Genomic DNA, 576,716 nt, shown 5'->3' on the forward strand with positions numbered 1-576,716 from the left:
AGAAATCTTGACACATAGTAAATTCTGGGTTGTTCTTTCTTGCTTATCCAGTTTTGTATCCCCGGGGCACTTCCCTTCAGACATCCAGGCTTTTCACTGCAGCCACAAAGGCTGAACACTTAAAACAACAAACAGCCAAACAAAAAAACCCAACCAAAGACAATAAAACGAAACAAAAAATCCTAAAACACCGAGGAGTGTTAGTTCTCGTTGCTCTTGCAGGTGAGGCTTAGAAAAAGCAGCAGGTAAAACAAGAATCAGGATCAAACAAGGTGGCAATACTGAATTACAGAACTTGATGCTCTGCAGCTCAGGGACAACTGCATTAATCAAAAGGAACTCCTGGGAAGCAGACAGTAGGTAAAGAAGCCCTGTAATCTGACAAAACTCCCTAGATTTATTAATATATCAATACCTTTTATTTAAGAGGCTTGCTTTGCTTTAAATTTAGATTTATCCTCCTCTGATTCTCTCAGCTGGATTTTTAGCTTACTCTTTTCATGTTCTACATGAGTGTTCTCCAAGATAACTCTCCATTATTCTGTGCAGTCCCAGCTTGCTTTCAAAAGAATCCTTTTCTACTTGACACTAATCATGGCTGTAATTTCCTTTAACTGAAGTGACAAGAACCTTCCCTTCTACATTTCTCAACTTCACAGGTCAATCCTGAAATTATAGAGCAGCATTTTAGTTGAGAGATTAATGTTACCAACCGCTTTTGTTAAAAAACGAAAATTAAAAAAAATCACCAAATAACAAATTCCTAAACATTATTCCCAAGACTGAGCGTGGATTTAGCACATTTGTTACCAGGGGCTAGAGCAGCACCTGCTGCCTCTCAAGGGAAGTGAAGAAGCACAGCCAGGACATGGCTTCCACTGCCCTTCCCTGCCCACACTGTTGATTTTTAAGTTGACTTTGTTTTCTGGTCCCATGAACCACTTAGAGCACCCACAAGGAAGTATATTCCATGTGTGGATCCAAATGGCCATCTCCATCAGAGAGATGCAAATCGGAAGGATTTCTGCTTCAGGAAAAGAAATTATTGGCTATGGAATAACCAGCTCTGCTGTAGCTTTTCTCCTGTACCCCAAAGTTTTACCACTGGCTCACTTTAGTCATGTCAGATTTACTAATTCTTAAAAAGAGACCAGAGAAATGCATCCTCTTAGCTATTAACAGAAGCAATGTCTGTATTTGTAGCAGTTAATAGTTGAGAAAGCTGACCAGGGAGTTCACAGCAAAGACCATCACACCTGGGCATTAAACTAAACCCAAGTGGAAGGCAGGAGGAAGGATTAGGACAGGACCAGAAGTCTAGGGAGATACAATCACTGGACTGTACCTAAAGCAGCTCTGATTCTCTGACTGGGACACCTGTGAGCCTGCAGGCTTGTCTAGGGAAGTTTTTCCAGATAATCCACATAATATGTGGACTATGAGAGGGTTTTTCATGGCTTTTTGGTCGTGCATCCCACACTCACCCCCCACTGCCACCCCCAATGATTGCTCTGTCGTAGTTTTGGGTTTGTTTTTTTTAAACAAATCATCACATGAAGTTTTCCCAAACAAAACAAATGCATGTGATTATTTGGCAACCTCAGTGATTGAGCAACTACAACCACAGCCTCTGCTGAAGCTCTCCAGGAGATATTGATTAATTGCCTACAAAAAGTACTCTGTGAAGCAAAGCAGCTTCATAGCAGTCTAATTTGGACAGGAATTGAATCAAGTCATGCCTGGCCAAAACCCAGCTCTTCAAATGTGGGGATCAACAAGGATGGTCAGCTTTTAGGCAATAAAGGTTTAATTCTGTAAGACACTTCTGGCCATAATTTGTTTTCAGGTCACATTCTTGGCCAGCACTTCAACCTTTCTAATAGCAAAATTATGTGTTTATAGTTTTCTTTATTTAAATTAAATCATTCAAAACCAAACACAGATCTTTTTCACTGGACTTCATCTTATGAAAAAGGAGAAAGAGGCTGTGGTTCTATTACTAATCAAGCAACAATGTAATTTTTTTAATCAAGATACAATTTATGCTCCAAAAACCTTGCAGATCAGAAAAAAATTCAGTACAGCTCTGTAAGGAATCATCCTGCCCCAAAGCAGCTTCATGTCAGTGTTAAGTGAAATGCTGTCCTGATGTACAATCTGGATCCCACCCCCTGCCCACCACGTTTTCTCACACATGTCTCAAAAGCAACATCAAAGACAAAAATGTATGAAAACCCTAAAAAATACAACATCACTTCAGCTGGAATACAGCAACAGGACATTCTGCAAAAGTACAGCTGAAGGGAACTGCTGCTGTTTAGGGGCAATTCAGGCCAGGATGGAGAACAATTTAAAAATTCCAATTTTTTTTTCACTGAGAATTATTTCTATGCAAATATCATAGATGCCACTAACCTCTCCTTATGTAGAGCTTGCACTGCTGCCAGCTGAGGTGTATCTTGGGCTCTTCTAGGATCACAGCAGAGTCTGGTCTGGACAAATCCCTTTAGATTTTGTGTCTTTTATGTTACACTTTTCCTACTTTTAAGGTATACTTCTCTTGATTTTACTGTTACAACTTCCACTCTCTGGTTTTACAGTTGGATAGATCAATAGTTCTTGCACATGCACTGAATAAAATATCCTTTCCCTGCACTGTTTAAAGGCAACAGAAATTGAAACACTCATGGCAAGGCAAGTGTCTCTTGGGGCATTAATTACAGACAAGTGAATGCAGAGTAAAAAAACCAACACAGAAGATCCAAAATAGAAATACAGAGACCCAAGTAATTAAGGATCAAGATTATAAATAATATCTATGTAAGCACTGATCTGACACACCATTCATTTTCTTTCCTTCCTTGCCCCTTCCAGTAATACCATTCTATTTATATGGCAACTCCTAATTACCTCATACCCATACCTCATCTACTGCCTGGACAAACCTTGAGCAGCCCAGACTGCAGAAGGAAATGAGGAACACTCCAAGAGTTACAGGTTCAATCTCCTGCAGTCCATGCCAGTTCCCCTGATGCAGTGACCATAAAACAAAACAGCTGCATGAATATGGAATTGTCTGTATGAACACTTTGACTAAAATCACCATCTCAAATTTGTGATGAATGTGCTTCATTCTGCAAACCCAAATGACACCTAATTCCTCTTTCTTTTAGTGTTAGTAAATAGCTGCTGACAATAATTCTTCTTTTCCAGGTGGTTTGGGACAGCTTCCCAAAAGAAAAAAGAATGTTACCTTTTGGTTAGACAGATTCCCATGAGAATGGAACATGCACTGGAATAATTTAGCACAGCATAACAGATACAGACAGTTTAGAACAGTTCAAACTCTGTTGAAAGCTGGAACAAAACAGTTTTCTGTCTTTAAAGAATAGAGATGGATGAAGAGATGTTTCATCTTCTCTGAGGCATCTTCAGAATTGGTAGTTTACTGTCACCAGCTCAGAGCCAGGCTGGCACTTATTAGTATTTATCAGTATTAGCTCTGCTTAAAGGAGTCTGCGGTTCAGCAGTGTCTGTACAGCCAGAACCTTCAGGTGCAAAGGTGAGAAGACTCCAAAACCAGTTTTCTCTAAGAGTTGTGGAACGAGACAGAGGGAATATAGCATTGCATGAGATTCTTCTTAAATTACAACCTCCTCTGTCCTATAGGATGAGCAGCCAGCAAAGATGAGCTCTCTACTGCTACCTGTGTGCCCTAAATCAGAAAGTCACTTCTGAATTAGCAGATAGAATAGGCAACATTCTGGCTGAGACCTAGCTGTCACTGAAAACAGATTGTGCAACCAACTCAACTGCACCATTGACAGGAGGCCCTAAGAACCAGTGGGCCCACAATACTCCTCAAAATGTCCAAGAACGTTTTAGGTATTCCTCAGTGTGTCCAAGAATGCTTTAGCTGTTGCAATTAGCATATGGGATTTGCATATGAGAGAGGCAAGAGAGGAGATTCATGTGCTAAGAACTCTGAAGGGATCAAAAACATTTAAAGAGTCAGAGCATTGCTTGGAGCCTTCCAAGGCAAAAGAAAACACCCAGGAAGTCATTACCACAAATTCACTCTCAGGTGCTAAAACCCCCTATTTTCTTCAGCGAAGCCTGGGCATTTCTATTTTAATCAGCAAAGGTTGGGTGGGAAGGTATGAAATTCTTGTATGCTGTTGATCCAAACAGCACTGCTGGAGTTCAGGCAATAGCACAACAATGTTGGGGGCATCTCCAAACGGGGAGATAAAGGGACATGCATAAAATAAGGATGACACTTATTTAGAAGAAGCAATAGGGATTCTTTAGCATTTATCATTTCAAATGGAGGTAAACTCAATCAAGTTTGCCAGCCCCAAATACTTCACCAGCCCCAAGCTCTGGAAGCTGCAGTGCAAGAAGTTTTTGCCTCAGGGCAAAGGAAGAATTAAAAAGAGGAACAAAACAACCCAGAGGCACTTAAAGAACAACTTAGCTATGATGAGCATTCTTAATCTCTCCAATAGTTACAAACCACAGGTAAAAAGACATTACAAGCTGCATGACTACACATGAACTGTACCTTCTATAGTGCAGCCAAGACCAAAAAATCCTGAAGTTCAAAGTAATTCTAGTATAAAAGTATGAAGGCTTGAGCAGATGTGGACCAAAAGTCAGACAGGATAGAAATAATACTCATTTTCAGTATACTGACTTGGAATTTCTCTCCTAGCTATTCCCATATCTGGTATTCCCTTAGATTCTCTCTCCAATTCAAATCCTCTTCTGCAGAGCAATTAATGTTCAGCCAAATAACAAAATACTAATATTAGGAGTAAGTACTCGTAGCTATGAGAATAAAGAGCATTCAGTTACACACCTTTTTTCACATCCATTTTGCCAACTTGTTTTGTTACTCACATTAATACTGAATTTATCCCTGCTGACTGCTGCTCCAGCTGTAGGAATTCTTCCAGGTAATTTCTGAGCTCCAGATTTATTGACTGTAAGGTAACTACCAATATTTAATAAGGGAGTCTAAAAAAACTGTAAAACAAAGTAAGGAGGAAAAAAAGTAAGGAGCAAACTTGTTCCAGACAGCCTGCAAGTCTTAATAGAAGATGTCAACAGTAATGTAAGTTTATGTAAAATTTTGCTGCAACAAACACTGCTCTAAGCAGTGAAATATTTAATGTGGAAAGGAACTTATTCCCAGGAAGTGGCACTTCCTTATAGAAACAACTGGTACAATTTTAGTTGCTGTTCTCCTACCATAGGTCTTGCCTTGTCCAAACCCTTCCTTGGCAGCACATTCCCAGATATATTGCTTGTTTCTGTGTGGATAGAATACTGTGGTTTTCTGAGTTCAATTAGCAGAAGTGGACATTTACAAAGAGAATGATCGATTCACACACAGATGCTTTGTCATTTGGCAGTGACAGCTACTCCTTCCCACCAAGTACTGACCTGGAAAACCTTCTGAAAGAGAAAATTGAGTAAGTGGATTAAAAAAACCAAAAACTTACAAACACACACCCCAACCAACTTCCCTCTTCCACCCCTCCTCAAAAAACCCCTCAAAAATAAAATACCCAACCTAGCAACATTTTTTTTTTGTCAAGTTACATTTGAAATGTTCTGTGAAAGGCCAAATCTACAAATTTCAGGAATGAGAGAAAATTCTACATGCCTCTTTCCTCTTGTATTCTGGAGATTATGTGCTGCTCACATGTGAGGAGAGCAAAATGCTGAGCTGCAACAGAGCTCACCAGGAAACACTTCCTACAGTCATGGAACTGTGGACTGAATGGATGCAATCCACATCATGCAACTGTGGATGCAAAACAGAAACTAGGAATAAAGCACTTCTCCAGCAAGGCAGTGTTACACTTCTAACTTGCTGTATTTCATCCAGGAATAGATTACTGCTAAAAATAAAGGAATTTAATAGCTGCAAGCCAACCACATACTTCAGAAGGCAAGGAATGCTGCCAAGAGAGAATTATGGCAATGTTATTCCACCACGGCACTTTCAAAAAACAAGCATTAGAAAATATGAATTAAGCTAAAACACAGCTTTCTCTCCAATTACAGCAACACATGACTTTTCACATAACCTTAATCATCCCATTAACTTTCCTCCTCAAAGGGAAGAAAAAAAGAAAATGACTTCTGGTTTTTGGTGGCTTTTTGATTCCTCTTTTGCTATATAAAAGCAGAGGAATAGCAAAGCAAAAGCACCCCTTGTCCCCTTTCTGTCCCTGTTGATTGGCCTCTTGTACATCACCCAGTTCAAGCTGTATTAAGTCATAACCTCTCCTTACACAACTCCTTTCTGTGGAGAGCACAAAAAATACCTCTCACAAGAGATGTCTGAAAACCCCTGTTATTTTACACTTCCAGAAAGCATTTCTCTCCAGCTGGATGTTAGGTCTGAAGACCCACTCAGCACTTCATCTAGAGCTATCTTTAGCCAACACTAAATGTATTTTCTGTACATACAGCATCAAAAAAAATCTGCAGACTTTTCACAAGGAAGACAGAATTAGTAACATGATAAAGCAGAGGTGTATTGAGGCAGAGATCCCATAGTAAATGCTGTACATCTTTTTCCTTCCAGTTGTTAAAAGCTGGCTCCTCTCACACTTGCCACTGCTGTCCGTGCTCTTTTTGTTTCACCTTGCATGCATCAGCTTTCCTTAGTTGCATCAATTTCCTCACACGTCTCCACAGCCTCGTAAATGAAGCCATGTGACATCAAGCATTCCCACCTCAGCTATCCACTGCTTCCCTGTGGTTCAGGGTCATGATTCAGCTTTGCTCTGACCCAACAAACATGAGGGCTGTTCTTCTACTCTGATGCTAAGTTTTAGGTAAGACCACAGATAGAAACTTGGTATCAAACTGAGCCACAAAGAGACATCTCGAGTGTTCTGCATTCTGCTGTCTGCTATGGTTACCAACTGCCCATAAACACATGAACAAACCCATCCACAATGAGAACAGCTCATGCTCACAACAAACCAGAAATAGCAGCATGGGAAACTTCACTTTCACTTAGTGCTTCAAGTGAACTATCAGTAGTGACAATCCAGGCCTCCTAAAAACAAGGCAACATATTTAGGCCATACAGTCTATTAGAACTGGTAGCAATACACTATCCAGACCTACAGAATCTTCTCTTAGCAAATGCTTGACACAGGAATTAATGACCAGTGAAAAAAGAAAAACATTTCCTTGGACTGGCACAACTGATTTTTTTTTCAGAACCACAGAGAGAAAACAGATTTGGTCTACAGCACAGAAATTTTTCATTGTTATTCCTGAACATGTTATGTGAAAGGACTTAGCTCCAAAGCCATGTACTTACAATACAGTGAGGACCACCTCCTCCAAACAGATTCCATTGTCAAATTCAACGTTTTCAGGTATTCTGCTTATAACTTCTAAGGAGTAAAATAAATCACTCCAAACAAATAAGCAAGAACATTTTATTGTGACACTTGCAGCTTTACCTTTCTCAAGCAACACAGAGTTCTCCCAAATGTCTTTACCAGCCAATTTAAATATTTCATCTAAATCTGCATCACTAGTTTATAAAATTTCTCTAAGATCTGCATATTTTCAACTGATTTAACACAAAAAGAGAAGCAAAAGAACAAACCCTTGAAAACATAAAAGAGCTGCATCGTGGCACATTTATTCTTTAATAGAAAGTAAGAAAAGCTTCCCTACTAACCTTTACTCCGAGTAAGGAAAAAGATAAATATCCACAGCTCTTTCTTGCATCTGGTAGGATTTTAAGATCCATCTATGCATGTATAATCACAGAACAAAGTTTCAGCCACACTGAACCACCTAAGGAGATTTTATGATCCATAGTTTTTATATGCATTCCATCCTCGGTGTGCTGACTACAGGACAGAGATTCTGTGCACCTACAGTGGTTTAAATTTAAAAATACACCATAAGCCAACTTGGAGAAACATCCATTAGTAACTAACAGAAAGAATCACAAGAAGGTCTCACAACAGTTTGCTAAAACATTAAGGTTCTTTAAATCACAGTTTTGAAATATAAAAATTCTATCTCCCCTGTAACTGAGATGTATTTACATGAACTTTTTTAAAATACGGTCTGTAATTCAGCTCTAATCGCTGTCATCTGAGCCCCCTTCAGAGCCCTCATCATTAGACGCCTCTGGCTCAGACTCGTTCCCGGAAGCTCTGGCAGACCCCTCGTGGTCAGAGCCCCTCTCGGAGTCTCTGTCGGACTCGGCGCTGCGCGAAGCCGGGCGCGATTCGTTCTCGGAGCCGCCGGAGCCGCGGCTCCTCCCCGACTGCACGGACTCATTGTCCGACTGCTCCGACTCCGAGCGCCGCCTCTTCCTCGGGGACCTGTCGCTGTCAGACTCCTCCTCGGACGCGCGGGCGCTGGACCTGCGGGGACTGCCTGCCTCGCTGCCAGACTTGTTCCTGTTATCGGAATCGCTGTCGGAAACAATGCGCTTGCTGTGCTGCTGCTCCCCCTCCTCAGAATCACTGTTGCTATTTCTAGCGTGCCTGTGCGGAAAAGCAGAGGGGAAAAATGGTATTAAAAAGGTGCTTCCTTTAGCTGATAAATAAAGCAAGACACCAGGATTTGGGTAATGCTAGTGTTAGAAGAATGAGTGGAATTAATTTGCACTGGGAAGGGATGTTGTGAGTACAATGAAAAACTTCTCATTATCTTCATGTTATCTCATTAACCCTGCATTTTCTCTTGAAAGCATGCATTGAAACTCTAAGTACATACAAAGTTAATTAAGGTTCTTACCCATCATCAGCAATTTTGAGTTTGTCCTCATCAGAAGAATCATCACTTGATGAAATGATGGCTTTTGATTTGATCTTTCCCTTCATTGAAGGAGGCAGACGTTCTGGTTTGGGCTGTATAGGGGGAAAACAAAGGGCTGCTTGTTCATGTGGCACAGGGCCCAAATGTAGAAATACATTCAGAAAACCGGACATGCTTTTAAAAAATTTTCCATTTATTATCACTTAATTCTAGATGGCTTTGGAAATATCCTTTTCATCCTTGAAGCAGCAATAGCAACAGGGGAGGAGGATAAAATAAGCTCTAAGACTAGCTGGCTACAGGAGGTTTTGCTGTAATTTTCAACAGTAATAAATCTCTCTTGACCAGGGTAATGCTGAACTCGAAACACATATCTAGAGAGTGATGCAGTTATTCAGGATTTAACTTACAGCCTTCTTCTTCTCTGCTTTGGGTGGACGTCGCTTTTTAGGCCGCGGGCCGTTTTCGTGTTCTTCATCATCACTCCCCTCTTCTGCCTTCTGGGGTCTTGAACAGAAACACATTTTATATGGCATGAAGCATAATATTGCAAAAAACCCTTAAAACATACAAAAATACCGGTCTCAAGAAATGTCCAGTTCATCAAGTGTTACTCCAACTTCTTTTGCAGAGTGGTTGCTTAAGTTTTATAAAGTGTAATGTGTTAGTAAAAAATAACCATGTGACCTCTTGATCGGAGTTTGTTTTCAAACTGTTACAAAAGACTGCAGAGAATTTACTTAAAAGCCCTACTAATGCTCAGGGAAGTCTAATATTAAATTGACATTAGTAAATAATTAATTAATTAAAGTATCAGCTACCTCCTCCTCTTCTTCTTCTTTCTCTCACCCTCCTCTTCTTCCCCATCCTGTTCACTGCCACTGCCCTTCCTCTTCTTTTTCTTTCTAGAGATGGGCAGATCTTCATCACTGTCATCATTGACAAACTCATCAAACTCCCCTGCTCCTTTTTTGGAACGCTGTAAGAAACATAAACAACACAACCTATTATTCACATCCCAGTTACAAAGCTACCAGGAAACACTTCAAAATGGAAATTTAGCTGAACATGTTCTAGAAGAAATGAAAATATAGACCTTCTAGAGACTATGGGAAAGTTGGTACAAGATAGGTACAACTTAGAAACTGATTCCCAATTGGCACATAGTACGATAATCTTCTGTTATTTTAACAATTGAACAGATTTTAGTGATGCTACTGCACTCAGAACTTTTAAGTATTAGCTTCCAGTTCTGACATTTTAGTATTAAACCTGTGCAATTTTACTCAGTAGAGCTTAGGAGCTTGAAATTAAAAACCCGTGCTCCTATAAGAGACTATATATCAGAAGGGGAAAATTAAGGAGGTTTAAAAGAAATAAAAAAACAAAAAAAAAGACATTAAAACATTCTGTTCTACCCTGCCTCCACCGCCACCACGTTTTTTCTCCTTTGATCCTTCTACTTCACCAGTGAACATCAGAATATTCTTGGTCTTCTCCACATATTGAGCTCTTTGTTCCAGAAGTTTCTTCTGCTCTTCTTTTTCTCTCAGGCGCTTCTCTTCCTGAAACACCAAGGAAGCCAACCATTACCATTGTATTTGCACCCCCACCGTGATTATAGCAGCAGGCACAGAAATTATTTGCTGTCAGGAGACTGGAAAATTGCTTTTTGATGCTCTGTGTCACAGCAGAAGGTGCACATGGGAAAAAAAAAAAGTTTTTTACAAGAAGTTTTCGACAAAAAAGCCCATGGTAGAATAGGTAAAAGCCTGATGGCAGAACTTATGGCACATCTATTTTATTTCACTATACAACTAAATATTGCTGAGGCTATGGGGAAGAAAGAGTTAGCTGCAATATTTTCAGCTGGCACTTACTATGACTAAGAAAAACAGCTACTAGGTACCACCCTAGAGCAGCAGGAGCACACATATTGTCACTGTCTGCGCTTATAAAATGCAATCCACAGAATTTAGTGCAATGAAACCTGTTCTTTAAGCAGTTTCTGGCGAAGCAGCTCCTTCTCCTGCTCCTGCTTGGCACGCAGCTCCCTCTCCTCCTCATCCTGCTTGCGTGCCCGAGCCACATGATACTGGGCCTGGCTCAGTAAGTCAGAGCATTGCCTGCAAAACCCAAGGTTCTCAGGTAAGGCAAGGTGGCAAACACAAAAAGAAATGCTTTTATGAAGTGCCTGCACCACAACACTACATTCATATCCCCAATGAACTAAAAAAAACAGCTACTTGAAATAGCACAAAGAAGAGCAGTGCAGATTTTTGAGAAAATTAAAGCCATTTTTAGGAAGCTAATTTATCTTCCAATGTATCATTTCAGAACATATTGCTTCACACTTCAAACGTAGCCAATTCATATACAGAAAACCCACACATGAACATAAAAGGAATCATGCCAACCAATTTGGAGAGCTTCAGAAGTATGTTTAATATGAACTTGTATTTAATCACAACAACCTAACAAACCTTCTTGGAAAGGTAGGGCAAAATTCAAGCTTCAAACACCCAGTACTGTGAGAGTTAAGGTTGCATAAAGTGTCCAAGTCACACAAAACATTAAAGTAAGGTGCTTTCAACCCCCTCTTAGCTGATGCCAAAGTGACATTTCTTTTAATATTGAAATTTTCTTCTCTGCACAAAGTGCTTCAATGATACCCATTCAGATGTACAGTGCAGGATGGCCAACACGTGGTATTTGTATGGGGCTATGGAAATCTTACAAGAATGGGCAGAAGTGAAACACAGGAAAAGAATGAAACAGTGGTAGGGAGTGACCCTGCACTTGTATTTCTACTGTTCTAAAAAACTGACAGCTGAAATTTTGGAATCTAGTTTTAATACTAAAAAAAACCCCAAAAAACAGGACAAAAAATATTTCACTTAGAATCTGAATGAAGGATTTGTTTGTGGGTTGCTTTTTTTTTATTTTTACCTGGCTTCTGTAGCAGCAAGTGCCAAGTCAAATCTCATCTTATCACCTACTTTACTCAAGTAACTGAAGTACCTGGAGGAAATCACAAGAAACTAAAGTAAGCAAATATGGTATTACTTACATATTTATTGCAATTCTGCCTTAAAACAAAGCATTTACTCCTGAATTGCAAACCTGTAGAAATCAAAAGATAATGAAATCCCACCAATTTCCTCTGTGCCAGCACCTTTTAATACAGCACCTTTTAACAGTTAAGAAGTGCATTCAGACTACTCCAAATCTAAAGCATTCTAAAACCACTCTGGAGAGGAAAAATTCTAAAGAGAGTTCTGAGATTTCATTTGCTGGCTCCTACCAATAAGTACACTGCTGACCCCAACAGATTGATTTATTTGCCACAGATCACATGCCTGAATTCAGCATAAGAGAAGGAAGGGAAACTTGTTTTTCAAAAATCCTTTCAGAACAGCCGCCTTGACTAGTGGACAGGCCCTTAAGAATATAACAAACTCACAATGAGATAGTGAGCTATGATGATCAGTGCTTTGAAAAGTTTTTCCAGTTTCAAAGAAAATTACTTCTAACTTTGAAGATTGCCACAGCTTCTTCCCATATACCCTCAGACACATTTCAAAAGAAGTGTCTTTGTGCTAGACTAAAATTCTTGGGTATGTGAATATACTAACTCCTTGCTTGAGGTCAACACTATGGAGAGTATGTTCCAAAAATTTTAGTTAATAGATTCATTAAAAAAAAAAAATCATACTACTTCTTCAAGACAATAAATAACAAGCTTCTCATTAAATTTAAGTCAGAACTTCCATCCTCAATGTAACAGCAGAGCTAGGAATGCACAAATCATGCACCAGCTACACCTAGGAGGAGGATAAATGGTTGAAAGCTCTGTTCAAGGATGGTGACAACTGGATCAGATTAATCACACTGCTGTCTGCACAAAATTTTCTATTACTGTTTTTTAAACAGAACTAAAATATCTCAAATGCACTTAAGAAATTGCTTCTGTTCTTAAAGTGTGACAGTACTTGGGTTTACTTACCAAAAGGAGGGTGAAATTAGTCTTAAGGGACTGCCAGTCATTAATTATGCTTATGTAAGATAAACAGATTTGCTTTTAAGCCTTATAGTTTGCTTTGAAAGAAGTCATAAAATAGTATTCAAGTTCTAGAATAATTATCAACATCTTTTCAACTGTGCATTTCTGGGAAGAAGAGCATCTTGGTCACAGCAATAACAAAACTCTTTGAGAAACACATATTGGCACCTGGTCATACAAAACTGGTTCTGGAACAAAATCTGAACACACAGTTTTGTCAGGCCCAGTATTTTGTTTTCCTACTAGAAATTCTAGAATTACACAGTGCTTTGTAGAAGATGATTGCTCTTCTAACCAGATTTGTGCTCAATACTGCAAGTATCCTGTAAGGGGACAACAACATGGATTATAATGATTAGAAAGAAATTATCTTTACCTGTGGGCGAGCTCCAGTTCTTTCACAGCATTAAGCACTTCCTTCAGATTGCTTTTTTCATCTTTCAGGACAGAGGTAGCAAGTCTTTGCAGCACTAAAGCTACATTAAACATGAGGACTGTATCACTTGGAGCCACATGCCTGGCCTGCAAAAAACCCATATTTTTAAGATAAGCTACAATGTGAAGCAGAAATGACATACAGAGAATAAACATCATCATTTCAACCCCAGACCACCAAATTTAAAGAAACACAAACACACATCAACTAACAGTAATTTTATTCTGTGATCCATGACGTTCTAGATCCATACCTTTAACAAAGTTTGTTTGCATTCCTGTAATTTGCCACATTTAAACAGTGCCCGGGCCAAATATAACAACACTTCAGTGTTTTGATGCTTATAGAACTTTCTGAGGCAGTTTTCATACTGAAATAAAAGGAAAAAAAAAAATCAAAGTAGGAGGCAACAGTGGTTTGTTATTTTGGTTACCTAACTCTAGTAAATGTTTCTATTCCTAAAAAGCATTACTGCTAATATTCCTTTTATTTTTTTTAAAGAAGTGTGTTATGCAACCTGGGTGCCTCCTTTTCACTGATCAGAACAATCTCTCTCCTATTCCATAGCTGATTTTTTCTAGAAAGTAAAGTGGGTTCTGCAGCCCAGAAGGCTCTGTAAGTCTTAAGTACAAAAGAATACTTTTTAAAGCAGCATTTACTGCAACAAAGTCCAACCAACATGATTCATTTTAAGATCACTCAAATATTCTCCACAGTATGTGGGGGGAATAAACAATCTATTTTCTTTATTCATATCAGATGTTTTACCAAATGAAATATATCTAATATACATATATATAATATATGTATAATAACTCCATATAATTATAATAATTCCATATATCTGATGTAATTAGTTAAAAAAAATCCAGACTTTCCAGATAACTCAACATCAAATTTGTTCTGTCCACCCAGCTGAGGAACTTGCCCATGCAAAGGGATATCAGATTCTCTAAAGCATAAAAGATGACTTGTTACTATAACTTTTGTGGGTCTGGAATTAAAGGCTTACAAGATATCAAATGTTATCATCTTCAGTAAAAAGCACCTTCTGTTTGACATACTCTTTTCTCAAGGGACCCTTCACCCTCTCTAAGCTTCCAAAATAGCAAGGAATACAAAGTATGTTTTATTTGCAGCTCAAGTACAGAAAAATTGCCCTGAACTGTAACACCTGAGGTTGTTACTCTTGGATCTCACTGTGTTGTGAGCACCTTCAGCATCCATGATTTTGTGTTTAGCTCAAGCCTGCCTCAGAATTGTATGCTTTAGGGTAGAGAACTCAGAAGGATAATTATTGTGGCTGCACTAAGCTGGGCTAGTAATTTCAATTTGTCTACCTTTGAATCTAATATAATGTATTTCACACTGTGACTGCATAGCAAAACTCAGGGAAAAATAAAACACCTCACTAATTGAACACAATTCTAATAATACCTTTTCTTAAATAAATTAGCAAATGAGTAAAATATATTTCTCCTAAATCAATAGGTGAAAGTGATACCCACTTCCCCACTGTAATTCGCTGCTTAAACAATTGCTAAAATGAGATTTTCATTAGGCTTTTTGTCAATAAAAATAGTCAAAGTGCTAAAATAACAACAGACCCCATTCAAGCACAACAGACTGTATGTGACTGTGTTGCCAAAGCTTGCTAACAATAGTTCACTGGAGGACAGTGACTACTGAGCTCCTGATCATGTAAGAAAGGCCCAGTAACACTTCTTTTTTAAGTGTCACAAAAAGCTTCAGAATAGCTCTGAATGAAGTGTCTTTGAGCCTCAATAAGGACTCATCTTAAATGACACAAGTTTGTTAGTTTCTGTCCAGTTCAACATAGGCTGTGTCTTTAAGCTTATTTGTATGCTTTTCATCAACTAATTGAGTCAATTTACTCAGAACAGGCTGACACTTGAACATTTACTTGCTTGGGCAGGTCAAGTCAAACTAGCTGACCTCAACAGATTTCTTCCACTGTGAATTATTTTGTGATTTTAACTGTGATGAGTGAAATTACAGCCCAGTCAGCTTTTAAGACAGCTTTTAAAGTATTCATGTAGTCATTTACAAGAACAAAAATAGGAATTGTTGCTGTTTAAAAGAAAATCCCAGCAGCATATTGTATTTACTTACTTTGGAAACATCTGCATGTAAATCACATGCAGTAACTACACTGACTGATACTGCTCTGGCTAATAATTTATTCCACTACCAAAATTCTAACCCTGCTCTCAAAAAAAGTATAAAAGTTGATAGGTGCTTTGTTACCCCCCACCCACATTTGGCAGTCTGTTACTAAATCTAGACTTGACAGCCAACAGCTTGCTAGAAATTGGCCTAAAACTTGTTAAAACACTGCTCAGAAACTTTCCCAGCTGCCCTGACAACAGAGAGACATCTAGAAGTGATCTAAGCCAAGACAGGAGGTAGCTCAATGTGGAGATGTTACCATCTGCACAGCACTGATGTACTGCTTCTGCTCCACGTAGATATGTGCCAAATTCAGCCACACATCGCTGATATCTGCTGTGGCCTCTCTCACTTGGGCAAAAACATCACGAGCTTCTCGGAAATAGCCTTTGTGTGCCAAGACAGCTCCTGAGGGGAGAGGAATATGGACAGTGTGAGCTTCCAGGTTCATGCACGGTGCACTCCTACCACAGGAAGTTCAATACTGCCTCAATAAAGTGTCCCTTTAAAAACTGACATAGCTGCCATTTCCTGGGCTCCACTCTACAGTGCTCGGGCCCTGAAAAAACACTTCTCTATTAAAGCACAAAACTTAAGAATATGATCACCTCTGAAGCAAAACTAGAGTTTGATATTCACCTATGCCATTAGCAGCATACAAATTCTTTGGGTCATTTCTGAGGACTTGCTTGTAGATGGCTAATGCACGGTCTTGGTGACGTTTCTCCTGCAGAAAGAAATGCCCCAATTCATCACGCACTTCTAAAGTGGGGTATTAAAAGATCTACCCAGAGGTTTTATGAACTAGAAGATGCCAAACAAACATTAAGACGTTCTGAATAGCTAACAACATACAAAAAATAAATAAAGAAACCCATACACAGGGCAGAGAGATGCCCATTACCTTTTCTCTGTCTCTTGTGGGTTGATGGAGAGTCTGCAACCAGACGTTGCCAAGAGCCAGCATGGAATAAGTATCATTTTGTGTGGAGGGCTGCTTCAATATTCTTTCAAATTTCTTCTGTCCTGGACCCCACTCTTGTTTAGCCAAATGAAGATTGCCAATCAGAGACCAGGCATCTGGATGATCCTAAATAAAAATTCACTCTAAGTTACAAATAAAAGGAAAGTGTTTCCCTTTGCAAGGGTTCTTTTCCAAGTATAAAGTGTTGCTCTTCTTAAACGTAATTCCATATTTAAAAGAACCCCAAACAAAACAAAGAGAGCAGATATGGCAGCTCTCTCTTCTTCCCCTAGTTTAAACAAATTAAAAACACAAAAAGAGGAAAATTAAATTTTAAGTTAATTTATTGTTTGGAGTGTTTTAATGCTAAACACTATAGGGTTACAAACCTGATTGATTTGAAGTGCTTCTTTAAACCAATCAGAAGCCTCATAAAAATTCCCTTTGTCCCTGGCCATAGCTCCCAAGCGCAAGTAGCCTGAAAATAAAGATAGAAAATGAAATAAAAAGCAGGGAACAGGTTAAAGTCATCTTGAACAAAGAAAATATTGTCCATGCATGAATTTCAAAAGCAATCTTTCTCTTGATCAGCTAAGGACAGCAAACACTAAGAGACCTTTCATAATCTATTCATGAGAAATATGATGTGAAGAGGAACTTGCACCCATGATGGCCATGTAAAAACTGCAGGTTTTGAATAGTTAGAGTATTGTAAATGTGTTAAATTTGCTTCATAAGTTAAAGACAACTGAAAAACAGCAAAGAAATAAAGCTCCATCAGTTACATAATTCTCCTCCCTCCACTTTAAATAGCTCTCCCATCTCCACAAGCTTTGGGAAGGGTATCTGCGGGTGACAATGGAAAACAAACAGGGAAAAGGCTACAGATGAGGCTGGGACATTATGTGTGCTGCAGCCTGTGGCAAATAGCACAGGTCAGCCCCAACACTACTGTGAAAACAAGGGAAGACAGACATAAGGAGAGCAGAAGACACTGTCAACCAGAAGATTCTTGGTATTATAAGGATGACTGTAGAACTGAAATACCAAATGTTTCTTACAATCAACATAATTTGGATGTTCTCTCAAAATGTTTTTATAGAGCTTTTCAGCTTCGTGAAATTCACACATGGCCTCGTAGAGCCTGGCAAGGTTGTAGGATGTTGTCACAGAGATGGCATTGTAGTAATGCTCATCGTGCTCAGCCTCTGCTTTCGCACGATCCAGCGACGCCAGGAAGTATTTCTGAAGTACAGAAAGAAAAGAGCAATGAAGCACTCCAGAATATCCTCAAAGAAAAACTTCTGTGTGATCAAGAAACACCATTCAAACTGTGAGCAACTGCATACCTTTGCTTCTCCCAGGTTTCCCAGCCTGAAGTGCAGGGCACCCACATTATTCAGAATCTCTGGAGGGACATCAGCCTGTACTTTCTCCTGCAGAATGCGTGTGGCTGTTCCATAGGCTGACAGAGCACCCTGTGCAAAGAAACAGAAAGTGGATGAAAGAAAGAAGAGAATGAGCTCTACATGCTCTTATGAAAAGCACACACACAATTCACCAAGTGTGTATTAATAATACCTGTATATCAGTCTGTTCTAGAATTTGGGCTAGCTCAATCCATGCCTCTACATCATCAGGATATTGTTCTGTGACTTTCTTTAAATGCCCCTGAAAAAAGAGAAGATAATTATGCCACTTCAAAGACACACAGCCTGTTTTAAAAAATGGAAATAAAAGAAAAGAGTGAAGGCATTCACTTTAACACTAGAAAGATGTACCATATTGCAGAAGCAAACATCCTAAACATCTGCACAGTAATAAATCTGCATTAGTTTTCTTCCTTCATTATTCTATTCTTCTGTAGAACAGAACACTTGCTTCAAGTCTTAGAGAAACAAAGGCCATTACACCAACATGAAAAGCTAGAGAAATGTCTAACATTTCTTGCATTTATCTACCCAACATCAGATTTAAAATACCTTTCATTTAAAAAAAAGCATCACTGTTCTTCCAGATAAGCCCAGACAAGACAAGTGCTTTCTGGAAATCACCAGCTGATTTGCTCTCTTCAGGAAATCATGAGCTAACTTCCCATCTTCAGACAATTTTATATATATATGGAAAGAATTTTGCCCTTTTCACATACCAAATAGAGACATGAGGCTGGAGCTTCTCTAAATTCCTGGTCATGCTTAACCCAGAGCCCAGTGTAGTCTCAGTTCTTTCCAGAAGTTGTGACTCTTCACAGAGAGGAAGATCCCTCATGACAGCCCATATGAAATATTCTATATCTACAGCCACCTAACCCTGAGTTTTATTCAACTTAAGGAACAATCTGATTTCAAGTCTGATTTCCAAGTTCTACTCTTGCAAATAAACACGATGCTGGCGGAAGGAAAACTCACCTTTGCAATATCCCGTTTCTCTTGATCTTCTGAAGCTGCATAAAGAGATCCAAGGATTTTCATAGTCTCATAATTGTTAGGATAGGCTTTCAAGACTTTTTCAAAGCATTGTGAAGCATTCTCTTTGTCCCCTCGATAAATGTACATTTGACCCAATCCAAAAAAAGGAAGTACGAAAGAAGATGAGGCAAACTGAGTGGCCTGGTAATAGTACTGGAAAGCTTGATCATAATCTTCCTGATTAAAAGGAATTAAATGAAGAACTGTCAGTGTTTTTAGAGGCAACCTTTGCATGAACTTTTATAACAGAGACTTTTTTAAAATGTGAGCTCAAAGGGGACTTTTAAAAACTGCCCTACCTGCACATGAAAAGACCTCGCCAGCTGGTAACAGCTCTCTGCCTGCATTGCTTCCACTTCTGTGTTATGGAAAGCATGAAGAGCCAAGTGTTGTACTTTACCATAGTCCTGACAAAAAAAAAAAAAAAAAAAAAGGAAGTTAAATAAAATGTGGAAGGCTTCACTTTATTTATGGTCAAGTGATTTTATGATTTAAACATGGATAGCTGGAAAATACAACAAAGCTTTAGTCACAGCACTGTCTAAATAAAAACAGATTTAGTTTTAGCCGTTACTATTCTTTTCTCTATTTCATGTTTTAAATCATGGAAGAGTGAGAAGGGGGAAAAACAAACCAACATAAACCTCAACCAACCAAAAAAACCAATTCCAAACATCAAAACCCCAAAACCCCTTCAGGACACAAAGTTGATTTTGATTTAAGTAAGTGTACCTTTCTTGGTTTTCTTGAGAAAGGTTCATACAAAATTCAGGCCAAAAACCTCACAGTTCTTCATCTAGATTAACAGATATTAGGCACCTGATGAAATGTGTTTGAACCTAACACCAGAATTCTTGCTGTTCAGAGGTTTTCAAGCATTTAACTGTAAAATTTCAGCGATCTCTTACCTTCTTGAAAAAGAAGTGATTAGCCAAGTGATTCAACACCATTGGATTACTGGGATCAATTGTGTAAGCCCTAGAGAGGAGCTGAACACCATTCTTGATGGAATCCGCCTAAATGAAACATTGACAGGTATCAGCAGCACCTCAGTATCTGTATCTTATTACCATCTTCAAAACCATTTTTCAGTCTAGGTTGCTCAGGATTTCTGACAACACCATACTGAGCTCACAAAAAAAAAGTAAATTCAGCTACCGGCTTTTCTTCCTGCAGCAGGCAGGTGGAAAACGGGAATTGAAGCTACCATACAGGGATGGAAAAGAGCAGAGCAGGAATTTCTAGGGGGGGAAAAAAAAAAAAAAAGCAAAAAAACCCAAAAGACTTAGTGCTGATGTCCTTTGACATGTCACACAGCCTGACAGCTTTCCTTCCTTCTGCTCCTTCTACTGTTCAGTGTCCTCAGTGCCTGTTTGGTTTAGGTTTCATGTTTCACCCAACTCATTCAACTGTGGAATTAAGATATTTGCATGTTCAAATTCTAAACAACAACTTTAGATCTCGTTTTAAAACCAGTACAAGTTTCAAGTGTTTATACAGAAATATAATTGCATCAACTTACTCTTTTCTAAAGAAGATTTACACTTTAAAGCAAGCTTCCCATGGTAAAAATGTGATTTACTTACAAGTTCAAATCCACAACTGATAAAATAATTTCTCTTTATTTAGGACAATCATGAAATCTGTATCACAAGCATGTCAGCTTAATCTGTACTTATTTCTGAACAGAAACATCAAAAATGCTATCAAGAAATCATCTAATGGCTGTGCTTTACTCTGTAATTATGTTGAGAAGAAAGCTGTCTTATTGAACATATTAGGTTTTAAAAGGTTAAAATGTAACACCTAAATGTAAGCACCTAAAAAATCAATTTCAGTTTGAACAGGTGCAATCCTTCCAAACCTAGCATAACAGTAGACCTGGATAATGAGATATTGAAGCTTTCCTGCCTTAATTTTCAAAGGTTAATGTGGTTTATAATCACACTGTGCTTTTGTCCAATTCTCCAATACCTTGAGTCTCATGTCCAACTTCAACCCAATCCAGTAGATTGGTAGAGGTCCCAAAGCTCTAAGTGCTTTCATTTAAGAAAAACAGATCAGACAGACCTCAATGAGAGCACAAGTGTGATCTGAACCCTGATCTGACATCATAACATCTTCTAGGAGGAAGAAACTTCAGAAATATCTAAGCACAAAAACTATATAAATTAGTTTGATACTCAGAGAGGCTCTTTTCCCCAGAGTGTTCCCCCTTCCCTGTGTCAACTCTTCAATGTTACACTAACTTTTACTACAAAGTTGTGAGAACAGTTTGAAGTAAAGCACAGATGATATATTTCTTAGGAAGAACACAAAATGTCTTTGTGTGGCTCAGCTTTTTATCACAGCTTTTTGAATCTTCAGGTGAGTGGGCTCATCCCTTGACTTCAGCCAAAAGATCATCAGGAAAAGAAAGAGAAAGATACCAAATATTATCAATTATCTGTGGAATTTATTTAAATTTGACTTTATTTTTGGTTCTTTCTGTAGTTTTATGAAAAAACCTCTTATGCCCACTTTTTCTTTTTTTTTTTAGTTTCTTCATGGAATTATTAACAGGTGTTTTTCCCCCCCCATGAAATAGTAAACCAAGACATTTTCAGACATTCTGTGCTAACAAAAGATCTTTCTAGGGAACTATAGAAATCAGCAGACTAAATTTTAGCCACATACAATTATGTAACAATATATATATTTTTAAAAACACTTAAGGGTCTCCTTATCCACTGATAACATCTGAGATGGTTAATCCCTGCTAAGGAAGTTATGATTCCAACTAAGCTATATCTGCATGCATTTTTCTAGTGATACAATACCTAGAAAGGTGGATCACCACTTAATTGTACTTTTATCAGCCCAGTTAAAATTTCTTCTTGTCTACTCTTTGGTTTACCATGCAGCATGCATGCTTGAATACAACTGTGAAACTTGTTTGAAAATTTGTTCTTAACTCCTAAACTTCTAAAAATCTTGTTCTAACCTCCTGGGAATGTGTCTTTCACCTTGACCGTCCTCCACATATGTCACCATGGAGTTTTATTATTTTAAATTAAACAGTTAACCTAGCATTGTTTTTCTGTACCTAACTCTTCTATAAATAACAGAATTTAAGATTTTTAACAACAGAAGAAAGGTATTCAGAATGTGCTGCTCACATCACAAGCACATACCTATAATATCATTCAATAGAACACAGACTTAAAATTATTCAACCATAAAAGTTATTACCCATTTTTAAACTGGACTATCTTTGAAAGGATAAAAAATTTGCTTTTTTTTTAGCTAAAAGAAAGTAAACTGAGCATGGATTCCTGTTAAGTCAGACCCACCTCCTTATTATTGAGTTCCAGAACAGCCAGTCCAACCAAGGCCCCGACACACTTGGAATTCAGCTCCAGAGCCCTGCTGAAGGCCAAGCGAGCTTTCTCCAGCTTGTTCAGTTTCACAAAGCAGTGGCCCATTCCCAACCGAACCTCGGCTAGACAACAACATGACACCATTCAGAATCCCAAAGTTTCAACTTTATGCCTTTTTTTTTTTTTTTTCACAGCCTGGAGTCAAAGCAGAGTTTTTCATAGTTCCTTAAAGTCTGTAAAGCCATCTCACAATTTGCTGTTTTTCAAGGCAGCAGCCCATACTTGGCTGGCCACAAAATGAACTTGAATGTATTAGTAAGACTTTATTTCTTCATAAACCCCAGAACATTGATCTATCTCCCACTGACTCCAATGCCAAACAAATAAAAAATTACTTTAATGGGAATGTATTAAAAAATAATAGAGAAAAGCATTAAAAATTCACCAGATGGAAGGGCTGGACATTTCTTAGGCAAGTTAAGTTCACCCCAGACTAGCAGGTCTTCAGAAAACACAGATTAATAAACAAGTTAGCTGGCATTTCTCCTCAAATGATCAACTGATTCACATGCTGTTTATCATCCTCCAGCTTCCATAACCAAGTACAGATGTACTAAACCAGAAAATTCATATCATACTGCCCTTTCAGACTGCTTGTGATCTAAGAGTACAGAGAATTTATAAACAGCAGTTTCAAACCTGTGTCCATTAGAAAAAGGGGAGCAAAGGAAAGATGTTTGTTGAAAAGTAAGGCTTTTGTAGCAATCAATCTGGTAAAGCAGACCACAGAGCACACATCAAGTTTGCAATAAACCTTTTCTCAGACAGATTATGGCAAAATCTATCAATCTCTCAAGAGACTTTCAAGTATTTATGATCCTAATGTAAATACCTTGAATTAATGTATCTATATCCCATGTATCGCCTTTACAGTCATTAAAATTCACTTTCCCAGATTTTTGCATAAAGAAAATAATACAAGACCAGGAAAACTCACATCATGCAGTATAAGTAGAATTTTGCTTTTTATGTCTTGTTTCATTATTGTTATGTCATTTCTGAAGCCTTATTCCATGAGCTTACAGAAAAATTCTGCAGAAGTCTTGAACAGTTCCCTCCCTCTCCATACAACTTTAATTTCTCTTACATGCAAAATCCCATTTTCTAATACCTCTTTAAAAGGTAATACTCCAAAAAAGAACAGTATTTTCCTAAACACAACTTTCTTCTCTAAATATTAAGAAATACTTCAAGTTAATGAGTGCCTAAATCCCTCTATAATGAGGGCTGGGGTTCTTATGACAGATATAGACCACAAAAATGCCCATTGAATTTGAAGTAGGAAGACCTGAGTTAGTTTGCAAGCAGAGCAAATACCTCCAGTAGCAAATACTTTCTGTCTTACCTGGGCAGCCTGGATTGGTACGCAGTGCTTTCTTGTAGTAGGCAAGGGCTCCTCTATAATCTTTTTTGTTGAAAGAAATGCATGCCTTACCTGTTAGAATATACCAGGAATAAAACCAAGATTATATACCAGAAACTCAAGTATTATTTGGTTAACTTGTGCTGTGCCCATTTTCAAAAGTTATAGTTAAAAACTAACAGAAAATTTGGACGACAACTTCTTACATTTGATGATGTCAAGTATATGAAAAAAGCAAACATGAAAACACATTCAATTTATATTTTCATATTTTTCTGCAGAAACTTAATTCCTTATTGGTCCAGAGGAAAGACACTTACTAAGAACAACTTAACAACAAGTTAACAACAAGTGAACAACTTAAATTACAAGCGTTACAATCTGCTGACTTCTCACAAGTGGTAACTTCACCCTTAACAGTGTCCAGCATCATTGCCACCACTAGGGAAGCATAAATAGCTGGACTGGATATTTGCCTTTGGGTATCAGAAGATGCCAGTTAGCATTGCATTTTTCCTAGCTCTTCCACCTATGTGTACTTCCCAAATTTGAATTAGTCTCTGCCATGTGTATCTTGATCACAATTCTCTCTGCACACCCCCTCTTAAGCACATAATTAATTCCAGAAGTCAACCAAAGATACCAGGTTTTTACAAACATCCAGAAACTCGTACCGAGTAGGGCAGGAATATTATTTGGAGATTGGTTGAGCACGAAGTGGAACTGTGCATCAGCTTGGTCCATCTTATCACCTTCAAGCAGGCAAAAGCAGGCTCTTCCCAACAAGTGATTCTAGACAAGGGAAAGAATATTGCAAAACCTGCTTTCTTTACAATCACTAATATACAAACATGTTTTTTTTTGATCAGATATCAGTTTTACCTGATCGTACATGATGATTTTGTCAGCCATAGTGTACAGCAGGGTGGCCTGGGTGATGAGCTCCTTCTTGTTGTCTTTGTTCTTCTCCTTCCGAGCCTGCTGTACATAGTAGGCTGCCAGAGTGTCCAGACATGTCATCTGATCTTTCTCGTGGTCTCTGTAGTCCAGGTTGCCATCGATGCGGGCAGCTTCCAGCAGCTTCACAAAGTCTTCTGTTTTGCCTTGCTTGTAGTACTCCAGCTACAAAACACAGTTTTAACAGACAACACCACCCCAGTGAGTACAGAACACACCAAGCTGATGCTTTGATATCACACAGACTCTAGGATGTAGGGAAAAAGCAGAAATAAATGTAGGTATCATCAGAGAAAGGTTTTCTGGTAATGCCAAATATTTTTCTGTCCTAGAATCACTGAATGGCCTGGGATGGAAGGGACCCTGAAGTTTTTGGATCTCGTTCCAGCTGCCCTGCCATGGGTAGGGACACTTTCCTGTTGCTCACAGGCCCATCCAACCTGCCCTTGAACACTGCCACGGATGGGGTATCCACAACTTTTAAGGGCAACTTGTGCCAGTGCCTCACCACCTTAAAACACAACTTTTTGAGCTATTTACAAGAAGAATCCACTGGTCTTCCTCTGAAGTTCTTTGATGTTTTGACATTTAATCATACTTTCCACAGTATAGATACTGCCCCCCCCCTTTTTTTATGAAGCACGTAATCAAAGGCACAAACCAGGAAAACTGGTATTGAGGGGGAAAAAAAACATAGAAAGCAACCCTCATGAGGCATTGTTTCAGGAAAAAGAGATTAAATGAAAATCCTAATATGCATATGTCAATCAGAAACATCTGGCCTAGAATCAAAGACTGAATGACCCCATATAGTATCTGTTTGGAAGTCAGTTATCACTGGTCATAAGAGTAGGGAACTGGAAATCATGATTTGATTATGTGAATACAGTATTTAAATGCACAATTTGTATCTATACTGACCGCTAGGGCAATCCATATGTGCAGCTGGGTGTGTTCCTGTTTCAGTATACTTATAACTTCATCACCCTCGGGCAACTGATCGAAGTCAAGCTCAATAACCTAGAACCAAACAACACAGATCATCTTTTCACAAAGCTTTAAAAACATTGTCAGTCATTGAGCTCAAAGGAAACTGGACCTGTCAGAGCACAAAACATAAATAATTATTTGTGTTTAAACAAGGTTATGGACAAAGAAACGAGAGATAATATATTGCATTCTGTACAAGACGAAAGCGATGGCCTCTCTTTAGAGAAAAGATAAACCAATGTTTGGGACACAAGCGAGGGAGAAAAAGCAGAGATCCTAATTCAACTTCTTTCACTATGGACTTCATGCTCAGAATCAGCTAATAATCAACTTGACTGCACACTGCTGACTTTCTAAAACTTTTCCTACAGGTAATATAGAGATCTAGCTCAGAGACAAAATCTTCCAAGTCATCTGGTGTCAGAAAATCAATACCTAAGACTTAGATTCCTGAAATATTGTAAAATCATCTTTATGCCCAAGGAAATTAAGAGACTTTTGAAGCAGCTAAATTTATGAATATTTACAACTGTAGATATGACTAGCAAATGACATCAAGAACTTTTCATCATTCAGGCATTGTTTTGTATTAGTCTCCCATGTTGATCTAATCTTCTGATATCATAAAATGAGGAAAAAGGAACAGGTACTCCCCGGATGGGATATTTGGGAACACAATTTAACTGCTTGTTAGTTCACCTTACTCAGCCATGCTGTCTTTAATAATTAGTCATCTGCGTTACAAGTTAATTTTACAGCAAGAAAGAAGTGCAGTTGTTGTACCCTGATCACCAATGCTGGGACTCCTCTGTAGGCTGAATTAGAGCAATCCAGTTTATAAAGGCTTCTAGTTTTGACTATACAAGAATTCAGCAAAAATATTTCCGCTTAACTTTGGCTCATTTTAGTTTATCTTGCATAGCACCTCCTGTCTGACAGATAATGGCCCTCATCCATCAACTAAAATAGTTATGAATGAGAAATAGATATTATCCATACAGGAAATAAACATGGAAATAAAAAAGAGCAGGGTGAGTGGAGGGGTATTTTATTACATTCCCTAGTAATTAACTCAGAACTTTGGGATCCAAGTAGTTCTAGTCTGAACAACAGCACCAAGATCACAATTCATGTTGACACCTCAGACAAAAATTCCTGTCACAGAAGAAAATGCCCTTGAACATGCAAACTCCATAAAATAAAGCAATTTTGTGAGACTTAAAACCTCAATGGCAGCCACATAGAAATTTGTTTCTGTATATATATTTGTGTGTATATTAATGTCTCTGTGTACATATATCTATGTATGATATGTGTATGTATACAGGAGAGCAGGCAGACATATTCACAGAGAATTTTCTTCAACCTGTAAGCATTATGTTTCAACACCTTACTTAGCTACACTATTAATTCCGTATCTGCCATGGCATGACTGAATGGCAAACTTTGTTATGTGCTGCAAATCTCCACATACTTCTCCTGAACCTTTCTAACCTTTCTAACTTCCTACACTTGTGACAGTGTACCTTAAATAAAGAAAAGCTAAATTAAGTTTTCAGCTTCACGATGAAATAATTTTACAGAGAGGGTCCTCTTGCCCTGCCTGTGTCTGTGCGCTGCTTGAGGAACACCAAGAGACCCCGACACACCAAAGTGCGCCGCGAGCGTGGCCGAGCACACACCTGCGACCCCGGCACCGGGACTGCGAGCGACACCCGCGCCCCGAGCCCGGGGCACAACCACGGGCGGCAGCGGCGACCGCCCGCGCCCCGGCACGGATCGCCCTCCTCGCCCTGCCCCGCCGCCTCCCCGCGCCCGACTCGCCTCGTCGGTGTCCCGCAGAGGGATCTCGATGGAGCCCCGCGACATCTTGGCGACAGCGCTGCCGGAGCCGCCACTCGCCGGGCCGGGGCCGCTGCGCGCACTTCCCCTCACGGCAGCGCCCGACCCGGACGTGCTCGGGAATGGGGCGGAGCGGGCCGGGCCCGCCCCGGGGCGGTGTGAGGGCGGCACCTGCTCGTTCTGACGCCCGTCGCGCACCTAGCCCTGGGAATGGGGATAAACACCCCTGTGGAGCAGGGAAAGGCAGCTCTGGGTGTTTGTGCGTACGTGCAGCCGCTGCTAAACCGAGCAGGTTTAGCTGGGTAAAACTCCCTGGGCTTTGGGGCACGGCTCCCTCAGGCGGCGCCTCTCCTCACGGCGTCTCAGAAGCGTCAAACGATTCCCAAATAAACGCGTTAAAACGGGCGGATTTTCCCCATCTTCGTGGGAAACCAAAGTGTAAATCTAAGTTTATATTATCCGACTAGCTCAGCTGGTGTAATACTTTTGATGCGTATTTACAATTTTTCAGCCTCAGCCGGGCTTACATTGCAGTAAGGTGAGTGTGTTTAATGACAAATACGGACTGTGATAACATTGGGATCCGGTCTGTGTGAGGGACTCGGCCACACGGAGGTGCAAAGTAAAGAAGGAATTCCACAACTGGGCTCCTAAATTGTGTTTTTCTAATTGTGATGGCAGATACATTGCATATTTGGATCAAACACAGCAAGCACAGTAACCTATGACCCATCTTAGTCATTTTTACAGTTGTACCAAGGGGAAAAAAGGGTAGCAAGATTAAAAGATCCTCATACATATTTCTACAGAAATTACTTTAAAAACCCCCAACCCCTGATGTTATTTACACAGCCTGTTAAACCCTAGAGCTAACTTGATTTTTCCTATAGCTAATCGTCCACAGAATACAAAACTTTGAATTAATTGATAGTCACAACTATAAGGTATTAAATTAGTTAATTTTATTTTAAAAATAAATATGAATTACTATAATCCTGTATATTATAGTGGTAATGGCTACATGACTTCCAGTGTCACCTGTTTTGTGAAGCCACAGTAAGTAGCATTTTTTGATTACTTAACATTTTGAATGTGAACTGATTTTTCCTTATGTACTAATTATTCTCAACTTAGTTACCTGCTCCAATGCATTCTACCAAATATTTCTTCTACTCTTTGAGTAGATTTCTTCCATAAATACCTATTTTAGAGAAATGTGGCAGGAAAGCAGAGTGATGCTGAAATTTATGGGGGGGAGTGTGTATTTTTTGCACTAAAAACATGCCAGAAACAATGTTATGCAGAGCCAGATGCTAATTAATAAAGTTCCTAAGCCTTCTTTAGCGATTTTTTCAGAAATAAATTACTTTTTAGATATTTTAGTCAATGCTGAAGCTATTTCGATTGAAAAGGCAGCCTGTTCCTGAGGTATTTGTTCACCAGTGTCTGTAGAAAAAGTAGATTTCCTCATGGACAAAAAATTAGTTTTAATGAAAGATTTTATAGGGTCAGACCTTAAGAATATTAAGCCAAAGCTAAAGAGGAAAAACAATTCTTGCTCCCTGGTACAAACCTACTGCACACATTTTAAATAGTCTAACATTTTATTACTATACTATTGCCTTCTATATTGTTTAAAGCAGGAAAACTCATTTTCTTTCCATATACACTCATAAAAATAAGTCACTGTTGGCTATGTAGCATCTCTTTAATGTGTAAACTATTGCTCTAGTGAAAACAGCTGCTTTTTTTTCCACTTTATAAGTGCTTAGGGACATTTCAAGAAAAAAGGCTTGTTTTATCCTGCTGTCTTTTGTTTTTATTTCATTAGATTTTATTACTGGGGAAATTGAATTTACTACTTTAAAATTTGGATTGTTAAGAAGATCTTGTTAAACAAGAAAAACTTGTATAACAAAAGTAAGATACAGTGAATTGAACTTTCACTTGTGATATATGTTATATACAGTAAAAAAAAAAAACCTCTGGAAACTTCATTATCATATGGAATTATAAGCCTTTTTCAGGTATGAAAATGGAGTTTAACAAAGCTACTTTAATAACAGTATTAAAAAAAGACCTCTACCTACCTAACTACCTCTCTTTGCAAGCAAATACCATTTGTGCTTCAGGTACATGTCCTTAAATAAAGGAGGCCCAGTTAGCAACAGCTGGGTGTGGGCACACAGTTTGTGGGAATTGGGAGTGGGGCTGGGGCCGAGCCTCATCCCCAGTGGGTCCAGCTGTGAGCAGCAGGTGAGCAGCACTGACAGCAATGAGCCATGGAGTGCCCAGGGGCACTGAGCAACCACCAAAGGGAACAGGGGGCACACAGGTGCAGTGCATGAACATGAGGGGTAAAAAAGTTTGGGCTGAAGGACACAATGAGCAGATGCTTGCAGCCTTCTGAGGTGATGTTGCTCTGTGTGGGCAGACACCTGAAGCCTTCTGATGAGGTGTGGTGACACTCTGGATGGTCTGAAGCTTTCTGATAATGTATGGTGATACTCTGTGTATTGTGGCTGTCTCAACTGCAATGTATCCTGCAGCAGCTGGGTGGTTAGAGCAGGCTATTTTAGTAGCAAAATATCTTTACAGTTAACTTTTAGGATAAAAGCTTTAGGTAGGGTAGTGGTAGAATGTGCCTGGGGGAGCTCTCCAGGGCCATCAGAATTTATTAATCTTCTTTAGGCCCTGAAACAATGCATACATCTTGAAAAGGTAGTAAGCAAGTTTAGTAAAGTGCTGGGCACTTTACTAAAAGTTAAAAAGGTGCTGAAAATGGGTTTGCTGGGTAGAATTTTCTTTTTTTATTAGTTTAATATTGTGCTAGTCCCAGAGGTTGCTGTATTAACTGTGTATCTCAAATTTGTTACTTTAAGGAGCTAGGATTTTCTACCCTGACACAGTATGTACATCTTGAAAAGGTAGTAAGCAGGTTTAGTAAAGTGCTGGGCAGACTGGTTTAAAAAGTGCTGAAAATATGTTTAATGTGTATTTTTTTTTAATTAGTCTAATCTTTTGCTTGTTCCAGAGGCTGCTGTTTTAGCTGTGTAGTTCAAACTTGTTATTTTAAGGAGTTAGGTTTTTCTATCCTGCTGGTAAGGAATGCTGAAGTAGACCATATTAAATGGATTTTGAGCAATATTATGGGTGTTTTTTTCCTTCCAAACTATATGAGGTGTAACAAACCAGAGCTGTAAGAATGGATGGTCCATACTGGTTTATGTTAATGTTTCACTGGAAGGTGTCATGTTTTTGCAGACCAATAAATATTTTTTTGTAGCTGCTAAAGCTGCAGTATTTTATGCTGGGTAAAAGGATTAGTATCTTTAATTGCTGCTTTTTGTTCATGCTTCATCAAATGATTGTGTTTGCCTTATTTATCTGATAAACATAATTTTGTTCTACTGAGTTAGCTGGTCACCTAAATCTACGGAATTGTTAGTTCAGTTTTTGTTAGGCTTTGCACAAATAGCCATCCACCACCTCTGTGGTGCATTTAGGTATAAAAGTGTGGTTTAAAAAAATGAATCAGCAGTCCAGTCTTGGCTTTGCTGTACTTCATAGAGTTTCTCTTACAAAACTCGAGAGAGGCAGCTGTAGGATGCAGGACACTTTTGCTCTGTCCCCTGTGGGGCTAGTAGGAAATGAAGAGTGCCACACGAAGTTAGCAGTACAAGTGCAATTCTCCAAAGTTAATTTTTTTAATGCTTAAATCCTCCCCAGCTTTCTGAATCTAAAGCTGTCCATGTAAGTACAGTGTCATTATTGCCACCTTCTGGCAAGCACAGGGATGATTCCTATTCTCTCTGTTGTGGTTACAGAGAATTTGGATTCACCCTCTGGAGTTCGAGATTTTCCCTGCTTATCGCTTTGCATTTTCCTATTGGGTTCACCTTTTTGGCTTTGGCTTAGTGTTTTCCAATACGTTACTTTTTCCTAGGAAGATGTGGTTGATAAACACTGAGTTGTTCAATGATGAATTTTATTTGAATGATAAACAAAGAGTTACTGGGCAAAGGCCTATTATTCCCCTGCTCCTTTCTCTTCCCGGTGAAGGCTGTTTTTAGGGATTATGCATCAGCATTACAGGTTTAAAATGCATGTCAGCAATTAACAGGACAAGTGAGGATTACACAAAAGGCTGTAGAGTATCAAATGACATTGCAGTGCTGAAATGTAAAGAATGAAGGTATCACTGATTTTTGGTATAGAATGTTTGCTAGGAAAAATTGGTGTCTTTCAGACTTTCAATAGAGTTACACCTAGAGAGAGATTAATTTTTTATTAATCTACTTATGACGAACTTCAGGAATTTTGTGATTCTGTATCCTCTCTCTTTTAGAAATATTTAGTTTACAAAAGCTTGCAATTGTTCAGAGGAAAACTGAAAAGGAAAGAAGTTTGAGGTGGAGCCTGCATTGATTATATCTTGCCAAGACTTCCAAGAGGACTTCTGAGTTCTGATACCACATCCTTTTGAAATGAACAGTACATTTCTAACACATTAAATCATATTAATGTTTCAATGGAAATATTAGTAACAAACCCAAGAACAAGTGAGATCTAGCATCTCCATCATCCTCTAACCTTTTTGTTTAAATTAGTATACATGAAATGTTTGGAGTTTTTTTGACAGGTACTTGGCCCTAAAATGTTGGCATTTGATAATGACACTTGTTTATCATAAAATGCTTAGAATAAAATTCTTTCCCTATTTGATAGACTGTTACTTGTGTACTGAAAATTGAAGACTACAGAATAAAAATAGAAATCTATGTCTTCTGGTAGTATAATAGTACTTTGGAAAATGTTACAAAGTAGTGGAGGAACTTAATTGTGTTTAAAATGTATCCTCTTTGTGTTATATTGCTTTAAAAACAATTCTTTGCATTCTGAATTCTGTGCATGCTGTCTAAAACCCAAGTTTTTAACAGAAAGCTTAGGGAAGGGAAAACACATTACAGAAGCAAGGACTTGAGTGCAGAAGTCAGTTCCAAAAATAACAGGGAACACTTGTGCTGAAATTCTCAGGAAGGATGAAGCCTGAGAATCAGCCTGAAGATGAAGAAAGCTTCTGGGAATATGTCAACAAATCTTCCTCTGTTTCCTGGAGGTGAGTGCTTGTTCTAACATCCTTTTCATTAATGTGATTTATAATATAAACTCTATACTGACTTCTATATGTAGGAATTAAATAGAGAAAAACAACTGATTTTCATGTGTCTAACATCCAAAATCCTTTCTCTGATAATTTACTTTGCTTCTATGTCTCCTTTATTTTTTTCTCTTGCAGAACAATTTCTACTTTTGTTTAAACAAAGTAACAAGGTTCAAACGGATCAACATCCTTACTTTTTGTGGGCAGAGTCCTGTCCTGCCAGATGATCTTTGAATGATCTGTTCAGTTTTGCTTCTCCCCAATGTTTCATTAACATCTCTTGCTTTTCAGATAGAAGTAATTAGTTTTTCTTGGGCACACTAATAACTTTTGCTCCAAGGGAAAGGACAATAAATTTATGAGAGGGGAAAGTAATAATTCTATTTTTTTTCCCACTCAAGATGGAAACTATTATTCTACCGAATCCAATTACTACTTGTAAAGTAGGAACATTATCTGTAATTTATTTCATCCCAGGAAGATAACGTGCCCTTTTCAAACTTGGTTTTTATACCAATGATTCTATGTTATGTCTTAACACACATTTTGCTAATAATGCAAAACTATTCTTTATCATCTTACATTGGGAATGAAAACAATCAGATTACTTTAAAGCTCCAGTGTAATAGCATGTTGTGTATCTAGTTATTAATTAATTTGAGATATGTCTGTTCTGTGCTTCTCCCTAGCACTTGATGTGTTTGTATGCACATTCTTCTTGGAAGGCCGGGGACATTTTGTTTGGTGATTGAGAAGTGATGTGGATGGACGCCATGCTTGAAGCCTGTTTTCATAGCTCCTATCAACACGTAAGTTTACAATGAACTTGATCCATGCAAGTAGAGCCATTTATTCTGGACCAAGCAGAAGGCTGGCTGTCTTCTTGAATTAAGGCCTCGGGTTGGAAGAGAACCAGTAAATGTTATCAGCTAGAAGCAAAAGTTATTTTAAGATGCAAGGAGGTACTCTGAGGAATGGTTCACTAAATCATTTGGGACCTATTTTCCATGTATTGCGCTGCGTCGATGTTCTTGCTCAACTTCTAAAGTCACATGGCAAGGGGATAATGGTGGTGTGGGAGCAGCAAGAAGTATTAATTTAATAGTAATTTAACTGAGTACCTGTGAAAGGCAACTTCCCAGAAGCAGATAACTGCACTTAGAGAGAAAAAGATGTACAGTTGTAAGTTTTCAGGGATTCCTTCTCACAGCATCTTTTAGAATTGGTGTTCCCTGGTAAGCCAGGGTGGTTATACTGGGAGATATTGGATTTAGTATTTCCAGCCTTTGTTGTTGATGGAATCTAGGCACATCAGTAGCAAGCTACTACACTAGAAATGCTGTATGGTGAACTGCCTGGAAATTTTGGGGTTTGCACTTAATAGAACAGTATCTACCGTCCTCAAAATTAGTAAGATGAAATAGCATAAGGAATTAAAGTGTTATCTCAGTAAGTTGCATGTGGATGTTCTGGAGTTCTGAGCTACTTTCATTTGCCAGACCAGTCAGGTACTGTTGGTGCCTTGCAGTCCTTGCTGCTGGAGTTGCCACACATGCTGCAATATGTTTATAAATAAAACCATTTCTAGCTGCAAGCTCAGCCTGCAATGGAAAGTTGAGTTGTGTTTCTTCTGGCTTGCACGTTACCACTAGGAGAGCTACTGCTGGCACTCAGTCAAGAATTCTGTTGATTCAGAAGCCAGTAAAGAAACTGTCAGGACTGTGTTGCCTCTGCAAGTATGACTAAATGTTTATTTATATCAGTCAAGTGACTACATGAATACAGATCAGACCATTCAAATGAAGGAAGGTGTAGCTGTCACAAGTGACTCCTTGTTATCTCACTGGGCTCTCATTTGAACCTCAGCAGATAATTTTAGAATTTCAGGATGCATGTATGGTAATTTATAATGTGCTGGAAACACAAAACTTATTAGAGAAACACCTTTAACTAGTTAATAACTAATTATGGTTTAGGCTTAATTCCGTGTGTTAATCAAATATAACACAAGCAACAAACCACATTCTCATGGTTTTACTCAGATGTGCTTCTAATATTGAGTCATTGTTTTAACAGTACCAAGGGTCATTATGTTTTCTAATATAATGTTAAAAAAACAGGTTTCTTTCTTAATTTAGCTGTACCTAAGGAACACAATGCTGATAATAATCTGTCTGAAACCGTAGTGATGGAAATCTTTCAGCCCTTGTGATGATCAGTTTCATTGCTTAACTTTGTTGTTGGATTTTTTCAGAAAGTTTAGCCTGAATTTCCCTTGCTGTTCTATCCCATTCAGCAGTACACAGAAAAAGATGGGGGTTTACCTTTCTTTAGTGTAATTTTTATTTTCCATGGGCATGTAAACAGATCACTTCTATGTAAACAGATGTTTATGAAAGACATTTAAACTCTATGAAGTATACCTAAAATCCTTTGAATTCATGTATGTGTGAATGGCCATCTCACTTCTGCAAATATTTCTTTTACTATCTTACCTCTATTATGAAAATACTTGTGTAACTTGCCCTCAGAATGGTTCAGTCATGGTTATTACTGATAGGCTATTATTCCTGATTAACTAGGGAATACAGCTGGTTTAGTAGGAACTCTTACTGGCCATTGAGACTGTAGGAATGCAAAAAAAAAAAAAAGTTTAGAAATTATATATTTAAAATAAGAGCAAGCACTTAAAAACTTGGAAATTAGTGTAAAATTGAAAAAAAAAGAATAATTTTGCCTAGAAATTAAATTTAAGTAGACTGAACATTTTGAAGGGAGAACTTTGACTTTCTTTTGCAAACCTTTATAGCAGTTTTAATAAAATTTAATTCTCACACAACTGAGAAACTTCTAAAACAGCCAGTCATAATCCTGACAAGTGTTTGGAGAAGCTGTTGTGTGTTGTAATGTTTGTTTTGAACATACATCCATTTAAATTGTCTTAAAACCAGTTTTGATGTTGCCTTCCTAAGTAGACTTAGCCAAGGGTAAAGACAATAATTTACACTAAAATCCTTTCTTTACTAGAGGTTATAATAAGTTTTTTTTGTCTAACATTTGCACAGTTTTGTATATGTAAAACTACAGCTCAGGCAGGTGAAGATGAATGGTTGCTAATTCCGATATTCATGTAATTTTTTATCTTCTCTTTCAAGTTACCTTCATGCATGTGCTGTTGTCGTATCAAGGAAGGCTGATAGTTATTTTTGGAGGTTTTTGTGTGTTCTGGGTAGGATTGTTCTGTAGCTCTGAAGGCTGCTGTTAACTATCCTAAATTTTAATGGCAGAGGGTGAAGAGACTGCTTTGACTTTAAATACCCAAACAGTTTTTCCAAACTGACCTGGTAAGGGTGTTGATCACTTACATTCTCTGCCCTGTGCTGACTGAATATGAAGCAAGAACATTCTGCAATTTTCCTTCCTTCATTTGCAGGACAAGTGTTAACACATTCCCATAACATACCCTCGCAATTTTTCCATGCAAATAACCAAGCAGAAAAACATCAGCAGAGGGCACTATTGAGTTATAAATAGAATAATAAAACATTAAAAAAAAAAAGTGTTGCCATTTGTTTTCAGTTTCCATTCATAGACTCACAGCACAGTTTACAATGAAAGGGGCTCTGGGGGTCATTGGGTCAGTCCCTGCCTCAGAGAGCCAAATTTGAAGTTAGATACAATTAATGTGGCCATGGTACTGTTTCTACATTGTTGGATCATCTGTAACAAGCTCCAATCAGATTCAGTTTGTCTCCAAACCACATTTATAGCCATTTGTGAGGCTGGATGCAGAGCATGCCCAGAGCTGCAACATAGTTATTTTGTATGAGTAAGACCAGAAAAAAAACTATTTCTGTCTCCAAAGTCAGTAAATAGGTTTTTGAATGGTTGATCCTAAACTTTAATAAAAATAGGCAATAATTTAAAAAAATCAGTTCTACAAATATTTTGTCTGTTACTTCTGTAAGGCAAGATTGATCAGCATGGCAATTTCAATATAGGTGCTGTTGAAGCAGAGTATTGTTGATTTATGGGGTTTTTTTTTAAGTATGGTTTTATAGTATTTCTTAATCAATAGTATGATTTTATTTCTTTCCAACCACTTTACAGGAGAGCTGAGGTACATAGCAATAGGAAGAATTTACAAGTGAGTATCACTCTCATGTTTTAAAGCCTTTTTTTCCAAAGTTGTTGTATTGAATGTGTGGACAGATTTATAGAAAGCAGAGGCTTCTCCAAATCAGTGGGTTTTACTGAGGAAATTTTTTCTTGTTTTAATATATCCTAGCCTGTCATCATTACTTGAATTAATTCCAGTTCCTTTTTTCAATCTAGTTGCTTATATTAACTGAAATTTTATTGGCTAAAATGGTAAACTGTTGAATTGGGTAGGATACAGCATTTTCCTTTAGCTTATCCAATTCTGCAATGATGTTCAAGAGCATATTTGTAACAAAATTGCAGAATTCCAACCTGTGGAACAAATGTCTACTGTAAAATACCAATCACAGTGCTACTTTAGGGAGTTTACTGACTCTTATGTCACATTAAAGAACTTCAGATATTTACTGAAACCCCTGGGATGCACTAATAATTTGTTAATTGCCTTAAAGCAAGTGTTTCACTACTGTCTTCAGTCTGGGAAGCAGTGTTCTTACATCTTTGTCTAGTTTCCACCTTTTTTTTTGACAAACTGTTAGCTACAATATCTATTCAGACAAAATATTTGTGATTTTACATATTAAATAAGGCTGTTGGAAAGGGTAACATCTGTTTTTTAAAATTCTCTTTTCACTCCTAGAAAAGTGACTATTTTAGGTATTGTTAGAGTAACACAAATGTTTGCCTACCCCTATGGATTTCAAACTAGAACAACTCCTAAAGAGATTTTTGGCCTCTTAAAAGCACTTTCCCCGCCATTTAATCAACTATATTTGAATTAGCTGTTCAGCTAAAATTTTAGCTCCTCTCAGATGCTGAGCTATCCCTTAAACACAAGCAGTGGGGTTAGTGAAATGTCAGTTTAGATTGCTGGCAGCTCTGCAAACAAATTAATTGTAACAGGCAAATGGCCTCCTGAGCCACAGGCAGCTGGGAGTGTTGCTGTGTGCTTGTCCTTGCAGGATGCAATTCCAGCTGGTGTGGAATTCTGTGGAGGTTGGAAAGGGCTGCAGGGAGCTGAGGGGGGACTGCTCTGTTATCAGCACCAGCAGAAGCAGGGTATGGTGAGTGTTTGTGTTGTGGTCAGAACTTGGGCAGGATTTACGTGCTCTGCGGTGTTCCTGGAGCAGCAGCAGCCGGATCTTTCAGCCACTGGTAAAGTGTCTCCTGGGTGTCACAGTTGGAGGAAGGTCCAGTTAAGCAAGCAGGGTATGTTGATCACTGATAAGTAGTTTTTGTCTTTGATGAATGGGGATGTTTGCCATGTAGGAATAATATAATTTCAGAAAATATACTCCCCAACTAAAATGGTATTTAAAAAAAATGAAACATTTTAAAAAACTCTGCAATAGTCCTAGTTTCAAAATGCTGAAAATCTTTGTTTTTCAGTTAGGTGACATCAGCAAAGCTTTTATTGTTTTTCTATTTTATTTCAAAAATAAAAATTGCTATTAAACATGCAGCTAAGTAATATGAGTTGTCAAAGAAATGTAGGCATGAACATCTGTGGAGGTAATGTGGCATTTTAGTGTGTTGGAAGATGGTGGCATGGAGATGAGAAAGTTCTTGTGTAGTGAGTTTTGAATGATGTGGAAGACTTGGGGCACAGAATTAGCACAGGACAACTGCTAATGACAACACTATCTTTTCTGAATGCTGACCCAAACTGAAGAATGGCTGGGCTTTAAACAACAAAAAAACTCACAGTTGGCAGTCCCAGAAGTGACAATGTGGGAAGTGCCCCTGCCTTAAACTTTTGTATCTCCTGCAGAAAATGTAGCTCAAAAGCTATACAGGGAAGAATGATGAGGAATGACCAAACCTTAACAATGGGAGACGTTTACTCTTGACTCCCAAGGTACAGTGGTGACCACCACTGTAAACAACAGCACATTTAGCATTCCTGCTGGCAGTGCTTCTTGCAGTGAGTGTTTGGAGTGTTCTTGGTAAAAAGGAGTTCAAAGTCACACATTGGATCATCTAGTTACTGAAAGGAGTTGAGATACATGAAATTATATGGGAATAAGCTGAGTTACACCTGGCAGACTGCAAAAGGCACAGGTTCCTAGTGCTTTCAGGCAGGTACTACATCTACAGAGCAGTAAGTAATGGTTTTAGCTGTGACTTTGTGACATCAATGTTACCCTGACTGATTAAAATCAAGCACACAGCACTAGAGATCCTTCATGTAACTTCCTGTGTTGTGTTTTGGTGCTCCTCTTCCTCCCCCCCTCACCACAAATGCGAGCACATTGCCCTCAAATGGCTGCCAAGCAGTTTTGGACTCGCATAATGAGATTCTATTGTGCATACTCCTAAAAAAAAGGCAGAAATTGCACATCCTTGTGTAATTTTACATGACAAGTTTTACTTTGCCTTTGTAGCAAATTAGAATGAGAGTTTTGTGATTTTCTTTTGTTACCTTAATACTGTGAAGTTGGAATTCTTTGCTGACTTTTGCTATCAGGATGACCAATTACTCTCTTGCTGAGTTTATATTCTGTTGCTATTCTAATGGGATGAGTGAAGAGACGAGGATATTGTTTATTTTTACTTTCCTCTGTAGGCCTTTGGTTTGTGACACTTCTGTGTGAAATTATCCGTATGTTTCCTTAGGAGTTTTCAAGGAAGACTTAAGTTCACTATTGCACAAGAAAGGATAATATCCAAGGTGCTGCTCTTGTTTTGGCAACTTGAATTTAGTTCCAAAAATTCTGTTTGAAATAAAATCAGTGGGATTTATGTCGAGGTTGTTTAAATACTTCCTACGCTGTGGAACAAGTTAGAATGAATTTAAAATCTTTCATTTCCCCAAATTTATTCTGAACCTCTAAAGAAAATAGTGATGGAAGGGAATTTCTTATAAACACTTGTAAGGGCACTTACAATGTTTCTTGAATTCCTGGAAGTAAAAGCAACTGTGTGTAGTGCATCTTCCCAAATCTATGCAGCTAATTATCTACAATAAACTTTCTAAAAGCAAACAGATAAGATCAGTATATCTCATAAGAGGAGCTTTACAAGGATGCTTCACCTCTGATCTGGAAACAAAATTGATAGGAATTTCCCATTTCTTTTGGAAAGACTGGCAGTGGTTATAGTGAATTATCTATCAGTTCTTTTATTAGGGATATGTGGACAGAGCAACTCTATAAAGGAAGGAAACAAGACTTTTACTTTTATTTCAATTATTTCAATAATTCAACTATTTTAAAGACATAATAAATTACTTTTGGCTATATTTTCAAAAGAAAAGCCAGTGGCATCCTGGCCTGGACCAGCAATGGTGTGGCCAGCAGGACCAGGGCAGGGATTGTCCCCTGTGCTGGGTACTGGTAAGGCCACACCTCAAGTGCTGTGTCCAGTTCTGGGCCCTCCACTGAAAGAAAGATATTGAGGGGCAACAGAGTTGGGGAAGGGTCTGGAGAGTCCTGTGAGGAGTGGCTGAGGGAGCTGGGGGTGTTTAGCCTGGAGAAAAGGAGGCTCAGGGGAGACTCTCTACAGTGATCTGAAAGGAGGGTGTAATCAGGTAGATGTCAGTCTCTTCTCCCAGACAACCAGCGACAGGACAAGAGAGAAAATGCCCACAAACTGTACCAGGAAAGGTTGATGTTAGACATCTGGAAAAAATGTCTTCACAGAAGGGGTTGTTAAACAATGGAATGGGCTTCTTGGAGAGGTGGTGGAGTCACCATCCCTGGAAGTGTTCAAGAAAAGACTGGATGTGTCACTTAGTGCTCTGGTCTAGTTGACTCGGTGATGATCAGTAAAAGGTTGGACCTGATAATCTTGGGGGTCTTTTCCTGCCTTATTAGTTCTATGATTCTGTGCTCCATACAGTATGTGCTCTGTAAAACACTATTTGTAATGAAAAGGGACAATGTTCTGGAGGCAGGATTAGGAATACAAGATGCTTTACAGTCTGAGTGAGAAAAGGGCTTACATGGGAGTTAAATGCTATGGACTGTAGGGCAGCCCCAAAAAATAGCAACTTATTGCAGCCCCTAAAAATTTAAATGCAGTCATGAGCTCAGCTGGATGGACAATAAGCAGCAGTGTCAATATTGTCCTGCTATGGCTGCAAAAATAGTGAGATTATTACCATAGACACAAGCTTTCGTCAATGTTGTAGAATTCTTGCATACAATGTTATATGCAGTGTTGCAAGAAAACTTTCATTTGAAAAATGCAAACCCACTACTGAGCAGATGGGGGTAAACCACCTGGAAACCGATGAAACTCTATGCTGATTGTTTAGATGTCGCACCTTCTTGTTACGCTTATGAACTGCTTGGTGGTTTGTTAAATCCATTTCCAAATGCAAGACTTCTTACATGAGGGTGGCTTTGAGCCAAGGCCTGTGCTGGAGGCTAGGAAGTGATAGGCAGCTGTTTCTCCAAGAAGCTGGAGCCAGCAGTGTGGAATAGGCAGTGTGGTGGCATCTCTTGGAGTGTGTGTGGACCATGGTTAGCCCCTCAGCAGGGGGTCTGGGGAATGAGGCTGACTGTGGCTGAAGAAATGCAGCTTCTTAAAATGAGTTTGTGTCCAAGATGCAGAAGGGTTGGACAAAAGGGACAGCAAATCCATAACAGGCTGGGAGGGGGAGTCTGGTTTGCTGTGTGCAGGCAAAACACAGGAAATCCTACCTCACATATGTGAGTGATGGAGGTGGTGAGGAAAACTCCAGGGAGGTGGTGGAGCCAGTTTTGTTGTTGATCTGAAATTGGCTCCCTTTAATGTTTTATAGTGGTCAGATCTGTTTGGGAAGCTGAAAGCTTGAGTTTTAGAATCTCAGGGCTAGAAATTGAACTCCTTTCTAAAATGGGATCTGCCATACGTTCTTGTAAACTTCATGTTTGCATGAAATTAATTGAAAGCATATGTTATATATATATGCTTGTCTCAGGCTGTCTTGCCCCATGTTACATCTTAAAAATCAGTGGAAATATGTTTGGGAGCTGTCTGGCTTTGATTTTTGGGTTTTGCAGGGTTTTGTTTTCCTTGGCCTCCTATTGAATGTGCAGAAAGAGCTGATATGTTGAAGGTTTGCTTTAGAGCTGTTATGATCTGGGAAGTTATGTACTGTTGTAGATGACAGCGAAAAGGATTTTCAAGGTGTTTACAGATAAATGAAATTGTTTTCAAACATATTGAGGTGTGACTTGCAAGATCACAAAGTTCTGACAGCACACACAGACAAAAAAAGGGCAATGTTTCCATGAAAGTTAAGGGCAGGCCATCTTCACAAAAAGAAGCTTACTGCAATTATAGACTTAGTAGACTGAAATGTATGAAAAAAAGAAGGCATTCTGAGACCAAGAGAAATGCTGGCATGCTTGAGGGCTCATCTGTGTCCCTGTAACTTATCATTTGGTGTAATAAAATATCTCCTGTATAGGGAATTCAGTGCAAGTCCAAAATACCAGCAGGTCTAGTAAAGCTGACTGTGTTCTCTGTAAGGAAAAACATCTAGAACTCTCATTAATCATAGAATGGTTTGAGTTGAAAGGGACCTTAAAGATCATGTAGTTCCAATCCTCAAGAATATTTGTCAGACAAGGATTTTTAGATGATGAGAACGCTCCAATACCTGGCAGCACAGATAGAACAATGTGTGCAGGCAGTTGCTGTGGGTGAAGCAACAGATGCTCAGAGAAGAAGCTAATTATGATAATAGCACTTAAATATAATGAAGTGAAACACGCAGAGAAGTAGAACAGCTGAGAAGTTCTGAGGATTTCTGAGTACCACAAGGCACATGAAAGACATCAGTTTATCTATTTAGAAATACAATAAAACTAAAGTCCAATTTTTTGCCTTTTTTTTTTAAAGACAATTTTTAAAGCTTCCATGTGGAATCTACTGGTTTAGCATTAAAACTAAGTTTTAGTGAACTAAGCATTTGTAAATGCAGCCTATTATAATGGGACAAGTACCTCTTAATGATTTCTTGCTTAGCTCTTTCCGTGCCACTGCTGCCTCTTGTCCTCCCACCCCATGCAGACTTCCTGGCACTGCCACTTAGCAGGGCACTAAAAGAATGAGCCAAAAGAGCTTTGCCTTGGCACGCTTCCGTTGGCTGCATTTGGGTTTCCGTGATGAAACCCAGAGAGGAAACGGAACCCAAGAGCTCAACAGTCTGGCAAGAGTGCTGCAAAGCATCAGATGTGTAAGGCATCCTACCACCCTACTACCCTCAAGTTTTCCTGAGACAGTTTTTTTCCAGACAAGTTGGGAGGGGTGGAGTGGAGCATGTTGTGTGGTTGGATTTCTCGGTTTGATTTTTTTAAAAAAGAAAACTCTGTGTTTGAGCTGCAAAATCTTTAGCAAGTTCAGACTTGAGCTCTTGTAACTGATAATAAAGCAGCAGTGTGAGGATTTGTCCATGTATCAAACCAGTAAAGAAAGGCAGCAATTAGAATTAATTAGGTTTTTTAAAATTAGAATTAATAGGATTTTTGAAAACCGGTACTGTTAGTTTATAACAGAGAAGGTTCGTTGCTTTGTTTTGTCCTTTTTGGTTTGAGGTTTTGTTATTGCATAAGTATTTTTGTTCATTTTGTTTCCCCAGGAGGTAATTATAGCTGTGTTTCCTTGCTGTTTAACAGGCTAATATTTCTCCTGGTCATAATTAACATGGGTGATTTTTTATGGCAATACACTCATGTTACAGCAAGTGTAACAAAAGTCCATAGTGATGACAATGGTATTTGGGACAGCTTATCTGTAGCTGATAAACCACACTTTTACAGGTATGTTTTAGTTATCCTCTCACAGACTCATTGACATGACATATATGTGCTTCTGTTTCTCTAAAGGAAGCTGTTTGATAGATAAAAACCATCCTAAACAGCAAAGGGAGAAACTTAATCCACTGTTTAACTACACTTTTTTTGTTTTTTAATGAAGAGAAAATGAGTCATAAATAAGGCAGAGGGAGAAAGAGATAAATAAAAGCTGCTCACAATAGCTGATAATTACAAAAAATACAGTGCTGATCTGGGGATCTAGCTGTTGAGAATAATACATTTAATGGCAACATTCCTTGCTAAATTCATCAGAATGAGTGTCAAAATATTTAATTGAGAATGCAGGCATTCCTTCTTGAAAAATGTATCTTGAAAGACCACCTTCTCACTGTGGCCTGTGCATAAAGCTGTGAACAGGACAGCAATGTTCATGTCCTCAGTCCCTTGAGACTGTCCAGCTCTCTCTAAACTGAATGGCAAAGTTCTTGCTGGCATCACTGAAGTGGAGGGGGGCCTCAGATATGTGCATTTTCCCTGTGAATGTGGGTGACACTTTCTTTTTTCCTGTAAAGTCTGAGCAGTCTTACCTGCATCCAAAAATGTCAGTTGTGACATTTGAGTACCATTATATTTTTCTTCCTGTCCCCCCTTTTCTGCCTCACCTGCAAGGGGCCTACATCCAGTCAGGATGCATGTGTCTTTCTCTGTTCCTGGCATAAATTTATACTGGTTTCAATTAAATGTAGGATTGCCACCATAAAGTGTAAGCACATATAAGATTTGAACTTTCCTACACATAAATTTATTACTTTTACCTTAATTTTATAGAATTTGTATGTTAGTGTTTAGTAGTGAAAACTGGTTATTTACTTTCAAAGGGCAGTGTCAAAAGGGAAAAAATTAAGATACACTTGCTCTTTCTTGTTTTGGCACATAAAGTAATCATTACAATGGTTTTGGTGGAAAATTGTTAGGGCAGCTGTACATAAATGATGAATTACATGGACTGGATTTTAATGGAAATGGCTTTTTGTTCTCAGCTTTGCTTCTATTTAATGTGAAGGGAAGCAATGCAAGCTTGTTATTCAGTCATTTGCAGGAAAAAATAGAAGTTTGTTGTTACTGGGATTTTTATAAACAAATCCAAACAACTTCAATAAATAATGGAAGGAGAAGGAGGAACAGGCAGAGTGCTAACTTCTGATCATATTTACCCATCTGTGCTCTGTGACAGTGTTCCTTATTTAATTAACAGTAGTGCACAAAGATCATAACATTGTTGTTTCTGACACTGTAAAATCAATAGTTTTCCTGTTCTGAAGAGCTGGCAGTCTAAAAATGCTCCCTCTTGATATATTTAGTCAGTAAGAATAATTTGAGAGAAATTGACCTAAATAATATTACCAAAGAGATAGGGTTGCCACGTAAAGCTGGTTTAAATCTTTAAAAGAATGGAGATGCATTGTCAAAGGGTGACAGATATTTGCTTCACTCTCCAGAAAGCTCTTTATGCATGACTTGGTGTACAAATACTTATAGACTAAGGACTTCAACAGTGCTTGAGTAAGTCTAATCAAGTACAGTATAATAAACAGGTTACTGGAAAAAACCCTGTAAGGTAGCAAAGGTCTCATTTGAGATGTACAATAAACAGTTTTATATTTTAGGGAGAAGGAAGATATTTTAATAAAACACTTTTAATGAAAATAAATATTGTTAAATGATACTATTCTATTTATACAACAAAAAAGATCTCAAAATACAGCCCATGCTCTTGAAAAAAAAATAAAATTTAACAAAGGATTTGTCAGAACAATGTAAAAGAAAAGCAGAAAATCCAGCTATTACTGAGACTGTGATGAATTAGAATAATTTTCTGCCATCTTCCCAGGCAGTGTGAACTTTAGTTTTCAAAATAAATCAAAATCCAAACTGAAGTGTCATATGTATTTCATACCAGGTAAAAACATTTAGGAGAGCTATTCAAAGCAGTAAAAGGAAAACTGTAGACTTGGCTGCAAAGGCTTCAAGCAGCCCAGTTGTAACTTTCTGATAGCAAGAACTTTGCCTTCCACAATGCCTGCTAAAGGTTAAATTCCTTTCCATGATGGAGAGCAGATATGTAGAAGGTAGAAACAAGATAGAAATAAGTCTTCCACATCAACATTACCAGATAAATATATAAATATATAGGACTTTAGGTATAGTAGATTAGAATGATGCATCCAGTAAAAAAAGAGGTCTTGTTTACCTCATTGAAGCATATGTTAGGAAGCAAAAAAAAAAAAAAAAAAAGAATAAATTTAGAAATTACTGAAATGTGCTGAAATGTTTTGAGTAGAGCACTTGTGAAATTTAAATAATTTGAAACTTGTGTAAAGACTTCTATGTAAAACAAGTAGAGGAGAAGATTCTTTGAACTGGAATACTTCTGTTCTGTCTTAGCAAGAATAAAATATTGCTACTTCTTAACTACACAGTGGCATGTGAGTCATTATGAAACCTGGTTTTTTCAGGTGTCAAATGCAATAATTTAACCTTGACAATGGCTCCTTCAAACATAAGCAGGCAAAAGAGTTGTCACAGATATTGCATGCTACTGGTAATAATTGTATCCCTCCCAAACTTCAAACAAAACCTATTTTTAAAGTAGTCAAGGGGTCTGAGATTAGGTCCTCAGAAACTGGTATTTAGAAGGCCTTTTTTGCTTAAAGCCTCTTAAGCAAATGTTAACTGGTGCAGTGCAAACTCGTGTTTATATGTTGTATTGTTTATATTGGTGCCCTGGATTTTATAAACAACTCTGATTAAAAGACATTCTTCTGGCATTGTGCTGTCCCCCATTGCCAAATATACACTTGTTTCCAATGCTTTTGGATTTGTAGTATCCCCATTTAAAAGGAAAGAGTAAATAACTTCTATAAGCCTGCAGAAATCTCTGTTAATGTCTCATGGCACTTGCTGGGCCTGTGTCCATGTTTCTTTCAATCTTTTCCAGCCCTGTCTGTCCTTGGGAACCTTCTTAAGCAATTCAATTTTGAAATTTTGTTGGAAATGAATGGAATAATCACATGTTGCTTCATGGTTTTGGTTTTGCTTCATTCTTTCTGCATCATGGCAAAAGAGAAGGTCTGTTAATTACATTGGTGTCTTCTAAAACATCTCAGTCCAATGTTTTTCTTCCCTGAGCTTTCAGCTGAATAGGATTTTCATAGCTGACCTTGTCACCTTTTAGAAGAAAAATCTTTACTTGGGACTCTGGCACAAACCCTAAGTATTTAAATGAGTGCTGGTATTACTTTTGGATCGTTGTCCTCTGGAGCATGGCTACACCTGGGAAGTAAAATCAATAGAATGCAGAAGCACATAATAACAGTTTACAAAAACCAAAACAAATACCACAATCCAGCTGATAGACAGGTCTCTTTCTTTTCTCAGTAGGAGTGTTTTCAGACACTGCTTGCAGTTGTTAAAAACACTTTCTTCCTCGAGTCTTTTGGTTTCATTTGAATTAAAGGCAGTCTGCAGTTAAATGGGACCAGCTCTTGTTTTCATGTTATGAACAAAGGAGATGTTTATCAGTACTTGTGTATTTCACTGTTACACTTTTCACAGTGTAGAATTTTCAAAACATTTCCTGCCATAAAGCTGGGCCCATTTTTAAAGAAGAATTCTAACATTAACTGATTTTACTGGTAGAGGTATAGATGGGGTGCAAAGTAAATTTCATGTGATTTTCTCATTATTTTTCTGAGTATCTTTTTGGTGAAATTAGCTTACAACAAGTTTAAATTATAAATGAGTGATCTAATTTCTCTCTTCCTTGTAAGAAAAAATTTAACAATATACAATATTGTTATTATAACTATATCCAATATAACAATAGTGCACTTTTAATGTGTGAAGCAAAGTAATACAGTGCATTTTAGCAAACACTTTAGATTTCTAGAATAATTTTTTATTTAATGTTCATGTATTCAGTTTCCCCTTATCTTAAACTGAAGCTTCCACGTGCATGGTGTTGTTCACAGTAAAAATACCCAATCTGTTCACTGACTTTGGATCTGAGGGAAAAAAAATATATTAGCATATAAGATGCTTTGACCGTTGGAAGAGTGCTGTGTAAGAAGCAGGCATCTTTCAGATATGCTTCAGTCAGTGCTCCCTTTGTGTACAGCAGAATTTTAGTCCCCTGGGGAAAGATTTACTAAGTATCAAACCAATTTATTGCATTTTCTGATAGAAGTCACATTTCTGAGTTTAACACAGAGCTGAGTTAGAATTGGAAAAATAGTTGCCTAATTAAAAGCTGAAAATCATGGTGTCAGGAAGGTTAGTTATTCTGAGTAAGATAGTCAGAAAGCTAAGAAAAAGGAAATAAAGTAGATGAAACAGTGAAGAATTATGTAAATCAAGAAATGAATTGCTGTTTGGGATGGCAGACAATATTAGAGAAACAATTCATGACAGGAACTCTTAATCATGTTTTTTCAAGGTAAATATATGAGTGATAGTTGAGGAGAAAGGTAAGACTTTGAAGACATTTGGAGTTGAGTTACTCAGTGCAGTGACATTGCAGCTGTCCCATCCCTTAGAAGATTTTTTTTATCTGTTTAACTGTTTTTTAAAAATGTGCTTAATTGCTTTTTTTGAGGTATGCACTTATTGAAGGACTATATAGTGTGGTATGATGGTGTAAGCCAAAAAGCCAGGCATTGTAGAACTTAGGCTCCTTGTTTCTGGTTCTGAACCCACACAGACTACACATAAAGTCTCTAAAATCATCTTTTGTGGTCAGAAATATTTGGAGATTGGGTAGGAAGGCTGAAGAGCATATGGCAGCAACTCTCAAGGGCTTACTCAGCAGGTGTCACAGGTCAATTGCTGAAAATAATGAAGTGTGTGCTCACCCACAGCTAAACAGAAATTGAGACTGATTGAACAGATTCTACCATGTGAGGTAAAATTGCTTTGCTTAAATGTCAGTGAGGAACAACTGGCATTTCATCATTCCTAAAACTATAATAAGCTTCCTGTATAACATCTTTTTTTCTGTGAACCAAGGCTTTAGGAGAAGTTTAAATTGTCCTAAGGATCAAATTAACTTATGGCTAAACATGTATATGAGTAATGTTCTCATATAAAATCATGGCAGATTAAATTTTGAACTGGTTCTCAGATGCCTTTGTCATTCAGCTGATGTAATGGCTGCTTGATTTCCTTTTTTAGTTGCTTGCTACTTCAAAGCACTTTATTGCTATGTTCTAAAAATTCCATTAATTTATCTGTTGCTGCCTTTTATAGTCTCAAAAGAATGTCAGCCTTGCTATGAGAAATGCAAGTACTGCAGGGAGGTGATGAAGAAGTAACTACTCTCTTAAAGACTCAGCTGCATGTTCAGTCCCTTCTCAGGATTGCTTTTGGAGGTGCTCAAGGCAGAGCAGCCTGTGGAAACAACAAATGTGCCTCAGTTTCAAGTGTACACAGAGGCCAGAGCTGATTGCTGCTGGTTGTAGCTCTCATCCAAGTGAGGTTTAGTAGAGAAATGTGCTGGTGGAAAACTGGGAACTGCAGCTTGTGGTTTATAAATGTGTTATCTCCTCCTTTTTTCATGAAGTAGAAAGAAAATACCCTTTGCATCTCGAATTTACTATTCAAGCCTAATTTATTGAATACACGCTTGACTCTAATACCAGAAATCAATTATCTTAGCAGTGGAGATACTACCTGAAACCTCTGGACACCATTCATGTAGTGCCTTCTTTTTAACCATTGCTTTCTTCTGGATAACAATGCCACCAAAATACTTACTCTGTATTACATCAACTGTTTAAGAGAGCCTTGATAAAAGTTAGCTTTCAGCAAGTTTAACATGTGATCATTGATCATTGTGACTTTCATCACTGAGTCTGACAGCTGAAATACTTTTCACTGGCCTTTGCCTGGTCTTTGAAAGGCTGAAAAAAGTAATCTTTTCCACACTGGAAGTTTATGCTCCCTTATTTTTGGTATTTCAACAGCAGTTGGAAAGTTCATTCAGCAATGCTCATTATTTTTGTACTGCAGGGGCTGCTGTGTAGTTAATTCTGTAGTAAAAGAATTTAAATGTTTTGTATGTACTCAGCATAACCTTGTGTTACACACTCATATTTAGTATGACTTTATTAACTAATTTTTTTAACATTTCAATGCAGGCTCTATTATATGTGTTAGTAGCCTCTATGAAGAGAGCTCCCAGAATCACAGAATGCTTTGGGTTCATTAAAGGTCATCTAGTCCCAACTCCCTTCTGTGGACGGGGCCTCTCCCACACATCCCAATCCAGTATCAGGGACAGGGAGTCTGCAATGTCTCTGGGCAACCTGCTCCAGTGCCTCACTGCCCTTATAGTAAAACATTCCTTCCTAATATCTAATCTAAACCTACACTCATTCAGCTTAGTTGAAAACAAACAAACAAAAAATCTTAAAGTAATTTAAAAGCTGAATTAAAGATTGCCTTGTAAAAGTGTAAAAGGAATTATTCAGCTTCCATCTATTCCTTTTTGCTAAACCATTGTAGTCTCTTTAGATGAGACATCCCAGCCATTTAAGTAATATTTGTATTTACAGAGATGAAATGGTGTAAGCTGCTCTGAATCTGTAGCAAAAGCTGTTCTACTTCATAATTAATAATGAAAATATTCTTTCCCCTTTCCAAATGCTAAAAGAGCATACAGAAGCAAATAGAAATGTATTTTGTTTCTGTTCACATGTTGTGTTTTGTCCACCTGGACATCAGGAGGGGTGTGTGTGTTGGGGGGGCTTTTCTCTTCTGCTGTAAGTGTACTATCATGTTTTCTTGGTCTTGTATCTAAAGTTTCAGCACAGTAGTTGGGCAGTAGAATGTGAGCCTGTAGTGATTGAGCAGGTAATCAAACAAGGGAAAATATTTTTACTTTCTTGGCAAGGTAAAATACAAGGTGAGTTTTGAAAAGGAAAAGAGAGTAGAAAGTTTTGAATAGGAAAAGAGACAGTCTGTCTGTGGACAGACTGTTCCAAAGCTATACTTTGTCTGTGATTCCATAAGAAAAATCAGCATTGTGCTTATTTGTGTATTTGCAGGGCTCTGGTTTGTACATATTTGAAAGCCAAATTTATTCCTATGCAAAACCTGTAGTGTTAGGCCAGTGTCTTAACCAGGAAAAATATACTTAAGGGAATACAATCTGCTTCACCTTGTGCATTTAAACCTTTATTAATTAGATAGCTATGGCTGTGAAGGTAAGATTGGGAAAGGGAATGAGGAGCCAACCTTCTTAAAAGAGGGATTTAGTTTCTTTCTTTCCCCCTTACTTTTTGAAGAATTTCCCTGGGGTATTTGACTTTGCTTAAATGGATCATTGTGGAAGGACCAGCAATCTTAGATATAAACAATGAGAACAGAAATTTCCTCTCCATTACTCAAATTGCTACACTTTAGGAAGAAGAGAATGAGGTAGTTGTAACAGGTTAGGCTGTGGGAAGTGTGGGGTGATACAGTGCAAGGAAACAAAAAGTATTTATGTAGGTTACCAGCTCTGTTGTGCCTGTCACCTTAAAGCCTGTTTCTTAACATCTCTTCCAGACACTGAGGTCATTGCGTGGTATTTAAGGCTGAGAATTAAATCTTAGAGATAATGAGTCTGAATGTAGATACATTAAATTTTGCACCCAAAAGCCAAAATGCAAGATCCCTTTTTTATTTTGCTTTGTACAACAGTCAGTTTGAGGTCTGTTTTGACCAAGATATGATCTAGATCGACAGTCATTCATTTGTACTTTGCTGCAGAGTAGCATCCTGCCTCATTTTCCCTTTCAGAGGAATGGTGTGACTGCAGAAATCTTCAGACACCAACTTACAGTGCTCACATGACCACTGGAAAAAAGGGAATCCAAAAGCTCCTCATTGCTGAACTCATGCCTCATAGTCTGATTTAGTAGAAGTCTGGCTTCTGCAGGGGGATTAGGCTGTGCAGTTGCAGAAGAGTAGAAGCCGAAGTTTTGACTTATGGTATTAGGAATCTATTAAAATGAGTGAGTGGACATGATCAGGATGGTAATGCATTGAGTGGTTTTATTGGTGCAGTGAATTTAATCCTTTTAGCCTTTATAGAGAAATTACAAAGCTTGACAGGGTTATTAGTGAAGTATTAATGAAATCCACCAAGCTATGCAGATGTCTGCAAAGTATAGCATACAAAACAGTAGAGTTAATTTTTGAAGTTCTCAGGAGGATAGTGCTGTGAAAGAGAAGATAAATGGACAATGGCAAACGAAATTAAAGACTCTGTAGCTTAGAGACAGACAACATCTCACTTCACTACATCTAGCAGATTTTTGACCATCACTTCCCATATGAGTAAGTCTGGCCTATCAAGTGGGATGATAAAAAGAGATGGATGCTTAATCTAGTAATTTTAATTACCTGGATTTATTCCATTGAAATGTGGTTGCCAGGATATTGTTGCCTGAGTTATATAGAAGACATGCAGATGCTATATTCTTGCTTGGACAGAGGATGAAAACATTTTTGCAAAGTTTTCCCATTTGAACATTTCTCATGCAATTCAAAAATCCTGTTTAATAGTCATATCTGAAGTGTTGCTTTATCTCCACTCTTTAACGTGAACAGAGAAGTTACCCTGGATGTGAAGAATCCATCTTAGATGAAAGAAACAAGAGATGCCTCAGCAAGGTAAGAGATTGAATCTGAGACAGATATTTTCATTTAATTTCTGGTTTTCTACTTGGATAAATCAACATGTTCAGATCAACTGAGCATTCTGCTCTACCAATCTCACTTTTATAGGTTAATATAGGACTATGAAAGGACTAACTTGAAGTAGGATAATTCAGGCTGCTTATTCAGATGCCTTGCCTTGCATAACAACAAGGCCCCTGCTCACCATGGGCTGGAGTGTGACATATCTGCACTAAGGCAGCAAAGGCAGCATAGACCTAATTAAGTTATTGTAATGCCAGGACTGTCTTCACTATCTCACTTAAAGATGGCTTAGCTCTATTTGTTGTAGAGCATCACGACTGCACAAGTTCAGAGGAGGAATTTTTAAAAAGTTAGTTAATGATTTAGAGTTTATAGGGAAAGGAATAAAGTGGCTCCTGCAGCATAAACATGCAGTTATCCCAGAAAAAACAGCACATGGCTTCAAAAGGTAATAGGCTTTTAAAAGAACCATTTTAATTCTTCACTTTAATTCTTTCTTCCCTTTCTTAAAATTGCATATCTAGATTATTTGAATGTAGAACAAGTGTGGGTTTCTTTAATCATCTCTGAATGATTGGAAAGGGCATAAAAAGAATCTTCAGGGCAGAAAATATTTGGTTTAGGGGCTACACAATTGGGTCTGATTTCAGTGATTTTAGATTTCTTCTTGCCTTATAATTGATTCTCATGTTGCTGAAGGCTTTTTGGCTTTATTTGGTTATTTCCCTTTCCCTAAATGTTTTATCAGCAAAACATTCCAAAATCCTGTTTGTTAAATATTTTAACTTGTATGAACATATCACACTTCCTAATAACTTCAGGTGCTTTCCTGGGAACAATGTTTGCTTAACCTTCCTCCTTTGCAGTCTTCATTCTACCATGGATTTGCAAACAACCCTTCTTCCCCACTCCTTGTTCCTGTGGCTAGCAAGAGTTAAATTCTCCTAACAGTCAGAAGAATTGCTCTAAAGTTCCTGTGATTTGGCTAAGAAGTAGCATCTATTAGCCTTGGTGACAGCACAGATGACAGCTCCCAGTTTCCTGTCTGATTACAATTAAGTTTTGCTGAGGATTTTATCCACCCACTTTTAAGAAGTTGTTTAGCAAAAAATAGTTTTTAAAAAAGTACTTGTTTTGCCACATTCTAATTAACTTGTAAGAACAGTGTTCCTGGCAAATCTCAGAAGAACACAGCATATGGAATGCTGTGGATTATAGGTTGGTCTAGATAAGTAGAGGGGCAGAACATGAAAACTGTAAGTAAAATCTTGTTTCTCTGCAGCTGGATAGTGTCCTAGTCACCCATTATATAACTAAATTTACCCACAATAACATATGTTACTAATGTGTCCAAGCAAATTAAGGTGTACACAAAAGGCAAGGCAATTTTACCATACTGAGAAGAGGCACAAGGTGTCTGTGGTAACCACAGCTGATATAGAATTGTATTTTGTCCAGAGGCATCATTAGATTTCTGACTAGAGTGTCAAAAATTGGATAGTAAAATGTCAGGTAACTGTTAAGTCACTCTTAGCAGGAAAATAAGCTTTAGTTGAGGAAATCCTGGAACTTTTCAAATACTGCTTCTATTTTATTAAATTCTCTTGTTTACATGGCACTGATCTGGTAAGGGAATAATTTTGTTTTTCTATAATGCAAGCATAGTGTGGTTTTAATGATGCTGAAATTTACATATTTTTTTCCTTCTTGGCCTGAGAAATCAACTGGAATTCCCTGTATGTTTTAGCAAACAATAAGTACTTGGATGAGGTGCCTCACGACTTACTGCTTATAAGGCTTTAAACATAGCTCTGCTCTCAAATTGTTCCATAAATGTGATCACACTCTTCTTGCTTAGGCTTTTGTTGGGCTCTTGAGCCCACAAGGCTTGCATGCAGTCAGCTTCCAAGGATTTTGGCATGCACTGACATGCTTTCCTCCTTTGGCTCTGGCATTTTTCTTCTGCTGCTTCACAGTAGTAGAAATCTAAATCCCAGCTGTTTAGGAAACATCCTAAATGTTTGGGGGTTTGTCTTGTTTGAAGACAAGTAACTAAGAGATTCCTCACATTACTCCATAGATTCTTTGTCTTAAGGCTGTGGTACAAATCTTGCAAAAATGATAGACTAGAAAAAACTATAGTTTTCAGGGAGTCTTAAAACAATATGAAACTTTATTTAATGGCATACAAAATACCCAGTTTCAATAAAAACAAAACAAAATAAAATCTTCCTTTCTCTGTCTTATCTGCCTGAAATAGTCTGGGGGCTGAAAGATGTTCATGAATCTGTCATTTTTGTCTTCTAAACCATGATGTTCATCCAGCTTAGTACAATTTATCCTGACTAGGTTTTTGCTCCTCACCTTGCCTATTTTTTACTTTTTTCCTTTTCCAGCTTTGTGAAGATTATGCCAGTCTCATCTTTGTTTCTGTGGACTCAGTCATGACTCATGACTTCTTTCCAAGAGATTCCATCTCCTTTTTCTCCCCCCTTTGTTTAAGGATGACTCCCAAACACCATCCCTAAGAAGGCTAATATTAGCAGCTCTTGCTAACTCTGGCCAATATTCTTAATACTCGATTTTTATAGTCAGAGCAGTTTCAAATTTCAGTCTTTTCCATTGTTCCTAGCTTGGTAAATATATCTACTCTATCAGCAGAAAAAGCGCTCTTGTTCTATGGATCCAGCAATTTTCAGAGTGATACTATTGTACAAATTCTTAATATGCATATATACATATAACAATTCCCAAAATTATTACCTATTCCATTGACTTCCATTTAATTTGCATGTGTACATGTGGTTTGTGGTGAAAAATATGGCATCACTCCAGTTGGATTCCTGTTGGCTTAGTGCCACAAGTCAAAGAAATGCTGATAGAATTTGGCATGTAAAATTCGAATTGGTACAGTGACTTTTGCACAGTTTTTCTTGCCCCCTCCTGATGTCAGGTCATTTAGCACTTTAATCACCAAACCACTTGTGTAAACAACTGTTTGTTACCTCTTTTTATTTGATGGTGAGCTTCTTTCCTGTAAACAGCATCAAGCTTTGGATGGAGAGCTTAAATTTATATAGCTTTATCTGCATCCTTATTAAAGGCAAAGGATGAAGTTATTCTGAGCATTGACTTAGCCACATCTATTTACTGATCTCTATAGCTTATAAAATTGTATGACATTTGCACGTCCTCATTTAAGATTTGACTGTCTCAATTTTTAAGATGACAAGCTGATAATATGAGATTTTGCATCTTAACTTTTTGTAATTGCCAGATGTCAAAGTTGTGCATATTCTCTACTCCAGCTGAAATAGCTTCTCTGTATTTAGTTGTCCTGTTGGCTGAATCACTCCCAATTCATGCTGATATTTCCCAAGTATTTGCTTTTAACTGAGGGTTTTCGGAGCTTTGTTTCTGTTGCATATAAACTCAGTCACTGCAAGAAATCATGCATGAGAAGAGAAACCTAGATTAAAGAGGTTTTTAAAATGTGTTTTGGGCTACAAAATGTCCAAATAGAAATACATTTGAATCTATTCGGAAAAACATATTTGCCAGACACAGCATTCCATATATCTTTTGCAAAGAAAGTAAAGCAAGGATAGCTTTAATTACAAATATCAAGAAACATTTTTATATGATCAGGCTTTGAGGCATTGATAAGAAGATAAAATGATCCAGAATAAATTCAAGGGTACAAGGTTGAGTAGCCCTGCTAGTTTTTAGGGACTAAAACTGGAAAAGGAACAAGTAAGTGTAAGAAATGTAAATGTAAAGAACATCTTTGAATAAAACAGTATGAGCATAGTAGTTTGGGATTTTTTTTAAGAGGCATCAAAGTAGGATAGAAAGCAAGTTTTAAAAAGTGTATCAGAAAGTATTACCCAACTGTGCATTTCCTCAAAGAGGAATCAAATGCCAGAGTGAACAAGCAGCACTTTGATTTCAATGTGCTGGCTGAGCAGCTTTTTCTTGGGGGTCTCTGGACCACAATTTAAAAAAGGATAATTGCTTTTACTTAAAATTGCCAACTGCATGGTTTTCCAAGAGAACTAGGAATTCCCAGGAAGAGATTGATACCTTGGTGGTTATTTTTAACAAAAAAAAAAAAATCAGCAGGTTTCCCTCAAAGAATAATGTAATTGCATTGTATCCTAGCCAGGCTTTAGAGGGAAGGGAAACCAGAAACCAGAGGTCACAAGATTTGATTGACAAGTTGATTTTGAACAGGATGCAGGCAGCTAGAAAACATACATGGCTTTTGTGAAAAGTAGAGACAGCACCTAAACCACTGTGAAGTCATGTGATTAACTCAGAAACAGTGTAAGCATTTCCAGGGACAAGGAATGCTGACAGTCATTTTTCCTAACTGAAGCAATCCCTTGCAAGTGCAACCAATGCTGTCAGTCAAGAGAGCATGATGAAGCAATACTGAATAGTTTTCGTCCTTCCTCTGGTAAAAGCTATGCAGCTTGTTCTAGGGAAAACATCAATCTGGGGAAATCTCCTTCACTGTCATGTCCATCACTGTGTGGAGGAATGGAGCATGTTTTTTTGTCTATGCTCTGTTTTCATTCCTTATAGCTCACTGCTCAGGGGTTCTGAGCACATGCTTGTGTGTGAATCCCATTCAGGGTGGAAGGAAGCAGCTTTAGAAGCTGAGCTGCTGCCAGCAGTTCTCATCCTCCTGACAAAAGCCCAGATGTTCAGATGAACATCTGGCAGATAGAAATTAAAAAGTGGAGAGACTTTCAACTTGCAGGTTTGATCTCTTATACAAAAGTAGAATGGGTGCTTCCACTCTGTTCTAACCCGACTGGAGGAAGAAAGAGGGAATGTGAACACCCTGCCATCCAGGGACCTGCAGGAGTACTGGGGCACCTGTTAACTTTGCTATCTTACTGCACAGGAGCCAGGCAGAGCAGGACACTATGGCACTCTGAGATGCAGCAGTTATAAATCATACTGGCAGTTTCCTCTCTTGCTGAACTTCACTACAGTGGCAGCACCAGAATATGGAGTGGCTTATGGTCAATTAATATCCTTAACCTTTAGTTAAACTCTCTCAGTTCCAGGAACCTCATATCTCATCAGAGTTCCTAGATTCTCACATATTCTTTATGTCTAAATAATATTTGAGTTGTTTTGGTTTTGTCCTGGATGGTCTTGGGGTTTGTTTTCTGTTTTGGTGTAGTAGATGAATGAAAGGTCTGAAGCTGTTGTGGGTGAGGATTCTCTGTTTTAAATGAAGCAAACACTATCTCAAAAAGCAGAATCACTTGCTCTGGTGATTACAACACAGAACCAATGAGTGTTTCATTGCCTTGTTGCAGTATGACTTGATTCATCTTGGAATATACAATTCCTAGTAATGGTATGTCAGTCTCATTTTGTGACAATTCCATATATCACAAGGTAGTATTGATTTTTATATAAATATATATGTAGGTTACAAATTTCTTTGTATAAGACTGCTGTTAAGCTTAACATTTCCTTTGAAAGAACAGATAAATATTTGCTTTTTAAATTCTGCGAATAAGTCTATGAAAAATAGAAAATATTGCTTATAATTAAAGCAAACAAAACATCCTAATTTTGCTGGCATTTTTGAACAAAACACTTATGTCTTTTAGAACTAGGACATTCACCTTGGGGAGGATCTTAGGAAGAGAACATACAGAAAAATAGGTCACAGATTTTTCATTTATAAACACCCACCAGGAAAATATGATCAGACTGAACTACAGGAACAAATGTAGAGAGGAGATTTTAGGCTTTAGATCAGAGGTGAAAAAGACACAATCTAATTCAGAGGGGAGGATGAAAAGGGGATGTGGAGGGAGCGGGAAAAGAAACTGTAACTTTAGAGTCTCATATTGATAATGGCATATAATTCCAACAAATCATAACACTGTATTTTAGGCAGTTCTGAAGGCATGGCAGAAATGCAGTGTGCTTAAAGGGCTGTCTGGCAAAAATTTCCATTGCAATGCATCCTCTTATACATAGGCAAAGAACGAAGCACCAGCAGCTACTTCTATGTGAAGCTGCAAAAATGCAAAATAAATTACTATTAATCCCAGCTTTCCAAAAGTTCAAGGCAGACAAACATTTAGCTATGTGCATATGGTGATACTGACTATGCATAATCAATTCCTGTTGTTTTCTGAAACTGTAGACACATGCTCAGTAGAAATGTGTTATTTGAGACTCTTAAAAAAATTTAAAATTGAGTACTTCCAAAGAGTCAAGAAAAAATTATGGTTGCAGGCCTAAATTCAATCCCTTTTTCTGTAGAATATCAAATAGCTTCTTTAAAATTTTCTAAAGATGTTCTTACATGTATAGTGTATATATAACAAATTTTGCCCCCCTTTTATTTTGGAAACAGTTGAAACATGCTGGCTGAAAAACAAAATTTTGAAGCCAGTCACTTTGACCCAAATGATCATATTTGTGTGTCATGTCTCAAATATCTGAAACTGCAAAGGTGCAGTGTTACAATGGAAAATGACAGACAAATTCATCTACAAACATTCTTACTGATGCTATTTTTTTTTTCCATTCTTAAATGCACTACCTTAGTTTTGTCTAAGGAAAATACAAAACCACAAACCATCCAATGAACCCTGCAACAGTCTGGCAGCAGCAGTAATACAGTCAACTAAAATGTATGTTAAAGCTTTTCTCCAAAATTCTGTTGGTAAAGGTGGAATAACTTTTCTGTCCATATTTTGGGAAACTTTAGAACAAATGGCAGCATAAAAATGCAGCATTGAAAGCAAGTGTTAACTAAAATTAGTCTCTGACCAGGATTTATAATTATCTTTACTTTTTGCTGTAGGAATGGAAGTCACTTACAGTGTACCTAATAAAGTCTTCCCATATTGCTTCCTCAGAAGTTTAATTTTACCATGTGGTAAATATAAACTTCAACCTGCAAATAATTCTTAAAATCTAGAGCTTTTCACAAAATTAATTGAGTGCAAACATTCTGGATCAGTATGGGTAGGGGATATGCTGGTATCAAGTTTCATGTGAGATTAGCAATTTTTTATGATTAATTCAGCAAGGGAATGTCATTTTAAATCCTTAAAAAATGTCTGTCTTGCATCCTTTTCCTGCAAATCTTAAGTAGCTTCTTGCAATATTTTAATTTCTCTTGTACTAGACTAGAATATGGCAGGAAGTCCAAATTCAGTATGAATTCTGAATTCAGGAAGAAGTATAACATTTACCAGTTTGGCCTAGGTTGGTGTGCAGTACCAGTTTCCTTCACTTGTACTTCAGGTTTCCAGAGCATGCTATTATATGTCTGTACAGCCATGTGGAAAGAGAAGCCTGTAATCCTTTGGAATTCTACCAGTTCTTCATTTCTGTCTTATTTCCCACAACCAAGGTAAGATGCAGCTTAGTGATAATAATTACTAACCTCTTCAGCTTTCCTAAAAGATCCTCAGAAAATAATTTTAAAACTTCATCCCTCCTCTTTTTCTGGAATCCTGCTATTGTAGATCACATTTTAACCCCTCACTGCCACCATCCCCAAAATCAAACCAGAAAATGATCTCTGTTGGGAGAAGCTCTCTGTACATGATTAATGACCCAATGGCTATGACTGTGTCAAATCTTCTGGAAGATTTTCTTTGATTGATAAACTTTCCTTTTTTATTTCTTTCCTTCCCCCCCCCAAAAAAAAAAACAAAATAAAAACAAAACAAAAAACCATCAGCACTTTTCTTTTCTTTTCTTTTCTTTTTTTTTTTTTTTTTTAATTGTATCATCTTCCCAAAAGGATTCTCCCTAGAACACAGAGCAATTGCATAACAATGTATTTAATGTATTGCTTGTAGGCATGCTAAGGTTTCAGTTGCTATTAACAGAAATTAAAGCTCAACCTCAGAAAACAGTTAATTAGACTAAATGAAATGCATCCATGACCTTGGAAGATTCTATGTGTGCTAAAAATATTTGATATATTTAGCTTCTTGGCAGGCTAGATTTTAAGGGCATGGAAACAGAGTAACTTCCTTGCCCACAAAGGTTTAAATTTCTGATACTGTTTTGCTTTCCCGTAAGTTATTATAAACATCCTAATTTGGTGCTTTATTGGAACTCCATTTTTAAAACCACTGTCTTAAAGGGAGAAGGAAAAAAAATTGAAGACATTAACATGGGAAAAGAAAATATAATGATTGCTGTAAATGCTTTGACTAACATTTGTCCAGAAGGACTTGGGCATCGAAACTGTGTTTGTCAGTTTGGATCATTTTATTGATCATCTGGCAATGAAAACTGGAAAACAGATTGACATTTTGTTTCTTGGCCCCTGCCTGTTTCTCATATAGAGATTGTTAGTGGCTATTTTGGGACTGAGAAAAACATTAGCTTTTTATAAATAAAAAGACTTGTTTTAGCTCGATGAAGAGGGGCTTTGCAGGTGCTTTGAGTCCTTCTCCCTAAAGTCTCAAATCTTTCCATCTAGCATGGGCTGGTCTACAGGATCATCTCTACCTCATTCATGGCATCAAAGCAAACTTGATTTTCCATTGCTGTCCATAGAGATGTTTTCTTTAGAGATGACTGGGTTCTAACAAACCTGTCCTTACCTCCTTCTGCAGGCTCTGCAATTGCATATTCTTTTAATTTAGCATTTCTGATTCATGTGAAGAGCTTCTCTTTTGCTGGAGAAAATTGGAAGCAAATTTTCTGCCTTGAAGAAGACTCGTCTAGATAAGTTGCTGCATAAACATTATTAAAAGTTAATAAAATTTGTTATATTTTGCAGAAATGGTCTAGCATAGCTGACTGGCAAAGTGATATTGAGTAATACTACCCTTTTGAACCAGCACACATTTTAGTTCAGTTTTCCTGGGTTGCATTTGGGATTTAATGTTCAGCACAATGAGTCGCAGATGGGAAAATTTTATTGCACGTTTTTTCCTTGGATTTTGTTTTTTTGTTTAATTTATTAAGTTAGCAGAATTGTTACTATTTTTGGTTTTTTCCTCCTGTGTGGATGAAGCTGGCAGATAAGAATTGCATACTGTGGTGGGTAGAAGAGAGAAGGTGAGTTCAGTTTTGTGTGCACTATGATGGTAGCAACATACAAGCCAGAAAAGCAATTGAAAACACAAATCTGATGCAGGACTAAATATTTAAATTTGGAAAAAATGTTCTGTGCAAGAAAACAAAAGGACACAGCAAAAATTTGGCATGAACTTTAACTCAGCTCTAACTAGTTTTTCCATACAGTTGAGAAATAAGATGATGAGAATGATTCAATAAACAAAATTGTTAATGCATGTTGTTATTTGGGAGGTGGACAGAGATGCATTCTAAGTGTGATGCAAGTGAAGTTTTAACTGATAAAAACACCTTTGAGAGCCCTTTAAAATGGAGCATGAAAACTTGTGTCCTAGAACTCCAGTTTTAAGTGCAAATGTTATCACTTCTGCTGCAAATTTTTAGCCTGTCTGATGAATAATCTTTATACTTTAGTCATTGGGTAAAAAAAATAGAGCATGTAATCATGACTTGCCATTTTAGATGGCCATTACATATGCTCAGGAATGATAATAAACAGCATTTTAATGCAAAGTATCTTTAAGTCCAGAAGCATAAAATCTTCAAATATAGCAGTAATGATAATAATAAAGTAAATCTTAAAAAATATGAGAATTCTCAAAACCTCAAATGAAGATACTTACAACTATTTCTACACAAATACGCTATTTGAGTTAAAGTTCTTATCTCCCAGACTGCCCTATTAAAACCAAAACTAGGAAAAACGAAAGATTGTGGCAAGATCACTTTTCTGCTGTTGCTAGACAAAGCTTGTGCTTGAAAATGTTTGTGTTCCAAAAATGAAGTCCCTGTGTGGATCTTACCTCTACTTCAGCCTGAGAGGCAGAACTCTCCATTGATTCAGTATGACAAGGATTTTAGTGCTTGTGTTTAGTGCTGGTTTTCACCACCTCAAAGGCACAAGTAAAAATCTTAGAACTTGAGGATTCCAGCCCAGGAAACTTAATGTTCCTGTGTTAAATTTGCTACCTGCACTGCTGCTTTCATAGGTCACAGAGCTGTGAAAATCAAGGAAATGGAAACTTAACTGGTGGGATTGGGGCACACACATCCCATAACCACCAAGCCATATGTAACTGCAGAGATCTGCATCTAGCTACTCTGAAATACTTCATATACTTATAAAAAAAATAATTTCATGCTCTCCCAGGGGTATACAATAGTGGAATACTGGTAACATAAATATGTTGTATTATGGGGGAGTTGCCAAGCCATCTGTATTAGAATGTTTTTAAAAAAAACAGATCTTAAAAAAACCAAGTAAACAAATTACTTTTTTAATATAGTACATGTTACTATGCCTTCTTTATAGAATCTTAACAATGTACTTGAAATAATTAAATTTTAGCTGCTAATATTTTGTCATCCAATAATTTAGATTTTAGCAAGCAGCTTTCACCTCTGTTTGGCCTGAAATCATTCACATTAAACAAATCTCTGGGCAAAGGATCTGCCAAAGCTATAGAATAGAATATACAAAGCAGTTTCAGGAACACAAGATTGATGGAAGCTTTGTTTTCCTCCTCTTGTAAGTACCTCCAGGATCCTTCTGTGTTCCCTAAATCCTACCTAGACAGCAGGGGTCATGTTTGTGTGGTGCAAGTGGAGGGGCCAAACAGAACAAACTCTGCTGTTTTAGGATTTCCCCATAGTGGGGGCAGTAGCTTAAATCTGCTTTACAAGCACTGGTTTTTCACTAATTCTCTGGGAACTTGAAAATATTGTGAGGCCCCAATTACTTTAAGAAATTTGGGCTAAATTTGGCCAACAGTGGTTGTAGGATGCTAGACCAATGAACAGGCAACTTCAGCGAAAAGTTTTATTTCCCAGAGGACAATAATGCTGAAAGACCGTAAACAACTTGTTCTTGCCCAAACTGGGTTCAAAGCAGTCGTTGCTCTGAAAGGGATGAAAGCAGATTTAACAGGAACACAACTTCTATTGTAGACAAATGAAGCATTTGACACTTGTGGCCTAGAAATTCTGAGATAATAAAACTGAAAAATTATGAGTTACAGATGCTAGTAAAGATTCTGTAACTGCAGATAGCTAGATGGAAGGCTGAAACCATGCTGAGTCACAAAAGGCTATTTCAGAACTGAATTTCGTGGGTAATGAAGTAGTAAGTCAAAAAGATGAAAGGAGGTGTGTTAAAATGCCTTGTCAGAGTCAGTAATGGTGTCAAGGACTGTAAGTGGACAAAGGACATAAATACCTGAAAAGGTATTGGAAAAACCTAGCTACTCCCTTTATGTGGGAAACAAGCTTAAGCACTGATGTTACTGAAGTTTTTCAGAGCCTTTTTTCACTATGTTGATTTTTGGAACTAAGAATGTCTTAAGTGTAGAATGATACATGTTCTAGTGCCAGCTGAAACATGATGTGGCACAGAGCAGGTGCTCAGCTTCTAATTTTTTGTGCTTTGTTGCCATCAATTCATCTTTGCCCACTTCTACAAGCCATGCACCAGTTCCCTGTGGTGCTTTCCTAGTCAAATAATCAAATCTTTACTTTCCTTTGTCTGATTTGTTTCTGCCTCACTCATCTTATCAGCCACTGTCAAAAGGCAGTTAATTTAGTATTGTTCACTGCTTTCTCTTAAAACAGCCTGAATATATCCCTTCAAAACTGAGTATCCAGTAATTTTGCATGCAATCTGCTGCCCTACCTTTTTTTTTTTTTTTTTTTTCTTACATTACCCACCTTCTCTTCTCTTGTATTTACTTCAGTTGTGAAAGGATTTTTGGACAGGGTTTGGCTTTCTTACATTTAATAACTTCCCAGCACCTAGCACTAGAGAACTCCTAGTTAGGATCTGTGGATGTAATTGTAATACTCATAAGTAAATAATCTAAAGTAGCTAAAGGGCTGAAGTAAAATCTCTATCAGTTTTAGAGCTGAGAGCTCTGAATCACATGCACATGATTGCTCTATAGGTACCTGAATGTACTGTGGTAAAGATTTTGGGTTTCTTTTCCCTCTTCAAGCCTCATACGTAGCTACATTCTCTCATGGGATAAAAGCAAATTCTGTGGACTTCATTGGGAATTATTCCTACTCTGCAAGTGGAGAGCAGAGCCCATGACTGGACTAAAGCCAGCGTTTTTTAAAAGTTCACATGCCTTCTATTTGCTCTCTAATTTAGACTCCTTCTGACCAAACAAAGGGAGGGGGAGAGGAATGAAAATAGTAGCATCTGTGTCAGTAGAAAATTCTAAGGGTTAACATAACATGATGTAAACTGTTTCATCTGTTCTTCCTACTTGCCTGTTTTAATCAGAAACGAGTAAGTAGAGCTTATATGCACTGAACTTGAAGAATGCTAATGGGATGTCTGCATCATGTTATACCCAGAGTACTTATGCCAGAATAGGAGAGCCTTTAATTCTGTAATTCTCTGAGGCAAGAAAAGCTTTCTGAAGAATTACTTTAAATTTAAACTCTCATTCTAATGTTAGGCAGCCTGTTGGATCTCCGACTTAAAAATTGCTTCAGCTTTAGTTACTAGAGCCAGATGTAACATTGACCTTAAATGGTAAAAGCTCCCAAGAGTGAAAGAGAGGCTGGCCCGAGGGGAAAGAGAGGAATAACTGAAGTTTTAGGTAAGTAATCTCTATAACCAGGAATAAGCTCTTTTTCAGCCGTGAAACAGAACAGAACCATTTTTCCTCCTTAAAGGTACAGTACCTTGTTCTTGTGATACTGAGGAGCTGGTTCCTTACCTCTTCTCCCCCACCCCTTCAAATTCTACCTCTTTGTCAGATTTTAGCTGCTTAAAAACTGGGTGTAGTCAATGCAACCTCGTTCTGCTTGCAAACTGTTTGGGACTATACAAGAATGAAAAAGGAAAATCTCTGTTAATTTTTCTGAGACTTGAATAATAAAGGTATGTAGCCAGTAATTCGAGGTAACCTGATGCACAGATACTGTCATCTGTATTGTACTAACCAAGAGGGAGTCTTAGGAGTAATCCATGTTATAGAGAAACAGATAAGTCACAGATTGCTCTTTTTCTTTCTTTTTTTTTTTTTTTTTAATTGTATGACTTTCCTTCCCTCATGCTTTTAACAGTGCTGGAGTGGTTCATGTTGGTGGATTACCTACTTGTCTGGAATTTACCTTTTAAAAAGGCATTTCCAGAGCCATTTCTTTATACAGTCTCTGTTTGATTTTAGTCCTGTTAGATGTAAATTAATACCACAAAGTTGTATTTAATTGGAATGCTGTACAGAGAAAAGCAAATATCTTCAAGTGGTCAAACATGTTTCCTTTACTACAGAAAAATCTCTTTATTTGCTTTTCCTGATATTTTGGTTTTCGGTTTTATCTGTGCTACTTGGTAGGTAACCTGCATTAAAGTGTATTTAATTTCCTTGATAAATCAAAACACATTTTTGTCTTACTAATGTGTATATTAAGGTCTTCTTTTGCTTCAGGCAGCAGAATGTAAACAACGTGAAAGAATGAGGTCAGTGCAAGGAAGTGATAGCTGAAATTGAAGACTTAGGTTTCTGTTACTAACTCACATTACTAGCAACTTGTGTTAGTGAGTTGATTTTTCAAATCTGCATAGCATGGCTTCATCTGATGAAAAATTCTCTGCAGAGTGATTAGAGCATAGTTTTTAGTTTCTGCCATATAGAGATGGGGTGAATTTAGAGTTCTGAGTGTAGACAGTGTTCTTGTAAGTGCTGATAGTTACTACATTTATGTTTCATATGGTAGGTGTTGTGTACACTTTTGTGAACGTTTTCTTCATCCAGCTTCAAGAGGCTGTGATAAATGAATCTTACTTGTTAAAGCATTTCAGATCTTGTTGCAAAACTTGTAATAGTTTTATTTTTCTCTGGATGATCATTAGTGAACAGCTTAGTACATTTAGGTTGAACTTCTAGTGGACCTTCATGTTTTAAATCAACAGTAATATCCCAATTCAACAATTATACCACACTTGGAGCCTAATATACAACTCACAGAAATCCAAGTTTATTAGAATAGTGGAAATTAAGAATCAGCCCAGTATATGAAATGCTGAATACTGAGGGTACTCACTTATACAATGTTCTTGTATTTCTGGCCTTCAAAGACCTTCATTCTGATTTGTTGATCTTGCATGTGTTACTTGTGATGTTTTATGCAACCTTTCAACTTCTGCAAGGATGTATAAGTTTAGATGGTATTCTAGAAGGTGTTTAAGTTTCCATGACTTATTTTTAACAATGTCTAAAGGTTGGGATAACTAATCAGTGTCTGACTCCTCCAAGTCTGAACCAAGTATATATATATCTAATACATGATATAGCACTTCAACAACTATTGTTCTTATTTCACACAATTCTTTTTTATTTGTAACTTAGAATATATAATAAAGTACCTATGTGTAAATTAATCTTCAGTAAAGGTATTATGATGACAAAAGTAATTTAATACAAAAAGTACAAGTTGTTTATTTGTGCATGGTGAATATTGTGTTTACATCAGCACTGATAAGTACCTAGGATTTTCATTGTATTTAACTTTTAGAAATCCATCTGCTTCACATTCTTCTGGATTAAATTCTAAATTGTCTGTGAGCATGAAACCTGTACGCCTCCCTACCTCCTATCTTTTTATGTGTCAGTTTTAATAACTATAGTCCTATTTATCAGGGACCAAGACATTGGAAATTAAGAATTATCTAGCAACCAGATTCATAACTCCAGTGTTTAGCCCCAGCTGCTTCCATTCTCCTTTCAATCAATCTGCTTCCTGACAGCTTTTAAGGATAGTTTGGTGTCAAATAACTTTTAAAAAAGTTATTTTGGACAGAGTACAGCAAGGTATAGGGAGCTGGACCTGGGAGAGACAGATGTGAAAGCTTCTCCTTTCATGGGCAGTATGTGTATGTTCCTCACATGGAGTTCTCCTTCCTCATCTATTTGCTGTTCTTAGACAAGTGTGTAGGTCCAGGAAAAAGAAGGATAAAGTGGCTTGTGGGTGGAAGGGGAAAGAAAATCCTTGCTGTTTGAAGGTTTGTGGGTTATTTAAAGATCTGGGGGATTTGTGGGCAGAGATACATCTTTTTGCTGTCCTAACTTGCAGCCTTCTTGTAAACTAAGCAGAAGAATTTCCTTGTGATGTGCTCTCTGCCTGTGCTTCCTTTGAAAAGTGGGTCAAAGAGATGTTTTGGATCTCAGTATCACTGACAGAAAGGAAATCTGAGTGGGTGATGGATCTCTGTAAGTTTCTAAACTAGTGACTCAATACATGAATTACTGCTTTTGTACATGTGTAGAGCTGTTGTGGGGAGCTAAGACTGTGACTGTTATGGTAGTGCTTTGAAATAATAACTCACTTTCCCTCCCTGGAGTAAGTCTTAAGGATTCTGAAAAGGAGAGAGGGATTTGTTACTTAGAGCAAGTGGACTTGTAACTTCAGGTTTTGATGGAGAGCTTCAGCTCTAGTAACATCCCTGGATTTAATCCTCTAATCTAAGTAGGTAGATGTAATGGCTTTTTGCTTTATATTTCTGTTCATTTAGGTTAGTTTCAGTGTGTCTATTGTTAATTTTACAATCTCAAAAAACAATTTGAGAATTAAATTTTACTTAGGAATTGCCAGATTTATTAAACATCTAAAAGATTGAAGCAACAAAACCAACAATAAAGACCACACGCTCACCTCCATTTCATAGCTAAAATCAAGAATGCCTTACCACGTGCTAGAATTTTCACCTATTCTTAAAATGTGCAAAACACAAAATCTTTAGGTATCACAAGTAATCCGGGACCTATAGTATTTTAGATATCTGTAGAGATCTGTGGGTTTGGGCAAGTAAGGCCTGTAGAATATGATCTTTCCTATGCTAACAGGGATTGCTGGGAGAGGGGAGGATGAGAGGAGCAGGGAGGGAAGCATGCAAACCTGCCAGCTAATGAACGTCAAGTGAGTATGTAAACCTGGAAGTCTTTTCCCCAACTGAAGCATATTCTGTTGTGTTTTGTTGTGATGCACATACATAGTTTAGAGTCACTGCTGTCCCCTAATTTATGTGTAAATACACCTGGTGATTGTCCAAAGAGAGCTGCAATCTCATGGCTATAAAATACAGCCCACTAGATTAGTTACTGGGATTTCTGCAAAGAGCAAAGGGGTTGAAAAGTTCATGTAACAAAGAGCAGTGGTGGAGAAAGCTTTTTGTGTTGGAGCTGCACACTGTTTTCTTACCCCCTGTTATAGTTTGCATCCTGAAAATGAATGTGTGATAGAAATTCTGGGCTGCTGGGGCAAGTACAATGATTGCTTTGGGGTAGAGACTTGCCTTCTGAGTAAAATTATTGCTGTTTATATAATTCTGCAGAATGTTTTGTAAGGCTGAAGTTATACATGGGGAATTTGGCTCTGAATCTTTGCTTTTGAAATCATCAGCAAAGTTTCCATTGACTTCAGTGTTGCCAGAGGAGGCGCTTAGTGAACACCACAAAGGTAGAGACTCTCTCAGGGCAATCTGAGTAGGAGAAGGTCTATTCTCATCCATCTTATTTTGGACTTAATTTGTACTAACAAATTACAAAATCAGTAAAATGATAGATTTTTCTGAAGTTTTGGACTAGAAAGATCCTCTGTTTTACTTTTAAATGTTCTTGCAGTGTCTCCAGTCTCTTTTAGAAGGTAGTAGAATATAGTAAGGTCTCATATATCAATGAGTGTTTCCTGTTAAAACTTCCAAACTTGTGCTGAACTGTGCTGTAACTGCTGAAAAGAAAAATTAAAAATAAAGTGTCTAACCATAAGTTGAAGGAGATCTTATGGAGAGGAAGAGAAATAATTTGACAATGCATGAAAATTACTTCCCAATTTCAGCTGCTGAATTTCCCATATTTTTCTTTATAAGTAGTGAAGGAAAGGTGCTGACCTCTGGGCTTGTGAAAATAGAATTACATTATTGGGGCCTAGTTGCAGTGGAAGGTGGAGTTTGACGCAGGAGGAGGTGCGAAGTCTATCAGATGTTCTGCACATCACCTCAGACTGAAAAGGTCTTGGAAGCAACCCTACATATTGTGCCTTGTTCCCTTATGCCAGTGTAGTGGTGCCCATCCAGACTTCCCTGAGGGTTGTTGCAGTTAAGAACTTATTCCTGTTCTTCGTTAGATAAAATGATCAGCATTGCTCTAAAAGCTGGCTTTAGTAAGTGCAATAGTCAGTGGAGCAGACTGTTGAAACCAAAGCAGATTTATCAGAATTCCTAAGTATCTTAGGAACCTGAAGCAACGTTAGGAAGGCTTGAAAATTACTCAATGCATTAAGTAAAAATATCTTTAAGGGACCAGAAGAAAGAATTTGTGGGATATATTCTAAAACCTCAACGTATAAAATTCAGTTTTTATCTTCATGTTAAGCTTTTGGGATCTGTTTGAAATCTCTTCTGCATTAAACACAGCATTAAAATGTCCCTTCCAAACCTCATATATTATGTGCTAATGGAATAGAGTCACTGGAGTATTAACAAACTTGTACCCTTAGAAGAAGCTCTTGATATTTCCTGTTGGATTCATTTTTTGCAAGGCTTTGACATTTTCTGTTTAACAGATTTTAAGTATTTTTTAGTAAAATGGCAGATATCAATCATTTTACTGTCTACAAAGCTGACATATAATTGTAACAGGAGGGTGAATAATGCCTAAAGATCTCCAAGGAAATCTGTCCTGTTGCTTTTTGGTATTTCTCTGTCTAGTAATGTGTTCAGAAATTACATTAAATACCAAGTGGTGATTTTTGCTGATCACTTTAGAAATGATGCTAAAATTAAAGACCCAGAGGAAAAATACTGCACACAAGAAAAGTAGCTTGGCCTACATTGGGAAGAGTGTGGCCAGCAGGTCGAGAGAGAGGTGATCCTGCCCCTCTACTCAGCCACACCTGGAGTGCTGGATCCAGTTCTGGGCTCCTGTGGACAAGAGAGACAAGGAGCTACTGGAGAGGGTCCAGCAGAGGCCACAAAGGGGATGAGGGATCTGGAGCATCTCTCCACTGAGGAGAGGCTGCAGGAGCTGGGCCTGATTAGTTGAGAGAAGGCTGAGAGGGGATCTCATTAATGTTTATAAATATCTCAAAGGTGGGCTAAGAGGATGGTGCCAGACCCTTTTCAGTGGTGCCCAGTGACAGGATGAGGAGCAATGGCCATAAACTGAAACACAGGAAGTTCCATCTCAACATGAGAAACAACTTCTTTACATTGAGGGTGTCAGAGCACTGGGACAGGCTGTCCAAGGAGATGGTGCAGTCTCTCTGGATACATTCAAAACCCACCTGAATGTATTCCTGTGTCACTGCTCCAGGTGACTCGGCTTTGGCAGGAAGGTTGGACTGGTTGATCTCCAGAGGTCCTTCCCAACCCTAATTATTCTGTGATTCTTATTATGAAAATGATGAGTTGTACTTCCTTAAACCATCTAGCAAGTCAAACTGTCTTCTTGTAAATTGCTGTTCCTGTTTGGATTGTGTGGAGCTTTGCCCATGTACATGACCTATGGGTCTGTCTCAGTGGACTTTGATCACTCCAGAGAATCTGACTCCACTTAATATGAAGACAATTTCCCTTTTTCTGTTGCTTGACAGGCAGAGTTGATGGACATTTTTTCCTTATAGAGTAGAACTTTTAAATTCTTGTACAGCTTTTTACAAAATGAGCATAGATCCAGCAGGTTTTTCACCTAATGTTATTCTTAGGTAGTAGTTGGTGATATGTTTTCTCAGGACAAAGTCTCTTAAACTCACAACAAAAACCTCACAACTCACAATGTATCTTAACACTCATCTGTCAGCTTATATGATTCAGAACTTGTGAAGCTGGGAGGTTTTTTCTTCCTTTTGAAGGTGGGTACTGTACGATCATCCTGTGTACTTATCTTCTGAGCATCTGCTTGGAAAATAAAACAACATGCCTTTTTGACATCCAAGAAAGTGCTATAAAAAGTCTGTTGCTATGTTTAAATGCCTACACTCAGTTGCTATAGCAATAAAAATATCAAAAATTATGTACGAATTGCCACAGTGCATTACCAGCCCTTTCCTGGGCAGGGAGATTGTGGGACTGTGACAGAGGTGCTCAGTGTATTGGAGAGCAGACTTGCCCCATAGTTCCAGGTGCTCTGTGGTGTCACCTGAGAGCAGAATGTGTCCCAGCTATGTGAATCCCAAACTGGCTGGGTCAAATGGGACAGTTGGGTCCCTACTGAATCCAGTTGCTTCTTCATGACTTGTATGTTGAATATTTGGACCAAGTTCCCATTTCTCTGCAAGATAAGCTGCTGAAAATGTTGACCTTTCTCTAAATTCCTTCAGTCCCATGACAGCAAGTGTGAAAATCAGCTTACAGACTGCATCAGCCCAGTAGATTTTTCTCCCTGTAACATCCCAGTGGTCAGTGTAAAATGACCTTATTCCTGAGGCAGTTATGGGCACCCTGCTATCCAAAAGAAAAGAAATTAAATATGAGCTAATGGAATCTTTAGCATCTCTGTGGGGCTCAAAGCCTTGATGAATGTTGCTTCTTGAAGAGAGCAGGAAATTCAACTTCCTTCATAAAACACAGCAAGCAGAGGAAGGCATGTTATTTTAGCAACTATAAGTTGGTTATGGAAGTGAATTGTTTCCTCAGACATTTCTATGCCTTGTTCTCTTGTCTTCTGAGGAGTATTAGAGAAAGACTTGGAGAAATTGAAGCCTTGTTTGAAAGCAAAATAACTGGTTCTCTTTATTCCAATTAGCTTGAAGAATCCTCAAGGTTCAAATGAGATTGGCTCAAACTGCAGAACAGTGTGCAGGTCAATTTGCATATGGTAATCCACAACAGTCACATAATTATTTCGAGTATTTTTTTAACATACTCTTAGAAGTCCTGTTGAGAGGTTTAATATCAAGAATGTATCAGTGGTAGAAATATATATTTTAAATTTTTGTTTCAGTTGTTAGTGATTATTTAATACTCTTTTTCAAGGGTGTTATAAACATGCTGATGAAGTGATTCTCAGAGGCAACTGTGATGCTCTGTAATTTGAAGGCCCACTTAAATTCTGCACTACCTCTAAGTACATTTGAGCTTTTTAATTTTTCTGAAAACACTGGATAAACTACTGCCATGTACATGGATCACAGTTTTTCTCAAAATAAGCATTGCAGTATTACTTATATAGTTGTAAGCCTCTCATTTCTACTAGCTTGTATTTGCAATCTCAGTACAGTAATTTTCTATAATGAATCTTGAGCATCTTTGGGGTTTAATTGTACTGTTTTTGGTTTTAAGTGTTGAAAAATGTGACAATTTGTAGCTTCACAGCTGTACAGACTCCAGTGAGTGTGGAAACATGTGTCTTTCTCAACCTCTATGGGGATTCTTTGTTTACTTTCCAGTTGTTCCACATGGAGTACTGGACATTTACCTGGGTTTATCCTTAAATGAGAATGTCAACAACACTGATTGTGGGTTTGGTTTGTTGGTTGTTGCTGGCTTTTGGGTTTTTTTTACCAATCTAATAGGGGAATCCAAATGTTAGATCCATAAATATTTATTGATACTTGTTTATTAAAGTTCTGTGTAATTAAAATTCCAAAGGTTATCCTTTTATGTCAAGCTTGGGAGGTGCTTCTGTGGCTGCACATTGTGTGCCTGTAAAACCAGCACATCTGTGCTGCATTTACAATATTGTAACTTTTACTGTTGAGAATAAGTGGTCACATGAATAACCTAACTGGGGAAGGGGAGAGGACAACAGAGGAGATGTGTGGAACTTAAATCTATAGCTTTTATTTTTCATAACACTGTCAAATACTTGAAACAAAGAAACCCAATTTCCCTTAGAACTCTGTCTATAGCACCTTCACCACTGTTGTTATGACATCAGTTTATTCTGTATTTCTAAGCTATTCTGTATAGTCTCTGTTTCAGATGCTGTACATCTGAACTTGCATCTGCCATGGAAATACAAACTTCCTGATATCTGCCAGTTCCTGCATCAGCTTAGCTTGAAACTCATCACCAGCTTATGGCAGTGCATGAGGAAGAGGGAGACCTGAACACACAACATTAGCTACACAAGCTTTTTTCTAGAGAAAAAGTACTACATGGCTAGAGACACTTTTCTCTTTATATGTTGTAGCCTTCTTTAAGTGTTAGAGATGCATTTATTCTTTCCAAAATCTATTTTTGGTATTGTTTTCCTTGGACTAAAAATGATGCTGTTATTCTGGTTGTCAGCCAGAATAACTATCTTTCCCCCTTCTTCCCTGCCCTCCCTTCATTCCCTCCCAGTACCCTTTGAACTTCTCTGACTTGTTGAATTTGGCAGGAGAGGATTGCAAAAGTATTAATCTCCTACAAGTCAAAATCAGTGTTGTGGTAAGAGAGGAGAGACCCAGCTTAGTGCTGCTAAGGGGAAAGGCTCCACTGTGAGCTGAAATTATCACTGATTCTGTTTGATCTGCCAGTTGGCAACCTGGCATGTGTGAAGCTTAAAACCAGGCACAGCAAATGCTGTCTTTTTGCTCTCCAGACTGGTAGGAGACATGTAAGCTTGCTATGAGGGAGATAAGACACAAAATCATCAAAATAAAATACCCGAAGAACAGGTTTTGATAGCTCAGCTGCTTAGAAACAACCCATTTTTTAACGTAGGGAGACATAGGTTACTAAATGGTCTGTGCACTGCTGTCTTTATTTTGGAAAAAAATCATAAATGTCTGTGAAACAGATCGTGAAAGCTGCAGGCTGATAACTCCTGTGATTTCACACCAAGTTCTAATAGTTGGTGGCAGTCCATATGTTTGTCTGCTTTCCAAAGTGGTGCAGAGCACTGTTAGTTTGTAACAGACACCCTCATCTCTTTTGCAGATTTTTCCATTGAGGCTGCAATGCCTAAAAGGAAAAAGTCTGAGGTTTCTGCAGTCTTTGGGAACAGGCTATAGACTCTGCTCAGCCTGCTCTTTAGGCATGTCAGTCAGGCTCATGGGAATGTTGTTAGTGGACAGGTTCTTCCCATGGCAAGTAAATGTCAGCCATCCAAGTAGAGGCAGCCATTCTAATTAGACTTTCCTTATGCAACAGATGTTTTGAAGCTCAGCCAGGGAGAATAAAGCAATACCAAGAGAAAGCAGCCCTTATCTGCTTTCTGGTCATTTAAAGAAGGCAGCTGGGGCTCAGGAATCTGTTCCCTGAAAATTTTCTTGCAACTGAAGTGGTTTCTCCACCAATTATGTCCTTTTGTGCATGTTCAAGGTGACTAGGCAAGCTCTAAGGCTGATGAAACTCCAGGAGCTCCACTTGGACTCACTACTTTAGGTGCCCTTTAAATCACCTGTCATAGGTTTAGGGTTTGTTTGGCATTTTAATATATAGGAAAATACTTAATTTCTTTCTCTGAAGTCTATTCAGGTTGTGCAGATATTTGGTTTATGGATGAGGAGTGTTTTGTGTTTTTGTTCTTCTCCTTTTTTAAAATTAACATTGGGGAAACCAGCAACACTAAACAGATGCTCTCAAAATGATCTGTAGTGATCCTGTTAAAGAACTCCCCTTCTGTCTTCCTTCAGGTCGCTTCAGAAGTTTCTAGACATACTTTTTGTTGAAGTAAACTTCAGTAAAAAATGGCAGAATAAGATCTCATTTGCTCTTAAGCAAACTGACTGCACACTTTGTTTCTGTTACTCACTGGTTTGTTATTCTGTGATTATTTGAAAGAAATTAACCTGTGGTAACATCCTGTTTTCTTTCTTTGCCTGATCATCTGCTTGGAAGGAGTTGTTCATTTTGCTTGAACAAACAAAAAAATCCCACCCTTCTCTATCTAGTATTGATTTTGTTTCTCTGTGTTTAAAATAGGAAGCTCCTGCCTGCAGCATTCCAGCCATCAGCCTGCTGAATATTCATTATCCTTTCTTCACCTGTGCTGCAGGGCACTCATGCTGACCATGAGAATTCCAGACTTTAAATTCCTCTGATAGGTAATAAGCTTTTTGCTTGTACTTTGTTTTACTTCTGTTATTTGAAACAGTTGATTTCTCATTTGTGGGTCTCATTCAGTGCAGTGAGTAAGGAGCCCTTTACACAGGAGAGTTGCACAGGTCAGTTGTTATTTTGACAATTTTTAACATATTTCAATTTTTTTCCCTTGATCAACATATATGTTGTCCATTTGCTAGTTTTTAAATTAAATGCTGCTTTATAAACAATTTAAATTAAACTCTTCAGTAAAAATTGTGGATGGGGTCATAGATGAGAAGATATGAAACCCTAAAGAAATGTTTCTAGAAGATAAAAATCATTGTTTGATTACCTAACTAATATTCAAAGAGCTATATTTTTTCCCATAACTATCAAACATTATTCCACTGAACTGAATGCTCCACCTAGATGGATGTTGATAAAACTCAGAATGTAAGTGTGCATTCTTGGTAACTGAGAGTGCAATGTGCTTTAGGTATATGACAAAAGTGAGATTTAGTTCAGTAGTGCAAGAAACAAGACAGCTACTTTTAGGTAACATCATGAGTTTTACTACAGTGAATTTAATCATTTGGACCTAGCCTGAAGCAGTATTTATTGCACAGTGCCAACATCTGATAAACAGTTCAGGTGAAGAAGCAAGACCAGTGGCCAGTTTCACTTAAGTGTATTGGGGAGTGATCATTTCTTCTTCACAGTAAATCTTTGCTGTATTGACAAGTGTTGTTGGAAAGTGCTGAAGAGTTACATTCACAGTATTTTGAATGCTCTGAGGGTCTTAAAGTGAAAAAAAAAACAACCAACCCAAAAACACCTTTCCCAAGATATTTGTAGGACATAGTGAAAACTGTGTCATTATACAGTAAAGAACCAAATCCCTTGAAGAGGTCAGAACTGAACTGTTGTATCCCTCACTTTCTTCAGCACATGGTTCAGTTATTTTCTGCTGCATTTGTGCTATGAAGTAATGATTTAAGTGGGTGAAATTTAATGTTCTCGTCAGTTAATAAGATTAAATAATGTACCAGTGCAAAGACTATTCAGCATGTTTTTAATATTCAGACCTTCCTCAGGAATACTAACCCATGACAGGAAGGGCTGCAGCTGGGCAGCTTTGAGAGAGTAAACTGAACAAGTAACTGCTGCTTGTCTGCAGAGTAACCTGACTAGAAAAGTTGTGTGATTTATTAATGCCTGACTTTTGGGTTGGTGTAGTTGAGGAAATACAAATTAAGACAGAGTATGAACCTAATGAGTAAACTAAATAAAATTCCATTACTGCACCCTGCTTAAAAAAAAAAAATGAAGAAAATGAAATTTTTCATGCCAAAAGCACTGATTTAGGGAAAATGGTAACTCTAGAGTTGAATATTCATGAAGCTTTGCAGTTTGTTCACTTAAGGTACTGATTGTAATTCAAACAAGCTCTGGGATTCAAATTTGCTTTTTGCTTCACCTCAGTTCAAAAGTACACTTAACACATATTTAGAATTGAAGTGGATTTGTTCTGTGTATGATAGAAATTGTGGTACCATTCACACAGGCTGGCAAATAAATTGTTATGGTATGTACTGTAGTTGCCCTGTTTTTTAATCTTCTGGATCCCATTATTTCTTCAGAAAATAATTTCTGATTTAACTGGATAATGAGAATTTTAGAAAAAAAATCATAGCTGGCTCTGACTTTAAATTTAAATATTTCCTTTAACAAAATTACATAAATGGCATGTTCAGTTAGTAACTTTATCCTCTTTGGTCTGTAAAAATATACTTTTTTTGTTTTCAACAAGGTTAAAAACATAACACTTGGAAGGAACACTTAAAAGATCAATTTGTAGGTTGTCTTTAAGTGCCATGGAAATTCAAATAAACATTGTTCTAACTAAGAAACATTAACAACAACAAAAAAAGTTTGGAAAAACTTTTGTGTTGGAAAAAATATTTACATGCCTTAGAAACATGTTCAGCACAATTCAACATCATATTATTTGCAGAGATCAAACAGTATAATTGGTATTAGTTTAGATTTAATTTTTTTTCTATAGGTATAGACATACATTTTGTGTAAGCTAGCTTGGCAATTGTTACTTTTTTGTTGGGTTACTCAGTTGTTGGGTTTAGAGAAGAAATGAAGGGAAGATGTGAAAAAAGATGATTGGAACATACATTAAATGTTTATAGAAAACCTGGAAACTCTAGTTCTAAGTTCTGCCTTTCTAATTCTCTCTTATTTCTTTTGATCTGTGAGAAAAAATATTGGGAAGATGATTTCCTAATTACTGCAGCCTAGGATTTGGATAGAAGAGAACATTATTAAAGAGAATTAAGATTTCAATTCTTAAGAACTTAATTTCTTAGCCAATATAATTAAGAGAAAGATAAAAAAATATCTCTCTTTAGCTTGCTATTCCTTCCACTGCCCCAAGAAAATTTTTTGGTAATCTGAAGTCAGTCCCTTCAGGAAAGGCCATTATATAAAAAAGATTGATTTTAACCTAACAAAGTTTGTCTCCCTGGGCTTCCCTGTAGTCATCTGATAAGTGAAAGGTTCCTGCAGAATGCGATTCTGAGAGCCTAAATTAAATTCCTTATTTTAGGACAGGAGATTAAGTTGATTCAAAAACAAGGAAAAAAAAAACCCAAAAAACCAAAAACAAACCAACCAAACCAAACTGACAGAAAATTTCAGGAGACAAATGGCCTTAGGCTAAAGTGAGTCCTCATGAGAGGTTCCCTTTCTGCATATTCTCATGCCTCTCAATATGTTGAAAGTGAGTGGTATCATTAATAATACGGTAGTGAAGATGATGAACAGAATGAAATGGGTCTAGGCTCTTCTTCTCTTGATCCTTCCCCACAGAGAGCATCAACTTTGGTCTTACTGGTTTTGGTAGGAACACTTGAAAGAGATCTTAGATCAGCATTTAGCAACTGTATCCAGACACATCACAGCTGATGAATCTTTGAATGAAAACAGCAATTTCAGTTGACAAGTAAAAACAGATATCTGCATTGTCTGCAAGACAACAATTGCTTCCTCAGCTTATCAAGTTTTGATTTCTTTATATCAACTCTAATAACTCTAAGAGGACTAATGCAAAGGTGGTGTTCAGTTCAACTGAATTGATAAAGACACACAAGCAAACTAGATAAAGTTTCATAATGGTTATCAAATCACAATGCCTGAGGCAAAACTGAGCTTGAGAGCTTCAAGGGAAAGAGGGGATGCCAAGGTAACAATTTGGCTTTTGGGTGTTGGAAGAACTGTTTGTCATGTTCCTTTACTTACCTGTACTCCCAGGATTTGTTATTAGGAAGCTTTCACTGCTTAGTCCTCTCCTGCAAGCCATACAACGGGAGGGCAAGGTGTGACCTGCCAAGGCTGAAGGCATAATCATGTTGCAGCACAACAGCACAGGGAAAACCTGCAGGTTTAGAGGCAAACAAAATGTACAGTTTGTCTCTTCAAAGTAGAGAGTGGAAGCTTTGACTGGAAGTTTGTTTCTTTCTGTAGTGAGTGGAAGCTTTGATTGTGCTTTGTGGAAAAAAGTAGGTTTCTCACAAAATTTTCTAGACAAGAATTAAATGTAGTTTGTTTTGATCTAGTGCATCTATGATGGAATATCTAGCTATAATGAATGAAAACTTAGTATGATGTACATTAACTCTGTTGTTAAAGCAACCTTATTGTGGAATTTGTTATGGATTGAGTTTACTAGTACACAAGGGAAATAATACTTAGAGTGTGAAATAACTTCTAGAGTTGTGAAGTCATGTGGCCTTTTTCAAGTTTTTGATATCTCAAGGGGGAAGACCATCTACTGTATCGTAGACCAATCTTATATTTTTGTTTTTTACATTTCTTTGCCTACTAAAACCTGATGTTTATACTAGCTGAACTAGTAAGAAATATTAGAGGAAGAGAAAAAGTATTTCAAGCCTCTATCCCAGAAAATGGATTTATTCCTACTGCTGTGTATTCTGTAAGTGAAAACCAGTGGGAGTGCAAGAGCATCTTAAGACATATCCCCAGTTTACACCATTGATTTGAACTGAGATTATTCTCACGTTTTTTCTGGCTCAGCCACATGTGAGGCTTTTGGACCAGGAGTGTAGGTAGCATTGTACAGCTGAATATATGTGACAGGGAGAGGTGTTATCTCAAAATAAAAAAGACACATTTTTGCAGTGAGAGCAATCATTCACTGGAACAACCTCCCCAGAGATGTGGTGGTGTCCCCGTTGCTGGAGGTTTTCAAGACACAGTTAGAGAGAATGCTCAATCATCTTGTTCAGGCTCTCTTTCCCACAAAGGGTTGGGCAGGTCAATTTTTCAAGGTCCCTTCTGACCTGGGCTGTTCTGGGATTCAGTGATAATAAATAAGAAAAAGATGGAGAACAGCAATAATACTTTGTAATCAAGAGCTACGTAAACCTTCATGCCAGTCTCAGCTTCTTGATTTTCTGGTAGTTTCTATGTTGATTTGCACCTGTGTCTTCTATTAAAAGGAATTGAAGACAAACGGGATTTTCTTCAGAGCCATAAAATTAGGAATATCCTTTAGTGTGTGTGCAAGCAAATGTGCCTCTGTGTGTAAGACTGCAAAGTTTGGAAAGTGCTGGTTTACTCTCATTTCTCCTGTGAAATTCAATTATTTCTCTATGATGCATCTTAAAGAACTGAAAACACTTTCAGTGACCTGCCACCCAAATAGCCTCTTAAAAACATCCAAAGATTGCTCATCTGCAAGACTCTAAAACGTGACAAAGCAGGGAGATGCCAGACATTCTTCAGGCTGAGATATGTTTACTTCTTCATGGAAGCTGCTTAGGAATCCAGCACAGTATCATCCTGGGTCTTAGTCCTGGCTGTGGTCTTAGCATGTACTGTTTGTATTAACTAGAAAAATGTAAGAAAAAATCCTTTTCTCCCATTGCTTTCTTCTGCCTGTTGTTCTGTCCATCCATTTCTTCAGCACTGCCAATTGCACATGGTGAACAAAAAGGCACTTTTCCTTTGTTTACTTTCTCACAGTTTCTTCCAGAAATTGAAGCTGCTTCCACCAGTGAACATAAGGGCTGCACATCCAGGTCTTGCAAACCATTAATCTCATCCCACATAGGGATCATGCTCATGCTACTCCAAAAGCTGAACCCTTCTTTAACACTCAGTGTTTTCAACATCTGCAGCTCAGGCCTTTCCAGGTCCAGGGGCTGTATAGAATTACTATTGTACTCCATAAGTCAGTTCAAACAGAGATCAGATGGATGTAGCTCCTCTACATGCATCTGATCTCTGTTTGAACTGACTTATGTGCTCCAATTATTTTTCAACTTCCTGTGGTAACAAATACAATTCCTTATTTGTATACTGTTGTGAAGGAACTTCTTTTTTACTCAAACAATTGCCTGGTAACTGCTTTTGGCATTCTTATGCATATGTACTGTGAGGAATTGAGGGAAAACAATTATTAGGCCACCTCTTCAGTGTACTCATCACTTTCTAACCTGTCTCTATACAGAAGTGTCCTTCTTTGCATGGAAACCATTTGCAATGACCAGTCTTTCTTCCATGAACCATTTCTTTTTATGTTGTTGGGGGTTAGTTGTTGTTCTTTCTGGGGGTGTGTGTGCTTGTTTTGTTTGGGTTTTTTTGTTTGTTTTTTGAGATGTGACTAGAACAATTTTAAAGATTTGGTCTCATATTCTATGCTGTTTCTAGCTCTTTCCTATTAATTCTTAACATTTTTGCCTTTTTGGTTGCTGCTGAATGCTGTTTTCAGAAAGCTATTCAAAATTACTCTGAGCTCTTTTCTGACTTGCAAAATGTAATGATAGGCTTTTATTTAACTAAGTGTTTTGGTGGTGTTTTTTTTTTTTTTTTTTTTTTTGGTCGTGTGTATCAATTTGCCTTTTTCATCTGACATTTTATTATTCAGGTGCTCAATATTGCATAAACTACCTTGGCTGTCTTTAGCTCTGATTTTCCCATCTCATCTTTAATAATCTGTACAGACCCACTTTTCTGGATTCTTCAGGACTATGTTGAACACCTCAGTACTCATATGCAGCACACAGAACAACTTCTGTCCTTTATTTTCTTCCTTCAGTTACAGGAGGTATTTGTCTTTTGTCCTGTGGGAGCAGGACAGGGAGCAGGGAGTTTCCTTAAGATGCTTGATAAAAAATTTTGTCAAAACCTCACCTTGAAAAATACATGTTGCCTGTATTAAAATGCTTGTTGATTTCTGTAGAGGAATTTAATGAAATAGCAAAATTTAGACTGCTGGACAGTCCTGTATTTACTATTCTTTTATCTGGATCTATTTAGTAATAAAATATTACATTAATTTCTTATCTAGGACAGTTATTATCTAAAAGTTAGGAACTAGGATGAAAGTCTTAAATGATAATAAAATTATAAAGCAATCAGTCCTCAAATCAGAAGTTTGTTTTGTTTGAGCAGAATAACAAAGCAGCTCAGGGTCAACATCAAAACATTGAAGGAAATGTTTGGAACGAATGAGCATCCTTCACTGTGTGCCTTTATCTCAGTCTCTTTAAGGCTTTTTATATGCCTTCCATTACATCAGGTGATAATGCACAGCTTTTTTTTTCTTGGCATTTGCCAGAATGTTGTCCAGAGACACTCTAAACCCCCAAAACTTTGCTTGACAATAAAACTTTTGATGCATTGGTATTTCAACATTTCTTCTATTAAGATTAGTCTTATCTTATTAGTCTTACGGTATTGTTAAAATTACAATGAGTTCCTATATCTTCTTTTAAGAGATATTTTCTAAATAATTTACCTGGTTTTGTATTTTTTAATTTCCTAATATATTAGAATCACTGAATCTTTTTCATTCCATAATTCTCTACAAGTGTTTTAAACTTTAAATAATGGGTTCCATTACTTTAATGCAAATTTGTTTACTTTATTTGACATAAAGAAAGAAAAGAAAGGTAAAGTAATAAATCTTAATGTTTGTGTCTACATACTTACTGTATACAAATTGTTTATAAGTAGGCAAATACAGAATGCCATTTTGACTCATCATATATAAAGCTGTAAAATTAGCAACATGCCAGTTTCTTAGTGGAGTGATGACAAAAGCAATACTGAGTTCTAGCATCGCTGATATAGTGCAATGAAACAGGACTAAGAAATATGTATTTGAGTCAATTTAGGTCAGTATCAAGCTATGATTGCTGCTCCTTTCCCACTTTGTCTCCATGCTCCTTTCCCAGGAGATACCAAACTGTCAGCAGCTGCAATGGAACAGGAGGTGTTGTACAAACTCAGTCATTTGCACCAGAGCTGAACTGCTGGTTGTGAACTGAGGAACTGAAATGCAATTACTCACTGCTCTTACTGCAGATATGGAGTGCCCCCAAAAAAACCCAGACAATTGCACTAGGTCTGATATTTCTGTGGGAAATCTTGACCCATGGCATGTCCTGGAGTTTTTTTAAAGCTTCATAGAATGTGAGTAACTCTGTTGCTTTTATGTCCTTCTCACATCCCCTATTTTCATTTTAGGTTTTGAGGTTAAAATGTCAAAACTAGCATATGAAATATAGCCCCCAAAGTGAAGAATTCTCTTTCCCTGCAGAAGTAGTTCTCTGGTTTAAGCTCATCTTTTTTCTAGGACCTTCCTGTGCACAACACTGATAAAACCATATCAAATGAGTGTGGGGTTTTTTTAGATGTTGATGAGATGAGATTGTGCATAAAGCTGGTACATTATTTTTTGGATCAGCTCCTGGATATAATCAGGAATGGAATGGTGTTGGCTAAATAATTTTATCAGGGAAAGATTTTGACAAAGGACATGAGGAACATTTTGCTACATTTGGCTTGTGCTATTCCAGAAGAGCAGAGCCGTTGTTTTCCTCAAAGCTTTTTCTGAGCTCTCTTATTACCCAGAAAAATGTGGGGTTTTGGTACAGTATGTGCCAGTCAATGCAAAAAAATTCCTTTCTTGTTCTGATCGTTTTGATTTTTATTATTAACTTTCTTAGTCGTAGGTTTTGAAAAACAATAATTGAAAATGGCAGAAATAAGGTTAGCAAACTATGTGTTCTCAGAGTGTGGTATCTGGTAGCCTTCTAAAAGAAAATGAGAAGCTATATTTCTTACCATGCTTTCTAGGTGATGCAAGCCAATAAGGATAATTTTCCAATTAGAGTGCAAATTGTAAAGATCCTGAATCGAGAATTTTAACAAGTAGCCAAAATAGGCCTCATTTTCTTTCTGCTGAGAAGAGTTTAAAAGTAAGAGGAATTCTGTACTTCATTCACTTGAATCATCAAAGGTTAGCTTTGATGTTGCATATTTGGAAATGCTGACTGTCCATATGCAGAATACATCAGTGTTTCCTTAAAGTGAGGACACTACAAGTAGATGGTTAAATTCTCATTTAGGTCCTCAGTGTTAATACCTGGAAGACAAATAGAATGACTGAGGTGCTTTTGAAGTGGATGGTATAAGAGAACATTCACTTTACCTTTAAGGATACTTGAAAAGTAAAAGGTTGAATTGCTTTTAGCAATTTTTTGCTTTTTAGCATTACCATGTGTTCCCAATCTTGAGATTCTGTGGGTAGAGACTTTGTATGATGTAGTGGAAAGGCAGCTCTGGAGCTGGTTTGGGTTGTTTTGTTTGGGTTTTTTAGGTACTAGCAATAATCCCTTGTCCCTCATTTTGGATTCCGATGGCGTGCAGAACTTCGAGAGCACAGGAAATGGGGACTTGCTTCTCTTCTCACAAACAACTGCTTGCTTTCATTTTCAGACCATCCTTTCTGAAGTCAGCAAATCTGTTCTTTCTGAAGTGATGAAGCAGTGTGCTTTCTCCCTTTCCCCTACATTAAAATAAAGAGCTCAGGTTGAATTTTCCTGAAGTTTCTGCATCTGGATTTCACATAAGGACAAAAAAGGGCAAATTATTTACACTATAATTTTGGCCATGAGTTCTTGATTGTAGCCACTGGCAAGTCTCCTTCTGGCCACATATAGTTCAGGCCAAGTAGCTGATTTGGGGATCTGAGCAGGAGAGAACTGTGACACTTCTCGAGTCAGAGATGCAGCCAGAGATTACCTGAGAGAGGCTTACGAGTGATACCTGAGATTGAGTATCCTCTTGGGATAGTGGTATTTTCAAACCAGGGACAGTAGGCAGAAAATCACTTTCCAGAAATCAGATAAAACATCTGTGTAGTCAGTCAGTTGTAATGGTAATATGATGCACTGCTCTACTAAAAATTTCAGTCAGAACTCAACTGTCCTCTGTCTTTTCATTTCAAGGCTTTGTTTGCCCTGGGAGTTTGGACACAGTGTTATTTTCACATTATGAAGTTCTTAGAGCAAGCATTCCCAAACTGATATACTTTTTCATTTAAATTTATTTTTTAGAAGGTGTGATAGAAATAGGCAGCCTATTTACAGCGGAATTCAATTTATGTACTATGTAAAGGCTGCTTGCAAAAGGGTTCATCTCACAAAGTTCACCAGATGTTATTTATGACTGAAGTTTAACTCAGTGCTGTGCCTGTATTATAAAATAACCTTTTAAAGAATGAAAATGAATATTTTACTGTGTGAGATATAAGAACAGCCATGTCATGAGCATGCCTGATGGAACAGTCTCTGTGCTAACAGCTTGTTTCTGTATGATGTGTGAATTTTAGAGTATTTATTTCACCTCGGTCTTAATTACCACATCATCCTGTCTAATGCAACACCTTCACAGACCTCAAATTATTAAATCAAATATGCATTGTTGGTTTCACCTTGAAATTAGTAACTGCCTCAATTAGCCCAATTAGCAAAAGAGGGACTTTGAGGAATTTGTTGCTGATTCAGCATGTGCCTCATTGGAGGGTCATCCAATCCAATTCATTGCTAATTTGGCCAGTAAAATGCACATAGAATATCTTTGCTAAATGCATCAGTAACAAGGTGATCTTTCTGTCTCTGAATATTGTGGGTCTTGACTTTTAAATACCAGTTAAAAAAAAACACACAAACAAACAAAACCTGGCCAAGATCAGGCTTCATCCAAGCTACTGAAAGTCTGCTTTTACATAGTACATAAGTTGAATTGTGCTGTAAATATGCTGCCTATTCCTATCATACCTTCTAAAAATTAAATTTAAATGAAGAACTGCATCAGTTTGGGAATGCTTACTGTAAGAATTTCATAGTGTGAAAATAATACTGTGTGACTACATCTGAAGGGTTCTTGTCAGGGTATTTATAATGTTCCAGAAGCATACAGTCAGTAGGCAAGGAATAACACAGCACACAGAAATCTGTAAATGATTCAGCAATACAGGCAAAAGACCTTCTACAAAGTGTGTTTGCAGAATCTTGTATTGTATTAATAGATCTTTTGAGAAAGAGAGAGGTTTTGGCTCCAATTTTGCATTTACATCACACCTGAATGAGACACTGAGGACTTCCTCACCCCACCTCTTTGGAGAATACTAAAATTGAACAATCATCCTTTGTATTATTAATCTATTGTTGTTGTTTTTGTTGTTGCTGCTGCTGTTATACCTGTTTTTAGAGCTAGATATTGATGAGAGAAATTAGTGTTGCTGCTGGCTTTAAAATTATGTCTGTTTCTAGGAAAAAAAAAGCTTAAAAGGTGGCATTACAAAATGTTACTGCTTTTTCACACTTCTGTATCGTACGCTGGCAGGAAGGAAGAGGTGACATGATGAGCTTTGCTTTTTCACAGACAGCTAGACCTGCAGATTTCATGTGTACTCTAGGAATAAAATTGGACTGTTTCTAGCAAAAGCAACAATTCTTGTGACCTCATATACAGCATCCCTAGATTCAAGCTCGGACGTTGCAGCCTGGATGAGTGAACTACCAGGTCTGTAGAAAAAAAGTAAGTAGTCAAAATCCACACAATTGCTGTTTATTCAAATAAGTTGATAGTGAAGAAATTCCTGTCCTGGTGCAATATTTGAAAAAACATTCAGTGGACTAAGAGCCATCATTCTTTTCTCATAAAAAGGAAGTGAAACACGTTCATGCTCTTTTGGCATGTGTTCATTTTTGCAATGCAAAAATAGGTGTCCATGCATCACTAAAGTAAGCAAATGTCAATCTCATTGTGTCCAGGAAGGATAAAATGGGAATAAAATGCTTATTTTGCTGCTTTGCCATTTATCTATGCAAGATGGAAAGCCAAGTATAATCTCCCTGCTTGAAAGCCCACAGTTGCATTCTAGATCCCAAAGGCGACAATTTATTGTTGGTTTGTTCAACAAAATTTGCCCTCTGCGATTACCCTTTGTGATTGGGAAAGAAAGAATTCAATTTCTTCATTTGGAAAAATTTTTTGCTTGACTAGCAACAAGACTCCTGGGTCACTAAGCAATAATGTTCTGCCCTAATTGCCTTCAACTTATTTATGTTTCTAAGTCAGGCCTTTGGTAGTCGGTTTTTCCAAATTATGCAAAGTTGATATCCTGCTGCCCTGTAAAGTAGAATAATTTATAGAATGTTTCTATGTAGAAATTGCTTTCAATCATTTTACTTCATATAGAAACCTTAAGGTTTTTCTTTAAAAAGGATGAATTGACACCAAGGAACGCTGATTTTTTCCCTCCTAATCTTAACTGTCTCTCCTCCATGCAAACGTATTTGTTCTCTTTTTACATTGACTAAGAACACAGTCAAATGGCAATTTGAGAAAATATAATCTCAAACTTCCAGCTCTGCCTACACCCTAGACAAAAATAAATGTGTAACTAGAATGTGATGTATAATACATGCAGTCCAGACAGCAGAAACATATCCAGGTTTCTCCAAATCTGTGAGAAGGAGTAGAAGAAAGAAACCCAAGTGACTCTGTGTGACTGAGAACATGATGCTCATTTAGCAAAAGCATGTTGGGTGGTATTATTCTCTCCTGGTATTTTGAATGGTGCAATTTCTGTTGGGAGATTCCTCAGTGCACAGGTCCTGCTTCAGAGGGGTCCTTCAGCACCACACAACGAGCCTGGCACTGCCTCTTAAACAATTTTACTTTTAAATAGTAAGTTGTCTAAGAGGAGGACATTTTTTACTCACATATCATTTCAACTTTTTTTTTTATCCTGTTTTAAGTTCACTGCCTTTTTGTTATAATAGACTTTTTTCCAGGTACTTCCTAACTCTAGATTTTTTTTGAACTGCCCTCCTGAATGACACCAAGTGTACTGTTCTCCCACTCTTATCTTCACACTTTCTTATATGCTGTTCCTTATTCTTATATGCTTAGAAATCCTTATTCTCCATGCCAAATATCCTCCCACTCTATATTCACATTCTTCCTTTTAACTGCATTTCTTAAAGTCTACACAAAATAATCTGCAAGTTAAGGAATATAGCAACTATGTCTTGAGATCCGACAGTCTTCTGATCATCAGATTTGCTGCTGTTGGCTGAATCCTTTAATTTCTGCATAATACTGAATAAATCAGGGATTCATTTTTTCCTTAATATCACATGTACTGTCTTTTTCACTATATATATATATTTCTAAAATTTTGTTTTAAAGTACTCCAAAGTTAATCTAAACTGGTTTCCTAGAGGCCACTTTACTGAGCAGTGCTTTTTGTTGTCTTCTTTCTTTTCCAACTGAAAGCCCAGTGATAAAAAAAAAAAAAAAAAAGAGCTCAGTAAAACATCCCTCTCATAAGAGAGCTGAGTCCAGTATCTTAGGTACAGACTTAACCAGATAAGATCACCATTTTGGAGGTCTGTCTCAAGGGTATTTGTTCAAAGAAAAGCCCCAGAATGAATAAAAAGTACAGGTGAGCCAGAACATGGGGTTTTTTTTCTGAACTTGTATACAGTTCTTAAAACCATTTGTTTTAGAGAGGTTGTGCTGCTTATAACCTCATTTTCTTAAGTTTTATTTAGTGCTAGATAAAAAAAAAATCCCTGAAAAAAAAAATTGTATCCAAACTAGAGTAATTTATAAAAATTTGATTATTGCAACATTAACTGCTACTTGTCCCTAAAAAAAACCCCAAAAACATTGGAATTGGGAAATTTTTAGGCTGTCTAAAATAGGCTTACCTTAAAAGAAATACCTTTTTTTTTAAAAAAAATCTGTGTCTACTAGTTAAAAAGCTAGTGAAATACTGCTCCTCAGTGTTTCTAAAATATGTACATTCTTCATCTGTTTGCTGATTGTCTGCAGCATAAAATTCAGCCTAGAATTCTTGCAAGACAAAAAAAGTCATTGTAAGCCACTCCTTCAGATGCTTTGCTGCAAGAGAAGTAAATCTAAACACTGACTGCTAACAAAACAAACTGTAAAAACATTGCTAAAACAAATGAAGATGACATTTTACAGAAAGAAAAGTGCTATTTTTGAACACAGTTATGATCTTTTAGTAACTATTGGATTTTCATTTAGCCATGTTAAAATGATTGTCTGTGAGTGAAATAGGTCCAATAGCTGTTTCTCTTCATGTATCAAGGAAAAGCTAAAGCTGGGACCAGAATGGGTCCTCTGGGAGTTAAGTACAGAACTCACAGATTAAATTTTCCACTAAACTCTTTTGGAATTAGTTTTCAGATTTCCTTAAACTCTGGTGTCAATTTTTGATACATAATCAAACCAAGTGCCTTGTTGTAGGGGTTGGTCTTGTTGATAGTAGAGCAGCATCACCTGTCACCCCCAAACCTTTTGTTTTTCAGTCTCAACAGTGTCATAACTCCCCTTTACTGGAGAAATTCTCCCAGGATGCATGTCAGGTTGGACATGCATCAAAACATTTTACTTTCTTCCTGACCTAACTTTTCCTTTCTCTCATTCAAGCAGATTATTGAAAACCATCCAGTTTTATGTGTTCTGAGCTATGAGGAAAACAGGAAGCAGAAAAGGAGATTCTTTCCTGTCCTGCTGCTCTGTAAATCAAGTCCTACGTGTGTAGCTTGTAGTTCCAAAGAAGTCTGTAACCACTGAGGTTGAGGGAAGTTTTTTAGAAATTGTATTTTCCTTCAGCTATCTCTAGTTTCTTCCTTTAAAATATTTTTTTGAGAGAATTATTCACATTTATCCCTTGTCTCTGAGGTTGCAACCTAGAAGTATTCTGATTGTTAAGAAGTATAATTTAAGTCGCTCATTAATGAATCTCAGAATGAAAATAGATTTTTTGAATTCACACAGTGGTTGCATGTACATTGCATGCCCCAGTGGAATTGTTCTGTATCCTAAAAACAGAAATACCACTTTCTCTTCCAGGTTTTACCTTGAGCAGTTGCATGGATGTTAGTGTAGGAGGAACTCAGATCATTAAGGTTATCACAGAGGTGCCTTATTTTTGTCCTGGGGCTATGACTCTGTGGTTTGGTAAATTGGCTGAAGCAGGATCTTAATATCTTGCAAACTTGAGTATTTAACATGAAAAACCACTCTTTTGTCATAAGAATGAGATGCAATAGGAAACTACTAGTCAATATTTTTCCTGTGTTGCAGACAATAAAGAAAATGTCTTCCAGTTTCCATGTAGGACCTTTTGTCACAAAGGGCAAGAATGTACATGAGTCAGCTTCAGTTATGGGATTCTTTTTCCTTTTCCCAGTGAATTTTCCTATTATACAAAGGTCTTGGAGTCCTAATGCAAAATTTGAAAGTGTTTCTATTAAGATATTCTGGATCTGTTTTGGGGGGGTTTATTTGTTTTGTTGTGTTGTAGTTTTGGGTCTTTAAAATTTTAGGGGATGGTTAAGTATGCCAACAAACTGTGTATCTTATGCTATAATCATGCTTTGTCTTTGAAAACACTTTTGTGGTACAAACATAAGAAAAACACTGTTTTCCTCAGACTTTGAAGGACGTTTATTGCGTCTTAAGTACTTCAAAGCTGCAAAACCTAATTCAAAATGTGACGTGAATTCCATATATTTTTTACAGCTATACAAAAAGGAGTGCGAAAAGGTACCTTTTTAATTTGGTAACATTTTACAACCACTTTACAGGGCAACAAAGTAAAAAGTTACAAAAGGCCACTCAGAATTGTGCAGTTCAGCTGCTGCATCCATGAGCAAGCAACTCCTGTTTTGACAAATGAGACTTGACTGCAGGCAGCGTGAGGTCAAGAAATATTAATAAAATGCTTTATCTGGTTATTTCTGCTCTTTTTTGTGTCCTCTTGCTGAGATATGACAGAGCATTTGGGTGCCCTGCACTGATAGCAGGTGCCCAGCTATCAGTGGAGGTGGAGTGAAGCACCTTTCTCTGAGCCTTTGCTGCCACAGACTCAGTCGTGACTCAGCCAGGGGAAGTTAAGTGATTATACTTAACTTTCTCTACTATGGTAAAATAAGTTGCAGAGAGAACACACTGAAAGCCAAGGGCCTCTAAATACTTTTCCCTTTTATGGAATAGAGCTCCCAGATCTCCATTTCCTGGAGATTGTACTCTAAGCCTACACAGTGGTAAAAGAAAGTTCTCTGCATTCACTGATCTGTATCTGACTACAAATTTGAGCTCAGGGTATATTTTTTTTCCTAACTATTTTAAGCAGTAAGATTATAATAACAGACCAAAATGTTAAAAAGCACTCCATCCTCTCTCTCTCTCTCTCTCTTTTTTTTTGTTTGTTTGTTTGTTTTTGTTTTGTTTAGATTGTCTCCTCTTAGTGTGGGAATGAGCAGAATTTGGTGAACTGGATAGGTAATTTGTTTGTGGTTTTTTAACTCATTTTGTAGGTGCACAAGGCTTGTGCATACAGAGATTGTAGATCTTCACCCACATCCACTCTGCCTGTGACATGTGAGTTAATATCTACCAGTATTTAGTTTTAAAAGATAATTTTGAAGCTTTTGTCATTTATGAAAGAATGGAGTTTTGGGGGAGATCATTTACTTTGATAAAACACTACAATAATGTAAATGACATTATTTGATAAGATAGAGACAGGTCAGACAGGGCTTGATCAATGAAGAGAAAAAAAGAAATAAAAATAGAAATAACAGGATCTTGAAATGATCTCAGTGCCTAGGATACTAATATGTGCTCATACACCTTGACTGTTTTTAAAGTGCAGGTGTATTTTTAAGCTCACTTTTCAGGGTCTTCAGGGCCAGCAATTACAGGTGTTTCACTTGGTACCTCACTGTATTGCACACATTGTTAACATATCATTTCCTTCTTTGACTGAAATGTCTTTGTTCTTGTGGAAAGGAGACAAAGCTGACAAAGCTAATGGGAGCATCAGTCCAAAGGCTGTTCATCTGGCAGGTGAGCCAGGCTTAGAAGCAGGCTAGTCAAGCTCTACATACTCTAGCTGAGGGTTCAGTACAGCTGTCAGCGGGTTTTGTAAATAGAGATGTGAATTTCTGTAAGCTCCACAGCTGCACTCTGCCCTAATGCTTTGCTGAAAAAGAAAAAATGTACCTTCCAGTGACATAAATTTTCCAAGGACATTTCTTTATCTTCTATCTACATTTTTGAGATGCAGATAAACTCCTCTAATTCTTGTACAGTGTTCTTACAAAGCCTCCCATTTCTATCCATTTTGACTCCATGTGACATTTACTGTGGCTGTTTTCATTGCCCAGCTAAAGGGGCATAAGGTCACTTCAGAAGTGATGGAAGAACATTTATTCACTAATATTTAAGTTTCCATCTTTTCTAAACCTTTGCCTTCCCTACCGGTATCAGAAGCAGCAATTGATCACTAAGTGGCAGAACTCCTTGCAGAGCATGGTATATCCACTTGAATTTACAATGTATGATATCTGTGCTGGGTAAGCATCACTGTTTAAAAAATCTGGGCTACTGACTTTGGACATTGCAAAGGTGAAAACGAAACTTTTAAACAGAAAGTTAATAATTTTGGAGTTCTAAATAATATAGTTTATTAATTGAACTACATCCTTATACTGAAATACCAAAATGCAGTGCCCCTCACTTTGGCAGTGTAGTGAACTGCAGCAATGCAGTTAAGGTGTGCAAAGATGGTGCTTGATTCAAGAAGCCAAGGAATATGAATAATTATATGTAAGCTTTCACTGCTCCAATATAGTCCTCAGCACTGGGGTTTTCTGGAGTGGTATTAGGAAAAAATGGAAAGTCAAAAGAAGAATTTTTCCTACTGATCACCACAGAGATTTGAAACTTATTCCTATTTGTAAGATAGCTCTGTAAGGAAATCAGAGTAGGGTTCTAATTGTGTCGGAGACAGCCTGAACTCAGTCCACTCCAAATGTGGGGGTTGTTAAGGTGGCATAAATTCATCTTTCTACTCTCTGTTTTCCCTTGGCTGTACTTTCTGTGCTGCATCTCTAGGACAACACAGCTTGGGATTTGTCCCTTTCTATTCTTAGACAAGCTTGCTGATTTATTTCTTTTTCTTTTAAAGATTTTTGCTTTTTAAATCTGAAAAATGAACTGAAACTTGATGTGCTTAATTGCTCTTTCTTCTTTCAAGATAACTTGCATTACTTTTTAAAGTTTAGTTTGTACTAAGGACTCAGCTAAGACTGGGGATAAACCACTTTGGTGCAATAGCTTCTACAATTCCATGTAGTACTGCACACATGCTTTGGCCGTGACTTGAAACATTCCTGATTTTTCAGGCCCAGCATTGGGTTGAATGTATCAGAACCATAATAAATTCATAAGGCAAACACTAAGAAGGATTAGATAAATAGCCAGATTTATATTTTTTTCTCCTTTTTTTTTTTTTTTTTTTTTTTTTTTTTTTTTTTTTTTTGAGTTCTTGCAAACTCAGAAACTGTAGGATGCCAGGATTTTCTTATAGAGATGAAAAGCAACTCTGTGTCATATTTTTTAGTTACCTTGTTTCCATCTGAGCTTCATGTGTTGCTAATAGTTGGTGACTGGGTTTGATACAAAAAAACTTAATTGTTGAAACACACAGATGTTCAGTATCTGCCTAATCGGCGGGTTTATTCAAATATACATAATCATAAATATTTCTTTTCCATCCTATTAGGGACTTTAATTGTTTTGCCTTAATAGCCATTTTAAAAGATTTTATTCATAGAAAGTTTCCTCTACTCTTATTTGAAGTCAGAGGTGGGTAAAATCATGATACAAACATAAACCACCACTTACTATTGTAGAATTAGAAAACCACTTGTAACAGGTACAAAAATGTCTAGAAAAGCTTGAAACATACTGTCCCTACAGCATGCACTCCTCTGAAAAATCTTTATGCCCACTGTTCAAATAGAGTCTGTATCTTGGTCTTCATAATGATGTCACATGTGCTGCATCTATTTCAGTGTTATTATTGAGGAACTGCAATTATAGAATTACTTTTTCCTGAACACAGCAATACTTATGTAGGATAATTTTTACAATCTATTTGTCCTGCATTAAAGTTCATGTGAGATGGCCTTGTATTCCTCTTCTAGTGAAAGAGAAAATTAAGTTTCCAACATAATGTGAAATAAACTAATAAAAGCATGGGTCTTAGCTGCTTCTGTAGTCCAAAGTTTTCACACATTCTGTAGGTTTTGCAACACAGATTTTCTTCTGTGAGAGTTGAGGTGAGGCACTTGTCACTACTGAGACTGCTTCAGTGTTTCTTGTGAATGGTTTTCCCTCTTTTTGCTTTTATTTTAAAGCAACACATGTATTTTGATAAATGCAATTGCCAACCTCAATAAACCAACATGTTCCTGAATACATTTCTTTGGCCACCTCTGAAATGGAAGGGAAAACTGTAGCAGGTTAATTTACAATGCAGTAGTCAGCAGTTCCTGGTGGAGACACCAGAGTGTGCACCAGGTGGCCTCAGCTGTGTGTGTGTGACCTGCAGGCACCGCCGGGGAGTGCAGCGATGCATCCATGAGGACACTCATGTACTGATGAGGACAGCTCCCTGATTCCTGGGCAGGTGTCGCAGTAAGTATTGCAACCCATCCACTGCCACTCTAAGGACTGATTTGTGCTTTGCACTGCTGATCCTCAGACTTTGGTGCAGGCTTTCATGCTGATGTTACCCTTGTGAATGCATTGCTTCCCCTTGATACTAATGAGAATATTCTCAGCTAATAGGTAGTGATTTTTTTTTCCTTCTTTGGGCATTTCTGCTGTTTTGCTTTGGAAGTGTCTTGCACTTTGTTGTCTTGTGCAGAGGTACACCAAGTCTTTTCACAGTTCACCTTGCTCAAAGGAGAAGTGCCACCCTCTGGGGTTCCAGTTTTGGTCCTCTGAGATCATGCTCTGTAGCATTAAGGCTATTAGTTACTAAAAGGCATATTATGGAAGAGATGACTGAGAAGGGACCCTAGCAATGTCTGTCAGTACATCTCCAGGGAGGTGTCAGAGAATGGATCCAGACTCTGCTTGGTGGTGCTGAGCAATAGGACAAGAGGCAAGGGCAGAAACTGATGCACAGGAAGTTCCACGTGAACATGAGGAAAAACTTCTTCTGTGCAGATGATTATGCACTGGAACATGATTGTTCACTGGAACAGATCGTCCAGAGAGGCTGTGGAGTCTCCCTCACTGCAGATATTGAAGAACTTTCTGGATGCAATTCTGTTCCATGTGCTCTGGGATGACCCAGCTTGAGCAGGGAGGTTGGACCAGGAAAGGGACCCTGTGGTCCCTTCCAACCTGCACCATTCTGCTGTTCTGTGATATCCAGGATATGATAATAGGATGCTGCTTATTTCTTAGAGGATATTTAGAAAAGGCAGTTTGGTCACATCATAGTGACAAAATGAAAATGGTAAAATGGAGGAAAGAGATGGAAATAGCAACAAGAGCAGAAGGTTGTCTGTTTTGAATGCATTTGCTAATTTTTACTTGACCTTGAAAGCTTTAGTTAATAAAACACAAGATAGCATTTTTAATTTAAACCTTAATACTGTTTGTTATTGTAAAGTGATCTCAGTTTTTGAGCATAGAGTTTTAAATGGATTTGATTTGTATTTTTGGCATCTAACCCAGCCTGCAGATCACGAGGCCTCCCAGAGCTTATGCCTTCAGGCTGACTTGAAACAGATACTGCCAGCAGTGCATGGTCCTCTTAGTCAACATTGCAGCTCCACGTGCTTCACGCTGCCCACCATGCCAACCTTACCTGAAGACAAGGGACAAGCAAAAGAGGCCCAGCACAACAGCTCTCCTCCAGCCAAAGTAAGCTCTCTTACTTACAAAGGTGTTTTCTGACACTTGCTGGAAACCTGAGGCTGAAACCTGTTTGTATATATTTAGGGGTTTATAAAATCAAATCTGTTTGCTGCTCTGTATTAGGGTGTTTTGCTTAATTGATGAAGCTATGAATGATCCTTCAGTTGAAATCCTTAAGAGTTCCTCAAATATTTTATAGCCTAAGGGATGAGAACTTAAATTGCTCAAGCAGTTGTTTATCATTTTGAACTGGAGGCTTATAAATGGTTCAGAACAGATAGACATATATCAAAGCTGTCCAAAATTGTCCTTTCTGATGTTATTAAAGAAAACTTTAAACTTTGAGAACAGAATTTAGGCTTACACTTCAACAACTAGGGTTGTTTTTACAAATATAGAGGATGTTATGCAACTTGTGTGTGTGTGAAAGATGGAAATGGGTCTTTTTGGTTTGCAGTCTTTCTCAGTGCTTTATTTGCCAAAGCAGTAGATGAACATACACTGGAACTATACAGAGGCAGGTGGGTGCCCTCCAGGCATATTGATCAGTTTGCTTCAAATTTGTGTAGCATCTGTATGTTTTTACATTTTTTCTTTCCAGATAAATATAAAAAATCAGTAACAGATGGGTCTTCCCCATTTTCAGTAATCTATACCACAGATAAAAAGTTTATGCTTTAATGAACAGGTGTTGGATTTTTTTTCAGTTGTTAGCTTAGCTGAAGTAAAGAACTTCACTGTGATTAAGAAATCACAGGTTATCCAAATCATTAATTTTTATGCAAACTGGTATAAAGAAAGAGGATTTATAGTCTGGCACATCCTCCGTTAAAGATGTGACACTGTCACTGGGTTTGGGGACACTACATTCCAGACTTTAGGTGAAAACATCCGCTACTATAACATTGTTGGAAAATATTTTCAGCAGTGAGCTCTGCACTGATTTGTCCTGTCTTCCATCTAAACTGCACATGGTGCTGAGTGTTAATTTCCTGCCTTAAGATAAACACCCCAGTTGGATACAAGTTCATCAAGACTACCATCTGATAACATATATTAGCTCAGGAAGATTGTATTGGGGTTTTTTAGCTCACCTATGTGAAAAGTGTTTTAGTACAAAAGACTTGCTGTATAAAACATACCCAAATATGAAAAATGCAAAAATCTAGCAGACATCAGTGATTCTAATCCTGAATGTGCTTGTCAAGTGGGAGAAATGAAAATTTCCAACCTCCTAATACAAGAGCATTAAATTTTTAATACATTTTCCAGGCCTTTTAGACGTAGGTTTTAAATGAACTGTTGTAATGTGATAGTTCATGAATCAGTTCACTGTGCAAAATGCTTCATTTTAGAGAAATTATTTTTAGGCACAAAATCGCAGTGGAGTGATTTTAACCAACACACTGCTCATAAGCCTACTTAAGGTTTGCCACTAGCCAATGTTGTGAAAACTTGATCTTGTTCGTAGCTGTTGTCACTCTTGGCTCTTGCTGCAGGTCAAGTTCTACAGCATGATTGTAAGTCACTCTAAGTAAAACTGCTTATCCTTGTGAGATAAGGACTTGCAAGCAAGGAGAGGGCATCAGAAGGAGCTAAAAGCTGGTGAATTTGTTTTCTGCCACTCAACAAAATTTTCCAAGTTTGGAATTTTGTCTCATCTAGGGCGCTGTCTGGTGTCTAACAGCTTCCTTGTTCTGTTTCAGGAGATCCTTCCCCACCCTTTCCCTGCACGCCCAGATGCACACAGATTGCAAAAAAGTTCTGACAAAAAGAAAATGAAGTTTACATTACATGTAGCTTTCTGCATGCTTCAAGTATGATCATGCTTTTACATGATGGGAAGACCTGGGTTCTATGTCTCAAATTAATTTTGAGAAAACAAACGTGGGTTTTCATTTCAGTATTTCTTAAAGCAGCCTGTGTTTTTCTGAAGTTCAGTCCAGACTTTTAGTTAATATCTAAGAATATGGCCAGGTGGCAGTGGGTTTTCTGTTTCCTGATTTATTTTTTTTTCCCCAGTGCTTTAAAGAATTCAGGTGTTATATGGGGTAAAGCTCTGTCACCTGACTGTCTGGCATGGTAGGTCTTTCAGAAGAGTATCTTTGTATTCCTTTTCCCCTCACCATCCCATTAATGTAAAAATCATCCAAATTTGTCTGGATTATAAAAAATTCAAAAGCACATTCTCTGTATGCTTAGTGAAGGCCTGGTAGAACTTAACAGCCAGAATGTTTGGAGGTTCTACTTCCATCCCTGATCCTCTTGGCTGCTCTGTTATGGACCAAACTGCCTGTGCCACCCTCTCAGCCCTCCACATGCCTCCCTGCAAGTCTGGATGGCTCCTCATCACCCTTGTGGAGCAGTTCTCACCTCAGCCACGGAGGTGGAGTCAGTTTTACCCTACATTTTTGTTGGGGGGAGGGCTTCAGACAAAAAGGAAGCAAAGACTTGGGTAGCAGGGAAGCACTGGTAGAAGGAGATGAGGCAACTGTTGGGAATAGCTGAGGAGCAGACGGGGCTGGAAGCTACCAAGGAAACAGAGTTAAAGGCACACAAATAAGGTGATGGAAATCTGTGACATCTCTGTGCAGTTTTACAACACTGCGCTTTTGTGAGGCAGCTTAAGCTTCCTGTTAAAGCTTCTCTTCCAAGGCCTGTGTGGAGCAGCCTGAGCAGTGCTCAGTCTATAATAATTCCTTTTGATTGGAGCCAGCTGGCCCTGCAAAGAGCTTCCTACTCTGGCTCTTCCTGCCCCTCTCCTGGACAATGCAGGTTTGGACAAGAGGGGCCATGAGGTCTCATTTGTGTAGATGCTGAACTCCTATAGCTGCTGACCAGGATTAATGTTTTCTACCTGACCTGAACTAGCCTTGACTCCAAACTCTTTTTTTTTACTTCTCTTTTTTTTTTTTTTTTTCCCCTTTTTATTTTTAAGGAGTTGTTTTTAGAGTCCTAAAATGGGCTTGAGTGACTTCAAGGCTGATGTTACATCATTCAAAAGTTTTTGCTTTCTGGCAGTCATGAGATTAGCATAAACACTGTGCATGTGTATTCAGCTGCTTTGCCCTACAAGCAGGGGAGTCACCTGAGTTTTGTCATTGACAAAATATATTGTCACTTTTTAACATTTTCAAGAATATTACTAAAAATTGCTTTTAAGCTATTGTCATAAAATGTCACTTGTGTATTTGAATCACATATGCTTTGGGATTATGACATTTTCAGAATTACAAGGATATTTTTCCTAAATTTAAATCTGCTCAGTGTTTTCTTGGCAAGTTCCCCATCCTGCTCTCCTATGACTGACAAAGTGAATTTGCCAAGGCAGTTCATATGAGAATTAAGAGTATGGAAGTGTGGAGCTGCTTTAAAAAAATAGTTTTTGTAAATAAAGATGCTATTTACAGTAGAATCAAGAATCCTAACTCAGGTGTCCAAATCAAGGCCTATTTCATTGTCTTTGAGAGGTAGAAGGGTTATGCTATGTATTTTAATATTATACCATTTTCCAAGTAATTCTAGAGTCCTTTGACTTGATCAGAAAATAGATGATTTCAACAAGAATAAAATGCAGCACTGGGAGAGATGTTGCAAGGAGTTCTATGGTAAATGACAGACATTAGCAGTCAAGTAAGAGTCAGCTTCCTTATGGAATAGAGTTGAATGCTTTAGGATGGAAGGGACCTGGAAGGGACCTTAAAGGTTGTGCAGTTCCAACTGCCCTGTTATGGACAGGTATAGTAAAACATGGCAAACCCTGGATGCGGGAAGAAATGATGATGTCTGGCTCCACATTAGAAGGCTGAAGGATAGCTTTATTAAAACTAAGCTATATTACATTTATTTAAACACATACTATGCTATTCTACATACTTACCTATCTAACTAACAAACTCGTGACTCTCTGCTGAGAGTCTGACACACAGCTGGATCCAATTGGTCACTGAACCCAAACAACCTTCACCAGAATCCAATCAAGAAATCACTTCAGGTAAACAATCTCCATACCACATTTCACATGGAGTAAACAAAGGAGCAGAGATAAAGATAGTTTTCTTTTCTTCTCTCTGTGCTTCTCCAAGAAATACTGAGAGACAGAATTATGTCTCTCTGTCCAGAGAATGTGAATGTCACAGATAGGGACACTTTCCACTAGACCAGGTAGCTCAGAGCTCCACCCAACCTGGCCTGGAACACTTCCAGAGTCTAAAACTGACTTGCTGAACTGTGACTTACTACATTCTTCACTCTGTTAATGCCTAAAATAGTGCTATTGCAACAGCTTTTTCTTACCTGCCTTACAAATTTCTTGTGAACCTTCAGGATATAGTTTCAAGAAAATTGTAGACTCCGAATAACAAACTAGAACAAAACTCTTGAATGTATCAGTGCCTAGAAGAATCAATTAGGATTTGAGAATTGACAAATTATTCTTTAAATTTTACAAGTCACTTGACAGCAGTCCACTGCCACTGCTGGGAAGCTTTCCCTGCAGCTGTTTCTTGGTTTTAATCTGAATACAGTGCTTGGGGTAGAAGTAATAATTTTCTTACCACATATGAGACGTCCACGTTAATTTATGCCAACTTGATGCATCTCCACTTGTGATATCTCACAGGAAATGGATTCCTTTTCTTCAGCTGAATGGTATCATCATGCAGAAGGTGTGAGATTAAGTTCTTGAGGCAAGGTCTCATATTTTAAAGCAGGCAAGCACATATTTATATTCAGTACCAGCTTGCCAGGTTTTTTTATAAATTATATTTTATTTTATTAAATATTTAAATTGTATTTTTTAAAAATATGTTTTCAAGTAATTTGAGGGAAAACCATGAGGAGCTCTTAACAAGATAACTTTAAATTATTTTTTGGGGTTTTGGGTATCATGTGTACACTTAATACTGTATTTATTCAAGATTTCATTATACATTACTATCATTTGGAGGGTTTGTGTGCTTAATTTAGCCCTGTTATACAGAGCTGCTTTTCACTCTTGCATTCAGCTCATAAACTCACCGAACTCTTGGATATGTACTTCACTAGAGGAATGGTTTGCTGTGTGTAAAACTGGACTGTCTGCCTTTTTAAAGCTTTCTCATTAGCTCCATGCTTATTGAATTTAGCTTGCATGCATTATAACTTTTAAAAGAAAACAGATATTCCAGGTCTCCATCATGTCTTTTGAGTAATTTAAGTATAGGCCTCTAAAACATGTTTGTTTTGTCAAATTAGAGCTAATTATCTCTTATTTCAATTTTCAATTCTTTTTTAGGTAAATTGAGAAATACACATTGTTTTCCACACAGAGAGTCAATGTTCAGTGGTTTGAATTTCTGTTTAACTACATTTTTATACTTGTCACACACCATTCAGGACACAACTGTTGAAGGGACAACATGCAGCACACCTTCTATTGTTCTTCCAGAGAATGCTGTCACGCCAGATGTAGAAATTGATAAAAATCTGCTTAACAGGTACTATATAATACATTACCAATCCATCCATAAATTCCAGGGGCTGTGTTTCTAAAACATTGCTCTGAAATGTATGTTGTATGAAAATATTAATGCTGCATCTCTGTGCTTTGATCATATTGACTTTGCATTTTGAGAATGGTGTTTGGGAGGTGGGGTGGAGGAACAGGAATATAATTGAGACTAAAATAATAGAGTTACACAGAGTAACTTGCCTGGCAGCCCCACTTATTGAGCTGGACAACTTAAATATCTAGTTTGAACACTGTAATACAATGGGGTTTGAAGCAGTTTTGGGACTGTTCACATAGATGGGACAAGAATACCACCTTGAGGTTAAACATATGTGAAAGTAAGTCATTGAATAGAAATAGTAATCCTCTTTGAAGTTGAAAACTTCAATTCGGTTTTCAGTTATTATATTTACTCTGATAAATCTCTGGGCTTTTTAACTTTATTGACCCGCCACTAAACTTCAAATACAGGGAAAAAACCATATCAGAAAATATATTTCATAAATCTATAATTTGTTTGTATTTTTAAAAGTGTGCTTCTCCAAACTTCAGGATTAGTTTAGAGTCAGAATTTATATGCAGCCCTTCTGAAGCAGAATTATTTGCAGGATCAGTATTTACATTCTGCAGTTGTTTGAGATTTTGACCTGGTTTGCAGTTTAGAAAGATCCTATAGGAGTGTCAATGTGGGAGCCTAAGGAATTATTTTATCCATAAAATTTAGTTTAAGAAGCAGTAACAATTCAGAAAGACTACATTTTATGGGAGGGTTTTGAAGAGTTTTTGGGGTTTTTTTTGTTTGTTTTGTTTTTTTTTTTATTTTTTGTGTTTTGCGTTTTTTTTTCTATATGCCATTCTTACATGATTTTTAAGTCATGGTAATAATCCAAAGAAATGTAGGGGCTTTTTTCTGAGAAATGAGGTTCACAGTGAATGAGATGAATAGCAAATTTTAGAACTGCTTTGTCAGATCAATTTCTGCAATTTTCCTTCTTTCCACAATCTCCTCCGTTTTCCAGTTGTTTGGAGGTGCGAGGAACTGCAATAAATACTTTTTGTCTTCATTTTTAAATCAAAGGGCTTTCTTTTTAATATTAATTTTAAATAGGTAATTAGAACCTCTTTTTGATGCCATACTCCATAATTTTTTTTTTGTTCACTTTTCTCTCTAGGCCTCGGAGTCCTCATAGGAGACATTCTAACCGTGCCACCAGGAATTCAACAAGTTCACTGACTTCTGTTGGTAAGAAGTGATTATTCATTTCAACTAGGATGTATTCTCAGAAAATGTGACATGCAATAAAAACCTATATAGAGAGTCTGTATTGACCACAGTTTTTCACAGTTTTTTTTCTCTGTGCACACTGTGTAATGCATGCACAGGGAATGCTGCTGGGATGTTGAATTGTGATCATGAGTTTGTAAGTGGACTGCATGCAGACCAATTTAGGGAAATACACACATTGTTACTTTCAGAAAGTTGTTAATTGGTGCATTAGCTTAACATCTTTAGAAGGCTTTATTTTTTATTTCTTGAAGAATATGCTTTATTTCTTGAAGAATACAAAATACTGGTTTTGCTGCACTGGAGCTTCTCTTTTGTTGGCACAAGGAAAGTGTCAACAGAAATGTCATTACTGTTAGTTGAGATGGATCTAATGGCACTTTTATTTAGAAATGAGAAAAACTGTATTGGAGGCACAGCTGGAAAAGCCAGTTTCACATATTCAGAGAATTTCTGATCACAGTGAATTAATCTGAGTGGGTTACCTGTGGTTTTGAGGACTTGCTCTAAACTTGAGATTGTAACAACATAAGGAATGAGCAGACCGTAATTTTTGTTACATGCAAGCTCAAAGCTAAATGTATAGGTATAAATTTACAGGTTTGTTTTGAACTTGTTGCTCTCACATGCCACAATATAGCTGGAAATGGAAGGTCCAGCTCTAATTCTAACATTTTCTACACAGACAATAGCGGTCATGTGATTGATCTGGTGAATGATCCACTACCAGATGTCAAAATATCAGAGGAAGACAAAAAGAAGAACCTTGAATTGTTAGAAGAAGCAAAGAAAGTGAGTGAGAGGTTCCTAACACGCAGAGGCAGAAAGTCAAGAAGCAGTCTCTCAGAGTCACCCACAGGTAGGGGCAGATCCTGAAAACTAGATTTTACATTCTCCTTCAAACATCTGTAAAGGCAAATGTCTCCTGTAATCTATACATTGCTGCTGTTGACATACACTTGGTTAATTTGAAAGTCAGAATCCCTCATGTCCTCCACAAAGTTCCACATAAAACAGAAATGACCCATCTGTGCTACCCAGATATGTCAGGGTGAAATGGTGTAAAGTTACACTGCAAACAGTGTAACAAGAAAGCATAAAGTATTTCTATTGAAAAGTGAAAAATGCTCACAAATTGTTCTTTAAATTAAATTCTAGTGCCTAGATTCATCCTACTGAAAAAACATTCCCTCCAGACACAATTACACTGCCTCTTATTCTAAACATAGCCATAAACTAAGCTAAATGGACCAGATCCTCCTTTAAAAACAGCAGAATAAAATGCTTTATTCTAGAATGTCAGTTGAAATTATTTTTCCTTTTATATGAAGTGTTTGAAAACTGGAACAAAATGCCTTTTTACCATGAAATAAGACTCTAATTTTGGTTTGAAATGCCAGTTCAAGCAACATTTTGTCTTAAAACTGGCTTGACATTCTCTGGAGGGAAAAAACGTCCCACAACTATACATCATCTCTTTTTTTTTCCTAAATTCCTCATTAATCTTCTCTTGTGCTGTGTCTCCTCAGTGCTTACAGTACCAGAAAACTGAGGAGCTCAAGGATTACCTGTATCAATAGAAATTTATCCATTTTTGATAAGACATGAAACATGTTCTAAACTCCTAATTGCCAAGTAAAACCTGGCAATTAAAATGACTTGTCAGGTTCTGGACGAACACATGACTCTGATATTGATGTTTTAATCTCACCTGAATTCTAAAAATACAGAAGGTACAAGCCTAGAAAGTAAAATCACCTTTTTATTTTGTTTTTGTCCTTGTTTTAATGAAGCAGCTTCCCCTACTCTTAGTCCTAAAGTTTCACCCATAGCATCTCGGAGCAACTCTCTCACTCTTCCACTTCCATCAGGTAAAATGATCATGAATCATCAAGGCAGAAAAGACCTCTGAGATCATCAAATCCAATCATTTGCAGGCTCAAACTTTAACTTATAAAAGCTCACCTAAAAAGTATTTGTTTAGTATTTCTTGAGAAGAGTAAATTTAAGCATCTAGTCCTGAATATGATAAAGTTCCTTAATGCATACAAAATATATTTTTACATATAGATTTTTAGTTATATTTTTATTCCTGTGATGTTGCAAGTTAACATGTTCTATTTTCTAAATTTTATCAATAACAGAGTTTTTAGAAGATATAATGATCTTTCACTTGCTATGTGTTTAATTTTTTTTTTCTTTTTTTATAGTATTTTTGACATTTGAATTTTTGTCCTTCATGTATTATGGGAAACTGTGCACATATGTGTTTGTTAATGCTATAGTAGTAAAAGTTTTGAGCAAAATATCAGGATATGCCCTAATTATATGTGTATCTTTCAGGGTTGGATGCATGCACAACCACTAGTATTGAGTCAGTATCTCCAGGGCAGGTGAGAGCTGAATATTCTGTGCAATAACCTGGTTATTCAGTACTATATTATAATATGTTGCCCTTTTAGTCCCTGATAAAAATTGTATGTTTGGAATATAATTTTATAGACCAAAACTAGATTACTGGTATTTTCTATGTACAGCAAGGGACAAATAAATATTTAGTCTGAAGACAGAAATCCATGAAGGAACTGAAGTAACTGAAGAATCCATGAAGAACTGAAAGATCATGAAGATCTGTTAAGTGTAGAAAGTAGAAAAAGATGCAATATAATCCTAATCTATGAAAAAACTAATCCCTAAAGTTATTTCATAAATAAATACAAGAAGCAATGTAAAAATTATGAGATTCAAAGTTCAGTCATAATATCTATATCTAATGTTTGTAGGATAGGTGTGAAACAGAACCTTATAAGCAGTTTTTTCTTTTTGTTTTTTGCTAGAATAACAGAATTGTGAAGGAGGATGACAGACAAACTGCAGAGGTAAGTGTTTCACACTGAGAGCTGAACACAGTCTGCTGGTTTGTCTTAGCACACATATGACTTACTGATGGGACTAAAAATGCTGAAAGATTGTTCACCGGGTGAAAAGAAAATTACACTGCTCTAAGAAATTATGAAACACCTTCAAAAGAAGTAGAGGATAGTAAGCTTACCACTTATCTTTCCAACCTATCATGCACCCTGCTCTAGCTCAGTAAAAATCAATATACTAAATAACTTTATAAGTAAAATAAAAATATCTACTCTAGCCATTTTGGTGTATGTCAGTGGTTTAGACTTTCCATGACTTTAACATGCTGAGGAGCTTGGCTTTAGGAGGATTGATGTAATGGACTCTGGAATGGGAGAGGTTAACTCAAAAGTTCAGAGAGGAGATTCCAAATTCACTATTCTTTAAGTGCCTTTTAAAAATTATTCCTTTTGTCAACAGCACATATTCAAAAGCAAATGTCACTGAAAAGGAAATGGCTTTTTACAATGAAAATCTGTCCTTGGGCAGGGGAAAAGAGGAATCTGGACTTGATTCTCTGTTTCATGTGTGTCCCTGTACTTTCAGAATGCTGCAAAGGGATTAATTGATCGAAGGCAGAATGATCAAAGAAAGATTTCTCAGGGAAGGTTGGTTCCTCGTTCTGCTGGCTTTGAAAACTCCAAAGAGAAGCTCTCAGACCAAAAGGAAAACTTTGATCCACGTAAACATATGGATAGTTTACCTAAATTCTCCCCTTCAGCTGGTGATGGTGGCAGAATGTCTCTTAATACTTGCATGAATGTTTGTGAAAATGAACTTGGAAAATCATTCCTCAAGAAAGGGAAAGAAAATGATGTTCCTTTAAGAACCCATCTACCAGGACCAGGTATAGGAAATATGGACTCAAAGCTAAAAATTCCTGTTCCAGAAATGAGGGACCATAAAATTCCATGTAAACCAGAATTTAAACTGTGTGGGCTGCGTCCTCCTCTATTACGGGCTGTGTCCTGGGATAGCTTGGAGCCTGGACAGAAAGAGAAAACCTCTTTAAAATTACCATCTGAGGAAGATAAGAGCTTTCTTGGAAATAAATCCAACAATCAGTTAAAAGCATTCAAAGACCTTCAAATCCAAGTTCAGCCAGTTCGAATGCAGAAGCTGACAAAGCTCAGAGAGGTAAGTCCTGTTAGAAAAAGTCATTTTCATACCCTACTAAACTTTCAACATGTTTAGTATTATTTTTATCACTGCAAGAAACATACAGTAATAAAATGGGAAACGGTTTCAGCATAATCAATACAGAATTGTATCATGTTTTTCCTTTGCAAATTTACTAAATTGTAACCTGTAAGAAAATTCCATGGAATTACTCTATTTCTTAGATCTCTTCAGATATGCATCAAGTGCACTGTGGTACTGCAAGGTGTATATATCCATGTACTCTTGCATGTTTACATTTGCAAGATCACAGAGGACAGGAAATGGGTTTGTAATGATTAGCTGATTATTGAAGCTTCTCAGAAAATGTCTCAAAGTGTTCAGAGCTGTAGAACTGGGCATCTCTGACAGCAAGGGCATGTAGAGCATGCCCAGACTTACAGTTCCTAATTATTACCTGCTGCAAATGTTTCGGCTTCTAAATGAATAATCTGTTGTTAAATAATTTCCTAAATGGTTAGCAATTAAACCCTAGGGGAAAAAGCAGAAATCTCATTAAATTATAAACCACCAAAAGAAAGCAGTGAACACGTCTCTATTGCTAATAATGACTTTTGAAAGACAAAAAAAGAAGCAGCAGGTACTTTCCTGAACAGTCTAATAAGGATATTTTCTTTAAACCCCAGTAGTTAATATTTTAAGATAAATATAAGGCTGACAGGTGAGGACCTCAAATTCTGCACTTTGATTAATTCATTCCCATTGTGTTGTTTGGGAATGGCAGCTTCATTATCCAGCTTTTCCTGTTGATATAACACACAGATTCTTAGTGTGTATGTACTGGAAGTTTTGATTACAGGGACCCTTGGGCCATATAATTACAGGAGAAATTCTTCCCTGTGAGGTTTGTGAGGCACTGGCACAGGTTGCCCAGAGCAGCTGTGGCTGCCTCATCCCTGGCAGTGTCCAAGGCCAGGCTGGATGGGGCTTGGAGCAGCCTGGGATAGAGAAAGGTGTCTCTGCCCATGGCAGGGCGTTTGTAACCAGGTGATCTTTAAGGTCCCTTTCAACCCAAGCTATTCTATAATTCTTTAATTTTATAATTTTGAATGACCTAGAAGTTGTTAAGCACAAATAAGAGAATCAATTATTGCAACATGATCTATAATTCCAGTTGGGAAAGATTTGACCTCTGTCTCCAGTAGGAATTGTCTACTCATAAACAATAACAAGAGTTTGTGAATTTAAACATATATTGAGAATATGAAAGAAAATGAGATGACAAAAGGAGAAATAAGACAACAAGGTTTAATCCCTGAGAGTGCATTTTTTTCCTACCTGTAAGGAATAGTGGTAGAACACAGTAACAGTGGAGCATCCCAAGCTCTAGTCTTAATAAAGTCAAAATGGCAAAGTCTCAGATGTAGGATTTTCTGGATTTCTTCTGTTATCTGGGATACTTAGCTATACTGTAGCTATATCCAAAACTGCTTTTTTCATTGTCAGTTACTAAAGCTCTTACTTACCAAAACTCTACATATCTACTTGAATAAGGGGAACATTTCACATATCTTTGTTTGCATGACTGGGATTTTTTCTCAAGAATGCCTGTATGAAATTTGAAATATGTAATATTATAAAGTGCATGTGAATTTATTTGTGTCCATGTTATGGAGCATCTGACTGTAATGTAATGCAAATATCTCTGTTTATTAACTAAAGTAAGTGTTTTATTTACTGTTCATTTGGCAGGGATATTTAAATTGAGATTTGTAGTTCAGTTACTTAGAAATATTATTGTTTCTCTTCACAGGAGCATATTTTGATGAGAAATCAAAATTTAGTTGGACTTAAACTTCCTGAACTTAGTGAAGCAGTGGAACAGGAAAAAGGTGCAGTATCATAAAAACTGGAAGGAATGTTTGGTATATACTGATTTTTATAACTGAGTATTATGGAGGGGTGAGGAAAAAAAGTCTTAAAATCTTCAACTTCAATTGCAATAATAGTTGAAGCAGTCATGGAGAACAGTAATAAATGATTGTTAAAAACAAGAGAGACCAATAATGGAAAGCACCTCAATTTCTCAGTGATTTGAACCAAGAAGATACTGTAGGTATTATTATAACCAAGGGAAGAGATGCACACGTGGAACGGAGTCTGGCTTGTACCTAATAGTTGTGAGACTGAAGTTTCAGTAACTTTCTGTAAAATCATTTCAGCAGTGATGGATTAAATGGATGCAACTTCTGCAAGATATTATGGTCATAAGGGTGAATTTGATCCCTGGGAATATAAATAAGAAATGGGATACTTTATTCCTTTTTTATTTTAGTATATATGTGGCAAGTAATGAAATGACATTTTACTTCTGGTCCATGCTTCCATGTCAGTGGGAATGAGAAAATGTAAGGCCAGAAAAGAGTCATAAAGGTGTTTGAAGGATTGGAAAAGTATGCCTTACAATAAGTGGGATTGTTTTTAAACCTCGATTTCTGTGATTTTTAAGGAAAAATAAAGGAAAATACTTTTTTTAAGGAAAAAGCTTAAAACTCCACATAAATGAGGAAAAAGAAATATGGCACCAAATATTTTCTCCAATCTAACATAAGCAAAAAAGATTTGATGCCTGTAGCTGCATCTAAAAAGATTCAGAATGAAGAGCAAAGATATGAACCTGAGGATAATTCAGCATGTGGAAGAATTAAATAGCAGTAGTGCTTAGAAAAAATATTTAAACCAAATATATCCACCTAAAATATTTAAGCCAAAACTATGTATTTGTTTGGAAATAGATAATTCAGAACTTGTTCAGTGTGACATTAACTGAAATGAAGATGGTTACTATGAAATGAGCTGAAATTGATTGTCCAAGATTTAATCCAAAGCAAATTTCAATTTTTTTTTTAAATATTGTACATTTTGCTAATTCATACATTTGTACTCATCAGCCTTAAAGTTGACTAGCTCATCAGCCTTAAAGTTCCTGTTACACTTAGAGGTGGTTGAGATACTACATTTCATGTTATGTCTGGAAATGGACTTGTCTTCAGTCTGAATGAATCAAGATTAAAAGAGACTTCTTTTCCTCTATATTTAGTGATTATATCTTTGGATTCTTAGATATGATAATATTATTCCTGCCACTCTGTTAATGTATAATTTCCCAGAAATTATTTAGCAGGCTCTTTTTGAAAGTATAAAATAGTTGCCATTTTACCAGCCTGCTGTGTAATTTCGGCAGGTTTGGAAGTCTTGAGGAAGACATTATGAGTAAGATAAGCATTATTTTATCCAGCTTCTCAACATGGATGTCATGAGTATAACAGGCTTTTTATAGTCCAGTAAGTTTTCTAAATGGTAGCCAGAACATTAAGGGTCAACTCCTTATCCTCAGTGGGGAAAACAAGCAAGGGGTCAAATTCTTAGTAATTTGTTAGGGATACCTACTTCCTTACATTGTCATAGAAGCCTCCTTTTCAAGTGGAGTGGTAATTTTGCTTAAACAATAGGAAATAGCCAAATACTTCATTATTACTGTTATGAATCCAATGTACTGTCTCCATCATGGTTTTTATCAATGACAAGTTACTGTCACCATCTGAGTAAACACAACTCTGCATCTACACTAGATAAGTGGAATGCATTAAATCTGGAGACACTGTGGTGTCAGGCTGGATTTTATGGGGATACGTGTGACTGTTCTTAAGTAAATACTAGAAATTTTTAATATAAAGCAAATGCACAGAACTAAAATGTAGCTGGAAAGAATCTCCCTTTCTGTTCCATCTTTCATGTTAATGCTCTCCAGATTTACACACTAATTACATGGCAAGTCTAAGAATCGTACTGTTAAACTTGTGAGCAGGAGAACTGTTCAAAGATTCTTTCCCAAGTCTGAGAGTCAGACTGGGGAATCTGCCTTTCCTACAGGAGAGTCCTTCGTGAAATTCTGGTAAGACAGAAGGAGATAAGGGAACTAATATATGTGAAATTAAATAAAATGAAAATACAGAAGCTAAGTAGCAAGAATTTTAAAAAAGTGTTAGCCATGTCTTGGACCTTATGAAAATGTAAATATAACCTTTATATCCTGCTTCAATTGACATACAGTGCAAACAGGTACATGATGTAATTTATAACAATAAATGGTGTACAAAATCTGTAGTATGGTACATTACACTACACTTCATCTTGGCAGGTGGGATTTAAAGCCTTAGAAAATGACAGTATTCTATTACAAAATCTCAGGTAAAATATTCCAGAAAAGAATGTTTGACTTTTCAAGTAACATTTTTTTTTTAATCTGAAAATGTCTTTAGGCCCTTCACCTCTCCCTTCCCCCACTGAAGAGGAAGAGACAAAGAACAGCTCTGATGTCATGCCCAGCATTCCTGATGTATTGCTGCGAAAACTGCGAGTGCACAAATCACTTCCAGGAAGGTAAAAGCTCATTAGAAGTGGAAACTCTCATCCAGGAGAAGGCACACTAATGGTCTCCAGCCAACTTCCCTTCCCTCCATTCATAGGGAGATAAATTGTTGCGTTTTAAAATGTGCAACACAGATTTACTGAGAAATAACTGGCCAACTTTTAAAATTAGTTTGAGAGTTCTGCATAAAAAGTCTTAAACCTTAATTGCATGCTACAAGTAGATTTTTTACAGGTTTTTCCACTCCTGGTTTCCAGGACTGCTGCTGCAGATATGTACTCATATTGAAAATATTATTTCTCACCCCCATGAAAATAATCAGGCCAGATGATGCTTTCCAATGGTAGAATTTGGGCACGTAAGAGTTCTGCAGTCTTTCTGCAGGTTACAATTTTTTTGGGGAAATGGAGTTTATTTTGCAAATGTAGTTCAAGGACTCACTTATGAATTCACTAATTTGGACTTTCCAAGACATTAAAACAATTCCAAACTTATTCAGCCAAAAATAATTCCTCTGTTCAGCCACACAGTTAGGTACCAAAACCACCAGAGCCTTCAGTTATCTGAGCTGTCAATAAGGATTCTCTGTAAAGGTGAAATAAATATTTAACATTTATGGTGAAGGAATTGTTATTTACATTATTTTATATAAGTGAATGCACGAAGTGAAGAACTTCTGAGAGACCACTGCTTGATTGTAATCAATACTGAAAAGTAGTTGGAAACTCTTGAAACTCAAACATATATTTTGTTGTTCTGTTCAATTAAGTATTAGAATACATTTGTTTTTAGAGAAAAAACTCATTAAAATGTGAATTTTTTACTTTTATTTCTAGCTCCCCACCGCTCACTGAAAAAGAAGTTGAGGTAAGTATGTTATTATTTTAGACATGTTCCAATTTTAAGTGATTACTTTAAGTCTAAGTGTGGTTATTAGAATGAGGTAATAGGGTGATTTTTTCCCCCCAAAATATATTTCTCATTAAAAAAAAAAAAACCCACACTGAACTCCATCAACATAACAATTTTGTGAAATATGAGCAATAGGTAAAATGACAGAGTAGGAACAAGCAAAACATTTGTGTTTTTCATAATAAAATATGAATTCACTTTGGAAATAGTTTTCATATTCTAAAGTAGTAAAAAAATGAGATTAAATAAGATCAGAAACTCAGCAATTTAAATTGCATTTATATTAGCTAATATGAGCTTTGGGGCATTTTTAATAATATCCTGCTGTTAGTTTACATAATTTTTGCTTTCTCAGTTCAAGACAATAATTTTGTTTGCAGGTCTCTCTCTAGCTTGTAGCATTTGTTGTATTTTTTAAATCACATAGCAGTCAAGAAAAGGATATTTTTTTACAATACTGCAATGTACTGGAACTGTTGGTGTCTTTTGCTTTGCAAAGTATTAATCATAAGAAATAAAAGTCTGGTAAAGAAAGAAACAATCTTTAAAAGCAGGGTGCAAGAGAAAAAAAATGTTAGCACTTAATCCTTTGCTGGCTTCAGGGGTAGGTGTTTATCCCTTAGGTAAAACAATGCTCATGGTGAGCTCATCCCTGGACTTCCTCTGCACAGACTATCTGTTTAAAAACCTTGGGGACCCTTGGAGGAAGTCCAGCTAGAAAACAGATCCATTGTGATTCTGGTGCTTCTGGTAGGCTGCTTCCTTCATTTTGTCTCTGCCCTACAGAGCTCCCAGAAAAACGTCCAGGAAAAGAGGCAGCAACGCATTTACTGTTCCTCTTTCAGTGGAAATAAATAGATGTGATTTTTCAAAGAAATCAAATTAGAAATAATTTCCATTTTCTGTTTCAATACTTATTTAAGCAGCAAAGTCTGTTAAACACATATCTTATTCATAAGTTGTTATTGAAAATTGTATTACTGTGAGACTTATTGGAAAATGCCTCTTTTGATCCGAACAGAATGTATTTGTACAACTCTCCTTGGCCTTTAGAAATGATAGTTATACATTGGAATCTAGAATTCAGCAGGCAGAGAGAGAGAGAAATCTTACTGAAGAGAATGCTGAGAAGGAACTGGAAAACTTTAAAGCAGCCATTACGGTAAGAAACCAATGGGAATTCTTTTCCTGAACTATAGTGTACATGAAAGTGCACACATATTGCAAATGTGTTTGGCTTGTAAATTCAGCCCCATAACGTCGTTTTCTGCTGCTCAAACTCCTTGCCATGAGCTGCCTACTACTCTGAGAGGGCATATTCTGTCAGAGTGGGCCAGCATTTGTGGAAATGCCTAGGGGGTGCTTCCCTGGGTCTAGCAGATTTCAGGAATAAAGACTTGGAGTTTGCTGTTCAGTTCTTGATATAAGCCTGTGACATAGCTAAGAGCACTCTGAACTGCAGCTGGAGCACTGATGCATGTTCTCCTGAGCAAGACCTTCTTCAGCAGTAAAATTTGAGGTGTCCAGATATGAGAGATACCAAAATGTGAATTTTGTTATTAAAAAAAAAAAAACCTGAAATCCTAAGACGTGTAACTTGAAAGGCCTCTTAACTGCAGATACTAGAAGGCATGCAATGTGAAACAGCAAGGAATACTTAAGGAATAGGTCCAATCTCAGGCTCAGGTTTTGGGCCTGAGTACACTTTCATTCCAGCTGTCCCTTTACAGCAGTAGTTTTGAGTCCTTCCTTCCACTATTCTCTAGGTTTTCTAACTGGAAGGACAAAAAATTGCACCCGTCTGGGTGTGCCAGTCTAATCTCTCCATGAGTTCTGCCTGGACATTTCTACCCCATTTTGGGGCTTTGGCCACTCCATTTGAACTAAAAACATGCTGATAAAGCTGCTGTATTTTTGCTACAGTCTTCAGCTCACCTGTGGCACCACTATGAGCACAGGGAAGCCTACCAGAAGCTCCTGGAGGACATTGCGGTGCTGCGGCGTCTGGCTGCCAGGCTCTCGAGCCGCGCTGAGATGGTCGGCGCCGTTCGCCAGGTGAGGGCATCCTGGTGTTTACCTGGATCCACAGGTGCACTCTTTTCCAGCCTGGGCTAGAGGTTATGTTCACCCTCTGAGTTTTATTTGCCATTTTGACAGATTAAAGACGTCTGTTGTAGTGTCAGGTAACACACCACTGCAGCCTGGAAACAGAATTCCACCAGTAGAATATTGCCCATTAAGCTATGTAACATCTGTACAACAGGAGCATGTATTTTATTCTGAACTACAGCTGCAACACAAGAAACTAATTTCAAATCAGTGCAGTACATAATAAAAATAATAATAAAAAAAAATTTTCTGGGTCAAAAAACTCATCTAATTCAGTCACCTGCCTTTAGCAATAGCTCAGTCAATTACAAAGAGTATGAGAAGAGAGTGAGTATAAATAAGAATACATCAATACCCTCCCAGATTCAAGAATGTTCCCTCTGCCCTCTAAAGTAACCAGATTGATGTCAGTGACTAAGACCTTTGAGGGTTTGAAAACAAATGAGGTATACCACATAAGTAATCAGATAGGCACACAGGCAGGGTGTCTGAATATATGACAAAATAAATTATTATATTCTGTGAAATGCATATGAATTGGCATTTTCTTCTAACTATCTTAGGAATTTTCAGTCATTGAGGCAGCAATATTTCCTTAAGAACAACAACTCCAGATTTAGCCCTGACATGGAGCATACATATAAAGGCAAATGATTTGTTGGAGATGTGTAGAGGTCACCTGGATATTGCCTTCTTTTCTTCCTTAGGAGAAGCGTATGTCAAAGGCAACAGAAGTAATGATGCAGTATGTGGAAAATCTGAAAAGGACATATGAAAAGGATCATGCTGAACTAATGGAGTTCAAGAAACTTGCCAATCAGAATTCTAGCAGAACCTATGGTGCATCTGGTAAAGCAAAATCAAAATTTAAGGGTTTGTCTTGCCTCGAATTCAGGGAGATGTTGGTGCTATTAACAATTTAAAGTATTGGGAAACAATTTCATGAAGTTCTGATCTACAGGAGTAGATTTTTAAAAGTTACAGAAATAAGTTGTTTCATATGAGCCATATTTAATGCTAAAGTAAATTGTAAATCACTATCACTTACCAAATTATTATGAGATCAAATAATATTTTCTCATGGCCTCTTACAAATCCATGTACTCTGCACAATTTAATGCAACTACCTTTTAGGTCCAGATGAAGGCAAAATTTCATTATTAAAACCACTTTTTTCTTTTTGCAACCTCTTCTTTCCTTTACTGGAAACTGAAATATGAGGATTTTCCTTTGCAAGAACTTGTATATTGGGACCAATAGTGGGCTTTTTTTGCCTGATTCAGTGAAAATAGTACTGATTTGGTTATTTCAAATTATTTCAATTTTTTTCAAATTTCTTGTGCAGATGTAATTGAGAAGACAGCTGTTGACAATAAATACATGGTCACTTACAGATCCTGTGTAAATATACTGTATCTGAGTTTGAAATATAAGCAAGGGTTCTATTAATATTATTTAGAGATATCACATAGTCTAATACTGTTCTTTATCTTTGTTTCTGTGCAGAAGATGGGGTTCCTCGTTCATCTAGATCCATGTCTCTCACTGTTGGAAAGGTATTTCTGCAATATAAAGAAAATGAACATTTTATGTAGTGAAATTTATTTGTGTATATACATTCACTTCTTTAGTGAATGTATAAACAGTGCTGGTAAATTCTCAATATTGTTCATGCAATTTAGTGCATGTGCTTTGCAATTTTGTACACATGACTTAGTATGGCTTTGTGCAATAATGGTAGTGCCTGACGTGAAACTCTAGTGTTTTATTTCTGCAAAACTTCCAAGTGTTGGAGATCAAGTCTACCACAAAACTTGCTGAAACAACCAGTGATTTGGGAGGCATGAGTCCCAGTATGACCATTATGAAATTTGGTGATCAGGTGCATTATACTCAGTCTACTGTTTATTTTCATATTTTTATTTGATTAGGTTGCAGTTCTTTAGGTTTAGTTTATTCCTGCCACCTCTGAGTGTTGGGTATAAAGAATTACAGCACAGAGCATGCAGAGGGCAAGAGGGGATTTCAGAATGAGAACCCCATAAGTTGAAGCAGAGGTCTCAAAGACTAAATTTAACAGGGACAAGTCCAAATAATAAAGAGGAGGAGAAAAAGAACCCAAACACTAGAATGGACTGCCTACCATGGCGGCAGTCTTTCCAGTGTAGTTTTTCAGGAGCACATTAAATAAAACTGTTGTTAATGAATAGGTAGGGTTGGTTTTGTCTAGAACCAGAATCATGGAGTGACTCCTAAGTATTCACTAAAGCTGTTTTACTCCTTTCCTTTAAAGTTGTCTAGAGCAGAATCTTAGAAGTGTTTGGATATGCACTAAAGCAAAGCTGTTAGGTGCTGTAAGTGTTTTGATGTTTTAGTTAGTTGGAAGCATAGATTTTACATAGATTTTATAGGATGAAGCATTTGGCTACTTACCAAATGACAGCAAAAATTTGCATAATCTGTACTTGAGCTAGAACATATTGTTACAGTTAGCATGTGTTTGTCATAAGAAAGAATTTTATGGTCTTTGGGAAATATAAGCAGTGTTGCATGATGCCATCTAACAATGCAGAGGTGGGGGAGAAGGGACTGATCTTTTGTGGAAGGAATTAATGTTTTTGATTCAGTAAATTATAATATAATATATAAATTATTATATAACATGTAATTAATATATCATAGTGGGCACAGTATATCATAATAGAGACATAGCAAAATAAGAGTTTTAATGTGTGACTTCATTATTTCCAGTCATTGTGACACTGGCACTTCCCCCAATATCATTATGCATCTGCTTTCATCAAAGATAAAGGCCTATGATAAGAGCTGACAATATAAACTCAGAACATTTCTGTTGTGTGATTTACACTGCTGGGCTTTCAGTATGGAAGAAAAAGAGCAGCATCTCTGTGCCACACCTCATTTCACATTGAGCACTTGCCATACCAGGCAGGACAAGATGAATTTCTGGGAAAAACCATGACCTTTAATTTTACTTTTGCTCCCAACTGTCCTTTTCCCAAAGGGGACACTGACCTACATCTTTGCCACACAAATTAACCCATACAATTGTTCTTCATTCTGTCTTGTTGTATGTTGGAAAAAACAATTGTTGTTTCTCCCAGAATATGCCTCGAAGGAGAGTCAGTGTTGCAGTTGTTCCTAAATTTAACTCCTTGACTATTCCTGGTCAGTCACCAACAGCTTCACCTATACCTTCAATGCCATCCCTGGTAAGTAAAACCCACATTTTGAAGTTACCAGTTTTTGTCTAAACCACTCTTGCATAGGGGCAAGCCATAGTTACTGTAAAATGAAAGCTTTTTCATTGATTTAACTTGTTTTGACTCCACCCTGGTGAAGGGGATGGACAGAGGTAATTCCTGTTGTGTAAGGGGATATTGCAATCTACCTCCATGAATGATCCTTTGGGAGCAGCTGAATAGGGCAGGCTGCTGATTCACAGGCACTGGACATTGGTGAGGCAATTTGCCTTTTAATCTGAAGTAACACACAGGAAAGAAATAATGAAAATAGCTGTACATTGTAGAAGAGAAATTGCAACCAGAAACCACAGAACACAGCTGTTCTTCATTGCCTGAAGTCCACTGAACAGAAATAAATCTAATTAATGTACAGAAATGTACATGGCAGCAATTTAGAGGTTCTGTGATGATATGGGATCAGTGGAGCCATCAGCCTCTATATTGAATTTTTTTTTTTGTTAAACTTTAATAAATTAAATGGAGCTCTAATCTGAACATAATAAATCCATAAAAATGCTTTGGAGAAAAACTGCAAGACATATTCACTGTTCAGAGATGAGCTAAGATGGGACACAACCTTAAAGTTATGGAGTTTTCTGTTAAAAATACAGGATTATTTAAATGAGGGTTTTGCTGAGAAGCTAAATCTATTTATCTATTTTACATGTAAGAAAAACATCTGTTTGTGCAATTTATTTATTATGTACTCAGAGTTAATTGCTTCAGGAGCCAGGTGTGTTTGTTTGCCATGGTTTCTTAATAAATTATTTTGGTTTAAAATTTCCCATTGAAAATTGAGGTAATAAATGAATGTTCCTAGGATTATAGAAGAGAAGTAAGAGAATAATTTTACTGGTCAGTGATCAATATATGAAGAAGAATGTTTTCTGGGAAAAATAAACAGTGTAGAAGGAAATGTCAGAAAATTCTTAGTGTGCAAGTCCATTGTGTACTCTGGTTATGGGAGCAATGTGGAAGCACCACATTAAAGATACTTTGCTTGTGAGTGTGGGAAGGAAACCTAAGCAGCACACTGTCTTTGTCATTTTATTGAACACTCATTTGAAATTAACTAATGAATTTTAATTGGTATTTAATTATTTAGTCCTGAATGTTAACTAATTAATGAATGTAACATTTATTGTTGTGTTTTACTTACAGTCTGAATCACCCAGTAATGGAAGGAGCAACCTAACATCTAGTCCTGCTCTGCCAGCACTTCTAGAAAAGTGAGTTTTGCCTAGGTCATCTCAGTACCTATTAAATGATAATACTAAGTGATAATTTTTAAAAAAATCATATTTTGAAATGCTGTGATATTACTATTAGTGGTTAGAATGCTTTAAATGTGCAAATTAAAAGCTTTCAATGTATACATCCCTACAGAATATTGAATTTCATGTATTTTAGATTAGTGCTGAAGCAGGACAAAATTTATCTTATGTCTTTGTTTTACCTTGTGCTTTACTAAGAATGTAAGTATGCAACAACTGAGAAAACAAAAATGGGGAACTACAGCACTGGCTGCTGCTATTTAAAAGAACTCTGCAAGATCTAAACCATCTTTTGAAACTGCACAGAAATTCTGTGAGAAAATACAACAGCCAAAAAAAAACCTTATCAATATTTCACACCTAGAAGAAAACAAATCATGTTATCAAGTAACAGAGGCAGAACTTGAAATTCAAGTTTGAGCCTAAGTGTGTGTGCATGGGCCAGCTGGTCTAGTAGTGTAGAATTACCCAGACCAGCACAGTTTTGTATGTTTAAGCACTTCAAGCTTATAGTCATGGTTTGTTTAAAGTCCAAGTGAAAATAATGTTTATTGTTAACAGGACTTGAGAGAAAATCCATTGCCCACACATGGTGTCAATCAGGTTGAACTATTTTAGTGCTAGGAAAATAAGACCTGCAAAAAGGGTGAGATTCCAGAAGCTGAAATGGGATCCATTGCTGAGCTTATTAAACCTTGACTTTGATAGATCTGCTATGTCTCAATCACTTAAACTCTCTGTCCCAGATAAAATAAATGACAGGAGAGTACTGCAGGAAGACAGCAATATAAAAGAGCTTATCTTCAGGCTAAATGCTCCAAACTTTTACTTGAGAAAAGTGCGGTATGTGTATTTTTTTTAACCTGTGCATCAGTTCAGCATATAAAGTCAGCTCAGGAGAATACTTACAAGGCAAATAAAAACAATGTTTTGTTGAATTAGTATTTGATATTACTTCTGTTTTGTTCCACCTATGTAGCAGGTTACAATTTATAAGATGAGTTTTAGAAAGTTGAGGGAAATGTTTTCATGAATAGCAAATAAATGTCACGCATGAGCCAGGAAACAAAGACTCTTTTCTTCTTTTTTAAAGAATAAAAATTATCATTTTCTTACCTTAGAAACATAATAATTACTGTTCTTAAATCACTACACCCTGAAACGAATATTTTTCTTTGTGTTCAGTTTTTTCTTTTGAAAGATATTTCATTTCTCTGATGTACATTAAAAAAGACAAATCATGACTCACAAAATTGGAGCATGCTCCAAATACAACACATTTCCTTGATGTTATTTTCTATCTGTCTGCTTCTTTTGTCTTGGCAGTGGGAAGTCAAATGGAGAACCTGACTGTGAAACCTCAACTTCTGTGCTGACACAGAGTGGGTTGGAAGAGATCAGTCCTGAAACTAAAGCCAAGATAGAAGAGGAAGCATATAACAAGGGGTGGGAATATTTTTTGTCAACTAAATCTGTAAATATGTGCTACCAGATGAGGACATGTGTTTTTAAAATTAAATTTTAAATACAAGTAGTTATGTTGTTGGTGTCACAAAGTGCTTTACACAGCATGTTTTGGGGCAATTAAAAACTTTGGGATCTGTTTCTGAATGTCAAGCAAAGAATTTTGCATTATATGAAGAGTGAGACAAATTTTGATCCTCTCCTGCAGAATCCAGCATGCCATCTGACTTTAGCATTGAATTGCATTTATTCTCCAGGAAAAAAAAGTAGTATCTAGAGGGTATTCAAAGTGAAGGAAAGCTATAGGGAAATGTTTGTTGGCTCCTTTACAATAGACAGAAATTGTTCTCTGTGGAGAAAAACTTTTTTTTTTGTACAAAATGATAAATTTGTTATCAGCTCTAATATAATCCTCTGTTCAGGAAGGGTGGCTGTCTGTGTGCCTTACTCATGATCTTCAGCTAATTTTTACTCTTGTTCAGGTGCTGCAACATTCTACTTGTGTTTTATTACATAAAACATAAAGCTAATTTTTCATTAAATAAGATCGTGCTTATACAACATCCTAGACTAAGAAAGAAATGTTTTATCTGATAAAGATATCAGGAAGCCTTGAAGAAGACCAAAGAACTTCAAGAACTGAAGGAAGAAGATGAAGAGACACCCAAAGAAAGTCATGATGAACATGAAGAAAGTGAAAACGAAGATGAGATAAAAAATCTGAAAAGCAGGTGAGACAGTGGTATAATATGTCCATACAAGAGGGGACACATTTTTCTACTCATGGTACCCAAGCAAGTATTTTATACTATCATTTTGGCATGTTTTCCTCCTGGGGAAGCATATTGAAATAACAGTATTTTCACAGAAAGTAATATTCCAAGACAATGTAGTTGCAAAACACAAAACTTGTGATATTTTGGTTAAAGCTGTATGTTGACATCAAGGTGCTTCATCTTGATGGGGCTTGGTTCTGATTTGAGGTAAAATAATGCTCCATAAAATTTCCTCAGATGCCAAAATGTATCTCTCTGTGAATATATACTGCCTTATAAAGGTTGTAATTCAGGAGCCTGAATTGGTGCCGTGTGTCATTCCTGTCCCTGGAGTGACACTGCATCCATCTTCACCCAGTGCTCTCTGTCTGTACATTACAGAGGAATTGGATGCTGGCCAAAGCAAGTAATATGTCCAATCCCAGGTTAAGGCAGGGATCCTTACCTAATCCAGGAGAATTCATTTCCATTCCATAACCATTATAGCTATAAACATCTGTTGATTTCAGATTTCAGCCGCCTTCAGAGAGCAACCATCTCATTAGATGTGGCACTCTTGGAAAGAAATGTTTACCACATATTCCAATGTCTAATTTAGTTGATCAAGGTAGGAACAGTGCAGAATTTTGCATGATATCAAGCTCTGAGATTTGCCAGCTGACAGGTGGGAGAAATAGGAGTCAACTTTACAGTCTTCAGCTGTCTCACAAATATTACACATATGGAATAGTTGGAGTTGGAATATCTGAGTGTACAGCTCTCCATAAAAGAACTTTACAGTTTGATTCTTCTTTGACAGGGTGTTTGTATAGGGAAAAAAGGTGGTGCACCACCTATGACACCTTCCAAGTTGAAAAGCTTAAGATTAAAAATTTGCATTTGATTAATATATAATAGTTTTCTTTTCATTTTACAGCAGACTTGAAGTCATCGTTAATTATTTATATATCCTGTACCCCAAACTGTGCAAACACTGGAATGTGGTGTGGCTTGTGGTGGCTGCAATAGTCATTTTTGCTGTGGTGTTGGGAATCTACCATTCCTACAACTCCTGTGATGAAAAGTCAGAGGCACCTGAAGGGAAGGCCAGCTGCTCTGCAGCCCAGCAGTATTCCTGGTGGAACTCAGCATTCCGACAGGAGCAACGCTCGGAATAACAGAGGAACAGCCACGCCCTTATGGTCCCTGAGCAAGTTTGTGTATTAGAGCACTGTTGTTAAAGGTAGTGTTTAGTCATCCCTGTGGCTGTTCCACTGATCCCTTAGGCAAGTGAGTTACTCTACACCACCAGGTTTGGGACACACAGTGAGCATTCCTTGCTAAGATAAATAATCCTGTCCGTCCTCTTATTGTAAAGGACTTGTACAAATAAAGCAGTATTGAATCATGGTAAGGTTGTGGCAGTAATCAACAACTTGCAAGACATTTAAAAGAATGATTTGCACAGGACATTGACATTTTGAATACCATCATAAAACCCACATTTGCAGTTAATGCTTTACTTTGCGTTTCCTGAATTTATTGTTAATTATTGAAGTACTAATTGCATTTAAGTCCTTTGGGTATTAAGAGGCTAATTAATTTCCTTATTCATGACTATTGGGTAGAAATAGAAACAGTTCCATGGAAGAATATAATTATAGTCCAAATGCCTAGCTGCTAAAGTAATTTTATAAGAGGAATTATCTATATGATTATTTAAATGGAATGCTAACTACGTGCATAAATGTGTTTTATGATATGCTTTAAGAATGGAACCACCACTTTTTTTTTTAAATGGGATACTCAACAGAACCTGAAATGGGGTCTAGGTGGCACAGCTGATATCACCCAATAAGTCTGGAAACTTCTGATATATCAAAGTTTCCAAAAATGTATGTGTGCCACTCAGAGTCAGTACTGGTTACAGCCAAAAGTGGTAACTGCCTGGAAGGGTCCATGTGCTACCCAAGCCCAAAACACAGCAGTCTTGGACATGGGAAGCAATCTTCAATTCTTGATTGAAAAAGAAAACAAAAGCTCTTCAAGCCTCTGCATGGAGGTGACCATGCCAAGTGGACTCTGCCCTCCTGCTAACACTGGAATAGGCATTCTTTAAGATCTGCAGCAGAACAGAGTTCTGAGAGCAGCCAGAACCCAGCCAGTGCCTACGTGAATCAGGCCATGGTAGCAGTGAGGCCTTAGGAGAGCTCACTGCGTGTTTTCAGTAGTTCATTTTCAGACTCTCATGCCAAGATCAAAAGTGATCTGATACATTTCCAAAGCTGAACTACCACATCAAGCTAGAATAATCTTTTGCCCAGGTTTTTTGCCAGTTCTGCCTATCTGGGACTTGTGAGTTCTTACACAAGAATGTGAAAGCCTGAAATTTTTGGACAAGCAATTTGAAAATGGTGAAGCCATTACCTGTACAAAACCCAGCACCTAGGGCTGAGACCAAAATGTGTGTCACTGGAGGTGTGGCATTTGTACCTGCTGAGCATCACTTCTGAGTGAAGGTGAACCATTTTGTCTTTCCATAGCTACGGCCACAACAGCAAAGCCAGGGTGACCCTCGATGGCATTCCTGTCCTGCATCCTCCTGGCATTTTCTGGTTGAGGAATGGGTCTGTTTTCCAACAGAAGGATAAGAGTGTTATGAAGTACTGTAATTTCAGTTCTGATACAGTCAATATTGTCCTGTCTTCTTTTGGTGGAAACACTGAATCTTAAGCTGTCAAAGAAAACAGGTTTGTAACTCAGTCAGAAATTTAGTTCACATACCTGGCACTAATAACAAATATCCTGCAGGTGAATTTTTGTTGGCCATGTGTTTCTTAGGAGACATTAATAAGAGGAAAGAAAAAAAAATTAAACAAAAAAAGCAGACCACTACTAAATTTTTTTGGGGGGTGGGGAAGGGAGTCTATAAGGAATTAGAAGGGGTTTTTTTTATACTTTAAAGTATATATATTGAGGAATAGTGTGCTTAAGGAAGTTCAAAAAGGATAACGGGGAAGTGTGATTTGGTCTAAAATTGCAATTGGTAAAGAATAAGGAGAAGGTTTCTTGCAAATTACTTGGAATCTGGTTCAGTTAGAATTTCTGACTGTGAAGAACTACTGTGACCTTTCAGGTAGTTTCAGTATTTGGAGAAACTCGTCAGTTGTTTCTTTAATACTTCTTTTCTAAAATCAGCTTATTTAACTTAATATTCTTTACAAATAACATTGGTAATTTAATAAGGCAATAAAATTGAAAGTAAATACTGTTAATATTCAGATTTTTCTATGCCAAAAATTATGGCACATATTTATGCGACTGTGGAAATGTTGGGTTGCACTGAAGAAAATTAATTAACAGTGCCTGTAATTGAATTAATTTGGTTTTATTTACATCTGCACTCTTGTAAGTCCAACAACTTATTTTAAATACACATAAAAAGTTATTGATATCAACAAAACTCTCTAATTGCTTAGTGTTAAGCATGTCAAAAGGTCTTTTTGGTAAGTGGGTGAATGAGGTCTTCATCCTCTCTTAAAACTCAGCACACTGGCTTCTTGTGGAATTAGTGCAAAGGGACAATTGCCATAAGTAGTTGTACTGATTTGAGCTGAACTACTTGCATGTCTGAGGTAAGTATAATTTAGCCACAAATGAACTGAAAGAGGCAAGAGATTTTTGTGGGGGTGCAAAAATGAAGATAAAGTTTACTTTAAAAAAAATTGTTCTTTTTGTAACTACTTTGAGCAAACTGTCCACTAAAAATAACAAACCACAATGATTAACAACACGCTAAATAGCTATGCTTATATTTTTCAGTTATTCAATTAAAACACCTTTTGTTTAATAGGAAACTAGATTAAGCTCAAAAACTATTCTAAATACAATTTTATCTGTTGGATATTAGTTTGCTTTATCTGGAAAAAAAAAAGCCGAACAACCTCTTCTGTGTTCAAAGATCACATCAGATAACAAGAAACAGACCTATTATTTATGCTATTAACACTGAAATAGTTTTCTTGAGGTGCAATATTTATTTTTCTGCTTTAACAAGACACATTTATGGTTTCTCCTGCACAGCACAAATGTTTCTAGCAAAAGGAATTTCAAAAGGGCACTATTTTTGTGTATCATATTTAAATTTGTAATATTGTAAGATTTTGCACAAGTGTGCTGGTATTGTACTGTATAGTATCACATACTTGAGTTTTGAAATAAAATTATGGTTTCAAAGTCCTCAGTGTTTTTACCTTAAAGATTTGGGGTGCTCTGTCTGCATATTGATGGCCGTGTCCTCATGAAACAAGTCCTGCCTCGTCTACACTGTTACATGTTCCGAGGATCTTGCTCTCAGTCTTCCAGTTCTTCAGGAAAGTGATACAGAAGAGGAGAGCAAACTCCTGTGTCAATGGAGAAATGTTTGGAAGCAGGATCATCTCTGCCTTGCCCTAGAAACCAGCTGAGAGAGGAAGCTGAAATATCCTGGGAAGAGTTTAACTCCTGCTTTGGAGGGAGGCCACGTGTCACGGAGGAGGCCGAACACGGGAGCCACGAGGGAAATCTGTAACCCAAGGATTCTGGGCGAAAGCTCAGGAGTCTTTATTTGCTTTGTGGACTTGGGAGGTCTGGGAAGCCTGGGTCTAGTGGGGAGCAGACTTGCCTGACCAGCGAGCAGGAGTCAATCCTCGTGTTCTGAATCTCTGATGGTCTCTGCCAGGGGACAAACTCTGGGACATCAACAACCTGGAAAGGAATTACTGTTTCCATGGAAAGACCCTGATATTTGTATTTTCTACGTGAACTTTTTTTTTGTTTCCTTTACCATTTTTCAGGTTTCAAGGTTCCTTTTGAAATTATTGTAGAGAACAATTACATGTGTTCTGCCTTATCAAAGTTTTCTGTTTAGCAATCCTCATCAGCATTTTTAAAACATGCTGACATAAAAAGCAGGGAATTTTTCATATAGGTTGCAATAAGTATTTAGGTCAAAGACTAATTAATCATTCAGTATAGGTCTGCTTTTTTTAACCACACTGATTATAAAGAAGACACACCAAAAGGTTAAAGACCTTTTGTACTGTTGCAGTCCAGATAAGTGATCTTCCACACAGTTTTGGAACAGCTGAACTACAAAAAGGAAGAAATAAGACAAAAAACAAAGTTATTTCAGTCTTGCTTCATCATTCTAAAATTATTTTCTCCCTCTCCTAATCTGTAAGACCTTGTGAAGGAGCTCATAGATTTGTTTGGTGTTGCAAAGGTGTATATCTCATTTTTACAGCTAAAAATCCTAGTAAACATCAAGAGTTTGACTAAAGGAACTTTGCCACAGCACAAAATGTTAAGATCTGGCAGGACAAGTAGCATGCAATTTTAAAATGTCAGAAACCCAGCTATTTATTAGTTTTCATGGTAGGAAATACTTAGCAGATCAAGGTAAGCATTTTCAATTGAAAGATTTCATTTAATGTTCTCAGTATTTTACAGCCACAGTCTATAGTCCACAAGAGCTACAGAATAACTAATAATCAGTTCCTGCTTCTACCTTGTAAATGCCAGTGAATCCTCTTACAGCCTTCTTCAAGTGAGAGCTAAGTCTGATTATAGTATCTGACTGCCATGGCTTTGTAGAGGCAGGTAAGTACAGCACAATAAGGGAGGGAACAGAAATTGGAGCTAGAACTTTGTCTAAAGATCTCCTTGAGTTTTACCAAATTCAGTTCCAAATCACAGCCCAAATGTGACCCAATTTTCATTTCATCATTGCTGATGGAGACATGATCTCACTGACCCCAAGCATTCTCTTCTGGCCCTGTCTGTGTTACAGAGCACCATCTAATAACCCTGTTACATGCTGCTGCAGGAGCTGTGCCTGTGCCCCATTAAAAGTTAATGCTATCTCATATATTGGCTGGGGACTTTCTAAATGCAGACCACAGTATAAAGAGGTAGCTTTACACTGTTACACTTGTGTTTCTAGGACTCTGAAAACAGCCTGGAGACACTGGACATCCAAAGGTTTGCTGAATCACAAGTTGTACGTGATGTTAGAAAATCATACCATTGCAATAATAAAAAGACTGACACCATTCTGAACTGTAAAGCAGGAAAAGCAATTTATTAATTAGTCTTGGCATTGGCAAGGCATCACATGGAGCAAGAGAGTGAGGCAGCAGGGGTTTCTTAGCTGAAAGAAAACTGGGAGCAGAGGCAGAACTCTTTAAAAACATAAAATAGTTTACTCCCTTATGTTTTGTAACTAACTTCCATGTCCATTGCCAGCAGGAAAAGCAGTGATAGGTTTATACCAGGGAATAGCTAAGTCAAGTTAGTGTAGGGAACACCTTTGAACTGTAAAGAACAGTGAGGCATTGAACAAGAGGAAATATTAGAGGAAACGTTAGGAATCTCACTGGAAATCTTTGAGAACAGGTTAGGCAAACATCTGTCAGCAATACGTAGGTACAACAGACATGACTGACACTAAAGGAATTAGCCCATCCCTTGAACTCCATTCCTGCTCTGTGTTTATTGGAACCTCTGGGAAAAAAAATCTGCTAAGACTTCTTGAAGATTTTCTAAATTATAGCTGAGAGGATCATCTGTGTTTTGAATCAATCCAAGGGAATTGCTGTTTGTTGGAATGTCACAAAAGGCAGCAGTGATGGCACTGGCTGCCACCTCTGTACCTATAGTCTCAAAAGGAATCTTATTTACAGTAGTGTAGTAGTGTATCTGCAAATCTCTTAAAAAATAAGTTTTATATTACCTCTGTGTTGTGGGAACTACTTTTGCACTGGAACTCTAAGGGAAAAAAAAAAAGTAAAATTACTCCATCAAGACAAATAGGACAGTGGGGAATGGATGCCTTTCCAATTCCAATAAAAAAGAAAAATCTTGTGTGGCATATTGTGATACAATAGAAGATTTGTTTTATTTACCAGATGAATAGACAACATGAATAATGATCTGTTCATCAGTAAAACAGGAAAAAATAGCAAAAGAAAAACTTCTTTCGAAGTGTTTACTGACTTAGCAGTCTGACAGCCTTATCTCCCTTCCTCAGCCGTGCTTTGTGAATCAGCAGCAGTGACATTTTCCAGCCATCCCCACATGAAAGCCAGTGGAAAGGGTGATGAGGGATTTCCGCTCCGTGACCTCGCCCTGCAGTGGGACAGTCACCACACTGCCTCTGGCATTCTTTCTATGAAGCACTGCAGTGACAGCCGAAGTTGCTTTCCAGAAGTCATCTCATCATCTGACAGCATCCAATACCTTAACTTTCCTTAGCACAGGAGACAAACTACCTTGAATTTCCTACTTTTCTGAGTTTTCCAAGCTGGTGACAATGGCAAATGATCTTGGAGTTACCTCAGCAGTGTCTTTCATCTGGGTTATGATGTTCCTGGCTCAAAATTACTTTGTAACAGGTATGTAAAGTTCCACTTTTTAAAGTCTTGGAAAAAGTAGCTGGATTTACAAACAAAAATGTGGAGAAGGAATGTGTGTAAAAAAATGTGTTTCTAGCAGAGGAAGCCACAGGGCTTTGAGAATACAGTGCAACAAAAACTGGCATGTAGGGAAACTTTCATTGTTGGTCTAATTCAATTGCTGAAAATGCTGAAGCCTTTCAATCTAAATGCCACAGAACTGCTTATTTTAAAGTTCTGGTATTGCATTTAGGATTAAGTTCAGAACAATTGAAATGTAACTTTATTTTGTATAGTTTTAAATACCAGAGCAAAATATGACACCAGTTCTCTTTCAAATTCCATTATTAACTTGACAGAATCCATCCTTACTGCAGTAGCTGCTGGGATATTTGCAGAAGCACAATGCACACCAGAAGCCTCCAGATCCTTCACCGTTTTCCAAGGATTTAATGCTTGTTCTATTTCTGTTAAAGAACATATACAGTTACTGCAGACAATTGATTTTCTCACCTACTGAAAGACTTCTGGATTGAGTGAATTAGATGCTCAAGTCCTGTTGAAATTCCACAGGACTGGAGTACCTAACAACAGCAGTATCCTCTAGCAAAACCAACACTACAATTTCCACTGGGGAAAAGGAGAGCTTGAGAAAGTACCCTTCCTTGGGACACCTTCTCATGCATTCTCATGGCTCCAGGAGCTCCAGTTAAGCTCAGGGCTGATCTCCAGCTGTGTCTTGGAGCTGTTTTGTGGTAGTGATTTGCTGTCTGGGCTTTTTCCCTCCTGTAGCAATTTGCTGTCTGGGCTTCGCATATGGACTCTGGATTTAGGCTGTAGGTAACCTTGTCTCCAGGATAGACTTCAGGCATGTGTAGAACCATCTCCTGCTGTTCTCAAATGGACTTTCTGGATGTCTGACTCGTGGTCTTCCTCTCTGGGTGGCAGTGAAACCTGCCACCGTCCCCACCGTGGTGCTGTTGAGGTGCTGTGGGACTGTGCCCGTCACCCTCTGCTCCTGGCCCCCTTCCTTGTGGAGCAACCTCATGCTTGCTGCTCCCTGACACCAGCAGCCAAAGGGAATTCTAATAAATCAGAGTGAAGGTTAGACACAAGGCAAAGAGAAAAACAACAGCTGCCCCCCCAAAAAAAAACCAAAAAGGGAACTAATACATAACAAGACCAACATCCACAGCTTACAAAAACTGAACTATTTTCTTCCTGTTCTATGGCAACATTGTCTTGCTGTGAGATTCTTCTGTCTAGGTCTTCTCACTTATTTCAGTAAACCGAATTTTTAACCCAAGACCAAAATACTGAGCAGAATGTGCCAGTATTAGGTTACCTAAATAGAGCAGAGCTTAAAGTACAGCTATGTGCAGCTCGTGGACCAAAAAGGATAATGTACTTCTAAAGGATTAGTCTGCCTCCTGCACAAACTCAGTCATCTTTAGAACAGAGTTCAGAGGTGATTTAATGAGCTATGATGAGACTAGAAAAAGCTACTTCCTCACAGTGTGAAATTTGGATTCCTTCCTCACAGTGTGAAATTCATAACTTTTACAAAATGTATCATTAAGTCACTGTTTTGTTTTAAAAGGCCTAGCAAATTTTAAGACACAATTTTGGTCCATATCCTAAAGTCACTTTTCTTATAATTTGCAACCTAAGTTTCTGGCACTGAATTTCTATATTATGCTGTGTATCTAATCTGCAATACACGTGAAAATATTTGTCCTGTAATTGAATGATTAATGAGTGTAGCAGTTCACAAGTACCTCGGTAATTTTCTAAGATTTCATTAAATTCCTTTCAGTCAGCTGCTCAGCTTTATTTGAAATTTGTAAAGTTGGTCATTGAGAAGCTTCCTTTCTCAACATTACATTTTTTAAAAGTTGTGTTGGCTCAAATCTGAAGATAGGAAAATAATAGACTAAATAAGTAGACTTGAAGTCCTTGCTAACAGCACACACAGCTTCACTGGGCACCAGGGCTTCTCTGCATCCCCCTGCAATGTGTTTGGGCTTGACTTATGTTCAGGTCAGGGCTGGATGCAGCCACAATTTGTCTGAGGGCACTGCTCAAGGGTTCAGTGGCTTTCCCTCTCTGCTGAGATAAAGCCACCTGATTCAAAGACAGGTTTTCCAAATATTTAAACTAAATGTAAGGACAGCAGAGATGCATCATTTTCCAAAAGCCATTTCCAGCCCCACCACACCCAGTGGGAGCAGGAGCTAAAAGCCTGTCTGGTTTCTAAGCACTCCACACAAGCTTAGTCACCTTTTATCCCCTTCTCATCACAAGAGTGGCTTGGCTGCCAGTTCTATCTTTTCATTCATAAAATTCAGTTTAACTTGTCTTGTTAAGAAGTCGTGGGGTGGATTTGGAGGCATCACTTCATCCTGCCTTGAGAGTTTATGGACTGCCTGCATTCTGAAGCACAGATTTTGTGAAATACACGTTAGCGCACGCACCTAGTGAATACAGTCTGACAAACATATTGAGCAAGGAAGTAACACCTGTGGCTGGTGGTTATCTGACATGTCTGTAATGAAATGCTGAAATGTTTCATTTGACAGGGCAATTACTGTATGTAACTCCAAAGAATATTTTTTTTCCAGTAAATGCACCCAGTGAAATGGAGGGAAAATAGTAATACCCTTTATCCTTATTTGTGCCAAATCCTGAATTTTTGTCCTATGCCCTTAACACAGATGAGAAAGAAGAGCAGGTGTAACCTGAGCTATGCACTTGCTGGTGCAAGTGTCACAAAGAGTGTGCCAGCTGTGGCTATTTAAAAAGCTGGATGAACTGCCTGGAAAAGTGTTACATTCACCTGGCCTATCTCCTCTTTTCCTGCTGCCTGCCAAACACAGTAAATGGAACACTTGACAGTGGCTGAGGGGTGGAAGCATCATGCAAAGCTAGGAAAAAAAAAAGAAAAAAGAGTATAGGAGGAATAAAGAACATCAAAGCTAGGAAAAAAAAAAAGAAAAAAGAGTTTAGGAGGAATAAGGAACATCAGAAATTATAAAATTTTTTATTGTCTTATTGGTATATTAATTTCATGAAAAATTATGTGTAACTTCTTTGCTGTTATGTACCTTACCATCTCAATAAGAAGGGTGTCATAACAGAATCAATGCCTTGGTGCAACAGCTAGCTTGAATTCATTTCAAAAAAGAAAAGAGAAAAAAAGGCTGTATATGCATTTAGTCTAATGAGTCAAGCCTCTTGAAATCCCAGACTATTGTGTTTTAAAAATACATTATATTTTTAAAATATGTCTTTTATGCTAGAAATTAGTTTTCTGCTATCCTCAAGCTAGAAATTTTAAAAAAATGTTCAATTCAGTTGATCTTAAATTCTTCATGAGGAATAAATGTTAATATTCAAATACTAACCTTGACTATTTTATGGCTTAATTACAGGTTCCATTAATTCACCTTGCAGGATCAAGGGTATAGGAATTTATCTTGATCAGAAAGCGAATTTTTCAGAAGCAAGTAAAGGATGTAATTCATTCAACCTAGAGTTGGCAAGTAAAATACAAGTTGAAGAGGCTTTGAAACATGGCTTTGAAACATGCAAGTATGTGCCATCAGTTAGTGGCCCACTGCTTTAGTGAACACCTTCACACATAGCTGAGGCTGGTGATAAATCTCATACTAAAAGCACTGATCCTTTTTATTGTAGCTATGGATGGGTGAAAGATGGATTTGCTGTTATTCCTCGGATAACATCCAACCAGAAATGTGGTCAGGGAAAAACTGGAATAGCACAATGGAATGCTGGCAAGGATAAAAAATTTCATCTCTACTGTTTCAATTCCTCAGGTATGTAAGCATGACAACTGCATTTTCTGTGTGTTTTGGATTATATTAGATTATTTTTAATCTGCATGAAAAAATCATAAAAGTGAGTAATTTCCTATAATTTGTTGACCCTTTCCCCCCAGTCTTAAACATTGTCCAGCTCTTCTTAGCTCAGAAGCTTCCAAGGAATGCAGAAGGTGAATTCAGTTAATCCCAATTAACAGTGCTGTGCTGCCATTAAAGCTCTAGAGGAAAAGTTGCTTTTCCCATTACTTAATGTTGACTCAATGTTTTTAATATTTTTTGATTATTTGGGTATGATAATTTTAAAAAGAGTGACTTAATCTTTAATCAGGGTGTCTGTGTGTGAGGTGTCTGTCTGCTCTTGCAAAAAGGCTAAGAGTGGGGTACTTCAGGAAAATTGGAATTTTTTTTTTTTATAAAGGGAGGTCTATCCATTAAGTCAAATTAAATTATAAGCCAGAACTGCCAAGAGACCATAAAATTAATTAGATTCCTAATCAGTAAAATCCAACCGTTCTTTTTAATTTGCATCACCCTAAGTGTGAAAAGACCTGCCCTTCCCCTCACTGGCTATTTACAGACTGAATCCAACAGTAGAACTTGGGCCTTGATATATCAAGTTACACCTCAGCACAATAGGTCAATATTGTTTCTTAAAGGCTTCTACTAAAAATAAGTAACTAGAAATGTTATGTTCCTATTTGCATCCCATCTCTATGGTTATTACATGACAAATATCTCAATAATTAGACCCACAAAAAGGATAATTTCATTATTTACAATCAGTTCCTAGACTTTGCCAATGAGTTTTAGATAACAAGAGCAAGAGGATATGTAAAAAATCCTGAAAGTTTTCAGGAACACTGTGTGAACAAGGGTTGGAAAGCAGGAGAAAGATGGAGATGCAGAGATGTAAAGACCTGAGACCCTGCCTGATAACTGTGAACATTGGAGGCTCCAAAGAGACTGAGGATAAAGCTGCAGAGAGAAGGCCTATGCCACATTCACTGCATGAAATGTCTGTTATTCTGCATCAAAAGTGTTGGGTAGATTGGGTAATGCTAAAGAGGCAGCAAATAACTCCAAATTATTTGTTTTGTTTTGCTTAAATTAAAAGAAAATAAATACATATATACTGTTAGAGTATGTGAAGAAAGTAAAGCTTGCTCAATGGTTAGAAAACCATTAAATGTCTCTTTCACATTGGGATGATTCTGCAGTCCTTTTTCTTAATTTCCAAACTGTTGCCTGTTCTAGGCATTTCTTTCAATTTCATTCCATTTCATTTCAAAGTATTTGTCAGAAGCTCATTTTGTCAATTTTCTTGTGCCATAAAACTTGCCAAAAGCTCTTGAAAAACCATAGTGGGAAAAGTGTCAAGCCCTTGCCCTTTGGCATTTCATTCTGTAAAGGTGACTGCGTCATCAGACTTCCCAAAGGGATTCACTTGGAAAACATCGTTTCCCTGGTATTTATGTTAACCTGATTGTTACTTTAGTGAAATTGTTATAGCTTTACATAATGCAGAATTTCACTAGCAAAGTAGAATTTTCACATTTTCACAGGAGCCTGATTTAGAACTCAGCTTTTCCAATTCCATATAAAACTTCACTTGCACCTACATTTTTATACAGACAACATCCACTTCTATTAAATTACTTAATTTCTGAAAATTACTTATTTTTCTTCAAACCTGAAGTTTTTTACTTCCCATTCTCTCCTCCCCACTTACAATCAAATCTCTTTATTATCTCATACTGGTGCCTGATTTATTTGAAATTTTATGGGCAACATTATTTTACAGGAAATCAAATTAATTTTTCAAGTATCAACAGTACATGCATATATTTGAACATATATATATATAATATAATTGAAATACTTTTTAACATTGAACCTGCAGTTAAGCTGGTTCAATGTTAAACCTCCTGCTCTGTAGGAGGTTATGCTGTTGGGTTTTATGTGCAGTATTACTCTAAGTAGTTTTCATGAGGGATATAGTCTTTGGTATGGAATCATAAAATGAGTACCACAGTTACTCAAAGGAGTGTGTGTGAGTAATGATAAAAGCTGTATAATCTAAGTTGTAACCACATGTTTGAAATAGGATATATTTGCCTGGTTTGGGTAAAGCTTTTGTGAACAAAAAAAAAATATTCCAGAAGGAAAAGACTGAGGAACAATTTCAATAAATGTGTGTGCAGTATGTACAAAACTGCATCCAACACAAATTTTATATATTTCTTTTCCCTGCTGCAGATGTCCAGATTAATTCATGTCAACCAGACCCAACTACAACCTCATTTCCTTTATCAACTGCATCAAGGGACTTAGCTGCATATTCAGCCTCTGATTTGACTGAGAATATCACAACAGTGCCCATTGAGACTGTGACTGAGTCAGAACAATTCCTGAAAAAGAGATTTCGTGTCGTATGTGTGACTGAAACACTCTTACCAACAGAGGGGCCCACCACACCAATGCCAGAGGAGCACTCGCCCACTGACTCTCCCAAGCACACTCCCCACCTGGCCTTTAAGAATGATGCTGTTGTTTTTGGAGGTAAAGGCCTTATGTGGTAGTTATTTAATGAAAAGAGCTAATTATGTAGAAGTCAGTAGTCAAACAGTTCACTGCTGTTTTTGTTTGCTGTTCCAGTGTCCATTTTGATAAAGCTGAACCTGGAGGCAGAATAGGAGTGTTTTGGTTTTGCAGAACAAGGCTTAAAGGGCAGAGGATTTAAAAATAGTTTTTAAGAAGAACTAAGATCTGATTTTATACTTTATGATAAATTTTAATATGAAATGGTGTAAGTTCATTCTGGTTAATGTGATTTGGGGTAAAAAAAAATTCTAAAAAAATCTTGGCAAACACTCTCAGTGTAATGGAAAACTCACCAGGCTTTTAAAACTAAAAGAAGCCAAGAAAGTTTGAAGAAGAATTGTTCTTGATATACAAGGTGTGAGTAAGCAATCCTAATGCACAGCAGTGCAGAAACAGACCAAATATGAGGAAAGGCATGCTAACTGTAAGAATAGTTAAGAACAAGAATCTGTTCTTCAAGCAGGTTGTAAAAACCCTCCAATGAGCAGATTAGACAAGTATCTGTCAGGGATTGCCCAAATACCAGTTTTAGGCTATCCTGAAAGAAATGAGCAGGAGTAACTCACCTTTTGATCTTCCTAATATTCTATTCTTCAGTTCACATGTATGTACTCTTATAATAGGCTGGTTTTAGAAGAATCCAGACTTTTGCTCTTAAGCCTTCAGAACATCAGCTTTAAGTACATAAATAAAAACACTGTGCTTATATCACTTTTATCTCCAGGTATCCCCACGGCACTTCTTGTACTGGCAATCATCTTCTTCATTATTTCTGTTGTTCTAGCAGTCTGTTATATCAAAAAGTAAGTTGCTTTTATTTTTTTTCCCTCTCTTGGAGTGAACTAACTTCTAGAGTGCAATCACTGAATATTTAAAATACACACTAAAGAGCAGAGAAGTAATGATGATGACATAATAGTGTTGCACAAATTTTACAAATCTTAAACCCTGTTTTTATGCAGATAAGTTTGTTGTTGCTGTTGCCATTCCCTGCTTTAGAAAAGCAACACAAAAAATATTGCCTTCTTTTAACTGGTCAATCATGCCTAGTGTGAAACATTTCCAATTGTGTCAAAATAGCAACACTGAAATGTGATCTCTTGATACATAAACCTGTTCATGCAGTTCTATCCTTTTTTTTTTCCCTGTGTCACACTCAAGGTGAAAGTTTTTATTATTGCACTATGGTTTTTCTCAGAAAAAATAATTGTTGAACTCATTTGTCAAACTTAGACCTTCAGTACAGTACATCATTAAATGCTACTAAAAAGTGTGCAGTTCTCACACCCCAGCCCAGACAACTTTATCATTGTGTACCACAAATCCTGAATACACATTGTCTGTTTTTTTAAAAAATACCAAAATATTTCTTCAGAAAGCACACTGCTGGAAAAAGCACAATGATCTAGCATGCCACTATCCTCTGAGAGACTTCTGCTTGAGTATGGTAATTTAATTCTAGCTGTTTGAGTACTACCAAACTATGCCAGTATTTCTGCTTTACTATCTTTTTTTCTTTTTAAAGGTACAAGAAAACCTTACCATTTTTAAACAAGAATCAGCAAAAAGAAACCGTTGTAACTACTGCTCTGAAAGAGACAAAATCAAATGACCAAACACCTGAGAAGGAAACACAGAATAATGGAAATAAGATAGAAGAGTGTAAAACTAAGCCTGAGGCCACAGTAAAATGTCTAGAAGCAGAAGTTTAAAGGGAAGAATGTACAGTTCTTGATGGAAGTATAAAATAAAGCATACAGAACTTAGTGCTTTTAAACATAAGTGATTGTAAATACTCATATTTTCTCTATCTTTAACATGTGAAACCTTGGTTTTTTAATAATTACATCTTTGGCAACAAATATTCTTGCAGAGGAACATCTTATTTACTTGAAATAAATTCTACAAATCCATATTACAGCTCATTTTTCATCTTTAATAAAGAAGCAATTAGAAATATGCTATTAACAACATGCACTACATTAACTATTTGCATGGACTTCAGATCAATATATAACAAAAAGGTTTTTATATCTGGCTGGAGGATGTCTGCTAGCCTAGTGCCTAAAATAAAATGCTGACACTGTAGTTCTTTCTCATGTAGATTAGCTTATTTCCATTCAGTAGTTGCATGCTGCTTTAAAAATGTCTGTTTACAAACAGAAGAAACAGTTCTGTTTACAAGGGAGTAAAAACTCAAAGGATTAACCCACTGTCATTCAAATGCCCAAAGAAGGGTACAAAGATGCTGATATATATATATATATACACACAGCAATGAATAACTTACTTAGATACCTTCATTGTACCATAATTTACTGTTTTATTTATTGAAACCATTATTATTCTTCCACATGAGATATTTGACAGAGGGGGACAAAAAATCCTTGAACAAGACTTATAATGGAGATCTTTTGTGTGTATTTAAGTGTGGCTTTCATAATAAAGGTCTCAGGTGATATGGGATGTCTGTGGTGCTCCCTAAAAAATAAACTGTGGTGGATATGTTTGTCTGGACAATTTATTCTCATGAAAACTGTCTCGTGGTAAAAGGAATTCATAGAACCATAATGTTACAGAAGTAGTTAGTTGTTATAACAGCATTAGCAGTTTATCAAATATTTTCCTGAATAAAGAATTTCGATAACTTATCTTTATGTTTGAAGGAGGTTGTTATGCCAAAGAAAGACTTCTTTCCTCCATCAGGCAGCTTTAAAAACATAGTCTTAGATGATAATAAATAATAATAATTTTTTAAATAGCAATAGAACTGGTCACCTATATTGTGTTTTCAACAGTGTAGGATACTGGACTACAAACTTGGATATTTTTCGTTCACATAATTTTTAAAATGCCCAGTGTTTATACATTCCACTAGTAATGATTTATAGTGTAGTTCTAGCATTGTACTTAAGAGATTCCCTGGGTTGTTTTTTGTTTTCTTGCCTTTTTTTTTTTTTTTTTTTTTGATAGTTCAGAAATATTTTATGGCTCCAAGTGATTCAGTACAGCTCTAAAAACTGCTCATTTCAGATGTCCATCAGCAGAATTTTAGCAGAAAAATGTGCAACAGAGAACAGCACTAGACACAGCTTTCCCAGCCAGTTAAGTAACTCCTCTCCTTGCAAAATATCACAATAACACCTTGTGTCCTGAATGGAATTGCTCTGTGAGGAGCAGACAGCACAAGAAAGGCCATCAGGAAGAGCCACAGCCACCAGCCATGAAGGTGCCAGAGTAGCAAACAGGCCTAAGGACACAGGCAAACATAGTGGATTCCAGGTAGTTTAGGAATTTTTTTAATCTCCCTTCTGCCTCTCTTTTCCATGTTTTAGATATTAGAAATTACCTGTTTCTCTATTCTTTTCCCTACAGCCAAGAGATAATGTTGCTTCTGTTTCAGAGCTAAATAAGGCTGCTTTTTTCCCCTGAGTTGTTTAATTGCTAAAAAAAAAAAAATTATCCTGTTTTAATAAGATATTGCCTTAACCTCTAAGTGTCTTATTTTATCATGTACCTTAAAAACTCAGCATTCATCCCACTGCTACCTGACCAATGCACATGGTTTGATCTGCCCTCCATTTCACTACCCAATTTATGCCAACACCACAATGGCTAAAGGAGCTGTTACACTGCTGTGTATGGAATAAAGGCAGCTCTAAGTACTAATCAAAAAGGACTCTATTTGATATTGCTCTATGCAGTTAGCACAACTCAGTCACATTGGAATTGGAAAGTACAAAACATTCCTGCTCATTGTTTAATGGAATTGCAAGGGATGCACTACTACAATGCAAACAGGAAGCATTTATTTAAGTACCTAGACCAAGAGTGTCAAACACCAAACCCTTAACTAGAGGTAGCAGAAACTTAAGAGAAATTCTTCATTATGTTTCTGATTTTTCTCAAGTGTTGTGCTTTTTTTTTTTTTTTTTTTTTTTTTTACGAGACCTTCTCAACAGTTCTGAAGCTCCTTGATGTGCCAGAGCTGCTCAAGCACCTTGGACAAATAACTCATCCCAGTGAGCAGGGGAGCACAGTCTGTACTTGTCACTTGATGGTAACACCACTCAGATTCCCACACTGTGGCTACAGATGTTTGCTGACCTTAGGCAAAAGGGGTGCGTGGCCTGCAGGAAATACAGCAAGGTTTCCAGTCCAGCCCAATCCCTGTCTGGCATATAGGGATGCCTTTGGTGTGGGAAGTACGTGTGTCCATGTGTGAACAGAAGCAGGCAGGAAGGGGAAGTACTACTCCTTTTCTCCTCTTAAAATTAAGGAAAAAAAAAAAGTATAATTAAATATTGCAGCATCAGGATATGGATGACCCAGAGGATGTTCTAGGATGTCTGTTTCTCAATGGCTTGTTGTCATTTATGGGTATTGGGGCTTTTTGTTGTGAAGAGGTCAGTGAGCATTGACCTTTGCCACTCACATCCACCACCCACATCCTCCCTGCAGACCGGGATTTGCACCAGCAGCTGTGGCCTGGAATGATCCCACTGAGCCAGGCACTCAGCATCATTTAAATCACTATTTAATAGAGCTCACAGTTAAGAGTGAAGGCACTGTGAATCCTAGGCAGTGCAGCACTGAGTGTGCATCTGCTGAGGGTACAGCAAGGTGAAAAGTGATCCCATTTTTGTCAGTCCAGCTATTAGAGAGTGTTTCTTAAACAAACCAGCTCTATACAGCACTTCTGCTGTGTGTCAGAATGGATGATGAGTGTGACCAGAAGGAGCAGGGCAGGGATTGTCCCCCTTCACTGGACACTGCTGAGGCCACACCTCGAGTGCTGTGACCTGTTCTGGGCCCCTTAGGAAGGACATTGAGGGGCTGGAGCGAGCCCAGAGAAGGGCAATGGAGCTGGGGAAGGGCCGGGAGCAAAACCATGATGAGGGAGCTAGGGGTGTTTAGCCTGGGGAAAAGGAGGCTCAGGGATGACCTTATCACGCTCTACAACTGCCTGAGAGGAAGCTGTGACCAGGAGGGGGTCGGGCTCTTCTCCCAGGAAAGCAGCGACAGGATGAGAGGACATAGGCTGTGCCAGGGGAGTTTCAGGTTCGACAGTAGCAGGAATTTCTTCATAGAAAGGTTGATCAGACATCGAAATGGGCTGCCCAGGGAGGTGGTGGAGTCACCGTCCCTGCAGGTGTTTAAGGAACGACTGGACTTGGCACTCATTGCCACGGTCTGGTTGACACGGTGGTGTTCGGTCACAGGCCGGACTCGATGCTATCAGAGGCCCTTTCCAACCTAACCGATCCTGTGATTCTAAGGACGTCCCGGCGGGGCCCGCTCCGCTCAGCGGCAACGCCACCGCGGGCTGCCCTGGGTGCAGCGGCCATACGGGCGGGACCAGGAGGGAGGGGAGGACGCGGCGGGCAGTGAGCGGCGCAGGGGCCGCTGTGAGGGCGGCGCTGAGGGCAGAGCCGCCCGGGCCCCGCTCCCGCCGCGCGTCCGCCGTGTCCCGGCAACGGCGCGAGCCGCGCGCGTGCGTCACCCCCGCGCGCCGCCGCCGAGCGCGCGCCTGCGCGGCGCGGGGGAGCGGCCGCGGCGCTGCGGTGCCCGTGGGGCGGCGGCGGCTCCTCCGCGGGACGGGCCCGGGATGCGGTGAGCTGGGCGGGACCCCCCCCCCCCTCCCCGCCGCCCCTCGGGCGCCGAGCGCAAGGCCCGGCCCGGGGGAAGCCGGCGGGTGCGGGCAGGGCCGGGCGGGGGGAGCGGGCGGGGCGGCCGTGACGCAGCCGGGCTGAGCGCGGCCCGTCCCGCGCCCGGCGCGGGGGGCCGGCGCCGGGGGAGGGCGGGCGGGGCGCGCCTGGGCCGTGAGGGGCTGTGTCCGGGCCGTCCGCGCCGCTCGGGGCGCCTCGTGGGTCAGCGGGTGACGCGGGGTGTGCGGGGTCTTGAGGGGTGAACAATAAGGAATATTTCCTTGGAAGGGACTCACAGGGATCAAAGCCCAACTCCTGTCCCTGCACAGGACACCCCAAGAGTCACTCCATGTGCCTGAGAGCGATGTCCAAACGCTTCTTGAACTCTCTCAGGCTTGGTGCGGTGACCGCTGCCCTGGGGACTGTTCCGGTGCTCGACCACCCTTGGGGTGGAACTTCTCCCGATATCCAGTTCTGCAGACATCCTTGCGTGTGTTTCTCCCCAAACTTTTCAGTGCTGGGATTTAGGTGCTGAGCTCGGCTGGCCCGCAGGAGGCACGGGGAGCTCGGGAGAGCACAAGCCCGGGAGATCCGGGAGGAGGTGTCTGGACGGTGACAGGTTGTGCTGCTGACGTGCGGGCCTGGGCGTGTGCTCACCGGAGACTCCCCGGAGAGCGGGGCAGGAGGCGACTGGAGCCGTATCGGGAAGGAGAAAAGTGGCTGGAGGGGGAGCATATCTGTGTGGGAACAGAAATTGGTCGCGATTCCAGCCGTAAATTGGAACCTTACTGTGGTGAAATTGCGTAGTACTTCAGTATGCTCTGACAGGAGCTCGCTTGGTGTGCTGTGTTTTTCTCGCACCGTGCTGAGATCTCAACAGCTGTGAATTTTGTTCTGGGCGGGGTTAAGCCCAAGTGCTGCTCCAGCTACCTGCAGGGCAAAGTGCTGCTTTCTCTGTGATGCCTCCCATCAGGAGTTTGTAACGCAGCTCCTGTCAGACTGCTCCGTGTGGGAGTTTAGGTGGATGTTCTGCAGTTCCCTTGCCCTCGCACACCTCTGTCTGTAGAAGTCTTAAAAGGGCCTGACACAACTGGTTTGCTTGACAAACAATGAACTCTGCAAAGAGGCATTTTGGGGGAAGTCAATTGCAGGGGGACCAAGGGAAGTAAGTAGATAAATACTCAGAGGGCATGGCATTAATCCTTTGGCAGACTTTTGGGGACAAAGATTTGGGTGTGAAGGAAAGATGAAGTAAGTTGGAGTTGGAGACATTTGAGCAAGTCAGTTCTGTAATACAGCCTGAAGATGAGTGTTTTGTGTGGATTGGGAGGTCTCCCAATTGGTTTATACTCACATGGATTCCTTGGCTTACCAGTTTCAGAATGCTGTGGGAGCTCTTTTAATCTGCCAATGTAAGTTTGATGTAAGAAAGCTGATTCCTGATGTGATGTCTATGTATAAACAGACATTGATGTGCTTATTTGCAGACATTCTGATAGTCACACGCACGAGTATTTAGAATAAACAAAGATTGTCATAAATTACCATTGTCATCTTAAGATTTTTTTTTTCCATTCCATTGGATGTATTTATATATGTGTGTGTTGGAGCTGAATCTGTGGGGAAAGTTATCTCAATTTAATATAATTAAATATTAATAAGCAAAATAGTACATTTCTGGTAAGGTTATAATGCCACATTCCAGACTCTCTGACTGTTCAGGTTGTGTTACTTGTGGAATAATTACTGTAGGCTAAAAGAAAGTGAGGGAGTAGCCATTCACAAACACACAAATGTAATGCTCATATATTTTCGGCAGGGACTCTACAAGTGAATGAGAACTTCTCTCTACAGAACTGAGGTGAAGAGCTTCACCATGGGTCAACAGATTTCAAACCACACACAAACTGTAATTAACAAGTTGCCAGAAAAAGTAGCAAAGCATGCCTCTTTGGTTCAAGAAAGTGGTTTCCTAACCTATGAAGAGTTTCTGGGAAGAGTAGCTGAACTCAATGATATGTAAGCCTAACTTTGCTTCTTGGTTTTTTTTTTTTTTTTTTGGTGTTTTACAGAGACCTTTTATGCAATATATTATTGTGTGCTGGCTAAGCCAGAACTGGCCTGATGGTTTTGAAATGTATCCTTCATTTCTTTATGTCTTTATAATGGGTCTAATTAAACTTCAAAATCAAGCCTTTCTCCTCCTTAAATTCAATTCTCTGCAGTACTCTTCTTCCACCAAGCGCTGCTCTCTCTTAAAAGTTCCCAAGAAGTAATTTAGAATCATCATTTTGTTAGTGTCACCTGTGCCCCTTATTGTTCTCCCTTCCACCTGAAGCATTGGCTGCTTCTTCTCTGCTTGTCAGTTTGGGTAGGAAGGAGCAATAGGAGCCTGTAGGGACAGCAGATCTACATGAGGAGGGTGGCACCTGAGACAGAACTGTTTGTGACCATCTCTGCCACCTCTGCAGACATGCCAGGCTGCTCCTCATTAAGGGTGAGATGTATCCCAAACCAGTGACCCAGATAATCCCAAACAAAAGGCTGCTTTTTTGTCAGATTTTTCATAGCCTGCCTTTTGCTAGACCAGTACAATGACAGTAAAAGGAAATGAGCAAAAAAGCAGTGTTGTCATTTTTAGCCTGTATTTATGGCATACAATGAGAGTGATAAAATGAAGTGGAAGCACACACACACTCTGAATAAGGGCTGTTTAACTAAATATATAAAATATAGAATATAAAATAAATAAAAATATTAAAAATAAATGTTTGCTATTTAACTAAAATGTGAATTTGTATTCAGTTTAGAAATTATCTTGGAGAGGGTCATACTTTTGTGAATGACTTTGAAAAACACATAGCTGTCTTCTGGGTAGACACATAAATAGATTTTGAAGAGCATAACCTGATGTTTTGCCTGAGACTCCAGGCATATATTAGTATAATTCACTCCAAAATACTGTTATTCAAGTGGTTTCTTTCTTTCCAGTGTTTACTTAAGCCTGAATGTGTTCTGATTCTTATGGAATAGATTGTTGTGTCTGTGTTCCACTAAAGAAACAAATCTTAGGTCACCTGACATGTTCATGTGACTACCTCATTATTAATATGTACTAATAAAAATACACCTCATCAGCATACACTGGTAGTCACAGGCTTTTTTTTACATACCTGTTGAGGAAATAACCTTTTCAGATTGGAGACAACATGGTGTGATCAGTATAATAAACAGTGAGAATATATATGAATTTAAATGTCTGTAAAGTACACCTGCTTGTTGATGCTGTATCAAAAGAGTTGCACAACATTTTCTGAAGTTTGCTGTGCAGTATAAAGTGAAATGGATTGTGTATTCAATGACATGCTAAGAAAATCATACTCTATACTTGGATGCCCCTGGGCAGTATTGCTAAAATCTCTTTTAAGGATGGAGAGCAGACAGGTGATCCATAAATAATCTCACTTGGCTGAGGCTGCTGATTTTTGCAGGTCCAGCACATGGCACTGAACTGATGTTGCTTTGTTTCAGTACTGCAAAATTGGCTTCTGGACAAGACAAACATCTGTTATTTGAAGTGCAGCCTGGGTCTGATTCTTCTGCTTTCTGGAAGGTGATCGTTAGGATAATATGTACCAAAGTAAGTGTGAACATTTTAATTTGATGGGCAGTTTGTATGCACAGATTCAAGGACTGTCAGTTTACTTGTAAAATCCAACACCTGCTACATGTGTTTTGATACAGATGATGTATTCAAAGATGCTGTTGGACATAAATTAAGTCTAAATTCTAAGTTTCTGCAAAAAACATGGCAACAAAAACATTTTTATAACTAAGCTTAAAGGAGTGATGCCTTCCAGTGGAGCACTTACAGCCCTTTAGTTACAAATGCAGGTGATTTGTGAGGTCAAGTAATGGAATGGTACAACAAACTGCCAGCTGTAGATTTTGAGGTCAGTAGTAGAAATTAATCAGGTCTTCCAGGCATTTTTAATTGAACTAGTGTGCCTGTACATAGTCTAATCCCTTAGAAAACCAATCTAAAAGTTAAATGTTTTCATTTGTGACAAAAACTTATGAAATTTGCTCTGTCTAATGAGGAGATTTCCCCCTCTCTATCCTATCATTAAAGTCCTTTAATGATCCTGAATCCTCTGAGCAATCTTAAGATGTGGTTAAACAAGCCAACCCTCAAACTCTGTTTGAAACCAACAGTTTGTAGTTTTCTGTTTGCTCCCAATTTTCATTAAGGCAGCCATCACTGTAGGCAATTTTTAGTTCAGGTATCAAATGACTGATTATCCTGTGCTTGGTTCTAAGTTCAGCCATTTCTTTGGTCATTAGGTCCCTACTCACACCTGAATCCATTTGAGTAGTGATGGCAATTGCCTTGCTCTGAAATTGTGGTGCTGCCTGTGGTGTTCCTCAGCTGCAGCAGCTGTGGGCAGTCCTGACTCCTGCTGAGGCAGACTGCAGCTTGTTAATGTGGTGAAGGACACTTGGGAAGGAGACTACTGCCTTACATGAGAACTGCAGTGCTTTACAAACATTCTGAGCAATGCCAAGTTAAAACCTGATAAGTAATTGTAAACAATTCTCATATCTTAAGATAAATAAAACAAGTGGCATCGTGGAAGCTTCCAGAATCTTGAACTTATATCAGTTCACTCAACTTTATAAAGACATCACCAGTCAAGCAGCAGGAGTTCTTGCACAGAGTGATACTTCTGAAGAAGCTGCTGAGAGTTGGAGGTCTCTGTCTTCGTGTCAGGCCAGCTTGTGGATGGGAAGGTATTTTGATACACTTTAGCTTCTGACCCAGTTACAACATAAGCATTTTGGGAGTTGTGCTTCAAAACTGAACTACAAGTACCTGCTGATGAGAACTGCTCGTTCTTGATAGCTGCAGGCTTTGTACCATCACAAACATGGACAGACACCTTCCCATGCAACAAGGGAGCTGCAGTGCACTTGGGTGAAATCCTGAAATATGGTGCTACCATACCTTAGCTTCAGAACAGCCCTTTTAGAGATCAGTTCCAATAGAAACATAGTATATGTTGAATGTCCTGAATAAGGAAACAGGAGGAAACGGAATCAGCTGCAGCTACAAATCCAGGGGGTTTGACAGTGTTTGTTTAAACAGATTTTGTTATTGTTCCACTTAAACTTTCTCTTCCTCTTACATTTTGGCATGTGAAAGTTCCCATCTGTTGCCACTAGAAACCCATCCTTTATGGTAATAATTTAACTTGCAAGACTGGAAAAATGTGAATTGTCTCACTCATGTTGACCTTCTACTTTGTTAACCAGAGGAAAAACAAAAGACTGAGGTCAACACCTGCAATAACTTAATTTCAAACTGAATGTAAAAGCAAGAAGCTTGTCACCCTTTCCCTTTTGTGGAAGTGTTGCTACTACCAGTAATTTCTTACTTTTCTTGAATAAGTTCATGGTTCTAACTCAGTTTAAAGTGAGGTAGAGCTAGGTTTTACAAGAAAAGGTAGTAAATGGTAGAGTTCTCTATGTTCACCAGTGAAGAGCTGGCAGCCAGGTATTTTAATGGAACAGCCTGAGTGTCACACTTCAGCTGTTGAAATGAAAAAGGGGTCACCTGTGTTGTCACCTCACAGAGCCCTCTGGTTTTTCTAAGTCAGTGGATTGCAGAAGGTATTATTTTCATTTCATTCAATTTCCTGTAAATTGTGAACATGTTTGAGAAAGAACAAGAAAATTGCTTTCTCAAGGTTATACCAGAACACACATTTTTATGGAAATGGTCTTTTGCTTCAAACAAACAAATCAAACAACATAGACCCCAGATTCTTAGGCAAAGAACTTAAGCAACTATATATATTGCTAAAGTCAATAGGAAAATAAGAGATTTCCTATGTGAGTTTCTTTTTCAGTTTTCAGACTTGGAGACAGGGGAGATGAGCATCCTTCTTGTTCGTAAACTTCATCACTTGAGGCAGTATCAGTCACAAATAAAAACAGTATTCTTTGCTAATATGATGCAGTTTGGTGAGCTTGTGTCTTAGCCAAGTTTTTCAAGTTACTAAGGAAAATATAAGCTGAAGCACCTTTAAGTATTCTACACCAGTGAAATCTTCTGTATATTCTTCTGTGATGACCACCCACTTGCTTCAGTTCTTCTCACCTTCAGACATTTTTCAGCTCTGCAAAGTTAGCCCTCACTATCTAAAAATAGTAAGTGTTATCTGTTCAATTCTTCTTAACTTTTTCCCCTAGAATAATACCCCATATCTCTACAACATCCACTTCCTATTCAGAGCATTCAAAATATGCCTAAGTGGTTTATGCTTTCTGATAACGAAGAGATAAGCATTTCCTTTGTCTGTCACTCCTTTATTTTACTGTTTCTTCAGGAACTTAGTACTGTGACTAAAGCTGACTTTGCAGAAGCTTTATAAATAGGCCTTGTGTAATTGCTTGTATAGACACCAGCAAATCTCAAAAATTCAAGTGCTCTTAAAGGTTAGTACTCAGAATTGCATGGGGGAGGAAAACGAGAAGGGAACAGGTCTAAAGAACACAGCAGGCTTCTTGGAAATTGTTGTCCTCATTGTATGCAAACTACCATCTGTAAACAAAATCTGTCATTTTAAAGTAATTTATCCAAAAGCAAATTAAAAAGGAAACCCCAAGGACCTACTGAAAGATAAAACAAAGGCATGTTGACTGCTGTTCAGTAGCTGGCTATTCTGTGCAGATCAAAAATGAATCTGTATTTGACAAGCTCCCTTAGATACCTAAGCAAAAATGGTCTGGTCAGTAGTCATTAAGGCAGACTAACTCCTGAAATGCTATTTTTTTCTAGAACACTATCTCGGTCCCTCAGGTCAGAACAGGGATTCCTTAATCAGGGTTTTTGGAAAACCCAAGCATTTTAGAGCACTTCCTTGGTTGTTTTGGAAGTGAGCTGTGACTATAAAATTACAAACTTTACATATCTGTTTAGGCCAGTGAAAGCTGAGGAGTCTGCACCTTTTTGCACTTGAGAAGTCTTGATGGTGCCAGTATTTGAGATACTCCTGATAAGAACATTAGATAAAGATATCTAATATTTGGGGAAAAGATATAAAATGTCAATATCTGTCTTGCGTAGTGAGATAATTTTTAAACTTCCCCACCAACAGAAACACCTGAGAGTTTAACTGGAAAAGCTGTGGTAACAATCATTTTGAGAGTCCTAATTTGAGGAGCGATCATACGGAGCATATTGCAAGCTAAAGTCACCCTTTTCAATCTAATGAGCAGTTCAGCTCCTGGCATTTTGATACCATGTGAGATGAGTGAACCTGCATTCTGGTAGTGATCCTCTTGACATGCATGTTTTTGTCTAGGATATAAACCAGCACACAGAAATGTGGCAACATTCATTATGAATTAGTTCAGCCTAAGGTGCAGTGACAGGAAGGCAGGTTCTTCTCCTGCCTTTAATGTAAACAGTGTTTCTGTTCTTCTGCCCAGTCATGTGATACGAAGCAGTTACAACTCCTCACACTTCCTTGTTGATATGAAAAGGGATTTCCAGAACCCTTGGCAACACCAAAAGCACCTGACACAAATACGAACACAAAAACCTGACACAAGAAATGAATGCACATTCTGGCTTAGTTTAGTTCACTGCTGACATAGGCTGGGATGACATAAGCAGTCCATTCACAGATTAAAAGCACAGGTGTTTCTTTCTGGCCATCACTAATTATTATGCAAAATGTAATAACTGGGACATAAATATCAAACATCTGGAAGAAAACAGTGTCTTCTCTTCTGCAGGGTTAAACAGCTGACAGATGAAGAGGAATGTTGCATCTGCATGGATGGGCGTGCTGATTTAATCCTGCCGTGTGCTCACAGTTTCTGCCAGAAGTGCATTGATAAATGGTAATATAGATGATAATTAATATATATTAATTATTAATATATATTAATTATTTTATTGTATGCATGTTTCAGTTTGATTTGACAGATTCCATGGTTGCCATATAATTTAAAATTGAGTAAAAGTAGACTGAAGCAGAAGGAAGGCAGGAAATTTTGTAAAAAAGAGATGTGAAAATGCTGTTCAGCATTAGTTTTGTAATTTCTTACATCTTTTTATTCTTCTAAGATTGAATCGTTACAACCTTGCTCAGAAACTTGAGAAGATGATATATGCAGATGCTGGCATGTTATGCTTCACAAAATCTCATTTAAAATTTGTTAAGACTGTGCAGATATGAAGGCAAGTTGGACTGTCTGTCACTTGGGAAATAACTGTCAGAGAGGTTTTTTCCTTATGTTATGCTTTCACTTCAAATAAATAGCATACAATTTACTGATTTATCAGACTCTTCCAGAAAGATGTTTCTTCTCCATGCCAGCACCTTCAAGTTTATATATATATATATATAATGTGTAGCTTACAATGTTCAGCTTCACAATAAACTGAACACCTTTTCAGCTTCTGCATCTCTGATACAGAGATGTTTTCCAGTTCTTGGAAAAGTGGGAGAGAAGAATTCCTTTGTGGAGGAACACAGCTCTTATCTGACCATGCAGGCCTTCAAGGATTAGTGAAGTGTCCTGGCAGTCTGGCATTAGGGGACACAGACCTGCTCTGTTAAAAAAGTGATTTTTTTTGGCTAGTTAATGCAAATGGGTTTACACATAATTTGTGCATAAGAATTTTTTTGTGGCTTTTTGAAAGACTTAGCAAGGAAGTTATTCTTATAACAAACACCAGGCTTCCACAAGGAAAAAATATAGTAAAAAATCACTGGATCTCAGAATACAGCAAGTCATTTCTCTCTTCTGGGAAAATATCCTAACATCTATTGGCAGGACAGGGCTTAGTTTAGTGACTCTGCTGGAGAGTGGATTATATGCTGCTTTGGCTGATGAATCAGCTGAACTCCTCACTAAGTTCCAGTTGCACCATGTTTTTTTTTTTTTTTTTTTTTTTTTTTTTTTTTTTGTCTGTAATTTTTAAGGTGGATCTCCTCTTTATTTAGGCATAATGGAGGCTCCCAGCATAACCCAACATAAGTGTTGGGGACCCCTGAGATGGTGGAGGGGGTTGGGACTCCAAGGGACCAGTTCTAAACTTCTGTGGGCTGTGTGACCCAGGAAAAGGCTCCTTCTTCTCTTTATCTAGGAAGCCTATGGAGATTGGTTTCTAAGGACCTCAGCTGAATTCCTGAAGATAGGAGAATTAATTTAGACAGTGAACTTCCATTTAAACTTTCTGGCCAGGTAGCCAGATTCATCCTGTCTGACCTGAGGAAAGGATTAGGAGGAACATGATTTCAAATTATCACTCAAAGAATGGAGCTTCATTCAGAAGTCTTTCTAACAAAGAAAGAAGTTTTTAATCAAACAAAATAGATAGGTGGCCTAATTCAGTTAATGTGATCATTCTTCAAGTTCTCACTGGGTTGGGTTTTGGTTGGGTTTTGTTTGTCCTTTTGGGGGCTCTTTTGGCTTTTTCTGGCCAGCAAAAGACCATCAGTGAAAACCACTCATTTCTGTGCCTTCCTAACAGGAGTGACCGCCACAGAAACTGTCCTGTGTGCCGCCGGCAGGTGACTGGGGCAGGAGATTCCTGGGTGGTGTCAGAGGCCCCTACAGAAGATGACATTGCCACTTACATCCTTAACATGGTGGATGAGGCGGGGCAGCCCCACAGACCCTGACCCTACCCACCAGGCTGATCATGGCAGAAGCACTTGAAGCTTTTGTTTTCCCCAGCGTCTGGTTTTACCCCTCCTTGCCGTTCTTCCACAGTCTGTCCTTTCCTTCTCCTCTTGGCCGCTGTGAGTCTGCGCTGCTCTCCTAAAGCACAGGGTATCTGAGCAAGTCTCTGTGTGTGCAGTCTTCGTTATTAAACTGTTCTTCCAGCAACCTCTTTGATCATTAACACAGTTTACTTTAACAACAGCGTTTGATATTAATTAACGGTTCGACTACTCAACGAAGCAACTTGTAACAGCACAACTACAACTGCAAACTGCCCTTTGAGCATCACAGTGTACTGCTACAGATGAACCATGGTAGATGGCTTGACCTCACAGTTCCTATCCTTAAAAGCAGTCCCTTATTCACAACTAATGTGAATAAAGATGATGAGTTAGCACTAGTGGTTATTAATTTGAAATTTTACTGTTGAAACTTGAAGATGTCCCACTGCCTGTTCTTCAGTAGGAAGTTATTGCTGCTCTTAGTGTTTACAGATACTTAATCTGATCTGTTATGACTTTTAGTATTAATTATTTTAAATCTGTTTTTGAGGGTGTAGGCAGGTCTGTAAATGTACTTGTGCTCTTCCCTTTTTTCTTCTAACAAAACTTATCTCTTAAAATATTTTTAATGATATTTAGCATAATCTTATTAGCTTGGAAACATTAAACAGTTTCGTACACAATCCTAAAAGCAGTAAATCAGCTTCTCAGTAGTTTTTGATAAAGAACAGCTAGAATTATTTTTGAACATTGGGTATATCTGAATGCCTTTATTTGAATTAGCACTTAAGGTGTAGTTTAGTCTGATGCTGTGGTTTTATCTGCTCCTCTTGAGTTATTGAAGTGATGAGATCAGAGTTAAAAGGTATATGAAGAGTTACAAGTGATAATCTAAGTAAGGGTGCTCTACTTTATATCTACAAGTGCAATATGCTTTTATGTAGCAGAGGGAAACTTCTTTAAGAGTAATGTGGCTTGGACTGAGATGCACATGTGACAGCTTGGAAAAGGGATATCTCAACTGGAGTGCAACAGTATTTTGTGTCTAGCAGAATAAAGTCTTTAAGATCTGAGTTTAGACAGTCTAAAATTGTTAGTATTCAGGAAACCCATCTTAAGCCTCTTGTGCATAAATAGTGTTATGAAAATTAATGGCTACTGTAGAGAATTCATCTTATATATATATATATATTAACAAATACTACTTCTTCTCACTCAGTAACCTCAAGTTAAAACATTCAAGTGTAGCATTTGAGGGAATAACAGCATAAATCTTGCTTACTGTGAAGACTGCATTTTTCCTTACCATACCTGTTAAAATTCCATGATGCCATAAGGCTTAAGTCCTTTTGTCACAGACAGGTGCTGAACTAAAAGGCATGTGCACATGTAGATATGCATATTTAGGTTATTTTTCTTAATTGGCTACAAAATAACTTAATTACATCAGTTTGTTAAAGAATGTGCACAGAGTATGGCATGTGTTTGAGCTTGGCTTGTGACACCATTGTCAATTTTATCAGAGGTTTTAAGACAGAGAAGCAATGTACCCTTCATGTGTCTGTCATCTGAGAGCCTGTATGGCTTAGTGTGTAAATCTGTATTTAGCTATGGAAAAATCCTTTTAGGAGTGTATATAGCTGAGAACTATTTTTTTCCCCCTTTCTTAAGCCAGTGATAGCAATGAGATATTCTTCAGTAAATGTATGGAGTGTTTGGTTGCATAAGGGTGGTTGTTGTTTGGGCTGGAAATCATTACTGGCCCAGGATTTCCCACTAAAACATGTGCAAATATTCCTAATCACGCACTAGTTTGGTTTCTTTTTGCATTTTGAGCTTGCATTAGTCCATGTTCAGAACTTTCAGATAATCTTTGAATTTTTTAAAGTTTTTATATCACTGGAACAGAAAGAGCATCTAAATGAAAGCCTCAAGCTAACTTTATTTTTCAAGTACTTCAAGAATTATACTTCTGAACTGAGATTTTATAAGTTGACTTTCTGCTGAGAACTTACATGAACTTCTTAAAATGTAATTTTATAATGATGCAAACAGGTTGTTAATTGCAGCATAATGACAGTTACAATATAAACTAATGCAAAAATTATTTAAATAGTGAAAAAGTAAACTTTGTATTCTGTACAGCTTTTTTAAATTAAGTTGCTGTAATTCACAATGCTGTGATGTAGATACTGTAATGTGTGCCTTGTAAAATATATGTACTGTATGTTATATGGAGAAATAGATACTTTAACACTGAAAAACTAGTAATTTGGTACTGGTTGGTATTACTTAGCCTGAAGTACAACATTTAGCAAACAATTTTGGAAAAGGAATCCATTGGCATGGACATGGCAATGAGTTCTAGAAGCTAGACCTTGAAAATGTGAATTACTGAAAATAGCTGTTGGTGGTGGAGGGCATTAGAATAAATTAACTTTCTTGTGTTAAGTGAACATTTCTTACAGGTTTAATGTGAAATTGTAACTTAAACATTAGAGATGGTATTAATAGCTAAGAACATTCCACTATGTTAAACTTTCTGTATGAATTGTGCAATAAAGTTACTTTGGAAGAAACGTTAGAGTTTTTTTAAGCTTAAGGAATCTCTTGGCTTTAGTACTGCAGAAGTCTGAAAACTGAGTTTTGATCCAAATACAATTGCATTGTACAGGTGGTGTGGTTAAAAGTGTGGCACTTTGTGTCAGAGCTCTCTTAAACTTTGAAGGGTTGTATCAACAAGGTACCTCAATGCAGCTCTGCAAAAAAAAAAAAAAAAAAAAACCACTGGCTCTGATTTGACCTCTTCTAGGCACACAAATAAATTGGAATGTTCTGAAGTGATGGGAACAATTAAACAACTCTAATTCTTAGAGGACAATATTGAGGAGCATGTTTGTTTGGGGAAAGGATTTTTATTTTCAGAGATGTGTGATACACTTTCCCCCCCAGGTTATTTCATCATGTTTCTAATGGTATTTTAAGGTTTAAGAATGCTAAGTTTTGGAATATTCTTTTCTTTTCTTATTCTTTACTCCTTTTAAGTAAAAATTGAAATATGTAATGAATGTAACTCTTTCCTCTCTCTAGTTACTTGGCTTATCTCTTTGGATCTTTGGAAGCCAAGGCAGAAATGGGAGTGGAATTCATTAACAGATCAGGAAATTAGAATGAATGAAATGACCAGTTGACAGGCACAGCAGGAGGTAGGTGTACCAGAGCAATTAGCAAACCTTTATATGTACTAGGTTTCAAGTTTAGGCACCATATCAGTGTGATGGGCATGATTCTTTCTTTTGTTTTGTTTTTGTGGGAAATGGTATATTTACCTTCCATATCTTTCCTTTAAAGAAAATTCTATACATAATTAGAAAGGTTTTCTTCTTCATTCTCCTTCCAGTTCTGGAAACCAGGGCAACCACTGAGATCTCTGTGTTACAGGTTTGAACTGGAGCTGTTCAGTCCCACCCTTGTAGAGCTGTATGTGTCAAATGCATTATTTTTGGAAGGAACATACTGGCCATGGTTCTTTGTGCTTTGCATCCAGCTAGATCCTGGAAAAACAGCCCCCTCAAGGAGCTCTAAGGATGTTTGATATAACTAGGAGCTGTATGTTAACCTGGCTGGCCTTAATCTTTACGCTACATATACATAATGCTTTAATTTTGTATTCACACACATTCTGTAATGGAAGTAATATGACAGTAATTAAGTATTTTCTTTGGGCTTCTGTTGTGGAATCACTCCTGAAGATAACTTGCCAGAGGTTTTATCCTCACCTGCTTTAAGTGGGTGAACAGAATTTTGCTTTATGTGTGTGTCTTAAACATCAGCCATTTCAAAACTGAATTTTTGTTAACTGTCGTTCTTCCAATGCTTGACTCCAAGACATGGAATTTATCATACAGCAATATTCTTTAAGGACTGAGAACTTTTCCTGCTGGGATGTGTCACTGGAATTAGGCTGGATGGGGCTGTGTGCCTTCCAGTGACCACAGTGTGTGATCACCAGGTAACATTTTGCTCTGAGCCAGCCAATGTTACATCCATGAGGGATGGGACAGCACATTCTGCTTTTGTGTCTGAGCTGCCAAGATGTTCATTAGCAGATCTTTACTTACCTCACTAAGCCATCAAAATCCAAATAGTAAACACTGGGCATAGGATTTTTAGGTTTAATATTAGAAGGAATTATCAGTTTTGTGAACTTGGATAGAACTTTGCACTGTAGGTCTGCTGGAATGAAGAATACAATCCAATAGGTGATTAAATGAGCATTCTTCTTTAGTTCAAAGTGCTATTTAAAAATGCTATGTGTTTTCACAAAGTAAACCTAAAGTATTTGGAAACTTGCACCTCTGAAATTTGTAAGTGTAAGAAGGTAGGAGTTTGATACAACAATCTGTGCTTCCATGCTGATGTGTTTCTGACCCATTTTAACAGACCTTCAAAAACTACTTTTTATGTGAGACCTGTCAGTCATGGTGAATGACTAATGAAGTAGTGGTGTTGGTGTCTCATTGTTATACAGACTGTGCTGTTTAACAGTGGTGTTCAGTGCTTTGAGAGGTGTGGGGGAGAAATGCACATTTCTCACTTACAGATGAACTGTGCTTCACCAGTGCTGCTCGTGTACAGAAATAAAGTTTGTGTACTGAAAGGGATGATGTTCTAGTCTTCATCTAAAAATATTAACACTTCTTACTGAAGTGTTTTGTGTTATGCTTTTCCTTAAAAGCCACAGTGACTGTAGCAGGATATCTGTGTTGATACTATTTCTTTAAATCTGTCACTTGTTGGCTTCATAGTTGGATTTTGTCAGATGAATCTGTTGTGTGTGCTCATGAAATCACACCTTGAACTGCTCTGCCCTCAGGGTCAGGGCTGCTTTCCTGCTCCCAGGCTGGGTGTTTTGACTCTCAACTCCAAATCCACATGAGGCTCCAGGATCAGCAGGAGCTGCTGTGTGCCCTGCCCTGGTGCCCAGCTTGGATGAGCAGGGAAGCAGGGTGGGCACCAAGAGATGGTGGGGGCAGCCTTTAGCCCCTTCTTCTAAATAGTGCTCACTGTCTTCTCTATCTCCACTGGGTTTTTTCAGTTTTCATGCTTCATTAAGGTTTAGTCAGTTTAGTTGCACATGGGTTTAGTTCTCCTTAAATGTGGAGATTGGGAGGAGCTACTTTTTTTTTTTGTTTGAGATATACACGCACACAAAATCCATAACCACGTTCTTTTACAATTCATTCAATTCATTCATTAGTGTAATGTTTAATGCTTCCACAAGAGGCAAAAGATAAACATCATGTAACCCAGGCACAGAAAGAAAAAGCAGTTTTTACAGACACCTTTTCAGACTTGGATTTTAACTAGGCAAAGAGAACAGAAATGTTTAGCCACACGTAAAGAACAATGATACGAGACAATAAGATGGCTCTGGGCTGTGAAAAAATATGTATTCTCCAGTAGCAGAGCAAATGCCTTAAGTATGCTAAAGTAACAGAACAGAAAAGAATTGTTCAGGTAGATAGGTTGTAAACATCAAATAACCATAATTAACCATTTCAGGTTGAAAGTATAAAATGCTTTTGAACCAACAGATTTAAGGAAGCCTTGAATAACCTTTGAGCCTCTCCTAATGAAGTAAAGAGAAAGGAGGATGTTCTTCCATCCTGCAGCAGTACTTACCCAGTGGCACCTGCAGTGATGTTCTTCCAGCCCCTGAGTCAAACCAGCTGTGTTCTAACCAGGTTTGACCTCAGCACAGCTGGGGGGATCAACCACTGCCCTGTCCTGCACTGGTGTCTGTGTGTACAGCAGTGACTTGTGCTGGATCTGTCTTTTCATTCCAGCCACAGCCTGAGCCCTCAAGGTTACTCTGAACAGCCTCACATTAGCACAAAAGTGCAACTTTAAAAACATAAAACAACGCAAAGCTTAAGAACTGAACTTGGGAATCAGTAACATTTGCCCAATTAAAGGATGACCAGGAGAAATGTAGTAGTGGAAGCTTGGAAGGATGTCTGTTTATTTCTCCAAATATAATACTATAAGCCCAATTTCCCCTTAAAAGCAGCACACAGGAAAGCACAGAAAGCAGAACTTGTGGTCATGACCGTTTATGTGTTACTGTGGTTATTGTCAGAATCCCAATTACTGAATATGCAAATCCAGTTGTTTTTTTTTTCAATAACAGCTACAGACCTATTAGAACCTGAGGTAAGGAAAGCTGAAAAGGTATTAAATATATACACAAATTTGGTATAATTTTAAGGAAACTAAAAAAGACATGTGACAACAAAAGCAGCACTAATAGGTGAAACTACCCAAGTAAGCAATGTTTATCAGATGGAAATACCTAAAATTGAAATTCTTCATACCAAGCATGTTGCTTATTTAGTCTGGATGCAGATGTTTTTCCCAAATAATGTTATGTTGATAACAGTTTATTAGGAAGTTGTACTTATGAAAACAAGACATTTGCATTTGATGCAGCTGAACAGCTTAAACCACTTTCTCAGACTTCATCCTAAACAAATGACACCAATCCTGAGACTGCATTCTATGAGCTGCTAAAGTTCCTAACAGTGAGGCCGACAGGGGCTGCTGACTGAGAACTTGGGACAATTTTACTCTCGTACAGCTGGGCAGCGTAATGTGGTTTCACAAGATTTTAGGGGTACAAGGAATACAAACTCTGGCACACTGCAGACATTAGGCTGGGGCACTGAAGAGCTGAAGTCAAATTCCCACCACCTGTCTGCAGCCCTGGTTTTGGAAGAAAAGCCTCTGCAATCACTGCAGTTCCCTCTGCATGACACTGGCTAACTGTGATGGTAAGTGGATGACCAGAGCTCTCCCTCTTGTGCCTTGGACTCCCTCAGAGCAGCCTTAATTCCAGGCTGCTTCCTGACATCTTTAGGTTTATCTGTCTTGGGGGGGGGTTCTTGCAAGGCTGTACAGCTATAGGAGGTGATAAGGAATTCTCCTTCCTCACTTTAGTGCCATTTCCTTGCACAGGAGAAGGGCCTGGCCTAGGAAATACAAGTGGCATGAGACATCTGACTGAGCACAACATGCAGGGTTCAAAGTCAGGTGAACCTTGATGGGCCAGTATCAGTTACTGGCTTTTTATGCATTAATGCTGAATGCCTGTTTGAAGAAGCCCAGTGTCCCTGTGCAGGGTATTAGAGAGCCAGGTGTCTAACCCTGGGCTCAGGTCCTGCCTCAGGGACTGCAGGCCTTTGAATTGAGTTGCTCTGCTGGACTCACAGGCATCCACACCCTCTGCTTCCCCAGCCTCGAGTCTTTTTTGGTGTGAAACTGTGTGCAGCTTCTACAGTACATAGCTGCCATCATGTTACTACCTTTAATCCTTTCTGAAGTACTGTGTCATAAAGATGATGAAACAGAAAGAAGATTGAAAGTGATGAATATTCCAGTAGCTGTATTTTACTAACCACTTCCTCATAAATAAATAGTTTAACATAACATACCATGATTTGAAATGACACATTTCAAGTGGGCTGGCTTCTGTATAAATAGACAGCTTGACTTCCCATTTAGCTGTAGTTGACTAAAATACAGACTAAAACAAATGTGTAAAAATATGTCAGAAGTAGGACCAGAACCAGGTCTGGCATTTCTACCACTGATTCATAAGAACACTTCCCTTTTTCAAGTAAAAAATTTCTCTTTACATGCAGCCAGAATTATCTGCATAAATTTCTAAATAATTTGAACGGGCATATCCACATATTCCCATTACAAAGCAATAAAAAAAGTGTACTCAACTTTAAAGGCAAAATTTTCTTGATGTAATTAGACTCATTACAATGTATAATAGTGATTTTGACACCGTTTTCCATTTGCTAGATTAAAAAGCATTAATCTGCTGTTCTTCACTGACATCCTACATAACAACAGGAATTAATTAGTCATTGAACAAGATTACTTGGTGTTTCTTGTTTTCCAATATAACTGCTGAAACATTGAGTTAAAAACTGTGTCAGAAGACCTTCCAGAATGAAAGGGTAGCCTCAAAATTATGCACCCCATAAAAATTGCTAATGAATAAAGGGTTAAACTTAAAAGTCTTAAAAGCCATGACTGGTACTGAGATGTGCAGGACCAACCCAGGTGGGTGTGTGCTGTCAGCATCTGCAGGATCCTCAGGTGCACAGCACAGCTGCACTACAGATATTCTCTCTGGTTTCCCAGGCTACACAGCAGGGCACAGTTAAGACAGTATGAAACAAATAGTACATGATTCTAGAGTTTGCATTTAATATTTACAGCAATCTTAAAAGCCTAATGTTTGTAGAAACCGAAATCTTTGCAACGAGAAGAACGCAGTAACAGGTGATGGCAAACGCTGTTTACCTTCCACAGATACTCCCTTTGTCTCTCTACTGTTCAGTTATGTCTCCACAGCATCAAAGACAGGTGATTTGAGGTTAATTAGCATCTTATCCTGCTTAAGAGGGACATATTCTGGTTGCTCTGAGTTTGTAACTACTTGGACAGAGTAGAAATATCTTCTGTTCTCATGGCATCAGCCAGGAAGCTGAGTTCATTGCACAGAGTCTCGTACCTGAAGGCCATCCGGATCTGGGCAACATTTGTCTTTCGAATGTCATTTCCCTCAGGCCCTTCCTTGCAATAATTCACCCCTAAGAATTTCTGCTTTTCCTGTGAACGGGATTAAAAGTCAAAAGGAAGAAGTCAGTTCAACTGCTTTGACTTATTGCAGAAATAAGTGTTAGCTGAATGAGTCCGGTACAAGTGAAAAGAGCAGTTTCAACCAGCTGGCCGTTGAACTCTTCCTCAGAGTCTTAACCAGTTTAGGAGATTTTAAGGCCAAAGTTTATATAATCACTCAAAAGTACACTCAGTCTGGCTTGCTAAAACCCTCTCTGTTAGTGTTCAGCCTTCACTGCCACATCTTGCATGTGAGAAGATGAAAAGAGGCTTAGGTCTCTTCTGTTGGTTAAATGTCACACAAGAGGAAAATGAGTAGTTGTCACCAGGGAATATTGGAAGAAGCAACAGCATATACTCATGAAGCCCCTTCAAATACCAGTTCCTTCAGAGAAATGTTCAAAAGTGACACAGAAGAGAGAATGCTCTAAAGTAAGTCCTAGAGAAAGCCTTGGCTGTGTAGAGTTTTAAAGCCAGAAGGGAATTTAATCTAATCTGACCACCTATCTAAACTAAATATTTTCTGTAGTACTCCCTTTTAAGTAAAAAAACGTCTTACTTATGACAGGCAGTTTGTTTTTACTTGATGCTAAGACATGATGCAGAAAATCACTGGCAGGAGGATATCACCCAAATTAGAAATTTGTAACTGGAAGAAGAACTGAGTATAAACAGACATCTGGTCTCTCTACATATTTTGAGAATTCCAAAACAAAGCTAATGAGGAAAAGTAATATTAATACTTTACTTTTAATGTAAGACTGCATAGCAGATAGTTTGTGACTATTTCTGGAAAAGAAGACAGGGATATGCACAAACACATCACTAAGCACCTGCTATTCTGTGTTCAGACTACTGACTTCTAGGTTCCTACTTGCCTTCATATTCACAGGAGAGGTTTTCCAGCCATACTTACCTTATCTGACAATCCACTCTGTAGAACGCTGTTTCTTGCTATTTCACACAAGTCACATGTGCTTAGTTTCCACACCTGAGCTGCAATAGCATATTCTTCCATGAGAGCTTCCTGCAGCACCAAAATACATTTGATATTAAATTATATGTAAATAAGATATAAATTGGGATATGTACTCATTACTAATTAAGGATTTTATACATGCTCTTTAGAAAGCTGTGAAAAATTAGAAGTTTGAAACTTTAAAATCACAACTACAATGAAAAGACTTGTTCATTTCAAATTTCCCAAGGACTACTGGTTAATAATTAATAGGCACTGGGTATCCAGTTAGCTTAGTCTAAGAAACTGCAGCCTGCAGTCCAGATCCTTGGAGGCATTTCTTAGGCAATTCCAAAGGAGCCCCCAGGGTACGGAAACACCCTGGAGCACCCAGCTGTAAGGCCCGAGTGATTGTGCACATGGACAGGTAGCAGGGCAATTTCTCCCTCCCAGGCGGGGCTGGCGGGTGGCCCCAGCGGGCCGGCCCAGCCCAGGACCTTGCACGCTCCGAGTGAGTGCACCCGTGCCCAGCCGGCAGCAGCTCCGTGTCCCGGGCCAGCAGCCAGCGCGGGCCGAGGCGAGCGGGGCTCGGCTTGTCCTGGGACACGGAGCCGAGCGACGGACGGGCCCCTCTGCGCACAGCATGGCTCAAATCGGTGCCAGCCACAAACGAGGGCATCACAGCCGGTGGTGACCAGGCACTCCTGTCCTGCCAGGCCACCCAAGGGCAGGAATCTGTTTCAGCTCACTGAGCAAGCAGCTCGTATGTCATCTTGAGATTCCACATCGTGTTTTTGTAATGTACTTCCCCAGACTTATTAGAGTAAGGAAACTGGACTTTCCTGGCACTCTAGAGGATTGTTTATGAAGGCTCAAACCTCCCTTCAGCCTCATCCTTCATTTTATACTTCAACAGCCAACACTGGAGAGGCAAGAGTACAAAAGAAACATAATTAGGAAATCAGACATTTCCTTCTGAAGCCTAACAGTGAGTAGTAGACAGAGAATGAGGAGGGAGAATGAATGAAGTGACTGAAAGACATGACACTATGTCCTAAGCAATGAAATAAAACAGCTTCCAGGTCATTCTGGACCCTTGTGGTGCTGTTGCCAAATTCAAACCTGGTGCTTTTTGCAATTCCTACCTTTGTGTAATGAAACTGCATAGGATCATCTGTGGAGAGGGAGACGTGCAGGCCCTTATGGAGAAATTCCCGTAGCGGATTTTTGGAGTACTCCAGGAATAGGCTGTTGTTACTAAGTGGGGACATAGCAATGGGTATTTGTGCAAGATAATACAGATACTGGAGGACAGGACTCTGAAAAACAAAACACAGTCAGCATTTAATGGTACTATGGGATAATGAAAAAGAGAAGGATTTCCCTTGGATAAAATGGAAACAGCACTGCAGGGAGAAGACTAAGATCCAAAAAATTAGGTTGACATTGAACCATGACTTCTCCAGGAAATATCTGAAAGTCTGAATTTTAAATCTTACTGATCTTTATAAAAACAATTTATGTTCTTAAATGTAGGTGTCATCCTTTTAAAAATCTGGTGACTAATATTACTGTAGATTAGTAAGTACATATATATATGAACATTATGGGCACTGCATTTGGTATCAGCTGCATACCTTCCCCCAAAACCTGAAAGTCACAGGAAACAGATGGGCAAGAACTGCTAAGCAATTTTTTATTTCCAAAGCTGCAGTCCAATAGATAAATTTTAGGAGCAAAAGAAGTTTTAATTTATGAGAAGTCATGTGTTGCTGTTGTAAATAGTGTAAATAATCTGTGATCACGTCATCTTGATGACTGTTTTGCCTTAGCCAACCTATGAACCTAGCAAGTGCCTTTATTACTGTTACTATTATTAGTACCTGCTATGCCATCTTATCACACCAGGCCACGCAGGAGAGAGGGAAGAGGAGAATGCTTTGGTCACACACTGCTTTAGTGCTACTCTGTCTGGGTCTAATTTTATGAAGTATTATTCGTGAGCATAGTATTGGACATGATTTTAGGTACATTTTTTTCTTTGTTCTTGGTTATGTTGAAAAATACAGAGAATTTTCCAGCATTAACCAGAAAAAACTCACTTATAAGGGAACTCCTGAAATATTACAGTGAACTCAGTACAAGTCTGCCACCCACTGACCATTTATTTTAATTATGAAAAAATGCCCTGAGGATGGGTTGAGTGATGATTTTCATTAACTAATATGCCAGGAATGATAACATCTGTTCTGTCATAAAATATTTGTTCTATCTAAAATATTGTTGTGTCAAACAGCTATGTTGAATTTCTTGATCAAAATAATCAAATCCTTGAAGAATTTCAGAAAGAACCTTGAAGAACAGAAATGCCAATCAGAGAAAATGACCTTTGTCCCCATAGAGAAAAAATGAGAGCTTTCCTTAAGTTCTTCTGGGACTAAACCAGGGAGCATTAGCAAGTGTAAGTTTTAAATTTTGTTCATGTAATTTTAACTCTGCTTGGAGTAACCAAAAATGGGTGCTGCCAAATCCTTGACATACCTGAAAAGTTGATCTTCCTTCCCTGTTTAGACAAAGCTGTCTTTTTGTAGCTTAAGAACAGGAAGTTCATTTGAGCTTATTTATTTCATTGAATCATTAATAGTTTGGTTTGTAAAGGACCTTAGAGATCATCTGGTTCCAACCCCCAGCAATGGGCAGGGACACCTCCCACTGGACCAAGTGGCTCAAAGCCCCATCCAAGCTGGCTTTGAACACTTCCAGGGATGGGGCAGCCACAGCTTCTGGGCAACCTGTGCCAGGCTTCACCACACTCACAGTAAAGAATTTCTTCCGAATATCTAATCTGAACCTACCCTCTTTCAACTCCCCCTTGTCCTGTCACTACCTGCCCTTGTGGAAAGTCCTTCTCCGGCCCTCCTGTAACCCCCATTTAGCTACTGGAAGGTGCTAGAAGATCTCCCTGGAAGGTGCTAGGTCTCTCTCTCACTTTTCCAGGCTGCACAACCCCAGTGCTGTCAGCCTTTCCTCACAGAAGAGGTGCTCCAGCCCTCTGAGCATCTTCATGGCCTCCCCTGGATTCCCTCCAGTAGATCCACGTGGTCCAGTGTTGGGGGGGGTCTGGGTGGAGTTTCTGACCAAACTGAAGAGTTATTTGTGCCTTGCTAAGGAAGTGAATTAATGAAAAATGTCCATTTGGTGCCTTCTGTTTGAACCAGTGATGGATGTCTGAGCACAGAGTCATTAGTTTAGGAGCAATACCTTCTTCAGGAGCAATCCATGAGAGATGTTGTCTGCTGTCAGAAAGGCAGAAACAAGGTGTGTGATAGACCCAGCTTCTCCACAGTGAGGTCGAAACAGGAAGGTGCACATGCCTCTTTCCCTGAAGAGATTAAAAGCAAGTTTCACTTAAAAGAAAGCACTGTTCTTTATCTATTTGGTATATAACTGCCAGTAATATGTGAATTTAAAAAGAAAATTAAATTACACATTCTCATACAGTTTGATGTGACATCTACCCAGGCCTGCCTGTAGTGGGCTGCTCAAAAGGACAGGTCCCTCTATCCAAGCCCCTTCTACCACCAGACATATTTGTGTCTTCTTGCCTTCCTCAGTTACATCTCATTTAGCAATTGTCTACCCCCTGGGTGAAGAGCTACTGAATGCATTTCAGTAGAGTGAACTGTCAGATGGAAAATTCAGTAAACCCATGCAACCTGTGGCTGCAAAATTCCTGGTTCAAAATGAGGGAAGAAGGGGAAACTCGTTGCCAAGAGTTAGCTAGTACCTAGTGTGATCAGAGGCTGCCATCTCACCAGGTTAAGTGCAGCATAAAACCACACCTTCAGAAGCAGAGATGATCTAGGAATGTTAGTTATTATACCAGACTTCCACTGTAATTTCTAGAATTATGTTATCACCTGTATTAAAAGTGATGCTGGGTTTGAGGTTATAATGGACCCTGTTATTCAGTGCAGACAAGTGTCCCACAAGTATTTGGAGACGTTTAAAACACAATTTCAACAAGGAGTGCTAGAATATAAGGCAATTCTAGGGTGGAAGTTAGTAACATTTCTCCTGATGTAAGGATGTAACCCATCCTCACTAATATTACCAAAAATATAAAACAGTCTTGTCAGGGCTCTGTTGACACAAGCACTTAGATTAACAGGGTGAACAGTTAGTGACTCATTGGTGAATTCTATCAGAATCTCAGCTAGAAAGAATATTTAATGATTATCTGGGGGCATTTTAATACATGTAGTCAAAATTATCTTGAGGTTAAAAAGAAATGCATTAGTTCTGGCAGAATCTCTCTTTGTAACAGAAAAAGCATGTAGACTACAGAGAATGTACAGGAAGTCAGGAGAAAAGGATGACAGCTATCTGCTGTACTGCATCCATTATAGAATTAAAACTAACAACTACACCTGATTGTTGCACATACAAGGTAATTCAAGGTATGTGTTTGCATTATGAGTTTTGATTAAATTGGATGATAAAGAAATGCTTGAAGTAGCAGTGGGGGAGAAGAAATAACATTTTGAATGCTAACTTGGATAAAACTGTAAAATGACAAATCTGTGCACCTTCTGTAAGAAATCCCCAACACGTTTTCTAAATAACTAAAATAACCTAAATATCTAAATGAAGTGAACCAAATCCTTTCAGGGTAAGTGATGACACTCACATTAGTGGATAACCTCACTGTGCCTCAGCTGGAGTCAGTTGTGCAGGCACTCAATGAGTCAGCTGCAAATTTAGCAATATAACCTCACATTGAATTTCAGGCTTTCCTGAGCCTGATGCCAAAATCTGCTCTGACAGTCTGATGTCACATAACTCCTTGCATTACTTGCCCAGACGCTGGTCCTGAAGTTGTAAAACTGAGTTGAGTCAAGAAGCCTGCTAAAGGAAGTTAGTTAGTTAGATGTGCAGTTTGTAATTGTGTCCTACTTGGTCTGTCTCTAAATGCAGCAGCCCCTAAGCCAGTGTGCCACAATATTACTTTGTGTCTCTTAAACTACCAGGAGATAGCCAGGCACCAAGAGGCAGGTGCATTGTGTTTGGGAATCTGCTGCAAAGCCAAGCAAAGGGCAGTGAGTGGGTTTTGTGGGGTTCCTTCTTTTGTTTGGTATATGCAGCTTTAAGGAGTTAAAAAAAACCCAAACACACAAAAACATCAAACCAAGACATTAATCTGACGCCTCTACAATTTCTGAATTTTTTGTTTTAATTAATTCTGTTGTTAGTCAAGTACTCAACTCTGTAATTCAAAATAACCCTTGCTTCAGAAAATCTGTAATCTAAACACTGACAGTCTGAGAGAAAGATACTGATATTCTGGGAGCTTGTAAAATACAAAAGTGTCTACTTACCTCCTAAGGTTGTTTAGCAACATGATATTGACATACATATAATACAAATAATAGCTATATGGGGGATTCTTCTCACTGGTCCAGAGGTCAGGGTTAAGGCTCTTGTCAGAGAACATATGGCCACTGTGTTTGGATTCATCATCAACACTGTCAAAGCCAGTCACCTGGTGGGAGAAGAAATTCACAGAAATAAGGGGCTTCAAGAAGCAAACTTCAGTGCCACTTATTCTTGCTTCAGGATTTGTTTGAACAAGCCTCCAGCCCCTCCTCCTACATTTCCATCCCTATCCTAGCAGTCCTGCTGCTCTGCATCCTACCATACCATGCACACAGCAGGAATACATATTTTGTCAAAGTTTTACCCATTTTTTTTTTGTTTCTGAGACAAACAGGAAGCCCAGGTGCACAAAAGCCTTCAGGCTCCTGTGGGGGTTTAGAGAGCTGCAAAACTCCCTACGATCCAGACTAGAATCCTTTGAACTCATCTGCTGTCTTTGACAAGCAGCTAAAGCAAGAGGCTCCCAGCAAACCTCAGAGCTGTGATCTGAGGAACACTCAGAAATGCCTGTGTTAAACTTGTCCCAGCAGCTACATCCCCACTTCTCTCCTGAGATCCATCATGATCTACACAATGCTTCCTTCCAGCTGCCTCCTTCTTGGAGGCCAGTTCAGAAGCAGCTCTAAGTGCCCTGGATGATGATGCACAAGAGCATCTGTGCATCACAAAAGCTGCTGAGGAAATAAACAGGTTATGTGAGAACAGGACCTCATACAGACTTGTACTAAATTATGTGTCGGGGCTTTGAAACAATAATAATAGGAGCAATCTGTGGAAAAGAAAGCTTTTTTAGTGTCTGGGAACAGCTGTTGAGCAAAAAAAATATGAGCAGTAGAGGATCCATTTCATGTGAGAAAGAAAACCCAAACATACTTACATATTTGAGGAATAGGTGCAATTCTTTGTGGTCTTTGGGATTGATTGTTGCTTCAAACAAAGGTACAAAGATGTTCTCCAACATCTTCCCAAAACTAGGCAGAATATTTTTAGACCTAAATATGTCACTGAAGGGGAAAAAATAGACACATTCTTTATAAGCTTGTATTGTCCTTCACTTTTGTATTTTCTGTTATTTGTGTATATGCTAGAGCTTCAGTTCCACCAGGATTCAGAAATTCAACGTTTATGTCAGGGCATATTGTCTCTGTGCTCTGTTTCCTGCACTGCCTGGCACTCTGCTTCATCCAGGCTCTGCTGAAGCTCTCAAGTGCTCCAAAAATAGAGAAAGCAGGCAGGGGCAGATGCTGCCTCAGAGCAGTGACCCTGTCCTTTACAGACATCCATGTACTACCAGGGGAGATAACGAGCTACCTCTTGTGAAGGATTCTGTTTCCTAAAGCTGTAACTACTCCAAATGAAAGTAGAATGCTGTGCTTTAGTGAGCCTTTCAGAAAAAAGGGATAGTACTTCCATGTGCCACTAAGTGCATGGCTTATTCCAAGTGCTGACTGCGCCATGCATGTCAGAAATTGCTATGTAAGAAATTAAAGGAGAGAAACTTTCTCCCCAGTGAAAGCACACTCTGGGGGATATATGTGACTGTGACAGCTCCTTCTCTACTCATACCCCAACTGTGACATTTCAAAACATGAAGCTCAGCTCTTAAGTCTGACAAAATTATCAGGGGAGACTGTATTACAACACACAGGATTGGAAACAAAGAAATAAAGTCCCAAAGGATGCTTAAAAACTAAGAAGATCCCGACAAGGATTTAAGTTTGGAAATCATCAATCTGGGTTGTTTCCAAGTTCACTGTCATTTAGTCACTAATCTTGATGATAACGATTTGACAGAGTATTTTCTACTCCTTCATGGAATTCAAGAGTTGCTTTATTCTTATTAGTAAATTGTATTTTAATTGGCCTTTGAATGCAACTTGATTTCACCCAGTCGTAATTTTTGGTTTCAATGTCTTCAGACTTACAAATAATTCACAGTAGTTTTGAATAGCTTCATGAAGAGTAGATTCAATCCCCAACTCCTGTCTTCCACCCCCAGACTGTCAGGAAAACTGCACCAATGGTCAAAAATAAATCTCCCAAGCTATTGCTTATAAATAGAACTACAGGACAGCTAATAAGCCATCTAAATATTATCAGAAATTAAGTCAGTGGTATGATTTCAAACTATTAGGATTACCAAGAGCTCCTGATTACTTACTAGATTCTGGGAACCTGAATTATCCAGCGCATATTAGGGGAATAAACTTTATGCTTAATGAACCATTTTGCCAAGTTCAGCCATTCATCTGGAGACCGTCCATAAATGGATAAGCGGGGTTCTGTGTACTGGTACTTACTTTCTTCTAGTTCACGGGCTACTTCCTAGTAAGTAATAAATATATTTGCTTTAATATGGACACTGAGATCATTTACAGCTAGAAATATATTTGTCATTGCATTTTCCTCAGAGCAGACATAACTCTATTGGCACCTTTCAAAGATAAAGGGAATCTCTTGTCTTTCAATCCATTATTTTATTTTAGGCATCTAAATACCCTACTGGCAAGCTAGCTCAAATATCATGTGAGTATAACTTAACTGTACATATAACTGGGAATAACTCTAACACCTCCTTTTGGAGGACAATGTTCTTGTGCAGTCATTACTAATACCTTTTTCAGACCTACATTTAAGATAGATAAATCAAAATTAGACTATGTAAAATACAGCAGATGTCTACATAAAATATGCAGAACAATGGAGAATCTGAGTTTTATGGCAATTAATTTTAGACAATACTTCTCTATATTCAAGAAGAGCTGATATCTACTACATTGCAAAAAACTACTTATTTTTTTGCTCTAAGGAATTAATTTGAAGCCTGTTGCATGCATGTGCAGATGCAGATTTATGCAGAGGCACTGCCCTAGCAACTACCAGTAGCCAACTAAAGCCTAACAAAATATTAAACCAGTGAATTGACCCTCAGCTGCTCTCCATTAGTTTGAAACTACCCACAAATCAGCTTTGAACTCATACACAGCTTATGTACGTTTCTACCTCATAAAACTATTCAGAAAGCAGCAGGGGCTGGCTTAGCAGAGATTCTCCTCTGAGGAATTGTTGGAGCAAGCCCAATACTTGGAATCACTTAACCATAGTGTTAGTACTGTATACAATGATGACATCACAAATCTATTACAAACCTTCATTTCTCTACAGCTGGAAAAGCTTGAAACTTATTTACCTTGACCATACGAGCAAAGTATTCACCACCAATATAGTTCTCAGTCTTCAAATACAAGTCCCTCAGCTCACTGGCACCAACTGGATTGTACTTGGAATTGAATTTGTCAAATCGATGGAATGTTTGACGTCCCTGGAGGAGGAAAAAACCCAAATAACCGTGGTTTTAGAACACACAATAGTTCATAAATTAAATTGCCCAGCATTAAAAGGCATAAAAAAGAAAAATCCTGTGATAATTTCTTTCAAAAATACACCGTAATGCATGAAGTCAAATTCTGATTTAGTAAGTTTTCATGCAAACGTTGTAGGAACTAGAATTTTACACTTGGAAAACCTAGCTTTTTCCCATTTGTTTTGTCATTTCACTAGACTTACTGCATGGACATCTAAAGAGTCTACAGTGAGGTCATAGGGGTCCATGTGAAGGCTTTCGAAGACTTGCTTTAAAGTCATCTTCTTGCCTCTTTTCTCTGCAACAATCCTGTCGGGCTCCGTTTGATAGGTGTGCTTAATAAACCTCAGTAAGTGCTTCTGGTTCATGCAGGCAGCAGCATGGATATGAGTGTCAACCTGAAATCAAAAGGTTACTTATGTTTATCATCCATCTACCCAGACTTAATCAGCAGAGTATCTATGTCACTGAGTAACAAATGGATTAGTGCCTAAACAAATCAAAATGTTTCAGTACCCTGAGGTTTTGATTTTGGTAGAATCATTCAGTAAGCAGAACTGTAAGTAAAGTAGCTCTCAGTTAGTAGTTTCCTCTTTAAATAGGAACATTTTCAACAAGATATATTCTAAGTGCCAATCACTGACCCTGGGTTCAGATTAAACTTGGTACTTCCTTAAAGGACACTCTGACCCCTTAGTACCTTTTTACTTCATTAATGAATCAACAATGCCTCTCTAGTTATAGACTGTGGTTATAACTATTCTCACTGACTGAAGGGACTTGGAATTCTCAGCCATTTCCAAAAGCAGAATTAATTTTTCTATTTCAACCATTTGAAACATCTTAGGTCACTAGAACTGAAGATTATACATGTGAGATTTTTGTCACCATTTTTTCCAAGTTTAATTATAATACAGCAACTGATAACGCTGAGAGACTTTTCAGATCTCTTTTCTTAAATCTCTTCACACAGTAAGGGAAGTGCAAATTCACAGAAGGGCTGAGAGTACTCCTTCAGGTTTTGTTGAAAAAAAGTATTGACAAGAAACAAATTATTTCCACAGATCTGCTTTGCTTTTGCTGAGAAGTTTGCACTGCTACCTGAGCAGCCTCTATTGGAACACAATCCAAAGAAACAACTCACAAGATCTGGGGGTTGGTTGTCATGTGAGTTTTCCCTGTGTAAGTCCTCAGTAACACTAAAAGAACTTCTCAAATAAACCAAATACTCTGATAAGCCAGCTATAAGAAGCCACTGAACCTAAATGTCTGACAGGATTCTCATGCAGGACTCCTCTGTCCAGGAAACTTCAAACATGGACATGAACAAAGTGAGCCCAAGGCATTCCCCTTTGTGCAGTGACTCTGCAGTTTCACATTCTACCAACAGAACTAATCAACATCCTTATCTGCTTTTAAGGATCAGCAGGAAACACATCACAGAGCACATGAATAAGCCACCCTCCTGCAGTGGAAACCTGGGTTTATGCCATGACATCCAGGCCACAGGAATGCCACTGCTTCACTTGGCACCTGCAGTCATTTTATTTGCATGTTATATATACACAAATTGTTGCAGCTTCTCCCTGTGAATGTCAGTAGCATAAATAAAGACCAGGATATAAAACTGAATCCTAAAGACTTAAAATTGTTAATCACTGCCTAATTCAAATATACCAGACACATTAAAGCTAAATGAAAAAGCAAGAAACATTTTGCTGTCTCAAAGTACATTACATAAAGTTATGCACAGGAAACAGTGCTGTCTATAAACAGTAAACACACCTCCACACAAATGTATTCTCACCCTCCTCAGAGTATTTCTATAGATATTTGAGCCCAAGTGCATTTTATACATGTGCTTACTCAGGTTAATAAACATTCTCTGGGTTAGGCACTAATGCTGTTTACTGTAAACTCTTCCTGGAACACTGAAATACTACTAGGCTTGGTCAGCTTGTACAGGACAGTGAACAGCAGTTACCAGGCTCTAAATGCTAACGAAAAGCAAGTCATAAACAGAGAATACAGGTGTAGGGACCCTGAAGAAGTGTAGTTTATTGGATTTCAGAATGCAGTGGTTCCAGTAGTGGCTCAGCTACTGGAATTAATGAGTTTTGAAAAAAGTCAGAACAAAACAAGACACAGCACTTCCTCCTTATGTAAATCAGCATGAATTCACTGCTGTTAGGAGGACAAGGATGGAAAGCAAGGAGGCTTTTTGTTTCTTTTGTTTGCTTGTGTGCAAACATCACATTTTAAAATCTTTTTAAAAAGCTTTTAAAATCCTGCTTCCTGTTGAGAAATAATTCTCTGGAATGTGCCTTTGCTGTTCAGTGAGCTCCTGTGACATCTTCTGCAGTCCCCACAAACACATCACACACAGCCCTAGAGCTGAGTTAACCACAGCAGGTTTATTCTGAGAACAAAGATCTGCCTATATATATATATATATATATATATATATATATATATACACCTTTTTTTTTTTTTTTACCTCCTCCTCCAACCTAAACATACATATCTGCCAAAAGTTAAGAGACCTTTCTGGAATCTCCTTCATGCTTTTTCCAGAGAATATTCACTATTTTAGCTACCTTTTTTTACTACCCAGTATAATTTGACCTTTAAGCAAGCAGCAACTTCAATAACAAAAAGTCGTAAAAGAGTCAAGTCTAAAGTCATAAGAGTATCACACAGCTTTTTTTCTTAATTTTATTTTAGCATAAATGCAACATTTTGGAAGGTTTTAAGGACCTGAGCTTTGAGCCACCCTAGCACACAGTTAGTTAGTGTGTATGCTCTTGTCCATTTTTACCATGCAGGGTGCAATCCTAACTAAATGAAGTATCTGAACACAGAACCCTTAGATAGAGCTTAGGTGGGCTGATTGGTTTGGCAGATTATTGTCATCATTATTATGTGAAATGTTATAATGCTAAAATATTGTTATTAATTTTATTGTTATTTATTATGAAAGGCTTCTACTAAAACAATTTGAACAGACTGAATTCATACAAGGGTGACAAATACCCCCTTTGCCTCCTTCCTCCCCCCCCCCAAAAAAAAAAAAGAGACAAAGCCACCCCCAGTTTAAGATGTTACTATTTTGTTCTTCATACAATACATAAAATAAGCTGATGCTTTTCTGGACCATGAGTAACACACCCCCACCACAAGGTTTATTTGTTTGTATTTGCAAACATTCTCCTTGCATTTTCAAATTCACTACAGTGCCATTCCAGCCCAGTTTCTCCTTAGTGGAAAAAACCCCAGCTGCATTCCCTTAACCAGATTTCCTGTTGCACTGCTTATTGTCCCCTCCCCCAGCAGAAAACCTTTCACCCAAGGTCACATTAATCTTCAATGGAAAGAAAAACAGAATGACTGACAGAAGCCTGTCTTGGAACACAATTTTATACCTTCAGTGAACTCACCCTTGTAACAAATGGAAACAGTTGTTTACATAAAGGTTAAATTCTTGTAATTCCATCATTCAAGCCATGGTGGACATCAGCTTTCTTGCACTTAAAGGTAGTAGAATTCCCTTCACTCAGCAATCCTCCAGCCTTTCTTTCTCTGCAGATTCCTACTGTGTACAACTTACAGCTTGAAGGAGTTCTCATTGCCCTCCACATCTAACCAGCACCAGCCTCCCTCAACCACTCTGCCTCCTCCCTTTTCTTCCCGCATTCCTTCTCTTTCCTTCCACTGTAGCTCAGATCTCCACAAAACCTCCATCTCAGATCTGTTTTATAGATGCTTATCTGTGCATATCACAGACAGTGCTGCACTGAATTGGGCATATGAGCTAGATTCAGAGTGACAAGTAATAAATACAGCAAAAAGAAAGGCCAAGGCCAGCCCTTTTAATCACACTGAACTTTTCCCAGGCGTGGATTAGTTGTATCCACAGCTGTAAACTGCCACATTTTCTAAACACGTACACTTTCATTTGTAAATACTTCTAACCCAATAGCTATGGGCTGCATGAACTTAACACTGACTCCTCTGCAGGCTTTACTTCAGTGCTGAATTGAAGGGAAATCATTCCTCGTCCCACTGTTAGATCCCTGCTCGTCAATACATTCATACTGCATCAGCTTTTCTGATAGGATGCAAAGCTCTATACAGTGGGATTGATCTTCTCCTGGCAGTTCTTTAACAGGCATGAGAGGCAGAGGCACAAAATACTCTGTCCTCGGGTAGTGCAGGAATGCTCCTGGCAGCAGAAATAGTCCCTAGAGCTGTGCAGAGCTCCTCAGCAGCTTGACTAATTCATATTTATGCCATGCAGAGCAACCCAGAAACCAGGAGAGATGAGAATTCCTGCATATCCAGCTTCTTGTTTGGCTGCAGAATCCAACCCAAGTGTTTGTATTCACACAAATACAGAAATACACTGCTGTGAAGAGAAAATCTCTTGTTCTGTTCTTTTAATTATTAAAAGAAAGCAGGAAAGCTTTCTTGATGGTCTTGACAGAAGTTTTGTATTATAATCATTGATGCCTTTCCACCTGATCGTATTTTGTGCTCACTTGCAAGACTGAGGGCAAGAATTTGCTTCAGCATCTTTGCAAGGCAGGAGGGGAGAAGCAGCACTCAGAGCTTTGAAAGCACAACAGCCAGCTTTGCTGCCAGCTAACAGTGGCAAGGCACCATTCCATGTCATGCTGAAGAGGCATTCCCTTTAGATCTGATGCTAACCTCTAAGTCTTCACATTCATTGTCATTTTGGTTTATATGATGAAACTATTTCATCACCAAAGTCAGTTAAGTAGCTACTGAGGGAAACAAAAGAAACATTTTAAAAAGAGCAAACTTAGAATGAATCAAAGTTCAGAGAAGTTATGGTATAGGTTCACCATTCATTCACAAGGCTTGTAATCAAATGTTTAAAAAGCAGACATCTGCTAATTTCATTCGGTATTTTTTGAGATCTATAGAATTTAGTAGCATTTAACCCCACTCTAACTTTCCTTCTTACAAGTTCAACCAGTGGTGTATTAACTCTGGTCTTAAAAACCATCTAGAATTTACTTCCTCTTTGTCTAACCAGTAAGTAAAAAAATAAAAATTCATTGCAACGCCCTCATCCAACACGGCAGCAGCCAGCTATTGCAGTAGAGCATTCAGCAGGGCTGTGAATGCACAAACTGCATTTCCCATGTACAGCTCCCCACACAAGGCTGGGCACCTGCACTAGTACGCCTGCAGGCAGGAGAATGTGATGTGTAAAAGTCACTGCTAGGACATATCCTCAGGTCTGGTTTGCTGACACACTGAAATAGTGGCTACAGAAAGAAAGAATATCCAAAGAGGCTTAGGCTGTGATTTTTTTCATCTTTAGAAACTGTATCAAAGCTATTTGCAGTGAAGGACACCTACCAGTTCAGTACATCAATATCCATTACAAAGGTAGCAAATAATGTTAGGTAAAAAAATCTCTTGGCTTCACCTAAAAAAAAAAAAAAAAAGTGCCTGTTCTGAATTATCTGAGGCTATTGGGCACAGAGGTCTACAGGAAGCCCTTCTCAAACAAACCTCACATATAGGTCAAGACACCCTGGTATACCAAGGTTAAAACTCAGTTCTGAGTTTGTGTATCATAGAGCTAAACTCTGGTTCCTTAATTTCATTCTTCATGCAGGCAGTGTTATGTGGGAAATGTGTGTTGCCTGCATTTTGCTGTGCATCAGCTGGAGGACGTGAGGAATCCTGCTGATGGCAGACTCAAGAGTCTCCTCTAAAGTTAGTGTTCTCCTCACAGACAGCTGTTCACCTCCTGTGGAGAGCCAGGGGGAGCCAGCCACGCAGTCTCACCACCTGTGGGTTCTTGTCTGTCTACAGAAATACCTGTAATTACCTGAATACCTGAAATTTTCCAGGTCCAGCTTGCAAAACTGTGCAAAACATATCTTGGGCTGCATTCCAGTTAAGTTCAATATACAAGATATAAACATGCATGTCCCTTATTTAAGATGAGCCTTATCCTGGGTTTTAAGAATAGATTATCTCAGTAGAGAACTCCTATTAAATCAGGAAAAAGTGAGGAAGGGGGCAGGAGGCAGGGGAAAACCAGTAAGGTTTGGTTGTCATGCTAGCAATTAATCCTGGCCAGCTTTCTACTGCACCTTTCTAAATGCAGCAGTACACGTTCACTGACTGACCTTGCCACTCCATTCATATCTGTTCTAATTTGGGCATTTTCCATCCGTTCCTTTGGCTCTTTCATACAAGCAGATTGTACCAGGACCTCCACACTTGTGTCTGAGGGATGTGATACACAACTTCACCAACAGCCTTGGGAAGAAGGCTTGTTCCTTGCTTTCCTTGTGAGCACTAAGCACTTCTTAGGATTGACTTAACAGAGAGACATCCTGAAAACACAGGCTGAGAAGTGTGGCTTTCAAATGTTTCACTGCTGATACTGTTATTCGAAGGAAGCACTTCAGGGAAGTTACAGTTCCAAACATTACATGGGTTAGCAAGACACAGGGAAAACAAGATTATCTAGGGGCTTACAGGAATTGTGCCTACAGTGCAGTTTACTTTCCAGAGTGCTTTGGAAAAATACTACTTGTGAGCTTGCTTCATAAAAATACTTTAAGCAAGATGAACTCTGTGCAGCAGGAATTTTTCAAGCGTACCTGGCACTAGGAATTGTCTTTGGCAGAACAGAGCAGGCTGGTTCCAACTCTCTGGAATGTGCTTATTGCCAGAGGGGAAGCAACACACATTTTAAGCTTTTGAACAATATGAATCCTTTTGTACAGTGGCTTATTCAACAGCAGGTAATTAAAAAATAATTAAGATATGCCCAGAGACATTTGCTTTTAGATCAAAAGCTGAACTTAGCAAGTACAATCCTGTTAATTACAACTTCTCACTAATCAAACTGATTGTGGTAGTCACCTGATCCACACCTCTGCATTTCTCAGTCACCATATGTTTTATTATTAAAGTCTCTGTCAGCTACTGAAGTGTTTTCTCTGAACATGGCACGTAGCAAATGTCTTTCCAGGGTTATGCAAGAAAACTGTCAGACTCAGCTCCCAACCTGCCACTTGAGTGAATTAGCTGACACATCCTCCCATCCATACATTTAACAGTCAGAAGGGTGAAATCCATTAGAACTTACTTGACAACTCATCTGCTTCCACCCTTGTGATGGACACTGGGACAGTTTATTACCACAACAGTAGCCAGCAAACACATTGGGCATTATAGGGAAAAGCCAAGAGGACTTTTTGATGAACTAGTGCTAACCAAAATGTAACAAGAAGGATTAGTAAACCCTGAAGTTATAAAATAAGGATCACCTCTTCCAGTTGCATAGAGAAACAATGCAAAAAGGACCCAAGGTGGTTAAAACCACCAGCAACAATTGTGAAGAAATCTCACTTTTCAAAATGAAGCAGTAACTCCAGTAACTTCCTCTCCACTTCAGGAAAGGGAAGCAAATGAAGCAGCCTAACACTGTTGCTTCCATGCTTTGAAGAGAACGCAGCTCCCTTGGGTGTGAATATATCAGGAAATTAAATCAGCTCCTTGATTCCCCTACCTGTCTCCTAATTATAGCCCAGTGTATCTCAGAGGCAGCCAAGACTACAACTCAGATTGTCTTTTTACTTAATATATCACAGACTTTTTTTACCAGATACTGATGGCAGCATGAACCCTCAGTTTAGTTTCTGTGGGAGGTCTTTTGACATGTATTTAAACATCTGTTTTCAATATGAAATGAAATTATCATCTAAAATCTATACAGCTGTTCCTACTACAGTCTAGTAGGACGTACCTACATGAAAGCAGAAAAATGCACTTGAATGTCTTTGAGTTCATTAAAATTAATTAAACCTCCATAAGGATACTTTTATTCATAATTCAAGTGAGCTTCATTTGATTAACTCTGTTTCACTCCTTTAAAGCAATCTACACACAATTAAGCCCCTTTGATTCTGAATAAGTAAACAAATTAGTTTAGCAAAATCCAATTAACCCACGCACATTCAAGTTAATTTTCCTGGAGAGCTCCCATGTAGCAAAACATTACCATTCTTAAAATAATTTAATTCAGTAGAGTGGTAGGCACACACTACTTCATGCGTATTATCTACACCTCCCATAAGAAAAACAAAACTGCTGGTATTCCTGCTAAAAAGAGTGTCATGCCTTTAATCCTCCTCACACTTACCTTTCTCACATTGTAAAAGTCTCGATGGGGATTACTCTTCAGTTCTTTAAATTCCGACATCTCGTTTAACATCTCGTGTAAGCTAAATTTAGATTCTAAAAAGTTAAGCCTCCGATGACAATATGTTTTTCTGTAAAAGAAAACACAAAAATGAACTGTAACTTAAAACTAGTTGTATTTCAAATTCAAAAAGAACATCAAAGTTTTTCAGTAAAAACAAAGCTGGGGCATTTTATGAGGTCCAAGACAAATCCATTCCTTTTATCCTACTGGTTAACAAATATGTAAGCAAATTTCAGACCAAAGTTATTAGTGAAATCTCAAACAGAACTCTACATAACCATGTTATGTCCTTCGACTTGTGTGTTGCACTGCAGTCCTTTTAGTAATAATGACCAAAGCACGAAACCTATAATCAAATGTGGTATCAATTGCAACTTCTCCAATAGAGCCATCTTCTCATATATAATAGAAACAACTTGTCATCCAGCCTTATTCATTATGAATTTTTTTATTCTCTAAATTTATTTGCTTTTTCAGTCAAATGTGAGAAGCCAAGATAAGATCCAATATGCTTTTATCTTTCATACCACATATATTGTGTAGAAATACTTTTTTTCCTAAATAGTTTCTTGTGCCCTTTTTAGAAAATATGCTTTTTTGTTCCTACTTGCCTACTCAGAGCTCTATCTTCACTTTCATCTTCTGTCATGTTTCTCCTTCTATTTTTAACCAATGACATGGTTTTTCTCTTCACCATCTGTCAATTCTTATTGACTCCACAATATTTTGGTAGCACTGTTAAGGTAATAGCCTTCTTTTTCCTACTTTATTGTTGCCAATCTCTCCTCAATAGGACACATATCCCATTATGGTTTTGGAAGTCTGTTTCAAACCCAGTCTCACAGAACCAAATACTAATCAAAACCTGTTTGCTCATTGCAGGAAGTCTGTTAAGTCATACTGTTATCCAAAAGACCACAAGCCAGAGGAGCAGGGGTGAGATTTCATCAGTTTACCAGCAGCAAAGATTAAAGAACAGTGGCTCCTGATCTCTGAGCAGCCCCACGTGTGATGGGCATAAATGACAGGAAAGCACTTACTGCAAACAGGGAAACAATACCAAAAGAAGAGCTTGTGCAAAAGGATTATGGGAAAGACCTTTTTCTTTAGGGTTTTGCACATTTATTAGAGTGTGGGTGAGCCTGCAAAAGCTTACTCTGAATTAATGAAAGGAGCAGGTGACTGACCTACATTCACCACACAGTGCTGAGTGTTCTAACTTGTCCTAGCACAGCCCTTCTTAGGGCTCCCTGTTACAGCTGTGAGGTCTAAGGTTTAAGTGCAAACTGCAGAAGGGGCTTCAGCATGACTCTTGTTTCTGGTTTTCCTCCTCATCCTATTATCTTCTCATTGTCTTTCTGGGAATATAAGGCACTGTAACTGGACTGCATTTGCCCATTGCTCTGTAACCAAAGCCTGCTCAAGCTGGCACTGATTTGGAGCTGATAAGGCTGGCAGAAGCACAGGAGCTGGCTTCTGAGAAAGGGCTTAGGGAATGGGCCAGGCTTGTTCTGCCATGAGGCAGACAGACTGGCACAGCTGTGAGACAGACAGACAGGGGAAAGAATGCACCAGGTGGGGCTAACTGGGCAGTGTCAGTGATGATCTCTCCCAGGCAGAGGACCAGCAATGCAGTGCTGGCACACTGGGCAAATAACTCAGAAGAACAGTTCAGGTTCCTGCTTGGTTCCTTCCTAGAGTGGATTCTTTTCCTTTCCTGGTGTTGAGGCCATGAGAGATGGTGCTGTTTCCAATCCTCAGCTAGGAATTAAATTTAAGACTGGATGCACATGCTTTCATCATGCACTAGGCAAGGACATTGCTTTGTCATGAGTGTCACTGACTACAGTTGTACTATAGCACTACAGTTGTTACATTGCTAGTTTTTAGAGACTTCACAGGAATTTGGTGGTTTTGGGACATTTCAGACTTATTTTGATTGTGCATATATGGGTCAGTTTTGCAGCATATGAGCAGTTAATTAACATCTGGAACAAATCAGACTGAATATTTATGTTGCTGAGCTGATCTGTATGCTCAGCATATGCAGGGTTTCTCTTCATGCAACCAGAGCAGAACAGACATGAAGGAATTTAGAACAACTGTTCAAAAACCTCAGGTTCAGCATAGGCCAAAAGAAAATTAAAGAAAAAAAAAGGTTCAAGTTTCAGTTCCCATGCTTCAAGAAGTTTGGGTCAGATTTTACTTGAATAGAAACATTTGGCAAATTCCTTGATTTTTTTTCTTTTTCTGTTAATCCCTTTTTTTTTGCCATGGTTGATGCTAAGAAACCAAAGAAATGTAAGGTAGCCATAGGTGGCATTGTATTTTTTACTTCTGAAGATTTTTCATGATGCATTAATGCTTGAGAAAGACAAAACAAAACACTACTATAGAATGGATATGCTGAGGAACTAAATATCACAGAAGGGAGAAGTACTAAGCCACAGGTAAGCAGCAGCCTGAAGGGGCAGAGAGTGACAAAAGAGGAACATACGTTGGGCCATCTGCAATTAGAGCAAGAACGTGGCTCAGGTCAAGGGTGTAGGTCTGCAGGTCAGGATATGGCAAACTCCGAGGCTCATTGAGCTCCATCATCTCTTTGCTATCATAAACAAAGGGAATGCCCCCTTTCAGCTTGATAACATAATCCAAATTGTCTGGAGCATCATTGAGATTGTAAGGATCTTCATTTTCTTCTGGGGGTGAATGGAAATCTGAAAACAAATTTACATTACAGTTAGAAGAAGTAACTTACACAAAAGGCAAAATAATTACAAAAAGAACTTCCTGCTTCTGTAAAGCTTAATTTCTAACAGATCTCAGTATTTTCATTAAAATCACATTCAGTTACTATAAAAGATCTGCTGTTACAACAAAGTTTTTTTCTGCCAGGCTTTAGTTGCATCCCCTCTCTAAAGGGGCCTTCCTTCATTCAAATGTTGTATGTTATTAGAGTTCTCTGAACCAAGGCATACAGATTTAATATTATTTTTCATTAAATGTGTGTTGGAATAAGTTTGAAAATGAGTTTGCAGAAGTATTTAAATTAGGATGGTTGAAGTACAGTTGAGATCTTTGAACAATAAAATAATTGTTGTATGTTGACTTCATACCCACCTTCATTATTTTCTTTTCACCTTCTGACTCACTGTAGCAATTTTGGAAGTTTGTATTTAAGCATAGAATCAGTTGGTTTTGTTGTGTTTTGACTGGAGTTTTTTAGTTTGTGGGGGTTGGTTTGTTTATGTGTGGTTTTCTGTGGTGAGGATTTTGTTTAAGCTTTTTTAATAAGTTTCTTTTTTTGATAGAAGCAAGAAGGATAGAAGCCAAAAACTGTACAACACAAACCCAGTTTATCCCTTGGCCTTTGACATCATAAATGAAATCACAAAGTGCCAGAAACACAATTGGGATTTGTTAGTACAGTTTTGTAAAGCCTTTAAAAAGTTATAAAGTTTTTTCCTACTAATCAAGTAATCACACACACACTTCTAGGAGATCTAGCTTATGTGAACACTCAAACATTGTCACTCCTGTTATGAACAATCACCACTTCTTTTACAATATCTTACTAATGCAACCAGCACAAAGTGTCCTGACTGCATTTATGTCAACTGAACTACATTCTTTGGCTCAGTCTTACCAGAAATTTCTTCTTTTACCTGTTCAATTAAACCAGACAGAAAAGTAATTACCAGTCCTTTTATTCACTTAGAGCACCTGAATGAATGTTATAAACTCATACCATCCTTATCTCTAATATTCATAACTATTTAGCTCAAACTTGTGCTAATTAAGACATTGTGTAACAAGATTTCATTTTTTGTGTCATAAGTTTAAAATCCTAACTGTGAGAAAGTTATTAACCTAATAATAGCTTGGAAATATCACCCTGGCAGCTGTTCCAAAATATCTTCCCTGTCTTGAATATTCAGTATACTGTCTTTTTTACACTCTTCCTGGAAAACAAACACTTGAAAACATATTTAGTCACCCTCTTTCAACCACTAAGCCAGTAATTGATTTAAAATGTCTCTTCAAGGCTGAAAATAATTTGTCAGCAACATGGACACATCTACAGTGGCCCATCTGTACAGACCGAAGGTTGCTCCTCACAGCCTAATCCAGAAATGAGCAGTGCAAACAGTTTAATGCACAAGCAAAGCTTTCAAGACACAACCCACCTAAGAGACAAAAATAATTTGTGACACACATAGTGGGGGAATATTTTCAGCCTAATAAGCCTTGTTGAGAGATCAGTTTATTTACCCAGGCAGAATGCCCAACAAATATGACTCTACAGCTTCCAGTCTTGACCTGGCAAGTGTAGCCTGCCTGTGAAATTCCTGACTCAGGGCTTGCTAACTGGCATGTCTGTATCATGCTTCAATTTATGATGTAGATGAGCTCATCACCCCTTTTAGTTCCATATGCCAAGATGAGGAGGAATGACTTCACTTTAAACCACAGCCATACAGCTTTTTCCTGGGGGAGCACAAGTATGCTACTTAACATTTGCTTAGGAAATAAAATAATCAATGAGAGTCTAGTCTTGCTTTTTAGGTTTTCAGCTTCAAATTTCTAAATTAGATACAGGATTTATAATTTAGGCCTGTTAGTGATTCTCCAGTCAATAACAGAATAAATTACAAAGACAGTCAGAAGAGATCATCACAAAAATACAACTTTCCTTTACTACAGTAGTGCGTGGGTTTAATTCTGTATTTTGAAATAATGTTTAAATTTTTCAGAATGTAATTGAGTATTTTAAAAAGGGTGTTCACCTGGGTACACCTCATCTTCAACCCTCCATTTCTGATCCCTCATGCTGCACAGGTACTGAGAGGTTGTTCTCGGGAAGCGATGGTAGGCGAGACGTGAGTACTTCTCTCGGATGAGGAGAGCTTTCACCAGGCTCTTGGCAGCTTGTTCATAGTCATCAACTGTAACCTGGAAGGAAAACCTGGATAAATACTGGGAAAAATAGCAGTTCTAGCACAGAAGTGTGTGGGGCTTAACCATAAGGATCTTGCCCAAGGAGTCAGTAAGCCAGTGACATAAGCAGAAACCAAATGCAATATACAAAACATAGACAAATGTTTTTATCCTACCATATATTACCTATTTTTGAACATCTGATTATGTTTTTATCCAACTTATTTTTAAAAGAGTATAAAACAACCTGACCTTGACTTCTAGCTGTCTAACAAATCACTGTATTCACAAAGCAATTTGGAGTTTGTTGCAGAGAACCATCATATTGGCATTTTACACTTCATGTACCTATATGGGACCTTTTTTACACCCTCTAGATCTAGAAAGTGGGAAAACAATAGTTTCTTACCCCTGCACAGTAGTCCCCACTAATTGAAACTCTCTGGAATTCTGGTACATCATATGGCACTTGGACTGGCACAAAAGCACTTGGAAGAACTGGCGTTGCAGGAGATAGGACAGGATTGGCCGGTGGAGCTTTCCATTCCTGAGATGGAATTTGTAATGACAAAGACTGGGATCTAATCATCTTGAAACTTTTCTTCCTATGAATTCATGGTATAAAACATAAAATAAGCCATGGTATAAAACACACTTAATACACTGGAAAACTGATTACAGTAAATAAATCACCCCCTAGAAAATTTTACTAATGAAAAATACCACAGAAAAATGCTGTTTCTTTCAGAAAAACCCTGCTCAGGAAGTACGTGTGCTTTTAGCTTCTCTGTACTGACATTTCACATGATCTACAGCACACACAATTGCACTTACCCTCTACATGAGTCCAATATGCCACAATTTATTTACAATCACTCTAAGATGCCCTAAATTTTTTGTTTCACTTCTCACAACTTCAGTTTCAGCAAGTCACTGTGCAGAAGGAAAAGGTAATCACTGTGCTCACTTTAGTAAGGGTCAATTCTTACAGACTGACAGCATCAAAATTGGTGAAGGATCAGACAGAAACAAGATTGTACATATGGAATATTGCATATGGAAATTGTTCTAAGTTATCATGCTGTTACACACACTTCCCATTCTTCCCAAAACTTGCAAGACCTAAAACTCCTCTATAGTTGCCAGACAAGACTAGGCAACAAAATTTCACATACAGTCATTCAGTTCAACTTGTAAGGAAAGAAGGAGCACCTAGTTATTCCTTAGGCAGTCTTTGATGAGACTTGAGCAGAAGGCTGAGGTTGGTTATCAGAATGATATCACAGCATGGCTTTGATACACAAGTCCATTCCTCCCTTCAGGTGGAACTCACATAAATTTAAGAATGCTGCATTTTCTCATCAAAGCTGTAACAGATGTGCACTTCAGATAAACCAGCTAAAAAAGAATGCTGTGTTTTCCAGTGAAGTAACTGTAATACCTCAAGTGGAGCTTTGGAATATCTCTGAAGATGGAATTAATTTTCCTTACTCAGTTTAAGTGTACTTAAATGTATTTTAAATATTCATATAATATATAAATACTATGTTATAAACTACCTGTGATAACAATTTCTTTTGAACTGTGGAAGTAGTCCCTACTTTTCTAAGTTAGATACCAAAACCTTAAAATGTTAGTAAGAATCATTAACAAAGAAAAAGGAACACTGGAACATTCTCTGAAAGCTGCATATTACTTCTGTGGTACTCTTAAGAATAAGAACATGCAGTGCTAGTACAATTAACACCCAAATTTCATCCTCTAAAGTACTTGTAGCCACCTTGGAAATCAGCATCAGTTTTGAAAGGCAGTGTTTGATCAACTGAGACTGGAAAGAGCACAAGCTGTACTTGTGTCACTGTCCCTCCAGTCCTGCAGGACAGGGATGAACACTTGTTCTGTTCCTACATGTAAACAAAATTCCTATAATACCCCTTCCTACAGTTAAACCTGTACAAAACCTGAGTTTGTTTCTGTGAGACAAATTTTCCAAATTAAAAATGAAACACACTAATTCAGGAGGAAATATATACCAAATATTTGTTTGACTGGAAACATCTGGTTTTCCCTTCTGTGCCTGTTTATGTCTATGAAGATGCCAACTGGGAAATCCACTTGCACAACTCCAAACCCAAAGTCTCAGCTTGTATCATCAGTGAGTCATACCTTAATTTAACTAAATTGACTCTTCTCCCTTCTGTTCCAGAAACATGATTCCAAGTGTTGCCCAACTGCCTTTCTGCAGCTAACCAGGTACATGGGTTTAGCTATCACTTTCACATGCTTTCTTGCCTGCCTGCTTTTTGAAGAGTCTGTACACGTCCAACCCATTTGGTGTCAGGCTGCTGCTGAGCTCATGTGACTCCAGAAACAGCCCAGCAGTCCTGTGAAGGCAAGACACTGGAACACACTGACATCAGGGGAAGGCTGCCTCTCTTACAGAATTAAAAAAAAAAAACAAACAAAACCAAACTGACAAACCAAAGCAAGTTTGCCTTCATTACAGCCATGGGTAAAACAAAGGTAGAATGCAATTTTTTTTTTTGTTTAATCTGCACTTTTATGGCTGACAGTGGTTAGATTTTATCTCTGTGAGTAAAAGAAACCTACAAATAACCTCATTATGACAATACCACTTTTCACCTTACCCCTTGATCTTAAATATAAATTCTTTGCTTTCATCTATTTTTGCAGAGACTAAAGGAAGTATCATGCCACTGTCATTTTCTCTGTGTTAAAATTTCCTGTTTCTCTTAATGAAACTAGAAAAAGAGGGGGCAGTGTTTCTTTTTCTGACTCTTCTTACATTAAAGAGTCTCAGGGTTTTGTTCATTTCTACCCAGCTATGCTGTTTATTAAATTTGCATGAGCAATATCTGTGCTATTGCTGGGAACACAGCTGAGACAACCTGACCAATCCAAGCCCCCTGGGGCCCATCCTCATACCTCCTGCACAGGACAGAAGGACACCACAGGGCTGGCCCTGGTGCCTGCTGCTGACCTTTCTCCTGGAGTAGTAAGAGGCAGAATGCTGTTTGCCAGGTATTTCAATACTAATTCAAACCCATCTCAAAAACTATTTTCCACTGAGAAAGCAACTACAGAACAAACCTTTTAGCTGTTTCCACAGACTGCTGTTCTGCCAGCTCCTTCTGCAGCTCCCTCTCCTTGGCCTCCTTCTGCCCAATAGGGCAGTCTTCAGGCACGGTGAAGAGTGACAACGCATCCTTGCTGTCTTCTTCTCGCAGAACTTTGGCAAACACCTTCTCTGCCAGGAGCCGCACGTGCTCGTCCACCTCGGAAATGTTCAGCTTGGGAAACTGTCGGGGCATCTCGCCTGATGAGGAGCACAGTTGATAAAGTTAGAGCTACAGGATGAGTGAAGATGTGCGAGAGACTGGGGTTTTTTTCCCATGGTGTGCCTATCAAAATTCAGAGCTTGGAGCAAAATCAGAAGAAAGTAGAACAGTTCTGCAGAATTCAAACTAGCGTGCCATACACAAGAACCACAGAGCAGCTCTACTTTTGGAGCCATGCTAATTTGTGCATCAGGAACCTCGTGATATAGCCACAAAAATTCCTAAGCAATTTCTGTAGAGATTTGCCAGGAGATTCCACTTACTTGCACAGTCAGACAGACAATTATTTGTGATACAATGGATATTCAGCTGTGTGTCCTTGCACTGAACCTGGAAATCACATTCACTCAGTTGCTCGCCTTCTTCCTTGCTCAGGCAACAAGGCAAGTTAGAAAAGAAGGTTGTAATTTCCACTTCACCCCATCCCTTGCATGAATCAGAAAGTCACAGAACTGCTGGGAAGAGAAACAGTTGCACAACAGAAACAAAGGTAGTATACTTAACTCACTTTTTTCCATTTGTAGTAGCTCATATCACATTTTTGAATGCATGTGGGAAGCAGATAGGTCGTGGACTTCCATTTCTACTTGGTATTTAAATATTACTTTTCAAAAAGAATATGTCCTATGTTTTAAATTTTTAAGTAGCTAGCCTTTAATCACAAAATATTTTTGTTTTATGCTAGCATCATTACTAAAATGCCATCTTTATTGCTTCTTCTGTAGTTTCCTGGCTTTACTTTTATTCCATTTTCATACAATCCAGAATGTGCATTTTAGTGCAAATGGAAGCACTCCAGAGAGGAAAAAACACAATGCTGATAAGCTACTGACCAGCATTATTTGTTGTGTACTATAAAGCTTTCTGAATGCCTTCAGTATGATGGAGTTTGTAACAAATAAGATTAAATTCTTATTACGTAAGTTAAAAATAGCTGCGAACATGTCACAGCAAATGGATCCAAGCACTGCCAGAATGTGAAGTCTGGGTCCAAAACTGGCATTTCAGAATCCTTTTTGGTTAGAAAAATGCAAACGTATTTTGTGAGATAGCATTCATTTAAATAACAACATACCCTGGAAGTCAGCCTGGAGAGTGGCAGTTGTTTATCTCTCCAGGCACAACTTATCAGGGCCCCCATTACAATTTTTCTGTAGGCATGCTGCAGGTTTCACATGTTGATATGTGATCCTTTCGGTATGTGATCCTGTTGGTTTCAGCCTAAAAGACTCTAATTAACGTCCGCCTGTTTCCACAGTTGCTTTGAGAACATTTTTGCTTTTATTCTAAAAGCAAATGTAGTATGAAAAGGTGACAAGAGTTAAATTGGACCATAACACAGCAATTTAGTGTTCCACTACATTACTTTGCATTCTTATTTTATAAGAACCCATTCACATCCCAGTAGAAAAGCATCTCTGTTTTTAAAGAACTGTGGATCTGACTGTGCTGTTTTCTGCACAGGAGAGTATTTGTTTTGCAATTAGTTAGTAAGTCTTCATAGAATCGAGTATAACTACATAAGAAATTTAAAAATACATACATGTTTAGCTGAATAATTCAGTGACAATGCACTACCATGTCTTAGTAGCATCCAAACTTAGGTTTGGTTTTGCAATGTCAACCCCCAAGGAAGTCATGGGAGTCTGTCCCCTGACCTCAGTGAACACAATTGTCAGCAGCAGAGCCTGCCACACATGCAGCTGTCAGCAGCAAGAGCCTTTTGGGCCACTTCAGCCAGGGAAAAACTCCCTTTATACCTACTCAGCTACAGTAAGAGTGCTAACAATACTTGTACAATGTGAAATAATAATGTTTTTTCTGCTGAGCAGAAAATGCTGAGCATTTTCCTAGTTTAAATGAACTTTTTCCTAGAGAATGGTGATCGGAAACATAAATACAGTAAGAAACACACTGCATGAGAAACTATGCTGTGTTTTAAATCCTTACAATAAGATAGTGAAGTACAGATGAAGAAAGTACAGATGTAGGTACAATCCTTTACTGACATCAAAGTTTTTTTTCTTTCTTACAGAACCCAAGCTCACGTTCTCCACTCAAGCATGAGATGCTAAGGCACAGAATAGTTTGAAATGTACATTCACCCACATCACTGCTAGCTCATGGCACCGAAATGAGCCTAATAAACCTAAAATAGTCATAAGGCACCTCACACAGTACTCTTGTGAGCTGTGCCATCCTGAATTGGAAGAGGTTTTGTATCCAGCATCCTTCTATTGAATGCTGTCCTTTGCCCAAGGTGAGCAACAACTGGGCATTTTAATGGGATGGGGAAGGGTATGAATGCCACCCAGTAAATGCTCTTTTCCTAAATAGCTTGATGTAATAGAAAGGTTTGTTGCTCTTTAGGTCTGCACCTTTGCAGAAGAAAAGAAAGCTATTTCTCTTGAAACATGCTGCACTAAAATTAAAAAAAAAAAAAAAAAGAAAGAAAGAAAAAGAAGATGGAATGATTACTTAAAAAGCAATTATCGATCAGGCATTTAACGGCCTTGAATCTATACCAAGCACATGCCGTGAAAGCCAGAGCCGCCTCCAAGCCCCGCGGATGCCCAGCGGGCAGCGCCGCATCCCGGCGCGAGCAGGTGGGGCCGGGCCGCGGCCGCCGCAGGAGCCCCGCACGGCTCCGGCCCAAGGTCACGGCCAGCGCCGCGGGCCAGCCCGGCGCGGCACTTACCGAGCGCCCCGGGGAGAGCCATGCTGGGGCAGGGCCGGGCCGCCGCCGGCCGGAGAGACGCTGCCCGGAGCCGCCGGCGGAGGAGGAGGCGGCGGGGGGGAGGAGCCGCTCCCGCCAGCTGCCGCCGCTCCCCGCTGCCGCATCCACCCGCCGGCCGCCCGGTACCGCAGTGCCGCGCCGCCCGAGCCGGCCCTTTATGGCCCGCGGGCGGAGGAGCCCGCTCGCCGCGCCCCCGGCCCCGCCGGGCCGCCCGGCTGGCCCCGGGGCGGCCGCATCGCGGCCGGGGCGGCTCCGCGGGCGCGGGGGGGGGGCTGCGCTGGCCGGTCCTGCCCGGCCGGGCCCCGCCCCGGCGCGGGGGGCGAGCGGCGGGCGGGGCGCCCTGTCCGTACCTCTGTGAGGGCCGGCGCTGCCGCTCCGGGCGCCGGCTGCACCTGTGGCGGGGCACGGGCGGTGCCTCCCCCGCGGGGCCGCGGCCTCAGCGCAGCCGGAGCAGCGGGGAAAGTCTGGTCCCTTCCCCTTCCCCTTCGGCGGCTTGAAGGCAGAAGTCGCGCTGTCACATGGGCCCCGGCCGGCGCGGCAGGCAGGGAAGGAGGGGCGGGAGCCCAGCCCCACCTGGATTCGCCTCAGCTCTGCCGCCTTCCCGAGCGCCTGGTTCAAAACTCCTTGAAAAGTGCTCTAATGTAGAAAACTTGGGTTGGAGACCAGAAAGTTGTGGGGTCAGTGCAGAATGACAGCCGGTAAGTGTGCTGGCGATGTGTCCCAATAAGAAGTGTTTTCAACAGCGTCTGCCCTTCAATGTAGCAACGCGGTCCAGGTGCTCGTCTATATTAAAACATAAACAAACAAAACCCCAAGAAATTTTCCGGGTAGATAGGCCAAGGCAAATAACTGAAGCTGAAACCCAGTGTGACTCAGCAGGAATGAGGATATTAACGAGGATCAAATAATTTGACCTTATTTTGAGAGATTCTGGGCCCTGAAGCTGAAAGTTCTAGGGACATTTTTTGTGAGTTGGGGTTACATTACTTGGAGACTAACCTGAAGATATTTAGATATAAAAGTATCTTTATGATGCAGGGAAGCACTGGGAATGCAGTGACTGAAGGTAGTTGGTGTAAAATAATGAGCAGAGTTAAAGGCAGATGTCCCAAAACATGAGGCATCAGGTAGTTTTGTGTCCCCAGGCTTAGAAATGCACCATGTGTAAACCTCAGGGGATTTTGGCTTTGGAAACTCCTTTACTTCACACAGCTAGTAAAGAAATGAAGTGAAAAGAAAGGGGTTTTACATCCCAAGTCCAAGTTGCAAAGAAGAGTGGATATTTTGACCTTTAGACAAGTGGTAATGCATTCACCCTCATGTGGTCATAAAAAAGGCTAAGAATTATGGCCACAGCTGTTGTATGAGAGACGTAGCAATCCAAAGCATTCAAAAATGAGTCAGCCATAATTAAAAAAAAATATCTAGAAACAATATTAATACTACAAAAATAGGTTTTTTTTCTCAGCCTGGAAAAAGGACTTAGGCTGTGTGTACGTGCTTTTCCCACAGTAATTCTGAATGTCTTCATCAGCTGCTGCTGGCAACACCCTGACAAAATATGTGTCACCCAGAAAACCACGTACTGTAAGTGTCTGTACCTGTGACTCACAGCTGGCCTGCACACTTGAGATGTGAGTAAAGCACACCTGTTGCTGCTGGCCATTCAATTCCTGATCTGTTAGTTCTGCTTCCTTCCTTTCTCCCAGCCACCTGCCTGAACTTGCTCAAACTTGCCCGCTATCAGGGCAGTTTGTCTGGAAGTTTAAGCTTGGTGTCCATCAAATTATTATTGTGCCCTGCCTGCTGGATTCAGGTGTCCCCACAGCCTTTTGGTTTTCTGTCCTCAGCTTGGCACATCAGTCTTGCCTCTGCACTTGATTTAATCTCTTCTGTGGGATGCAAGAGCTTGGCAGAGTTCCCTCTCGTGCTGACTTGGTGCCAACCGCAGCGAAAGAATAACGGTTTGGAAGATAACTGTTTCTCAGCTTTCTTACACACAAACGGGCAGCTCCACATGCCCCCAGTGAAGGGAGAGAACGTTGCAGTGTGAGCTCACATGTTAGCAAAGCCAGAGGATTCACACAGAAAGGAGACTTTAAAATGCTTTAGCAAAGAAAAGGCTTCTCTGAGCACTGAAGTACAAATTCCTAAGTGTATAGGACAGAGGGCACTTGTTGAGGTGACCGTGAGTATTTAAATGAGTTTTCCTTTTGTAACAAATTGGAAAACTTCAAAAACAAACTGTGATTATAGCTGAGTAAATGCATCTACAGTGATTGAGGCATTAAGAAAATACTATTGCGAGAGCTGTAATAAGAGCAGGGTGGATTGTAAGGGTAGGGTAATGGTAACAAATTAACAAGAAAATACTTTAAGTCCTGCTGAAGCAATTGCAGAAGCAATTACTATTACTAAGAGCATACATTTGACTGGTAGGTCTAGTTTCCTGTCCTGTCTCTGCTCTCCTAATGAACAGTTCACATGCATCCTTGGGGAACAGCAGTAACACTGAGCTGACAGTGAAATAACGTATTTTCTGCACATATCTTCTTGTTCTCTTCCACTGGCACCTAGAAAACATAAAGCACTAAACCTTAGAACACCTCAGTGATGCCAGTCAGCACCCTGTGTGCCCCATGAGGAGCCTGTCTGCCAGCCCTGTTTGTAGGTAGGTTGTACTTTTACACACCACATGCTGAAAGTAGTGCAAGTGTCTCCAGAGTTATTTTAAATGTTGGGATTCCCACTGTAAAATGTCAGTGCTTTCTGAAGCCACCTGGGTGTTGGTTCACTTCTGTTGTGCAGCAAGCACTGGTTCTCTCTGGTAAATGTTACACTTTGTAAAAATGTATTTATTTTAATCTTTTTAATCTTGCTATACAAGAAAATATTATCCACTTCTTTTTACCAAGTTACAGCTGATCACATTTATTTATATATATGTATTTTAATGTGTATTTCTATTATGTCTTCAACTTGCTTTTAGTCCTACTTTAGGGACTACTCTTTTGGTGACAGTAACATACTCATGATTATTTCAGTGCACATGGTATTTTTTCTCTTTTGCAGTCTGTCTATTTTAACAAGAGGAAAAGCAGTAAAAGTTTTAAATGTCAACATTTACAGAGGAATGGAACAAAATAATAAACCTCCCCTAAATTTACATCTGTATTATTAACAATTATTTTTAGAAGCAGACAAATCTTGTCTGGGAGATGATTACTGCTGGAATGCATATTCATCAAAATGGTCTCTCATTTTCACTTGTAATTGTTTCAGCTGTTGTAAGAGACTGCTTTCATTTGAGCAGTGCCTTGAAAGCTAAAGGAGTTTGAATTCATTTTGTAAATAGATTCATACAACTGTCTGTGGTATTGATAACAACAAAACAACTAATGGATGAAATGAAATATTTCAATCTATAATGGACCCATTAGTGGCACCCAAGTAATATCAGATCTAATACTTGCTTTTCTGATCTTCAGTCAGTTCAGTTAATTATATGCTTGGCACACATGCATTTACTTACTGAAGACTCACTGATATTCCAACAGAAAAAAAAAAACCTCCTCACAGTTAAATGAAGTTGTCTCCAAAAGCTAGAGGGGAGGTTTTTGCCAAATGTGAAATGCAGTTGAATCGTGTTATCAAATACTCTTCACTGTAAAGGAAGAATGATTCCTTTTTTAAACCAAATAATATAGAAAATTGTAATCATTCATAAACAGAGAAAATTTCTCCACTGAATAATTGAATGATACCAATCACATCTGTCAGTTTTATAAAGTCAATAAATCAAAAAGCATCATGTTTCTTATCCACTGCTTTTCAAAAAGCCTGCAGAAATTGATTTGGCATATGAGTATTCAGTCCTGTAATGGAATTAGAGCAGCTAAGAACTCTTGGTACAGATGATTTGGTCTTTCTCAGTATTAAGTTAAGGAGGAATTTGTAAATCTAGAAGTTTGGGTTCTACTTTAAATAAAAACAACAAATTTCCTATGTTTTGGAGATTGTTCAAGAAATGTGAACCCACATTCCAGAAAGTGGGTTGTGAGATAAGAACTAAGAGGAGAAACTTTGATTAGACCAAGCTTTTCCATAAACTCCATCTTGAGTAGTTGGAATATGTACATACAAGATATTACTAGGCTTATATAAAATGCAAAATGTTTTTATAATGATTTGTACTGACATTAGAACTGAGATTTCTAGGCATGGAATCCAGTTCCTGGGGGCTTTTCAACCAAGTGACATTCTCTCTTCTGAAAGGATACCTGTGAGTATAGTTGTCCTGTAGTATATTATTATAAGATAAAACACACAGAGTATGCAAATATAAACCAGTTTGTTTCAAACCAGAAATGGAAGTGAGAAATGCAGAAATTGCAAAAGGATGTGACTCTTCAGCCACTGCTTTAAAAATAAGCTGGGAAAGTACATGTACAGTCCTAATAATTAGAGTCTGAAGCAACATAAAAGAAGTTTTCCGTGAGTTTATAAATAGAGTGCACTGTAATACTTTGTTGCACAAGAAAGGTTTACAAGCAGGATGGGATTCTGCTGTGTTTGGAATTGTAAGCCATCATGTGGATGTTTGGAAAGATTTCTTTCCAGCCACTTGGCAAATTCTTTGCTGGCATCTGCTAACTGCCTTTGGCACAACAGCCATGTAAAATGGTGCTTTAAAACCAGTTTGTCTCAAACCTGCTTAGCTTGGACTTTGCAAGTAGTTACCCAAGATGAAGACTGCCTTTCTCTGACTTTATACATAATTTATCTGAAATTCTGGAGTTATTCAAATAAGGAGAGATCTGAATGCATCAGACAAACCTGTATGTGTAGCTGAGTGACCTTAAATCTGATTTATAAACAGAATTTTCTGAAAGTTACATTTCAAATCTGTTACGTGCAATGTGGTAGAAATCATTTTTAAGCACAACTCTAATGTACAATACCTTTTTACTCAACTTTGTTTTAAGAGGAATTTTATTTGCTCAGAATGAACATAAAATAAAATATTCAGCAAACAACAGTCTAATAAATTAGACACTACCAGTGCATGATAAATAATAACTCAGTGTAATTATAGCTCACAGAGAACTCTGTGGTCCATTTTGGAGACCCCTAAAATACAAATATTCTAAATTAGGTGTTTTCTGCAAAAACTAGTATTGAAATCTAACCTGTATGCTTAGAATTAGTTTATATTATTATGTTTGCAGGGAAATGCAAATAGTTAAGTGCCACTCAGTTCTGCATTTGTATTATTATTGGCCATTAAGTTTTCTGTAATCATTAGTGATAAGGGTTTGCATCTGGGTTCTTTGGCCCTCATATTGGACATTTCCTTCCCAAGGAACAGGTATCTGTGGGATGCAGATGGAGCACATAACTGCCCAGTTGGGATAATGCAAGGTAGGGTTTAAACATGACTTTACACAAAGGTCACATGTCCTTAAATAAATCCTGATCTAGGTGTTGTTGAAGTTTTATCCTTAAATAAACTCCAGGCTAGGTGTTGCTGAACTGCAGCTTTCCCTGTCCCCAAATTATCTCCCATCTTCTCTTTGTTTTGCAAGTGTATTTTCCAAGTCTCTCCTTTCACAAGTGTCAGTGAAACTCTGCAACCTCCAACCCGAGTTCCTTTATACATGGGGATTCCTAGTGACTATTTATGGCCCAAAGAAACTTTCTCTGTGTTCCTTGCCTAGTGCTAAGCAAGCAGAGCTGGCAAGAAATCCAACAGAGAATTTTCTTATCCTCATGTAGAAACTTAAACTTTCGCTGGGAGTGGGAATTGTTTTATTATTTTATCCAATCTGCCTGTGTAAAATCGCTGTGGCCAGGCCTGTGTTGTCTTTATGTTTCCAGCGTTTGGATGGTCAGATGTTGGAATGGGCTGCCCTGGGAGGTGGTGGGATCACCATCCCTGGAGGTGTTCCAGGTGTGTCTGGGTCTGAGGGATGTGGCTGTGTGGCTTAGGGGTTCCAGGGGCACTGCTGGCATCACGGGGGACTGGATGATCCTGAAGGTCTCTTCCAAACTTGATGCTTCCATGATTCTACATTAAAAACTACTTCAAAACCTCCTGTCCTCTTTCCATAAAGCCCACCTAAACTATCAGCTATGGGAATCTGCAGTCTGTGAGATTTCCCATCTTTTTTATTTCTTTTCCTCTGGGCAGAAACAGCGCATTTCCTTTGTGGTGGGGCGGGCAGTGCCGGGCGCTGCGCTCCGCTCCGCTTCTCTCCGCCGGTGCGGCTTTCCCCGCTCCGAGGCCGGGGTTATGTAAAGAGCCGAGTTACGCAAGGAATGCAGATTTTCCCTTACGTAACCGCCCGCCCCTGCCGGAGCCTTCCCTGTTCGTGCCGGCGCTGTCCATACATGAACGGAGGGAAAAGCGGTGCTCGCGGTGTTGGAGCATCTCTGGCTCCATCCACGCTGACCTCTTTGCTGCGGTGGCTCTTTCCACTCGCGTTTCGTGAAAGTCCCGCCTCTTCCTTAACCTGCGGGACATTTCCTTCCATTAAAATAAACAGCACACATGCCTAAGTCGTATTTGTGCCCTTTTCTGGCTGTAGGAAAGACTTTATTAATTCCCAGTTATTGCACGGAGTGAAGTTAATCCAATGTGGACAAGGGAAGTTACAAGGTTCTGTGCACCTCGAGCTCTATGTTTCAGCTGCTGCCACAGTTGAAGGACCTGATTCCAATACCTGTGTCCAAAGACAGATTTCCAAGTCACTTCAGAGCCAATAGGGCTAGAAAAAAAGAGCCCAGTAGCTCAAAACTCTGTCTTTAGCAGATGTTAGGGAAGATTGCAGAGATGGTGGGGCCTGTTGCCGTTTGCTTGTCCCCTCATGTGCAGGCAGAGCATCATCAGGCGGTGCACACTTGGGATGCTTTCATGGAGCAGTAGTTGCTGTCAGGGCTTCTGTGCTTGATGCCTTACTCAACTCCTTCTATACTGATTTCTGATCCTGCAACTTTGCATGCCTTTCCTTTCAGATTTAGTGACCCTGATAAGTTGGGGTGGGTGGTTTGCTCAGGGCTTTTTTTGTTGGTTGGTTTTGTTTGTTTCAGGTTTTTTTCCCCTTTTCTTTGGCCTTGTTCCTCCATGGAAAGGCCTTGAATTCCATGGACACCTCGAAGGATTGATGTAAAGGAGTGCTCTGCTCAGGGCTTTGTTCAGGTTCTCTACTTGGACATTTTTGACCATACACCTTCATACCCCTTTCCTTTTTCATGTGTTCCTAAAGCCCAGGATCTGTGGGGAGAGGCTCTGTATGTAATAAAATCTTTGCTGGGTCATGTAGTGGAAAAGAAGGGATTTCCACAGGGAGCAGCTCCAGCATGGACACATCTCTTGGAGTGTCAGGTAGCAATAGAGGCTGGAGGATTTGGCAGAAGGTGTGGAATGGAAGGTGACCTGCTGGATTAGTCAGTGTTTGAGTGGCTCATTCCTGTCATCTCCTGTACAATTAGCTGATGGTAGGGAAACAGCCAGTCTTCTCAAATCTAGACTAAAGTGGAAGAAAAGAAGAGGTGTTGAACTCAATGCTTGCCTTCCCTAATATTTAATTTCTGAGTTTCAACAACCTTTTGTTTAAAAAACCAGAAATATCAGAGGGGTTTAGAACTTAACTGAGTAGATAATTAAAAAATAAACCATTATCTTGGCATTTCTTCAACTTTGTTTTTTCAGATTAATTTAGTTTTTCTTCAAAGCTCATATGAATGAAGTATAAATTGTAAACTTACATGTGCTACCCCAAAACAATGGGGAAAGGTAAGTTTGCTGTATGCAAACATTCATTTAGTAATCTGGTACTGAAACTGGATGTTTGCTAAAAGAGCAAGAGTAAACTTCACCATCCCTCAAGACAACTTTTCAGCATTTTGCAGTGCAGCAGGAAGGAATGGGCGCTTCCATGACTTTTCCTTTTGCCAGTGTGAGACAGATGGGTGCAAAAGGTTGGAAGAGCACATCAACAGCTTAAAACCACTTTTGCCAACTTTCTCTGTGCAAGGGGCCAGAACACTTTGTTTTCCATCCTTAGGCACCTGCAGGCATCCTGTGGATAAAATTAACTGTGAAAATTCAGTATAATACAGGGGAGAAACTGAAAGCCTTTTTGCCCCTTGCACTGGCTATCAGTTCCACATTGCTCAAAGGATGAAGACAATTATTTTTTTCTTTTTTCTTTTCTTTTTTTTTTTCAGTAATATCTATGACTGTCAATGGAACACACTCTGAATGGTATTTACTTTTCAAAACTGTGTAAGCTTGGGAAATGCTGCATTTAAAAAGCCAATGGAGCCATCTAGCGTTTAAAAATTACAGTTCCATGGTGTTTGGACTTGTGTGTGCAAGACAACAGGTACAATCTTCATGGTCAGAGAGAGAAAACAACTCACAATGTTTCATATTAATCCCTGACAGCCCTTGATTCTTACCAAATGTACAGTTATGGGTGCCAAAATTGACACTGTTAAATTGCATGTGGTGATTTCCATTACTTCATTAGAGACACCCAAGTCTAGACAAAAAGGTTTCCTTATATTTATGCTCAGCCACTTTCATATATCATCATTTTCAGTTATATGTTTTCATTTCTGCTTGGCATTTAGACCCTTCCAGTACCTGTGCTGCTCCCTTGCCTGCTCTTTCAGGGCATACACGCAAGGCACATTCACACAGCTCACAATTTACATTGATTTTTGTTCCTCATAATTTCTTGTGCTGAGCTCAGATATAATTGCTCAACATTTGTCATTCACAGTCCTTTCCCCCATTACATATTCACACGGTCATTTTCTGCATTTATGGATAACTTCTAGAGACAAAGACAATTTTTTTAAATCATTGGGCTGACTTTAGTCTTCTAATGTAACCTAGGAAGGTGATTGCAGATCAACTACTCAACAAAAAGGCAAAAGAGAATTTTGCTGCCCTGTGGAGAAAAAATTGGGGTCAAAGCAGAGACTGAGCCAACTTACCAGCTTCTGCTGGTGTGGCAGATGTAGGACAGAGGATAGGAGGTGTCACACCAGGAGGAGCCACTGATGTTTCTGAGACAAGCCACCTCTTCCTGGGTCCATGACAGAAGTCAGTGTCCCGTAATAATTTTCTTTTTTTTCTTTCTTTTTCTTGTTTTTTCTTCTTCTTTTCCTGTCCAAGCCTAGTCTAATCATACAGATTTGGTAGACATAATGCAATGATTAATTTATATCCTAATGTCCATTTAGCAATCTAAAATATGTATAATTCAAAGGTAGGGCAGACTTTGGACATGGGAGCTGACCTGAACTAGCTTTGGATGTTTGAAAGATAGTGGCTAAATTTAAGCTGGTGTTCTAAGATTCTTTGTAGTCCATAAGAGGAAGCAAGAAAAGGGTTTATTTTGATCTCCACATAGGTGGCTAAGAATGCTGGAGCCAATCCCCACATGGCCAGCCATAACTACTGAAAATCAGCTGCTTACCAGGAATCTCAGAGTGAGTCAGAGTTATCGTAGTTCTTTTGGAAGCCACTTCTGGATGGCCATCTTAGACAGGAGAGGCAAGATTCTAAGAATCACTTAACACATGGATTCCTTCTAGTAGTTGCCCAGTGTGGTCAGGAAAGGAAACTGAGTCTTGTGCTTTATAAACCTGTTTTGGTTATTATTGGTGGTTCTTCTGCCCACTATACATTTTAAGTTTTTAAAAACAGTTTCTTCACTGATAATTTTGCCAAAAGTCAAAATAAAGGCCCTGGTAATACCACAGAGCATTACTGCTGTATTGTATTTACTGAATCCCTTCAAAGGGACTATCATATTATCACTGTGACCTCAAAAAAATGTTAGTCTTGTTTAATCATTAGAACAAAGAGCTGGAGGCCAAAACGTTTGTAATATCACAATTAGGGACAGAGGAGAGCCAACAGTGTGGTTTATAGAAAGGAGACCAGAAAAGACCTGTCTGAGTCAGTGGAGTTGTTTCCATTTTCCCCAGCTGATGTAGTGCACAAACCCATGATATATCCAGTTTCTCCAGACTTTCAGTTCACATCAAAGCAGGTCCTGTGCCAAGCTGTCCTGTTTACAAAGCTTCTGTCTACACAAGGAAATCAACTGATAGAGCTCTCGTGGCATAAAGTGAGCTTTTCTAAAAGCTGTAACTAGTTATTTAAGAGCAACTATTGTGGAATAGCTTATGCTACACTGGTTACACCCATCACCTTCCCTGGAGAGAAGAAAATCCATTACAATATTCTAAACATGAACTCATTGTACACTTTTGCAGCATTTTCTTCAGAACTCTACAAATAGGCAACTTGAAATAACATTCTGAATGACATTAGTTATCTTTGAACAGTTAACTCTAAAATCCAATTACATGACTTGGAATGCTTAGCAAAACTTTGATTGGAGGCAATTAGAATTAAGAATGAGAAGAAAGAGGAGTTATCAGAGGGAAGAAAACTCCAAGTGAAAGGGAATGAATAGCAACAAAAGGAAAACTCTAAAGGAGAAAATCAAAGCACAGAATTAACAGTCAAGATGGGAATGTTTCCTCAACTGAGAAATGATGGTGGTTGTAAGCCTGAGTGAGCGACAGCAGAACAAAAGTAAATAGGATATCCTGTAGATCTCAATGCCTGTACCCCACTGATATCAGTGTGCACCTTGCTGGTTTAAGTGCATCACAGAGTCCTAAATTCAGACAAGCAGTCATTACACATGGAACCTGGCCTTCTCTGCAGGATGAATTTTCATATCCCCAGTGCCAAGGCAATATTTCCCCACATCATGCCCATGTTTGTTCTGCCAGCCTTTTCACTGCTTGCTTCACTTATTCCCAATATGTCAGAGCCCAACTCTGACATTTCACTCTGAGGATCTTTTAAAAGAACTGGGTTTTTGGATCTGTTCTGAACAGGGCAGAGCAACTTGCTGATTGTTTCCCTCCCTGTGGCAGACACTTCTGTCCTCTAAGCAGACTTAAATACTGTGACAGATTAAAGGAAAAGTGTGTTATTTCCAGATGTGTGGCAGGAGCTGTGGAGCAGGGGAAATGACAAGGACCTGAGCTGTGCAACAGGAACCAACAAGGACAGAACAGGGCAGCAGAGCCTCCTCTCTCAGACCTGCCCTGAGATAGTGTCTGAGCTGATGTGCATGAGTCTGTCAGTTTCCCACGCAGTCCATGGACAGAATTTTCAATCCTTGAAGGACCAGGAGCTAAAGTGATTTTACAGAAGTGTTGCTTCTTTTATTTTCATAATTCAGGAGCAGATAAAAGGTTACCTTGATCAAAAAATATAATTGTATTTGTTATATTTGAGTATGCAATGAAAAATTTTCCCCCTGTTTTTAATGTTCAGGTGTGTTTCTAATACCTGTGCATGAATGTGTATCCACATCAGCTAGGAAAGCCTTTCTGTCTGAGATTAAGAATGATTGTTTTAAATCTTAGTTTGACCAAGTTAGACAAGGAAGTTAGATGAATGTTTTACTCCAAATGTTTCTTCAGGGAACAAAACTTCAAAGACCTGGAAACATGGGGCAGGAAGTGTGAATTAGCTGCAGGAAGTGAGACCAGAGCAAGTGGACTGGGCAGGAGAGACTCTGCCTGGCACTTTTGGAGCCAGGTTCTAGATAACTCCAGACAATGAGGTATCTACTTGTAACAAGTGACTTAGGAGGTGTCAAGAAAATACACACTGTATTTCTTGGTTTATCTACATGAAGAGCAGTAAAGTGCTGCAGGTGACAGAAAATCCAGCACAGCAGTTTGGGGGGCGCACCATGGTGCAGTTTGGACAGATCTGTGCACCAAGGGTGAGTAGATTGCTCCACAAAGAATTCCTTTGTGTGAAGTTATCACAACATAAGGACTCTTTAATAATGTGGAAAGAGGTAAAAATGAGAGCCAAGGGCAGCAGGGGGAAAACAGCAGATTCAAATGAGAAGCTTGTGTGCTATTTAACAGTGTGTGTGATTAATAGGTGTCAAGGAAGGTGCTGATTTTCCACCTCTTGATGTTCTCACTCCAAAGCAGTGTACCTTTCTGGAAGCAATGCTTCAGTTGAACAGAGCTGTGGATCTCAGCATAGTAATGGAATGGAAACGGGTAAAATGGAGTTGCCTTCACAAACAGGAGTCAAACTCAGAGAGCTGTCGTTTCATCCTGCCCTTAAATTCTCTCAGTCTGTGAAATTTCTTAGACAGTTTTGACTTCCTCACCCAAGATTTCATATTGCTTCTTTCTGCATGTAGTTTAATGTTCTAAATTTGTGCCTGAAGGCCAGAGGTGCCTTTTTTGTTCTTGTTCCTTAAACACTAACTTGAATGCTGAAAACATTCCTATTTTTCCAAATCTGGAAAAATGCAAAATGGTCATATTACCAAAGGGAAAGAGAGGAGGAAAAAAAAAAAAAAATAAAAGGAATACTGTGTACCCAACAAAATAGAGGCAAGAATGCAAGAATGCAGGAATGTAAATGTGTTACAGGCTGTTATTAGGATTTTGGATGCAAAAATAAAACTTAGAAAAGACCAAAGATTTGAAAAGGCATAATACAATCCAATTGATTTAGACTAGAAATTGCCTTCCCTCCATTGCTAAGGTGACAGGAAAAATGATGAAAAGATAATCATATTTGTTTTAAGTCTGGCAGTTTCCACTGAAATGCCTGTCTCTCTATAATAGTTTTTTTGAAGGAAGTGCCTTGGGGAATTACTAGAAAAATGATCTTTATTAAGTGTTCATGGCCATCTGAACTATCCACCCATCCAGTATAAATGTGTTCTGGCAAAACAAGTGTTTGTGTTGCCATGGCCTTTCCCATTATGTTATTTTCTTAAGCAAAAGCATTTTTCTAGCTGGGATCTTAACAAGGACACAGGCAGGGCGCCATGATTCAGTCCTTGAAGAGAAAAATAATGATTTGGAGGGAATGGTGAAGGAAAAAGATGGTCTCAGAGGGGCTAGAACACAAGACTTAGATATCTGGTGTCTCTTTTGCCCAACAGAAGCAGTGATTCCCTTCACTAATCACCCCAGTTGTGCAGGACAGCAGTGCAGCCTCCACCAGCCCTGCAAAAACACTGATGAGCCCAGTGCTGAGATTCTCCTGAGGCATCCTCAGGATAGGGAAAATCTTCCTTAAAAATAGCAACTCAATTATTATTTGCTGAGCAAATCACACGCCTCAGATACAGGCTTCCAAAAATCAGGTCATAGGGCCCTGTGCTGTACAAAGGTACAGGGATCCTGTGCAAAAAATATTTTCCCAAGGTCTGTGTGGATCCATGTGTTGTGTTTACAAGGTTTTAACTGTTCTGTGTGCTTGGGTTTGGGGGTTTTTCTACCTTTGTTCTGCAAAATCTCTTTGGGAAGCTGCTGCCTAAGGGTTTCACATTGGTTTCTGTTCTCTGGTGAATACCTCTGCAAATGAAAGTGATTCTGAATTTTACTTTGTTTATGGATCTATACTCTGGGTTTAGACTAATATCAAAGTGTTTGAGCATAAAAAGAAGTGAACAGATCTCATAAGCATTGAACAACATTGTAAAGTCACAGTGACTGAAGCAAAACTAATGGGTGCTTACATAAAGTGAACAAGAGCAAGGCAGGTGTTGAGTCCTCCTTTCTCTGCACATCTTCCCAAATTCCAGTAATCATCACTTTCTGAGGCAGAGGTCATCTCTGAATCTGTCTGCTTCCCATTTGCCAAGGGGCCACAAATTCCTTTTGGAAGGAATAAAACCAAAAAATGAAGAGCAGCAGGACCAAAGGCTGGGCCTTAGCTCTCAGAGGGTTTTGATGAGATTTGGGCTTTTTCCTCCCTTCAGCTCCTGTGAGAAACCTCTCTCAAACTGCTTTCATAGCCCTGTAGCTCCACAAGTCACATCAGAATATTGATCTCAACAGAAAATATAAAGGGAATAAGGTCCATGAATGCTGAATGTAGGTCCAAATCCATTTATGCATCCATTTGTAGAAGAGAACACATTACCAAAAAAAAAAAAAAAACAAAAAACAACAACAACAAAACAAAACAAACAGGAAAAAACCCAACAAGTAACAAAAAATAAAAAGAGTAGGCTTGTAAAAATAGAAAGGGCAGGGTCATCATGAGAGAGTGAGTTCACATCTCATTGATACCTGAACACAGCACCATTTTAGCAAACAGATCAATTACAGAACTATGGCAAAACAGAGCAAGCAGCACAGATAATTTTATTTGCCATTAAATGAAATTAATTAGTGTGACACTAAGAGAATAAATAGTATTTGATGTAAAGAATAGAATATGTTAGAACTTTGCTCCAATATGTAATGTGTTCCCCTAGCTACTGAGACCCATTCACTCTCATGCTCCTGCACTGAAATTACTTTTAGAAATCCCAGGAACAGAGCTCTGCTCCATCCTCTGGGAAGCAATTCCTCAGTCTACCACCTCACAGTAAGTTCTTCCTGTTCAACTCAACACTTACCTGCCATCTCACTGATACTGCTGAAGTATCTTCAATAACATGTACTTGACATCTTTCATATTCATACTCACTGAAAAAAAAACACAACATATCTAATCTAAAGCTAAAAATCCACAGAAAGAACATGAGGAGCATGAACTAAATCCAGTTTGCTTTATGCAACTAATTCCAATGAAATTAAAAGGCTGTTTAGGGGGGGAAACAAACTTACAGCACTACATAACACCAGTGATATATTTTTTTAATACAGCCTTTTGAAATTAGATTAGAGAGAAAATTCCAAGTTAAAATTGACTCAATTAATTCTCCCGCTCTTGCAGTTCAAGAGGGACATGTCTGATGCATGAAGCAATAATGGAGCTGCGTGCTCGGGATGTATCTGGCTCATGACTAAATCCTAAGTGGATTTAGTTGTCACAGTGTGGTGCAGGGAGCTTGCAAGCTCCATTCAGCAAGAAAAGGGATGACCTGGATAGTGATTCTGGAACAGAAGGAGAGGGAATAAGCTGCAGAGGATGACAAGACTGTCAGGAGAGCAGCAAAGATCACCCAGAATGTATCACTTAAAGGGAGGCATTCCTAAGCTGATGCTGACAGGAATTCAGATATGTGGGTGAACCAAAAAAAAAAAGATCCAGAGGCTGGAGAAAGGGCTCTAAATTGAGTTTACTGGTGCTTATTTGCTGCTACAAACAGTGACAGTAATTTATAGGCATGCCTATAATTTATAGTTGTCAGGAAAAATGAGTTAAAATAACCTATGAAAAATGAAAGCTTGTAAAATAGTCCACCTTTAACAAAATGCTGGAGAACACAATGTAATTACAATTTACTTCCAAGTATGTACTTTTTAAAATGAAAATTAATAATGCATTTAATTAATACAGAATAATTAGGAATGACATGTTTTACTGAGGAAATAATGATTAATTTCTGAATATTACATATATGCTATGTGGTTCCTATGAGGTCTACCAGCTCTCAGCACTTGTGGATGCATCCCATCAGGGTCCATGGATTTGTGGATGTCAGGTTTGCCTAGATGTTCTCTAACCCTATCCTCCTCGAGAAAGGGAAGGTCTTCCTTCCAATGATCCTTTATCCTGGTCTCAATATAGTATCAGCTTTGCAATTTAAATTAAAATTTAAAAAATTATTCAAAATTTTCTAACTTTGCAATGTGTTAGCTTCTTCCCAATATGCATGTGGCACTAATCAGACCCCCAGTTCTGTTCATATTTCCAAATAAGCTATGTGATTCAAAATTTAGAGTAAGATTTGACCCAGAACCTTGTTTATTATGTAAATGAACAGTAAAATAACTCTTTTTCTTAGGGCTTGAGGATGGGCAGTTGGAGATGTGGATTCTAATTTAGAACCTGACTATTAATCATGAAAAAGCTGTTGAGAACCAACATTTATTTGGTTTGTCTGTCAATTAATTAGCTGTCCTTTATGGTCTACTATCATGGCCTTTCTGATCCAATCTGAATTGCAATAATCCAGTTGTATATCTCTTATGTTTTAGAGAAGAAAGATTTGGTAATATGTTTCACTTTTAAAGAGCAATTAAACAGCATAAGTTCATTTTTCCAGTGTTTTTTAAATGCCAATGCATGGTGTAAATAGCTTAAGAATGACTGTCATCATTGGTCTGTCACAGGGAGGTATTATTCATGTCCCGAGTCCTTGGAGGAATTAAGTTCTCTGTTCAGATTCATGAACAATAAGTTGTTAATTTCTTGCATGGTAATGAAGACATTTGTGAACACCCAATTGACACACTGGGATTCAGCAGCAAGGAAAGGCCTTCCCAATGCCTATGGCTTGCTGCTTCCAAAGATTTTCACCTCTGCTGTAGGAACAGTTGAACTGCATGAAAAAAACTGCACCCCAGTCACCACATTCTATAGCACAGAATCAGTGTTTTTGTAGTGTAACAGCTTAGAAACCACAGAATCATAGAATTACTTAAGCTGAGAAGGTGAAGATCATCTGGTTCCAACCCCTCACCATGGGCAGGGACACTTTTCAGTAGACCAGGTTGCTCAGAGCTCCACCCAGCCTGGCCTTGAACACTTGCAGGGATGAATGGATTATTCCATTTCCCTCTTGTGGGATGGATTATTCCATTTCCCTGTTGTGGGAAAGAGCAAAGGACAATCATAGAGACAGGCAGCTGAAGGCCACCATCAGTTAAATCTGCCAACTGCTATATGTACTGAATCCCTGCTTTCCAGAAAGTGGCTGGATATGGCCTGCTGTTGGGAAGTAGAGAATTAATCTTTTGATTTTCATTTGCACACAGCCTTTGGTTTTGCTTTATTAAGTTGCCTTTACCTTGATCCACAAGTTCTGTCCTGTCTTTACTTTCTCTTTCTCTGTCCTGATGAGGAGAGGAGTAGTAGAGCAACTTGGTGGGCGCCTGGCTGCCAGACAAGGTCAAACTCCTGCATCATCTAATAGATTTTTTGGTGATGGAATTTATTTTGGTTGGATGCAGTTTTATACCTGTAAAGATTGTGATAAGGCCAAGAAATGGAAGTGCATTCTTGTCCAAATTCTGTGTTTATCCTCTGTGTTTGAAGGACTGAATGACATTTGCCAAACTATTCAGTTGTTGGTCAAAAGTTGGAGGAGCTACCGGAACATGCTCCTCTAATATTTATGAACTATATGATTTCAAGCATCTTGTTGCCAGGGTTTGAAATAGTGATAAGGTCTCTAAATCTCTGGTATAATCCAGAAATTAACTAATTGTGAATCTAATCAGTTCCAGAAGGAGATCAACTACCTTAGAACACTGAAGCCCCTTACTGATGTTACTCAGAAGGTGTTTGTGGCAAGTGGTCACAAGATTGAGACTCCTAGAAGAATCTGAGAACAGGGGTCACAGATCTCTAGCACAGTGGTGAAATGGGTGAAAGGGGTGTTTCTTTGGGGGTTTCTTAAGTTATTTTTGCCCTAAACCAAATTAGCTATCAAGGTGTTACCAGTTTTGTAAAATAATGAAACTTCTTCTTCTGCTCTCTGGGATTTCCTGTAATTGCATGAATGGAAGACAAAGAACAGGGGCTGTGTACATTGGAACCTTCAGAAAGGGGACTGAGGCCGGTGGTGGTGTCTCCTCCTTTCGGGAGGTTGTGATGTGGTTATGAGACCTGGAGATTGCTTTGAGTTCCCTGCCATCTAAGAGGCAGCCATTATAAAATTAAGGTTGTGTCAGCATTGGTAGGCACTAGACAGCCACGCTGCTTGGTGCTGGGCTGCTCTGCAGAGCCTGCCCTGGGAGATATCCCAAGGATACCCATGGAGACTGAAAGGAGCAATCAGCCAAGAAAAGCAGGAAAAAGTGTTCTTCTGAAGTGGGGGAAGGGATGCTGTTTGTTTTCTGATTTTAATCTGCAGAAGTCCAAGAAAGGGAACCAAAAAATTACGGAGTGGGAGGACTGAACTGGAGGGGAGGAGAGTAAAAGTATCTTTTTACATCAAGAATAGCCAGACCACTGTTTAAGCCTTGGAACTTCATTGTTCTTCATCCAGCTGGCAGTCTGTTAGAAGAATCCTCCTGACTCCTGAGTATACAGATTTTGGAGAATTGCAGGTTTTCCCATTTCCACTCTTGCAACAGTAACAATTTCCTTGCCAGAAACACCAACATGGGGAAGGCTGTGTATCTGGACCTCTGTCCTAGAGTAAGGTCAGAGAGAGCTCAGCTGCTGCTCCAGGAGCCCAGAGGGGACATCCAGAACAAGGCCAAGAACAGTCAGTGTTGGTGTTAAAGACAGGTAGCCAACTCCACTGTGTCTCTGTGCACAGGGATTCCCTCAGAGTGCCATATTATCCAAAGCCTCTGCTGTACTGTACAAGTCAGAATTCCAGAGGTTAACTGCTCTCTGCCAGGAGAAACTGCTTTCTGTCTCCTGCAGAGCTTTCAGAAGCAGAACATAAGCATGTCACCGGAGCCACAGGAAGCGTGTGGTTTGTCCTGCCTGGCAGCCCCTGAAAACCCACTTCTTCCCTGATGCTTTTTGGCCTAAGTGTTTGAAAACATGTCACTGAAAGGTGCTTGCAGACAGTGGACATTTATTTTTTCCTGCTTCAGTAAAAATGTTCATTCTGGCATACTGCAATGAGACAAACTCTCTGCCTGAAGAAGGAGTACCAGCCTTTTTTTGTGGTCAGTGACAAGGGGAGCAGAAATTACAGCTCTCAAGGTAAAGTGTCTGCATCTTCCTTGACACAGCTGATCCAGGCTGAAGTGTGCCTGGATATTGCTGTGAGACCAGGAAGTCTTTCTCTTAATTGTCTGTGTTCTTTTCAGTGCCTTGTAGTAACCAAAAACACCCATCCAGTGGCATACAATAGAGAGAAAGAGAAATGTGGGGCAGAAGAAGACACTTTTCTGGAGAAAACCTGGGGACTGGGGGAGATAAACTGAGCTTGATTTTATTTGTGTTGAGTTCAGCAACATAAACCACAAGCCTGTAACTTTTAAATATAATACTCTCTATTGTAATATAAAATAGTCTTTATGAACTCTCTTACCACTATGTGTTTTGAGGCATTTTGAATTTTAAAGTCTTCAGCCCAAGCAAGAGCATGTTCACATGCACTACCTAACCTATTTAACCATGCATAGATGCAACTTTTTAAAAAATTGTATATAGAAGAGAACTAACCAAAATAATTAAAACAGATAGTCCTGAAAAGTTAACACAATAGATTCAAAATTTATGCATTTCCCATTTTCTTAAATTTCCAACCAGCGTTTTCCAAAGTAAAAGATAAACATCTTGATACTGCCATCATTTGAATTTTCAAAGGTCAGTGCAAAGCAGCTATGTACTTTGGAAATCCATTCAGGGGCACAGATACTATCTTAGATAGTAAACAAATAAAGATGGACTTCTATGCCTCTAGCTGAACATTCTACAAACTTACAAAGAAGTCCACACCTAAATATATCTGATACTAAATATTGTGGTATTCTGGGATTCTATATATTTTATCACTTCTTAGATGCATTTATTTAGTTCTTGTTATCAATAAAAGGTGTTAGTCAGATATGTCATTTCCCAACTACTTAGCTGGGTTAGGCATTGTTGTCCATAGTATGTGCTGTTACTTGCACTTATTTTTTTGGACAACTTTTATTGCACAAGGAACCTGTATTGTTGTTCTGTGAAGTGTACACAACATAGGAGTACAAGAAACAGGAAACAATGTCACCAAGCCCAGTAAGAGTAAGGTTTTGGTAAAAGAAGTAAGTTCATTCAGGGACAGAGACGTAACCACAAGCTCACAGACAGGGCCTCCATACCAGCTCATCTGTCTGATTCTGTAGTTTCTGAAATTTTCATCAAATGTAGCTGTGTTAAAGATTGGTACCTCAATCCCTAGGTTATCTGTGTAGTCACATTCTTCACAGGTAGCAGTGAGGCAGGGAAGTAATTGTAATTTAGCATTTGGGAAGTTGACACACACTTTTATGTCAGCTTCCCTTTTTAGCTAAATGCTGTTTCAAAACTCTTCCAAGTTAGACATGGATAAAAAAAACTCAAAGATTGGAGGAGCTTTTCAGACAGGAGTCAACAAAACAAAAAAATCCTGCTCTATCTCTGCCCAGGACAAGCAGTATTTGAATATTCCAGGCATTTTCACAACAGTTGGAGTTGCAGATAATCTGTACTGAACACAGACCATAATCCTTCTAATGGCATGTTAAATTTGTTGAGCACTCTGGCAGTGAGCCAGTTGTCTGGTAATGTTAGGAAGGGGTTAGGTCAGAATGACCTAGACACATGCAGAGAAACCATTGCCTTCCCAAGGCGTTCTGCTTGGGATAATCATTCTGAAACCTCCAACAAGGAATGCCATAGCAGTGAACTTAGGAAGGAACATCTGGGCTAATGAGTGCTACAAAAGAGACAAAAGCCCTCTGCTCTGAGGGTTTCTGATATATTTACTTTTTTCTCTTGTTTCTGTGGTACTAAATATTTGAGAGAAATCCCAGGAAATCCAGAACAAAACATTAAATGTGTCATGGCAAGCAAAAATATTTTTCTCCTCCTCTTGATTCCAAGGCTGTGAGCTAAATCAGGATATTTGCTTTCCTTTGCCATCCACTTCTAACACATAAATAAAGCAACCACTCCTCTGTTGCAATGTGTCTGAGGTAGCTGTAATCATGCTATTGACTGACAGTAATTGGTATTTGCTTCGGTCATCTTTAAAGTCATGCTAATTAAAACTGATCTTCCTCCTCACATATTGAAAGAAACCAGTATCTGGAGGCAAGATCATCTGGGGAAAATGTTAATAAATCCTCAGGCACCAATGTCTGCCTCCCTCAGAGCTGGCAGCAGTGGCCTTGCCGTTCCAAAAGAAGGCTTTGTCATGGTGTCGTGGTTTCACTCCAGCCAGGCACCAAGCTCCAGGCAGCCGCTCGCTCTCTGTCCCATGGAATCAGTGAATCAGAAGGAGAAAGGCTGCAAAGCTCATGGGGTTGAACTAAAGACAGTTTAATAGGAAAAGCACAAGCCATGCAAAACACAAGCAAAGTGAAACAAGGAATGAATCCCCTTCTTCCTGTGGGCAGGCAGCTGTTCAGCCATCGCCAGGAGAGCAGGGTCCCCTCACGCTACCAGTGATTTGGGGAGGCAAAGGCCATCACTCCAAATGTCCCCCCGCTTCCTTCTTCCCCCACTTTATATACTGAGCAGGATGCCATACAACATGGAATATCCTGTGGTCACTTGGGCTCACACAGTCCCGGGCTGTGTCCCCTGCCAGCTTCTTGTGCACCTGCAGCTGTCTCACCAGCGAGGCCTACGGAAAGCAGAGAAGGCCTCATCTCTGTGCCAGCCCTGCTCAGCAACAACAAAAACATCTCTATATTATCAATTTTGTGTTCAGCACAAATCCAAAGCACAGCTCCATTCCAGCCAGTGTGCTGACAATTACCTCAGCCCCAAAGCAGCACACATCTTCTCTAGGCTCTTGCCTTCTCCATGTGCATCAATGATCCTACCACTAGGACCAGGAAAGCTTACTATGCTGTGTAGCAAACCAGCACATATTGATGGCCAACACTGTGTGAAAGCCAAAGATGTTTGCTATTTTTTTCTGAAGTTTCCTTTCTCCAGTTCTTCACCGGAGCATTTCTTGACCATCCCCAGAGACCTGCAGAACAGGGAATAGAAAACACAGAGAGAGGAGAAAGAACTAGGGAATACAGTGCGCAATTCCTCAGGTGTGGGCTTTGGTCAGGACACTGGGATCAGTACCAAATGCCCAATAAACTCTTTAAATATGGCGTGGTTTAACGCTGCCTTGAGGTACCTTCAGCAGTCTGTGGCAATCCTAGTTAAGCTGGTTTGTTATGGAGCCAGCAGGAAGTGCTCACCTTGGAGCCCAGCACACAGCTGGCTGTGCTGGTTCAGCTGGGTGCTGGCCAGCCCGTCACTCACTGGCCACAGATGTTGGGTAAGAGGAGACTGGAGTCAGAGACTGCACAGCAATAGGATGTCCTTGTTTTATAACCTCTGTAAAGGCTTCAAGGTGGTTTGAAATCAAGCAAAATAGTTTTCAGAGGATGCCTTGCAGTTTCATAAGATGTTACATGCTTTGCCTTACAAATATGTGAAATAGCTGCCAGGAAAACTGAAATAAAGAACTTGAAAACCAGATTAAATAGATACCAGTGACTTTTCCAGGACTCTTCCATCCTTTGTTTTCTAACTTGTTAATACAAATGCATTACAAGTAGGTCAGCACTAACAAGAAAGTTATAGTGTTTGCATTTTGTCCAGTTTTAATTAATGCTATGTTATTTCATCAGTGTTTTTTGTAAACCACTGATAAAACTAAAGATGTACTTGCTTCAACATCCTCTGTAAGATGTTGCCAAACTCAAATTAAGTATATACAAAGATTTTGTAACTAAAGATACATGTGCATCATTTTATGTATGTTATCATTTGACAGCATTGTCATAAAATGCTATTTTTAGTGCCACTGTTGTCTCCTTTAGTAATTTTATTTTTTGTTATTCTGGCAAATGCAAAACTTGTCAGAAAATATACAAAGAACCACAAAAATTGTAGGTTTCAAATGACAATAAAAGCTACAAGTTGTCATGATTCATCCAGATTTACAGCATGAATGTTAGCTTTTCATTACTCTGTAGTAGAGGACCATACAAAGAAAATAAACTTATTATGTTGGTGTCAGACATTTTGACAGCTTAGTAGATATTGCATTCCTATTTTCTTTCCTGTCTCATGTGGCACTGCTGTCTTCCATACCATTTAGCAGTTGCATAATTGTTCCCTTTCAAGCATACAAACAATGAGGTCAACTTGAGTCATGTCAAATAACTGAAGCAAATACCACATATGAAACCATTTAAGATAACAAGTCATGTAATCACATCTATTACCCCTTGCCTGGATTTTCTGGATCATGCTAGAAGTGTGTTAGAATGCACAAAAGCAACAGAGCTCACCAACTGGCTGCTTTGCCTATGATAGGCAAATAATGAGCGGTTTATTGCAAAGTATCTAATACAGACAAGCTAGAATCGAAAGTTATCTTCCTCTACATCATCATGCTTCTTCTCTACTCTGACCTTTTCAAGGCAAAACCTGTGTTTTCCTGCAGAAAAAAAAAAATATGACAGGGATAAAGGTTTAATTTTATTTTAGTGGTTTTAATAATATTCAGCTATGTTACATTTTAAAGCTTCCTAATTATCAGATGTAACATCTGGGATACAGTATCTATCAGACTGTGTTTTATCCAAACTGGGCACAGATACAAGAAAGTGTTATTTGTATTTATTAACTGGAACATAGAGAGAAAGGTCAACACTTTCCCTATTCATCCTTCATCAGCAGAGAGGCTGGTAAGAAAGCAGGGTAAAAGTAAAACCCTTAGTCAACAAAAACCTGTGCCTTCAATAATATGCAAGACACATGAAAGCAAAGAAGAAGCTTCTTACCTGTGCATTTTTTTCTTTTATTGAATCATTCAGTTAAGCTATAGGGCACATCATAGGCCTCTTCTGTTCTCAACTGAAGCCAAAAGAAGTGATTTCTCTCTTGCTGTGGTGGTTGACAAGAAGCACTGACACACTGTTCATGAACAGGCAGCAATTAATAGCAGAACATGGCTAGAATAGTTCCTATTAATATATTTTATTCCACTCTGCAGCACTTTTGAAGTAGTTAAACAGTGTTGTTTCTATAATCCTCCCAAGTACTTGTGACAGTAGTGGCAATTACTGACTCTTCAATGCGAGTTGTTCTGCCCCCAGAGATTTTGAGTCTCTTTTTCTATTTGCACTGCAGGGCCTCATTGAGAAGAGGTAACTTTCTTCTAACCTTTCGGTCCTAGAGAGATTCAGGCTGCTGCTGGAGGGTGTGTGGGCACACAGATTGAGCAGCCCTGTTGGTGTATGTTATGGTGTGTGTGTTTCTAACCCCACACACCCTCATTAGCCAGTTTCCCATCTGCTACAGCCCAGCCAGCATTCACATTTGCAGTACAGCACAGCAGAGTGGCTTTCCCTGCATGGAGGGGATGCTCAACACAGGGGCTTTATTCACAACAGCACAGAAATGCCTGACTGGGTCAGAAGCCCAGCCTGGCTGGGCCAATGTGCTGGGCCAGTCTCCCACAGTGAAAGGAGTTCAGGGACATTGTGTGAACCTGGCCACTTCCTGTGGTCTGTTCTCATACTCACTGGATTAGGAGGCACACCTCTGCCTGTTGCCTTAATGATTCTCAGTACCCTTCCTGGTGATGTCCAACACACTGACTTCTTGCTGCTGCTGGACACTGAGCTGGAAGGTCACTTTTCTCCCTCAGCATCTCTGATGTGGCCTATCACACAACTCTGGTTCCTTTTTCCATCATAGATTTTTTTTTTCTCTCCACTCCCATTTACCTTGAATACATGAGAGCTGTCAGAGTTAAAATCCAGTCTAATTTAGCAACTGGTGGCTTCAAAGTGCTGTGGTTTTAGTCAGAAAATAAAATGGAATTCTAACTGGAAAACAAAACAAGATCTAGAACAGAATTTGAAATAGCATTTTGAAAACATTTCCAGATATATTTGTATATAAAAGCTACTATTTCAAAATACTAATTTGACTGAAATCTGGAGTCTCCTAGCAACTATTTTTGCAGTAGAAGGACTGTTTAGACTGGGTTTTGCACAGGCCTTTGTTTCAGGACTGAAGGAAGGTGCCCAGGCTGCTGAGTGCTGCTCTTTAGGTTCTCAGTGGGCTTGTTCACTTGGGGGCCTCCTCCAGTGATCTCCAGGCTTTAATGGAAGAGGGCTGACATATGTGTGGGTTGCATGGTTGTTTTTGATGCTGTGCCCTGGAGGTGACAGCAGGCCTGTTTCCCAAGCCTGGGCACGTGTGTTTACTTGTCTGTCTTTCTGTGATTCCATGATTTATATGAAGTCCATGAAGTCATGTCCTGGCTGAAGGTCCATGGTGTGCCCTAACTAGTGAATCACTGTGCATCCAGGAGAGAGCAAAGGTAACCAGCACTGATTCCAAACCATTTCAGCTACTTACTTTAAACCCATTATGAATAAAGGGTTGAATCTTCTCTATCAGCATCATACAGAATATAATTTTTGAAGAAACTCTACTGTCACAGACATGAAAAGAAATGTATTGACGGAAGGTCCATTATTCAATGTCTGATTGAGTTACTTGGCAAGATTAAAAATAAAATTTAAAAATCCCTCATATCAGGCAAGATATTTTTACAATCTTTTAAAAGCCATTTCTACTGTCTCTAGCTTCCTCAGGTAGAATTTGAAGCAGCCTTTCATACCAGATATGATACTTCCTTCCTGTGTGTTTTTGGATTATATGTTATAATGAAAACATTTTGCAGCATGCTATTCATTAAAATAAGAGTGTGTATAAGTATATTGTGTGTATAAGTTACATAATTATGTAGAGTAAATACAGCTGTGATTTCAATCCAGCATATATTTTTTTCCTTCTGAAAAGAATCCCTTCTGTTTGTAACAGTTAGATGTACAGCTTCAGTTCTGTGATTGTGGAAGCTGACAGCTCATACCTGACTACTGCTGAGATGGTGTTGTTTATGCCTGAGGCAGAGAAGCAGGTCATTCTGACTCAGCACACTGTTCTGACTCCCGCCTTTGAAAGAGCTCTCTGTGTAGAAATGAAGAGCATGTGCACATCTCTCCAGTTGTGAGTTCTCCTGAAAAGGCACTACTGGTCTTTTCTAACTTCAGCCTTCTTTACTCTTCAGTAAATAGGTCCTTCCTGCAGCACAGGAGCCAGTGTTCTCCTTTTATCTCTTCATGTCACACCTTGAAAACAACTATTTTCTCAAAAAATGCTGCTACCGTTCTCTTGGTAGCCCAGAGTGGCAAAAGTGGTATCAGGATAGTTCCTTTCTCCATCTCCTCGGAATTTGTAAAGGTATTGTGCTGTTCCTGCGGTTTCTGAGTAAAGCTCAGGGGGAATGAAAAATCTGAGTCTCTGCCTTACTCAGCATATTGAGTAACCAGCCCAGGGCAGCTATAAAACACTTTTAAAGCCAGGCCTCCCTCCCCACTGGCAGCAGCCCCATGCCACTGGCATCCAGCTCTCATTTTAGAGTGATTTGTTTGTCTTCAGGAGGCAGCAGATGGCAGCAAAGTTGTACAGATGCACCAGGAGAAGGAAAATATCTTTGTGCACACACTCTAACAACATTCCATGGAAAAAACGTATCATTTGTTTCTGTCTGTCTTGCAGTGTGGTTAAGACAATAAATCGGGTTTATTGGCCCTCATGCACTTGTAACGTAAGGGTTGTTTTTCCCCCATTACCAGGAGTTAATTAAATCAGGTTGGGGTGAGAGGACGTGAACTATTTCTCAGTAAATCATTTTCATCTCTGTAGGACTCACTTATTTGTGCAAATCTCTTTATATCCTTCATTAAACAGATACTGATGGCCTTGTGCAAATATTATAACAAAGTGCTGTGTGTGCACTTTGATTGACTGCTGGTCTCTGCTGTGAGCTATGGAATTCCTCTCTCACTTGAGCTGTCCAGATACATCCTTCTCCAACACTTCAAAATAGATAGCAATATTTTTTTTAAAACATAAAGAGAAAAAAGAGGAGGAAGGAAATGCTACTGTATAAAGTCTTACTTTTTAAAACACTCCGAAGTCCTACTGCATTAAATAAAAAATGAAGCCTGGGTTTTGGACAAGAGCACTGGAAGTTTCTGGGATTCCATCCCTGCTCATGAACATATTTAGTGATGCACTTGACACACGTATGTTTGCTGAAGTTATCACTGCCAGCAGCACCACATCCACTTAGAGCAGCAGCAATAAGCATACATTGCTGAACTCATTTCAGATTAAATGGAGAGTCTGGATTTGTGTTCCTTCTTTTTAACAGGGATCCCATTCTTTACTTGTATCTTTTAGTAGCTTCTGCAGAGTTCAAAACCAGAACTTGGGAATAAATTAAGTATAAAGCAAAATTTACTATACAGTCTTTTGGTATAAAAATAGACACATTTTTGAAAGAAAGCTGGGGCTTAGATTTTCTTCCTGCTGAAGTCAGTAGAAGTTTTGTTTCAATTAAGTGGGATCAGTCTTGGACCTGGGATTTGTTGCTAAGATTCCTATCTGGCTCACCAGTTCATCACACCAGCATGTCTGATGTCTGTAGGCAGTAAGGAGATTAATGATATATGCCAGTTCCATATTTTTCATGTTGTTTATCAATAAAGGCCAGACTGTGAATGTGTTCCTTATGCAGAATGAGATGCAGGGCTGCACAGCCTCGGGGAAAAAAATTACTTAGGAAAAGGGACTTAAAATCCCTCAGTTTTTCCTTGACTGAGGAGAAAATCCCTCAGTTTTTCCTTGACTCTGAGGAGAACAGACATATTTTACAAGGTGCAGCTGTCCTCTTCCAGTGTGCAGCTCAGACCTGCTCCTGAGCCCTCCTGGGCAGGCAGGGAAGTGTGGTGGTCTCTGAGAGTTTGGTGCTTTCCAGCAGAGAGGCACCAGAGCTGGGTCACATCAGGGGAAACAGGAGCACACACACCCTCCTGTGCAGTGCCGTAACAGCAGGGGGATGAATTACACGGTGCCTTTCAGTCTTGGAGTGATTCAGCGTCATGGAACTCCTGTCACAGAAACCACCTCTTAAAAGGACAATAAGCATGTTTGTTTGATGAGCTGTTCAGTCTGCTCCTGAACTAACAGATAAGATCCGGTTTGTTTGTTCTCCCATTTCTGCCCATACTGCTGGACATCAGAGATTAAGACCCAGACATCTGTTTGTTTGTTTTTTACACCATGTTAGAAAAGTATGAAGAAAATTAAAACCTTTTTATAACTGATGGAAAAGCTGCATGTAATTTTCAAAGAAGTGACAACTTAAAGAAAGTATTGGAAGAACACCTATTTTGCAAACCTATTCTCAGAGTCCGAATTTATTACAGAATATGTGCCTTCAATGGCTAGAACAGATCTTTCTTGACTTTGGAAAACCCCAGGATTTTGTAAGTGGATGAGAGACTCAGGGAGGTCTAGTTAAATGTTTTGTAAAAGTTATCACAAAATCAAAAAAGTAAAAAAATTCATTTGGCATCCTCACTGCTGTTTTGTTTGCTGGGAATGTTGCATGCAAAACACTCCAGTCTTATCAAATCATTAACATGGATTCTAGTCTTAATGGGACCATTTGTTTTTCATTTGGAGACATTACCAAGCATTTTGACTAGTGTACATAGCTTGTAGTAAAAAGGCTTTTACATAGCAAAGTTTTTTACCTCATGAACAAATTATGCTCCTTCTTCTCATGAAGGATACATGGCCTCACTCCAAAGAATTAAGTATTTAAAGATTAAAACAATTTCAAAGCTGACGCAAATTATTTGGTGAAAAAAAGCCCTGTTCCTTAAAAAATATTTGGATAATAAAAGCAAACCCTTGTGAATGCAATAAATAGATTTTAATTAGGCATAATTGGATTTACTTATTGGTTGTAGTCAGTCATGCTGGAATTCTTTCTCCTGATGCCTGTGTGCTCCACACTCTTAAGTATGATGTGAGATAATATGAAACGGTGAATTGACGGCACAAGGAAACTATTTGGATGGCTGTCTGGAGTTGCCATTATTGGCTTTAATTATGACTTGCTGTCCTTTGGGTACTCAATGAGCCAGAAAAGGCTTCATATGTGCCAAAATATTCATTAGTATTCCCCTTTCTGTCATTGTGCTTGCAGAAAGAGTTTATATCTGGCACCTGACTGCAGTTCTCCTTAGCACAGACCGAGATGCTTTGCAGATTTTGATAATCATCTGAAAGTACACCAGTGTCTCTACTTTTTGGGTGCAGTAGAAGTTGTTCCTAGGTAACAGTGGAAGAACTCTGACCACCTTCTGATATAACTGGAGAACATTTTTTGCGTTTGTTCACGTGACATGGCTGCTTAAAGAAAGTGTTGTGGCACCAGCTGGAGAAAGAAAAATAATTACTTGTTTTCCTCTTCCAGGTTAGGGGACCTGCTCTAGGGCTTCATGGGGAAGTCCTTGTATATATCAGCATTTTAGGCACTTTGCCATCATTCCATGTAGAGCTAATAATGAAGCCCAAATTTTTTTCTGAAATAAAAATAGCCTTTGGAATCCATTTTGGTAATGAAAAATTGTCTATAGTGAATTTTGGATAGAATAGACTAGATTAATTAAATAGAATAGAATTAAATAGAATAGATTTTTTTTTCTCTGCCATAGGGTGTCCCTAGGGTAGGTACAAAACACAGTAATCACTCCTAAAGAATACTCCATGAACTCTTCTGGCACTTTGCTGTGGAGGCTGTGCTGAGAATGGTGACCACTCCTTTGGCATCTGCTCTTGAACAGGCTGGTGGACAAGGATGAATTCCTGCTCCAATACATATTTACCATTGCAAAACTTAATTTTCATTTAGAACCACGAGTTTGAATTTCGAGTCATGTTTTTAGCAGCCTTTGAAATACTGTCCTGTGGGACACCAGATTGTTCTTAGAAACGAATATTTTAACTAAGGTGGTGTGTAAACAGATGCTCCTGATTTTGGAGGCATTTGATGACATCTTCCACTTCTCATCTGATACATTACAGCATAAGCTGGCTTTGACCTAAGTACAAAGTTCTTCTTGAACTTCTGCTACTTCTACAGGAGGATGCTCTCTTTCATGTGCTGTTTCACAGTCTTGTTCTCCCTGAAACCCCAAGTCCTTACACTTGTCAGAGATTTTAATCTAGATCATGGATGAACTTCAGCCACTATTTAAGCATTCATGCCCAACATTTTGCTTTATGGGATGAAGTGAAAAGATGCTTCACCAGGGTTTTTCAGTATCATCCCCTGTTTGAGCAGGAGGAAGAGCTTTCACCTGGGCAGATTGCACGTGGGGCTGGTGCAGAAATGGATGAGAAAAAAGGATGCTGTCTTGATATATTCTACCCCTTATAAACCCATTCCCTGAAACATTGAACTGAGGCTGGAGTATGGGAAAGAGTCTCTGCCTGCCATTCTCCTGCTCTGCCATTCTTCTCCATCTTACCTAGCCTAGGTTAGCCAAAATCCACTGACGTCGTGTTTCCAGGGTTTCCTTGTCTGCTCTTTACACTCAAAGAGTGTGCCATCTTTGGGCTGCTCACTACTTCCTGACATCTCTCCTTCAGCAGCGTTTGTGCTTTAAAACACATGTTTTCAAAGGTTGGTGGGGGAATGGAGGGAACTGAAAAAAACCCCAATCTTTCTTTTCTTTGGTTGCTGTTTATTGCAGAGAGTTTTGCTTCTCCTTACGGGCGCAGCAGGTGGTGCTCTTGGTCCTTCCAAACACAAGTTGCACTTCCTAAACTCCAGTCAGGTCAGAATTATGCCACCCTGCACCAGCTGGCTGGTTTGAGCCCTGTCTGGTTCAGGGCAGGGTCTTTCAGCTTTGAGTGAAGTGTTTTCCACCAGTGAAGAGGAAAGGAGGGAAGAAAAGGTACTCTATGTGGGGTTTTGGCAGGAAATGAAGAAAAAAGACCAATACAAACAAAAGGAACTGGTTGGCAAGTACATACTTAACCACACTGTAGCCCAATCCAGCCTTCTGTCCCAAATTTAGATGTAAAAATACTAACTGTGAAACTTAATAAGGAAAACGTTGTAGCTATTAAATGGGATGGTTCTGTTGCCATTGTTTTCTTGTGCTGTGTACATTAAGTAGGATCACGCTTTCACCTACACATTGTAATTTCTCAGTGCAAGCACCACTGAACTTGTAACAGCAACAATTCTAATTTCCAGGTTCCGCCTGCTTGTTTCTCAGCTGGCAGCTATACCTTGTGCTGAAGACCATGCATTTGTGTCATCCCTTACATCTTGCAAAATCTGGATCAGAAAGGCCAAGGGCAGGAGACAGGTAAATTCTCTTCCAGCTGTTAACAAACAGGTAATTAAAACTGGCAAAGTATCATTATCTTTGATTTTCTTTCTTTTTAAAATAATGTTTCAAGTAGAAAATCCACCTCTCCAGATTTCAAAAATCTTAGTTGAAAGTGCTTAGAAAGTAACTAAAAATAGGCAATTCTGAGCAGAACTTCAAAGTTTGAAAAGAAAAATCATGAATACATGCCAAGTATCTCATCAATAGATCCCTACCCAAGGTTTTTGCAGCAGTTTCCTGGAAAGGTGTCATTGCCAGTTCTTTTCAATTTTTCTTGTAAATATATGTTCTTGAGGAATTTAATATTAGGTAAAAAAAAAATTAAATGCCCACTTCATTTTTTTCTAAAGGTATTGAGTTCTGCTGTTCCCCAGTCCTCTCCTGTATATGTTACTATATTCAGAGACATGGCAAAATAGAGGAAATGCTTCATTTCACCCAAGAAGTTATTCAAATTCACTTGTTTAGGTTTTAGGTTTGTTTTCTTCGAGTGCAAGGAGTAGACACCAATAGATGGTGCTGGTGGTGCATTAATAAGGTTCAGTTTCACATTTGTTTTCTGGTCTGTGCTTGGAATTTGTTAAAAAAAAAAAGAGAGAGAAAGAGAGAACAAAACAAAACAACAAAAAAGAACAAAACAACAAAATCCCTCATGATAAGCTTTTATCCAAAATGTTCTCCCCACACTGAACCGGTCACTGTTTAACTTTAACCTGAACTGTGGCCCAGGAAATCCTTCAACATAAATAACCTTGGAAGCTGCCATGACCATTTTTGGAACGTGCTGCCTCAATAAATCTGTTACTTTGTTGTGCAATGTTGAAGTGTGCAGTTGTTTCTCTGATTAATTAGGGCAAAAAATAAACTTGCACGATCAATCCAAGCTGTGACACGTTTCAGCCCTGGCTTGAACATGTGGGCAGAAAAGAGCCTTAGAGCCTTCTCCACAGACCTGCCCTGGAATTTTCAGATGCATTGCTGGCTCAGAGTTTACTCCATTTGATGAGATAAGGTGGCTGCTAACAAAGTCTGCAAGGGAAGAGTTTTGCTCTGTCCCAGGACTGCCACTCTAGCTTAGCATGAGTAGGACTGAACATGGTGAGAAATGATTCATCTTGACCACTGCCCCCACTAAAGACAACATAACCGAAGTGTTTTATGTAATTGTGTTTATTTTATTTCACATATTACCCATGGAGAACAGCTGATACATTCTCTATATCTTTCACCAGTCTGGAATGCAAGATAAAAAAAGGTATGGAAAAAGAGTTTAACGTTTGACATTCATGATATGAAAAATAGAGGGGATACAATGTTTTAAAATGCCCTTATGCAATATATATATATATATATATATAAACCGTATAAAAATAAAATATATTTTTCAAAAAAAAAAAAAAAGACATGGCACAGAACAATCTTAAATACCAATGCATATCTCGTGATCCACACACACCGCACTTAAAATTAACAAAAACCACGTACAATTGCACTTTTCCTCTCTGTGACGTTCAAGTATATCGCAGTCCCCGCAGGGACTAATGAGTGTCCGATTCCCTGCCGGGTGCACATAACGCAGAGGGTAGAGCAGATGAGGGCGGCCTGTCCTTGCCCACGGCTGACGCGCACCCTCCAGCCCTCGGGGGCAGAGGGCGAGGCCGGGGCCCGTCGCCCACCGGCGGGTCCCCCCCTGAGCATCCCTTCCTCGGGGCGGCGGGGCGCGGGAGGGCGGCCAGGGCCGCCCGGCCCCCCGGGAGCAGCGGCGGCGCCTTCGCGTCGCGGGCGGCGGCGGCTGCGGGAGCCGGCGGTGCCCGGCCCGGGGAGGGCCAGAGTCCGTGGCGGGCGGGGGGCGCAGCGTCCGCTGCCCTTCTCAGCTCCCCCGGAGGGCGCGCCGGGGTCCCGCCCGGGCAGGCGCTCTCCGCGAATCCTGGCGGATCTCAGCCCGTGCCTCAGTCCATCCGTCGAGGCGGCCTCGGCCGGGTCTTGCGGCGCTTCAGACTCCGAGGACGGCGGCGAGGGGCTGCGCCCGGCGCGTCCGTGGGCGCCGCCCGGAGCTGGGGGAGCGCGCTGGGCTGCGGCGCTCGGGCAGGGAGCGTCGCCGGCGGCCGTAGCCCTGGGGGCTGATCTTGTTGGGGGGGGCGGCATCGTTCCTATCGTTGACGGCCGCCCTGTGGAGCTCGTCGACCAGCCAATGCACCGTGCACGTCCCGAAGCGGCACGCCTTTGTTTGGAAGTGGGGGAATCTGTTAATGCTCTGGCGGTAGCGCTTGACGCGGATGTGAGCATCCTCCCGGTTGCTGCAGGAAGAGAGAGAGCGGGCGTGAGAAGAGCGCAGTGGGGGCCCGGAGGAGGGACCCGGTGGGCGAGAGAAGGGGAAGGCAGGGAGCCCCCAGGCTGGAGACGGGCTCGTCCCCGCGGTGCCCAGCTGCCCCCCAGCAGTCCCGGCTGTGCCCTCCGCGGGAGCGCGGAGCAGAGCCTGCTGCCCAGGCGAGGAGAGGCCCCGCCGGTTTACGGCTGTTACTTTTTCCTACGCGTCCAAGGCTCGAGTTACTATTTATATCTGGCTTTCGCAGCAAAGGCGCTACTATCTCCCGCCAGCTAAAGAACGCGGGGAAAGGAAGGCGGGAGGCTGCTTTCAGCTCGATGGGCAGCCCGGGCAGGACCTGCCTCTGGGGCGGGGAGGATCGACAGCGAGAATAACCCTAAACACCCGGAAACGAGGGGACCCCGAAACTTTCCAGTGTCTCGAGCAAGTGCCCGAGCCCAGGAAGGGCTGGAATTTACCTGGGAGGCGAGACTCGGGAATCCTCCTTCACGTCCTGGGTGCGTATGAGAGGCAGCACGTCGGCGGCTGCCCCCAGCCCTCGGAGCAAGCCCGCAGGCTTCACGTCCCGCTTGGCTCGGCTTAGTGCCCATTTCGTCCATCTGAAAGAGCACAAGGGAAGAGGAGAGCCTGTTATCGCAAGTCTGCAGGGCGGGAGCCAAACCAAATAGATTCGAGAGGCGAAAAATCTTTGCCAGCGCCGAGATTTTTTCCTTTTTTTTTTTTTCCTCCCCCCAATGTTTCCTGAAAGGGCACGAGGCCTTTAAGGAGCTGAACAATTCCTGCAGGGAATCCAGTGCCTCTGATCGCTGCCGGACCCAGGCGCGGGGGCTCGGCAGCTCGACGCGCGGCGCGGGGCGCTGGCAGGAGGGCGCGCTCCGATACTCACTTTCTTTTGAACTCTGTCGCTACGTCCACTCTTGCAGCATCCACCCCGAAGAAAGTCACAGAGCCGAGATAGAGCAGGGCTACGTGAACTAGTTTCATTCTGGCTGGGCTCCTGCTGGAAGGAAAAGAGAAGAACTATAAGCATGCTTGCTAATAAAAGTCAAGTAAGGACTGTCCTTTATTCCTGGTGATTCCAGAGACCTCCTTCCCTCGCAGAGCCCCCAGGCTACCGGGGACTTTGTGTCTGATATGAAACAGAAGCTAATATTTGCTCAACAACTTATCACAGAGTAAATAACAGAGCCTCCAAAGTTTACGTTTGTCGAGAGTTTAGTTGCAGAGGCGGCTGAAAACCAGCAGGATTTCCAGAATACCCCCAGCGGCTTGCACTAGGATTTAGCAAACCCATAAGATCAGAGAGAGCTGGCTATCGGACGCATCGTTTCCAAACTCCAGCAAGTGTTTACTGCCGAGAAGTTTATTCCCTGATAGCTCCTCTTCACAATTCACACGCAGAATCAGCTAGTTCTGGATCTTATGTTGTGAACTGCAGCTGATGCCAAGAGCCAGTGCAAGACTCCACAGCATAACTCCAAACTCTTCCAAACAGTCCAAATTTAGTAGAATTTTACTTGCGTTCCACCTCCCCTGAATCTTTTGTTGCTGCCAAGGAAAAAAAAATAGTTCTTACCTGACAATGAGGATAATCCACTGAGACAAATGTTTTTGTAGTAGCGATCCGAGCTTGCAGGGTTTCCTGAGGAGCGAGAACTCCTCCTTTGTGTGTGTGTGTGTGTGTGAAGTAATCACTGCCGAGCTCTGCGCTCCACTGCTCGCTTTTATAGAGCAGCGCTGAGAAGTGGGTGGACCTTGGCGTGGCTGGGCGATCTCTCTTTTGGCACCCCCCCCACCCCCACATTTCAAGCACTCCTTAAGCATTCTGACCTGGACTGGGGGCAACATTGGGGGCGGGGGAATAAGAGGATTGTTGAAAATTATCTTAAACAACCCCCTTGGTATTTTGTTAATTATAACGGCAGCTTTTAGGATTCTGAGTAATGGCACAACTTGCAAAATCCGATGAGCCCCTCAGCCTGTTTTACAGGGGACAGACGTTTTAACCGCCGAAATACAATTATATTTATGCTGTCTGTAGCATAATTTCTCATTCTAGACATCTTAGCTTCAGGTAGGTGAAAGCAGGGGAGTGGAAACCAGATTCAATCCATTCCAAAATCCATGAAAATCCATCAAATATCAAAGTTCCAAAAATAAACCCATATTTGGACAACGTGAATTTATAATGAGTAACTGGAATGACAGCCTTCTTTACATAAGTAATGAGGTGGCAAATCGGGCATAATTAATATTTATGACTCAACTTGGGTGCATTTTTTATCTAACAAAATGAATTTTGATTTACTTGATCGATTCAAGTAGATCACGATTCAAATGGATTTGGCAGATGAAGGTTAGAGGCCAGTTCTGTGCCTTGGAACAGAGCAAGTGGCATTGCTTTGGGGCAAACACAGGGTCACTGAAACGCCTGGGGTTACGGGCGCTGGGAAGATACGCCGTGCCTTGTGCTATTCCCTATCCGCAAACCTCACGGACGTGAGTGCGGTTACTTCCCGGTCAGAAAGCTGAACCATTGCAGGATCGGGGTCTCTTACAGCATTCTCCCATCTGGCCAGCAGCAAAACCTTAGTCTGACCACCTTGTTGTTGGGTTTTTTACAGTCTTTACCGTCTTTGCTCCGTGACGCTTCAGAAATGCGGAGGTCCGGCTTCGCAGGGGGTGCTGGAAGCCAGAAGCGGATGGACCGTGTCTCCGCTTACTTGTCGCAGTGCAAATTCGGCGGGACGGAGGGAAATGCCCCAGGAGATCTGCGCCCTGGGGCGCCAGGGTCCCCTGGCCAGCGAGAGACGCTCGGCAGGAAGGAATGAGCTGGTGAGGTGTTTCTCTCGCATCTTGCCCCAAGCAAAGCGTTTCAAAAGTCAGGTGAGTGAGTGTGTGCTCGTGACTCTGTGCCTTTCTAGATAACCGCGGTATATAACAACACCCTGGAGAGGTATGTGCAGGGGGATGACGGAAACTTTCCTGTGCACGGCTCACTCGGTCTAAGGCGCTCTCTCCCTCCCTCCCTTTCCCCGCTCTCCAGCTCCAGACATTTGGAGCTTTCTGTCTCCGGCATCTACCTGCGCGGGACAGGCTGGCCGGGGAGCTGCCATCACCCGGCCGGCGGGGAGGGCCAGCACTGCCTGTCGCTGATCCCCATCGCATCAGCCCCTCTGCCCCGAGCCCCCTGCGCGGCTCTCGCGGGGCGAGGCCGGTGCCCCGCCGCACCTGCCCGGCCGAGCGCGGGGCGGGACGCGGCGGCGGCCCCGGAGCGCCGGCAGCCGGCGGGGCTCGCCCCCGTCCCTTCCGCCCGCAGCTCCGCGGAGCCGCAGCCCCGCTGCCCGCGCCTCGGACCGGGCTCCGGAGCACAAACGGGCAGAGCGAGAGGCTTGGGGCGGGGGGGGAAACACAGGGAGGAAGAAATAGGAAAATAAGTGGTCTAGAACGGGATCGTATCGTGACCAGGGCTGCACGACTGCATCAGCCCGCGATGGCTGGATTTTAGAGACCTCATGAGGCAGCTCAAACTCGTGCGGGTTCAAGCACTTCCTTGATTAGCAGAAGTTTAAACTGAATCTAACTTTTTTTTTTTTTCCGAATAAGAAGGCAGGATATTTTATGTGATAAGCATTGCTTTGACTCAAATTAAGTCTCCCATTCCAGTAAAAAAAAAAAAAAAACAAAAAAACAACCCCACACGTTTCCTCAGATGCTGGAAAACCCCTCATTAACATCCTTGGCTTAAACGGAAAGTGTATTTTGTATACTCTAAGCCAAACAATGCAGAAAAAAAAATCCTGCGTTGATTTAGGAATAGTAATAACAGTAGTAACACAACTCTCATGTGACTTCCATACTGACTGTAACTATAATCTCAGTGATACAAAATTACTTCAAGTAAATTCATGAGGTGGCAAACTCTGACACATAAATGATCAGTTTGTTGCTGATGTGATTTGTGAAAGGGCGTCAGCAGGTAAAGCTGGTTCAAATCTACCACAAAACATCATGTTCTTTGTTCAGATGCTCATTTTGTTCTTTCTATGAACTTGCATTCTCATACAGTTTGGAAATGAGCAATAGTCACTAAATTTGTACTATGATGTAACAGTGACCACTTAAAAAAAATATTCCACAACTAGTTATTTCCTTAAAAAAAAAACAAACAAACAATTCCACTGAATGTTCCATAGCAATATCATTCACAAGCTTTGAGTCTGAGGCAATGCCAAGCAGTTCAGCAAGACCAGTGTGTGATGTGAAGTGCAGGGTCTCCTGGATGTTGCCTCATCCGTGGCGGGAAGCTGGCCTGGAGGAGCAGCCAGCTCCTGTTTACTGCTTATCTTGAGTGTACCATTCAACCTCTTGGTGTTCCCATACAGAAGACCTTACAACAAGTATCTGCTCTGGCAGGGACATGGTGAAGATGAGTTGCTGTTAATAGAGCATTTTATTCAGGCTGAGATTCATTCGAAAAGAAAAGGTCTAAAATCTGTGGGTAGCAATGGGGAATCATTGTGAGGCAAATATTCGGTGCTGATTATGGAAGAAAACTGTTGTTTGAAGCCAGTGGAAGTGCCTTTGCATGTTTCACTTTGTTTAAACAAATTGTTCTGAATTCATACGCCATGAGTATGAATAGACTGGATTGTATTTCAGGCTGCATGAAATCAGCAGAAAGATAATTCTAATAGAAGAATGGCACCCCCTGAAGGATCTAAAACCTCAATCAAGCTCCACACATAAAAACCTTACTGTTAGTGCCTGCACTCAGCCAGTTCTCGACGTGCCAAGAGCACAGCAACAAAGGGGTGATTCCATTTTGGTAGCCCCGTTGGAGGTGCTTTGGTGAGCCTTATGTCTGACAGGTTTGAGTATACCAAATAAAGCCTACAAAGTCAGTGGGGAATGTCTATTGGTAAGGGAAAACCTGGTCAGGGTCATGGCTGCTCCCCTGTTCTGGCATGGGTAGGGGTGGCACTGGATAGAGACTGCAGGCAGTGTGAATTCCCTGGAGGAGGAGTGAACTGTAGAAGGTATTGTGGAGGTTCACACCTTGTTGTTGGCAAATGCACAATGGGAGCGTGGCAACATTGTCCCTTGAGTGCTTTCAGGCTCTTGGAGAGGCTGCAGCCTTGCAATTCTTCCCCTGGGGTGAATGCATGACTAGGGGCTTGTGCAGACCTGCGCCTTGGTGTCCTCTGTGAGCCCCTGCTTCTCCTGTGAGGAGCTAGGCTACCCTGCTGCAAGTGAGGGAATTAAGGTTTGGTGGTCTGGATGAGCATTCAGTTTCACTTTCCATTAGAATTTAGGTGAACAAACACTGTGTCTGCTCCACTTCTTCATTTGTCCTATAAGAACGTAAGATTGCTCTATACTTAAGGGAAGTTGCCCAGAGAAGTTGTGGATGCCACATCCCTGGAAGAGTTCACGGTGTGGTTGGATGGGTCTGAGCAACCTGGTCTAGTGGAATGGGTCCCTGCCTGTAGCAAGGGGGTTGGAACAGCATGATCTTTAAGATCTCTCTTGACCCAAACAATTCAGTGATTCTGTGAAATAAATAAGCTCAAGTGAACTTCCTGTTTCTCTTGAACCAGCATTTATTGATGTCCTAGGAAAGGTGTGAGTGATTCTCTCCTGCTAGAGGTGCTGTGTTAAAAGAGCAGTGAGATTTTACTATTGAGATTCGTTATTGCATATTGAATCTTTTTATGAATGCAGATACCATAACTCTAAGGTCCTATTTCAGCTCCAAATTAGGTAATTCCTTAGTGTCTTTAAACTTTCCCTCCAGGTTTAGCTGTACAAAACATTATCCCTTGCTTTTGTGAGCTGTTGTTGTGTCCTGCAACCAAAATGCCTATGCACAACTTAACAAAGATATTCGTACCTAACTTCTACCTAGAAGTGACTGACCCCACAGACTGCATCCCTTTCTCAAAAAGTATGGTCAATCTTTTTTATGTATATATTACACATTTCTCTTTACTCCTAAACAAGGAAATGTATTAGGATTGGATCTTTACACATGTCATTTGCTTCAAAACAGCTAAATCACGAGGCTGATGACTCCGAGGAGATGTCAACCTCTGCCCTCCGCTGAGGAGGCACAAGCTCCCGCTTGAAGCTTCCTGACCAATTTGCATCTGGCTTATCAGCAAGACACTGCATCACTATGTCCCAGCTAAGAGGTGTAAGAACGGCGTGTTTGAAGCAGAAATGTCTCTGAGACCACTGACGACTGTCTGCTGGGTCCCTCGTCAGGGTGGATCGTCAGGAGCGAATCCAGTTTGCTGCACTTCCACACTCAGCCCGGCACCCACGACTGCTCCTCGCTGGAGTGCAACCCATGTCCTCCGCGCTGGCTCTTCTCTCTGTGCTGTCAAACGGGGCGTACACAGAAGCTTATCAAAGCGGTTTCTGCAGGCTCAAGCGCCGTACTGTCCGCTCGTTTAACCTCAGCATCTCCGCGACTGCTGGCAAAGTCCACCGTGCTTTCGACGGCCACGGTCCAAAAGGTGCCTGCCTCATCTGCACGTTATAAATAGCACCACGGCAGCTCCCGGCGCGGCCTCGCTGAGCGCCCCGGCGGCCACCGCCCGTGCCCGGGCCAGCACGTCCGAGGCCACGCGGGTCACGCCGAGGCACCGCTGGCCAGTGCCCGGCCAGGCTCGGCCCCGGCGCCGCCACCCGCGGGGAGCAGCAGGGCCGGGCCGTGCCGGGCCGGGCAGCACAGCCCGCTCCGGCCCGTGGGTGCTGCTGTGAGGGGACCCGTGCCGACCCTCGGCACCGCCACAGAGCTCAGCGGGGCCGCGGCACGGCTCCCCCCGCGGCGGCACGTCCCGCACACCCCGGACAAAACGTGACCGGGACACATTCTGGAAGCGCAATCCCCGATTCCCCAGGCCGGGCCGGCGGGGCCGCCGTTATCTCGCCGCCGGCTTCCATTTCCGCGGAGCCTCGGTGAGGGCGATGCCCGGCGCCGGCAGCTCCTCGCGGGACGGGCGAGGTGCAGCCCCGCTCAAACCCTTGAGTCTCCCCGGGCACGCAGAGCGCTCCGACCCGCCGCGAGTGTCTTTTGTAAGGGGAACGAGCCCCGGACCCGCTGCCCCCCGGGCGGCCACCGCACAGGGGGAGGCAGCCGGGAGACAAAGCCCCCGCGCGGGCGGGGCGCGGACCTCCCCCGCCGGGCCCTCCCCGCCCGCGGGGGGCTGCGAAGGGAGGCCGCGGCGCCGGCAGCGGCGTCCCGGCACGGCGGTCGGCCCGGGGCAGCGGCACTGCGGGACAGCCGGGCCGGGCCGCCCCAGCCCCCGCCCAGCCCCGGGGTCACGGCGAGCGGTCCGGGCGGCGCGCAGGCGCACGGCGTGCCCGCGCCTCCAACATGGCTGAGGTGGTGCCGTTCCTCCTGCGGCGGGCGCGGAGCGGAGGATGCTGAGCCTGCCCCGAGCCGCCGCCGCAGCCGCTGGGGTGGTGAGGCCGAGGCGCGCCCCGCGCAGCCATGGCCAGGCTGGCCGACTACTTCATCGTGGTGGGCTATGACCACGAGAAGACAGGTAGGTGTGGCTGCGCGCAGCGCTGCCCCGCCGTGCCTGGCCGCTCCCCGCGCTCCTGCCCGGCCCCGGCCCCCGCCCGCCTCCGGCCGGGCCGCGGGAGGAGGAGACTGCGGCGCACACGGGGCGCGCGTCCGGCCGGGGGAGGAGGGGGTGAGGGCAGCGGGGCGAGCCAAGGGTTAATCCCCCTTTCCCGAGGGGGAAGCGGAGGGGCTCCGGCACCGACCGGCCGGGGCAGCCCCGGCCCGTCCCGCCCGCCGGGAGCGGCTGCGGTTCCTTCCCGAAAGCGCGGGCAGGTTCAAACGGGGCCCGCGGCCGTGCCGGGCCCGGCGGCCGGAGCCGCGGGGCAGCGCCGGGGCTGCCGGGTCCCCACCTGTGTCCCGCCGGCTGGGGCGCGACAGCCGCGCCTCCCGGGAGAACAAAGGCTGCGATCGGCGAGCAGCGGGGTTTGCCCCGTCCCGCTGCTCATCCATCGCCTGTTGAGCGGTGCCGCGTGTCCCCCGGGGGAGCGCCCTACACCGAATGGGGAAGGAACGGGTGCTTTTCCTGAAGCCTCGGGATACGTTCTGTCTGCTGGGGGGAAAGGGAAGTGGTGTTATCTGCTGTCGTTTTGTGGGCAAAGAGAGAGTGGTTTGTGTTACGTAACTCTCCGTTATGGTACCGGCTTTGTTGCTGCAGAGACCTCAAATCAGTGTTTAAACTGACTGGAAAACGAAGTGATTGTCAACTGGAATGTGTTTGTGCTGCGTATTTCAGAGCGATCTTTGAATGTATATTGTTAATAAACAACATTTTAAACAGTCGAATGTTCCCTAATTTATTTGACTAGGCATAAACCAAACAACACTCAAGTTTGTTACTCAGACTAAATCTTTGAAGTAGCAATTGTGTGTCATCTGTATCTATTCATTCAAAAAGTGCACCTAATAAACTCAGACTATAGGATTTTTTTTTTAAAGAAATATAATTTTTAGAGAAATCATTATATTCGTGTGTTTCAAGATGCAGTGTCGTACAAAGTTCTGCTAAGGGTGTCTTGGATTTTACTGTTCTGCAATTATTATTCTATTAATTACATCCTGGTTTCCCCTCCCACCCCATTTGATAATAGGTTTGTCCTAATTGTACTGTCAAAATCAAGCCATGTGAAATAGGAAGTATTTTATTTAAAAAATAAAGACCTTTTGTCTCTCTCCTCTTTGGAACATTTTCCCTTACAAAGGAGAGAGAACCCAAATCAAAACAAGCAACCAAAAAAAACCCCAGATGTGCTTTTAAGAAGACAAAGCAAGTAGGCTGCTTACTTCATGGGTATGATCAATCTGACAGAGTATGTGAAGTGAAATTACAGATTCCATTGGAAAGCTTTATGTCTGTAAAATGTCTTCATCTGTAGCATTTTAGTATGTGTTTAACTTCTCATACATAAATTGTCTCATGAAGTTTGGTAGAATTGCTTGCATGGGTGAAATTGAGCAGATTCAGAAATTGAGCAGATTCAGAAATTCAGCAGATTCAGAAATAACTTCTGAACCTTAATTTAAAAAGGTCATGCCCAGAAAGTAATTGTTTAGACTTTATTATTTAAATTACTTGTTGCTACTTTAATGCTTCATAATAAAAATGCTTGAAGGAACAACATTCTATTGAAGACTAGGCATGCATTGTTTTCCAAATTCCTTTACCCCCACATGCAATCCCATAATACATGGAGTACTGACCTTTATTTTTCTTATAAAACTCAAGTTTTTTGATGCACTTATTATGCTTCCTTCTACATGAAAAGCAGGGACAAACATTTCTAGGATTATAGACTAGCTACCCTTGAAGCTTTTATATTTTTAAGTATGTTCCTTTTCTTTTCTATTTTTTTTTCATCTGCAGCTACCTTCTGGCTTGGTTTTAATGTGCTTGACTTTAATGCTGAGTGTAATTACATTTTGTAGTGTTTTTTTTTTTTTTCCTTTTTTTCCCAGGCATAATCTGTGGAATAGCTTTGTGTAAACAAGCAAACAGAAATGCTGTACCCTTCCCCCCAACCTGTGTGTCAGCAGCATTTGGATGATAAACACTTGTGGTTTATAGGGAAGGGTGTTTATAGTAGTGACTGCTCTCCCAGGAAAGCCCCACTGTGTCTGCTGGCTCTCCTCTCACTGCTTATATGGATTTATTTACATGTGCCAATATCTTACCCCTGAAAATGTGGTAAAGGTGATTTTCTGGCTTTACTCAAAAAACATCTGCTAAAATGCAATGTTTATGCAGTTTAGGAGCAGATTTGTATATTTTTTTTCTTGTTTTGGAACAACTTTGTTACTGATGCTACAGGTTTTTATCCAGCATAGTCTTCAGGGGAAGTGAAGAGTTTTATTGTCCTTGAATAAATCAGAGTGAGTCCTTTGGGAATCAAGCATGTGAAAGTCCACTCCTGTTCTGGTCTGGACCTGTGTAAACTGATGTTACAGCAGCCCTAGTGCTGCCATTCCTATTGTGTTAAATCTTCCTTTGGATCCTGCTCACTTTAGGATACTGACCCACCCAAAAGACCTTTCTTGCTGGGTGTGTTACCTGTGTTGCTGTATTGTCCTTGGATTACTTTCCTGCCCATTTTTCAAACAACGTTGGCTCATCAGGATGTCAGATGAATTGCCAGTATTGGAATGAAGGAGGGTCAGGAGCATGCTGAAAGACAGATCAGTGCACCCTGAATTTAGATCAGCCTAAATGGTCCTAGAGCCTTGGGCACAAAGGTGTTAGTGAGGTGCCTACATGCTCCAAGGAGACTAAGGGGAGCCCTTGGATAATTTGCCTGACAGGCAGTTCATTCACGCTTGGCAAGTTGCACAGAGGCTCTGCCTGAGCGGAGAAGGAGCTTTGCTGTTGACAAGTGTCAGTAGAATTGCAGGCACTTAGGAGTTGAGAAGTCTTTGTGTTGTTGAGGATGACCTGATTCACCCAGCTTTTTCTGTGTTTCAGGTGCACTGCTCTGTGTTCCTACTTAAGTTGCTCAGTCTGTGTCTCTCACCATAAAACTGAGCTGCAGTGGATCATAGTTTTAATGGCTGTTGTGTATTTTAAGAACTCGTTCTGAGCCACTGCTCGGAACGGCAGCAGCAGCAGCTGCTGTCAGAAGTGCATGTTAAGTGTCCTGACAGAGTTGGAGAAACCAGATTTATAAATCCCCCAGCTTTACTAAACCCCTTTTTTTTTTGTTCTAACAGTGCAAGCATGAGGGATTTCAGGGATACTTTTTCAGAGTAAAGCAATCAACCTTGGTGTATTTTGCCTTCAGCTGAACCTTGGCTGAGGTAGATAACCACACTTTCCCCCAGCATATCAGTGCAGTATAAAGCTGTTACATAACTGGCTACAAAAGACACTTACAGAAGTCTCTGAAAGGAGCAAAGGTGCTACCAAATGTAGGCATTCTGGGTTAGCAGCTAGGAGAAATCCCAGGAGGCCTTATTGTTCATGCATTTTATTTTTTCATGGGTTTTGAAGTGTGTTTGATGTGCTTCGCCAAAAAATTCTCATGTAATATGTCTGAATAATGGAATGTGGATGGGATTTAGGAAGAGCACAGATGTTTGCAAAGATCACAGAAGGGCATAAGAAAATGCCTTTTTTGTTTTGTTTGTTTTTGGTTTTGCTCTCCCTAATCATAAACTTATCTCTAGAATGTACATACAGTGATACTTGGAAAAGGTAAAAGAGAGAACATTCTGTGTCTTCCTTAGCTCAGCAGCTGAAAGGCAAGGATAAAAAAGAGAGGATCCAAAGACTGGATTTGATTAATTATCCCATACACCTGTAGCAGCTTTCCTGTAGGATGCTGTTTTGTACCCAGAAGTTAAAGGAGAAAACCTGTGAGGTGGAGCAAGATGTTTTCTGTGAGGTTTGGTCGCTCTAAGAGGACAGAGGAATGCTTTGCTCTTGATTCTGTGTGCAGTTGCAATGTGTAGGACAGAAGGCTTGCAACAGTATAGCAGTTTAATTTGGCTGTTGTCACAACTGATAAATGCTGGTGTAACATGTGTAGGCTCTGTTGTGGTTGTTTCTGTTCTGATTTTTATCAACTCCTCTTCAGGGAAGCCTTTATTGTGTAACATAGCTTTGTATCTCAGAGGATTTTGAAACAAGACAAGTGATTGTTGATGGAGTGGGAGAAATTTCTAAATGGAGTTGCCCGATTATTTTTTTTTTTTTTTTTCCTGTGAGCAGATTTTGCCTGAGAAGAATATAATATCATGAGGATTTTCTGGTGTATTTGCTGTATATTCATGGTTGGGCATTTCACTGAGCTAGTGTGTGTATAAGGAGTGGATAATTGCTTGATGCCATGGTATGCAATCTCTGTAAAACAAAATGTAGAAAAATAAGGGAATAAAGCTGTTGCTTCAGTGGCTTTCTTATCTGTGCTGTGGCTTAATTTGATTCAAATGCAATCCAGGGAAATCTCAAAGGGATTAAAAAAGCAACAAAAACTAAATCCTTCTTATTATGGCAGGAGAATTTTTGTAGCTGGAATGAAGCATCAGGTGCAGTGCTGGAAGTGGAGCAGCATGCAGGAGTGTGCCTGTGTGCTGCTAGGAGATGGCTGCAGGTGGCTATGGCTGGGTAGGGCATGGCAGCCCAAAAGCATTGCAAACAAATTAGTTGATCAGTCAATGAAATTATCTTTTCCTTCTTGTGCTTTCCTTTTCAAATACAACAGATCCCACAATACTGTGCTGAAACAGAATGAGGGAAAAACATTTCCATTGCATATGGTTTTGTTTGTTTTGATTGTGGCGGTGTTTGTTTCTTTGTTTGGGTGTGGTTGTTTTTTTTTTTTTTTTTGTTTTTTTTTTTTTTGTGAGATAAAGCTCTCTTGAAAGTCTGCTTGGAGGACCCCCAGTATTTTTTGGTAGCATGTATTCCTAAAGATATTCAGGCAGTTTCTTCTAGTACATAATGCTGACTAAATTATTTTGATTTTGGTTTATGAATTTATAATTTTGGAGAAATCTTAAAATCAACAGAGATTATGGAGATCATCTTTCCCTCACACGTCTCTAATGAATATTTCTAAAGAACTTGGATTTCAGACTCTTTACTCAGTCTTGCCATTATAATAACAACAACAGTAAAAATACTTCTTTTTCAGACTTTGATTTTAAACTAAAGTATTCCTGGAGGCTGATTTCTTTTTTTCTGTGTAAGCTGTCTTCATTTGTTCTGAAATACGAGGACACAGATTATGTTGAGGGAAGTAGCATTTCCTATCTTTGTGACTAAATTGCAGTCAAGGAACTCTCTCTTCCCTGTTCTGTCCTGGATTAACTTCGTGGATTATCTGACAAAAAGACACTTTTCCTGCAGCCTGCTCATGGAAAACAGTTTGTTATGCAAGCCTGAATAATGTGTAAGCCCTGGCCTTCTATAACCACAATCATATTTTTCAGTGGAGGGACAATGAGACTGACATTTAACTTCTCCAACGTCCCAAACATAACAGTCTTGTCTTGTAACAGCAAGGAGGAGAATTATACTGCTGTGGTAGTTCTCTGACATCAGTTTGAAGTACAAGCTACCTCCCCAGTTACTGCTGCTCACAAAGGAGAACCTCAGTCACTGTACAATTTATAAAATGTGTAACAGCAGATTCACAGTTCGGCCTCGGTAACTCTCAGTGAAAGTTGTATCCTGCAAATATGTACTGCTGAGTAGGAGGTTTTCCTTTGGTTCATCTCTCCTCTTACTCCTCTTTGCAGTAGCATGAGAATTCCAGGCTCCTTGCTTCTATAGTGAAAAAAATGATTTCTAACAATAGCATTATCAGTATTGATGAGATTAATTTTCTTCTGCTTGGCGTTTTGGGAATTGTGTTCCATTTATATGTGTTTGTTGAAATAAATTATTCCTGTGGTGTCAGTGGTATGTTCTGAAGTCAAGGACAATCCAATTAGTGTTGATTGGGATTTGGCAGCTAAATCCCTGCTCATTGAGCCAAGAACATGCTGGTTATTGCTTATCTGCTAGTGACTAGATAGATCCTGATTTCATGTCTCTAATGTTTACAGTTCTCAGTTTTCAATCTTCTGCAAATGAATACTATGAAAAAATGCCATCATTGAACAGAGCTTGAATTCTTTGTTTCCTTTCTGGTAGTGTTGTGCTCAAGGTGTCAAAGTAACCACAAAATTTCCACTGAGCTGGATGTGGCTGATGGGCTGTCACTCCTGCAGCCAGAAGCAGCACTTGGTGACAGTGTGGTCTGTGGTTGTGTGTAGCTGTCGTGGAGGAAAGCTGAGAGAAAGAAAAAACAAACTCATCATAATTCTGGCTACAAATTCAGGATAGTTGTGTGGAAAACCCCATTGGACCATGGGAGACCTCAGTGGATAAAAAGAGACAAAGGAATGTTACTGGGCTTACAAAATCAATCATTCAGAAAGAAATTCAAGGGGGAAAAAATAGAAGGTAGGAATAATGTCCTTATCATGTCCTTTTACCGTGGTTCATATGTTGTTTCCTAGGATTTAAAACCCCAGAAAATCCATTATCTGACACTTGGTTTGATCTTCAGCAAGATAGAAAATGTTAGTGTCAGGTTGGGTCTGCTGGAATAGCAGCTGGAAGGAAGATGAGACATTCTGGCAGAGGATTTCTCAGATACTTGTGGGTGAAAAGGGATGACAGCTCTTCTTTCTGGAGCCTTGACTTCAGCTGTGGAAGGTTCTGAGTTTTGTTGAGCTCCTTTTGCCAGCTGCTGTAGACAGTGATGCCAGGATATGGAGTGTTGTCAGACTCTGTAGTGGGCTGTATGTCACTTCCTCGTGGTTTAGGAACCCTTTATAAGACATTGGCCACTCCTCCTGCTTACTGTGTTTGACACATTCTGGTATTTTAGAATGCTTTCTGTCTTCTGGGTTTACTCCAGAAGAATCTCTGCCTTATCATCTCTCTCACTTTCTCCTTCCTTCTCTTGCTCTCAATATCCATTTAACTCTCTTTATCTACTCTGTGATTTTCTGAGATGAAGTCCTCTTGGCCACTCAGTCTGATTTCTTATGGTTTTCATCTTTAAATAAACAAATTCCAATTCATCACACAAGCACCAGGGCCAGGTTTTGTCCCTTCTGTAAATTTTGAGCCTAGAAGCGTGTTTGGTAGAATTTTAGTTTAGGCCAAAACAAATCCTTTTCTCCCCAGTGTTATTTCTTGGAAGCAGAAAAAGTATTTGGTGTGAAATTTTACTGAAATAATTGAGCTAGAAACAGATGTCAACCATTGAGACTTTATATGGTGCATTTAGTTTAATGCAGAACAAGAACAAGACAGACCACCATTAGTGATGCCTGTAGCTGTCATTTGTGTATCTAGAAAACATCACACTCATGTTTCTTAGTTTGTTATAACTGCACCAGTTAAAGCCCAGTAAACCTTTTAGCTTGACCACTGTATTGTTGAAGTCTTCCACAGTTTAAATTTGTGCATTTAACATGTGTATTTTTGTTTTGGACAAAGAAATGCAGACGCTCGTCCTTTTTTGTGACTATTGTTCTCTGGACTGTAAATCTAAAACTTAAATGGCAGTAAGAATAAGCGGTATGTGAGACTAACAAAATACTCAAGACTCAAAAGACAAAGTTGTGATCTTGTCATAAATTCAACTGTAATGGAATTTTAATTCTTGAAATATTGTTGAATGGGCATACTGTACTTTTTAAAAAAAATTAGGAAAGCTGTGTTTTTTAATTCTATTACACAGACTGCTTTTCATAAACATGCAAATTGCAATTGCATAAAAATAGAAGAAAGCCACATGCTTTGTTCCTGCAGAGCTGTTTCTTCATAATTAATCTATTTTCCCAGAAAAACACATAGTAGTTTTATGAAGCTCGTGTGATGACTGGGCTGTTACTGGTCCATATTGTTGGTGTATGCTATTTTTAAACTAGGTTTAGTACAAAACATTCTAGTAGAACTTACAAGAGGATTTCCATTTTCTTTCTTCTTGTTTTATAGTTTGTGAAGAGAGAATTTTTAAAAGAAAGTTTTGAAGAAAAATTGGTGATAAAACCAATTTTAAAAGCCTTCCTAAAACATGGATTTAAACCCACATTTTCTGCCATATTTTTTTGGGTAATTTAACCTATTTAGAGTCTTCCTCTTTTAGGCTGCAAGTTCTTAGAATCTTCAGTCTCTGAGTTTTTTCCTTCAGTGTATTTTGTTCAGTGGGCTGCCAGGCAGAATTTGCTTTTTGTCAAGGATCTTAGCCTGGAGCCTCTGCTTGAGCCATAGGTTGTGTCCAGCTGCAGCTGAGGAACAAGTTGGAATTTCCTGTAAAGGGAGGAAAGCGCTGCTGCCTGAGCATTGCCTTTGAGGTTCACCCTACATTTCTTAGAAGTGCAATTATTGAATTACTCTTATTTTATGCCTTTCAGGAGCCGCTTGCTTTTGCAAAATAGGAAGCTGATTAGCATGTGCTTCTCATGATCAGTAAGTTTCAGCAGTGGTAGAAAGCCCAAGGTTTGGACTGGATGCTTTTAGTGGTGTTTCCAAGACAAATAAGATAACGAGGCATACCCACAGAATAAAAAGATGCTTTCTTTGGTAATAAGTACTTAGTTTGTGTTCAGAAATCCATGCAAGTGTTCAAAGTGTTGCAGAGGAAAGCTTCTTCCCTGGGTATTTTATAGTGACTAAAGCTGAAATGCTTCTTTTCAGTGATAAATTCTGGTCCACTTTGCTGAAGTGAGTTAAGGGAACACCTGTGAAGGTCTCAGATTTGCCCTTTGGTGCCAGTTCTGTGCTCCTCCCACTCACGAGCTGAGGTTTTGACTCAAGCTACCTGTAAGCATGCTTTAAGGTGAGGCACCTGGGTTTGGAGTGACACTGTGTGTTCCCTTTTCCATCTCTGGGGGGTTGGTTCTTTCCAGCAGGGAAGCAGCAGAGAGAGCTGGAGCATCCCAAAGCCCCTCAGCCTGCAGCTGTGATGGCACTGCACTTCAGCAGGACAGCTAAAGCAAGTGACTGTGTTGTTTCAGCTACAGGCAACTGAAAAGAAAACAAAGCCATAGAGAGCCACATGTTTGTGATTTGGAATTCAAAACTCTTCTTTCAAAAGATTCTCTTTCCTGTTTGGTTAACGTGCGTAAATAATGATACCAGGTTTGCCACTGAGTAAACGGCGTCCGGTCAAGTTGTGACACTTCTGTAAGGTTGTTGTTTCAGCACAGTGTTTTCCAAATGTTTTGTTTATAGTGTTTATTGTTAAAAGAGATGAGATCGTACATGTTCAACAAAATAATTTTGTGGAGGCTGTTTTTTATCATTTTGTTCTCTTTTGCCACATGGCGTCTTTTTGGAAGAGGCAAGACTGTCACTCATTTTTTGTGAGAGAGTGGTCTTGAAAAGAACTCAGAAAACATGCTTTGTGCCTTCTGACCTTGTAAGATGTTTTTGCATTCCTACAAAATTGTTTACGTGCTTGTTCATGGGTTTCTTTATTATTTTTGTTTTTAATTTACAAAAATGTGGCCAGTGTTTTAGTAAATAGCCTGTTTTGGAAAACTGCAGTTCAAGAACATGGGGGTTCCCTGGTCTAGTCTCTAGACATAGTTACTGATAATCAGAGCTGCTCTTCTTGCTGATAGCCTAGTAGAAGACAGAAGGTAGCAGTTTACATCCATACTTAATTCTAATAAAAATGGGGATTGTTGCTCTTTACAGTGAGGTAGGATTTGAGAGGCCTAACTCAGAGGATTGTTTTCATAATCTGTTGTTTTCTTGAGAATATGCTTACCATTATTTGAAGTTAGAAAACCCAGAGGTAAGATTCAGATAAAAGTAATAATAACAATAATAATTTTTTTAAAAAAGGCCTTAACTGGTCTGCAACTCATTGTTTCTGTCTTTTGGAAAAGACCTTGGAGATGTTTCATTTCCCGAAGTTGTGATAGGATGCTGGAAAGTAAAACTTAGGGCTCTCCTATTTTGCTTTGTAACTGAGTTTTGTGTGTTCTGCTTAGTCTAAGCCAGTGTTCTCAAAGTTATAATAAAGTCTGTGGGTTGAGTTGTTTCCTATCCCTAACTTCTTTTCTCCTTCTCCTCCCTGACTCTCCAAAAATCAGTAATTCTTCTTGTTTTAGGTTTCATATGAAAACATGAAGAAGAGTCATAGCTACTAATAAAATACTGAAGCAGAAGACTCAGAATATAGTTCTGTTTAAAAATCCCCATATAAAGTCTAGAAATGAGCAGTAGAAAACCCTCCTTACTTACTGTCTAAGTCTGGTATGTACTCCCTACCTAGTCTTAACTGTTCTCTTAAAGCTTTGAAAATAGATTTGCAGAGACCAAAATATAAATTTTATGTTTTATTAGATTTGATTTATGGTTTTATGAAAACTCTGGATCTTTTTTTCTTCTTTTGCATTTGATGGTTACTAAGAGGAGCTTTGGACTTCAGTGATCCTCGTGTAATTGTATAAAGCACCATATGCTTTCTACAGTTTTCACAGCAGATGGACCAAGGTTTTTGTCAACATGGTCTTGCCAAACTTAATTAGCAGCAAATTTTCATGTCTGAATCTAAGCTGTTCCTGATTTAATGGTAAGAGTCTCAAGAGTTATGTATAGATTAAAGGATCATAGAATGGTTTTGGTTGGAAGGGAACTTAAAGATCCTCTGGCTTCATGGGCAGGGACACCTTCCACTAGATTGGGTTGTCCTTCCTCTGTTGGGGACCCCAGAGGTGGTGGAGCACTCCAGGTGAAGTCTCAGGAGAGCAGAGTAGAAGGAGAGAATCACCTCTCTTGACCTGCTGGTAAAGGATGGGTGCAAGTGGCCACTGTACTTGATCAAAATTGGTAGCATGGGCTCCCAAAATTAATTTTGCAGACCTTTTTTTTTTGTTCAACTTGTAAATAGCAAGTAAAAGAGGAAGTGGAATATTTAATGCTTGAGACTTGCAGATGATTAAAAGAAAGTAATTAAAGTAATTCCGAATGGCTGAATCTAAAGCTTGTGGTGAAGGGCTCCAGACAGAGCTCATGATACTGAGTGACTAGAATGTTCAAATTTTGGATGAAATGCACTTCTGATAAACACAAGCCAAAATATATTTAGTGGTGAGAAAGAATTCATAGCAATGGTCTCTAATTTAACTATTGTCACTTAGTGAAAAGTTCTTGGAATTTGTTAGGACAGTTCTCTGTAAAACTTCTTATGGCATCAGTAAACTCAGAAATAAACAGTGTGGAATTGTGAAAAAAACCCACCCAAAACCACTGTGGTATTGGGACTTGCAGCTTAGGGGCCAGGAATGGGTTAGGTGAATCCTGGAGGTGCTGCTCAGCCCTGCTTTCTGTGACCCAGACCCTAAAGACTGGACAGGATCAGCGGGAATTGCCGGATCCGCTCTCCTCTCCCAGGCATCACTGGCTGCAGCCTTTGCTGCCTGGGGCAGATCCTACCTCATCCTCAGAGCCCCTCCACAGCAGCCCTTCACAACCTCCTCTGGCAGCCGACTCCAGTGCTCCTCAGGAGGCTTTCCAGAGAGTTTGAGTCATGGGGGTTTGGGTACAGTTGTCAGCCTGTTACTGCTCTTCTCCTTGAAGTGTGGTGACCAGACTGGACATAGTAATTTACATGAAATCTTACCAAAATACAGAGTGAGACTGGTACTTGCTGGTTTTGTGGGCAGTTCTGTGACATCACTCTGAGTTTTTTATTTTTTATTTTCTTTTTTTTTTAGCTCTCAACATCACAACACTGAGGGTCACTTTGTGGTCTGCTTTAACCTCTACATCCCTTTTACCTGAACCTCATTTGGGTCATCCCCTATATGTGCAATCAGGTGTTCTGGCCTAACTGTGCAGCTTTGCAGTTCTCCTTAGCCACACTCTTAACATTTTTTCATAACTTTTTCCCCAGTCTTTCAGGGTCACTTTGAATTCTTATCTTGTCCTCTACTCTGTTTATTTTCATTTTCAGAAAATAAATCATTTATGTGTGTATATATAAAAATATTTTTGTATATGTATGCTTGTATATTAAAAGAACAGGTGCAGTTGTATTCTGTGTTTCAGCCTGCAGCAACTTCAATCAAAACCAAACCAAAACCCACTTCAAACCAAAAACTGAGCATTGAACCCCATAATGACTCACATATCATGTCTGGGAAATAAAATGAATGCTGCTGTAAATCTGATTGAGTGTGTATAGTGAATAAATTTGCAGAAAGCACATTCAGTTGATGTCCCTAGGCATACTAAATTTTGGGTTGTTTGGGGTGCATTTAAGTAGGGTGATATTTGAAGAGTCAGGGACTTTGAGAAACAAGCTAGCCAATTATCTCCTAAACAACAGAACTAGTGACGTATTTCTGCACATTTTGGTCTTTTGTCTGGAATGGCCCTGGTACTGCTGCTACAGACATGGAACAGGGTGTCTTGAATACTAACTTTTCTTCAGATCAGGGTCACTGTGTATTTATTTATTTGGGTTAAAGGCCATTGATCACACAGACGTTGTTTCTGTAGGAAACCTCTCTGCAAGGAGCAGTTTTACTTGTGAGAACACTCTTTACTGTCACTTAGGAGAATATTTGCCTGCCTTTGTGGCAGACACATTATAATATGCTCCAGTTAAGATTCTGGGCCTGCCACAGCCTAGAAGGGAGAGGTTATGTTCTATTAATTAATTACGGGCCCATAGTCAAGTGGCATTTAATTGTTTGCTAGGATGTGGATTTGACTCTGCTTGCTTTGTTTGTGCTCTCATTTCAGACCACCAGTTCCTTTGGTTTCTTGCAATTGCAAAATATGCACTGAGGAGTTAAAAACCCCCTATTTTTACTGCTAATGGTGCATGCACTGGAAGTGCATTTGGATGTGCAAAATCTTGGCAGTGTAGCTTATTTATGGGGCAGGAGATGGCAGTAAGGAAATAGGTGATTTAGCACAAGCACAGAACCATACTTTATTCTTACATTATGGTTTTAAGAGAACTCTCGAAACCCCTGAAATACCATAATAATTATTCATGTTTACACATTTATATTTATTTTGTGCCTTCCTGTTTGATTTTTTTTGGGTGTTTTTCCAATGAGGTAAGTATTTATCGGCATTTGCAGTACTTGTTTAGCTGTGTGTGGAGATCAGGTGAAATATCATGTGCTACGTGAGCAAAATGCAATTCACATTATGCACAGTTCAGCTTTAGGGAAGAGTGCTAGAGTATACACAGTAACACTTGTGATGTTTCAAAGTTTGCGTCTGTGAGTTTAAAAGAAATTTGCATACAGCATTATTTTTAAGATTTCACATTCTTTGTGTTGGTCCTCACTTAATTTAAGTCATGCTGGCAGCTGTGTTCTGTGGGCAAGGAGGGAATGAAATGCTGTTAACCTTTGCGAGCCAGAACACAAACAAATAGTGTTTAACTCAGGACAGCTGAGGGTGATCTGAACAATGGTGTTAATTTTGATTGCCTGTTTGAAGTAGCCCCTTGCTTTTTGTTCTTGGTTTGGAAGCAAAACATGTTGTTTGGAACTTGTCTGCAGCTGTGAAGAACAAAGTTTGTCATGCAGGAGTTGAGCAAGATGACATCAAGAGATGGTGCTGACTGCTGTGGCAGTGTGCTGCTGTTTGCCCCTGTGTAAACGTGATCACTGGCATGGATTCCTTTCATTTGGGGTCAGTCAAGCAGGCAGGGATGGAATTGCATTCTGTGGGTGTGTATGGGACCCCTTGTTAATAGGGGCTGTTGTTATTTTGTCCTGGAAGCCAGTCAGTCTCTGTTGCAGTGTGTTCCCCAGGTGAGTGCTCCTGCAGGGCTGTCAGTGGGCACCCCAGGGTGTTTGGATGGTGACACTCAGCTCTTTGCAATTCAGGCATGACAGGAGGCCAAAACTGTGGAGCCTTGCTCACCTCCCCTGCACATCCCCAGCTTCTGGGGTGCTGGAGAATGTGGAGCAAAATGTGCCTAAACCCTCAGGGCCAAATTCTCTTGAGAGAGAATACTGCTTCAGAATCCTGGCTTGCACAGGCCAGTGTGGGGTTAGCTGGTACCTGGGGTGACCAGCCTGAATGTTGGCATTGATGCCATTCAGGCAGGTGGATAAAGAACTGGTTTTTTACTAAATACATATGGGCCATAAGATATGCTCAGCTTACTGGAAGCTCTTTGTTTTTTTGCTCTGTTTTTAGTCTATAGTCAGTCCAGACAAAATATTTGGCCTACCAGGATATGTGAATCATTCTTCTTTGTAAAGCATCATTTATCATCTGTGTTCTGAAAGTGTTTTGTATGAGGAAAACATTGAATACGCTCAGAAATTTTTATTGTCAACGTGCGTTTTTACAGCTGTTGTATAAAAATCTTGCTTTGTTGAGATCAAAATATTATTTAATTGTTTTAGTCTATTGGAATCACAGGAAATATTCAGGGTGGGAAACTCCCAAATGACTTGTCACTCTCCATCATCTGTAGGTGAGCAGTGGCATGCAGACTTAAATAAACAAATCTTAGCAGCTGGTTAGTTCTGTGAAAAAAGAGAAAACTTGCTTCCTCATCCTTTAGAATTGCTTATACTAATGTGTTGAGTAGAAAAAGCTTTGAAGCTTCCCTTATCAATGCAAAAAAATATGTACAGTACAAATCTGTTGTTAAGGATTGAGTGAACAGGTTGAAATCAACTTGTGTTGATTTTTTAATTCTTTTAATCTTGTTTTAAATGAAACTAAGCCTGGTTTTGAAAGAAACTAGTGCATGTGAGGAGGGTACTGTCTAAAATTCTGTGTGGACTTTCAGTGAGTATCTCAGTACCCAAAGATCTGTGGCAGCTGCTGTGAAGTTGTGGGAAAAATAATGTTGTAGTAGACAGTTGAGATGGCCTTCCAGTCACAAAATTCTGCTTGAACAAATTTTGTATCAAGTGTGATGCAAGGAAGTTTGCTGACATGTGATACATATGAATGATCCCTGCTGGGGGGTGAGCACGTATGGATCCATGTTCCAGCTCCTCTCATTAAAGGACTGTGGCTCTGCAAATGCTTAGAGGCAGGAAGCATTATAGAAAAACAGTATTTTAAATAACAATAAGGAATGGAAACGGACAGTGGAAGAGGAACTGCGAGATGACAAACACTGTCTATTAGAGATCACGTGTGCAGTGTAGAGGAAGAATCCTGTGAAGGTGGTGGAGAGGGAACAGGGACTTGGAAGTTAAGGCAGCTTCTTATTGCAGAGGGTTGGAAAGTAGATCAGGAGGAAGTGAGTTGCAGAGCTAACATCTTGCATGTTGGGATTTGCTAAGTAATATTTACAGGTTGGGTTGGGATGTGGGTAGCTTGTGCAAGGTCTGGAAGAGGAATTTACAGTGATGTGTGATATGAGACCACAAATAAAGACTGGATTTAAGGCTAAAGTGAGGGAGTTGGAGAAATGAGTTGCGTGTTATCTCTGCAGCGCTGTCACTGCGTGGGCTGTCAGAAGGGCTCTTATGAGGAGGGTTCCTTCTTTACACATTTCAGATTTGAGGAGGATGTTTTGATCTGAGGCAGATGAAAGAGAGGTGTGTGTGAATATACAGCTTTCGAAAGGAAGAAGTGAAGACAGAGGGGATTTATCTGTCTCTGCTGCCTGAATTATGTTGTTCACAGGCCCTCGGTTGAAAATTTCAGATGAACTGGCTTAGTAATATATTGTGAGAATATATTGAACGTACCGAGATGTTAACTTTTAACACAATTGGCAAATAGTATCCAAAAGTAATTTTAAATTTTTGGAGGTCATGATATTCCCTAGCTCTAGAGTGACAGTATGTCCAGTATAAAACAGCATTAAGTTACAATTATGTTGCAATTTAGCAGGAAACGTGGTTCTCTCACATAAGATCTGGGTCAAGTATGTATTTCCTTTGATTCCAAGCAAGTGCTTTTTACTAGAAATCAATGCTTTAAAAAAATATATATTGTGGAAATATTATTTTCATTGATCAACTACCCGCCCTTGGAATGCTTTTAGAAGTGATGATTGTTTTGCTTTGAAGTGTGTCACACCAACTTCAACGAGTTACACTCTGCTGGTTGTGTGGAGTGTCTTTCTGGTATTGAAAACATCAACCCACACCATGTCCAATCTTACAGTAGACTGAGAGCTTTGGAAACCTTCACCTTGAAAATTTCAGAAAGTTCATTGCCTTCTGTATAAAAAATGTTATTTACAAAGGATTTTTCCAGATCTTTGAAAGCAAGATGCATGCTGTAATGCATGCTTACTTTGCTTTCTGGTTTCTTGGCTTCAAGGAGGAACTGCTTTTTTCTGCTCTGTCTTTTACACAGACGTGTGTTTTGCTTAATTTTACTCTAATCCTTCATGTACCCTTTTGATGACAAAGAAGTAACAGATCCTCCTTTACAAAGCGTTTGGATGCTTTACTGTGTACCAAAGCATCACTTTGAACTCTGAAAAAATTACTGTAATGAAACAGCTGAGTTCCAAACGTGTCAGAGTTGAGCTTGAAAATAAACATTCTGCATTTTCAGCTGCTCTGTGCAAAGACAGTCTTTTGAACATGAAATACATGATTACTGTGTTTGAGAAGATGCAAAGCACTTTTTTTTTAATGTAAACACTGTCATAATGCTCTATGTTCTACTTTACTCTGGTGTTTATGATTACACTTTGTATTATTTGGTAAGGAGGTATAAAGAGCTTCTAAAGAAACATCACTAAATAGTCCGAATTATCTCAAGGATAAAATTGATTAAAAACCAGAAAAAAGCCTTTGCCTTTTCAGTCATTAAGCAGACATGAAGCCCAAATCCTCAAGCTGAGGGAAAGGATACTGCTCTGTTGGAGGCACACAGTTTGTGGGAATTAGGAATGGGGCTGGGGCCCAGCCTCATCCCCAGTGGGTCCAGCTGTGAGCAGCAGGTGAGCAGCACTGACAGCAATGAGCCATGGAGTGCCCAGGGGCACTGAGCAACCACCAAAGGGAACAGGGGGCACACAGGTGCAGTGCATGAACATGAGGGGTAAAAAAGGTTGGGCTGAAGGACACGATGAGCAGATGCTTGCAGCCTTCTGAGGTGATGTTGCTCTGTGTGGGCAGACACCTGAAGCCTTCTGATGAGGTGTGGTGACACTCTGGATGGTCTGAAGCTTTCTGATATTGTGTGGTGATGCTCTGTGTATTGTGGCTGTCTCAACTGCAACCACTGCTGTGGTGGATGTTGTGACCCTCTGTCACAACAGAACTTGTCATTCTGGTGGGGAGGGGTCTGTAGAGCTTGTGAGCACAGCCCAGGGCAAATCCTGCCCTGTCAGTGGGATGGTGCAGAGGGACAGCTGGAGGAATATGTCCTGGATATGCCTGCAGAAGGTCTCCAAGTGTTGCCATGGGGGGATACAGTTTGCATATGGAAGGCTCTGCAGAAATACCTGGAAAATGTGGTGTAAAACTCTGAGCAGTTCCTCTGTGCCTATAAAGACACAGCTCTGAGGTAGCAGATGTACATGGAGCTCCTGGGCAGTGCCAAAGAGAGCGTGGAGGAAGCCCAGGTGTGCATTGTGTGTTGCTGTAGGTGAGGCTATTCCGCTGCAGGGGGAGGTTGCTGGGGCTGTTGAGGATTGCTCTGGTAGATTTGCTCTACATCTCATCTCATCCTGCAAGTAACATGGGTTGAACTTGGGCATTCAGGCTGCTGAGCTACAGAACACATTCCAGGTGAAATATTTTATTTTTGTAGGCCTGCCTTGTTAGGTCTTGCAGCACTGAACTGATGTTTTGTCCTAGTGAGGAACATTAGATGAGTGGCTTTGGCCTCTTCAGGCCAAACTGAAGGTCATAATTAAACTTTTTCAATAGTTGTTCTCTTTGGTTATGTTCTGGTTTGAGTCATGAAGGAGTTGCTGAGTTGCCTTTTTTATTTATTCTGATGGACACAATAGAGCTGGGGTCTGGTAGGATTAGTAAGGCAAGAAAAAAATCTTGTCATTATCTAGAAATGGGATTTTTTTTTCTGTTTTTTCCCCTGGAGGAGAAAGATGCTCTTAAAAATAAGTCAGGATCCAAACATTTAGCACAAGTTTTATTTTTTTTTTCTTCTCTTAAATTGAGAGTAGTTATCCTACTTCATGTACCTGCATTGGAAAAATTGGGAGTTTGCCATTTTTAGTTCCAAAGCAATGGCTAAACATTCTAAAGTTTCTTTTAGTGCAAACATTATGGTTTTGTTGTTTTTTTTGTTTTTCAGATTTTGAAAGGCAGTTTTTAACTTTGAAAGTACTGTAGTTTGAGTGCTCAATCTCCAGCAAGTTCTTTTCTCCTCTGTTTTTCCATTGACAATCAACTTACCAAGAAAGTCCATGAGGCTGAGGCTGAATAAATAACAACAGGTACAAATCCAGGAGAAGGGTAACAGGATGAGGTGTGCAAACCTTGTAGCTCCTTTTTGCACGTTTCTATTAAAATCAGTATTTATTAAGTAATACAAGTCCTCAGAGGCCTCCTCTGTGTGAAATGTGTATTTAGCACTTGAAAGTCATGGTGATGCCAAAGAATATGGGAAGTTGTATTAAAAATTAACACCATTTCCTGTGTAGTAGGGCACAAAATGTACTTTAAAGCCAGGGATACAGTTTCATGACTGCTAAGTTTTCAATGTGTTATCATTTGAGACTTCTGAAAAGCAGCTTTTTACCAGCTGCTAATAAATTATTTCTGTATGACTGTGTTGCTAAAACAAGAAAATGGCAACAAGTTATGAATGTTCAGTAGCAGGTCTGTATCTTCAGGTGTTCTCAATAATTGTCAAAATACTTTTATTCTTGTTAGAAAGCTTTAGGTAACTTTGCTGTGTTGCCACTTGAATAAAAGTCAACCCCAAGAGCCAGCCCTGCTAAACTGCATGAAACCAAGGGAGACCTTGATGACAAACAAGTACACAAATACCACCTCAGAAAATCAACCAAACAACAACCCACAAACCACCACCACCACAAAAAAACTGCTCAAAACAAAACCAAGAAAACTCCCTAAACAAAAATAAAAACCCCAGGAAATAACTTCTTTCATTTCCTGCATGTTTTCTATAGAAGTTTGGGGCTGTCAGACCCACAGGTGGATTCTGTAATTTCATTTGCTGAAGTAATGGGTAGAAATAGGTTTGATAGTGTTTGTGTTCAGCCACTTGAGGGGGTAATGCATAGAAAGCATGAGGATGAAAAGGTAACACCTGCTTCTGCCACACAAGAGGGTTTTTACTTCTGTGCCAGGAAGAATTTTTTGCTGAATATTGTTCAGTGTTCAGGCACTGATGTGCATTGTCTCATGTTGAACTTCTCTTCTGCAAGCTGCATAATAAAAGTTTGTGCCTCACTTGGTGATCTGTACTCTGCATGTAAATTGAAATAGTTCTGTGTTTCCAGGATGGGGGAAGAAGGAAAGCAGTAGAGACTACATACATACATACATACATATATATATTTTTTTTTTTTTTAATTTTTTTTTTTGTATGTGTGCATATGAGCTGCCTTTTAGGGAGTGTTTTGGATGTTTTCCTGTTTTATTTCATTGTACCTCTGAATTTAAATCTTTCTCACTACTGTTAATTTCAAATTAATGTGTTTTATGTTTGTATTGTGCGTGAGTAGGGCACAGCCCAAAACCTGGCTGGAGTATGTGGAAAATTACCTCAGTTTAAAGACAAATGACTGCTTTGTAAGTTGTACCTTTGAATATTTGTGCTGCCATATTACTTGTGCTTTTGTCATAGTAATAGATTTGGTGTGACCCAGTAAGTATGTCAAGGGCCACCTTACTTGCTATCCAGAGTGCTTTTAGGATTTAAAGAAAAAATTCAAAGTCATTGGTTGATTTTCTTTCCTCTGTTACATTCTTTCACAGTGTATGAGAAAGTAACAAATGATGAAACTAATCTAGCAAGTTTTTTGCCTGATTAATTTGAAGCTACTTTTACTCAGTGCCATACCAGTTAAGAGATACAGGACTGAAAAACAGGTCTGAAATTGTAACTGGGACTCTGCTGAGGCAGGGCAATAATACTTGCTCTGTCATGGGGACTGCACAAAGGTAAGAAGATGAGTAATGAGATGGGCTGGGGAAGATTTCCTTGGGTAAAGTTGAGACTGGCGTTTAGTGGGAAGCCAAGAGAAGTGGAAAATAGAGAAGTGCAGGTAGTGTGTGCCTGGGGGAGCAGGGTGGGTAGGAGCTGTGCTGTTACCTTAAAGGCAATTGAAATTAAGTTGATTTTGTACTTTCAGGTAGCTCCTTCTGTTTTATTAGTATTGATGCTCCTCAGACTCTTCTTTCATTCTGACAGAGAGGTTCTGTTTTCCCCTCAAGTCTCCATGGAGACTTCTGGAGTTGAAGTTAGGAGAGGTTATGTACACACAACGTTGTCTTGTCATCCATAACTTCTCAGTTCTCTAAACTAATCCCAAGCATTTAAGTGTGTGATGGCTCGATTGCAGTCCTGTACGTAAGAAGAGACATGCTAGAGAGGAGAAGGCTGTTTGTCTTGGACAGTGCTTTTCTGCCATGCTCATTTTCTGGTGTCAGCCTTCTGACTGATGCCAAATGCTGGTTGGATTAGTAAAAAAGCTTGCAGTTTATAAATTCAGAGAGCAGATCTCATACATATCTCAATTATTTAGCATACTAAACCAGAAAATCAGATAGGGAAATTTCAAAGTGCTGGTACTTTGGCTAGTAACAGAGGGATAAAACTTTTTACTTTTTACTTTGGCAAACGGATTGTTTGCAAGATAGAGTTTTTGGTTTTGCTGATGATATTTATCACGTACATTACCTGTTAATTCTTTTTGTTGTAGCCCAGGCTTACGTGCTAAAATGTCTTTTATACAAGGGGCAGCAGAAACAATTTTCAGTGTATTATATGTTGTATTTCCTGAATTCTGAGTCAGAAGTTTACAATAGTTTCTTATTTCAAAAATAAGACACTAAAATACATATTTCTGTGTATAATGTCTATTTCTGTATGCTGTGTATGGATGTATTTTTGGGTAACACCTGAAAATGCTGTCATCCTGAACAAACTGATAGACTGTAGTATTTTTTTTTTCCTTTCATGGTGCCTGTATCAAGTGTACCAGTAAAAGAGATTGAGTTTGTGCAATTTGTCTGTGTTGTGAAGGGATTTTTTTCTCCTCCCCCAATCCTCCCAGTAGCCACTGGTTATGTAAAGAAGGTTGGAAAAGCAAGGAAAGAATAAACCTGGAAGTGTAGGGCATTTTCCTGACATTGTAAAAATAATTTCCTTAATTAATAAAGCAGTTAAACAAGATCTTGCAGGTCCAGTGAAGAGAAATTCAGGGTTGATGATGATGACAATTATTATTATTACTATGGAATTATAAAGCTGGAAACTTTCACATTACATCAGAAGTAAATGTGACATAAATAGAGTACCCTGGTTGTCAGTGGATTCATTAACTAAAAAAGGAGAGATTTTACACTGGCTGCTCCTGCTGATGCTTTTGGTTGTAGTTCAGTGGTAGAAGAGTTTTGTACTTAATTTGTCGGGTTAAGGAAGGCAAAGGGCTGGAATTGTGTTGCTGCACAGTAATTTTATAGCTGATGGATCACTGCTGAAAGAAGCTCTTGTGCTGCAGTGCTGTCCTGGCAGTTCTCAGCTCTGTAAGAGCCACTTGAAGGGCAAGTCTAGGAACTGCCCTTGGGCTTTTTGAGCACAGCACCGAGGATTGGTCTTATTCCTAGCAGGCAAAGGGTAAAGGAAGTGGAAAGGTGGCTCATAACCAACTTCCACTTGCCCTCTGGTCCTGTGCTGCTGCTCTGGGGCTCTGGGCCAAGCATACATAATGTGGAAGACGTGCTAGTAAACCACATCATTTGGAGATGGAGAATACATGCAATCTGCAATTTGCAACAATTTGTACAGATTGTGGAGGAGGTTGCATTTAATATGTAGCTTAGAAACAAAGTTATGTTACAGACGTGTTGAACTGTGTGAGTATTTTGTAATAATGGGCAGTTTGCACCTCAGTAGTCTTTAAAAAAAATAGTCCAAGTACTTCCAGACATGTTAGTCTCGTGTGACAGACTCTTCATTCATCAGCAGTTGCAATCTTGCCTGTCTTTTCCCCTTACTAGAAAGTAGTAGCTCCCTTGTACAATCCCAAAGGCATTGTGCATTCTAAAGAATGTGGAAGGTATTTCTTAAAGTAAATTCTTTTGTGCTCAGAGAATGTGTTTACCTCCACTCTTTAAATGTTTAAGCTTGACTGAGGAATAAAATAAGATTTTAGGATTGTTTGTAGTTATCTTGGCTTGTGTCATTTTGTTGTTCTGTACATCTCACTTGCAGGACTGAGGTGGTTACCAGTGGAGTATTATTTTCAGTGTATCAGTATAATTTTGCCTTTATTCATTATATTAATTTGTGTCCTTTGAAGCCAGTTTTTAAGTGTGCCCTGTCTTTGCTAATGCTGAGCTACAGCATTAGCTGTTCTCCAGAACATAATTAAATGATTGGAAGTTATTGCTACTAAGGGAAAGAAAACATCTACCATTCACCCAGAAATAAAACATTATAACAATTCAAGCCAAATAGGATAAATAAATAGCCCCAGGCTTTTCTTTTAAAAATGTCTAGGTCAAATGCCTAAGCTTTAATCATGAAACTTGTTGGTATGTATGGAGATATTTACAGATATTTCTGCATTTTTCTCTTCAGACCTGACTTAGGCTTGAAGGGGTTTTTTACTGTTACTGAAAACAATAAAACTCTGTGTTGGTATGCATTGGTTTAAATATATAGCATATTTATGTAATAACCCAGCTTTTATGGGTTTGTTTTCTTGCTTTTGTGAAATGCTGTGTGATGAAAAATATTCTTTACTCATGCAGAACTCCAGAAGGGCTGCTGAAGTTGAATCTGTTGCAGTCACTTTGCAAATTGGAATTGAGCTAGTAGAGAAATCCTTGAGGTCCATCAGAATCCATAAAGTTGCTAAAAAAATTGCTGTATTTAAGGTAATAAGGAGTAATTGCATCACCTCTAAAACAAAGGGTAACATGATATAGGTGAGAATTAAAAAAAAAAATCAAAGCTTAAAATTTTTAGGAGTTAAGTCCATTTCTTTTTTTGGTAACTGGAAAGAAATGGAAGGTTTCATTTCTTAAGGTAATGTTTACTTTTAAACCTATGGCAACCTTCCTCTAGAGTGTGCATTGTCTACTTCAAAGCAGCATTAGATCATTCATTCTTTCATTAATGAATCACTAGAATTATTTGTCCAGCAGTGAATCACAAAGCAGGTTTGAATGAAGCGTATTGAGGAGTGTATTATTGTCAAATTTGCATCACAAATGCTGCAGCATATATTTCATTTGTGTTCATTGACTTCCTTATCCTGTTTTCCCTGCTGCTCCTTTCCCCCCACCCTGCCTCATTTTATGTCATTCTCTGAAAGGACAGCTGAAATTCAAGTTTACTGCCTTTGATAGCTGTTTAATTTTCTTTTCTATTGCTTTTATGTGCTAATTTGCCAGCCCATGGCTTCTGTAGATAAGAATGTGTCTTGGCTATAAAGTGCATCATTTACTAACAGTATTTCTTACAAGTAAGGTTAGAGGTAGAAATGATTACACTGAAATTACCTGGGTAGATGTTCAGAAATCTATAAAATGCAGAATTTTACAGCATGAAATTAGCCAAGAATGTAGATACTCTTTTCTGAGTCACATTAAATAGAATATGAGGTGCTAGTGCCTGGAAGCAGTCTACACTTCTGTGTAGTTTGTGGAAGTGTATTATTCAAGTTCAGTTATTATTCAGGGTAGTTTCTAATACTGCCTTTTTTTTTTTTTTTTGGTACCATAAGTCAGTTTTCATGTGTGTCAAATGTGAGTTACAGGTGTGTTTTGACTTTCAGTAAATTCTGTGTTATCTTCAAGAACTTTCTTCTGTTCTTCAGACTTGCAGTAGTGTCCCTGTTGTAACAGCATCGTGGGTAGCACTAACAACACTTCACATCTCTGAGAAAATAACATCCTGAACATGTTGGGCCAGTCAGTTCAGCATCTCTGGCTGTTTCTGAATGTACTTGATTCTTGAATGAAGAAAATTGGCTGAGTGGAGTAGTGATTGTGGGGGGATGACCTGGAAGTTCATAACGTGTTGAGTTCCTCATTTATCCTACTTCATTTTGTATGGTTCATAATGCTCTGGGTGGTTGGCTGGAGGATGTTCTTGTTGAGTAGTGGGGATTTAGTGCTGAGGACACATTCAGAAGAACTGCACAGTCTTTATTTGCTTTGGTGTTTGGTTGAGTTTGTTCTAGATTTTGTGTAATTGTTTGGTGGTTTTTCCTTTTCAGAAGAGGAAAAACTTTAAAAGTCAAAATAACAGAAAAGATTCAGCACAAAATAGAATTTATGGGTGAACAAAAAGCCAAGTGTATATGCATTATATTAATAGGCATTCTGTTTTGGTTTACTGTGTGGCAATATTTGAGTTTGTGTCTGAACAGGCATTTTTTTCCCCTGAAAACCTGTGAGCTAAACAATGTGCAGTCAGACTGTGTACCTTTCCCCCGTGTCCATACCCTTCCTTTTGTTTCTCCAAGCACTTGTCAGGATGGACAGGATGCAGCCCTGGAGATGTAGAGCTGTTTCTTAGTAGGTGTGAGCTTTGAGTTTGCTCTTGCTAGGCGGTGTCAAGGAGCACAGCAGCAGCCTCTGCTGCCCTCTCCTGCTGTGCTTTCTGGCTTGTGTGCTTGGAGCACTCAGTGACTCTCAGGATGGAGCCAGGGCAAAATGGGCTTGCAGCTTTGGAAACTGATAGGGTAGAGAGTTCTGTGCACCCTGATGCTCTTCTATGAAGCAGAAATATTTACAGCTTTAACACAGGTTGCCCAGTCTCCTCCTCAGTGTTAATTCTGGCCTGGGGAGAAAGTCCTCAAACACATTACTTAAATTATCATGAAGGTAAAAAACATGGGAAATTCTCAGGTGATGTAGTTGTCATGGTGATGTAGTTTCTGACACTTAAAATAGACTAATCTTGCATGTTTAAGGACTTGTAATATATTTTTTTTGTATCCATGGATCACAGGTAGTAAAAAACCACCTTAAATATATTAGTGGTACAAGAGAAAAAGATACTGTGTATATAAGTTTGTAATTTGGGTGATGTAGGCAATGTTTGTCCAGCTGCAGGCTATATTAACACTTTCCTTTTAAAAAAGCCATAATCTGTTGTTGCATAAAATGTTTGCATATCTGGAGATGCAATAATAAGGAAAATTTTGTTTATTGAAAGGTATGAAAATGAAAATTCTATGTAAAAATATATTATAAGATATGAAAATCTCTATGGTAATTTCTTCTCTAGGAATTAATTTCTCTGAGGATAGTTGGTGGGAGCACTAAGGAAGGGATTAAAAGTGTCATGGAACAAGAGCCATGTGGGATTTTGTATGTATGCCATTAAATGGTTTGACAGTATTTTAAGGGCTCCTGTTTTGGATAACATAGAAACACAGTTTGGAGAGAGTGCTTGAAAACTCATTTAATTGAGCATTGTATAAATATGGGCTGAAGACAACTGGGGCTTGGATGACATTGCACAGGACAAAGAGTACTTAAAGTGCAGAGCTCTGTGATAAAAGTAGTGTTTACTCCAGAAAGCATGGGCTGCCAGTTTGATAAATAAAGTTTAACTGGTGTAAATTGCTGTTAGGGAAGTCTCCTCATGTGAAGGTATTACTAGAATCCAACTGCCTGGTGAAACCTTTCTGAATATCCAAATCTGAGATGGCCAGTATCTGTTTGGTCCTTTTTATGCATTTGTCCTAGCCAGCTATATTACAAAACATTTTATTTATCCAGCATACTTTTGGCTTTCAAGTTCTGGTACAAGAGGCTGCAGCACACTTTGCTAATTCAGAAAGCATGTGTCCTATGTGGAAATTAGTCTGACAATCCTGAAAATAAAAATACCTTGTAAGTTGTTATCTCTCCTCTGGGGAACATTGTAGGTGCATTTATGATGTTATCAGTGGCTCTTGGCAGGTGCTTGACTGAGATCACAGGATCGTGTTCTTCCCACAGCGGAGACAAGTTTGTTTTCCTCTGTGCCTCAGGTGATGAGGACTTCTCCAAAGGATTTAGGAAATCTGTACGTTCTACAGTAGGTGTTGAGTCATTAGTTGGGTGTCTAGTGCACACTGACTCTAATTTCCTGAGTCTAATTTGGGTCAAAACTCATTCTAGAAGAAAAGAGTTTCGATGTTTTAAAAGTAAAGCTGGGTAAAGTCACATTTAACTCCAGGTGCTTTGCTGAACAGTTTGACAGTGCCTGTTGCTTGGTGTGCTGTGTCCAGTTCTGGGCTCCTCAGGACAAGAGGCACAGAGCTTCTGGAGCAGGTCAAGGGAAGGGTGACAAAGCTTATTAAGGGGCTGGAACATCTCTCCAGTGAGGAAAGGCTGAGGGAGCTGGGCCTGTTCAGCCTGGAGAAGAGACACTGAGAGGGCACCCATCAATGTCTGTCAGTGTCTGCAGGGAGGGTCAGAGCATGTACCAGGCTCTGCTTGGTGGTGCTGAGCAACAGGACAAGAAGTAAGGGCAGAAGCTGATGCACAGGAAGGTCCATGTGAACATGAGGAAGAACTTCACTGTGCAGTGACCAGGCACTGGGACAGATTGCCCAGAGAGGTTTTGCAGTTTTTATCACTGGAGATGTTCCAGAACCATCTGGACTCAATCCTGTGCCGTGTGCTCTGGGTTGCCCCTGTCCAAGCAGGGAGGTTGGACCAGGTGATCAGCTGTGGTCCCTTCCAGCCTGCCCCATCCTGTGATTCTGTGGCAGCATTTGGTAGGTTTAGGACAACCCTGAAACTGAAAAAAATCACTGAATTAAGGCTGTAATGTGTGAGGAAGGATATCTTGGAACAGTTCAATGTGGCACTTGCAGCGTGCACAGGAATTCTTGACTCTTTATAGTTGTGTTGATCTGGAAGGATACATTTAAGAGCAGTTGGAAGTAATTTGGCAACTTGATGCTCAGACTGTACTACACATGCAAATCCCACAGGATTTCAGAGTTTTTAGGGCTTTTGCACTTCAATATCCTTTTGCATGTGGTGGCAGGGCTGGATAATAGGACAGTACTTGAATTTGGAGGTTACATATTAAAAACAGTGGTGCCTGTAGACCCCAGGAGGTCTTCAGTGATAACCTTCTAGGGCAGGAATCTGTGAAACAATCCCACACTAGTTTGCTTGAATCTGTGAAACAATCCCACACTAGTTTGCTTTGATTTTGATTTTCGTGTTCTAAAAACAGAAGAGCTACTTCTGATTGAGGATTTCTGGTGGAGTTTCAATATTGTGATAGAGCTCTGAATAAAAGAAGAATAAAACCCTCTAATGTATGTGGTTCTGGGTAATGAGTCTGAACACTTTCTTAACATTTCTGTGGAGTGTTATGATTGTCCTATGTGCTGAATCCAGTTAATTGCAATTATTGTTGACTTGTACATATAGACACTCAGCAATGGCCAAGAGATGCAATAGAAGGTGTGCTAGAACCACAGCCAGCAGTGGGATTGGATAGGGTAGTTTGTCTGCAGACATGAGTGCTATTTTTTATGGGTTTTTTTGTTTGTAGATAGCATAATTTTAATAGTAACAAATCTGGTGTGCCACAGTTCTTCACCATTTTGCAATATGTGCATATGGGTTAGATAGAAAAGTGAAGCAATCCTTGCTTTTCCTAGTCATTAATCATTTATAGCACTCTTGTGGTTTTTTTCAGCTTGTTTGGATTAACAGCTTAGAGTTTAAGATGATTCTAGCCTAAGTCAATGTTCTTTTTATACAGGTGATTCCTGTTTCTGGAAGAGTTTTATGATAAGTTTTTCCACAGTTGAACTCCTGTCCAGTGATTTTCCTTTGAAACAGTTGCAATATTCATTTAGGGACATAAGAGTGGAGTCTTGGCTTTGGTTTCTTTCCTAGACTAGCTTTTTTCCCCCTCCGTTTTTGTTTGTTTGGTTTTTTTAAAATTTTTAAAGTGTTCTCTCTAGCGACTGTGGCTTGTCACTGATAGATAGGCAGCTCTCCCAAATTAAATATTTAAACTTTAGTCATGTAAAGCAGATATTGCAGGAGTGTGCCAGAAGAAGGGATTTACTCTGATACATCTGGTTCTTTTTCAGTATTGAAATTCTTGTAGGGTTCAAAAATAAGAACAAAAGGTAACAGAGAACACCAGTACAGAACAGTTGTCCCTGGTTGTAACTTTTTGTCCTTTGTTCCAGAGGGGTGAAAATCCTTTTGGGCCGAGTTGATAAAATCTTTCTATAGAGTTAGTGTAGAAGGAGGGCTTCCTCAGACTTTCAGTAATAATATTTTTTTTAATAATACATTTTTCATTTTAAGTTCCACAGCATTTGTAGTTCTGTATTTGAGTGTGGCTCACATGAGTTCGAACACACCGCTTTCACTTGCAGACTTGAGACGGGAATATTTTCTCTGTGCAGGCTTTGTAGATGGAACATTCATGCTCCATGTGTGGAGAATGAGAAAACACATGGACACATTAGCTGGAATGCATCTGGCACGGCTCTTCCTTGGGGAGATGGAGTGTTCCATAGCTGTGAGTTGTTTTCTTTTCAGAGTGGCAGAAAGTTGTTCCATATTTGTTCCTTTTCCAAGATGTTCTGGCTTCCCGAATTCTTCTTTTGCGACTTGAGAACTGACTCCATCTTGTAGTCCACATGTGTTGTATCCCTATTACCACAGAGATGGAAAGGTCATGATGCTCCACCATTCATCTTTCATCAAAACAAAAGTGAGTAAGGTCTTGACCTTGGAAGATTTTCTCCTTGGAAGAGCATTGAAGGGCCTATGGATGTCTTGAGTTGACATTACCTGAAGTCAGAGCCTTTAGCAGTGTCTTTAGAGCAGGCAAGTTTTTGTCAGCCAGCTCCTTGGGTGCTGCCATCCTAACAACTCCATCTTTGAGGTCAGTTCCTATCTGTCTTCATGATAAATTTAAGAACTGTTCAGTATTGGGTTATTCAGTAAAATCCAGAAAGACAAAGTTAATGTATGCTCAGAGTGCTCTGTTCTTGTGTCTTGGAGGGCATAGTTGCTTGTGGCAGGGAAATGGAACTAAGAAGCCAGAATTGTGACAGTAGCAGTTGTCCTCATTCCCTATGAGTTCTAGATATGCCTCCACAAGACTTGTGTTCATTTTCTGTGGCTACAGACCAGGCATTCAGCCAGTGCATGTTTGTATAATACACTTTCACAAAGAAAAATAGTAAAAATCTACTTTAAGCAGGTTTATCTTCACTTTTGCAATGAGAATTCCCCACCTTCATGGAATTACTATATCAGAACCTTTCCAGTGGTCAGTGTCTGTCAGAACCATTATTTTATTCTTGGGAAAGGTGTATTGCAGTGATGAAACTTGATTAAATAAGTAGAGGATCCTAGTGAGGAGGAGTCCCTTGGTGTGGAAGTGGAACCATGCTTGGTGGTCAAGTTTTGTTATCTGCTTGCAGCCTCAATGTCATCACCTGCAAAGGAAATCTGATAAACCTCAATCTTCTGTGGTGGGTTGACCCTGGCCAGTGGCTAAGCCCCCAGCCAGGTGTTGGCTCACTCCTCTACAGCAATACTGGGGAGAGAATCAAAAGGGCAGAAGTGAGGAAAAGCTCTGTGAGAAACAAAGAAGGCCTTGATGCTGTGCAGCAGCTCAAAGTTTGGTTTCTTATCGGCACTGCTGCAGTCATGTACCTGAAAGACAGTGCTGTTCAGGCTGCTTTGAAGGAAATTCACTTCACTGCAACTATACCCTGTACATTCTGTCCCTGAAAGTCTCCAAATTTTGTTACTTCACTGCTCACAGAGTAAGTGGGGAATACCTGTTTTTAAAGGAAGTGACCACTTGCTTTAATCCTTCTTAGCTAAACCCTCCAGGTTCAGAAGGGTTTGCAGCATGAGGCTGATTTCAGCAAAGGCATTTGTTCTTTGCCTCAGTGCAGTTGACTGTCAGATTATTTCACACTGCTTTCCTGAAGTGACCACGCTGTTCCTCTTTGACTTCCTGCCCACTGAAACCAGATAGAATTAATTCTTCTTCTTCCAAGTTGTCTCGAGGGCATTTCTTCAGGAGTTAAGAGACCTAGGTGGTAGTGGTCTGTGGAGTTAGCTGCTTTGCAAAAACTTGAACACTGCACCAGTGCAAGTTGTGGAGTAACTGGATATATTCTTGATTCCTGAGTGAGGAGAGGTCTGTTTCCTATAAGACTGATACCAGTTTGTAAGTTTGGTTCTGTGACTGCATGCTCAGCTAACCACTATGGTGAATCAGTATGTCCTCCTTCTGAAATAGATGACCCATTTATCCTATGTGACTCATTGCACCAAATGTTACCTCAGATGACTTGAGTATCTGGAATCGTTCTGAGTCCTTCTGGCAAGCTTTCCTTTGAGTGGGTCAACATGGTTCAGATTTCTTGTAGTGATACTGTTCAGCACTTGAACTTCCCTGAATCCTCCAAAAAAGTGACATCAGATGAGTTTCGTGACAGTTGGGAAGCTCATTTTCAGTGATGTTGTGCAAGGTCTGTGGTCTTGGTTGGAAGAGACATTTTGCATCAGTGCTGTGGGGCTGTGCACTCTTGAAAATGGGTGGGCAACCTTACTGCCTAATACCAGATTGACAGGTAACATAATGTAGTCATTTCTCTTTTAATAATAAAATCGGGTTTTGGGATAGGTACACGGAAATTCGCTTGCCAGCAATTCGCCCAAGTAAAGCTTCAAACTTTCATATTTAAATTTGAGATGTCTGGGTCCTAAACCATGAGCAGCAGATTCTAATTAAAATGGAGAAAGTGGGGTATCAATCTGTTTTTCTTCCTACAGCAACTGGAGGCTCTTCTGCTCCTTAATGAGTTCGCAGCCAAACGTTCTTGGATATGCTCCCAATTACATCAGGGTGTCTGGCCACATTTATGTTCTGGTTCCACTGTTGCAAGTCTTTCTAGCCCAAGGAAAAACTGTCTGTGTCACTGATTATCCATTTCTTTTTATATAGGTGAGAAAATTTTGATATTTAGACCCTCTACTATTTTTGTTTTGTGTGAAACAGTAGAGACAATTCAAGGCCTTGCTTACCCTTGTGGTCATTCATGTGTATTTATGTACCTTATTTTTCAATACTGGTTGAATGCATTTCTTACTATATGAAGAAAGACTTGGGTGACAAAGTAGTCAGCTCTGGATAAACACTGCTTAGGTTCTGGTTCTTGATCAGTGAACTTCCTGTAGAGTTATTCCATTGCTGTTGTTTCCTGATGTTATGTGTGGAGTGTAGAAGATTGTTTCAATCCCAGTAGTTTGCCTTATTCTGTGTCAAATAACTGAATTGTGAGGCTTTCTATGAGTTAGGATCCATATTAGGTAATTTATATCCTGGTAGGAATTCAGAGGCATGTAAGAGTGTTCCTGGCTGATGTTTTCTTCAAAACTACTACACAACCAGAAATGCTATTGGAGAATCACCATGCAGTGCCTGTCACAACACTGAATTCTTCTGCATCTTCTACATGTGGCCTACATTAGAAAACCACAAAACTAAAGAGAATTCTATGTTAAAGAAGCTCTGTTATTAGACCACAGTTATGGCAAGAATGGTTTTCTGTGGCAATAGGACTAATTAATAAAAATTATTTTTGTAAGAGTTTGTCTGCGTGGGGACACAGAGACTTAAACCCTTAGTGGAGATATTGCAGTTGGATGTAAGTAGCTGTAGTGCTGTCATTTTTGGTGTTCAGTAATTAATCTTTCGCTGAGTATAAAATGGGGATGTCCCTGTTTTGACAGGTCATCTGTCTTTGGCTAGAAGTGTTGTGATACTATGATGGAAAGTATTTTATAAGTTGAAACATTAATTTTGTATTCTGACATCTGGCACAAGGAAAATGTCATTTGAAGGCAGCTGTTAGGCTGAAGAAAAATTGTAGTCAAAAACTTGAAAATTAAAGTTTCTCTTTAATTACGATGGTCCAAGATAGTGATGTATTTAGTAGGCAAAAAAATAATAAAAACAAGGGAGTGATGAGCTTTTAGCTTCTGTCTCTGTGAGTCACCTATGACAGAAGAGCCTCATGGACACTTTTTCTTACACCTCATGATGTGGCCACTGCTGGATCATACCCAGTTTTCTGCCCTGAGGTTCTGGGCTGCATCTGCAGTTGGTGTGGGATAGGTATTTTATATCACACGAATGAAGCACCCCAATCAACATGGCAGCTGTCATTGTGAGATTTGGAAATATAGCTTTGTTTTATAGGAACTGTAGTAGTAGATGATACAGATGCTACTCTTTTATATAAAGTTACCAGAAGTAAAATGTTTCAGACCTGAAGCTGGTATGATTCTGTTCCTGTAACAAAAACCAAATTCAGTAACCACTGTTGGATCTGTTGTGTGCATGTGCTGGTGCAATTTAACTAAAAGGATCCCACCTATTAAAGTTTGTAAGGTCAAGCTAATTTGGGGAAAATGAAAGCTGAGGGATGTTGTCTTATAGTTCCTTCCTACTTATAAATATTTAAGCACTACATATTAAATCTGAACCTTACATTTTTGCTTCTGTTGCTTTGTAGATTTAAAACAGTGCTTTCTTGCATTCCTTCCCCTTGACTCTCCTTAAGAATCATAGAATCCTAGAATGGTTTGAATTGGAAGAGACCTTAAAGGTTGTCTATTTCCCATACCACCACCATAGATAGGGACACCTTCCACTAGACCAGGTTTCTCAAAGTCCCATCCAACCTGGCCTTGAACACTTCCAGGGATGGAGCCTCCACAGCTTCTCTGGGTAACCTAGTTTCACCATTCTCACAGTAAAGAATTTCTTCCTAATATCTAATCTGAACCTGCTGTCTTTCAGTTTAAGGCCATTCCCTAATGTCCTGTCACTACCTGCCCTTGTTAGAGGTCCCTGTCCAGTTCTCTTATAGCCCCTTTGGGTACTGGAAGGTTCTGTAAGGTCTCCCTGGAGCCTTCACTTCTCCAGGCTGAACAACCCCAACTCTGTCTCCAGAGGAGAGGTGCTGCAGTCCTCTGAGCACCTTTGTGGCCTCTGAATTCACCATATCCTTATGTTGTAAGCCCCAGAGCTGGATTCCAGCTGGGATCTCAGGAGAGCAGAAGAGAAGAGCAGATTCCCCCCAGTCACCTGCTGTCCACTCTGCTTTTAATGTAGCTCTGGACATATTTGGCTCTCTGGGCTGCAAGTGCACATTGCTGGGTCATGTTGAGCTTCCCATCAATCAACGTTCCCAAGTCCTTTCTCCTCAGGGCTGCTCTCCATCCATTCTCTGCCCTGTGTTTGTGCTTGGAATTGTATGTGTTCAGTTTAAAACAGGTAAAAAGATGTCTGCTTTGTAGCAAAGTTTAGTCTTCAAAAATAGAGTCCAGATCTTCTGTTGCAAATATGTGAACTTGGTATAGCTAGAGCTGTCTTCTGGTGCTGTGCTTGCTTTTCCTCATGGGATGGAAAAATCTTTCCAGAATTGTTCTTTTGTCTCTCCAAACTGTCCTCTCTGCTCACTTCTCATGGGTCTGTGTGTTGGTGAGCCCTAAGTTGAAATGCAGTTATCAGCCAGCTCTGGGAAGTGCTTTGCTTACTCTTTTGCAACATTGCATTCCCTGTTAATTAGATGTATCCGACTCTCTGGTGCCTTTGAAACAAGTCAACGCTTGAGAAGACACATTTGGTCTTGTACAGTGACAGTTTTTCTCATCAGCAGAATTTTCAGGTGATAATTCACGCTGGTAATCTAATTTTATCTTTTTTCAGAGGTAGAATGTGGTAGGGATACAATTGTTCTTGCAGAGTATTTACTTGAAGTCCTTCTGTCAGGGTCTAAATGATATTATACGAACCATTGTAATTTTTCAAGCAAAAAATATTTGTGTTCTACTTAGTGCTTGTTAACAGGGAAAGTGTATTTTCACATAGCTTTTGAGAACCCATTTGCTTGACACTTTTTATTTTGAGATACAATAGGCATGAAGACCTTGTCTTTCCTTTTGGAATGATCTTTCCCATTACTTTTTATGAGACATTTCATTTCAGAGCTCTTTACTTTTTGACTAAATTTGAACTCTGTGACTCTTTCCCTCAAAGACAGCCACTTGTTCAGCCCATTGGATATAAATGTGAGCTTCAGGGGAAGTCTCATTGTTTACCTTAGAAAAATATCTTTGTCCAAGAGTTTACACATCTTCTACAACACAAGATCCAATCCCAAACTTGGTGTATGCTTATTCTACCCTGTATACCCAGCTACTACTAATTTACTCTCCCAAACAGACCAGATCTAATATTTTTCTGTTAGCATATGCATCAGTTTTGGAAGAAATTGTTGAGCTCAAGACACTATCTCTGTAAAATAATTTTTCCCTACTTGAATCTTAGAGTAAGCAATAGAAAATAAGTGTGGGGATGGGTTGAACTGCATAGCTGTCATGAGTGCTGTATTTCCTGGTTTGTGTTCCTGCTTTATTGTGAGTGTGTTAATGGCTGAGAGCTGCAGGCAGTGGGGAGAAGCTGGTGGACTGACACAGTGCACTACAGAATCCTCATTTCCTTAGGGAAGCAGCTGGGGGAGGTGAAGAGATCCTGTTAGAGCAGAAGAGCTCAGGGTCAGGAGGTGCTGAGAGCACTGAGCTCTGATGGGTTTTTGGGAAGCAGGCAGACCCAGTAGCAGAAGTGTGCAGGAATTCAAAGCCTACAGTGCAATAACACTGGTGTTGCACACCAGACTGCTGTGGAGCAGGTGCTACAGAGACAGGAAAAATTGCTCAGAGCAATGGACTGAGATTCTGGGAGGGATCAAACCTTCAGGAATTCAGGTGTCAGTAGCTTGGTGCTCACACTGTGACTTTTTCTTCCTCCCCTCATCCAGACTTTTTTTTGGTAGTCTTTATTACTTTATTTTTTGATTTTCTTATCCCCTCCTTACTTTAAATTCTTATTGAGCACTTTTTAAAATGCAAATGGAACCACTGTATTAGGAAGCTTCTTCAGGCTTTTTGTAGAGGATTTAGTCTGCAACTTTCCTATATTCTTCAGGCCCTGAAAGGGCTTATTGAAATTTTCATTTCCTGATGAGATATATGGGTTTTCCAAATGAATAATTTATTATGGTACTGTAGATGGCACTTCAAATGAAATTACTTGGAGCATCATTTCATTTTTTACTTTGTCATGTCACTCTCATTTTCCCCCAGGATGTCATAAGAAGGAATCTCTTGTTTATCAGTGTTCACACAAGTGTGAATGAGGAGGATTTAAAAAAAACCCATAACCATATTATTAACGTTTTCAATAGAGCACAGTAGCATATTTCCATATTCAGTTGAATGTGCCAGAATTTTGTTTAGTGTTTTTATCTGTATTGTGCCTTGCATAGATCTAATTATTACTTTTTCTGGCCATCACCAAACATGATCAGACACTTCTAGAAGTTATTTTGGGTATCTGAACAAATAGTGTACAGTCAGTAAAATGATAAATGTGGGATTCCCATCCCATGGCCCCAGATTATCTCTGTATGCTCTGCTCCTTGGAAAAAAAATTAAATAATAGGAAAAAAACCCAACCATAGTAGAAGATAAAACATGACTGTATTTAAATTGTAAACCAAACATTACAAACTTACATTGCAAACTTATGTTTTAAGTATTGCATTTAGATCTGAATCTTCATATTCAGGAATCCTGTAAATAAACAGAAGAACTGTTGCATGTAGTCTTCTTTACCTATTATAGTCCTATAACGTGGTTTAGAAAAATAAGTTTTAGCACATGAACAGACTTCTGTAAGAGAAAATGTAGAAAGCCCTTTCATGAAGTTGTTTCTTTGCTGAATTTTAGAGTATGAATAACTTTCCTGTATACTCCACAAAATCAGATTACAGTAACAGCTACTTACATCTCTGGAGTGTAAATATCTGAAATCTGATTCTGACCTTGCCATTTGTGTTTGGTTAAAAAAAAAACAACCATACAAAAATTAAAAAAAGGTACAAGAGAAATATTTGCACAGACTGTTTTTTTAATGTATTCAAATTTAGTATGCTGAAACGGGTGCTGATTAAAATGTTGAAATAACAATAGTGAAAATGTAAAATTGTTTTGCTAAAATTAGAGTCGTACAGTTAGGTTCAGGAAGTTTCAAAGTGGAACTTTTTTTTATTCATTTGGTATATCAGTTAAAGATAATTCCAGTGGATGGTTGTAGAAGGAAGATAACTTATTGAAAACAGTAATCATATTTAGCAAACAGGACAGGATTATATTTAGAGCTGGGCAAGTAAACATAATTAGTTAGAACTGAGAAGCTGCCTAAGTTTTTTTTTTTTTAAGCATTTAAGACATTGATTCAGAGTACAAAGCTGAGTATGATTTGGCATCCTGATTTTTATACCTTCTTGAAAATAAATAGCAAATATTTTCTCCAAGACAGTTGGGAAGTCTTTTTCAGTTCGGTGTGTTCAAAAGACTGTTTGTTTAATACAGAGTGTTTATTTTGAAGTCTGATCTTCCCTTCCTATGCAGAAGCTGGCAAAAGTGATTTGTTTGCAAACAAGAAGGGGAATTGTCAGTGAGCAGGAAACTTTCTCCCTGCCAGCTGCCCAAGCTTTTTTCAAATTTCTTGAATATTATGCCAACTGTTGGGTAGGGAGTTACTTGAAATTTTTTTTAACATTCATTGTTGTTTTCTTGTCTGTTATTTTTTTAAAGGTTTGCAAAAGCACCTTACTATCCACCCAGCAAAAATACAGTGTTTGTCCAGGAGTGTGTTACATCCCAAACTTCTGTCTGGAAGGAAGAGTCCTGAGGTGCAGCTGTTCCAGCCAAGCTGCATTCATTGTGTCAGTAACTTACCTAGATAAAATACTGTGGGAGTTGGAGTCCTGCTGAAAGGTGGGGGATGATGGTGTGAAAATGGTTCTTCAGGAGCATCTGGCACTTCCATAGGTGAAGGCCAGAAAAGCTTTTTAAAGGACAGCTCGTGCTGTTGCAGAAGTTCCCACTCGAGCTCTTAAAGATGGGAGAGGCAACGGCAGCAAAGTCAAGTAACTTTTTACAGAACTTTGCAAAGTGCCAGTGAGTTCATTGCCACTGGTCACTGAGGTTTTGTTCTCAAAAGTGGCTTTCAGCATGAGGCAGCACTTTGCAGGACAGTTTTCCAAGGATAATACTGAGTTTGTGGCATTTGGCACATTTCTTCAGAAGGGTTGGATGCTGGGGGAGGCTTGGCTGCCCCAGGCAGTGCTGCTGTGCTGTATCAGCTGAGCAGCATTAGAGGGACACTGCTGCTGCACCTGAATAGGCCTCTGACCTGTGGTGATGATGGTAACATCCCTATTTATTCCCTCTTTTTCCTTCTCATTCTGCTTTTTATGGTATTGATCTATTTTTGTTTCACTTGGCACTGATACAGCTTCAGTGGATGAAGTTCATCCCTAAATGTGAATTTCCCCTAGAAGATCTGTATTAGAGTACCAGTGGCTAACCTCCCTTCAGCAGAAACACCAACTGATTCAGTGGAATGAAATGTGGCATGTTTTGCCATATTCCTACTTTTTACCTCAATTAAAATACAAGCTAGAATATTTTCCTTCCTTTATTTACAAAGCATAGAAATGGTTTCTGATAGCCAGGAGCAAGGGAGGATGATCCTTCAAGTAACATGCCAATCTATGATTTGGGTGGTAATGATTGAGCCTGTTTCTGGTACAACCCTTTCTTTGTGCTCTGCAAATCACAAGAGTACAAAAATCAAATAAATACCAAGACAATTCAGGATTTTGGACCATCCCAAGTATTTCAGGTAGTTCTGACTGCAGTGCCAGTACATTTGGGGGAAGACTGAAATGCTACTTGGTTTTTTTTTTCCCCTGCTAAGTTCAACAAATTTTTCCTGTTTACAAAGAAAAGAGCCTGAGGGTTGCCTTATCCCATTATTTGCTGCATCCTTGATGATACTGCCAGCCTCCAGAGTGGCTGCTGTTCAGATTCCCAGGATTGTTGGATTGTTGTGTGCATCTCTTTGACCTGGTTAAGATGAACTGAGCTGTGCCAGTTGTACAAAGAGTGTCCATGGTCACTGTGAGAAGCCTGTCTTCATTCCTAAGCGTGCCAGCATTTTGTCTAACCTTTTGTGGCCACAGGCTGCAATAAAGTCTTTATTCTCTTGAATAAATCAGAAGTAAATGCTCTTTATGTAAACTTCGACGTCCAGGCTACTTCAGACTTTAAGATGCACATGGCCTGTGATGTGCTGGTGGGGGTTAGACAGATATTTTGAGAATTTCATGTATTTTAGGCCTATCAAAGAAACATTTTTTCTTTCTAGGTGTTTAATATTTGTTCTCCTTTGGCTTCTGTTCCCTTTTGTTTCAGCACTGACTTCTGTATAGAGACTGAATTAAAATGAGGATATCTTCTGTAGTATTTTCTGTCTTCTGGCATCCAGATTTCTGTAGTGATGTTTATAAAGGTACAGGGAGGCCCCAGGTACATTTCTGTTCCCAAGATGGAGCATGAATTTTCTTCATGCTTCCATGAAAAGCATTTCCAAAACACCTAAAAGTGACAAGAATCCTGAATAGTTTAAAACTTCTGCAAGGTTCAAGTGAAGAACCTTGCTATGAAAAGAATTTTACTTCAGATTAGATTTTAGTGATGTCCTTAGCACTGGGTCCTGTTTTGAGAAGGATCAGAGGTCCTGTGCTCTGCCACCTGCCTGTGCATCTTTCACACTGACAGTGTGTTCCTAACTCTGAACATGGAAAGTTGTACTTCTGAATACTTGAAATTATTTCTTACCTTTACATCACCTTTACACCGACAGTGGTAATTTTAAACAATTTTCCATGGCATAACTACTGATGTTCTTTGTGATCTGTTGCGTGTTTCTTCTTCAGGCCTGAAAATTATACCTTTTGTAACAGATCACCAAAGTGCTTCCATTCAAAGCTTTGCATGTTAACAATACTTAGCGCTTAAATGCATTTTTATCAGGGGTTTGTGAGTGAAAAGACAAGAGTGTATCACAGTCCTCATTAATTTGGAATGTAAGTTACATGAACAGCTTGCTTCTGGAATTTCAAGGGCGAGCTAGAGATGGCATGTGACCTTTCATGGGGAAAGATTTATACAAGAAGGGAGTTTAGGGGACTAGGGTTCAGGAACCAGGAAATTATGCCAGAATTTTAATGTGTTGCATGTTTGTACTGTTTAAAGAAAAAGATGGGAAAAGGAGAAGGAGAAAGAGGGCAGATCAGAAGAAGTTAGCTGGGAAGAAAAGTTGCTTTTCCCTTAGTAGCTTAAGGTATAAATTGCTTGTTCAGAATTCTTACAGGCTGAAATTTGGGGTTTGGTCTTGGCAATTCACTTTGTATATGTACTATACATGGGCAAGAATGTAATGTCTAAAAATTTGAAGCCTCATTTATTTTGTGGTCAACTGTGATTCTTAATGGATTAAAGAGTTAAGCCCTCTTAAAGGTAGCATAATTACTGGATGAGGATGATAATGATTATTTTAACCTGGCACCTTTAGTGAAAATGAAAATGCAATTCATTGCCGTAGGTGCCAAATTCCAGTTTTGAAAAATGGTTGCAATGTTTTTACAACTTTTGTACCTCGCTTTATGCGACAAAACTTCACAACAAAATGAAACAAAAAAAAATTGCAATTCAGTTGAAATACAGGAATAGTTTTGCTTTTGTAGGAATGACTATTAAGATAACAACATGAGTGATTGATAACAATAATAATAATAATGGCAGTAGTTTTGTTAGAAATGCCTCTTGTTACTGCCAGGCATGTTTTGTATATATAATTAATAATGAGAGCAATTCCTGTTTTCTGTGGAGCACACTGTTAATGTGCAGTGATTACCCATGCTCTGCTCGCACACACAAACACTGCATTTAGTGGATTGTTGTCTGAGTGATGTCTGGAGTGCATCTGAGTTTCAGTGGTTTAAAAAACCCCCAGAATCTTCTGTCTGACTGGTCAGAATTCAGTGAGCAGTGCTAGCCATGGGCTTTCCACCATGGTTTTGGGCAGCTTGCACGTTATTTGAAAGGACACCAAAAGACAAACATTCTTTCCTTGCTGATACAGAGGCTCTTCCTGGTGGCTGTGGCCATCTGAAGCCATTGACACTGCAATGAACTATTTTTCCAGTTCAAAAACGAGGTGTCAGTGTTAATGAGTGGCAGTTCACAGAATCATTTGGGTTGGAAAAGACCTTCAAGATCATCAAGTCCAACCTCTGACCCAACACCACGGTTCCAACCAGACCATGGCACTGAGGGCCACATCCAGTCATTCCCTGAATTCCTCCAGGGATGGTGACACCACCACATCCCTGGGCAACCCATTCCAGTGTCTAACCACCTCTTCCATGAAGAAATTCTTCCTGATGTCCTTAAAACCTCTGAAATCTTGGTAGGTCTGTAAAGCAGATACTATCAAGCACAAACTGAGGAGGTTGCTACTGGTGTTCACTGTGTGCATGTTTTTAATGTGGTGTCGCATTTGTTTAATTAGCTTTAGTTAATAGGAATTTCACCAGGGCACTGAGGCAATGTCCTTTGAGTGTTAAGAATTAATAAAAGGGGCTTGAAAGAAGACTAAATACAGAGTAAAGGGAATGTGGTCAAAATCTGAAGGTATTAACAGGAAAATCTGAATCACCTTTATGGTTTTTTTCCTCATGTGGCTTCAATATTTTTGCAAAGTTGTCAGTAGTTATCAGTAGCATATATTGAAACAAAAGATAGTTGTTGAAATCCCATGACCCGATATTTTTCTGTTTCTTCCTGTTGTGCTAAAGCAGTCAAGAATGCAAATTCACTTGGGTGTTGAGTTGCAGCCACCTCTTGGATAATCTGTTACTTTCAGACAACTGCTCTGCTGAAAGTTGGATGATTTAATAAAAGTCAGCTGAAGGCAGATAGTGTCCACACCCCCTCACCCCAAACCATGGGATTTAGGGACTTACTGTAATTCTGCTGTTATTTTGCTGGTTAGATTGAAAAATGTCAACAGAGAATCAACAGTAATTGCAATATAAAGTATTGGGAAAATGTGGTGAGCATATGGTACTGGATTGGGTTTGTTATTGAAGGAAGTGCAGCTGCTGGGTCTACTCTTGCACAGGAGATTCTTTCAAGTGCTCTGGGTCTAAACTTTTCCCAAAGAAGGCAACTTGCAGTTCAGTAACTTCTGTAATTGAAAAGAATAATTTTATTTATTTTTCAAATTTATCAAATTGCAATGAATTTTACCTTGTGATTGCAAACGTAGAAAACTCTGAGAAGATTCTGAAGAATTGCCCTAATTTTGAAGGAGTGCAGATTCATTTAAAAAAAGCAAACCCAACAATCCCCCTCAAGCCCAACCAAATTTTAGTGGGATGGAAAGCGTGTTCCCTACCTATCTCTATTGTATTCAACTTAAGAAATTATGTGAAATAGTTAGATTTTATGCATTATCAGTAGATTTGTAAATCTGTATCACAGGACTTTTCTGCTGAAGGATTAACAGCGCTCCTTCTGTCGGTGTTTTATTTTTATTTTTTTACTCATATCTGATGGATGTGAATACTTTTCTAATGCTCATATGTTGAACACAGAGCTATTCACTTCCCTTCCCCCCCCCCCTTTAAAATGTTGCATTTCTGTGATACATCCTTCATGTACTGTTGCATGAACTTTTTGAAAATTTTAGTCTTTCTCTGTATTTGTGTCGATGGTTTCCTGAAGATTCAGCTTTACTTCTGTGGGCCTTCACTTTGACTGTTTAATACCTGGAATGTTTGTGAGGCTTCTGTGAGCTGTTCTGAACAGGATCCTTTTCTAAAGTTTTTGAGAACTCAGATATCAAATGAGTTGGGGCTGAACTAGAGGTGGATAGAAAGCATTTTCGGTTTTCAGGTGGTTTTTTTTTTTTTTTTTTTCTTTTTTTTCTTTGATCCCAGAGGTGACCTCAAGTGCAAGTTCAGGCAGCATAAGAATTTTGTGTGGCTTTCAGAAAATGCTCAACAGCACATCATTTTCTTCCGGGAAATTCCTATGGAGGTTTAGTATCCTTCTTGAAAGCAAAATGGAATTACATGCAGTTAACTCTAACACTGGAGGCTAGCATTAGTGACCTTCAAAGGAAAGCAACCTAAAAAACCTGATAAGCTTTTGGCATAAAGGAGAGAATATTAAAAACTTTTAAAAGAAAGTGTACATCTCTCAATTCTGAATTAAGAGCTTCCTATACTGTAATGTAGGGAGTCTTGGAGCAGTCAAGTAAAAAGAGAACTAGAAGGATTGATAGCTTCAGAACATGATGAAGCAGAAGAAATTTTGAGCTACTTTCCTTAATGTCATTATTGATAGGTGTAGTTAAGTGTAAGTATTGTCAGAGGTCTCAGTCTCTTGTAAACTGAATTCAGAGTTTTAAAAAGTCACCTGTGTTCCCACAGAGAAACTTAGAGAGCATATACATAGCAGGGACTGTTTGCTGCTCTAACTCTCTGATACTTCCTTTTCCACAAGTGTCTGTTCAGCTCCGTCCTTCTGCCCTTTCTTGCAGGCTGAGCTCTGCCTGGAGGGTGTTTTTGCTCACCCCTGCCTTGGGTGCATTTGTTTGCTGTCTCTTCTTTGTGCCACCTGCCAGCCCGAGAACAACTGGAGGAAGAAGAGATTTGACAGAGATATGACTTAGGAGAAGCAGATAATGTGGTCATTTGAGACTTGAACTCAACAAGGGGAGAAGTTCTGACACTGAGTCAATGAAGGAGCAGCCCCTTTATGCAGTCACCAACTCCACAGTCACTGCTGCTCTCTGCATGAAGGAATGGAAAAGCTTTGATAGAGTACATGAGGGGAACACTGAACAGTGACTGCTGGCCCTGTTCAGTTGTTGCAGTCTTACAGAGAGCTCCTTTTCCTTACAAAAACTACAGCTGGAGCCATGTCTGAATTTGTTCCTTGGTTTCTGGCACATCCTGGCTCTGCCTTCTGAGCATCTCTGCAGCTCCTCTGTAACTGAGGTACCTCCTCTGGCTTTTAGCTTGCTGAGCTCCTGCACAGAGCCCCAGCTAAGCCCGTGTGATTGCAGTCCATCAGCAGGCGGCCCTTGGCAGTCACACTGTGCTACCTTGGGGCTGAGATTGCTTTTGGGAGTTTCACTCTTTGCAGTTTGTATGGCCATTGTACCAAGAACATCTGTTCTGAGATTATTCCCAAGAGACAGTTCCAGAAGGTTAAGTGTAAATATGCACAAACTGGAGAAAACTTACTAACTTCTTACTAACCCATCAGATTGGTTCTGCCCAAATGCCTTGTAAGATGTTTTGTGAGTTTTAAGATAACAGCAAACTCAAACTGTGAATTAGCAGGAAGCTTAGAGGAAACCTATTTTTTTTTCACTGTAACACTGATTTATGCTAGCAGACTTGAGTTGTGTCAGACTGAAAATGTTTTTTATGGTAAAGCCAGGAGAGTAATGTATTCATTGCTGCTGCCTGGGTGTCTGCAGAGGAGGCAACACATATGGACTGCTACTACTAATACATAAGTTGGACTGCTTCATAATATCAGAGTACAGCTTTAAGAAGAACATCTTTGAGAAGATTTTCTTTGACAAGAAAATGTTTAACAATTTGAATGCTTAATCCCGAAATTTTGTGATACAACTTTAGAGAAAAGGTGATTCAGTTAGATAGGACAGGTCAGCTATTAAAAGGTATTTTAAATGGTTGCAAATTTCAGCTTTGCCATTGATCTGTGGACAGACTGAAGAATGAGACACCCTGGAGAGCTGCCCTGTGGAAAGGGACCTGGGGTCATTGAAGTCACAGCTTCTTCAATGAGGGGAAGAGGAGGGGCAGGCACTGATCTCTTCTCTCTGCTGACCAGCACCAGGACCTGATGAAATGGCCTGAAGCTGGTTTAGGGGAGGTTAGGTTGGATATCAGGGAAAGGTTTCTGCAGGATTTACTGGAGGATTTCAGAAGGTAAAGCCAAAATTCCTGTTTGTACACATATTCCTGTACCATTTAGGATGACTCAGCGCTACAATTCTGGTGTTTCCAAAATTTATCTATAGCACTGTTGCTTCCAAAAAAAGGAACATGTCAAAAAAGAGGACAGTTGCATCAGAAAAGTTACCAGAAATTATCAGGTTTTCTTCACGTTTTTCTATGTGGAAAACAACTGCTGACTTGTCCAAGGAAACCAGTGAGAAATACTGGCAGAGAGCTAGTGTGTCCTGGATCAGTCATGTTCTAATCAGCATATTTATTTCAGTCTATAGGCTTCTTTTAGAAGATTGCTTCTTGAGAAACAATTGCTTTCTTTTTTAGATATCACCTTATCCATTGTATTATTCTTAAACTCACTGCTGTTTGTAGAGAGAGACTGAAATGATCAATAATCATTTGTTACTTTGAAAAGGTGCATGAGAGGCAGAGGCTTGGATGCAGCTTGTAGCTTCACTTCCTGTAGTGATTCCTCGTGTTACTGCTGGAAAATGTTAAGATTGTATTTATTACATGACTTGCAAGACACATTTCAGGGGTGTGTTCTGCCTCTTGTGGCAAAAAAACTTACTAATATTGGGTATATTTTGAAAATATTCTCAAATATATGGTGACTTCAATTCCACCAGTTTGCCTTTAAGTAATTGAGTTTTATCTTTCAGCAGGACCAACAGAAGGTTTGGGGAAAATAATACAAAGATTTCCCCAGAAGGACTGGGAAGACACTCCTTTTCCACAGGGAATAGAGTTGGTAAGTTTGCATTACGTTTTACAATTTTTAGAATTTCCTTCACGTGCAGTTGGAAGATACATCTGCCTTCATGTAATGATCTGTATTGTTTAACCCAGCAGGGCATGGGTAGAAATTAGTGAGCACAGGGGATAGATAATAGGTTTAATAACAATAATTTTGGCTAACAGAAGATAATTTGTTCTGGTCTGCACAGCTAAGTAAATATTTCTAGAATATAGAAAATGGCTGCTGCAAATTTATAAACTATGTGTTTAAAAGAAATGCTTAATTTTGCCCCTACGTTTTTGTGAGCAGCCTTCAGATGAGAGATGACTTCTCATTGTCATGTTCAAATAATTACAAATGTGTATTTGTATAATGTAGATTTAAAAAGGAATTAATATAATATCCCAATAAACTAGATTTATTAAAATGGTCAGCAGGGCTGGTGTGCAGGGATTGATCTTAAACAGAGAATTCCCAAGGTGCTGCTTCTTTCCCTTCCTTGGTCTCTTCTTGTGGGATGCAATGAAAAGGTGTCTCTCACTCATCTGGATCAGGGATTCACTCAACATCTTGTCTCTAAATATCCTGAAGAGAAACGAAGGACTGTGGTCATATTCTGAAATGAGGTTTCTGAGAAGTCAGAGTGAAACTTTCACTGGTGTGAACTGAGCAACTTCTGGGACAGGATGAGCTACAGGAGGAGATGGGCTCTAGGAAATGTTGCAATAGGAGTCTCTGTGCTGTGGGGCACAATCAAGGACAAAGACAGCGACTCTTCACTGAGTTTATTGCACTGGTACATCCAACAGAGCAGGCTTTTCCCAGTCTGGCACCTTTCAGGCAGTGTTCAGCTCCTTGCTGCCACGTGCTGTGCTCTCCTGAAGGACAGGGAAGGGGACTGCTGTTGGCTGCTCTCTCCCTGAGAGGCGCGTTCGCTCCCTGCGCTGGCGTACGCGGCCGCGCGCTCGTTTTCTCCGGCTCTGTGGTTTCATTTCTTCACAGCCTGGGGTTTCAGCACCAGCCTGGCATTTCAGCACCTGCCTGAGGTTTCAGGGCTTGCCATGCCCTGGTCTTTGGGGTGAGCACGATTTCTCACCCACGTGATGGAATTGCAGCCTCTTGGTGCACTTGCACAACAGCAGGTTTGGCAATGCCGAGCTCTGCTGAAATGGGGAAGCTCCAAGGTTCAAGCAGGAGGGCTCATCTTGCCTCAAACAAGCCCAGAGGCTGAGTCATGGTAAGATTTCCTCTGTCCCACAGATCTGCCTGACCTCCTTCAGAGAAAGCAACGGGTCTGACTACCAGTGAAGATGTGAAATAGGCACAGCTTCTCTTGAAGCAGCGAATCTTAATCTGTGCCTAGGTGTTATCTCCCATTTAAGTTTAATTGTAGGGTTTTAGCACCTTTCTGAAGGAAGATTTTCTTTTAAAGGGAAAAAATGTTATTTCTGTATCGATTCTCAAATGACTCATTAGGCAAAGCCATTAAGACATTAAACTTTCCAAATAAAACAAAATCTGACAATTTAAGAACATTGATTCAGCCAGTTGGCAAAATCAGTCAAGTTTTGATCTGTTTTCCAAGTGTGGTAAATAAAATTTTAGTTAATAAAGATTGAGGAGTTAGAGATAGTGCAAAGATCAAGTACTAAAGTAAATCACTTATGAAAGTCAGATTTTGGCAGGAAGTTTTTTTTCATGGTTCTGGATGAGTCTAACAAGAACCAACATTAATTTCATGGAAAGGAAAGAAGAAAAGCTGTGTAACCATGTTCTGTCACTTTAAGGGCAGATTTAATATCAATAAGGAGTAATAGGCAAACCTTAAGGAAAAAGAGATGGGGGGAAAGGTAAGAATAGAGTAGTTGCCAAATGTATATGAAACTGAAGAGACATAATTATTAATAGCACTTAGTTCTATGAGAAGTTTGAGTTAATATCCTCTTAAATGTACTTTCTCTTCTTTGAAAGATCTGTATGAACGTGTATGGGTTCTGTTAAGTGGAAAAAAAGCCATGGTTTGTATCTGAAAAACATGTCAAGCTCTCTTCACTTTGTTCTCATGAAGGAAAAAGGCCAAAGCTTTTCATGTTTAATGATAGAATTGAAGGGAGATTTGCTGTTTGAATCTTGTCCTGTGTCAAAGGTGGTTCTCCTGCTGTGAAAACCTTCAGCTGGTTATTGGTGATGATCTCAGTGTGCCACTGACCTCCCCCCAGCCCTCTCAGCTCTTTTATGGATTCTTTGCCTGAGAATGTAGACATTTGTGTCATTTTTCTAAGTTTTTTTTCCCAATAAGATAGATTGAATGGGGTAATTTGTATTGACATGTAATGGGTGATACATCCACAGACCCGCCCAGGCTGGAAAGGACCTGGAAATGTGCTTTGGTCCAGCCTTTCACGGGAAAGGAGGCATAGCTGAGATTGTCCTACCACCTTCCACCCTTTCCAGTCTCATCTCAAAAACCTCCAGCAGTGAGAACTCCACTGTCCCTAAATTATCTATCAGTTATGTCCTATTCATGTTGTTAATGGCATTTTATGAAACAAGACAATGGCATTTTATGGGACAAGACAAGTGGAAAAGACCTGTGCATACCCCCATCCCCCAAGCTTTAGTGCTTTAAGATGGAAAATGCCTTCTGGGAACTCTTGTGGTCTCTGTAGCTTGTAGAGATGCCATTAGTCCAAGCTCCAGCCAAAATGATAGATTAAAATCCTCTGAGAGTTTTTTGGAGGGCTCTTCTATTTGCCAGCTCTTTATGCCCCCCATCCTTGTGGCTTGAATTCATGGGATCAGATTTCTGAGACATAATTAAGGCAATGTAAACAGTGCAGTTGTGTGGGTAATTTTAAAGTTAAATAAGAAAACCACATCAAATAATATTTAACAAATTTTTTGAGCCCAGTTTTGATAAACAGGCACCCATGGGACAAACTGGGCCTACTGGACCTGCCTTTGAGTGAAAAGGGATGATTTTGAGAACCTCTTCTCTAGGAATGATGACTCAGTTTCACCTTTCACTTTGACTGTATTTTGTATTTTTGGTAGTGTGACACAAATATACAGAGAATTGGGTCATTATAAAATGTAATTTCAGTCTGAGCTTCACTGAAGGGTGTTGTTTTGGTGTACGTGTGTTCTGGATTAAAGGATTAAGAGTTACTCAAACTTGTGTCTGTTTTTACAGAGTAGTATGATAGCTATGTTCTGGTCACAAACACATGAGATTGGGAGTAAATATATTGTCCAGACTTCAACAGAAATATACTCTATTCAATTTTACTCGAGTCAAGTACTTTAATCTGTTTTATTCAGTAAATTGTGTGTCTTCTGGTTGTCAGTGGTGAGGAAAGCCATGAGTCTCTGCTGAGGGAATGATGCTGTCAGGAGGTCTTGGTCAGTGTTTTCTTACACCTCTTACTTGTCTGCATCCCCTGAAATTACCTAAAAAGCATTTTCTTAATCTTTTTGCCATTTCACTGAAGACTTCACAGCTTTGAACTTTGTTCTGTTTATAACTGAATGCAGAAACTTTGATAAACCACCTGCAAATTGCTGAGAAACGTACCTGAAGTCTTTTGCAATGGGTTATTGATAATTACAGTAGCTGCTAAGGGACTGAAGACTTTTTTACCACTTGTTAAATTGTATGATGTAACTGTGAATAAGATATGATATTTCTTAATGTTATATATCATATATATTGAGTGTTACTTCAAAAGCAATAAAATACTCTTCTTCCATTTGTAAGAACCTTTGTGGGCTATTCAGGAGAAATTTAAGGAACAATTTCAGTTTAGAATCTGAGCATCTTCATTTTACTGACAAATAGTAGTCCATCTGCAATTTATTGACAAATGCAAGTCAGAGTGAGTTTCTTCCAGTTCCATGGAAGTGAGCTGACTTTGTGAGGTAAAGAGAGATTTATGCTCATTCTTAAAATTAATAAAATATTTATCTCAGAAGAGCATTTCAGTCATTGGTTTTTGAAAGAACGCAGTTAGAACACACCAATCTGATAGCTGCCCCCCATGATATTTTAAATGAACATTTTTAGGTATCTTTCTCTACAGTCTGCCTGTTTCTGAGAAGTTTTTTCAGATGCAGCTTAAGTGTAAAAATAACCCTGTAAAGTCAGCTGGGACATACAGAGCAGTGTAAGATGAGGACAATCAAACTTCTTGATCTTGCTTGTGGAAAGAATGCTTGAGAGTGTGTGTTGGCTGAATGAGCTAGCTTTATGTTTCTGCATATTTTTCTTATTTCTAATGCAGTTTTAATTCCACTGTGTAACTTTCTAGACATCATAATTAGTTACACATCAGAGGAAGCTTTGGTATGTAATGTTACGCTGTAAAGTCATTTTTGTCCCAGGGCTAAATTAGCTAAACTAATTCATCATTACTCAGTGTTGGGAGGCTGCTCTTAATGAGGCCAAGGAAAGTCATACCTAGAAACAGTTACATTGTCTGGAGTTTGAACTGGGTATGATGTGTTTCTGCAGTTTGTGAGTAGCAGGGAAGGAAATTTCCCACTGTAACTGGTGCTGGTGTTAGCAGCAGTGTCATGATTCAGTAACTTGAATTTCAAGTGTGGTCAAGTATAGAAATTAACATGTATTTCTAGACAAGCTAATCACCAATCCAAATAATTACTTAAATTATACAATTTACTTTTAATTGGTAAAAATTGCTATTTAATGCAACCACAAGTTATGAGACTAAGAGAGAAAGAAAGGCTGCAGGTATCCCTTTGGGATCTGGAAGGTTCTAAAGGAGGAGTTGGAGTTGTTGGAATCAGTTTATTCCTCCTTAGTGTACAGCCCTTGCTCTGGACCTCAGCATTTCTGCACCTTTGTTTTGCCTCAGACATGACCTCTTAAATGGATGTGGAATATGTCTTTTATGAAAAACTGGATTCAACTTTCAAATTGCAACTAACCTGAGATACAGAAAAACCCCATGAGTTTTGTAAAATGAGAGTAAGGAATGGTATTTTCAAAGTGTATTTGTATTCTGATCTAGTTTGTCTTGTACTGATTTCCACTTCATTTTTACATACATAATTTATGAGTTACAGCTCTACCTCTGAGATCTTAACTGATCTTTACTTCTGTTGGAGCTTTACAGTTGGAATGGGGAGAAAAAAGCTATAAAAAAACCCTACCAAAACCCAGCTCATTTATCTTCAAAGTTGCACTCAACTGAAGACATTTAAAAGAAGGCCAGATTTTAAAGTGGAAAAGTTTTTCAAAACTCCTAAACTTGTGAAAACTTCCACTGCGGAGTCTCTGGAAATCATTACACAGTCAGTCAAAAGCAATACTTCTAAATTTTAAGTGCTGATCTCTTTGTATTATTTTTGTTTTGCCATCTTGGTATAAGGCATCTTTTCTGAGAAAAAAAATCTGATGCTTGAACATTTCACTGCTTATTTTAAGTAAGACATAAGAGACAACTAGGGCTACAGATTAGACAGTTAAGACCTGAAGTGATTAAAGTTTTAAAGAAGTTAATCTTTAAATGCTTCAGTCTTAGCTAGCTGATCTGTAAGCCAATTTTTCTCAAACATTAATTCTTTTAAGGACCTGAATAAAGAGTTGTCTACAACATCCATTCAACCTTCAGTGCACCTGGTCAGCTGCAGAGATTTTTGTTTGATGGGGGATTTTTTGCTCTTCTTTCCCCTCAAACATTTTTTACCTCTCAAGAATCATTACATATGTACTTGTTCAATGAACAACTGCACAGCAGAGCTCAGTGTAGCACTTAGAAATGCATTGTGTTGTTTTTATTTTCATATTATTACAGAGCAGGTGCTTTGAGCACTTAGTAGGAAACAGATGATAGCAAAAGTACAGAGGTTTTTTTTTGGGTCAGAGTGTTTCTGGACTCAGTTTATATTCTTTGAACATATTAGCCTCCACTAAACAACTTAGAGTAGCCTTAATGTGGTGTATTTTACAGTTCCATTTCTGTAAAACAGCTACATTGTGGTTTTAGAATCTGGTCTTACTGAAGGGATGTTAGCTTCTGCATTTCGTAGACCAGTGTGATAAAATAATTTGATATTTGTATCTAAGGGCTTGCAAGTAGTCCTTATGTAGTATAACTTTGTCTCACTTGACTAGGTGCTGTCAAAGTGTTCAATTAATATGCTTTATCCACTCTTAGTTGTGTTTTGAGTTGGAAAAATATTAGGGCACATCAGAGCACTACAGTCAACAGGTTTGGTAGAAATAGTAAAATATTGAAGTGACACCTGTTTGGAATTTCAGCTTTTCCAGCTCTCTAACCTTTCAATGGAGTTTATTGAAGTGTAACCTTTTTTGCATCTATCATGGCGTTTTAAGATCCACACACTTCAATTTTAAGTTAAAATTTTTCAGTTCTTCTGGAGGAGAGGGCCATTTTTACAAGGTTTCTTAGGAAGTGCAGATATTTTTAGACTCAAAGAATGCTTTGGGTTGGTTTTCTTCCTTGTTCATTTCTGTCATTTCCACAGATAATGCTTGACTGCAGGAGATGGTCTTGTCCACCCAAGCTTTGTTTATGATTCAGCATCTTTCTTACCTCTCCCTAAGTTTTTCTCATCTTGTTTAAAAATTAGAGGAAAGACTGCAACGTGGACTTCTCTCTAAGTCTCTGCTTTGGGGTTTTTGTGTAACAGTCTGCAAAAATGATTCTGAGACCCCCAGTTAAGCCATGAGGTGTTGTAACATTCACAAAATTCTGTGAGTGCCTCGGTATTTCCTTATAACTTACAGACTTGTCTGTGGTAAGTCTCCTGGGAGACCCTGCTTTTCCTAAAGGTTCTGAATTTTAAATATTAAATGGTTTTTTTTTGTTCCTTGTTGGTTTTTTTTTAAGCTCTTGAAAAACTCTTGACTAAAAAGGGAGAGCAGCATACATCTCAAACACACGGTATAAAAATGAGCTGTATCTCCAGAAGCCAAAACTGAAGAGCAGAAATCCTATGGTTTTGTATGTGAGAGCAAAAATTATGGGGGGGGGGGGGAACCGATTTTAATTATTTTCAACTTTATTATTAGTCTGGTTACAGATGTGCTTTGTGTTTTTAAAAAATGTGAGTTTATACTTGAAAGTTAAGTTGGATGAATGCAGTACATGACTGTGGAGTGACACGTGTTCTTGAAAAGCTGAGCATGTCCTTAACACCAGAAGAGGTTCTTTAGCCTAAGTGACCTATTCCACTTTGGACTAATCATCACTGATTATTTCAGAATAATTCTATATGAACAAATTACAAATCCATGTAATTTTGGGATGCAAGCAGCAAAAGAGCAGCAAAAGAGCAATTTATCTGGAGAGACACAAACCAATGTACATTTCTAAGTGAGTTAAAAGTCCTGTGCATGCTGCACCCTCTGGGTTTACAGCACTGTTTTTATGTTGACCCAAGCACATAGAAGTGAATTGAAAGGAATTTGTGTGCACTATAACATCCACTTTTGTTGCTATACAAAACCCCTGTTTCCAGTTTTTCCTCATGCCATGTGCAGATGACTGTACCTCTCTAAGTCATTTGTGTACAGTGCCTACATTTCCCCATCTGTTGTCTCCACAAATAACAAAGTTGTGCTCAGCATGAATCAAAGAAGTTTAACTTTCAAATAAAGGTAAGCACTATTCTGAGATGGCCAGAGGTTAGACTTGAGAAGACTTCAGATAAATAAAATGAAGAGGATAAACTGTTCTCCTTGTCCTTGTTTGAGAATATGGTGAGTGAATGGATCCTCTAGCAAAGGAGATTTGGTGTAAACAGTAATAAATGTTTAAATAGATGGGGCTCGTGCTATTTAGAATGAAAATTTTGAGCAGTCTTATTTGTTTCTGATGGAGAATGACATGTGTGAGGCTAACAGTATGACATGGAAAGGGGAATTGTTTGGATAACCTCCTGAGGTGGTTCTTGGATCTGTTAATCTGAAAAGCAAAGGCCCTGCCTCTCTTGTGTGCCTTCTCATTTGCTTCTCTGCAGAAAGAGCCATGCCAAGGGACCAGACTGGGACATCAAAGCCAGACTGGGACATCAGAATGGAGATGAATGAAGAAATATTGTGGGTTACCATGGGAGATGAGATCTGGTCTCTGGGGGGATTGTCAGGTGTTTGCCCTTGCTGTTAAGTACAGCAAACTTTGACACCATTGGATCATCTTCCTGTAACTAGCAGAGAGAAAGAGAGAATTGGACAAATGAATTACCTCAGAACCACTTTGCAGTTTGTTGGTTAAAATCCTGTGTTTTGTTTCAGCTCCTTATTACAGATTGGCTGTCAGCTTTCTGTAAGAAGTGGGAACTTCTTTTACTCTTGAAGTGCTATAACTGAAACAATTTTTGGACTGACGTTTCTGGGGTTTTTTGTTTGGTAGGTTTGGTTTTTCTGTGTGTTTGTGCAGGGAGCTGAGAATTGGTGTGGTTTTGGAGAAAGCCAGCCAGCAAGAGTGTTGTGTGTTGAATTTATAACCATATATCCAGTTGTCACAAAGAGATCCTCTCTGGGGTTGTGCAGAAAGGCAGATGATGTGCAGCTAATCAAACACAGCCTATTGGGCTGGAGACAAGATTGTGAAACTTGAACTGGGTCGTTGAATATGTTCTGGGAATCCAGAAATAATTCATCTGTGAAGTTGATTCCTATGACTGTAAATCACTTTGGAATGTTTTCTAATAGTTCAAGAAAACAGATTAATGGAAAATAAAGGGTATTTTACTTTTTATTTTAACACATTTGTCAGTGGTTCGTTAAAGCTGATACTTTTCATGCTAAGAATTTCTAATCAGTAGTACTTGTAACTCCCCAATTTGACTGACCTTTTAGTTTGTACTCTACAAAAATTTTGTTGTGTTTTGATGCAGGTTTCTTATGCTGGCTTAAATCATCTCAGTGGTTTTAAAGCTTGGCTTCTTAAACTTGAAAACTTTTTTGAAACCTTTATACAGTGTAAGTGCTTATTAATAATAAATTATAAAAGGTGTGTTCTAGATGTGTTCACCAAAGAACAGAGAAGAACATAAATAAATCTTGTGGTGATACTTCACAATTTTGAGCATTCTGTGGGCCATAGCTCATTTTGTCATTGCATTATCCAGTTTGAAGCCAAGCAGAAAGAGCAGTGCAGAGGCTTCCTGCAGTTCCCAGTTGGTGTAATTTCTGATTTCCAGATTCCATAAAGGTCAGAGTGGCTCCAGGCGTGCACCTGACCCAGCACCCATGCAGAAAGCAGCTGATTCCAGTGCTTCAGTGCCTGACTGAGGCTGTGCCCTGCAAAATTCCTGCGAAAGGACTTGGAGGCTTATAGCCAATTTTTTTTTCCCCTCCCCAAAAGTAGCCTGTTGGCCTCCAGTACCACCACAACTGTAGCCTCAAACAGAGCTCAGCTTATGAATCCTGAGGGGGGATGATGTTTTGTTTGTTTATAAAGCAAACACTAAATATTGTTTCAGTACAGGATGGTGGTGCTGGCTTTTGGGTGATTGCATGGAACTGGCCAAACCACTTTGAAATTTGCAGGTCTTATTGTACAACCTTTTTGGACTCTTGTCTATATCCCAGTAACAAATCATTTTCTTTTATACAAAACTTGGCATTTGTAGGTGGAAAAAGAAGAAGTTTATGAATGAACTTCAAGGTTAGAAGATACAAAAGGTGGCTAGGCTGTTTAGATGGCCTTCTTCCTCCTGTATTATTCTTTAGAAATGTGCTATTTTATAATTTCTGGTATGGTTCTAATCCTAATTTCAGTATGGATTTGATAAATGACTATGAGAATTTTACTGAAGAAATCTTAAGTAGAATTCTTAAATAATAATAATAATAATTTTCTATATATTTGTTATAACAGGAGTTTGAGTTTGGTCATAATAAGGTAAAAGAGTAAAGAAATAATTACTTTTATATGCAAAACACAGTTTGGATTAAGAGGAAGAAGAAAGATATAACTATATTCAGATGTGATTTGTAAGTGCTGATTTTAGGGCTAGTCACCAAGGAGAATTTTTGTCTTTGAACTTCTCCTGAGAGGGGATCTGCCACAATCATGGCTTCTTGTAATGAATTCCAAGTGTGGAACCAGTAGTTTTGCCAGCAGTTTACCTGGACTGCTCCTAGCAAAACTTCTCCTTTTTTCTCATCCTCACTGCTCTGTGGATGTCAGAATTAAACCAGTGCAGAAGTGGCAGATTTTTCAGAGGAGTGCTCATGGTGCAGCTGATCCATGGAGGGTTAGAACTTTATTAAATGTTGCTAAGAGAGACCTCTCTGGGCTCTGTTGGGTTGCAGTGTTTTTCAAGGACACACTGTCAAAGCATCACTTGACCAGGTGCTTTTATTTAGCTGTCATGGATACCAGCATAAACTAAAAAGGAAAAAAAATCCAAAACAGAGTAATAAATGAGGATTTCAACTGGCTGCTATTGTGAATCAATGAAGCTCCAGCTTGCAGATTTGGACAGGAGGCAGTTCAGGCTTTACTTGTGGCTAATGCTGCTTGGATGGCGACCCTTGCAGAGTTTGTAGCTATTGCTTAGCCAGCAATTAATTAAATCTGAGCTGTGGAGTGAACCTGTGCCAAGAGGGAGAACTCTGACACCCAAGTCTTCTCTTGGATGGTATTTGGAACTTGAGCTTCCCTGACTGGATATCACAAGTCTTGCAGGTTTGTATCTTTTAAAACATCACCTGCTCTTGTCATGTTTCCTTAGAAAAAAGCAAATTTCCCCTGCTCCCCCTCCTGTCCTTCTTGGCTTTATATCTTTAACATAAAGGTTACTGATGCTCTAAGGTACTACTGATGCTTTTGAAGAAACTTTTCTGTCCAGATTTTGTCATAAAGGTGTCCCCAAACTGCTTGCACATCTTTCCTTTACACTGGCTGGTTCCTTAACTTGGATGTGAAATGATCTTTTATTTACATGAACAACAGGGAGATCAGAAAAGCAGATTGTGCCCTGTTACTGACCAGTATTGGTTATCCTCAAGTCAAAAATGTCTTTTTTCTGTTTTTTTTTTAAAGTATATTTCTGATTTGAATCTCTGCCAAGTTACTTGGACAAAAGCAACTAGTACATATATAAAATTAGGTCTAAAGAAATTTTAATATAATACATAATACATAGTCACACCTCCTACCTCCAAATAAAATGATCTGCTGTTTTCCTGAGCTGTTAATATTTCTGTTGTCAGTCTGCCATAAATTGTGGGGAATTTAATATAAGAAATGGCTTTAACTTTCTGCTCCTGTCCCTCCCCCTCTTCTCCCCTGATCTCCATGTCTTCTGAGCTTGTTTTTAGTTGTTTATCTGAGTAAAGGCAGTTGAACACAAATCCATTCTAGTGCGTGCGAAACAGATTGGTAGGACAAGGCTGGATTATGTAACTACTTTGTATGGATTCATGCAGTATATTACTCTGAATTATAATCAACCCAAATATTCTTTTAGTAATAAAATGCCCAGTGCAGTTATGATTTTGGTGCTTTTTCTTAGGCTTACCTATGAGCTAGGAGTGCAGGGAGCATTATTCTAAACAAATGTAAATAAATTCAAAATTTTGATCTGAGAGAGAAGATTTGTTTTTTAGTTTACTGACAGATCTATGGTATAATGGAGTATTTTAAAAACAAGCAATACTCCTGTTATGTACATGGCATATGCAGAATCAACCTCACTTCATTTTTTAACTATATTGTTTCCTTTTTGACATGTGTTATAGCAGTGGACAACAGAGATGTTCATTAAAATCACTGCTTATAAGCTTAGAATGAAGAATGAATTAGATTTAATGTCAAAATAGTGGGATAAGAAGTGAGTACTAAAGTTCCAGTGTGCATTCGTGACCTCAGTGTTTTTAACATTCCTTGAATACCAGATTTGTCTAGTTCTCGGCATCACCTCATGATTATTTGCTATAACTGCATACCAGAAAACCTTATTTCACAAGGATTTTCCTGCATTCTGGCCTGGTAATATACTTGCAGAGACTTGTTGGCATTTGCAATTTTGAAGATTTGTTGTTGGACCATTTTCATATCTGGTTCATGTCTTGTATATTGGATTTGATCTGCTTCTCCCAAAAAGCAGAGGAACTGGCAGGACCTCTCAAAAAGTGGGTGGAGAGTACATTCTCCCCTCCCCGCAATTTAAATATTTTTCTCCTATGACCAGTGTGTGTTTGCAGCAGCCACTTCTGCGTGAGCAGCTTTTCAGCATCCACAGCGAGTTATTGAATTGGCACTGAGGAGCAAAAATTACTCTGAAAAGTCACTTGCTGGTTTGGGTTATGGCTTTATTATTTATAGAAGCATGGCTGAAGTTTTCTAGTTTGAAATTCAAGATTTGATTCTTGTCACATTTTGATCAATACTGTTACTTAAAAGGATGTGTTTTGGTCATTTCATGTCTGAATGTCTTTCATCCAAAAGATTAGCAGCATTTCCAGCTGTGTAGTTGGGAAACTGTGACTATTGTAATAAATACATATCTGCAGATTTCTCTGGGTTTGGGTAATACAGTTGTGAAAACTTCATATGATTTGGGATACTCTTTCAATTTTGTATTACCAAAGAGTGATTAAGTGAACAGAAATAAATAACAATAACTTTGTGAAGTTTGATCAGGCTTGAAAGATTGTTGGTATCAGTTTTTTGTACTAGTGTGCCTTAGCTGAAGAAAGGAACTATTTGTGTTGCTATGCCTGAGAAAAATGTTTTGGAGTAATAACTTCTATGGAATTATATGCAATTAATAAATATTTAAATATATTTTAGCTTGGTTTAAAATAAAGGCACAGCAGTGTTAAATTTAGGGTTTTTTGGCTGCCACAAACATAATTATATTTGTATTTTGTGTGGCAAAGGCTAAGTAGATAGTATTCAGTGAAATGTTCAATAATACATTTTCCAAAAGGTTTCAGTTTGATCCAAGGTGAACAATGATGTAATTAAGGAAAATGTAGTGAAATGTCAGATTTTGTGCTGACTTTGGCTTTAGACTGCAAGTAGTATTGTGTGTACGAGTTCAGCTAAAACCACCAAACTTCAGCTCTTGAGTTCAGACTGAGAATTAACCTAAGTGGGCTGTTTTACTGAACTGTTTCTTGGTTGTTGAAATGGTAAGACAGAAGTAGTTTAACTAAAAAAAAAGAACACTTCAAAATTACAGAAAATAAGATTTTCATTGGCTCGCCTTCCTTTTTTAACTACTTCTTGCAGGATCTGAAGATATTTAATGATGCAAGTGTTATTTAACAGTCTGTATTTGTAGTTTGATCATGAAAAGAAATGGTAGGAAAGCATTACCTGAAAAGGAGTATTTTGTGGCATGTTTTATGTATTGGCTGGGTTTTTTTAATGAAACATTTTGAGCTTATCAGCCACTAAATAGACATCTTTTCTAAGTATCCTAATTTCATTTCTTAAATACATAGATGGAATCTATGCTGAAGCATTTTAGGGTGTGTAGTATGGGATAATAGTTGACATACTTCTTATATTATTAAGGTGTGTCATTATTACAGCATATGCACACCCTTTTATGTCTTATTGCTTAAATATGATAGTGCTTATAAGCTTTCCTTTTAAAGTATGAGTTTACTACGGTGAGTTAGGTAACAGCATTTTTATGTGCACTGTTTCACCTATTATGGGTAATGCCTTACGTGTCTGTTGCAAGAGCCTCACTACAGTGTGGAAACAGTATTTAAATGAGGGATTGAATTTAGTAGTGGTTTCTGAAGTTCAAAGAAACTTAATGACTCCTGTCTCTTCAGATGACTGGCTTTAAGTGTGGCAGAAAAGAATGTGCTGTTTCAGTTTCACAGTATGTGATGTCTTGCACTGAGTGAGGTAAGAACGGGGCGCTCAGGAGTGGTCCATCATTTCCTTTTAGTTGGAGTTATCCCTTCTTGGGTTTTCCTGTTTGAGAGGCTGCAGTTCTCTGTGCCAGCACTGGTCCAGAGGGAGAGGAGAGAGCCAGTTAGCTACTTTGAGATGCAATCTAGAAATGTGTAAATGAGATTTGCAAAGTGCACCTGCACGTTTCAGAGCCCAGTAAGAGGCAGTGCACACAGGAGGTGCTTTCTGCTGAGACTGCAAAAAGCCCTGTGGGCAGCAGGGGAGGGAGGGGATTCTGCCCCTCTGCCCTGGTGAGATCCCACCTGGAACACTGCATCCAGCTCTGGTTCCCTAGCACAGGAAGGACATTGGAGCTGTTGGGGCGAGTCCAGAGGAGACCACCAAGATGATCACAGGGTTGGACCACCTCTCCTGTGAGGAAAGGCTGAGAGAACTGGGGTTGTGCAGCCTGGAGAAGAGAAGGCCAAGGGAAACCTTCTTCTGGCAGCCTTCCAGTGCCTGAAGTGGTGCTACAAGAGAGCTGGAGAGGGACTCTTTACAGTGGCAGGTAGAGATAGGACAAGGGGAATGGCTTCAAACTGAAGGACAGTGAGTTTAGATGAGGTGAGAGGAAGATTCACTGTGGGAGTGGTGAGGCACTGGAACAGGTTGCCCAGAGCAGCTGTGGATGCTCCATCCCTGGGAGTGTTTAAGGCAAGGTTAGATGGGGCTCTGAGTTGTGGCATTCACATTCTCTGGACAGAGAGACATAATTCTGTCTCTCAGGAGAAGCACAGAGAGAAGAGAAAACAATCTTTATCTCTGCTCCTTTGTTTTCCCCATGTGGAATGTGGTATGGGGATTGTTTACCTGGAGTGATTGCTGGGTTGGATTCTGGAGAAGGTTGTTTGGGTTCAGTGACCAATGGGATCCAGCTGTGTCTCGGACTCTCAGCAGAGAGTCACGAGTTTGTTAGGTAAGTAAGAAATAAGTATGTAGAATAGGATAGTATCTCATTTAAATAGTATATTAATGTAATATAGCAAAGTTTTAATAAAGCTATCCTTCAGCCTTCTGATCTGGAGCCAGACATCATCATTTCTTCCCTGAGTTCGGGTCCACCACATTTTTACTGTACTGAGTGACCTGGTATAGTGGAAAGTGTCCCTGTTCCTGGGCAGAGAGTTGGGTTTAGAAAATCTTTAAGGGATATTACACTGTTGATAGTTGAGCTAATGTGGTTCAAGTGAACCATGTTTCCTGAGTGGTAACAAGAAGTCTGGTATTGCATATGCATCTTCAGGATTCTTTTTTCATGTGCTTTAGTTTCCTCTTCTCAGTTAGGGAACGTGAAATGCTTACCCATTTGCTTGGTATTGTAAGATCCTCTCATGTACAGTCACACAGGACTTAAGTATTGACTGTTCCAGATTCTTTTACTGTCCCCAAACTCAATGAAATTTACTGATGAATGCCTGTGATATGTTCAGAAATTATCTGTAGAAAGCAAACAAAAAAAAAACCCTAAGTCAATCAGCCCCTATGAAACATGCACAGAGCCCAGCAGAAATCTAATTTGCATCTCTTGGAGAAAACCAGCCATTTATTCTTACTTTTAAAAATAACTTATTACTTCAAAAGAGAACTGTTCTCCTATACCATGACAATTTAATTTGATTAAAAATTTTTTTGAATGTTCCTTCTAAAAGACTTTTTACTAAATGACTCTATTGTGTTGAGTGCATCCATTTACTTTTATTGAAGAGCTGTTAATAGATGGATGATTTATGATCTAGCTGTAGAGAAGCCTTTCTGTTTATTTTCCAGTGTAATTTATTTTTCTGCAGGGTTACTGGTTCTGTAATTTGATGTCTTCTACACATTTGCTACTTGCAAGCAAAGATTCTGGATAATGCTTTTATAAACAGATGAAACATTTGCCTACTTCCAGTAACTCTATCTTGGCTAGTCTTCAGAAACTCACAATTTAGAGTTACCTAATTTTATATTTTGATTACACAGAACACTTGGAATCATGCTCTCTGATACTTTCCTTTTCATTTTCCAAAATCTTCTATGGCTTCCCCTCCAAAATACAGTTTTATTCTGGGAACTTCCCCAGGAACCCCTCTGAGAAACTATAACATTGAAAGACTTCTTAGAGGGGTTTTTTCAGTCCTCTTTGAGGGACTTTACCTTTGCTCTTACTTTAATTATTGTCATCATCAGTTTTTAGAAGCTTTCTCCTTCTGATGCATGATGAAACATATCTTAGTAGTAATTGAGGGGATTGTCCCGTTCCTCTCTGCACTGGGGTGGCCTCACCTTGAGTGCCATGAGCAGTTTTGGGATTCACAATATAGAAAAAATATGGCATTATTAGAGAGTGACCAAAGGAGGACATGGAGATGAGGGGCTGGGAGGTGGGAGAGGAGACTGTTTGAGGAGTGGCTGAGATCACTTGGTCTCGTCACCTGGAGAAAAAGGACTGAGGAGAGACCTCACTGCAGTTACAGATTCCTCACAAGGGTATGAGGAGGAGCAGGCACTGCTCTCTTCTCTGTGGTGACCAGTGACAGAACTCAAGACTCTGGCCCGAAGTTGTGTCAGGGAGGTTTGGGTTGGATATCAGGGAAAGGTTCTTCCCCCAGAGCGTGGTTGGGCACTGGAAGAGCTCCCCAGGGCAGTGGTCACAGAACCAGCCTGACAGAGCTCAGGAAGTGTTTGGACAATGCCCTCAGGCACACGATGGGACTCCTGGGGATGGTCCTGTGCAGGGCCAGGAGTTTGAATTGATGATCCTGTCTGGTCCCTTCCAACTCAGAATATTCTATGATTTGACAATTCTAATCTTCATTCCTTAGCAGATTTCTCTGCCATGTTTCTCAATCATTTTCAAATGTAGTTTTATATGTAACTTGCTGGAGTTTATGCGTACTTCTGTTTTCCTTATCTTGGACAGGACTTTCCCCCCCTGACAGTTATTGATTGTTTTCAAAAGATAATTATGACTGCTGAGTGATGCACTCTGACAGCAACAGGCTTCAGATTCATCACCATTTCCTAGACCAGAAACAGTTAACTCTGCATGAGGTTTATCACATGGACTTCCAACAAACAAATTGCTACAGGTTCTCGCTGGTATGAGTTACAGTCCTACTCCCCTGCCTTTAGAACTTGCTTTTCCTTCCAAGCTGGGTTCATTCCTGTGAGAGTGTCCTCTGTGGAAAGAGGGTCAAGGCTACTGGTAGGGTTCTATCTTGGAATAATTCTCTCTTAATGAGAGACTTCTCTGTACTGAGAAGGAGCCAGGGCTTGGAGTGGGACTGTGCTGTGTGGCCTGGCTGGCCCAGCACGGTCTGACCTGCTGCTTTCCTGGCAGAGGAGCAGCAGCATCACATTCCAAGGAGCAGTGCCTGGGCACAGCTCCCCAAGGGAGCTATGCGGGCCACCACTGGGATGTGGCAGGAGGAGGAGGGAGTGGTTATTGTGGATGCTGATCTTTCAGGTTTTATGTACTTGGTGTCAATTTTTTTCTTGACTTTTCAATTTCTGTCTGATACAGGAACATGTAATTAAAAAGTGTGGAAATGTTGAAAAAAACAAAAGCGCTTTAATGACGTTTTCCAAGCAGGGATTTTGTCTCTAAACTTTTCAATCAAGCTGGCAAGAGTGTGCTTTAAAAGCCTGTGGCCAGCTCACTTGTGTTCATTTGGAACAGAACTCTGGAGCTTGGACTGCTTGTCGCTGCCTGAATGTTCCTAAGTAGGAACAGTGTTGAAATTCCCATACTAAACCTCCCGTGGTTATCCTTCCTCTTTGAAATTTGTGGATGTTTTCAGTGCATATTTGTATATTTGTACTGTGTTTACATTTTCTTCAGGTTTTACTTGAAGATAATGTACCTTTCCTGAAAATACCTGAGGAGATGAAAAGGATGTTAATTTTTTCTTGCTCTGATAGGTATGTCAGGTATTTTAGTAAAGGAATATCACAGATATTTTCATAGCAGAGTGGGAAGACTGTACATGGTGCTGTTAAACTTGAGTGCTTGTCTGAACTTGTTTATACATCCTCTTTGGGATGTAACTGTGCCACACTTGTGGTGGCAAAACAAAGAGGTATTACTTAAAAGCTGTGGCAGTATTGGGGCACAAAAGTACTGTTTTTGGGGGCTTTGGGGCTTTAGGGGGTTTGTTTCTTCTTTTAAGATTTCAGGCTCTAGTTTCACTGCCACATGCCATAAATTTTGCACAAGACTGCAATTTATGTGCAATGTTTTCAACTACAGTAAACATTATTAATAACCTCATCTAGGAAAGAATTAAAATGCTCTGAGGTCATGAACCTAATCCTTGGAACGCCATGGGTCGCAGTTAGAGTTGACTTTAGTCAGTGTGACTGAATGAATATGTGTATGAATATATATAAAATAAAAATCTGACAGGTTTTCTCCCTTACTTTTTAGAATTTCTGGGTTGTGAAAGAGGCAGTGACTTTGAAAGTTTTACTGTGTTTTTATCGTGGCTTTTAAAATGCATATAAATAAGTAATTGCATGCTTTAAATGGAAGCAACATCAATGCATGGAGTGCTCTATTATTTTTGTCTTACATATACTTTCTCAATATGTTCTATTCAATTAATACAGTAATTTATTCACTATTCAGAACAGTAGCCGATATTTTATATTTAATTTGATTAAATTAATCTTGGTCTTAAACTCTGTTTAAGACAAAAGTTTATGTAATACTATGGAGCAGGGGGGAGAAGCTTGTTAAAGGTTTTTATATATTGATGTACATTTCCACAGGGCTTTGTGAACACTTTCATGTGGATTCATTGGAAATGACCAGACATAGTATTTTTTAGATTTTTTTTTTCCTTTCCGTTGGTATTTCCTTCTAACATTTTTAAAAAGATTTTCCTTTACTGAGGATACTATTTCTATTACAAACCCACAAACCTGCTGGCTCTGGAAGCAATTACTTCAGATGAGGCTTTAGAATTATAGATAAATATAAGCACTTCAATTTTTTTCTCAACTATGAACACTTGATAATTTACTCCTTATGTATTTTGAAAAGTAAGTTTACTCACTACTCTTGATATTATAATTTGCTCTTTAAAGCATCATTATTAGCATCAGTTTTGCAAATAGGTTAACAGGTATTATGGGAGTCAGTCATGAGTCCTGGGGGCATATTTTTTTATAGCATGTAGTGCATTTGTGACTGTAAAATTTTCTCTTGTGCTTTTGCTGTTTCTGGTGTTGGCATTAAAGGCATGCATTTAGTCAGGTATTTACCATCTGAGTTTCACTGCTTTCACTGTCTCATTTCAAATATCTGACCAGTTGGTGCTCCAAACTGTGTCTTGGTTGAAGTGAATTGACATTTAAGAACGTCTCTGCTGCAGGAGCCAGTAGAAGTTGGTTAGCACTGGTTACAGGAAGAAACCACAAGGCTCTGGCTTCCAGCAGATAGTGGAATCTGGTGCTAGAGGATGTTTGAGTCGATACACTCAGGGGCAGGGATCCCATACAGAGAGCTTGTACAGGCTGCTGGAGTGAGCCAGGGAAAGCATTATGAAATGAATCAGGGAAAAATGCAAAGCTCGTGTTTGGGAGGGAAGAACCACGTGTCGTGTTTCATGTTGGAGACTGGCTGGCTGGGAAGCCTCTCTGCTGAAAATGACCTCGAGGTCCTGCTAGACAGCAAGCTAAACGTGAGCCAGAGTGTGCCCTGGCAGCAAAGATCTCCAGCAGCATCCCAAATGGCATTCAGAGGATCACAGCCAGGAGCCTGAGGGAGCTGATTAATGACGTCTTTTATTCAGCACTTCATAGATCCCATCTGAAGAGCTGCATCTGGTTTTGGGCCCCCCAATACAAGAAGGATGTCCATGAAATAGAGCTGTTCTGCAGGAGGGCAGCCAAGAGGGTCTGGTCAGGGCCCAGAAGACTTGTCCCATGAGGAGAGGCTGCAGGAGCTGGGAGAGTCTGCAAACTGGAGAAGGGACATCTTTGGGATGACTGAACAGCAGCTTTCCAATACCTACATGGAGGCTGTTAAGGTGGAGCCAGGTTCTGCTCAGTGCCATCTGATGGCAGAACAAGAGGCAAGAAGTTGAAGTAAGAGGGGTTGTAAACCAAGCAAGGGAAAAGCTTTCATCATAAGGAGAGATAAGAGCACTGGGATAAGTTATCCAAGAGACTTTTTGGTCTCCATCCTTGGAGGTTTTCAAGGCTGACTTTATAAATCCCTGAGCAATCTGGTCTGAATTTGATGTTTATTATACTTAGAGCAGGAGGTTGGACTGTACAGCCCCTGAAGTGCCTTCCCTAGGACCTCCAGTTGTCAGCAGCCTTACGTACCACAGTGTGCAGAGGTTGATGAGGAGAAGGAAGATCTGCAGTGGGATTACACCTCAGTTCAAGCAGCTTCTGCTGCTGAGCAAGAGGGGCAGAGCTGCATCCCAGCACGCAGCTCACATTCAGTGGCCAGGTCACACACCTGCTGTGGTTAACTTTGTAGTTGATTTCTTACAGGTAACTCTGAAGAGTTGTTTTCCACCTCTCTGCCCAACATCCTAAGGCTGCTTAATTTGGGAACTGGTTCTGGATGTTGTTCAGCAGTCTGGCCCTTGGTAACAGGAGATGTTCTTCAGTTGCTGCATTCGCTGCTAATAAAACCAAAGTGCACATTCCACCTTTTAAAAGACCTTGTTGGAAATAATTACTTTTTTGAAAATGTAGGAGATAGACCTGTTTATTGCAAGATCTCCAACGTTTTGATCTAACTGGTGGCTTAACTGACTCTGCATTTGGAAAAAAATGGAGAAGAAAGTGACTAATTGTAAAATACAATTTTTTCACCTTAATATTTAAATTATGAATGGGTTGTGGTATGGTTTTCATTACTCCATCCAGTCACTTGGTTGCTGTCACTTTCTCGTGTGTAGAGCCAGATATGCAAGATATTTTCACTGTAATTTAGTGCCTTGATTCTGTGGTATTCGTCAAGAGCATCTGTTTTATAGCAACATGCGTGTTCCTAGAAACCTGTAGAAGCAGAAAAGCCACTTCTGACTTGCCAAATCTCTTGATCAAAAGTTATTAAAGGCCTGGAAGTTCTTCCCAGTAGACAGGCTATCAGCTCTATCTAGAAACAGTATACATGCTTCATTAACTCAGTGTAGCTGTTCTTATGATAAATCATTCTGATTAGTTGGTAGATGGTGTTTGTTGGGTGAGCATGGTCATCTACTGAAAAATGGCAAAGTTAATGAACAGTTGGTCTGAAGATGTTTTCACATTTTGCTCTAGAAGGAGTGCATGTTTTCCATGGAAGAGGTGAGGGAGGTGGTCATGTACAGCATGGCCTTTCTGTGCATCACACGTGTATTGCTTTTAGTTATGGCACTTGGAATGTGAGAAACAGCAGCTGCAAAGAATGGAGAAATAAATTTGTCTGCTTTATCACAATCATTTTATTTTTCAGGAAAAGAAATCCTGAGGAGAAATTTCTTTCGTTGTCAGCACGTCAATTTGCTCATTTTCTTTACCCCCTCTTTCTCAGTTTTTTTCTCTATCAAAATATTAAATGATTGCTCTGTTCATCCTTCATAACAGTATGTTTGGCCTTCAAGAAATGCCTGTGTAAAAGTTTGTGGGAATTGCTTTGAAAGATATCTAGATACCTTAAAGATGTAAGTTGTGAAAATGTGTTTTTACATCCTAGAGTGGAAATCTAATTAAACTGATATTCTCTTCTAGTTGAAAATAAGTAGTTTTTTAATATGCTATCCTGAAAAAGTTTTACTAAAAGAGGAAAATGAAATAATCTCAAAGAAAATATCTCAATATTCCATTTGTTAGTACTTAAAGATTTCTTTTACTCCAGAAAGGAAGTGCTCAGCTTCAGGCAAGATTCTATTCCAGGCTTAATTTGTGTTTCAAGAATTTCAGTGAATTAGAAGTTCCATGAGGGAAATGAAAATGAAACTCAGACTTTCACCCCATTGCCTCAAACAAGAATGAGATTTAGATAAAGGCAACTTTACAGGTAATCTGCAGTTCATACAAATATTTTTTTTAAAATCTGCCGTGTTTCTGTGTTTTATTCCACGTGAGGTTTGCAGGGCAAAACCTGGCTGGGGGTTCAGCAGATGGTTCAGCGTGGAGGTATTTATCTGACAGAGGCTGCTTGACTTTTTAAACTCTCCTCATTGTTCCAGCACAGTCCCAGCTGCAATGTGGAATGCAGCAGGAGCTTCCGGGAAGCGCTGGAACACTGCTCCAACACAGCCTCAATGCGAGGGAGGATCAGCGCTGGTGACTAAGGGCAGCTGAGCTCAGCTTAGCAATTCCTCAGTTCTTCTGGTTTCCTGTGGTCTTGGCAATGGCTGTGGTGATAAAGGAAAGGAAAGGTGAAGCAGCTCCTGGAGCAGGAACTGCGGGAGGCTGTGTTTGTTTCTCTTTCTTGTTTGGTAATGAAATCTGTTGTTTCAGTGAATAAGCAAGCGGCAATGACATGCAGAATTGCACGTTCTAGTGAGACACTGACCTGCCAAGATTCCTTTCATTTATAACATATTCCAGAAAAAACTTTAGACCAGAAGCATCGTGTTACTACTTTGAAAGCTCATCTTAGAACACGACAGCCCAGCATTTCTGAACCTGTGGTTTTACATCTTAGTGTAAAGAGGTTGGTGTGATGGTTATAATCAGAAAAGCTGGCTTGTTTATGTACTGTTGTAAAATTCAGTACTTTACATGTTGTTTTAGTTACTGCACTCTATACTACTTATAGTTGTAATATTTGGTCACATTGTAGTAAACTTGTGAAAGTTCATTTTGATTTTTTCACTACTTTAGAATTTTTCCTGTGAAAAATGGTACCTTTTTTTTTTTTTTTGCACCTTGAAAGGAGTTATTTCAGTGCTGTTTTTACTGATGATTCATTAGAGTTGGAATTCATTTTAGTTGATAGAAGTATCTTGCAGATGGTGAATTAAGTCTTTCATTTATGTGAGTAGTAATGCTTTCATGACACGAAAGAATTTATGGCTATGTGTACTAGCTGCTTGCTTTCTCCTAGTAATACACTTACTGCTTACATATTTCTAGTAATTAAGAACACAAAATCATGCAGGAAGGACATCATTACTGCATAAAATACACTGAGTGATTTAATAAGTACTGTACATGTCAGGCCTTAATTGCACAGGTGATTAGAGCTCTGGATGGAGAGTGAAATGGGCACTTTTCCTCAGAGACCTTTTAGTGCATTCCTTTTGTATTAATAAAAAGCTTCAAATCTTTGAAGTGTGTGCACTAAAAAGATGGTAGAACTTAACCAGAACAACTAATGAAACCGATCAAACAGCAGATTTTGTTTTTTAAATAAAGATAAAGAAGATATCAAAGAAGAAGTTAATTGTTTCAGAAAGGAAAACTCCCTGTGAATCTGTTCATGTTTGAGTGCACATTCAGAACTGGATCCAGCTGTGCTGTGGATGGAGAGGCTGCTCAGTGTGTGCAGCTGATCCCTTTATCTTGTGACCTGGAGTGTGACACAGTGGATAAGGGATTCATTCCTCTGTCCTGCATTCCATGTCAGTAAATCCTTCCATACCCAGCACCTCATCCAAAGCACTTTTTTTTCCTTTTTTTTTTTTTTTTTTCTTTTTGTCGGTTTGAAGTTATTTAGGGAATGCCCAGAAACAACGTAGGCATAAAGGAGGATGCATCCTGCTGACATGTTCTTCCTTTTCCAGGAACTGACGTTCTCCTCATGTTGAGTGACACATACAAGGGATATTGAGTTTTTAATGATCGTGTGAAATAAAATCAAAAGGGGGATGGGGACTGCAGTGCTTGAGAATTTGGAAAGGAACTTCAGTTCCAGTCTCAGGAGTTGTTCCGTTTTGCAATCAGACTGCTAATTAAAATAGGCAGTTTTAGAAAACTGCAGCTGAACAAAATTCTCTTGGTTTCACAAAGCAAAACTATGCCTTGCTAATCTATTAATATTCTCTGAGTGCATAAACCAAACAGTGGATACAGCTGAATCACTGACATCGTTTATTTGAAGATTCCAAGTCCTTTGCCAAACCCCTTCAAAATAGGTCAAGGAAATTACAAGGCAAGGGACAGTCAGGAATCAGGTGGTGACCAGGAGAGCTGAAAAAAAGGTGCAAACCAAAAGTATTCATCACAGCAGAGGTGTTCCTTGCTAGAGATGAGAATGTTTATATGCAATAAATATCAGTTACAGGATTAACAAAATTGCAGATATTAGAACTATTTATCTAGCTGGGATCAGAGGAAACGCTTGGGACCATTTTGTGAGTGCAAATTAATTGGATGAGTAGCAAGATGGCAGATGAAATTCAGTGCTGATGAATGCAAACCCATGCGTAGTGAAGGAAGTAATATGAACTGTGCATAAGCTTTGCTGTGTTAGGAATTAATTTGACAAATTTAGGATACATCTGAGCAATGTTTTGGACAGCAGAGTTGGAGATCTCTGGCTCAGTAAGCAACAGTTTGTGAAAAAAAGCAAATGCTAAGATTTGTTAAGGATAGAATTGTGGAAATAAAATGCGTAAACAAATAGTTCCTCTTGTCTGGAACCACACAAACAAGAAATTTGGGAAGGATTACTTGAATGACAAGGGAGATGAAAAGCTTGTGGAGATGTATAATAAATATGTTGCATATGTCTTTTTTTCATCTTCTGGAAACCTGGTATATTTTTCTCTCTTACAGTACACGAAAATCAGAAAACAAAAATTGGAAGCAATGTTAAATGCTCAGAAAAACTTTTTTTTGGACAAGATGTTTGTAGGAGAATAAGTTCCTTCTTTTTACCAGTAGATTCTTGCATTTCCATTTTCATATACAAAGCATTCACAGTAGCTTAGGGATTTGCAGGTTAATGAACCAAACCTTTTTAATTCAGCAGTAGTAAGTTTTTCCAAATCCTTTAACTCCGGTAAATTTGTTTTTGGAGAGAAATTCCATATGTAGGGGGATGACTTTTTTTTTTTTTTGTATTTACTGTACTTTTGTAACAGCCTGTGAGATTATGTATTTGCAGTGAGGTACCCGTTTGTCTCTCAGGCTGGAGCTGAACTTGGTGTTCATACACGATTAATACACGATTAAGGATTGCCTCCTCAATCTCTTACTTAGTGCTCATCCTTGTGCTTTAGGTGCTGGCCTCTTAATGTATAAGTTGCAGTTTATTCGAGGAATTGTATCTGAGCATCTCATACAAACATTAATAAATATTTTTTCCTGCTTGAAACAAATAAAATAGAAGTCCTTTAAAAAAATTACACTGCTAATCAATGAATGGGGTGCTTTTGAGTTAAATCATGCCTTGTAAGTAAATCCTTTTTAATACTTTAATACTTAATTTAATCAATCTTGGTAGATGCATGCAATTAAATTCGGGGTTCACAGTATTTTAGGAAACAGCAAGGTGCAGCAAATACATTCAATTCCTTTCTGAGCAGCAGAAGAACCAGTTTTAAAAGGCTTTCTGGCTTAAGTGAATTTTTGCCAACAGGTATTTTCTGGTTGCCTTCTCAATGCTGAGAATGGTTGTTATTTAAAAATGCACTGAGTGCCATGGCTATTGCTTATCCTTCTGATTCAAGGTTCTCACTTGGCATCAATGCCAAAAAGGCAAAGCATTGTGAGGATGCACATGATACTGTCTTGTAGATATCTGTTACTGATGACTCTGTTGTATGCATTTTTATGGCACAGATGAATTAAGCATTGGTTTGTTTCTTGGAAATTTTCTGTTTTGGAGCAGAAACTGGATTTACAGCTGTGCCTGTAGGAAATTACTTTGGGATTAGTGTGACTCTGTGATACATTAGATAAATACTAGTGACTGAGTTTTTGAAAATAATTTCTCATTATTAAAAATAAATATTGCTCGTATGTTTCTAGTGGATACAGGATTTCACCATTTGGATTTGCAAAAATTTGTATCCTAAATGGAAATTCACTTTTGGTGTCTATCTTGGTGACTTTCTTACACAAAGGTATAACTAGTAAATCAAGAGTTTGGAAAAAACATTGCTGCTTGATTTTGGCCCAAAGCCAACATAATGTCTGCTGACCTTTGTTTCTTAATATTTTTTTTTTTCATCTAGTGTGTCTACCTTTGCTAATTAATTTCAATTAATTATGCTAATATTTCTTTGTGTGTATCTCTTCTAAAGAAGCTGTAGGAACTCAAAACCTTTGGTTCTGGGAATTGCTGGGAGTGTAGCTCTTGCACACCTAGATTTAAGGATGGCTTTCACTGCTCAAATTTTTTGTCATATAACGAGTAGATGTGTAAGGAGAGAGAGACCACTTCAGTTTTACCAGTAATTAACCTAGCAGTGTGTGATAGACAAAAAAACCATTTCACATAAAACTGGATGGAATGAAAATATCATCCTAAAATACAGACCAAGGTGTTGCAGACGTTTCTGTTCTGAGGCTGGGGAAAGGAGCAAGGAGGAACACATCAGGGAATATTCAGTCGATCATCAGATGATTCTGATAATTACAGAACACTACTGCTCTGTGTTTGGCAAGTGGTGATTTCAAGATACTGTTGTACAAGGCATTCTGGCTGTGAAAGAAGAGAGGTTGGTAACTGGTGGTATCTGTGTGGTTCTGGTCATTGAGTTGTTCCTTCAGTTCCATTATCCTCACATTACCCTAAGAAACCCAGGATGCAGTTACCCTCCAGGGGGGCAGTCAGTAAGACTGTCCAGGTTCTCAAGCTCAGTGAGTCCCTCTCTTTGGTGCTTAAAACTGCTTTTGATATCCCCAAAGTCAGGTAACTTTTCAGAGTGTCTTCTCTGCATTTCACAGCATGGGTTTAGCCTATGGAATACTGACATGTCTGGAACATGTTTTTGAGAAAAGCAAAGCCTGCTTATCCTGGATAAAAACCACAAAAGCAGTAGCAAGTGCAGAGATTAGCAGTTAATGCTCCCAGTGGTTTACCCAGCACTCAGCAGGTGCAGGGTATCACCTTCCCTCTCCAAGGGCTGGGGACTGAGAGCTCTGTGAATGTCCCAGCACTCAGCTCAGCTGTTCAGTCTGCAGCTGAGCTCTTGCACTTCTGTCTCAAGGAAGCAACTCCTCAGAGCAGCCTCGTGTGCTCCTCATTAGAGAGCTCCCCCTGCTTAGCTTGTCAGTACTTCCCTGCAGAAGGTACTGGCTCTGCCTCTGTGCCTAAAGCTGGATGTCCCTAAAACACCCAATCCCTTTTAACAGTGGTAGTAATTGTAGTAAGGGAGGTATTCCTGCAGGGAGGGAGGAAGTTATGTCAGCAAGTTACTGTCTCAGAGGCTACAAGTTAAAAATGCCACGCATCAGGAAAAGCCTACCACCAGAAAACCCTTAAAAATCCTCAAGGCTTTTCCAAGCCTCATTAGGCATGGCATCAGTAGGAGAATTAAGGATGTGTATGCAGTGCCTGTGCCAAAACAGAAACTCATATGCACACATATGTATGGAATATTTAAAATCTCATTTGGGCAGCACAAAAGCATTGGTAAGCAATGGGTGGCAGGTCAGCTCAGGATTTTGGTGCATTTGGCTAAGAGTGTGCAGGGAGCTGTGTTTGTTTGTGTAATAATGTGTAATGTGTTTGTTGTGTAATAAAGAAATTCTTTGGCTTTTAAAGCTGAATTCAATCCATATATGCTTGTGTGTGTTTAAGTCATGCAGAAATGATCAGCCTTTGTGACTTGCCACCTGTTTTGAGTTAGAGGAAATCTAAGGTTGTCTGAAGGCACATATTTCAGGCCTCATTTTCTTTGGCAAAAATGCAGGCAGGAGATGCATGTTCTTCTGTTGTAAGAATGCTGGCTGGTTACATGTAGGCATTTTCTTAAATTCTTGTATACACTGTATTTAACTACATAGCAAAACCTTTCAGTCTTTTCTAGAAGACTAAATACTTTTCTCTGCAGAGCTGGATAATGTCTCTATGCTTTTGTGAATGTCTGAATTTCAGTTCTGTCATCTAGAACATTTACTTGTGAGCCATGTTCAAATGAGAGTATCTGCCTTTGACTCAGCTGACAAATTTAGGATATGAGAATACATCTGTGTGTGTAATTTCATATATGTCTGTCTCTCTAATGCACACTGTTATCAACCTTTATTAATGCCAATATTTTTAAACATTATAATTACATTTTAGAAAACCTAATTCTCCTTTCTGTCTTGTATCAGTTTCAGGCAAGAGTGACTGCTACTAAAAGCACTCTGCTAATGAAACATAACTTCTCTGTTTAAATGCTTACAGTGATTTATCTTGTACAGACTGCTGATTTGCACTGAGGTGGTCATACCAACATTTTCATGCCATACTTTTAAACACCTACATTGCTTGGAGGATTAAGTGTTCCTTATATCATGAAGCTCTTCCTAAAACAAACAAATAAACTTCAAGGTTTGGAATGTAGTCTCTAGTATCACGTTGCCTATTTGTCTCTGTACTGCTTATGCAACTGCTTATGCATTGTGCTTTTTTAGTCAGAGGAATGTATGGTGGTTAATTTCAACTTTTGTTTTCAATTTATTTGTTTTATAAGTCTAACCCAATTATTTGTCCTTTTGAAAGAGGAGAAACTAAAGATACATACACAAAAATTAGAACTATGCTTTTAATGTACTGTACATTAATGTACATGGCAGAACCTACTAAAAACTGTAATTTACTGAATTATCCCATATGTCTTTGTTTTTCATGCCGAAACTTGTCCCTGTTGCCTAGAGAAAGATATATGTTATGTCCATCACCAAAAACTGTGAAAAGCAGTGTCTGGGGAAGGCAGACTGCAGCACAATCAGATTTTTAGATGATGCAAAACTGAGGGGTGCAGTTGAATACGGAGATGTCATTCAGATCAACCTGGACAGGCTGAAGGAATGTACTGACAGCAACCCCAGGAAATTCAGGAAACATTTTTGTATGAGTCATCTCTGTAAGTTTATAGGGCTAAATGAAGCCACCATTCAAGTCCAAAACCTCTCAATGTTATACTCTGACACCTGATTCAGTTACCAATTCCATGATAAAGTTTTTGGGGCAGCTCATCTTGGTTTCTTTATTTTGGGGTATAGAAACCTATGAAAGCGTCCTGCTGAGTTGGTGTCCTTTTTCAGAACAGCCCCACTGCACTGATCAGCAGCTCCCAGAGTGTGGGCAAACAGCTGAAGGTGCCAGACCCTTTGGCTTTTCTGGGAGTGTTCAAGGCCAGGTTGGATGGGGCTCTGAGCTACCTGATCCTAGAGGAAGGTGTCCCTACCATGGCAGGGGTTTCGACCTAGGTGATCTTTAGGGTCCCTTCCAACCAAAACAATTCTATTTCCCTATAAAATTTTATAAACTGTTGTGCTGTATCCTGTGTAATTCTTCATGGAAACCCAGTTTCCCCTTTTCCTCTCTTGGGTCTGAGTTTATTCTTTCACTTCAGAACCAGTGACCAGCATGCCTGGTGTTGCATGCTTCATCACCGACAGAAGCCACTGTTAATGCTAATAAGAAGAGATTTCTGTAGTTGTGAATGGTTCCCATTAAACAGAAGGACTTTTCTATCTGTTGGATTTGACTGACTAAAAATAACTGTCTGATATGCAGAATTTATAGTCATGGTGTAATTTTTGAATTTATAATGCATTTCTGTTGGTACTAAAAAAAGGAAGTTAATTTTTCATCTAGATATACTGGCCTTGAAAGTTGTGGAATGTAGTAAAGATTACAGCAAGATTATGACATTCTTAGTCAGGATAAATATGCACAATGATGGTTTTATGCTTTAGTAAAGTCTGCTAAACCTTCAGCAGCACATTGACAACCATCCAGAGTGAATTTTCATTACACTTATCCAAACAATTTTTATAATCTTAGCAAGCATACTCCATCTCGAGGTTTATTTAGATGAATAATGTTTCAGATTTAGCTGATCAAGATAACTGCTTGGGAAAAAAATAGCTCTTTATGTGGAAAAATTGCTGCCCTTTTCACTGCTTGTCTCTGTGTTTGCTGGTACTGGGCTCAATAAAAACAACCTTCTTCACCACTCCTCACAGGGTAGGTGTGTGCTTCAGAGACCTGCAAGCCCAGCTCCCACTGAGTGCAGAGCCAGTTGTGAGGATGCACGTTCTTCCAGCTCAGGGGAAATTCCAGAGCAAACTGGAAATCTCTCTGTTGTCTCTTCAGCTCTCCTGGCTGTTTGATGTTTTCTAAATTTTCACAGGAAACTTCCCCATTGCTGCCAGTTTTCCAGGATTCATCTGTGGGCTACCCCTTGTAGAGCACCGAAGGATTTTTACTGGGGAACATGGCTTTGGCCTCTCTGGCAGACTCTAAACTGTGTTTAGAGTCAGGAGATTATTTTTCTATAGGCATTTTCTCAGTTTTAAAAGAGAAGCATATTCTTAGGAAAGGCTGCTGTTTTCAGGACTTGTATCTAGAGGACTTGGTTGTCTAGGATCGCTTAAGAGGATGGGAGGTGGCAGAGCTGGATGATTTTGGGAAATTGGACCATGTTGGAATGGTTCTTCTTTTAGACTGGCTTGCTGTCCTCTGTTGTTTAACAGAGATTGGGGTTGTGACAGGGAGAGTGTTTGTTTCTGAGGTCCCTGCTGTACAGGACTCCAGATATTAGGGTATTCCTGCTCTTCCTGCTGGTGTGGGAGCTTGGAGAGTTACCTGAGTGCCTGCTGGGCCACCAGGAACCCTGGTGTCAGCTTTGGTCTGCACTGCCAAAGACAGATGGCTTTCCAAAATTGAAATTTGAATAATGAACAGGAGGCAGGTAGTGAAAAAGTAGATTTTAATTGTGCTGGGGACCTGAAAAATAAGGCATGACAGTTTTATTCTGCATTCCATAAAAATTGAAAAAATTCTGGTAAAGTGGCCTGATTTGCATCTCCAGAGATGTTGTCCTGTTTACACTTTATTCACAACAGAAGATATTCTAATTCCTGTACTGTGAATGAATTGAAATCACCCTGCTGAGAAGCTGAGATTCTTTTTCTTTGTGTTCTTATAGCCACATTTTATTTCTTAGAGTTTTATGCCACAGCTTTACTGCTTTGCAGAGCTTTGGTGATTGGTGGTACATTTTCTGTAGGAACAGAATTGTTGCATCTGCGAGAGAAAAGCAATTTAGGATAAGTGCAAAAGGATTCAATGCAAATAATGTGGAAGGTTCCATACGATAAGCTTTTTGCAAAAGGGAAATCAGTAATTAAAAATACAGCTGTTAAAAGCAGATTTATATTCAGTGAAACTTGATAATGCTACCTAAGATTTATCAAAAAGATATGTATCTCTCTATTTGCATACCAATTTCTTATTGTGGCAGCACCTTGGATGTGCTTCTGAGGAAAGCAGGTTAAAAATGCTTTCCTGGGCTGCACAGGTGCTCTGACACTGGACAGTTCTATCCCTACACAGAGCTGTGCAGGCTTTGAGCATTGCTCATTACCTGTGCCCTTGATGCTGTTCCTGTGGTCACTGTCCAGCTTCCATGTTAGCCTGCTTTAGGAAGCAGTCCCAGCCCTTTCTGCCTGTGTAAAGGGGAAGTGATGCTGGCCTGGGGCTGATTTTGCCTCCAGTCAGTTGGGAAGTCTGCGTGTTGTGTTTCTAAATCGGGAGCAGCGGCACATGCAGCATAGAAATTATTGCAGCGGTTTCTGCATTGTCAGCTGCAGCCTCTCTGGGGTTGTTAGGTTCAGATATAAACTCAATCCCTGGGAGAGTGTTCCCACAAAAGTCACTTTCCAATGCTCAGACTCAGGCAAGCTGTCTAGAATTGGGGTTGCTCTTGAGTGAAATTAGTAGGTTCCACCCTGGGGACAATGTGAAAGTCCTTAGGCTTATGGATCTATAAGAAATTTTGTCATCAGTTTCTAACCTAACGGGGGTAAAAACCAGAAAACTTGAGTTTCTGAGTGAAGCTGAAGGAGGGTTATTGTTTTGTTGGTTTGTTTTTTTCTCTTTTGTTTCTGGGCTTAGAAAGGAACGTAGTCGATTGAATTCACATCTGGTTGGCTGATTTTCTTTGTGGAAAAACTCCAAATTCATTGTGAAGATTAGAGTAAGCGTTTATGGGTTTTTAGGATTTTGAATGGAATTTGAAGTATTGTGTTTTCAAGCAGTGGACAAATCAGTTTTCTCATAGGTATTTGTTCATGTTCTAATTTTGGCATTTCTTTGTCTATTTTCTAATTCTAAAAATTGTTTTATGCTTAATGTTGTGTCTTGGGATTTCATAAAGTGCTTGCTCTTTTTGCAAAAATGCATGCAAATTCATTGAAGTTCCTCATGACAAAAAGTTCTCATCTAAAAATTGTTGCCAAGTTAGTTGGAATCAACATATTTATCAAAAATAAGTTGCTTGTTAATGAGAGTGGAATTTGCAAATCATAAAAATTGATGAATGTGTTAATATGTAAGATTTGCTTTAAAAAAGTACAAACACGCTCTTGTACTGTTGCCTTATTTTCTTCATAATAATGGTTAACAAATGTATCTCAAAGAGGTCTCGTGAGCAAGATAATGAAAAATTGGTTAGCCTGTGAAAAGTGCTTGGCAGCTAAAAATGTCTTTTCTCTCAAGCTTTATCAATCCCCTCTTTTGCATTTAAATTCATAAATTGTAAATTATATAGGTTTGGGAGGGTATTTTTGTGCAAGTTCCTCTGGAATTTTAAATGTCCAGCATTGCAAAACTTCAGAGTTTTTTTGCAGTTTTGGGTGGATGTTATTGACTAGTTTCTGGCATATCTCTACAACTTTATTCATATTTATTTCCTATAAATGTACTGTTTTCCAAGAAGCTCAGATACTGGAATCTCCTAGTAAACTCTCTTTGATCTTCTTGGTTAGAAAACTGAATTTTTTCCTTGATTACAATTATTTCAAAATATCACGTCACTTAGATTCTTGTGCTTTGTGTTTTAGATATTTGTTGTTTTAAAGTGCAAGACTGTATCAAAGTTGTTGTCTGGTCCATGCATCTCTCTGCTTATACAGTAGCCAAAAAATTTTGTTTGAATCTTGCTGCTGTTTTATGCAGGGAGACCAGTTAGGCTATTTTATTTCATTTTCAAAACCAACCATTTGAGCCATCAGACTGATAAAAAATCATAAGTATCTTTATAAAACAGTTGTGTGTAAAGGAGACACAAGAGTGGAATGCAGGTATTACTAATGTACTTAATTACTCATTTTGATAATTGTGGTACAAATGGCAGCCATGTAAGATGATTGTGTGGTCTTATTTGAGATTTTAATTGGTTGGTTGAAGACATGTTGTTTATTCTGGCTAAAGAATCACAGAATCACAGGATGGGGCGGGTTGGAAAGGACCACAGGGGTCATGTGGTGCAACCCCTCTGCTCAAGCAGGGTCATTCTGGAGCACATGGCACAGGATTGCACCCAGATGGTTCTGGAATATCTCCATGAGGGAGACTCCACAACCTCTCTGGGCAACCTCGTTAAATACTTGGTCACTGCACAGCAAAGAAGTTCTTCCTCATGTCCAGGTGGAACTTCCTTGTGGATCAGTTCCTGCCCATTGCCTCTTGTCCTATTAAAGAGGGTACACCTTTGATTGGAAGTTCATTTCCTAAAGAGCCCTGACAACTTTCTGGCTTTTTTCAAACTACATTGTCTTTGGTTTCAGTAGGAACTTGAATATTGTCAACAGCTTGTTGCAAAACATCTGTAGACCTGAGATCTGAAGACTTAACTGCAAGAAAAACATTTTTTTGCCAGTGCCAACTGTTTTTGTGAGGAGGACTTGAGGATGTTTAATTACTCTAATATTTCTGGGGCTTTTCTCCCAAGTCCTGCATGCACATCATACAGTCATTGTATTAATTACTCTAAAACTCTTTGGTTAGCCTTGTCGAAAGAAAAGAACCATCACGCGACTTTTGTTACAATATATTAATCTAGAGACAGAGCTACCCCAAACAGTCACTCAGTGTGCTTTCTAATTTCATTTTCATTTCCACCCTGTGTTGGGAAAGAACATTTCCAGACTTGTTTAGACCTTGAAGTGGTTCAGATAGGAGGATACCAACAGAATGATGTGCTGGATTGATGACTGAGTCCACATTGTACAAATTCTGTGATGTCCCTAAAATGTTGTCACTGTCAAGCTATCATAGTTGATGAAATGAACTCAAAATATCATCTTTTAAAATTTTTATTTTCATTCTACTTAAAAACTCAACCAGACATCAACACAATCAATTCATTTTGGTCATGCTTCCATGTATTTTCCTCACAATTCTGTGGGGATGTAAAGTTTTTGTTCCAATAGAGGTAGAGAATCCATTTGGTTTATATTACCATACAAAGAGGATATTGTGACTAGGGCTGTAACCTTGTTCTAGAAATGGATTTCACCACTTCGTCCTACAGTTCTCTCTTTTTTTGTGTGTTTGGATTTTTTCCCCTTAAGATAAGTACTAGAAAGTCTTAACTTTCAATTGATTAGAATAAATTTTACTTCAATACTTACGCTGAAGTAGTGAATTGCTTAGAGATGATCAGGAATGGGTAAGATCACTTAAGGTCCTGGGTAAATCTAGATCATAATTTCCTACTGCAGCCTCTGATGTATTGAAGGCCATTGTGGAAGGGTCTAAAGTTTCTTTCTTTCCTATAAATTGTTGTTCCTGATGCCAGAGCAATTCCCTAGGGTTGCTGTACTCAAGGCTCATATCACAACATCTTTTTATTGAGATTTGGAAATTTTATGTCTGCAACAGCTTTGTCAAATCTCAAATATCTATGACCCAATTTTTCAATACCACTAATATTGCAAATGAAAGCATTCTAAAAAGAATGTCTGCTCAGCATTTCTGAGAATCTGGCCCTGGATCACACAGAAAATTGGTGGCAGGGGCACAGGGTTATGTGCTGGTTCCCAAAGCAGCAGCTGGTCACCTGTGTGGCTGATCAAACACATGCACTGTTTTACCATACAGACACTTCCCTTCATTTCTTTTCTGCTTATGATTGCCCACCCATACCTGTTTTCCTCCTTTCTTAGAACAATGAATCTTCATTTGAGTGCTTGCATGGCTTAGCACTGGAATTAAGAAACCACCTTTAAGTTTCAGCAGTGTCAACTCTCAGCAGGAACTTCAGTGATGTAGAGGAAGCTTAGTGTGTATTAAATGTCAGTATTTTCTGTCCAAATCACTTCTTTTATCAGATGATATGCACAGCTTTTCCTTTCTCCTTCACTTCTCTGAAGCATCTTTTGCTCACTTGCAAGTAGCACATTTACAGGGGCTGAATGTGCAAGTAAAATTGGTTTGCTGGGCAACAAGGAATTGTGAAGTCATCTTTATATTCCATCTGAATTCCCTATTTTCTATAAAATGTTTCTAGTAAAATCATTTTAGCAAGTGGATGTAGTCATTTGTTCAGGGAGTTGAATAATTTTCCACTCCTAGCTTTCTATTACTGGGAAGTAGTAGTAGTCTCAGTTCATACCCTACATTCTGGAGTTTGGGAAAGTTTCCAATTCAGTGTGGAAATATTGGATTTGAAATAGTTCCCTCATTTTGTATGGCTTTCTGATATGCTGAAAGATGCAAAGTATATAGCTGAACATCATCTTGTCAACTTAAACTTGTTTTGAACTGTAGTTGTGAAATATTAAAAAAAAAAAAAGAAAGTGTGGGGGGGACATTTTATAATTTTATAATGGTTTTAGAGTAGTGCAAGCCATAAGAGCAATTGAAAACAGTTATTGTTGCGTTTAAGTAAAGCAGTAGGTCGATGACACTTTGCATGCAAAGTTGATTATTGAAAATGTTAAGTAAAGGGGAAGTATTATGGTGCAACTTTTAAATGTATACTGAAGATACATTTAACGTTACTTGAAGATTCATAGCTTTTTAGTCCTAAGAATATTGGCATCAAATCACAAAGTGCATCCTTAAATCTGCATTTCACTCATGAAATGTGTCTGGTAATTACACAGCTGTTAGCAAATCATGGGGTTTACAGAAACAAAGATATGATCCAGGCTTTTTGGTGAGCATTTTTTTTTTCCTTCTGGTAGCTTGTTTTGCAAAATGTTGAGTTGCAAGCTGTCATTAATATTGGACACTTTTTTAAGGCATGTAGGTAACTCATGGTATCAAAAGATCTATAATTTTATACATCATTTTCTCCCTGAGTTGTAAAGTTTCTACTTTACTGTGGACAGAAGGTAAACTGTTAGAAACTCGGAAAAGTACCAGTCAGTGTAAAGATTCCCATTTTTTTTTGTTTCATTTCTAATTTAAATCCTTTGAAAACCAAGTAGCTACTTTTGCAATTTTCTCCTTTTCTACTCTGTTATAAACAAGACATTGTTCTTGATCTTTGTTTTCTGCTGTACTTTTTACTTTACCCTTCAAGCACAGCTTGATTTGCTGTGTAAGCTGTTTTGATGGCTGGTGCTGAGCAGTTGGAAGCAAAAAGAGAAAATGGGCAGTAGAATGGTAGTTTTGAGGAAAAAGTGGACTTGAAGAATACTGAGATTGGAAAATCAACTCTAGTTTCAATTGTAACCACATTTATTGTCTGTCATGCTTTAAACATCACTGTGTCTGGGGATTTAAATTAAATCATGTAGAAATAGATTCATTTTAGTTTAGAGAAAGAAGATCTGGGTTTTTTTTTTTTGTGCTGACATTGCACTGGTAGCTGTGAATACACCATAGAATATGCCACATTCTCAGTGCTGGAATGTTTTGCTACATTTTTACCACCAAGAAAATCAAATAATTAAGGAAAAACCTTAAACAATTAAAATTGAAGATGTTAAAGATGTTAGTGAAGATCTGACTTATTTCGCCCAAGAATATTAAGCAAGTGTTCTTAAAACCAGAAAAGCCTTCAAGCATTTAGCTGAGCACAAATGCACCTTACTGAAAGCAGAGTCACCAGGGCAGTGGAAGAACGCCCGGATTGTTCAAATCCCGTCCTGTCATTCCAGAAGTTGGAATCACTGTTGTTCCGGTTACAGGGTGCGGTCAGTGCTTCAGGCACGAGGTCACGAGTCACACTGTGCTGTGCCAGCGTGATGGAGAGGGCTTTGCAGACGTGTCCAGCATCAGGCAGTTTAAATTGTACATAATTTTGTTATTAATGGGTGTTGGAAGATCTGTGTCTTGTAATCTACAACTAAAGAAGTAGAAAATGTGATGGCGTTTGTTGCTTATTGTTAAGATTTTGTGTTTAGGAGATTTTCTGGTTTTCTTTCTGCAGCATACCAATTTCACTTTTACAAGGTGAGAATTCTGTTAAGGAATTGTTCATCTCAGAGACTCTTTGGGGTAGGGAACTTAAGAAACATAAAATTTACAGTAGTAGAGGGAAAAGATGACATTTCCTTCGGGACTGAGTTATGGCTATAGCATTGCTGTCTCTTTGTGCTTTTGGGGGAATGTTTTTTGGAATGGCAGCTTTCAGTGAGACAAAAAATTGAGATACACTCATTTTAGGCACTCAAGACCTCTCCATTCAAAAGTAGGAGTGTTATCCAATTCTTTTTCCTTGTATTTCTTTCTTGAGTAATGCCTACGTTTTTCCAGCAGCTTTCCTGTGAGGTGTGTTGTGTCCAGCTTTGAAACAGTTTTGAAATCCCTGAATTGTGGAAAAGGTTTCAACAAGGGCATATTAGTTGCTCTTCATAAATGGATGCCTCCAGAGTCCCTGATCAAAGTGAGCACTGTTGAAACTCAATCTGAATTGAATTGGAAAAGGTTGTGAAGAGAGTTCTTGAGTTTTCCAGATGGCTACAAAAGAAGAAAATTAAGAAAATGAATACCTGCATCAAAAAAAAATAGGTTCTTCTTAAGTGTGAACAAGTGTAAGGGGTAAATAAATTCTTGGTCTAGGTTTTAAAATCTTAGCATGGCTGTCCAAAAGATAACACAAGAAAGGGTTCTGCAAAGGAGCTGATGTAATTGAAGCAAAGAAAGTTGCTGAGCAGGATTTTTAAGAGAATCAGTTCAAATTATAGTGCTTTAGTTCCTCTGTATAGTGAAAAACTTATGTAATTATAAATATAATATTAAAGAAAGATATTTATTAGAGGTTATAAAGGAATTGGTACAAGATAAAGAAATTTTAGTGTCAGAGGTAAGTGAAGAATGGGTCAAAAAGATGTGAGTCACCGGTGACAGGAAGAGTAGGTGGTCAGCTATGGCAGAAAATTACTTTTTCTTGGATTCGGGTGGGAATACCAACTGAAAGACTGTGGATGGTGACTCAAGGGTTGGTCTGCCACTCAGTCTGTACACATGTTTATATATCCAGCTATTACTCTGAAGTGTTGATAGATTTTTGTACATTGCTTTTGTGGGTTTTTTTGGATTAAAGGTGATGAAATAGATGACATGTCTTTGACCTTTCCCTTTTTCCCCTAGTGTTGCTTTTTATCTCACTGGTTTTGAATGGTAAGTTATCTGAATCAGCTGGTGCACGGAGGGCAGGGGATGTCAGTTCTGTGCCTGGCAGCATGGAGGGGGCTGTTTCACAGCCTTGCTATTCCACGTGACACTTGATGGCAACTTCTGTGACTTGGAGGTGCTGCTTAGGTGTGGTTTACAAATGAAGAACACCAGGCTGTGAGCTCTCCCATAACCTACAGTTCCAGAAAATGTTGTCTAGATCCTGGTAGAACTGTTCTCTCTGTTCCCTGTGCCTCATTTTGTTCTGGTATTGTGGTATGTTTTTCTTTCCTGTATCCGGTGCTCATCCGCTTAAGTCACTTTTCTCGTGCTTCACTGTTTAATTTTAATTTTTTTTAGAAAAACGGATATATGGAGGAATGTTTTTAAAATGCGTCAGTTGTTCCATGGTAATACCAATGAAATATTTTCTGGTTTCACTCTGAGAAGTGATGAGAGTTCAGAATTTTGATAATGTAGTAGATTGTAGTAATTTCTTGGGGAAGGCTACAAACATTTTGAGTAGGCTCGTATGTCAGCCAGTCTTTGTTTGCTGTAATGGATTCCTTTCCATATCTGCAGGGAACAAAAAGTCAAACTACGTCTTTAAAAATCACTGCACAGTAACAAGTAAGTCAATGTACTTGTGTGGCTTTCCATTGAAAAATCCCTCCCCAGGTGAAGGACTTTGCATTTCCTTTGTTGAAGTTGATGAGAACTTCTTTGTATGTGAATTGATTCTGGTACCTTTTGAAACATCACCTCCTAAAGGGCCATGGAGCAGCAATTCCCAAATGTCACAAGTCAAGCAGATGAGGCAGAAAACTGGCTTGGCTGAGCAGGGATCTTCTCTTGGAAATAAGGCAGAAAAAGGGAGACATGTGCAGAGTGGAAACAAGGTCAGGGGACTTGGGAAGAACACAGTGGTGCTGCTTGCCACTGTAGGGAGAAAATTCTTGTGGCCAAAGCTCAGCTGGAGTTGAAGCTGCCCAGAACTGTGGGGGACAATAAGAAGAGGTTTTTTAAATCCATTAACGGTGATAGGCAGTGTGAAAATAAGTGACCCATTACAGGATGAGGATGATCACTGCAAACAGGGCCATGGACAAGGCAGAAGCGTTCAATGCATTCTTTGCCTTTGTCTCCAACAAGGATGATGGGCCAGGGGAGGATGGTGAAGGGTCTGAAGCTGCATGAGGAGTGGCTGAGATCATTTGGTCTCTTCAGCCTGGAGGAGACTGAAGGGAAACCTCACTGTAGTTACAAATTAGGGGGAGGGGAAGGCACTTGGGGGAAGAGGAGGGGCAGGCACTGATCTCTTCTCCTTGGTGACCAGTGACAGGACCTGAGGGATTTGCCTGAAGTTGATTCAGGAGAGGTTTAGGTTGGATATCAGGGAAAGGTTCTTCCCCCAGAGCGTGGCTGGGCACTGGAAGAGCTCCCCAGGGCAGTGGTCACAGAACCAGCCTGACAGAGCTCAAGAAGTGTTTGAAGGATGCACTCAGGCACACGGTGGGACTCCTGGGGATGTCCTGTGCAGGGCCAGGAGCTGGACTCGATGATCCTTGTGGGTCCCTTCCAGCTCAGCATATTCCATGATTCTATGACGTATTCAAGAATTGAGCTCAATTAAAAAGAAGCTAACACATAGTTCTGGCTTTACATGAAGAATTCTTTTCGTTCTGGGTGAAATATAGTTTGCAAAATGAAGTGCAGTGACTTTCTGACCATTGCAGGAACATGTAGGCCTATGTTTATGACTTGAGCTCTACACCAGTGTTTTCAAGCTGTAGCAGCTGAGATTTTTAAGGACATAGTATCCTAAATACCTGGGGGTTAGGAAATACTCTTTTGTGAAGAACAGTCTGTTGGTTTCTATTTTGGTGCAAATCTGTGCATAATCAAAAAATCATTCTGGCAATCTACTCTGAGTTGATCTGTGTGGGCCAAAGCCATTTGATAAAGTATCTGCTGCCTGCTGCACCTTCTTGTAAGAAAAAGAAGGAGTTTCTTAAGTCGCATGGTGTTGACTAGGAAAAATAGAAATAGCAGGAAAATTTTGTAATGTTTTACAGGATCTTTGAGTCCCTAATTACTCTGAAAATTTCCTTCTTTTCTGTGCTGCTGGAGGTTGTGTGTAGGACATTGTTGTTTGCTGTTCAAGTGTCGTAGGTCAACACATGTTTCCTGGTATGCAACTGTTGAGAAGTGGGGGGGGTGTTTGCTTGTTTTTGTTTTTTTTTTTTTTTTTTTTTTCTAATGTAACCCATACACACTTTGTCAAAGCTCATCTATTATTCTTTTAATGTTTTTCCAGTACTACATAGTTATTTTCAAATTTTCACTTAATTTGTTTGGAGTTTACAGCGAATACTTTTCGTATTATTTTTCTTTCGTATGATCTGTTTCATATTTGGGAGACTCGGGAATGTAGGAAAGACTGATGCACCAGGAAGTGCTGCCTGCAGTAGGGTATTTCTGCTCATCTTGTATCATTTCTCCTGAGACAAATGAATGACTGTGCTAATATTTGTAGGCAGCTCTGCAGTCCTTGCTGCTCAGACAAGACCATCATGTCTGAGATGTTGTCATCGTCGGCGCTTATGCCGTGCTCGCCATCCTACCGTCTGTGTCTCAGACTTCCAGCCTTCCTGATAAACCTGATAAATTTTAGTTTTACTAGCTTGAATTTTAGTGTTGCTGGGAGTGTATTGCTAAGCTCTATGTTATTATTCTTCTACTGGAATGTTACCAGGCATTTTCTGTTGTTTAAAGCAAAGGCTTCAAACTTCTTATGGTCTTGTAGGTGTCAATGTTGAACTCCTAATGCATTTTGTTCCTTGGGTTTCAGTCTCTTTTCAAGCAGCAGTGGTTTGCTTGGCTCTGGGTTACTTCAGAAGTTTCAGAGTCTTCTAAAGATGGTTTTTGCCAATATATTAATATTTTATTTTAGATTAGGAGAACAATAAAAGAGCCAAAAGTAGTTCAGTGTTTCCCTGAACCAGTGTAGAATTTATTTTTAGTAGCTAAGAAAAATCCCAAACGTTTTCAGGTGATTTTTATGTTGCCTGTATCATGAAGGAATAAGTAGTCATTCTTTTAAAAGAACATGCTGTCCTTTTGGATAGCTGTATTGCACAAGTAATGTCCAAGGCAAAAGACTGGGTTTTTTTTTCTTGTTTTACTTTTTATTTTTCCTGCAGATGGCTTCCTCTTGGGTATAATTTGGAATAAAATTCAGTACTGTTAAGTGTTTTGGCTCTTTATTTTATTCAAAGTATGTAAGACATTACAGATGGCTTGAAATATTTCTATTTCCTCTGTATGCTTGTGGGACAATAGAAGGGAACCCCCCATGGTTGACTGGTGTTTCTATTTTTATATATAAGAGTACCACTAACATTTGATTAATTTGAGGAGGGAAACATGTTATTTAATTTTTTTTCAATGAGGTCGTGATATTTACAATGTAATTTTCCATGTATTAATTCCTACTATTCAATAGCATCTTCTATTGTGTAGCAATTATTTCGTAATAATTTGACATGCATAATCATAACAAGAATGTATTTTCCCCACCTCTTGTGCTATTTAGATGATAAAGATGTGGTTTCTATTTCTGCTCCTTGTATTTTATGAGGGCATCTGTAATTGTTGATGTCCAGTAATGTTTAGTTTCAAAGAACAATAAGGGCAGCCCAGTGCCCTTTAGATATGAGGGACTGGAATTCTTCCACCAGTAAAGAAGTAAAGAGAAGGCCCTTTCTGGGCAACCTGTCCCTGCAGAGGGCACTTTCATGCAGCTGAAGTGCAGTGCTTATATTTTGTCTGCACTTGTTAACCCACTTGGGACAGAGGGGGAAATGCATGGTTTGTCTGAGCAGTGAAGTTACCAGCTTACATTTTTCAATTCCCTTAACATGGTATTGCTTTAATTAATTACCAATAAGTGGTGTTTATAAGCAGTAAACCCTTTTGCAAGTATAATTTGACCAATTATTTTGCATTAAATTATGAAGGCAAGATAGAATTATCTAATCCCTACCAATCCACTTGAAAAATATTTATTCCTTCATATACAATCCTATACTCAAATCTTTCCAAGAACTAAATTTTATAGTATGAAATGATATAATGTTTTGGATATGTTGCACACAAGCAATGAAGTTTGCTTTCTTTTTAAAACATTTCAGTTTATTAAAAAAAAAAAAATCCCCCTCTTTTTGGCTTCACGGAGGAGACCATATGTGATACATCAGCTTATTTAGTCTGACCAGAGTCTATTAATTAGCACCACTGATTTGTGATACAATGTCCAGCAATTCTAGTTATTCCAGCTAGTTTCAGTCCTGTCCAATTTGATAGTGTTTTTGAGATTAGGATGAAACCAGAGCATCTCCTGAGCTTAAGGGAATTGATTACACTGATGATGCTAATGTGCCATATGCTACAAAGGAAAACAAACAAGTAAAATAAATCCCTGAATCCCTCTCAGCTTGATTTGGTAGAAAATTCCATCTCAGCCCTTGATTTGGCATGCAGTTTATAGTCACATAAGCAAGACAGGCCGGGCAGACTCCTCTGTAAGTACCTGCCAGCCCCATGAAGTGCTGGATGGTTGCCACTGGCTCTCTTGTAGAAACTCAGATGTCCAATTAGGTATCCAGGTGGAAGTGCTGTCTAAATCTCTATGCTTGAGTGGTTGAAGCTCTGAAGTATGAGATCTGATTATAGCTGTATAATAATGGAAAGCTTCAAATGATAGGAGCACGTTCAGCCCCTGATTTCAGAACAAGAGGTTTCATGTACAGATCTTCAGGTCCCACATGGGTCTGAACTGACTTGTGCTGACAGACACGGACAAAATAATTTCTTCCAAAAGCTGTTCAATTTTACTTGAAGGACTCCAGCTCCAGCTGAAGAGAGCATAACACTTACCCTGACAATCTGGCTCTATTTTCCATCCCCATACTGACTAGAGTATGAGATCTTATTTAGAGATTTGAATTTTTATTATAATGAATTCTGAACACTTACCTGAAATCCTGTTACTAGCAAACACCTTATCTACAAATAACCACTCTATAATGTGTTTCTCAACTCTCTGCAGTAAACTCCCAAAGCTGAGCTCTTTTAAACTCATGATATGACACTTGTTTTCCAGCACAAGTGTTGGGACTTTTTTTGTCTTACTTGGAAAACTCTCTTTGTATTCTCTACACCATGTTCCAAAGTGATTTTTTTGGCAGGTCTGTGCCTGCCCAGTTAGGAAACATGGGACAGGATGAAGCTTTTTAGCTGGGACCAGGGTTGGGTATTAAATAATGCTTCTTCACTAGAGGTGCCTTCACTGATGTGTGTCACTGGTAACAAAGATGGGTTATCTTTTCCAGTTCCTCAGCAGCCTTGTCTTTACTCTATGAAATGTGTTTTTAAAACATAATTGCCACAAAGCATCGAATCACTTTTAAGAAAGAAGAAAATCCAGGTATACTTATGTGATTATGATTGTATTTATTAGCTGCATTGTATTGCTATTACCCTACCCTGGAAAAAAAAAAAACCAAACATTTTAATGCCTTGCTTTTTTGCAGAAACGTATCAGTCATCATTCTGTTTGTATCTTGATTTTGGCTCTGATGCAGCTTTAAATTACCTTCTGCTCTTACCTGTTGTACTGAACTAGTCAGTAATTTCCTAAGGACATTCTTTTTTACCCTCTTAAAGCACAAAAAGTATGTCTTTGGTGTCTGGGCCTCTGGGAATTCCTCCTTTTGGAATACTGATTTTAGTGGTGAAGAACTCCTCAGTTCTTTTCTGCTGCATGCAAGTTACTTGAGCCAGTTTGCTTGAAAATACTGACTTTTATCAGAGGTGCTCACATTCTCTCTTCTAATTTTTTTCTTTTTTGTTCCAGTAACATCTTGCAACAGAATTCTGCTCCCCCATAAAAGCTTGTGGTGCTCTGTTTGAATTGCCATGTGGTGGAGAAGAGAGAACATGCAAGCTGCAGCCCTGTGGTGATTGTGCAAAGCTCCAGTTTAGCATGTTGTCCAAACGTGGAGTGCACTGGAGAGCTGCCAGAAGGGAGGAAAAGGGGCTGCCATGAATAGATAGGAGCTTAGAAGCACAAACTTCCTCAGTGCCAAACCTCTCTCAAGCTTCATTCTGATGAGTTTTGGAATCTCATAGTGCAGAAACTGCTAAATTCAGCAAGCCTACCTGGAGGAAATAGTCTCTTGCTCCAAGTAGCTGTTTCCTGGCATGCCAGCTGTGCACATGGAAGCATCTGCAGTGGCACAAAGCCTTTTTGTTTACTTGGGGCTTTTGGCAGACACGCTCTTTTACCACAGCCCTGAGAGATATCCTGTAGTGCAGGCCAGCACTAATGCCCACTGCTTATATGACAACAATACAGGCTCCAGTGCTGTGGGAAGAGAGGACAAGTATGTCTCATGTTGTTGATCCCAGTTCTCTTCACAGGAAACTGAAACTCAGTGGAAAGCACCAAACTTTTCAGCTGTCTTTTCATGCTACTTATTTTACTGTGTTCCTGGTGAGAATGCTGACAGGAAATACATTCCTTATTTTTCTTAATTAGCACTGTGGAAATGCCGAATTCAGTAGTAGCAACCAGTGTACAGAACTTCATTGGTGGAACATGTTCATATTGCAATCCAGTTGTTTGGTATTTTCATTTTAGCTCCCAGCCTAGTCTTTCACTTATATAAGATGTTGCTTTGTGAGATTTTTAGTCACATTTAATTTTTCTATGTTTATGTACTTACTCTTCTGTTTCCTTGTAGAAACTCACACCTGCAAAAGGGGAAATCAATTGTGACCTTAAGTGGGAAACAATAATATGACTCATATAAGAAGTATTGTTAAATTCCCAAAATTAACAGACCAGCAACGTACTGCCCTTTCTATAGTTTCCTTTGTTTATTTTTAATTTAACTTCTCCTGGCTGAGTCAAGCTTTTGGTGCAGGGATCTGCTGTAGTTCTGTCTGTCCTTTGCATCTCTGAGGATCTGAGGCTGATGGAGCAGGCAGTGTCAGGGCTGGTGCTGCTGGGAATGGCTGCGTGTGACAAGGTGGAGGTTTTAGGAGTGCCCTCCCTTCAGACCTTCCACCACTGACATGGCTACAGGGCTCCTGCTGGCTTAGGCCAGTGCCAAACCTTTTAAACTCCCCCAGCTGCATCATGAAGGGATATATTTCAAAAAGAAATTGCTCATCACTTTGCACTGAGCACTTTTTTTAAGGGAGTTTAAGACATGCATTACCCTTTTGTGGTTTGCTCCACAAGTGTATGTTCCAGTTGAATTTCTGCTATTTTAAGAGCAAATTCTGACATCAAATTAATTTGCCTGTTTCAAGACTTCCTGTTCTGTATTCTGTCATCTTGAGGCTGTTGATATCTCTTTTGAGTCTCTTAAGTCTATTTTGCTGCAGCAGTCCCAGGCCTTTTGGTGGCTGGCTCTCTGTCAGGTCACATCAGTGTTCTTTCCAGTGTACCCTGCATTGCCATGTGCTTACACACACTGCCCCCAACTCCCACGTGCTTTTTTCCTGAGTGTTGAGACTTGAACCCATCTCTGGCACATTATTCTAAGGAGTTAGAAGATGATGGATACAAAAATCCTAACATATATTAGCACAAAGCTGCTTGTGCTTTCTTACAATTGCTAGAGAGCAGCAGCCTATCTCCAGACTGTAGCATGGTATTATCAGTGTGGTTTAATGTCTGATTGTGCAGGTGTGAGTGATAAAAATGAGATAATGAGGACACTGTGTATTATGGTAGTATTTTATAGAACATTGACCTGAGTTATCTGGAGTAGTATTAATCATTAACATAAATCAAAATTCGTGTAAATTCCTTACTGTGTGCCAGTTGTAATTGTTGAGTGATGTATGTTAATTACCCTGCTATTTTTTTTTTTTTGGACACTCAACCAATGCAATAATTGCACATGCTGTATGTATTTTAAAGCTAATTTATAGTTTATCTAGCAAATGAATTGGGAAGTCACTGAAGGCTGGGAAATGTTTATGGCCACTGCCAGAAGAGAAAAAGAAAGAAGGAGGGAGAGAGAGAAGAGGAGCAGAAAGAGTGCAATAGGCAAGGTTAATATTTCATACTTCACTGATAACTGTGCATAAAATGCTCAATTATGTTTCTAAATAGAAACTGTATTTCTAGGCTTGTCTACCTCAGATGGCTACTGATCTTTTAAAAGGTCAGGGATCATTAAAAATAGGAATAAAACCAAGCCCCAAAACAAAAAAGCAAGCAAAAAACCCTTCTGAAACAACTTAACCATTAGCATAGCGTCACAATGCATTTTCAAAACCATTCCTGAGAAATGGTTGTTGAAAAGGTTAAGAGGGACAGAGATGCTTCTTTATCTACTTGGTGATGAAAATTAAAACACAAGCATTTAGTACAAGGAATCAGTTTAGTGTTTATCCTTTCATAGTCCTTCTTTAAGTAGTCTAAATATCAGAAATTTTCCTTCCATACCGTCTTTTTGTCTATAACAAACACAGTGCACACTAGAACTGTATTATTCTGTATTCACTAACCTGAAGTATAAATTTCTAAAGTCATGTCTTGGATTTATTGCTCCAATGTAATTGTCTTTTCTGCTTTCATGTTGAACAATTAATTTCCAGACTTCTCTTATTCCTTTGACCTGTGCTGACCAACAGAGATTGCTTTGTAAAAGGAATTCTGAAGGCAGGCCCTGTGTTCCTGAATTTCAGGTGTAAGACCCAAGTTTAAATTTATGACTTCTTAACTCTTTGATGACCTTTAAAATGTATGCTTAAAAAAAAGTACCTAGAAATCTCTGGTGTAAAGCATGTGCTTCAGACACCAAATGTATGGATATTTGGGTTGCCATACTGATGTACATCTGAGAATTCCTGCTTGTTGTCCACAGCTGTCTTGCTCACTTTACCTGAGGTAGCCCAGAGCAGTGTTGGGTTTTACTGTGGGTGGGTGTGGTAAGAAAAGATTCTGCATCCAAGAGTCTGAGAATTTTAAAATTTCCATAAGATTATCTTGATAACACTTGGCTGGAAACAACAGGATGGACCACTGTTTAAATGGGTTAAAAAAAAAATATTTGCACAAGCCTGCCATTTCCACATTCTTACTAAACTTCATTAGAATAGAGACATTGGAAGTTTGTTTTGTGAAGAAAACCCCATTCAATGCCATTATTAATCCTGTACTATTTCTGAAATAAAGGCATTAGCTTGCAGTACTTAGTCATAAATCACCATTTCTGTAGTCTAGCCTGGTTTTGTTCAGAAATGGTCAGAAGAGTATTTGACAGCTTTTTGTTGTTGTTGTTTTAAATAAGCCACTGGAATGGCGATACTAAGTGTTCTGAAAACACAAGAAGGAACTGTTTTCCCAGTGGGTGTAGTTTTCTTTCTAAAAGCCAGTTCAGTTTTGGTTTGGTTTTTTTTTTTTTTTTCCAGAAGATAAACTAGGAGTACAATTGCTGCACAAATGCTTTTTACAAATTTGACTTTTTATTATAGCAGCTCCTTGAGGAAAGGTGTTTAAAATTACACAAGGTTATGAGGTTTTAAAAAGGCAAATGAACTTGAAACTGATTTTTTTTTTTCCAAGTGCATGTGTAGATGTGCACCCAGGATTATATATTTACTGGTGTGCAAGGGAGTCGAATTTCAGAAAAAGACTTTTCTGTCTTTGACTTTGGAGGATGAACGGACTGGTTTCAATTGAGATGTTCCTGCATATTTTGAGTTTTCTGGCTTTGTGGAACTTTGCTGCAGGGTCTCTGTGACAAGCTTGAGCAGCTGGTTATTGGGGATCACTTTAATGTGCAGCTCCAATGAGAGAATTCCTGCTCTGTCCCTTGTGCAGGATTAGTGCCACTGAGAAATCCTTCAGCAGCTTTCAGCCTTGGGAAGCTCAAGAATGTGGTTGTGGATCTTCCCTCTGCAGGGAAATGTTTCTTAGTGTCTGTTTTTGTGTGGCTTTAAGGGTTTGAGTGAGGAGCTGAGGTGGAAATGTCCTCAGCACCTGGGCAGTCTGTGCCAGGCAGAGAGGGAAGGATTATTCACCTGTAATATATATAATTCACAGGCAGCACGGTCCACAGGTGCCTCAAGGTGATTATGTAAAGGTTTCTCTTGGAGAATGCTGCATTTCAGTTCATTCCAAGGTAGAAATTTTAAAAATGCCTTTATTTTTTATTTCTTTAGAGCTTTAGGATTAAAAGCTATTGTTTTGTTTGTGAGTGAGTTTAATTGTTTAGAGCTGATCACCAGAATATTCTGCAACATTGCAAATTGACTTTTTCCTGGAAATAATTTGGAGTGTATTTTAAGTACTCTGGTTTTATTTTAGACCAGGATAAGGATAAATACATGGTTTCTTAGATACAAGGCAAGAAGCTGTTACAAAATTCAGTCTATATTTTGTGTTCTGTTTACATCCAGATATATCCAAAAGCTCCAAGTGTTTCTTCATATTTACAGCTTCATAACATTGTTGTTTTTTTTTTTTTTTATCATGCCAGTGAGCATTGTAATTGTTTTGTTTCAAGTAGAGGTATGCATCTGAGAAAGAAATTCCCTTTGCCAAAATTCCATACATAAGTGAACGGAGGAATGGTGAAATACTCAGCAGCTGGTGCTAGGTCATGCAAGTCCAGATGGAACAAACTTCCTTTACATAATGTCCAGAACATGGTTCTTTATTTTTAGAGAGGTTTGCAGGAAAGATGATGATGATACAGGTTAAAAACAAAGCGCAGTTACTTGAATAGTGAGAGCCTACAGAAGCAGCCTTAATAAAATGAATCTTTGTGCCCAGAGTGATGCAAGGGAGAATTCAATGTTTGGTGAAAGAGTTGAATTAGAAAGGAAAGTGTATATCTCTGTCAGATGTTTTAAATTTTAAAATAATTTGGGGATCTTGTAATTCAAGTTTTGTCAATGGGGTTCAAGTGTTTTCTATTTTATGTGCATCCTAGACAGCTTTGGATTTTATTTGATGAGGAACAAGTGCACAAATATATTTTGAAGAAAAAATACAGTGTGAGAAAATATCTTAAATATAATTATTCAAGTGCAGGATTCTGTCACAGAGCTTGTCTATTGCTCTGTGTAAACCCTTCACAAAATGCTTTCTTTCAAAGGATGACTTGCAAAGAATGTTTCATGTTGCAAACTTTCTGAACAAGCTTTTTTCCCTTTCTCCCTCAGTCATGTCATTGGAGGTGGTGGATTTCTGATGGAAAGCTGACCAGATCATTGATACAGAAAACAATGTAAAGTGCAGAGAGAGCAGTCTGTGGCTGCACAGACCCAACTAGAATATTGGTTTGAGTTTTTGTTGTGGACGTGGTTGTGCTCAGGCTGCAAGGCCAGAAGAAAATTATTAATTTCTAATGTACAATTCAGCAGCTGGGTCATTTCTGATCAAATTTCTGAGATACGGACATTATAGTTTTGCCATGGTAAATATACAAAGGACTAACATTTTTCTTTAATAAAACTTGAACACTTCAGAATTACTGTTCATTATCATGATATTTAATCTTCATATTCACAGTAACCAGTAAACCTTCTTCCTAGGAATTCCAAATCCTCCAGTGCTTTAATAGAAATTGTGACAATTTCAGCATTTTCTTCAATTTTTCAACAGACTTTTAAGTGCTCCTTGGGGAAGTTTTCATGGCCTCAAACCACTGGGTGTTTAAGCCCATCTTTGGATAAACTCCAGCATCTCAAAGTCCTTTTTCAAGTGAGGGCACTCGGGAGGACCTACTCCACGACCTGTCCCTTCCCATTCAGGATGTGCTAGGATTCTGGACACCAAAGCTGTGTACAGTGTATCTAGGGGATATGCTGATTTATGCAAATGATTCATTTCAATAGAGAGGGACAAGGCAGGCAGTAGCAGTACAGCTGTGACTCTAGCTTAGAGAGAGGGAGCAAATCTATGAATCAAGCAAAGATGATGTGTTTAGCTTATAAAAATAAGAAGAAAGAAATGTCACTTTTAAACTGATTAATCATGTCTAGACTTCAGCAAGAAGGCTTGTGGTGATGACATACAAATTTTTTTGAAGGTAACAAACCCAGTTACACTGGTTTAAAACACCATGCGTCATTTTTAAATCTGTCTGATTTCTGGTTTAGTCTGAAAGCATTTGTGGGAATAATTAAGAGAAAGTTCTTTGCTTCAGTGGGCACCTGCAGTTTCAGATAAAGCATAAAGTGTAATTTCAGCACCTGCAGTATGAGATGTGTTGTATATTCTTCAGTGCAATCTCTGCATAGCTGCAGCACATTTTAGAAGGCAATCAGGTGTAACACGGAGTCTGTTTGAAGCACTCATCCAGCATTAGGGGCTTGTTCTTATAAATTTTAAGTTGGACATTCTGCTTCATTCTTCTTTTCACTGTTTTCTATAGGATTTGTAGTCTGCTTCCAAGAATTCTGGCAAATAAGTGAAACAATGTGGAAGCATGTTGGTTCTTAAACTATTGGGGTTTTTCTTGTTTACTGGAGAAGCCACATGTCCTTTGGATTATATTCACAGTGGTGCTTTTGTCTGTTTTGGTAAAGCATCTGGTTTGGTAAGGAAACATTTTCCTGTTCTTAGTAGCCAGAGAGTGCTGGTAATCATCCTGGAGGGTAACTTGTATTTATACTAGTTTGGAAAGTTCTTCTCAATGTTGCTTGCATTTCAAATATTGCGCTAATATTTATTACCTTATTTTAAGGAAACTGAGAAACAGTCATTGTTTAATCTCTTGGGGGAGCCTGTTGTCTTTATCCTCAATCTCTTTATTTATAAATTCCTTCTAGTTTATTTGAAAACACAGACTCTCTGTGTAGCCAGTGGATGTACTCTACTTCAGCTGTTTTCCTCAGCAGTCACTAATTGTTGTTTTCTCGTAAAATAGTTAAATCTAGAAAACATGCTTTGATGCCTGATGAAGGCTGACCTAGGACAGAGGCTAGATGGAGCTAAAGAATAAAGCAGGTATTTATTAGAAGGCCTCAATGGATCCACCTTGGGCAGCACAAGAGCCCAGCCAGGGCTACACCCAAGATGAACCCAAAATGGTCACAAAAATGGACGACTGCTCACGGGGGCTCTCATTTTATAAGTTCTGCTCCATTTGCACATTGGAGTTCATTGTCCAATTATAGCTTCAGCTCATGAAGTCCCATCCTTCTTGTTTTTCTCTCTCCAGTCCACGCTGTTTGTGCTCTTGGGCCTGAAATTTGGATCGTTTGTCCTTGGTCCCCAGCTAGAGAAGCAATTGTTTTGTCTCCCTACTCTGTGAAGAGAGCTTGCCATCCCCTAATATGAACTACACACCAAAGTAGTACAGAACCCGAAAAACATAAAAGCTAAAGCCTGAGGCATATTTTGTGCACAAGATCACTTTAAAATTGGGGAGAATTCTCACCGGTGACATGAGTAGGTTTTAGACATGCCTAGATTGAGATTTGCTATTGACAGCAGCCTGCCCAGATCCAAAGTCTCCTCTGGCAGTTAAAAGTTTAGCTGTAGGGCTTCCCTTTGCTTTTCCCAGTTAAAAGGGCAGATGTTGGTATAAATTTTATGCAGCAGACATGCTAATAATGCATTTTTCCAATAAAAAGAATTGTTTTCAAACAATACCAAAGCGCTTCTGTGCCTTTAGTAGGGTAGGGTTTGGAATGGGCTGAGTGGGGCTTTGTCCAGGAACTCCAGACTCTCAAAAAGCTGAGAGATTGTTGTTTCCAGGTGTGAGATGGGCATCACCTGCAGAGCTGAAAGGCAGTGGCACCAGCAAGGAGCTCCTGTCAGAACTGGGAGACTGGGCAGATCTGAAGGAGTGTTGAGATTGTAAACTCGAGTGTTTGGACCTTAAGAAGCCTGAGCTGCATGAACAGCTTTTATTTGATCTACCTTGTATGAATAATTTGGTTTTAATGGCATAGCATGGAAAGGTTCTATTTATTATTAGGCCCTTGCTGCATTCTTTGCATTTTAACTCATATTTGTTGAGCAAAGAGCAGTTTGCAGTTTTGGGGGTTATCTTGTTGAACCGTGGATTCCAGGCTTCATTTATTACACAGACACCCCTCAAACTCTGCAATTCATAGAGAACTCTTAATGATTTTTTTATTGTCAAAGTTTTTAATGATGTTTTTGTTATAATGTCTGTATATATTGGCCATATTACATTATCTTTATAGCAGTCCTGCAAGATTAATAGCAGTATCTTCTTATTTTTAACTGACGTGGGATGAAAAACAAAAGGAGATTAGGCCAGTATTATCCAAATCATGGACTAATACTGGATGCTTAAGTTGGAATGACTAGGATGTCTTTTCACAGAGTACTTTTTGATGTTCAGAGCAGTTATTCTCAGATGTAGAAGGGAGTGCTTAGCACTTCTAAGGATACAGACTCACAAGTGTTAAGCTGACTATCTAGAATTTGAAGAATGTAACATGAGAAAACTTTGGTTTTGAAGATTTTCCCAGGATCATAAAAGAAACTGTATATCAGAGGCTGAGTTTTAACTGGTGTTCACCTAAGACTACCCAGGTTTTATAGTAGAGGTTCTAAAGATGAATCTGTAGAAAATGTTTGTTTACAACTTATTCTTCATGCTCTTTCAGTCTTTAACATCTGTCTAGAGGAATGAAGCAATTCTGGAAACTTGAGATTTTGACCTATCTGTTTGGTTCCTTTGGTATCTGCATCGTTTAACAATTCTAGGAATTTATTGTGGGATTTTGTTATTGTTATTACTCCTAATGCATACAGGGGTTATTGCTTTTGTGGTCTAAATTCTAGGTTTATAATTTTGTTAGGAACGTACTTGTGTTTTTTTGTGAATGTGACTTTAGCCTTCAGTAAAAGAAAGGAGGGGTACAGTATTCCATAAAGGTCATCTCAGGTATCTTCAGCAAACTGATCCCTGAATTTCAGCACCCTCTTGCATTAAAGAGTATTTATTTAAAAAGGAAAAAAAGACCTCACAATTTCCACTTTGCTGTTGAGCTATAGTTCTCAGTTCATGCTGCTTGTGCATGTAAAATTTCAAATGTTTACAAAAGTAATGAATAAATAGGTGAGAAATAATGTTCTATAATATTATTTCAGGAGTGAGTATTGAACTCACTTCCCATTTTGCAAGTAGGTGCAAGTGATACATATCTATGTTTGATTAGATAAATTATTGGTGAAATAAGTGAAGAAATTAAAAATGTAGAGGTGTTTTAAGACACAAGAATTTTAGCTTCAGATTTTAACCTTTTATCCAAATGAAATCTGCTTCATGTGTGAATTTATTCACACGTGTTATTTCCTGTGAACAACACACGTGTTATTTCCTGTTCAATACCACAAAGATGCTCTTGAATGCTGACTGTATTTAAAGGAATACATTTTCTTTTTATAGTGTTTATTCTCTCCCTTGATGTTTATAGAGCTAAATTTATCGCAGTCTTACCAACTTCAAGACACATTGGGTTTTCCTCATTTTCTTCAAATTTTGCAGCCTTGCATATGTTCACTTTAAACAAATCGATCCTTGATAATGCTGAAATATTTTTCACATTTCTGAAAACAGCTGCTTACCTGTGTCTGTTTGCTCCCTTAGTTTTGCCAGCCTGGAGGATGGCAGCTTTCCAAGGAGAGGAAACAGCCAACGTTCTTCGTGGTGGTTTTGACTGACATCGACTCAGAGAGGCACTACTGCTCCTGCCTGACTTTCTATGAAGCAGAGATTAACCTGCAGGTAAGAGATTTACAGCAAGAAACAGAAGTGCCTACAAACAATGGATCAGTGTCATAGAGAGCAACTTGAGAAAATGTTTTGCTGTTCCTGCCAAAGGTTCATTTTTCTGTCCTATACAAATCCATGTGTTTTTGCAAAAGGTGAGCTTGAGGCACTTTTTTGTGTGTTTGGAGTTTTCATCTGCTTTGAAATGAAAAAAAAAAAAAAAACCAGCCAAAAACACGTCATAGAATTTCTTTTTCTCCACCACATTTTTCTTTTCAAATGGGATAAGCAATATGGTGTTCCTTTCATTTCCTTTCATGTTTGATACAGCATGGGTGAGTCTCAGCCTTGTTCTAGGAAAAGGTTTATTAACTTCTGCTCCCTCTGCTGGCCTGCTCCATCAGAACAGATGTGCACAAGGATGCTGGAATGTACATCCATAATTCTGTAAGCCCATTTATTGGCAAGATTTTAAAAACTGATGGAATAATTATTCAGTTTTTAGTTGGGTCAGATTTGAGGTGTCAGCTACTTGGCACTGTTTGTTTTTAAACATGTATTTAATTATTTTTTGGCAACCTCAGTCTTTCAAAAATACATTTTGTTTCCCAATTGATGTAAAGTGCTTTACAGAATATCTGCTGTGACCTAATACTTGAAATTTTTAGAGTCTAGAACCTAGGGAAAACCTAATCCAATATGTAATTGCAGACTGCCATTGTTATGTTTTGAAATATCTTCTTTCCTATGTGAAAATTAAAAAAATAAGTGAAACCTTGGCACTAAGTATAATGGAATTAGCTGAGATTAAATGAATAGCTGAGTAAAGTAATTTCTTTTTCTTTTAGTGAAGAACTGTATCATTATTGATTATTTTAGGAAAATGTTTTTAATAGTCCAAGAGCACTATGTTCATTCAATACCGGAGTTGAAAGATTACCCTGTTTGTAGAAGAATTGAAAATGTGTCGTAGTAATAATAATAATGGTGTGTTTTTTCTGGGCACAGTTGGAAGCCAGAGAATAATAGTTATTCTCATTTCATTAGTGCTACAGTTTAGTTGGATGTTTTTGTGGACTTCTAGAAGGATTTGAAAGCAGAAATGTACCCCAATATTACACATATTTTAGTCTTAAAGTTTAGTGTAGATTAGCTGACACATTCCTTTAAAAATTTCAATGTCTGTCATATTTCCTTTATTTTATAAGTAGAGAGTGAAATATTCTATAGTAATTCTTTCCCAGCTGATAAAAATTTACAATGGCTGACTCTTCCTCCACTCTATGTATTTCATAACATAAACTAAATTTAGCAAACTTGTTATTTATCCTGTGGTTTCTAGCAGCTGCTTTTGATTCCCTATCCACATCTTTGAAGTAATGCTCATCACAAAACATCCAGTATTAACTAAAACAGTTTCTTTCTTATATTGCCTAAGTATTAATACAAAATAACCCAAAGTAAAAAACAGTAAAAAACTGAGTGCAGCAGGATGTTGGTTCCCATAATGCCATTCCTGGCTGTGTTGTAAAGAATGCATATTTTTCAGATGAACTTGCTGTGGTGAAATTTATTCTATGACTGCATTGTTTATAGCAAAACTTCCTGTTTCTTTCTGAAACCCAAAGAGAATAATTGAACGTGCCCTGTTTCATGGTCATTAGACAAGAATCCAGCACATGTACAATCTGTAATGAAACCTAAGCTCACGGAGCATTGGCCTATGGCAGTAATATTGATTTAACCATTCAGATGCATTCCTAATTAAATAATCTGTGAACCAGGACTTGAAATGAAATCTAGACAGTGCTTTGCACAGATAAATGCATTTCAGTTTTTCCTTAAGTGAATGATATAACTTACTGAGGCAAAAGGAAGATTAAATTTCAAAAAAACCCACAAAACCACTTCTTTCCCAGTAGCCTTCACCAGGTAAACCTTGCTGATACATGAGACTGGTCGGAATTCAGCCAGAGCAGCAGATGAGATGTTTGGCTTGGCAGAATCATCTTCACAAAAAAAAAAAAAAAAATTGAATCAACCACTTGGAAATTTCTGTGGTTAATTAAACTGGGAATTGAAAACAAGCTCATTACTCAGCCTGTGAATGCTACAGGAGAACCATCAAACCTTTTTGGAACCTTCTGCATGATAATACAAACCCTTTAGACACAGTTGGGTCTGAGAAGACTCAAGGGAAGACTCAAGTCAAGAAGACTTCTTTTGTTTTGGTTCCCTTCATCCCTGCTTTAGTTGTTTGTTACAAGATAAATTGTAAATAAATGCTACCAGAAGTGTAAGGAGTTTGTACTCACATGGAATACATAAGTGATACCATGATAACCTAGGGTGCAAGATTAATATAGCAGCTGTAAAAACTACACAGTCTGCAGGAAAAAAAAGTATTCTCCTTGCTATCTCTCAGAGTCCTGGATTCAGTGTAGCCTCTTGGCAGTTGCATGTCACAACAAGTTTTCCAGAGAAAAGCACAGGCTCTAGTAATCAATCAGCTGCTGGCTTATTTTCAGCTTCTTAGCCCTGGACAGAAAACAGAATGCTGGTTTCTTTGGTGGCATCTATGAATCATCCTTTGCATTGTTGCAGTTCTGACTGACCCTGAATTTATTACCTGCATGGGTGCTGGTCAGTTTGATTAGCAATCAGCTCTGAAAAAGGTGTGATAATAGAAAAAAATATTGTTGTTAACTTTAGTCTGGTTAATACTCCATATCTGTAGGCACAAGTAAGCTGAACACACTCCATTAAACAGGGGAATGGAACTTGCTTGGTGCTGTGTGATTTCAGGTGATACAGCTTTGCCATGGAGTCCTTCATGAGTTGTTCTGGTTTAGGAGGCTAGTCTCACTTATTTGTCCCAGTAATGTTTGCTAAAGCTAAATAAGGATATGCTCTTCATCTGGGTTTAAAATGAACCATTAGACAAACATTAGTTTGACTTTAAGAGCAGAATAAATTGGATTGTGGGTAGGCAGTTCAATTAACAATGATAAAGCTGCTGCAGAGCAGTTCTGTGTGCAAGGTTTCTCTCTTACCTCAAGTTCCTACATGACTGTAAACAAATCTGAGATACTGCTCTGGTTCTTGGTCCTTCCAGCTTCTTATGTTTCCAGCACATGCTTGGCTGTATCCACGTTTCTGTCTGGCTTAAGGTGTTATTTAGATACTCTAGCAGACAGAGCTGGGTGCTTCATTCACTTCCATGTGCCTGCAGGAATTAGGAGGAGGAGAGTAAGTCAAAATCTCTATTTCCCTTCCTCTCACAGTGCCTTCAAAGTTGGTTGGTTTTTTCAGAGGGACTGGGAGGATGTGGAGGTTTGTGATGTCCCATTGCTTTATTTAGATTGCTTCTGTGGACTTGAAACCTCATAGGTTTGAATCCACTTGAATTGTCATTGATTTGGAAAAACCTTGTTTTATCAACCAAAAAAAAAAAAAAAAGAAAAGACTACTTAGTTTATTTTTCTGGCAGCTGAAGCCAAAAGCTGTTGAGCAGCCAGAGGGTATTTAGAAGAATCATAACTTACATCTACAGAATTCACCCATAAAACTCAGCTTCTCTATGTTTGTAGCTTTATTAATCATAAAAAAGTGTATACATATACATGCCTACTTTAACATGTTTAGTTCTGTGTGGTGTACACAGTTTGCTAAAATGAGGTTCTTATTTCTAACAGCAATTTCTGCAAGTTACCACTTAGCAGACAAGGACTTGATTTAATACTTTTGACTCAGCAGATACTTCTAGTGACCTCAGTTGTGCTTCTTACCAGTTATGCAGTTAGAATTTATATTAACAATGTTTGGAAGAGCACCACAGATAGAATCTTTCTTAAAAAATGTTGACTCAGATAATTTAGGAACATAATTGTCAATTTGTACATTGCTTTGCACTTGGAAAGAAATTTGCCCTCTCTTCCCAACCCCACCATCAACAAATTAGAGGATGATTTATGCCAGCAACTGAGCCTGTGCAACTGCATTTCTTGCAATGTAGAAAATCTGCTCAGTGAGATCAGCACAACACCCCAAACATTTTTTTATAACAATCTTATTACAGGATTGTCTCATGCTTGTGTGTTGTCTCAAGTGTGTGTGTGTGTGTTAAAACATTGCAATCACAAATACAGGATCATTCTGGGAAATGGACATAAGTAATAATTCACAGCTCTCTTGTTTCCTGCCATTCACATTCTCTTCCTCACTCTGCTTTCCCCTGCAAAAAGAGGAAAAAGAACTTGTAAAAATCCCAAACCATAAAATGGCAGATTCACAACATTCACAGATATTTCCTGAGTCAAGGGAAAAACTGCCAACAAAATGATTGTGCTTCAAAAAGTTAGGATTTTTCAGCTTGGACTGGAGAGTTGGTGATCCTGCTGTGCTAAGGCACGTGCTGCTCGATGAGTCACTGGTATTTGGGTTTTACCAGAGAGTGAGAACACTCAGTTCAGTTGTACCTGTTTTGTGTGGGAAATCTGACCCCCCCTTTGGATATTAAATGAGCATGTTCTTCCTAAAGTGAAGTTTAATAATTTTTTCTTAGTATCCCAAATGCTAAATTTATTCTGAAAGTTTCTTCATATAGTCAATGCCCCAAAGCACATTTTGTGTAAAAAACCCACCAATTTTAAAAGCAATGTTCAGTATGTTGCATCATCATCTTCCTGAATCTACTGAAAAATGGCTGTTGTGACATTGTATAGAGATTTAAGTAATGCCTTATTTCCTTTCTAGTCTGGTGTAAAGGCCAGATTGCAGATAATTTTCTATATAAGAAACAGACTTGTATTTTAACGTCTTTTTATACATTTAAGGTCCTCTTTAGACCAAAATTTAAAGTTCAGATGAGAACAGTTGTACAGAGGAAATCATATTTCCATCTTAACTCTGGCAATAATTTCTCCTGCCCTGTTCATCCCCTGCCTCGTGCATTTGCACAGAGATCCCCAAGCTGAACTCATGCTTTTGCAGGGTACAAAAACTTGTGTTGGGTAAAGGTCACCTTGTCCTCTTAACTCCTGTGTTGTTGAACAGAGGCCCCAAGTTCAGCTCACAGGACAAGGAGATGCTATCTTTTAAGCAGAGGCATTTCTTTGTCAGTAGAGATCAGATTCAGCTGACTTTCAAACAGTAGTATAATACTAGTTCAGCAGTTCACTGGAAGTCTCTTCAATTCATTTCCCCATATGAAATTCAAAGGGATTAACTGTTTTAATTAACCAAAACAATCTCTGTGTGTAAAATTTTGCCTTGGTGTATGCCTACATATGCTGTTCTGGATTATTAAAAAAAAAAAAAACACATTACAGGGAGTTAAAATAGGGCATGAATTACAGCATTCTTAGGTTTGAGTTTTGCCATTTGTTCTGCATGTGTATCGTAGGTGTCTGCAGTTTTCTCACCTCAGTTTAGGTGTGTGAAGTTAGGGTGGAATTCATGGATCAAGCCAGCTGCCTTTGGGAAAAATCAGAAATGTTTAGTAAACTTGAAGCTCTGAAATGATGTTTGCTTCTGCATAGTTCTTGCTAAGGACCTGGTACTGCAGGAAGAGTGCTAAAGTTCTGGAATGGTCTGCCTGGGGAGGTGGTGGAGTCACCATCCCTGGATGTGTTTAAAAATTAAAGACTGGATGTGGCACTCGATGCCATGGTTCAGTTGAGGTGTCAGGGCATGGGTTGGACTCAATGATCTTGAGTACAGGTCTCTTCCAACCTAGTGATTCTGTGAATTCTGTTTCCCACTCCTCAGTGCTGAGGTTAACACAGTAAAAGCCGTTTTTAATGCTACTGATTATTGATATTCCATCAGGGCGACTCAGTGGCATCACCTTGCACTTCCCAGATCCTCTGGAGCTTGCACATCCTATTCCAGAGAGACACTTTGGCTGGAAAGCTGCACTGAAATGTGCCAAGTGTGGGTGTGAGGCTACTGTGGTTCCAAAGTGCTTTCAATGCTGTTTTTCTGTGATAACCCATATTAACACCTTCTGGAGGTTTTCAAAGTGAGGTGTATTAAATGGTGAATATCCAATAGATTGTGGTGGTGTCAATTTTGTGCAATGCTGGAAGGTGCATTGCAAACTCTTTCCTATCACATTTGTACTCTGAAGTGTCAGTAGTACACAGGGAGTGAACAAGCTGACCTGTCATAAAAACTTGAGATTACTCTATTTGCTAAGTGTATGATCTTCATATAATTTTCTGTCTTTGATCCTTATCTTCTTTAGTTGATAGGCTCCTTACTGTGCATTGCTACAGTGTATTGTCCCCATTTTGAAATAATTAAATCAAGATAATGGCTTTTATGCTGGTTGAATTTTTCCCAGTGTAGGTTTAGCTGCAGTGATATGGTTCTGTGCACTCAGGCAAACCACAAAGCAGATCTGTTCACCTGTGGTTTTAGCTCAGCGCAGCAGATTGCAGGCAGGCTGCAGATTTGACTTCTGGCAGCAGGCAGCTTCGTTTATTTTAGCTTTCCTACATGTGTTAGAATTTATTGGATACATGCATTTATATACTCTGACAAGTAAATAAAATTAATTGATGCTGAATGTTTTTTGGCCTTTGATTGTTAATAAAGCAGCTAAGCGTGTATTTGGCTGCAAATAAGACAAACAGAGACCAAGTCACATGAGGAGAAAGGGATCTGTCCCAAATGAGTAATTGATATAAGATTACTAAAGTAAACTCCAAATAATTTCTCCTAAAATAAGAAATTGAACATGGTCTCTAAATCTTTGCTGGGCAGTTAGTAGAAAACCAACAGGCTTGGTGAACTTGGCATAATTTCAATGCAAAATTTTGCATTGGGCAAACTGTTTCTGACATAATGAAGTCCTAGAGTGCAAGTTTTGGAATGAGAGAAGTTTATTCTCTTTCGAAGGGTGAATGAATTGTTAAGGCACAACTCTAACTTCAGTTTCTGCTCACATTTGATTTCCTTTGAGTTTCAAATACTTTTGAATTGAGTTTCAAACCTTCAGAACAGCACAGCTACATCTAAGGCCTCGTGTTTCTTCTAACTTTTCTGTTAGTACCTCTGTTTAAATTGGTTTTCCTCCCTCTAACATGAGGATAAGCCTAATTCTTCTCTGCTCAACAGAAATCAGAACTGGCATTCCAGATTCTGAAAACTTGGGTGAAAAAATAGAAGAAGGTTGGCTGTGGTTCATGTGTGCTGTAATTCAGTTGCATGTTGATGGAGCAAATGATAATGCTGCAGTCAGTAGTAGGGAGAATTTTTTTGGGATCATATTGGTAGGTCCTTTTGATCTTTCATAATTGACTTTGGTTCCTAATGTTGATTTTGGCTAGATGTTTATCTTTAAGTTAAATGTCAATATTTAGAAGCAGAGCTGACATCTTAAAATAATGTGATTGTTGTGGCAAAATTAGATTTATAAAAGTTCAAGAGGAAACCTTAAAGTTTGAAGGCTAGATCATGGCAATTAATATCTGTGTTTAATAAAAGAAGATAAGGTTAGTATGAGTAAAGTTGTTTTTTAAAGCTTCATTTGTTTTTTGGCTGCCACATCTGTTGCCTTTAAATGAGTTGCAGTTCTTCACTGAAGTAGCACAAAATCAGTCACCTTTTTCTTCTAGAAGCTTTAACATAATTTTTTAAGCAGAAATTGAGACTTTCATGAGACTGTCTGGTTTTGTCCTGATTTACCCCATGCAACATTGAAACACATCCAAGTGTCAGCCAGATGTGGCTTACAGGAGGTGTAATTGCATGGAAGTGAGTGGGAAGCAGAGAGATGTTTCATACTCCATTGCCACTCGATGGAAAACTTGGAGGGTAAGGTCAGCCTTGATCAGATTTACACATAAATGCACATGAAATGAAAACAATTCATGGCTGTGAGTACCCATTTTCTAGTTACATGCACGATGCAGTTATTTATTTAATATTTATTATATTATAATTTATTTAATACACATTTCACTATTGAGCAAGTCTTTTGCTCTTGATCAACTTCCATTTATTTGCGGAAAATATGCAATATTTTATTATCATAATTATTCTTTGTTTAATACTTTTTCTTCTAATACCAAGCTTTCAAACTCTTCTATCGTTACTTGGTAAAATGCTGCAAACTGTGCTCAGCTTTACACTTTTTTATAGATGTAGAGGGATTTTAAGAGCAAAAGGACACTGATTAAACAAAGCAATGCCTTACTTAATGTGCATAAACCCCACAAGTATTCAATTTTAACTGCAATGATTGAGAAGGTATTAAACCTTTTTCGGGATCTGGGACATCCTGCCTGATCTGCTGGTGGCTGCAGTTGTCAGTTACCTTCCTCATTAAAGAATGTTTCAATAATAAGGCTGAATTTGTCTAGTTTGGGCTTGATGCCATGTACAGCCCTTGGCTAACCTGAGGAACAAATTGTTTTTAGAAAACAAGGAAACAAATAAATAACAGAGTGATGATCAACAGTGGTGATCACAGTTAATTTTTCTAAACTGTTTGTTATCAGTCAGGGATCAAAGCTGGTTTAATGCATTTATTAATTCAGCTGCTTTTATTGAACAAGTTCATAAACTATGGAGTGATGCTGTTAGTTCAACTGGTTGGTTATTGCATATTTTAATTTACCCCATCACTTGAGGTCACAAATATGTTCAGTGGCTGTTTCTCCTATAAAAGAAGAAAGGCCAACAGTTGCAATAGGTGCACTCTTTACTTCTGTGCTCTCATTTTTGTAAGAACCTGTGAAACTGATTATTGTGTCATCCTGGGAGTTATATATATATATATATATATATATATATGGATGTATTTTAGTGTAGATGTGGGTGTGAACATTTGTTAACATACATGAAAACATTTGAGTTTAAATATATATATTGGTGTGCTTTGAGCACACTGAACACACACACACACATATATTTTTTGGCCAATCTCTTAAGAGGCCACTTTATAGCAATAGCAGCCAAGGTAAGCAAAATGAAATTGCATCCTATGACCTTCAAAAGAGGTTTCACATTTTCTGAGTTTGTTTATCAAATATTATTAATGCAGAAAAAGAGAGAGGAAAAAAAGAGAGCAAGTAAATAAATAAAACACCCTGTTGTAAAACCAGGTAAGATTTTTCTGTTCAGACTTAGGATATATCTTCAACCAATCAATCAAGAAATAATTGCTTGTTTAATTGTATTTTAATTTTTCAATGATTTAATATTGTTTGTAGTTTTAAAATTGGTTATCTGTATTTTTCCTATGCATTTTTTTGATCTCATGTGACATAAATGTTAACATTCAATATTGTCATGTTGCATGTAAATTTTTGTGATGGTTTGCAACATCCAGGAAATTTTTTGGGAAAACTGCTCTAAGGACATAAGTCAGCCATACTTCACAGATCTCTCTGCATTATATTCTTCTTATAACTTTAGAAACCAAGTCAGGATGCAGAAGAAAAGAGTATTCTGGGTGTGACAGGCAGGGAGCAGGACCCTGATGGGCTTTGGTCATGTCTAAGTACAAGGGACTGAATATTTTAAGCATCTATAACCATTTTAATTGTGTATAACCACAGGTCGTGCTGTTCTTTGATACACTTAGATCAGTCTCTGCTACCTGCTCTGTAGCCTATGGAAAAGTCTTTTCCAGGACTTTATTAATTGGATGGTAAAAAAGAAAAATTATTACTTTGCCTTCTCAAGGCACAGGTATTTCTGGATGAGATTTTAGATGTTTATCACCTGTTAAACTAAATGGATTGTTAAGGATCTGGAACACTGGTTTGCTCTCCACTGGTACATTTTTCTAAATTCAGGTGTTCTCAAAGTTTGCTTATTTCAAATAAATAAAAAGAGAAAAATGGAAGGGGAAAAAACAATCTTTTTCAATATTAATTAACCAAGGCAAATTCAGGGAAAGGCAACAGAGCTGGGGAAGGATCTGGAGCACAAGTCTGATGAGGAGCTGCTGAGGGAGCTGGGGGTGTTTAGCCTGGGGAGAAGGAGGCTCAGATGGGACCTTGCCACTCTACAACTCCATGGAAGGTGGTTGTAGCCAGGTGGGGATCAGTCCCTTCTCTCAGGCAATGAGTGACAGGATGAGAGGACACAGCCTCAAGGGGAGGTTCAGGTTGGACATCAGGAGGAATTTCTTCACAGAAAGGGTGATCAGACTCTGGAATGGGCTGCCCAGGGAGGTGCTGGTGTCACCATCCCTGGAGGTGCTCCAGAAGAAGCTGGACATGGCACTCAGTGCTGTGGTCTAATTGGCAGGGTGTTGTTCACTCATAGGCTGAACTCAGTGATCTCAGAGGTCTTTTCCAACCCAAATGATTCTGTGGCTCTGGGGTTCTGTAATTTAAATTCATCTTTCAATCTGTGTATACTTAGCAAGCTTACCATACCATCCATTTATTCTTAGGTAAGCTGTAAACTGAATGCTGCATATATAAAACAAAAAGTTATTGTAAAAAGCCCCCAACATAACAAACTCTTTCATTTTGTTGTTTTCCATTAGACAATATTTTTTCCTTAGATGGAAAAAGGGATAAAGAAAGATGGAATGTGTGTGTGTCTGACCAGAAGTGTAAATACAATCACATTGGTGGCTTTACTGCTTTGTAATTACTTTTGGTACAGAATGCTTATGCTGTTAGTACTTTGCTTGAAAAGTAGGTTAAAAGTCATGTGTTTGAAATGATTATCTACTTAGTCTAGTGACTCCTAATAATGTGCCTGTGTGCCTGTCAGAATGTTGAGCTGGGGAAGAAACACAGCAGTCACATTGCATTTTTCTGTAAGTCTTTTATGAAGTAGGAGAGAGTGGTTTAAGAGTGTAAATGCTTTATCAGCCAGTAGTGTGCTGCTGTTGTGCCCCGAAAGCTTTAAATCTAATTATGAATTAATTCAAGACTTGGTCTGAAGTTGTGTGGGTTTTCTTCAAAAGGTCTTGTATGGAAAGCTCCTCCCTGTCTGAGCACCCTGAGGTTTCATTATCTTAGTACCATGTGAATATGGAGGAGCTTCCATGTTCCCTTGCCTTTAGGAATGTGGAATGTGTTTTAATTTCATTTTTCCCAGTGTCAGAGCCCACAATTTGTCAGATATCCAGAAACTGTTGTCTTTATGCCTAGAACTCATACTTGCTCTTTAGAATGGCTGATACAGTAAACTTCTGCTGATAATTAAAAAATTTGGGGATTGGGGGGGGGGGGCAGAGGGAGGGAACTGTAATTCCTGTAAAAGCTCTCACTGTCAGCATTAAAATGGATGAAAATGAATGAACATGTGTGGGATGTGTGACTGTTGAGTTATTGGGTTTCTTTATTTGTGAATCACAATTTTATCTTAGAAATGAGGTGCAGACTCAACCAAACACATACAATGTGAATTAATTGCTTGACATTTGGGGAAAATTTAATGTACAAAGCCAAGTGTTTGCCCATATGTGTATATGTACTGTTGAACAAACTGGTTTTATTATGGTATGAAAGTGTTATGCTGTGTTAACCAAGGTATTCTGATTAGAACCCAAGTACTCTCTTTTTATATCATTTTAACTTGAATTCTGGATTGTTGGTTGGCATTTGCCTAAAGAAACTGTACATTCTGAACTGAGATTATGAAATAAAGCTCATGAACTTGTAGCATTCCTGGCATTTAAGAGCATTTTTATCAGATTTCGTCCATTTAGGAGAAATGTTGGAATTTTTTTTAAGGAACTGAAATGATGAGTAGTAATGTTACAGGAATAGAAGGCAGATACTTCATGTTGTCATATGAAAATGGACATAATTTTTCTCGTGTTCCTAATTAAGATAATGGAGTGATTTTTGCTTGGAAGAATGCTTGGTCAGAGGAACAAATAAAAGAAATTTGGTGGGTGGTGCGGGGTTGGAGAGAATTACATCTGGAAATTGGAAAGCAAGGACATTCTGTCATCTGAAAACTTAATTTGTCAAAGAATGAATGGAATTTTAGAAATGAAAATATTTAGTGACATCTTCAGTTTTGGCTATGAATAATAATAAACTATTTGTGATTGAATAAATTCTGGCAAGAAGGTTAAAGCCACTTGCACAATATCATGAGCAACTGCAAGTTTATCTGCACTGTGCTGTTCTCTCTTTTTTTTTTGTAACCTTAGTGGTTCCTAAGTGTGAGGAATTTTTTTTGAGAAATCTGAACCAATTTTCTGGTGAAGAAATTTCTTTAAATTCCAAATTCACTAGGTCAGACTGGAGATGACATTACAGATAATTTCAGCTGTAATGATAGTGGGAATTCTATAAGAAATTGAATTATATTAATATGAGGAAGACATCCAAACATTCTTTGTGAAATGCATGATCTCTGTATTTGGAGAGATTGTAAATCAGCTAGCACTTTGATGTGGAAGGATCCTGTTCTATCATCCACTTGACTATCTGAAATGTGCCACAAGGGGTATTTAATGTGAAACAAGGTCCTGTGAAACTGCTGCCTTAAGAGGACTTTATTTTAGGTACATTGGTGCATGACTTCCCAAGGTGAATTTTAATAAACTGAATTACATCTAGAACCTTTTGGGAATTAGGGCAGCCATTGGAGTGTGCTCCTGTTGCTTGATTTTGTTACCAGTTTCAAATAGTGCAGTACTTTTCTGAAGCTCTGAGAAACGTTAACTTTTGGTAAAAATGCTAACATTCTGGTTTGACTTTTCTTCCTGCTTATTAATTGGAGTGTTTCTGTTTTCAAGGGAACGAAAGAAATTGAAGGTGAAGAGGAGTCTGGTTTAATTCAGCCTGCAGAAGTATTTGCTCCTAAAAGTCTGGTGCTGGTGTCCAGACTAGATTATCCAGAAATTTTCAGGGTAAAGAACTTGCAATTGCTGTTTACAGTATCTCAGCAGAAGAATCTGGATTTAAATGAGTAGCAATGACAGTACTTTTGATTTAAAATATCTCACTGAGGATTGATCTGGGAATTTAAAAGTAAAAGTAGCTTTAGATTGAACTAGATAAAATTCAACATCTGTGACAGTAAACAGCCCCTGTAGGTTAAAGTAGTGCCTTTTTACCCTCCAAGCAGTTTTAAAACTACACAGAAGGGGTGGATAAGATTTTTCTGGGCTCAGAGTACTCTCTAATGAAAGAAGTTATTAGGAAAAAAAACCAGACAATATTTGACTAACTATATAATGGTGAATTAACAGAGAAAATCTAGTTCTCCTCCATATATAAAGTAAAATGTCCAAGCCTCTTCCAGACCAAATTAAGATGCATGATCAAGATTTAGGACCTTGGATTACTTTCAGCTGGTGAAATGTGACTTATCTGAGATAAATGAAAAGCTTAAATTTCTCCGAAGCTAATACATATTAACAGAAACAAATAAAGTTCAGTTTACAGATCAAGGGAGGAAATCATTCAGCAGTTGTCTTGAGACATTAAGGATGACTGCCCCATGTGAGATTAACAAGTCCTTGTAGCCCAGTGTTTTGTCTCTCATAATGGCCCATGGCAAATGCAAAGCAAAGTGTTTAAGAATGGGGCAGGCTGTAGAAATAATTCTACAAAATGTTTTCTCATTCAATGTGAATAATAGTTAAATGACATCCTGAACCAGAGGTGTTGTTTCTGTGGGTTTTTCTAAAATTAGTTCACTTTCTTAACATTCATGTTTTACAGCAACCCACGGCACAGAGTTTCACTGTTTAACTATGTGTGATATGAAAAGTTACTGTTGGAATTATTTCTAAGAAGAGAACTATTAAAATATGTGCTGATTTACCAAAGTTACAGCAGTTAAAAGGCAAAAGATGCTGTGGAGCAGTTATTTCCTTTTGTCCAAAGGCTTCTTAGAATGTCACGTTGATCTGGATTAAATTATTAGCAAAAATGCTAAAACTGTATCTGTGATTTCTCAATCAAAATTTGATCCATTAATAAAATATGTGGAAATATTAATATACGATTAATATAAAGTATATTTGCATTGATATAACAAAATAAAGAATATAAGTTAAAAAACATATGGAATTGTTAGTGATTGATGCTGGTCTTAAAATGAGCCTCAGAAGCTCATTGATTAATCAGTGTTCTATCCTGGAAACCAGTCAGGTTTAAGTCCTTTAGAGTTCAAGCACATATATGAAGCTGTGTTGATTTTTATCATTTTTAACAGTAACTTATAATAAAGCTCTTCTTATATAACAAACAAAGCAAAACCATTATACCTAGAATTTCTTTTAAAAAAAACCCATATGTCCCTTGTGAGTAGCCAGTAGCCAATTTTTTTAAATGAATTATTGCCTCTGTGGCAAATTACTTTGGTTGGAGAGTACTTCACTGCACTACTAAGAACTTGTTTTTTAAAAGATTATATGCATAGATCTTTGAATAATTTGACATCTTCCTTCCCTGTACTGCAGTCTGATATATTTTGTATATATTATATACTTTTCTAGGCTTGCCTTGGCTTGATCTACACCGTGTATGTGGACAGCCTGAATGTGTCACTGGAGACTCTCATTGCAAATCTGTGCTCATGCCTTGTCCCTGCTTCTGGAGGGTCTCAGGTAAATGGGGAGGGGGGCTAGGGGAGGAAAGGGTATTTTTCCAGTTAATTTAATTTATGAAGAAAACAAAAAATAAATTCTTGAGATATTTTTGAAGAAAAAAAGATCATAGTTCAGCTGAGTGCTTTCCCTGTGGCCTGTGAGTGCTTTCCCTGTGGCCTGTCTTCTAAAGACAGCAAAAATTCCATTCCAGGATAAGGTCAAAGGGTTAATTTTGTCACTGAGTTGGCTTTTACAGGGCACATTAACAAATTAAGCAGTTTGTATAAGTTTAGTTTTTAAATAATAAAGTGTTCAGTAATATTTTTGCTTGCTACAGAAAAATTTTTAAAGGCTTTTTTTCTTTACCATTTTCTAACATAAGCTTCATATCAGTTCACTTATGCATGTTTTTTCCTTGATGGAGTTCAGGATTCCACTGGTCGTTTCTTTGATAACTAATTTAAATTTTTATTTTCATAATTTGTTTTTTAAATGCTAAAAAAGTAACTCAAATGTGGTTTCCTCAGGGGAATCAAGTACTGCAAATAGCCCATGCATTCAAAAATTAATATAAAGTTTTCTAGCAAACAGACTTCTTTATGCTTTTCAGTTGTGCTTTCTGTGAGCAGAAAATAAGGTTTGTTTCTTGACTTACTTTTTATAAATTATTCCTATACATTTGTGGGGTTTTGGTAAGCTAGTTGAGTCTTCTGTGGTTTTTGATTTATGCTGTGCCCCTGATGGGAAATTATGGTCCTTACTATGAAACATAGCAGAAAACTCCATGTGCAAATGGCAACATTTTAAAGTCAACTACATATGCAGCTTCCCACTCAACCTATGGATTTTCAGCCCTCTTGAAATCCTACAGCTTCTGAATTCTGTTCTGGTTTTGCCATAGCCTGGCTGCTGTGGGACTTCCCTTGGTGCAGAAGGTGTCAGGGTGTCCTGTCACTTAGTCCAGCTCTGCCTTGCTGCTCTCCAGGCTGCCACACCTCTGCTTTTTCTATCCTAGGCTTTTGGTTTTGAAGGGGAGTAATCAGATTTTATCTCCTCATCAGAAACCCTCTTTTCCGGTGGTATTTGAGCCTCGTAGTTTTGGTTTTGGTGATTCACTTGAGCTTCTGGCTCTGCTTCTATCCTCTCTTTTTTCTCCCTGTCCATAAATGCAGCTTTTCTCAGTGGCTGTTTCCTCTGCTAGAAGAGGAAGGAAAAGTCATGCTCCTCTGGTTGTTCTTCCTTCTGCTTTTCTCTTCAATTAAAATGCTCACTCATTTCCAACTTAAGTTTGCTACTGTCAAACTGTCATTTAAATCAGAAATTAAGTGTTTCTCTTCTCTTTCTTATGCCTTATGCTTGCAGGGCTGAAGGTGAATTATAGTGAACTGTATGTACAAGAGTGGGAACACTCTTGTAGCATTGATTTCCAGAAATCCTGGGCTGTGAAATGGGTTCCTGACCTGCACCCAGGCCTGCAGCTGCAGTGCTGGGACAGAGCATCTCTGCTACAGCTCAGGGACTTCCTTGGGTTTACTGGGAAGATTTTTAAATACCTGCTGTGCAGTAGGCAGAGCTTGCTGCCTTCCTACATTCCCCACCTTTGCTGCCATACAGAGAGAAGATTTAGCACACAGAAATGCCCCCCAGCCCACGGGAGTCTGGTTGGAGGGAGCTGCTTGGCATCACTCAGAGCTTGAGTGCCGTGTGGATTTGCTCACGGGACAGCGAAGGTGTTTGCCAATTGCAGAGCTCTTTGGGATGTGATGCTCAAGTGCACTCCTTTCCTCCCATTTCCTGCCTCCCTCCAGGGAGCTATGTTCTTGTGCTGGAAAGGTACCTGAAGCTGTAATTGTGCTTTAATGTGCAGAGCAGGAGCACAGGAATAGCAGAATAATACCCACAAGTCACAAATATGTTCATACTTAATACATGCTTGAGGATGGTAGAGAGCAAAGAAATTCAGTTAGTAATACTGTACATTTTTCTGATTTAAATGGAATTGAAACCTTTTTCTTCCCTGGGAGGTTTTTTATTGTATTAATAGAAATATTCTATTAACTGCCTTCAAAGCCATAACTCTTTAACTTAGTGTAAAATGCAAGGGAGACACTATCAGGCAGACATATCACTGTCCCCAAATTATATTTCAGATCTCTGTTTGACTTTAAGTTTCTGTATACAAAATAAATAATTTTTTGCAGTATGAATCACTTATCTGTATGACGACAGCTTGTTCATTCTGTATAAATTAAAGTTTTAAAAATTCTTTCTACAGAAATTGTTTTCTTTGGGAGCTGGAGACCGACAGCTGATACAGACTCCTCTGCACGATAGCCTTCCTGTTACAGGCACCAGTGTGGCTCTTCTCTTTCAGCAACTGGGTATGTCTAGGCCTGCTTTGAAAAAAAAATATTTTTCTAAATTATAAAATGAGGTATTTTCTGTTCTAATTCAATTCTACTCATGTGCCAACAAAGCTGCATGGTAAATATTCATTTCTTTTGAATGAAAGAATGACTGACTGTGCTTTTACCCCCTAATCAGACATTCAGAGAACCTTTCTGTGCAGCCTGCCTGTGGTAAGTTATTTCCAGTATTGGAGAATCATGGTATTGTTTGGGTTGGAAGGAACCTTTAAAGGTCATCTAGTCCAATCCCACCATGTAGTATCTGTAAGTTACTGGGGGCAGAAGTGAGCATGGCCCCTGTGTAATTACACAAACTTTCCTGTAAAAAGATTCCCTGCTCCACTCCCCTTGGATGCTGCACAAACTCCAAAGAAAACCAGAGAGGTTTGTAATAAAGCTGGTGTGACCAAAAAGTTCCTATAATTCTGTTGTTATCTGTTACTCCCAATCTTTCAAGAAGATTCTCTAACACAATCCTCACCAAATATTTTCTTGCTCATTACAATTGCAACGTTGCATCTCTGTTACCTGGGTACCTCAGTCCTCGTCTTGTCTGCCATTAAATCCTGACACTTTTAATCTTTGTTTGTGAATTGAGAATTGGTTTGTGAAGTGACTTTGAATTGTAAACTTGGAGCAGCACTGAATAAGGCCACAATTAATAATCTTTTCTGATCCTGTGAACCTCAGGTTTCCTCTTGAGCAACCAAATGGCCTCAGAATATGTATTGTCATCCATTCTTCTCTCAAACAGGCAATAAGAATTAATGAAACCAGAAAAACAGTAGTGAACACTAAGCTTATGTCACAGAAAGCAGTATCAGATCTGATGAGCTCAATGCCATCTCCTACTAGGATGATTTAATTGTATCCTTCCAAAAAGACTATTATTCCAAAAGTAAGATTTTCATTTTTTTAAGAATAGTAGTTTAAACAAAACAAAAATTGTGGCTAACATGGTGTATAGGTGCTACTTAACTTCATCACAGTCCTGAGGTTTTACTTGGCTTATTATGTCAAGATTCATTAGGATTGATTGCTCTGATCAGATTGCAGGCACTTTTGAATGTGGACATAACAATTTTTCCCCTTTTCTGAAGACATAAAATGTGGTGTGAGGTATCATAAGTGCAGCAGGTTACACCATGTGGTGTGGTGTGTTGTTCTGTAAGTACAGTGTATGTGGTAACTGATTTGAGGCAGTTTTTTAATCAGTTGCTATAGGTTGCAATAGGTTGCTATAAATGCACAGTTCAGAAAATGTCAAAGAAAGTGAAGCTTTCCATTAGTTCTTAGGTAATTGCCCTGTCTTCTGACACCTGGCTTTTCTATGGCAAATTGGGATTGGAGTGTTTTGTCACAGGATCAGGCTGAGGCAAATAGTGAGGACAAATCTGAAAAGTCATTGTATGCATCAGATTTATAGAGGGAAGCCATGGAGATGGAGTGGGAGTGTAAATAATATGGAAGAGAAAACTGAGGCCAATCCTTTCCTCTTGTCTTACTTGAGAGAATATTTTGCAGGGCAAGTTTTTAAAATTCCTCTTGTTGTGTATAGAAAGGAATAACAAAACTTTCATATGAGAATTTAGCATTTCTTTCCAACACATATGGTTTAATTTAATATTGTTAACCACATGTTATAAGAGGGTTAATATATACAGATGGATGTAATGTAAATTCCTAAATCTACTGTAGCAGAGTACTGAAGAGCTTGGAGTTTAACCAGGACTAGATTGTTGTGCTAGCAGTCAAAAATCCTTTACCTTTATATTTTGAATTTGTGTCATTTCTTATTAGCTCCTGTACACTTTTCAATATCTATACCCCCAATTTACTCTTTGTCTACCATCTCATCCTTCTTTTCCCATAGTCCATTAGCCTTTTTGCTCTCTGCTTTCTGTGCTTTTGTTGCTCTTCTGCCTTATTTTCTCCTCCTGACTTCCAGTAAATGTTTGGAGGTTCCGTCTTTCTTGCTTCTTGGTGTCTTGTAAGAAGTATGAGTCAGTGTTCACCACATGTCCTTTCCAGGGCACATAAGGATATGAAGATCAGCAGAAGGAGGGGGAGAGAAAGGGAGATAAGGAAGGAAAACTCAGTGCTCAGTTTTCTAGTTAGTGATGCTTCAACTGGCCTGAAGAAGGGAGCGTCTGAAGAAAGTGCATGCTTATAAAACTTGGCAAATCTTGTCACGAGAAGTTCATAGGCTTACATCCTGTTTCCCTGAAGGGGATCATGCAAGCTCATGGACAAAAAGAAGAGTTGTCTCCCTTCTTTTCTGTTGCAGCAGGACTTTGTCTTTTACAAGACTATAAGAACAATCAGGAATAGTTTGTCTAATGGCCTTGTGTGAGCCCTCTCGTTGTGTCTCCCTATTTTTTGGTGTGGCAAGAGTGGTATAGCTGCCTGGGAATGGGCCTGGTATTAGTTAAGGAAAGTGCAAATAACTTGGCAGGTAGATTTTTTTTTAAGCAAATACTTGAACACTTTGTAAAAGGCTGCTTTTCCCACCTCCTAGTTTTGACTACTGATTTTTTTTGTTTGTGTTTTGGGGGGGTTGTTTGGGGTTTTTTCCCATATGTGCCTCAGTTGCCAGTTCATGTATCTAAGTATCTGGGGATACAGCACAATGGTAGAATTGTCTTGTGTCTCAAAGGACACAGATTAGAAAATGTTTGTGTTTTCACAGTGTACCTCACTTTCCAAAACAGCACAAAATTCCATTCCCATGTAGGTGATGGGCTGTCATCATGTTCTTTGTGCCAAGGCTTGTTAATTCCAAGTTGCTGTCTGGATTTACTAAAAGAAGAGTCGTTAATACAGCTACACGTGCCTGTTTGCAGTGGTTGTTAACTGTGAAAGGAGGACCAGGAAATAAAACCAGTCCCTTTTTAATAAATTCTCATTTATTCTCACCTTTCATGTAGTCTTATGAAGAGTTAAAGGCAGTGAATGCAGAAGACTGTGGTAGAACCCACTGGCTCATCCCTTTGAGAAAGTTTATTTTCCTAAGATAAGGCCTAATTCTTTCTGCTGGAGATCACAGCTGAACTTGTCAGAAATTTTTGTGCTTCTTGGAACAATATTCACACTTGCTTTGTTTCTCTTGCCTGGTTGGAACAGGAGCTTAATGTGTATTTGTCTCTCTCCAACCTGGGCTAAAGCTTTCTGCTGCTGTTCAGTCCCTCAGTGGCAGCTGCTGTCCCATCCAGTCTCGTGTTCAGGACACAAATATTGACCAGAGCATTTGTCCAATAACGACACGTTCAGTTTTTTCTCTGCTGGCACAAGGCACTTCATCCTATCTCAATTATTAATAGAAAATTGAAGAGTAGCTAGAAAAATATTTGTCAACTGCATAAATCACCTTTTTAAAAATAGCTCTTTCTTGGAGGAAGGTGGGCAGCAAGACAACGTGTATCACTATGAATAGATACAAAAGTAATTTCAACTTTTATTTTGAGAACGATTGTGCAATAGTAGCCTCATCATGCTTTTTCTGCTTGGCAGGATAACACCATGTCAGCAGATGACCCTCCCTGTATTACCAAGTGCACAGCATATCTGGAAACAGACCTTATTTGTGCTTAGGCGTTAAACTACAGTTGGGAAAAATATCCCCAAAGGTTTTAAGCTTAGTAATAAGGAACAGCAGTCTTTGACATTTTAAATCATACCTTCTTTTTTATTTAAAAAAGCCTAATATATAGGAATAGTGTGACAAAAACCAGGCCTGTAGCTGGATCACTAGAAATTATTTAATCAACAAAGGATTAGGTGGAAAACCAGGAATCATAAAGTTACTTTTAAAAATAATGCATGGTAGCAAGAAGACTTTCAGTGCTCTTCTATTTCCTGTTGTGTTAGTGAGATGGTAGGTATCTATAGAAGCTTCAAAATGCACTAGCTTTCTTCAGGCTCAAAGGAGATCTAGGTTAGATTTAGGTTATATTTCTCTCCTGTCTCACTGCATTAACTATACATTCCTAAGTTTCTGCCTTAAGGTCTTTTCTCCAGACTCCAACCCTAGTTGCCTTCTCCATGTGGGTATTCAGCAGTGATGTATTCAGTCCTTTGAGTCTGAGACACACACCTCCATCTCCCCAAGAAGCAGCTTTTTTTTCCAAAAGAAGCCAGGACAAAAAAATTAGTGACCTAAGGAGCAAAAAAAAAAACCCTAAGGTTTAGCCAGTGTTTTTCATTTTTGCACATTTCAAGGCCTGGTAGCGTGAATGACACTCTAAGCTGAGCAGAACAATTATGAAAATTTGTTTTCCTGAAGAATTTCTCTCTCCTTTCCAAATACTTAATCAAAGACAAAAGGGTTTTCCTTCCTTTCCTTCTTCTTTAGTCTCATATCAGGTCTGTTTTCCTATGTCCTTATTTCCCCTGTTGTGCTTTGTTTGCCTGTGCTTATTTTCCTCCTAGCTTAAATTCACCACTCAAGTATTTTCAGTAAAATCACACTGACTTTGTGTTAGAAAGTAATTTTTAAGTGGTGAAAATGACACTTTGAAGTAAATTCTGCTTTGAACCTTCTGGACAAAGACACAAGGTAAGGGTGCTTTGGAATCCAGGGCTGTGTAGAATAGAGATTAAAAGGGTGGAATGACACAAGCATTAATTGTCATGGTAGGTGGAGCCAGGTTGGTTGCTTGGCAAGCTTGTCTTTGATTTGTCCAAACTATGATGTAAGTGTTAAACATCATTATCCTTCAGCCTTTTTGTGTGCCTTAAAATATTTTTAAGTAGAAATTGTGTGTGTACCATTAGACAGTATATGGAGCCTCTAAAAAAGAGTACTCAAAAATAATATAGTATAGTTGAAGACTGCAGTGTCATTAAATATCTGTAATTGCAGATCTCAGAAGTGATTGACTGATTAAACTTCTAAAGATTATTACAGTTGCACAAAATATAAATACTAGGGAAGATGTTTGTGGTGATGGGGGAGTTGCTAAGCAGGGAAGTACTTCAGTACAAGCACTTTTAAATGCTCCACTCCAGCATTGATGTATTTTCTTAATGTGACTATTCAATTCCAGATTTCAACACTGTGACTCGGGACTCAGAAGTTCAGAGTGTTCTCTGTCCTTTTGCCCTGCTTGCATGTTCTTGCCTTTCTTTTGCATCAGAGCAGATACTTCTCTGATACCACAGAGAGCTGCTTAAAATTAAATAATTAAACAACAACAAGCAAGCAAAAAGAAGTGAATCATTTTCCATGTGTCCATGGAGTGACACTGACAGAGGTGATTTTTGTTGGTTTAAGCAGTCATGGAGCCAAAGCCTGTTACTGTTACATGGTGATAAATCCAGTCAAAACATAATGATGAGATCATAATATTAGTTGTCATACCTGTTTAGAATTTTTTGGAGTTGTGTATTCAAGTGCACAGAAATAAAAGAAATGCTGTATTTTTTAATTTTTCAGATTTGCTAGAAATTAATGAAGAATGGTGGAGATTTAGGGGTTTTTTTAATATAATGAATATACTGTAATTATTTTATGTTCAAAAATTTGTTTGGACAAGATCTTAATTATTTTTAATTGAGATGTGCTACTCCAGCTCTGTTTGGAAGTAGATATTTGTATGTGCCAAGGGATTTTAAACTGAGAAGCTTGCACTTTACAGCTTTGGCTAACTTATGAAAACCACATTTTTAGGATGGTTCTGTAGTTGTGCCAGTATCATGCAGCAGATGTTCTGCTCTCAGAAGAAATCTGTGCATAGGCTGGGAGTTGAGCAGGCTCTGTCCTTGGTTCTGTTTCCTTTGGAGCTGATGTCAGGGCTCTGGGCAGCCCCAAGGCCCTCCTGGCAGGGCTGGGCTGCGCTGGGGGCAGCACAGCTGGGCACAGCTGCACAGCTTGGGCTCAGGCTCTGGGGGAAGAGCTGTGTGAAGCATGGCAAAAGGAGGAGCTCCTTGGCCTCTTGGCTTGGCTGCTGTCCTTAAGCTCAGCCCATGTCCCCAGGGCCAGCCCAAGCCATGATTCTTGTGCCCTCTGTGAGCCGGATCCTCCCCCCTGGGCTGCTCCTTCTGCCTTGCTCCCGGCTCTTCCTCACGGCCTGCGCTGGCCCTGTGGTCCCTGGCCACTGTCACTGGCCCTCATCCTGACCTGGCCATGCCAGCCTGGCTCTCTGACTGTGCCTCCTCATCTCTGTGCCCTTGTCTGCCTCAGCTTTTGGCTGGCTGCCACCAGACCCACCCCACTCCTCTCCTCTGGGTGCTCCACCGCGTGTTGGTCAGGGCACTGCCCCCTCCCCCTTGCTCCCCTTTGCCTTCTGTTCTGGAGATGCTGATCCCTGGCTGCTGGTGCTTCTTCAATTTTCACTGCTTACCTTCAAAAAGTCTTGAGTGGATACTTTAGTATTAGTTCTTCACCGTAAGTTTTGTTCCCTTTGATGCTAAAAATCAAGCTTTATAAATCCTACAAGAGATGAAATCATGCACCACAGCTTCCTGGTATACTTTGATTCTGGGGAAGAGAACAAGATTTTAAAACTGTATTTTTTTTCTGATCTTAAAATATGAACACTGATCAATTTCTGCCTTCTGCACTAAAACTGGCTTCATCTGTTATCTGTCTTTCCAATGTTTTATTGCTTCCCAAGACCGTGCCTCAGAAATTATGATGGGAGCTACTGGGGCTATAAACAGTGAAAGTGTCCAGCCTAAAGAGTAACATAAACAGTATAACCTTACTGTGATAATTAGAAAATAACCTATTGAATCAAAAGGAGAAAAACTGAATTATAGTGTGCCTCAAATGAGTTTATTTTTGTGGTAGCTAATTTTTAAACTCAAAATACTTGTAGGATATGCTTTACATTTTTATTTTGAATGAAAGTAAAAGTAGCCCTACTGCTTAAAAACTGTAGTTTCCTTTAGAAAACATAAATCTCAAAATAATGTAGAGTCTGAAATGAGTATTTAAATTGTTGGTCATGTTACAGCTCCTACTGGCCTCTAGAAGCTGCTTTTTGAGCAGTGTTAGGGTTTTCTGCTGTACTCTTACCTTTTTAGTTTACTCTATATCATAGACCATATGTATTTACCATTTGCTGATTTTTACATCAGTGTTGTTCAGGGAGAAGTCACAAGTTAGAGAAACAGGTGAGCACCAAGAACAGGCTCATACAAAAAGATCATGAGTTATTTAAGGTTGGAAGTTAAAAGGTAATTTCCAGCTGTAGGATGAGAAACATCCAGAAACACCTCCTGATGGAAATAGTAATGCAAAGCATTATCAGTGCATTTAAGATGAAGCTTGATCAGTTTGGGGTTGTCTGATATAGCCATGATGGGAAAAGGCTGGACTCTTTCACTGTTTATAGACCCTTCAGTCCCATATATTCTAAATCCAGGATCTATTAAAATACCCAGAATTTTTGCTTTTGGCTTCATTTGTTGACACTTTGAGTAATGTTTTCTGTAATAAAATAACTTCTCATTATTTTAATTCTGGTTTCGGGGAGATAAAATGTTCAGGCCTCTCATGTAACGTATTTTATGCCAACAGATGACAATACCAAATTACTGTATAAATGGGAAAAGACATTCCTGATTAATATATATGTGTATTTGTATGGCTGGGAGACATTATGAAAGGGTCACTGCACAGTCAGCACGTGAGCTGGCTTATACTTGTTGTCTAAGAAAATCCTGGTGTCTTTGACACACAGCAAGAATATTTTAATATTTCATTATGTAGGGCAGCAAAGCAATGAGAGATGTAATCTGCAGAGCATATGAAGAGTCCAAATGCAGGCATTTTCAGTCCATTAATACCTGTAACAGGGAAATGCACTAAGGGTCGATGTGGTGCCCTTTCCACATCTTATCTTTATGAGATTTCAGTGATATAAACCAGAACTTTTTTTTACTGTCAGGTTGTTTACAAACTTCTCACCCAACTCACTCAGTTTTTTTCCTTTCCATGGAACATCATGTATCCTGTGATGGGAACATATATAACTTCTGTTGGTTTTTAGCAGCATGTGTAATTAAATGAGGACTGTTTTATTGAAGTGTATACACTTCTAATCAGTGTTTGATCTTAATAAATTGTATCCTCTCCAGCCTATGGGACCTGGCATCACATGAGTGGGTGCTGTTGGCTTATGTTCTAGTTTCAGTTTAAATCCCACTGGCTGGTGAGCTGCAATTAGCTCCATAACCCAGCCAGAGAGAATTTACCATTCAAGCTTTCCAAGTAGATTTGTGTAGTCCATCAAAGAACAAATAGATTATGAAGGGATTTGATGTGGCATTTACTGCTAATGGGGCCTTACTGCTGCAAGAGCAGAACAAAAGGAAAGTGTTCTTTTAGATGCTGTTGGAAATAAAGGGACATTGTCGTAGTGAATTTTATACAGGGACTCTTCTGCACTTCAAGTAAAGGCACTTTGTGGACAGTCTCTGAGGCTTCATTTTCCCAGCAGCCAAGCAGATGATCCTGTCTGGAATGTCCACTTCCACTTGCACAGTGCTGCCCCATCTCCTTTGCTGCAGTGGTGCTTGACTCAGCCATGCTGAGCAGTTTTATCTCACCGAGTTAACGGGAAATATTTGGAGAGTGGAAGGAGGGAGGGTCCCATCTGTTTTCTGTCAGCAGTCTCAGGTTGTGGTTTGATGCTGTGGTTAATCAGCCCAATGGCCAAGGGCTGCAGTGGGAACAGACCCATCCCTCTGCTGGCTTGAGCTCACTCACTCCTGTGAGCGTTGCTGCAGCTGCAAGGAAAGCAGCAGCAGCAGCGGCAGCATCCCTGCCAGGGAGAGCCAGAGACTGCAGTCAGGCCATGCCAAACCATTCCTTCAGTGCATCCTGCTCTGGTTCTGTTTGTTTGACACGTGGGGATACCCTGGGGGCTTGCTCAGCACCTCCTGAGATGCTGCTGCTGTGGTGGCAGGAGTCTGAAATGAGTTGGAGGCACTACAGTTCTTCTATCCAGTATTTCTTGCAGCATTCCATGTTTTTCAGCACAGCAAAGCACATGACACAAGATGCTCACTTATATCCACTCTGAACTTGTGTTACTCTTTCACCAAGACAAAGTGTGCAGTAGTTTATTTTAAGCAAATGATAGATCTGAGAAAGAAAATTTATTATAAGTTATTATAAGTAAATCAGCTTGAAGCTGTGTATTTGATAAAGTGATGTAGTTAATGAGCTTTTTTTAAAAGAAAACATTTCAAACAAGAGAAAAAAAATTCAGATTGCAGTTTGCTCTATAACAATCCACTGAAATTTATTTAAACTATTAGGTGAAAATTTGTTTTGAGACATTTGAGAAGAGAGTTATTTTCTATTTACAGCAGGACTTCAGAAAACACGTCCCAGAAGAGTGTAAACAAATTATTGTTTTTCAGACATAAGCAAAATATAAGCTCCAAAAAGCAAATGTCTAATAAATAGCCAAACAAATTTCCAAAAGATGCAAAAGAAGCTTGTTTCTGCTTATAGAAAATACTGAAAGGGATCCTACTGGGAACAGATGGCTTTGCCTTCTATTTTTGCTGGTATGAGTGCAGGCAGAACTTTTCTCACTATTCTGAAGCAGGCTTGGTAGCTGTCACATCATAAGAATTTTCAAAACTGCAATTTCCAAACTTTGGTGTTAGTACTTGTGGTGAGAAGGAAAAGAAAAACATTTCTATAGACCTTTACTTCCAATATTCAGTCTTGTAAATTCATTTAAAGTTTTGCTCTGTAGTTGCATTTTGGGCTGAAGTATCCCTATCTTAGGAGGTCAGGAAAATCTCAGAGAATTTTAAAAATAATTTTTAAAATTTCATAAATGTTTTGAAGAGAATCCAGGCATGATCTTTAGAGAAAATAAAGTGATTTTAAATTTTTTTCATGGTTACACTGTTTCACAGTTTCTTCAATTGAATATTTGTCCTTTTGTGCTCCGTGACTATCAGCCAACAGTGGCTGAAGATTGCTCTTACAGAATATCCTGATCAGCCACATCTGTTCCTGTTGGCTTGGCATTTATTTGGTTGTGTTCATATAATGCTTCTGTAGTAATGTTCCTTGAGAAAGACTTTGTAGTCCCTAGACAGGAAACAGGTATGTTTGCAGTTCCTTGTGTATCCTTGACCATTTTTCCTGTGTACAGTTCAAGAAAGACAATACTCTTCTCATTCTTAGATATTTGCTTTCTAAGGATCCTATTGGTATTACCCTCACTCTGAATTGCTTTGTTAAAGAACACTTTTTCTGCTTTAAGTGAATAAAGACAAATTATAAAATCTTACAAACAAATCAGGTTGCTCAAAAAGTTTTAGTCCTCCTTCTGAATTTTAAAATGTCTGTTGGTGGCTGAACAGAATCCTCCTTTACTTTCTACCATCTATGAATCAGTTTGGAGGGATGGTAAACTGCTCTGGTTTTGATTACTTGAATACATCAGCAGTTGCAAATAATTTCTCAAATTTCAATTTTACATTTGCCATCAGGATACAAAGAGACAATTTTGGCTAATCAAACTGCTAGAGATAATTTTTATAGCATGTGCTTATTTTTATGAAATATCTTTTGATGTACGTGGGAAAAAAAGTTTTCGGGATACGTTTGGTTCAAACAATAAAATCCTCATTCTTGAAAGGACGATTCTAAAGAATGAATGAAAGAAATTCACCTGTAAAAATGTGAATCTTTCAGTAGCACTCTCCCACCTCTACTCATGGAAATTGGGCGGCATGTAAATTCCTTAGTGTGTATCCTTTATCCCAGTCCACTCAAAATTCTTTTACAGAATTTCATTGAGTTTCTGTTAGTGTGGACCTGTGAGGGTTACACAGAAATTCTGTGTCCTGATATTAGTAATTATCCAGGTAATTTACAGTTAGTACACAGATTACTAGTGTACTAATTATCCTAGTAATTATACAGGATTACTGTTTACTTATGATTTTGGAATTATAGATATTTATGGGATTAATATCCAAAACAAATAGCTTCCTATTTTAATTACCTCTCTAGATAACTAAATAACTAAGCAGAAGATGAGATGTGAAATCAGTCAAGAAATGAAACCATATTTCAGCAGAATAGACTAATACTCAAATCTTAAAACCTGTATGCATATGGAGGCACACAGTAGGGGAACAAAACCTTCTGGTTTAATTTGATATTTAACAGTTCAATATTTAGAAATAGTGCTTCCTACCCTCCCTCTAGGAAAAATAATGTTAGCCTCATATCTGATTTCTGTGAAGATTCTTCTCCTTAAATAAATCTATTTTTTGTAGCATCTCTCAAACATAAGTTGTTTATATGCACCAGACATACAAGCAGTGGCAAACTTTTAACTGGTAATGCAGGTTGTGTTTGTATATTTGTGTAATTCAGCTTACTGCCTTCACATGAAGTTGCCATTTACCTCCCTGCCACGTGAATACTTTCTGTATGTGAAAGGGTTATTTGTCTGCTTTACCTTCCTATGTCTTTTCTGCTTTGTCAAGAAAATTCACTTAACACAGTCATATTAATCTTGAGTTTATCAATCTCCCTTTGGGTATGTAAAGCTTTAAAATACGTATAAGAAATGGTATTGCACTTTTTCAGGGATGAAAACGTTATTATCTAAATCTTCTATTTAAAATTGTATTTAGCTTTATCATTGTCTCTGGAAAAAAAAAAATAGCAATCATGTTCACTCAAGGTATTGGCAGAGTTGTATTTAGAGGCTCAAGAAAGCCAAAGGGCTTTTGCTGCTTCTTTAAGTAGGTCTGGAGAGGGACTTAAGGAAATTGGCAATAATGGAGTGATATCAAAATACAAATGACAGACAGACTGACTGTTTTCTGAGCAGATCATATGCTGTGCTTAATCCCTGTTTCTTTGTGCCTGTGTGATTTAGGGTTTGGAGCACAACCATCTGCTTGGCTCAATGTAGACAGCACAGAGTGGATACTGTTGAACTTTGAGGGAATGATAGCTGGAGGAATATTTATCCATCAGCTGAAGACATCTTTTTTATATATATCTCCTCATTTTCACAGTCTTTTTTGGTGGCTTTTAATGGTCACTTGGCTTCTGTGGTGTTTATACCAGAATCTCTCTATATGGTCCCCCTGTTTTCCTCTTCCCACCCTCCCCAAATGCTGGTTTGTAGGGAAGCCTTCATTCCACCCTTCTTACAAAGAACATGCAGAATTCATGGTTCAGATTCTGAATTGCCTTCAATTCAGTTCCCAAATCAGAAATGCATCTCTAAAACTGGAGGTTGGCTTCAGTAGTGCATGTCACACCCATGTTTCCCTCTGTGGGCTCAGAACTGGGGATGAGTTAATGAAATGCTGGATTCTTTGAGTAAGTCTCAGCTGAAGGCTTCATGCTGTAGGGATTGCTTCTCTTCCTCCTGAGTCTGACAAAGCCCAAGTAAGTTAATCTCTTGGGGTTCTCATCTGACTCATGTCCTCTGTTTGCCAGCCAAAAGCAGGATAAATTAACCCTCCCAAAGCTCTCTGCTGGCACAGCCAGATTGCTCCCCATTTGTGAACAAGCTTGGCTGTGATTCAGCCACGGAGTGTGCATTCCTGCTCTAATAACAGACCTGCATGCTTTCCTAAATGCACATTGATCCTGAGCTGAGTGACACAGCAATCATTTGGGTTTCACTCTGTGTAGTTGATTGCAGATACTGTGTGATTTTTGGGTGGACAAATCAATGCAGTTTAGCAGATTACCTATGTGAGTGTTGAGTACAGTTGTTGCCTCTTATTTACTAGTTAAGCTTGTATTTTGGTCATTAGCAGAGTTATGCAGCCACATCTAAAAATAAATATGAAAAGAGTTTTGTTTTTCTCTACTCTTTTCCTAGTTATCTTTAGAGCTTGACACTGCCTGGCACAGAACTTGTACTATGCAGTCTCCAGTGGCCTTTCAAAAAGGCTTTTCAGGCTTTGTTGACCCATTTCCTGGATTAGTCTGGCTAAGTTATGGATTATTTTGTCTATTAAGCTTTTTCTTGTGTCCAGTAATTCAAGAATGGCATATTGGCATAATAGTGTATTCAGTTAGGTGAGTTTTTGAATCCACGTTTATAACTCTTAACAAAAGTCTGAAGAAGTAAGTGGTAATATTTTGATTTCATGCTATATAGAAGACAGTAACTTGTCAAGTAGACTTTGGTGGGGTTTTTTTAATCATGCTTAAATAAGTACTTAAATTCTAGAACAACAGGAAGCAGGCAGAATGATACATTTGTTGATGTAGGATGTCAGATAATTTAGTACAAATTACAGATTCTTTAAATACTTGAAAACAGTGAAGGTCAGGAAGCCTCCATTCAGAATTTTCCAGCGTATGTATAATATTTTACAGGATGTCTGTCTGTAGACTGCAAAGGGGCAATCTGTAAAAATCAACTTGTTTGTTGTTTTTCATGTTGTCTATTTATGCCCTGACAAATGAGCATCGGATGTAGTGTGGAGTCTGCAGAGCAGCAGAGGGTTCAAGGTTACAGGCAGCCACGACTGTGTCCTGCAGCACGAGGAAATTGGGCTCAGGCTGTCACTTGGAATGGTTTGTTTTCAGTAAACAACTTGGAAGGCTTGGAGCAACACCTTGGTGGCTTCCTCAAATAATTTAATCGATGGCTTCAATGGTTTAGAGAACGAAAGTAATCAGAAGTCCTACTGTTTATAATTTGTTTGATTCTATCAAAGGTTTCCCTCACAGTCATTTCACTGCTGATATTGCTGAGAAGATGCATTTCAAAGTACATGTGGAGAAATATTTTCGTATTGAGTTAGTGGCTGTCTTCTTGAAAATAAGAAAATTCCAGATTAGCTATCTGTATTGCACACTTAATTTCATTTATATTATGTATTTTATATTTTTCTGTATTGCATACAAAGCATTTAGAGAAAGAAAGAGAGAGGGAAAGAGAAGGGAAAACACTGGGACAAAGAATGTGTGTGGGCTTTACAAGCTTTTCAGTCAGTGGAAGTGGTTAGCCTGGGTTTTATTGCCCAAGGGTTTTAGATGCTCTCAAGTTTGGTCTCTTCCATAGGTTCTGCAAGTAAAGCAGTGTTTTTCTCTAGCTCAGCACAGCTGGGGCTACATCAGGTGCATTCATATCACAGTAAACATTTCAAATTCACCTTCCATGGCCAGTTAGCGTGTAGTGAACATCTGGAGACCGAGTCCCAGAATGCAGTGAAAACATGTTTGCAGTTTGTGTTCTGCTACGGGCATCAAGTTAAGTTGTGGGAAGTAGTTGCTGAAAGCAGTCATTTAAATATCAGCTTATATTGGTGCTGATTAAGATGCACTGACAAATGCCTTTGTGGAGTACAAACTGAAGCTTTATCTGTGGCCACTAAAATGCAGCAAAACCAGACTTAATTTCCCTAGTGAAACTTTGAAAGCCTCAGAAACCATACCATCACTGCTGAGTAATTTCAATAAACTTCGTGTTCCATTGACTGACATCCAGAACTTTCTGTAAAAGATGCTGACAAAATCCATTTCTTACAGTGGTAAAAGCAGATAATAATCAGACAGATATACAGTTTAACACTATGCAGGAACATGAAGATTGCCTTTATTATTTATTCAAAAGTGTATCACTTTACTAGTCCCTAAGGGAGACTGTGATCTACAGCCACTGTGTTCAAATACTGCCAAGTACTTGCAGGTGTCCTCTTTATACATAAGCAAAATTCTGATTTCCTCTTCATTTATATTTTTTGTTAGTAAAATTTTTGCAGAAGTTATTATGTACTCTGGAGAATTGAGTATTTTTTTTGGTGTCTGATGAGGAAGCCTGTATTCAGAAGAGATTTGAAATTAAAAATGCTGATACTGGATGACTTTTATGACTTTGAAAGGTGTTAGAATTAAAATACTCCTTCTAGACTCTTGAATCATCAGAATTCACAGCAAAATAATATCACACATCTAAAAAGGCTGGGGTTTTTTTCACAGCATGGTTTCAATTGAGTCTTCTACATCAGTAAATGAATGTTCTAATTCTTTCCAAAACAAAGTTTTTCATCAATGACATCCAGAAAGTATTTTAGAACTCTGACCTTTCAGAACTCAGGTTTGGGTTTTAAGATGTGCAGACTGGAAAACCATCTCTTTCAAGAATTTTCAATTATAGGTATTTTGATGACAGGAAGGGTTTTTTAAAAGTATTTCATTGTACCGAATGTTTCAAATATTTGTGAGGGTATTTGGGATTATTTTCCTCAGTAATACCTGCCAAAACATTATAGGGTTTTTAGGGCACTGTTTGAGAATCTTTCTGATTGTAGGAAAAAATTGTCAGATGTTTAAAAGAAAAATGTATTCCTAGATGTCTTAAGATACTTGGTGTGGAATGAAATGGAGTGAGAAGCCCAGGTGGAAACAAAAACCTAGTTTAAGACATAAAGTATGCTCCAAAAAAATTTAAAAATTTCTGGGAAAGGAAAAAGGGCGATTTTGCATAAAAGGGGCAGTTTGACTTTTTGACTTTTTACTGAGATTTTTTTCAAGCAGGCAGCAGTTTCTAACCTTGTGTTCAGAGGACACGATTTCCAGTTCCCTTCTAACCATTCACTGCTGGGTCCTGTTTCATTCACATGGGGAAACAAATTGGACTTTTTATCATCATCCTCACCTTGTGTGTTACAAAGCAGTTTGTTTTCTACTAGCACTATATTAATTATGCCACTGACAATAATATCAAACATTTGCAGCAGTAATTCACTCAGCCTATCCTCAGTCCTCTCAAGCCTCTGCCTTTGGTTGTGTGAGTTCTGTGGGACTCTTGGAGAATGGAGTTTGGAAGCACAAGTTGTTATTTTGTGGTTTGACTTTTACATCCTAAGAATTAATTCTTTTCCTAAACAACCCTCTCCAAATTTTTGTCCCACTGTGTTTATGAACTGAGCTTTACTCCAGCCAAGAAAATCTGCATACATTATGGAAGAAAAAAAGATTTATCAAAACATGTAATTAAAAAAATAATTTAAAAACCAAAGTGTTAGTTATCATGTGAATATAGTGGCTCTCCACAGTCACACTTCTTTTTGGGGACATTATTGCTAGATAAGCAGTAGCTCTGGGAAGGTAATACAGCCTGTCTCACTGATAACACAAGCCATGTCCTCAGGGAACCATCATACATTCCAGCATATTTCAGGAAATTTCATAAATTTCAGCATATCTCACATGTGTCAGGCATGTCTGCTTCTCAGGATGGGACTTTTTTTCTAAAGGAAATATATTTTTGGTTTTCCCTGAAAGCACATGGCTTTGTCTCTTAGGTAAATTGCACTGTCTTAAAAAAGCCCCCAAAGCATCCCATCATCTGATTCATGAGTCTTACCCTAAATCTACTGGGACTTTTTAAAACATTCAGATCTTCCTTTAAGTATCTTTCTAATGATGAATACACTCCTACTGCCCTCTTTTAACCTCTTGACTCCTAGAATGCTCTCCATGGATAAGCTATGAATGTATTCACTAGGAATCTTAATTTTCTTTGGAACTTGGCAGTATGATTTTATTTTTTCTTAATTTTCTTTGGAACTTGGCAGTATGATTTTATTTTTTTTCCCCCTGCTTGGAGTTACAAAGAGGTTTAGAAGTTAAGCCTGGATCAGTGACCAGAATTGAGTGCTGGATACACAGAAGGCCGTGCAGAAGATGCACATAATACAGTTTGAAGTCATTATTTAGCACTGCTGGGATTTGTGCTGAGATGTGGAAATCCTTGCAAGTGGTATTGAAAGGGAGATGTAATACAGTATATCTGAAATGTAGACATACATTCAGATAGAATTATAGCAAGCTGAAAAACAGAAGCTGCACTAATCAAATAAAAGGTAGAAAAACTTGGAACTTGGCAATTAATGTGTTTATCATAAGCTTTTTGAAAATCCCTGCAGAAAATGGTACATTTTCATGTAATTTTGAATATTTTTGGCATATTGTTACAATTCTTTCTTTCTTTTTTTTTTTAAGGAATCCAAAATGTACTCAGCTTATTCTGTGCCGTGCTTACAGAAAATAAGGTTCTCTTTCACTCAGCAAGTTTTCAAAGGCTCAGTGATGCCTGTAGGGCTCTGGAGTCTTTGATGTTTCCCCTTAAATACAGGTGAGTTAAGTTTGGATTCTTTGAACTCATTAAATAATTTTATAACTCATTTTGTAACTTTCATTACAAATACAATTTATTAGAAAAACAAATTACTTGTATTTTTTTGTTTGTCCCAAACAAAAGGAGTTGTGCTATAGTTGGTAAAATAAGCAAAGCTATTAATGATGCAAATCCTGGTGTGTACACATCATTAAAAATCTGGTTGCATGGTGACAGTGGAAACAATTAAGGGAGAAATTCCACCTGCAAATGTAGGGTAGAAACTACTCAAAACCCAGAAGATTCTGTGGCTCAAAGATAGCAGCTACATTAGTGTGTTTCAGTTTTATGTCACTGACAAATGTCACCAGTGATTGAATTTAGGTCAACAAACTGATCCTCTCTAAATAGCCACAGGTGGATCCAGAGTTTTGAAACACAAAACTTAATGTCAGCCACTTTGGTTTTTTTTAGGAAGAAAACATCTAATTCTGACTCACCTGCTTCGAACTGTGCTTGTATTTTAATAGCTTTAAAATATTTCAGAGATTGGTCTATTATCATAGACAATAAGAAGGAAGAACTGGAAATTGAGTTTTGGAATATGTTTCTTAATGTTTAACTAATAATGAATGTAAACTTTTAATAACAATTCATTGATCAATTTAGATCCAGCTCTTGATGTTGTTTTGATGAACAGAGTTTTTTAAATTGTCAAACCAAGTAAACAATGCCTGAAATAGTGCTCTATGCATTATGTTTAGTTGTCATTTCAAGATGAAAACAAAATATTTTCTTTAGAGACTTCTTATTAATGATATTTTGCAAAAGGCTGAAGTGTAGGTATATGGCCAAAAACAAATCATGTTTTTAAAATGAATGTATTGTTTATAACTTCAGTGTCCCTGATTACTCACAGAAAGATTTTTTTAAGAAAAAAAAAGTTGCCTTACATGAAAGGATACTCAGAAGCTTTTATTCTATTTCACTTATTCTGTTGACAGCTATCCCTATATCCCAATTCTTCCTGCCCAGCTGCTGGAGGTTCTCAGCTCCCCAACCCCTTTCATCATTGGGGTCCATTCTGTCTTTCGCAATGACATCCACGAGCTTGTGAGTATTGCTGGGACCCCTGAGAGCTTTGGAGGTGTTTGTGTGAATAACCCACACATCTTCAAAATATTGCTGTAACAAAGCAAAGACAGTCAGGAGAAAAAAAAGAAAAAAAGAGAAAAAATTTTTGGTTTTTTTTTTTTCCCCTCTACTGTAAAGTAGAGGGAAATTATTTGATTCTAATACAGGAGGGGAAGGAATGGATCCATTTCTGGCTTTGTCATCTAGTTCTCTTGAGTTTGAGCAATTCACTTAGGATTTTCAAGTGTATTCTCAATTGTTTTATTTTACCCTTTTAAAGTATGTGCTTGGGAAGCTGAACCAGGGTTACAAAAGGTCCTTTGAAACATTAAATTTTACTTCTAGTTGCCCTCATTGTGTTTCTTTGCAAATATCTTATTAGATATCTCATGACTCTGAACACAGACCTGGAACATCCACAAACAAAAGTCACTTTTGAAAGTTTTGCCTAATTTCATTTTCTTTGGTTTAATTTCATTTTTCAGGGCTAGAATCAGTACTAGAAAGTATTTGGAGTATTTCCTGTATCAAAAACATTCTGTACATTAAAGTTGGTACTGTTTAAATTTGTTTTTTTAATCTTATGTGCAGATCATTGTGCAGAAATTTGAACTGTTGTGTTTTTTTAAGCTATGCTCACTGTATGCACTTCTACTATTTGTCCCTTACAGTTAGATGTAATCATAGCAGACCTAGATGGAGGAACAATTAAAATTCCTGAATGTATTCATCTGTCCCAGCTGCCAGAGCCACTGCTACACCAGACTCAAATGGCACTTTCTCTGGTATGTTTAGATAAAAATCCCACTTTTCACCCTCTCACCTATTTGTAAAGAATGAAAAATTTCAATATTAAGCTTTCAAGCGCACTGGAAATGAGATTTAATAGAATGATTCATGCAACATTAGTGTTTTTAGAAGAGTTTATTCTCTGTAGTTCAAGTTAATGTCATCAGTGATGGAAATCTAAAATGTCTTTTCTGTTCAAGAGGTAGAGATTTTTCCTTTATAATGATTTTTAATAAGAGTATTTGAGCAGTATTATTACCACTCAAGTTCTTCTGCCTTTCTGTGTTTATAAATTCATTTCAACTGTACATTTTCTTGAAATTTAACAGATTAATAACCCTTTAAATTTTATTTGTGTGATGCCCCTGTTTCAGAATTTAGGAATGATGGATTTTACATTAGGGAATTGCCACTAAAAGCACTTCAATTTGTCTTTTTGCTATCATTGTAATAAAATAGAAATCACCTTATTTGGAGGCTTCTGAGCAAATCTTGTGTTAAGCAGAAGAATTTTTAGTCTGTTAATCTGTTTCAGCTGAATTGACTCTAAAATCCCTAATAGTATTGATCAGTTTCATGGACTGTGATAGGAGTTTTTGCTGACTAACTGATATATAGAAACCTGAAGCTGAGACGTTAATTCCATCTTTATTTCCATACAGCCTTCACAATTTAACTCATTTTTTTACTGGAGGTACTCAGTATCAGTGAATATTAATTTGAGAAAGAAAAAAATCTTTTTCACAGCAAAATGAAGGAAAAAAGATTTATGTTTTCAAAATTCTCTAGGTTTTGCATCCTGATTTGGAAACAGCAGATTATGCATTCCCTCCCCCACGAACAGCTTTATCACACTCAAAAATGCTGGTGAGATTTCTGTGTTATTTTCTGTGTCTGACTTTCATAAGTGGAAAACTGTTGACATTTTAGATTAGCTTCCTTTTAAGAATTTGTTTGCTTTTCCATATATTTATAGTATTATTGGTGGAGCAAAGAAATGCATTTTTCCCTCTAATAGCATTCTGATGGGTTAGAAGTTTTAGAAAATCCAAAAGCCAGTTCAAATTAAGAACACACATTGGGGCTTTTTATGTAGATACACTTGAAAATGTGAAACTCTTAGGTGGTGCAGTTTATTTGTTGTACTTATTTCTGGCTTTAAGATTGAGATTTTTCATTATTAAAGACAGGGAATGTCATCCAGACTTCATCTAAACTAATGGAAGAATTCAGTTAAGATCTCCCTTTGAATAGGGAAGTTTCAAATTAATATAATTTTGTATCAAAATAAGGATTTTGTTAAATTTAAAAAAATTACCATGTTTTCAAGTAGTCAAAAAAGTCAGGGTACAAATGGACCTGTTAAAATCCTAGAGAGCAGCAGAAAATGAGCATATGTGTCAGTAAAGTGAGCCATACAAAATTTAAGTTAAAAATAGAACAACATGGATCATGTTCCAGTGCAGAATAAACAGCCATCTAGTAAAATACCCCAATAATATATTCCAGCTTTATTTAATCTCATGTATTACTTTTCTCCTTAAAAAAAGATTGCAGGCTATAATTTACTTAATTTGGTTGTTACTTAACTGATAACTGGTTATCTGATAATAAATATTCTTTGCTGTGTGTAATATTTAAAATTAGAGTTTGTAACGTAACACCATAAAACCTGAGGTAATAAAGGAATTTTTGGGACCTCAGGTTTTTTGACATGGCTGCTGAGATAAAATAGTAGGGTGGCCCAGGATTTGATGTCAGTCTTTAGTGGCATCTGGGCCAGGTGGAGATGTCACTGCCCCAGCTGTTCACATCATTTCCATTAATCTGGTGCTGTGTATGTAAGCACTCTTACTCAAATAAATAAACCAGGACTTTAAAGCCCTACTATTGTAAACTTTTTAAAGTAGCTCTGGCTTCTTTTGGTGGCAGAAGGTTGGCAAGTGAAGATGTGAGTTGGAAGAATCCCAGCCAGGTGCCTGGGCAAACCTGGAGCAGCTGGTGCCTGGAGTGGGATGCTCCAAGCCTGGCTTCTCCAGCAGCAGCAGCAGCAGTGCCACCTTGGGCTCCTGTTGTTCCCTGCTGCCCCTGCCCACTCTGAAGACACTGCCTGTGTAGTGCTTCAAAGCCACACTTCTTTTAGGGAATAAATCCTGGCTAAAATAGCCCTTTTCCTTTTATTTCACATCAGATTTCTCTCATGGCAGCTCAGGACATGACCACCCCTGAGCCGCCCTGGCTTTGCCCAGAGCCTGTGCTGCAGGCAGAGCAAAGACCAGCAGGGCTGAAGGGTGGCTGTGTACAGAATCTGCCAGGGCCATCTGGGGACAGGGCAGGGGAACCTGGGCTGGCCTTTAAGGTCCCTTCCAGCCCCAACCATGCTATGAGACAACCTCATCCCTGTACAAATATCGCTGCTTCATGTGCTGCACTGCTACACTCATGAAGCTGTAGCATATATATGTGTGTATTTCTCATACAGATTCATACCAAGTGTGGAGAAATTTAGGATGCTAGGACATTTTGACAGCATATTCAATTACTGCTTGCAGGACAAAGAAGTGAGAGCAATCTTCCTCAGGCTCTTTGCACAGCTCTTCCAAGGATACAGGTCGTGTCTTCAGCTGATCAGAATTCATGCAGAACCTGTCATTCACTTCCACAAGGTAAAGGAGGAGCAGTTATGTGTATTTATGGTGTTCCTTTGTGCCATGTTATTCCCACAAGCCTGCCTTTTGAACAAGTGGTGAAGTTTAAAAATGTAAATAAAGTTATCTACACGTGATAAGCACATCATTTTGGCATAGCACAGTATCAGTGTGTTTTAGTGGGACTAATTGCAGGGACAGGAGAGAAATGTACAACAAAGTTAACATTGAAATTTAATACAAATAAACATTTGAGGAATCACAGTGGAATTTTGAAAACCTCTGTATGTAATAACACATTGCTTGAAGGTACTAGTTTTCTCTTTTATTACCTGTGAGATTTAAAAAATGTGTGCATCGAATTTCAATTTTTTAGGTATAAAAAGATACTATGTATAGTAAAAAATTTAATTAGAAAATACCACTTACTAGTATAAGCTGATAGGCTGGTGAAAATGTTTAACTAATATAGAACAGTTGCTTGTAATTGTAAGTTTGATGCTGATTAAAAAAGGTGCATTTTCTCTCTCTTTGTTGCAGGCAGCCTTCTTGGGCCAGCGAGGCTTAATTGAGAATGACTTTCTAACCAAAGTCCTCAATGGAATGGCATTTGCTGGCTTTGTGTCAGAGAGGGGTCCTCCCTTCAGAACCTGTGATCTTTTTGATGAGGTGAAAACTGTTTCTGTATTCCCAAGTGAATTACAATTTACTGTGATATTTCAGCATGGGAAAAACTACTGGAATGCTTCTGAATCCCCAATGTTTATTATATCAAGTTTATACTAATCATCTCAACTCTTATTTTCTGCTAAGGAGATATTTCTAGCTTACTTCCATAAAATGATGCCCCCTCATATGTATGGAGTTAAATAGTTGTATAACCTTTGGTAATGCTGTTCCTATTGTCATATCTGTAGCTGCACAATACATTGCATGTGCTAGTACAAAATTATTTTCAATAATTTAATTAGATTCTCTGAAATGTTAACAACCTCATAAAGAAATATTACATTAAATACATACTCAACAATGGAAACTGAGACAAGAAAAAGCTCATTTAAAAAGCAATGCTGTAGTTTTTACTGTGTTGGCTTTGTGCTGAATGTAGAGTAAAAAGAGAGTGTGATGTTAATTCTGTGTTGTAGTAGTAGTACCTATGAGAAATTTGGATTGAGCTGTGGAAATGTGAAAGGACTGGTATAGGTATGTAGGACTTTCTGTCTGGTAACAAATGTTGCTTATGGAACTGAAAATGTCTCATGTTCCAGAGCAATGTGACATCACACATTTTTCAGTGTTCAAATTTCTTTCCTTGTTTTCAATTTAAGATTTACATTTCATAACTTAATTAGGAATTTTTTTTAGTTGAATTATCAACATCGTTATTCATTCTTCTTTTTGAAAAAGTTGGTGGCCTTTGAAGTCGAAAGAATTAAAGCTGAAGAGGGCAATCCACCAAAAATGATAAAGCATGTTAGAGAACTTGCAGAACAGCTCCTCAAAAATGTAAGTTGACTGTACCTGCTGCATCTGTAGAGTTGAGATGGTAACATTGAAAAATCTGATTTCTCAGATTGATCCAGTGTCCAGAAAATGGAAGTGACTGCTTGTGGTAGTCATCATCTACATTATGACAAAATGTAAAGATCATTAAATTTGTACATGCAAAGGAAATTCAATATAACACCCTTTATTTATTGATGCTAATACTGATTTAGATATAGGTACAACTACCTATCTGTTTTTATTGTGTATTCACATAAGGTCTATAAACTGCTGTTTTCTCTGCTGGAACCTATCCATGCCAAATACATCTCTTTTCTTGCCTCTTAACAATTTTCCATATGAAAATTACGCATTTATAATGTGTATTATATAATATATATAATACACATATATTATACAATGTGGCATGATGTGTATTTTCAGTAGTTCTTTCCTACTGTGTGATCCAGTCACAAACATGCATGGTTTGCATGCTCAGCAGGCATTATTTCATTTTTTACAGCCTGTTTCTTGTGCAATTCCATTTCCAGTTTAATTTTTGCCTCTCTATCATGTTTATTTTACATAATGCTTTTATAAAGTTTCTTACCACTCCATTAACTGGTTCTGGGATGTTTGTTTTTTTGGTTTTTTTTTTTGTAGGTTTTAGATTTTTTGTTTGCTTTGGGGTTTGTGGGCTTTTTTGACATAGACTGATCTCTCTCCCTGTCACACTTCTGTGGTTATTCAGACTCCACAGAGCATTATCTAATACACCATCAACTGACACCTTTGTCACCCTTTCTTTTCTACATCCCACTTCCCCAGGACTGTGGTTTACATCTACAGGTCTGAGAAAAACCCCACAAGAACTACCAAATGCTGCTAAGTTCTGGGGTTTCTTTTGTGTTCTGTGTGTCTTTTCTGATGATGAGATTAATTTATGCCCCTTCAGTACCACTAAGTCAGTGACTTCACAGGAGCCCTCTCTGGTATTCACTAAGTCAATGGCTTTGTGCATTGAGAAGTCAGATTTCTGGTAGTTTGTGCATGCACCTGTCTTTGACTAAACACAGGTGATGAGTAACACTGCTTAAGCTGTGCCTGATTTTAAACAGAGTGCTTGATGTATTTGGACATTTCGTTTCACAGTTTTAATAATGACAATATTGTGTCTGTGACAGATAGATACAAGGGAGAGACATGGTCTGCTGGGGAGAGATAATGTTTGCATGAGTCTTGCTGGTACAGGTGGACAATCCAAGGCATTAGACCTTTAATTAGCCTAATAGCATGTACATCTCACATGACATTTGTGATGTCCAAGATAAAAGTAACTTTTCCTGTGTATTTCCTCTGAATCTCTCCTCTCACTGAAATGGATTTTGGAGCAGTTACTCTCCTTTTTTGGTGTTTTCTGCCTTCTGTTACCCCTTCCTGAGAGTGTGTTCCCTTTTTCTCTCTTCTTTCCCCTGGCATCTGCTGCTCTCATACCCCTGGATTTTTGGCTCATTCCATTAAAGTTTCCTTTGCAGAGAATGCATGTGGCTGAGTAGCTGTTCTGTTTTGTCTGCTGTTTCTCAAGTTGATGCACTTGATCTCCTTGCTGCCTTTTGCTCCTGTAAACAACAGTATTAAGCTCCTGTTTACAAGTTTTCTTCCAAACTTGTTGTGCATTTACAAGAGAGCCCTCATTGATGGATGGCACTCTTTGGCAGTGGTATGTAGCCAGTAATGAGTAACAGCATAGAGTCAAATTGGACAGCAGTAAATTCAGATGTGATTAATGGTAACCCCAGAATAAATGAATGAAGAGATGAAAATACCCCATTTTGTTTGATTACTGCAGCCCTGGAAATGTGAGCTGTGATCCTATGCATGATCCTTGGTAGATAGTCTCTCTAATGAAGAGCTTGACTGTCATGCCAGTTTATACTCAAGTTCTTAATATTCATTGATTTGCATAAAATCAGCCTAAGTTAAGCAGGGATTTTCTTTTGCACTTGTTTTGAATTTTGCACATTGACAAAAATAATTTTATAAAAGCCTTTAAGGAAGTTGAAAATAGTAAAGTTAACGAGTCAAGGGTGATATGAATATGAAACATTTTATTAATCATCTGCATTAGCTATTTGACTTCTTAATCTTTCGGGAATGGGAGATTCTCCAAACAACAGCACAATTAGATGAGACGGAGGGTAACGCTGCATGATTGACTTTGTGTGCGACCTTTTGCTCTTGGCCTGCAGGAGAACCCCAATCCCCACATGGCATTCCAGAAGGTGCCGCGGCCCACGGAGGGCTCTCACCTGCGGGTTCACATCCTGCCCTTCCCGCGCATCAACGAGGGCCGCGTGCAGGAGCTCCTCCAGGAGGGGCTGGCCAGGAGCCAGGGCGCCCCCCCCGCCACCCGCGGGGACAAGAAGTGCGTGGTTCCAGCGGGTCCCCCTGTGGGTATGTTCATTTGTGCCCCGTCCTACCTGGATCTCACGGGTGATCAGCATGACTGCGATGTGTTGCTCCCAACAATCGTGTTAATGTTGTGTTTTTAGTGATCATGGCAAACTCTGGTGCGTAGACTCCAATGTTCGCAATTTTAAAAGCCCTTTTTTATCTGCCTTTACCAAGAAGTCAACCATCCAGAGAGTGAGGGGTGTTAACTGCTAACAACAAAAGTGGATTTGATCTGACTTAGATATTGAGTTGAACAATTAAACTAGATATTGTATTCAGCTAGGCCTGTTGAATATCACCATAGGTCACTTGTAGCACTGGCTGAACCAAGCTTTGAACCATTTGAATTCCTCTTTTGATACCAGTGAAAGACATGTAAATTACTGGAGTAAAGACAGCATCTGTCTCAAAATAAATGTACCTATATTTAAGCATAAAGAGCAGATGTGAACATTGCAGGCCTGTCATTTTAATGCCAAAAAGTTCTGCTACTCATAGTCATACTCATCAGTTTGAATGGTGGCATAAACCAGTATGGTTAATAAACTTGCACATGAAGTTGGCAGAGCTTGCAAAACATTTGAAGGATGGGATAAGAATTCAAATCCATCTTTAAAAATTAGGTATCTAACCATAAGACTCCTTTGAATTCTCTTCTTCTCTACTGCTTTTCTTCAAATAAGGTATGGCACTTGCATAGGCAGGCTTGCCTGACTAGGCAGCAGTTCTTCAGAAATTAATTTGGGAACTTTAATGACTGTAGGGCAAACATGACCCAACTATATCAAGCTACTGCAAAAAAGCCAAACATCTTAGTACGATGTATAAACAGGAGTGCAGTCAGTGAACCCCATGGAGAAATCTTTTCATTGTGCTCAGTAAGATCTCAGCTGGATGTTTGTGTCCATTTTTGGACACTGGAAGATCTTTGGACACTGTCTCCATTTTTGGTTCTGTTGGAGGGAGTCCATAAGAAAGCAACAGGAATGACCAGTGGTCCAGAGAATGTGACCTACAAGGAAAGATGGGCAGTTGTTTAGACTGAAAAATAGGAGGCTGAGGGGACACATAATAGCAGGCTTCAATTATACAAGAGACAGTGAGAAAAAGAAGGGGAATAATCTGTAATGATAAGAAATAATGGGTTTAATTGCAGCACAAAAATAGAGTTGTTTGTCAGCAAGACATGGTAAAATGAGGATGGTGAGGCAGTTGAGTGCAGCATTTCTTGTGCAGCCATGGAGTCTCTCTTATCACAGAACATTGGGAACATATTAGACAAACATGAGAAATAACATAAATAGAGTTGATCCTGTCTAGGGACAGCAGGGTGAACTAGATGGCCTCTTGAGGCCATGCCCAGGCCTGTTTCTCTTTGGGTTTATGCAAGAAGAGGATGAACTCTCTTCACCTGCCTTTGCTGTTGACTGTATCATTGAATCTGGTACTTAGAGAAAATTTAAAGGATATGTGGTTGTGTTCTTTTGTCTTTCTTCAAATGGCTAGTTGCAAGAGAAGGGTTTTTTAATAAGTTGATTTCTTTGTCAAAGCAGGGGGTTTGCTGGTTTTTTTCTGAGGAACAGCTTTCACACTTACACTCCCTGCTGAACTCTGTCTCAGAATCCTTGGATAGAAGTAGCTCATTATTATCTACTAGAAAGGCATATCCTGAATTCAGATACTATTTATTTGATATTATAGAGAAAAAGAGAATGTTAGTTCTTGCATTCTGCAATTTCTTGAAAAATTGGGGCAAAACAGTGCATTAAGAAAATAAGATCTCAGCAATTTGGAATCTAGATAAGAGAACAGGTTTATCAGGTTTTATTCCATGTTGCAGAATTCTTGTCATGGCCATCTAAAAATAGTTATCTACTGCTACAAAATGTGCTAGGCTATGTAACTCACTGCAGAACACACACATTTATTATTAATTTGTGTTTTTTTTATGTATTTCATCAGTAGGTTAGAGGTTGTAATCTCTTTGTGCCTGTATGAGACAATGAGAGCAAACAGTTAAGAGAATCAATTAATCCAGTTAAAATCCAGTTAAAATTCCTCTTCAGAAGGTATAGGAAAACCAGAGATTTGGGGTCTTGTGTTCCCATCTGCCTACGAATGGTATTTGCTTAACAGAATAAAAGCGAGGACATAGTAATTACTTTTTAAAATAAATGTTTGGTATTCTTTGTGGTTCTTGCAGACATTTCACAGATGTATATTCTTCTTTTTCTTTGTTAGTTTCCATAATGGAAAAAGGAAGCACAGTTTTCAACAGTGCTCAAAGGCTGGAAGTTGTTAGAAACTGCATCTCGTTCATTTTTGAAAACAAATTTCTGGAGACTGAAAAGGTAATAAAATGAAATTTTAATTCTCCCAAATTAATCTCTGTTCTGTTAATGAGCAAATGGAGACTGGCCTAATCACAAAGTACATTTTGTTTCAAATGCTAAGGATTATTTTGGCCATTTAAATGAATGAACTAAGCAATAAAAATCATCATCTAAATACAATATTGTGTATAATATGAGGCTAATGGATTTGAAAATCTGTTTCTAATCCTACATAGGTGAGTTGAAAACCCTTTTTGCAAAATTTATTACTGTTATAAGTAGCATTGTCCACATATATTTTTTTTAAAGAGGTGGGTGTATATTGGTCTAGCAGCATTAATTAGAAGGAATGCAAACAAAAGGCATACACATGTGCTTTGGTGTTTAACAGCCAATGCTCTTTGGAAATTTTCAGTACAGTCAATTTTGCTGGTTTTAAAAAACAGTAATTTGATAGAACTCAGAGATTATTGTAAATATTTGGCATGTCTGCCTTCACTGAAATGTGCTAGTGAGTTGTTATCCTTGATACTCTTATTTTCTCTTCATTAGGAAGTTGCCAGGTTTTGTAGATTCTGTCCATAGAGTGTTCTGTTATTGATTGTAGAACAATCACTCAAGCTTACAATCAAATCTAATTCTACATATAAAAATGGCTGTAAAATTATATTAAGAAATATTTTGATTTCTCAGGGAAGTATCACCTGTATCTCTGTATCTCTGACGCTGTGCTGATCAAGATAGAAAATGAGCTTTGTTTGATTTACAAGTTATGGTGTCAAAATGTACATGGGAAAAGTCCTAATCAAGTGTGTAACTCTTCAAAAAAAGAGTTTTCATCCAAGCAGAGCACAGTAGTTTTTAACCTCGTTCAACTTCCAGGCACTTGGGCAAATTGAGTGGGTTTTTTGTTCCCTCTCTATGGTAGATTTTTCCTTAGCAAATAGGCTGCCTTTTCTTACTAACCTGTTACGTCCAGGCTAAAGGGCCACAGCTCATAATCACTGTTGTAGCATTTGCTGCATCTCTAAGACTTTGGTATAAATATTCTGGTGGCCCTGGTTTAGGATAAACTGCATGACAATCTAGTGGCCTCACTGCTATGAGAGCTATGCTGCTTCTAAACCCATTTGTCATTCACAGCTTATCCCAAAATGTGCTGCTCAGCCTGGATAGGCAAACTCCAGTCCTGGCCTGGCTGTACAGAGCAGAGCACTTGCTTTCATCCACAATAATCCATTCCTGATTTCATATCCATTCAATGCCTGTCCACATTAAAAGATTTCTATTTACAGATGTAGGTGAGAAATGCTGTTTAATGCATTTGGGAAAAAAAAAAAGTGGGAAAAATTTAGTACTTGGTAACTCAGGCCAAATCACCCATTATATGAAAGTTTGATAGTCAAGCTAATGGATAATTTCCAGAGTTGTTCTTTACTGTCACTTGCAGTTTCTTAATGAGAAATGAATGCTATTCAGTATGAGGAGTGCCATTTGATTTCATGTCCATAAAGTGAGATGTTGTTCTCTGCAGACCCTGCCTGCAGCTCTGAGAGCCCTGAAGGGCAAGGCAGCTCGGCACTGCCTGACTCAGGAGCTGGGCCAGCACGTCAAGGAAAACCGAGCAATCCTGGACCATCAGCAGTTTGACTACATTGTGAGAATGATGAACTGTGCTTTGCAGGTACAGTATGGCAAGGCTTGGCCTTGATTGTCTTTCTCTTGTTTAGGGTTAAGAGAAGCAAAATTGCTTAGAGGGTTGTGGAGAAGCAAAATAATTAAATTGCTCGACCGTGTCCTACAGTGATGTAGGACATGCTTCTTGATGGTGGTTTTAAGATATTTTGTTGTTGAAAGAACAAAACACTCAGGTCTGTACAGATCTGCCTGATATGACAAGCAGAAATAAACCTGTTCCCATTATTAATAATTTAGATACAATTCAGTTTTGGTAGGTACTGAAATGATTTAACTTAATGGCTTGAAGTGCTTTTTTTTTTAAATTAGTGGGTCTTGGCTTTTCCAGGTCATTTTCAGTCCAGAGTTCCTAAAATGTGCAACAACCACTGCTTACTTAAAAATCCCAGAATTTTGTCTTCTTTGTTTAAACATAATTTAAGAATGGATACTTTCTGCTTCTGTGGCTCATGGTGGCAGTTCTGCTTGTCACAGTTTGTGAGAAACTCACTGCAAGTGTTTGCAGTTCATCTCCAAAGTTAATTCTACTGACAAAGTCTTATGTGCTGAATAAGCATCAGCGTATGGTGGCAGCTACCTATGAAAGCAAAATATGTGGGTGACTTCTTTTGACTTTCATTTCAATATTTGGTCTGTTTTACCTTCACTTGTTCTCAATTCATCATCTGAAATATTTTATAGACTTACATGTTTTCTTACATGTCTCTTGTCTGGGAATGTAGTAGTACTTCTATTAATTTGTAATGTGATCACATTTGGTTATAATTTTTCTTTTGTTGACCCTGTCTAAGTTATTGTATCAAATTAGGGATTTGGTGGAGTCCTTAGTATTTTAATCTCACTCTCCTCTAACCTAAAACCCACTGAAATTATTCTGCAGCAATTTAAAAAAGGTTGACCCATATTTTTTAAAAGGTGAGTGCTAAATGCTGCTTTCACTGAAGCATAGAAATAAATTAGCATTGACTGAACAAATGCTACCTCAGGTCACCATCAAATGCAAGTTTTGCTCTCTGTTGCATTTCTTGTTTGTTCATGGTAAGATATTTTTCTGCTGTTGTGAAAGAAGTCCATCTTTGTCTGAGCATTGGTCTTAAAAGCAAAACTACCTGCAGTCAGCAGATGAAAACTGAAGTTGACTGGCTAAAATTACACAGTACCAAGAATCTGCTTTTGACACAGTTCTTCACCTTTTCCAAGCCCTAAGTTTAGCCTTAGAGTTGGAAGAAAAATTGAATTTATCTGTGAAACTCTGTTTCTCTGTCCAAAATCATGACTAATAGAATATTGCACCTGCTGTGTATTTACAGTGTGTATGCACTTAGAAATTTTCTTTCAAACCAGAAAGCAGGATTGTCTAGATGTGTCACAGGTTTTGCTTCTACTTTTTTGATCATTCCTGGGTTAAAAAAAATCCAGATGTTTTTAGACAATAGGAACAAAATACAAACCCCCTTTATTTCAGTATCTCAGAAAAATGATAGAAGAAGAAAAGGAAATTTGCTTTTCTGAGGAAAGAAATACTGACATCACCTTTTAATAAAATAATAAAAGCCAATTTTGCTCTGGAAGAAAAGCTTTTTTTCCCCATCTTGGTGATTTGAAGGCCCAAGAAGGAGCTCAAGTTCAAGGAAATGTATCTGAAGACTCACTGAAATTAAAATAGGCTTGTTTTTCCTCAATAAAACTAGCAAATATAACTCAAATCATGCAGGGGAAAGAGATCAAATAAGGAGGCACAGTCTTTATGCCTTCCCCCCTGCCTCCCCCAACAGTATTTTCATGTCTTTGAAAATACGAAATGAAAGTTTTCATTTTTCAGAAGTAAGCATGGCCAACATGAAAACATCTGAACTCCTGACACTGGGCAGTGAGTTGGAAGCAAGTATTTTTAACATCTACTTTTATGACATATGAAGTTATTTATTAAGATAAAAACATGATTTATAATTTGTCTGTGCACTTTGCTCAAGTGTGTTATTTGAAACAATGTGTAAATTGTGATAATCTGGAGCTTCCCTGTATCGATTCAAGAAAAAAGCACATTATCAAGAACTTAAATAAGTTTGCCCTTGCTGCAGTGGGACACAGTCAGCATTTTGCTGTAGACACATGAATTCTGTTAGCTGCAGGTCATAAGACGAGGTAATCTAAGCAGTGTCTGTTAAAAGACACAAAAATCTAATTTAAGAAACGTGGTTTTAACTGGAGATGTAGTGAAGCTTTAGGGAAATACCACATTAATTATTGATGGGGTTTTTGGGCAGAGCTAGGTTGCAGTGGGGCTTTCAGACCTCACTGACCTACTGGAATTGTAGAAACTGCCTCAGTCTTACCACCAGAACTTTCTGTTAATGGCGTTGCACATTTCTGCAGGATGCAAACTGAAATCCTGCTGTGCCTGGAGCATGGAGAGGGTGATCCAACAGCTGAGAGGAGGGGAAGGGAATGTCCTGGCAGAGGTGGCAGGGTGGGCAGAGCCCTGGCTCCCTGCTGGACACACTGGGTGAGTGGGGACATGTGTGCAGCAAGCTCCAGTCCCATGGCTTGCCCTGGGACACTCCAGTCTCACCTGCTCATCCAGGTGGGACATCTGATGCTCTCCAGCCACCAAAACTCTGCTGATGATAAGGTGAATTGTTGCAAACTCAGCAAGTCAACATTTTGCTGTAGACTCATGAATTCTGTTAGCTGCAGGTCACAGGACCAAGTAATTTAAGGAGTGTCTTGTTAAAAGACACAAAAAACCAACAATTTCAAGAGATGCAGGTTGGCCATTTCTGGGAAGTCTTTTGGACTGAATTCTTTGTCTTACTGTGAAGTGCCAGGTGTTACAAAGGAAGATTGCACTCTGCAAGTCTAATGCAGAGCCCTCCATTGCTAGTCAAGATTTTTCTGATTATCTAGTGTCAGGTTTTTTCATTTCATAGAATCTATTTTCTGTTTTTTAGTGGAGTCCACAAAAATAAAGGTCAGATGCTTTTTCAGAGCTGTATACTCGTTTTGTGCATGAAGAACAGTATGTTAACAAAATGCTTGTGATAATCCCACCATGTATGTTATTGCTGGTCTCATGTCTGTCTGCTGCCACAGGGCTTGAGAAGAGATTAGGGAACTGGAATAAATTACTCCTACTATTGCTTCAAGTGAATAGCTATTTGATTTTAATGAACAGTTCCATAGGCTGTGTTTCCCCAAGGATCTGATCTGGCCATTTTGCAACTGGGAAGAAGTGAGGGTGGAATTTTACCAATTCCTCTAGACATGGCAAAACTTGGACTTGCCACATCTCTAGGTTGTCAACTTGAGTTCTCTCAGCCCTAGAGGGGCATTGTTTTAAACTGTTGTTCTTTCAACTGGTAACAGGTAGAACCTGCAGATTTTAATAGGCTTATCATTTGAGGAATAGTGCTTTAGAGTTTCATATTAATCTGCTTACTTTAGCACCTGTGGTAGACTGTAGGAGGCCTTTAAAATACAGTTAAAGTGAGGCATGATGCACCAAGTCAGTACTCAAGTGTTAAACATGCTCTTCTGTGTCTGAGAAGTATTGGCAATTACTGCTGCTGAAATAGAAATGAGAGAAGTATCTTAGTAGATTTTAGATTTTAGTAGTAGGATGATCAAAATTACATGGAGATTGTAATGGTCATGGATTAAAGCAGATACCTTCTGATGAGGGCAATTAAATCCCAGTTACTTTATTTTATCTCTGCTAGGAGTTGTCACTGACCACTTGCTGAAAACTTTGTTGTCATGCCCTGAATAAGACCTTTTCCCCTGACAAATCATGTACTGTGGCAAACATTTAAATCAGCCTGTCTTAGCAGAGTGATTAATGCCTTTGATAGAGGAGCAGGAGCATTATGTTCTGTTCCATATGTTATATGACCAAACTACAGTTAAAAAACACCTGCAGTGTTGTGAAAGCTTAATATATGGATTGACAATTCAATTTATTCAAACAGATACTACTGCAGATAAAAATGTGAAGTTATAGCTCTGAACACTATTTCAGACATACTTGCTTTCCTCTGCTGTGATTACCTCAGAAAAATTTGCAGATCCATATAAATTGCTATTTCAAACATTTTTCTTTCTGTTTTAATTTTCTAATATTTGCTGACATCTCAGAAAAAATACTTAACCTTTTTTTGCCACTAAAAAGACTTTTTTTTTTTTAGCAGGGAAACCCTTCTGTGTAATTATGTTTCCAACAACACATTGTACTTTTAATACTTGTTCAGAAATCGTGGCAGAAAGCATCTCAAGGCTCAGTTTGCATACTTCTCCATTCATTTATTGAAGTCATAGCTTGTTCAGAATTTCATTTGTCTCTCTAACTTTCCTCTGGCAGCAGCAAGTGAACAATGTATTTTGAAATGTAGTTGCACTTGATTTGATAAATTAAATGGTAGTAAAAGCAAGAAGAGGCCTGGATATACTGTGGGGTTGGTATTTGATAACCTGATATGATTTTGATATTAAAAAGACATTCAAAATTATTTGCATAAAATATTTAACAGTAACAATAAGTCTTCCTAAGAAAATTTATTTCTGGGGGGAAATTCTCTTCAGCTAATGCAGGACTGTGAGACACCTTTGTTGGGTAGTTGGAACAGATAAAACTTTGTTTCAAAGGAAGAGCTCCAGGATGTTGTGGTACAACACTGCCTCTCTAAGATGTTGGTCAGTAATATTGCCTAACTGCATATTAATGCTTTTCTTTGGCAAATATGAGTCAAATTGGAAAACACATCTGCTTCAGACATCTGGATTCTTAATCTAAATGTGGTTCAAGTGGAAAAATTGTGCATAAAACTGATAAATACATAAATACTCAAAATTCTGGTCTTAAGGTGCAGGGAAGGAGTGAGGTTGTCTTGTGATGTGATTTAATCTGACAGTTCAGTCATCAGTGCTGGTTTAGGACCTGCTCCAGTGTCACATCTGTGTCAGTAGACATGTGCTGTACCACTGTAACCGAGAGAATATCGTTAATAGTAAACTAATTAGTCATTGTTTTAGTGCTTTAGGTAGTTTCTGGTGGATCACTGTGGCTTTCCAGAGTGGCAACAACCAGGTGTTTATCTTTTAAATAGATTATACCGAATATTCTAGAAGTATGCTTGTAGTATACAGCATGAAGCACAACTTAGTGGCAACCAGGAAAAGATTTAAAATGTAACTTGTGTTAGGTTACAACAAAGGCACATCTGGGCCATCATCTCTTCTCCAACATTGGCCAGAAGCAGATGGAAGATAATACTGATTTATTTTGCCTCTAGAACTTTGTGATTCTTCTGTATCACTTCAGTGTAATTAAGGGCCTCTCTGTCACACTTACTGTGCAGTCTGAAGTGAAAGAAACTTTGATAGCAAAGTTAAAAACAATGGCATTCTATAAGTAACAGCAAATTTATTTTTCTTAGGCAAGTAACTTTTGGATTATATTTTGCCACCAGATAAAGTTTAAAAACCTATCAGTCAGTTCTCAGAATCCAGAGGTTTGCAAATACTGTCCAATAACAAGAAAGATTTTATTATTCCTGAGAGAAAATCAGCTCGGTGTGTGTGTCATATGATTCAAATTCTTGGCAATATGAAGGTTACATGAGATAGCATTTCTCATATTTTATGTTGAAAACTATGTTGCTAAACATCTTTATTTTGGAGTGTTACAGTAGATTTCTCTCCTTTTGGACTTTTATTTCGTGACCTGTCTTTTGTTATTTTGTTTGACTTGCAGTCCTGGAAGCAGAGTCTCAGAATTCTTGTTTGAAAAATAGCACTATTTAAAAATATTTAAAGCTATTTTAAAGCATAGAAAACTGGACATGAAGTGAAATTGTGGGAGTTTAACAGGTCCACACTTAATTCTACTAATTCATCAGTTATTACCAGTTTGAACTTTCTCATCATGCTAGACGTAGTAATGGTTTTATTTAAGTGGGGTGAAAAAAGGAGGTTCCAGTGTTTAATGCTTGGGCTTCAAGCTTCCAGATTTAATTCTGTATTGTGCTGAACATGATTTTGGTAAGGGTCTTTATTATATGGCTTCTCTGATACAAGATTTCCAAAAAGTAGAAATAACAGCATTATCATCCTGCTGGCTTTTTAAGGGTCCACCTATAAAATTCTGGACTTAGTTAAAGAAGTTGCTATTCCTGAATCTTTCTGATAATGTCTTTTTCCCAAGAGATTGCACAGTACCAGAATGTCATTGTACTGACATTAAACTGATAGTGCTTACATAATTTCTCTAGGAAAACAAATGGAAACACACTGTAAAATATTGTATTGTTGATCAGTTTTCATTTTTCCTTTCTTTGCTCTGAGGAACAATCTGTTTGTTATACTCATCATAGGATGGCTGCAGAGTCCTGGGGGATTGCAGTCAAGGGTGTCTCTTTGTCAAACCCAGAAAGCAGAGTTGATTTCTTTGCAGGGCAGCCTGTGTCTGTATCATGGAGTAGGGGTGGGTGTGTGTGTGTGTGCTGCTCTCATGGCACTGCCAGCTTCCCTCCCCCTGCTGGGGGGCCAGTCAGCGTTCCCTACACTGCAGGTGTCAGGGGAGGTGACCCCTTTGGCATGGCAGTAACCATTCCTGGGGCCAAGACTCTCCCTGTGTAAGTGACAGTGTCCAGGTAATTCCTTGTGGCATCCTTGGGGACGTCAGTGTGTGCAATGGTGTCCCCAGCGAGGTGTCTGCTGATTCTGCATGTGTGCCCATGCCCCAGGGGCTTGTCTCCAGCTCTGTTAGACTGCCTCTGTGGTTTTAGCAAGGATGGGTTTTTGATGACCAGGCAGCAGAAAAACATGGCTGCTTTTCACACTGGGGCTGTGCCAGCAGTGCTGTTCAGGAATGAGCTCGTGTGTGGCAGGGAAATTCCTAAATTGCTGTTTTCCTGCAGACTTCCGAGACCCTGCCTCTGTTAATCTTGACTTCTGCATGGACCTGCCCTGCATAACTATTGCACAAGACTGCTACTTAAGGAAAGAAAAAGAGAGGGATTAGCAGAAATGAGAGTCTCATGGCATGCTGTCCATTCCTGCATCTGCCTTCAACTTCCCTTCCTTCCCTCCTGGCTTCTGACCACAACATGTGGTGTTCACACACTTCCTCCTGCCCTCGATGTGTGCACGTCTCTGCTTACCAGAGCAGGGACAGCCTTGTTCTAAGGGTCTTTGCTTCATATTATATAAAAATATCAAAGGATAGCGGGGTGTTTTAGTACAAGAACAAGCAGAACTGCCACGAGCAGTGGCCCCAGCAGCTGCTCTGGTGGTTGCAGCTTCGGGGCTCACGGGGGAATTTCCCTGAGCAGCTCCCTGGCACGAGCGAGGAGGGTGGTACAAACCCATCCATCCCAAATGGCTTTCTGTGCTGTTGGGCTGCTGGAGCAGGCTTTACTCAGGCTTTATCCTTCATGGATGTCTCCTTGTTGCTGGCCTTCTGTTCAACCCTCTCACATTTGCTGCTGGTGCAGGATGTGCTCCCCTGTGTTTGCTCACATGCAGGTGTCTCACTGAAACCATGGAGCTCCTTGGAGTGTTGGCATGGTAAGCTCTGACTGCTCTGAAGTGATCATTACTGTTGATTGTGGCCTTGTGGTTGCCAAGTGTTCCTAATAACTCCATGTTCTGAATATTTTTGGTCGTCGTGATGAAAAGCAGACATGTGTTTGTACGCTGCTCCTCACTGCTGTAAATAAAACAAGTCTGGGTCAGGAATTGTGTTCTACTCCTGTGCAGTTGCTCTCCAGCCTGGCTGGGAAAGAGGTGAACTGATGAAAGGTGGTAAAAAACAAACCAAAACAAAGAGTCTTTCATGTTGGAAAGAATAGGCACTTTGCTAATATAACAAGCTATGTGAAATCAGCGACTTCTGTTTTTACAGGTTTTAGATCTATAAAAATAAGGAAGCAACACACGGAATTTTGATTTTATCTAAGATGTTAGGTATGTTTATAAAGTGTATTGCAGTACGGGTCCATCATTCCCTATGGATGTGGGTATAACACTGTCAATTATGTGTACATGCACTTCACCTGCTCTGTGTGCCATTTAATGGGTACAATAAGGGGCAGGACATTGCGTGGTATTGATTTGCTGTCCCGTGCAGTGACTGTGCCACTGTGGCCACACGTGTGCCCAGTCTATTTTTAGGAAAAGGAATTCCTGTGTAACGTGGTGCCTGCTCTTCCTTCCCCTGCACTTCACCCATCAAGTACCTGGTAAGCCCAGGCAGAGAAGTTGCAGTGAGACATTTCTGCATTTGGCCACCAGGAGAAACACGGAGATAGACAGCTGGTTTGTTGTGTCTGTAAGGAATTTTGTGACGTTTCTGATTCTAAGTGCTTGATTTTACTGGAATTTGCATAAAAATTACTAATGGGTGGCTGTAAGAGCCTCATTATTTTTCAAATATGGTCATTTCTGAAGCAGAAAGAAGATGGAATATCCAAAGTCATCTAATTATTTGGCTGCTGTCATGTTTGCATAACCTTTGGGTTAAACAATTGAGATCTTGACAGCTTGCATTCAAAAACTGAAGTGTGGTGCTGAGATAAATACCATAAAACACAGACCAGTTCTGGGTTTTGTCAGTATTTTGTGTAAACTTTGACAAATGCATTAATATGACAAACAAACAGTAGTGAACTGTGTGACGTTTTAGAATGATTCCTAAGGAAAAAAAGCATAAGGATTAATTTGTTTACAGTAAAAGACCTACCTCCTCTGCTGTTACATTGCAAGTGTGTGCCATTCTAGAACAAGAACACAAAGTAAAGGTGTAAACAAAAGAATATTTGACAACCTGCATATGTTGTAAAAAATTCTTGCAGCTGTTGACATTCTTTTTCAATACTACAGCCCAGAATTATGACTTAAATAATTGGCTTTTAGGAATCATGGAAAATGCCATGTAAACATGCTTTAATGAGGACTATTTTTAGTAATTCCCTCCCTGTACTCAGTCACGGGGGCAGGCTTTGGTATCTAGTGATCCAACAAAGTATTTAAAAATTACTTTACCTAATGTCTATAGATAAACAAACTAATCTCACAACCCCCTTTCCCCGCCTCTCCCCTAATTCTTGAACTCCAAAGTCCAAAACTCCACTTGGGAGTTAAGAATTGGAATTGGAAGTGCATGTTTAACAGTCTGAAGTCCTGCAATGTTTGTAAATTAACAAATTTATTGGATTTTCTGTACAGATTATTTGACTTTTGAGGACAAAAGGAGCTTCTTTTGATTAAATTAAGTCCTTTAGTCAGTTGAACACCCTGTAAAACCTTTGCTTGGAATGTTAATTGATTAAACATCACTTTAGAGAATACAAATCCTTGTTATACATAAGTAAATTCCATACAATTGACACATAATATTCTCTATCCCTTCCAGGTATATGGAATGAAATATCTTTCTAGATTTTACTCTAACTGTAATAACAATAACAATGCACTTAAAATCAACTCAGATTATGAGTGTGCCATGATTTTCAGCACTTCTTCTTTAGAAACTTCATATTTTTCCTTGTCTGCATTATAATACTCTGTTTGTAATATTCTGATTTCCAAATTCAAGATACAGCCTGCTCATGAAAACAGTAGGCATCAGAACTGATTAATTTAAAATCAGTCCAGCAAATCATAATTAATTTAATCAATTAATTATTCCAACCAATTTAAAGATAAGGTATTTTGTAGAGATATTCATCAAAATCAGGTATGTAGCACCTCTGTTATTGTTAAAGTAGTGGTGAATTTTGGCTGCATCATCAGTCACGTCTCGTTGCACAAATGGGCTCCAACAGATGACACAACAGCATCATGCTGATGCACCCAGCTCTCACCCTGTGTATTCATTTAGAAAATGCATGATTTTAGTTTCTCTGCATAGGAGAAGATTTGAAGAAGGGTGGTAAGGAAGAGTATTTGAAATCTTCAGTAAGTTGTTGACTAGCAGCACCTGGCGGGATGTCTCACAGGACTGAACCAAAAGCCACAATCCTAAATGTCCTTGAAAAACAGGAAAGAACAAGATCTAAAATTTTAGCAGCATAAGGAACTTGGACAAAAAGTGGCCATCAACATGAGTGTGGTACTGAAAGAGAGGGTAAGGGGTACTGTGGGACTCGTGTCAGCTGTGATAGTGAAGGTCTTCCTGAAAGCTTGAGGATTTCTTTGCTACTTAGAACTGCAGGTAAGATAAAGGAATGAGAAGATGGTCAAATGCATCAGGATATCTACTCATATTTCTTGTTGGGAAAAGGCACAGATAAGAAATATTTATCATTTGAGTCATCACATTTATTGTACATGGCTGATAGTTCTTGCTGATACAGTGTGTTTCATTCAGTATATGCACCATGCTGTCCAGAAATTATCTGTTGATCTTCAGAACTGTGCTCTGCACTCATTTGGTGATTTGCTTGTGTGCTCTCTGGCATTGGAGTCAGGCTGGTTTTAGGATGCCAAAGCCATTGCTAATGCTTGAACTTCTCAGTTTTTGTTTTCACTACCCATTCTTTTTTATCCAGCCATTGCAATCTGGCTCATCCTTCTGAAAGTTCTAAATATGAATTGTGAGGAAAGAATTTCAAACAGTATGGCTGTAGCTGGGACTTAGAACTTCACCAGTATTTCACTGTACCCCAAGGTACAGAAGTTTTATTAAACTTCTCCTTGCCATGTACTGTGATTACATAGCAGAGCTACCCCTTCTGCATTTTTTTCTTGAAATGTCAATGAAACAAGAACAAAACCGGTGTTTGAAACAAAACCTTCTGGAAGGAAGATCAGATAGCCTAGGAGGAGATTTGTCAGGGTTTTAAAATGGATTAGCTGGCAATCCAAAATCTGGCAAAGAAGGTTTTCTCTGTGGCTAGTTAGCTGGATGTTGCTACTAGCAGTGATTTCGAAGGCTGTGGAACAGAAAGGGATCATACCAGGATTTCCTAGAATTTGTACCAAAGAAAGAATTTTGCTGGAAGGCAATGCTGATACACTTCTGCTTCTTTGGTCCACACAGCAAGCCCAAGGATGTCTTCTTTCCTCTGGTTGTGTTTGCCCTGCCAAGCAGTTTTTACAGAGAACAGGAATTTTTTTGAGGACATCCAAACAGGCCTCTTCAGCTAGATGACCAACTAGTATGTTTCAGGAGTTTACTTTTTCACTTCTGTAACCAGAGTTGGAGGAATTACCTCCTGGAATTCTAACCTTCTTATTTCCTGAAGCCATTTAAAAATCCCAGAGAAAAGTACCAATTCAGCAAGCTTTAAGACTGAAGGGTTCTGAGGGAAGTTCTGCAATTGCCAGTTCAAAATTGGTTTACTGTTTCTTCCATTGTCTTTATCTCTTATAAAAAGTGCTTCATGCTTGTTTTCACTTGGATTCTTAGAAAAACAAACCTTTTGTTAATAATCAAGAAATTAATTTTTAATAAACATTTTACAATAAACAGTTCCCACATCTCCTGTGCATTGAACCACCAAAAAGTGTAAGATTTCTAATAAAATTTGTACCTGTATGAAAGAGGTGTCTGCTGTCAACGCACTGAAAAGTACAATCAGAAAATTTAAAATATGTAACATTAAGTTAAATAAAAATATTGTATTTTCTATGTTTTCCTTTTTCATAGTTTAAATATTTGTATTAGAATATATATTCCATTGATGGATTCCATCTTGGAGGAAGCACTTTACTAAATCAAGCAGGCTTGAAATCTCAGAATCTCTTGGGCTTTTCAGGCTTCGTAGCAACATTCTTCCTTGATCACACAGATTTGATGTGTTAATCAAGGTGGACACTGCTTCACAACATGCTGCTTAATCATGCACAACATATGTCTTTCAGTTTTCCAAATTTGCTTCAAGTATTCTTTTCTATGAACTGTTTATCCTTGAAATTACTTTATTGCTGGATTTTTTTTTTCCTCCAGAAAAATGGGATATTTCTGATGACTTCTCTAGTAACGTGATTTTTTTTCATGATGTGCAGCGTGCCTAATTCTGGTTGTTGTTTCAAGGTTGGTTTTTGGATTAAGCAATTTCTACAACAGCTTCCATTAATGTTGTTAAAACTGCACTAGTCTTTGAAACATAACTGAAGATTTACATTCCAGCCTATTAAGGAACAGAGAGGTCTGGCAGTGGAATTGGCAACAAGGGATTTTAGGTTCTGTCAAGTTCACCAGCACAGCTAATACAGTGTGTCATCTGTGCCTGAGAGTGGAAAAGCCCTCGCTGGCTGAATTCGAGATTCAGAACCTTTTAATCAGAATTTCCTCAGAAAAACCCACAAAACGCCACTTGTCATCCTTGAAATTCTGCAGCCATTGCAGGTCATCCCAGAAATATCCTCTTCCAGCAGCTGACACTTGTTTCATGGATCCAGAAATGGGGCTGCACCAACGAAGCTGATCCAAGAAAACTTCTTCCAGGAGCAGCTGGTCGGTGTCGTCCGTGTTGTCCTTTGGTGCAGCTGTGCACAGACCATCTGGTGCCCGTGCCAAAAGTGAAGGAAAGCTTTTCAGTAATATCCAGGTTGGCTTAAAAAGCCCGAAGCTGTCCTGCAGCAAGATGTCAAATACGTATTGAAGAGACCCCGTTTTGGGCAGTTGGTGGAAAATGCCTCTGCCAGGGGCAGTGTAGGGGCAAACATGGGCCTGGGTTCCCAGGGGCACCTGCCAGAGCCCTGTGGATGCATTGGACATAGATATAGATACATAAAATTGGCAGCAGCTTTCTTGCCAATAATTTCTGTCTGCGCTGGTTGAGCACGCTCTTTCCTCGTTATCTATTTATTTAGGTTTTTTGGGATTCTTTCAGTTGTGCTCTCTCCTGACGGTCTCTTGGTTCAGATCCATAAGCTTTCTAATTGCTTTCTTCCTTTGCCCCTGCTGTAACTCTTTGTGAGACTAATGCTTTAGGATTTTTGACTTGGTTTGAGGTGTGCAGCACAGCACATGGCTCCTGGTGCTGTCTGTATGTAGTTCATGTTTCCATGTGGAGTTACCCTGTCCCTTGTACAGATCTTTCTCTGTAAACACAGGCTCTTTCAGTCTGTGTCTGCCAGGCTGTGATGCCAGTCAGCAGCAGTCCTGCCCTCCAGCGTATTTACCACTCTCCCAAATCTGATGTCAGTCAGAAATGTGAAGATGCGTTTCGTGCCATTTTCCATGTTGTTAATGAAAACATTCACCACAGTGTCAGGCCCTGAAAACAGGATTCAGAGCCACCTGCCTGCTAAACCTTGAGCCTGACTGTGCAGTCAGTTTTCCACTCTTTCCTTCAGACTTTCTCTCCCAGCTTGTCCCCAAGGGTACCAAAGGAGCCTGCAAAACACAGGCTGCTCTTTCCTCAGATACACAGCTCGGTATTTCACTGAAGAAATGAAATGTTTTCCTTGATCAGCTGTTTCTTTTTGTGTTCTAAATCACTTTTGTGTTCTGCCTGTGTCTGGAAATGCTGTCTATGGGGACTTGCTCCCTACTGGCCAGCCTGTAGCTCCCCCAAACCTGTTCCTTGCCTTCTTTGAATTATTGTAGAAGGTTTTATTTCTGGTTCCCCAGCAAATCAGTTGGCAAGAGACTGAGTCTCCCAAGGGGAGAACCTTGGGGATTAGAAGTTCTCTTTCCTAAGATGATGTCATTGAGGGTTCTTAGCATAAATAAAAAATTATTTTGCTATCACATGCTATTCAGTGGAAAATTTTCAGTGAGCCCTACTTCCAAGTTACATTTCATCAGACACTATTCAGTTTCTCCATGGTGAACTAGACCCAGAATTTTTGGTAACTGCTCTGAACTGAGCGTCAGCTCATTACATGACAGAAGATGGATGTAAAATTCCATTTCTATCCAAACATTTTTCTTCTAAAGTGAAAAACTGATTTTTCAGTGAATCACTTTACATACCCATATAAATGTGATTAATTTTTTTTAGGAGTTCGTTCCTGTTAAGGTGTAAAAGTTGTATACAATGTGCTCTGATGATGTGGTGCATTTTTATTAAAAGTATGTGAAACTGGAAAATCACATGAAACTTAGAAAAGAACAGTAAAATTAAATTAAGCAAGGAGAATGTATTTGTACATATTTGAAAGTTTATATATATATTTGAAAGTTTTTGCTTTAAAATTTAGGAGATGAGATGCTGCTGGGAGTAAGGATGTGTCCTGTGTGCTTGTGAACTGATTTGTTAATATGAAACTGGACTATCCTGTAATATGGCATCTATTTTAATAGTTCTTTTAATGTCTTAAGCATTTCTCTGTTGTTCCTTAACTCAATTAAACAGGCTGCCTGTACAGCAGTTTACAGAGTATCCTGTGTTAATGTTTTGCAGTGGGTGCAGAAGTGTTCTGGTCTACCAGGGCTCTAGGAGTACACTGCAGTTCCTAGATATATTATCAATTAATCACCCCCTCCAACTGAGCAGTTAATGGATATTGATCACTTTTTTATCCCGAATTGCAATGTATTCTATCATTTGAGTGTTGTTTGTCAAAACTTTTTACAAATTGCTGTGCAGGACCTTGTATCACAGCTGGTGTAGTTTAAGGTTTGGACAGAGTCACTGTGAATGAAGCCCTGCTGTGAAATAAAAGTCAAAAGGCATCTTGGCATCCCAACCATTTCCTTGGGAGAAGATTACAGCCTGAGTATGTTGAACTTTATTGCCATGGGCCTCATGACAGTATTCAGAAACATGCATGGCATTTCTGTTAAAGAAACTCAGATGTGCTGAGACGCGAGGGATGGCATTCTTGTTTTTATCAGTATCTTGCAAAAAAAGTTGCATGTTTTTAGGCTTCTGGGGTACAGAAAAGTACAGTGACAAATGTGTAATTTATGCACATAAAAATTGAGGTTCCTCATCTCCTAAATGTAATTTGTAATGATGAGGAGGAAATGACTAACCTCAAGCCTAGACGGAAATGTGTTTATTGAGAAAGCGTGGGGGTTGGGGGGGCTTGACAGCTCTTCTTTGAGTGAAATGTTGTTTCTTGTTTTCACTTGCTGTGAGATCAGGAGTAGGATGGGGCTGCATAGAGAAAATCTGTTGCATTTGCTAGCTTGTGAATGTGTGGAGTAAAGCAAAAGGAAACTTGAAAATCATTGAACACTATGTGCTTGTGTAATTGCATCTGAACTGCCTTGATTGAATCCTGTTCCTTATACCACTATGCTTCAAGGGCAGGCAAACTTAAGATGAATCAGGGCCAGGTGAAGACAAACATGAAGTTCCTCAGGAAATAAAATACCTCTAAAATAAAACTGGATCTCCTGCCTGGAATAGCAGCTCTACAATATCTTGCATCCTGTTGCTGACAGGATAAGTTCCTTAATTAAATGGTCATTGCAAAGGCTCCTGATAAGGCAGAAAGACCACAAAGTCAAAACAAATCAGTGAGGATTCTCCTGGGCTGGGTTCTGTTCTTTTGTCTTCTGCACTGGCATCACTCTGTGATGGCCATAGAAGGTGAAGAAATTGTTACTTGTGGCAGACTTCAGAGCATGGGTCAAGTCTGTGCTCTGGACTTTATGTTGAATTACTGCTGTGGAATTACTGCTGTCAGCCCAGGTAGCAGTCTGAGAAGCTGCTCATCAAAAGCCCAGAGATCTGATCAATATTAAACCTGGAAACCACAGACAATAAGAGTGTCCATGTCTTGGTTTTATTAACTGTGGATCCCTGCACCAGCGTTTAGCCAGAACAAAAATAAAATTAAAAGCTTGTGTTAATGAGCGACACATAAAACGTATTTGGGTCATTTATGAAGGAAAAGTTGGTTTTTGCAAATCAATACTTTTGAAAAGCTCTTTATATTCTTATCAAGACAAGAAGTTTTAAAAAATAATGAGAATTTTGTTAGGGCAGTATCTCCCAAGTATTGAGTTTGTTCTTACAGTTCTGTCAAAAGTTAAGGCAACAGGTAGTCACCTCTATGGACTTTCTCAGTATGTCTGCTTTTCATTTGTTTTTCAGGTCCCAGAAGTGTTGCACTTATTAAATTGTAGCTGCTTCAATAAGGTTTGATTTCGTGTTTGTCAACAAAAACAAAGGAAAAGTTTGATCCCACTATAAAGCAGAGCAGTAGCTAGCATTGATGGTAGATTGACTAGGCAAAGCTCCATATGAATATTAGCAAGAAAGTAAATGCACATTAATTTTCACTAAGAAGGCAATTTTGCTTATGATTCCAATAATAAGATTTAAACTTCCTTGTGAAGTTAATTATGTGATGCTAGTAAAGGTATTATAAGTGATTATTGTCATATTGGCATTTACTTCAACAAACTCAGTAATTTTTACTATGGCTTTATCTGTGAAGTTAAAGCTTGTAAGTTAAATACTTTTAAAAGTTATTTTGGAAATTCCAAGTAGGACTGTGGTTTTTCAAGACAGCATATAATTATATGAGCTATAATAAAATATTGTTAAATTAATTGTCAGTTTATTTACTTGCATTTTTGATTCTGCAAAGATTGAATATAAAGGACATTGATGGTAATGTCAGTTTACATAGAAGAGGTTTTCTTTGATCAAAACCCATTTGTAATAGTTCAATTGCATTAATTTTGCATTTGTAGATGAATGAGTAAAATCTATGCAGTTTATCTAATAAAAATGAAAAATAACCTCATTAATATTAAGGTATGGTTATGAATAATACAGCAGTTCTATCTGATGGATCTCTATTCCTTTTAGCAAACAAAACAATTTTTCTAAGCTGGACTGTTGAATTCTTTTACTGCTTTAGATAAAAGTAGTATCTTGTGCATCAGGATTGACAGTTCATATTTCCAGAATATAAACTGCATCAATAATAAAAATTCTGTGAGTCAATAAAACCCTGCCCACATAATTCCTCTGTAAGAATTGGGATTAAAACCTGACACCAGTGAAGTAATCTGTTGAATTTGTAACTAATGTTTCACCTGTAATTTGTAGCTGATGTTCTGCACATAGTTACACATGCTGACTTAACTTCTTGGGTTAGTGCTTTGAAAACACATCTGACCCTAAAGTTTCTGGCTTTTTTTTTTTTTTTTTTGGATTCATTTTGAGCTTAGTCCTGCAGGGTGATGAATGCTCTTCGTATGCCTGAAAATTGACTTGAGTTATTCTCAGGAGGGACAGTGCAGTGTTGAGCAGCATTTTTAACAGAGCATGCACGCGTCCTCCTGTGCTGCCAAAAAGGTATGGATCAAGTGCTGCCATATTCAGCTTTTTAGTTTGGATTCACTGCATGCTACAGTGATTTCATGTGATAGTCAGGCCTGTGGGGAGTTCAGGCTATTTGTGGTGTTCCTGAATGTAAGGCAAAATCGCATCCCAAATTTTTGGCATACTCTGATTTCTGCAGATTATTAAAGATGTGGTGTCTGTTTGAAAAGCTTAGTGCCTAAAGCAGAATGGGTTTTAATGCAGGAAGATACTGTATCAGGTAGCAGTTAATGAGAGAGACTATCAAGATGAATTTAAGAAGAAAATTCCACCTCAAATGTTATCTAGATGTTCCATACATGTCTTCTAGATTTTTATCATGTGACTAAGAGAAAGCAGAAATCCCTAAGTACAAGTTGTTGTTTAATGCAGGAAGAGAGGTAATTTTTGTGCACTGTCACAGTGCTTCACTGGCTTGGGCTTGCTCTTGTGGGATATTAGAGGGGACTTCACAGCATTTTTGGACCTGCATGTCCAGGAGCAGATCAGGGGAGATCTTTTCCTGGGGTGGCTTTTCCCAGCTGTTCATCACTAGGACCACACTGCAGAGAGCATCTCAGCTTCGTGATGCTGTACAGTTCCTGATGGTGTACAGTTCCTGATGGTGTACAATTCCTGATGGTGTACAATTCCTGATGGTGTACAGTTCCTCATGGTGTACAATTCCTGATGGTGTACAGTTCCTGATGGTGTACAATTCCTGATGGTGTACAGTTCCTGATGGTGTACAATTCCTGATGGTGTACAATTCCTGATGGTGCACAGTTCCTCATGGTGCACAGTTCCTCATGGTGTACAATTCCTGATGGTGCACAGTTCCTGATGGTGCACAGTTCCTCATGGTGTACAATTCCTGATGATGCACAATTCCTGATGGTGCACAATTCCTGATGGTGCACAGTTCCTGATGGTGCACAGTTCCTGATGGTGCACAGTTCCTCATGGTGTACAATTCCTGATGATGCACAATTCCTGATGGTGCACAATTCCTGATGGTGCACAATTCCTGATGGTGCACAGTTCCTGATGGTGTACAATTCCTGATGGTGCACAGTTCCTGATGGTGCACAGTTCCTCATGGTGCACAGTTCCTGATGGTGTACAGTTCCTGATGGTGCACAATACCTTGTTTTCCAAGCAAGCATTCCAGGCAGTACCTGTCCTGAAGTCAAGAGTGAGGAGCAGAGTTGACTCTCTCCTCCAGCACCAGAAGCCTGAGCCACCTACCAGATTCCAAAAGCCATCAGTGCTCCCCCGTATCAGCCCCATGTGTCCAGCCAAGCAGCCAAAATCTGTAGCTTCCATGCTCTCAGCTCTGCAATCTAATGACAATATGGAACCACCAAAGCTTTGCTGCATATTTAAACTGACTGGAGTATAAAAGTAATTCACATGCGTTGTCAAAGTAAGTGATGTAAGGAAAAACATTCTTATTTATTATTCACTTGTCAATTCAGTGTAGCAAAGCTATTTTAAGTGTACATGAATTCCTGTAACCTTTCCAATCTGCTACAGAGTTCAGCAACTGTCTGGATATAGGATCAGTATGGCCAGAACAATGTGCCAGGTTTTCACTCAATTAGGCATGGATTCAAAGCAGTACTCTGCATATGTCATGGTGGAACTCTGTATTTCACTGTCAAAGGATGCTGGGTTTTTTTGGTGATTAATTTGCTGAAAATAAGTTTTGTTCCCTAGATGTGTTTCAGCTTCATTTTGTGCAAATTAGGTGGAAAAGCTTTGATTATTTTATGGCATTTTATTTTTACCTACTTCTGTAACAGCAGTAAGAGCATTTTTCACAATTGGTAAAGACAATATATGTAAGGCAGCTGGATTGCATTGTTTCAGGGGTCTAAATTAATTGCCTACAGCACATATATGACATTTCCAGTACTTTGGTTTGTCTGTAAAATTGAGAAGCTGAGATTTCAGTGCAACATCTCTTTTAACTATGGCATTCTGTCTTGCAGCTACAATGCAGATAAACAATTAATTAGTTCCACTCATCTTAAAACAACAGTGTTGTAATTTATTCCTAACTGACATAATTTTGTATCCCTTGTCATATACAGGAGAAGAAAAAAAAAATATCTAGAGATAATACTTCCATACTACAAGTCTGTGTACTGCTGACATGGAATATGTGGAGAATTTCGTACTTGAAGGAAGGAATGGAAAAATAATCTAATGTGTTGTTTATATGGTGATGATGTATATCTTTGAGACATATGTTAGCTCTTGGAGTATTGAATGCTCTCTAGGTGAAGATACATTGCTCAGTTTTTATAAAGATATTTTTATGTATATTTTGGATAAAAGCCCAAACTCTTTCAAATAATTTGAGCTAAGGGATTAAGTAGGTAACCTGAAATTGAGGATGGATTATTTTATACCTGGTTATAAATAATCATGTACAAAAATAAGATATGTATTTCTTTGAAAGCTGTTGCACATTTCTAAAGATTGAAAAGTCAAATTTTAAGTGGGAACTGTTCTTGTTAAGTGAAAAAGTAGTAAGAATATTTATCATATATTGAACTAAAAATATGTATGCTAACTTCCAAATGGGGATCAAGGATGTGGATAACAATAGGGAATAATGCAGAAATGTAAAATTGAAAGCAGCTGAGGCTGTGTCCTTTAGCCTTATGCTCTGAGATCTTGCAAACTAATTTGGGTTTGCTATATCCATATTGCAATACCAAGAGGCATCATTGGAACATTTATTGAATTTTTCAGTGTCCATTTTTGTTAGTTTTCCTCTACCAGATTGGAAGTGTGTTATGAAGTGTGAGCACTTGCCAAACTCATGTTGTCCATGCACAGTTAGCATTCATGCATTTGTGCAGAGTTAGACCCATTGGAACCCTCAGTAACTCTGTGCAGAAATAAACCTTCACAACTGTGAACTTGTTGTGTCCCTTTTCAGAACTTATGTGTAAGCAGTTTTATAACTGCTGCTGTATTTATCTATAATGGACATTGGTATTCCATTTAGGTGAGCTTGATTAAAGCAATAGAAGATGAAGGATTTGTTGTTGAGAAATCAAAGGTTAAAATAGACTTTAAAATTATGAGAAGCAAAATAGTCTTGTGATGAGTTTTTTTTTGATCTGTTGTTTTGAACCTGCAATCCACATGACTCTGCAGCCATTTAAGAACAAGAAATGAGATGGATACAAATAACATCCTAATAATCCATAACATTGTTGGTTTTATAATGCAGATTTCATATTTCTGGTATCACAATTGGCTGGTGCCAGGTTTTTGCTGGTTGCTGTGTTTTCATTAACTCTGATATGCTGAAGGCATAAATGTAAAGTCTGGCAGAGGAACACTCAAGATATTTCAATGTTGGCATTTGGTCAGTTATTACAGTTAGTAGGAGTGGTTTGAGTTGCAGGGTGCCCACTGTAACAATAAAGTTAAAAATTTTATAATGAATTGTTCAGCTGGAAATGTTGGTTATCCATTGATGATCCAGGGGCACAATGGTGATACATTTGTCAACTGTACAAGTATGTGCATTATTGTATTCTTCAGTGGTGGCAAAAAGACCTGCTGAAAAAACACCTGATCACTTTTTTTAAAAGTATCATTTTTAACTCTTGATGGTATTTTTTGTTCTTTTTTTTTATGGTCATAAAAATTCAAGTAGTTTGTTTTTTAAATATCAAGTTACATTCCAATTCTGCTTTCTTTTAAAAGACTTCTGTAATAAAACCATGACTTTCATCAGCACAATTACTAGTTGATTTACTTTGGCATACCCTTCTCTGCCTAGAGAGACATGAATGACACACTTGACTGTTGAATGAAGCAATCAGAGATTTGAAGAGAATGGGTTTTCATCTTTTTTTAAAGTCAACCTTGTGCCAAACTTTTGTAGAGGCTGTGGAGGCGATTATTTCACATTGCATAAATGTCACTTCCTTCATGTAGATGTTTTGAGAGGGCATTCTTTGGTTATCACATCACTTCCATTTTAATCAGGTTTGCTCTTGACCCAAATGGAAGCAATCTACCTTTTTATTGTTTCCTAAATGAGGAAAACTTTCCTTATTATGTATAAATGATGACTGTGAATTGGTATTTCAGATATATGAATGAGAAATTGGCTAAAAATTTCTAAAGTGCAAAGAATCACAGCAATACCTGTCTAAGAGAAGCCATGAGAAAATAGATTGATAGATAGAAAGATAGATATATGTGTGTGTATATATATATATACACACACACTCATAAATATGTGTTATCTTTACATGATATCAAATGATTAAAGATTATATTGTGTGTCAGAAGGATGCCAGAGGGACTCCATAAGGCAGAAATGAAATTACAGTGCATAAAATGGTTTTGCTTATTTTCTTCCTTGTTTTTTCTTGCAGGATTGTTCATCTTCAGAAGAATACAGCATTGCTGCAGCATTGCTGCCCCTGACAACTGCCTTCTATAGGGTAAGTTTCTATTGCAACCACTGCTATTTTGTATTTTTTTTACATCACATACGTTGTTAAAATGGAGAAAGAGATGACAGGAGATAAATGACAGGCAGGAAGATTAATTCTAAAACTTATTAATGTCAATGGAAATCATCAAATAGACTGACATGGACGTTACTCTAGGACCCTTATTGATGTTGGGTCATTATGAATATGAGACGTACACCCAGAACGAAATGCGGGCTACATGATGGGTTAGAGAATTATCATTGAATTATATTTAGTCACTAAAATAATAAAATAATTTCTGATGTTACTATGTAAGAACTATTTATTGCAGTACTACTGTGTTTAATTTGGCATGTTAAACATGCACTGGCCATTATAATACAATGGTCACTGTAGTACAGTTGGCCAATAAAGTACTTGGCCAAAAGTACAAGTGAAGTTTCCAGTCTGTGTAGGTCATTTTGGAGGCTACTCTAACTGGGTTGTTTTAACTGTGTATTTGTTTTCATTTTCTAGTTTTTGGTTCTTTTTTAGGGGGGGAAAGTACATAATGTTTGATAGTGGCAAAATGCAATATGATAGTAAATACAAAAATGTAAAGTATATAAATTTTTAAAGTAATTATTTCAGAAGCAGAACTCTTGTAGTATGACTGAATTTATTTCAGTGTCCAAATACAGTAGTGTTTTCACCCATTCTGGGTAGCTCCAGTTCTGATTTTTAGGATGTACATACCTGAGGAGATAAGTTCAGAATGTGGACTTGCTTGCAATATTAAATAAACTTTGCTTAATGTGATTGTTGCGATACAACCCAGTTTGGGAAATAGGTGCTTAGTCATTGGTAATTGGTACACTGTGATAGTGCAAAACAGTAATTGCTTTGACAGCTTATCTACACATTAATAATATAGCAATTGAAAAATGCAACCTTCCACCTTTCAGATGGCCATGGGGCATTTATGAGTAGCCAGAAATGCAGAAAGTTCCCTATTTTAGCTGAATGGAAAGCAAGGTTTCTGCAACAAAAAGCTGCAAGATCAGTAGTTTTTAGTTTAAAATATATGTTCTAATCAATTTCTGGGTTTTTTTAAAACTAGAAAAAGATCCTGTCATGTTGTTTTTAGAATAAAAATGTCAAATTTTATCAGTTATACAAACCAGAATCATCTGTTGAAGGCAAGAGCAATTTTGACAAACTTAAATGTGTAGAAGATTTCCTGACATTTCTTATTTAAACTAGTACTTAACAACATGTATGGGGCATGAAGTGGCAGGGTTTTTTCCTCTTCTTGAACCGTAAAAAAGTTTGAACTGTAAAAAAGCTTTAGTTAAATGTGTTTTAGTTTATAGCTGTACATAATACCCCACAACTGCTCTTGGGGAAGAGTGTACAGAGTATTTTCATTCTCTTATGTAAAGTAGCATGGTGAGATGTTAAATTTTTCAATCCCAGCAAATTGATTTTCTCCCATCTTTAGATCCAAGTTTATCTTTGTTCCCTCTGTTTTCAGTCCTTCAGTAGTGGAATTGTTGTTTCACATTTGCTGCTGCCACAAATATTTAATTTGAGGGAAGAGATAACGAGCTATAGAAATTTCCCTCTTCCCTATTTTATTCTTACTACTGCATAAATTCTACATTTTCAAGAAACTTCTACTTTCTTTTATTATCTGGTTTTTAGTTTTGCTTATAAGAATAGCCAAGAGAGTCCACATAGCTCATTACTTTGAGAGGTACAGGGAGTGTTTTGGGGTGTTGGAGCAGTTTGGTTAGATTCCTACCTTGGTAAAGTTTGATCAAGTAGGCAAAAAAAAAAGAAAGACAACAAAAAGAGATTTTATTGTAGTATCAAGAGTTTTGAAAAAAGCTTTAAAAAGTTTTGATTTCACCATCAAGCAGAGCAAAAATCCGGATTGAATATAAAATATATTTAAGTAATTTCATCTACACACTTGTATTTTTTGGTAGAGGTACCAAGATCTCACACCATTTCTCTCACAGAAAGTTCTCTGAAATCTTTTTTTAATAGCCTGGACTATTTAACTCTAAAAATACACTCAGGAAACTGTGAGTCCCTCGGTGGAAGAAGCATGATGAGTTTTTTAATGTTCCTGACCTGAATTAAAAATTAAAATAACCTGACTATTAACTTGCAAAAGCCAGCTGTTAATGCATAATAGAAAAAGAATTTTGTTTTTCCCAGATCTAATCCTCAGGTTCAGTGATGGTCCCCTTTGGTATGTCCCATTAGATACAATTCTTTGGCAAAAGTACTTATTTTGGCATACAACTATTCATACTAAACACAAACTGACATGCTGTTCGGAACATAAGATTATTACACTAACTTTGCAGTGGTTAGTTAAAATTCAGATTAACAGTTTATGGTTCAGTTTGAGTAGAACTTATACTTTTGAGTAAACTGATTATTTTTTGAGTAAAAAATTATACTTTTTGGAAGCTCTTTCAGCTTCTCTAAAGGTTTTCAAAATTGTCTCATAGATTAGAGTGAATATATTCTACCTGGCATGAGCCTGTGCTTCAACATGAAGAATTATCTTACCTCTGCCATAGGATTGTGTTGATGCTTCCCAAGGATGAAGCAGTGCTTGGCAGAGTGCAGTTGTTTTATTGGTGTTTCTGTTCTCAGAATACCATGTTTACTGCCAGCAGCCTGTTAAATCTCATCTCACCCACCCCTTTTGAGACTGGACAATGTTCTTAGTAGCCAGGAGTAGACAGGAATTGTGCTTGTGACAGTGGCACAGGGTTCCATTTGTGTGTACACTGGGGTCATTGCACAGGCAGTGCTCCAAGTCAAGCTATCAGTGACAAAATCTGAGTAAATCTAAAAGTATAGTGGAGTTCTAAGAGTCTGTACAATTCAGTCCAGTCTGATATTTTACCATCTATGTTTGCTGTAGCATTTTGATGGGAAATCATGATGGGATTTCATGTTGCAGCATTTCATTGTTAGCGTAATTCCTCTTGCTTCCAATGAAGAAATATAAAGAAGTTACAGGACTTCACAGTTCCTTTATGGAAGGACTGTTGTGTTCATGAAATGTTAGGTTTCATTTTATTTATCCAAGACAAAGCAGAGCAAAAATGAAACAATTACCTGTTCTTCCCAAATAACTTCACTGTGTTTTACTGAACACAGTGCAGTCACCAAGTGTTTGAGGTGTATAAATAATGAGAAGGATGTGGTTTTGTTTGAGTTCAGCAGATAAGCCAAGAAACTGAGCAGTAACACAACTTAAAACTTGGTGGTGATGTTGGTAAGATTCTGGAATGGTTGTGTCATGCATTAGCCTTGAGGGATTTTAAAATATTTTTTGGTAAAACGGCAGAAAACTTAAAGAAGGTAGCAAGCTGGCATGATGTAACCCATCTTGTCTTAATGCCTTTGCTTATTTAAAAACTAGTCTAGGGTATTTCTACACAAATCCAATTAAAATTACAAGAAACATCACGCTGTGTACAGCGTGCTAGGAGCTCTTGGGATGTCTGGTGAAATTTCAGAATTCTCCCTGAAGTCTGGTGAGTGATCTATTGTGAAACTTGATCAGGCAGGATTTGATCACACTCTAAGTCAGAGCTGATGGGATTAAAGTCATAGACAGGAAGTCAGCACTGGTTGCATATTTGTGGCCTGGAGTAATAATTGAATTTTTCTAGAAAAAATAGTCCCAATGCTTTTTAAAATTTTTAAATATTGGACACAAGCTATTAGCAGAATGTGACTCATCAGTGACAGTGGACTTTGGTGTGTACTGCTAATGTCACAAAAACAAACAAATTTTGCTTCTGGGTTAGAAAAAGGTTTTAGTTTACCGTTAGTAATACCGTTGGAATTTTGTTTAAAATTGAAACAATATAAATAAAATGTATTTATACGTGAAGATAAAAGAATTTTTCCATGTTTTCATGGTACCAATGACCCACGCTTATTTGCTCATTTCTTCTGTGTATAAAGTGGAAATGTAGTATTCCATGGTGCTGTGGAAAACAGGTCTTGTTCTACACGTGGGAAGAGAGGAGGAGAGGGAAGGGACCTATTTCAGTGATGCTTTCCTTGCGTGAACTCCGCGAGGAGCAGCTTGGCGCTTGCGCAAGCGGCATCGTCCCATCCGCGGCGGTTGGGTTCCCTGTTTCACTCTGGCTCCCTGCCAGGCTGGCAGGATGTGGTGAGCCCCACGCTGCCTTCTGGAGCGCAGCCAGGCAGGAGCTCCAGTTCCAGCCTGTCCTGGACAATGACACAGCAGCAGAGCTGCCACCCCAAGGTCCCCAGCGCTGCCCCAGGCAGGGGCCACCGCTGCATCTGCCCTCCCCGGCAGCTCAGCTGATCTTCGGCACTCTGGTCAGCCTCCCTCGCATCCCTCACCCACTGAGTGTTAGGCACAGCTGTGTTCCCCTCTCAACCTGATTGTTCAGATTATAGTAAAGTTTTCTACTCCTCGGGGATCTTTGCCAAAATTTTATGACTAAAATGTTGTGGTTAAACTGTATATGATATCTGTGTTCCCATACCTTTCTACCACATTGCATAGTCCACAGTAACACTTGCAAATTTTCTGTTGTTTGGCATTCAGAAGTGTTTGAATAAAGGAAGTGGCCTAATAAGAATACACTATTCTAAGAGTAAAGCTTTTTCTGTGTAGATGTCATGAATGGGCTTCCACATTTATAAACAAGCATTTCTTTAAATGGCAGTATTCAGAGCATTATTATTTATTAGAAAATTAGAGATTAATTAATTAGAAAATAATTCATTAATTTGAGTCAGTTGTTTTTAATGGTTTGATGTATGCTTGGAGAGTGCTGATCTAGTTTAGGCAAAAAAAAAAAACAAATGCAACAAAATGTCTCATAGTTTGGATGTATTACATTCAAATTGACATTTGTCCTTTCGCAAGATGCACTGGAGACTGGTTTTGAATTTTTATGTGACTAAATTATGTAATTCTTGGGAGGGAGAGAGGGAAAAACTGATTTTTAATTGATTTTTTTTTTAATGCTTCTAAGCCACAAAATTTCTAATAAAATTTCAGTTGGATACTGATGTGAATTTTTTTGTAGAGCTTGAAATGGAATGAGAGAAATGAGTCTGCAGCTTTGCAGACTGGGGCTGGCTGAAATCCTTAGGATATGGCATCATTGGGCTGTTCATCTGCATGGCTGCCCATTTTTCATTTGTACTCCATGTTCCTGTACTTTTGTTGAGAATGAAGGAGAATTACATAAAATCAGAGACTTTTTTTCAGAGTTTTTAAAAGAACAACATTTGGTGTAAATAATTTAACTTAAAGTCTTTGCATATAGTACAGAACATTTATTCAGGTCATCTTAAGAAGTACCCTGACAGCATTTTTGTGAAGAAAAGGATTTTAGTCCAAGGGCTTTTTTTATAATCTTCAAGGAGAATACAAAATTGTGAGTTAAGTAAGAAGTTGAATTAATAAAAAAATGTGAAACGGGAAGTATTTTATGTTAATGCACAAATAGAAATCATTTTAATGTTTTCCATAGTGAATTATATGTGGTGTTTTGCATAGCACAATAATAAAATGAAAGTAACTTGAGTGTGGACTTTCCTAGCTGAAATGGGTTACCAAGTTTCAATAAGTTATGGTAGATACTCAGTGGAAGAAAGTCTTTAATCCTTGAAATGCCTGGAGAAATGACTGCTCAGCTCCAGGGCCTGTTGGGTGTAGGAGGGATTCCCAATTTCATGGATGAAATTGGAGGCAGTACTAGTGAAATTCAGCAGAGTTTATAGTATTTTAATCATTATCATGAACCCTCCCCTTCCAAGAGAGACCCGATTCAAGGTTAATTATCTAACAGAAGCTTCATCATTTGAAATGTGCTCTTTGTTGTGTAGCAGCAGCTGCGAAGTCACAGGAAGGATACCCCATGAAAGGCTGATGTGGAAAATCTGTGATTATGGGTGAAGAGTTGATTGCAATTTTATGTCTTTATCAGGCAAATTTTACAGTTAGTGTCAGCTGGAATCAGTGGAATATTGGTCCACCTACTGTGGGAAACAGTGGAATAATTTGGTACTAAGATTATCTCTGTTACTTAATGACAATATTATAATAGTGTTTATTTTAGAATTTGTGTAAATACCAGGGAATTGCACAAAGCTATTGGATGATGCAGTTAATTTAGAAAAGCAAAATTAATGGGTTTTTTTACATTCAACATGAATTTTGATTTTTAACTTTAATTTCTGCACAAGTGTGATTGTCCCAAGTAATTCTCATACTCATCAGCATGTTTTTAGCCTCCTGGAAAGCTAGGGAGACATTCTGTAATGTGTTAGCTTTCTACACTGAAATATTTTCATCCTTGCACCTAGATATTGTGCTTCCTTCTAAAACTTTCTGTCCTACTCTGGTGTGCTTGGATTAAAATCACTTCTACTTTAAAATTCTTCACTCTTGAATTGCTGGCTTTAATTTAGGAAACTCCCATCGTGAAAGACTTCCTTTATTGTCTTGGCAAGGAGTTTTGTCTGCTTCCATTAATTTTCTTTTTGTATCTCTATCCTGCCAGTTCTGATACTATCTTAGTCTATGGAAATGTTTTTGTGACTGAAATAGTATTAAGTAACATTATTTTTAGTACTAAAATTATTTTTTTTATCCATTGTCAGAAAGCTAATCCCTTTAATACAGAAACATATTTAAGTTGCCTGCTTAAAAAGAATATGGCTGCATCATGTAATGGATAATAGGGGAGAAGCTGAACCACAAAGGAACATTTACAACATTATCAAGTCTGTATATGAGCATTAGTTGCATTCCTGGAAAATCCAGGAGCCTTAATTGTGGACCAGAACTGCTGGTGTTACTTTTGTACAAAAAAAAAAACCAAGAATTTTACTTTTGTACAAGAAAAATGAAGATACTTACCCTCAAGAGCTTACGACAAGTATTTGAAATAAGTAGTAATACTTGAAGCCAGGCAGTTTGAAGCATTGGAAGGAAGCTGTGGAGTCATCATTATAGCTCATGATTCATGACAGTCATCATTATTCATAATAGCAGTCATTACTGTTGGTGATTCTGTGCACCAGTAGGTTAATTAGGGCTGAAGTTTTAACAGACATGACCTAAAATTAGGGTTTTATTGACTTCTGAGAGAGAATAATGTGGTTACTTGGCAGGTGCTTATGAATATGAGTGGGATCAGGGAAGAGCATTTTTAAGGCAATGGTCAAAGTTCTGTCAATATTTCCAAACACTCCTCCAGTCAAAAGTTTTATTACATCCATTAAAATTTATTTTCATATAAATATTATAGTTCAGTTAATTATTTTTGTAAAAGCAAATATACTTTTCATGTTAAAACAGGAATCTGGGGATTCTTGTTAGTTATGATCGGGTGCTTTTGCAGTATCCCTTGCAAACACAGGCACCCAAAAGTCATCTCTGATCCTTAAGATTTTAACTTGTGTACTTTGCTTGTGATAGATATATAATACATGCCAGTAGAATACATTTATGTCTTTGCAGTAGAGAATATCTCACTTAGAAAACTATTTCTAGGTGGGGGAAAAGGAAATTAAACAAGAAAGTATAATACAACAGGTTAGCATATTAATAGGAGAGACTAACTGGAGAATGTTTTTAACATGTGTCTTTACAAGGAATTTAGGAAATCCATTACTGAGGTAACTTTGCTCTGTTGAAGTAGCTGACTTTCCCAGAATGGTAATGCAGTGGAAAACATAATTTAGCAATCTGTAGTTCCTTAGTGGTTTGTGGGAGGAAGTACTTGGTCAGGAAGAAAAAAAAAGGAAATTTCCCCCAATTAAAATGAGACGTAATGATAAATTTTGTAGTAAATTTGTGTTACTGAGGAGCTGACCCACTATTGCCTAGAATAAGGAGAAAGCTTTCTGTTGCATTTCCTCTATATTGGATCACATCATTTGTAACTGATTTCACTTGAGCTTGTTTTCTAGAAATGATACATAACTCTGGTTTAAGAAGTTTCATTTCGTTATTGCCCATCTCTTTACGTTGTTACTTCTAGGGGGGATTACAGTGTTACAGAAATTCTGATTCACTTCGAATTTTCACCATGAAAGAATTTCTGGTGGCTTAATTAAAATCTAGTAAAGCTTCTGAGCTTCATGCGTAGGAATGTAAATGAAGTAACAGAGTCCCCCATGCATTTTCCATATGTGTAAGGTCAACTTTGCCTCCTCATCACCACATCCTTATCCCGGTAGAATGGAACTTTCTGGAACAATTTCCTTCACTAAGTTCCATTTAATTTTAGCATTATTGTCTGATTTGAGCAGCGTTATTTTATGTTTCCATGAGAGAGCAAATGCTTACAGATGGTAAGGGAGAGAAATTGCTGCTCTATTTGTGTGTATTGCCTGCTTCTCTGTGAATGTCTCAGTTGCCATCCTAGATAGCTCATCAACAATTTAAACTGAGTGTGACCAAAAAATTGAGGTGTCACAAACACTTTTCTTACGTACATGTCCAAGTGATTTAAGCCCAAGATTGGAGTTTTTTATCTCCTACTCTTGTTTTCATCCATATCCCTGCATTTTTTTCCATTTGCTGTTTCTGTACCCTTCATGACAGTACCTGCCATTGGAATTCTTGGTAGGATGCTCTTCTTGGCTTCCTCTGATTAATCACAGCTCTCTGAACTTGTGTATACCACGTCAGCTCGTTGTCATGAGTTCATAGTGCTGTGCCAGGAAGAATTCACAGGGGAGGTGTGTGGCTCTCCTCTTCCTCATGCCCTGCATGTGCCAAAACTGCACCTTACCATTTGGCAGAACTGTTCCTGACAAGATTCTGCTCTGTAAGGCACTTCCATTCAGCACCTCCACAATCATTTTCTGTGTCTGTTGGTCAAACTGGATGTCGTTTGATCTCTCAAATGGCTTAGCTCAGAGTTCAAGTTCAGTTTTCTTTCCTTACTTTCAGAATTCTTCATAATATTGCAGTTCCTGATTTTGCCCATCCTCTTTCTTTCACATGAGCCATGTAGTATATATATAATTTGTATTGCCAAGATGAGATCTACTGCTATTAAAATTTTACGAATTTGAAATTTATATTCTCTATTGTACCCTTACATCTTACAAATTTGCTCATCCTGTTCTTGAGGGCTACTTGAGGACTATTGTTTTAATAGTTTCTTCAGATAAGGAAATGCTGCTTATTGAGATAAATTAATAAATAATTTGACCAGTGAGGAGAGAGAAAGCTCCCACAGAAGAAGGAAAATAGTAATTAAAGAACTACTAGAATGAAGTGACAGAAGAACTTAAAGTAGTTACTTTACTACCCCCTTGGGGGATTGCTTAGATGCTCTATTTAGCTGGGCTTTAAGTTGCATATCAGGTCCTCAATAATTCTAAGAACCATTATTTGAATGTAGATAAAGCCCATCAACTTCTGAGATTTACAGTTTATTTATTTCTGGGCACAGACCAGGATAACAACTTTGTTGCTGTGGGTTATTTTCGTGGATAGAGCCAGTGGCACCATTCCAATGCACTCGCAGGTGCACTCCCTGCTGAACCACCTGATCCAAAGGGATTCAGTGACTTTTTAGGAGATTTTCAAAATAACTGTGTCAAAGCTTGAAAAGCTCTTCAGATGGATTCAACAGTTCAACTGAGAATTTGTGAAATCTGTATCTTATCTAATGGATTTAACCCACCAAAACTTTAAGATGCTATGTAGAGGGAGAAAAATCAAACCATTTCTCATCCACTTTGTGGAGTTTAACCTTATTTAGAACTGTGAAGTTCTGGTATGAAAAAGTCTTCTCTTTTTTATGGGATCTGAACAGATGTCGTTCTAGACAATTTTAGTTTCCTTTCTTTCTTTGTATAACAAAACTATTTAAATCTCTTCTTTATCTCTTTGGAGAAGGAAGTATGTTATTACGTGTATTATTTAATGTTACAGGGAACTTTGTAGCATGTATCCATCTTGATAAATCTGTGTAGAAATCTGAGGTAATCTGCATGGCTTTAAGTAATGTCTAGTAAATTACACATGACCTTCAGGAATCTAGGATTAGAGATCATGAGTAATTAGATGTTTAATGACTTTTGCCAGAAAATGTATACAGTAAATAAAGCTCCATCCAGAATTACATCCCATTTTTGCAAAATTCTAGAATTCTATTGCCCTCTGCTGGTTTAGTGTACCTGGCTGTGATTTGGTAGCGCTGAATTATGAGTGAATTGACCTTCCTTTTATTTTTCATGGTGAAATAATAGTAGATAAACAGTGTAATGGATCACTTTACTACTCATTTTATTTTAAACTAGAAGTCAATCTTGAGTCTGGTTTGGTGGCAGGAAAGGGGACAAATTGTTTTCTTTTTTGTTGCCGAGATTTTCAGGTTGGAGACGAAGTTCAATTTAATATTTCACCATTTTTTTCTAAAGCATTTAAATAGAAATTAACAGAAGCTTTGCAGTTCTTCCTTCATGCTTTTATGACATTTCCCCACATTTGTGTGCACAATATGTGTGGGTATAATTTTATACTTCAGACCAAATAGGAAAGCCATCCATCGAATTGAATTTTTTGACTGATGTTATCCATGCAGCGCACGGTCAGACTTGAAAACATTCTCGTATACAATTATACTTGCTGGAGTATGTGTGTGTAATGGCTTTAAAGTGAAAGAGGGTAGATTTTAAATAGAAAATAAGAATAAATTGTTTATTGCAAGGGTGATGAGATGTGAGGGAAGGCTGCCCCATCCCTGGAAGTGTTCCAGGCCAGGTTGGATGGGGCTCTGAGCCACCTGGCACAGTGGAGGCGTCCCTGCTCAGGCAGGGTGCTGGAGCTGGGTGATCTTCAAGGTGCCTCCCAAGACAGGGCATCCTGTGGTTCTGTGCTACGTGCACACACCGCAGTGTTATCTGCAGCTGGGATGTAGATAAAGCTCTGTCCTGCTGGTCAGTCAGTGAGGGTTGATCCTGGGGGACGACTTTGAAGTCTTTTGGGGTTTAGCAGGATCTGTGTGGGCACAGCATGGATGTGACTGCAGGACTGGCTGGTAGAACGTGTTTATGTGCAGAATTTGGTTGGCATCACTTGGCCAGGGGTGGCTGCAGTAACTGCTACCTGCTTAGGTGTCAATAGGTGCTGACTGACTGGATGTTTATCTAAGCAGGGACAGGGACAGGGAGCAGCTCTTTAAATTGGCAGTGCCACTGTGTCCTGATGAGCTCTACGCCTGCACTTGCACATTCCAGGGATAACTGTAACCAGTAGAGGAGAGGAGGAGCTTTGGCATGCAAAGGTGCTGCAGTAGCTTCCTCGCAGAGGTCAGATGATGACCCACAGCCAGTGATTCCTGGAGGAGCTGAGCAGGAAGCTACTCTTTATGTTCAGCAGCACCCTGCTTCTCACTTGTTCTGCCTCATTTTCTGAGCATATATATCCAAACCAATCACTCAGGCTGTCAGTTGGAGACAGAAATACACTTTATTTCTGAAGTAAACTGGCTTTCTCTAAAAGACAATGCACTGTTGAGTTTGCCCCTTCATTTCTATAACTGAGAGACATGCAGCAAAATCTTGTGAGGAAACAGCAGTTAGGTGTATTCATACTTTGGGTTTTATTCTTTTTGGTTTGAAAATCACTTTTCAACTTCACAATCAACAGCTGGATCCTCTGCTTTGCTATAACAAACTTCCTTCTTTAAGCTTTTGTGGTGTAAAGGGTAGTAACTGCTGAGTGACCAGCACAGCACATGCTTTTCTTTATCAGTAACAAGCAATCTAGATAATTCAATGTTACAGAGACATTCTTTGAGGACCTGGACCCCACAGCAAGTTTGGGAGTCTTGGAACTGGTGCATATTTCTTACTGAGCTGCAGATACAATTTTCACAATCAGGAGTATCCAGTGCAGGGAAACAGGGAAAAAAATCTAGGCAGGTGTTATTCAGTACCTCTCAGTAAAGTGGAAATAATGGCAAGATAATTCCTGAATTCAGGAAGTTGCCTGTATAGTCTTACATAGCAAGTCCCAAACCTACCTTGTGTTCTCACAAACTGTAGTATGTAATTAATTATTTTGATAGCATTAAGGTCTGTTTCATAGGGAATTTGGGAAAGGAGTGTTCAGGGGTTCTTAAGTTTCATTAATCTGTTTAAAGGACTCGGTGTCCTTTGCAGAAGTTAACTGATTTTCTGTTGGTTGTTACAATTTGCACCTCAATGCTCTTTCTGTCATATTGACAGCTTTAGAATAAGGACTTCATCAGTTCAGAACTACTTTTATTATTTTCTTCTGGGCTCTCGTTTAAGCTGTCAGTCCCTAAATCCTCCCTTGTAAGTAGGAAATTCTTCTGCTGCCTCCTGCATTCATTCTGTCTGGCAGGAGTGAGTTACTGGGATAGAGAGAAAGCACAAATATCAGTGTAGTTTAGCTGTCCTGTGGAGAGCTAGGTGAAGATACGTTTTATATATGTAGTATTTCTTGATGGAAAACACCAAACTGCTGTTCTACTTAAACTGGATAAATTCTGAGCAAATTCTTTTGAGTGCAGCAGTAAACATTGGGGCCCTTTTGATGTGTTAGGTGAGTTTCCATTCTAGGGAAATGGGCTGACTAAGCGCTCTCAGCATAGAGAATATAGACACTGCAAACTTCATGGAATGCTTATGTTTGTACCAAGAGTATTTTTAGTCCATGGGTTTAGGCTGCACAGGAACAACAGTGGTGCTTCTTGAGGTTGGTATTGCTACTGTTTTTTTTACAAACAAACTAACCCAAACAAGCAGAGAATCCAAAGTGATTTTGCCCAAAATAACTGGCAGAGCCAGGAACTGCAAGTCCTGATTTTGATTCTGTGCTCTGGCCACTGTCAGGTTTTGCCATTTGTTTCATCACATGCAGGTGATGAGAAGGATAATATTTATGATCACTGAGCTTTTTTTGATGTGTTTTCTTTCATGCTTTTGTAAACAAAGTTTTTCTATTTGGTCTAGGAGTTATTGTCAGTGTTGATTTACGTCGTTATATGTGAACATAAATCTCCATTGTTTAAAAATTATGTTTTGTACATGGCTGTTCGTGGTTTTAAATTATGAGCACAGGAAGAGCATCTAAAAGCCCCTCAGCTTTCCTGTCATGTTTGTCCCCATGTGAAAATCATTTATCTCATTTTTATTTCTTTAGACCCACGGTTAGGAGCTTAAACTTTGTTTTGAGCTTGTGTCAAAGATCACCCCTTTTCTACCCAGTTTACCCAATTACCTGATGTGGGTTGAATTATCAAAGGCAACTGAAGAGGTTGGTAGTCAATTCATTCCTTTGTGTGCATTTACTGCACAAATTGATGTGAATTAACCCTACCAACTAGCTAGGCTTGAGCAGACTTTTTATTTCTTTTCTCCTTTTGTTTTTCCTTCCCCTTTTACTTTCCTTTCCCCTTTTACCTTCCCCCTCTTCTTGATATTCATACTCCCTTTTTTTGCAGATATGTTGTGACTGGGAATTGAGTCCCAGTGAAAAAACAAATAATAAATCAAAGTAAAAGTCATGATATGGCTTTAGCACTAACCTTTGCTTTCAAGCTATGTTGTCCATATTTTTATTCCATGATTTACCCAGCATCCGTATTCCTCTGTAACACAGGTTTTGTGCATCTGGATTTTGAGGTAGGTCAATGATTGGGCCAGATCAGTTTGTGGGCCCTGTGGTGTGTCTTGTGTATGATTAGGTTTTTTCAAGGGAATATCCAGCAGTCCCTACAAAGATGAGTATGACACTGTTTGTGCTGACCTGTTCTGTGATTTAACAGCTGGATCAGGCGTGGGAGATCAGTTATCATTTCCTGTCATCTGCCATAAGCTGTGCCACAACTGAAACTTGGGCATCTGTTAAACAAACCAGATATCTTCTCTCTGCCTGTACTGAATAAACAAAGTCACATTGAACATTATTTGAGTAGATGTAGATTTCTTTAGTAGGTTACCAAGAAATTCCGATGAAATTCCGATGAAATTCTGCATGATCAAATCAAAATTATACTGCTCACTTTTGGAAGGCTAAGCACAAGAAGGCACTTCAATTGGGTAAATTCTATTAGCATGTCACATAGAGTTTCCTCAGATACAGAATTTTCAAGAACCTTTGATAGTGAATAAGTACATGGCACATGATCAGGACTTTCAGTTCATGCTGTACTTGGAGGAACTTAGTGAGGAAAACACGGTTTGAAGAATTGCAAAACTGGAAATCTTTAAACCAGACTGCAAAAGTTTTGGTTGTAATTTCTTACCCTTCCATTTGAATGCCCAGGTGCCAGCTAGGGAAATATTATAAGTACTGGCTGTTCTCTACAATTCTACAGTTACAAATATTAAATGGAGCAATATTCATGCTCTCCAGGAAAGTGGTTCAGAACATAATCACTACAGTAAAATCTAAGTTCTGGACACTGTGTGTTTCAGGTATGGGTAGTATTGTGAGTGACAGGCATTAGATGAGGCACCCAGTAATGTACTTTATTCTTCAGTTCTGCTGCAGAAATAATCATAAGCACAAATTTAGATGACCTGCTTCTTTGCTATATGCAGTATACAACACATTGTTTTGTGGCCTTATTTTTTCAAACAGTAAGAACAGATGATAAAAGATTTCATTATTTGGGCCATTGAAATAAATTTCGTTTCTTTGTATGTGGTTATCAAGAATATTAAACAACTCCCTGGGAGATTAGTGCAATCTAAATAAATAGATGTACTTGAAAAAAAATGGTTCATTCATAATGACTAATGCTGTAACAATTCTGGGTTTGTTTGAGACTTTACAGTGATCCAGACCCTTGTGACTTCAAAGAACATACTCAAATTAGCACTCTTTCAGGAACTGGATTTGGGTCATTCAGTTCAGTAAATAACACTGAAGATAACAATTTATCTAATCTTCTGCTGTTGCAACAAATGCAGATTATCAGAAGGACTCAGCTGATACTATTATTTAAATTTCATTACTACAGTTCTAAATAAAATGAGAAATAATTTTCATCTGTTTGAATACTGATTTCTATGTTGTACAACTAGGTTATTAGAAAAACTGTGGGTTTTTGGCAAGGAAGATGTTTTATATTACAAATGTGTTCTGTACTGTTATCACAAAATTCTTACCTCAGTCCTCATTTTTCTACTCTGAATCAAGAAAACCATGCCTTGCACTGGCATTAGACTTGTATACAACCTCCCTGTGTGTTAATTTCTTGAATGACACAAAACTGGAGATAATTTCTCTAGCCTATATTGCAGTACAAAAGTTGCTATATTTCATATTTCAGCCTGTACTCCTGATTATATATACACATATATGTGTGTCAGTTCTGAAGTCATAGCCTTTAAAAAAATTGAATAATAGGACTGATTGGTCAACTTTGCACATTTTTTGCTTTCAGAAATTAGCACCTGGGGTTAGTCAGTTTGCTTACACCTGTGTACAAGATCATCCTATCTGGACTAACCAACAGTTTTGGGAAACAACCTTCTATAGCAACGTGCAAAATCAAGTTCGCTCCCTCTACCTTACAGCCAAAGATGACAACCATGCAGTGCAGTTGAAACAAAAGGTAGGAGACTCTATTAAAATATTAAAGTAACATTTTTATTCACATCTTAATTGTTTCCTAGGTTACAGAGAGTTAAGTTATGGTTTTTCCAATTTTATATGTTTTTCTTTTCATTTTCTCCTGTATTACACAGTATACAATAACATGAGAAATAATAGAAATTTACATTTATCTGCAAAGCATTATCATTTGATGTTAGCTCAATTTAGTGTGGAAAAAGCACTGGCAAGATACCTAGTCATTCATTAATTTAACATCAGGCTTTAGGTCACTAATATTAGCTCCCAGATTCCTTTGTTCTACTTTGACTGTGTGCCATCTACCTAGTTTGACTAAGGTAATGCTAGAATTGGACTCCAGCATATAAAAACATGAATGTTTCAGCTGATCTGGAAGCTATTTATACAAAAGCTTCCCTCACCTGAGCATCCTAGGAATTTGGAGAATATTGCCAGCATCAAGCCATGAGCTGCATGTTATTTCTCAATCTGATTTATGCTTGTTCTTCTTTGAGCTAAGTGGGTAAGCTAAGGAAAGCAGCTGTGTTAAAATCAGATAAAATCAATAAACCACTCTGAAGAAATGTGGAAGATTGGATGGCATAAAAAAAGGCCTTAAAAGCAATGATGTTATATATGCCCATGTTGTGCTACTGATGCATTTCAGTAAACTGCTCTCAAACCTCAGTTCCCATAATCATAACTCTCCTTAAACCTTGTTGAGGGTAGTTATTTGCTCTTTCTTTTTAAATGAATATATAATTTAAATACCTGAAGAAGTTTAATTAGCAATTTAATAAATAAAGCTTTGGCTAAGCATTGGTTTTTTTAAATTGTAGCTTTATCTTTTCTTCTTTGTCTTTATATTTCTTTCTCTGTGTCTTCTAGGAGAAGACTCCTGCAGACCAGGAGAAGACAGCAATGGACCTGGCTGCTGAGCAGCTGAGGTTATGGCCAACCCTTAATAAACAGACACAGCAGGAGCTGGTCCAGAATGAGGAAAGCACAGTTTTCAGCCAGGCCATTCATTTTGCCAACCTCATGGTCTACCTGCTGGTACCACTGGATACAAGTAAGAACAAGCTGCTGAGAACATCAGCCACTGGGGACTGGGAGAGTGGAAGCAACAGCATTGTCACAAACAGGTGGGTACCCAAGGCCAGGGCTCACCCAGCAGGATGGGACATGGCTTGCACAATGGCTGTACTCTAAATACCAGGTTGTTTCAGCATCTTCACTTCCTTTCAAGTTCAGTAGTTGAGTAGAAGTCTAACATGATTCCTCTCAAATAACAGAATTTTGTCTGGAGTGCTTCCATTTAAAGGAACATTGTATTGTCCCAGTAAGAATTTTTAATCTGTTAATGCAGATGTTGGAGACAAACATGGGGTTTGGTGAGAAAGAAACAGCAGCCTCAAACCCACTCTGTTTTTATATAACTTGAAAAAACCACTGTATGAACCTAAAATCAAGAAAGCATTTGTATAGCATCTATAAAATCATCATTTCTGTGCAACAGCTGCAAAGGAGGAAAGGCACTGAGGTCACAAAAAGCAAGAGGGCTAAACCACAATGGCAAAGGTTAAATTACTAAGGAAGCAGTAGGAGTATAACACCAGTTCCATTCATTCCCTAGCATGCAAATCCAGGACATTTCATAACAAGCCTTCCTCCCTGTTTGTTTATTGTCTTCATTATCACCTCTCCGTGCAAATTCTCACTTGATAAAATTATAGAACATTCTGTGAGTACATTGGCATCAAGTAAAAGACTTATCAGGATGAAACTCCCCATGGAGTTACTAATTTCTGCTGACTACACACCTCTAATCTCAGGCATTAGGATGTGCTCAGTAGACTGCTTGTGGTGTATGTTGCAATCTATGAATTTGGCCCCTAATCTTATTATGGGAGTCATTTTTAGACATTCAGAGTACATCTCCCACTGACTTGCTTGCTTACTTAATGCACAAAAAATTTTCCTTATGATCTTTTTAGCTTTTGATTGCTTTGCTCTGCAACCTAAATATACAATTAATAATTTTCTCTATATAACCGGATATTTGCTTACCATGGGTTGCAAATACTTTATGAAAAGAAGAGAGAGCTCACTTCCAAAAAGCTGTTTTTTTTCTCTTCTGGGCCTATCTATGCTGGACTCATGGAGAGAAAATTGTCCTATGTCATCATTCATGAAGTTTTGGCAATGAAAGTACAATGTAATTGTGGTACCACCATATGCTTTTAGCAAGGTTTGCAAATTGTAACTAGAAAAAAAAGCACACTACAGCTTGTCAGTGTCTGTTCAAGTGTCACATGTGCATCACCAGCTGAATTGTTCACACTTGTTACTGCTTTTATTTCTGCCTTTAGCATTGCAGGCAGTGTTGCAGAGAGTTATGACACTGAGAGTGGGTTTGAGGACTCAGAGAACAACGATGTTGCAAATGCAGTCGTGCGCTTCATCACCAGATTTATTGACAAGGTTTGCACAGAAAGTGGGGTCACACAGGATCACATCAAGGGTCTGCACTGCATGATACCAGGTAGGAATTGTCACCAAGAGGTGCTTTATAGTCTTTATTTTTTATTTTCCTAATTAAACAAATGCACTTTCTAATTTGAGTTACCTTTAGATAAGTTAGAGTGTTAGATTTCCTTTCCAGACTGTAATTGCTGTTGAATGTCAGATAATGTGTCAAAATTTGAGAATTTCAGAATTATCAGAGTTTTAATTACAGGGCAGCTTTCTCTTTTCCTATTGTGTGAGACTTCATTTTTGGTGTTCCTGCTTTCCAGGCATTGTAGCAATGCACATAGAGACTCTGGAGGCTGTCCATCGTGAGAGTAGGAGGCTTCCACCGATACAGAAGGCAAGTGTTATGAAACATATTTGTATTCTTTACAAGTATTAGAATCATTAAATCTAGTCATCTTTCTTTTTCCTCTCATAATGTTATGAGGAAATATCAAAATGTTAAAAGAAAATTTCCATTAGTAATAAATAAAGTGCTTGGCTTTGGTCTCATGAAATATGAAACTAGTAGAGCCAGACTTCTGATCATAAACAAGCTGTTGCATGCCCACTGCTTTTTGTGACCCATTTCTCTTCCTTGAGTCCAAACTCCATCTCCCTTATTTGGACTAAGTGTCATAGCAGTTTTGTTTTTAAACTTTTAAAACCAAATATTATTCGTAGCCTGAGGTATAACACTGATTTACACTTTCTTTTCCATTTATTTGCATCAGCCCAAAATTCTACGGCCAACTTTACTGCCAGGAGAAGAATTTGTTTGTGAAGGTCTCCGTGTGCTGCTGGATCCTGATGGCAGAGAGGAAGCCACAGGAGGACTGCTTGGAGGTCCTCATATCCTCCCTGCTGAAGGAGCTTTGTTCCTTACTACTTACAGGATTATATTTAAAGGCACTCCTCATGATCAGCTGGGTAAGAAAATCCAGTGGTAATTATGGTCCTTCAGATAGGCAGGATTTTGAGCTGACCTGTCCACCTATTTAAGCATCAACATCATCAAACAGGTTTTTTTCAGACACTGGAAGCAAGTGAAAGGAAAAATATTAATGACTTGGTATTATACCTAAAATTATTGCTTGGAAATATTTTCTTAATATGTCAGTTCCTCTGAATGATATTTTTTCATGATTTAACACGTACTATTTCTAAGCAGATTGTCATTCAGAAGTATAAAGTTATAGTGGAAAGTTCATGGTCATATGTAAAGATATCAAAGTGTATGATTTCTGTTTACATGTTGCATTATGAAATCTGAATAAACTTGAAATTGTTTCTTTACCCCCTACCAACCTAGGTTTTGGAGGTGCATTTCCATTATGTAGAAAGACTCAGAAGGAAGGACAATGTTTTTCTAATCATCACAGCTGAAATAGAGTAGAAATTCCCATTACAAATTACGCTTTAATAATTTGCCAACTTTTCAGGTATTTTGCCTGAAATTAACCCTGTGCCATCATGTTCATGTTGCTTTGTACTTATCCACTCTTGTTTATTCCAGTGACAGTGTGAGCAGAGGCCTGGATGTGTGATCTAACAAGTGTCTGTGTGTTGTATCCTCAGTCGGGGAGCAGACCGTGATCCGGAGCTTTCCTATCGCCTCCATGACCAAGGAGAAGAAGATCAGTATCCAGAACCAGCTGCAGCAGAGCATGCAGGAAGGGCTGCAGATCAGTTCAGCCACTTTTCAGGTAAAAGGAAGGCTTGTGAAAATTTATGTGGCTACAGGCAGCTCAAAATATTTACGAGCAGCACTTTGCCCTGGTATTTGTGAGGAGTCCGGTTCTCTGCCCTGTAAGGTCAACAGAGAAGGCAGAACTCCTAGAAACCCTGGCATTTCTTGGCCCTCTTGATATTTACAGAGGGTTGCTATTTTCACATTGGATTTCTTTCACTGCTTTCCTCACCTGTTTTGGAACCAGAAAAGGGCTGGTTTTGGTCCAGAATCCCTGCATGTAAGTAGAGGCTAGTGAGAACCTGCTTCCTCACTCCTCCAGCTACATGGAATCAATATGGAAAAGCTCTGAGTGTTGCTTTCTTCTCAAGGTTTGTCACTTCACCAGCTTTCTGTTAAAATCCATGGCAGAAAGTCATGGCATGTTGCACATGGAAGCTCCACTTGCAGGAATCTTTAGGGTAGAATCAATGAGCCTCTATCTGACAGGCACAGATCCTGAAATTTTCTGTAGGATCCCCATCAGTGTGTTCAACAGAAGTGTGTATTACAGGGCAATTGATAAGGATGGACTTGTAGAAATTAGGAATCCTGAAGTCTTTCCTGAGTTTTTCTTCTTGGTTTTGATCTTAACTGTGGTCAAACTCTGAGAGATAAAAAGCTACAAGCAAAGAATTCTGTATCATGGACTGAAAGTAGACTGCAGTGCTTAAGATACAAAATACTTTGCTGGGTTGACTGACTGCAGAAGGGTATTTTCACTGAGAACAGTAACTCCAACATTTGAAATCATAACAAAACAGCATTTTACTAATTCCTTACAATAATGAACATCATTTAGCTAATCATCCTTCAGTATCCTCTTCAAAAGCACAAAATTAGGAATGCAAATGAGTAAAACAAGCAAAAAAAAAGTTGTCCTTGTGGACTTTTGAGAGGACTTTTATTTTCCAGCAATCTTTTTACCAGAATACTTAGCATGCTTCAATGATGTGATAAATACAGACACAGCTCAGTGTTTTCAGAGCTGGATTCGGGTCAAACATCATCTTTGCTTTTGTTTAGCATAGTTTTGTATTAGGTTATGAGAACAAAAACAATCCACAAACAGTTTATTCCCTGGCCCCTATGTAACAGCCAGGGTTCAACACAGGATGCAATAGCCCCTCCCCTTTGTTTATTAATTATGGTTTTCAGATGGGTTTGTGTGCAGCTCTGCTGTTTGGTATCTTTAAAACTTCAGATCTGTGTAACCCCAAAAGACTGAAGAGCTCCTTTCAAGGAGGTCCTAGAACAACAGAGCCATTAGTCATTTGGAAAGTATTTACAAAACAAGTGAAATTGGAAAAGCAAGGATGAAATCCACCTCCTAGATGGCAAGCAAAGGAATTTAAAAGGTGTCTAGGTATGCGCTCAGAAATAGAGCTCTAGGATATTTCTTTGTTTGCTTTCTCCACATTCTTAGAGTTCTTTGGGGCCTTTTTATGGATTCCGTATTTTCTGTCTCTTATTTGTTTTCCCCAAATTGTTGACTTGCTTTCAGCAGAGGATGATTGGATGGGAGGATGTTTTCCCCCAGAACCTTTCAAAAAGCATTTTTAGTCAAGTGGATGGATCAGTGTTGAATAGCACAAGGTTATTTCCTTTTTAAGGAGCAGATTTCACTATCACATTTTTGTTACTAGCTGTTTTCTACACTTTGCAAGGTGAGGCCAAAATTGGAACATCTAAGTCATAGAAATATAATGGTTGTGACATATGAATGCTGAAATTGCTGACTTGCTGAGTCTTTGAAGTGCATTACCAACCTCAGTTCCCAGTGTAGGGGCAGAGCTGGCAGACTATTTCCCAGCTAAGCTGTCCCATGTGACCAGAATTTGAACTGTTGTAGATGTCTTAGTGCCAGCACTACGACTTGGATATACCAAAATATTTTGTATTTGATCTTATGAGAATTCCAGATGCTGCCTAGTGAAGATACCTTAGTATTAGCACATAAATTTAAAAAAGGAAAGAAAAAATTCTTAAAATGTGTAACAGCCATCAAAAGAAATGAGACATATGTACCTGTATTTGTATTTTCTGAAGGGCATAATACTGTGAAAGTATGGGAATTCTGCTACAATACTTTAGAATCTTTCAATTTCTGAAATTCTCAGATTGTTTTCCAGTTTCTAACATGTCATGTCTTTAATACACAGTTAATTAAAGTAGCATTTGATGAAGAAGTCAGTCCCGAAGTGGTGGAAATATTTAAGAAACAATTGATGAAGTTCCGTTACCCTCAGTCCATCTTCAGCACTTTTGCCTTTGCAGCTGGACAAACAGCACCACAGATAATTCTCCCAAAACAGAAAGAGAAGAACACTTCATTCCGGTACAGCTCTCTTCTCCTTCTCTTCTCTTCTCTTCTCTTCTCTTCTCTTCTCTTCTCTTCTCTCTTCTCTTCTCTTCTCTCTCTTCTCTTCTCTTCTCTTCTCTTCTCTTCTCTTCTCTTCTCTTCTCTCTTCTCTTCTCTTCTCTTCTCTTCTCTTCTCTTCTCTTCTCTTCTCTTCTCTTCTCTTCTTCTTCTCTTCTCTTCTCTTCTCTCCTCTTCTCTCCTCCTCTCTCCCTTCTCTCCCCTTCTCTCCCCTTCTCTCCCCTTCTCTCCCCTTCTCTCCCCTTCTCTCCCCTTCTCTCCCCTTCTCTCCCCTTCTCTCCCCTTCTCTCCCCTTCTCTCCCCTTCTCTCCCCTTCTCTCCCCTTCTCTCCCCTTCTCTCCCCTTCTCTCCCCTTCTCTCCCCTTCTCTCCTCTTCTCTCCTCTTCTCTCCCCTTCTCTCCCCTTCTCTTCTCTTCTCTTCTCTTCTCTTCTCTTCTCTTCTCTTCTCTTCTCTTCTCTCTCTTCTCTTCTCTTCTCTCTCTTCTCTTCTCTTCTCTTCTCTTCTCTTCTCTTCTCTTCTCTTCTCTTCTCTTCTCTTCTCTTCTCTTCTCTTCTCTTCTCTTCTCTTCTCTTCTCTTCTCTCTCTTCTCTCTCTTCTCTTCTCTTCTCTTCTCTCTTCTCTTCTCTTCTCTTCTCTTCTCTCTCTTCTCTTCTCTTCTCTTCTCTTCTCTTCTCTTCTCTTCTCTTCTCTTCTCTTCTCTTCTCTTCTCTTCTCTTCTCTTCTCTTCTCTTCTCTTCTCTTCTCTTCTCTTCTCTTCTCTTCTCTTCTCTTCTCTTCTCTTCTCTTCTCTTCTCTTCTCTTCTCTTCTCTTCTCTTCTCTCTCTTCTCTTCTCTTCTCTTCTCTTCTCTTCTCTTCTCTTCTCTTCTCTTCTCTTCTCTTCTCTTCTCTTCTCTTCTCTTCTCTTCTCTTCTCTTCTCTTCTCTTCTCTTCTTCTTCTCTTCTCTTCTCTTCTCTTCTCTTCTCTTCTCTTCTCTTCTCTTCTCTTCTCTTCTCTTCTCTCTCTTCTCTTCTCTTCTCTTCTCTTCTCTTCTCTTCTCTTCTCTTCTCTTCCCTTCCCTTCCCTTCCCTTCCTTCCCTTCTCTTCCCTTCTCTTCCCTTCTCTTCTCTTCTCTTCTCTTCTCTCTCTTCTCTTCTCTTCTCTTCTCTTCTCTTCTCTTCTCTTCTCTTCTCTTCTCTTCTCTCTCTTCTCTTCTCTTCTCTCTCTTCTCTTCTCTTCTCTTCTCTTCTCTTCTCTCTCTTCTCTTCTCTTCTCTTCTCTTTCTCTTCTCTTCTCTTCTCTTCTCTCCTCTCTTCTCTTCTCTTCTCTTCTCTTCTCTTCTCTTCTCTTCTCTTCTCTCCTCTCTTCTCTTCTCTTCTCTTCTCTTCTCTTCTCTTCTCTCCTCTTCTCTTCTCTCCCCTTCTCTTCTCTCCCCTTCTCTTCTCTTCTCTCCCCTTCTCTTCTCTTCTCTCCCCTTCTCTTCTCTTCTCTCCCCTTCTCTTCTCTTCTCTCCCCTTCCCCTTCCCCTCATTCTTGTCTTGTTTTATCCAAATGCACTGGACAACCTGAAAGCTCTGCACAAGTGGAGGTCATGTCAAAATAAGTGATTGCTCTTTTGCATCTCTTTGTATTTCCTGAGTAAGAGATAGATTAGTAGGATACAGATGTTTCTTTGGGATAGGAATTACATTATTTATCTAAACTTCTGGCTGCAGAGGATTTGTACGAGAACCTTATTGCATTTTGAAACACACTAAATAGAAGTAGCATCTTGAGCTATTCAATCTGAACATGGAAAAAAGATTAATTGTGTGTTACTTTTTAATTAGTAGCCTAGCCATTTATAGTCTAGTGTGGATCAGGATTAATTTTACCCTGTGCATTTGCACTACTGGTTTTTAGTTTAGAGTTTGAGTTTTGGGTCCTCTTTCAAATTTTGGTACACGTTGATTTTTACTGGACCAGCTGCATTATTAGTCTATTCCAGAGTGGTAGCTCCTGTGATTCTCTGTTGACACAGGAAATAAAATCCCAAGCTAGACATGAAATCCTAAAATTTAAAGGTAATTTCTATCTTTTCTGATTTTACTTTGGTAACTTTCTAGATTTATCACATTACTAGCAAAATAAAAAAAACCTAAAGAAAGATGATATCTGCTTATTCATTACCAATAGAAAAAAAAAAGACACAAATTTATCTCAAAGTAATACAATTTTTGTTTAAAAATTAATATAGGAAGCATTTTTTTTAAGTTTATAGTCATTGTATTGAGTGAAAAATTATTAAATCCATTTTATTCGTGTTCATCATAGAACTCTGTAAATGCTATCAGGCAGAATCAGATGAATCTTTCCAAATGCTTTTGTTGCTTTGGATTTACAGTACCTTCTCCAAAAGCATTGTGAAGGGAGCAAAACGTGCTGGGAAGATGACAATTGGGCGCCAGTACTTACTGAAGAAGAAAACAGGCACCATAGTGGAGGAAAGGGGGAATCGGCCTGGCTGGAATGAAGAGGATGATATCTCTGGTAAGAGTGTGACTTCTTTATCCAGGCTGGTTAATGAATGTGTCCTGTTGTGCTTCCATTCTGGTATATTGAATGAGAAATGCCTTCAAAAAGAAGTTGGAGGGTTTTCCTGGGCAGGAAAGAGAAGGGTTTCAAATCCGTGAGTTTATTCAGTGTTTTCTTTTGCAATGAGAAGAGGAAGTTGACTTAATTCAATGGTACAAGAAAGTACTAGATTGTTTTTTAATGTTCAAACTATTTAGATATATCTCTTAGATCATTTTTACATCATGCTAGTGGAGATGAAACAGCACAGAAGCATGCTGCAGCTTCCATTTATCTCTAGACATCTGACATCTGCAGGTAGCCTCTGATGAGGAAGCAGTAACTGGTGAGGTGCAAGAATGAGCAAACTGCTGGAGACTTTTGTGGATGTGGAACTGACAAATGATTTCTGAAATCAGCAGAGCTCGTTACTACTGAAAATACCACTTCCCATATTTTTGGTTGAAATTATTTTGGGGTAGAAGGTAGAAAGAGGTTTGGGCAGTTTGTGTGATGGTGTGGAGTTTGGCTTTCCCCAAAAAGCCTCTTTTCCTCCCATATGCTGCTGTCTGTATATCCTTATCTGGACCACTGCTAATTTATAATAAACCACTAGAGGGAACCAGATTCTCCTGTACATAAACAGGTGTTGTTTTGTCAAAGCATTCTTTCTTTCAAAAAAACCATAGGCATCTCAGATAATGAAGTGTTCTTCAAACACTGATAATTTCTTCCAAACATCAAAGAGGCCGAATTTTGCTGTTGAATATTTGGTCACTGAGCAAGGCAACTCATGTGACTTAGGAACAGATGTATGAAAGTTGTCTAAAGCAGGACTGAAGCCTCTGCTGTCTCTGAAATGGAAGAAAGCCATTCCAGGCAAGCTTCAAAATACTGTTTCTCTTCTTTCATTCCAGATAAAGTGATGAGAAATAGGCAAAAAGAAAGCTTTGGAAATCACAGTGTCTTTAGAGTGCTGAAAAATTACATTCTTAATTGAATTTCAAGCGTCTTCCTGTAGTGCTGGGTTAGCATGTGCTCTGATGTTAGTTGTTCTTTGGGTCAGAAACAATTCTGCAGGCTGTACCTGGGTGATTTTGGGGTGGTTTTGTGTCCTTCACCCAGAGACACCAAGCACAGGCATGCCTGTGTATTCATAGTCTCTTGATGATGAAGAAGTTTGCAGAGTTTTTGAATTGCTGATACACAAAACAACAGTATTCTTCCATGAACACAGGTGCTGTAAAAGATTAGTGACAGTCACTTTTTTCATTCCCTAAAAAAAAATCTAAAATTATAACTTGTGAGTCTCCAGGCCTGCTGCTTTCCAGGTCTCTTGGCTGGGAACCTGTTAAGGTGACCAAAGGCTGAGTTTGCTTTTCTCTCCATGCAGCCCTGGCACATCAGGGGCAGGGAGCTGTCAGCAGCAATGACTCTGCTCCAGACAGAGTGCAGAGAGCCACAGGCAGTAATCACTGCAATTCCTTTTATATTGACTGCTGTGGCTTTGACTTTGTTTTTCACTTGTTTGCAAGGCTCAAAAACTGAAGTATAAGAAACTATGCAGCTCTGCCAACAATGAACTATCTACAGCAAGTGATGCACTTAAAAAAGAAATGTTAAAGATAGGGCTGGAAGGAACTTCAGATCAAGTAGTCCAACTCTTTGTCCCAAGGCAAGATCAACATACTTCAATCTGTTCCTCATAGGTGTTTGCCTGACTACTTCTTAAAAGCTTTCACAGGTGAAGGTTCCACAACTCTAGGCAGCTCATACTAATACTGAAACTGGAGAAAACAATTTTCTGAGATTCAGGACTAAACATCATCTTGCTGCAATTTAAACCCTTCATTTCTCACTCTGCCACTATATACAGATAGAAGACATGATTGCCCTCATTCTGATTGCAGTGCATAATGTATTTATGATCTATTGTAATATTTTTCTATTGTCTTTTCAGTGTTAAATCTATGCAGTTCTTTCAGTTCTTTGTTTATTAGTCTTGATGGACTTCTGATCCTCTTCATTGCTCTTTTCTCAGGCTTCTTTAGATAGCCCACATATAACTTGCAGTGTGATTTTGAAAACTGGGCACAGTACTGTAGTTATTAGTTGTTGCCAATGAACATCTGATTTCCCTCAAATTCCTCCTCATCTCTTTGTTTTCAGAGTTTAGAATATCTCAATCATTAGTAAATTCTTTTTCTTACAGTGGTCATATGGGTGTGTTCAATAAAACAAGAGACTGTGAAACCTTCTTTTGAAAACAGTTATATCTCAAGAACAGTTAAACAGAGGGATTAGTTCTTAGTTTTTCAAAATCAAATAAATAATGTTAGACTTGAGACAGCAAAATGTCTTCAGCTCAAGGACATGCATAGAAGCTCTTATGTTTAGCTTTTTATGCACAGGAGACTGTTTTGCAAAGTCTGATCACCAATGTACCTGCTTTCATGGGAGAAAAATCCATTTAGGAAAATATGTTTCACAAAATGCACCCTCATCTAGAGTCAGTTACAGCTTTTCATTCAAAACTGTTAAATACCAAGATTTTGTATGACCCAAAAGAATTATTTCTAAAGCTCATTTGAATTAGTTTCTCATTAGTGCACTTCATACTTCAGATGTTGACTTCTTTTTACCATGACAAATATGAAAAAAGAGGGAAAAGAGGAGAGATCCAGAGTGTTCAACTTTATTATTTAGATCAAATAGATATTTTTTTTCTTTAGCTGAAAGGGCAAAGAAAATTTTTCATTTAGCTTTTATGCTAAAGATGCACAGGAAAAAAAATTATAGAGGTACTACTCCTGTAAATTCTGGATGTTGTCTACTGTCAGTAAAATGTTAATTATAGCATGATTTTTATTTTCTAAATACGTTTAAATTCCAGGTTTATGAAGTCCTGTTTTATGTTTAAATCCTCATATACTTTTCAGTGCCTCATCCATGAAGAAATACGTCATATTTATAATAGGCACATATTTCAATGCTTGAGGTGGTAGCAAGTAACTGATACATGCTGTGAGCAGTAAATCTGCTCTCAGAAGTATTTGGAAATGGTTGAAAGTGTCACTAATAGGCAGGTGGCAGGTTTTGTACAAAGACCTTGCTTGACTTGAATTTCAGAGTAGTTTGAACTCGTGACATAGTTTTTTATCTCTCGTGGTTGAAGTTTTTTCTGCTTTGGAGAGGGCAGCTGATATGCACGGCTGAAGAAAGCTGCTTGCCTGACACTGAAACTGAGACATTCAGAACCCAACAGCCATCTCTTGTGAAATTACAACACTAAAACATTTAAAGCCTTCTGGAGATAGTTTTAGAAGAAAATTGTGTACTTCATTTTTGTCTTGAACGTGTAATGAATCTATTAAGAATTTGTAAATGGGTAAAGAAAGGTTATCTGTCTTCAAATGAATATGTGAGATAACTTTCTCCAGGATTTTAGCTAGAGAGATGTCAGCCATGCCAGTCACAAGCACAGTAGGTAACTTGGTGCTATAGTCAGGTTTGCTGACTAAAATACTATTTTAGTGTTTGTAAATTCAGCAAGCTGTGGTGTGCATGTCCTGGACCTTGCCATTCATCACTGAGAGCAGCACAAACTCGTTTGGAGGAACGTAGCATTGCTTGCTGTGTAACTTCTGGCCTCCCCAGTAAGATGATTCCCTTTAGTTTCAGATGACAGTGAGCTGCACACCAGTGGTACCCTGAAAGCCTCAGAAAAATCAACCATGGAGCAGTTAGTGGAAAGAGCCTGCTTCAGGGACTATCAGCGTTTGGGGCTGGGGACCATCAACACGAATTCTTCTCGCTCCAAAACAGAATACTTGAGAATAACTGCACTGAACAGGATGTATTCCCTTTGCAGGAGGTGAGTTTGTCAATCCACTGAAGTAGCTGAAACTAGAGACACATGTATGTGTATCTGCATTACTGGATTTGCATTTAGAATCTCTTCTGTTCCTAAACAAAAAAGCAAGCTTCAGAAGCAATTATAAATAACTATTTTCTTCAAATTAAAAAGTGTGTGTTACAGTTGACTTCATGAAAGTATTTACTGTAAAAGTTTCTCATGTGCTGAAAGTCACATGCTGTGTTTTAGCGCATCAGTGTTACTAAGTCCTTTTTTTTTTTGTTGTGAAAGCTGATGTAGTTTGCTGACACTGCCCACAAAAATGCCTTTTAATACAAAAGCCTATCTGCATGAGTCATATCAGAAGACATTTGCATTCTCTAGAGCCAGTTTAGGCTGGTCATTGCTTTCATTATGGACAATGGAATTGCCAGGAAGAAGGGCACAGAAGGAAAATAATAGTTCTTCTCTTGTTTTCTGACTTGTCTAGAGTACTGGTTTTGTTTAGTGACCATGGAGTGCAAATGCAGATGAAGGCCTGAAATCTGTCCATTTTCATTATGCTTTGAACATTATGCAGACAACCCTTTCCTCCCCTAAAACCATGAGTTTTTAATATTCTCTAGGCTTTTTTTTTTCCAAAATATATTTACTATCTGAAATAATTACAAATCTTAGGATATAAATATTTACCTACTGCTGTATTACTGTGGTTGCTGTGTAAACCGTAAATACCATGTACATTTATTTTCTCTGAGGGCAGTTGAATAAATGTCCAAGAATTGAATTTGCAGAAATAGTGTATGTTGTAGAGGGAATAAAAGTTATTTAGTAAGCAGCAGCTGTTCCTTGTTCCTCATCTTAGTTTCTTCTTAACATATGAAATTGGCACGTCAGTTGATTTTTGGTTTTTTTAGAGGCGATAGAAAATCATATTTCATATTGCTTGAATCCTTCGTTTGCTAACATGAATAAAACTACCATCTTGCTGTGTTTTCTATCTTTAAAGGTATTATATCAGTGAATTTCCTAATCTCTCAGTGTGTTGCAGTGTTTTAACAGAACACAAAAATGCAGTGTCAAGCACTCTATTGCAAGGACTCCAACTACAAAATTTAAATATATTTTTCCATAAACGAAAGACTATTGTTTTCATTGTGATACTTTAGGCAATCTAACATTCTTTCCTTTCAGTTCTCATATTTCATGTACAAGTGCCGAAATGGAACTACTGCATCATTTGTGTACCTCAAAATTCTGTTTTCTGTCATGCTTAAAAATACGACTTCATTATAGGGATAGATAAGAGATGTGCTAAGAAGAAAAATACTACCAAATAAAATGTAACCGTAAATGGAAAGTGATTAGTAATGATAGTCTTACAATTTTTTCATAATTCAATTTCTATTTAAAATGCAGTTTGCTTAAATTAATATATCTACTAGTCCTGGACTAAAAATTACTTTAGAAATAAAAGTCATTCTAACAATTAAGGTGTATTTCAGTAAGATGTGTTTTCAGCTTGTAATTTCAGGAATTTGTTGTTTCATTGCTGAGCATTTTGAAAGCATTTTCAATTGTTTGATATTTTTTTTTTTTTCCCCTTTGCTGTCGATGCAGCTATCCTGGGCTGCTGGTGGTCCCTCAGGCTGTCCAGGACAGCAGCCTGCAGAGAGTGGCTCGCTGCTACCGCCACAACCGCCTGCCCGTCGTCTGCTGGAAGAACACTAAAAACAGCACCCTGCTCCTCAGGTCTGGGGGCTTCCATGGCAAAAGTGTGGTGGGCCTCTTCAAATCCCAGAACACACACCCCACGGGTGAGTTGGTGCAGCCAGGCTCTCTGCAGGAGGAATCTCACGTGGAAATGTTGATTTTGCCAGAGGAAAATCAGGGATTCGGTTGAGTCAGAAGTCTCAGGGTACAAGTGGTTATCTGGCATTATTAGTTACTGTGTGTCAAAATCCTCAATGGTATGAAAGCAGTTCAAAAAATGTGAGTGAATAATTTGGACAGAGATTGGACCAGCACAATCAGAACAGTTTTTCTGAAGGGTATAATATTAGGGTAACATTAATTTTGGAAATAACATTTGTTGACTTCCATCATTCACATGCAGTGTTTAGGATACTTCTGACTGCCTGGATTTCCATCTCATGCTAATAGCTTTTTCAGAGTTAACTTTATGCCAAGAATGAGTCAGTATTTTCTTTAATCAAACTGATAGTTGTTTAGAAATTATGCCAGAATTAGGCCATAATTTTTCTTTTTGGAGGAAAAGGAAATGTGAGGTCAAATTGAAGTACCAGAAACTCATTAAGGTATCAAAGAGATTCTTATGTCCTGTTTATGTTTGCATTTCTCCCCAGTAATGGCTAAAATGCAACTAAAAGTTTGACTCTATTGAAGTGTGTGCTATAGAATTTTTCAAAACCTATAAGAAGCATACTGTGCACTTGTGTACAAGTGCCATAAAAGTAACTGGAAAATTATGATTTACATATTTTTTGCATAGTCCTCCATAATTTTTCCTTCACAGAATGCCTTTATGAAAACCATGTTTTTCTTACTTTTAAGAGCAATTTTATCAGACATGTTGAGGTTTTGTGTGTATCAAATGCACCTTTAAAATCTCATTATTTCAAAGATATTTGAAAAATGTGTTTAATGTTAGTGTCTGGACTATTAAGGCTAATTTGTGAATCACTAATTATCTGCTGAATATTCATTGCTATAACATTGATTGAATATATCTCTTCAGTGTTTTGTGGGAGCATTTTTTAGTTGGAGTGATGAGCAATGAAGGCAATGAACTGAAATTGATATAACATGCTTTTGTTGAAAGGGTTAATAAAGTGAATCAGTGAAGTACCACCAATAGTTGACACAGCAGCTGCCAAAGCTAATGGCTACACCAGTTTTTCCACATCCTTATGGTGTGAATCCCAGGCATGGCAATTCAAGTGTTTGTCTTCAACTGATTTAATACTGATTGTCCTGGCTGAAATACAGATGAGGCATCTTTAACCTGGTACAAATAGAGAATAAACTGAAAAAAAAATCTGCAGGACTAATCTCAAAATTATGTAAAGACAAATACTTTGATGTCTTCTGTACTACTTTTCTGATTATTTCTTTTCTTAATTTTATATAAAGGCTATATATTGCCTTTTATATTGCCACATGTCCACCAGAATATTATGGAGTAGATAAACAGAATGACAATAACTGTGTCTGACAGGTACTTGCTTCTGGAGTTACTGCTCCTTTAAAAGTGTGAATAAAATGGAAACTTGCCTCAGGAAGGAAAATGGAGAATATTTGTAGGGTGTTTATCTTACTCTTAATGAAGTTGAAGCTTGTTGAAAAAAAAACTGATCAGCAAAGGTAGTTGTACACATCTGCCTCAACAGGAGTTGTGTGCAGTGAAGGAAAGTCTCTAATGAAAAAGGCATTGTGAAGCAAACTAAGAGGACAAAGATAATCTGAAGTTAAATTCAAGTTGACAAATTCATTCTTTCCTAAATAGGAGTAGATTTTTATTGGTCAGTTCTGGATTGATACAGAGAAACAAGGAGGGCCTGCTGGAACTTAGTGAACATTTTTGTGATTTCCTGTTACGTGCTGTATTACGCAAGTTTTCAGAGCATAGTTGGAGGTCAATGTGTTATATAAGAAGTACAGAACATATTTTTAGGGAAATTATGCACAGTACTTAATTTCTGTGTGGAACCAAACTGCATGTGCAACAGAATTTTATTTTCTAACGTCTGTCCAAAAAAAAAAAAATTATTAACAGATGTTCAGATATGAAATGGAGAGTATATAGGTCTTTTGAAATGGTCCTTTGAAACTTGCAAGTTGATTTCTGAATTACTTTAACCTCTCTGGGAATTTTGTTGCAGATCACTGTTGTTCTAAATAAGACATTCTACACCTAAATTAGCATTTATTGGTCAGCTACCCTATGGAAAGAACATTTGTGTTTCTTGGATGTAGTAACACTATCCAAGAGAACAGTTATCTTGGTTCAGGCTGAATTATTGATTGTATTAGGACTTATAAGATAAAGATGGAGCAACCTGTGACCGGGCATATAAAGCACATATTAGCACTGCAGGACTAAGCAATGCATTTCTTTCCTGAGATGGAACCAAAAATAAGTGGGATAAAAGTGCTACCAGGATCTCCATTCCCCATCTTTTGGTTAAATCCATGTTGCTGTGGTGACCTTCACATGTGATACAGCACTTGAAAGGTGGTGATTTCATGGGAATCCCAGTTCACCTGTGCTGGCAGGGGGCAATGCTTTGAGTCACCTCTGTTTGCTGCTGTGATGGGATGAGTTGTGGGAAGGATGAAGGGGCAAATTTTCCATCTCTAAATCATCACAAGGACATTTTTGCCCTCAGTCTTTAATTCTGGTTTGTGCTTGAATCAATGACAGACTTTGATGTAAGTCAAGCTGTTTTCTGAAACACACACAATATTCTTCACAAGATAAACCTTTGTAAGTGCAAGTGGTGTAGACATTATCCTTTCATTTAGACAGCTCATTTCTTTTAAGTTAACTAAATTGTTAAGACCTAAATTGACTTTTTATAGTATTATTTCAAGGGCTAGGGGACCCAGAGGTCATTCCAGTAGATTTCAGGATGTGTAAATCCTGCTTAGGAGTAGAAGAGAAAATAATGTTCCTGCTCAGGCTTTTTCCACTTGGTCAGAAAGAAACAGCGTGATGTGTCCTGCAGTAAACATCACCACTTCCTAATTGTACTTTCAGTTCAGATACTAACTTCTATTTTGAAATTTCTTTTGCCACCTCCAGCTAATTAGCTCACTGTCTGTTAGTCTCCAGCATAGAATCTGATTGGATCATCATTGGAGAAAACTGTTTACAAATTACCATTGTGTTTTGTCAAAATGTGCTCAAATTCTTTGTCTCTTATTCCAAATGTTGGCTCTTGTGAGCAAGATAGCAAGTCCTGGTTTAAGCAGCTATGAAACTTTTGCCCTGTAATAAGTCCAAAGATGGCTGCAATAAACTGGAATGCCAAAAATTTTGTTTGGTATTTGAAAAAATAGAAACTGACTCATTGATACTGAACACTATTTTGTCATCATGCTATGGCCCAGGACCTGAGCTGCATCTCCTTTCCTTAGGTCCTTGCACCTGGACACAATGGGTGGAGGTTATGGTTGGGATCCCACAATTATTGGGATTATTTGTTTTTCTTATTTTTGAGGGTTCTGTGTTTTGTTAATGGTTTCTTAACTTTTTTAATGGGCACTGTATTCCAAAGAACCTCCAAGTACAGGTAAGTAACCTTTCTTTCCTGGAATGAGGAAGAGCTGATTGAGTATGGTTTTAACTTACTTTTGTAAAAGAAACAGTTCTGTCTGTTCTCTGCACATTTTGCTGACAGTAGCACAAACTTAGAAATGTTACTTTTTGTTTGGAGAGTGAAGGGAAAGCTGCATGGTCATAACTCAGTTTTGCTGATGACATAATGGCTAGTGATGAATGAGGTAAAAGTTTCAGAAGTTCAGCTTTGTGTGGAATGCAAGGGAACCTTGCTGGATCCTGCTGTGCAGCCAGGTGATGAACAGCTTGTCATCAAAGGAGATGAACCTTTGACAGACAAACTAGGACATTTTCAATGCTCTGCTTTACACAGTAAGCCTTTTATTCTGTGTATTTACAAATTGTGTTTTTCTTTTTTAATGCATTCCATTCTCCTTGTGACTCTAGCTCCCACTTCTCTAGAATCTTCAAGCAGTATAGAGCAGGAGAAATACCTTCAAGCCTTGCTGAATGTGATATCCGTCCACTGCAAAAGGAATGGCAGTAATACCCTCACTGTCAGCCCAACCATTGCTCTGTCTCCAGGTAAAATTGCTTTGTACAGAGCTTTTCTCTGGCTCAGCTGAGTGACATTGCTCTGATTTGCTGCTAGTTCAGTGTTCCATATGAATTCTGTTGTTTCATTATTGTTAGGCTTTCCAGGTAGCCTGTTCACTCTTAGTTTCAGTGAATATGTTTCTCTGTATAAAGGAGGCTTATAATATTTCCTGAAATATTTTCAATATTAATCTGGCAGTAAAGTCTTTTATAACTAATGAAGTATAAACTGCATATTGAGTAAAAGACTACCAGATTTTAAAGGATGCAAAATCTGCTCTATTATATATAATGAGGCAGAATCTGCTCTGTTTTATATAATGAGGAAGTATGAGGTTGCAAGATCAGAAGAGATGACACAGTTTAGCTGCAGCAGCAGTGGAAGGCATAGAGACCTCTTTATGCTTTACATACTGATAATTGGTTTCTACTAATGTAATTTCCAAATAGAGCTCTTTTTGCAGTGAAAACTCCTTCAAAATACACTATTTGAGTTATGGCTAGGTGGAGCCGTGAAGAAATTAATCCATGTTTTATTTCAGTTATTTTATGAAACCTGGTGAGGTTTAGGTGAAGGTAACCCCAACATGTCAGGAAGGACTGTGTGACTTGAAATTGTGTCTGTCTTGTCTTACTCAGTTGTAATTGGCCTAATACTGCCAAACAGTGGCTTTTTTTGTAAAGTAACACCATCCCAAAGTGTGTGTGCTTTGCTTCATTTATTGTAAAATATGTTGATTGCTTAGCTGTATCTAACACCTCCATACTGTTGCCAATGTACACATTTGTGTTAAAAACTAAATCTAAAGTACAAAATTGGCAAGAATTAGCTGTATTGGGTGAAAAAGGGCATTTTATCAGTCATTTTAAGTATTAGTCTGGTTAACACTGTAGCTTTTTTAATCTTCTATTCTTTTTTTGGCTGACTTTAGGCACTGAAACGAGGGCTTCAAGAATGTCCACTGTGTTTAAGCAGGTAGTGCCAGGACATTTGGATGTAAATCTATCCAATAGCTTTGCTCGAGGAGGTTAGTAAGACTAGCTCAAAGTCTATTATTTGAAGTAATAAATGATGAAAACTGTTAGTGAAATAAAAATAGTTGTACTCATTATTGATTGGTTGCTCTGTGAAACAACAAAACAGAAATTAGTTTGGCCTCAGTCCACAATATTATCTAATTTCTGTTCAAGTCCTTTACTTACCATTGAAATTTGGTTGGTTTCAGGTTGGAATTAGTGAAAAATTAAGCACTCAGGGATTATGTTTCTAAATAATTTGGGATTTATCCATATTTTTAATTTTTCTGTGTATGGCCTGAAAATGCATATTTTTATATAAGAACTTTATAGGCTTTAGAATCTGCAGTTATAAATCATTCCAATATGTGTCTGAAGCTTTGCTGATGCTTCATAATATTACAAGTAATCTGTGAATAATTTTACTCTAAGTAGTGGGGAGTTACATGGCCAGGTGTAGTAGGTAGGGATATAAAGTCCATTTTTTGGAACCAGTTATTCCTAGACACAGGAGCTCATCAATGTCATTTCTACAATAACATTTCTTTCTGTTAGGGGGATTCCATCTACTTCTACACTTCTAGTCTGATGGAGTTATGATTTCTTTTTTTTTATGTGCAACATAAATTAGTGCACCAAATTTCTTAAATATAGGTTTGCTACAATAGGGATGACTCCATTCCATGAAAGAGAGCATTTTATATTTGACTTATTACCTTTCAGCCACAAAGGCTCCTTTGACAGATATTTCTAAGCATATAAATGCTGTTTTTCTTCTCTTTAGATACTTTTAGCATCTGAAATTAGGTTTACATTGACCTGCTGAGGTCCATTGCAACCTAAATCTTCTTGTGGGATACAAGACCTACAGCTCATATGAGGAAGGATAAAAATATTTTGTAGAGAAAAACTTCCAGAAGAGGTGGGATGGGATTATGGAAATGAAGGAAGGAATAACAGAGAGGGAGGGAGAAAAGAAAATGCTCAGGGATGTAGAGGGAAGTGATGTGAGAATTGTAGCAGAAGAGAAGAGAGGAAGGGCAGGAGAGGACATGGGAGCACCAAAGACTGGGGAATTTTCATTAATCATAGGAATTCTGTGCATTTGTGTTAATCATAGGAAATGCATCTTCCTTATCTAAGGGTTTAGTTTATGTTCTGTGCTCACTGTGTTGTTGCTGTGCTGTAGCTGGAGATGGATAAAGCTGGTGAGGTGGCTGAAGAGAGCAGGAGGGAGTGGTGGCTGCAGCTGCTGGGTAAATGGTGCTGTGCCCAGCCTGGCTGAGCCCTGCAGCACTGGCAGTGCTGGTGGCTGCCAGCACAGCTTTGGTTCTGCTCCAGCCCCTTGTGCAGCACAAAAGCAGCAACAGCCCCGTGGTGCTGAGGGGCTGCAGATGAGTCAGGGAGAGCTCTCTGGTTGCTGGGTGGAAGTTGTCTTTTGAAGATGAAGGGGTTACTGAAATAACTGCTGCTGGTTTCTAGGATTAGAGTTCATGGTAGATGTGATGGGATGAGTTTGTTGCTACTCAAAGAAGAAAAGAAGGAGCCTAAAGGCAGCATGAGGTCACAGACATGTTGTTTTATTGGACATTGGAATCCCTTGGCTGAATTTCAGCAGTAAGCAGGAGGGCAGGGAAGTTATCTTGTGTCTTGCTGGATCTCTGCCACACCTGCCCTGTGTATCTGAAAGGTGTCTGCTCACAGTTCAGCAGGACACAGGAGGACCTTGCTGAAACATGAGAATGTTTGACAAGTACAGTGGGAGCCCTGGGGAAGGTGAGAAGTTGACAGGAGAAGAGGGAACAGAGAAAGGGAATATCTCCCTGGAGAGAAGTAAACACTAGGAGTTTTTTAGATTAACTGTCACAATTCTTTTAAAAGAAATTAAAAAATACACAGAGTATATAAAATATCTAAAATCTCTAAAATTGTTCTCAAATCCATTATCACTAAGTTCCTCACTACTTTTTCTCAGCTAGACGTATTTCACATGTGAAGCAGCAAGCAGCTATGGATTATACACTGTGCAAAATACAATAGCAGTGGTTTTGTGGTTTGGATTCTGGACCACTCTTTTCTTTCCTTGTGTTTATTATCACACATACCAAGGCTCAAAAGCCAGGTTCAGCTAAGACACACCAGTAGAAAATTACATTTTTTATTTTTTTTGTGCCAGACAATGTAATACACATAATTTAAAAATATAAGTTAGAATGTATGTTCCAGTATGTTAACAGTAGTTCTAGTTTTTTAAAACCATCATTGTTCTGAACACTCATCAGTTGTTCTGAATATTTGTGTCTGTGTCAATTATGATTTTTTTACTTTATCTGGAACATTGTCACGAAGCATCTGCCCAAAGCTCAGTCAAGTTGGTTTTGATCTGAAATATTTGGTCAAATACTTATGTTTCATAATATATTTTCATTCTTTGACCTTTTTTTGGTTGATACTTTTCATGAGATTTGTAAGTTCACTCAAAAGCCATAGCTTTTCCTCTTCCTTCCTTTGTAAGTATAATGTGGTTCTGCAGAGTAGCACTTCTTACTTGGAATTGCTGTGTAATTTAGCAGAGTAAGAAATTTCCTCAGTATGTTTTGCCACTATTGGAGAAATACTAGGAAATTTATAATTTAAAAATTACACAGACCCAGCTCAGAGAATTATTTCCAAAGCAGGAAACATTAACATTTTGAGTATGATTTAATAGAATATTTTTATTAAAAGGACTCAGTTATGTTGATGTGGGTTTTGAGCCAAAGATAAATGCACTGATAAACACATAAGGCTCCCACAGAAAATGATGATTTTTGCAAGGGGAGAGAAGATCTCTTTCTGTGGTAGATATTGCATGTTTTCTAAATTATATACTTGTACACAGGCTTTTAAAAATGATTGTAGGTGTATAGAATTAATATCTTGCATTCTGCTTTAATTTTGAGGTCCATCAAATTCTACACCTAATGTCCCTAGACTAAACCAGCTTTTTATAACAGGCATTAATGTTGGGATTTTTAATTAAACTAACTTTCAGCTGGATAGAAACTTCCAATAAATTATTCAACAGAATTATTTAATCATTGTTTCCTTTGGTATTATAATTATGGAAAAACATATGGTGGCTTTGCTATTGCAATGACAATGGAAATTATTCCTGTTTGATAAATGGGTACCTCCTTCCCATTTTATATTGGTTTTGTGGCTTGATTGATGTTTTGTCTTGTGATGCCTGAGATTCGTGCTGTCTGATAAATCACGTGCTATAAAGAAATGCAATATATACCAGATCTTTGGAAATTAATAAGTAACCCTTTTCTTCTCTCCTGCAATGTGTTTCGCTGCAATGTGCATTCCATTCCTCCTCCTTCTGTCTTAACTGTTATCTGCCAGTGCTTGGGTACAGAGATAAATGTTTCACTCATTCAAATTCCAAATCAGCAACTAAGGAACGAGTCCACCAAGGTACTGTATTCTGTGTCCTGAAAGCCCATTCTTTTCTACCATCTTCTGCTACAATGTCTTAATTCATCCTAAAGTGATACTGACAGAAAGCCTTGTTTCTGCATTAACAAAATTTTGGGGGTTTTAGCTCAGTGTTGTGGATTTAGGTTTTGGAGGTTTTTCGCCCGTTGTATGCGCAGTGTCAGTGATGTAACACAGAGTGATATGTACAAAATTTTCTGTGTGAAAAATTTAAATAGCCAAAAATCAGTTCTGGAAAAGAGTTTAGTATCCCTACTGCTTTAGTAAAATAGCTATTATCTAGTCAATTAATTTCTTTCCATAGTTATTATTAATGTTAATGAACAGGGGAAAATTGATTACTGTCAAATCAGAAAGTCATAATAATACAGTAATACATAAGATACTACTAAGAAAAATAAAGTACTCAGCAAAAGTACAATAGAAACATAATTGTGCCTTTTAATCAGTGCTGTCCATGCTGGTAAACATGTTCATCTGCATGTATTTGTAGCCAGTTTTGTTGCTTTTGATGTGCCACGAGTGCAGATGATGGGTGCATTTGTGAAATGCTCCAAAGTGTCGCTGTGTATTTTGGTACTCTTCATCTCTGGGGACAGCAGTTTGTGTTGGAGCTTGCATTTTTCATACCAAATGAATGAGAACTTCTTTCTCTTATTAAGTGTTTGCTGTGATTTCTGCTTGCTAAAGGCTCTATTATTTCACATGTAGTAGCTGAGGCGTGGAATAAAAGTTTGTACTAAACACACTCCTTTACTGCTTGAGGTGTTTTATACAAGTGGCTGGCTGTGAAGTGGGAGCTTTTGAGAGGTGTTGCTGCCCAGAACTCCTTGCCAGCCACTCTCAGTTGCTGCAGTTCATCTCCTCACATCTCAGACTAGCAGCCAGACAGGCAGACAAGCTAAGCTGTACAGACAAGTCCCTGTTGAGAGTTACTGTACAGAATTATTTTTTAATAGAAACACAATCCTGCTTCTAAAAAAAAAGAATAAAATTATTTTGCTGGTTGAGCTATCTCAGTGGAATTTACTGTTATCTGCATCTTTTTTCTTCTGTGCAAGAAATGTTAACTATGCACATTGTTGGATTTTCCTGAAGAGGGGTGGGTGTTGGTCCTATGGTATCTAAATTTCTAATACTGTGAGGTATTTCTGGTGCCTCTTTTGGATATCTTGCTTCACAGATTTATGGACGAGAGTCTCTTCTGATAATCTGATTTACTGCATATTGGGATAAAGAATTTCACACTGCCATTTGGACGCCAAATTTAGTGTACTTTAAGGGATTTGATTTTCAAGTAGTGCTATTCATACTCTGAGAATCCAATACCTTTCACATGCCTCACATTGCACACACAAAAACAATCTCACAAAATCCTGGTTATTAATTGAGGTACAAGAAACAGGAAGATATTTACTGCTTGCCTTTTCTTTTAGCACTAAACAGGCCTTGGCAGTCTGATTTTAAAAATCAGATGAAAAATCGCTGCTCTCTTATGTTAAAATCACCAAAACTTACTCGAGCAGGATGAGATGAGAGCATGGCTGTGTGCTGTAGGAGTTTCCCCCCTGGCAGTGCCAATGGAGCAGCAGCAGCAAGGTGTGCAGGGTGCAGTGCTGCTGGGATGCCATTCAAGGATTGCTGCTTGCCCATCCCACTGCACTTCGTGTTGTTGCCAGCTTTGGGATTTCTGCACTTCCCTGATTTCTGTCCCTGTAGAATTTTCATTTGCATGCACTTACATGGACATTGCTACTTGCAAATTGTGATTTATTTATCACTGTGTTACTGATATCACAGCAACTCTTTTCTCTGCAGTAGGAAGCAGAGTTAGATGAGAGTCTGAGGTTAAACAACAATGGTTTTGACAATTTTTGTTACAAATCTACTTCTTTCCAGTACATGCTGTTAATTATGTCCTGTGAGGGATGCATGTGACACATTTAAGCATATGTCTCAGTAATTATGGTCTCCAGTGCCTCACACAAAGTGTTTTTTTTAAATATTCTTCATCCTTATGAAGGTGTATGGGCGAGTCTTCGTTCAAGCAACCGATTTATCAACACTCAGACGCCATTCATTGATGTTGGTGCCAGGCTTGCAGGGAAGGATAACCCCCCTCCCTACAGCAGCAGCTCCTTCCTGCAAAGTCAGCTGCTGAGAAGACAAGCAGCCCTCTATATATTTGGAGAAAAATCTCAGTTACGGGTAATGCCGGTTTCATTTTTTTCATGTGCAATGTAGTTTTTGTGTGGTTGAGTTTAATTATTCTCACGGTGTTACAAACAGTAAATGATACTTAAGATAACATGGAAATATGTTATGAAGGCAACAGAAATGTTGTTAGCTGGGGGAGCAATTAAAAGAGAAGGAAACCTTCGTTACTGTGGGCAGCACTGAACTCACATAAAGCCAAATTGATGAGAATAAGGCCATCCCAGAACTCCTGATTTGATTACATGGAGAGGACCATGATGTCTACAGTTCTGTACATATTAGTTGATAGATTTTAATGTTTTAGATGCAATTGTTTGAAAAACTACTAATTCTTAGTAGTTTTACTTGTTTTCTGAAAATGTTTTCGGATTTTTTTTTTTAATCTCTGCATTCTAAGATTAAGAAAACAGGGTTTTTTTTCCTACTTTCTTATTTAAAATGTGAACATACATAAAATAGTAATGTATTTTTCGAAATACAAAAGGTCCATAACCCATTATTGGTAGGAGGAAAACACATCACTATCCATTTTTTTCTGAAATTATGTTATATCAGGAGGTGGAGGAGACATGCTCTACCAGAATAATGCATCAATTACATAGATTTAAATTACTATATTCCACTAATAATGACTGTTTCTATTTATTTGATTTCTTAATGAATGATAAGTGAAGAGTTCAGTCATGCATCTACAGCTGTGTAGCAGAAACTACTGCTTTATTCTGCTGAATATCACATCACTTAAACTGATGAGGCAAACAGAACATACAGCATTTTGAAAAAATGGTGCTGCTTTCCTCAGTTGCTTTTGCCATGCATTATTACAACTTGCCATTGTTGAGTTATTGAATTTATTTTTGAACCATGCCAAATATAAACAGAATTAAAACCAGGCTTTCACTTTCCTACATTTTCGATTGGCATTCTTTGAAGGAGCTTAATGAAGATTATTTGCAGGCCAAGTTTAATTCAATGAAAGCAATTTCTGAAGAAAACTCAAAAAGTTTGGCATGAACATCTTCAGTGATGCTTCATACATGAGAATTGTTTTTCCTAATAATCTTCTCCATATTATCCTTTTCATCATAATCCATTGGGTTTTGGTGGGTTTTTTTTTTTCAACAAACTTATTCTCTTAATTCAGTCCTCCTCTCTAATTGCTAAATTGCAGTAAGTTAAATAAAACATGAGGAATTCTGCTAGGAAAACCATCCAGCTGCTGCTCTGTGCTGAGCGAGGTACTTCAGCCAAACAATTCCCTCAATGCCCAGTGCTGGTTTAGATGACTCAGCTGGTTTGCAGTTATGGGGCTTCTTTTTGGGTGTGGGGGTTACTTTTTTCTGCTTTAGTGAATTCCCAAAATGTGTCCTGCACTCTTCCTATGTCATCCATACAGATATTTTAATTTTTGTTTATTGTTGATTAGCTTTAAAAATGTTAAAGGAAGTGCACTATGTTGTGTATAAGGAACTGAAGAGATTGTCACTCAACTTTGTTTTTTTACCACTATTACTGCTGGAATAATTCTAATTATAATTGAAAATATGACTGCTGTGCAGTACTTTCTGCTGTTACGGTTATAGGTGGGTGCTTTATTGTGGTACATTTTGCAAGGATTTTTATTATATCTTTTATTAGCCTGGGCAGGTGTTTAACTACACCGATTTTTCATGAGGAATGAATTACTTAGCACTAAAGCAGGCAAGACTTTGGGATTTAAAGACTGTCAATGAAAAATATGCTTCCCTTTTAAATGACATCTGCTATTGTCCTTTTCATACAGGGGTTCAAACTTGATTTTGCTTTGAATTGTGAATTTGTTCCTGTTGAATTCAGTGACATCCGGCAGACAAAGGCGAGCTTTAAAAAGCTGATGAGAGCTTGTGTTCCCAGCACTATTCCTACTGACTCTGAGGCAACATTCCTCAAAGCACTTGGGGAGTCAGAGTGGTTCCCACAGGTAATTTATCTGACAGGTACTTCTGATAATCTATATGCAGTACTGCTCACACAAAATAAATTCCAAGCTCTTGTGACAGAGGACTATTGTGTTCTAACCAGCTGTTCTTTGCTCACTGGAAGCACTTTGCATGCTATCTAGTCTGGCATTACACAGGCATTACTATTATTTTAATGCCATCATAATATTTACAAATATGAGAGGCATTTTTGTAACAAATTTTATGTTTTATAACATGGAACACACACACACATACAAGGAGAGGTGACTGGGTTTTCTCTCTATATAAATTCATGGTCTTGGTTTTAAATTATTTCTCTCATTTAATATGTTTTAAAAATCAGAACAAGAAAGTGTGGGACAATAAATGAGCTTTTTTATTTTAAAACCAATATTTGACTCTTCTTATGTGTTCCCACCCTGGATTTTGATATGCACAAGCTAAAAAGCAAGCAAACATCTGTTGTGGAATATGGGGGAGTGTTTGTGGGGAAGAGAGAATTCTATGTGTGTTACTCTCTCCTCTCTGAATCTGTACCTTAATTTCCCTATCTCATGTTCCTTTACATAAATATTAACCAAACAACGGCAAGACTGGAGCAAACTTTGCAAGATTCAAATTAAGAAGGATGTGGGAAAGCCAGCTCTTTGTAAATCTAAAACCACTTTAATTACAGTGAATGGTTTTTAACAGCTGCTTGTTATGTTTGGAAACCCCTGCAGAAGATACTTTTCTCAAATGCAATTAATCACAGAAAGCAGAATAGAATTATGCTGATTTCTTAAGGAGGAAATACTTGAGAGTAACATGTCAGTTCCCACACATCAGGAAATGCACTCCTGATGGAAATGTGCTGCAAGGAGGGGCTCAGCTCCTTCCTGGGGTGAGAGCAGGAGCTGCTCGTGGCTGGGGCTGGCCACCACGGTTTCCAGGAAGGGGAGAAGCTGGGAGAGCATGAAAAAGACTTGATTTCCTCATCATGTGAACATTTTCCATCACAGAGTGGTTGAGCAAGTTCATAAGTGTAGATAAATTAATTGAATGTCATTTCATCATTGGATTAATGAAATAAACTTGTCCCCTGCAGCAGCCCAGGGATGGAGGGCAGATAACACTGCAGTTCTCTCTTTTGGCATATTTCAGAGGATCATTCCTTGCTTTGAGAGCATCACTCTGCTGAGGACTAGGACATCATGTCACACAATAGCTTTGTTATATTTAAACCACATTTCTGTGGTTTAAATCATGTCATATCTGACTTACGTGATAAAGCTAATTTATGACTGATAAAGTTAATTTATGACTGATTTGGCACATTCTCTGCTATTCCCATGAAAGAACATAGATCTGTCATCTCAGAAATGTTTTCATTGTATTATGCTTTCCTCTTCTGGGCAATAGAAGTTTAGCATTACTGATTTTTACACTGTATGGACTATCTCTTCATAAGAATGTGAATGCATGGAAGAAAATTGAACACTGCCCTGTCTTCTGAACACAAATTTTAAAAATATTGGTTTGCATTTTTAACAATGAATCTGTAAAACCAGATTGCATATCAGTTTCCTCATTAAAGATGGGAAGAAACAGCCTTTCTTCTATTCTACTGCCTAAGAAAGGATAGAATTTTCTTATAAAAATTGCAGGAAAATTAGTCTGTTTGGGTTGGGGTTTTTTTCTAAATAATGGCTATGTGAATGATCAGAGGAGTCAAGGTTTTTCTATCACAATTTTCATAGCAATATTCATCAGATTTTTAAGAGGAAGAAAGCAGACTGCCATGAATAAGGATGAATTTTCTAGGTTTTAAGTGTTGTTTGGTTGATCTTTATTCCTCTTGTTTTCTTCAATTTAATTTTCTTCTCACTTTCCTGTGCCTTGTGTACTTTCTGAACTTCTTTTCCTTGCATAAATGATCTTCTTACCATCTTTTGTTTGTTTTCCTGTACTGTTTTCTTCCTTCTTTCAGGCTTTCATCTTTCCCATTGCTTCTGTTGGTTGGATTATATTCAGTGCTGCACAAAGAACAGTTTCACTCTGCTGTAAAAAACTGAATTGTTTATGTATTACCTATTATGTTGTTTACCAAGAGTGCTGTCATAGTATACAAAAATGGTAAAATCATCATATGGATTTTTCTTTTTAGTAATAATGATGTGAATTCTCATAGTAAGATAAAATTGCCCAGATTCACCCGAACTTCTTTAACCTGCTTATTTTAGCATCACTGTGCAATGAATATTAAAGTGCAAATCATTAAAGTGTCCTCTTTTCATATATTTTAGACTGTCTACCCAACTATCTAAACTGTTTCTCTGTTGTTGTTATTACTGTTCAATTAATTAATTTCCAACTTCCATGGGACTTAGTATTAGTAATATTATCTTATAAATATCTTGCATGGGTTCTCCCATCAAAGTACTTAGTGACTTTATGGAAACTTTAACATTTCAGAGGAAATTATTTTAGTGTTAAGCCCAGGATGGAATTTCTCTCCAGTAAATCTGTCAACTGTGTTGTTCCCATTCTCCTTTTTATGACAGCTAGTTTATTACAGTACTCATTGACTTTAATACTTCAAGTTCCTATCTGCAAAACTTCCCTGAGTTTTATTGTAGATGGAAATCCTTAGACTTTTACATTTAATTGATGCCTAATCAGTTGCATCAATGTGTTTCTCTGTGCTATATGTGGATTCAGGAATGCATTTTTAAATATGAAAATATTCTGTTTACTGATATTATCTAAAGATTTATCTAGAGTGTGTTACTCATTCATAATATTTTATAGCTTCACAGGATTATGCAATTGGGTGTGATCATCTCTGAACTCCTGGAAAATGGTTCTTCTGTTATGGTTTGTTTGGAAGATGGCTGGGATATTACTGCTCAAGTAAGCTGCTATAAAAACCTTGAAATAGTTAAATATTGAGAAAAAGCACCAGGCAATACGTTTTTACACAAGTGACAGATAATTTGCTATGACATTAATAAATTTGTGTTGTTGCAGCAGAGAAGAAACCACAATGCATGAATCCTTGCATTCATTTGCAATTTATTTCATGACATGGTTCTTTAAAATGAATTCATTCCAAAGGTCCTGATGGTCTTAACAGTTCTAAGGCTTATATCTAAGATCTGCATTCCTGCACCTGACCATGTGTAAGAATGAAAGCTAAAAGTTGCCACAACTGTTCATTTATCATTTTAAACATTGTACATTTTAAACACAGGAGAAATTTGTTCTCTTCCATTCAATTTCCGTAAGTAATGTTAGAAGACCACACAGGGAGAAAAGTGAATTTGTGCCAAAGTGCCTGTAACACCTGCTGCAAGGACAGATCACCTCAAACTATAAATTAGGTGAATCAAGATCTGCTGCCTGATTTAATAGATGCATTGTGTCCATGCTGCTACTTCATAATTCAGAAGAGAAACACAGATATCCATAATTCTAGTAAATAAACCTTCATGTGCAGCCAGCATCATAATGCCAGGTAAACAAGCACACAAAAGAATGCCACCATAATTATTGGAATCATTGCCAAACAATGAAGAGTAGAGAGGGGAGATACATAGCTGGAAGTGCAAGAAGCCTGTGCTGCATTTTAAAGTCTCCTGAGATACTGGGTATAAAAACAGACTGCAGTTGGCTGGGACAAAAACTCTGAAGTCACCCTCAGGACCAATGCTTTAATGCTTTTTTTGCTGAGGTAGTAGATGCTATCTTTTAAATGTTTATTATAGAAGGGGTTTTATTTCAAACATAATTTAAATGTAATAAACGTTGTAATCACCTCCCAGATCTGTAGCTGCTTAGGTTTTACTTCTGCAGATACCATAAAGTCTCAATGTAACTGAAGCTTTTTCGTGTGGAATATTATTTGATTTGTTTCATCAAAGTGCTTAATGTATGTGATAAAATACTTTTCATTGAGTTTACACGAAAGCTTTTGTTTTCTTGAGCAGTGAACAGATTGCTGCATGCTTACATTCATTTGCTAAAGGTTTCTCCTAACTTCTGTCACTGGTAACACAGAATATCCTGTCCTGTGCTCTAGGTGGTGTCTCTGGTGCAGTTACTCAGTGACCCCTTCTACAGGACACTGGAAGGCTTCAGAATGCTGGTGGAGAAGGAGTGGCTCTCTTTTGGCCATAAATTCAGCCAGCGCAGCAATCTGACCCTCAACTGCCAGGGCAGTGGATTTGCTCCTGTTTTCTTACAGTTCCTAGACTGTGTGCATCAGGTAAGCCAATCTCTGACTTCCATTTGCAAGAAGGTTTCATGAAGAAATGTGGATGTTGCAGTATTTCAGGTGTTATAGATACAGGTTTGGGAGAAGATTAATAACATCATTGCCTAGGTTTTATTAAAGTGGATGGATTTCACCCCAAGAAGAGCTGGAATGGTTGTCTAGAGGAGACTGACCCAAAGCAGACTCAGAGGGATGGTTGGTGGTGCTGCTATATTAAGGTTGTTTATGTAGAGGTTTCAATTAGAAGGTTTTTAAGCTATGAGTGGCTTTTAGAGTCCTTTATTCAGAAAGAAAAAGGGACTGATTTCTAGTACCTTGACTAGACAGTTTTAAATTCCTTGTGCCTGATGATGAGCCTTGAAGAGAGGCCTTGTACTGCACCAGTTGTGGAAAAAATGACAGCTATAAACCAGGGGTTCTGAGACATTCTGATTTTTATGCCTAGTACATGTTGAGAAGAAGATGGACACCAACAGTTCTGTTGTGTAGGAGAAAATTAGGTTAAGAAGATTATACTCATTTTGGGTTAATTCTGAAGTCTGTCCTTTTCTTCATCTCAAACCACTAAATGTAAATTCTTTGCAGAGATTCTGTGTATGCAAACATAAGAGGGGCTCTTGCACAGTTCCTCTTGTACATGTGTCCTTCTTTTCCCACTTCTCTGATTTTTCTCACTGAAAAAGCTGAAAGTTTCCTTGACATTATTAACCTGTGTTAAAATGTATGGATGACTGTGTATCACAGAAAATTAACTGTTAAGGCACCAGGCTTTTTGCTGGGAACACACATTCATAGTAAATATTTGCATGAAACAGGAGTCTGTGAATAGTCTTACTCTGCTACCTGAAGAAAACTCCACAGATTAAATAATTTGCTAAACCAATGGAAAGCAATCTATGTGAGATGGATAATGAATGAGCTTAGAAGGAGAGGAGTGATAAACATGTTATGGAAAATATCCCCAACTTTGTGTGTGTCCCAGTGGTAAGCACAAACAGCTATCATTATTGCTGTCTCAGGAATTAATAAATCATATTATTGGAATTTGCATTAATTGCTACAGCACTGCCCTTATGAAAACCTTAGAAATATTTGTCATATCTTCTGTTTCATCCATTCCCCAGTGGTTGTAGTCATCAGGTTGTTTTTTATTTGAAATTGGGAGATTTCTCTAAAGAGAATCAGTACTGCATTTTTTGTTGAAATAAGTGGATCTACCCAAATGTCACACTTTTTCTTACAATAGCCTTAGGGTTATTGCTCCTTTACTGCAGTAGAAAAAGACCCATATTCTTGGTTGCAGTGGCTACAGCAGGACAAAATTGCCATGTGAGCTAATACTGAAACCCATCTGCCTGGTGGTTCATCCAGTTCTGTAAATTAATTATTTGTCACAGTCATGGTGCTGTGTTCTCTCTGCTGTCAGGTGTCTTCTCCAAGCTTAAATTGGCTGACTGCAAACTCCATCCATTAGTAGAATGGAGTAAACCTACCTCTGATTTTAAGCAGTAGTGTAAATTTGGAGTGAATCCCTCCAGCATCTCCCCTTACCATTTTTTGATGCTGGTCTGGTGCATGTGTACTAGATTTTTGGGGGAAGAATTTAAACTTGCACCAGTGGTTTGTCACTTAGCTTAAAACCATTGGGTTCATCAATATAAAATGGAGTCATCCACTCAACTGGACTAAATCTAGTCCAGGTAAAACCAGAGATGTGTAGTATGGCAGCAGCAGCTGCTTCAGTCTGTCTGCCTGCTCTGAGTTCCTTCTGATTACTTGCTAATGTAGACATAGCCTACATCCTGTTTCTGCCCCTGGAAGCACTTTGCTTTAGTTTTACTGTACTAAATCTTAGAAAGTTGTCACTACAAGGAAATTATCCTCACATGCCCGTGCAGTATTTCCTTCTCAAGTGATTCAGAGATGACACAGGTTTTGGAAACAAATAGGTTATCCAGAAGAAAGTTAAAAATTCAATCCAAGGATTTGGGTTTATTGTCATGAAATAGAATGGATCATGTTTTCTTCATGGTTTTTCTTTAAGTTATGTTTAACAAAATCTGCAGTTCTAAGGACATAGAATAGTAGATTACAGTCAGGTACAGTTTTGCCTCAGGCTGCACACTTGTGAATGTGTCAAGGAAATATAGGAACATCACCTTTAAAATTCACCTCAGGGAGCAGCTTTAGTGCCTGTCACTTGTTGGAATCCAAAATGTAAGGAGCTTTAAGAACTGTGGGCCTGGAAGCCAAAGCTTAGAATTAAACACAGAATTTGATCTGAGACCTTGGAAAAGGCTTCCAAACTCAGGTGCTAGAAGCAAGAATGTGGATTTATAGTTTAAAACAGAGACATGAGAGTTTAAGATCTAGAAAATATAAAAGTAGTTACAGAGGTAAACAAGGAGTCTAGAATGCAGTAGGTTTTATAAGATGAACACACTATAGGTTTGTGTGTTATAACATGATTGGCTAAGAAAGCTTACGCTGTAGCATGGGTCTGAAAGACAAAATATTTAAGGATTGGGTCAAAAACATAAATGTCCTTCTGGCAGTGTTTTATTGGTCAATAACTCCTTAAAAGTCTTGTAACTAATGGTCTTGGGACCTTCTGAACCATGCTGTAATGATGTGAGCCAAATTCACCCTTCCTGCCAGTGTAGAAGATAAAAATAATAAACCACATCATCAAAAACAACTCAGAGTTCCCATCTCAAATTCCTTCTAAAATTCCCCTCAGGTGAACGATCACAGTCACTCAGCAGGTATCTGAGTCTGCTGCATGAAATACACAGGTTATTAGCAGATGTATCTTCCAGGGAGAAGAGCATTTTCTGTTTGTGAGTTGGAGCTGTGTGCACGTGCCCTGGGCACAGCTGTGCCAGCAGGACTGGTACCTGCTTTTCCCAGCCAAAATGTTGGGGAAAATTTGGGAGAAAAGACCATTAGAAGCAGCTCAGCTTGTCCATCTGAAGGAGACAGTAACTTCTCCTGAAGAAAGATAAGGCTGTGAAGGGGTTATAATTATTTTAGCCAGTGTTATCTTCATCCAAGACAGGGCATGGGAAGCATAATCAGTCTAATATTGATAATACAGACTTGTCTGTAAGCTAAATGACCTACAGTCCCATGGAGAATGCAATTCTGAGTAACTTTTCTAGAACTAGAGTTAGATTATTCTTCTGACTCATGATAACTCTTCTAACTCATAGTATTGAGTTACCAAATTTTAACAGTGTGGTTGTAATTTCTAGGGAAATTGATTTCGAAGTCAAATTATTGGTTGAAATTTCATATGAATTTACCATAAAAAATAAGTTTTCTCAACATCTGTACTTGAAATTTTTTGTGAATTTCCATTGGTTTCTGTGCAAATTGTTGCACAGCTACAGAATCCATTTAGGTAGCAACTTGACCCTGAAATGTAATATATAATGATCAGGTTTTTTTAAATTGCCCATTAATTGGAAGATAACATTTGGTCCTTTCAAAGTATCTTTACCCTTTAGAACCCATATACTGGGTGCAGTAAGAAAATTACCACAGAGCCACTACATGCATTAAATTTCAGGGGTTAAACTAAAGATACAGAGAAAACAAATGAAGCAGTGATTCCTAAATTAGAACTGCATCATCTCATAAAAAGGCATTGTTTATGCCAATATCTCCAGGTGTCAGCTGAATTATTAATGCAAAATCAGTCTTTCACAATAGCAGCATCTGGCAGATACTTTCCCTGCTTCTAAGGAGACGGAGTTTATGCAAGTGATGTCAGTGAGGAAGCTTTTCTTATTTTTCTTCTGAATCTGCTTGGTAATTTATTAACTATAATTAAAACAGGATGATTTTTCTAGAGCTGACATCTTTTAAGGCCAGTGAGGAGCTCTGTCCCAGCACCCTGTGTAAGAGGAGGTGAGTGCTGCTCCCGTGGGAGATGTGCTCAGTTATTCCAGGGTTTGCAGGAGAAGCCTCGTAGCCATTACCAGCACAGGACCTCTGCAGTGCTGTATTCCTCATTCCTACTCAGTAAAAATTGATTTTAAAGACCAAAATGTATTAGAAAACTAAGGAAAGCTGATAGGTCTATAAGATTATTAAATACATGTAGGAGTTATTTCAGTGGGAACATGGTAATTTTAAAAAGAACTCAAAAATGCTGAGTTTCTCTAATAATAATATTAGAAACATGTACAGGTTTAATCAGATTTTAAATGTTCATGTATTATGGAGATTAAGACAACAATAATTACTACATTGTTTACCTCTGATCAGAGAAATGTTTTAAAGATGTTTTCTCTTTAAAAGTAAATTATATTATAATAACTTACAGTTACTACAATATTTCTGCATCCAGAAATCTCAGGAATGGAATCACCCACAACATTTTAGAGCCATGACAGAATTTTATCAGCAGCTTGTTCTTGTAACTCTTACATGTATTAAAATAATTGTTGGACCATAAGTAGAAGTTAAGACCCTGGATATATTTCATGCCAAATAGCAGAATGTTGCCTTTCCTTCTTACAGTATATTAAAAAAACCTCCTAACATAAGGAGAAAATATGTACTAAAGAAGATACAGGAAAAAAATCTCTTTTTTATAAATAGAGCTAAATATTTAATTTCTCTATAAAATTGAAGTCCTGAATTTATTATAGGAAAAAAATTGCTTATTCTTACATCTTTTATTCTTACAAATCAGTGCAGGAATGTAGTATTTGTAGGTTAAAATTATTAAATAAGAGTGGGTATATTGAACTGACATGTCTTAAAGCATCTGAGCATTTAAAATGCCCAGCCCCAAGGTTATATTGAGATATAATAAGAAATTCTCTGACTGAAATGCTGTGTGGGTGTTTGTAGGTCCTTGAAAGGGATTTTCCTGTCATTGTTGTATGTTCAGTAGAAAAACTCTGTTTGCTAAACACTTTTCCCCCCTTTATTTAGCTGATCTATGTGGAAATATAAATGTAAGGAGCTTCAAGTAATCTTAGTAAGAGTTCCCAACAGTACTGCAAAAACCCCGTGGAGTAACTGACAGGTTAAGAGAGAAACTGGTAAGAGATTAGAGAGAACATATGGAACAGAAAAATGAGTGGTGGGAATGCAAAAGACAAGGCAGGGGTAGATTGCAGAACTAAAGGTCTATTACAGGTTTGATGTGGAGCTAAACAAAGCACAGTGAGACTCATTTCAAATGTGAAATTCAATCAGCAGTTTCTTTTTCAGTTGCAAGCTGTACTTATTTCCACTGCAATTAGGAATTTTCAGTTAATTGCTGTGTTTACTCTGAAAATAAAATCATGAGTCATAAATTTTAAATTAACTCATGAAATTTCTCCAAGCTCTATCCCATCAAGATTTTTAGACTCTTTCATTTTATATGGATATCAAGTATAAATATCAGTAACTAATGCTGATTTTTTTGCCATGAATATTAAACTTCATACTTAAAATCTTCCACCAGGCTCTTTATGATAATGTTAAAAGAGAAGCTGCTGTGAAGAACCAGCAATTTCACAGTGTTGTACTCTGATAATATTGTATAGTTTTCTTAAATAAAGATCAGCTCCTGACTCATGTTGGAGACATTCACTGTAGCAGACAGACCCACAGCCTAATGAGGGTAACAATTTAAGAAATGACATGGTTTTTACTGTTTTAAAAGAATAATGGCAAGACACCTCCTCATTGTGGTTTTTTTTTTCATACTCTAATATTTTTGGTCGTATTTTGAAAAGGAAGAAATATGTGTAGACTAGTAAGTACTTGAGAAATTGGCTGTTTCAGAAGTGGTAGTTGGAATCTCATTTGCAGCATTGTCTCTGTACTTTGTTTTGTGGGGTTCTGAGCAATAGCCAGAAATCCAATATGAGACCTTCCAGTTAAAGTTTGAATTCCAGCCACATCCAGGAGTAGCATCTTTACCTGTGGAGTTATGTGGTGACTCAAGAATTATCAAGATTTATATCCAGTTGAATTTCCTGGAAGAATCATGAAATCATTTGTACAGAGTATGATACTGTTTATTACACAGTTCACTCTCTCTGCTCTGAAATGCTTTTGCAGCATAGACAATACATGAATTTATTTAGCCAAAAAATACTCTAGGACAAAATGTTAGAAGGATTTTTGTGACACTTGCAATTTGTTTTCAGCATCCATGGGAGAATTGTTTTGCTGTCATTTCACTTTATTATTTCTTACATATCTATTTGTATTATCCTCAATACCCACTTTTTTCCTTTTCTTTTTTTTTTAATTTTATTTTGTAGATTCATAACCAATACCCGACAGAGTTTGAGTTCAATCAATATTATCTGAAGTTTCTGGCTTTTCATCACATATCAAATCGATTTAAAACATTTCTTCTGGATTCAGATTATGAGAGACTAGAACATGGTATGTGTGATCTTTGTGTCTTGCCTACTGCTTTTGTAGTTGTTGGTATTTTTCTCCTCAATATTTGGTCTACAAAAATTTGCCTGGGTTAAGATGGTCCAGTAGCTGCGTGGTGACCACATAAGGAATTTCCATGTAATGAAATTACATTTCAGGTGTAGAAAGGAATATGGAGGTGAAGAACGCGTATTATTTTCTGCTTCAGGGATTCCTGAGCCATGCCTCTGGTGGCTCTAAGAGAAAGTAGAAGAAATTAGTGCCATGCCTCAGGGTTTTTAGCAATTTTTCCAGGTAGCTCCATTTTCCCTACTAAATACCTTCTTTTAACAGAAACAAAGTCGCTGTGAGTCCCTTAGAGAGTGCATAAAGTTTCAAGAAAGAAAAGCCTTTCCATCAATTACCTCCCACTTCTTCCTCTTGCATTATCTTCAGTGTTTCTCCTTTTATATTTTCTGTTTTACTCCATCTGTCATGTGCAACCTGACTGGTTCCAAGGCCTTAGCTGCCCTCAGAGCCATCTCACTGAGGCTACATAACCCCAGCTGAGGCTGCTCTTGGGACTTGTCCACTAAAACATGCTCCAAAATTCTCTGCTTTGTGGGCTGCTTCTCATGGCATATGATCAGTTGTAATGCTTTCTTAAAAGCTGTTGTAGCTGTGGGGCAGATTAGACTTGAGCAACCATTTTATTATTAAAAAAAAAAAAAAAGTTAATACCTATTATTTATCGTCCTTATTTATTTCCTCTTGCAGTGGGATTTGATAGTAGAGTTTGCTATACCTTCAATCTGTGAAATTCCTTTAGGCTGTGCTTTAGCATTTGCTGAGCATTATCACAAAGCCATCTTTTTGCTGCTCTTCTTTTCCCCAGGGACATTGTTTGAAGATAAAGGAGATAAACATGCCAAGAAAGGAATTTGTATTTGGGAATGTATTGAAAAGATGCACAAAAGGAGCCCCATTTTCTTCAATTACCTCTATGCCCCTGCTGAAATTGAGGTATGATTTTTCTTAAAATACAGGTGGTTTGTTATTCTGAGTGATTCCTTGAGTACATTTTTATATCTTAATTGTTCTGAACTGAGTTAAGTATTTGGTGGACAAAATTGACCCTACCTGATTGATTGGAGCAGTATCTGAAAGTCATGGAAATGTAATTTAAAGGGCCAAATTCATGCATCCTGGTGAACTAAATGAGGTTCCCTGTTTGATTTCATTAAATTATATGAATTATTATTCAAATTGTCTTTAAAGGGAACTGATTTTACAGTCGTAATGGGATACATTTCATAACAGTCTGAATCACATTATCTACATCTCTGTCTTATATGACAATGTCCATCCCCTAGACTGGGCTGTGTCTTGAATAATTCTAGAAAATTCACAGTACACCCACCATTGTAGAATTCAATTTAGAATAATCTGGAAAATACAGGTATTGTGTTATAAATCTTAAATTCAAAGTTTTCCTTCATGTCATTATAATAACATGTCATTATATCATGTCATTATAATAACACTTTGTTTCAAATAGGCACTGAAGCCAAATGTAAATATGTCCAGCCTCAAAAAGTGGGATTATTACGTAGAAGAGATTTTGGCTACAGGTCCTTCCTATGATTGGACCATGGTACCTGCAAAATGCAGTGTTTCAGAAGAAAATGACCAAGCAGATGGTTCAGTCTCTCAGACTAAGAGGAAAATAGTGTGGCCATGTTATGATGATGTAAAAAAAATACAGCCTGATGCCATCACCAGCCTTTTAAATGTGAGTACTTGTGTTGCACAGAACAGCGAGTTCTCTTACACTCACAAAATTCATATTTACTTTTTATGGAAGTTATTGCCTTACAGATGTACTGCTATTAAAAGGATCGTGATAGATGTCAAAACAGGTCTTTAGTAAGACTGGTTGATCTGGAGATGTGGTGGTGGTTCTGGGAATCAATCAGACTTCCTGCAAAGCTGATGTTGTTCTGAATGCGCACTTCCCTTAGAGTGTGCTTTAATTGTAGTCAACAACTACTCATGGATTCATTTTTTCACTGTCTGTTTTAAAGAATAAATAAAATTTTAGGTTGTCTTTTGTAGGAAACACAGGAGCAGCTATTTTCATTTGGGCAAATGGTGAATCTTGCTTTCTTGACCTCTTTCTCCTCATTTTAAAGTAGGTATGTGGTAAAATAACGACCCAGATTCTTGGACAGATCAGAAAATAGAATCTAATACTTGTTGATTTTAACAATTGGGAAGCAGGTACACAAACATAGACTGAACATCTTGGCCCACATTTCTCAAAAAAGCTTGCCGTGATTGCTCTTAGTTTATTTGTGTTTACTAGAAGCAAACTGATAAATTTAGATTCTTCAAAATATTTTGGTACTTGAAATAGATGCCTGATTTTGGCTTTTTCTTGTTTGGGCTCACTTGGGCTGCTTAGGTTTTGTCCTTCATTTAGAAAATGAAAAATGATCCTATTATCATCATTGTTGTAGTTATTTAGAGTGATTTAATATCTGTCTTCTCTTAAAGATGAAGATGCTTGTTGATTATAATTAATTAACAGCCTGACATTTGGTTATCATCATAATTGATAGTGCAGGAAAATGACAAGGGCACTGTTCACTTCCATTCTTTTGAGCCACTTTAATGTCCAGGTACACATCTCTGTGTGCAGTGTTTTATTTTGAAAGCTCTTTGCAAACTTTACCTTAAATTAAAGCTGGGATTATGGAGCCCACTATTGCAATGCTTGGAAAATCAGGATGTGCTTTAGGACCCTAATTCTCCTGAATCAAAGATGATTTTTAGCAAGTCTTAATGCAGGAAGCTTCTGAATGGATGCGAGTCCTTGAAGATTTCGATGGAGAGTTAGCTTTATTCTGGCACATTCCTCAAATTCCTTTTGGTCTGCTCCTTCCAATCCTGATTGATCAAACACAGGAACAATGCCCAGTACAAAAAAAATAATAAATAAAGAGAATCTCATGTAGAACCCCCTCTTGACTCAAAAGAAGACAGTCAGAACTTCTCAGAGCTTCTAACTTCCCAGAGGCAAAGGAAGAGCAGCCTCTCAGCAGGGCACATTTTGGGGATTGTTCAGCAAAGCACAGAGAGTTTTGTATCAGGTAACCAGAGGCCAGAAGCACATCAGGAACACAACAATGTTCTCCTGCATTTTTTCCCGGGGTAGGTGCCAGACTATCCATGTCCACAACTGTGAGAAACTGCCATGTAACAGGGAAATTAGCCATATTATAGGCTAAAGATATGTGGGTCAGGTTTTATGGAGTTTAAATGTTATTTGTGAATTAGATTATAGTAATAAAAGATAGCAATGGAGAGAACATTTGGAAAACTTTGGAGAGGTTGTATAAAGGTTACAAAAATATTCTTCTAAGTTTAAAAAGCAAAGTGAACGTTCTTTTAAAACAAGTTGTTAATTTAGGGCTATTGCTGATATAGGAGAAAGACCTCCTTTAATCATAAATCCACTGAGAATGTGTTGGTATCCAAAAAATGTTTCAACTGAAACCATATTTAGCATTGTAAATTACTGGGGAAGATTGAGTCTTGCTTAGTTTATAATGATAAGCCCGAATTTGTTTGTTCTAAAGATATTTTTCAATTGAAAACTAGATAGTGCATTTCAGGATGTAAAGCTGAAACAGAGAAGTTATTGAGTGCCTTAATTCAGAATTTTCAGGGTAGAACGTGATGCTCTTCTTTTAAGAGTGGATCAGATCCTGGTATTTGTAAGAATTGTGAGAAATGAACCTGTGTGCTTTCACAGGCATACTGTGGGTGCAAAGGAGATCAGCCTCCAGAGCTCTGGAGCTGCTGCAGCTGTAACTCCTGTCTCTACCATTCAGATACTCCAAAGCAGGTTATTTAGCAGATCTTCTGGAAGGCACAGTAATGCTAATTGTTGATTAGTAATTGCAGGAAATTGATAATCTCATAATTGAACTTGTTATAACCTTTCTTGTATATATATATATATATATATATATATATATATATATATATATATATATATATATATGTTTCTGCTCCTGTAAGGCTGGACAACAGTAGATCAACCAGAGAGATCAATTTAAAGATTTCTTTTTTTTCTTTCAAGGAAATGCATCCACTCAGAATCCATTCCACACATGGAAAGGAAAAAAAAAATTGCTGTTTACCGTAAAATTTAAAACTGAAGAGGCAAGAGTAAATCTTAGTGATTTATTGCCATGTATGTTTTTTTACATGGGGTATATTAAAGGAGAATTTAGTCCTAACTTTTCAAGTTATATACAGGAGATTGTTGAAAGATTTTTGTGAAAGTTTTTCATTTTAAGTTCTGGAAGCACTACTCACTATGGAGCCAAAAAAGAAGGAATGTGACCCAGTTGCTAAGTAACAAGTTTCAGTTACTTCCAGATTCTGCAGAGAAGGACTCAGAAGTCAAGACTAGGGCAGAAAGAGAATGATCAGATTAAACTGATTAACTTATAGCAATGAAGAGCTTATATCCTTTTGCAGCAATTTGGAAAGGATTTTACTTTAAAAAGTGTCTGGAAAATTGATTCAGTTTTATGCCTCCAGAAGTGTTTTCCATTCAGCACTTTCAAGGACAAACAAGTCATCTAGAGAAGGCTTTAGTCTGGCTTGTGTTCATCATGGCTTATTTTTTTATCTACCTGAAGATACTTCAAACAAAAGTATTCTGGTTTTATTTCTTAGCAGAAGGAGAGCATATGTGACTTCCAGCTACCTTCAGTATTTAAAGCTTCTCATTTGATTCTTGCTGTTAAGACACATTTCTTACATTTAGTTTCACTTTGGAGTTTTATAATTTATCTTCAGCAAGGAAAAGTTTGTAGAAATATTTTGTTCCTGTTACATTGTCAAATGCTGGCTTTTTATTTTCACCTAAGAGTTCAGAATTTAGTTCAGAAGGTAATTTCCTTATCAAAATGTTTTCTTACTTTAAAAGTATAACAATTTTCTGTCTTTCAATAAATAGCAATTTCCTGAAAAAAATTTTCAATCAAAAGACCAATAGGGTTTGGACAATATTATGAAATCTACTTTAATTATTAATTATGGTAGAAGTAGAGACTTACTTTCTCTACTTTTGCAAATAAATGTCTTAGATGTTTAATTGACTTCTATATAGCATGAGAAGCCTATGTCCTGTGGCAAATTTTTATTCCATCATTAATTCTTAATTGAATTTGCAAAATTGAGGTTTTAACTTCATTTAATTAATAAGAAGATTTTCTTAACAATATAGTTGTTGAAAGTAAAAATGGAGAAAGGGAGCATGGCAAGGAATATGGACCACACTTCAAGTCTTGATAAATGTATCAATAAGTGTTCACATGTAAACATAAACCCATAAAATTGCCTCTTTTTACTTAACTTTGCACTGTCTTATTAACAGGAAATAACCCTAACTGGAGGTTATCAACATAGGTCATATTCCCAAGTTCCACAAGAAGAACATGTTGTTACAGTTTGGTATCCAGATTGAATAAATCTTTCTGTTTCATTTCCTTCTTTTATTACAGCTTTGTATCACATTTTATAAACCAGGGTAAATGTTAATATTGGCAGTGTACGATGTTGGTGTCGCAGCACAGAATTTGTTCTTTGTAAATATTTTCATAAAATACAGCCTGTCCTTATCAGTGCTGTGTTTCTGTTATGGCAGTGGGTGTTGAATTTTGTGTGTTCAGGAGAACTGGGGAGAGAATTGAAAGCCTGGTGGCTCCTCCAACCTGGGACATGCAGGAAGAACAAAATGTGGCTGATGCTGTCCTTTGACTGCTGATTCTGATGGCTCTCCGTCTATAGCTGGTGTGACAGAGGGGTTTGAACTTCACTGGGTGAAAACACTGACTAGAGAATGGATGTATAAAAATGATTGCCAGGGAGTGATCAGTTAGAAATGTTTATTCTTAAGGAACCCCTTGTTACTCGTTTCAGGAAATTGAGAGGCTGGAAAGTAAATTAAATCAGAGCCCAGAGAGGTGGCAGCTTTTGTGGGAAAGGGTCAAAATGAATCTAAAGGACGACATCAGACAAGACAATGTGAGTAGAAAAGAGCTTGTCCAATAGAATAATTCCACTCCTGCTATGTAGGCTACCTGAGGCACTGACAAGACCACTGTATTTTTTGGAGTGAAATACTGCTTTTGAAAAACTGAGTATATTGTTCTAACCCATGATATTGGCTTTTTATTTCTTCATGTTGAAAAATGTAATTTTTCTTGTGCTGTTTATCTAGTTGATTTTCCAAAGTAGTTTAACGCATACAGATAAAATGAGCACTTTACTAATGCACAGATGTATGATTTTATAAATTTAAAAAATTCTTGAAGTACTAAAAAAACTCAATTCCTGAAAGTAGCCAAAAGGATATCACAGATTCTCAGAGATACATAAAGACATTTCCATGGCTAAATGGATTTATAATGTTTAAGTAGAGATAAGAAATATTCATGCTTGTGTTTCCAATTCCTGTCTGTGGTAACAAGAAGAGCTGACATATAGTATAGATACTTTCTAAGTCAAAGGCTGCCTCTTTGCTCTCTGTGTGCACCAGGAATAATGCTAGATACTGCTTTTTGGGAGCTTGGCCTCTGAACTCTGCACACTGAGTTACCAGTTCAAGACTCTTATCTGTAGAGTATTGTCATTTAGATTAGGACCAAATACAGGATCCCTCCTGTTCCAGGTGATTGAGATTCTACTAAAATGACATGGATCTATAAAGTGGCTCTTGGAAGCCACAGTTTTTCCTTTCCCCCCTTCCTTCCCTTTGAAATCAGGGAAGTTTACTGTATCCAAATGTCTGTTCAGTTTTAGATGCTTCTGGGAAAGCAAGGCAAACACTGTTCAGTATTATGTCGCTGGAATAGATGAAGCTTTTCTGAAGTACTGATTTCTCACACCTTGTGAACCTTTGTGCCTAAGAAATGCAGGGACTTGCCATCCCTCTGGCTTCTTCTCTGAGGCAGCACTGACTTGTATTAGGAAGGTTTTTTTTTTTTGGCCAGTAGTTCCCAACTTTCATGTTTTACCATGTATTTATTATCAATACAGCACTGAGACCATCTCACAATGCAAGACACATTACATTGCCTTTTTTCTTCTATTTCCCTCTTTTTCAGCTCCGGAGACATCCTTCTGGCTCCTCAGGGATGATGTCACCTAATCTGCACTCCTATCAAAAGAGGTCTTTGCTGGAAATACCTGACAGTGGGCTGAGTGAGGAGCAGAGTTCAAGCATCTCTCCCTCTAATGGAGTAGACAGAAGAACGACGACGCTGTACAATCATTTCACATCAAAGAATGATGAAAATAGGTAAACTGAATAATCAGGCAGTAGTTGGTAATAATAATTAGATAGTATATCTGAATATCACTGAATAATCAGACAGTATTTAGTAATGTTTTATTAGATTGGTAAGTCTCTGCCTTAGGAAGCAATGAAACTTTCATGTGCACAGAACATTTTGTGGCTGCCTTATTCCTTCTTTTTGGATTTGATTACATTTAGTTGTCTCAATGGGTGGGCATCTATCTCCTACCAACATCCTTCACCCTTCCCTTTCATTAGATGCACAAGCAAATTGTAGTTGTACACTTAATGCATCCAAACTACTAAAAGGGTGTTTTATCTGTGTGTCACAGTTACCAATAGCTAAACTATTGGTTTAAATCTTGCTAGTTTTCCTGCAGGAAAATATGTGTTTAATATGTGTCATTTTGGGGCTTTTGTTTCTCATCAGTATCCATATTATGGGATCACATGCCACTGTGTCTTCTGTCCCTCTCAGATCTTTTGAAGGTACGCTGTACAAAAGAGGAGCTTTGCTAAAAGGTTGGAAACCTCGCTGGTTTGTGCTGGATGTGACAAAACACCAGGTAAAACCTTTTTAGATAATGGACTTTTTTTTATTATTTTGTTGCTCCTTTTTTATTGACTGGGTTTGTATAGATTGGTCTTACAAAGAATATTAGTAATGATGATTTTCAGTTGTGATGTGTGCTACATCATTCATGACCTGTCAGTGTTTGTCTTGTGTATCTTGTAGCTGATACAGAATTCTGAGTGGACAGAAGGATTTTAGTATTTTGCCTTTTATTTTTCAGAAAGAAACATATAAGAGTATTTTATAAAAATATATTATTGTGTTTTTAAAATATATAGGAGTATTTGAGATTAGTCAGTATCATGTAAATTCAGTAGCAAAATTATTCATAAGTGTTCTACCTAATCATTGTGCTAAAAGGAGCACTAAAAATAGACATCTGTCGGTCTAAACTTTTTATCCAATTTACAGTGTATGCCAGAACTCTGCAGTAGAAATTTATGGTCTTGTTACTTCAGATAATATTGGGTCATCAGGCAGTAAAATATTCTGAGCCAAATATTCCACAAAGTGGTGGTTATAACTCCTCAGACTCATGTATACTTTTGTTTAAAAAACATGTTAATTTATTGTAGCCCATACACTTTAAAATATGTAATATCTATAAAGACAGGCATCTCTTGAAATGCTAATTGAGTACCTCAAAATCAGTGTGGTAAATACCAACAAATGTGCTGTTTATAATTATTCTTCCTAATATATCCTATATAACTTATATATAGGAGAAAAGGTTCATTTTGCAGGAGAAAAAGATACTCTTAAATTTCTTGTATAACCAAATAACCTGCTGAGTATGATAGATGCAGGAGTAATACAGGTCAGTCCTACCTGGAATTCTGTTGTTTGACTTTTGCTGTGAAAGTTTCTGTTGCTATTTTACATTGGCTTATGGGAATTTGTTGGGGTTTTGTTGTGGGGGCTTTTTCTGGAACTTGTTTGCACGTTGGAACTCAGTTTACAGAGTGATTAATATCCATATCAAAAAAAAAACCACGGACTTTGTTCAACCTCTTTGTGCAGTATAGGAAAATATGAGCTTTCTGTGTGGTTTATAATTACCTAAAATTACACTTAAATTTCTGCTGATCACTTTAAATTCTTGAAATACAGAGAACAAGTGTTTTATCAATGCCTCAGTGAAGTAAAGCTTTTGTGTTAGTTTCATGTAATAACCAGTGAAGAAATGATTCTGCTTTCCTGCCTCACGTGCCCTCTTGCCCAGAGCAATCCATGACTATTTGCTTCTCTGCTCTGGAGCTCTGGGGACAAAATACTCTTCCCTCAGCTCCCAGTAGTCTTTGTGCCTCCCACCCTTAGCAGTCAATGCCCCCAGGCTGTATCCAGGAAAAGGGAATTGATCCGAAAGGTCCATCTAAAAGCACGTCTGGGTTTTCTCTCTCGTGTTCCAGCTGCGATACTACGACTCTGGTGAGGATACGAGCTGTAAGGGCCACATAGACCTTGCAGAAGTGGAAACTGTGATTCCTGCTTCTCCAACCATTGGAGCTCCAAAACATGCCAGTGAAAAGGCTTTTTTTGATGTAAGTGTATCTGGTCTTTACTTGATCTTTATGTGAAACTTCCTTCCCGTGGTGTGTTTAAGCTCCTGCTTCCAGTTCTGCTGGAAGGTGTGAGCTAGGAAAGAGCTGTTGTGCCATCTCAAGACAAAAAAAATTTCATGTATCTGGCATCACTCTCAACAGCAATAGTTCAAAAATGTTACATTCAGACCCAATTGAGTATTGCAGTTTAAAGTCTGCAGGTTTTCTTTTCCATGTGCTGACATCTTTGTGTCCTTGTGTTTCCCTTGCAGCTGAAGACAAATAAACGTGTGTATAACTTTTGTGCCCAAGATGCACAGAGTGCTCAACAATGGATGGACAGGATCCAGAGTTGCATTTCAGATGCATAGAAAAGAGAAAAATGTTCCATGATAAAGTCCCAATTAAAACACCTCATCCTGGAAGAAACTGAGTTCTGGAATGTTACTGACACACAACCCACCTTCCTTACATTTCAGCCATAAAAGTTCATAATAAGTTCTTTTCTGTTTAATAATTATAACCACTGTAACTGCTATTTTTTTTTCTGCAGGGAGGACTTGAAAAAATAATAATCCATTTATCCTGAATTTCCTCTCCCTTCAGTACAATTCCTAGCTGGAAAAGTGGGCTGTATTTGCACTAGCATCTGATCCCAGTTTTCTCATTTCAGAGCTATTCTGTTAGGAAACCTGTCCAAAGGAAAGTGTAGAAATTTTCCCTTCAACAAGAAGTGTATTTTCCACTTTATTTCTATCGTATTTAGATTTTTAAGCAGAATGTTCTTATTTCCAAGCTAGTCATGAATAAGAGGGAACATGTCTACAATTCCTAAAAACAGATAAATAAATGAAGCTTGTGAGTCCAGTGACATACACACCAAGTTGCCAATAGACAGTCGATATTTTTAAAGACCAAAAAAAGTGAAATTGCCTGATGCCAGACTTTCAAGTGTTTTCTCAGTGTGCAGGTCGTTGTCTAATCTCGTGCTCTGCTGAGTGCTTCTGCAATGTTGTTATGGAATTTCAAAATCTAGGGATTACCTGAAGACCATAGATAGCACTTTTATTTTAGATTCTGCTTGCAATTCCAATGGGATGAACTGAAGAAAGCTGGCTGACACTACCCTGGAGCAATGGAAAACAGCAAACTAGGAATTCAGTAGATGAAGAATCTCTTGTGTGTGAGTTGTATGTGTTAATTTATATGCTGTTCTGCTCACTGTAAAATAAAAAATAACAAACATGATAATGCACTAAACAATGAAGCAAGCACTTGCACTGAAGTCTTTACAATGCAGACATTTTGCAGGACAGAGGTAAGTTATTTGTAGCAGAACAAAACAAAACTAGCTAGTTAACAGCATTTACAGATATTAGATATGTACATAATGACGTTTGAGGTGTCGTGATTTGATACTTTTTAAACATTTTTTTGCACATTAATTGGAAGACTGTTTATAGATTTTTACTTTTCATGAACTTGTGTTTGTTCTGCTTAAAATCCTGGCGAAACATTTTTAATAGCCCCAAATTAGTTGAAATTTTACAGTCTACGAATGATGAGGACTTTGAGTAGATTATGTAGGTAATTAAGCCATTGTTTTTACTTTGAAATGTTAATATGTTAAATAGCACACTAATATTACAAAAGGTCTGTATATATGATTCACTATTTTCTCATTTTTCCAGACGTTCTGCTTGTAATTTAATGTCAGCCTAACCAAACTGACTATACTTACAAGGTTTTTCAGTTATTAAACTTTGTGGCTTTTTTTATAACTAATGTATTTTGTCAGAAAGGAACATAGATTTCTCACCACACACAATAGGAAATGCAGCTGTTTTTAATGCATTTGCAATTTCAAAACAAAAATATGAAGGATTTTTCTAGCATTTTTCAAGTGACAAATTTCCACCTGTGACAATGGTGTTTGCACATTTGTATTTTTCTTTGTATATGAAGTACTTTTATATGTACTTTGTAAAATACTGATCCTGTTCTTAGGTTGTATGAAGATATACATACCACTGCTTCTTTTGTAACTGGTCAGTTTTAACGCTTGTATGTTATGTGATATATGTATGCTAACCATCTTGTAATAAATACACTCCTTAAGGAAAAGTAAAAACTTTCCTTTTACTGTAAAAGAGAAGAAAAGCAAAAACCACCTGATGAAATATTCCACAAGGGCACAAGACAAATCCTTATTTACTCTGTATTAAGAATAGTGGGTGTATTCAAAACCACATGGTCTTTTGTATACTTGTAAATATTCTTGCCTAAAAGTTGCACTTGGGCATCCCTAACTCAAACACTTGTCAACAGTAGCACTAAAGAAATCAGACTTTAAAGCAAAATTATCATTCTAACAAGTCTCAATGTAAAGCCTTTACCAAAAGGCTACATACATGTAATGTTCATACTAAAGTCATTGAATAATGACGTTAAATATATTTTTTAAAAAAAGGAATTCGTATGGTATCACCAACATAAGTCAACCGCATACTTTCACCCTGAGACGTATCTCACTCATATCACCTTATGCAAAAATGATCTAGTTCCTAAAAAAGAAACTATTAAAAAAAAAAAAAAATGGCAAGGTCTTACTTGAGACTGTGCATGTAAATGGGATTCCTGAGTGTGGTGTGGGACAGCAGAGTCCAAACGGAAAGGGAACGTGTGACGGAGGCGGGGGACCCGTGGCAGTTCTGGGATGCTGTGGTGCTTAGGGGATGTGGTTTGCATATTGAGCTTGGCATGGATGCTAATGTTGCCTTAAATGTTGATCTCAGTTTTTAGTGTCTGTATTGATGGAAAATGGACTTGAGCAACTTAACTTAAAAATACCCAAATAAAAGCTGAAATGAGAGACGTGGTATTTGTGGTGTCTGTGTAAGGAACGTACAAAGGAACGGTAGAAAAAGGCTCTCGGTGTGAGGACACAGTTTGCAGTGTCCCTGGAGGTCTCTCCTCTGCAAAATGAAGATTTCAACTGAGACTTGGAGAAAATGTGGACAAGTCAGCATAGTTTAAGCTACAGGGTTTGCCACTGTGTTTCAGTTGTAAGAGCAGCAGAGAATTAGGAACCTAGAACTTGTTTGGGAAAAATGCTGTGTACAAAAGGATTCAACTTCATATTTGTACGTTTTCTAGAAAAATTCACCCAGGAGTTGGGGATGAGCAGAGGTGCTCCCTCTGCTGTGTCACATCACTATTCCCACTCTGTCTATCAGAACATTCCTACTGTAGGAAAGAGAATTGCAACATTACAGGTCTTAAGAAGGGGAGGGGATTGTTTGTCCATTTCTGTGTTCAGTAACAAAACATCCACGGCGTAGGTGGAGGAATGAAGCGAGTTTAAGCTTTGAAGAGTTATTACTGGAGTATTTTATCAGTGATTTCTCTTTCCTATCTAACAAGTGTTTTCTATAAAACCCTTTCTTTTGATGGAGCCTTAGAATTACTGCAGTAAAAAATAAAATACTTAGCATGCCACACGTGTGGGTCACTGGTTATGTAATGGTACACAAACAGCTAACAGACCCAAGAACAAATGTTCAAAATTTTGTGTCACATCCCACACACATTATTTGTATCTGATATTTTGTGAATTTCAGACATAACAAAAATGTGGTGGTCTTGTCCAAATACTGTCATTTTGCCTTTTCATCCTGTAATATTCTTGGAGAATATTGAAGTGGCTACACCACATTTCTCATTTTTCATATTTGTGATCATCCAAATATTTTGTCTGTTCATGATTATCCTGTGGTTGCTTTGGAGAGTCAGAAAACTGGAATTAATCTACCCATTCCCCAGTAATGCTGAAGTTCATGCTGAGTATCACTGTCACACCTACCTTCTGGGGTTTGTCTGTATTTGATCAGTTTCTTCCCCAATTTTGGCTACTGTGCAAGCCAAGGGCAATGGTAGCATCCACATTCTCATTTGGGAAATTTTCGTCTTTGAGTTTTTCCACGTCCAGTTTCTCATTAATTGACTGTCCATAAGGATGCTGCAAGTTCAGTATTGTTTCCTCTCTTCACTTACCAGTCCACATCTGGGGGGAAATTACGTTTTGTCCAGTTTCAGCTTGCATCACATAGTTCAAGATTCTTCCTTCCTCTTCAGATTTTGCTTAGAAGTCAGAATCTGCCCACTAAGAATAGGAAATGTTGCTTAATTTTGGCACATTTTCAGTTTTTCCATTGTCTACTCTTTGGTAAAGACCATAAATTTCTACTGCAGAGTTCTGGCATACACTGTAAATTGTTAAGTGTCTTTTAAGAGATTCACAGAGAGATGATACTTCTATCTGTAAAACAGGCAATAGTAGGAGATGGAAATAGTTAGGCTAAAAGCAGCACAGTACTATCCTGGAAGGAGATTCAAAGGTAGCAGTTCCTTCAGGTATTAAATAGCGCTCCTTCATGCCCCTATGCTCACCTAGAAAAACTTAAGAGGCATAGTCTTAATTTATTTTATTTATTGATGCCTTGTTTATCAGTGTATATTGAGCAAATATCAATGAATACTTTGTTGTTTAATGAATTTCTCTCACTGTTCAACTCAGAATTCTTGTAATTCAAGCCTGTCACCAAACAGGAACTCCAAAACTTCATAGTGTCCATCTGAATTCTGTTAATTGTCCAACATTTATACAAGGTATGGTCCAACATTTATACATCCCTGTTCACATCAAGACCTCCAGTAAGTTCAAATTCATAATATCATAAAATTGTGTGTAATTATGAGAGAAGTTCAATATAGTGAGCAACAGTGCAGCTAGAACACTCTCAAGTTTAATTAATTGCATGCACAGGCTTTGCTTATATTGCATTACTTTTGTGCCATCACAGTAGTTAAAACTTAATTTTACTTCTGCTGTGCTCACATTATCCCTCACATTAAATATTTTGATGCAGTAGCTGAAGCAAGTGCTTGCACTAACTTTTCAATCAAAAATACTTTGATTGTTTAATATAAAGCATTCAAATCTTTGTAATATTTCATACAGTCAAATGATTTCAAATTGAAACTTTAAACAAAATACTGTTGAAGACTTGGTACTGGAATTGCCATTGATTTTTGATTAAGTTGGGCAACCTGTTTCTCCGGGATACTGGTAAGATTCTTTTTATATTCTTTTTTAATTTTCAAAGAGCTCTCATTTTCAATGCTTCCTGATTTAGGGTAAATAATGTATTTGCTTCAAAAAAATTAAGTTCAAAAATCTCTTCTATTTTTGTACTTAAAACAACTAGTTTTCTTCTTCTTTAAAACTGTTTTCTGACAAAAAAACAGTCAAAATTTAAGTAAAAAATAACTTGGTTTCTTCCACTTTAGGCCCCTGACTGAAAGGAAAGCTTGCAGAAAGTCTTCATCTGGTATGAGTACAAAAAGCTGGAAAATATCCCATCAAGTGCTAATGAACCAGAGCCAGGAATAAATTGGGGAGCTGGTTTTGGTATGTGGGGTGGTGTCACTGACCACTGAGTGTGTGATGTATGTGAGCAGTGTCAGGGCAGGCTCTAGGTCTTCTGACAGTCTCAGAAAGTGTCATCCTGCTGCTACAGCAGTCAGACATCTGGTTTTAACCAGAAATCTACATTTTGCATGCCCTTCTTCATGCATAGGCCTTTGAGACTTTGTTTCTTCAGTGACACAAATTTCTGGAGAGAAAAATAATTTTTCAGGTGAACTGGTTTTATCAGTTATTATTTCAGTCATTAAAACCACACAGCTGACCACTCAGTGGCAGGTGTGACAAGTTTCTCAGCCTAGGAACAAAACCCAAACACGTAGATATTTCCTGTGATGCTGAATGTGTTTTACTTCAAAGACTGCTGCACACAGGTTTTTGTCATGCAAGCAGATTTTCTGGTTTTGCTATCAAAACTAAATGTTGCTGTCAATAAGGTCATGCAAAACCCAGCAACTTGCTACGGACTGCCACTAAATTCTTTTCGCTGTTGTCTGAAAAGCCTCAATTGAAAAATATTTCTCCCCTGGCCTAGGTCACTGCATGCCTGTTGCCTTTTGGTGTTCAGGTATTTCCTGGAAACATGGTTCTGTGCAACTTTCCCACTTTATCTGTTCTCAGACTTGCTCCCCATTTCACAGTGAAACATTATGCATATTTAATTCTTTTAAATTAAATTCATACAATACTTGAGATAAGGAGAGCTTTCCTTATTTCATGATAGTATCTCAAGAAAACGGATAACTTTATTTGAAAAATAAGTATGTGCAACCTAAACAGACAGAGTTCCTTCAGTTTATATTGGGATTGCAGCCCAGCAATTTCTGTTAATTTTCATTATCAGTTTGAGTTACATGAGAGTGTGTTGAGGCCTCCAGTGACACTGCAAATTACAAGTGACTATTACTGCTCTCACTGGAGTATATTAGAAGCTAGGATTTTTAGATAAAACTCTTCTCACCGAGCCATGATGAACTGAGATGATGAAAACTGCATGTCAGGAAGTGGAGACAGGCACGGGAAAAGCAAGCCCTGGCTGGTTGCTGGTGCCTGGCAAAGCAAGGGGTTGATGCCAGTGTACAGCAGAGAGGAGAACAGCAGAAGGGAGCAGCTCAGTGCATGTCCAGCTGGGAGACAGAGGATCAGAGCATGGACAGGAAACAGGCAGTGCCTGGACACAGTGGGGTGTGGGAAAGCTCACAGTGCAAATGGGAAGAGCTGCAGGTGAGCAGCCCTGGAAGCAGATCCCATACAGCCACACCTTCAGCAGCAGAGAAAGGCTTCCCATCTCCTTTGCTTCCCTCAGGGCATTTGCTTTATCTGCTCCCCAAAACTCTTCTCCATACTTGTCTCACTCTCTGTTTTGTTTTTGACCTTTACTTGTCTGATCAGGTCTAAATTTAGCTGAGAAATTTTTGAGAAGCAAAGATGATCCATGCTAGCTCATTGCCTAGGGCTGCCTTGAATACTTGCAGGTGCTCTGATATGCTGCAAGCCAAAAGGGAAAAGTTCTTTGTTTCTCTAAGTGCTCTGAAACCAGTGGCTAGTTCAAGTTGTGCGTGTATCTTTTGGCATTTTGGGGAGCTGAGTGTGGTCTGCTGGGCTGCCATAAGGGCTAACACTGGATCTGAGCCTGGATTTCAAACACCCTCAGCATTTGACATGTGATTATCACTCTTTGGAATTAGATTTAACAGCACTGGGGAAAGAGGTCAGCGTGAAGCCAGCATCAAGTATGCTGAACTCTGGTCTTTGGAAATACCATTGCTAACGTTGCTATCAGTGTCTTTCCAGGAGAACATCACAGCTTTGTTTATCAAGAGCCAGCTTGGCCAAATTATTATCAGCTGCTGGAGATGGGTACAAAGGATGCACTGTCAAGGCTCTCCTTGAATTTCCAAATTTGGGCCATTCTTTCCATGATGCAACATACTTATCTGCTATATGGGTATTCTCAAATGTGGAATAGCCTATAATACAGGATTTTGTCCATACAGTAAAATATGGGTGCCTTTGCCTTCTGTTTATTGCTTTAACCAAAACAATTTGATTATAAATTTTCTTGTCTTTCTTCAGTGTAGCTGAGCTGCCCAAAAATTGCTACTGCATTGTTGTATCCTATTACTAATTATTGCTAATGGTATTTTGAGATATTATGTAATTAATATTGTTATCTTCTGTAGGGCAGAATTCCTAGCAGTTTGAAACACCAACACCACACCTAAAACAAAGCCTCCCTTGGTACATCCACTGAATGTTTTTCCAACCAGAAACCACGTAGCAAACATGCCTATTCCATTTAATCTGCATTTCATAGGGAAAAAGAAAAATATAAAAGTGGGCTCAAATATCAGTGCTATTAAGTACTTGAGGAAAGAAATGCTACTTAGAAGTGTTACCTTTGCTGCTCTTAAAGGAACTTGGTAAGTAACACAAACACTTAATTTTTGGACTGATAATATGTGGTTGAAACAAATCTGAGCTTCTGCTGTGTTAGGTAAAGCTGTTCCTTTTAAAGACAAAAGCTCAGTGACACTGTGCACTTCAACAAGAAATAGTCATAGAGCCTTTGAAAAAGAGGACAGTTAATATACAGGATTTCTTGCCAAATCAGAAATCAATGTAATCAAACTCTGGTTTGCAAGGCTAGAAGAGAATGGGAGAGGAGAGAGAAACCTGTAGTCATTTTTGAGAACAAACATGAGTAGCAGTTACAAAGAGAGGTGAGTACTTGGGAAAGAAACCCTCATAGCAGCCAGCATCTGAATTTTTCACTGCTGGATTAATATTAATATGGTATAAAATGCTTTTAAATTATGAGTGTTACCTTACATTTCTCTAAAAAATGCAAAGTCCAGGCCTTTATGAGAAGGCATTTACAAATACAACACGTGCAAAATAAGAAAAGTCTAAAGTAGATCCTAAAACTCTTTTCCCTTGCCCTGTTACACAAGGTGGCATTGAACGAGGAGAGGGGCAGAGGAGTGGGCAGGGCAGGCAAATGGAGAAAATGGGAAAATTGCTCTTTATTACAGAACTTGAAAAAGGCTGCCATAATGCTTGGAATTGCACAGGTTGGCAGAGACCCTGGGAAAATGGAAGACTAAAATTGTCAAACCCAGGCAGGATAGAAATTATAATAGAAATCATAAACTGTGTTTTTATCTGTTGTCAGTGCCTTTGAATAATGTTTCAGGAGAATGGCAACATTTTTTTTTTTTCCTGAAGAGAAAGACTGAGAACAAAATTGGGGTAGAAAAATATGCAATTTGCATTAATGTTATCATTTTAGCATATGCTATTTAAATTGATATTTTGTTACTCTGAAGGGGAAAAGAGGATTGCCATGAGATCCACAGGTGATCAATGCCCTTGCCAGAAGCACGTTCTGGATGGATGAAATGGCAGAAAGGAAATGGCTGGAGCCACCATGAGCCACCAGAGCTCTAAATGGGATTCTGCCAAAGGATGCTCCAAAAGGTAACTGTGGGGCATGTGCAGTTTGGGGGAAGTGCTGGAAGTTTGGATTGATGGTGCAATTCCAGGAATTGTTGTCCTCTAGAAACTGTTAAAACATGGAAGGCTTTTGAACAGTAATAACTCAGTTTGGGGAAGTCTTCTAGAGTGGTATTTTGGGAATAGGGTGGTGGTGTGCTTGAGGGCATGTTCTGTTCTGGATGGTTTGTTGCAGCCTGCATTGGGAAGATGTTCACAGATGTCTCTTGTGCTAAAGGAGTCCTATATCTGGAATGAGAGATTCCCTGGTGGGTTTTTTGTGTGCCATTTAACATGTCACCTTCGGCCAGCCTCATAGGGAGCACTGAAGTGTGTGGGGTAAGACTGAAATACCATGATCCAAGTGCTGAACCCTGCCCTGAGAAGGGAAGCTTCTATGAATTATCCAAATCATTGTCCCAGGAGCAGCTGCAGGACTCAGAGGAGTGTTTGGGATGTGTTGCACTGGTCTCTCACAGTACATTTTATGCAGAGTTTGTGGATAGTGCATCCTGCTGGAGCTGATCTCTGTCAGCTCCGAGGTAAACTCAGAGGTGCTTTCCCTTCCCTTCCCTTTTAGTGGTAACACCTAGAGCTTTGCCAAGTCCTAGCAAAAGCTGTTAATATGCTATAGAAATAGAAACAAGCCAAAAGGTGGCTGCAGCTGTTGTTTACTACATTGTTGCACAGTTTGGTTCCATATGTGCCTCTGTGGAAAAGAAGTGCTTCAGAATCAGCAAATAAAAATTAAACAAACGGGAGAAGATAAGTGAAGCTAACCCACCTTTAGCATCTAATTTGTACATTACACCAGAGCCTTTCTGTATCCAATCCCAGCTTCCCAAAGGCTTTGGTGTAGGTCAGAAATACCTCTGAGCCTAATCATGTCAGTGGAATTCTTCCACATTAAAATAAAATACCAAATCTGCACATATGCTGAACGTGTTGAAGTAGTGTGGAATAAAAGACAGCTTGGACATTCTGTTAATGTGATGGAGAATATTTTGATGTTGTAATTTGCTCTAAAAGCATGTGTAAGTAATTGCTGCATGAGGCACTGAAGTCAGACTGACTCTTCACAGATGCAGCTTCCATCTCCCAACCAAGGAGCCTTGACTCATTTTGCAGTACAGTGTGTTAGAAAGCACTGATAGGTTTTCCTCTTGTTAACTATGTTTTATGTTTTATCTGAAAAAAAATCATACTTTTGCTATGTCAGAAAACATTTTATTTCTTTAAATTCTGTTACAATGATGAACAACAAGAAATCTTTCCTGTGCTCAGAAGAGATAAAATTCCTCTGTTCTGACCTGACTTTGCATTTTGTGCATTACACATGTCATTGACATGTGTGTGACATGCCAATTGAGGCAGAATCTTTTTTACATCATGTTAAACAGCTCATGCTAGAAACCATGATAAGTGTGTGGCAAACTGGAGAATTTACCTGTAAACTGCAGGTGAATTCCATTTAGATGGAATTTTGGGAGGCATGGGATAGGATGGAACCTGCAGTCAGCTCTTTCTCTGTGCAATAGGATGGACACATCACCTTAAAGCACTTTTTAAAGATCCCTCAGCTACTTTGTTTTAATGGCTGTAGCAGTAACTTCAGGTAAGCCAAGCATCTTCCACGAGATGGATTTTTCCTTGCTTTGCTGCAGCACTTTTGGATCTAGCTGACTCTCAGAAGGGATCAATTGCTCTGCTCTTGAGTGATACCGTGGCCAACTAGAGCATTTCTCTGTGATTACATGACTATAAACAGCATGTATTGCATACTGCAGCACTTAGTTTGACTTATAACTAACTTCCTGAATAGCATTGTCAATGATAAAAATATCTGGAGCTCTGCATTGTCTTGGCACATTCTTTGACAGACCCATTTCTTTGCTGTCATAGGTAGCAAAATTCAGGAAAACATGCAGCTGAACAGCTGTCATATATGTGGGACCAGGAAAAAGTCTATTCTTAGTTCCTTTGTTTCTTTACTGTTATTCCTGAAGTCTTTTTCAGGGGCTGAAATTATGGCCTGCTTGGCCATTATGGCCTAATTATTTGGCAAAGCTCACCCTGAGTTCAGCAAAGCAGAGGTTCCATCCCTCATGAAGGTTATCATATCTGTTAAATTGAGTTTGAGCTCTGGTCACATGGAAACCAGTATTTGCTGTTATTATTAAAGCTGCTTTTCTTTCAGCAGAGTACTTTGGAACCATGTTTCTGTCCTCTCTGGATTTACCATCATAATTTCCAAAATACTGCATTCTGGAAAAAGAACAAAAATAATACATGTTAATAACCATGGGATGCTGGGAAACTTCACAAGGGTTTGGAAGTGACACCATAAATTGTTTTTAATCCTGTGGATTTATGATTTCACAGAAGAAATTATGAGATTGTGTTTGTTACAAGCAGTAATCAAGATGAATGTATGATGCAGGAATTATTTTATTGCAGAGTCAGCTGGTTGGACTGTATCTCTTCAGTAGTGCAGCAACTATAGAAACTGGTCAGTGCTTCCTATGCACTGTCCTCTGCAAAATAATGGAAAACTCTCATGTCACAGAATTCAGCAGCCTGAGAGCACAGCCCAAGGAGAGATCTCCCTTGGGCTGGTTATGTTTGCTGTGTTAAATGGGGCTCAGTCCTTCAGCATTCACCTTTAAAGACATAGCTCAAAATAAACTGGTGTAGAGCCATAATTTAGAGTATTGGCTACAGAATTTTCCCCAATTATCTCTGGAGTTATTTATAAGTAAAGCACGTATTCCTAGCTGCCAGGTATGGTATGAGGTGTATGAGATTCATTGCTATGTGTAATGAGCAATTGCTCCTGGGTCAGCAGAGCCCTGAAACTGCCTGCAGACCTCTGAATCTTTCTTTCTTTCTTTCTTTCTTTCTTTCTTTCTTTCTTTCTTTCTTTCTTTCTTTCTTTCTTTCTTTCTTTCTTTCTTTCTTTCTTTCTTTCTTTTCTTTCTTTCTTTCTTTCTTTCTTTCTTTCTTTCTTTCTTTCTTTCTTTCTTTCTTCTTTCTTTCTTTCTTTCTTCTTTCTTTCTTTCTTTCTTTCTTTCTTTCTTTCTTTCTTTCTTTCTTTCTTTCTTTCTTTCTTTCTTTCTTTCTTCTTTCTTTCTTTCTTTCTTTCTTTCTTTCTTTTTCTTTCTTTCTTTCTTTCTTTCTTTCTTTCTTTCTTTCTTTTCTTTCTTTCTTTCTTCTTTCTTTCTTCTTTCTTTCTTTCTTCTTTCTTTCTTTCTTTCTTCTTTCTTTCTTTCTTTCTTTCCTTCTTTCTTTCTTTCTTTCCTTCTTTCTTTCCTTCTTTCCTTCTTTCTTTCCTTCTTTCCTTCTTTCCTTCTTTCTTTCTTTCCTTCCTTCCTTCCCTTCCTTCCTTCCTTCCTTCCTTCCTTCCTTCCTTCCTTCCTTCCTTCCTTCCTTCCTTCCTTCCTTCCTTCCTTCCTTCCTTCCTTCCTTCCTTCCTTCCTTCCTTCCTTCCCTTCCTTCCTTCCTTCCTTCCTTCCTTCCTTCCTTCCTTCCCTTCCTTCCTTCCTTCCTTCCTTCCTTCCTTCCTTCCTTCCTTCCTTCCTTCCTTCCTTCCTTCCTTCCTTCCTTCCTTCCTTCCCTTCCTTCCTTCCTTCCCTCCTTCCTCCCTTCCTTTTCTTTCCTTTCTTTTCTTTCTTTCCCGAGCTACAGGCAGATAAAGGAATGTCCAGTGGTGCTGCAGCAAGCACCAGGGTGTGTCAGTGCCTCTCTCAGGGTCACTGCACACTTTAGGATGGACAGCTCCAGTACTGGGAAATGGAAGCAGGGCAGGAAGCTGCTCCTGAAGGGAAGGGCAGGGCAGCTCTTTGCTCCTCCACAGCCTCCTAGAGTGAGCACAATTACTCACAGCTAAAGAGGAGCTTCAGCAGGGCTGTTTGCTCTCCGTGCTGTGAGAGATCCACCTGGAGAAGAAACCCAGTGTCAGGGTTCCAGGCCAAGCTTGACGGATCCCTCCCGCCGAGCTGCAGGGCAGGGCATTCTTTAAAAGCGCAGGAACGCGGGTCTGCTGTTCTGCTTCAAACCAAACTTCAGTGAAGCCACGTGCTGCAGCTCGCAGTGCTTCATGGCACAGCAGATCAGAGCTCCAGACACTCGGTGAAGCTGGCTGCTGGAAGGGCTGTGCTGAGCGATTCCAGCCCAGCCTGCTCTGCCGGCCGCGTTTTCACTGTGGGAGAGGGACATGCAACACTTGCAGACTCAGCGTTGCCGCTGTTTCTCTGCCTCAGAGCCTTCGGATGGAGGTTTTTCATACGGTTTGCACTGGAAAATCGTTTGCATCGCATTTCATATGGTTTGCAGTGCACATCCTGCATTGCTCTCTCCTTAGACGTGGCTTTGTATTGGTCGGTGCCAGGGTTCCAGTCAAGTTTTCTGCACTATTGTTACAGTGTGTCACAGATAAAATTGCTTTGTCAAAACACCACAAAAATGCTTCTGTGTCTTTGGCATCCATGCTCAGAATTCTGGAACCATTTATTTAATTTACATGTTTTTCCTTTTTCCCACTCTCCACTATTTAGAATGTAGAAACAGTAGCGCATCTTCCTTTTAACTCTGGTTTTGGTAAAGTTATAAGCATTCCTTCTGAAGGGTCTGTGGCTCTGTTCATTGGAAAGAGTCCTAGAATGTGTTGGGAGGGACCTTAAAGATCATCCAGTTCCATCCCCTCTACCATAGACAGGGACACCTTCCACTATCCCAGGTTGCTCAGAGTCCCATCCAAGCTGGCTTTGAACACTTTCAGGGATGGGGCATCCACAGCTGCTCTGGGTAACCTGTGCCACGGCCTCCTTACCCTCACAGTAAAGCATTTCTTCCCAATATCTAATTTAACCCTGCCCTCCTTCAGTTTGAAGCCATTCCCCCTTGTCCTGTCACTACCTGCACTTGGAAAAGTCCCTTTCCAGCTCTCTTGTAGCCCCTTCAGGCACCAGGATGTGCTCTAAGGACTCCCCAGAGTGTTCTTTTCTCCAAGGCTGGACAACTCCGACTCTCAGGTTTGATATTTCTTTCATTTATCCAAAGACAAAAGTTCAGACACATCATGAGGTCAACTTTGTGATTTAAAACCAAACCAAACTAAGGCATGGACACATAGCAAAATAAAAGTGTTATCTTCTATAAAGAATTTGATCAATCCTACGCAGCCTTGAGCTGAATATGAATTATTTGCGGTTTTAACTCACGTTAAAAGTTAACACCAGTTAGTTCTGGAAGTGCTAACTGAAACCACTGCTTTGCAGTGGGACAAATGGAAGATCTTGTGAATTGAGAGGCAGAAATAGTACTGAATACTGAATAGCACTGTACTGAAAAAGTTCAGAATTGTACTTTATCTTTTTTTCTGTCCTCTTTATCTGCTTTTTATCTTAGCAGTCAATTATCTCAGGAACCAACCACATCTGTATCCCACCATGAATCTGAAGGAGCTGGAGCAGTGCAGTGGATTCTGTGAGGAACATGACATGAAGGCCTGCAACTGTTCATGGATACAGAGCAATCTCAAGAGGGAGCATCCCACGCCTGCTGCTCAGCAATAGGGACAAATACTCTGTCCTTCTGCCTTTTCCATAACAAAATACTGTTGTCCATAATACCAGAGAGCACTTGCAGTCTCTAAAGTCCTACAAAATTATGCACCAGGGTCAGGCTTTCACTCCTGCAATGTGATAGTTTACTCCTACATTTTTTTTGTAGTTATCCAGATGTTCTACTTATTCTGATTATCCTGAGTTTCTCATCTTGTTGTCATTATCTGGGGAAGTTCTTGGCTTGACTAAAGCAAAAAATTTACACTCTGTGTAGTTTTTCTGGGTGGGCATTTCCAAAGTTGTGGCGTATTTCAAAATTATTTATGTCTCCTTGTTCTAGACCCTCTGGTCCTTTGTGTAGTAAGACCAAGAGGACAAAGAGTGCAGGATATTTTTTCACTCTGTGCACAGTTATCTTTTTGCACACTGTAGTTTAAAATACAGAAGAGGTCACCTAATTTACAGTGAAGGTGGCTGCCACTTTGGGGTTGTGATTCTTTTTCTTCTTGAGACTTCTTTTCCCTTCCTTATGCAGAACAACTTATGGACTGCAATTATGACCTTAAAGGATCTGAGTGCTTGGATGAGAAGGATTTGGGAATAATTTTTGCTTGTTTTCATTGATGTGGGGGTTTTTGTCTTTAGGAATCTTGTTAGAGAGATACTCTTGACCTAAAAATTCCTTTTGCTGTTAATAATATCTCTGCTGTAATAATATCTCTGCTATTGAGCATTTATGACAGTGCTGCAATGTTTGCTTTGCAACCAAACTCCTGCTCTCTGGAAGATGAACATTCTGTTTAAATACTGCTGGAAGTTTTTATTTTACTACGCTGTCCTTGGGTGTAAAAAATTCTGTTTAGATGGGAAGTTAAAAGCAAAAGGTTTGAGAGGTTAGTTTTATTAATTAAGTCTTCCTAAATGAGTCCTAGAACTGCAGAGTATGTTTCCTAATGCTTTCAAGAGAATTCCTAGAAATTATTTCAGATTGTTAGACAATGTCCTCGAGAAACTTTTGCTAAATATTCAGATACAATATAACTTTCTACTAGTGAGTGAAATTCACTGCATGCTGCCCACTAGAAACAACTAATCCTAAATTCTACCTTTGTAATTCCTTAAAAAAAATAGGTTTTCTGAAGACTCTAACCAATTCCTAGTTAACTTGCTCCTCAAGTTTCCCAGATGCCTTATTCCAGATGACAACTATTTGTTTTTATGCCAAACCCTGAGGTATCTGTAAGACCAGATTCCAAATTGTCAATGCTATTGTAGAGTATACATTGAATTTGGGCAGGGGGGAGGGAGGGAGAGAAGGAAAGAGAGACTACTTGAACCTAGTTTGTTTTTCAAGGACTTCACACACTCGTGTGGCCTTTGGTAATAAATGGAGTTTAGCTCTCACTGATAATATTAAATAATGCTGATCTAACCTTGTCGAGACCTGTGAGGGGTTTTCTTTGCCCACACTCCATGCCCCACCCCCAAAGATAAATGTATTGTTACACTGGGTATGGATATTGATGTTTCAGCAGTGCCTTGTGACATCTTCCACAGTGAAGTTTATTCAGGAGCAGACCATCTGAACCTAATTCAGTTTCTTGTTTTCAATTTGCTTGGGAGTTATTATTCTAAACTCTTCAATGTAGAAATAGCCATTGGCTTTTGCAGTGTTCCAACCTTGTCCTCTTTTTGCCTCCTTTAGTAACCTCATTCAATGAACTATGTTTCTTGCTGGGATACGTGATTAGCTGTAGCTCCCTCCTTCTCCAGTGATTATCCACACTAATTCCCTTAATGTTCATGACAGAAACAATCTTCTTTCAAAGCCTCTGCCTGCAGCCCAGCTTCCTCTCTCAGTTCTCTGGGCAGCTGGCATCCACTCTGCTCAAGAGCAGGAGGGGCAGGAGCAGAGCCATGCTCCACTTCCTTTCCACTATTTTTGGGACTCAATTACTCTTGTGGGTCCCTTCCAACTCTCCATATTCTGAGTGAGGCAGCCTTTAAATTTCAATCACCCTGCATATATTCCTATTTTAATTTAGCTCTGTATAGCTCCTTCCTATGATGGTCAGCCAGAACAAGCAAAGCCTTAAGATCTCCCAGCAGAGCTCTCCAGAACAATCCAGGGTGTGACAAAGCTCTTCCTGCACCATTCTCTGGTGACTGCTATAAACCCAACTTTAACTGGGCCTCCACAGGTGTTACCTTTCCTTGCAGGCTGCTAAGCAGTAAGAATGGATGTCAGATTAATCCTATTGGTACAGGACTACCTAGGCATGGGGGAAGCCTTCAGGTGGTGTTCTGGTTGGTTTTGATCAGTTCTGTGCTGACCTCCTGAGCCATCTGTGCTCCTGTCCTCAGCTGTGCCCCTCGCCTGGGGCTCACTTGTGCCTTGATGTCTGAATTGGGCTGATCTTGTGAGCTGGTACCAGTGGATGTAACACCTCCCCAAAAAAACTTACCCAACATAGCCTGGTGGTTTTCAAGGACGTTTTCTGCTACAATCTGAAATGAATCTCCAGTACAGACTTTGCTTCTAGTTTTATTCTGATGTCCTTTTTCCTAGGGTAAACTTCACATATCTTGTGCTTTATTGAGCATAAATGCCTTGGCCATATCATCACAGGGAAGTGCTACTCTGATTTATTTATACTTTGGTAATGAATTTGGAATTGTTTTCAGCTCTCCACAGGGCCCTAATTGTAAGAATAGATGAAAATGCAAATGTTCTCATTCAAAACAGCAGTAAATATGTTTTTAACTTGTTAACTCAAGTGGAACTTAATTAGGGTAGACATGTATTTACTGCTGTCCTGGACTGAGGTCAGTGAGACCTGGCACTGTCAAGTTAAGTTTTTGATTTGGTTGCTACAAAATGATTTATACAAGTGAAAGAAAAACTTGTTTTTGTCTGAAGTCTTAGGCCTCTCAATGCTGTGTGATTAGTACCCTGGGAGCATGGTTTTCAGCACATTCTACAGGATTTGGTTATAAATCTCTGTCCTTGTACACTTCTTCAAACTACCCCGATAGGTACAAACTTCTGCTTGTGCACACCTCCTTTGTTTGAGATAGGTTACAACTACTCTTCATTTATTGCAGTCAAGTGAATGCTAGAAATGTGCCCCAGGTGCATCCAAGCTTTTCCAAAGTTCAGGAGTACTCCTGAACACATCCAGGGCTTCATGGGGGAGAACCTGTGAAGCTCAAGTTCAGACCCAAATGCTTGGGAAGAGCAGCCAGCAGTTGAGAGCCCCGTAACAAATACTGGGGACAAAGAGATTCCCAGTTGGAGCCGTGGGGCTCACTGGTAAAGGCTGTAGCTGTTCACCAGGCTGCTCCAATGTGTGGGAATCCCACCTTGACCCATGAAACAGAACCTTTGCTTTCAGGAAAGAGAGCCTGTGAGGGGAAAGCAGAGTCTTCTGGCAGTGCCCTTGATGTTTGAGCTGGTCTTGTTGTGCTGTGGTTTGTCCAGGGGAGCTCAAGCCTTGTTCTCTGAGGGTGGCATTTTCCTTATTTATTTGTTCTTTGTTTAGCCCTGCATTTTTACGTGCTGGCTGCAGGTCAGTCCCTGCTCAGCCAGCAGCTGCACTGGCCAATTCAGAGTCACTAAGCTCAACTAAAATGTTAGCTTCTCTGTTCATCCCTAGGTTTCCCAGGATTTTCAGCAGTAAATCTGGAAAACACATCTAATCCTGCTGAAGCATTCTCCTGCCTTTCTGACATGAAGGATTGTGTGGTGGCCACTGTGATTTGTGGGCAGCAGTGGAGTCCCCAGGACACAAACCAGTGATTAGGAGCTGTGTGATTTGGGGGGAAAGAGGAGAGGTTGTTTGCTATTTCTGGGTTAGGGAAGGAAGGCAGTTAAACTTTGTATTAATGAACTGACTAGAGGAAACAGACCCAAATCCAAAAATCCTGCCAAATATTAACTTCTTGTTGACGGTAGAATTTGTTCAGTTTATACACCTGCTGTAGAAGTGCTTTTTATCAGCAGCTGGCTCATTTCCAGAAATGAATATAAGCCTCTGGCCAAAAATAGACAGAATAATACAAAAATACAAACAAAATCACAAGCAAGTCTGTCCATAATGATTTATTCGCATTTTCACCCACATGGAAAGCAAATGTTTTGATTAATTTGCTGAAAGTTTACTTCTCTTGCTTTCCTTAACATTTTTCTTTATTAGATTTACATCTTAATACAAATAGTCTGCTATATATTTAGATACATTGTTTCATTTATAACAGTATAATTGGAAAGAAAGATGAAATTGAAGATAGCTACTGAGATACAATACAATTAAAATTTATCTGATTTGTTTTCAGATCCCTGCTGCCTTTTAACTCTGAAAACCAAAACTTTTGAAACCAAAATTTCATCATAATATTTGTTTCTTTGTTGTAGAGATGGAGGTGCTGACAGAAAGGTTGATGATGGCTGAGTAAACTTAAAAAATGAAAAAAAGAGAAGGAGAGAAATACTGGTGATTCCTTAAGATGGAAGGAAAGGGGATCTGTCCTGGTGTTGAACAATACCTTTCTGTCCACAGATATGGTACAGGATGGAAGAATCTGGCTCCAGAAAGGTCTTGCCAAATAAACCCAAAGGGCATTTGAGGTGTTTGCCGTGACTCCTCGTGAAACTGGACTCCTTGCAGAGCTGGTGCAAAAAACTGGGAAGGTTCTGTGCAGAAGCAACTGGATAGGTATTCCTTGCTAGGCTTTTTAAATTCATGTGTTCTGAACTGCTGGATCCACTTTGGAACAGAGGAAGATCTTAGAGTGGTATTACTTGAGATCTTAAGAGCTGTTTCCACAGAATCTGTGCAGTTGTGTGTTTCCCATACTGGAATGAGCCCGGTGACTGTTGGGTGCTCACCTTTGGGAAGAGGCACAGGGCATCCAGGCTTTCCTCTGCTGCCCAGGACAAGCTGGGCCATCCCCCCCACCTGCTCCCATCCCCTGGAAGCAGCGCTAATTTCAATAAATGAGGCACATCTGACTCTGCTGTTTGCTGTCGGAAAAGCTGGATCCCATTTTCCATGGCCTCGCTCCTCCTTCCACCCCCACTCCCTCCTCCTTCCCCCAGAGGAGGACAGCGCTGCCATACGGCACAGCAATCACTGCAAGTGGCCAGTTCAGGACAACTGGAAAGGAATTTGAGCCATTACTGGAATTCTAATCTCAGACTCTTCTAGAAAAGAGCTTAACAGCTTTCTGCTTGTCCTCTTGGGTCTGATGTTTGACAGGAAATGAGTTTGAAGGGTTCAGGAGCAGGTCACAGAACTCGACTTGCTGCCAGCTGCTCTGCCGACCTTAACAGTGTGTTTGCAGAAATCTGATACACTTGCTTATTATTAAAGCCTTTGCTCTGAGAAAAGTTACTTCCAAAGCCAGGTCCTACCAGACGTATTTCTAGAATATTGCATCCTCGCCTCTCTGAATTCTTCTCCACTGACACTTGCTATGACCTAAGACTCCAGCCATGTAAAAAATGCTGTTTTGTAATTCAAGGCAGAGTGAACAATTGTGTTTGCAGGCATGTTTATGTTTGTCTTTTGCAGCACTTACTCTGTTTGTCCTTTCTGTGCCCATCTGTGGGATCTCAAAGAAACTCAGATCCCCAGTCTTGAATAATTAGTCAAATATACCACATAGACTTAATAAAATACCTCAAATCTGGTCTCAAGGAAGCAATTGTAATGGATGGGCTGACTGTTTCCTGTGTAGCAGCTGAGTATATTCCCAAGCAAATTTAAAAATAAAGCAGGCTCCATGCATTCTTGGAATCCTATTGGCAAGTCAGTGTTGTTCAGACTAGTACGAAGTTCAAACAGGCCATGGAGACTGATGGCATGTCCCTCTTTCTTCACTATGTTTCTGATTTAGAAATCACTTTCCAAATTTAAAATATCAGAGCAGACAGACCAGATCAGGACAGCGGGAAAGCTCAATAACAGGGCTGTGCTGGCAGGAACATTGCAAATAAAAAGCTGTGGCAGATGTACTCTTGATCACCTGCTTTGAGAATGCTGCATCTTCCCAAAGGAGCAGCTCTGCAGCTTTGTGTGTTTCCTTGTAGGAGGGCATGTCTAGGGAATAATCCTTGCATAGAACCTCTACTTCCAACCCAGCAGGCTTGCTTTTCCCCTCCTCTTCCTCCTGCCCAAGAAGGTTCTTGCAAAAATACTTAAGGAGATGCAACTAAAACAACCCAGAGTAGGTAAGACTAACTGGCTATATAACTGCATTTTTTATTCTCTTTATTTCTCTCTTATGTCTTCACTTCTGTAGAAACTTGGCTCCTCTGCAGCTTCTGCTGCTTTAATATATTGGTCAGTTTGCACTTCAGTTCAGCCTTCTCAAATGTCTGCTGTCTCTCCAGAATTAGCGTGTCCTGGAAAACAAAATGTGTGCAAATACACTGACAAAAAACAGACACATGGAATACACAAATGTACCATTATTTGACTTAGTTCAACTGGTGAAAAGTCTTCCAGAAATCTTGAACAACAACTGAAAATGGACTTGGAAGCTCCAAAGACCTGTCATTCATGGCTAAAAACTACTTCAGCACTAATCATTTGTGGTTTCTGCCCCAGTTTGAAAATTAATGTGCAGGCCAGCCCACTATTAATGCAAAGCTAAATAGTAAACCTCTGGTTCAATGTTGTGATTGCCAGACTTGGTAGCACTGAGCAAAAATAAGATAGATACTGTTTGCTCCAGTGCTAGGTATGTACAGCACTCTCCAGAATGGAAAAGCCAGGAATTAATAACAAGTAAGATTCTGACTCAAAACGTTTCTGGTCTCCTTGTCTTCCTTAGGGGTTCTTAAGAGTCCTGCTGCCTGTCCTTAGCTGCACTATTTGAGAGGAGCTACTTCTCTCTTAACAGGAGCTCTCAGAGTGGAAACAGAGCAAAACTTTTCTGTTACTTTCTAGTGTAGCCACTGCTGTGAGAATGGCCAAGTAGAATGGGTCATGAATGCACAAATAATGCCAGTTGAAGGAGTTGAAACTCATTGCTCAGGACTTCCTTCTCTCAGGGTACAGTCAGGGTTTGCTGGGTAAGAGCTGGAAAGGGGCAGGAGGGAAGAAACCTACAGTGTTAAAGCAGCAACAAAGCCCATCAAAGCCGCAGCGCTCTGGTCCTTGTGCGAGTTCATCCTTCCCTAAAGCCAGAGCCAGTTCCCTTGCTGCCCATGGAGGAGCTGTAACTGCATAGCTTTCCCTAAGAGCACTTGGACTTACAAACAGCAAAGAGACACCTCAGCAGGAGCACTCTGTGTCCCCGCTGCTCCTGGATGCAGGTCCATGGCTGCATCACCCCTCAGGTCAAACCTCCACGCTCCCAGCAGTGTCAGGCGGAGCTCGAACTCCCGTGGGATCCAAGCACTCACTTCCATGGCACAACTGAGCTTCTGGAGTAGAGGACACGTGGGCACGAAGAATCACTTGTCTTTCAGATATTTATGAGCTGCTGTCCTTTTCTGTGGTGTAACAGTAGTGTGGGACGCTGTCAGTGCATCAGGAGAGGTGTGTTTAGAATGTGCAAGATGAGAAGATTTAGGGTAGGGATTAGGCACCCTGATAGAGGAGTAAGTGTACATAGGACATGCCTTAAGAACCCACCTCTGTTAATTGTTTTTCTGGATGAGATGGAACCTGAGACCAACCTTAGCAGCAGGAGTCAGTACTAACTTTAGAGTTAGAACAGAACATGGAATATTTTATTTTTTTTCCCCCTTTTTTAATTGCTGAAAGAGATTTTGTTGAGGTAGGCCTAATTAAATTATTTCCTTCTATAAGCATCACTATTTCTAAGACCTGTTTTGAGTACAGACATGGGAGGCAGTTTGTGCTCCACATTCACTATGAATATTTTAGGTTATTCAGGAATAAACACATCTGTTAGTACAGCAGCAATGGAGTTGTACAATATCTCTGTCATAGGGCTGGTTATAACTGGAAGAGCACCTGTTCCAAAGAAGAGAAATGTTTATTTTCCAAAATAACAAAATCATCAAAATTATCTTAATTAATTTTAATGACAACAAGAAGTTAGTTCAGTCCTGAAAAGGTTAAAGCCAGGAATGTTTGTCAAGAAGCTTCAGAGCACAGGCAGCTACTGACCCAGTGAAGTCACCTGCATGAACTGCTGAACATTTCCTCACTGCACACATTGTGGCTCTGGGGGATTCTTCTGCTTAGGATTTTGTGGCTTTGTTTTCTTAAAGAAGAAGATGCCATTTTACCATAATGGAAGCTGAGAAACCAGTATTTTTCTTGACTCAGCCTTTGTTTCAGAAAGTTCCTATCAGAAAAAAAAAAAAAAAAAAAAAAAAAAAAAAAAAAAAAAAAAAAAAAAAAAAAAAAATCAACAACAACAAAGCAAACCAAAAACATGACCCAGAAGATAATGACTGCAAGAACCATTAATTTCCCCCTTCTGGACAGAGGCCTGAATGAAAACTTGCTTGTAAAATCAGAATTTCAGGGGAAACTCCAACATAAAGAGTCAGCATTGACTCACAAGCCAAACAACTGTAAATGATGAATTAAGAGCAGTTTAAGTCAAATCTGCACATGGATTCTCCTATTTTTGTCAAGTGCTATCAGCTTTTCTCATTTGCAGGTTTTCCTCACCATTTTAATAAGAAATAATACAAAAATTCAAGGAAAGAATGTGCCTGACAGTGTGCACACAGTGAAAGTTCAAATGTGCAAGTTCAAATGTGCAGGTTCACTGGGCTGGAGGGAAGGAGCAGAGAGCAACACTATTTTCTTTTATCACCTCTAGTCATCCTGGGCATGCTAGCAGTAAATGGGTGGAAAAAATGTTGAAAACAAATGTTGTTTTCTTAAATTGATGCTATTCAGAGCAATTCACCTTTGTGTGCTTTGTGATGCATTGAGTTTTAACTGCCTCATGGGGTCTGGGATTACCTTAAAGGAAAGTGCTGATTAAATATATTTTTCTGAAACAAACTTGATCCTTCATGCACAGCCGCTTTAGGAATCATCTCCTGTGGCCTGATGGAAAAAAATCCAGTGGACCTGGAGTAGGATTCATTTAATTGACTTCAATAAGCTCTGGATCAGACTCATGAGGAATGAAGAGCGACTTTCCCCTAATCTCTTAAATTCTTCTCCTCTTCTGTTCCAAAGCAATTACAAAACTGGTGAAATGGAAGGAATGGTTTCTCTTGGTCTCGTGTTCATCATCAGTCTCCAGGTTTATTTTAGGCTATAAATCGCCCTAATCATGGATGCTTTCTTGTTTTTGTCTTACAATGTTTAGCTGCAGAAGGCCATGTTTACTGCCTTTCTACAGCTGCTGTTGTGATTGTTTATCTGCATAGTGCCTGTCTGCTGTGGCTTCTTAGGTATTTCACAATCTGAAAACCTCCAAACTCTTCAATAGTTGATAAGAGAACCAAAGCATAATGTTCTCAGAAACAAAATCCATCAGACTGAAAAAGCTGAGGGTTTTTTTTTCTCCTTTTGTAAAAGCATCTCTGAAGGCCAGCATAATAAAAGCCTTTTTTTGTGGCTGTGCTCTCTTGTGGTGCTGCATGTCCCACTTCACTGCTGCCAGAGCACAGCTGTGTGTAGCCAACATTTTGCTGAAGGGTTTGCATGAGGCTGGCAACAAGCTACAGTGGTTTTGTGGAGTTGACTTGTGCATCCACAACCATCGTGCAGGGAATGCTGCTGTTCTGCAGCCAAAGCAGATTTAGCTGCAGATCACTGCAACTGTCCAGTGTTGCAGTGTAACCAAAGAAGTGTTGGGCTCTTCAGCCAGGCTTCCCCAGCGTTGCCACTGCTGTGTAAAACCCTGGGACTTTACATACTGTGTGTTGTGGCATCCAACTGGAAGAAGATGTAATTTTGAGGCTTGGAGTGAAATTTAAATTCCCATGATTCTTCTTGTCCTCACATCCATCCTGTTTTTTGCAACCAAGCCAGCACCAGTTTAAAAACATTGGCAAGCACCGAGATGTTCGTGGTGATGAATATAAACAGGCTGTTGCAAGCATGCCTGAAGACATGCAAAGTTGTCAGGACCAGGGCAGCAAGGGCAGCCAAGGCACGCAGGAGGTCACCTCTGCCCCTACCAGACATCTGTCTGTCTGGACAGTCATGATGCCTGGCAGCAGGTTAGATCTGGGACTGCAAATGGGTAAAATCCCTTGTGACCAAAGCCCTCTGCAGGGCTGAACAAGCCACAGTAGCTACTTGTGAGTCTGTGCATTTGGGAGCCCTCGGGTTGTTTGATTTAGATGATCCTGTTGCTTACACTTGGAGCCCCTGGAGTAATCCATAAAGAAGAGCCCACAAAGCCTGCCCAGCTGAAGGGTCACCTGTATGAAGGCATGAGGGTCTTGAAAAGCCCCTTGTGCCAGACTTCCCCCAGCCACTCTTGTGCCTCTTGGTCTTGCAGCCTCTGGCTGTGTCCCTCAGTGCCCCTGCAGAGGAGAGACTTGTTTGGGTGCCTGCTGTCAGGCACGTCACCCCCGAGCTCTCGAGCTCTTCTGCACAACTTGTCATGAAAGGAAGGGCTGCAGCCCGATGGGACATGTGGGAGGAGGAGGCTGATAACCTTGAAGGCAGTTTTGCCTTGACTCCAACCACTGAACAAATGCTGCCACATCTGGGCTGTAGTCATTCGTGCCCCTGCTTTGAGGATTAGGACTGCTCATGGAAAAATGTGTGTTGCGCTTTGTTTGGAACCCATCCCGCATGTTAAGGTTGTGATGTATAGCCCCCATCCTCCCCTGAAGTGTGTGGCTGGAGTGGTGAACATGCAGAAATGCTTTGCATGGGGGAGAGTTCAGGCTTTGTAGCGAAAGAGATTTCTAACAATAAACACATTTTGTGTGGGAGTGTGGTGAGTTGTTTGTTTGCTTGATTGTTCACGGGTTTTTAAAACAATTTTTTGGTGAAAGACCTTAAGTATGTGTCGTCAGCGCACACTGGTCATTGCATGCTTGAGATAAACTGTACTACGGGTAGGATTCAGGAAAAGGGGCTCTCCCAGTGCTCAGAACTGGCTTTGCCATCATCATTTCATGCAAAAATGAATGCTGATGGGTGCGGTGTGCCCCAGAAAATTGCGGTTGCAGAAGCAGGGGCTTGCAGAGAATGACAACAGCCTGGCATCTGTGGTGACTCTTGGAGCCTGAGTCCCTGTCTGGGTCAAGCAGACTGACTCTTCAACCTCTGCAGCAGCTGCATCTGCAAGGCCACTTCTCTGTCCCCTGTTTTCACTTCAGGAACCCTTTCCTCCACTGCTCTGTCTCTTTATTTGCCTCCTGGGATGCCCTTGCGAGCATTTTGAGCATTTTGAACATGTCGTCATCTCTGGAGCTCTTCTTTACTACGTAGATTGGACAAGTATTTGCCTAACGACAATAGCAGCCCTGTCCTTAGTTGCCATGAGTTGTCAGCTGTTGGGGGGAAGGAGAAAATGAGCTATTGTAAGAATGAGTCTTTCATGCCAACTGGAACAAAGAGCTTGGGTCGCTCCCCCTTCCCCCTTTGTTTTAGCTTTCTGGTTCTTCCCAGTCTTGGAGACAGCAAGACATTTTCCAAATGTTTTTGCCTTTAAAGAATGAGGGGCATCAGTCTACCTTGAGGAGAGGAATTTAGTAAAATTCAGCACAAATCAGACTAATGTGTGCATCTGTTCTTACACAGCTTGTTGTGGCAAAGGGAAACAGTTTTGCCTGCAGTGGCATGGAGGTGTTTGTTTGCACATTGTACTGGCTGTCCTCACTTGAGCAGGTATCTCTTTTCCAAAAGGCATGGGACAAAACAGCTTTTGTGCTGGAGTGGAAGGACTCCACTGGCTCTGAATGGTACTGCCTGTTATGAGTCACTTTGAGAACAGCGCTGCTGTGCAATTCTCTTCCCTAAATTAGATTTCCTTAAGGTTGCTTATATTGTTTGGTTCTCTTACCTTTCCCAACCACTGCAGTCAGCACGAATTGCACAACAACTAAGTGACCCAACAGCCCAGAGAGAGGTATGCAAAACCCTACTCGTGCCTTGAACCATTTGTATTTTTGCAGTCTCTGCCTGGTTTTTTCTGATCCTCAGCTGCTGCTTTGCCACTGCAGTTAGAGCTTGTCTTCCTGCCCAGTTACTGCAGGGCTGCAGCCTTCACTTGGATGTGGAGGGTGGGTCAAAGGAAGTGTTTAAAAGGAAGGTGGTGTGAGCAGCTGGATCGTGCTGGATGTGAGCAAGTGAAGTGGTCATTCCCATCATTAGGAAGAAGTCAGAGAGCCTGAACTTTTTCCAGTCTGGTCTCCACTTGGAGCAAGTTAGAGATACCACCTTCAGTTAAAGCAGAGGGTGGGGGATAGTGTAGGTGAACACCTGCAACAAGGCTGCTTTAATGATGCAGCTGGTAAGGCAAGAGGAGCTCTGACACAGCTGAAACATTCCCATTTTCAGCTCTGTGTGCATCCTGTTCCACTGCTCAGCACCTCTACTCTGGCTGAAGGTGCTGAGGCTTTCACTGCTACATTGGTCCTGTTTGGCTCCCTAACGCCCTGCAGCAGGGACAGAGCAACTCTCTTTTTTGGCTATTTGCAGGCTTCCAGGCCCAAAGCTGTCCTTTCTTTTTCAGGACACGCTATGCTATTAAAAAAAAAAAAAAAAAAAAACACCGCAGACCAGCAGAATAATTTGCTTAAGACTCAAATTCACAGCAGCAAGTAAGATATAATTGCACCCTTTGATCTTCAAAGATCTCATCCAGTGTGTGCTGAAGTCAGTGAAAGCCACTCTGTTTGACTTCAATGAACATTTATAATATACAACTCAGAAATATCCTTCCATTTTATCTGCACATGTCTGAAGCCTCTCTGGTGGAAATAAACTTCAGTATGTAAATTTGGGTGTTTTAACATAATTTTATGTTAAAATCCACAAAGGATTTTACTGCAGGTATATCCCAGTTCAGGAAGCAGGAAGGTTTGGGTTTCTGTGAGCACCGGGGTCACCTGGGGCTCAGTTCATCCTGCTGGCACTGTGTCAGGGTGTCTACTTTTGTGCATTTGTTCCTCACAGTGGTTGGTGCCTAGCAAAAATGACACAGGCTTTTTGGGGTGGGAACCAGCCTCCAGCTTCACTGCAACAAAACTGAACTCCCATCTCCTCGTGCACAACTGTGAGAAGGCTCATCAGTAGCAGCAACAGAATTTGAATTCACAAATAGCTTTTGGGTGTTTGGGGTATTTGTTGTATTTATTTGGGGTTTGTTTTTATCTAAAGAGAAAGTGCATGGTAAATTACAGGTAAGTCCTGCCATATGATACAGTGTAGGTCACACAGTCTGCTGATAGAATCCTGGCATGGGGCAAAGCAGAGGATTTGTCAGAGACTCATCATAGTTTAGACTTTATCCACTATAGGTTTCGGTCTGATTCCTAAAACTGTAACTTGTACATATCATCCTTTCCCTCCCTGAAGCCTCATTAAATGTATACTTTGGTAAATTCTTTATGTTTCTGATACAGTTGAGTGACCCCTAGTGCTTAATGGAATTTAACAGGAGAGCTGGAGCTGCAGTGGGGTGATGGATATCATCAAACTCTAGGACAGCTTGCAAGATGCATCAAATGTGAACTCAAAATGTGTGCACGTACGAGGGACAAATGGACTCCAGCAACAGAAATAGTTCCCTAATGCCATATGAGTTACTATGTCACAAGAGCATTAATCAATAAGTTTACTCCAGGAATTATTCTGAGGCTGAAGGGCAATCCAATGATCAGCAGAAGGATATTGGTGCTGCCAGAAACAAAGCTGCAAACAGCACAGGAATTCGAGAAAATGCATTCAATGCTGTATTTGTAATGGATTTACATATTTATATAACTGCAGAGTGAATTAATTTTATTCCCACTGCTTGAGATACAAGGAAATCTGGGAAGATAATATTTTCCACTGATGGTGATAATAAATGTGATCTGTATTAAGTAGTTAAAAATTATTTGAGCCAAAATTCCATAAAAATTGGCAAGTCATGTATGGGCAGTTTTTCCTGAAAACTGGCAAGAAAGTGAGCTCAAGGAGTGCTGATGGAAATCTGCATGTTTATCCATGCTTCTAATGCTGTTGAAAAAAGCCAAGAGGTTTTATACTGGCTTATGTAAAAATATGTAAAATGATGAAACCCTACAGGAAACCGAAATTATTTCCCCGCCACCTTTACATTGCTCAGTGCAGCTGCTGTGTCACCCACCTGGTTACTGGGGCCAGGGGGCACAGCCACTTTGTCACCCCTGGTGCCAGGGCTGGGCAGGGGGGCTCTGGTTGCCTCTGCTCTGCCCTGCCAACCCCTGGCACCTGGGAATACCTCCTCAAGGGCTCTCTGGATGCTTTGGAGTTGGGAGGCAGGGATATTTCTTCCAAACTCCTGGGAGAATTTTTTTTATGTCCAAAACAAGGTATTTTCCCCTAATTGTTTGAGAGGGAAAGCTTTCAAAATCTTGTGTGTATTTATGTGGGTATATAATCAAAATATCTCTTAATATATTTTTTTAAATTTTTTTTGCAGCAATATATATCTGTAAAATAAAGATATCTCTGACCATACATATTTAGAGATGAGGCTAAAGCCAAATCTACCTTTTAAGCCCCAGACTGGCCCTGTCCCTTTGCAGTCAGCAGACAGGCAGCAGAGCCAGCTGCAGAGATAAGAGCCAGGGTGATTAAACCCTCCTGATCTGGACTCCCATTGACTCCCAGCACTTCTGCTCCAGATCTGAGCCTGGTGGCACAGGCAGTCTGCAGCACCAGTGCAGATAGCTGAACCACTCCAGCAATCACAGCTGAGCCCTGGAAAATGGAAGGGGTGAGTCACATGAGGGAGATGAAAGCCAACACTAAGTGCTGTGATTATTCTATCAAAACGAGTGCTATAAACATGCAGTTAAAAAAAAAAAAAAATATATATATATATATATCCCTAGCTAAACAATGCCATCAGGTGACATTAACTGGTGACACTTTCCAATCTGAGATTCTGAACTAGCTGGCTTTGTGTAAGCTTTGCTTTGCAGCAAATGGGAGTAGAGGGGTAGCTGTGCTGGCCAGGCTGGGCCCACTGAGGTTCAGAGACCAAAACAGGGTGGTTTTGGGACCTTGATGGGCTCGTTTCTGTGTTGCACAGGATGGTAGTTTGAAACCTGTTAGTGCATTTCTGCACACACTGCACCTCCATGGCTCGAGCTGTGCTGTCACTGTAACAGGCAAATCCAGGGACCCTCCATGGCTCGGGTCAGCAGCCGTGGCTCGCACAGTTCCAGCCACCACAAAGGCAAAAAGTCCAATTGCTGCAGTGCTTTGATGGGTGGAGGAAACCCCCACTCCTTCACTGTGGTGGCTGCACTTGCAGCTGCTGTGTGGCTTTCCTGGCAGCCTCAGCAGCTGGAGCCATCCTCTGCAGGAAAGGTCTATCTGTAACCAGAGACACTGGCTGTGCCTTTCAAAGAGCTCCAGAAGAGGAAAGGAGAGGTTTTTCTCACACCACTGACTCTCTTCAGGAGACCAGGAGAGTTAAACCATAAAAAGTCCTTTTAAATGTTAGGATGATGTAAGGTACCTGTGTCCCACCCTTCTTGGGTGTTCTTGGCTCCACTGTCCTTGACCCCAGTAATTTCAGTACTATTTGTTTTGAGTAATTCTGGTTTTGCTGCTGCATGTCCCTGTGAATAAGAAACAATGTTTCTATTGGCAGCAGTCAGTTCTCCATCCACCCATGTCTCCTCCTCAAGTACAATAAAAGTGCAGAACAGGCTCTCAGGCTCTGACCGTTCCAGTGAGTGTGCACTTTGTCACCCAAGTGGACTGAGAGCAACATTCCATCCTTTGAATGTTTAGGTGTGCATGCCAATAGCAGAAGGCACAAGGTTTGTGTCTAGGCTTTGAAGGTACCTCAGGACCTGGATTTGGAGGTTTGGTTGATGCCACTTGTAAATCCAGCTCCAGCTTCTGTAACTTGAGAGCTGACTGTGTGAAGTCACTGGGAGCTCTGCCATGCTTATTTGGGCATGACAGCTTCACACTCATAATTTCCTGGGTTTGGGATTCAGTGTTTCTATCCCAACCAACTTTAATCAGGGAGAAGCGGATTATTAATAAGGTTAGCTCTCCAGGGCTTGGTGTTTTTTTCTTTGCATGTTGCCATTTCTGGGAACTCCACACTGAAAAGCTTTGGACCAAAGGTCTTCTCAGGTTTTAAAAAGCTAGAAGGGTTCCTGCAAGTCTGTGGGAGGCATCTTTCTGGCATCCTCATGTGCTTGGCTGGAGTCTTCAAGCCTCCTGGGAAATGAGTGAGAACCCAGCCTTCTGCATGCAGTGTCAGAATGCCTGCTAGCTTTAAAGTTAAGGGGTTTTTAAATGGCTAAAATGTTTTCTGCTTAAGAAGAATGCATCTCCCAAGAAGGATGTCTGCTGCAAATGAGAAGACTGCACTTCCCATAAGCTCCTCCAAAGTTTGATGGAAGTTCCCTGCTAGATCTGTAAGCACACCCTATCAAGTTCTAAGAAAATATCTGAGTTCAGATTTCAGGACCATTTGTTCACCATAATTTGTTTATGCTTCACTGAAATGTTGGATCACTAAATTCATAACATCTGCTGATGCCACTGGCTGCAAGAGGTAGAAGCTGTCACTTACTAGGAGTGTGAGTAGACATGTTGGATGACTTTGTGGGATGCCTAGTTTATTTTTCTTTGGTACTGCTCAACAGACATGGTTTTCATCTTGCAATGCTCCTAGAACCAAAAGCAAGACCAGCACTTGCATCTCCCTCCCTCCTCCTTCCTGGCCTAGAAAGGGAAGTGTAGTGCTGCTGTTCATAGGGGAGCACAGCTCTGTGGTAACAGGGGTGCAGGGGGACTAAATGTCCTTCTGGACTGGGTGTCTGCCCCATGGCATCTTCAATTCCAAGCTCTGGTTTCCTTCTCCTAGATGGGATACTCCCAGTCCATGCTGGAGTAGCTGCTTCTTGGTGCACGATTGTAGCAAGATAATTATCTTCTAATGTGAGACAGAGTAGCTGATTCTTGGTGCAAGAAAATTATCTTCTAATGTGAGATTCTTGCTTGGGCTGTGCCCTGAACATACATTATTATTATTATTCCAGAACAGAAAAGTATGTATGAAGTACATACCCCTACAGTGTATATAAAAAACATACATACCTGAACAGAAAAGTACTGAGGCTGCTTGCAAGTGAAATGAAGTGAGGCTAGAGGAATTGCTTTGTTGTTGTATGCTTACCTGGGTCTTGTTTCCTTTTTTCCCTCCCCTTAAGAAAGGCAGTGAGAGCCTACATTAGAGAAAAGAACCCTCTGAACTTCTTGTCAGGGTCACATAGTGGTTACATGATAAAAAAGGAATGTATATCCTTGAGCAGACCCTGACTTGCTTGACCTGGTGAAATGTTAGGGCCTGTGATCCCATGAGAATCAGACAAATTTTGGAGTTTGGACTTTTTCCTATGCATCCACATTATTTTGGTCAGATGTTCCCTTCACAGTGCTGTTGCTTCTATGTGATCCTGCACAAATCCCTGAATTTCTCTAGCTCTTCACTCTTCTGCTCAGTGACATACAGCAAAGGCTCATTTGTTCCTGCCTGCCAGGATTAAAGAGTGGCTGGTTTGCACTGTGTGCTCTGATGCCCTGATGAAAGCTGTCGTGTAAACTCTGATAGTGCAGCATGCCCACACTGAAAAGCATGCAGTCTGGAGAGTTAGACATGCTTTCTTCTCACTTGCAGAGAAGACAAGTCTTTCAACATGTTTTGGTTTTGGATTTTGATCTTTAACCTTGATACTTATGATGGTTGGAAGAGGGAGAGGGTTGGCAAGTGTCTTTCTGGTAGAGATTAACCAGAGCAGGAGCAGTGGAGCAGCTGGGGGGGATCCCAGCTCTTTTCTGCACAGCACACCTAGCCCAAGAGTAAAGCCTGTGTCATGTCAACAAGAAAAGATCTGCCTCCACTTGGCAACAAAGTCTGTAACACTAAACTTGCTTTCTTGCTGTTCTTTCTCTCAGCGCTGCTGGTATTTTCCTCACCTTCCTATGACAGCTCTCTTCTCCAGGCACGGGGGGTGGGTCACCCCTGTGTTCTCTTAACAAACTGGAAATGAGGAAGTGATGCTAAAAGTTCATCCTTTAACAGCATTTAAAAATCCTTCTTTACCCCCTTGTGATAGGGGACAAAATGATGTGGAGACATTTTGGGGTTTTGTTTTGACCTTGATTTGCCAAGGTGTAGAAACTACATGAAGCAGCCCAGGGTTTTAATTTCATTTGTTCTGTCCTCTGGTTTCATCATTTTGGAAATGTGAACAATGCACAGAGGATCTTGTTGCAACATCTTCCAATAAGAGCAGCATAAAATCACCCTGGCTACGTGACTCTCAGATCCCTGCTGCCTGTAATATTCCTTCTGATGAAGTCATTTAAAAGTGTATGGGCAAATCAAGAGGTTCTTGATCTCTGCTGATGCCACAGTGGCATGTGCCATAGGAAAGACTAAGCCTTGGCCCCTTTCTGCAGTGGCCACCTGCACTCCTGCAGCTGGAATGTCAACACAGAATTTTGAAAGCAGCTGAGACCTTTGTAACACTGGGGGAAGGGCTGCTCCTCTCCTTGGCTTGCCCCAGGGCAGGGGCAGGGTGCACAGGCAGGGTCCATCCCTCCCAGCCTGGCTCCTGGATGTGCAGAGAAATGCTCCCCAGGCGTGTTGTGAATGATTCACACCTACATCCCCCAAAGGCTCTTTCTCGGTGAGGTTTTGCCTGTGTCTGAGCAATTTCCTGGGCAAAGCCCTTCAACTGTAAATCTGCTGCGTTTTCTTTGCACCAACAGTGCTACAGTCATAAACCAGTGACAGCACTCACAATTAATGCCAGTGCATTAATTGGCCTTCTTCAGTCTAAAATAAGTAATTCCATGGTCTTGTGAGGGCGAATATGAGGAAAGAGATTCCGAAATACTGAATACTTGAGGGGATTAGCAAAAAATGCAAACGTTTGTCTTTCAGGTTAATAGCCTGTGTGGATGCTGTCATTCTGCCCCTGGGAAGCTGTGGGTTGGCATCAAGGCTGTCTCTGAGCGTGTTGAGAGTAGTTAAAGTATTATTAATATGGACCACATTCCATGGATGTGCAGTTCTGAGGTGCTGAGGACACCCTTGTTAAAACCTTGGCAGATCATCACAAGCATCTTCTGTGTTTTTGGCCTGAGGGAGGTGTTCCTTTATGAGCTGCATTAGTCAGGGGAAAAGGGGAAGGTTTCAAAACAAAACCAAAGTTCAAACTTTGTAAAAAAAAAAAAAAAAAAAAAAAAAAAAAAAAAAAAAAACCCAAAACTTTTTCAACTAGGACATTATTCTGGGGCATGTAGTTGCAGGCATGTGCAAAGGCATAGTGAGTGCTGAGGAAGGTGTAAGCTTTGCTGAGAAGGGAGCTCTCAAGATTCCAGCATGGTTGACAAGTACTGACTCCTCTGTTAAAGACCTGCACTCTGCCAGGAAGTTTTCCAGCTGAAGTGGACATGTTCCTACCACTGAGATAAAACAGCTTACTGAACTTCAATGAACTTGCAGAAAGTATCTGAATTTTTTTGCTCTAAAAGCCTTTTCACCATGCAAGTGGATGGAATGCGTGGGACTTATGACTAATGGCAAGAAACTTCAGGGCAAAATGAGGGCATCACACAGTCAGAAGTCACAAGTCTGTTCCTCAGCACCTGGCCTGCCCACAAGGCTGCTCAGGGGTGTCCTCAGCTGCATGAGGAACCTGCTGAGAAGTGTTCATGTAACAGGTACCAGTTCTGCCCTCGGGGGCTGTGTGAACACATCTGGGGCAGTGTCCTGTGCAGTCTTACTCTCCCTGTCCCCCTCCTGCCAGCACAGGCTAAACATCCCTACAGGTGGATGTTAATCCTCTGGAAAGGGAACAGACAGGACAGCAATTTAGAAAGCATTGTCCAGTTACACTAAAACTTTATCTCTGTTGTGTATTTATTTTGAGCAAGAGTGATGGAGGCTGGTTTAAATAAGAGCATGTTTAAGTTCCTCTGTGCTTTGTAATAAGTACTTTCAACCCCGGCTCTCGTGCATGGAAAAAGAAGTCTAAATAAAATGTAATTATAGCATAAAGTTAGCTTTTCTCCCCACCTCAAAGCTTGGAATAAGTTTTTTTTTTTACAGTTTGTAAAAATTCATCATGTTGTCAGGCTTGGTGAAGCAGTACCCACTTCTGTGCAGCTGAGGACCTTCATTCCACACTGTTTTCTTCAGAGGATGGAATTCCTGACCACTGTCAGGACTGTAGAGACTCAAGTGATCCTCGGAGTGCTCACCAGTTCAGGCAGGGCTGAAGTTTGAATATTGCTGTGGGTTTTATGCCAAAACTTCCTGGTGGTGACTGGGACAGCAGCAGAACCTTGTGGCTCTGCTCTGGTGTTGGTGACAGCCCTGCTTCAAGCAGGAGGCTGGGCTCAGTGACACCCACTGTGCTTTGTGCCAGCCCATGGAGGCCACTCTGGGGTTCAGTAAAATGCAAAGCCAAGTGGGCAGGGTGCAGAAACAGAAGGAATAATTGCAACAGCAATGAGGAATAATTACAATCAGGCCACGAAGGGGTGTTGAGGGGTGGCATTTGGGGTTTGTCTGCTTCCACCATGTCAAGATGGAAGTGAAAAGATGTAATGCTCCATCTCGAGAGATATCCAGCCTCCTGGAATATTTATAGCTGTTTCTCTGTTCAGAACAAGCCAAAAATATTGGTGTGCTTTGGATGAGTGTGTCCTTATTCATATTTCAAAAAATGCTTACCTCTTAAACCTTCTGCAGGCTGCTAGAAAGTGCCAGGAAAGGGCCTTCATACATTTGTATAAATTACATATTATATATATGTAATAGAAATACATATAAATGCAACATTGCTGATGTTGTATCTGCCATCTGATTTTGAAAAAAACAGCACAAACAGAAGAGAAAATGTTTCCTATTTTAAATCTCTTTGATTACTCGCCTGTGAACAGTTGATGAATCCAGTTGGCCTGCTGTAAATCTGGGAAGGATTCCTTGGACAAAGTACCTAATGTATTTTGTACTGTTTTAGCTGAAAACAAGTAATCTTTTTAATTATCTCTTTGAAAGGATGTCCACTGGCTAAATACAGCAAAATTTTACATGCATGTTGGGATGTGTTAAGAGCAGCCTGAAAACAACGCTGTTTGCTCTGAAGAGAAAACTTTCATCAGGGTAAAGGGAAATTATTTGGGATTGATATAACCTGTTAGTTATTTCTGGAGGGCAAATAAAGTGGGGAAAAATCAATTCTACCCCACAGCTTATGCTGGTGAGTAGGGGATGGTCATGCTCAGAAAAACTACACAACAGGGGCTGCCTTGTTCTCTCTCATGCATTTGCAGGGCAACTTGGTGGCTCACCACATGAAGTCTGAAAAGCTTGGTCATCTCCCCCATTCTCTTCCCTGGCCCTCCAGGTGGGTGTAATCCCAACCATTGTCCAGCACCCCATGAACATCCTGGGCCTGGGGGAAGGTAAGAGGTGCCCTGCAGGGCAGGCAGTGCCACATTTGCAGCTTTCCAGCCTGCCAGAGCAGTCAGTGGCAGCACAAGAGTGTCCCCAGCAGCTGTGCTGGCTGCAGGCCACCACTTTGGCAGGGCAGGAAGCCACGGCTCAGCCAAGCCTGGCTGAAGGCAAGACCCAGCCCAGGGGAGGGAGGGTGCTGGGGTGGCAGGAAGGGATGTGCAAGGAGCAGTTGTCCGAGCAAGGCAGTGTCCCACAGGAAATCTAGGGCATGCTCAGAGTGGATTTGTTCAGCCTCTGCCAAAGGCAGCCCAGGGACCTCGCTGTGCCCCCTGGGGTTTTGCTCAGACGGTGGAGTGGATATTCAGGGCTCTGCTGGAGCAAAGCTAAGCCCAACAGCTCACAGCTGTTTGACCATCCCAGAAAGCCTAACTACGGAGAGGAATTTTTCCTTGTTGATTTGTATGATTTTCTTTGGAGAGCAATGGTCCTTTGGGCTCTCTGCTTTTTCACTCATCTGTTTAAAAAGCCCCATTTTGGGACATCCCAATTCCTTCAGCCAAGAAAAGCTGGATTCTGCTCCTGGCTTGCTCAGAAATGGTTGCTCAAGAGCAAAATGAAGCATTCCTGTCAGGAATTGGATGCACAACATCCAATGTGCTCCTGGGGTCAGAGGAGTAGGTCTTAGGCTCGTGGAGAAATCCTCCTCATGGCAGTGCATGACGTCAGTGCAGAAAGGGCCCATCCAGCTCTGCATTCCAATAGGAAACACAGCAGCCAGGTGATATGTCCAGCAACAGGCGAGCTTAATAAACTTCCTGCTCAGCTTGAGGACAGGATAAATAGTTCCATGATGTCTGCTTAACAAAGCCAAATTGCACACCTCTCTGTATTGCAGAGCTGCTCTGGTTAAGGGACTGTCAACATTTCCCATCTGGATGGATGATTTAGCTGCTTCCCTTCTCATCGGAGTGTTTGACTTACCCAGTGCTGCTACAAGACTGTTTTTACGGAATATAATTTTCATCCACTGGCTATGTCATCCTTGGGCTTGAAAAAGGAGTTTTAAGCAGTATTAGAGTAGAAGGATAATGAATATTTAAACACATAATTTTGCAAACCCCTGGAGAATAAAAAGGAACTTAGAGGCGGACACACACAGATTCTGGAGATGGCAAACACTCTCCCCTCCTTGCCTTTAGTTTTAGAAGGATCCATGGGATTGAGCTATTACTCATTAGGGTCTGCCCCCCCAGCTTTCTGCTCCGCGCCGGATGCGCAGTGTTTGTAAAGAAAGCAAGCTTATTGCACTGTGTAACAAGATTTGAATGCAAACATTTAATTAACATTATCTGTTCAGAAGCATTGTTTAAAAAGCAGTTAACCTTTCTGTGCCAAAGCTGAATGAAACTTTGAAACTGGAGGCTGGGTTTTCTGTTCTGCTGACCAGTGCCATGGATTGATGTGCTGTTGATACAACCGCTTTCTCAGGTTTCACGCATGGAAGTCTGTGATGGAGCAGTAACTTCATTAATTTGGCCCATACTGATTCAGTTGAATGCTAATATTTTGACCTTATTCCCTAGGAAATATTCTTCCTGCTGCACAGACTTGGAAAGCGTGGCCATCCCTGCGTTCTGAGCCACACTTAGGACAAGCTTTCAGAAAGATAATATTTCACACGTAAATACGTGAGTGTTGGTTGTTAACACTTTCTGTATTACCAGAAAAAGGTGAGTCCTCGTTGCTCTGTAGCTTTTGAGTGTTCCTTTGCATTTTTCAGCACGCTGAGGGGTACAGTTCTGCCTGCCCTCTAACCAGGAGGGACAAGAATGTGAGTCCTGTGTGCAGTCGTGAACCTCATGCCCCTGCAACAGAGGTTGTTAACAACCTCTGCACAGAGGATAAAGATGCAGAGGTACTTACAAAAAAAACCCTTAAACACAAAGGTCTTTAAGCAAAGAGCTCCTTTAATGGCTTTGTGCATCTAAAGCCCCGTGATGGATCCAGCAGGCTCTGTTAAGGAGGAGTGTGGAGAAGCTGAACATTGGTTACGCATTGACTGACCCACACAGTCTAACTTAGTGATCACTGAGGTGGAATCTGCCTGGTTATCTCAAGGAGGAGGAAGAAACTGGGCTAGGAATTATGTTTTGTGAAAATACAATGCAAATTCCTAACCCAGTTTTCAGCCGGGAGAACATGTTATTGTTGAACAATTGATACCACTTCATGGAAGCTTATTTTCTGTGCCTTCAGGGAAATTCAATTAACTGAACTTCTATTTTAGAACACTGCTCTTTCCTGTCACTGATGAAGCAATAACAGTTGCAGAACATGGGATTTTCTGGGAGTATTGGTTGTTACTCTCATTTATATTAATGTTTCAGTCTCTGTTTGAACCTTATCTATAATTCCCTCCGAGAGAGCCCACCAGAGACCTAATTGATTTCACTGGTGACTCCAGGCTGCTGTGTGCTTGCTACCACAAGGCAAGGAGAAAGGCATGTCCCACAGCTGCAGGAGGCAGTGCTCGAGGTGCTGTGGCCCCAGTGAACAGGGCTGTACATGACAGCAGCTGAGGTTTGTGGCATGCTCTCCCCATAGGCTCTTGCTGACATCCAGAGGAGCCTGTTCCTCCACATAGTGAACTGCTTCTATCACCATCCAGCCCAGAAACCAAAATGTTCACAAGTGGTGCAAGTCCATTGTCTAGTCTTTGCATTTGCTCAGCTGTAACGAGCATGGAAAGGCAGAGATTTGAATCTCACACGACAAGAAGTGTCAGCATTGGGGATTAATTCTCTGTGAAATAATTTTGGTGATGGGATGCTGCCAGGACGCCTGACTCTGCATTCCTCAGACACCCCAGATTCCCACAAACTGCAAGGAGAGGACTGTGTAGGCAAGGAATGCAGCATGAACTTGTAAACTTTTCAGAGATATCTTAGCACCTTAGTGGGATGGTCTCAAGAGCCTGCTGTGCCAAAAAGGTAATCCTTCTAGGACTGGGGCCATCTCTAGAATGCTGGGCTTTAGTGAAGGGCACATTTTTTAACTGTCTCCTATAAAAGGCTAAATACCAGGTTAATTAGGCTTGACCATGCTGACAGAGTCTTAATTAAATCACTGTGAACAATATCAGTATTGCATAACTCTATTTCCATCAAAATCGCCAGAAATTAACATATTTTCGTAGTTCCTTGTAAGAGATGAAGGTCTGACAGCTTGTTCCCATTTCCAGTACTGCTGGTTCATTAATTTGTCCATAATTCTGAGCTTTCTACTCCATTCCCATCTCTCCTTGGTTCTCTGTTCTGCTTGCTTAGCACTGACATTTTGGCTCATTCTGTATCATGCTGTACTGGGCCTTTCCTGTAACCCTTCTGTCCCTCCATCCAGCCACAGAGGTACAAATGTGCAGTCCATCAGCAAGGATGGGTCCTGCAAAACACCACCTACCACGAGCTTGTGTCTGGTGTATCTGGTGTATCTGGTGTATCTGGTGTCCAGCACCAGATTTTTGACCTGTTTCTTGGGTTGTTTTTTTGGGTGGGTTTTTTAGGTGGTTTTTGTTTTGTTTGTTTGTTTGTTTTTGTCATTGTTGTTTTTTTGGGGTTTTTTTTTTGTTTGTTTGGTTGTTTGTTGTTTGTTTGGGGTTTTTGTTTTTTTTTGTTTGGTTGGGTTTTTTGGGTTTTTTTTTGTTTGTTTTTTGTTTTGTTTTTTGGGGTTTTGGGGTTTTTTTTGGTTTTTTTTTTTTTGTTGTTGTTGTTTTTTGGGGTTTTTTTTGAGGCTGAGTCCCTGGGCAGAAGTCATTTAAGCAGAGTGGAAATCCAGCCTGAGCCAGGGCCGCTCGGGGATGTTGGCCATCCACACGACTCCTGGGTGCTGATTAACTGCTGGGTCTGTAAGGGTTAAAGGCAATGCAATGCCTGGTCTTGCTGCCAGTCTCCTGCCTGTCTGTCTGAAAAAGGGGGGCACCTCCATGCCAGCCTTTGAGTCATGCCAGGAGCACAAGCCAGGGCAAAGCCCTCTGCTTGCTGCACAAACCCTGGGAGCAGCTCACTGCCTTCTCCTTGTCGGTACCTGTGCTTCCAGGCACACTGCAGCAGCTCTTAGCAGAGGTGAAGGCAAGAAATGCCTGTGTGAGTTTTGGAACTTCAGCCTGCTGAGCTCCCAGCCAGGGGACAACAGCAGTGCATGCCTGTTGTCCCCTCCTGTCACCAGGTATCTGGGGAGCCCCTGCTTTCTCAGCGGGAGCAGGCACAAGTCTGGCTTTGTCTGGCCTTATGCCACCTGTGGGTCATCTCAGGATCAGGAAATTCCCAGCTGCTCCCCAACACAGCCCAAATCTGGAAATGGTGCAAGGGGAGCTTAACCTGGACTGGGATCTGGCCTGAAATCTCCTCTTCAACTCAAGAAAGAGTTTGCTGTCTCTGTCTAAATGTTTTTGTCTATCTCTGCTTAAAAGCTTTAAATAATGTCACGAAACTACTCACACATCCCACACTGCAAAACATATAAACAGTGAGAGGAGCTGAGTGTGTTTTAACAAGCTGGAGCACAACCAAAAAAGCCTTAAAGCCTGTGATCAACTTGGTAGCACACAGGAGCCACCAGCGAGTGATCACAAGGGTTGATTCAAGTTCTGCTTCCTCTTCTGCTTTCCTATCCCGTTGTACATCCGTGATCTCCAAGTTATTATTCTCTGATGACTTAGGCTCAATCAAGCCTTCAGCTCTTGTTGCTGCCATTTCAGGGAACATGGGGATCAAGTTCTCAGGATCTTGAAAGAGCCCCCATGTCTTAAATCCCATTTCTTAGGCTGCAGTTCATCTTGTCTGTTCTCTCCCTCTTGCCCTCTTGCTTTGTGCCCGTACTCAGCCCTTGTGATGTAGAATGCAAATAGAAAGGTTTTGTGGGAGACTACCAGAAGATTGCAATCTTCTTATCTCTCATTCCAGACTTATCCTGAAATGACTCGTTCTTTCTTCTCTTTTTATTTCACAATATAAGCATTTCACAGAGGAGGTGACATCTTTCAGTGCTTTAGCATTTCATCTCCCTATGTCTTCACATTTTTTTCCACTTTCTCATCTGCATGTTACCAACTCAATTATGCTGCACAATGACTTTAAAAAGGCAAACTCTAACAAAGGCTAACGGGGATGTTTCTTGGCAGCTGGTCATTGTTTTGCCTTGGGCCCATAACTTTGCTTGCCACTCTCCACTGGGTGCTGAAGCTGTTCTTGTGTTTAAAGATAATTGCTCTGAGCAAGATTATATCATATTTTCTATCTATGCTTTCAGGAGGGTTTAATGCTGTATAATCTGCTCATTATAACCACATCTCCAGACAATAGCAGGCTGCAGAATACAGTGTGATAAAGTGTTAGCAAATCTTGTTTGTGTTCACTCCCTGTCATTATATTTAGGTTCTAATGGTTCAAAAGCACACAGAAATTTTATAAAAATGGGGCTCAGATTAATGGCTGCAGATGTACCCAGTTTTCTTTACCCACAGCCAAAGATGCCATGGACTCCAGAAGGGGTGCACGATATTTTTCTGAATCAGTCTGTCAAAGCAGCATAAGAGCTTAAGATCTTGCTATCTAATGATGTGAATTGGCTAATCATGTTGATGTGATTGAACCAACCTTCAGTAAAGGCATTGGAGAATAACTGCAGCAGCTCCTATCTTCTCCAGGGAATACCAGGTAAATTTCTGAAGCTCAGAAAATTACCTGGAATTCCCTGTATCCTGTCTTTTTATGACCCATTTTCCACAAGCAGTAGCATGATGCTCATTTCTTTTGCAGCAGAGCAATTTCTTGTGATTTACTTGCTTTTCTCTGAGCATGGCTGGTAGCTGAAGTAGTCAAATTCCATTCAAGACTGAGGAGAAGTGACTTTGCCTCAGTTTCCTGTCTTGTTAAAGATATAACCAATGTTTAAAGACTTAGGAAGTTGTGTTTCTTGAAAGACAGTTCCTTTAAATTCCCGCATACATATTTAATTTCTGAGTGCCATGTGTCAGTTAAGTCCTGAAAACATGGTGAAGACACATTATTTCCAGAACCATCTTTTGCAAGACTAGAAAGGATCTGATCTTGTCTCAAACTGTACTCCTGGTTCCTAGAAATACTCTTGCTAGGAGATAAGGGATATGATGTAACCATGGATCTCCCCTGGGTATTCTGGATTGAATGAAATCCTCCTTCTCTAACATGAGAGTGGTCGTAGAATAAAAATTCCAGATGGGCTAATCATAACACAAACATTTACTGGGGTTTCAAGCTGGGACATCTGGGAGAACAGCTATGGAGCAAAATGCTAAAGAGAAAAGGTGCATTCATCCTAACTGGGACAACTTTTACCCCGGAGTGGCCGGGGAAGTGCTGTCTTCATCTGGCCAGCAGTAATTAATGGCAGGAATTCCCAGCCAGTCCACCCTTGGACTTGAAGGTGAGCTCATGAAGGTACTTACTGGGGGTGAAGAGGGGTCTCTTGGGGAGCCTTGTCCCTGGAGAAGGGCACTGTGGAAATATCTGGTGCTTGGGTGAGGCTTTATAGTGACATTCCTTGTTTGTCTTCCTTAATGTTTAAATTTATCATGTGGGGAATAGAGCCGAGCTTGAGTTTGCTCTATGTGCCATCTACAGGTAGGGGGGAGAGAGAGGCTTCTCCTCCTGCTGAAACCATCCTCATGCTTTCTGTTTAATGTAAACAGTGTGTTTAGAAATGTATTGTCTGTGGCAGACCTGACATCACAACCAAATTCTTTAAAATAAAATGTTTAGGGGGAATAGTGTGTCAGCTGCCTAGCGCTGAAATGTATGGAATGGAATTAAGCAAACCTTTTCTTAATTAAAAAAATGAAAACGGATTCTGAACTTTATCTAAGGGTCACTTTGGGATGATTTTTAGACAGAAAAAATCTTGGCTTTCTGGCAGGACAGCTGTGAGGGAGTGTTCTATTCATTAGAACACAATTTGTCCAAGAAAATACGTTCCAAGTCCTAATCAATTTAGATGAAAACTTGCTGGACAGGGTTCAAGCAGGCCAGTTATGAGTCTTACAAAGCCAAACCCACATGTCTCAGTGGGCAGGAGGCAAGATAATCTTAGCTTACAATGGAATGTTTAAATGTATACAGCTAAGACACTGACATAGGCACAAGGGTTGATTCTTTTGTGATGGGTTTTTTTTTAACCCATCACAAAGATGGGTTAGAATTTTTAAGAATAATTGGAATTTTTAAAGAGAGGGAATATCCCTTTAAGATATAATCAATCATGCTGAATGGACTATGGTCATATCCATCCTTTCTTGAGCATCTATAGAAAGATTTTTGGAAAAGATCAGCTTCCAAAGCACTGGGAATGGAGGTGTGCCTCTGAATAAAGGTCCTTGGCATCACAGGCTCCTGTGGAGTTTTATAATTCCCAGCTGTATGAGGATGATTTTTTTTTTAAATGAGCTGCTTCAGCAGTGGAAATGGAGCAGTTTGTAGAAGCTGTTGCACAGTGAGCCCCTGGGAAGGTGACAGCATGCACAGCATTGTTCTGCTGTTAAATGCAGACTCTTTATGATGACACATCACTACTGAGCACAGAAAACCACAGCTCAACACACCCCCAGCCCTCCTGGGGTTAATGGTGACTATTTTAGGGTTTGCTTTGCTGTCATTCAGTTCATTTCTCCATTATTGCAGCTGGTAGCTTTAAAACAATGTATTTGCAGATCCTTGCAAATTCCCATAGGGATGAGATATATAACCTGAGCAGTCTTTAGCCTGGGGAATATTTCATTTCTTAATCTGAAATGGTTTTCTAACTTGCAGAGTCTTAGCTAAGGTTAATCTCCATCACAAACATGAATCAAGGGTGCCTTTCACAGTAACTTTCAATGCCTGGTAGAAAGCCACAGCAACAAGTTGTTCTCTGAAGTGCCAGTTCACATTCACCTCTTCGCTAGTGGATCCTCTGCTCTCCTGCATCGGTCGCTGGGAAGGGACAAACACAACATTTCTCTTCTCTCCTGACTCTCTTCTGGCACTGGAAGGCCTTCACTGACTTCAGGGGGGAAAAAATTCTTTCTAGCTGTACGTGGCCCTGTCTACACCACAGGGCAGCCCCTCAATCCCAAACTTGTTACTCACCAGCCTTCTCCTATCCAAGGACCAAGACCTGAGCCAGGAGCTGTCTTTTCTCATCACGACTCCTGTAATTTCAGGGGGCAGTGCAACACCTATTCTGCCAGTCCTCCTCCTGCTCCTTTGTCCAACACCACCACCCTGCACCTGCATCCCCGCTCAGAGAGGGATTTACCAGCATGGCTGGGGCTGGAAGTGAAGGAGAAGGCTCATACAGTGTTGTTAAGCAACTTGTGGTTAAAGTCACAAACTCTGGAGACTTCTTGACTACTGTAAACGCCAGCGGCTCGTTGTCCCACAGCCTCTTCCTTCCTTCACGCCCCGCTCTGCCAAGTCAGCCACCTGAGACTCTGCTTATTGCTCTTGTTTTCCCTGGCTCTTCGCACTTGTTTACTTAAAAATCTCTTCCCCTCCCCTTCCCTTCATTTGAATTTCTTGCAGGAGGGTCTTGTAAGGACACCTACTTTAACCAGAATTTCCTGTGAATTAATAGGCAGGGTTTTGTGGTTTTTTTTTTTTAGTTTTACATGTTTTGAAATACAAATGTGATCATTTCTTCATTGCCCCTTCCCCGAACTCTGCTTTCAACAAACTCTCTTCTTATGGAGAGCCGTGGTTTTAAAGGCCCAGTTTAAAAGGCAGACTCTGTCCCACAGAGAAGGAGGAGGAGGGGTACTTTGGATGCAGCAGGACAGCCTGTCACCCAAGGGAAAACAGCCGACATGCTGCTGAGGCTGGCTGCATACTTTTGTTTCAAAAAGCACTCCAGACTCAAACCACCTGTGAGTGAGTCTGGCTGGCTGATTTAGTAGGGCCTAGTGCAGGGTGTCCTGTCAAAAGCCACGCTTATTTTCACAAAGGCAAATGAATCAGGTTTTATGTGGCAGGGTGACAGCTCGCTGGGACAGGCTCATTAAAGCTCTGTAAAACAAACTGTAAGCGAGAGGTGCAACATTTCCCTCTCCAAACCCGGAGGATAGACAGGCGTCCTATGGAAAAGTGAGTCATAATCTCTGTGGTACATTCTGTTCATTCTGTTATAATAAACACGAGTGTTTGTTTGCTGAGTCCATCAGCATGCAGACCTAAACTTGATTAGGAGGACGAGCTCCTCGGCCGCTGCCGGGCTCGCGTGTGCACTGCTGTTTGCTCGCTTTGTTGTATAACAGCACCAGTCATGTCAGCCTGCCATTCCAAGAGGAAATAACAGCACTTCCCTCATTTCTTTCAAATCCATCCCAAATTTCTATAAAAGACATCAAAGCAATTACTCTGATGCTTCCCGTGCTTTGCAAATGACTCATCTTCTAAAGAAACTGCTGGAAAATAAGGCGCAACCAAGGTTCCTTAACTCCAGGGTTTGAGACTTTTAAGAATATCGTGGAAACAAGTCAAAATAAGAAGCCACAAACTCACCTTCTCATAAAACCCTTCTGCATGTTTTATATATTTCTCTGCTACCAGTTGGAGTTGGTTTTACGAGCTACACAGCCAGGAGATAAAGCAGGTTGTGAGTCCAGCTCCGTGACTGCAGAAGGTGAATTAGCTGGCCAAATGCGTTCATTGCTGCCGCTGTTGGAAGATGACTTTTAAATAGGATGATGCTTGGCTGCATCTAAAGCTAGCACTGAAATAAGGGATTGTCTGCTGGAAACAAGGGGACTTCTGGGAAGGAATTTTCTAAGCGGCACGAGTAGCATTTTGGAAATCCGACTCTTGCCCTGTTATAAGAACGGGCAAGGTGTCCAAAATTTTAAATGCTCACTGCATTTCTAAGAACTGTAGATGGGGCAGGAGGAATCGCTTCTGACTTCAGTGGGAAGAGAGTTGGACATTGGACATGGGTTAGAAACTTGTCGGGCTATAGCTTGGAGCATTTCAGCTATTTCCATGGAATCACGTGCTAATTACAATTGCTTGTCTAATGCAGGGAAGTGAGGTTACTGTCCTAAAAAATCTGAAAGGAAGGGCTGAGGACAATGAACATCCCCTGCGTGGCTCTGGCAGGTAGGCATTCCCAGCTTCTGGGGTGCATGAAGGTACCCTTAAGAGTGCTCATTTGGCTGTCTTTTTTCTTCCACCTTTATCCACATGTGGAATGAATAGTGGTGTTGCCATTGCAGTCTCTCTCATGCAAGAGGACCACACACCAAAAAGCTTTGGGGTGCCAAACCACATAAGACTGCAGGTAAAATGGCTGCTTCACTCCTCAGCCTGAACCTATCAGGGGCACTCATGTTGGAAGTAAAAACTCTTTTGCCTTTTTGCTCTGGCAAATATCCGGTGATACTGTTTGGGGTATTTTCTGACCTGATAATTTTTTTTTTTTTTTTAATTTCTCTGCAAGTTATGCAGTCACTGAAATCCATTCATCCTTTCCCTCAAAGTCTCCTCGTGCCATTGTTGAGGTAGGGAAGTGCTTCAGAGGCATGTGAGATGCTCTCAGCATACACAAGCCAGCTCCAGGAGCCAGTCCAACTCCAGGTTTCCAGAAAGAACCAGAGAGTCTCCCATCCCCCAGGGAAGCAGCATCCAAAGGCTCTCCTCACCCACTGCAGTGTCCCAGCTTCTCTCCATGAGTCATGCATCACAGGAGGGCTTATCTTGGCCATAAGTGGGATGTTTAATAAACCTGAGGTTTTTAATCTTTAGATGTTCACAGCTGTTCACAAAAACATAAAATACACAGTCCAACATGAGCAGCTACGCGCTGGGAGAAAAAAATATATAGCATTGTACTTGATCAGGGGTCAGGATATCTCCATGGGTTCTCTGGCAGGAATTAGTGGTTGGCATATTTTTCTAGGTAAAATACAAGAGGTTTACCCAGTAATAGAGTCTATTGAGTCTAGAGCAGCCTGATTTTTTGTAACACCCCCTGCATGTCCATGCCTGTGTTGCAGGTAGAAACACCACATTTAAGAAGTGAGCAATGACTTAGAGATCTTCACAACCTAAACTATTCTATGATTCTGAGATCACTGAGTTGAACTGAGTTGATTTCTGCTTGAAAGCTGAGAACTGCTTTTTATCCCTATCAGTGACTGTCTTCTTTCCGTTGTGGAAATTGTCACCCTGTGCCCACACCAGTGAAGGGATTATTTAAATTCTTTCTTTAACCTGCTGGTTATAGTTTTTAAACAGTATTTTTTAATATTTTATGTGTGTGTGTGCTTAGACAAAAGCAGGGGCTGTTGGAAGCTGCAGGTCTTTGCTCTGCTGGCTCCTGGTGAGGCACGGATGCATAAAGCTGTTTGGTATGTGCTGCTACAATAAATACATGTGCAAGCACGATGAGGTATCTGTGGGTGCAGGAGCATCTCCCAGGCAGCTCTAATGTTTGCTTTGCTGCCAGTATTGTTCCACTGAAACAGCTTGCAGTTGCATTCTACCTCAGCTTGTTTATCTGTAAAATGGAAATGGGGAACTTCCTAGAGAACCCAGAGCCGTATTTTTAATTATTCATAGATTTTGCATACCCTTGGGGCTGTAAATCTCTGAAGCTGCATACCAACATTTCTGTGGTTTGAGCATCAGGGGAGCCCCTTTTCCACAGACACTGCTGTATTCTCCTGGCTGTGTGTTTCATGGCCAGCCTGTTCAGCCCTTGGCATGCAGACCCCTGGGACCCCGACCCCTTTCTGTGTGCAGAGCCAGGTGTTTTCCTGCAGAGCCTGTCCTGCTGGGGGCTGAGGGCTGGAGCTGGGAAGGTGCCTGTGGTGTGTGCAGTGCGTTTGAGGTGCCGAAAGCGGCGTGTGGCACACGTGGGCTCCACAATCTGTGGGGGCACGGGGCAGTGGCCCCCTCCCAGCACCAACACGGCCCTTCCCCAAGCCCCAGCCACACTCTGCACCCAGGGCCAAGTCCTGCTGGGGCTGTGGGCACACACAATGCATCCCAAACAGGATGGAAAGTTGCTCAGGTCACCCTGTGCCTCTTGGTAAGCGGCCCCGTGCTTTACCATCAGCTCCCTGGAGGCTGTGACATTTGAGCTTACGCTGGCTGCCCGAGCGCAGGGAGGTCAAACAAATTGAATTTCTCTTCTAATTAGCTGTCTATGGCTTTGATCCCTGTGCATTGGAAACCTTGTGTGTTTTAGCTGGAAGAAGGCACGCCACGTTCCAGCCCCCTCCCGCAGCCAGGGAAGCGGTGATGCCCCGGCAAACGCGTGCGCTCGGAGCAGCGCTCAGCTGGAGAGCCACCACTGGAGCCTGGGCTCTGAGGAGAAGGATCCCAGCTTCCCTGGGCCTCCCTCTTACAGAAGTTCATTCCTTCCTATTGTCTTTGCAAGTTCCAACAGAATGGTAAGCTGCAGTAAAGAGAGGGGATATGTTCAATTTGAGCGGCGAGATGACGATGTTCCGAATAAAGCCGTATTTATTAATAATTACCTCTCTGCCATGACTTTAAATTCAAGCAGCTGGACAGCCTCTGCTCTTTATTAATTTCCTTGGATCCTTGGCACGAAGCCCTCAATTCCTGTGATGTAATGGTATAAAAAGTTGGCTCCTGACCGAGCTCCCACCCACAAGTTCTAAATTTGGAGCATGGCAAATTTCTGCAGATTCCAGAGACAGGCTATGCTCAAGACGTGCTGATGCCTTCAGTCCCATCCTATTGCACCAAACAACAAGGCTGTGTGCTTTTTATAACAGGGATCATAAATATGACTCAGATGCACATGTTGTCTATGTAAGCACTTGGGGTTGGCTATCACTTTATGGCACTGGGTAGAAGCCAAGCCAAATAAAAATTGTTTTGAGTAAATATTACATTTCTAGAGCATGAATAAGTTTTCTGTGCAGCCAGCGTGTCACTAATGGGAATAAAGAAGACGGGGTGGGGGGAAAGCAGTAACTAAATCACCCCTCTAAACACAGACAGTCTGCAGCAAGACCTGTTGTTTGGACTCGTCTGGGGTGTGATATCCCAGATAATTCGTAGCAGGTCTCAGCAAGGCCACGAGAGATGGAAATAAAAATAGCTGTATAGCTCAGCGCCGTCCTGCTGCGCGGCTCTCTTTTGGGTGGGATCTCCAGGAGTGGTATGTAAAACAGGCAAGCAGAGAACCCAGTGTCCTCCTCTCCCCAGCTCCCAAAAGTGCAGAGGCTCAAGCATGTGGATTGCTCCACGGAGATCAGTGTTGCTACTCACATGCTCAGCACTAAGCGTGTGCACATGTCTGTCCAGGATCCGGGCCAGAAGGAAGGATGAGTTTTTCATCCTGCAGTTTTGGGACCCCGGGGGATGTCTGCACTGCAGAACAGGGGGAAGCAGAAAATGAGCCCACGTGCAGCTCTGCATCCAGAAGGAAGCAGCTCCCTGGCAGCTCTGTGGGGCAGGGATGTGCCATCCCACCACTGGCACAGGGCTGGCTCCTCACAGCTGCTGGCTCTGCTCCAGCTCCTCCAGCAAGCTGATAAGTCTCAGCATCCCCCAAAATCCCAATGACTCCTGCCCTTGAGCAGTACTCAGGGAACAGCTTATGAAGTGCTTCATGTACCCGAAATGCAAAGGGATTTTAAAAAAACAAAGCTCTTTCTGCAAGAACTTTTCAGGAAACATTCCCTGATAAAAGGAATCCTCAACTCTTTAAAAAATAATAGCCAGAAAGATATAACAAGTCTAGCTTTGAAAATCATTAATGCCTTTCCCATTTTGCTGATGGGCATGTGCATTCCTTCCTGTTGCACCTGTGAGCTTGTACATGTCAGATAAGTGCTTTCCTGAGCTTTGCTGTCTTCCCCTTTTTTTATAGGCTTCTTTCAGATAGCAGGCAGAAAACCTGGCTTCGAAAGAGGAGCTCAGACAGGAAGCAGCAATGTTCCAGGAGGATTTCTGAGTCAAGCAGGAGAGCAACTGGCTTCTTGAAGTGTGAATTTCAAGGATCCCTAAAACCATTGGCTGCACAGATGGAGCAGGTGAGCAGGCGAGGGAGGCGTTGAGAGCCCTCGACATTCCCATGTCCCAGCCATCCCTATCAGAAGCTTTTGAAGAGCTTTTCTGTGCAGTGGGCTGGACTGGTGCTTGCAGACAGAATGTTTGGAGGGCTGTGAGCCCTGCAATAACCACAGCAGCCTTGACGTCAGCAGACCTGTACCTCCAGGGATTAGTGCTGAGAAATCAGGGCCGGTTTGCCCAGCTAAGGCGGTTTTGACTGTTTGAAGGATCTGGGTGATAAGTTATTTTTCCATGCCTTGAATGCTGCCAGTGGTCATTCTCTGCCAGAAGAGCAGCCCAAACAGTGTACGTGAGGCTGGCTCCCTCCCCTTTGTAATGCATTTTACAATTTGGAGAAACTTTTGTAACACAAGAAAGTGTTTTTACATATTAGAGCCTCTAAATTGTTAGAACAGTTGGAAAATCCTAATTGCCTTTAAAAGTCAAGGGAAAAAAAAAAACAGCAGAGAAAATATTTTGGATTGTAGAATTAACAAAACTGGGAGCTGAAGTTCAGTTTCCTGGACCAAAAATTTATTCAGGGAGTCCTGTCATACTTGTGACTTTAAAACAAATACTTGAACCTTCAACAAGGGATTTGCACCTACCCCCAAACTTGCTCCGAGATGCAGAGCTTAAGCTTTGAAAACTCTCCAGAGATGCATTGTTGAGGTTGGTCATGTTTAGATTTACCCCAGCGTGTTGTCAGGGCTCCACATGCACAGAGGGGAAAACCTACCTGGAATTGATTCAGCATCTTGAACGAGAGATGACAAAAGAGGGCTTGGCTGGAGTGCTGGCCTAATTTCCATGAAACTTTTGGGGGTAGATGAGTGGTGATTTAACTCCAGTTAATTAGAGGCTAAAAGCTGCTTCAGTATGTGGTTGTTACCCAAGAGCTCCAAGGAGGTTTTCTGGCTGCCAGGGATCGGGAATAAAGGTGGAGGAGCTGGAGGTGACACTGCAAGGGGCTGGCAAGGGTTGGTGCCACGGAGCTCTGGTATAAGTTGGGCTTTTTGGGCCTCACTCAGCAATCTCTGATTTGCACCTGGTGAACACAGGTTCAGAGTGTCACCTAAAGAATCCTCCTTTCAGGGACAGTTTAGTACTTTGCAGATGTCTGTGTGCTTTTTTAGTGGGTAACGATCACCCATCTTTCATCAAATGCCCAGCAGAGGCACAAGGAGGTTAAGGGACCTGACGAAGGTGATAGCAAGTCAAATTGTTTGGAATTTTGTAGCTCTGAAAGATCATCTTTCTAAAACAGAAAACCCTCTCAGGAGTAGTAGGTTTTCATTAAAACAACAGTTCAAACCTGTCGATCTTGATCTATCAGGAAAAAGAGGAATGTAGAAAATGTGAGAGTTAGCTTAGCCTCCCTTAAACTAAACCACCAGGTTCACGTTCCTATGGAGAAACAAATACCCTACAGGCATTGTGGTGTCTTTGATTTATTTTTGGAAGTTGAAAACTCCCCCTCTTGGTGTCTGAGCTAAGAAAAAAACAAGGATTTTTTGAGCCAACAAAAGGTTTCTGGAGGGAAAAAACCTCCAATCCCACTACTCAAGGGCTTATGACACGAGCAGTTGAGCTAAGGTAATCCAACTTAGCCTCCCCTACATTTCAAAATTGGGTTAAAGTTCCTAAGTCATTGAGGGAAAATGTTACTCAACAGAGTAATGACTCTCTAATTGGCGTGTCAGGCCTTGGCAGCGGCGGGTGCAGCCGCTGGTTTCAGTCCCCCCGAGCAGCTCAGGGTGACCAGCGTGTCCCCAGGAGGGAGGGGGCACCGCGGCTGCCCACCCTTGGGTGAAAGCCCGAGCTGTGGTGCCCTGCTGCGCCGTCAGCCTTGGTCATCATCTGCCCGGCCCTCTCCCTCCTTCCTCTGGAGGCCAGCGCAGCCCCGGGCAGAGGTTTTGGCCGCTGTTGGGTGTGGGTTTGTGGCGAAGCAGCAGCGCTGTGGCGCTGCACGTACACGAGTGACGCGGCTCGGAGCGTGGGACCGGCCCCGCGGTGGAACCCCCGCGCGGTGCCGCATCCCCGGGCGGGATCCGCACATGTGATTCATTAGGAGCCTGCCGAGCGGGGCCGTGCTCCCCGGGCTCTCCGGGGCCGTGCGGCGGTGTCCGGCTGCCATCTGCTGTCCGGCGCCCGGGGGGGGGACCCGCGCATCCCCCGCGCATCCCCCGCGCATCCCCCGCCACCGCGGCCGGCGGCAGCGCGGCCCGAGTGCCATCCCCTGGGCCGCGGCCAAGCCGTGAGCAAATGCTGCCCAGACTCTCAGGGCCCCCCGCCACGGTATCTCCCGCATTCCTGCGGCAGATCTGGTATTCCTTATTGTTCTCCCCGTCTCTGGGGGAGCAGCTGCCGCTGCCTGGCCGGCCTGCCGGGGCAGGAGCTGGCGGAGCCCTGGGCTGCGGGTCCCGCGACTCGCCGGGGGCTTTGGAAAAATCGTGTCAGTCTTCTCACCCTGCTTCGGCACGTAAGGGCTTGGGGCTCGTCAGGAAGGGCGAGATGGAAATGAGAAAAGAATGGAAAATGGAAGGGCAGCGAGCGGCTGTGCCGCTCCGCTCCCCTGGCGGTGCTGTGGGCTCAGCAGGCGCTCCCTGGGCCCGGCACAGGCGGCCCGGGCCCAGCGCTCAGCCGGGAGCTTGCTGGCACACAGCAGCCCGAGTTTGCTGGCAGCCCCGGGGACACCAGTGGCGAGGAGTGGTCAGAGCGGGGCGAGGGGCAGAGACAGAGCTGCCTCGGAGCTGTGCAGGGCTGGTCCCTGCTCTGTGCCCAGGGCACCGCTGCTGCTGAGCGGCCTGGCCCAGCACGGGTGCCCAGCGCCTGGTGGCGTTTCCATGTCCCCTTCTCCTCTGGTGGGCTGGTTCTCATACTCCATGCCTGTGCCCTTCCTTGAAGTATGATTCCAAGGAACGCATCCTCTGGATTTTCTCCTGCTGGCAGGAAGGATTTGCTGGCTGGAGGTGGCTGAGAGCCGCTGTAGGCTTGGCACTTGCCATCTGTATTGGTGACAGCGAGGAGCGTGTGCTGCAGCACGGGCAGGTGACTTTCATTCGCCACAGGAGCCACGTGCAGCTCTCCTGTGAGACCAGGCTTGGGGTGTTGGTTGTTTTGGGCAAGCCATCTCCCCAGGAAGCCCCATGGGCCAGCAGAGACCCCCTTGGACATCGTGCAGCCCTCACAGGCAGGCAAAGCCCATCTAAAGCAAACCAGCAAACCCAGAAGGTGCCACCTCCATCCCCACAGGGAGCAGTGTCACTACACTCAGCTTTTGGTGGCAGCTGAGTGTGAGCAGGCTGTACCCTGCTCCCATTATTTCCCACCTCCTGTCTGGGAATAAGCAGTCCATGGCCACACGGATCTTTCTGGCAGGGAGAAAAGCCTAGCTGGGAAATGGGGCATGCTCTACCCTCACAGAGAGATGTGGTGGTTGACTTCATGGCTTGGAGAGAGTAAACGGCCCAAAGCATCACTGGCAAAGGAGATGGTTCAGAGAACACAACCTTGCACTGCTCCAAATGCAAAAATTCAGCCCCAGTGTGAGAGGGACTTTCTGAAAACGTCTAAGCAAAATCTGACCATAAATTAGTTTTTTAAATGTGGTTTGTTGTGTTGGTTTTTTTCTTTCTTACTCAGGACTGAGGAACCAGCACCCCAGAGGACCTGCATGTCCCCCACACTCGTACCTTGAGTCATGGCTGAGCTGCACAAGCCTCTTTAGAGTGAGAAATCTCCATGCTGGGGTAGGCATTGAAACAGCTGATTTGTGTCAACACCAAGTCCAGGCTGCTTTTGAAACTGTCTCATGTCTATGCCTGAGCTTTCAATCCCATCTGAGATATCAAGGTGTGCTCAGGAATAATGTAACAACAAGAGTGACAGCAGGTGAGTGTTTGCATGAGGACATTGTTGTGCCTGGATCCTGTTAAAGGCCTTTGTGTGCTGCAGCCACAGCAGGCAGCTCTATTAATTAGCAATTACTTTAACAACTGTGTGCAAAGTTGGTGCTACATCAAGCCCCTTTGGTAGGCAGAAGAGTGGTGTGAGCTATGTGCATGCTGAGTAGGGTTAGAAAGGTTTTTTTTTGGTGGTTTTATTCATTAAGGAATTTAAAGTAATGGTTGATGGGGGAAAGTGAGTGCATTTGTGTTGGGGATTGTGATTTCTTTTTTTCTTGTTATCAATATTTTGTCCAGTCTGCCACAGGCTTTCCTCTGACCCTGCAGGTCACATCCTTTTACATTTCCTCTGTCAATTAGGCTAAAATATGAGAAAAAAGGCAAGAGAAGAGCTCTTGTCAAGTGGTTCTTCCAGAGTTGTGTGCACAGGTGTTAAAAACTGCCTCATTAAATCTCCCTCTCACGGCCTTTCAGGATGTTTCCAGTTTACCTATTTTGCATCATACCATTCCGATTTTAATTTCTTCTGGAGGTGAGATGCAGCTCCATTTGCCAAATATAATTTCATCTTATTTGTTAAAACAACCACTGGCCTTTCCCTTTTTTCGAAGAATGGTGCTTTTGACACACCCAGGAAGCCAGTCCATAAGACAGCGCTTTCCTGCACTTTTCAATCCTGCCATTTCCAGGCGGTCGGAGTTCACAGTGAGAGTAAACATCTGGAAGCCACAGTAGTCGCTAAATTCACGAAGTGTCACGAAGTTGCTGTTTGCACTTTATTTTGGCCCTCGGGCCCACACGAGCTGATATCCTCTCCTCACACACAGTTTGTGGCTGGAAGGGGCGAGCCCGAGTCCTGCTCCCAAAAGGGGAGTACGTGATGCTGAGCACGTCCTCGGCTCGGGCCCGCTCCTGCAGCCTCGGGGCGCGTACACAGCACCTGGGCCAAGGCTGTTTGCAGGGAAGTCACCTCCCTCGCACATTTTTAAATATGTCTGAATTAGCTCACAGGCCCGTGGTAACAAAAAAAAAAAACCAAAAAAAAAAAAAAACCAAAAAATCCTTTTTTTTTTTTTTTTTTTTTTTTTTCCCCAGGCTGCCGGGATGTCTGTGGGCACGCTGAGCTAGCACAGGAGCCGACCGGGCTCCTGGAGCAGGGACAGAGCTGCGGCGGCCACGGCAGGGAGGTGCCGGCGGTGCCGCTTTTCCCAGGCTGGGAGGGGAAGGAGCGCCAGGGTGGCTGTCCCGGGATACCTCCGCAGCCGGGAACACCGCAGGATCGCCGTCGAGGGACGCCGGGCTGGGCCACCACGAGGTGGCAGCCGGAGCCCGGCGATGAGGCAGCCCCGGCGCGCTCCTGCCCCGCGGTCCCAGCTCGGTGTCCCGCGGGGGGCGCAGGAGCTGCCACAGGGACCCCAAGAGATTTGTTAAACAACAAAAAAAAAAAAAACCCAACAACCAAAAACGCAAAAAACAAAACAAAGGCAGAGAGAGCCATAATTATCAAGTAACCAGCAAGTAATGGCAGACTAGGAAAGCCCCTAAAAATCTTGTAAGTACGAAAGGAATTTGCCATTCTCAGAGGACAAGTGTACCTGCCGCCCTCCAACATCCCTTCCTTTGGGAACAAATAATGACCTCGCGCCCCGAAGCAGCTGAAAGGCCTTGTGGATATCCCCCTTCTTGACCCTGCTCTGGTTTGCTCAAAAATTGTTTATGCAACTGCTTCACATATTTGAGATTAAAATCAGAGCAGTTATTTTCCGTTCTCTTTCACTGAGGGGGACGGTGCAGCTCCCGTTCCAGGTGTTCTGCATGACTGAGACACAGGATCACAGGATGGCCAGGGCTGGAAGGGACCTTAATGATCACCTGCTTCCAATCCCCCTGCCTAGGGGACCAAACAGGTGCTTCTTCTGGACCTTAATGATCACCTGCTTCCAATTCCCCACCTGCCTAGGATACAGATTCTGTCCTAGAACACTATTCCTTTCTCCAGCAGAGGCTTTGCTTTTGTGGCTGTTCATGCAGGACAGTAAAACAGGAGAAACATGAGCTGCTGGAAGCCAGCCTACTACAGTTTGGGAATGTGTGATCCAGTGAGCATGGCTCATAAATCAGCTCCATAAAATGGTCACAGGAAAAAAAAAAAAAAAAACCGAACACAAAGAAAAACCCTAAACCAAACCCCATCCTGTTTTTAGAGGGAACAGCACGGTACTGGGGTTGTGGTTTGCAGGACTGTTCCAGCAGCAGCAGGTAAATGAAACCTCAATCTGGCAGACAAAACAAGTGGGCTGAGCCCTCCAGTACATCTGCTGAGGGTTCAGGAACAGCAGCCACAGCTTTCCCCTGGCCTCTGTGTAAGCCTGAGGTGTAGTTAAGGGCTTCGTGGGCAGACCAGTGGCATCCCTAATCCCACAGCTCAGCGGGGATGTCCTGACCATGAGCAGGCTCGTTGGTTTGTGGGAACAGGAGAGCAGTGCCCAGCCCCACTGGAGATGATGGCACAGCGGGATGCAGATTGCCACGCTCCCTGACCCATGGCCTGGATGAGCCAGGGCTCTGTGCTCCCTCGGGATGCTGCTCAGTGTCGCTCTAAGGGGCACATTCTCAAGTGGTATTTTTGCTTGGCATGCAAATGGTTTAATTTTTAAACCAACCACTCCCCCCAGCTTTACTGAGCAAGGCCTCACACAAAGCTTATTTGTCAGAGCAAGCAGGGACGAGGAAACTAAAAGGAACGTTATCTCATTTCCTCTTCTGCCAGACAGACAGACAGACAGACAGGGCTGACACATTGTGAGGGGCTGCTGTGTGTCTGTCCTCAGCTCTCTGCTGAGCCTGCTCTGCCCTTGCCCCAGGCTGCAGCAAGGAGTACTGAATATGAATATATTTAAGAGCAGAAGTGCTGCTAAAACAAAGCCTATTTGTGTTATCATGTGATCACTGCCTTCATTATGCCTTTAACATCCCTTGATCCAACCACTAAACTTCTTCCACACAACAGTCACCGGATTTTGAATTCCAATAGGCCAAAAGAAACCCAGGCAATAAGACATCCATTAATTCCAAAATGTAAATGACTTTACATTACTTTATTAAACAGCCATTTCTAAAGAACAGTAAAAAATACGAAAACATGCATCATTTGGTGTTCTTAAAAAAACATTGTCCAAAATAAAGACTGTTAGAAAAATTAAACAAGTTTAGCCCAAATACCCCTTCTGCTCTCCACATAAGATGTCTGGTAGTTATAAATACTGTTCCAGCTCCTTTAGCAAAGTTTAACCTTGTGTACATTAGTAATTCTATTACAGGTGGTTGGGTTTTTTATTCACATTGCTTCTGTAAACGTGGTCAATTTTAAAAATGCACTGCTATCAAGTTTAAGAACTACTGTTTTCCTGTACAGTGAGTATAAATAGGAAGATCCTGGATTTTCCTGCCATTCTAATCAGCACTCCATTTACTGAAACATTAAAGATTTCAATTAGTATAAAAATATAACCAGAGAATAAATGTCTGAGAAGATTCAGTATTTGAGTGAGTCTTAGTTAATAGGCAAATAAAATGCTATTTATGACTTCCAAATCTGGACACCACTTCTGTACAGCTTCTGCTCTTCCAAGACCCAAGTATGACAGTGCTGCACACCAAGGCACTGCTTATCCTCCTGAAAAAATTCACTTCTTATTTACTACAAATAATTTAACACGTAGCTGAACTGACAAGAGAGGGATGGATGGCCAGGGTACAGTCAAAGCTGCCCACAAGCCACTCCAGTGGGCACCTGCTCCTCAAGGGGGCATCTCAAAATGTCTGTACAAGTGGGCAGGAATCCTGTTTTACTGAGCAATGCTGGCGTGGGAGATCTGCAAAGCAAAGTCACAGCCTTGTTCCTTTTCCCTACAGGAACAGAAATAACTGGCTTTGTCCCAGGAGAGAATGGTAAGGCACAACAGCAGGCTCTTTGGGAAGCCTTGGTACTAGAAAGACTGAAGTTATTTTATTGACAGGAATTACTTTTTTTTTCCCTAAAGCATTATCACTACACATCTATAATTTTTATTTTAAAAAAATTCTTACGTTTTTAAAAATCTGGTCTCCAACTAAAAGTAAGACAGAAGTGCTACATCTAAAAATGGTGGGATGTTATAATCAGATTTCTTGCACAAACACAGCCTTGACACAGAGGCTATCTGCCCTGTGTGTGCTACCACCTTCCACTGATCTGCTTCAGAAATCTGTGAGCCAAAATGTCATCTTTTAAATTATGAAGAGAACTCTCAAGGCTTAATTTAGCACTTCTCAAGTATGAAACAGTACAAAACCAGTCTTGCACAATTGCTTTTTCCAAATGTCTTACAGCAGTGTTTTCTACATGCCTATCTCCAGTTCTTTTGTTTGGATTCCTGCAAAGAGAAGGAAACAGGACACCAAATCCAAGCAGGCAGCAGGCAGCATTGATGCCAGCCCCCCTTGCCAAGGGAATGTGTCTGAGCACTAAGCACTGTGCAGAGAGCAACAAAGGGACACAGCAAAAGTAAAAGGAGGAAGGAAGGGTAATGCTCCATCTCAGAGCTGGACACAACCTCCAGGACTGATTAATCCTGGGTTGAAATTATACTAAACTGAACCAGCAGAAGAAGTGCTTCCCTCACCTTCTGGAATGAAAGTGATGCTGCCTGATTGGTTAGCTGCTGTCAGATTGTTACAGGCTAGTATAGGAACAACTCTGGCTGTCACAAGCTACATTTCAATACAAACTTTCAGTTGCAAAGTCTTGGAAAAGTGAGGGAAAACAGCACGTCCTGTCAAACTCCACCCACTGGAATGGCTGAGCTCTGAGCAGACCCTCCAGCGTGGTAAACAGCATTTCTGAGCAGAAAGGCCCAACCTGCTGAGCAAACTAAACTTTGTAAGCAAGAGGCTGCTCTGTGCAAAGCAGAACGAGGGAGGTGGGCTCCTGTTCCAGGCCACGTGTCAGCTGCCACTGTCACTCTGAAGTGGCTTTCTTCCCCTTCCAGCTCCTTTGTCTTTGCTCCAGTTCAGCTTCAGTGAAGGCAGCTGGGCCCCAGTTTGTGATTAAGTGAGGATTCTTGGAGCCTGGAAGACAGAGAGCAATACCTGAGACAGGCAGTTCTGACAGGGACGTCACACTCCCACAATGCAGTGTTCAGGCTGATCCTTGCTTTGTTTTAAACATAAAAGAAACAAACAATAATGATAATAAAATCATTACAGTAGGGCCAATAGAGGTAAGAAGTTGGAAGTTCCCATCAGCAGTTGTCACAAAGGGTGATATTTATAGGCTGCTGTGAAACCAGTAAACTACAGGTAAAGGCAGACTTCAGTAAGCCACCAAGTGATATAAGTGCATGAGAAAGAATAAATACATATTTTGTAACTCTTCTGTTGATAGCTCACCTGGCTCTATTAGTCGAATCAATCCCTCATGATGAGCTACTTTATCTTTCCAGCTCTTGGTGTTGTTAGCTGCTGTTTCCAACTTCTTCTTAACCTCCTGAAATAAGACAGAGCCCACTTGAAAACAACAGCTTTACTCTGTTTTTATATAAAGATACAACACCTTTTAAACCAAAAGCCAGAACCATGCTAATTCTCCCAGCCCTCTGTTTAATGTGGAACCATCCTAAGTAATTTAGCCACCACCACGACCCCCTCAACAAAAAAAAAGTTGTCAAACCAGAATCCCAAAATAACAAGGTTTTATGATAATCTGTAGCTGTATAATGAAGCTAGTCTTCATTTTTCAGCCTAGACTTTTGGGCAATTCTAAATGGAAGGCTAGAATGTGTAATTATTTCTAAAATAATTGTTTTATGGATTTTTTATTTTTTGTGGTTTTATATGTCTATTGTATTCAGCAATTCCTTTAGAGTAGTAAATGATGCTTCCCATACAAAAAGCCTGAGATGTCACCTAAAAGAGTCAAGTACTAGCCAGAAGCAATCTTGTGATGCTGTGAGATGTAACACCACCCTGGGAAGTTGTAAAGTGGCCACACTACCCCAGCTGGGCCCTTGCTTGCAGTGAGTGCAGCATTTGTGCTCTGTGCCAGGCCATACAGGCTTGTCCTTCAGAGCTCACCCCATAAACACCCTCTCCTGTCAAACACAAACCCAGCCAGGCTTTCTTTCCTGACCTAAATAAATGCAGGATCAACACCTCTCCAGCCCTGGAAAGTGTGCAGCACTTCAGCCTCTGTACTTGCTGGCTTCTGGCCCTTATTTCTTCCATGAACAGTTACTGACCTTCCCCAAAAACACTCAGCCTGGCTTTTGGGACACGAGGCACTGCTGCACACTGAGGATCTGAGCTAATTCCTACCTATCCTTAACCTCCATTCAGTGCTTAAATACATTTCTGAGGAGTAGGTGCCTGCAGTAACACAATGACTTTTCATCTGTAGAAGACAATACTGTGCCATGACATCATCAAAACACTGCAGGAATTACTACCTCAGAAGCAAAATGCACCCAGTTATGGCAGCAGTGGGACTGCACATGAAGTGAGACTGCAGTAGAAGACAAATGTAGAGAGTATTTCAGGATGTGACTGAGCTGGTCTGCATGCAAATTGTGACAAAAATAAATAAAAGTTTCAGAGGTGTGTCTGAAACAGATCCTCTTCTTCAAATGTATCTACTGGTCTAGAAACAGACTAAAAACTAGAGGAAAAAAAAAAAAAAAAAAAAAAAAAAAACAACCAACCCAACTAGCCTACCTATTATAGCTTTTGTGCCATACTAACCCTTAAAGAAGCATAATATTGAAGAACTTCAAATTCAGTCTATGGATAAGGATGAGAGGTTGATGACCAGAGCAGCTCACCTCATACTGCTCAAGGGCCTCCTTCCTTTCCAATTCAAGTTGTTTCAGTTGCTCCATGGCCACTTGAAGAGCCTGTTCCTTCATCATTCTCTGATTTTCCAGCTCTTGCTTCTCTGCTTCTGTCATCTGAATGGTCTGTTGCTGCTGCAAATGCCATTTTTCCAGTTCAGCCCTCTTTGCTGTCTCCTCTTCCAGCAATCTGCAATGGGGATTGTGATGTTAACTGCACTTTAACATAAGTCATTATCCATGCAGTGAAGTTAAATTAATTTTTTTCTTTTCTTTTCTTTTCTTTTTTTTTTTTTAAGGGAAAGAGAATATTGTTTTTATAAAAGCTTGGGAAGCAGGGAAAAAGTTATTGTTTGTTGGCTTGCCTTCAGTGTCATGCCAGCAGTGCAAGCAGTCTGACTGTTACAAAGGGCTATTCAGAAAATGTAGTCAATAATGTAAATACACAACACAGAGCCTCAGAAGAAACAGGCATGCATAAGTTATCTTCATTGTCTTAGGAGGACTGAGTATATGAAGAAAAAACCCACACTCCACAAAGCCCCTGTAAGAGGAAATTTAACCCTTTATCATTCCAGTTTAAACCTGTGATAAAATACAGCAGAAAGTCATTTTTACAGGTACTGCTTTATAAAATAAACAGCTGAAAAGCCTGTGCAGAGTGATCTCAGTTTTTCACATGCTGGCATGCACAACACCTGATGGAAAAATAACTGCACCTACTTTTCCAAAACTGCTGAGCTTGCTCTCTGCTAAAGGCTAATCAGACATATTTTTTAAATCATCAACAGCAGCTTCAGCCTTCATATATTAAGGAAAAATAAAATCTGTCCTGTGCTTGGACGTGAAGGTGGCTCCCCACTCCAAGAGGCAAGCAGTCATTAGTAGCAGGGCACAGGTACTCGTTACTGGCAGGGGGAACTGAAACACTTTTCCACCTGGTCAAAGCCATACCTGGCCTGAAGTTTCCTCACAGTCTCTTCATCCTGACGTGCCTGTTTCTCATCCTCCAATGCCTCCTGTAGCTGTTTATACATTTCTTCCAGTTCACGTACTCTTTGTAAATACTGTTCCAGTTCAGATGATTTCTGAGCAACCTGCTCTTCCATTTGTTGTCTTACCTAGCAGGACAAATTTGGGACACATGAGCTACCATTCAACTCAGGTTTCCAATTTTTAAAGGAATTGCCAGGTTTCCCTCAGGCCATGTTTTCAGAGACAAACCTTTTCTTGCTGACTGCAGAGCAGAACTGATAAAATTGAGGCTGGATCTGCAGATGTGGAACTAAGAGCATTTAAAAAAATAAATAACAACACAGGCTACTTATATTGACCTACTTCCTGCAGCACAGGATTCCTACAGAAATTGTAATTAGAAATTACAATTTCTAATTTCAGTCAGCTTGATCTTGTTGCTTAGTTTGCAGATACACAAGTGAAGGAAGAGAAAGGTTGTAGAGAGGCCAGACATGAAGGTCAGGCTGCTTTAATGGCACTGTTTTCACTCCCCCCTTGGCAGCAGTGTATCTCACACACTTATGTCTCTGGATGATGGCACTGGATAAAGGGGTTGGCATGTCCTGCCCCACTGGTCTGCAGCCTGCTCCCCTCAGCTGACCCAAATCCCAGTGACCCAGAAAGGGATTGTATTCAGGAATTCATGCCCAGCCCATAAAGCAGCACTGTGTGCATTAATGTCCTGAGATGTCCCATCACATCACTTTTTCTACTTCTTTTCCCCAACTAACAGAACAACCTGACAAAGCCCCTGAAGACTGAAAATCAGTTCTTTGGGGAATCTTCAGTGTAGCTGAATAGTAACAGTATTGTAAAGCAACAATATTTCTTTATTTTTTATATTTGTGTGTGTGTATAACTGTAAAAGAACACACAGCATGAAAAAGCAATAGTTCTCGGAACACATAAAATGCATTTTGATTATGCCTGATTAATTTTGCTTATTCATACAGCAAGTACTGGCCTCAGGTTCTCCATCTCTGAAAACTGCAAGGAGAACTTCAGCCTGCATTTATCTTTCAAACAGTCTATTTTTTCCCAATTTTCCAATCATATTTTAACCTTGAATGTTGTACAAATTGTAGCCAAGCTGTTCCAGTATTTGAATTCAACAGTAAAAATATTTTAATCCTACAGCTCAAATAAATGCAACACAGATTCCATTCTCCAGCCTCCTGCAAAATCTGTAGAATCCTTTCAGTGGCTGCCTGTGAGGGAAGCCCTTGCTGAACACATGGCTCCCTATGTGTAATAGCAGCAAAATCCCTCGTGCACTACTCACCATTTTTTCTCTCTCCAGCTCCAAACTGAAGCGATCTTGTAATTCAACTTGAGTCTGAAGCCTTTTCTTCTCCTCCTCAGCAGCACGAGCAGCTGCTGCTTCCAGTTGCTGGAAGAGAAGGGTGGGGGGTAGGGGGAAGAAAAGAAGGAGGAAAGCAATTTGTCAAAACTAAATTATTTTGAGGGAGCGGAGCTTTATTTAACAATTTTTGGTTTAAAAAAAAAATGTAAGAAGCCTTCAAAAGCATCAAAGCATCAGTTTGGATTTTTTTAATGTCTGAGATTATTCACAGCCTTTAGACATAATTTACTATCTTGATTGTTTCCAAGACAAGTTTAAATTTACCAATGAAAAGGTGAAGGTCACCTGACTATCTCCAAGTGATAGAAATCACTGTATTTCCTCCTCTACCTCAACAGGATGGAAAACTATCATGAAAAACCACATTTCAGGCAGGACTGCATAGGACTTCCAACAGGGACAACATGCCAGCAAGCACAGAGTTCACACAGAAACAGAAATGAGAAGCACTGAATTGCCATGGGAAAGCAGAAGTCAGGGACTTTGACTAGAATATGTGATTGTGCTATTGTGAATCATCCCTCTAACATCCCCTAAACTGCCAAGTAAGGTAAATAAAATGCTGGTCCATAATCATCACTTGAAATTAGAAGGAACATTAGCTAGGGCTTGGGAAACAGCTGCTGGTACCTTTCCACCTCTTGCATCTTATTTTACTTTTGTTGCATCTTGATTTCACAAATAAAGACAGTGGTCACAGTTTTTCCTTTCGTCAGGATTTCAGTCCCTGCAAGGTTAGAAATCTTCAAGCATCAGCCTAAACTTTACCAGTAGTGAAAACAAAACCATTTTTTCACAAAATTTTCCTAAGAAACTTACCTGATGGGTTTTTTTTTAATATGCTGGGCTGTGGAAATTGCTTCTACAGACCTTTAGTAAGAGCAGGGCACAACATAAAGATGGCATGGACCTGTTGGAGCAAGCCCAGAGAAGCTGACACTGGGACAGGCTGTCCAGAGAACTTTCATCCCTGTGGATGCCTCATCCCTGAAAGTGTTCAAGGCCAGGATGGATGGGCCTTTAAGCAACCTGGTGTAGTGGAAGGTGTCTCTGCCCACAGCAGGGGGACTGGGTGATCTTTAAGGTCCCTTCTTAAACCAAACCTTTCTGTGATTCTGTCATGCTCCTGAAGGCACCACATTTAAACCATGCTCCCTCACCAAACTAGATGAACTAAAGAGATGGCCCAATGATTAAAATTGTCAAGCTAAAACTTCCACTCTTTCACATGCTTGTAGTACCACTCTGGTCTCAAATAGATGAGAAGTGAAGGAGAAGGCTCGAGTTTCTGGGTTTATGTTGAAGAACACAGCGCAGAACTGCTCTCCTTTGCAAGGCTTAAATGATGCCAGTGTTTTAGAAGCAACAGTCTTCCTCTGCCATGACATTCAAGAGCATGTAATTGTAGTCAAATCCAAGATGCCTATTTAAGTGAAATCTCTAGACTTCCTTCCCTGCTCTGAAATTAAACAAACATTGCCAATACTGAGCTGAGAGGGCGAACATGCAGAGTCACAGGCAAGGGAGTCACAGAGAGCTCAACAAGAAAATGATCTTTGTCCACTCAGTATCAGCAACTTCCTGCTTCATCCACCAAAGCTGCTCCTAGCAGGTAAGGTTACTGAGAACTGTGCACTTCAGGGAAAAGCCACAAGCTGGAGGGGGGAGAGAACAGGAACGCACCACTCCAGCAGGCACAGACAGCACAGTCTCCAAAGCCCATGCAAGATCCCAAATTGAAACAGAAAGGGGTGCACACATCCTGTACATGCTCTCACACAATGAAAAACTTATATTCCTGTCTGTTCAATGTGCACATGTCAAAATTCCATTCAAAAATATGAAAAAAATCTATTTTAGACAAAAGCATTTATTCTTTTGGAATGCTCTACTGCAGGAGCTACCAGAATACAAACCAGTCCCAGAGTGCACTTTGGCAGATGCTGCACAAATGGTGGCTCACTGCCATCAGCAGCAAATCAACCTCTGAGCTTCCCACAACAATCCAGTTTCCTGAAGCATTTACAAAGGCTTTTCCTTGAAGAACAGTTTCCTAACTAATCAACCCTTTCAGTTCCTCCAACAATGTACCTCCCACCTAGTTCCACCTAGGCAAAGTGCAGTAGTGCATGTCAGAGCCTAGGATACCTTCCTTGAGAAATCATTTTAATCCAGCCCACTTCAAAAGATGCTTCTGGCCACAACTCTCTTTAGTTTACCCACTGTTTTTTTTTATTAAACTCCCTGGAGCCTGCCAACATCCTACTGCTCCTTTAGGGTTGCTCTCGTGTTGTTTTCCCCCCTAAATATTTTTCCATAAAGCAAACAATGCAGAAATCCAACCTTATGATTTCTGTTAACGGGTACATTACTTACCAGTAGAAGGTAACACAGGCTATCCTTTATTGTCTAAATTGCATTCTGAATCTCAAACACATGGCAGACTACAGGTGCCAAAATTAAATTTAAAAATGGTTTTCCACTGTCAGACTCTATTTAAGGCAAACAGAATAATATCTACAGCAGGACTGTCAGTGCAAGACTAATTATAAACAAGACAAATTTCCTCTGCCACAAATTGTGACAATGACAAGACTTTTAAAAATGTGGGGGTTTTTATTATTTTATTTGCTTTCTAGACTCAAAACCTTTCATTCCCTCAGAATATTTATAGCTGCAAAGATCACTGAAGTTTTTTCTAAGGGCTAAAACCAGTGGGTTTTATTTCTGAAAAACTCAAGCAATGATGTAGATTTGTCCTAAATGGGAATGCAAAAAAGTTACATTAATTCAGGGAGGTAGTGGAGACATGTAGAGTAAACAAAGGAAGACCTGGACTGCTCTAGCAGCAGGGACTCAGCAGCCAAAATCTAAGGCAGCAAGTGGGAAGGGTTTGAATTAGAATATTGGGTTCTAAGCTGTTTTCAAGTCACACTCCACACTAAAAGCTCTCACAGCAAGAAAAACCACATCTTTTGTTTTTGAAGATAGAAATTATAGAAATTAATCAGTGGGAAGAGAACAGTGCCCATAAACATACAAACAACATAACAAAACTTGGGTATACTATAGAAGAAAATCTTCATGGAAAGCCCCAGTTTTGACAGACATGTCTGACAGAATAGGAAAACAAAAAGCCCAAAAGCAACTGAAAATATTGGTCTCTCCAGTCTGCAGACACCATCCAGGGCTGGCAGGTTCTTCTCCACCAGCCTGCTCAGTACAGGGGCCTGACACAAGCACAGCTCCTCTGGAGGAGTCTGCTCAATGTGCCCGATCAGCCCAGCTCCTCTGCGAGAAGCCCAGTTCAAGCACAGGGAGTGAGCTTTGGGCTGGAAGCCTGGCAGCTCCCGATCCCACCTTGCGCACGGTCTCCAGCTCCTTCTGCTTGTTCTCGTTGGCCGCCTGCAGCTCCTTCATCTGCCGCTCCAGCTCCTCCTGCTCGGCCAGCAGCTTCTGGCGCAGCTCCTTCCGCTTCTGCCGCGCTTCCTTGTGCGGAGGAGGGCTCCCCGCCCGCAGCAGGTTCACCGTGCTCTGGATGGCTGCAGGGGACAGGGAGAGAGCACCATGAAGGGGAGTGCTGAATTTTCTGGGTAGACTTTGAGAAGAGACTTGCAGGTTGGGGATTTTTGAATGTATTTTTAAATCAGAAAGCGCTGTTGTCACTTGTCCTAATTCTCATCAGGCTGGCTGTCGACACAAACCAGGAGTGAAAGACACAGCTCTCAGTACTGGCTGCGTGCCACAAGGATAAGGTCTGGAAATTCCACTGCATTATGTCAATTCCAATATGGATTTGTAACAGGCCATGGACATATGAGTCACTCCTACACCCAGCTGCAAGAAAAAACCCCAACACATGAGGATTTCTTACTACCTAGACTCAGTGACTAACCAAGGAGTAAGGTGTTACGTATCTTCCCTAGAGCCAACCTTAAACCCTGAATTCCTACAGATACTCCAAGGGAAAACTTTCTCCCAGTAAAGACAGTAGCTCTCATTCACTTATATGCAGTGATAAAATATTTAAGACAGCAAAGCTGAGGAGTGGCAGATGATTTTGGTATCTTATTCACATACCACAACCATGAAAAAAAGGTCTCCTTTTGAATCATTCATCATGCTTTGGTGCAATGAACACATGCTGCAGGTAAAGAAGGAAGTGCAAATGAAAGCCCACAGCTCCAAATATTTAATTGCTGCACATTCTTCAATGGCATTGGCAACAACAGCTTTGCAAGGGATTCCACCTCACTCTGCAGATGGATGTACCCATCAGTATCTGGTCTCACAGGAAGAATACCTTTACTGTGGGAATCGAAAAGCAAGCCCTAATCCCCAGCTTTATCCTCAGCTCACTAAACCATACTACTTCAAGCAGAACTGTACAACCAAAGCCATTATTTTACAGTGCCAAAATGAACAAGCTTTCCCTCTCTCCCCAAAAGCAGTGATTTACAACTTTGCTTCCCTTCCCCATCCCTAGAAGTACAGTCAATATAAAAATCAACAATAATAACCATTTCATTTTAGCTATGGCTGCCTGAATTGAGGCACATACATGACAAAAACTGATTTCCCTTATGTGGATCCTTAGTTCTTCCTGCATCTCAGACCCCTTAAAGATCCATGTGCCCAAAACAGAGATAGCAAAAAATCACAAGACCAAGAATTTCAAATTTGCACAAAGCACTGCTGTAAGAATTCCAGTAACCTTAACTTTCACATAACTAGCATTTTTGAAACCTCACCTTGAATCCATTCCTGCTTCTTCTTTTTATCAGAGGCACTGATCTCAAAGGTTTTATCAAGACATTTTATGAGAAAAAGGCATTTCTTTCCATCTTTGTCAGGCAAGGCCTAGAATGGATAACAATAAAGATTAGCTTTGCAAACACTGAAATCTAAGTTATAAAGTCAAACAGCATTTATGCACTTATGTGCCACGGAGATACAAATACCAGCACTAAGAGCCTTTATTAAAAGGGTGTTTATGAACTGGAATCATATGAAGTAAAAAAAGCTCTGTTAAAGATACCAGGAGTCAATCCCACACACAAAAAAAGGATTAATTCTGATCTTTAGAGACATACATAGTTTCTGGAGTGGTTTTACCTCTACACAACAGTTGCCATCCAGTATGATGTCTCCCTTCTTGTCCTTTAAATCTTCACTTACATAGTAGGAAATAATATTGGGTTTTAGCACAAACCATCGTTCCATCCAATTTTTCCGTTTGTGACCTTTTTTCAGCATGTAGCCCTGTTAAAAGCAACAGAGCAGCTGAAATGCCTGGCCTCTGCTCAACCATCTGGTCTTTTGGTTATGTAAAGGTGTAAAGACAAAACAGAGCACACAGAAAAATTACCTCATAGCCCCAAATACTTTCAAAGTTAGCCAGTATTTCAGCTGTACCTTCCATTTCTGTAATCATATTCCCCAAATACTTACATACTTTTGTCTGACATTTAACTTCCAAAAAAAGTCAAATCACAGAGGAAACCGAAACACCAACATCAATATAAGCTATGAACAAGCCATATAGAAAGTATACTCTGTATCCAGAGTATTCCAGATTTAAGAGGATGAAGAAGTTGGAAAGAAAACCACAGAACATTTTTCTGTAATGGCTTTCATCTACAACTGGTTTTGATACATGCAAATGTGCTTGTATTAAATAAATAAATAAATAAATAAATAAATAAATAAGGCACATTTAAGCCAAAGATATCTTTCTCTACAGGTCTGAGGGGAAAGAAAACATTCAGAACAGTTGAAGAAGCTTTTTTGTTTAAAAAACAAACGAAACCAAACAAAAACCCGAGCCACCCCCTACACATCTAGCTTATCTGTGCTCAGCTTTTCTAGCCACTGAAACACATCTGGAGCCAAGGCCGTGCCTATTCCCAGGTGCCATCCCACTCCCTTGTTCCAAACCAGGAATGCACAGCTTGCTTGCCGCCCCCATACTTGGGTCTGAGCTCTGGGTGCTTGCAAGGCCATGTGAAGGACTCCTGCAGCTTCAATCTTTCATGCTTTGCACAGTCTAAGTCATAGCCAGGGTTTCTTTTTTTTTTTTCCTTCCTGACTTACCAAATTTGCTTTCAAAGCCAAGTCAGACTAATACTTTCCCCTCAAATTTCTGCAACATCTTTACCTATTATTTCAGTATCAGCTGTTCCTCACCTTCCAAGAAACCACTAAGAGCTCTTGAAAAGCAGGAGCTTTTTCACATCAATCATCACACAGAGGACACATCTTTCAGAACACTAAATGTCACAAATTTAACTATTGCTGCTACCCTCTGTAAGCCTTAGAGATCCAGGATGTGTTCAATAAAAAGGGTAGCACAATGCTTGGTTATGAGACCATGTGTCATTAATTAATACCTCAAAGCAATTATGTGATTACTGCAATAAACAGGACCATTCTGTGAACCAACAAGGTATCAGGATACTGAAATCACACAGAACTCTGCCCTTCACCAGGCCAAAAACTGCCCAAACTGCCCAGGAGGCACAGGGCCAAATCTTGACACAAACTATTTTTAAGTGTCAAGGAACCATTCAAAGGCACTCAGACATCCTTGAGAAAGAAGCCCAGGCACCAGGAGAGGAAAGAAAGGAGACACAAAACAAAACCAAAAAAAAAAAAAAAAAAAAAAAAGAAGGCGTGGGGGAAGACACACAATGCAGTATCAAAACTGAAAATAAATCCAGTTTCCTCACAAGTTTTAAGTAGGACTGAACTGACACTGGTTAATTTATTTTCATGGTACCAAACATCAGAATGACTTCATTTTGCCCTCAACTGACTTCATGTGTGTGTGTCCCCAGCCCTCACCTCCAACAGGCAACCAGCAGTTAACAAAAATAGACTTTTGCATTGTTCTGTGGGTATTCTGAAAGAATTTCCTGTGCCAAGACCTTCTGATGGTTTCTTCAGAACAGCTTAGGAAAGCCTGCCAAGAACCATTTGTTTCTCTCCTCACCAAGAAATCAAAGATGAAAAAAATTCTTTTGTCAGGTAAAATTCAATTTTAAAGAGCTCTCTAGGTAAACCCTGCTATGACCCCTCAGGTCCCTCTGGTACTTCCAACTCCAAGAAAAGCAGTTTTTTAAAGGCATTCCTGAACTGATAATCCAGTCACTGGAAATCTGAAGAAAGAAGTTTGCTAAGAATACAAAGGCCAGCATGACTTCTGGAGTCTGAGTGCAGGTAAATAAGTTGTCAGTCACGTGTCCTGCTAAGCAGAACAAGGAGGGACAGCCCTCTGGAGCTCTTCCACACCTTTTGTTGAAGTGGGGCACTTGAGAAGTCACAAGACCCTGCCCCAGACCCCCTTGTTTGAATGCAGAGGTGGTGCCCAGCACAGCTGCAGTTCCTACAGCACAACTGAAACTACAGAAAAGTATTTCCAAAGACTGAAGAGCTGTCACCAGAACTGAGAGCATGATGCAGCCATTCTGTGAACTAACAAGCAGCTGGTACTAGTGGAAAAAAGGTCAAATTTCAAGTCAGAGCCTACTTCTTTCACTTTCTAAAAGCAAGCTCTCCCAAGAAGCAACTAATTCATAATACTGCTGCAATTACAACAATCTGAAGAGCAGCACAATTTCTTTCCTAAAAAGAAGCTCATATTAAAGAACCCTTATAGATAATTTACCTAATTTCCTCCTGCTCATCATTCAATAGGGTAAAGAAATTTGAGCACAAATTGAACATTTGCTAATTAAAGCAATAAACAAGTCCACTTTAAAACATTTGTTCTCTGTGGTTCTTACCTGCTTGAGTACATCTAGTATGAGCTCATTGAAGACTTCATTGATGGCCATGGACACAGTCTGCCTGTCCATCCCTTTGCTGAACTGCCCACTTCCAATGAGGTCAATCAGCTCCCACGCAGAAAGACCCTCTCGACTGGTGTTGAGAGCAATCTTGTAATGGTCAAACTGCTCCTGCTGCCAGCCTGCTCCCATTGCTTCCGTGATTTTTTTAAGTAAATATTCAATCTGTGCAGAAACACAAGCAGAAATCCATCAGTTGCAGCAGGCATGGGAATCAAGTGTTTCAGAGCTGTAAAGGAAGCTTCTCCAGAGATTCCTATTACAGCAAGTTTCCTATGTCCACATGTAGGCCCCTAAACGTAGGTGGTTTAATTAACAAAAGTTTTAAGCTCCTGACTCAGCTGAACTCTGCACTGCCAAGCCCATCCCTCAGCTACTCTCTTCACAGTAAAACAAAGAATTGAACCTGACAGCCTCATTTAGTATTTCAGATTCCTACTGAACACATGGGACCTTCCCTGCAATGGCTTCCAAACTGTGATGACTGAAGCGTGAGAAAGCAAGAAGTTTCAGAAAGTATTTTGTAAGCAAAAAGCAAACAAATAACAAAAAAATAAGAAAAGAAAGCTGTTTGGACTAGAAGTGAAATGAAAAATGACCAAGGTATGATCTACACCTGACCCCTCTTCTCTAGCTCTCAAGCATTCCATCCCTGGACACAATCCTGACAGTTGTATCAAAAGAAATATAAGAACAAATCTTTCACATCTGCTTTTGTTTCCCAAATAAATTCTCCTTGTCCTTTAGTCTTTCATCACTCTGTAAGCATTACCATACACAGGATAGTAACACCAGTAACACTAGTCAAAACAAACACAAGAATGAAAAAGAAGCAAAGAAGGCTGGGGCTCTTTAGTTTTTTATGTTGGTTTTAAACTCATCAATGTTCATTTGCAGTATTTTAAAGTAAACCCATCTACAGCTTTGAGCACATGCAAAATGCTTTTAATGACTCTCTAAACAAAACAATTGGTGAGGGCCTTTCTGCTACAGCTCAGAGTCATCTTTGAGCTGGTCTAATAGGCTTTTGAGTCTCTGTGCAAGAGATTTGGGAGTACAAAGAAATTAAGAAGCGTTTTTGTCCCTCACACATTTCACCACAAGGACTCCCAAGCCTCAATATATTGTGGCTGCTGTTTCTCTCTCCTACAAGGGGCACAGCCAAATCTCTTCCTTTCCCCCATGTCTATGGTCAGGAAACACAAGTGTGCAGCAGAAGAGTAAATCCCAAATTCACCCTGCAGATGGATGTGCTTTTCCCACTGTTTCAGCTCAGTGACTCTTGGGGTCACAGCCCCTACTCCAGGGCCATGTGGGTAATGCTGCAGCAAAAAGGAGAAGCTGCAAAGCTGCTGCAGCACCAGGAGGAAAGCTCCTGCTCCACTGAATGAGCTGGAAGTGCACACACCTCCAAGTTGTGCCTGTCACATCCTACTCAAGTCTTTCTTAGGAGAAGACAGCCCAGCCAGGCACAGAATATGCCTCCAGAAATTGTAGACAGCGTTGTTTTTCATGTCAGCTTTACCAAATAAGACACTTCAGTAAGTTTTAGCTCCTCGTGCAGTTCTTACTAGCAAAGATATGGTCTGACAGAGGCCTCTGCAGAAGTGGCATTCAAATTCACAGTCTTTAAAATAAGCTTTGCTGATTTTCACTTTCCAAAATCCTTAAGTTAAAAAGACAATTCAAGGCTTTCAAGCACTCACTATCATAAATCCTCAGTATTCAGTTAAGGGCAGGAAGCAGCTTACTTCCTACTCCAGACATGTTTTATAGAAAAAAAAAAAACCAAAAACACCCCAAAAAAAATCTTCACAGAGTGCAAGAACAGGAGCACTGAAAAGCTGTTTCAAATCAAACCTCCTAACCTTGATTTTTTTACCCGTGTTCAAAACATGTTCTGCCACTCTGCCTGTTCCCTTTGAGTAGCATCAGTTCTGAACTGTGATCCTGGACTTTAACTGGAAGGAGAGCTAAAATAGCTCAGACTTAATTAGGTAGATAATATACCTGCCAAAATGCTACAAAGTAATAATAATTTTGAAAAAAAAATTTAAAATATGAACTCGTAACTTTAAAATGCATTGTTCCAGAATTTCACAACTTCTTACACTGCTTGAGGCATGGCAACTTAAGGCATCAAGCTCTCAAATTCCTTTGGTTAATTATCTAAAAGTACCTGGTCCTACTTGCAGACAATGGAACACACACACACACACAAAGAGCATACCTGAATTAATTTTTTCCCATTTTTGCTCAAGCCATATAAATAAAATGTGGATCAAACTAATGCTCTGGAAATTATGCAATTCAAAACTCTTGGCTAGTACATGTTATCATACCATACACTAAAAATAAGTAAAAATATTGTTGTCTTTAGTGTTATTTGTACACATTTTATCTTATTTTGGTTCATAGATTAGATTTAACCATTTAAGTCTGTCAACCCCTATCTACAAGTCACTTACATGACTACAAATACCCTACAACCTCCTTAAAGTATATAAAATATTCATTATTTTAAACTACATTCACTCTTCTTAACTGAAAAATGACCTGTGCATGTTACAATTCAATTTCTAAAATTAAGAAACAAAAAATTAAAGGTTTATCTTGAATTCAGTCACGTACATGGCTAACCAAAGTTGCCAGAAAAAGTTTATCTGACCTATCTGCTCAACAGCAACAGTGACTTTTGCACAGTATGAAGATGGAAGTATGAGGTAAATACAAAGAAATAAGTGTGAAAGCAAATAGCAACCACTCATTAGGTGCTCAAATGAGGAACCTCTGAGAGCAAATGACATTTCCCCTCCTCCACACAGACATGTCAACCTAGCAAATAACTGACAAAGTCTCCTGTCTCAAATATAAACGACTCTTGTGGCTAAAAAGCAAAAGTGAAGCGACGTTTGCTGCTATTCTGACAGGACCTTGCTTTCAGGTCAAAACTATGCAAAACACAGGTGCAAAAATACCAGGGAGGGACCCATGCATACACCAGTAGGGACCCAGTGGCTCCACACTACCAAAACCAGCTTCCATCTCAAACTTTTCAGCCAGAATTTTGCCTAGAGAAATCAAAAATAATAACAAAGAGCAGAGCTGTAACATGAGTCTGTTTGGGAGTTTCTTTCAGAGGGGACTTTCTTTTCTTTCTTTTTCTTGTCTATTTTTTTTTCCTTTTCCAGGTACTCCTGCTTCCATGGGGAATGAAGCATCATAGATTTCCCACAAATATTTCTGATATATGAGTGGGTCTCTTAGAATGAGAAAAATAATGCCAAGGAGGCCTTCATGCCCAGCAGAGCACAGCAGACAAGGCTATTCTGGATCACACTATTCAAATAAGGTTTGTGACATTAAAAAAGCAGATGTCAAAAGTCTACTCACACTGTACAAAATTCTGTAGGAGTGTATGTTACTGGGCCACAGCCATGAAAGCAGTCATATCCCCTCTCACAGTCATCAACTCCTTTTCTCCATCAGAACATCACTTACATTTAAGTCAAATATTTGTTTCATCCTTTCCACCAGCAAAACCATGTTTGTTACCCAGTGTAAGCCACTATCTTGTTCCTTTTTTTTTCAAAATTAAATCAGTGTTAAGTGAAGCATAGTAAAGGTCAACTCAAGAAACAACCTGCTGTGTGACCTGAAAACTATTTAATGCAGCAACCAAGGAAGAAGGCAGTGAAATGGGAAGAACTGATGCAAGTCTTCCTGACCAAGTGACTGATGCAAGTGACTAAAAATCTTCCTAGCCACTGTCATCAACTTTTAGAGATCATGGGTCAATTTAAACCCCACACAAGCAGCTTTCTTTCTCTTTATATCAGTTTTTATGTCATTTCTGAAGGGCCAAGGGTCAATTCCCAGTATTTCATTCACTGTTTCAGTTTCTGGTACTAGAATGCATGACAAGGAAGCAAACATGTCATAAAAAACACTCCAGAAGAATCACCACTGGATCAGATTCTCACCTCCCCAGGCTAAGAAAATGTCACCTCATTTTGACATGCACAAAAAGCCACACAAGGCTTAGTCCTCTTACGAGGATTAGAAATGCCATCTATTAATAAATTTGAAGACTAGAGGACAAGTGAAAAATGACTGCACAAATCTTTCCTCATGAAGCCAAAAGCAGCAAATATGTTTGGTTTATTTGAAACAAACTGTGAAGATAGGATTACCACACTGAGTATGCAGCCTGCAGTGTGTGTATCTCTGAGTTTCACCATGAAGAATGGTCCAGGAACACAACTAACCACACACCACAGCTCTCAGGCAACAAAGCATTCCCAAGGCTGCAGTCACATGTCCAGAAATAAAAAAGGAGAAGTGCTTGAAAACCTTGTTATAAAACAGAAAATGTCTGGTTAAAAAATACAAAGACACACAAATGAGTCTGTAACAACTAAGAGGTGACTTGTAAGGAAAGCTCATGACAAAACAGAAATATTTCTCCTCTTATGGATTCAGTTCTTTCTACCTTTTTTCCTTCATTTCATCCTTCTCATGGAAGAGGTAATGCCTGCAAGAGCTGAAGGAAACATACACTTGGATGCCTGCATCTCAGATGATCTAATGGAAAATCTGGCTGTGGGGAGGGGAAGGAGCTCCCAGCCAGTCCCTGCTTTCTGCCTTGACACATGAGCACCTTTGCAAAAGAGGCATTCACGGATCTCTGTTTCTTCCCAGCTCTTCCAAGTGCTCTCAGCTGCCCAGCAGTAGGCAGCAGAGGGAACACTGGAGAGCAAGGCCATTCCCAGCTGTGCCCAGTGCTCCCTGTAGCCACCTGTCTCTGTGTCTGTCTCCCCATAACACAGAGGGATCCTTTCAAGTTTGAAGTCACAACCTCAACCCAATCCCTTCCCCAGCCTGGATTTTACAAACCTTAACTCCCTCAAGTGCAGGGCTGACATCCCTGTTTCCAGGGCAGGTGAGGAGCACAGGCCAGTCACTGCCTCTGGCTTTCAGCCTGGCCTCTGCTAAACAAGCAACTTCTGGCCCTTGCATCACCCCTCCACTGCTTTCAGATTCTCTCCTGGTAACTCCTTTCCTCACTTTGCTCTTTCTCAAGCTCTTCTCAGCCTGCATCTCTGAATCCTTTCCAAAGTAGCCTCTTTTCCCTTCTCTGGAGGAGCTGCATTTGTGCCCATTCAATCCTTGGGTAGGGAATCAAGACTTACACTTTGTAGCTGGGGGTAACAGCCCTACCACATTCAGCTGTCCAAAAGGAAAGGCCCAGCACAGCAGCACCAGTGCAAAAGTACGTGACATGGGCAAGAAGGAAAGACAGCAGCTTCAATATTTAGTCAGCACAGTGCAAATAAGGTGAAACTGCACTCAAGCAGGAGGCTTTTCCAGATATGAGATATGAAATCTATTAAATGACTGCAGAAACCACTTATCTCATTTTAAAAATAACAAAAAGAAAAAAGAAAAAAAAAAAAAAAGGAGGAAATTCAGACTCCCAAGCATGTCTCAAAGAGCAGCTGCTCCAAGGAGGAAGAAAAGGCATCCTTACAGCCACATGAAGTTGTGTTAATACACTCCATGGAGACCAAAGAATTCTTGTAATTTTCAAGATAGGATGCAAAAATCTTCAAGGGATCATCCTTCCAAACTGAAAGCATGTGGCAAGTTTCTCAGTTACTTACAAAGTGGAAAAGAAACAAAAAAAAAGAAAAAAAAAAAAAAAAAAAGAAAAAAAAAAAGAAAGAAAAAAAATAAATAAACCACCCAAAACAAAAGCCAACAAGTGGAATGGAGGGAGGAGGGGAAACAACTGGATCCCACACAAACAGCTGGATCTCTGAGCCAGAACTGCAGTAGATGGTGTGGTGCAATATTCTCAGCCAAGGATAAGAGCAGCAGTCGGGCAGGGCAGGAGAGCCTGCTCCCTGGGTGGGAAGCTGTAGTCACACATGAGAGGTTTTCACTGCTCTCAGCAAAACATCAACAGCACAAACAGCAGTGCTTCCACCCCCCTTCTCCTCTCCTTCACTCTGTCACAATCCTCTCACTGTATACATGACCTGCAAGCCATTTTGTCAAAAAGGCAGATACAAAACATCTGAGAGAAAGCAAAACTGGCTGAAACTGAGACTTAGCATTTTTACTTTGGGAATTCTGTGCAGAGAGTAGATGAGTAAATGTGAAATTTTCCAGAAGTACAGAGAACCTGATGCAAGACCAGTGCAAAGCAGAAAGGAGTGTGTTCAACAGACAGCATTCCTCCAGTGGCTGATTACATTACCTGTGTGGTCTGAGTGAAGGTGGAGTGAATACAGGCATTGTATATGATAAGAACAGAGCAGCCTTTCTTTGTCAGTCAGGCTCTGTAAGCTTTCTTTAAACCAATTGAACAATTTGAATCTTGCTGTAATCAAGGAGGTGCAGACACAGATCCACAATCAGAATTTTTTAAATAATCCAAGTAGAAGAGCAATACAGGTTAACCTGGACATTAGGAGGGGAAGGAAAGCAAACAACAGCACATACAAAATGTGGAAATCAGGAAATTCTCAGCTCAGTGCTGACTCTGCAGCACATCTGCCAACACACAGACATGTTCCCATTACCTGGCAGCAGCCACAGAAGGCAGCGCCAATCTGGGGCTTCCTTGGTGGAGAAGGAGTGGGGAGCAACACCCCAGAGCTGGCAGGGCTGAAGCATTTAACCATGCCAGCATTTCAGGAGCTGTCTGTAAGCCAGGCTGCACAGCAGGGAACACACTGGCAAACCAGAGATGTGGATTTGAGTCCCAGTTTTGGCATCTATTAGCGGTTCTGACCTACCAAGCCAAACATAGCACCACTAAGAAAGGAGCTGTCTTAGCTTTTATAACCGTGATCCCTGTTTCCCAGAACCAAAAGAAACAAATGGGAAAGGAAGCAAGAAGACTGTCTCATTTCTCATGGGAATACAGCGTGCCAGGTAGGGCCCTGGCATGGGCCAGTCTGGCAAAACCAGAAAAGTGCAGAGTGAAAGTTTCCTGCTAAAAGTGAGAAAGCAAAACTGAACAGTTTATTTTGATAGGAGAGCTATCTGTTCATGAGGGTTTGGCACAACACCTTGGAGTCCAACAGTAATGTTGTTAGTGGCATTTTAATCTGACTGTTTTGATCCCTGGCTGTTCAACAACTTGCAAATATTTATTATTCCATTCTCCAGTACTGAACTGCAAACCAATGGGATTTGTGTACACAGTTTTGCAAGGGATTATTTATGCCAACAGTTCTGATCTTTCTGCTTCTCTCCCCACCCATCCCAAAGGGGAGAATAATGGAGATACCAAAAAGTTGCTTTAGGGTAAAAATACCTATTTGAGTGCTGTCAATACTTGTTCATGAACTGAATGTATAAAGAGACCTCTCTGGTATTATTCCTTCAGACATTTCAAGCAAGAGTGTTCAGGGGCTGGCTGGTTTTATCAAAAACAGACACCATCAGAGAATTTTGTATTGTCCTCTCCATCAGGAGGGTGACATGAGACTGAAGACTCATCTTGCAAGTCCCAGTAACACAGAACAGATGAGGGCATTTTTTTTTTAGACGCACATGGACCTTGTAAAATTGTAACCACCTATAAGCAAGTGCAGTGATTAAAGATCACATCCATGCATGTCCTGTTTATCCTGTTTAGTCAGGCTGTTTAAATGACAGACACACAGAGCTATCAATATCTCAAGTATGCTGTGGAAATCCCCATATATCCACCCTGGAAGACAGAGAAATGCATCTGAGGCCTTACAATACGAAAAGAGGGGAATAAAAATTTTAAATTAAACAATATTTCCTCTTAAATCTCTAGAGAGTACCACACTTAACACAGTTGAACTGGGACACTAGGCAAATTGGTGTTAGAAAGTTTAAGTTTTTGTTTCTTACCTCCTCAGGTACAATGATTAAAGGGTATTTGTCCTCTGACAAGAAGTTAAAAATAACCCACACTTTAAATGCATCTTCATCGCTAATCAGCAAAGGACTTTTAGAGAGGTTCTTTTTAGCACAGAGAGTCCAGCACATTCTGTTGAATTCAACTTTGTCAAAGTTCCCTTGAACCTAAAGAAAGAAATTGAAGAACAACAAAGAAATTGGTATGTACAAATGGCACAGAATAGCAGATAAGACAGACTTTTATCAGGTTTCATCATACAAAAAGCAGCAAGAAAATTGTAGTTTGCACGAAACACCAAGGCCCAAAAAGAGCACTGTAACAACCTAGTCTGACTTCCTGCATGGGGTAAAATAAGGAATTCCTCATAGCAAAACTGACATCCAACCTCCAATTTCTGGTTGAGTTAATTACACTCTGACTCCATGGAAAGGAGGCTACAGTGCACTCTGTGTTTCCTCTAGCACATCAGCTTCCAAACCATCTCCACAACTTAGTTCCAGCTGCCCTCCTACTGTACTGACTTACTGAGATTTTATATAGCAAATTTGGAAACCAGCATAGCCAAATCCACATGTGGATATGCTAAAAGCAATACTGGAGCAACAATTGAGAAGGACCTTTAGTATGTTTTTTACTTCACATTACTCAAAACTAATTATTGCAGAGTATTCATAAACATGGAGTAATTTTTTTTCCTCAAATGCTAATCCACTTAAAACCTTTGCTTTTTCTCAGGCTTGCAAACCTTCACCTCATTTTTGATACAAAAATTCCTCGTTTTCATTATCCTTTATCATATCTAGCAGCTGCATCTACAGATCTGTGAATTATTTATATAGGCAAGACCTCTAATTTACTGTTTTGTTTTTAAACCCTCATTTAAGTTACACATTAAACCTATTTATTATCTCCCCATAACTTAGCAATGCTATTTCTTTACCAATGTGTTACTGATTAAGGCATGTTTGGCACTGTAATGGAAGCCCCTTTGAGATTTTGGAAAACACATCTAAGAAACTGGTTCTTGTACCTCTTCTGGTAGTGAGACCAGTAATGGTCAGTGATTTTTTTAATGATAAGCCAAACCACAGATTTCGGGTACTTGAAGAACACCAATGCAAACTGTCTGATTTCCTACCCAGTCTGGTAAGCAGTCAAATATAGTGACCACGCCACACTGGCTCACTCAGTGACAGACATGGGAAGTCAATGAATTGATGTGGGTGGGGGGGAAAAAGAGGGGGAAAAAGATAAAAAAAGAAAGAAGTAAAGAACCTGATGACAAGAGCAGTCTCCAAGCATAGAGAGTGAGACTGTGAACAAAAACCATTGATTTTGCATTCTTGCAGAGGCCATCGACGTGAGTGGAGATGCAAGAGGCTGCCCTTTGAATGAGGTGGCAGCTGTAGGAGCCAGAGCTGCTCCAGCCACAAGTTCAGCATCTGTCTCGTTTGCACAAGAAACACAGATCTCTAATGAAACACCAGCTAAAAGGACAAACACCCTCTGGACGAAGGGCTAGAGGTCAGGATTCCTTCTTCTCCATTCTACTGGCCAGCACTTCCCTCCTTGACTACTCTTGCCCGTGCTTTTTCTGTGTCCTCTCCACCCTGCCCAATGAACCAGGACTTCTTTTCTAAAAGTGCTTTTCCCACCCTGACAGTGAGCAGCTCCACCTTGGAAATGTGCTGGTGGTGCACGGGTTCTGCTACCACAGCGAAGCAGGACTGCAGCACCTCAGACACTCCTGTCGAAGCCCAGGTCACCTGCAGCACGTCCCTGCCACCAGGACCGTGCACCAGTTGAGCACGAGGTTTCAGAACCATTTTGCCACAGGGGAAGAGGTCTCACAGTGCCAGCAATCCCACTTTAGATATGTAAGCCCTTTTTTCAGAATCCAGATTTGGTTCTGAAATGGACTTTGTGGGGCCCATGTGTCATCCAGAACAGAGACACTGTTTAGGAATTATTCAAGACAGTAATTACATCAGCACACAAGCCCTGGCTCCCCAAAATTACAGTTCCAAAAACATAACAAGCATTGGTAGTGTAACTTGCATTCATGGAGTTGCCTGGAAGATGGGATAACCTGAGGTTTGAACAATGTCCTTCTTTGTCTCCCCTCACCAGGACTCTTCTCTGCTCTGAATGTAAAATACTACCACTGCCATCATTGAAAGGGAAACATTTCCAATTGGTATTTAAAGATATACATTGCAAATAATAGAACATGCTAAAATATGGTTAAGGAACCAAGTAAAACAAATTATGAGGACACTATATTGGCAAATCACAGCTCCCTCCTGAAAGAGACATTTACAGAGCAAGATAGGTTTTGTTTCATATGCAAGAAAATTCTAGATACATCTATCTGCTGAGTAACACTGGAAATCATCAATCAGACAATACTAATTACTCAAATCATTTACTGAAATTACCTATGTGAATAAAGGAAATTAGTTGTAGCAAATGTACCTACATAACTACCTTGTCTTTCTTCACAATTGTCCCTTTCTTGATGATTCCTTGGTTCTATATAAGGAAGCTTTATTGCAGGGTAAGTCAGCACCAAAAACTAAAATGTTACAACTGCATTTAAGAGTACAACATAAGTTATTTCCAAAGGTTACAAAGTCCTCTCAATAAAATTCTAAGTCACAGTTATACAACTATTTTAAAAGAAATTTAAGAACTCATTCATAAAATATCTATGAATGTCTTAAATCAAATTATCTTAAGATTAAAAATCCTTTCTTGAGCCAGTGGCTCTTGCTTGAATCAATTAATCTGCTGTAAAATGCATGACTGGAAATTGAGAACTTCCTGTGTGTCTGGGGTATAAAGCATCACTCCTTCTTTAGTAGTTTTGCTTACTTGACTATACTAACAGCAATTTTTCTACAATCACCCCATCTAAAATAACAGATTAGGCCTTAGAAAAATAAAGAAGGAGTTTCTTGTTTGCTTTTTTGTTTGTTTGTTTGTTTTAAACAAAGGAGACACGCAATGAATCAGTGACTTCATCCCACTGCATGTTGTCTTTTGGCACTGATGTAAACTCATCTCTAAAAGAAGAGAAGTCACAGACAAGATTTTTCCTGTCCAAAAAGACAGCCTTCTGTCCAAACAACTGATTTTCTTGTTTACAAGCATTTAGTCAAGTTCAAATAACATGAAGTTACAGATAATTTAATCCTGTTCCTTAACACTTTCATCTTTTAAGATTAACTGATGATATGGATAGATCAGGCAATCACTGGAAGCCAGAGCAGTATATGAATAAAACAAAACAAGAAATTATACACAGTCATGCTCTTTCCTTTCACACCTACTTACTTACATAGCCAGGTCTGTCATTTTCAGATAAAAATGTTACTTAAATGCAATTTTGCTCTTCATTTCCATAACTATACTACCTAGAAACGTCCTTTAACAATAAAGCATTTTTATATTTGAAAAAGCCATACATATCTCTTTTGGGTTTTCTTTACTTAATGGCTTGCTACTGTCTACAAAGAGTATTAACCCACAGTGGTTCAGCCTCTCCCACTGTAATCCTTTGGTCAAAAGAAATTAAGGCCTTTTCTTTTTTCCCAGAATTTGGGAAAAAAGACTGCTTGGTCTCCACAAGATCTCAGACAGCCAAGATGAAGCAGAAAGGCTATCACAACTTCTTAGGGACAAAGCAGGATTCTTCAGCATCAAACAACCAAGACAATAATGAGGCACCTTTACGTGTATTAAAGGCTAACAACTCTCACACCATCAAACAGGACACTCTTGGAGTGTCTCTCATACTCTTTAGGTATAAGAGAAACACAGACTAGAGAGGCAGAAAAGCTGGTAAGTCTTTGCTAGATATAAGCTGCCAGGCTGCATTATATGTATCACATTTTCCACCACTATTAAAGGAAGGAGCAGAAATCAGCAAATGGGGCTGAGGAGTTTGCATCATCTGCAATTGCTGCATTGGACTTCTGGGCAGTATGTCAGTTCAGGACTTCTTCACATAACAAAAGAGAGCAAACAGCTCTGTATCTCTGCAGCCACAACATCAAAGTTTGAGGGTTTCTGGAGCTGGCCCTCAAGTGTACAAGGAATCAGTGGTGTTGAAGCTGATGTTTCTGCCATCATGTGAGCTGCTTTTGCTGTTCAGCCCAGTACATGAACAGAAGACAGAAAAAAAGCAGGAAGATCATTGTTTGGGGCTTCATAACTTTCCAAACCAGTGACCACCTATTTTAGAACACGATGGAGAGGAGAGGAGGGGAGAGGAGGGGACAGCCCTGCTGGCTTTCCAGAGTTTCTCCTGAAACAAGGCACAACAGAAGACTGAAGAATACTCAGACATGAAAGGAAAGAACTTGCAAGACAGAACTTCACAACACGCCCTAATGTCACCCACTGTAACTCTCTGAAGGGATCTACTTATTAAAGTACTTTGTGACAAGTAGTGAAGATATTTTTACCTTTCTGTTTGCAAAGGAATCTGTGACAATATTCTGTTATAGCTGCAGTATAAAGTGGGACAACCTATGGCTCCCAGACACTTTCAGATAAATTCAGGTTGAGGTGCTTTATTGTCACAGCAGAGACAGCCACAATACACAGAGTATCACCAGACAATATCATAAGGCTGCAAGCATCTGCCCTTCTTGTCCTTCAGCCCAACCTTTTAATACCCCTCATTGCTCATGCAGTGCACCTGTGTGCCCCCTGTTCCCTTTGGTGGTTGCTCAGTGCCCCTGGGCACTCCATGGCTCATTGCTGTCAGTGCTGCTCACAGCTGTGCCCACTGGGGATGAGGCTGGGCCCCAGCCCCACTCCCAATTCCCACAAACTGTGTGCCTACGCTTTATTAATACAAGCACAGTTCAGCATGAACACAGCTTAGGCAAGGGCCAGATGTAACAGGAAATAGAAACCAAGGAGAGAAGAGGTAGAGAACAGCACACCCTTCTATTTTTAGGCACAGACTCTCCAGAGTAGAACCCCATGAGGACCCCACAGACACACTCCCAACCAGCATTTTCACACCAGCAGCAGCCTCCTGCAGGCACCAGTTACCACAAGACACTCTAACAACAAAAGCTTACAAGAAAGCACAGAACATGAGAATTCAAAACTTACCTTTTCCAAGATGAATTTGTTTAGATAAGGCATGTAGCCCTGATTGGAAACTGGTCCTTCGTCATCATCCCTGAAGTGCTCTTCCAAGGCCACTGGATCATGAGGAACGTTTAACACTGTGCACAAGTTGTGAGAAAGGACCTAAGGACAGAAGAGAAACCAGTGACACTGCTGTCAGCCTTAACCATGTGTGTTCCCTCCAGAGCAGACCTGTGACTCCCAAACCATGCGCAAAGTGACACTTTGCCCACAAGTTCTGCCCCACAAAGTTTTGCAGAACACAACTAGAAAAATTCTGATTTGATGGTTTCAGAGAGTTGATTGTTACAGAAGCAATGTGAGCACAGAGGGGTCCAGCCCTAGAGAGCTACAAATGCAGCTACACAAGCTCCCCTTTGTACATATATCCCCATGCAGCTGAAAAGCAGGAGAGGCATGCAAGAACACCAGAATAATATTTGCGGAGTGAAGTCAGATAGTTATCAAAACAACCACAAACACCTAGCCTTTGAAAATATAAATATTTATATCTAGTGAAAATGAGTAACAAAGAAAACAACTCAATATGTAGCTTTAGTTTACAAAGAAAAGACTATTCATATTAAAGCATTAACTATGGATTTCTCTCATCTGCTTGCTTTTGGGCTTCTCAACACTGACCCCATGTTTCAGTTGGCAAAGGAAAATAATGCTATAGAAAGAGGAAGGGTTTAGGTGTGCTTCTCAAATTTTTATTTTAAAAGCTATTTGCATGAAGTATGTCACGAACTTGACACCCACTAACACTCATGTCTGTTCTTGAGAAATGATCTTCAAGAAGAGACTACACACTTGACTAATTTTAAGGAAGTACTGAATTACTAAAAACTAACTAGCCAACACATCTCAACTTCTTCAACTGAGCTTTGCAAGCACAGACCAACACCTCAGTACCAACATGAAGGCAGAGACTGGGCAGTAGCAACTCCTGTGCCACCAGAACTTCCCAAAAAAACAGCAAAGCACCATCCCTCCCTTTGGCTGTCCACACTCACTGTCTGGAGTTGGGTCAGACCTGTAACAGGCTGCCCACATCACCCCTTGGCATGATGCAGAGCTGAGCCTCTGAAGATCATGTACCACCAACATGAGCTGGGTTAAGGATTTAATATTACACACCCTGCCACGGTTTGTGTGGGAAAAAAATGTAAAAAAGGCAAAAAATACAGCTAAAAAATTATACAAAGGTAAAACAGATCACATCTTTTGAAAAGGTATGCTGCCAGTGCTATTATTTTTTTAATCAATAACTAAATTCGAGAACTGAATTTTGTGGGTTTTATATTGAGTTTTTAAAAACAGACCCAAATTATGCAAAGAGAAAACAGTAAAAAAAAAATGTGCAGAAAACTTATAAGCATGTCTATTTAGGTGAGTAGACATCAAAGATGGTCAAAGATGAAGTAGTTGTAAAAGCAGAAGTGAAAGTCTGAAGTTGTCAAAGCCTAGGAAATCAAACCAAAGCTACACACTTAAAATGTCCGGGCTTTCCTCCACCCACCTACCCCAAGAAAAAAGAAAATGTTCATATACTATTCTGATGCATGATAAGGAGACAGCAGAATCTAAGTGCTAGTTAGCAGAAAATATTACAAAGATAGTCTGAGATATATATTCAGTTCAGAGGAGAATTCCTCTCTACATACCTCCAAAGTTAAACTTGCTTTCAGGAAAGGAGACATTTCCATGAGAAATACATATTTGCACAGATGTATGCTAACACTAAGGCATTAGAGCTAATAAGTCTAGAAATTTATAGAGTTAAACAACAGCATCAGCCATAGTGCAACAAAAGCTGCACTTCTCAAATCAGCAAAAGAGCATTTAGAAGTTATCACATTTCACACCACTCTCCATCAACAGTGTATTTCACTTCAATCCATCCTTGTCTCCAACCAGATCAAGTATTTGAGTCCACGTGATTTACATATGGGGTTGGGGGAATGTACTATCTTGTGTGCTTCTTTAAGGCTTCATGCTATTTAAGGCTGCTTCTGTTATTTATAGAAGCCTGAGGGATTCTTGAATTTCTGAGAGAAAGAGAGAGATGATCACTGGTTTCCAACCACACTGGAGTTGCTAATACTATAACTAAAAAGATACTCAGTTAATAAAAATATTATGAAAGCATGACTGATTTCAGCTTACTACCAAAGTAAATTAAAAAGTCTTGATAAAATACTTTCTTATCATGTCCTTTCTACATATTTGTCTTCTCCCTTTTTTGGTGTTCTTGCTGTGCTTGGGCTGTCAGAAACCTAGGTGCTTTCCACATCAAGTGACCAACTTACCAGGAAGGAATTCCACTTTCAATGACTTTCTAAGATCTGCCTTATCTGCAATCTCTCTGGTGCCCAGTGCTCTCTTTTCATAACTCAGGAAATTCCTCGGTGCCTGCCAAAGCCCTGCCGTTCTCTAACGCGGCTGAAGTCTTCACGTGCAGGGTAAGCCAGAAAAATTCTGCCCTGAGGTCTCACTTGGTTTGGTTTTGTTCTCTCAACTCACATTATCTGGACCAGAAGATACTCTATGTTAATTAATAATTTTTAAAAACCCCAACAAGTAGCTGAGCACTAGACGAATTGGGGTACAAAAGAATCACCTTGCCTTGCATAAGCTACATCAACCATGAGGAAGCTTTGCACCAGTCAGGATTATTCCCCCAGTGCCCACAGGGCTGCTAGGCAGCTTTCTCCTTCCACATTTATCATGCTCTGGATGCCACATTTAACAATTTACCTTCATGCCAAAGCCAACTCCTGCCCCAGCCCAGAGACTCATCTCTGCTGCAGCACATGGGGGTCCCCAAACTGGGGTCTGAGAGACAGCACAGGCAGCCTGCAGGGGGTTCATGACACCAGTGCACTCCAGGTACAACAACTCCTTCACTTTCAAGGAAAAGTTTTTAAGAAAAGAAAGATGGGTGGCATCTCACCTTTCCCTGGGAGCAGTGGAAGTGTTCTGTTCCAAATACAAATACAAGCAAGCTGAACGCCAAAGGTCATCACAGACTTTGGATTTACTTTATTTAATTTATGCCCTGTTTCATGCTGCTTTACCTTCAGGTCTGCTCTGCCAGAGCTGCTCCCCTCTTGAGCTCCCATTTTCCAAAACTTAAAGCAAGTGTTGAATTGTTATCATCTGAGTAGTTTCATTTAACCATGTCTCATAAAAGTGATCTGCATTTCTACAGGGAGAGGGAGGATCTGCTAGACTACTTACTGCTCACTAACAAAAATTTGGCCCAGGTGACAGTGGGAGCATTATCAGGGCAGACTAATCCTGCAGCAGCTATTGTCAGCTTCTTGGTAGTTTTCTCTATTTTTTTTTTCCATCTTTCAGGGGGGTCTTCCCACTCCCTGTCTCTTTTTCAGATTTTAAAATGTTGGCATCCCAGATCCCGACAGCTCCATTCAGTGGCTTCGTGTGAATTCATTCCAAGACATTCTTGGCTCATCTCTCCCTAACATCCATGTCAGCAGCCAGACAGCCAGCCAAAATAAGGCTACTCACAAGCACTTTCCCTTTTTCTTTTATGACCAGTGTTAAAAGCAGCATCATATAAGCCCCTTGTCACAAGCACCAGGTCTTTTCATCCAGGGTACACCGTACACCATATCCTGCATCATCACACCCCCAGGTCCAGCTTCCTTATCCTCTCAGGTAGCACATATCCCATCTGAAACCTCATTATTTAATGTCAGGGTTACTGCAGCAGCCTCTTTCCCAGCTGGATGAGTGTATTCCAACCCAGCCTCAGCCCAGGTTCCTGACACTTGTGCCCTTCACCCACATCAGCTCCCATTCCTTCATTTGCTCCTTTCACCCCTAGGCACTTGCACACCCCTCATCACCATTTTCATCCACCTCACCCTTCCTTTTGCCTTCATTATGTGCACAATCCCCCTTGGCCTCCAGTCACATCCTGGTGTCAGCCTGCATCTGCCCAAGTAGCCAAGGGAATTGCCCTTCTGTCCTCAGGAAGAGCTCCTTGTAAACATACTCCATGTACTGCACCTTTCTTCTACGTCTTCCCTGACAAAACAGAATCACAGAATTCATTAGGCTGAAGAAAACCTCTGAGATCATCAAGTCCACCCCATGGCCAAACAACACCATGTCAACCAGACCATGGCACTGAGTGTCACATCCAGTCTTTCCTTCAACACCTCCTGAGACTCCATCACCTCCCTGGGCAGCCCATTCCAATATCTAATCAGCCCCTCTGTGAAAAGATTCTTCCTAATGTCCAACCTGAACCTCCTGTGGTGCAGCTTAAGCTTTTGCCCTCTTGCTGGCTGCCTGGAAGAAAAGCCCAATCCCCACCTGACTACAAGCTCTCTTCAGGCAGTTGTGGAGTGGTAAGGTCACCACAGAGCCCCCTTTTCTCCAGGTTGAACACCCCAGCTCCCTCAGCTGCTCCTCACAGGACTTGTGCTCCAGACACTTCACCACCTTTGTCGCCTTTCTCCGGACTTGCTCCAGCACCTCAATGTCCACCCTAAACTGGCGGGCCCAGAACTGGACACAGCACTCGAGGTGTGGCATCACCAGTGCCCTGCACAGGGGACAATCCCTGCCCTGCTCCTGCTGGCCACACCATTGCTGGTCCAGGCCAGGATGCCATTGGCTGCCTTGGCCACCTGGGCACAGGCTGGCTCAAGGTTCAACAGGCTGCTGATCCACTGGCAGCTGCTCCTCTCAAGCACAGCCTCATGGCCCTGTCATTTCCTCAAGCTCCCTGTTTTAGTCTACAGGCTCCCTGGGCTTTCCTGGCACAACAGCATCCCTCCCTCACACCTCACTGCTCATGGCTACCCTAATACACACACTTTGAGCCCCAGAGCAGGACCCTGTCCCCGTGAGTCACAGTGACTAATTTCCTACTGCCCTGCACCGCTGCACAAAGCCGATTGTCCGGCCGGGGTCCTGCCCACTCGGCGCAGGCTCCCACCCCTGCCCCTGCCTCACTGCATTGTTCAAGGTCTTCCTCTGTGGTCAGACCACCCCTCTCACCCCTGATTACACCATTCTTCCTCTTCCCACAAGCCACCAACTTCTCATCTAGGGGAAAGGCAAAGCAAATGTAAGAGGTGTAACAAGCCTAAAACACCCCAGATATGAGAACAGCTCAGTATGAATTTTCTAAACCTGACAAGTAGCTTTGGTCACCCAAAATTATAATACAGGCCTGAATGAGACAGTATTTTCACATGTGGCTACCATCCACATTCTGCAGACAGCATCCAGGAGTCCAAGACTCAGAAAATACACCCCAATGCAGCATGTAAAACAAGAACACCAAAATAAACCCACTGCCTAAGCAGAGACAGTCACAAAGCAACGTGTGGAAGAGCTTCCAGAGAGCGTGTAAAAACTAATTGGTGGATTTTTTTCCAAGATCCAATCAAACACACACACACTACAAGCAGTTTTGCTGGCTGTCAAGTGGAACTGTATTTAAAATTACAGTATTTCAAGATCCAGATGAAAAGCGGATTTAAGGCTGGTACCTTAAGAAACTTCTAAAACAAGTTAATTTTAAAATTGCAGGTTGTAAGAAAGATTAAATTGGATGTAAGTGTAGGAAAAGAAGGAATTTGTATGTAGCTCATGTTGGAATCACAGCAGCAGCTGTAACTGTGTACACAGAACCTACACCTGAGCCTAGCTGTATCAGTGTTTGAACGTGCCAAAAAACACACTGGCAAAACAATTACTGTGTCCAGTTTTAAAGTTGTAATTTAAGAACAGAATACACAAATGTTTCTGCTGATGTAGAAAAAAAAAAGACTAAGAGCTGCAGCCAGCATAACAGTAGAACTTCTGAAGACTACCAGTTGAAAAAAAAAGTAGAAAAATCCAAACAAACAAACAGAAAAATCAGTGCACACTGGAAGAAGACAATATTCAAAATTACACAGAGGACTGATTTGACTGTCTCCTCTCTCAGCAGCTCAGAACATATACAAAAGATACAAATGGATAAAAGACATCTCATGACATCCTTACTATTCCAAGCAAGTCCCATTTTTGCCCTCAAGCACTTGCTGTTTCTCCACACTACGAAACAGACCAAACTGACTCACCTCCATCCATCTGCTCTAGATCTACTGAAAACAAATGTGTGATGCAAACCCTTTGCAGTAGGGCCTCAAGAACACGCACACATATATTTATTTTTCTCATAGTATTTAAAGTTAATTATTTATTTTTATGGAAGGATCGAAGGTCACTTCTAGGCAGAGTAACTAAAAATCACTCCCTTTAACAACCAAATGTATTATCCTTAGGAACTTCCCTGCAATGTGATGGCACCACCTTATACTGGATTATACAAACCAAAGACACATGGCCAGAAGGTTTTCTTACTGAGAAGGGAAGAGTTCAGCAGGTTACAGCACTGCCATTCTCACAAAAAAAAAAAGGTTTTTATCAGTTTTAAAAACAGCCATTCCACTCAATTATTAAGCATATTTTTCTAATGTCACAGATCTCTACTAACCTGTTCGTCTCCGAGCATCATCGCTCCATTTTACAGGAGTGCTGTATCTTCCTCATGATGATGGGAAACACTTCATTGGGAAATACCTTCTAAGGACAACACAGTCCTATCTCTATCATATAGGAACTTCTCTTTTGCTGTCCTACCTGCCCTTTTTTAACCATGTGGGGCTATTGCCACCCTGCACACCTTTTCTCCCCAGTAGGAGCATCAGTTTGACACCACATTCAGCATTTGCCACAAAAAGTCTACGCAAGAACACCCTCTACTCCCTCCTGAAAACTAATTCTTGGTGGCCGCAGGAGAAGGTGGCAACCTCATTTCAGACTTGTTTCTGCACTTCCAGATCCTCCACCTGACACTTCCCACAGGAGCCTTTATGTCACAGACAGAACTGCACAAACACACAAGGTCCTGCTTTTTTTTTTGATGACACTGTACCAGCCCACCAGCACACTGGCAGCTTCTTTAGCCATTTCATTCAGGCCAGCACCTGCGGACCACGAGAGGTTTTGCACTGGCCTGCACGACGACACATCTGCAGACACCCTCAGGTGAGTGCATGGAGCACACCAGGTGTGGTAGGTAGCAGGACAATTATAAAAAGAAAAAAAAAAAAAGCTTCTCTGCAACCTGTTTCAGCTCATCCTGCAAGGCTGGAACACAAACACGGACTTTCATTGACACCTGCTGTGAAAAACCCAGGACCTGCACACATTTTCAGCTCGAGGTCACAGCCAGGTCTGGCGTCTGGCCCGAATCCTGCCCGCAGTCACTTCTGGCCGAGTTGGGCTCTATCTCACAGCCGATCACCCCAGCAGAAGAAAAGGAGAAGAGGAACAGGCTGCTTGCAGCACTCTGCCAGGTCCGGACCCTCATTACATAATGCTGAAAATAAAAGTCCGTGAGCGACCAGGCACGCTCGGAAACAGCACCCACAGCACGGCCACCGTCGCTCGTGGAGTTAATGCCACAAAAGGCGCAAACCTCGGCTAATTGCTGTGGCCCAGGCAGCCCCAGCACCGAGCACAAGGACCCACAGTCTCGAATGTCAACAGGTGTTGCGTTCTTATTCAAAATATTTATTTAGCCAGATTCTTGCTATTATTCCCAGGCCAAGACAGTCCCATAAAGCAGGGCCAAGATGGGACTGGATTCAGCGAGCTGCCTGAGAGCTCTTTTAAGAGCACAAACACTACTTCAGCGTATAAGCTAAGGAAAGAATGACACAGTTGGAGCCTCTTGACTAATTCTCCTGTTTATATCCAAATAAGAGGGCACTGTGGAACCTCTCTCTCCCCTTGGCAAGCTGTGAATTTCACTTGGACGCAGCCAACCCCTATAGATGGGACCTTGTGGCTACCCCACAAAAGCTTTTGGCCAGAAAGGGTAGCAAGGACATGTGGTTGAAAGCGGACCAGAAGCACAACAAGGGTTTGTGCACTGACATCTCGGGGAGGACGGAGCGGAATGAAAATCAGCCTGCCCGGGCTCCGGGACAGGTCCACGCCAGCCCCCCGCGGGACGGAGGTGGCCGGGGCCCGCAGGGACAGCGATGCCGTGGGACGAACGGTGGGGAAAACGCGATTTACAGCGCCCAGGAGGGCCCCGACAGCGAGTGCCCGTGTGCCCCCAGAGGCGGCCGCCGCAGCAGGTCCCAGCCCGCGCCCCGTGCCCGCGGCGTCAGCGCTCGGCGGGGACCGACCCCTCGCACCCCACCGGGCTGGCCGCCCCCCGCTTGCCTTGAGCTGGGACTTGGAGACCTTCCCGCTGCGGTCGAGGTCGAGGGCGGTGAAGGCGTGCCAGATGGACTTGAGCAGCTCCTCCTTGAGCCCCACCATGGCCGGCCCGCTCCCGCCGCCGCTGCCGCCGCTGTGCCCCGGCCTGCGCCGGCCCCGGCGGCGCGGCCCGGCCCGGCCCCGCTGGCGCCGCCCCGGCAGCCGCGTCCCGCCCCAGCCCGGCGGGGGCGGCCCGCGCCCCTCAGCGCCGCTCGGCCGGGAGCGGCCTGCGCCTCAGCGCCTCCTTCTCCGGCCTGCCAGGCTTCCTCTCCTACCGCAGGTCTGCCTTTTATTCTTAATAGGAGATGCACACGGTTAAATGGACAAGTGCAGGATTTTATCCCTTTCAGTTTATTCCTGATGGCTCGCTGTAACATGGGTGAATAAATTAACACTGGTCGCTTTAGTGTTCTTCAGCGCCGTTAAAACGCTCTTCAGGGTTTTCACCTCAGAAAAGTCTTCTCATTGCGGTGTGCTACTGGATAGATAAAATAGGCACTACATGGTAATGAAGGCTCTCGTGAATATATCAGCGAGCCTGATACTTTTCTGTCTTTACAAATAATTCTCCCCTAGGAAATCTTGGGTTTTTGAAGAACAGGAATACAGCTGAGTCTGTGAATGGAATTTATGAAAGTCTCAGGTCCGATGTTCCCAGCAGGATGTACCTCAGGGTAAGGAGAGCAGCTTTCCTCTTGGAATTTTTCTGCCCCGCAAACAGCTTGGAAGAAAAGCTGCACACAGCTGGAGAGAGCGCAGTGCAGTGCCAGTGCAGGGAGAGAGCTAAAAAAAACCTCCTGCTCCGCTACCTCCAGAGCAGAAGCCAGACAAAATGTGACCAAGAGGAAGGAGTTGTGTTGTTGGAAGTTTTTTTGAGAGTTGTTGGGTGCTTAGGGTAGGTTTTTTGTGTTAAGTCTTCTTTAATGCTGTGGGTTGGGAATAAGCTCTGGTGAGGGCAGCAGCTGTGCAAGGACATCAACAGAGTTTATTAAAACAAAATAAATTTATGCATGATTTCTCCTGCATGTTGTAGGAAAAGCAAATTATTATTTATGATGTATGTGCTGTGATCTCAATGGTCTTTTTTCCATGTATGGAGCCCCTATTTTTTGGCTAAGTGCTGTTTTTGTCAGTACTTAGCCAAAAATACCTCTTCAGACTGGCTTTGGGGAGAGAAATGGAATGGCCTTTTTGTACATCTTGATGGATGTCTTCAGCATTTCAGTCTGAGCAGCAAATACCATAAATCATGTCAGCAACACAGCCAGGATCCAAACCCCAAAGGCACTGGAGCCCTAGACCCAAACAGGAGCCATGCACTGAGAGCATCTCTGTGAGCTTATTTTGCATAAAAGGAAAATGGGGGAGAAGAAGTGAGAGATGATGGGCATGGTCTTAGAAGGTACAAAACTCTCTAACACTTACTGACTGACAGAGGCTGAGAAATAGGACTCCTGCATGCACTATTTCCTGCAATTGATAGAAAAGTTCACACTTTCTGTCTCTCTGTAACCCACATACATTGCTCCGAACACTGAGACTGTCATTCACAGAACACAGCCCATGATCACTTGAAGATTTTATTTTCATGGATTTCACACAGAACCATTAAGATCCCAAACTCAAGACACATCATAAACAGCAGGGGAAAAAACATTAGGTTTTGCCCAATTTTAGTCTTCAGTCAATTGTATCATCAGAACAAAAATAGCACTCAAAGTGAAATAGTTCTGGCAGTTTGACAACTGTTTTGTTCCAGGTGTTGCTGGTTTATTGTGATTCCAGTAAGAAAGGCACTCAGATTCTAAAGTGTCACTTAAAATACCATTTATTGCAGCCAACATTATAATGGGGAGAGCAGTGTAGATAACCTTACATTCCTTCAGGCACCCTGGGCTGTCCAGCATCAACCAGGTGCAGCACATCACGCAGATCCTGCCCATGGAAAATTTACATTTTGGTCATTCAGGCTATTACAGGATTTTTGTACGAAGAGACAACTCTGTACATCATTTCTATGGCCAAACATAAAACATGTTCACACCAGAAACCCTTTGCTGCCATTTTCAGATGAAGTGCAGGGCATGCAGGGATGTCATTGCAGGTACTGCATAGGACCTGCCCAAAAAATCCTGTGGGACTATCAGGCAGGGAAATTTGTCCCTTGTGGGCCTGGAGGCTGGACAGACAGCACAGCTCAGCACAAGCTGAGTCACAGGCCCAACTTGTATGGACCACTGATCCTCCAGGTACAGCAGGCTTCTGGCCAGGAGCAGGGCAGATGAGCAGACAGCAAAGCCCACTGCAGGAAGTAATTCTAATTCTCATAGGTGATAAATCATAAGATTGGTTTTCTGTATGTGATGGAGATCATCCACAGATTTTTATTCTTTAGAGATGTTATAGTCTCCAAGTAGCACGGTCAGTTGCCAAACACAATCTGCCTTATTCACTGAGCATACCCTAACAGCCTTTTTCCCCTCCTTTTTCCTAAACTTTTGCTCCATAATTTATTCAGGACTTTGGAATCCACAAATAATTATTTATGCTCTTTCCTCAAGATGGATTCTCTGAACTATATGATTGACATAAAATATTATTTTGATAAAATTTCCTAATTAATCTGATTTGCTAACATTATAGCTGTTACTATTACCATAGAAACATCTGCCATCCTAAAATACATTAGCATTTCTCCAATTAGAAGACAGCTATTCCACTTAAGAAGGAAAGAGGCAACTTTTATATATGCAGATAAGTTGGTAGCTGAGCACCCACAAGGTCACCTGTGAACACAGAAGACCCTTCCTAAAGTGCATTAAAATACAGCTAGATTCTGTGAAAAGTCACTAAAGAAAAGCAATTGATGTAGTTCACACATGAATTTTCTAATGGCAGGGGCTTAATCTCAGCTTTGAACAGAGTTCAGTGATTTTTTTGGCAGTTTGGATTTTTGGTAAAAATAATAGAGTGGAAAAACAAAATCCAAATGAAATGCCCCACAAATTGTAGAAAACAATGAAACCCCACTACACCCACACATATAAAAAACAACCAAAAAAAAAAAAAAAAAAAAAAAAAAAGAAAAAGAAAAACAACTTCCAGAAAACCACTAAAACCCTGTGTGCTGCTTTTCATTTTCTCTTCATTCTTTTTGTTGGCTTCTGTTACTGCTGATTTAAATGACATGCTAAAAACCTTTGCCAGAGCAGGATTTGTTTTCCACTCAGAATATAAATAGTCCCATTCAGGTCACTAGGTTAGCAGTCCATGCTTAAATGTTTCATTAAAATGAGTGGTTTATACAAGTCTCAGCTGCTCCAGCACTTGCTAGGTTAATCAAGAGGATGCTTACAAGTTGTGCCTAAACCTAGCACACGATTTTATATAGCCATACATTTAAATCCTCAGGTTTTTTATAGGATTGAACTAACAGAAAAACCAGTTAAAGTGAAGTTCATATTCAGACAAACTTACTGTGGAAAGAAACCTTTGTTTTTTATGCTTACCCAAAATAGCTTTAACAAAGTTACAGGACTAACTGCATCCACACCCAAAGCATGAGTTATTTTAGGGAACTCTTCTATTTTGATATGCTAATCTGGATCTTTGCTTATCAAAGACTTTACATTCTGAACCTTTGAATATAAGATTGACGTGTAATCCATTAACCATTAATTAACAGCAATCACACTTAACCAAGAAACCCTTGATAGCACTACATAAACTCTAAATTGCTTGCCTGGTACAAAAGCAAGTTCTGATGCAACTTCACATACTTCTGCTTTTCCTGAAAGTTGTCTGAGAGCTCAGCAACTTCATTTAAAATCTCTGCTTATTCTAATTTTGTTTCCTCACCACAGTTAAAAACATGACTGAGGGGAGGGAAAACTGGCTCGGTCTCACAGAGTGACTCACAGTTTCAGGAAGGAGCTTTAGTTAGACCCTGCTGAGGCTCAGCCTTGAGGGGTCAATCACTTTTCTCTTGGTCTTCTTTGCAGAGGCTTAATTACTCCTTGTTAGCCAAATAATAAGTATTTGTCAGGGAAGTTCTAACCAGAGGAAAGATTACGCACTTGAACCGTTACTAATTTTGTTTTATGCCACTGAGTCAGTTAAACTGACATCAAGGAAAGAATTCCGGCACTTCAGTTCCCTGCTCATTGTTAGCCCAGGGAAAATCTTCCCAGCCTTGGCTAGAACAGTCATTTTCATCCTCCACAGGAAAACTAAATGGAAGCAAACAAAAATTGAAGACCGTTAAGGCAACTTTGCAGCAAAGTGTGTTTCCAATATCTGCCACTTCACAGCAATGTTTCAGGAGAAAATAAAACTGAAGCAAATGCTGGGGTTTATTATCAATGTGTTAGTTTCTGAATAGACTGCTCCTGCCTTAAAACATCTCAAGGAAACATTGGGGGAGAGTGTAAAAAGCATTAAGTATATTTGACATAACAGCATGATCCAATTCTCAAGCCATCTGAGGAATTTGTCTTTTTTGTTTGTTTAAAATACTTCAGTAGTTTTAGGTGAAACGGGAAGCAGTAGCAGATGCTGAATCAGAATGGCAGTTTAGTCTCTCCTAGGAAAAAAAAAAAGAAAAAAAATTTCCATTCACTTCTAAGACTTTCAGAGCCATCTTTAAAGGGATTACAGCAAGGCACACCTATTTCACTATGGTTTTCTACATGTGCACAATACACACATTTTTATTTAAACTTCAGAAAACAAACATAATGTAGGGGTAAAACATGAGGTTACCTTTCAGTTCCTCCCTGGTAACACACATCTTACTCTACATTTTCAGCTGATAAGGTATTTCTCACCAAGTTACAGGATTCACCATAGAGAACAAAATACCACAGACAACTTACCTGCAGAGAAGAAGAGGAAATTCAGTCCCACATGTGCTGCAGTAACCCTCTGATACCATCTTTTGAGGTGGAAACTGGAAAGAGACACAGCCAATGGAAAAAGTTAATTAAGCAGGGTTAATGTAGAATACAGTCAGTCAGAATCATGGAATTACAGTGGGAAAAGACCTCCAGTATTATTAGGCACCCCTGTTAACCCAGCACTGCCTTGTTCACCACTAAACCATTTGCCTCAGTGCCACATCCACATGTATTTTGACTTCCAGGGATGGTGCTTCCACCACTTCCCTAAGCAACCTGTTCCACTGCCTAACAACTTTTTCACTGAAGAAATTTTTCCTGATGTCCCATCTAAACCTCTCCTGGAGCAGCTTGAGGCCGTTTCCTGTTGTCCTATCGCTGTTACCTGGGAGAAGAGGCTGATCCCCACCTGGCCACAGCCTCCTTTTAAGCAGTTGCAGAGAACAATAAGGTCTCCCCTGAGCCTCTTTTCTCCAGGCTAAAGACCCCCAGCTCCCTCAGCTGCTCCTCACAGGACTGGACACAGCACTAGAGGTGAGGCCTCACCAGTGCCCAGTACAGGGGGACAATCACTGTCCTTGCTGTGCTGGCCACAGTGTTTGTGACACAAGCCAGGATGCCCTCGGCCTTCTTGGCCACCTGAGCCCACTCTGGCTTGTGTTCAGCCACTGTGGACCAGCACCTCAAGTCCTGTTCCCCTGAGCAGCTTTCCAGCCACTCTGCCCACAGCCTGCAGCACTGCCTGGGGTTGCTGCGACCCAAGGGCAGGACCTGTCACTTCGCCTTGTTGAACCTCATACAATGGCCTTGGTCCATCAATCCAGCCTTGGCCCAATGTCTACAAGATCAAAAGGAGTTTAAAATCCCATGTGCTAAGGCATGGATCAAATATAGGGGGAGATTCTGCCCTGAATCTAAATAGATGAGAATGAAAAGAGGCAAGAGGAAAGAGCTGCAGAGGCAGAAACATCACCTAAGGTTGGTGACACTACTAAAGGTTGGGAATAGCAGGTGTTTCTCCTGTCCCCCCATCCCTATCCTGTGAAACACCTTGCCTAAAATACTTTCATTAGTGGTGCCTTTTGCTGTCTGTAAATCAATAGATGAACAAGATCTCCATCAGGATGCAGGCTGAACACATAGAATCTCCCTGTGCATAAGGTTTTATGTCCATTAGCCCCCCTTGTCTGGCAGCAATCTGAGGGATACACAGGAGGTCATTAATCAGAGTCAGGCCACTTAGTCTGCTTTCATCTTGACTCAAAGAGAAATCAGTTTGGACCAGCATGATAATTCAGATATCATGCTAAATGCTCATATTGTGTATTGTAAGGGAGTCAAATGACAGGCAAAAGGAAGATCTTTGAAGCCAATGCTTCAGCTTTTTCAAGACTACCCAGAATCTCAAGTTAATTTTTAGGCGTGTACAACCTCAGATCTCTGAGCAACATGTTAAACAATAATAAATTGCTTCCTGTTTAATTAGGCCCAGCAATATTCTCTCCTTGGGGCACCTCCCTTTCCCCTAGGCCAATCCCATTATACTTTGGGAAGATAGAATCTCTACCCAATTCCAACTCTCAGCCAGAAGCAGGACCTCTGTTTCCTGAGTGCTGTCCTGCTCGGTTTCTTCCTGCTTTCTCTGTGCCACGTTTCTGGAGCTGAGAACCTTTGCTCGGCTGCGCTCCCTCCGAGGGTTCCAGCCTTCACTGGAGGGAGGGAGGGCCCAGCCCTGATTTGCCCCTGCTGGCCATGTTTAGACCCAGGTCCTCAAGCCCAGTTACAGCAGGGATATTTGTAGGTAGCACACACAGAGGTTTATTAAACACATGCACACATTACACACCAAAACACATAGACACATCGTGAGGGTGCCTTTTCCAAGCCTACACAACCAAAGGGGTGACTGGGGATGGACAAATGAAAACACTCTTACCTGAGCTACTGCTGGCAAGAATGCTCAGTCGCTGCTGCAGAACAGGACAATGCCTTCTAACAATCAGGGTCTAGTGTCATATCAGCACACAAAGGCAAAAATTCGGTGCACAGTTAACAATTTCGTCCAGCAGGTGTTGCTGGAGACTACAAAACACATTCAGGAAAGGTCCAGCTGGCCAACTTTTGGGAGGGTGTCAAACACATGGTGCTCCCCTGCCCCAGATCAGCAAGGACAGGGTGCCCAAGTATACTTCTATTCAGGAAACTTTTCAATGTTATAAAGTAATGCAAGCTGTGACATTGAAATCCTACTTTGGAATATAAAAGCAGTGCCTAACTCCACTGCTAAGTGGAGGTAAAACTTGTCTGTGGCTTCCAAAATAAGCCAACTTGACAGTAAGATTTCAGGTTCTACATTTTAGTAATTCAGATCCATTCCAGCTAGAGGATACTTGGAAACTGAAAAATGAACCCAACAAAAACTATAAAAAAAAAAACCCTATGCAACTGCTGTGTGGGGATACCTTACCAAAAACAAAACAAAAAAACATACAAAAATTACCTCCAATTGTATTTTGACAGTAATGGCATAAACAGAATTTCATGTAGTATTTGAACACCAGATGTGATTCAATATTTTTTGGAGTAAACCATTTATGATTCAATTCAATGGTTTAGCCTGCAAACCCATCAGTATTTCTACAGACAATTAAAAGGTTTGAACTGCAAGATGAATTATCCAAACAGTGAATCAGTCCTTGATACTTGAAATTAATTTTTCTGTGTTAAATGTCTTTACAGGAAACCGAGTCTGCAGGAGCTTTAGTCCATCACACCACCCACTTTTTGGTCAGAAGATGCAGAAAGATTGAGCAAGACCAAGCAGGTAGGGTTGTCCAGTAATGCATCATGAGAAGATGGAGAAGACAGAGGAGCAGACAAATGTCTAGAGGAGGTAGTGGTATGAAATACCTGCTTTCAAGTATTTTTACATTCACTTTGAGTTCTTCATGAAGTCATGTAGTCTGATCAAAAAAGTTAAGCTTGGGAAATTTAAGCTAGATGAAATCAGGAGAAATATGGTTAAACATTAAATGTAGCTATTTTGAAGAACACGTTTGCCACCCAACTCTAATGATGCCTGCTTCTTAAATTCAGCTAAAGCTTTCCTCTTCAAGTGCTGAAGCTCATCCTGTTACACCATGCTTGGTTGAATTTCAACTAATATCCAACTCTACATTTTTACAAGAGGTGAGAAGCTTCTTCTTCTACCTGCAAAGGCAACTTGCTCAACTACAGATAAGTTTGGCCCAAGTCTTCTTTTTGCAATAATTTGTAAGCGACCAAAATTACTGTAAGATTGTTCCTATTCAAAATATAAACCCCTTCAGTATCAGTAAAAATAGATACCACTTCTTACTCAGTAAACATCTGAATCATGAATCACTGGATGCTGGGAATATTCATGGGAAGCATTAACACACACTTCCCAAATTCTCTGCTCCTTCCCACTAGCCATTGTTGCAGCCAGGATTCACTGCCTCATCACCTGCATCAGAAAGGCTCATGAAAACTCAAGATAAAATTTCACAATTCTTACTGCTCCCATAAACCACTTTAGAACCCTTAAATGTCTTTTTTAATACTGTCCTTGGCACACAGGAAAAAGTTAAAACATCTAAAGTCACTTCAGTCCTATGGTTTAAGCAGGGCACCCCTTCAATGGCACACAAAACCTGTGATCAGCACTAGAATAGACCCACAGAATTTTTTAGGTTGGAAAACACCCTTAAGATCATGGAATCCAGCTGTTAACCCAGCACTGCCATGTCCCTAAGTGCCACATTCACACAGCTTTTAAATAACCCCAGGGACGGTGACACCACCCACCACTTCCCTGGGCAGCCTGTTCCAATGCTTGACAACTGTTTCAGTGAAGCAATGGTTCCTAATATCCCATCTAAACCTCCCCTGGCACAACTTGAGGCTGTTTCCTCTTGTCCTTGCTCTTGTTACTTGGGAAAAGAAGCCAACTCCCACCTGGCTATAATCTCTCCTCAGGCAGCTGTAGAGAGTGATAAGGTCTCCTCTGAGCCTCCTTTTCTCCAGGCTAAACATCCCCAGCTCCCTCAGCCGCTTCTCACAGGACTCGCTCTGGCCCCTCAGTGTCTGTCTTGCAGTGAGGGACCCAGGACTGGACACAGCACTCAAGGTGTGACATCACCAGTGCCCTGCACAGGGGACAATCCCTGCCCTGCTCCTGCTGGCCATGCCATTGCTGGTCCAGGCCAGGATGCCACTGGCCACCTTGGCCACTTGACTCATGTTCACCTTGTGTTGCAGCACCCCCAGTCCTTTCCCACTGGGCAGTTTTCCAGCCACTCCTCCCCCACCTGTAGCACTGCCTGGGGTTGTTGTGGCCCAGGGGGAGGATCTGGCACTGGGCCTTGTTGAACCTCCTGCAGCTGTGTCCTCAGCCCATTGACCCAGCCTACCCAGATCCCTCTACAGAGCCTTCCTGCCCTCCATCAGATCATCACTCCTGCACAACTGGAGTCATCTGCAAACTGAGAGAGCCTTTGGTCCTCTCACCCAGATCATTGCTAAGGCCTTAAACAGGACTGGGCCCCACACTGACCCCTGAAGAACAGCACTGGTGACTGGCCTCCAGCAGGATAGAGCTCCGTCCACCACCTCCCGGGGCCCAGCAACCCAGTCAATTCTTTACCCAGCCACAAGCACAGCTCTCCAAGCCCCCAGCGCAGCTTGTTTGCACAGCAATGCCTCTGCTGATATTGCAGGCCTCTGAAAATGTGTGATAAGGAGCACAGAACTGTAATAAAGCACATTTTTTTACGCTGTAGAAATAGAAAGGCTTAAGTTCACTGATCACCCAGCAACTGGTATTTCTGACTGTTTAGAAGTATGCTTAAAGCTCTCACTTACTGTAGAAGAACATTAAAACATTGCAACAAACCCATATATTTTAAATTCTCTCACAAACAAGACAGGGCTATCTTACAAAGTAAAAACCTAAAGGTATTTCAGCATATCAATTTTTTTGTGATAACTGTACATTCAGTTATCAGTAAAATATCAGTATTCATATACCTTAAACCAGTACTCTGAACTTCACTGTCATATGACTAAAACTGAGAACTCTTAGTTACTTTCTGCTAATTGCAAAGCTGAATTTTATGAGTTCATAGAATTCAGGCACAGCTTCTCTGAGTCACCTGTGGCTCTAACACAAGGTAAAAACTTCCACAATAGACTGATCTACTCAGCCTTTATTTACTGTGTCTTTCTTCTTTACATGTGCCTCCATGCCACAGAACATGCCATTACCGTGTTCCTGAAATACTCCAACTCCTCCCAGTTTTCTTCCCAACTTCTAAATCCGCAGCTCTCTTCCCATTCTCAGCAGTTCCTGCATTTTCTCACTTACCTCAGACCCAGCTATTTCTTCCCATAGTTTCTATTCCTCCACCATCAGTCATGGGTTCCACTTCTTCCAGAGGTTTCATCTTTCCCAATGCAATACCATTCCTGAGGCTGCAGAGACAGACTGCTATGGACACTAACACGTGGAGTAGGAGCCTTCTCTCCTATCAGCAAGTGTCTTATCTCACTCAGTCCCACTCTCATGAGAGGGAACCACAAGCATTAGGCATGAGTGGGAAGCAGATCTCATCAGGACTTGCCATAGTATATTCCCAACTCAGTATTTTATTTCCCTAACTACAGAAGTAGTTAAAGTTAAATAAGTGTTGCACAATATTAAACAAACAGAACTTTTAACTTTAATATTCAAATTCAACACTAGTAAGAACAAATAGAGCACAAAAGGGAAACATTGTTTTAAGTAAAATGAATGAAGAGACAAGCCAGTAATCAGAACAGTTCTTCTGTCAGCCTAGGTTCAATATCTGCTGGCATCCCAGACTGCAGTTTCTGTATAGTACACTATAAGCATGATCAAACTTATGTACATAAACAATGAAAAACAACCTGAACACACTAAACAACTATTTACAAGTATTCCAACATAAAAAAACCAAACATACAATAGCCTCAAGAATGGGCAACTGAAGAAAATATGAACATTCAGAGAACCTTATTAGAAAGTAGAACAAAACATCAATAGCAAAGACATTAACATTTGCACTACACTAATAAAGAATCCAAATATTAAATTGGTGCATTTTTTCACAATGCACTAGCTTTGAGAGAAAAATGCTGCCTTCACTAAAATGCAGCTTACATTTGTTTCACTTAGTTGCTTTAACAAGAAGCCTATTAACACAATAATGATTGTTTTAATGCTACAGTTTACAGCAAGGACATTGAACTAAAAATAGCAGCAGTTCCACATGGCACTTAATTCCACAGGTTCCTAAGCTGTGGTTTATGCAATGCCTACAAAGTGCTCCCAGTTGAATATACAAATAAAATTCACAACAAAAGTCTACCTGACATCAGGTACATTGACTGTAGGTGGCCTTAAAGCCTGTCTTTTAAAATTTATTCCCCCTCTGCTCCAAAAAAAAAAATTAACTATCAAAGTAAGGCCCCTTCCCTCCTTCTTAAAAGATCAGGGATATTGCTTCTTATTACAATGCTGTAACACTACAAAGCAGCACACCACTATAGTGGTTAACCCTGGGACAGCATAACATCTAACAGTGTAACCGAAAGGCTTATGGAGTAACATCCAGGATCCTCTACAGACAGGAGAGTAACTGAGTCCATCAACCCAAATGGTTAACAGAGAATCAGCCACAGAGTACAAGTAAAAACCAGAAGCAATAGCTGTAAAACTGGTGATACCGACTACAGGACAAGAAACCAGGAACTGAAGGCTTCCTTCAGTTCCTTAGGTTTCGGTCGGGCAGAGGAGCTGTGGCTGTCTGCAGCTGCCCTGGCCTCTGTGCTCAGTAGATGGTGAGGCTCAGGGAGCGGTTCATTTTCTTCCCGATGAGCCGCGACGGGCGGCTCTGCGTCGTGGACCGCGTGGTCATTCTGTCCGTGAACAGCGCGCGCTCCTCGGCCGCGGCCTTCGCCATCTGCGCCTTCTTCAGCTCTCTGCAACACAGGGACACCGTCACAGCCAGCAGCACCCACAAGGATACAGCTCAGCTCTTATACAGCAACAGATAGCAAACCAGCTACAGCAGGTCACACTTCAAGACTTTAGGTCAGTTTTAGGTCATGCTGAGAGCGTTACGATTTGCATCCACCTGTTTCCAACCAGAGGGCAGAGGTGGGATGCTCATTACTTGTCTAGATGTTCTTTCTTTTGAAAAGAAAGGGACGGAAATGAAAAATTCACACAACTCAGATTCTGAAATCCAGCCTGTTACAAGCAGCTCAGCACTTCAACTACCAAGACACAGGAGGGTGCTTTTACTTCCTAGCACAAGGCACGTGTAAAGTCAGAGCTCATTACCAAGGCTTGCCCAAAGGAAGCAAATTCAGCCACACCTGATCTGTGGGAGACTCAGACACTTAGATGAACACAGGTGTGGGTAACTGGCAGCAGACAGCTCAGGAATCATCCTTTCCCTTTTGCATACCCACATCAAAAGCTGATCACCGCCTCCACGTTTTCTGCCTAACAAAAATGGGAGCCTGCAAGGCAGAATCACTGAAGGCAGCAGAGGCCATTGCCCCTGTGCAACATTCTGCCAACTGTTCTGTTTCAGAGAATTACCAATACCCAGGGTGAGGACAAAGTTAAATCAAACTCAGAATAAAATTATAAAATAATCCAACGGAAGAGCACAGCTACCTTTATAAAGGTTTCCCCCATACATGGCTTTTCTCCTTTCTTCAAATACTGACATATGGCTAAACCTCAGCCCTCCCCCATACTCTCTTCCTTCCAAAATCTCTAACTATCCATTAAAGAACTTTCTCTACTATAAGAGCTAGAATTTGTAATCTCACTTCACATCTGGCTGCAAAGCAAAATCAAATTTTACAAGCTTGCTGCACATTGGTGTATTCAGTTTTAATAAGCAATTCCCATTCTTGTAAGCCAGAGTATTATTCATTAACACCCGTGCCCATCTAATCACCCCCACATTATCACTGTGTCAGTTCACTGAAAGAGAACACAACCCATTTTCAGTCCTCTTCCTTGTGAACATCAGTCACAAATACACACTTGTGTGCTTGCCCAACCACCACACCACATTACCAGGAAATTTAGTTTTAAAATATCCTTCCACTCTTCCCTAGAAGTCTTGAGTTCTTGCCTAGAAATCTTGAATTCTTCCTTCCTCTGAAGAGGACAACACAGTAGAAAAGCTGAGTTGCCTTAAAAGGATTCTTTTCACTAAAGATGACTTACACACAAGTGATATTTTAAATGGTTCAATTGCAGAAATTTAAGAAAAAAAACAAACCCTCAAACTACCTGAAGTATTTTATGGAGCTCTATGCCACACAACATTAAAAATTACTGTGGTTAAGTGTTGTTTTAAAATCATTCTTGGCTTTACAAGGATGTATCCTTGTTTCCAGGCCAGAAGGAATCTTCACAAAACACTAGTTTTGCCATTTTTCTCTTTCAAGTGATGCAAAAATATGTTGTCTTCATACAAGCAAGCAACTTACCTAAGCAAATCTGCCCCTTAGCAACCTGCACAAATTGTCTGATTATTCTTTCAATGTAATTCATAATATTATAAAGATAACCAGCTAATCTAGTACATCTGGCTGTGGTCAGACTAGCAATGGGGCAAGATAAGCAGGTAACAATGGAGTGAACCTGAACATGAAATTAACATCTTCATTCAAGGCATACCACTCAAAAAGAAATTGGTGATCTATATTCCCTCATAAAAGCCCACCTATTATGTAAAACACATGCAAAGATAACTGTAGTGAAAGAGTCAGATGGCTGCTTATTAATTTACTAACTCTTTCCCTGAAACTTAAGCAGAAATCAGACTTTCCTAAAAGAGAATCTCTTTTTCCAAGCTTTAATTCAAAGTGAGTGTTTGAGCAAGGGGTAGGACAAGATGACCTCTGGATACAAATGATTCTCTGGTGACCCAGTAACACTGCTGTGTACAGGTCAAATTAGTCCAATAACATTCCTCATGTGCCATTCCATTTAGGCTCAAAACAGGTCATTTAAGTCATTTTCCAACATTTCGATGTACAAATGACCTAGGAAAACACAGACTCGAATCACACAGATGTAAGCTAGGCTATACCTGTCACAAAAGTGTGCACTGTCCTGAAACATTTGTTTAAAATCATAATGTTTTATATGCCTTGTGCTGTTGAGAATCCCTTAGAGTGTTCAAGCAGTTCTTTCTGTGGAGAAAGCTCCTTTTAAAGTTCCATGACCCACTTTGTACTCCCAAGTACGCACATGCATACAGATTTGTGGATCTCACCCACAAACAAGGACACTCCTATGTTATCATCACTTCACTCTCAGGTAAGAACCTGTTATAAATAAAGTCCTGTTGAAGGACCCCAAGAACCTACTTACTTTTGCAAGAGTGAGTTCTTGAATTTTTCAGCATTTAGCTCTATCCGGAGCTGCTCGGCGCTCTTTTTTGCAGCAGAGAGAAGCACTGAATGCTTCACTAGTGCCACAGCTGAAGGCCTTTTCTCAGGATCAGGATTAATCATAACCTTGGGGAAAAAAGAAAACATGGCATCCTTGTTAAGGCCAGCAAGACAATAAATTACACTTCTCAGCAAGCCACTAGTAGAGGAATTCTTACTTTTAGTAAGTCTAGTAATTCTTGAGAAAGCACTTGTGGTAGTCTGGGCAGTTTTCCTTGCCGAATTTCATGCCACTGGTCCCCATTAGTTGGAAGTGGTTCAGCGCCAGCAGCACAGACAACAGTCAGAGCGAGAGCAAAAATATCCGCTTTTGGCAAGTGAGTGTAGTTCTTGAAAAGAAAAGAGGAAAAGTAAATGCACCTTTTTTTTTTTTCCTAAAGGAAACAGCACACAGGCCTAACATCACTGTTTGCCACAAACAGAACAGGTACCTCTTGTAGGACTTCATTTGCAAGGAAACGGCTGTCACCTTCTTCCACTTGAGGACTAGAAACTCGAGTTACATGGCCTAGGTCACCTGCAAGGAGAAAAGAAAGTTACTTTTCAGAAGACAGCAAGGTAATGCAATTCTTTTGCACATAAGTGTGCTGTTTCTCACCTATTTTAAATATGACTCTATCAGATGACCAGTCATCATCATCACCTTCCTCTAGAGTTATACTTGGGACTGATGTTCTAGATATGAAAATGTTACCTGAAAAAGAGCAGAATTGTTAAAAGAAACATTTCTGTACCATTTCTACTTGACCTAGTTTCACTACAGTTTGCTTTAGCCATGCAGAAGTTTTATTTGTATATAAACCCTGTTCAAAGAGTGAGAAAGTTATAACCGATTCACTGTGGCCCCTCTGCTGGGAAGCCAGCCAAGTGTTATGCAAGTAGAGTCAATTACACAAAAAGGACCCAAGATAAACTCAACAGTTTAGGTCTGCTGGCCAATTTTATAACTGACATCTTTGTGCTCCTATTCAGAGCTTCAGGGAAGAATTTACAGTTAGCAAGGTGTGGCTAACTGTTCAGTTTTCTACAGCAGATTAAATGAACTGAGCAAATTGTCAATAGAGAGTAAAGTAATTACAAACTTACTAGGTTTGATATCCATGTGTACCAGGGACATTGAATGAATGTACTTTAAACCCCGAGCCACTTGAAGCAGCAAGTCCTTCAGTTCTGGTTCAGTAAAGTAACGCATATTCCTGTAATTTTCACTTATGGCATCTGCTAAACTGCCACCTGAAACACCATTAAAAAAAACCAAGTTGTTTTTTACATCAAACAGCTGACAAGGAAAGGACAACTTGCTCCCAAAATTAAGCGAATATATCACAAAGAACTTGCTGGCAATATACAGCAAGTGTAAGATATAATGCTATATGCTTTTTTTCAGTCATATAACAATATAATTAAGTTCTTTTCTCCTGTAGCTGTCACACTAACAGGATATCAACACAAGGGAAGGGGCTCCCTCTCTCTCTTCCAAATCTCTGCCAGGGCATCAACAATAGCAAAATGCTTCAGAAATCAAGCTTAATCTCCTTTTTAATGGAAACTCTAGCAATTTTCTCTATTCCAGCTTGTACTACTGTACAGAAGAAAGAACAGTTCTTCTGCTCACAAACACCTCACAGTACTTCCAGTATGCTTGAACATGCATGACTTGGTCTGCAACTTTGTACTTGATGAAGTTTTTGCTTCATCCATCTTCATGCCTTTTCCAGAAAGGAGTATGAGCTATGGGTAGGGTAATCAGTTCATAACTAGTGTTAAGAGCTTGTACATCTGTACATCTTCTTTACTTACCATTGCAATATTCATTCTGTATAAGCATGTGATCATCCTCTGCCCATGCAGAGTAGTACCTCACTACATGAGAATGCTGTCCCAGAACTGCATGTGCATAGACCTCTCTTAAAGCATTCTGCCTGTTAGTCACAAAAAACAACAGCACATATGAGTATTGGGAGGTGAAATTAGTAGCATTTCTTATTACAGTAAGTATTTCTAATTAAAATCTTCCTATGCAATTCTGTGGCACCCTAAGCTGGATTTGTACCTATGTTCAACCTGCTAAAATAATTTACATTATATTAAAACACTTAATATATGGAACATCAAAAAAAACAGTATGGTGTGGGAGCCACATTTCCATTACATACTTGCCAACCAGTAGCAATAGCAAACTTTGAGATGCATGACTGAAGTTCTAGGGAAAAAAATAAAAGCGCTCATAAGCCAAGGGTTTGACTGAACTCAACATTCCCTAGACTGTAAGTCTGGTATGCAATTTTGTGCAACTCAGACTTCTGGGGTTTATATTTGTAACTATTTGAACACACTATTGTGTGTTCAAATACTTATAATATAAACTATTTGAACAACTATTCCCCACACTGTTGAAGTGTGGGAAAGGTTCTGAATCACAAGTTCATTCACAAATGCCAAAAATTAGCCCCAAACTGACTTAACTCATCTGCATGTCACTCAGGCTGACAAGGATGAGGACTCAGTTGGGAATAGTGCCCTCCTTCCATCTCTCCAAGAATCACCTTTAGAAGGAAGCGTTGTTCTCACTTTGAGAACAATCTGTTTCCACACAGAACACTGGGACAAACATCTGGCAGGAGAGAGGCCAATCAGCCTTTTCTCCCCAGTACTGCACAGTACCTGGGGAGTGGGTGGGGAAGAAAATAAATCAAGTGGCTTCAAAATTGTATCTATTTTACATTTAATTCATGTTTGTTTTATACTTTCCTCTTAAATGCCTTCTCTAGACACCAACACAAAGAGCCATGTGAAGAAGAAACACCAAGAGAAGACTTTTTAAGAGCAGGAAGTACTCACTCGTCCACTGAGCCAGCCAGGGGTTTCTTGGATCGTTTTATTGCATAGATGCAGCCATCCAGCCTCTTGACACACTTAAACACAGAGCCAAATTCACCAGACCCAATCTTTTCCAGTTCATGGAATTCAGTTTCATACCGGGACTTCATGTTACTTTCTGTTATTGTTATCCTCTGCAAAGATTACCAAGGAAAATATTTAGATCTGCAGATACACAAACTGCTGAAATCAGCATCAAGGTTTAAAGATTAAGTACCTTAGCAGGTCTCATGGTTTCCTCTTCAGGCTCTCCATCACTTGGTTCCATGTCCTCTCCACAAGAGCTGAAATTCACACCAGAAATCTCATGGTTTAAGTAAACTTTAAACTGAAGCCCAGAAGCTGTTGAATTCTTCTGAGATCTAGTTCTCCTATTCTATCTAATTTTAGTTAACTAATTGAACACTAGACATCTGTAGACACAAACCCATAAAATTGCCATGCTAATATCTTTGTCATGTCTTTCTTCATGTCTCACACTTGTACTTAATGCATTTTTTTTCCTCCTGAAGAAAAGACTGTGCATGGCCCATTCCATGAGGGGAAAAAGACCAGCACACAGCCTAGTCTATCCTTTCTGTACAGTAATCAAAAGATCTAGTGCTAAATGATTATTTCATGATATCATGCCTCTTGAAGCTCATACTTTAGGAGCTGTATTATACATTACTAACAACCTGCAAGCAAAAATACTTCCTTAGAAGCAATTTGTAACAAAATTTTTGCAGCCAAAAGTAGTTCTAAATACAAGTTTAACAAAGGAAGGTACAAGTCACTCACTCATTCCAGTGTATCCTCTTCCTCCTACGACATTTGCCTTCAGAGTTGTGAAGGAACATGGAATCGGGAGTGAAGGGATTGATGTTCACATGAGGTGTTTGTCTAAAATTTTCTTCTTGCTTCTCTGATTTCCCAACATTCATAAACAACGAGCCCCCTCGAAGTTTGACTGAGCTGGAGCCTAAACCTTGTGCTTTAGAAAGCAAACTCTGTATTTAAAAAAAAGAAACAAAACCAAAGCATTTATAGTCATTTATAGCCTTGATATTGCCTTAGACATTAAATATTCAGGTCGTGCCTGAAGCCATCATTACAGTATTGTCTAATTAAAGTTAGCATCAGTTGTTTAAATTCCTACATTTCCATCAAAAAGAATTTCCAAGAAACTACTCTGCTTTGTACTCTACACAGAGACAGTTCAAGCAAACAAATATTAAAATTATTTTTAAAAGATAGCAAAGATGATGATGATGAGAGTAACCTTCTTCTGTCTTTAATCATTTCATCACCTAAACTTCTTGGACAAATCTTTGTCCATTAAATGAACACAGATGAACCTCGAGGACAATCCCGTACTGTATCACCATGATTTGCACATGCATGATGTGGAAACTACATCAGACATGAAATTACCTTTGGTTTCTACAAATTTAGGTGACAAACTTAAAAAATTAGCAAATACAACATTTAATACTGATGCACTGGTGCATTTTCCTGAGCCTACAAAAAACGGTCCGAGAATTAGCAGCATGGCTGCACTGTCATTTAAATATCCAAAACTAATCTTCTGGGTGGTAATTTGCCAGACCAGGCATCTTCCAGGCACATAACAAAACCTCTCCCAGTTCCACTGAAAAGTCTGCACCCGAGTCTCCTTCATCCTGGTGAGGATGCCAGTGACTGGATCACAAGCAGGAGCATCACCTTATCCTAACAACAAAATAAAGATCTGACAGGACTGAAGCCTAAACCACCATAGGGAAGAACACTCAGTACATGGGAATCTCAACTGCAATCCTCAAATCTGCCCTAGATGGAGACCTGTGCTTCTCAGGACACATTTCTGTACTTCCACTGGATACCTGAACCAAGTGATCCTTCCAAAGATAATCTATGTAGAATTTGGCCACCTAATTTAAGAATCCCACTGAACCGCTGTGTTAAGAACTTGTTTTTAGAAATGCATTCCACAAAACTTTTGCAGCTCTGAAGCATCTGCCCCTGACAAGGTGTAAAATCATCACCAATTTTACCTTTTACAAACTTGTACCACTGATTTTTACCAGTGAAACCTCACTGGAGATGGAAGCTGTAGAAAACCAATTAAGAAGGAAGCCTTCCTCGCTCCTTAAGTCAGTTGTTTTCCATCTATAGTCTATAGACCCCTGGGAGATTATCCCCGGGGATTATCCCAGGATTACTTCTAAAGGGCTATATGAAAAGTAATGAAGAAAGGAAGCCAATTATCACTACATTTAAATTCACTATACGGCATTTCACACAGCATCGAGTTCAAAAGTTAAAATGCCTTCCAAAAGTCTGTTATTGAGAGAGTTAAGAGCTACCCATCTCTCCATCTAAACTTTGGACTCCATCAGTTTCACAGCATCGACTGCTCAAACAGCGTTTCACGTTTGATGCAGGAGTGCAGACGCTGAAGCTCCGACACGACAGGATCACAGCAGAACCCGTCAGGCTGGAGAAGCCTCTGAGATCATCGGGCACAGCCCATGACCCAACACCGCCGTGTCCCCCAGCCCACGGCACCGAGTGCCAGCTCCAGCCTTTCCTTAAGCACCTCCAGGGACGGTGACTGCACCACCTCCCAGGTGACTCCACCATCCATTCCGATGCCCAATCACCCTTCCTGTGAAGAAATTCCTCCTAGGAAATGCCAGCTCACCGCAGGATCACACCCCAAGCCGAGCTTTAACTTTTTGGCTACACCCCTACCAACGCCCACTCCACACGCCAGCACTTACTCGAGGAGTTTTAATACTCTACGCTCGCACTTTTCAAATATGCTTCCCACAAAACACTACCAAACTCGGAAAACTTTTTTGTTTCTATATGACTAATCCCGAAGTAAGCGGCTTGCCCCGTGCCCGTGTCCCGTCGGGAGGCGGCGCCGCCCGACCCCGCCCCGCTCCGGCCGGAGCCCCCGGCGCGGTCCCGAGCGGCGCCCCCGCCGTTACATAACGGACCGGCCGGGCCCGACCCCGCCCCGGGCTCACCTTGGGCGTGTGCGGCGTGTCGAACAGGCGCAGCTTGCGCAGGGTCTTGTGCGGCGGCGTGCCCGGGTAGTCGGGCAGCGGCGAGCCGGGCTCCTCGCCCCGCGCCCCCCGGTACCCGCCGGCCGCCCGGTGCGGCGGGGAGCGCTCGCAGCAGCGCCGGCCCTTGTGCGGGGCCAGCGGCGAGGGCGAGTCGAGCAGGAAGTAGGCTCCGGGCGACTTGACCGGCGAGGAGCCGAAGCCCTCCTCTTCCCACGAGTCCCCCTCGTCCGGCAGCGGCGCCGCCGCCGGCTCCATCTCCTCCTCCTCCTCCAGCAGGGGCGGGTCGCTCCGCGCCGGGGTGCGCGCGGCGGAGAGCGGCGAGTCCGCCTCCTGGAACGCCGAGTCCTCGCCGGTGCTGTTGGCGCTGCTGCTGCCGCAGCCTTCCTCCTCCTCCTCTTCCTCCTCCTCCTCGCAGTCGCTGTGGCCGCTCAGGAACAGCAGCTTCTGCCGGATCGGGGCCGCCGCCCGCCGGGCCGAGACGCGCCGCGGCGGCGCCGCCCGCTGCAGGCTGAGGAAGCTCATGGCGGCCGCTCCGCCCGCGCCGCTCCCGCTTGCGCTGCCCCGCGCTCCGCCCGCGTGCGGTGCCGGTTCGGCTCGCGCTGCCCAGGAACGGCCCCGCCGCGCGCGCCGTTCGGACTCCGCGGCTTTCCCGCGACCGTTGGTCACGTGCCGCGCACGCCGGCCAATCGCGCCCGCCCACCGGGTTTGAAAACACGGCGCGCGGGGGCGGGGCCGCGCGCCGCCGCGTCACGGGCCGCTTTGGCGCGAGCGGGGGGGCGGGGCCGCGGCCGGGGCCCCGCCCCGAGGCGGCCGCGCGGACGTGTCCGCCCGTGAGGCGCGCGCCCGGCGCCATTTTAGCCCCGGGGCGGCCCCGCCCGGGCAGCGGGAACCGCCTGGAGACGGCGTTCGGGGAGCGCCGGGAACACCGCGGGGACAGCGCCCGGGCGGCGGGGACAGCGCCCTGCCCGGCCCGGGCAACTCCGGGCACGGCGCCCGGCGAGCTCGGCGACACCGCGCCGCCGTGCGGGACTGCCGCTCCCCGCTCCCCTGCAACGTGGTCTTGCTCCCGTAGAGAGCGCGCAAAAATGTCCATGATAATAATAATGCGGTATTTAATAGATAATAAAAATAATAGTAATAATAATAACTGCACCTTCTGCGCCAGTTAAAGGCAGTTTTTCCTTCTCTAAGCGCGGCCAGCCCGATTCCTGTGTGTGCAGTAACGGGACGCACGTGGTTTAAAGGGCCGCGGCGCTGCCCGCGCCGTTCCCTCCCGCAGGACAGACTCTTCCACACGGACTCAGTGCCAGCACAGCGAAGGCCGTGGACGGTGGGTGCTGTGCAGCACACGTGTCTCCCTACAGGTGCCACCACTTTGCCTCCTGGCTTCGTTTTCTGTCTGATAAACCCGTCCCTCTCTTCTGAACCAATTCACCTTAAAACGAGCCCCTCGGGTAACAGAGCCCGTGAAAAAATGTTTTTTTTTTTTTCCCAGGCCCGGGAGCCCCGGAGAAGCCAGAGCAAGCCAGCCGGGTCCGGCTGCCGAGCCCCTCCGGCGGCGCGGGCTCCCGGGCGCGCAGAGCGCTCCGCGGCCGCGCGGGCAGCGCCGGGACGCTCGGGCTCCGGCACAGCCCCTCTCCGGCCTCCTCCGCAGAGCTCCCCCCCCTTGCCCGGCACACAATCCTCATGTGCTGGCCCTGGCACGTTCCTAGAGAGGAGAACCTCGGACTCGCACGGGTGTCAGTGTCCCCTGTTCCACTTCTGGCAATTCCAAATTCTTTAACCTCTTCTGCCTGAAATTACCCATTTCTCTGCAGAGAGCTGTCCTGGTTTTAGGACAAGCAGTGATGAGCCACAGGAACGCACGTTTTGAGATTTGCATTTTGGAGAAAACTGGAAACAGGTTTCAGAAAACTGAAAGTAGCCGACGTAACCTATGAAAATGGGACAGAGATAGGGCTACATCAAGTCCAGTATAAACACACTTGGTGTGCAATAATTTAGAACCACACTAACATCCCATTAAAATTAGTCATTTTTTTAAAATGAGATGCTCTGTATAGCAAGTACTAACTGAAGCATTTGAGTTTTAGAACAGATTATGTAAGAGAAGTTTATTTAGAAATAGAATCTCCACCGCTTTCTCCATTCAGAGCTCATGGAGGAAGATGCAAAGCAATTCTTATAAAGTGACTCAAAACTGCCCAGCCACTATCTGTGGCTTGCTTCAGTCATAAATGAAGTTTCCTTTTTTTTGAAAAAGTTTAAAGACTGAAAGCTTTCAGTAAGTCCTTCCCCCTGTAATGTCAAAGCTTGCAGTTTCCTTCCTAAACTCAATCTAATATAACTCATGCTTTCTGGAGTCTGCAGACACAGGTACTTGGTGACAGCAAGTGACAAACTGAAGTTCAGAAGCCCTGTTGTAATTGAGTTTAACCAATGATTTACTAATCACTAGAACAGTTTAGTGGGACAACTCAAGAGTTGTACTGAGAAAAAAGTATTTCTGAAGAGAAGACAGATAGGAGAGGAAAGGAAAAAAGGAATAGAGAAATAAGGAAACCACAGTAACACAATGCTTTTAAAACAAAGTTTATTTGCAATCTGAAAGCAATTAAGAAAGGGAAGTAGTGAATAAATACGTAGCTAACAAAATGCACAGCTGCTAGGTAAGAGTTCACAGGCTCTGTGTGTGCGCTGCTCTGAAGTTGCACCTGTTGTTCTTTTGCTGCAGTCTGACAGGACCACAAACAGTTGCGTTGAAGAGATGACTTTTGCCCAGACTGAGAGTGGAACTCTGCTCCCCTGTCCCTTGTGACACCTGTAATTATCATGAGGAGCCCCAGGAGCAGCCTGGCTAAAGAGCCCCACAGAGCCAGTTCCCTCCCAGAGGGCAATGGACATCACCACAGGAGGAAGAAGCTGAGTGAGGAGGAGCTCTGCAGGCTTCCACTGTGCCACACTCTCCGAGCCAAATCATCCCAAATTCTCTGAAGCTGATTAAATTGCACTTTTGAACTGCTACAGATCTTGCAGACTCAAGCCCTTACTCTTCCAATAGATATAACAGCACACAAACTGATGGCTAGGCAGTGCCTGACTGATATTCCTACAAATTTGAGTGGTTTAATGGTTTTCAGGATATATAATTGCAAAATTGGTTCTTTTCTTTCTTATACTACTTGTTTCTAAGGCGTACTGACGATTTTGCTACTAGAAGTATTTATCTGGAGCAGTACACACACAGGCAAAGAGCTGCTTTTAACTGTAAGTTTTCAAGCTCAAGGAAACCATTGTTTCCAACTTTTGTGGGTAGCAGGGGAAGTCAAGTAAAAATGGGGAAGAAAGAGAACAATGGCCAATTTGTCTGGCTGTCAGAACTGCCAGACAAGTGGCATTGCCATCTTTTCAGGATTCCTGCACTTGCAAGCTCATCTGGAATCCTCCAAAACCACTTCCATCAAACTGGAAGAGTTTTGCCAAAATCTGGCTGAAACCTGTTCTACATCAGCCAGCATAATTCACCTCATCAGGGGAGGTGTAAATGGAGTGAAAGAGCAGAAGAGGAACAAGGTAAAGCTGCTCTTATGAAAAACAGAAATGCTACAGGCACCTGTGCTGAGGCTGTTGGTGGAGAACTGAGAGCAGAGAGGGATCTTCGCTGTTTTCCCAGCTTTTATCTTGGTTTTCAGCAGGTACCCAGGGACCAGTGTGCTTATCACCAGTGCCAGCCGTGGCATTCCAGTGCTCACACAAGCCTTGGCATATGCAGGGAACAACAGGTCCCAGTGGGAATGTGCCAGCTGGGACATGTTGTGTCTGGGCCACTGACAGCCTAAAGGTGAGCAGTTTAAAGATTATTTTATCTAGGGTTGTGCTGCTAACAGCTGCTGTTAGCTGGCAACCTCTTTCTCTTCAATTACAAGGTCCAGAGTTAAATGAGTTTCCCATCAAAAATGGACTTTGTATATCCAAAGACATGCCAACAGCTGATGCTGCCAGTCCTTGTTCTCTTTTTAGTCCATAGTCTGCAGGCAGAGAGAACATTTCTCAGGGAATTATTCACCCAGGAACTCTAAATAATAACAGCAAGAGAACAAGGTAGAGAATAGAAAGGGGAATTTTTGACAGCACCACAGTTTCCACAAAGTAAAGAACAGCTTCTGGATCCAAAATATAGGAATTTCAGGGAAGATCATAGGTACTCAGAAGTTAAAATGTACAAAGTACATTAAAAAAGTACAGGTTGTGCCAAGCAGTCACATACTATTCAGTAATTCTCTATGACAATAAGAGCACACACTCATGATAATTTTTAGTGACTCCCTTTTTTGCTTTTAAGTCTGCCTCTTAACACTTGAAATCTCCTTAACAAGAAAATGGCAAAACAAACTGTTCCTGAGAGTTGTATTCAGGTAAGGAATTTCCTCCAAAACATCTGAAGAGTGGAAGAGACAGAATGATTGCCATGACTGAAACAGGTACAATTAGAATGTCCCATTCCTCTGTTCAGGCCAAGTTAAAATAATCAAAATAGACAGATTTTGTACCACCAATTAAAAACCTTGTACCACAAATTAAAAACAATGGATAATGCAGAGAAACTAAGTAGTCACTGCACTACTCATTTACCTTTATCACTAACCTGTTTCTTTTTTCTTCTT

At 39.7% G+C, this 576,716-nt stretch overlaps 10 protein-coding genes and 1 long non-coding RNA gene across 32 annotated transcripts; 6 read left to right on the plus strand and 5 right to left on the minus strand.

Annotated features, from left to right (window-relative positions):
- Positions 1-7,458: 7,458 nt before the first annotated feature.
- Positions 7,459-25,974, minus strand: CTR9 (CTR9 homolog, Paf1/RNA polymerase II complex component). Its single transcript, XM_053945889.1, has 25 exons — positions 25,963-25,974; positions 25,599-25,697; positions 24,603-24,842; positions 24,395-24,512; positions 23,703-23,792; positions 22,271-22,419; positions 19,847-19,954; positions 19,238-19,345; positions 18,879-19,115; positions 18,052-18,141; positions 17,820-17,948; positions 17,532-17,715; positions 16,860-16,948; positions 16,411-16,596; positions 16,146-16,233; positions 15,766-15,914; positions 13,570-13,686; positions 13,257-13,402; positions 11,767-11,838; positions 10,808-10,943; positions 10,236-10,382; positions 9,639-9,796; positions 9,228-9,324; positions 8,797-8,909; positions 7,459-8,543 (listed from the first exon to the last, which is right to left on the minus strand). The coding sequence occupies exons 1-25, from the start codon at positions 25,972-25,974 to the stop codon at positions 8,132-8,134; spliced, it is 3,474 nt and encodes a 1,157-aa protein (XP_053801864.1). The 3' UTR covers positions 7,459-8,131.
- Positions 25,975-27,496: 1,522 nt separating this feature from the next.
- On the plus strand, positions 27,497-61,055 carry LOC128789951 (uncharacterized). The gene is made up of 7 exons (XR_008431587.1): positions 27,497-28,047; positions 32,547-32,628; positions 33,363-33,482; positions 36,784-36,820; positions 52,236-52,298; positions 59,622-59,730; positions 60,953-61,055. It is a non-coding gene; the product is annotated as an uncharacterized LOC128789951 (long non-coding RNA).
- A 14,228-nt stretch (positions 61,056-75,283) lies between these two features.
- IRAG1 (inositol 1,4,5-triphosphate receptor associated 1) lies at positions 75,284-124,785 on the plus strand. Of its 2 annotated transcripts, none has more exons than XM_053946461.1 (21): positions 75,284-75,395; positions 94,208-94,293; positions 95,347-95,535; positions 100,906-101,006; positions 102,193-102,263; positions 102,991-103,164; positions 104,649-104,698; positions 105,143-105,184; positions 105,762-106,352; positions 108,148-108,226; positions 110,657-110,777; positions 111,603-111,633; positions 112,700-112,840; positions 113,602-113,733; positions 114,495-114,636; positions 115,294-115,343; positions 116,913-117,020; positions 118,215-118,282; positions 119,654-119,773; positions 120,391-120,522; positions 121,484-124,785. In XM_053946461.1, exons 3-21 carry the CDS (start codon positions 95,467-95,469, stop codon positions 121,722-121,724), a joined length of 2,463 nt encoding a protein of 820 aa, XP_053802436.1. In that variant the 5' UTR covers positions 75,284-75,395; positions 94,208-94,293; positions 95,347-95,466; the 3' UTR covers positions 121,725-124,785. The 2 variants fall into 2 exon arrangements, with proteins under 2 accessions (XP_053802436.1, XP_053802437.1); XM_053946462.1 differs by having other exon boundaries at positions 121,487-124,785.
- Positions 124,786-127,631: 2,846 nt separating this feature from the next.
- On the plus strand, positions 127,632-138,322 carry LYVE1 (lymphatic vessel endothelial hyaluronan receptor 1). The gene is made up of 6 exons (XM_053946907.1): positions 127,632-127,979; positions 131,411-131,570; positions 131,676-131,815; positions 134,078-134,380; positions 135,147-135,225; positions 135,948-138,322. Exons 1-6 carry the CDS (start codon positions 127,898-127,900, stop codon positions 136,132-136,134), a joined length of 951 nt encoding a protein of 316 aa, XP_053802882.1. The 5' UTR covers positions 127,632-127,897; the 3' UTR covers positions 136,135-138,322.
- A 1,625-nt stretch (positions 138,323-139,947) lies between these two features.
- RNF141 (ring finger protein 141) lies at positions 139,948-227,510 on the plus strand. Of its 12 annotated transcripts, none has more exons than XM_053946090.1 (7): positions 140,879-141,482; positions 141,890-142,089; positions 143,602-143,710; positions 144,680-144,861; positions 147,874-147,981; positions 152,907-153,022; positions 218,423-218,686. In XM_053946090.1, the coding sequence occupies exons 2-6, from the start codon at positions 141,905-141,907 to the stop codon at positions 152,983-152,985; spliced, it is 663 nt and encodes a 220-aa protein (XP_053802065.1). In that variant the 5' UTR covers positions 140,879-141,482; positions 141,890-141,904; the 3' UTR covers positions 152,986-153,022; positions 218,423-218,686. The 12 variants fall into 12 exon arrangements, with proteins under 12 accessions (XP_053802058.1, XP_053802057.1, XP_053802065.1 ...); XM_053946091.1 differs by lacking the exon at positions 218,423-218,686 and adding an exon at positions 186,864-187,200; XM_053946093.1 differs by lacking the exon at positions 218,423-218,686 and adding an exon at positions 184,718-184,784.
- AMPD3 (adenosine monophosphate deaminase 3) lies at positions 155,062-187,996 on the minus strand. Of its 4 annotated transcripts, none has more exons than XM_053946080.1 (15): positions 187,916-187,996; positions 184,581-184,806; positions 181,879-182,074; positions 181,319-181,484; positions 179,029-179,248; positions 176,469-176,598; positions 168,475-168,669; positions 168,098-168,229; positions 167,069-167,232; positions 165,785-165,911; positions 164,850-165,013; positions 162,733-162,853; positions 160,617-160,790; positions 159,430-159,540; positions 155,062-158,504 (listed from the first exon to the last, which is right to left on the minus strand). In XM_053946080.1, exons 2-15 carry the CDS (start codon positions 184,799-184,801, stop codon positions 158,328-158,330), a joined length of 2,298 nt encoding a protein of 765 aa, XP_053802055.1. In that variant the 5' UTR covers positions 184,802-184,806; positions 187,916-187,996; the 3' UTR covers positions 155,062-158,327. The 4 variants fall into 4 exon arrangements, 3 of the variants coding, with proteins under 3 accessions (XP_053802055.1, XP_053802054.1, XP_053802056.1); XM_053946079.1 differs by lacking the exon at positions 187,916-187,996 and adding an exon at positions 187,527-187,664; XM_053946081.1 differs by lacking the exons at positions 155,062-158,504; positions 187,916-187,996 and adding exons at positions 160,310-160,393; positions 187,527-187,664 and having other exon boundaries at positions 159,460-159,536.
- On the minus strand, positions 219,731-222,569 carry ADM (adrenomedullin). Of its 2 annotated transcripts, none has more exons than XM_053946097.1 (4): positions 222,464-222,569; positions 221,774-221,884; positions 221,346-221,486; positions 219,731-220,858 (listed from the first exon to the last, which is right to left on the minus strand). In XM_053946097.1, the coding sequence occupies exons 2-4, from the start codon at positions 221,869-221,871 to the stop codon at positions 220,555-220,557; spliced, it is 543 nt and encodes a 180-aa protein (XP_053802072.1). In that variant the 5' UTR covers positions 221,872-221,884; positions 222,464-222,569; the 3' UTR covers positions 219,731-220,554. The 2 variants fall into 2 exon arrangements, with proteins under 2 accessions (XP_053802072.1, XP_053802071.1); XM_053946096.1 differs by having other exon boundaries at positions 221,774-221,887.
- An 844-nt stretch (positions 227,511-228,354) lies between the features above and the next one.
- On the plus strand, positions 228,355-461,966 carry SBF2 (SET binding factor 2). 5 transcript variants are annotated; one of them, XM_053946078.1, is made up of 42 exons: positions 228,355-228,443; positions 273,255-273,343; positions 327,373-327,510; positions 340,226-340,339; positions 341,936-342,046; positions 344,304-344,409; positions 361,409-361,541; positions 362,528-362,636; positions 363,329-363,442; positions 364,236-364,313; positions 365,999-366,112; positions 366,635-366,763; positions 367,502-367,600; positions 369,829-370,033; positions 372,275-372,384; positions 373,901-374,050; positions 395,696-395,764; positions 411,211-411,381; positions 412,269-412,525; positions 413,753-413,925; positions 414,179-414,252; positions 414,629-414,824; positions 415,473-415,600; positions 417,786-417,961; positions 420,366-420,511; positions 424,211-424,409; positions 426,012-426,208; positions 430,141-430,278; positions 431,223-431,318; positions 434,698-434,769; positions 436,814-436,998; positions 438,791-438,967; positions 441,759-441,860; positions 443,029-443,214; positions 449,499-449,625; positions 450,497-450,624; positions 451,160-451,393; positions 455,602-455,706; positions 456,789-456,982; positions 457,458-457,545; positions 458,963-459,094; positions 459,367-461,966. In XM_053946078.1, the coding sequence occupies exons 1-42, from the start codon at positions 228,389-228,391 to the stop codon at positions 459,463-459,465; spliced, it is 5,703 nt and encodes a 1,900-aa protein (XP_053802053.1). In that variant the 5' UTR covers positions 228,355-228,388; the 3' UTR covers positions 459,466-461,966. The 5 variants fall into 5 exon arrangements, with proteins under 5 accessions (XP_053802053.1, XP_053802048.1, XP_053802051.1 ...); XM_053946073.1 differs by lacking the exon at positions 434,698-434,769; XM_053946076.1 differs by lacking the exon at positions 434,698-434,769 and having other exon boundaries at positions 430,156-430,278.
- Positions 461,967-511,561: 49,595 nt separating this feature from the next.
- LOC128789939 (uncharacterized) lies at positions 511,562-516,632 on the plus strand. Its single transcript, XM_053946282.1, has 3 exons — positions 511,562-511,819; positions 512,983-513,231; positions 514,341-516,632. Exons 1-3 carry the CDS (start codon positions 511,603-511,605, stop codon positions 514,754-514,756), a joined length of 882 nt encoding a protein of 293 aa, XP_053802257.1. The 5' UTR covers positions 511,562-511,602; the 3' UTR covers positions 514,757-516,632.
- On the minus strand, positions 516,311-551,812 carry SWAP70 (switching B cell complex subunit SWAP70). The gene is made up of 12 exons (XM_053946281.1): positions 551,661-551,812; positions 543,375-543,515; positions 538,235-538,408; positions 530,276-530,503; positions 527,607-527,753; positions 527,243-527,351; positions 525,852-526,033; positions 522,411-522,518; positions 521,066-521,232; positions 520,103-520,301; positions 518,676-518,772; positions 516,311-518,354 (listed from the first exon to the last, which is right to left on the minus strand). Exons 1-12 carry the CDS (start codon positions 551,757-551,759, stop codon positions 518,245-518,247), a joined length of 1,761 nt encoding a protein of 586 aa, XP_053802256.1. The 5' UTR covers positions 551,760-551,812; the 3' UTR covers positions 516,311-518,244.
- Positions 551,813-562,309: 10,497 nt separating this feature from the next.
- WEE1 (WEE1 G2 checkpoint kinase) lies at positions 562,310-572,616 on the minus strand. Of its 2 annotated transcripts, none has more exons than XM_053945587.1 (11): positions 572,014-572,616; positions 569,780-569,988; positions 569,217-569,283; positions 568,961-569,133; positions 567,920-568,041; positions 567,206-567,352; positions 566,718-566,813; positions 566,551-566,636; positions 566,278-566,448; positions 566,040-566,185; positions 562,310-563,614 (listed from the first exon to the last, which is right to left on the minus strand). In XM_053945587.1, exons 1-11 carry the CDS (start codon positions 572,572-572,574, stop codon positions 563,464-563,466), a joined length of 1,929 nt encoding a protein of 642 aa, XP_053801562.1. In that variant the 5' UTR covers positions 572,575-572,616; the 3' UTR covers positions 562,310-563,463. The 2 variants fall into 2 exon arrangements, with proteins under 2 accessions (XP_053801562.1, XP_053801563.1); XM_053945588.1 differs by lacking the exon at positions 572,014-572,616 and adding an exon at positions 571,762-571,859.
- Positions 572,617-576,716: the final 4,100 nt, after the last annotated feature.

Source organism: Vidua chalybeata, chromosome 6 (assembly GCF_026979565.1).
Source record: "Vidua chalybeata isolate OUT-0048 chromosome 6, bVidCha1 merged haplotype, whole genome shotgun sequence".
Lineage (NCBI taxonomy): Eukaryota > Metazoa > Chordata > Aves > Passeriformes > Viduidae > Vidua > Vidua chalybeata.

What these genes read in the sequence shown, in the direction of transcription:
- CTR9 (XM_053945889.1), bottom strand. An exon ending in TGGAACTCAATAATAAGGAG is followed by an intron (nt 19,955 to 22,270) that starts GTGGGTCTGACT and finishes TGTTTCATTTAG; the next exon opens with GCGGATTCCATCAAGAATGG. An exon ending in ACATCAGTGCTGTGCAGATG is followed by an intron (nt 13,687 to 15,765) that starts GTAACATCTCCA and finishes CTTTTATTTCAG; the next exon opens with TATGAAAACTGCCTCAGAAA.
- IRAG1 (XM_053946461.1), top strand. Translation starts at nt 95,467, where the DNA reads ATGCCAACCTTACCTGAAGACAAGGGACAAGCAAAAGAGGCCCAGCAC. An exon ending in ATGACAGACAAACTGCAGAG is followed by an intron (nt 105,185 to 105,761) that starts GTAAGTGTTTCA and finishes CTGTACTTTCAG; the next exon opens with AATGCTGCAAAGGGATTAAT. An exon ending in GAGGAAGCATATAACAAGGG is followed by an intron (nt 119,774 to 120,390) that starts GTGGGAATATTT and finishes TATCTGATAAAG; the next exon opens with ATATCAGGAAGCCTTGAAGA.
- LYVE1 (XM_053946907.1), top strand. Translation starts at nt 127,898, where the DNA reads ATGGCAAATGATCTTGGAGTTACCTCAGCAGTGTCTTTCATCTGGGTT. An exon ending in TCAAAATTACTTTGTAACAG is followed by an intron (nt 127,980 to 131,410) that starts GTATGTAAAGTT and finishes GCTTAATTACAG; the next exon opens with GTTCCATTAATTCACCTTGC. An exon ending in CTACTGTTTCAATTCCTCAG is followed by an intron (nt 131,816 to 134,077) that starts GTATGTAAGCAT and finishes TCCCTGCTGCAG; the next exon opens with ATGTCCAGATTAATTCATGT.
- RNF141 (XM_053946083.1), top strand. Translation starts at nt 141,905, where the DNA reads ATGAGAACTTCTCTCTACAGAACTGAGGTGAAGAGCTTCACCATGGGT. An exon ending in TTAGGATAATATGTACCAAA is followed by an intron (nt 143,711 to 144,679) that starts GTAAGTGTGAAC and finishes TCATATCTTAAG; the next exon opens with ATAAATAAAACAAGTGGCAT. An exon ending in GCCAGCTTGTGGATGGGAAG is followed by an intron (nt 144,862 to 147,873) that starts GTATTTTGATAC and finishes TCTCTTCTGCAG; the next exon opens with GGTTAAACAGCTGACAGATG.
- AMPD3 (XM_053946079.1), bottom strand. Translation starts at nt 187,548, where the DNA reads ATGGCTCTCCCCGGGGCGCTCG. An exon ending in ACTCTTTAGATGTCCATGCA is followed by an intron (nt 168,230 to 168,474) that starts GTAAGTCTAGTG and finishes TTCCTCCTCCAG; the next exon opens with GGACGTCAAACATTCCATCG. An exon ending in AGAGTGGATTGTCAGATAAG is followed by an intron (nt 158,505 to 159,429) that starts GTAAGTATGGCT and finishes TCCCGTTCACAG; the next exon opens with GAAAAGCAGAAATTCTTAGG.
- ADM (XM_053946097.1), bottom strand. Translation starts at nt 221,871, where the DNA reads ATGAAACTAGTTCACGTAGCCCTGCTCTATCTCGGCTCTGTGACTTTC. An exon ending in GCGACAGAGTTCAAAAGAAA is followed by an intron (nt 221,487 to 221,773) that starts GTGAGTATCGGA and finishes GTGCTCTTTCAG; the next exon opens with ATGGACGAAATGGGCACTAA. An exon ending in TCCCGAGTCTCGCCTCCCAG is followed by an intron (nt 220,859 to 221,345) that starts GTAAATTCCAGC and finishes CTCTTCCTGCAG; the next exon opens with CAACCGGGAGGATGCTCACA.
- SBF2 (XM_053946078.1), top strand. Translation starts at nt 228,389, where the DNA reads ATGGCCAGGCTGGCCGACTACTTCATCGTGGTGGGCTATGACCACGAG. An exon ending in AATTTCTGGAGACTGAAAAG is followed by an intron (nt 372,385 to 373,900) that starts GTAATAAAATGA and finishes TGTTCTCTGCAG; the next exon opens with ACCCTGCCTGCAGCTCTGAG. An exon ending in TAAGGAACGAGTCCACCAAG is followed by an intron (nt 434,770 to 436,813) that starts GTACTGTATTCT and finishes ATCCTTATGAAG; the next exon opens with GTGTATGGGCGAGTCTTCGT.
- LOC128789939 (XM_053946282.1), top strand. Translation starts at nt 511,603, where the DNA reads ATGCTGCCCAGACTCTCAGGGCCCCCCGCCACGGTATCTCCCGCATTC. An exon ending in TTCTCACCCTGCTTCGGCAC is followed by an intron (nt 511,820 to 512,982) that starts GTAAGGGCTTGG and finishes TTTCTTACTCAG; the next exon opens with GACTGAGGAACCAGCACCCC. An exon ending in AACAACAAGAGTGACAGCAG is followed by an intron (nt 513,232 to 514,340) that starts GTGAGTGTTTGC and finishes TTTTTTCCCCAG; the next exon opens with GCTGCCGGGATGTCTGTGGG.
- SWAP70 (XM_053946281.1), bottom strand. Translation starts at nt 551,759, where the DNA reads ATGGTGGGGCTCAAGGAGGAGCTGCTCAAGTCCATCTGGCACGCCTTC. An exon ending in TCTCCAAGTCCCAGCTCAAG is followed by an intron (nt 543,516 to 551,660) that starts GCAAGCGGGGGG and finishes TTCTGTCCTTAG; the next exon opens with GTCCTTTCTCACAACTTGTG. An exon ending in ATGGCAACTGTTGTGTAGAG is followed by an intron (nt 527,352 to 527,606) that starts GTAAAACCACTC and finishes TATCCATTCTAG; the next exon opens with GCCTTGCCTGACAAAGATGG.
- WEE1 (XM_053945587.1), bottom strand. Translation starts at nt 572,574, where the DNA reads ATGAGCTTCCTCAGCCTGCAGCGGGCGGCGCCGCCGCGGCGCGTCTCG. An exon ending in AAGAGGATACACTGGAATGA is followed by an intron (nt 569,284 to 569,779) that starts GTGAGTGACTTG and finishes TGTGAATTTCAG; the next exon opens with CTCTTGTGGAGAGGACATGG. An exon ending in ACACATGGATATCAAACCTA is followed by an intron (nt 566,814 to 567,205) that starts GTAAGTTTGTAA and finishes GCTCTTTTTCAG; the next exon opens with GTAACATTTTCATATCTAGA.